This window comes from Saccopteryx bilineata, chromosome 8 (genome assembly GCF_036850765.1).
Source record: "Saccopteryx bilineata isolate mSacBil1 chromosome 8, mSacBil1_pri_phased_curated, whole genome shotgun sequence".
In the NCBI taxonomy this organism is placed as follows: domain Eukaryota; kingdom Metazoa; phylum Chordata; class Mammalia; order Chiroptera; family Emballonuridae; genus Saccopteryx; species Saccopteryx bilineata.
The window spans coordinates 7,709,572-8,286,287 of record NC_089497.1 but is presented as its reverse complement, the minus strand read 5'-3'; the positions used below and the strand labels follow the sequence as shown (position 1 = coordinate 8,286,287).

General features: G+C 48.1%; 8 protein-coding genes and 1 non-coding gene across 11 annotated transcripts; 6 read left to right on the top strand and 3 right to left on the bottom strand.

Moving 5' to 3' along the window:
- The first annotated feature begins 138,068 nt into the window (after positions 1-138,068).
- IGSF10 (immunoglobulin superfamily member 10) lies at positions 138,069-163,531 on the top strand. Its single transcript, XM_066241341.1, has 7 exons — positions 138,069-138,266; positions 139,763-139,957; positions 140,488-140,617; positions 142,421-142,811; positions 152,594-156,889; positions 157,422-158,322; positions 161,539-163,531. Exons 1-7 carry the CDS (start codon positions 138,190-138,192, stop codon positions 163,445-163,447), a joined length of 7,899 nt encoding a protein of 2,632 aa, XP_066097438.1. The 5' UTR covers positions 138,069-138,189; the 3' UTR covers positions 163,448-163,531.
- On the bottom strand, positions 149,914-149,989 carry TRNAA-GGC (transfer RNA alanine (anticodon GGC)). Its single transcript has one exon. It is a non-coding gene; the product is annotated as a tRNA-Ala (tRNA).
- Positions 163,532-166,467: 2,936 nt separating the features above from the next.
- Positions 166,468-523,295, bottom strand: MED12L (mediator complex subunit 12L). The gene is made up of 45 exons (XM_066241720.1): positions 523,041-523,295; positions 521,966-522,193; positions 487,542-487,646; positions 479,688-479,879; positions 478,347-478,379; positions 474,497-474,656; positions 453,997-454,166; positions 452,076-452,186; positions 450,383-450,652; positions 444,998-445,147; positions 444,152-444,251; positions 443,707-443,843; positions 421,607-421,738; positions 418,387-418,513; positions 415,320-415,534; positions 411,585-411,761; positions 252,135-252,282; positions 247,412-247,530; positions 245,409-245,552; positions 244,341-244,504; positions 240,719-240,850; positions 236,725-236,952; positions 235,445-235,586; positions 233,750-233,870; positions 232,914-233,015; positions 232,042-232,155; positions 227,304-227,503; positions 224,232-224,420; positions 223,073-223,147; positions 222,754-222,944; positions 221,118-221,279; positions 218,581-218,692; positions 214,960-215,049; positions 213,774-213,883; positions 213,441-213,576; positions 212,509-212,670; positions 208,936-209,298; positions 206,958-207,054; positions 204,091-204,320; positions 189,109-189,198; positions 187,210-187,439; positions 184,789-184,945; positions 181,362-181,448; positions 169,745-169,826; positions 166,468-167,390 (listed from the first exon to the last, which is right to left on the bottom strand). Exons 2-45 carry the CDS (start codon positions 522,062-522,064, stop codon positions 167,338-167,340), a joined length of 6,408 nt encoding a protein of 2,135 aa, XP_066097817.1. The 5' UTR covers positions 522,065-522,193; positions 523,041-523,295; the 3' UTR covers positions 166,468-167,337.
- Positions 212,917-266,167, top strand: P2RY12 (purinergic receptor P2Y12). 3 transcript variants are annotated; one of them, XM_066241724.1, is made up of 4 exons: positions 212,948-212,997; positions 250,801-250,876; positions 262,405-262,572; positions 264,134-266,167. In XM_066241724.1, the coding sequence occupies exon 4, from the start codon at positions 264,156-264,158 to the stop codon at positions 265,176-265,178; it is 1,023 nt and encodes a 340-aa protein (XP_066097821.1). In that variant the 5' UTR covers positions 212,948-212,997; positions 250,801-250,876; positions 262,405-262,572; positions 264,134-264,155; the 3' UTR covers positions 265,179-266,167. The 3 variants fall into 3 exon arrangements, with proteins under 3 accessions (XP_066097820.1, XP_066097821.1, XP_066097819.1); XM_066241723.1 differs by lacking the exon at positions 250,801-250,876 and having other exon boundaries at positions 212,917-212,997; XM_066241722.1 differs by lacking the exons at positions 212,948-212,997; positions 250,801-250,876 and adding an exon at positions 252,412-252,550.
- P2RY13 (purinergic receptor P2Y13) lies at positions 274,201-277,906 on the top strand. The gene is made up of 2 exons (XM_066241726.1): positions 274,201-274,523; positions 275,366-277,906. The coding sequence occupies exon 2, from the start codon at positions 275,381-275,383 to the stop codon at positions 276,380-276,382; it is 1,002 nt and encodes a 333-aa protein (XP_066097823.1). The 5' UTR covers positions 274,201-274,523; positions 275,366-275,380; the 3' UTR covers positions 276,383-277,906.
- On the top strand, positions 288,336-316,811 carry GPR87 (G protein-coupled receptor 87). The gene is made up of 3 exons (XM_066241721.1): positions 288,336-288,594; positions 309,400-309,531; positions 315,694-316,811. Exons 2-3 carry the CDS (start codon positions 309,498-309,500, stop codon positions 316,734-316,736), a joined length of 1,077 nt encoding a protein of 358 aa, XP_066097818.1. The 5' UTR covers positions 288,336-288,594; positions 309,400-309,497; the 3' UTR covers positions 316,737-316,811.
- P2RY14 (purinergic receptor P2Y14) lies at positions 371,474-389,820 on the top strand. Its single transcript, XM_066241725.1, has 2 exons — positions 371,474-371,609; positions 388,485-389,820. The coding sequence occupies exon 2, from the start codon at positions 388,511-388,513 to the stop codon at positions 389,522-389,524; it is 1,014 nt and encodes a 337-aa protein (XP_066097822.1). The 5' UTR covers positions 371,474-371,609; positions 388,485-388,510; the 3' UTR covers positions 389,525-389,820.
- GPR171 (G protein-coupled receptor 171) lies at positions 401,055-408,249 on the top strand. The gene is made up of 2 exons (XM_066241727.1): positions 401,055-401,171; positions 406,676-408,249. The coding sequence occupies exon 2, from the start codon at positions 406,753-406,755 to the stop codon at positions 407,710-407,712; it is 960 nt and encodes a 319-aa protein (XP_066097824.1). The 5' UTR covers positions 401,055-401,171; positions 406,676-406,752; the 3' UTR covers positions 407,713-408,249.
- Positions 523,296-528,264: 4,969 nt separating the features above from the next.
- LOC136311631 (decreased expression in renal and prostate cancer protein-like) lies at positions 528,265-530,943 on the bottom strand. Its single transcript, XM_066240790.1, has one exon. It carries the CDS (start codon positions 530,941-530,943, stop codon positions 528,265-528,267), a length of 2,679 nt encoding a protein of 892 aa, XP_066096887.1.
- Positions 530,944-576,716: the final 45,773 nt, after the last annotated feature.

Genomic DNA, 576,716 nt, shown 5'->3' with positions numbered 1-576,716 from the left:
AAGGGTGCGGGGGTTCCGAGTGAGGCGGTGAAGTCGGTTGGAGGTCTTCTGTCAATACAGTGGTCCGGAGAATGGCATCAAGCACTTGGCAGAGTAAGAAGTGAGTGAATTTTTTAAATGTTTAAGATAAGAGAATTCACTGATATCTAGAATTCTAGGGGCAAAAGTCCAGAAGAACACACTTCTTGGCTCGGGCTTGAATAACAAGATGGGAAGCTGGTGCTTTCTTGATAGAGGGAAAGAGCAAAGACACAATGGACAGAGGGACAAGTGGGAGATGAGCCGCTCTGGTACGCCCTGGCAGAGGCGTGGGGGACAAGCAGGAGGCCGGGCCGCTCTGGTACGCCCTGGCAGAGGCGTGGGGGACAAGCGGGAGTCCGAGCCGCCCTGGCACGCCCTGGCAGAGGCCTGGGGGACAAGCGGGAGGCCGAGCCGCCCTGGCACGCCCTGGCAGAGGCCTGGGGGACAAGCGGGAGGCCGAGCCGCCCTGGCACGCCCTGGCAGAGGCCTGGGGGACAAGCGGGAGACGAGCCGCTCTACGCCCTGGCGGAGGCGTGGGGGACAAGCGGGAGACGAGCCGCTCTACGCCCTGGCGGAGGCGTGGGGGACAAGCGGGAGGCCGAGCCGCTCTACGCCCTGGCAGAGGCGTGGGGGACAAGCGGGAGGCCGAGCCGCCCTGGCACGCCCTGGCAGAGGCCTGGGGGACAAGCGGGAGACGAGCCGCTCTACGCCCTGGCAGAGGTGTGGGGGACAAGCGGGAGGCCGAGCCGCCCTGGCACGCCCTGGCAGAGGCCTGGGGGACAAGCGGGAGGCCGAGCCGCCCTGGCACGCCCTGGCAGAGGCGTGGGGGACAAGCGGGAGGCCGAGCCACTCTGGCACGCCCTGGCAGAGGTGTGGGGGACAAGCGGGAGGCCGAGTCACTCTGGCACGCCCTGGCGGAGGCGTGGGATAGGCGTTTGAGGATAACAGCTCAGTAGTCACTGACGACTCACTATGCTCCAGATCTAAGAGCATAGGCTGCTGTGGATAGAACCTTTATGCTGATGGTACTAGGAGGCAAGACCTTGGCCATAATGGTAGAGCTCTCATGAATGGGCCTAATCGGACATAAGAGCTTGCCCACCCTCTCAGGTCCCCTCCATGGGGGGCTACAGCAGGAAAGGGGCCCTCACCAGGCAAGATCTACTGGAAACTTGATCTTGGACTTCCCAACCTCCAGAAGACATACCTTTCGCCAATACTATGAGAAAGAAGTGTTTGTGGCTTAAGCTACTCAGTCTATGGCATTCTGTTATAGCAGCTTAAACCGAGTAAGATATATGTATTAACTATGCCAGGCCTCATAGCAACCCTTTCTATCTGATATCATGATCAAACTCATTTTTCTGCATTAAACTCATTTCATCCTCACAACACACTTATAAGTTTTGTATTATTAAACCCATTTTTCACACGAAAATTGAAGCATATAAAGGTTAAGAAATTTGGCCAAGTCCCTATAGCCAATGAGGGGGGGGGGGGAAGAGGCAGAATTCAATTTGGGCAATTGCTGACTTGAACTCAGAGAAGAGAAATCCCTTATAGAATCAGGTGATGGGTGGTAGTGATGGCCGTGGAAATGGATGACCCAGTCTAAGGAGAGCATGTTGTTAAGGGAGAATGCAGGTCCTATGGGTTGCTAACGAGGTCAGTGAGAGGAGCAGGCTCCAGAGAGAACAAAGGAGGAAAGAAAACCCAGAGGTTTGGTGTCTTGCCATCCTCTCCAAGGTCATTGTGCATGTATTCATAATAGTCAGCTTTGATGAAAGTTTCTAACAGGAGGGAAACATCAGCGACAAAAAGAAAGGCAAAGGAAAGAAATGTATGAAAGTATAATTAAATACGCTTACTATAATATGGGTAGGAAGGAGTGAAATCTCAAGGCTCAAAAGTAGTGAGTTGGATCTTTTTTTATTCCTCAGAAGAATGGCTGCGTGTCTAGCACAGCTCTAGCACCTACAGTTTCCCAAGGATGTTTAAAGTCATGGAGAAGCCAAACTGAAGAGCATTAAAAAAATCCCCAAAGCACAGAGTGGCCATCGTCAAGGTGGCCAGTGATGAGTGTGAGCCCTGTTAGAGAAGTTTCTCTTTGCTTCCCAGGACCTGTAACACGGCAGACACACAAAAGAGGGGCAGCACATTGAACAGAAGAAGAAAGATTTATATAGGAGGTAAGAACTTGGGAGAAAAAAATATTTGACTTCCATGCTTAATGTCACTAGACTTGCCAAGTCTGCAGTCTCAGAGTTAAACTAGTTTCACTAAATTTTCCTCACTTGCAATGCGTAATGCCCTACCAGTCAGATAAAATAAACCTTCGGTTCTGCGAACACAGCTTGAACCATTGGGTTCAGGTCTCATTTACAAAGCAGAGTTCAACCTCTGAAAGCGTTTTATTACCACATCCCGTAGTGAGAAGTGTGTGCCGTGCTTGACATTTAGAAAGCTAATACGCAGACCTGTAAAAGTCAGATTTATTTTGAAAACTGTAGATTTTAAAATTATAATATAACAGCCTAGTTAAACTCAAGATTTGGATTCAACAACTCAGAGAGAAGTTCTTTCTTATAAAGAGTTTATTAGGAAACCATAGACAAGCATAAATTATCACAACGTCCTTTAAATGGGAACTTTGAGCCTCTCAGGGAGAGAATGCCATCTCTTATGTTTCTTAAGTACAGAAAGAATTCACCGATTTTCCAGCAAAGGTTTTCATGCGAGTCAAGAGACACTGGGGTTTTTAAGCTGGCCTTTTCTAAAGCGATGAAAAAAAGGGAAAGTGTTTAACGCAAGACTACAGGAAGAAATTTGCAAAAGACTTTCCCCACCAATGTGTAAAGAGTTCTCAAGTGAAGTTTATATTTTGTTGGAATTAGATCCCCTTTGGGGGAAATGGTTGGGGGGGGGGTAAAGGAAACGGCTGGCAGGGGGTGGGGCGGAGAAACCCGATGGGAACAAACAGACCCAGTCTGTGCCCCGCCCCGACTCCGGGTTGTCAGGCTGAGACCAGAGCTCCGCGGACCTGCCCAGCCCTGGAGTCTCCGTCAGTCCTTCTTACGCCACCTGCCCCCGAGAGAAGAGAAGGAAAAGGATAATATTTATGAAGAAATAGAAAAATGTATATAATTGGTCATTTCTCCCCCATCCCCAAAGTAACGATTCTAGTAAAGACGGCAAATAAAGGTGATTTTTCTTCTCCGCCACTCCTGTGAGGCCCATCAAAGCAACGAAAAGTAGCTGAGGAAACATCACCTCCAGTAAACCAAGGACACGGCCACGTGTTCAGCGTGTGACTTGGGATACACACCAGCCGAATAGTGAAGGGTAATAAATAAGTAAATAAATAATAAAAATGAGGGCTCCATCAGACTTGGAGCAGGACGCAGTTCTCTGTCCCTATAAGGCAGATCCAAAAATTCTGTCACACAACAGTGTGCGATAAAGCACCGTCCCCGCGGGGACAAAAAGAGTCACAAGTTGTCCCCATAGACAGTGGAGCGGAGCTGGAGGACACACCATTTTTGTACGTTCAGGGCGGGCCTCCCAGCCGAGGAAGGCGGGAGGAGAAAGAGGGGGCGTGGAGTGGGAGGACGAGAAGGTGGGGGGACCCTGCAGCTTGGGTAAGTGTTGCTGTGAGGATGCCAACCTCTTCAGTCGGGGGCGGTGCCCTCAGCAGAAAGGGAGGGAAATATTTGATGAGAGGGTGTTTGCAACGGCACATCTAACTAGGAAGGACGTATATATACATATTTTCTTTTAGGAATGCATTAAAAGACATCGTCTTAGAATTTGCTGCCCCCTGGGAGAACAGGCTGACGGGGGCGGGGGGAGGGGTAGCCTCTGGAGAGTGCTGGTCCTGAGGCTGTGAGAGTACTTTTCAGACATAAGCCAGTATGAGGTACCAGGGGAGACTAAGGCAGAAAAGGGGGACAGCTCATCCTGGCTTCCCCGGGTCTGCCCAGGTCTCAGCACTGACAGCCCTGCCCCTGAGGACCCCTCAACCCTGCGCAGAGGAGGCTGGTTGGTCAGCCGGGAAGGACTCACCACTCCTCCGGGGTCCTCGGGGAAGGGGCCCTGCACCAGTGTTCTGATCTCAGTTTGCAAAGTGCATTAGGGAAGAGAAATTAATCGAGAGGATACGGCTGACAAAAAAGACACTCAAGGGCTTGACCCAAATGGTCAAGGTTACAGAAATCCGCCGCCACACTGAGCCCTTTAATGGACACTCGAGAAGCCTCTGAGTGTTGTAAAATGGTTAGTTGATTTCTACGCCGTTTTTTAAAACACAATCCTCTTGCTGGAAAGATTAATGTAAGGGGCCAGAGGAGGCTGCTGTTGTCAGATCGGATTCCAAAAAGGCGGCTGGCACCTCCCTGGGTGACGGCAGAGATCGTGTTGGCCGTGAAAACAGTGAGTTTTAGCAAAATATCCAAAAATATTGTGCCTTACATGATTAATTATACTATTCCATTAGCGGCCTCTCTAGAACCCCCTCTAGAGACCTATCAGTCACGGTGAAGTAAAGCCCGTGCTCCCCCCTCGCCCGGGCTCACGTGGTGGGCTGCTCGAGGGACCAGCTCTGCTGGCCTGCGGGCGCCCTCACGGGTTCAGCCAAAACTGAAAGCCACAAATCTGTGATAACACCGGTTAAGCCACATCAGCACTTGGCAACCCGAGAGGAAAGTCTTGTTCCATGGCCCCCGGGCTGAGTGGCGAGAAAGGGCTTGAGGAATTACTGGGAGGGAGGATAAAATGACTGTCGCAAGGCCCGGGGCCAGGCTGCAGAGGGGAGAATTGGAGGGAGCTAAGAAAACGGGAGTGGAGGTGACCTTCAAGGCCACAGTGCATTGGAAGAGCAAGTTCCGTGAGTCAGAAGTTGTGATCCAAGGGCAGAGTGTCAAAGCTCAAGGTTTCAGAGATTAAAAAAACAAAACACGATTAAAGGTTCCGAAGAATGGCAGCAAAGTGAATAGCTAAAATTGAATGAAGAAAACTGTCTTTGAAGTAGACAATGGAAGGAATTCCTAAGGGGTTAATGGAGACACTGAATTCTGCCCAGAACTGTGTCAGAGGCGTCGTGAAATGTGGAGAACTCCGTGGAATTTGGAGAACCACCAAGGCAGTCACATATTTTCACCGTTGTTCACAATTTTTCATAGAGAAACCCTTAGCTTTGTGTTAGGGGAAAAAAGCCAGACACACACTCAGCCCCTAAATCTGGGGGCTATCGTGACCTACATATTACAATACACGGTACTCAGAAAACTGCATTAAATACCATAAACATTGATGTAATCGTAGCAACTCGATCTGAAGGATTTCCTGGCTTTGCTGCGTTTGAACAAACGCCTCGGGGTTAGAACAGCCAAAGAATCACTTAACTGCTTAAATATCAACAAAGCTGACCTTGAAGGAAAGCCCTTCACTTCAGTCACAAGATCAAAGTATGTTTCTGGAGGAACATGACCAAGTGATCACCACATGAGCAGCTGGGAAGCCAAATTCAGAGGCATCTCATTTGTATGCGCATGCCTGGTGGGGTCCTACAGTTGTTAGCCTAAGTTCAGGGTGGGATCCAGGAGCAGACTCACTTTATTTAGGACTTGGCTCTTGCAGCTTCCAGCCTGGTCACGACTGGATGTCCCTGTCGCGGATTCTTCTCACGTTCTTACCACTGCCCTCACTCCTATCTTCCATTGTGCCCTCAGTGCGAACAACGGAAACATGAAAAGGAAACTTTTTCCAGAAACTGAAAACCACTATGCCTGTTTTCAAGGAGGTTGTCTTAACAACAAGAGCAAACGTATTTGCTTTCTGACAACTTCTGGTCTGAGTCCTTCGTGTTGGTTACTTTATCTACTCCTCACAGTGAGCTTCTGAGGTCGACGTTACCACTGCCCTCCTTACATCAACCTGGGAACCAGGCTCGGAGAGGTTAAATAACTTGCTCAAGGTGAAGCCCTGATCTGCACCTGGGCAGTTGGGCTCCAGGGTCCTTGTTCTTGACCAGTATCCCGTAATCATCAAAGGTTGGCCCCCAGACCAGCAAGCAACAGCACCTGGAAACTTGCTAGAAATTCTAATTCCTGGAAACCATGCCAGATTTCCTAAATCAGAAGCTTTGGAAGTGAGGCCCCGGAACCCCTGTCTGCACACGCTCTCCAGGGCGGCCTGAGGCAGGCTCTGCCTCCGCAGGGCACTGAAGCCAGCAGATGCTAGCAAGCACGCACGGCTGGCTCGCGTAAGCCACGCGGAAAGCTTCCCCGTCCACATCTGGGCTCAGGGTAACTGTGGCTGCAGAATTTCTAGATGGTATTTTTACCCTTAGGACCTAACTTCCACTTCAAAGAATTCACTTATAAACCCATGGCGGTAACATCCGTGCCACGAGCCATCAGGATTTGGGCCGGAGTAGAAAAATAACACCCCCTCTCTTTGTCTTGCGTGGTTTCCATATCTGCCCTTTTCCCATTTCGGTTGGAAGGGCTACGGCCAACAAGTGGTGTGAGCTTGGTCCAGGTGAAAAGCCACCTAACTTCCCGGCACAGCCGTCCTCACCACAGCCAAGTCCTCCTGGCATCACCCCTGCAGTGTAACCCCGGGCAACGCTCGCCAGCTCGTTTCAAATTTCCTGTTGCTATCACTGGGAAAGTGATCCTCCAGCATTTTCTGACTTTGAACAATGTCTTTCCGCATCAAATCAAGAGCTAAAATGGCATTGCCTCTGGCTGAGGTCCTATTGATTGATTGATTGATTGGTTGATTGTTCAAACAATACATCTGCGTAAAGAGACTGAGAGGAAGTAAACCAGCATCCTATTAACAGTGTCTGTCTCTGGCAAGTGGGATTATGGGACTATTCTTTCTTTTTATATATTTATACTTTTCTATCTTATGTCTTGACCTCTTTCCTGAACTCTAGACTGAGATATCTACCTACTTACTCGAATGTCTGATAACTCAAATGTATCAATAACATGTAAAACAACCACCATTTAAATCTGAGCACCCCTCAACAAGGTCTTCTTCCTTGCTTTCCCGTCTCCCTTAAAAAGAATACAAGAGAAAACAAAAAGCCATCTTGCAAGTGTCAAATCCTTGGGCCCAACCTGGTCTTCAGTTTTATTCCCTTTCTCTCACAAACTTAGATCCAGTCGGTCAGAAATCCTGTTTGGCCAAATATAAATGTATCTGCAATAAAAAGACCCTGATCCAACCTACCGCCTCCTCTCACCTGGATTGCTGAGGCTGGTTCCTGGGTGGTCCCTCTGTGTTCATGGCTGTCCCCTACCTAAGTAGACAGCCCAGGGTGGGTGAGCCTTTTAAAATGAGCCGGGTCACATGGTTCTCCTGCTCAAAACTTCACAGTGGTTCTCAAGAACTGTGAAGGGGCTGAGCCCTGTCTGTACCTGACTTACAAGTTAATGAGTTAACTTCTAGTTCACAGATGCCCGCAGAAAACACAGCACTCCTGGGTCTGAAACCAAGACTTCATGACTCCTACCTGGCCTGGCAAGCCGCACACACATCCATGTTTGCATCGGTTGCTCCTCTGGGGAAATGGTTATGTGGCTCCACAGTGGGTCGCCTCACAGGAGAGGAGCCCCGTGCTCAGGGAACCCACCACGTGACAGCAGGCACGAAGCCAGCCTGCTCTGGGCGCTGGAGGAAGATCTCGCTTCCTCCCTCAACGCTGCTCACTGTAAGCTCGACTCTGACAAATCGCCTGGGTTAAGACGGGCCAGGGCCTGCATTCTTGGCAAACTCAGCAAGACATCCAGGGAGGACTATTCCTCCCAACAATACTTCCCAAGTAGATCAGAATAAAAGCCAAGGTCTAACGATCTCCAAGGCCCTGCACTGTCTGCGTTCCTCCACTCCCACGTCTTTCTGTCCTTATCCCCAACACTCTGCTGACCACTGACTCCATGTTAGCCACACCGGCCTCTGCCATTCCTTGCACGGGCCAGGCATGGTCCTGCTTAGCGCTCCCGGACTTCCTGTTCTTCTGCCTAAAACGCTCTTCCTCCAGACGTTCCCAGGACCTTGCTCAAAGGTCACCTTCTCAGGGAGGCCGTGCTGACTGCCATATTTAAAACTTCTAGTTCCAGATCACCAGGCACTCCAAAAAAGGGGACTTCATTTGCTCCCTGCTGAATCGCCAGGGTCTAAAGCCAATCGTGCAGCTCATAGTAAGTGCTTAATAAATATTTGTTGCATAAACAAATACCTTCTTAGCCTTTTCAAATTTCCTAAAATAACACTTTTATAATCTCTATTAAAATATCCAAAATAGGCCCTGGCCGGTTGGCTCAGTGGTAGAGCATCGGCCCGGTGTATGGAAATCCCGGGTTCAATTCCCGCCCAGGGCACACAGGAGAAGCGCCCATCTGCTTCTCCACCCCTCCCCTCTCCTTCCTCTCTTTCTCTTCCCCTCCCGCAGCCGAGGCTCCATTGGAGCAAAGTTGGCCCTGGCGCTGAGTATGGCTCCATGGCCTCTGCCTCAGGCGCTAGAATGGCTCTGGTTGCAACGGAGAAATGCCCCAGATGGGCAGAGCATCACCCCCTGGTGGGCATGCCGGGTGGATCCCGGTCGGGCGCATGCGGGAGTCTGTCTGACTGCCTTCCCATTTCCAACCTCAGAAAAATACACACAAAAAAAATCCAAAATATTACTTTCTGTATGTAAGAGCTTCCTGAATGCAGCAAGCTGTTTATAACCAGAGAGACTCCGCCAGAGCCCCACCACGTCTGTGCTTGAAGTATGACTGCTAGTAACAGCCAAGCTCATCACGCATTTACCGTATGTTGGGCACTCTGTAAGTTAGCTCATATAATTTTCATGATATTTTTGTAAGGCGTTATCTGCATATCACCGATGAGAAGATGGGTCTCAGTGGAGTGCCTGGTCCGAAGTCACAGAGCGTGTAACCTGTGGGTTGGGATTACACACCCAGGCAGAGCTGGGTAAAGACAGCACGTGCCTGAGGCCTCACCCTCTGGCCTTCCTTCCTCAAAGTCTTCCAAGTTCCCCTCACGTGCCTGGGACCAGTCGGGTCCCACAGAGCTATCTGGGCGAGACGCCCTGAGCCCAGACTGAGCATGAGAAAGTTCTAAACCCCGTTTTGTCTCTTCCAAATGCTCTCCAGCTCTGTCCCCTGCACTGCGGCCAACCAGATCCCGCGAGCACCAGAACTCACAGCAGTGATTTCTAGGAAAATGGCCCAGCTGTGGGTCTCAGGACAGTGGCCTAGCAAGTGGGTCACTCCTGCTGGCTAGTACAGTATTTGTTTCATGGGATCTTGTGAGACTGGGCCACCAGAGTGGCTGGCTTGGGTGAGTCTTATTCCGCTCAATGACAAGTCCCGGGTAATGGCTACTGAGCGTTCACTGCCAGCACTTGACCTTGAGTCACACCCGTTAGCCCTTCCGTCCTCTCTTGCCCGGGTTTCACTCCTGGTGCCACTTACTGTTTACAATCACTGGGAGTGGTGGGGGCGGTGGGCTTGTGCCCTGTGTGTCCCCCTTGCTGGCACTCAGAGCTGTCACGCTGCCCCTTCCTCCGGGGCTGGCATTCTGCACCCAGCCTTCCCTTGGGGCTCTGGAGACTGTAGCTCCAGATGCCCATGGGCCTATTCGCCATTGTTCTCCCTGGACTCTGACTGGAGGGTGTCAGCGTTCCTCCTGGCCAGGTGTAGCCCATGACAGATAACGAAAGGATGTTTCTTGTACAAATGGGGTCTTTCTTTTTGCCCTGGCCTGAGGACTCTCTTCTCTGCTCCCCGGGGGTGGCTGCGTGTAGAAGGCACCGTGGGGTCCGCTGAAAAGGATCATGTTCTCAGAGCGCAGTCACCGCAGCCCAACAAGTTCAAGAGAAAACGTGCCTGAATGATGCGTCGCTTAGCTTAGGCCAGGGGTCCCCAAACTTTTTACACAGGGGGCCAGTTCACTGTCCCTCAGACCGTTGGAGGGCCGGACTATAAAAAAAACTATGAACAAATCCCTATGCACACTGCACATATCTTATTTTAAAATAAAAAAACAAACAAAATAAAAACAACAAAAAATAAAAAATAAAAAAACAAAACGGGAACAAATACAATATTTAAAATAAAGAACAAGTAAATTTAAATCAACAAACTGACCAGTATTTCAATGGGAACTATGCTCCTCACACTGACCACCAGTGAAAGAGGTGCCCCTTCCAGAAGTGCGGCGGGGGCCGGATAAATGGCCTCGGGGGCCGCATGCGGCCTGCGGGCCGTAGTTTGGGGACCCCTAGCTTAGGCTATACAATTCCATTCAGTACATGTAACATTGGCAGGAAATGACTTACTGTTCTCATGTTGTCCTGTACACTCGGGGTAAGACTTGTAATTGTGCTTGTCACTGACACACACGTGGGCCTAAACAGAGCAGAGAAATAACGTTTAAGAGTCCCTGGAAGGCAGCATTTATGGGAGTCACGGTGGATGTAGCAGCATCATGACTACTGAGGTGAGCAGCAATTAAACAAACAATTTTCAGAAACTAAAAGAGCAAAGGTGATCTCCGTTGTTTCAATACAAAGGGGTCCCAGTTGAGCCATGGCATTGTAACAATAGTGTTGTTACCTCTTCCTCCGGTGAGAGAATCAACATGAAGAGCTGGTTCCCAGAGCTCAGAGAGCCAAGGTGTTGCTTGGATACGATAAAACAGCTTCTGAGGCCCAACCCTTTCTTTAATATTCAAGTAAAATATCAGCACAACCTCACCTCCCTCCTCTTTGTCATTGGTCGTTCCTCTTTAACACAGTTGTTTAAAAAGCGCGTTTTATCTCAGCCTCACTGCTGCCCGTTTCTCTGTTGAGATTTCCACCATATTGAATAGTACGATCGCTACTGTACTGCATACGTACCGGCCTCTGTAAACCCCCGTCCCGGCCACAACCAACCAGCAGCTCATCGCCTGATACCCAGGTCCCTGCTGGCCAGACACTTCCCACCTGTCCCCAGTGACCTCCTCAAAGGAGGTCTGCACTGCTTAGCAACCTTTCCTCTTCCCCATTTTCTCATTCTGCAAACAAAGAGCTAAATCAGAAACAGGATTATTCTGTTTCCTTTCTAAATTTTCTAAGCTGGTATTTCTCAAAGAGTCATCTTCAGACTACCTTAATCAAGATCACTAGAAAGCTTTAATAAATGCTGGTTTCTAGACGCCACTGAGATCTAACGAGTCAGCCCCTCCGGGAATATGGGCCAAGTTAACCACTTTTAACTAGCTCACGTTATTTCTTTTGAATGCTAAAGCTTGAGACTACCAACTGAATCCGTACGAGGAAAATAGCAAAGCACCTGCCAGTGCTGCGGAACCTTATGACATGGAGGGTCAAGTCCGAAAGCCACCACACCTATCCAGTGCCGCTCCAGCTGAAAACAAGAAGTCAGCTGATAGACGCACTTGTGCGACACACCGTTGTGTGCGTGCACTACGGTGTGACGCATAAAGGCCTGTGCCCCGTGTTCATCTAGGATGTCTCTGGCTCTCTGGCTGTCTAATTTCTATATCCTTCTTAAACAGAATCTGCAAGAAAGCCTACCATGGCTGTTCCTGCTTTTTTCATCAGAGGCCTGATCACTTTTGGGGTCACACTTTGTACCTCTTTTTACAGTAATGACCACACTGCATTTCTTTTTTTCTTCTTTTTCTTCTTTTCCAAGTGAGAGGTGGGGAGATAGAGAGATAGATTCCCGCATGTGTCCTGACTGGTACACCCCCACCACACCCAGCAACCCCCATCTGGGGCCGATGCTCTGGCCATCAGGAGCCATGCTTGCAACCAGCTATTTTTAACACCTGAGGCAGAGGTTGCACAGAGCCATTCTCAGCACCCAGCCAATAGGCTCAAACCAATCAAGCCATGGCTGCAAAAGGGGAAAAGAGAAAGAGAGAGAGAGAGAGAGAGAGAGAGGAGAAGGGGGAGGGGAGGAGTGGAGAAGGAGATGGTCGCTTCTCCTGTGTGCCCTGACCAAGAATCAAACCTGGGGCACCCATATGCCAGGCCAATGCTCTACCACTGAGCCAACCAGCCAGGACCCTCACACTGCATTTTTAATTATCGATTCTTAAGACTATCATTTCTTCCAGACTAAGATGTTCTTCAAATATATTATTATACAGCATGGAGAAAATGTAGCTTTATAGTTGTTCTGGAAAATGCAATAATTAATAAATAGTACTACAAGATGTAGATAGATAATAAATGAATGAATAAATAACAACACAAGAATAAACCCTACAGTCCATGTACTCACAACTGTCAGCCCTCTCTTGCTCTCCTTGTGTTTCCAACAATTTACTACCATACTTGGACCATAGTAAGTTAAGTGTTCAGTAAGTATTTGTTCAATTCATGAATGAACAAGAAAACCAAGAGACACAGTCTAAAGTGATTTTGCAAAGTTTTAAGTGAAGCACTTTAAATCATCTACAGGGTGCTTCCGAATGAAAAATGTTATTTGACTCTCCACCCATGTTATGGATTCCCTTATAGAAAACACGTGCTGTGTTCAAAGTCGAAGGAGGTTTAACGCAGGTCAGATCTTCCTTCACGATCCTTTGGAAGGAACGCTGACACTGAGGAAGGAGACGGTGGAATGTTGTTATATTCTAAATAAGGCTAAAAATAGGCATCTGATGTCACCTAGTGTTTGGACTTCCAAGAACTAAAACGAGCCACACGTGGCATTTTAACCTTCTTTCTGTGCGGAGAACCGGGGTGGCTCCCCGCGGCCCCTCCCCCATCAGCTCACCCCTCCGCGCCAGTCCCGCCTTTTCCCAAGGCCGCCCCGCTGCCGCCATCTTTAAGGGAGCATCATTTTGGCTTTAGGTATCTTAAAACTTCAGATGCCATTTTAAATGAAACATTCTATAAGTAACTGTCAAGAGAAAGAAAAAGAAAGAGAAATCAAAGTAACATCAACAACTTAACAACAGTTGAGTTTTTTTTTTCTCCATATGAGTTAATGCTCTCTGCCTTTTCTTCTAAGTCAGATACTTTCTTCAGGAAAGTTCAGATCATCCTCTTTCAGGGTCAAGGCTGGCTTTGGTGGGAAAGCCTGACGCTGTCCAAAGAAGTCCTCCCTCCACCAGCTCCTCATGCCTCATATTCCACAGTTAGATATTCATTTGTTGGTTGAAAATTTTTGTAAATATGATAGTTTCTTTATTTAAAAAACCCTAAGTCTGATCAGGTTGTGTTGCGGTGGGTAGAGCTTCGGCCTGGGATGTTGAGGAACCAGGTTCGAAACCCTGAGGTCTCTGGCTCAAGCGTGGGCTCACCAGCTTGAGCACAGGGTTGCCAACTTGAGCATGGGATCATAGACATGACCCAATGGTCGCTGGCTTGAGCAAGGGGTCACTGGCTCGTCTGGAGCCCCCCAGTCAAGACACATATGAGAAAGCAATCAATGAACTAAAGGGCCACACAGAAGAAAACCCTAATAGTGTTTGTATATCATGACCTAACAAGGATTCCTCAGAGTAAGGACATTTGTTAGTTCTGATTCTAAAACCAAAAGACAACGGGTGGTGGTGGTGGTGGGGGGGGGGGTAATTAGAGGATTTCTTTTCGGGAAGGCGGGCAGAGGGTGTGATCAGGGGCTGCCTAGGCTGCTGAGAGGGAGTTCAAAGTCCTCAGGCTCATTTCATTACCTAACAGTTTCCCACAGTCCAGGCCCACTCAGAGTCTGTGCACGAAAGCACAGCTTCTCACCACATGTTCTTTGATTTCCTCGGCTAGCCGTAAGCCTCCAAATACCAAAGTGCTTTTGGTATTCTCTAAGAGATTAATGCTCTTTAAACGTCTTTTTTACTAACTGCTGCCCATGAGTCCAGGTTGGGCTCAGAGGCCCGAAGTCACGCTGGGCGTGCTGAGGGAATTCAGATACTGCTGGCAAAGGCAGTGACAATGGGAGAGAAAGACCATGATGCACCACCCCACACACAGGTGGTAATCGAGCCTTTTATGTTACAAACTGTGCCCAGGTGCAAGTTCCCTCACAGAAATAAATTCTACTGGTCACCGAGTTTCATGGGCAGAGCAGGATTTTTGTCAAACTGTTTGTTACGCACACTTCCCTAGTCCTTTATCGGAAATGCATGCAGCAAATGGGGTAGGGCTAATGTTAAGTTCCTCTGAAATAGCTGAAAAGTACTGCACATAGAACTTCATTAGACAAAGAAATACCTGCAATATAAATTAAAGATACAGGATCTTACGGCACGGGGAGGAATTCAGCATCCAGAAGGAAATGGTGGCCCGGTGACTGAGGAAGGCAAGGCCACCTGGTCTGCCTGTTGAAAAGGAACAAAGCGTCCCAGGAGCCCCGCGGAGGAAGAGGCTGACCCTCCTTGTCTAAAGGAAAAGGGGTGTTCCCTGCGCGGGGTGACTCTGGTCTACTAAAATCACCACTGGTTTTGAACATCACTGCTTTGAATAAATATAAAACTATTTACAGACTAGAGTCCTCTCTATATAGACGTTTTAACAAAATATTTAAATGTCAGAGAGAGAGAGATTCCTTAAACTACTAAACAAAGACTATTTTTCTATGTCCCGACATCTGTCAATAACGGGTGGCACTTCTCTGAAAAGCAATGTTCAACTTAAATGCCACAGAGGGCCGAGTTAAAGGCAGTGTACAAGGGAACCTTGTATAGTTAGCAGCAGCATTTTTGGAGAGGCTGTCCCAGTGTCAAAGTCAAGGGCCAAGGCAGCCAGGGGTTCTTGGAAAGGGCGTTTTGCCTACAGAGAGACCTGAGTTCAAATCCCAACTCTGCCACTTGTTAACCTGATGACCTTTATTTCTTCTTCTGTAAGTTTTTAGCTCTTTTCTCCTAATTAAAAAAGTTTTCTAGATCTCCAGTATACACACTTAAAAGCAGTTTCTGAGAATGAAAATCACTATTTAGTCACAAAGAATTTTGTGAATACATCTTGTCATAAAAGCGCTTTCCTGCTCTCTCTCACTGTATTATGTCACCTGCAGTTACCAGCATAAGCAGATTGGCTTGTCATCCTACTGAGGAAAGATTTTACCTGAAACATTTCTCACTATTCATGGATAATAAGGACAAGAGCACTGCCCTTGGAAACGAAGACGCAGAAGGAAGGAGTCGGGGTTGGGAGAGAGAAGCAGGTACGCAGAGCCTCGAGGCAAAGCAGCAAGGAAAACTTTCCATAGGTCCCTAAAGCAGTGGTCCCCAACCCCCGGGCCGCGGACCGGTACCAGTCCATGGGCCATTTGGTACCGGTCCCGCAGAGAAAGAATAAATAACTTACATTATTTCCGTTTTATTTATATTTAAGTCTGAATGATGTTTTATTTTTTAAAAATGACCAGATACCCTCTGTTACATCCGTCGAAGACTCACTCTTGACACTTGTCTTGGTCACGTGATACATTTATCCATCCCACCCTAAAGGCCGGTCCGTGAAAATATTTTCTTACATTAAACCGGTCCGTGGCCCAAAAAAGGTTGGGGACCACTGCCCTAAGGTGTTTTTTCAAAGCGCGTATTTTCCTAGAGATGTCCTATACTTACCTGCCAAGTACAAACTTCAAGCTGCCCTATGCGCTAGTGTTCTTGATTGGCACATCTAATGTTTTCCTCTCCGAGGAAATACGAGGGCTTTCGTATTCATGTTTACACTTACTCTCGTGACGTCACAGGAACCTGGACAGTCGTAATTGCCACCCACGTGGCATGCTACCAGCCAACTGAATTCAGCCAATGCCGAGTTTCCCCTGGCACCCAGCTAATGGGCGGCAGAGCCCAGCTTTAACTCAGATTTCCCTAGACACTCTAACTTCAAGAGAGCGAGGTGCCCTTCCTCATCTCTCTTAACGTGGCCACATCACCCTATGTATCCGGGGCACAGCGCCGAGCGCACTGACTTGGATGCCTGGAACCTCCCTGCAAGCCAGGAAGGAGCATGCCTACATCCCAAATGAGAGGGTGACGAGGCTCAGGGAGATAAGGAAATGACCTAAATCACACAGTGACCACCACAGCCCAGAGGCAAACCCAGGGATGTTATCTGAAGCTCATCTCAAACACCTGCAGGCTTGCTAATGTGCTCCTCCCACCACCACCACCATTCCACGGTGAGTGAGAGATACATGAATTTACCAAAACTTCCAACTGCCCTTTTGCTGTTCCGCTTGTCTATCTGACCCCACCCTTACTTACTGGACTATCGCCCCGAAACAGAAGAGTTCTAGGAAGCTGGTCAGCTGCCCCGAGGAGAAGCGTTCCAGGAAGCCGAAATCGTAGGACTGCAGAAGGGAGCACACCAGAACTGCTGTCTCAGCGCACACTTGCTCAAAGCTCTCCCCACCTTAATAATGTTTGCCTCAGAGTCTGTTTCGGTGCACTTCTCCCGGAGGAGTGCCCAGCAGGTCTTTCTCCTCTAATAAAGCCTGCACACCTGGTGTTCCAGTGCCAAATAATTCTTACAGTGAGGTCCTTGAGACCCGGGGTTGTTCACCCCGTTTCTCCCACGGTACCTAACACTGTAAGCGCTCAGACGGATGTTAAGTGATGAACACCACCTGCCACAAAGCCAGCCCCAACACAGCACAGCCAGGCCTGGGACCGCAGCACTCCACGCCTGCTGGAAACCAGTAACTAGTGGGATACATCCAGATTAGCTAGATGTCTAGACTTCCGTAGGAAGCAAGCAGGTGGCTCCTTTTCATTGCCCAGCAAGGTGGGAAATAAGTGATGATATACATTTCCTTTGACACCCGCTCTTATCGGGTCTTTGAGGTCTTCTGCAGAAAGCAAGAGTGAGTCTGAAGTGGCCTCAGCCGACACTTCTAGATGCTGATATTTTATTTTTTATTTCTTTGTATTTTTTTGAAGTGAGAAGCGGGGAGGCAGAATGAGAGGCTCCTGCATACGCCTGACCGGGATCCACCTGGCATGCCCACCAGGGGGTGATGCTCTGCCCATCTGAGGCATTGCTCCATTGCAACTGGAGCCATTCTAGCACCTGAGGCAGAGGCCATGGAGCCATCCTCAGTGCCCAGGCCAACTTTGCTCCCATGGAGCCTTGGCTGCTGGAGGAGAAGAAGAGAGAGACAGAGAGGAAGGAGAGGGAGAAGAGTGGAGAAGCAAATGGGCGCTTCTCCTGTGTGCCCTGGCCGGGAATCAAACTCAGGACATCCACACACCAGGCCAACGCTCTACCACTGAGCCAACCAGCCAGGGCCTAGATGCTAATATTTTCTAACCCTAACATTTGATAAAGAAGACTAAGGTAACTTCTGATTTTAAAAGCTTGTGAATGGCCTGAGGCCTCTCAACCTTGATCCTAGCAGTTCAGTCTCCTCTGTAGCTCTAGGGGGTGCGGGTAGGGCTGGTCTCTCTCTGGGTTTAATCTTCCTAGGCTTTCCTTCCATTACCGTTCATGGTATCATCTGTTTTCCTGCTATCATCTGTTTTTTGTGGAAGCTCAGAGCAGAACACAAAGGCTCAGAGTGCTGTCAACATTTTGTCATTTGAACATCCTTTTGCAAGGGGAGGAAAGAGACTCGAAGGAACATACAGTATCCTCGACCATTAAGTTTGGAAAACGTTTAAAAAAAGAGTGAAAAGTTTTCATTGTTTCTTAAGGAAATAAGGACCCAGAACAGACAGCTTAATCCTTTATTATACAAATGTATCTATATAAGTGAGTCTCGGAAGTTTAATAATCCTTAGGCATCAGAAACAGGCTAATCTCTTTCGATGGGCTGCGGTTCACTGTCTCAGATGAGCAGACCGTCAAGGTGAATTTGTAACCTACATTAAATGAAGATGATAGGGTCTAAAAGGCTGGGGAAACATTTAGCACTGCAGTTTCTTAAATGTCAGGATAGGCCCCATCCTCTCTCTGGAAATATTACAGGTGAAAACCCCAGCTGTTCACCTCGGCGTCGGTGCCAGGAATACATAAGCTCTCACTCACGTGGACGATTCCCTTGGGGAGGAGGAGACTAACCTGAAATGGTTTGGTGGTAACCTTGAAGAAACACCTGTCAATCAATCAATCTCAAGTTTCAGAGAGACATCTCTGTTGTTGCTGCTTTGTTCCAATGAGCAGAAACCTCTTCCCCTGGAAATCTACCTCTTCCCCTGGAAATCCACATGGCAGGTTCCCTCACATCCTTCAAGCCTTTCCTTAAAAACCACCTTCTCAGTGAGCCTTCTCCCACCGGCCTGTTCAAAGCTGACCCTTCCCCCAACCACCATCTGCAGGGGTCCTCGGGTTACAACAGTCTCTACATTCGTTTCAAAAAACTTTAAAAAGTTGAGACATGAGTGTTTCCACCTTGCACTGCTGTAGGCAGATTTTGGAAGAGAAGTCATCAACCTTCCAGACTAGCCTGAACAGTTCTCTAAGGAGGTAGAGAGGCCTGCAGCAGAGTCTGTGCCGTCCACACCAGCTGCTTCTGGAGAGGAAACACCTGTCGTACAGGTAGAATCATCTCCAGCGTCTCCTGCATGTCCCTTAGGCAACCCTGAGTCACCTGACCCCGTATCTCCAGCACCTTCTGCAGGTTCTCCTGCCTCTCCAGCTTCCTCCTCCCAGTAGGTCACTCTCTCCCACCTTCCAATGCCCCTTCCAGTGTGCAAGCCAACCACAGGAATGAAGGGGAGGAATTTATTTACACTCAGTTTTTGTCAGTTTTTTCTGTTGCTACAGTACAGTGTACAATACAGTATATTTATATCCTTTCCCTTTTTCTGTGGCTTAGTTGTGTTTTTACGTTCTAGATTATGATTTCACAACTGTGTTAGGATAGGTAAGTGACTTAGGCTAGGGTGTGTTTCGACTTACAACAAAATTCGGGTTACATCACTGTCATGGAGATGGAACAGTGACCTAACCCGAGGACCCCCTGTCTGCTTTCCCAGGGCACGTATTACCAGGGGGCGACTGCACATCTACTTTGTTATACCTCTCTGACCCCCGGTACCGCAAGCTCCATGGGGGCCCAATTTTTTTGTTTTGTTCTGTTTTGTTGCTATATCCCCAGGTCCTAGATGAATGGTTTTGGCAGACACAGGTACTCAATTTATTTATTGAGTGAATGAGTCACAAATAACCGAGGCTGGGAACCTTATTAAAAGTAAAGACGTAATCTTTGAGGTGTCAGGCAGTGAGAGCTTGTGCTGTCATGCGGACGGTCCGGCCTTGATCTTCAGTGCAATCACACGTTCTTTTCTAACGCATGTCTGTGCCCTCCGGCCGCACACTTGGGGAGCAGGAAACAAAACGGACGTGTGGGGGTGAAAATGAGGCTGCGGAAACTTTCTTTTGTTTTCATTTTTCAAGCAGTTGCTGGAGGTAATGGCTGGAGTGCTGGAAGGCACACACACGTGGTGCTCCCTGTGCTGACAGGAGATGGACCGGGAGAACTGTGCTTCTGTGGAAATGTAGGAAAAATGGCTGTCGGTTGGAGACTAAGTCACACTCTACGGTTCTGTGCCCCAGTTTCCCCAGGTTGTAAAGCCCTTTCTCTGGAGGAAAGGAGATACTGTGAATGCAAAATTAAAGGATAAAAGAGCCTGGCCAGGCAGTGGTGCAGTGGATAGAGCGTTGGACTGGGATGTGAAGGACCCAGGTTTGAGACCCCGAGGTCGCCAGCTTGAGCGCATGCTCATCTGGTTTAAGCAAAGCTCACTAGCTTGGACCCAAGGTCGCTGGTTCGAGCAAGGGGTTACTTGGTTTGCTGAAGGCCCACGGTCAAGGCACACATGAGAAATTAATCAATGAACTAAGGAGCCGCAACAAAGAATTGATATTTCTCATCTCTCTCCCTTCCTGTCTGTCCCTATCTGTCCTTCTCTCTGACTCTGTCTTTGCTACAAAAAATAAATAAATAAATAAATAAAGGATAAAAAGAAAATCAGTTGTAAAGTATAAATATTAGGCATTAAGTTTTTTACTTATTATCAATAATAAAGTTATATACTTTGTCAACACATTATATTTAACACAATTTAGGAAAATGTTAAACTGTATTGAATACAAAATGTTTAAAAACATTTGGATAGGTATGCTTTCTTTGACTTTGTCTTGAAAAGAAAATGCAATTTTGAAAAGGCAAGGCAATTTTGACTTTCTTATGGTTGGATTTTATGAAAACAAATCACGTGATCTACAAATATAAAAAAAAGAATTTGACGGTCTTCAGCACCATCAGAATGAATCGTAAGTAAGCTTAGCTATGAAGATTTAGACCACTATTTTAACTGGGTCATAATCAAATTATATAGTATCTATCTATTTCTCTATCCATCCTTTTATGTCTGAATAAAAAGAACCCCAGAATTCTCCACTGTGATATGTTTACGTCAAGAAATACGAGAACCGACAATTGTAACAACTATGTCCACTGTTGCCATGCCGTGTGGAAATTTCAGCCCACTTGCGGGCAGATAAGTATGTCTGGTTTCCTGTCTTCGGTGGAGCGGCTCCGAGAGACCTCAGGGTGTGCGGGTAAGTGAAGAGCTTGCCCTCGGTTTGGTTCCGCTACTAACAAACCAGGGCGCGTGGTTCCGGCCAGCGTGTCTTCTCTCTGGGACCCAGTTTTCTTCCATGTACAAGGAAGGAGATGGGTTAGATTATCACAGAAGTATCAGAGAATGTTAAGATAATGGAGCTTTGGGAATCATTTAGTCTAACATATCTGTGTTATAGAAGAAACGAGTTCTGAAGTACTTATATATCTATTGGATATAATAACTCTGTTACTAATCTTTCCTGTTAAGTATTTTTATACTAACTTTTCACTCCCTCCTCCAAAAATAAAATTAACTTTAAAAAGTATTATACATGCTAAAAGGCATTATCCAAAATAAGTAAGATGTGTTAGGAGTAAATTTGTGAGCTATGATTGGCAATGTTATTCTTAATCATTGCCCAATTTGAAATGTCTTTCATTTGCCTAGGAACGTGAACAGGGCCTGACCAGGCAGTGGTGCAGTGGATAGAGTGTCGGCTGGGGATGCAGAGGACCCAGGATAGAAATCCCAAAGTCGCTGGCTTGAGCACGGGCTCATCAGCTTGAGGATGGAGTCGCTGGCTTGAGTGTGGGACCATAGACATGACTCCATGGTCTCTGGCTTGAGCCCAAAGGTCACTGGCTCGGCCACAGCGAGCACATCAGAGGGCTGCTTAGTGACGTGACCATCACCACTGAACACTTCTTCTTCCAGGAAAAGGTGTTCTGCGTGCCTTTGTTTGTGACAGACATAAACTCACTTGTGAAATTTGGGGTTTCCTGCAGCCTGTATCTTCACAACACGCTTCCACTCAAGTAGCGTCTATGTCAGAGGTGAAGTAACACGTGACGACTATTAAAACGATCGGTATTTATTTATTTTAGATTTTATCTATTCACTTCTGAGAGAGGAGAGCGAGAGAAAGAAAGAAGAAGAGGAGCAGGAGAAATCAACTCCCATATGTGCCTTGACCAGGCAAGCCCAGGGTTTTGAACCCACAACTTCAGCATTCCAGGTGGACGCTTTGTCCACTGCGCCACCACAGGTCAGGCCGATCAGTATTTTTTAAGCACAGAAATTCAAGGTCAGAAAATAGAGAATTTCACCATAAACTGCCTGTGTTTATTTTCTGGTCAAGAGCTTTTCAGAGACTAAGCATCCTAAAAATGAGGTTATTGATCTAACATCTCCGTTAACTCTTAGGTTTAGTCTACAGAAACACAAGGGGTTGCTGAAAGCTTGTAAAAGAACAAAAGAATTTATAGGCAGACCTGATAACAATGTAAAGAAATTATTTTAATACACTTAATTTAGTTTTGTGTTTTTGAATATACTCATTTCTGAACTGCTTCATTAATACCTATAAATAATTGCCACCAATATTCTGTTAAAAATGAAATGGGCCTGACTGGGCGGTGGCGCAGTGGATAGAGCGTCAGACGGGGATGCAGAACACCCAGGTTCAAGACCCCGAGGTCGCCAGCTTAAGTGCGGGCTCATCTGGTTAGAGCAAAAGCTCACCAGCTTGAACCCAAGGTCGCTGGCTCCAGCAAGGGGTTACTCGGTCTGCTGAAGGCCTGCGGTCAAGGCACATATGAGAAAGCAATCAATAAACAACTAAGATGTCGCAATGTGCAACGAAAAACTAATGATTGATGCTTCTTATCTCTCTCCATTCCTGTCTGTCTGTCCCTGTCTATCCCTCTCTCTGACTCTCTCTCTCTCTCTGTAAAAAAAAAAAAAAAAAAGAAATGGTAGTTTACTGTGGTTGTGAGGTTCTCTCTGAAGCTACAGGATACACATTCTCTACAAAACTCTTAAAACTACGCACGATCCCTAAATTGTAAGTGAAATGTTTTCAAGATAATCTTAAATACTGTCATCTAAACCATGAATCAAAACAGGCTTGCTATTTTACATTCAAAAGTTCTCTTCCAGTGAACAGGACCCCAAGACCTTAGCTGGTCCCTCGCTCGGGCCGGAGAGCGAGTCTGCCTGGGTTCCATGTTTGTCAGGAGCTGTGAGCAGGCTGCCCACTTGCATTCCTGGACAAAAGCAGGGGCAGCAGTGGGCGCTCTTCCTCCATTCTGGCCTCCCTCCCTTCCTCCCTCCCTCCCTCCTTCCATCCTTCTTTCTACTTCCTCCCTCTCTCCCTCCCTCCTTTCCTTCCTTTCTCCCTTCCTTCCTTCCTCCCTCCCTTCCTTCCATCCTTCCTTCTTCCTCCCTCTCTCCCTCCCTCCTCCCTTTCTCCCTCTCTCCCTTCCTTCCTTTTTTCCTCTCTCCCTCCCTCCTCCCTTTCTCCCTCCTCCCTTCCTCCCTCCCTTTCTTTCCTCCCTCCCTCCTTTAGTCCTTCTTTTCTTCCTCCCTTCCTCCCTTCTTCCCTCCCTCCCTTCCTCCCTCCTTCCTTATTTCCTCACTCTCTTTCTCTTCCCTCCTTCCCTCCCATTTTTCCTTTCTTCCTCTCTCTCCTACCTTCCTCTCTCTCTCCCTCCCTCCTTTCTCCTTTCCTTTCTCCCTCTCTCCCTCCCTTCCTCCTTTCTTTTTTTTTATAGAGAGAACACAGAGAGAGAGAAAAAGACGCCAATCCACGAGGGGATTCACAAAAGGCTATAGACAATGGAATATTAGCTTTCAAAAAGAATGAAATGTTACCATTTGTAACAGTATGGATGGAGCTAGACAGAGGGTATTAGTCTAAGTCGGTGGTCGGCAAAGCGGAGCTGGTGTGCCACATGCTCACTCAACTCCTGCATGAATGGCGCGCGCCTCCCCCACGCTGCTATCCTGCCCCGCCTCTCCCATCACCTGACCTACTAACACCTCCCCACCACATGTACCTGCGCGGCTGCACGTGGTGTTTTGCGGGAGAGCTGCACCCAAGGGGCCAGAGAGCCGCGTGTGGCTCCGGAGCTGCTGTTTGCTGACCACTGTCCCAGGGAAAGAAGCAGAAGGTATTTTGTGGTTCCCAACCTCTCTGAGCCTTGTTTTCCCCACTTGAAAAATGAAGAATGTGAAAGCTGAGGCTGAAAGCTGATTACCTTGGAAAGCAGAGAGGAAAGGGGAGGGGGGAGGGGATAAGGGGAGGAAGGGGCAGGGGAAAGGGGAGGAAAGGGGAGGGGGGAAGGGAAAGGGGAGAAAGGGGAGGAAAGGGGGAAGGGGGAAGGAGGAAAGGGGAGGGGAAAGGGTAGGAAAGGGGAGGGGGAAGGGGGGAGGAGGAACGGGGGGGGGGAGGAAGAGGAGGGGAAAGGGGAGCCACGAGCACACTCAACTCATGCCTACATCTCGCGTGCCTCCTACCCCCCCCACCTGGTAGTTTGTGGAAGAGCCACACTCAAGGGGCCAAAGAACCGCATGTGGCTCTCAAGCCACGGATGGCTGACCACTGGTCTAAGTGAAATAATATAGAGAAAGACAAATATAATAGTATTTCACTTATATGTTGACTCTAAAGTACAAAATAAACGAGCACACAAAACTGAAACAGACTCCTAGCGACAGAGAATAGACAGACAGTTGCCTGAAGGGAGGGCTGGGGGGGGGGGCGGGTTAAAAAGGGGAAGGGATTAAGTACAAACTGCAGTTATAGAACAGTCAGGGGGATGTCAGGTACAGCCGGGACTATAGTCAATGACACTGTAGTGACTATGTGCGGTACCAGGGGACCACTGTGTAAAGTATGTGACTGACCACTGTGCTGCACACCTGAAACTAATACGTACAAAGTAATATTGAATGTGAACCATATGTGAAGAATAAAAAATGTCAGGCCCTGGCCGGTTGGCTCAGTGGTAGAGCATCAGCCTGGTGTGCAGGAGTCCCAGGTTTGATTCCCAGCCAGGGCACACAGGAGAAGCACCCATCTGCTTCTCTACCCCTCCCCCTCTCCTTCCTCTCTGTCTCTCTCTTCCCCTCCCACAGCCAAGGCTCCATTGGAGCAAAGATGGCCCGGGCGCTGAGGATGGCTCTGTGACCTCTGCCTCAGGCACTAGAATGGTTCTGGTTGTAACAGAACGATGCCCCAGATGGGCAGAGAATCACCCCCTGGTGGGCATGCCGGGTGGATCCCGGACGGGTGCATGCGGGACTCTGTCTGACTGCCTCCCCGCTTCCAACTTCAGAAAAATACAAAAAAACAAACAAACAAACAAACAAAAAAAAACAAACAGAAAATAGCCTATCAAATAAAGTTGTTCTAAACAAAACAAAACACCTCACACATACTTGCAATTACTGGCTTTGTACTGTTTTTGTCATGACAGTCTATTTCTAAATATTTTAAGAAAGGATTTATTCTAGAAAAAAATCACATAGTAAAAACTGGAAGGTTGACAAAATGCTTGAAGTGACTTCCTTGTTTGTGGGCTAGAGTAGTGCTAGTCAAGGTAATACATAAATAGGGTATCTGACTGAAAATAATCCCATTTTGTAAAATCTTTCAAGTGAGTCTTTTTATTTTAGTTATATATACTGCTCACAAAAATTAGGGGATATGTCAAAATGCATATGAAGCTATAAAATATGCCCTCATTTTTATGAGCTGTATATATCTTAAACCAAACAGACATCTCACACTAAATCGGGTTCACAAACCTCATGCAGACCAGAACTTCCTAAAGAGCTTGTTAAACTGCATCTTGCTGTCTCTCTCACCCAGCATTTCTGATTCCGTAAGTCTAGGGGGAGTCAGAGAAACTGCTTTTTCTAACAAATTCCCAGGAGAGAACTCAGGCTACTATCTCCCGACCAAACTCAGAACCATTCTCTAAACTGTTTGGGTGGGTGAACCTGAAATCTTATTAAGGCAAACAATCAGTTGCAGTGGTAACCACCTCATGAAATAGTTTTAAAAATAGCTTCCTTATTTTTAATACAGTGTATTATCCACAATACAGTTCAATTTGACATCAGAATAAATCAATGCACAAGTCAATAGTCATTGACTTTGGAAGCGTGTCAAGAGAATTAAGACATGATTGTCAAGGTGATGTGCTTTCTAATCCCACCTTTACGACTAACTGTGGTCTTGGTGCCAGGTTTCAATCTCCCTTGACCTGAGTTTCCACATCTGCAAACCGAGGGGAGCAAGCAGGATGATCCCCAAGGTGTCGTCCACCTCTGAAAGTACCTGATGATTCTTTGATGCTACTGCGTGCGAGCCAGTGTGCTGAGTGGAGTAGGAGAATGTGAGACGGAGGTTGCTCCTTAGCTGGTGAGATAGCTGCATCCCTCAGCTCACCAGCCCGAGCCCAAGGGAAATCCGAAATAAGGGTGCCTCAGGATTCCGTCCCGGCAGAGTGATGTTGGGTGGGCAAACCTTCTCTTCCCTGAGTCTCGGGCTAAGGGAGTGTGAACCCATTCTCTAATATTAATAATATCTTGAGCAGAAGAAACCTCTCCGTCCTTTTCTTTCCTCTTTCCTTCCTGTAAAGCCAGCGGCCAGGGCTACCATCAGAGCAGCCTGGCCCATGCAGGTTCGCATAGGATTCGGACAGTCGGTAAAGAAACAACGGAGCCAAAAGCTGATGGGCCATAGTCTTTAATCCTAGCTTGCACTCGGCGGGCAAGTAAAAACACACACTCTAAAACCCACTCACATTCAGTGCTCACAAAGCTACTGACTTATCCGAGTTTCCTAGAATCAAAGGTTTCTAGCTCACCAGACTTACTCACCTCTGTTCCCCATCTCCTTCCTTATCCCTGCACAAACTCTACACAAACTGGCATCTCACTCAGCACTCCACCATCTCAGCTGCTTCTCCTGGCCCACTCCACGTGGCCTTTCTCTGCTCTCTGCTCTGCTCTCTCCTCTAATGATAATCTCAGGAACCAAGAGAGCAAGCTCCCGTTCTGCCCCTATTTTATAGTGTAGAAATCCAAACCTTTAATCCAATATACAAAACAGGAAAGTCTCTAATACAAAGTCATCTTCTGAGGCATGATGGGATTGTACCACCCCACATCAAAAAGGGTGGGAAAGGCTTAATCCCAAAACCAAGCCCCAGGCTACAAGGATTCTGCCTGCCTTTAGCCCACCCCAACACACATTAATATCACCTGGGCGACGGCCTCATCGTGGGCAGCGTCATCTTTAACAAAGTGAGCATAATAGATTTTATCTGCCCAACACTTCCATTTCTTTTTGTTTCCCTTTTTGATAAATATTTACTGAACCCCTGGTAAGACAGATGGAAATGCCCTGAGTGCACTCAGGTCAAAGAGCCTAGGACCAAAGCGTATCAGCTGAACAAGTTACTTGACCTCACCAGGCCTGTTTCTTCACCTGCAATATTGTCACGATGAGCCCCGTATGAAATAATACACATAAAGCTTTTAGTGAAGGCCATGCCACACAGAAAATAAATATTAGATCCCCGTATCTCCCCGGAGCAGACAGCGTTACGTGGTGCTGAAAACCCGAGTAATTGAAGAACAAATCATGGCCAGAAATGCAGGCCTTGGAGATGAGAGCAGAGAATGAGGGAGGGACGGAGAATGGATCCAAACACGCCTGGAGAGAGCATAGACCACACAGGGAGAAAGGGGGAATGTTCTTGTTTTCGGATTAGGAAGTAGAATAGCATAGTGACTAAGAGTTTGTGTCCTTGGAGACACACTCCCTGGATTAGAACCTTGGTTCTGAAATTTACTAGCTGTGTTCTGCGATGCTGGGCAATTATTTAACCATCCCATGTCCCAGTTTCCTCCTTATAAAATGGAAACAGTGATAGCCTCTAGCCTCTTATTTGGAAGAATAAACCAGCTCAAACCTGTTAAGGGTAAGACATGCCTGGTACGTTATGAGCTTCGTAAGTAAAAGCCACTGTGATCATTTTTCAACCTAATTCCCTGGATCCTCCAGTGAGGCCCTTGTTCCTGGGAAAAGTAAGTAGCATGTTTTTGTCTTGAGTGGGAGCTGCATCAAGCATGCTCCTAAATTCTTTTTTTTTTATTTTTTTTTTAGATTTTATTTATTCATTTTAGTGAGAGGAGAGAGGGAGAGGGAGAGAGAGAAGTGGGAGGAGCAGGAAGCATCAACTCCCATATGTGCCTCGACCGGGCAAGCCCAGGGTTTTGGACCCAGGCCCTCAGCGGTCCAGGTTGATGCTCTGTCCACTGCGCCCTCACAGGCCAGGCCTCAAGCACGCTCCTAGAAATGCTCCCCTGGGGACTTCGCGTTTCCCCTGTGAAGCTGACACGAAGTTCAGATCAGGTTCCTTTGTTAAAACTGAGAGGTGGGCTTCAGCCTGCAGTTCCCAAGTTTTGCTGCAAGTTAGAATCATGGGGGGGGGGGGGCTTTTAAAAGGACTGATGCCCCTATGGCACCCTTACCAGTGAAATAAGAATGTCTGGACACAGTGGCCAGGCATTAGCGTCTTTTAAGGGTCCTGACAAATCTGGGGACCCACTGGCTCAACAGACTCTTCCCTTCTGTGTTGAGGGTGCTGAGTAAATTGAAGCTTTATATCTGGGACAGTTTCTTTCTTTTTTTAAGTAATGTGTATAAAACTGTGAAAGTAACAAGGCAGTCCTAAAGTAAAATGCTTTTCGGACTGTCAGTAGTGACCTCTGGTGGTGCAAGAACCTATAATAACCTGATTTTCCTGCAGGAAACGCTGTTGACACAGGGAAAAGGGTCAGTGAGCCCCTCCTCTGCCCCGCGCCCTCCACGGCACACATACACCATCCAGAAAGGGAAACTGAGGCCTAGGAGAGGAAGTGGACCAAGATCACAAAAAGGATCCTTGACAGCTGACAGCCGGGAACCCGGAACTAGCCTGGTTCTCCAACTTCCTCTTCCTTTCTGGGGGCCTTCCCCCACAGTGGTCTCCCCTTCTCAGCCCCCCGTAGTGAGCACCCCCAGTGTGCACCAGTAGCTTCTGGTTCTCCTCCTAGCTCCTAACCACGACCTGGATTCCTGCAGGTCCTAACACGGGCCGTCACTGACCCGAGCGGGAAGTGTCCCGGAGGACTGAGGTCTCCCCTCCCCCCTGCCTTCCAGCTGGTTGTCCCCTATGCCCTAGAAGGTCAAGGTTGGTTTGCCGGCTAGGGAAGTCTGGCCCACTGGGCCTCCTGGTTAAGGAGCACCGCCTCCATCTTACAAGCGAAGGGAGGAAGGCCCCATGAAAGGGACTGCTTGGCCCATCCTTCTTGTCACACTCCTTCCCTCTGTCCTGAATCCGAGAGGTTTCCTGGCAAGCAGGGAAACTGAGGCCCAGGTACAGAGCTGTCCCCGTCCAGGCAGGCTCCTGAGAGCCCAGCGCTGGCCTGTCTCACCGGCACTGCCCCGGCACTGGGGGTGGGGGTGACATGCTCAATAGGAGGTAAGGATGAACGTGCCAGAGGACAAGGGAGAAGTGTGGGACGGTAGGGTCTGAAGGAAGACACTGGGATGCCGGTGTGGGAGGGGCGAGGCGAGGACTTCGGGACTAGCGGGTGGGGTGGGGTGGAGCGGATTCTATCATGAGGACTCCTGGAGGGGAGCCCCTGAAGCAGAAGTGGGGGGCACTGAGGACTGCAGCTCAGGAGCAAGGGAGACTGTAGCCCCGCTTGGGTGGCTTCCTCGGAAACACACTGAGAGCGGCCAGCCACTCCACCGCCCCGCCTCGCCTAACGGGGCAGACGCCCCAGGGCCACCGCAGGCATGACTTCCACCATCCTGGACCTCTGGGCACCAGAAGGCCTGCCCAGCCAGTGTGAGCTGAAGACCTGGGCCAGAGAGACCTGCCCCCTCCCGATTCCTCCACGTCTTATAACTTCTAATGACATCGTGATCTGATGAATGTGGCAAATATAAACGTAATGTGCCCAATCGTCCTCCTTTAGGGAGGACAGTCCTTCTTTCTGATATTGGAAGATTCATCTGTAAATGTCCGTATATGATCGATGCAGAGTCGATCTACTGTGTGGGATGTGACGTATTTGTATCTAAATGAGTACTTTTTTCTTACAATTATTATTAAAAATGAATAGGCATGTAAGCATAATGACAATATAAAATATTACAAATGTTTTTATTATGCATTTATCATATTCTAGTGTATTATTGTTGCCATGAATAAAATGTTTTTTATTTACGATATTGTTTTCTTCAATTTATTTTTGTCCTCCTTTTCATGGTAAAAAGGTTGGTCACCTTAATAAACGAGGCTTCCCAAACACCTTGGTTAATCTCTCTCTCTGCACATCTCTTTGGAGAAAAGTATCCTAATGTGGTAAGGTGCCAAAGAGCTGTAAAACTTAGTATTGGCGACGCCATTTTGAAGAGGAAAAATCAGGCTTTCTGTCCTGTCCTTCCTGTCCTCTCTCGAAAATGGAGGAAGAAGGATATGAAAGTCTCCTGACTTATAAGGACTATTGGATCATTTAGTATTAAATTCTCTGAAAGGATTAAGGTTATCTGAAGAACTTCCTTTCCCTTTCAGTAAGAAACAGAATTTACATACCACCCTACACTGATTTTAGCTCTCCCTCCCTTCCTGGCATCCTGAGATTAATGTGTACCTCTAAACCAGGGGTCCCCAAACTTCGGCCCGCGGGCCACATGTGGCCCCCTGAGGCCATTTATCCGGCCCCCACCGCACTTCCGGAAGGGGCACCTCTTTCATTGGTGGTCAGCGAGAGGAGCATAGTTCCCATTGAAATACTGGTCAGTTTGTTGATTTAAATTTATTTGTTCTTTATTTTAAATATTGTATTTGTTCCCGTTTTGTTTTTTTACTTTAAAATAAGATATGTGCAGTGTGCATAGGGATTTGTTCACAGTTTTTTTAATAGACCGGCCCTCCAACGGTCTGAGGGACAGTGAACTGACCCCCTGTGTAAAAAGTTTGGGGACCCCTGTTTTAGAGACTTCCCTATTTTTCATATTGGATTAAAGGTTTTGATTTTTACACTATAAAATGGGGGCAGAACAGGAGCTTGCTTTCTTGGTTCCTGAGATTAGCATTAGAGAACAGAGAGCAGAGAGAGGCCACGTGGAGGAGGCCAGGAGAAGCAGCCAAGATGGTGGAGTGCTGAGTGAGAAGTCAGTTTGTGCAGAGTTTGTGCAGGGAGAAGGAAGAAGATGGGGAACAGAGGTGAATAAGTCTGGTGAGCTAGAAACCTTTGATTCCAGGAAACTCGGATAAGTCAGTAGCTTTGTGAGCACTGAATGTGAGTGGGTTTTGGAGCCCAGTGTGTGTTTTTACTTGCCCGCTGGGTGCAAGCTAGGATTAAAGATGATGGCCCATCAGTTTTAGGCTCCATTGTTTCTTTACCAACTGTCCGAATCCATTGTGAACCTGCATGGGCCGGGCTGCTGTGATGGTAGCCGTGGATACTGGCTTTACAGGGGCACAGGGCCAGAGAACACAGACAGGCTCTAAGCTCTGAAAACCGGGAACACACCCTCTGCTGGGGCCCCAGAAAGGGGCTCAGTCCTGCTGGCACCTCCATCTCAACCAGAGAGATCCATTTCAGACTTCTGACCTCTAGAACTGGGAGATGATAAATTTGTGTTGTTTCAAGTGACTTAATTTGTGGGAACTTGTTACGGCAGCAACAGAAACTCAATACTGGTCCATGTTGCAAACAAATGTGAGCTCGTGTTGATTTATAAGCTGTCAACGTAAGAACATCAAAACCCATACAAAATTTTTATAAACATTTATTTGAGCCGAACAGCGGATACACCTGGAAGCAAGATCTTAGCAGACCGAGAGAAATGCTTTGGAGAAGAACAGTTTGCAGTTTCTTTGCATCTGAGACAAAGGAGGGAAGGTAGGGAAGATTGCATGTAGGTTGGAGGAATCAACTTGGATTAAAGGATAGTTAAGGCTTGACAAGATGGTGGAACAGTGGACAGAGTGTCGGACTGGGATGTGGAAGACCCAGGTTCGAGACCTCAAGGTCACCAGCTTGAGCGCGGGCTCATCTCTTTTGAGCAAAAAAGCTCACCAGCCCAAGGTCGCTGGCTCGAGCAAGGGGTTACTCGGTCTGCTGAAGGCCCACGGTTAAGGCACATTTGAGAAAGCAATCAATGAACAACTAAGGTGTCGCAACGCGCAAGGAAAAACTAATGACTGATGCTTCTCATCTCTCCGTTTCTGTCTGTCTGTCCCTGTCTATCCCTCTCTCTGACTCTCTCTCTCTCTCTCTCTCTCTGTCTCTGTAAAAGAAAAAAAAAAAAGTTAAAATGACGTGCTCTCAGGCATGCTCTAGAGCAGTGGTTCCCAACCTTTTTTGGGCCACGGACCGGTTTAATGTCAGAAAATATTTTCAGGGACCGGCCTTTAGGGTGGGACGGATAAATGTATCACGTGACTGAGACAAGCGTCAAGAGTGAGTCTTAGACGAATATAACAGAGGGAATCTGGTCATTTTTTAAAAATAAAACATCGTTCAGACTTAAATATAAATAAAACAGAAATAATGTAAGTTATTTATTCTTTCTCTGAGGATCGGTACCAAATGGCCCATGGACCAGTACCAGTCTGCGGTCCGGGGGTTGGGGACCACTGCTTTAGAGGGAAGAGTCTGGAAGGGGGGCATTTCAAAGGTGTGTTAACCTAGAAGTGTGGTAGGCAGTTAGAAGCAGAGCAAGGACAGTAGGCCAGGTCCAGATGGGCCCCGGGCAGAAAGCCCTGGGTGCCTAGCAATGGGCAGACAGAGCAAACAAGGACCTCCCTCCCAGGGTGACCTTCCTTCCCCCAGCATGTCGCTGGTCATGTGGTTTGGACCCGCGACCTCTCATCTTGCTGGTCATGCAGCTCAGACCCTCCCCTGACCCAGAAAACGGATCCTCCTCTGCACCCTCCCTTCAAATCCCCACCGTAAAAGCCCCTAGGACGGAAGACCCACTGCCGCTCTTCTGTGGAGCGTGCCAGCGCCTCTCCCCACTCCCATCCCTGGGTGCATTTTTCTTGCCTCTCTCTATCTCCTAAACTCCAGAGGCCCTTCTCTTACCTCTGTAACTTGACCTCTGAGCCCATGCAGCCCAGCTGGCTCACTTCTTCCATGGCTCCACCTCTGTGACTTGATAAACAGACTTTTGTAGGTTTTTGAGTCTTGGCTCTGAATTCTCTCTCAGCCTGAACTCAAGTACTGAGGCTGCTGAGCTGAGGTCCAATCACCAGGAACATTCTGGTGCCATTTCACTGCCAACAGATGCACAGAGACAGAGAGCAGGGCTTTCTCGAGGGAAAAACAAGCCTTTCAATAAAGGAATTACATGCCTGGAGTGTGACTGCCCATGGTGACCTGCCCAGTTAGGAATTTATGATCCGATCACCCTGTGAACCCCTTTGTCATCCACAGCGCTTACTAACAGCACATATAATATGTTAGAGTGCTTGTTTGTGTGTGGTTTTAGGGGAAAAAATATATAACTATGTTTTTCCAATATGAAGAACCACTCAGTATAATTTATTGCATCATTTTCTTACTACTATGTAATGGCAATTCCATTTTTACTTTATTCCTTTGGCCTCTTTATCTACCTAGCTTCAATACCACGTTATATTGATTACCTTTGTTTTATAATGTCTCTCATTTGTAACTTACTATCGTTTTATGATTGTACCTCATTCCTGTTCAGAGTCGTTCTAGCAACTCTCAGCATTTTATTGTTCCATCTAAAAGATTCTCGGAGTGTCTGTCCTCAAATATTTCATCTCTGACTATCTCATATTTTCTTTTCTCCTGTATCTCTTTTGGGAGCCTCTCAATGTATTTTCCATCTCTTGCACCTACCCTAGTTTTTCTTTTATTTGTTTTCTCTGTGCTTGGTTGTGGGAGAGTTCCTTAGCACCCTCAGCAACCTCTCCCTATTAATTAATTAATTAATTAAGAAGTATCCTTTCTAGAGTGTCTCTCATCACATGGGAGAAGAGAATGCTCCAGAACCCCCAATTGGCACTCAAGCCCGCTTTCCCAGAAAGTAGCATTGTATGTAACAGTGCTTTTAAAAATGTTATTAGTATTCATGGACATTTCAGGAATGCTGTTTAAAGAAAACTTTGAGAGCTGGTGTGGAAACTCAACCACCATATAGAAAATTTAGTTCTAAGGGAAAGTGTGTTCTAGGTCCCAATCAACAGGCTTCAAAATGAATGTTAAGAAACAGTTCTTAAGGTAGGAGCTGCCTTTATAAACACACACTCACACCAGATGGATCTTGTATGTGTCCCGTAATTCTAACTCCCTGTTCTTGCAGCAGACTGAAGAGAGGCCTCCCAAATCATCTGTTATCTTAATGACATCAACAAAAATGTTTAGTTTTCTATGAGCCAAGTCTGAACTCTAAGAAATATTTTCTTTGGCATTAAAGAAGAAGTATAATACTAAAAAGTGTAAATAGTCAGAAGCCATATTGGAGAGAATTACCTAAACAATTTTATAAGTGTTTCTTTGCTATTCCTGTAATAATTAGGCCAATGAACACGAGACCAAATGCATCCCCCTTCCCACTCCCACGATAGCTTTCTCATGCGTCAACATTTTAAACACGGTTATCACTGGCTCTCAGAGCATGTTTTAAGGGGTATGTTGAGGAGATAGTCAAAAGTACTACAGTAAGCATCTTCCCCCGTGGAGGCTCAAAGAAAAATGATCAATTAAACAAAAATCATCTATGGAGTCTATTCACCTTGGTGTTTTTGATACTTCTTTTATTTCCATCTACTTAGTCATTTTTCTCCAACTCAAATGTTACCCACTTTTTATAGTCCAACAGAACTCCTCCACTAGTGCTCTAAGTGAGTGCCTCCACACTTCTATAAAATTCACATTTTCACAGTCATCTCACTGCAAAGTAGCTATGAAAGTAATTTATAAAGAATATTACCTAGCATTAAGAAAAACATAATGAGCCACTTTTCTTAGGAAACTATGCATTATAAAAAATGTTTTGAAGAGAATCTCAACACAATGGAATATATTTCTAACAATGGATTATCTACCAGTATTATAGATGGTAGACGTTATATGACAGACATTTTTCCATCTCATTAAGGATTATGTATACAAAATTTTAACTTGCTGTCCATGGGCACATGGAACATTTAAATGCAAATGAAATATTCTCTGCTTCTGTGAGTTTGACTAATTTATGTACTTGAGCCGTACTGTTCTTCTGTGACATTTAGTTCACTTAGCCGATGTCCTCCACGTACATCCACATCGCAGCAAATGGCAAGATTTCCTTCTATTTTTTAGGCTAAATAAAATTCCTTTGCATGTGGTGTCCACATTCCTTTATCTGCTCAGCTGTGGATGGACACTTGGGTTGGGTTATTGTGGATAAAACTGCAATGATCATGGGAGTACAGATATTTCTTCAAGATCCTGATATCAATTATTTTTTAAGAGAGAGGAGGGGGAAAAGACAGACTCCTGCATGCACCCTAACCAGGATCCACCCGGCAACCCCTATCTGGGACTGATGCTCGATTCAATCCAGTTATCCTCAGCACCCAGGGCCGATGCTCGAACCAATCGAGCCACTGGCTGTGGGAGGGGCAGAGAGAGAGAAGGGGAAGAGTCTCCTGTGTGCCCTGACCGGGGATCAAACCCAGGATGTCCACACACCAGGCTGATGCTCTATCCACTGAGGCAACAGCCAGGGCCTCTGGTTTCTTCTTCTAGATATATGCTCGTAAGCGGAACTGCTGGATCATATGGCAGTTCTATTTTTAATTTTTAAAGAACCCTCCGTCCTGTTCCCCACAGCTGCCGCATCATTTCACATTCCCACCAACAGTACACAAGAGTCCCAGTCCCTCCACACCCTCACCACACTTGCTATCTTTGGTGGTAGGAAGGGGGTGATAATAACCATCCTAAACAGTGTGAGGTGATATTTTATTGTATTTTTGATACAATAAAATATATCCCTGATAATAATGTTGAGCATCTTTCCACAGAAAGGCGAGGGACAGGGGAACAAGGAAACTTCCAGAGGTGTTGAAAACGCCTCCGACCTTTATTGAGGTGATGGTATCCTGGATGTTTGCGTATATCCAAGCTCATCAAATTATACACGTTAAATATGTACAGGACTTTGTATGATATATCAATCATGCCTCAATAAAGCTGTTAAAAATGCAAATTAAATAAAGTTTTATAAAACAAGCAATATGCCAAATTGAATAAATGCATGCAAATATCATTTGAAATTACTTTTTTTAAAAAAAGAGTAAATTGGCCCTGGCCGGTTGGCTCAGTGGTGGAGCGTCGGCCTGGCGTGCAGGAGTCCCGGGTTCGATTCCCAGCCAGGGCCCCACTGGAGCATAGTTTGCCCAGGCGCTGAGGATGGCTCTGTGCCTCTGCCTCAGGCGCTAGAATGGCTCTGGTTGCAACAGAGCAACGCCCCAGATGGGCAGAGCATCGCCCCCTGGTGGGCGTGCCAGGTGGATCCCGGCTAGGCGCATGCAGGAGTCTGTCTGACTGCCTCCCTGTTTCTAGCTTCGGAAAAATACAAAAAATACCAAAAAAAAAAGAGTAAATTAAGTATGAAACATATTTTTTTGATGCCAGGCAAACTGGAACAATTGTGGCTCTTACGCCATGATCCTCTTCAACCAGTCATGTCATATGTGATTTCCCCAAACAGGAGTAACTGCTATACCCTTCCTGTAGGAGGAGGTACTGTCTGCTGAGACCAAAATATTCTAGCAGGTTTAGTTAGGAATTATTTGCTGTAAAATTATATTCAGCAATATCTAAGTGGATTGTAAAATTTAGGATTTATGGACAATATAGAGGCATAAATGGTGATGAACAAAAACTTGACTTGGGGGTTGAACGCATAATACAGTGTACAGAGATGTGTGGTAAATGGGGAACCTGGAACCTGTATAATTAGGCTAACTAGTGTCATCCTAATAAATTCAGTTTTTTAAAATATATTTTAGAGAGACAGAAAGAGAAGGGGGAGGAGCAGGAAGCATCAACTCCTCTATGTGCCTTGACCAAGCAAGCCCAGGGTTGACCTCAGTGTTCTAGGTTGATGCTTTATCCACTGCCCCGCCACAGGTCAGGCTAAATTCAATTTTTAAGTACAAAAAAAAGAGGGAGGGGGGAGTTATCTAAGAATATCTGAACTCAAACTCAGGAATAGACTATGTCCATGTAACCCATGGTTCTCCAAGACTCAGAGATTACAATTCTAACAACTCAAATTATACTGGCCCTTGCCTGCATTTTCCACAATAATATCCATCTTTTGTGAGTAACTCGCAAGCATTCTGTGGAGAACCCAGAGTACTGTTTACATGTGCTTAACACATTCCTTTGAGAATCGCTGTAACTGCGTCCCATTATTCTTATTCTTCCCCAATAATTCCATCAGATGCACTGGCACAGCCACCTCTCACCGATCCCTGCAGTCACGCTGAAACCATGGGGTAAAATGAAAGGTGTGAGTCAGTCACAGTCTCCGACAGCTGGGAAAGTGAACACACTGCCCCCTCGAACCTCCAGAAAGAATGCAGCCCTGTATTCCTACCAATACCTCGATTCTAGCCACATAAGACCGATTTTAGATTTCTGACCTCCAGAAATGTATGATAATAAATTTGTATTGTACCAAGCCATTGAATTTGTGATAATGTGTTACAGCAGCAACAGGAAACGAATACAGCAGGGAAATTAACTGACCTTCCCTTTCATTGGTTGGTATGGCTTCCCAGCCCTCCATCACGTTCTGCACTGGTTCTGACCCATAAGCATCTATTCCAGAATTTCTGTTCCTCCTCATCAGATCTTTAACGCTCGTCACAGATAATGTTCTGTGTTTCTCTTGAGAGTCATATGGTCTGTATGCCCCTATCTCTAATTGTTGTTTGATGTGTGTCTGTAAAATGAAATTGCTTTCCTTTAATTGCATTTTCAGTAGAGTGTTTGGTGCAGATGGATACCTGTCATTTGCGAGTGATTTATTTCTGGGGTGAAGGGTCCTTATTTTCTACTTCTTATACTCTTGTTGCTCTTTCCCTCTGGCTAATTTTGGGGGGAAAACACTCAAAGGTTAATCACCACCTGAACAAGCATTTCCTGTGATGCTTAAGTCACTGGCTGGATGGTGTGTGTGTCACACTATCAGACACACACTCTGGTTAGAACAGCCCAGGATTGTGCTGTGAACTTACCACACACACTGTGTGTGGGCCACACCCAAGGGACCTGGATGAGAAAGGAAATGTTTATCAAGTGATTCCCAGTGCTGCTTTGAGATTTCAGCAAGTTTGCAGAAGAAGAAAAGAAGATACAATCAGACCTTGAAAAGAGGCCCTGGCCAGTTGGCTCAGCAGTAGAGCATCGGCCTGGCCTGTGGAAGTCCCAGGTTTGATTCCTGGTCAGGGCACACAGGAGAAGTGACCATCTGCTTTTCCACCCCACCTCCTTCTCTCTTTCTCTCTCTCCCCCTCCTCCTCCTCTTCCTCCTGCAGCCATTGCTCGATTCAAGCAAGTTGGCCCCCCAGGTGCCGAGGATGGCACCGTGGCCTCGCCTCAGGTGCTGAAGTATAGAGCTCAGTTGCCAAGCAACAGAGCATTGCCCTCTGGTGGGCATGCTTGGTGAATCCTGGTTGGGGCACATGCACGAGTCTGTCTCTCTGCCTCCCCACTTCTCACTTAAAAAAAAAGAAAAGAAAAGAAAGAAAGAAATAAAGAACTACATACCAGGTGCAGGATCAAAAGACACATAAATGGCAGGTGGAAAAAAAGAGTTGCAAGACATTCTTTTAAGAATAGAGGAAGAAAAAGTCCAAAGGAAGGCAGGACAGGGACAGAAATAGTCCTATAATCAATGTTGTTGATCTATCCCTACTCTATCAACATTTATTCAAATCATCTGAGGGTCTATAACTTTTCTATTCTGACCAATGTTCCTATTCACAAGCAGAGTGTCTTAAAACTGAAGGTTAGTGGCTCAACCTAGAGAAGAATTCCTGCATAGTTCTTTGTCAACTGGTTAATATTCTCCTTCAGTCTAATGTGTAGTATAGTCATTTAAGTAACAAATCTTAATAATAACTCTTGAAGAAGGAAGGGAAGCATAATTCAGGTTAAAATTCAAGTGGCAAAAGGAACATATGGTTTAAGCTGCTTTTCTACATGCTGCTAAAATTTCAGAGGTAGGGTTTGTTTTTCCTGGGTTAGCACATGTCCTGTCAGGAGGTCTCAGTTTTGGCAAGCGAGGAAGCTGATGGAAAGTTTCTCTGGCTAACACATATCTTTTTTAAGGACTCGTGGAAAGTATCTGTTACAGAGAACTGAGGAACCCACAAGGAAAAAAAACAACATTAAATGGGACTATTTTGTACTGGCTCTCCTGTTTTCTCCTCTCTTTACAGAAATAAAATCAAGGATTTCTTATTTCATAGGTCAATGAATCAAGATACTGAGTCTGTACAGACTCACAGATGTATGTCTTGCCCATGTGGTTTTGGGCAAAAGTAACTGAACTTCACATTTATGATGTATGAATAACAAATGCTCAAAGGCTTAGTACTTAAGTGTTGGAGAATTAAGGTAAACATTTGGGGAGTTTTTATTGAAAACATTAAAGTATTTTTTCCAGGTGTTACTTTTTCACAAGAAATTTGAAGACTTTAAAACACTTCTACAAGAACACTCCATTTTTAAGATTTATTTGACCATGCCAATTTTTGCATATGATAAGCAACATTAGAAAACGTATATTCTTAGTTGGTTTTGCCAAATGTGACCTATCACAATTTAACTATAGTCATTCAACATTTTCTTCTTTAAAATCAACCTAGAAGCCTGACCCATGGTCAGGTAGATAAAGCATCAACCTGGAATGCTGAGGTCATCGGTTCAAATCCCTGGGCTTGCTCAGTCAAGGCACACACAGGAAGCAACTACTATGAGTAGATGCTTCCTACTTCTCCCCCCCTCTTTCTCACTCCCCTTCTCTTTCTCTCTGCTCCCCCCAAAAATCATTAAATAAAATCTAAAAAATAAAAGTCAACCTAGCTATTTAAAACCAACCTAGAATAACCTATATTCCATCTTGAGATGAATAACTTTCATTAATTAGAGTTCCCAGCCATTCCCATATTGAAAGCTCTATTGCAGAAACAATTGATTTTTTTGGTTATTCTCAGTAGAGTTTAAACAATTCAATAAATAGCTCAAAGCTGACCTGTATCAAAAAATACAATCCCAGAGGAAATGCTGAGACAGGTAGAAGAACTTAGTAAAAATGCCACCAAGCAGCAAGCATGACCTGTTCTTCTTTCACCAACCTCCCTGGGAGGCTGACCAGGGGAACTGGTTCAAGCAGCACAGGGGAAGAGGTCCCCTGGCCACCAGGGACAGCATCACCTGGGAACTTAGAGACCCAAACTCTCAGGCTCCAGCTTAACCGACAGAATCAGAACCTCTGGGGGTGGGCTCAGAAATCTGTGTTTTCAATAGCCCCTTCATCGAGTCTGACCACCCTGATACACGCCACGCTCTGGAAATCACTAGAATAGAAAGTGACTGAAGGCACGGCCACTAATTTGACCTGGTATAACCTGATCATCTTTCCACACACAGAAAAGCTGAAAAGATACACATAGAATGTATGATGGAAAACCTAACTGTGTCTTTTGGTTGTCTTTACTCAAAGAACGGCCATGAGCAAGTCACCTCTATCTAACTCTTTGCTTTTCCATCTTTAAAATAGAAAATAAGGTTTTTAAAAATCAAATTTTGCAGCAATTTATATTATTTGATTGAAACATTTTATATACTTGTGCCATACTTTTTATAGCCAACGACAACACCCATCTGCGATACTTAAGCAAATAATCCAGAAATGTAGAATGAGTAACTCAGTATCATGGAAAAATAAAAGTTTAACAAAACCTAACATAACTTCTTTATATATCATATATAAAGTGCGTTAAGACTTTTTGTTACAGAAGTATAGACCAAAAAGAAAGGGTCGTGTAGGGTAGTCATGCCCCCGGTATATAACTTCTTCAATGAAAGGTTTTAAGTCATCCCTGTCTATTGTTATTGGGTGTCTAGGCTACAACATACCTTTGAAATACCAGAAGTATTACCCCTCCAAGGAAGTATAAACCCTCCGGAGAGCACGTAATCTTGTGACCTACCTTGCTTTTTCCAATTTCCCTACCATCTCTCTTTAATTTCAAATGCGTAAAAGAAGCTGCCAAACTGTTCTTCTCTGGAACATTTGAGATCTTGCTCCCCAGCCTAGGTCATCAGTTTGGCTGAAACAAGCACTTAGGAAAATTCTCTACACATTTAAGTGATGTTTATATCAACAGAAGTCACATAGAGCTGACTGCATGGTTAAATCTTTGCAGTATTCATAAAAAAAATTTCTAAAAATTTTTAAGAAACATCCACAGATGATATTAGTACAAATGATGCTTACACAGCTTTTGTATTTACAAATTTGCCTACTAGCTAAAATTTGTTCGCAACTTCAGAATCAATTCTTGCAGGAGCTTCTCAGTTATTGACAAACATATGCAGAAAAATAAAAAATTTGAGTTCAGTGACACACACATTCACTCCCAACTGAGGCCAAACAAGGCAACACTCTGCCCTTTTCTTTCATCTCTCTGTTGGTAATTTTGCTGTTACAAATGGCCCCCAGCTAGTGTTCCTATGTGCAAGAAGGTTGTAATGTGCCTTATAAAGAAAATACGTGTGTTAGCCACATTGGGTTCAGATATGAATTATAGTGCTGTTAGCTGTGATTTCAGTGTTAATGACTCTCTCTCTATATATATATAATATAATATAATATAATATAATATAATATAATGTAATGTAATGTAATGTAATGTAATATAATATAATATAATATAATATAATATAATATAATATAATATAATATAATATAATATAATATAATATAATGCAGGGGTCCCCAAACTATGGCCCGCGGGCTGCATGCGGCCCCCTGAGGCCATTTATCCGGCCCCCACCGCACTTCCGGAAGGGGCACCTCTTTCATTGGTGGTCAGTGAGAGGAGCATAGTTCCCATTGAAATACTGGCCAGTTTGTTGATTTAAACTTACTTGTTCTTTATTTTAAATATTGTATTTGTTCCTGTTTTGTTTTTTTACTTTAAAATAAGGTATGTGCAGTGTTCATAGGGATTTGGTCATAGTTGTTTTTTTTTATAGTCCGGCCCTTCAACGGTCTGAGGGACAGTGAACTGGCCCCCTGTGTAAAAAGTTTGGGGACCCCTGATATAATGTATATAGTTATTATATATATTTTATATGTTAAGTTGCTTTTAAAAAGTAACTCACATAAAACAAGACTATGTATTCATTGGTTGACAAAAATGTTAGAAGCTACAGTTCAATATTTGCTAACCCAGTCCTTGTGGTGACTTTATAGACTGTAACAACAGCAAATGATGGGAATTGACTGCACTTAAAAGTCTAAAGCAAAAAGAAAACTAAAAACAAAGCTCACGAAACAAGACTGACAGCAAACGAGGCTATGAGGACAGTTTAAGACACATATATTTCAGGATCTTTTACAGAAAGGACTCTTGTTGAAGGTGAGAGGCCATTTCATGTCTAAGACTTCTGATGTTTATTTTATAACTGTGTTTTACCTCTTAGCTAATTTGTCTGTGTGAATACATTGAATGAACCAAGTAGAGTATGTGCCAAGGTAAACTAAAAACGTACTTGTTAAAATCCGTTTTGTCAAAAAATATGAATACCCCACTGATTTTTAAAGTGCGTAATGCTTTCTAACAACAAACATCAGCACAGATGCTTACTAGCAAGGCAGAGATCTGTGGTTAAGATGAAATAGTTCCAATAACTATAAGTAGGATAATCTTGGATTTTAGATAGGCTACTTACTACACTTCAAAGCATCTTGTCTAGTGTTTTATATATTTTTAAATATCTTATCAGAAGTGGAAAAGTGTTATAATCATCTGTTAAATAACGAACCATAAGTTGGAACTAATTGAAAGCCCCTCGTGTGCCAGGCACTGTGCTAGCCCCCCCCCCCCCCACACACACACACACTGGGAAGCACAAAAATACATCTCTGGGCTCAGAGGCCTCACAGGCCAGAAAGACAGGCAGTATTAAGGTTAGCTTGAACCCAAGGTCACTGGCTTGAGCAAGGGGTCACTCGGTCTGCTGTAGCCCCCTGGTCAAGGCACCTATGAGAAAGCAATCAATGAACAACTAAAAAGCTGCAACAAAGAATTGATGCTTCTCTTCTCTCTTTCTTCCTGTCTGTCTGTCCCTGTCTGTCTGTCTCTCTCTCTGTCTCTGTCACACACAAAAAAGAAAATATCAAAAGTAAAACTTCCAAACAATATCAACAGCTTGAACATAATCTCTTCTTAAAAGGATAGTCGTGGTGCCCCTCCCTTCAGCCCTCTCAGGATGTAATCCCAAGAATGTTCAGAGAGGTTTTTGGTCACTCAAATGACAGAATGGGGAACGGAGTGTGAAGTGTGTGGAGAGGACAAGAGACATGCAGGAGTGGGCAGGGGGTGACCTTGGCTCAGGAGGTCAGAGGACGATAAAGGATGAAGTAGGTGGTCAGAAATGGGAAGAGAAAATGAAGGTCATAAAACAAAACTCTTACCCTGGCCGGTTGGCTCAGTGGTAGAGCATTGGCCTGGCATGCAGGAGTCCTGGGTTCGATTCCTGGCCAGGGCACACAGGAGAAGCGCCCACCTGCTTCTCCACCCCTCCCCCTCTCCTTCCTCTCTGTCTCTCTCTTCCTCTCCCACAGCCAAGGCTCCATTGGAGCAAAGTTGGCCCGGGCACTAAGGATGGTTCTATGGCCTCTGCCTCAGGCGCTAGAATGGCTCTGGTTGCAACAGAGCGACACCCCAGATAGGCAGAGCATTGCCCCCTGGTGGGCATGCCGGGTGGATCCTGGTCAGGCGCATGTGGGAGTCTGTCTGACTGCCTCCCCGTTTCCAACTTCAGAAAAATACAAAAAAAAAAACACAAAAAACCCCACAAAACTCTTGTGTAGGTATGAAAAGTCAACAGGATGAATGTGATAAGCTCATTAAAAATGACCTCTTATTTGGAAATTTAAACATCAGGATTTCAGTGTTGCCGACAGCTGATTCAGATCTTGTTGTAGAGAACCCACTATGTAGCATTGGGCCACTTGGAATAGCAGTTTGCCAATGGAAAGTTCAGCTTCTTAGACTCAGCATACATTAATTAAGCACAGGAAATCAAATCGTGAGTTGAAGCCAAATTTTATATGAGCATCATGCATAAACTATTTAATAAGTCGGAAAAGATCTATACATACTTTTTTACTTTGAAATGCATAAAGGGATGATCCAATTCAATAGTTCTCCATGTGTAGTTAATAACATCAAATGTTCTATTATGAGGAAAACATCAGAATAATCAGTCCTTTTCTTAAATGAAAACATCAAAAAGAATTCATTACAAAGTTTTTATTTAGCAGAAAAAGTCACAATAAATGTGCCTCTAAGCTGTTTCCAGTTTTGTTTTGGTTTCTAAGCGTTGCCAGTTAAATTCAACCGATAAAAGTAGGAAATTCTTGCCAAGGCTTTAACTTGATTTATAGCAAGGCTCCCTGAGCGATGACGTGTTGACATCCAGGATCCCTCCAGAAAGATAACAGGGAGGAGGTTTGGTGGCCTTGAACAAGCGTTCCTGAAGACTATGGCTAATTGGCTGAGGGGACACATGTCAGAGCTTGGATTGAGCTCCCCCTTAAAAATTCTCCTCCTATAAGCACAGAATCTAGAGCTCATTTAGATCAGTGCCCTGGCGTTCCTGGGTTTCTGTTACTGGCCTGTACCCACTGAAGTGCATGCATAAATCGCTGTCTTTTTTTTTTTTTTTTAACAATTTATTGACAGAAAGAAGCACAAAGGTGCTGAGCTCAGACTCCCACCTCTGAGAAACTTTACTTTGGATTTTTGCCTACGTGTTAAGCTGCAGGAAACTTTATACACAGGCAAAGAATACAGGTCTCAAGTAAAGTAGTCTGACTGTCAAGTCTCTGTCTCATTTAAAAGATGTTGTCTGAGCCAAAGCAATGGCTCCTCATTTGGTGACCATGTTAGCCAAGATAGTATGAAACCTGACTTTAAAATGTACTCAATGTGTGGGTGTATTTTAATTTTTAATTCCATTCTTCTTTCAAATGTAGTTTTGGCATAATTTTCGGCTGCTCTATGTGAATTAAAATTGGCTAGCTTTTTTTTTCATCTCTTTTATTACTATCCCAGAACTAGTTTTGTTACATAAAAAGGAGTTCACTTTACATTTTCTTTGACCCTGAATCTATACCTCTGAAGTGGTCCATTTAGACTTTGGGCCAATAACTGATTAATCAGTAGGGAGGCTAGTTAAAAAAACATATTGATTATAGATCACATCGATTGTGTGGCTCTTACACAGAATGTGGAGTAGAAGGAAGCCAAGTGGGAGAAAAATCTTGCTTTCTGGTAAAGTAATTGAAACCTCTAACCAACAAGAAGTTTTTGTTCCCATCTATGAAATTTGGCTTAAGTAAGATTTCTTTCTTTGCTCTAGTGCCTTCAAGAATCGTTTTATTTTTAAAACAGAACATGATCCCAATGGAAAAAGCAAGAACATGAACAGACAATTCAAAGGGGAGGAAAGAGCCTTTAAACATATGAAAAGATGTTTAATTTCAGAATAAGATAAAAATGTACCATATAATATTACAAAAGAATGCCCTGTTTTCTTATCTTTCTGTTTGGCAATGATTTAAAAGTTGACGATTGTACTATGTAACAGATAAGGTAATATATACTATAATATACAGTTGATCATATAAATTACTAGTTGAGGCCCTGGCCAGTTGGCTCAGTGGTAGAGCGTCGGCCTGGCGTGCAGGGGTCCCGGGTTCGATTCCCGGCCAGGGCACACAGGAGAGGCGCCCATCTGCCTCTCCACCCCTCCCCCTCTCCTTCCTCTCTGTCTCACTCTTCCCCTCCCGCAGCAAGGCTCCATTGAAGCAAAGATGGCCCGGGCACTGGGGATGGCTCCTTGGCCTCTGCCCCAGGCGCTAGAGTGGCTCTGGTCGCGGCAGAGCGACGCCCCGGAGGGGCAGAGCATCGCCCCCTGTGGGCGTGCCGGGTGGATCTCGGTTGGGCACATGCGGGAGTCTGACTGTCTCTCCCCATTTCCAGCTTCAGAAAAATAAAAATAAATAAATAAATAAATTACTAGTTGAACTTTTTGAAAGTCAACTGGACAATATTTGTCAATTTAAAAATACAGCTACCTTCTGCACTAAAAATTTCTGTGTAGAAAGCCAGTAACACATGCATCAAGATACATGTATATAATAACTTATTGTCACATCTATCCATAGGGGAATAATATGCAACTGTTAATATGGGAGAGAGAGAGGTAAAGTGGCATAAAACTGATGCCCACTTTTATTGACTTTATAGACGATCAGTACAGGATGGAGAGCGTGAGCGACAGAAATTGGAGCTATATACACATACACACTCGATCTGCGTGGAGACCACATGTAAGAAACTGGCAAATAAATCCTCTCTGGAGAGGACTGTTAAACTGAGACACGAGGAGCCTGAAGTGAGAAAGAAACGCCCTTTTCGCTTTTTGTACTGTCGGGATTTATTTCTCAAGTCCTCTGCACTACTGCTCGCACTTTAGCAAATAGTATTTAAAAACAAAACAAAGAAATTGTTTTCTTGTTTGTTTGTTTTTGCCATGGGTTCTGCAGCCGGAACACAGGTGTCATGCAAACCACCATGAGATCAAAGCCAAAACGGGAAAGGAAAGACCCATGTCCACGGCGGCGTCACGGGACACGTGGAGTCTGGCAGGTCTCCCGCTCCTGGCCGTCTGATCTTACAGATGCGGTGGGACCACCCGCAAAAGCACCATCTAAAACTTGAGAGGGGGCTGCGGGGGTGGGGACGGCTCCCTGAAGTCCGCCTGGGTCTCGGGTAAACTGAAAGCTCAACGTGAGTGGGGTGTCCCGCTGACGTCTCCCTGTGGACATTCGAGACCGGCAGGTATTATGTGAGCATCAGTGCTGCCCCAGGACACGCAGACTTTGTCGAAAACACGGTGACAGGCACCTCTCCAGTGGCTGTGCTCTCCTGAGTGGTGCTGCTGGTGTCAGTCTGTTTGAAGCAGGGACCTCCAAGAACGGGCAGACCCACAATCGTGCCCCTCTGGCTTACACACTGGGTGTGCGAGAACTGACTGTCAGTGTTAGCAACATGGGCTCCACGCTACAGCCAGAGAGATGTGAGCAAACTGCTACAGAAGTCAGCATCTAAACACAGTAGCATTTGTGCCAGCTTCTGGTTAAAATGGCGCCAGCGTGCTACGGCCCAGTGCTAACCTGTCTCAGTTCAAGGCGTGGAAAGTGACCCATAAGGAGGGCGGGCAGCTTGAGTGGAACCAGCTGCTTGATGCTCCGCATTGCGTTCTGCCGCCAAGTCATCCAACTGAAAAACCCCGCGTCTGCCATCCGGGATGTCTACAGAATTGGTGGTGTTGGTACCGTCCCCGTGGGCTGTTCTCAAACCTGGCAGGGTGGTCACCTTTGCTCCAGTCAACGTTACAACCAAAGCCAAATCTGCTGAGATGCACCGTGAAGCTCTTCCTGGGGACAGTATGGGCTACCATGTCAAGAATGTGTCTGTCTCCTGACCAGGCGGTGGCGCAGTGGATAGAGCGTTGGACTGGGACGCGGAGGACCCAGGTTCGAAATCCCAAGGTTGCTGGCTTGAGCGTGGGCTCACCAGCTTAAGCCTGAGGTTGCTGGCTTGAGCCCAAAGGTCACTGGTTTGAAGCCCAGGTCACTGGCTGGGCAAGGGGTCACTCGGTCTTCTGTAGCCCCCCAGTCAAGGCACATAGAGAAAGCAATCACTGAACAACTCAGGTGTGATAATGAAGAGTTGAGACCCCTCATCTCTCTCCCTTCCTGTCTGTCTGTCCCTATTTGTCCCTCTTTCTGCCTGACTCTGTCTCTGTCACACACACAAAAATTATTATTTAGTTTATTGGGGGTTTTTTGTTTTGTTTTTGTTTTTTTTAGAGAGATAGACAGGAACAGACAGACAGCAATGAGGGATGAGAAGCACTGACTTGTAGTTGTGTCACTTTAGTTGTTCATTGATTGCTTTCTCTTATGTGCCTTGACTTGGGGACTCCAGCTGAGCCAGTGACCCCTTGCTCAGGCCAGTGACCTTTGGGCTCAAGCCAGTGACCTTTGGGCTCAAGCTGGCGACCTTGGGGTTGCATCTCAGGTTGACGCTCTACCCACTATGCACCACCTGGTCAGGCTAAAAAATATTTTAAAATAAAAACAAAAAAAGTAAGATATTAGGTCCTCAGCTACACAAAGCTACATAACAAATGCCACTATATATGGAAGGGTTTTATTTGCCTGCTTCAAACTTGATGAAAATGGAATAAAGCCCTTTTTAAAACAAATAATATTATTGATCTTAAGTTGCCACTTCATGATACAACAATTGATTGAAAATGATTTAGACAACTTATTGTTTTATCTACATGGCAAAACATGTCTGTTACACTCCTGTGTTTTTCAAATCAACCCATACATGTTCAGAAATTAGTATCCACTTATGGCCACTCATTCTCGGATGGTCTTAACTATCTGGTCCATTTCCCTTTTTCTTTTCATGCTATTCTCATTATCTCTCATTTGGACACAGGAGTTTGCCAGCTTGTTCTACAGGAGCCAGAAGGGACAGCTAGAGCCTGTGGGCTGAATCTGACCCATGTCCTCCTCTCTTGGGCCCAACAGGAAAACAGGAGACAGACTTGGCCGGAGGGCTATAGCTTTCCCTTCTTCTTCTGCCTGACCGCCAGCCTCCCAGGGAACTCCACCCCCACTCTCCCTTCTCAGAAGCCTGGTAGCTTCTCCCCCCTACCCCATCTGGGTCAGAATAATCACTTTACCACTTCGGTGGTTTGTCCAGACTTCTATTCTTGAATGGAAAACATTTTATAATACTTATTAGTACTAGATGTCTGTTATTTTTCTTATATTTATCTATAGCTAGTACTTAGAACATCAGAGGAAGTCAATGATTTTTGTTAAAATAAACTTTCATCAATTAAATAGCAATTTTGATCGTCTATATCCACCCACTTAACACCTGTGGTGTCCATGATGTCTTAAACTTGTATTTTGGGGTGAAATAATTCGGCAAACCCTTCGGCACGAGCATTTTCAGCCCTTTGGTCAAGAGTTCTCCTGTTTGACTAAAATGCCTAGACTTTTTTTTTTTTTTTTTTTTTTGGTGGGCCATTAGCTTTAATCCTCGCTTGCACCCGGCAGGCAAGAAATACACACAGTGGGCGAATACTTCCTTTTCCATTCAGGGCTCCCAAAGCCACTGACTTATCCGAGTTTCCTAGAATCAAAGGTTTCTATTTCACCAGCATTATTCACCTCTGTCCCCCATCTCCTTCTCTCTGCTCAAACTCTGCACAAACTGGCTTCTCCCTCAGCACTCCACCATCTTGGCTGCTTCTGCTCTCCTCCACGTGGCCTTTCTCTGCTCTCCTCGAGATGCCTAGACTTTTGCAAGCACTATTGTAGCTAAAGGCTGAAACCTGCTTGCAAACACAGCCTCAAAGGCCTGCGCTCCGTGCTGAGAAGTTGCTCACATATATATGCACAGTACTTACAGGAAGAACTTAAGCTTACATACCCCAGTACTGCTATATAATCTAACTCCACGCCCAGGGCAGGCAAAGTGGATGCACGTGAGGAAAAGAGGTCAAGAATGAATCTTTCTGAAGACTTCATCCACTCTAAGACGTTGCTACTCATCTGCACATGTAAAAATTTCTGTTCTTGCTATTGCTCTCTTCGTGGGTTCCAGGAGAAACTCGTACCAAGCAGCATAGTTTGTGCCTCCACACAGATACCGCCTCTCTTCTGTATCATTTGGGACTGTGGCATGCCCAAGGGCTTCCCTTCAGTTGTGGGTCATGGGTGTGCCAGCCTACAATACACCAGCACACAACGAAAGCTCCCAGTGAGGATGTTTTCCGGGAGCGGCTGCTGAAAGGAATCCCACGCTTTCGCCGAGCTGGACCTTGTACCCCGGATGCTCTTCTTCCTGACCTTTAGTTACCTGTCCTTCAGCTCCCTCAGCACGCACATTACTTCCTCTGGGAAATGTCCTCTGCCCTCGCCTCACCACAGCCACGCCCCTTGTTAGACGCTGCCCTAGCTCTGTCCACATGTCCTTCATTACTGAAGCTTATACGATATATCTAAGGAATTGTTTGATCAATGTGCCTCGTTTATAAGGTCCCTAAAGGCAGAAAACATGTTCATTATCCTCAATGTGTCCGTGACACCCACCTAGCGCCTAAAGATGTATATATACTCATTAACTACTTGTCGGATGAATGAATGGAGAAGGAGCCATGGTCCACTTTGCTACTCATTCCTAAGGAAGACCACTATTTCTGGAATCATTTCTATCAGATAGTTGTATCATTAGAGGTCAGAGTTAAGAATATTAAAAAAAAATAGGGATATTTATTTATTTTACTGGAAAAAAAAAACCCAGAAACTCAGAGGAGTTACATGACTTGCTTGGAATGCCACAAGAGCTACTGACAGAGTTTGGAAGTTCCGTCTCCGCCACCAGACATTAAACCCGCGAGAGCTCATCCCACCCTCGCCTCTCTGCCGGGCTTCCAGCGGCACCCGCGCTCCCAGCCGCACCGCCGCCCACTCGGCTTGCACGCCCTGGCCCGGACCCTCCGTGGCATCTGCACCCGTCCTCGCTCCAAAACGGCCATCTCATTTGTGTGCTTAACACGATCCCACTGCGAGCTTCTCGGGGACTCAGTTCCAGCTCTTGAAAGGGAAAGAAAATCTTGTCAGCAGAAACTGGGTCTGTTGCCGAATTCTGCTCAGACAGCTGTGGTCTGAGGGAGGCGTGCACCACAGGGGCCCCTCGGGCTGTGGATGGAGAAGCACTTCTAAGATGCTGGTGTGGGAGAGACATCATAGACACGTGAGAAATGCACACAGTTTTAGTAAGGCCAGAGGGTGTAAGGGCATGTGTGCGCGCACACACCGCCTTTTGCATTGTTTATCTTTAGTCTATCAAAAGTGCAAATAAAAACTTAAAAAATACATAGCCTCATCACATCTGACAAAGCTAATGATAAATAAACAAAACTTTTAAGAAGTATTTCACAGAGACTCTACCAGGCACCTCATCAATGTGCATTTGATGAAGATGCCCACTCCCATAAAAACATTGTTTCACCGTGGATTCGTGGCACTTTTTAAAAAATTGATAGCAGCTCATGGCCACTCATGGCTCGGCTGACTAAAGCAGACTGGCACCAGCTAGAAGCGGACGAAATCCACAGGGCCGGTAAAGGACACGGTCTCTGCCACATTGCTTTCCCAGACTGTCCCCTGCGGTGTCACCGGCAAGACTTAAATTCAGTCTCGGGGTTCCAGGTTCCAGGACGAGACCTCCTACAGTGTTCCTAACGGCGGGCCAGCTCAGAGTGGCCCGTGGGGCGCAGCCACCGAGAAAGTCAACCCCAGGAGGGAGCTGAGCCTAGGACGCAGACCAGAGGCAAAGCGCAGCTGACACGGCGGTTGAAGACAGGCCCGTGGGGACACAGCCTCCCCGGCCGGTTCTGACCTGCCGTAGTGATCCCTCGTCTGAAATAAAATCTAACCAGGGTTCATGTTTGTTGCCAATACCATTTCTTTTTCATTTTTATTTTTTTAGTGAGAGAGAGGAACAGACAGACAGGAAGGGAGAGAGATGAGAAGCATCAACTCATAGTTGCAGCACCTTGTTCATTAATTGCTTTCTCATATGTGCCTTGATGGGGCGGGGGAAGGGGGGCTACAGCAGAGCCAGTGACTCTTTGTTCAAGCCAGCGACCGGGAGTCCTGTCTATGATCCCACGCTCAAGCCGCGGATGAGCCTGAGCTCAAGCTGGCAACCTCGGGTTTCGAACCTGGGTCCTCTGCGTCCCAGTCTGACGCTCTGTCCACTGACCCGCTGCCTGGCCAGGCACTAATATCATTTTGTTTTGTTTTGTTTTTGTTGTTGTTGTTGTTTTGTATTTTTCTGAAGCTGGAAACGGGGAGAGAGAGTCAGATAGACTCCCGCATGCGCCCGACCAGGATCCACCCGGCACACCCACCAGGGGCGGACACTCTGCCCACCAGGGGGCAACGCTCTGCCCCTCCGGGGCGTTGCTCTGCCGTGACCAGAGCCACTCTAACACCTGGGGCAGAGGCCAAAGAGCCATCCCCAGCACCCGGGCCATCTTTGCTCCAATGGAGCCTTGGCTGTGGGAGGGGAAGAGAGAGACAGAGAGGAAGGATGGGGGGTGGGGGGTGGAGAAGCAAATGGGCGCTTCTCCTATGTGCCCTGGCCGGGAATCGAACCCGGGTCTCCCGCATGCCAGGCCGACGCTCTACCGCTGAGCCAACCGGCCAGGGCTAATATCATTTTTTTGTGTGTGTATTTTTCTGAAGCTGGAAACGGGGAGAGACAGACAGACTCCCGCATGCGCCCGACCGGGACCCACCCGGCACGCCCACCAGGGGCAACGCTCTGCCCCTCTGGGGCGTCGCTCTGTCTAGACCAGAGCCACTCTAAAGCCTGGGGCAGAGGCCAAGGAGCCATCCCCAGCGCCCGGGCCATCTTTGCTCCAATGGAGCCTCGGCTTCAGGAGGGGAAGAGAGAGATAGAGAGGAAGGAGAGGGGGAGGGGTGGAGAAGCAGATGGGTGCTTCTCCTGTGTGCCCTGGCCGGGAATCGAACCCGGGACTCTTGCACGCCAGGCCGACACTCTACCACTGAGCCAACTGGCCAGGGCCTAATATCATTTTTAAAACAAATATTTCCTCTTAAAATCTTCTCCTTAAAAGAAAAATTAAGTCCCCTGCCCCAGTTTAAAAAAAAATTTTTTAAATAATCTTTTCTAGTTACAGTTTTCAACTTTGAGTTGTCTTTTCTGTTAATAATCTCTATAACCTCATATCTTTTGGGGATTCAAAGTCTGAGACACTCAATATTTAGAAATGATTCCCTTAGTGATATTACATAGATTTGCTATATGTTTCTCCTAAAGTTGTTCCTGATTTTCTTTTCCTTTTAAAATATTTGTTGGAAATGTGTCTGTTCTACTCTAGTCAAAATCTTCTTGGGGGAGGGAGGAGAGGGAGGGGTGGGGGGAGGGGAGAGGCACAAAGAAAACCAGATAGAAGGTGACAGAAGACAACTGGACTTTGGGTGAAGGGTATACAACATAATCAAATGTCAAAATAACCGGGAGATGTTTTCTCTGAATCTATGTACCCTAATCAGTCACCTCATTAAAATTAATAAAGGGGAAAAATAAAGACATGAAAGTCATGTAGGCCTGCAAACAAAGAAGTCATGGGAATCAGGCATTTGTCACGTGAAAGCTGAAGCTGTAAAGGTGTAGAACATGTAAGAAATCTAACTTCCGGGAGCACGTGCTTTGGCTGCCTCTGTTGGGGACACGCTGCTCTACTGGCTGATTAAATCCTACTTCCTTCAAAAAAAAATCTTTTTTTTTCCTTATGACTTTTTATTTCTATGTATGTGCAAACAATCGTGAAATAGTCCAATAACCTCAAGTCCTAAGCAACATAATTAAAAGGAAAACTCCAGAAAAAATTAGCTGGTGTAAATAGTGGTAGCAGCCTCTAGCTCCTCACAGAAAGTCACACCATTAATCTGGATCACTTTTACATTCCAGATGTTATATTTTGAGTGAATCAATAACATGTTGACAGAGTATTTAAACCTCTGTCAAATCAACTGACAGACCCAAAGCAGTTAGGTGCCACTGATCAAACATAAAATTCCTAGTTTCTCCAAGTATACCTCGAGCAATATCTGTTAATATAAAACAAATTTCTCTGTAAAAATTCTTTTTATTTAAATATATCTTAAGTATTACAACACTCAAACTTTAAATTAATGTTTGATTATTTCAGTTATGCTTTCAAAGTGCCATGTTTTAGAATGCACCAACTATTCTGTAGTAAAGATAACGGAATATATTCATCGAGAGTCCTTAATAGGTGCACAGCATTGCTTATAATTAAGTGCTTTCCTCTGTTGTGAAACACACTTCTTCATGGGTCTCTCAGGTTACTATATGTCTTCCTTTGCCAATAACACAATCCCTTATCAGCCCTTTACTCAAGTCATTCCTCAGGGTTGTATGTTATAAGAAGTAGTGCTGAGAAATAAGGTAAGGTCTCCTCCCATTGGGACCAAAAGTAGACTCACTTACTGCCTGCTATAAAAGAGCGGCTTTCCCAAACTTTGGCTTCCTGGGCTGCAGCACAAACCCACTGTGTGCAGAGCATCCCTCTGGACCCTCCGCATTACCACCCTGGGTCTGTGGGGCCAGGGGAACGGGTGCGAATGTGACGCTCATGCTGCTCACTGCTCCATCAGCAGAGAAGGCTTTTGTCTCTTATCCTAGAGCTGTGGGTTCTGCCAACATCCAGGAAATAATTATTATGTAACTTATTAGTTTATAAGTTGGGTAAAATAAAATCCCAACCCTCGTGTATGTGTGTGTAATTTCATTTCAAAACAATTTACAAGGTAAATACTACTCTAGCCCCCATTTATAGGTAGAGAAACTCAGACACACAAAAGAAGTTCAATCATTTACCCAAAGTCACACAGCTGGTAAGGGTCAGAGCTAGGATTTGAACCTGGGTAGTCCGTCCAGAGTTCAGGCTTTTAACCACTATGCTTTGTTACCACTTCAGTAGTCACATTATTTTACTTTATTTTTATTGTATTTTCAGAGAACTTAAATTTTTATTCTTTTGGCCATACAAACTATAAAGCAATATTTCCAATGTATGAAAACAGAATGACATATTTTGTATAAGCAAAAAAAAAAGAAAGAAAGAAAGAAAGAAAGAAAGAAAGAAAGAAAGAAAGAAAAAAGAAACAAAGTAGTTTTTTTGCCAAAATATTTCCAGAATAGCTAAATAGGATTACTCCCAACTACTTAGCATTTTATCTCTAGCTGGACGTAGCGCCTTGCATTCTCCCTGTCCAGGTGTGGGTCACTTCCAGACACTCAGCTCTCTGCAGGCAGTTTCTGCTTATGATTACCCTTTTCTTCTTCACAACTTAGAGCAGTGGTTCTCAACCTTTCTAATGCCGTGACCCCACAATACAGTCCCTCATGTTGCGGTGACCCCAAACAAAAAATAATTTTGGTGGCTACTTCAAAACTGTAATTTTGCTACAGTTATGATTCGGAATGTAAATACCTGATATGCATTATGTATCCTCATTGCCTCTCCGCCTCCTAGGCTTCTGTCCTCTGGCGCTTGCTGCACCCGCCCACTGATGACGTCAGCAAGCACCAGACACACGTCATGAGCTGCTATGGACAAGCAGCTGTGCTGCTATGGACTGTGGAGCACCCCCCTCCTCCCTTCCCCTGCCCCTTAGGCCCGGGAGGGATGATGCAATCACGTCTGCACATGACTGCAGGCATTCAGTTTGGAACGCACGTCCATAACGGCATGGGTTCAAGCTGAATAGTGCTGCTATAGACAGTAGTGCGGCTTCTCAGCAGCTAAAGCCATCGGAAATATGTATTTTCCGATGGCTTTAGGCGACCCCTGTGTTTTGGTCATTTGACCCCTGTTGGGGTCGCAACCCACAGGTTGAGAACCGCTGAGCTAAGGAGTCATTTTCAGTAGCTGATAAAAATATTTTAATAGTAAAAGACACATGAAAGTTGTAAGGTTTTTTTTTGCTAAGACTATTTGGGTCATACTGAGACATTCAGATTTTTTAAAAATCTCAGTTGTGATTGCCTAACAACAGAATTAATGTTTTCCAACTGTGTAAATAAATGGTAAGAAAATTTAATGAGCTGTTGTATATTTTCTGTTGCATCATGCCAATGTTTTCTCTGCACTAGTTGAATGTTCTGACATTCTGGAAGTGAAAAATCACGTTGTTCCACTCGGGAGCCCAGGATTGGCATCACAGGGCAGATCCTTATCTCACCACATCTGTTCTGCTGAAAGTCCCCATCTGGCCGCCTCCTCTCTGCAGCCTCCTCCTCTCTCCAGTCCATTCCGCTACCAGATGAGTCTTCCTAATGTCCTACTTTTCCTACACCATTACTCTGCTCAAAAACTCTCTTTTCTTTTTTTAGTGAGAAAAAGAGGGAGAGACAGAGACAGGAAGAGAGAGATGAGAAGCATCAACTCATAGTTGCATTTTAGTTGCTCACTGATTGCTTCTCATATGTGCCTTGACCTGGGGCTTCAGCCAAGCCAGTGACCCCTTGCTCAAGCCAGCGACCTTGGGCTCAAGCCAGTGACCATGGGGTCATGTCTATGATCCCATGCTCATGCTGGCAACCCCATGCTCAAGCCGAATGAGCCCGTGCTCCACCTGGCAACCTTGGTGTTAACCTGAGACCTCAGCATTCCAGGTCAACACTCTAGCTACTGCCCCACCACCAGGCAGGCAGTGCTAAAAAATCTCAGTGACTCCCATTGACCGTAATATAAATCAGAACTCCTTGGGACCCTGACACTCAAATTCAAATTTAATCCCAGTATACCTAATGACACCTACTGTCTATGTTTTCTACATGAAAACATTACTTCAGTCAAACTGATCTTCTCCCTATCTCACACATACGCCTTGCATTTCTTATGGGATGGAATACACTTCCCTTTCTATGCATCTAAATCTCACCCATTCTTCAAGAGGAAAGTCTAAGCTATCTCTGCCATGTGACTTCTTTTTAAAACTCTGGTCAGGAATATTGCCTTCATCTTAACTGTTTTTCCCTGTGGTGCCAGGATAAACTTACCTTTCCTGTCCTCTTTCTTTATTTGAGGTATGATTGTCATGTAGATCAAAACACTTGCCATCCACTGAGCGTCAGCTTCAAAGGTTGCCCTCGGGGACTATTCCAATGATGCTCACATGGTTTGAAACATACTGTTTACAAAAAGCAGGGGATATTTCAAAATGAATAGAAAGCCATAAAATATCCCCTACTTTTTGTGAGCAGACTACTCTAAGAGCTCTGCTCTGATAACCACAGCCCCAGCCGTGCTAGAACATCAGCTCCTTCTTTTTACAAACTCTTTTGCCTTTTAGAAAGGAAAAGATAAGTTACCGACCTAATCATCTGTCTTCTACCCCAAATCAGCTTCAAAAGGAAAACACTGGCCATTTTTGATGACTTTCTAAAATGCGCGCCATAAGTTCTGAATGTACATACTTCCTGCCGTGACTTAAAACACACACACACACACACACACACACACACCCCTCTCTTCTTTTAGATTAGTTGATAAAACCATAGCTGGAAGCAGGTCCATACCGTGCTCTTCGGGAACCAGAAGCTCAGCCCACTCCACAGAGTCCCTTAGGGTTCATTTGCCCCCTTCCGGAAGCGGCTCGGGCACTGTTTTCCCCATCAAACCCCCCTTTTCTAACTGGCATGACATGAAAAGGTGAAGCGTGTTGTAGTAGTTCAGAACTTGTGCAACAGTAAGAGAGCACACTCCGCTGCCTAAAGCTGCAGACAGACGTGGGGGTGGCAGCTCCTTCTTCCGCGGCCAGAAGGGCAGTGGGGATTATCCCATGGAAGGATTTACAATTCCTTTTTCAGAGTTTCTGCCACTTCCAAAGGCAACATAAGAGCTCTGTGGTCGGCTTGGCTAAATATATTATCTGTTCTACATCTGTGTGTTTACATACACGTAAGGCCACTCTCAAGGACTTCTTCAGACAGAAAACCAGTGCTGGTACATCTGCATCAAATAAAAGCCAACTTCATTGTCCTTCTCAGAGGGTTTGGGGGAAGACGATATGCTTTTGCTGAAATTTCCATTTGGTTCCCTTTTGTGGAAACTGGGTCCCTTCCAACTTCTAAATGATCTCCAACTCCACAGGGGCCAAAACTACAATAAGGTACCAAGACTTTGAGCAGGAACTTATTGCCTTTTCCATAAAATTGTACTGAACAAAACCAAGCAAAAATTACTATGTTGTGTACCAGGAACTAATATAATACTATAGGCTAACTGTTACTAAAAAAATGTTTTTTTTTTAATAAGAAAAATTCCTTTTGATGACTTCTGATTTTTCTAAATGAAATGTTAATTTGAGACACCATTTCATTTTAATTAATTAATTAATTTAGGTAACTATATAAGGAGCTGTAATGAAAGGTATTTCTTTTTATGGTTTCCACTTTTCATGTTTTCGGTATTATTGATGTGAAGAAATTATGATAACATTTAGAAATAATTGAAAAGCCATTAGGGAAACTCCTACTTTCACATTTGTTCTATTGTGACATGTTTTTATTGCGCACGCTGTGTCCCTCTCTATCCCCTTAGCCTGCTTTATTTCTTCATTGCTCTGACTTGAAATTTTATCACCTACTCCTTTATCTTCTCTGCTGACAGTGGGTCTGTCGGTCTCTCTCTCACTAGGCTGTGAGCCCTGTGAGGTCAGAGCATGTATCTTGCTCGCCATGATACTCCTAGGACTGAGAGCAATGCATGGGGCTGCCCAGAAGAGACATACTAAATGCATGGATGACTCGCTTAATTTATAGCAAGTCCTAACTGATATAAAATTGTACACCATCTGAGAAACTGGGTTATAATCTTGTAACAAAGATTCATAACCAAGTGTCCCTGAACTTATACAGAAACATTTGTGTGTGTGCATTTCATGATTTTCGTAAGGGTCTGTGAATGGCATGTAGCCCCTGGAGAGTAGAGGATTAAAGCTGTGGTGGAGGGGGGCGTGGAGGGGGAAGAAGAGCAGGTACCAGCTCTGCTAGGAAACATCTGGAATGGAAACAGGAGGGAGACCTGCCCGGGGGCTGCAGGACACAGGATAGAGCACCGTGTGTGCTGTTCTGAATGTTCCCCGGGGACCTTTTCCTGCTAACCCAGGACCAGAACAGGAAACGCCATCAAGTTAGAGACACCAGAACATAATTTCATTTGCTCAGACAAGTTCTTTTCATGTGTGTGTCTTTGATGCATGCATCTAACCAACACTGAAAACAGCTGATACATTATGAAACCCCAAATCCTCAACTTTTAGAATCTTTAAAATTAGTTTATATGAACTATTTCTTTACTTCATACCACACTATAATTCATTTAGTATTTTCTGGGACTTCTGACTTTATGTCTTTAAAGGTTGAAATTTGTTTTGGCCAATATGCTACCAGAGGAGTCTTGGCAAATGTTAACAAGAAAAACTATTCATAAAATGTCAGTTTGAAAACAAATTTGTAATCCTATATAAGCAATGAAAACTGGGGGAGTAGGGGGGAAGTCTGATTTGACGTTAAGAAAACAAATTATCCATTCAAGCACTTTTTTATATCAGCATATTAAAGCATCACCTTACCTCGGTCCAGACCAAACTTTACATATTTTCAACAAGAATCCAAGCTAACGTATTAGTTCATAAAATAAGATGATATTAATCCAATGAAATCACCACACAGGGGGGCTTTCGCAGGTGAATTCCCTCTTTGTGGCTTAGGAGGTCGTTCTGAGCTGAACCTGGGAATGTGAGCCTGCCTGTGGCTCTGGAGGTCCTTAAATACAGGAACCAGACTTCATTCATCATTGCACAGGCTCAGTGAGGACACAGAGGGGCTCCACGGACGCTGAGTTAATGTGTAAATGCCTAGACGTTATGAGCTTTAAAATCTAACACATCATTAAAGCTAATTCCCTCAACTACTTTTGTTACTAAAACAAATACTGTACAAACAGTGGCCCCGGCTGGGTGGCTCGGTGGTAGAGCGTTGGCCTGGTATGTGGAAGTGCCAGGTTTGATTCCCGGTCAGGGCTCACAGAAGTGACCATCTGCTTTCCACCCCTTTCTCTCCTCCTCCCTTTCTCTCTCTCTTTTTCTCTTTCTCTCTCTTCCCCTCCCACAGTCATGGCTTAAATGGTTCAAGCAAGTTGGCCCCGGGTGCTGAGGATGGCTCCATGGCCTCACCTCAGGCGCTAAAATAGCTTGGTTGCCTGAGCAATGGAGCAGTGGCCCCAGATGGACAGAGCATCGCCCTGTAGGGGGCTTGCCGGGTGGAACCTGGTTGGGGTGCATGCGGGAGTTTGTCTGTTTGCCTCCCTGCCTCTCAATAAAAAAAAAAAAAAAGAAATAAAGATACTGTACAACAGGATGCAGAGTAGGATTTGTATGTATGCTGACACTCTTTTCCTTCTCAATGGATCAATAATCATTTTATTATAATTCAGTTAACCATCTCGACATTTCAGTTACCTTAGTGCACCCTGAGCCCAAGCTCAGGGAAGAGGGGCTGATTTATTCAAATGTCATCTCACTCCCTTCATCAACACTTTCACTGACTGGGCTGCTTTTTGCTCGTTTGCTCTCCCCCTCCCCCATGCCTTTCAGTGTCATCTCACTGGGTAACTGGCTTAGAAGCAGAAGCCCCTCTGATTGGCTTTACAGAGCAAAGACACCTTTTATTTGCCTAAAAGGCAGGGAAGCCTTCGTGCTTGGTTGATTAAACACTTCAACAGTGTTACCAAAAACCCACATATGGAGCATCTGTCCACAAGGAAATAAATCATCAGTGTCAACTTAGCAACACGTCCAAGGTAGTTAGACATGCTATATGCAAGCACGACAATTTCAAGGAGAGATAAATGACCTAATTTGTACTCTTCTCTTTCTCTGCCTCTCTGATATTTTAATAGAATATTCCTTTATGAACAAAAATGTATAATACCTGTTAGGTATATACTTGGGTCTTAGAAGCCAATGAAAATACCTGTTTTTATTGGAAGGCAGATTGAATTTTATGAGACAATCTATTGAATTGTTATTTGTTCCATTTGTATTTTAGAAATATATTTTAAGAACAGTATTTTTTTATTAATCAAAATAATAGTGGCTATATTATACAAATGTAGTCACCATTTAATAATATCTGAAATATAAAGAATTGAGAAAAGCTATAACTTTGGTCATAAATGACTGCAGATAACTGTCTTTTTTTTTTTATGCGAGAGGAAAGGGAGATAGACAGACTCCTGCATACACCCTGACCGGGATCCACCCAGCAACCTCCATCTGGGGCCGATGCTCAAATCAACTGAGCTATCCTCAGCGCTCGGGGCCGACACTCAAACCAATAGTGCCACTGGCTGTGGGAGTAGAAGAGAGAGAGAAGGGGGAGGGGGAGAGGGAGAGAAGAAGATGGTCACTTCTCCTGTGTGCCCTGACCAGGCTCTATCCACTGAGCCGACCGGCCAGGGCTGCAGATAACTCCTTATGTCTTCATGATTATCCCTCACACTAGGAGCCTGGTCTTCAAGGTGTGCTGGAAAGAATTTTTTTTCTAATAGTGAGACGATAAGGCATAAAGTTTAGATCCAATATCTGGTGAAAGCAACAGAAATTTTTGGGATGTGAATAGGGGGTCTAAGTCATTCTGCCGCTGAGAACTCCAGCACTCATTTGGCCGTTTCCTCTTGTCTTAGATACCAAGAAACACAGTGAAGCCACAGTCCTCAGGAAACTGCTGAGCAATGACGATAAGCACAAAAAGAAATAATATAGTCTTAAAAAAATCTTTTTGTCTCAGATACCAAGAAACACAGTGAAGCCACAGTCCTCAAGAAACTGCTGAGCAATGACGATAAGCACAAAAAGAAATAATATAGTCTTAAAAAAAAATCTTTTCTCTCTCTGTTACTCCATTTTAACAGAGACCACTGTCGGTTGTGAGAAGTACATAGAGATGCGTGGGGTGAACAGAAAGTGTGAGAACAGCCGATTTCTGTGGAAGTGGTTGGGCTCTAAGCTGAATGGGGCTTCTGATCTACCACCGCATTACATCACCTCTGGTTGTATCAAATTTATTTTCACTAAGCGTCACAAAATTTTTGCGGCAGACTTCTTTTGCCCACATTCCAACACAGAAACATATGAAAAGTGAGTTAAATGTTTGGCTTAACCTGAAAGCATAACAGTCTATTTAAATGCACAGAAAGATGCATGGGCATGCACACAAATATATCAACTGGTTTTTTTGTTTTAGTTTTTCACAATCTGTGTCTACCCAAAACAAGAAAAAAATACACAATAAGTGTTTTTTTTTCCTGATATAAATAGAAGGCTTTTCTTTTCCCCTCTGTTTCTCTCTGTTTCTCTCTGTTTCTCTCTGAAAAAAAGCTCTGATTTTCCAAAAGGCAGACTAGAATTTAGATGGCAAGAGAAGAAAGGAGACAAATAAGATCATAAATTTGAAGGGTGCTGTTGGAAAAAGAATGGCTGGTAAAAACAAATAAAGAATGCGGCTGTGGCTCCAATTGGGCAATTTGGCTCTTTTCTTTCATTCAAAAGCACAAAAGATGTCCAAAAGCAGTTAAGTCATTCTTAGAAATTGAATGACAGAGAAAATCACCATAAGTATTCACAGAATAAGTTCCCTTTCAGACAAATATTTTAGGGAGAATTTACACAGAATTTTAGACAGAATTTTTTGGAATGTTAAAAGTTCTAGAGGTTTTTTTTTAGTTGGATGATTAGTGAGTGGTTCTATATGTAATATGGTAGAAAAAACTATCTGAGTCATAGTAAAACTTGACAGGCTTTTCAATAATCAAATATTAAAATAGTTTTAATAAACCTTTATATACTGCATATACATAGTCCATTATTTCTAATTTTCTTTAGTCAATTATCTTTGAACATAATTAAAATAAGACAAATAAAACATTTAACTCCATTTTTACCATTTCAAACTTTATTTTTTTAACATAGAGGCCAGTTTCTGTCGATATCATATTCCTTCTATCTACAGACCCTCTTGTAACATTTCTTGTGAAAATTTGCTGCTGATGAAATCTCTTATTTTTCCTTATCCAGATAGTCTTTATGTCTTATTTTCCAGTGATATATTTCTGGAAATAATACAATTTTTTCTGAGATAATTTCTGAGATAATACAATTTTCCCCCTCTTTGAGCACTGATTTCTGAGATAATACAATTTTCCCCCCTCTTTCAGCATTTTAAATGATGGCTTTCTCTCTCTCTCTCTCTCTCTCTCTCTCTCTTCTCTCAATCCCTCCACCCCTGCTCACCTCCCCCTGTCCACCTGCTCTCTGTGTATGAGACTGTCTCTATGTTGCTTGTTTGTTCATTTGTTTATTAGAGTCCACATAGGAGTGAGATCTTATGGTACTTGTATTTCTCTGGCTGGCTTATTTCACTTGCCATCCAGGCTGTCGCAAAAGGTAAGGTTTTCTTCTTTTTACTGCCACGTAGCACTCTACTGCACAAATGGACCACAGCCTTTCCACCCACTCATCTTCTGACGGACACTTGGGCTGCTTTGCAATCTCAGCTGTTGTAGGTAACACTGCAATGAGCAGAGGGTGCATACATGCTTTCCAGCTAGTGTTTTCGTTTTCTTTGGATAAATTCCTAGAAGTGGAATCTCTGGGTCACAAGGCAGTTCCATTTTTTGTGTGTGGGGGGGGGGTTTTTTTTTGAGGTAACACACAATTTGGTATACAGAGATGTGTTGAAGAATTGGGCACCTGAAACTTTTACAATTATGTTAACCAGTGTTACCCCAATAGAATAAATGAAACATAAATAAATAAAAGATGCCCCTCCATTGTGTTCAGATGTAGCTTGTTTCTAATAAGAATTCTGCTTTAACTTTTACTTTTGCTCCTCTGTGTCTAATGTCTTTTTCTTTTCTTTTTTATTGATTGCCTTCTACATTTTATATTGGTCTTTGGCTTTCAATCATTTACATGTGGTGTGTCCAGGTGTCTGTCCTTTGTCCTACACCCATCTCTTCCACCCTCTCTACCTACCTTCTCTCCTTCCTTTCTTTTTAATATTTACACTGATTAGTGTCCTATACACTTTTGGATCTATAGTTTAAAATCTTTCATTATTTGAGGGGATATTCAGCCATTATATTTTCAAATATTTCTTCTCCCAATCCTTCCTCTTTTTTTCATTCTGGGATTCTAATTGCATATTAGACTATTTGACACTGTGGAAAAGTTATTGAATGCACTGTTTTTCCCCCCCTATGGTTTAGTTTAAATAACTTTTATAGACTGATCTTTATCTTTATTACTATGGCGTTATTTCTGTAATTACCAATTTACACTTTCTTCTAGTTTTCATTTCTCTGCTAAAATTTCTCATATGTTGTTATTACTAGCCATCTTTTATTTTATACAAAACACTTTAACATAGGAATTGTAGGGGTTTTTCCCCTTTTTACTACCTTACTTAATAGCTTCAACATCTGCATTCTGCAAATTGTACTGTGTCTTTTTTTTTTTTTTTATTTACAGAGGCAGAGATATACAGGGACAGATAGACAGGAACAGAGAGAGATGAGAAGCATCAATCATCAGTTTCTCATTGAGCGTTGCGACTTCTTAGTTGTTCATTGATTGCTTTCTCACATGTGCCTTGACCGTGGGCCTTCAGCAGACTGAGTAACCCCCTGCTGGAGCCAGCGACCTTGGGTCCAAGCTGGTGAGCTCTTTGTTCAAGTCAGATGGGCCCACGCTCACGCTGGTGACCTCTGGGCCTCGAAGCTGGGTCCTTCCGCATCCCAGTCTGACGCTCTAGCAGCTGCGGCACCACCTGGTCAGGCTGTCCTGTGTCTTGACATTGTTTTCTTCCTCCATTTTTGTCTGTCCCTTCTCTGTGGGAGGAAGCAGCATTATCAGGGGTGGGAGAGTGAAGACGGAGGGAGAGAGGATTCAGGGGTGGGAGAGTGAAGACGGAGGTAGAGGGGATTCAGGGGTGGGAGAGTGAAGACGGAGGTAGAGAGGATTCAGGGGTGGGAGAGTGAGGACGGAGGCAGAGAGGATTCATGGGTGGGAGAGTGAGGACAGAGGGAGAAAGGATTCAGGGGTGGGAGAGTGAAGACGGAGGTAGAAAGGATTCAGGGGTGGGAGAATGAGGACGGGGGTAGAGGGGATTCAGGGGTGGGACAGTGAAGACGGAGGTGGAGAGGATTCAGGGGTGGGAGAGTGAAGACGGAGGTGGAGGGGATTCAGGGGTGGGAGAGTGAAGACGGAGGTAGAGAGGATTCAGGGGTGGGAGAGTGAGGACGGAGGCAGAGAGGGTTCATGGGTGGGAGAGTGAGGACGGAGGGAGAGAGGATTCAGGGGAGGCAGAGTGAAGATGGAGGCAGAGAGGATTCAGGGGTGGGAGAGTGAAGACGGGGGTAGAGAGGATTCAGTGGTGGGAGAGTGAGGACGGAGGGAGAGAGGAGAGGATTCAGGGGTGGGAGAGTGAAGACGGAGGTGGAGGGGATTCAGGGGTGGGAGAATGAAGACGGAGGTGGAGGGGATTCAGGAGTGGGAGAGTGAAGACGGAGGTAGAAGGGATTCAGGGGTGGGAGAGTGAAGATGGAGGCAGAGAGGATTAAGGGGTGGGAGAGTGAGGATGGAGGTAGAGAGGATTCAGGGGTGGGAGAGTGAAGACGGGGGTAGAGAGGATTCAGTGGTGGGAGAGAAAGGACGGAGGGAGAGAGGAGAGGATTCAGGGGTGGGAGAGTGAAGACAGAGTAAGAGAGGATTCAGTGGTGGGAGAGTGAGGACGGAGGGAGAGGGGATTCAGGGGTGGGAGAGTGAGGACGGAGGGAGAGAGGATTCAGGGGTGGGAGAGTGAAAACGGAGGTAGAGAGGATTCAGGGGTGGGAGAGTGAGGACGGAGGGAGAGAGGATTCAAGGGTGGGAGAGTGAGGACAGAGGTAGAGAGGATTCAGGGTTGGGAGAGTGAGGACGGAGGGAGAGAGGATTCAGGGGTGGGAGAGTGAGGACGGAGGTAGAGAGAATTCAGGTGTGGGAGAGTGAGGACGGAGGGAGAGAGGATTCAGGGGTGGGAGAGTGAGGACAGAGGCAGAGAGGATTCAGGGGTGGGAGAGTAAGGACGGAGGCAGAGAGGATTCAGGGGTGGGAGAGTGAGGACAGAAGGAGAAAGGATTCAGGGGTGGGAGAGTGAAGACGGAGGTAGAAAGGATTCAGGGGTGGGAGAGTGAGGACGGAGGTAGAGGGGATTCAGGGGTGGGAGAGTGAAAACGGAGGTAGAGAGGATTCAGGGGTGGGAGAGTGCAGACGGAGGCAGAGAGGATTCAGGTTTCGGAGAGTGAGGACGGAGGGAGAGAGGATTCAGGGGTGGGAGAGTGAAGACGGAGGTAGAGAGGATTCAGTGGTGGGAGAGTGAGGACGAAGGGAGAGAGGAGAGGATTCAGGGGTGGGACAGTGAAGACGGAGGTAGAGAGGATTTAGGGGTAGGAGAGTGAAGAAGGAGGTAGATGGAATTCAGGGGTGGGAGAGTGAAGACGGAGGTAGAGGGGATTCAGGGGTGGGAGAGTGAGGACAGAGGTAGAGAGGATTCAGGGGTGGAAGAGTGAGGACGGAGGTAGAAGGGATTCAGGGGTGGGAGAGTGAAGACGGAGGTACAGGGGATTCAGGGGTGGGAGAGTGAAGACGGCGGTAGAGGGGATTCAGTGGTGGGAGAGTGAAGACGGAGGGAGAGGGGATTCAGGGGTGAAAGAGTGAAGACTAAGGTAGAGAGGATTCAGGGGTGGGAGAGTGAAGACGGAGGCAGAGAGGATTCAGGGGTGGGAGAGAGAAGATGGAGGGAGAGGGGATTCAGGGGTGGGAGAGTGAAGGCGGAGGGAGAGAGTATTCAGGGGTGGGAGAGTGAAGACGGAGGGAGAGGGGATTCAGGGGTGGGAGAGTGAAGACGGAGGGAGAGGGGATTCAGGGGTGGGAGAGTGAAGACGGAGGGAGAGGGGATTCAGGGGTGGGAGAGTGAAGACGGGGGTAGAGGGGATTCAGGGGTGGGAGAATGAAGACGGAGGGAGAGGGGATTCAGGGGTGGGAGAGTGAAGAAGGAGGGAGAGGGGATTCAGGGGTGGGAGAGTGAAGACGGAGGTAGAGGGGATTCAGGGGTGGGAGAGTGAAGACGGAGGTAGAGGGGATTCAGGGGTGGGAGAGTGAAGACAAAGGTAGAGAGGATTCAGGGGTGGGAAAGTGAGGACGGAGGCAGAGAGGATTCATGGGTGGGAGAGTGAGGACGGAGGGAGAGAGGATTCAGGGGTGGGAGAGTGAAGACGGAGGTAGAAAGGATTCAGGGGTGGGAGAATGAGGACGGGGGTAGAGGGGATTCAGGGGTGGGACAGTGAAGACGGAGGTGGAGAGGATTCAGGGGTGGGAGAGTGAAGACGGAGGTGGACGGGATTCAGGGGTGGGAGAGTGAAAACGGAGGTAGAGAGGATTCAGGGGTGGGAGAGTGAGGACGGAGGCAGAGAGGATTCATGGGTGGGAGAGTGAGGATGGAGGGAGAGAGGATTAAGGGGTGGGAGAGTGAAGACGGAGGTAGAAAGGATTCAGGGGTGGGAGAATGAGGACGGGGGTAGAGGGGATTCAGGAGTGGGAGAGTGAAGACGGAGGTAGAGGGGATTCAGGGGTGGGAGAGTGAGGACGGAGGGAGAGAGGATTCAGGGGTGGGAGAGTGAAGACGGAGGTAGAGAGGATTCAGTGGTGGGAGAGTGAGGACGGAGGGAGAGAGGATTCAGGGGTGGGAGAGTGAAGACGGAGGTAGAGAGGGATTCAGGGGTGGGAGAGTGAGGACGGAGGGAGAGAGAGGATTCAGGGGTGGGAGAGTGAAGACGGGGGTAGAGAGGATTCAGGGGTGGGAGAGTGAAGACGGAGGGAGAGAGGATTCAGGGGTGGGAGAGTGAAGACGGAGGGAGAGAGGATTCAGGGGTGGGAGAGTGAAGACGGAGGGAGAGAGGATTCAGGGGTGGGAGAGTGAGGACGGAGGGAGAGGGGATTCAGGGGTGGGAGAGTGAAGACGGAGGGAGAGAGGATTCAGGGTGGGAGAGTGAGGACGGAGGGAGAGAGGATTCAGGGGTGGGAGAGTGAAGACGGAGGTAGAGAGGATTCAGGGGTGGGAGAGTGAAGACGGAGGGAGAGAGGGATTCAGGGGTGGGAGAGTGAAGACGGAGGGAGAGAGGATTCAGGGGTGGGAGAGTGAAGACGGAGGGAGAGAGGATTCAGGGGTGGGAGAGTGAAGACGGAGGTAGAGAGGATTCAGGGGTGGGAGAGTGAGGACGGAGGTAGAGAGGATTCAGGGGTGGGAGAGTGAGGACGGAGGTAGAGGGGATTCAGGGGTGGGAGAGTGAAGACGGAGGTAGAGAGGATTCAGGGGTGGGAGAGTGAAGACGGAGGTAGAGGGGATTCAGGGGTGGGAGAGTGAAGACGGAGGGAGAGGGGATTCAGGGGTGGGAGAGTGAAGACGGAGGTAGAGAGGATTCAGGGGTGGGAGAGTGAAGACGGAGGTAGAGAGGATTCAGGGGTGGGAGAGTGAAGACGGAGGGAGAGGGGATTCAGGGGTGGGAGAGTGAAGACGGAGGGAGAGAGGATTCAGGGGTGGGAGAGTGAAGACGGAGGGAGAGGGGATTCAGGGGTGGGAGAGTGAAGACGGAGGGAGAGAGGGATTCAGGGGTGGGAGAGTGAAGACGGAGGGAGAGGGGATTCAGGGGTGGGAGAGTGAAGACGGAGGTAGAGAGGATTCAGGGGTGGGAGAGTGAAGACGGAGGGAGAGAGGATTCAGGGGTGGGAGAGTGAAGACGGAGGGAGAGGGGATTCAGGGGTGGGAGAGTGAAGACGGAGGTAGAGAGGATTCAGGGGTGGGAGAGTGAAGACGGAGGTAGAGGGGATTCAGGGGTGGGAGAGTGAAGACGGAGGGAGAGAGGATTCAGGGGTGGGAGAGTGAGGACGGAGGGAGAGAGGATTCAGGGGTGGGAGAGTGAGGACGGAGGGAGAGAGGATTCAGGGGTGGGAGAGTGAAGACGGAGGTAGAGGGATTCAGGGGTGGGAGAGTGAAGACGGAGGGAGAGAGGAGAGGATTCAGGGGTGGGAGAGTGAAGACGGAGGTAGAGAGGATTCAGGGGTGGGAGAGTGAAGACGGGGGGTAGAAGGTATTCAGGGGTGGGAGAGTGAAGACGGAGGGAGAGAGGATTCAGGGGTGGGAGAGTGAAGACGGAGGGAGAGAGGATTCAGGGGTGGGAGAGTGAAGAACGGAGGTAGAGGGGATTCAGGGGTGGGAGAGTGAAGACGGAGGTAGAGAGGATTCAGGGGTGGGAGAGTGAAGACGGGGGGTAGAGAGGATTCAGGGGTGGGAGAGTGAAGACGGAGGGAGAGAGGATTCAGGGGTGGGAGAGTGAGGACGGAGGGAGAGAGGGATTCAGGGGTGGGAGAGTGAGGACGGAGGGAGAGAGGAGAGGATTCAGGGGTGGGAGAGTGAAGACGGAGGTAGAGAGGGATTCAGGGGTGGGAGAGTGAAGACGGGGGTAGAGGGGATTCAGGGGTGGGAGAGTGAAGACGGAGGTAGAGAGGATTCAGGGGTGGGAGAGTGAAGACGGAGGTAGAGAGGATTCAGGGGTGGGAGAGTGAGGACGGAGGGAGAGAGGATTCAGGGGTGGGAGAGTGAAGACGGAGGGAGAGAGGATTCAGGGGTGGGAGAGTGAGGACGGAGGTAGAGGGGATTCAGGGGTGGGAGAGTGAAGACGGAGGTAGAGAGGATTCAGGGGTGGGAGAGTGAAGACGGAGGAGAGAGGATTCAGGGGTGGGAGAGTGAAGACGGAGGGAGAGAGGATTCAGGGGTGGGAGAGTGAGGACGGAGGGAGAGAGGATTCAGGGGTGGGAGAGTGAGGACGGAGGGAGAGAGGATTCAGGGGTGGGAGAGTGAGGACGGAGGTAGAGGGGATTCAGGGGTGGGAGAGTGAAGACGGAGGGAGAGAGGAGAGGATTCAGGGGTGGGAGAGTGAAGACGGAGGGAGAGAGGATTCAGGGGTGGGAGAGTGAGGACGGAGGTAGAGAGGATTCAGGGGTGGGAGAGTGAGGACGGAGGGAGAGAGGATTCAGGGGTGGGAGAGTGAAGGACGGAGGGAGAGGGGATTCAGGGGTGGGAGAGTGAAGACGGAGGTAGAGAGGATTCAGGGGTGGGAGAGTGAAGACGGAGGTAGAGAGGATTCAGGGGTGGGAGAGTGAAGACGGAGGTAGAGAGGGATTCAGGGGTGGGAGAGTGAAGACGGAGGTAGAGGGGATTCAGGGGTGGGAGAGTGAAGACGGAGGTAGAGAGGATTCAGGGGTGGGAGAGTGAAGACGGAGGGAGAGAGGATTCAGGGGTGGGAGAGTGAAGACGGAGGGAGAGAGGATTCAGGGGTGGGAGAGTGAAGACGGAGGTAGAGAGGATTCAGGGGTGGGAGAGTGAGGACGGAGGGAGAGAGGATTCAGGGGTGGGAGAGTGAAGACGGAGGGAGAGGGGATTCAGGGGTGGGAGAGTGAGGACGGAGGGAGAGAGGATTCAGGGGTGGGAGAGTGAGGACGGAGGGAGAGAGGATTCAGGGGTGGGAGAGTGAGGACGGAGGGAGAGGGGATTCAGGGGTGGGAGAGTGAAGACGGAGGTAGAGGGGATTCAGGGGTGGGAGAGTGAAGACGAGGGTAGAGGGGATTCAGGGGTGGGAGAGTGAAGACGGAGGTAGAGAGGATTCAGGGGTGGGAGAGTGAAGACGGAGGGTAGAGGGGATTCAGGGGTGGGAGAGTGAAGACGGAGGTAGAGGGGATTCAGGGGTGGGAGAGTGAAGACGGAGGTAGAGAGGATTCAGGGGTGGGAGAGTGAGGACGGGGGTAGAGGGGATTCAGGTGTGGGAGAGTGAAGACGGAGGCAGAGAGGATTCAGGGGTGGGAGAGTGAAGACAGGAGGTAGAGAGGATTCAGGGGTGGGAGAGTGAAGACGGAGGGAGAGAGGATTCAGGGGTGGGAGAGTGAAGACGGAGGGAGAGAGGATTCAGGGGTGGGAGAGTGAAGACGGAGGTAGAGGGGATTCAGGGGTGGGAGAGTGAAGACGGAGGCAGAGAGGATTCAGGGGTGGGAGAGTGAGGACGAAGGGAGAGAGGATTCAGGGGTGGGAGAGTGAGGACGGAGGGAGAGAGGATTCAGGGGTGGGTGAGTGAGGACGGAGGTAGAGAGGATTCAGGGGTGGGAGAGTGAAGATGGAGGTAGAGGGGATTCAGGGCTGGGAGAGTGAAGACGGAGGGAGAGAGGATTCAGGGGTGGGAGAGTGAGGACGGAGGGAGAGAGGATTCAGGGGTGGGAAAGTGAGGACGGGGGTAGAGGGGATTCAGGGGTGAGAGAGTGAAGACGGAGGGAGAGAGGATTCAGGGGTGGGAGAGTGAGGACGGAGGGAGAGAGGATTCAGGGGTGGGAGAGTGAGGACGGAGGGAGAGAGGATTCAGGGGTGGGAGAGTGAAGACGGAGGGAGAGAGGATTCAGGGGTGGGAGAGTGATGACGGAGGTGGAGGTGATTCAGGGGTGGGAGAGTGAAGACGGAGGGAGAGAGGATTCAGGGGTGGGAGAGTGATGACGGAGGTGGAGGTGATTCAGGGGTGGGAGAGTGAAGACGGAGGGAGAGAGGATTCAGGGGTGGGAGAGTGAAGACGGAGGTGAAGGGGATTCAGGGGTGGGAGAGTGAAGACGGAGGTAGAGGGGATTCAGGGGTGGGAGAGTGAAGACGGGGGTAGAGGGGATTCAGGGGTGGTAGAGTGAAGACGGGGGTAGAGGGGATTCAGGGGTGGGTGAGTGAAGACGGAGGTAGAGAGGATTCAGGGGTGGGAGAGTTAAGACGGAGGGAGAGAGGATTCAGGGGTGGGAGAGTGAAGACGGAGGTGGAGGGGATTCAGGAGTGGTTGAGTGAAGACGGAGGTAGAGAGGATTCAGGGGTGGGAGAGTGAAGACGGGTGTAGAGAGGATTCAGGGGTGGGAGAGTGAAGACGGAGGGAGAGAGGATTCAGGGGTGGGAGAGTGAAGACGGAGGGAGAGAGGATTCAGGGGTGGGAGAGTGAGGACTGAGGGAGAGAGGATTCAGGGGTGGGAGAGTGAGGATGGAGGGAGAGAGGATTCAGGGGTGGGAGAGTGAGGACGGAGGGAGAGGGGATTCAGGGGTGGGAGAGTGAAGACGGGGGTAGAGGGGATTCAGGGGTGGGAGAGTGAAGACGGAGGTAGAGGGGATTCAGGGGTGGGAGAGTGAAGACGGAGGTAGAGAAGATTCAGGGGTGGGAGAGTGAGGACGGGGGTAGAGGGGATTCAGGTGTGGGAGAATGAAGACGGAGGCAGAGAGGATTCAGGGGTGGGAGAGTGAAGACAGAGGTAGAGAGGATTCAGGGGTGGGAGAGTGAAGACGGAGGGAGAGAGGATTCAGGGGTGGAGAGTGAAGACAGAGGGAGAGAGGATTCAGGTGTGGGAGAGTGAAGACGGAGGTAAAGGGGATTCAGGGGTGGGAGAATGAAGACGGAGGCAGAGAGGATTCAGGGGTGGGAGAGTGAAGACGGGGGTAGAGAGGATTCAGGGGTGGGAGAGTGAAGACGGAGGCAGAGAGGATTCAGGGGTGGGAGAGTGAAGACGGAGGGAGAGGGGATTCAGAGGTGGGAGAGTGAAAACGGGGGTAGAGAGGATTCAGGGGTGGGAGAGTGAAGACGGAGGTAGAGGGGATTCAGGGGTGGGAGAGTGAGGACGGAGGGAGAGAGGATTCAGGAGTGGGAGAGTGAAGACAGAGGTAGAGAGGATTCAGGGGTGGGAGAGTGAGGACGGAGGGAGAGAGGATTCAGGGGTGGGAGAGTAAGGATGGAGGGAGAGAGGATTCAGGGGTGGGAGAGTGAGGACGGAGGGAGCGAGGATTCAGGGGTGGGAGAGTGAAGATGGAGGTAGAGGGGATTCAGGGCTGGGAGAGTGAAGACGGAGGGAAAGAGGATTCAGGGGTGGGAGAGTGAGGACGGAGGGAGAGAGGATTCAGGGGTGGGAAAGTGAGGACGGGGGTAGAGGGGATTCAGGGGTGAGAGAGTGAAGACGGAGGGAGAGAGGATTCAGGGGTGGGAGAGTGAAGACGGAGGGAGAGAGGATTCAGGGGTGGGAGAGTGAAGACGGAGGGAGAGAGGATTCAGGGGTGGGAGAGTGAGGACTGAGGGAGAGAGAATTCAGGGGTGGGAGAGTGAGGATGGAGGGAGAGAGGATTCAGGGGTGGGAGAGTGAGGACGGAGGGAGAGGGGATTCAGGGGTGGGAGAGTGAAGACGGAGGTAGAGGGGATTCAGGGGTGGGAGAGTGAAGACGAGGGTAGAGGGGATTCAGGGGTGGGAGAGTGAAGACGGGGGTAGAGAGGATTCAGGGGTGGGAGAGTGAAGACGGGGGTAGAGGGGATTCAGGGGTGGGAGAGTGAAGACGGAGGTAGAGAGGATTCAGGGGTGGGAGAGTGAAGACGGAGGGAGAGAGGATTCAGGGGTGGGAGAGTGAAGACGGAGGGAGAGAGGATTCAGGGGTGGGAGAGTGAGGACTGAGGGAGAGAGGATTCAGGGGTGGGAGAGTGAGGATGTAGGTAGAGAGGATTCAGGGGTGGGAGAGTGAAGACGGGGGTAGAGAGGATTCAGTGGTGGGAGAATGAGGACGGAGGGAGAGAGGAGAGGATTCAGGGGTGGGAGAGTGAAGACGGGTGTAGAGAGGATTCAGGGGTGGGAGAGTGAAGACGGAGGGAGAGGGGATTCAGGGGTGGGAGAGTGAGGACGGAGGGAGAGAGGATTCAGGGGTGGGAGAGTGAGGACCGAGGGATAGAGGATTCAGGGGTGGGAGAGTGAAGACGGAGGGAGAGAGGATTCAGGGGTGGGAGAGTGAGGACGGAGGGAGAGAGGATTCAGGGGTGGGAGAGTGAGGACGGAGGTAGAGAGGATTCAGGGGTGGGAGAGTGAGGACGGAGGGAGAGAGGATTCAGGGGTGGGAGAGTGAGGACGGAGGCAGAGAGGATTCAGGGGTGGGAGAGTGAGGACGGAGGCAGAGAGGATTCAGGGGTGGGAGAGTGAGGACGGAAGGAGAGAGGATTCAGGGGTGGGAGAGTGAAGACGGAGGTAGAAAGGATTCAGGGGTGGGAGAGTGAGGACGGGGGTAGAGGGTATTCAGGGGTGGGAGAGTGAAAACGGAGGTAGTGAGGATTCAGGGGTGGGAGAGTGAAAACGGAGGTAGAGAGGATTCAGGGGTGAGAGAGTGAAGACGGAGGGAGAGAGGATTCAGGGGCTGGAGAGTGAAGACGGAGGGAGAGAGGATTCAGGGGTGGGAGAGTGAAGACGGAGGGAGAGAGGATTCAGGGGTGGGAGAGTGAGGACTGAGGGAGAGAGAATTCAGGGGTGGGAGAGTGAGGATGGAGGGAGAGAGGATTCAGGGGTGGGAGAGTGAGGACGGAGGGAGAGGGGATTCAGGGGTGGGAGAGTGAAGACGGAGGTAGAGGGGATTCAGGGGTGGGAGAGTGAAGACGAGGGTAGAGGGGATTCAGGGGTGGGAGAGTGAAGACGGGGGTAGAGAGGATTCAGGGGTGGGAGAGTGAAGACGGGGGTAGAGGGGATTCAGGGGTGGGAGAGTGAAGACGGAGGTAGAGGGGATTCAGGGGTGGGAGAGTGAAGACGGGGGTAGAGGGGATTCAGGGGTGGGAGAGTGAAGACGGAGGTAGAGAGGATTCAGGGGTTGGAGAGTGAAGACGGAGGGAGAGAGGATTCAGGGGTGGGAGAGTGAAGACGGAGGGAGAGAGGATTCAGGGGTGGGAGAGTGAGGATGGAGGGAGAGAGGATTCAGGGGTGGGAGAGTGAGGACGGAGGGAGAGGGGATTCAGGGGTGGGAGAGTGAAGACGGAGGTAGAGGGGATTCAGGGGTGGGAGAGTGAAGACGAGGGTAGAGGGGATTCAGGGGTGGGAAAGTGAAGACGGGGGTAGAGAGGATTCAGGGGTGGGAGAGTGAAGACAGGGGTAGAGGGGATTCAGGGGTGGGAGAGTGAAGACGGAGGTAGAGGGGATTCAGGGGTGGGAGAGTGAAGACGGAGGTAGAGAAGATTCAGGGGTGGGAGAGTGAGGACGGGGGTAGAAGGGATTCAGGCATGGGAGAGTGAAGATGGAGGGAGAGGGGATTCAGAGGTGGGAGAGTGAAGACGGGGGTAGAGAGGATTCAGGGGTGGGAGAGTGAAGACGGACGGAGAGGGGATTCAGGGGTGGGAGAGTGAAGACGGGGGTAGAGGGATTTCAGGGGTGGGAGAATGAAGACGGGGGTAGAGAGGATTCACTGGTGGGAGAGTGAGGACAGAGGGAGAGAGGAGAGGATTCAGGGGTGGGAGAGTGAAGACGGAGGTGGAGGGGATTCAGGGGTGGGAGAGTGAAGACGGAGGTGGAGGGGATTCAGGAGTGGGAGAGTGAAGACGGAGGTAGAGGGGATTCTGGGGTGGGAGAGTGAAGACGGAGGCAGAGAGGATTAAGGGGTGGGAGAGTGAGGACGGAGGTAGAGAGGATTCAGGGGTGGGAGAGTGAAGACGGGGGTAGAGAGGATTCAGTGGTGGGAAAGTGAGGACGGAGGGAGAGAGGAGAGAATTCAGGGGTGGGAGAGTGAAGACGGGGGTAGAGAGGATTCAGGGGTGGGAGAGTGAAGACGGAGGGAGAGGGGATTCAGGGGTGGGAGAGTGAGGACGGAGGGAGAGAGGATTCAGGGGTGGGAGAGTTAGGACGGAGGGAGAGAGGATTCAGGGGTGGGAGAGTGAGGACGGAGGTAGAGAGGATTCAGGGGTGGGAGAGTGAGGACGGAGGCAGAGAGGATTCAGGGGTGGGAGAGTGAGGACGGAGGCAGAGAGAATTCAGGGGTGGGAGAGTGAGGACGGAAGGAGAGAGGATTCAGGGGTGGGAGAGTGAAGACGGAGGTAGAAAGGATTCAGGGGTGGGAGAGTGAGGACGGGGGTAGAGGGTATTCAGGGGTGGGAGAGTGAAGACGGAGGTAGAGGGGATTCAGGGGTGGGAGAGTGAAAACGGAGGTAGAGAGGATTCAGGGGTGGGAGAGTGAAGACGGAGGCAGAGAGGATTCAGGGGTTGGAGAGTGAGGACGGAGGGAGAGAGGATTCAGGGGTGGGAGAGTGAAGACAGAGGTAGAGAGGATTCAGTGGTGGGAGAGTGAGGACGGAGGGAGAGAGGAGAGGATTCAGGGGTGGGAGAGTGAAGACGGAGGGAGAGGGGATTCAGGGGTGGGAGAGTGAGGACGGAGGGAGAGAGGATTCAGGGGTGGGAGAGTTAGGACGGAGGGAGAGAGGATTCAGGGGTGGGAGAGTGAGGACGGAGGTAGAGAGGATTCAGGGGTGGGAGAGTGAGGACGGAGGCAGAGAGGATTCAGGGGTGGGAGAGTGAGGACGGAGGCAGAGAGGATTCAGGGGTGGGAGAGTGAGGACGGAAGGAGAGAGGATTCAGGGGTGGGAGAGTGAAGACGGAGGTAGAAAGGATTCAGGGGTGGGAGAGTGAGGACGGGGTAGAGGGGATTCAGGGGTGGGAGAGTGAAGACGGAGGTAGAGGGGATTCAGGGGTGGGAGAGTGAAAACGGAGGTAGAGAGGATTCAGGGATGGGAGAGTGAAGACGGAGGCAGAGAGGATTCAGGGGTGGGAGAGTGAGGACGGAGGGAGAGAGGATTCAGGGGTGGGAGAGTGAAGACAGAGGTAGAGAGGATTCAGTGGTGGGAGAGTGAGGACGGAGGGAGAGAGGAGAGGATTCAGGGGTGGGAGAGTGAAGACGGAGGTAGAGAGGATTCAGGGGTGGGAGAGTGAAGATGGAGGTAGAGGGGATTCAGGGGTGGGAGAGTGAAGACGGAGGTAGAGGGGATTCAGGGGTGGGAGAGTGAGGACGGAGGGAGAGGGGATTCAGGGGTGGGAGAGTGAGGACGGAGGGAGAGGGGATTCAGGGGTGGGAGAGTGAGGACGGAGGGAGAGGGGATTCAGGGGTGGGAGAGTGAAGACGGAGGTAGAGGGGATTCAGGGGTGGGAGAGTGAAGACGGGGGTAGAGGGGATTCAGGCGTGGGAGAGTGAAGACGGGGGTAGAGAGGATTCAGGGGTGGGAGAGTGAAGACGGGGGTAGTGGGGATTCAGGGGTGGGAGAGTGAAGACGGAGGTAGAGGTGATTCAGGGGTGGGAGAGTGAAGACGGAGGTAGAGAGGATTTGTGCCTCGCTCTGGCGCCCCTCTTCTCCTACTAGGCATAGAATGAGGGGCACTGAGTCTCGTGGAGAGTTGAGTAGGGTTTGGGTTTTGTTCAGTCTATGTTTAACCGCAGCACACTATCGGCTCCCGATTTCTCCAGCATCACCTGGTGCTGTAAGTGGGGCTTGAGTTTTCAGAGGATATTTTTAGTGCTCTGTTTCCATTTTCAAGTTTAGTCTTCTTCTGTGAACCTGAACCTCAAAGAAGGGCCTTCTCTCTCTTCTTGCCTCTCTCCCAGGGATGGACTGCTGTTGTTTGTTGTTCATGCTACCTGGCCTGTGGGCGGTGGGTGGGAATGGTCTCTATTTCTTCCTTTATCTTCAGTCTTAGGCAAGACCTGTCCTTCTGGGTCTCGCAGATAGGTTTTTCTCAGTGATTCTGCCCCTAAGCCAGCAGTAGGGAACCTCTGGTGGCCTGTGTCCAGGGCAAATCCCTGTCCTTTCCTCGGGAATAAAGTTTATTTCTGTGTGTGTTTGTTTAGTCTTCTCCCGTAGCTCCAAAGGTCTTCAACTATACGTGGAAGAAATAACATTTGCTGTCTTTCTTCCACGGATTTCAAGCTTTTGCTCCAGATAAAGGATACAAAGAGGGATCCAGGCAGGGGGTTTATATCACCCACTGCTGTTCTCACACCCCAGTCCTGCGAGAGGGGTTCTCTCTGCTTTGCTGTCAAGGTGCTAAACTTTTGTGTATGATTGAGCTTTTTCTTATTGATACATTGCGAGTGATGCTTTTTCCAGTTTTCATCGTTCTAGTAGAAGCCCCTCAGTAAACTTTTAGAATGATATGTTGTTTTATTCTGCTCAATAAAGGTTGATAATCAATGTGTACTACAGATGTTACTGATTAGATATGGGGAATATCTTTAAAATTTAAAAACTGTTTTAAAAATTACACAACCTGAAGCTTATGGAAAAATGGAAAAAATTGCCTGACCAGGCAGTGGCACAGTGGATAGAGCATCGGACTGGGATGCAGAGGACCCAGGTTCGAGAACCCGAGTTTGCTGGCTTGAGTGCAGGCCTATCTGCTTGTGCATGGGCTCACCAGCTTGAGTATGGGTCGCTGGCTTGAGGGTGGGTGTCATCAAAATGATCCCATGGTCGCTGGCTTGAGCCCAAAGTTGCTGGCTTGAGTAAGGGGTCACTAGCTCTGCTGTAGCCCCCCTGGTCAAAGTACATATGAGAAGCAATCAGTGAACAACTAGTCACTCAAATTAATGCTTCTCATCTCTCTCCCTTCCTATTTTTCTAGCCCTCAGTAAAAGAAAAAAATAAAAAGGATGATATATGGTGGATGAATGAATAACAAAACAAGACCCTTAAATATGCTGTTTATAAGACTCACTTCAGATCAAGGTTGAAAGACACACAGACTGAAAGTAAAACAATGGAAAAAACACTGAAAATGGAAACAAACAAATTAAAACCTGAGGTAGCAATACTTACACCAAACAAAATAAACTTTAAAACAAAAGCTTTAACAAGAGACAAAGAAATACTTCTGGTTTATATTCAAAGAAACCCAGAACACTAAAACAAAAAAAAAATATGCATCCATAAATTCATTGCAGCATTATCTACAATAGCCAAGATATGGAAGAAATCTAAGTGTCCATCAATAGATGAATGGGTTCAGAAGTGATGCATATATACAAAGAATTATGACTTAGTCATAAAAAAGAATAAATTCTTGCCATCTGCAACAACATAGAAGGACCTCCTAGAGGGTTTTATGCTGAGTGAAATAAGTCAGGCAGAGGAAGACAAGTACCATATGTTTTCACTTATATGTAGAATCCAAAAAACAGAAAATAAGTGAACAAACAAAAGAGATACACACTCAGAGGTACAAAGAACATTGTGACAGTTGCCAGATTAGAGGTGGGCTGGGGGGGGGTGAGTGTAACAGAGGAAGGGATAAAGAAGTACTAATTGGTAGTCACAAAATAGTCACGGGGATGTGAAGTAGAGCACAGGAATATAGTCAGTAACATTGTAATAACCATGTGTGGTGTCAGATGTACACTAGATTTATCAGGGTAATCACTTCATAAGTTATACATGTTTAATCCCTATGTTGTACACCTGAAACTAATATATCAGTATAATATTGTAAGTCAACTATAATTGAAAAATAAAAAGTTATTTAAAAAATAAGTTTATATGAAGAGACAAAAATACCCAGAATAGCCAGCAGCACAGTGCTTAAGAAGAACAAAGACTACTCAACCTCAAGGCTTACTATAAAGCTGCTTGGTCAAGACAGCCTGGCATTGGTACAAGAACAAACAGATCAATGGAACAGAATTATAAACCTAGAAATAGACCCACATGACTACAGTCAACTAATCTTTGACAAAGGAGGACAAGCAGTACAATGGAACTACAACGGGACATCCACATGTAAAAGAGTAAATGTAAATACAGACCTTACACCCTTCGCAAAATTAACTTAAAATGAATCACAGACCAAAATGTGAATTGCAAACCTATGAAACTTCTAGAAGGTAACAGAAGAAGTAAGTAGATAACCTTGGGCACAGCAACAACTTTCTAGATATAACACCAAGCATGATCCATGAAAGAAATGATGAATAAGTTTGACTTTAAAAACCACAGATTCTTGAAAGAAAATCTCCAGAGAATGAGAAAACAAGTCACAGAATGGGAAGAAATGTTTGCAAAAGACATAGCTAATAAAGTACTGTTATTCAAAATAAACAAAGAATTCTTAAAATGCAATAATAAGAAAATAACCTGATTATATAATGGCTCAAAGACCTTAAAATACACAGATAGCAAATATGCATCTAAGAAGATGTTCCATATCATTTGTAACAGGGGAAATGCAAATTAAAACAACAATGGAATAGCCCCTATTAGAACAGCCCGAATCCAGGATACCACCAACACCAAATGCTGACCAGCTGTGGGGCAACAGGAACATTCATTCATTGTCGCTGGGAATGTAAACTGCTACAACCAGTTTAAAAGACAGGTTGGTAGTTTTTTATAAAACAAAGCATATTCTTGCCATACAATCTATCAGATGTACTCCTTGGTGTTTTCCTAAAGGAGTCAAAAACTTTTGGTCACACAAAAATCTGCACACAGATGTTTAGTTTTATTCATAATGGCCAAAACTTGGAAGAAACCAAGATGTCTTTCCTTAGATGAATGGATAAATAAACTGTGTGGTACATCTAGACAATAGAATAGTATTCAGTGCAAAAAAAAAAAAGCTATCAAACTATGAAAAGACATGGAGGAAACTTAAATGCATATTACTAAGTAAAAGAAGCCAATCTGAAAGGGTTACGTATTGTATGATTTCAACCATATGACATTCTGGAAAAGGCAGAACGGTGGAGACAGTAGAGAGATCAGTGGTTCTGGAAGGAGGAAGAGGAATGAAAAGGAAGGACAAGGGAGGAAGGGGGGGTCACATATGATTTGAAAGCAGTGGAAACACTCTGCATGGTGATGTTTCTATGCTATGCTATGCTGTGCTATGCTATGCTATACTATACTATCCTGTACTGTACTATCCTGTTACTATATTATACTATACTATCCTGTACTATCCTGTACTGTACTATACTATACTGTACTGTACTATACTATACTGTACTGTACTATATTATACTATCCTGTACTATACTATACTATCCTGTTTCTATACTATACTATCCTGTACTATACTGTACTATACTATACTGTACTGTACTATACTATACTGTACTATACTATACTGTATTATACTATACTATCCTGTTTCTATACTATACTATACTATCCTGTACTATACCACACTATACTACACTGTACTATACTGTACTATACTATACTATACTATACTATACTATACTATCGATATTATTTCTATAGATGATAATGTTTCTATACCAGGGGTCCCCAAATGTTTTACACAGGGGGCCAGTTCACTGTCCCTCGGACTGTTGGAGGGCCGGACTATAAAAAAAAACTATGAACAAATCCTTATGCACACTGCACATATCTTATTTTAAAGTAAAAAAACAAAACGGGGACAAATACAATATTTAAAATAAAGAACACGTAAATTTAAATCAACAAACTGACCAGTATTTCAATGGGAACTATGCTCCTCTCACTGACCGCCAATGAAAGAGGTGCCCCTTCTGGAAGTGCAGTGGGAGCCGGATAAATGGCCTCAGGGGGCCACATGCGGCCCACGGGCCATAGTTTGGGGACCCTTGTACTATACTATATTATACTATACTATACTATACTATACTATACTATACTATACTATACTATACTATACTATACTATATTGTACTATAATGATGGGTAGATGTCATTACACAGTTGTCCAAGCCTGTAAAATGCACAATGTCAAGAGTGAACCCCAATGTAAACTATGGACTTTGGGGAATTTTGATGTGTCAATGCAGGTTCATCAACGACAGCACTCTGGTGGGGACATTGACAGTGTGGCAGGTATGTGTTGCTCATTCTTCCTGAACCATTAAGGATATAGCAGCGTCTGGGGACCCAAGCCTCCTGGGATACACTTTTTCTATTCTTACACTAATATTAAGGAGACAATATTGTACTAACCTCTCCCCTGTCTTGGGGTTCTGGAATTAAAGGGAGGAGGGCATTTTCAAACAAGCACTATATGTGCTTTGAATGCCAGATTACACACAGGAGGGAAGCCAGGGGCTTGTGGAGAGAAGAGCCTTTGCCATGAGCCTTCCCTACAGAGATAGATCAGCATCATGACTCAGGCATTTCAGTTCCCAAGCCTAGCCAAACACTTTCTAGGAGTGTCCCAGACCCCACGTAAAGCCCCAACGAGAGGATTTTAATATCTGTAATCTATGCATTTCAGTCCCCTAGCCTAGCAAACACTTTCTAGGAGTGTCCCAGACCCCACGTAAAGCCCCAACAAGAGGATTTTAATATCTGTAATCTAATTCTGAGAGAACTGAGGTCATGGGTGTGTTGTCATAATAGAAGGATGGTGGTGTGCACAGTTTCTGGAAAAAGGGGGAGGAATGTATCCATGTGTATCCTTGTGCTCTCCAGCTCTGGCCACGGGAGAGTGTGTTTGTGACAATAGTACAGGCTTTTTTACTTAAAACTATGTGTAAAGTGGAGGACAGTTCATGGTAATCATGACTACAGGTAAGAGGAAGAAAGTATACTTCCTGTAGTCTACTTTTATCTGTTGTACTTAGATAGCCGATGATTTGGATATCCTAGAGGACCACTTACCAGAAGAGCAGGTCCTTGCTTTTCAAACAAGTACATCAATAGGTAACCTTAAGATTGAGCCCAGACCCTGGCCGGGTTGGCTCAGCGGTAGAGCGTCGGCCTAGCGTGCGGAGGACCCGGGGTTCGATTCCTGGCCAGGGCACACAGGAGAAGCGCCCATTTGCTTCTCCACCCCTCCGCCGCGCTTTCCTCTCTGTCTCTCTCTTCCCCTCCCGCAGCCAAGGCTCCATTGGAGCAAAGATGGTCCGGGCGCTGGGGATGGCTCTGTGGCCTCTGCCCCAGGCGCTACAGTGGCTCTGGTCGCAACATGGCGAGGCCCAGGATGGGCAGAGCATCGCCCCCTGGTGGGCAGAGCGTCGCCCCTGGTGGGCGTGCCGGGTGGATCTTGGTCGGGCGCATGCGGGAGTCTGTCTGACTGTCTCTCCCTGTTTCCAGCTTCAGAAAAATGAAAAGAAAAAAAAAAAAAAAAGATTGAGCCCAGAAAAAACAACAAGAGTTTTGTTTTAAAGTGTATCTGAGATTTGTTTGAATCAGGTGGGGTAAAACAGGCAAACGTGGAAATGACTGTCATGATGAAAGAACTCTCACACTCTGGGTCCCTAGAAACAGGAGCATGGCACACAGGGGTGGGGGTGGGGTGGGGGGCGGTGCTACTGCTGACCAGGGGGCAGGAGGAGCAGGAGACAGCAGGGCGCGAGTTTTGTTGTGCTTTTTGTGGGAAGGAATAGATAAGGCAGGGTAAGGAAGATTAAGAAGGTGTAAGAGTGTCTAGTTGGAACAATTTCAGCAGGCTCTGGCTGTAGGGGCCGTCCTAGGTTTTCTGGTGCCTGGCCCTGGGGTGATTGGGCAGCCTGGAGTGCGAGAGCCTGTTAGAGGAGAGGAGAGGCTGCAGGAGCTTTTGATTGGTTAGTTTGCCTAAAAAAAAGATGAACTCCCAGGTCAGGTATTCTCCCCCAGGTCTGGGAGGGGCCAGAGCATCAAGAATACAGAACATAAGAAAAGAAGTTTGTGACCAGGTTCTTTTCTGTTAGTCCCCAACCCTATGGCCAACAGGAGCACCAGAACTTCTACCATAGACCTGGTGGAGACCAGGAATGATAAACTAGGTAGACTGAGTGACTAGCATTCTCAACTTGTTTGTATAGACAATAAAGCAGCTCAAATGCAATAAGGATTTATCGAAAGGCTATAAAGCTATCTCACAAAAACGGAGTACAGTGGGCGTCTTGGGAATAAGAACTAGGACCTAGGAGCTACTGAAGATGAAAAAAATCTCTCTCCTCTCTCTCTCTTTCTCTTGCTCTCTCTGAATATGGCTGAAAAGGCCTGATGTAGGCCTAACCTATAGAACCATTTAATTTGTAAGCCACACATTGATCTGTCTCAGAAAAGATGTTTGGTTTCAGACTAGCCAACAGATGGACACCCAGTGGAATAGGCATCAATCCCTAGTGCAGTCCACAACAGGGACAGACAATAGCATGACGCAAACATGACCCATCTCTTCAGGAAGGGGTGAGTGTGGCACCCTAAAACTATCAAGTACTATTGCATATCTCGTTGCTTTAAGAGTTTTTTTTTTTTTTTTTATTACATGGGAGACAGAGAGGCAGAGACACAGATTCTCACTAGCACCCCGACTGGGATCCACCTGGTAAGCCCTTTATGGGGCAATGCTCTGCCTTTCTGGGGCTTGCTCTGTTGCTTAGCAACCAAGCTATTTGAGTGCCTGAGGCAAGGCCATGGAGCCATCTTCAGTGCCTGGGGCCAACTTGCTTGAGACATTAGAGCCATGGATGTGGGAGAAGAAGAGAGAGAGAAAAAGAGAGAAAGGAGGAGGGGGCAGGGTGGAAAAGCAGATGGTTGCTTCTCCTGTGTGCCCTGACCTGGAATCGAACCTGGGATTTCCACATGCCAGGCCAACACTCTACTGCTGAGCCAATTGGTCAGGGCCCTCAGGATTTTCAATTACCTCTGTTATCAGTTTCATTTTTCTTGGCATTTAAGACATTGCTAAAACTCTGACAGGGCCTTTGGCTATTTATTCCTGGAGAAAGATGGTAGTAGTGAGTACAGATCACTGAATAGTTCCACTGTCTGCCTTCCAGTGACATGTTCTAGCAGCACTTTCCGGCTCCCAGTGGTTGGCTGAGGTCATGTGACCATTCTGGCCAATGAGCTGGCAGCACAAACAACACATCCTACATCTGGCCGAGTGCTCATTACCTGGTGTGATATCCAGTGAGCTCTCTTGTGTCCCTGCCACAACGGCATTCTGATAGTGGCTGTTCTATCAGTAAGGACAACACATAAGGATGTGGGTTGTAGCAAGAACCAAATTCCCTCCAATGCTTTAAAACACAAGTAAATGGCCAGGGGAGTTTGCTGTTATTGATAATGACTCTCCAGTCCTCGGAAGGATTCTATCAGAAGAGCAGGAGGTGGTTGAGGACATCTTTATGTTTGTCCCAGGTCAGACTTGACGGCTGCCAGTCTCTTTGGGGTATAAAAATGTTCTTGATCTCACTTAACTCTGAACCTCATAGAAAACTGAGCTCTCTCCTCAGAGTTCTTAGCTTCTACGTAGGTATAGGATTTTTTGAACCCTACCCACACACAGACCTCAAATGAAGAAGGCCTGAGTTAGGACACTGTAGGGTTTGTTTCTAGTTAGTTATGCCTAAAAGGGCAGGCAGGATGCCCTAGGACAGGAGGTGCAGAGGCATCGGCCACCGTGAGCAGCACCAGGAAGTAAGAGTGCAGGGGACGCAGGGGACGCTCGTTCCTCAGCCCCGAGTCTCTCTGTTCCAGGCTCCCGAGTCTCTCTGTTCCAGGCTCCCGAGTCTCTCTGTTCCAGGCTCCCGAGTCTCTCTGTTACAGGGCCTGGGGTTGAGAGGAGCACTTTCCTAGAATTAAGAAGCCTGGGGCTCTAGTCCAGACTTCACTATTAACAAATAGTATCCTTAGGCAAGTGTCTTCTAGTCTGGGCTCTGTACTGCAACAGTAAGATGGTTGACCAGATGGTCCTCAAGTCCCCTTGAACTGTCTGGATCCCCTCTATTAGGATGGGAGAGGTCTTAAAGCCATGTGTTTGGAGCAGAGGTCGGTCAAAGCTACACACGTGGGTTACATCTTCAATGATTTTTTTTTTTTTTTTTTTAGAGAGAGAGAGAGAGTCAGAGAGAGGGATAGATAAGGACAGACAGACAGGAATGGAGAGAGATGAGAAGCATCAATCATTAGTTTTTCATTGCGGCACCTTAGTTCATTGATTGCTTTCTCATATGTGCCTTGACCGTGGGGCTACAGCAGACTGAGTAACCCTTGCTCAAGCCAGAGACCTTGGGTCCAAGCTGGTGAGCTTTGCTCAAACCAGATGAACCCGCGCTCAAGCTGGTGACCTCGGGGTCTCGAACCTGGGTCCTCTGCATCCCAGTCCGATGCTCTATTCACTGTGCCACCGCCTGGTCAGGCTCAATTATTTATTTAAGTAAATACTGTCTCATGCTTATATGTTTAAACAGTACAAAGGAGTATATAATAATAATAATAAAATTATTCCTCTTTCTCTGTCTTCCACAGCCTAGAGTGTGCATCTCTCTGGTAGCCTCCCCCTTTTGAATCATAAATGACAGCAAAGATATGATACGGGCATTACTTTGATCCTCATTCAAACAGGATGTTGTGAAGTCCGTTCCAAATCAGTGCACGTGCATTTTCTCCACTCTTTCTAAGGGCCATGTAGTATTCTGTTCCATACATAAATATTATATAAATAACTAATACCACTATTCCAGCTAGGATCCGTGCCTTGTACAGGGGAACCTCATGGAAAGAGGGGGATTTGTTTTCTAGGGGTTCCTGGACTCTTCATAGAACAGGTAAAGAGAAGCAGCACTGTGCTTTTTCATAAGAAGTAGACTACATTATAATTCAGAGAACTATGTAATCTATTACCTCAGACAATGAGTTTTCTTTTCTTGCTTTACTTTATCCATTTGCCTCAGATAAGTGTTTTTCAACCCCTGGTCCACACACCACTGTCGGTCTGCCAGAAATTCCATGCCGGTCTGCAAAAGAATTAACAATCCTGGTGTTGTGTGATGAAGATTATTGATTGAAAAACACTGCATTCGATGATTCCATTTTTTTTTTCTTCAGCAAAATATCTTTTTTTTTTTAAGACAAAATTGATCACAAGTTTTTAAGGGTCATAGCATGAGTTCTACGACTCTCTCTGAGAAGCTGCTATTGTTCTAATTCCAGTCTGTCACTGATGGGCTGTTCTCAGAAAAATTGTACTAACATGTTTGACAGGAAACAAATAAACAGATTCTCCCAGAAATGTCAACCAGACTTTATAAAAGTGTGTACATCCTTGTGATACCTCATCTAAAATATGCTGGCTCCATTTATAAAGAACACAAGGAATTTTAAACATTTTCCCCCTTGGAACAAACCTAACAAATAGTTTTCTTCATCCAAAGCAACACTTTCCAACGAATGAACTAAAATTCATAGGCTGTCTAATTTTAAATTGAGCTGGACCCTGCAGCCAATGTGGTTGAAGGAAAGCACCCCGGGTGGGTCAGTTTCTCCTCTGATGGACTGGCTTCACACATCTTGCAGCCTGAGCAGACAACATACAACGGAGACTAAAATTCCAGGACGGTGTTGATATGAAGAAGTGGACAGCACGGCTTATTCCCTTTGAGAGGCTGTGGGAGGAATGTGGAGGGCATGGCTATGCATAATTTGTCATAGATCTATAACTTGAACAGTCACAGAACTTGCCAGCTTGTGTTTATAAATTGCATCAAACATATATAATTACTTACATTTCATTGGCTCTAGACCAACTTGCATAGGACATGTATTTCATGTAATGTGCCCACTCCCAAAGGGACAGCCACCCACAACTCAGGAAGATTTTCTTGAGTTAGCAGGGGATGCCTCCTATATAGTTAGAGATGTCTTTCTCTATATAATTGTTATCATTCTTGTCGCCTGAGAAGAACTGGTTAGGCTGGAGCAGAAGATGAGCCTGGGCCAGTTCCTGGCTCTGCACACCCCGTGTCATGAAAGAAGCCAACCCATCGTGAGTCCAGGAAGTCCTCCTGGCGTCCTCAGGTACCCTGACAGCGCCTCGTTCACACAGCAGTTCCTTCAAAACTCACACTAAGCTCTGGCTTGGACGTGGTCATCGGAGCACACCATCTACTTATCTACACTGATCTGAGCAGCTTTACCTGCAGTTCTCTTTTCCACAACTCAGGATGGCCCAAGAACCAACCGGGGCACCCGATATTTCAGACAGATACCAGGCTGTCTCCGCCCCGTTGGAAGTGCCCCATCCGAGGCCACATGCAAAAACCTTTTTCTCCTACTAGATGCCCTCTTGCTGACAACTATTTATCAAAACTACTCAAAGTCGTCAGGATATGCTGGGAACGCCTTCTACACACACATGCCCACGTGCATACTTCTTCAATCTGCATGTCCAAGTCTTCTCGGCCGCCGTGTTATATTTCAGAATATGCCTCTATTTCATTCTGACAGTTACCTCAATCCTGTAAACTATTTTAACACATTTCTGCAACCAACTAAGGAATTTTCCTTAAAGGTCTCTATACAACCAAAATAATTGTCTTCTAGGATTCCCAGGTTTAAAAAAATCCACGTGTCAGTTTTCTCTCAATTGTTGTTTCCTACCACACTAATTCTTCTGTAGTCTCGCTGCACTGTTTTACAATAGTCACATGCTCCAGATTCTTCTAGCATGTTTATTCTAAAATATTCAGCAATTAAATCCTTCATTTGGTGAATTCTCACTGTGCATGAAATGCCACAGTATGGACGAGCATGACCATGACTGTGAAATTGTCCATCACCATTAGCTAGAAAATGTTCTGCCTTCAGATATGTGCTTGTGCTTTTAAAAATGTTGGCCAAATTCTTTGAGTGGTAGTTTTGTTTGATTTTCCTTCTTTGAATTACTCTTCTGTTTTTTTGTTTGTTTGTTTGTTTGTTACAAGGACAGAGAGAGAGAGTCAGAGAGAAGGACAGACAGACAGGAACGAAGAGAGATGAGAAGCATCAATCATCAGTTCTTCGTTTTGACACCTTAGTTGTTCATTGATTGCTTTCTCACACGTGCCTTGACCGCGAGCCTTCAGCAGACCGAGTAACCAGCGACCTTGGGTCCAAGCTGGTGAGCCTTTTTGCTCAAACCAGATGAACCTGCGCTCAAGCTGGAGACCTGGGGGTCTCGAACCTGGGTCCTTCCGCATCCCAGTCCGACGCTCTATCTACTGCGCCACCGCCTGGGCAGGCTATTCTTCTATTCTTGATAGACGGTTACTTCTATCTTCCACTTGTTTAATTTATTCTCCTCAGTGCAATGGAAACTATTTTGTGTTTGTTGTTGTTGGGTTACTACAACTGAAACCTTCAGGCCTTTCTTACGTCTCATATCTTTTATTTATATTTTATTTTTCTAAACTTATTTATTGATTTTTTTTGTTATTGTTGTTGTTAGAGAGAGAGAGGAAAGGAGAGAGAGAAAGAGACAGGAACATCAGTCTGTTTCTGTATGTGCCCTGGCTGGGGATCAAACCAGCAACCCTCGCATATCAAGACGATGCCCTAGAAAACTGAGCTCTCCAGTCAGGGCTCGTGTCTCACATCTTTCCAATGAAGTTCCACAAACATTGAATTCAGCATTACATTCATAAAATTCAGGAGGCGGGAAACATGCGGCTGTATATTAAAACTGTACAAGGAAAACAGAATCTCCCCACTGGCATTCTCCAAACCTTCTCTGAACAGACTCGTTCTGCCTCATTTGTCATCAGGACACTCGACTAGAGATGACAGATGTCCTGGGTTCTGCCACATGATGCAAAACATTCCCACTAGCAGGTTGTAGGATTGCCTGACTTCCCTAAGGCCAACTTCTGCATCAACTGGTAGAAAAACATTTATTCATACGGCATATCTCCAAGATCACGTGACAGCAATTAGAAAACTCAGGCGTACAGAAGAAGTCTGTGGTGGGCAGCCTCTTGGCTGGGCATGGCTTAAATTCATGGTCTCTCACTCCGTTTATTTTTGTCAAGCCTGGGCAATTCCGGGTAAAGCCATTCTGAAGCAAGATCAGAAAAATGTTAAAATCCTCTGTCTGTATGTGTGTGAGTGTGTGTATGTCTTTGGTACCTGCTTTTAATCAATTAAAATTAAGTTAAACAAAGTATAAAGTATAGCTCATGGAAATATGTATTTTAAAAAGGAAGAAAGAAAAAGAGGAAGAGAAAGAGGAAGAAAGCACAGCTATACTCAAACTAGTAAATAGGTTTCTAAAATTCAGACAATATACTAAAGAGAAGTTAACATATTTTTCGCTCCATAAGATGCACCTGACCATAAGACACACCTAGGGTTTTAAGGAGGAAAATAAGAAAAAAAAATTCTGAACCAAATGGTGTGTTAAAATATTTAATAAAATACCATATTTTTCGCTCCGAAAGATGCATGGGCATTTCCCCCTCCACTTTGGGGGGTAAAAAAGTGCGTCTTATGGAGCGAAAAATACGGTAATATATATTATTCTTAGGGGGAAATGTTTAAACATTTTAATAGACATACTTTTTGTTTTTTAATGATAATTAACATCTAGGCCTTACCTATGGTGGCTCAGTGGATAAAGCATCGACCTGGAATGCTGAGGTCACTAATTTGAAATCCTCAATTTAGTGGATTTCAAATTAAATGAAGGCACATATGGGAGTTGATGCTTCCTACTCCTCTCCCTGTTCTGTGTCTTTCCTCTCTCTCTCTCCTCTCTCTCTAACAAAAATGAATAAATAAAAAAATCTAATAAAATAAAATAAATAAAAGGACTGAAAGCCCACATGAAAAAAAGACATTTAATATTATTTTATATTAACTTCAAGTGTAAAACATAGTGTCCAGACAATTAATTTACAAAATATCCCCCCAAAGTCTAGTATCCATAGTTATTACAATATCATTGACTGTATTTCCTTTGGAGTACTTTACATTCCTGTGATTATATCTCAGCCCTTCAGTGAGCCTGTGCTCTGCACTGTAAACTTCACATTTTGGTCTCAGTTTCTCCTGACCCTTTAGGCGAGACAAGATGGCCAGAATGGGTGACAGCTGGGTATTTCTTTTCCGCCAAGTCAGTTAGGTTCTGGTAAAACCCCAGCAGATTAGGCTCTGGTTAGCTAGTTTCTCCTTGGTCTCTAGACCTTGCTAAGAAGAACAGAACACTTATGTGTGTTTATAAATTATTCCTTGTCCCCTCCTCCTGCAAGAAGCACAAGGGCATTTTTCTTTAATAGTCCATGTGAGAACCTGCTTGAGCTCCTGGAGGTAAAACTCACACAAGTGTGAGGGGCTCCCAATGACTGGGTCTCCTGGAAATTTTCTCTCTCAAATATGTCCACCCTGAGCCTCCGGCAACTTGTCAATTACAGTTCAAGTTTTCCTACCTGAAAGCAGTTTTCACAGCTTTCAGCTCACGAGCTTCTGCTCCAGGATGTTGTGATTCTCTGTCTTTGCCTGCCAGTCTCTGCAATATTGGGGGTGGGGGCAATGGTTTGCTTTGTGACTTCACTTCGCTTATAGATTTGTTAATGATTTTCAGTTTGATTAGGTTTTATCTTATCACTAGAATGCAGTGGCAACCTCCAAGTTTCCTATATGCAGGATATATATATATATATATATATATATATATATCATTTTTTAATCTAAGTCTGGCTTTAAGAATTTTATTCTAAGTATTGCTTTAAGAATTTTTATTGACAATTTAGGAGCTACTGCCTCAGCAACAGAGTTTATCTAAATTAAAACTCAAGAAAGTTTGTCCTCTTTGGCATTAGTTTTATTAGGATGCAATTCTGTGACAATTTTAATTATAACCACATTACGTGATCTTGCTGAAACAACGGCAAGACAAGTAAATTTTATGAAGTAAATTGTATTTATTTTTATATTTTTATTTTATCTCTACCCAAAATTGATGACCTTTCAACAGAACACGCAGACATGTAACCATAATAATCACAATTATCTTTAATGTGTTGCTAATACTCAGTTATATGAACAGCATATACACATAATCTCTATTTGGTATTATAAAGGTATATTTCTATTATGACGGCACAGTCACTGCATTTTTCAGTTGCAAGAAAAGCATAGCTCTGTACGTGTTTTTCAAGTTTGTTGCTGTGGAAGTATATTTATTTATTAAAACTCAGTCCAGGGGCAGGAACTGGAGATAAAGATTACGAAGTCATTAGTCTGATTCTAGATATGGATGAACCATAAAGCTAAGCTAACAAAGTCCTTAGAAAGTATATAGTACAACCATAACCTTTTAGACTTTACGCCAGATGAGATTACCAACTTGTCCAAAATATCACAACTTATTTAAATCACACATAGGACTAAAATTTCCATTTTCCACATAATTATGTGTTTAAATATTGGTTCTAGATCTTATAAGTTAAAATGCCTTACATTACCAGAAGGAAGTTCAATAAATATTTAAATAGCAAGAATAAAATTTCTTAAATTATAAAAACACCTTTCCATGAGAAAAATATGGACATCTCATCAACAAATATGCCTTCATGTTTTACCTTAAGTGGCAAATTATAGTGAAACCAGCATAATGCAAAGGAAGAGCAGGAAAACCCCGTATTTTGTTTCTATTGTCCAGCTTTCTTTAAACAGTGTGTGTGTGTGTGTGTGTGTGTGTGTGGGTGGGTGGGTGTGTGTGTGTTATGTGTATAGGTGGCTTTTTTTTTTTTTTTTTTTTTTGTATTTTTCCGAAGTTGGAAACGGGGAGGCAGTCAGACAGACTCCCGCATGCGCCAGACCGGGATCCACCCGGCACGCCCACCAGGGGGCAATGCTCTGCCCCTCCGGGGTGTCGCTCTGTCGCGACCAGAGCCACTCTAGCACCTGAGGCAGAGGCCAAGGAGCCATCCCCAGCTCCCAGGCCATCTTTTGCTCCAATGGAGCCTTGGCTGCGGGAGGGGAAGAGAAAGACAGAGAGGAAGGAGAGGGGGGTGGAGAAGCAAATGGGCACTTCTGTGTGTCCTGGCTGGTAATCGAACCTGGGATTTCTGCACGCCAGGCCAGCGCTCTACCACTGAGCCAACCGGCCAGGGCCAGGTGGCTCTTTCTAAGACATTTTTCTAAATTAATTTTAAGGGGAAACTCTAATGTTTCCTCAAATTAAAATGATCTACTCCCAAAGAAAACAAATATGTTAAGATACCACTGAGTTCATCACGGGCTCATAATTACACAGAAAATGTAATTAATGTTTAAGAGACATCATCCATAGGACAACAAATTACTCTGCAAAACAAAGAAGCCAGCTGTTCCTTATCTCTGTCTGCCAGTGTGTTCTGAGTCAGATGGCAGGGTCGAGGCAAACATGGCAACACACAGGCAAAGGGACAACCCTGAGTCACAGTTTCAGTGGCCAGACTGAATCGTGCAGAGCTGTTCGCCAAGGGAGCCCAGCTGGTCCGTTCCAAGGGGCATAGCCAAGCGTCAGCACAGAGGGACTCCGGGAGTGCGTACTGAGACACAGGCAGCAAACCAGGCAAGAAGTCAGCAACCAGGACCAGGAGTGGACCAGGAGACAGAGTCCTTCATAAGCCCCAGGCTCCACGGCCACGACCTTCTCTGGTGCTGGCCACGGGAAGTCAGATGTGTCAGACCAGAGCAGAGTCAGAGAGTAGAAATGTAAAAACCACACCAAACAAACAAAAAATCCTGCTTTAAAAAAATTAGGTCTCTTAATAAATCTAGAAAAAGAATTAGTCGGCAGCCATCTGCCCAACCCCAAGAAAAGGAACATTTTAAATCTTCATTGTGAAATTAAATCCCGTCAGAATGTTGCCGGTTTGGACGCTTTCCGTCAGTCTGCCCAGAGGATATGTGTGGGAACCTCGGATGCCCTTTCTCTTGTACAACAAAGCTCTTGGAATTTCTCTTTTTATTGCCACATGTACAGTGACACTTAAAAATAAATTCTTGGTTAGAGATTGTAACAGACATGCTAGAAGTTTTCAAAACATGTCATCATTTTTAGCTGCTTGCTAACAAAAATAAGATGCAAATGTTTGGCCAGATGGAATTCGGAATGAAACTGCCAAAGTCACCGCTCTTGAGTTATGAAGGAAGAAATCAAAATGGAACAAGATTTTGTTTGATCTGGGGTAAAACTTCAAAGTTTTGTACAACTGCGTGATTATTTATTTTCCTCTTACGTCTAGCAGGGTCAAAACAAAGGACAAACTATTACTGAAGTACTAATAGTCATTTTCCCTCTTCTCTTTATTGCTGAACATTCTGTTTATCTTATATTTACTTACTATATTTTCTTAATTCAAAGATTCTTAGTATAGTATACTTTGGTTTTTCTTAAAGTCTTACGATCAACACACACACACATATATATATATATATATTCATGGCAAATATTTTTTTTCCTTTGGAAGCTATTATTAATTTGAATATTTCACTTAGAACTGAATTAAGAATCTATAGCATAAATAATCGCAACAATATTATAAGAAAGTAAATTCAATAAGACATATCTAGATTAGCTAACAAATTAAATTTTACTGTAGAGATCCTATTAATACACACATTTTAATTTAACAGTAAAGACAGTAGATTGAGTACATATGTTGACTTTTTCTGCCTCTCTGCACTCCATTACAATCACATCAAAGAGCTGTTTTAAAAAGCACATCATCCAAGGACAAAGGGAAAAGGAAAGAAAACAACAGTCTCAAAATTTTGGAAGCTGTAAGAGAGGTGGGCAAGCGATGGCTGACTTGGCAGAAGCAAAACTAAGTACCAAAAGCTAAATCTTAAGTCAGGTAAGGAAAGCAAAGAAATAACAAAACTCATAATGCAAACCCTTAAAAGCACAGGAACTCAGGACATCAGGTGCCTCTAGAGGGGAAAGATAGGGCAAAACAGTAGGATCGACTGGAAGTCTGTTTAGGTTAGACACAGGTCACCTCTACCCTTCCATGTAGCCAAACAATTGTCCTCTCCCCTGGGAGCTGGAGGATTATTCTCAGAAGAGACCTCATGTATAGATGAAGGTAAGCGTGTCTAGTAGAAACATCACTCAGCCTTCCTCCTTACTTAACTGACAGCTAGGCCTTTCCACTAAGAAAGTTGATAAACACTCTTAAAATCTGACCAACCCCGGCCCTGGCCGGTTGGCTCAGTGGTAGATCATCGGCCTGGCGTGTGGAAGTCCTGGGTTCGATTCCCGGTCAGGGCACACAGGAGAAGCGCCCATCTGCTTCTCCACTCCTCCCCCTCCCCTTCCTCTCTGTCTCTCCCTCTCCCGCAGCCGAGGCTCCATTGGAGCAAAGATGGCCCGGGCGCTGGGGATGGCTCCATGGCCTCTGCCTCAGGTGCTAGAGTGGCTCCAATTGTGGCAGAGCGACGCCCCAGATGGGCTGAGCATCACCCCCTGTTGGGCTTGCTGGGTGGATCCCGGTCTGGCGCATGCGGGAGTCTGTCTGACTGCCTCCCTGTTTCCAGCTTCAGAAAAATACAAAAAAAAAATCTGACCAACCCCTTCTCACATCTCCACAAAAGATAAAAATAACCACCCCGAGATATTCCTCATTGAAATGTCCCACTCAGGACATCAAGCGCTAAGCCCACGACCAGCCACTCCTCCCGTTTTTTAGTGCTGCATTCTCCACTGGGAGAAAGCAACCACGGAGCAAAGCCCACATCAAAGCGGAAGACTAGAACAAACAGATAAAAGACGACATGTTATTCGAGTAGAAGAAAAAGAAAACATCAAGCAAAGAAAAATGGTTACTAACGTTCTAATATAGATAAAAAAGAGAAATTACATACATTAAAAAAAAAAAGTTGCCTGAAAGAAATGTCTTGGTAATTAAAATTGGTAAGTATTGAGAAAACAAAGTCTAGTAAATATCCCAGAAATTAGAATAGAACTATTCAAAGCTGGAAAGTTAAAAAAAAGAAGTAAGAAATGAGAAAGAGGATTAGCTTAGAAGGTCTGAGATCTAAATAGTATAAGCTCCAGGAAAGTAGAAGATAAAGGGAAAAGTATTGTTGATGCAATTCAAGAGAATTTCCAAGAACTGAAATATATTAGATTCTTCTGATTGATAGTGTACCCAGTGTAGTGAGTACAATGACCGTCATAAACTTTCAGGATGCTGCAAGCAAATATAGAACCTTTCCTAGGGTTTTCTGTATCTCCTGTCGTCCATCTTCAGGTAGAGCTAGTTCTAACGCTTTTTAAGAAAGAGTGCATGGGAGGTAAACATTTTGACTATTTGCAACTATGTATTTAACTCCCACGTCTGAGTGACAGTTGGTGGGGTAGAAATTCTAAAGTGAAAACTATTTTCACTCAGAATTTTAAATGCATTGCTCTATATTTCTCATGCCCCCTACAGTTTTGTTTTGCTGCCGGAAAGCCTAATGCTATTTGATTTTTCATTCCTCTGTTCAAGGAGCATTTTTCTCTTTCTAAAACTTTTAAGGATCTTTCCTTTTTAAAAATATCCTAGGGGGCCCTGGCCGGTTGGCTCAGTGGTAGAGCATTGGCCTGGCGTGCAGGAGTCCTGGGTTCGATTCCTGGCCAGGGTACACAGGAGAAGCGCCCATCTGCTCCTCCACCTCTCCCCCTCTCCTTCCTCTCTCTCTCTCTCTCTCTTCCCCTCCCGCAGCTGAGGCTCCATTGGAGTAAAGTTGGCCCGGGCGCTGAGGATGGCTCTATGGCCTCTGCCTCAGACACTAGAATGGCTCTGGTTGCAACAGAGCGATGCCCCAGATGGGCAGAGCATCGCCCCCTGGTGGGCGTGTCAGGCACATGCAGGAGTCTGACTGCCTCCCTGTTTCCAACTTCAGAAAAAAAAAATCCTAGGGGTCTTACATTTCCTCATGATGATGTGGTATAGTGGTTTACCCTTCATACTATGTAGGAAATAAGCCCTTTTTTTTCCTTTCTTTCTTTTTTTAAGTGTGAGGAGGGGAGATAGTGAGACAGACTCCTGCATGCACCCTGGCTGGGGGCAGGGGCCGACACGCGAACCAGTGAAGCCACTGACTGCGAGAGGGGGAGAGAGAGAGAAGGGGGAGAGGGAGGGGAGAGAAGCAGACGGTCTCTTCTCATGTGTGCCCTGACCAGAGATCAAACCGGATGTCCACATGCCCGGCTGACACTCTATCCTGTTCTGATGTGGGGTTTTTTTCTCATTTGCCTAGTGTGTTGAAGTTGCTTGTCTACGTGTGGGGTTTCTTTCAGAAGAAACTGCTTTGCATGCACCTGTAAGTTTGGTGTGTCTGCACGAGGAGGTGATCTTGGGGTCCTCTATGTTGCTATCGTGAACCAGAACTCCAGCAATGGGCTTTTTAAGCTTTAGATCATAATTATTAAATAAATATGCTGGCAGAGTAAGAATGAGTAAGCAGTAATGATCTGCCAAGGTGTTTGGGCTCCTGGTGGTCCCAGAAGCGAAGCATCACAATCGTAAGAAACCTCTGAGAACATAAAGTGTATTTATCAGTAATGCCTCGGAATGAGACTTGGTCGCTGCATCTGACAATTAGATACAGGCTTTTCCAAAGACTTGGAACTCTGTGCGAACTTCGGCAACTATTAAAGAGCCCATGAGCTTCCATCTCTGCCAAGTAACAGACCCATAAAAGTCAGAGGAGTAGATATCAGTCAGAGGGACTTGAAACCCAGGAAGTGAGAGAGACTGTGAGAGGAATCCTAGCAGCTCTGACGATTTCCAAGCCCGGAGCCTGGCTGCCCTGCCTCTCGGGGAGGAGGGAGAACGTATGGCTGTAATTACTGAACCACTGCTGTAATTACTGAACCACTGCGGGTCAGCAGCAGGAAACCATGGAAATTCGGAGAGGAGCCAGGAGACTGCAGAGTGGAAACTGTTGCTCCAGTTTTCAGAAAGGAAACAAGGTGGCTGTTGGGCAGATAAAATGTATTATGCTCACTTTGTTAAAGATAACAGGAGGAGGCCGTCACTCAGGTGATATTAATGTGTGTTGGGGTGGGCTAAAGGCAGGCAGAATCCTTTAGCCTGGGGCTTGGTTTTGGGATTAAGCCTTTCCTACCCTTTTTGATGTAGGGCGGTACAATCCTATCATGCCTCAGAGGGTGACTTTGTATTAGAGACTTCCCTGTTTTGTATATTGGATTAAGGGTTTGGATTTCTACACTATAAAATGGGGACGGAATGAGAGTTTGGCTCTTGGTTCCTGAGGTTAGCATGAGAGAGCAGAGAGAATAGAGCCAGCAGCGGGAGGAGGCCACGTGGAGAAGGCCAGGAAAAGCAGCCAAGATGGCGGAGTGCTGAGTGAGATGCCAGTTTGTACAGAGTTTGTATCTGGGATAAGGAAGGAGATGGGGAACTGAGGAGAATAAGTCTGGTGAGCTAGAAACCTTTGATTCTAGGAAACTCGGATAAATCAGTAGCTTTGTGAGCACTGAATGTGACTGGGGTTTTGGAGCCCAGTGTGTATTTTTACTTGCCCGCCGGGTGCAAGGTAGGATTAAAGGCTATGGCCCACCAGTTTTTGGCTCCGCTGTTTCTTTGCCGACTGTCCGAATCCAATGCGAACCTGCATGGACCAGAAGGCTGCTGTGATAGTGGCTCTGGCCCTGGCTCCTGGCTTTACAGTGGCTTTACTGAATTACAGATCAGAGGGCTCGAGGAACGTCCTCAGAGAGATCCTTCTTTAAAAGGCTACACGAACACTTAGAAAAAGGAAGCAGGGAAGATGAGAAATTAGAATGGCTTCGTCAAGAACAAGTCACTGCAAACGGACGTCATTTCTTGGTTTCTAACAGCGTTACTGACTTGGTAAATGAAGGAAGGAACATGTAAGGTCAGGGGCCGCCATCGTGGCCATTCACATGCAGGTTCTCATTGAATTCGGGCAAACGGTAAAGCATTGGTGGAGTCGGAGGATGCTGGGCCATTCTGTTTATTGGTGTCTCACCAAGACAGGCAGCCACAAGAGAAGTTAAGGAAAAAGCAGAAAACCTGTTTTTCCCAGAGAGGCCAGGGATCAGGGAGGCCCCTGCAATGCTGATAGCAGGAACTGAGAGAGAAAACCCTATCTGTCTCACTTTATAGTGTAGAAAATTACAGCCTTTAAAACAGTATACAAATAAGGAAGTCTCTGATACAAAGCCACTTATCTGAGGTATAATGGGATTCCTCATAAGAGTACACCACCCTCTATCATGCAACAGTCAAGGGTGTGGGGAAAAGCTTAGTTTTGAGAAGATCTTAGTATCAGAAAGGAGGGAAAGGCTTAGTCTTCAAACTAAGCCTTAGGCTATAATGACTTTGCCAGCTTACAGCGTGTCTGTCTCCCACACCCAAAGCGAGCAAACATATACATTATATTTACAAACTCATTTGACCAACAGAATATTATAAACTAGATTTCCACAAGTGATTAGGAAATGGTCTCAGGACAGCCTCGTGCGTATGCTGGGGCTGGGGGCAGGCTGGAGACTCGAACACTTGGCTGGAAGTAATTGAACGATGATATTCCCACCTTCAGGGTGCAGACTTGCCTGGGGATGGGCTACAGGTCTTTCTTCTTAGCCTTCCCTTCAATCATTTTCTCTAATTTCGACAAAAATCAATTGCCTGTTGTTCTCATCAGATTGCAGGTGAAACTTACAAATCCTTAAACATCTATCTACCTCTACCTTGGAGGGAGAGGGAGAGAGAGAGAGAGAGAGAGAGAGAGAGAGAGAGAGAGAGAGAGAAACCCAAGCTGACAGTTTACTACCTAACTTGGTATAGATCATGCAATATTGAGTCAATCCAAACCTTCTGCCATCATAACTGATGGGCCAAGATGGCAGTGCATGAGCCAAGGCAAAAAAAAAAAAAAAAACAAAAAAAAACTAATGAACCCTAGGAGGCAGAAAGACTGCTTTGAGATGGTTTAGCTCCCAGCCTCTACCCTGAGGGCCTCCTCCTGTCAGCTGCATACTAATAGAGCCAGTCAAGTATTGTCATTGGAAAGGTGTGGGAGTCTGCAAGCTGGCAAAGCCCTGGCAGTTTAAGTCTCAGCCCAAGGTTAAGCTTTCCCCACACCTCCGTACTGGCATTGAAGCTGAGTATTTGTACTGGTCCCACACCCCCACCTCACTTGCTTGCTTTAGGTGCTAGAAGCAATGTACATGCCCTTCCTCTCACCCTTTGTTTGTTCTGATGTTGGTTGATTTCACTTACGCATGGAGGGGGGATTCCTGTCTATGCCTCAGATGCGTGACTTTGTATCAGAGACCTCCTTATTTGTCTATGGCTCTGCGCTATATAACAAAGCAGATGGGGGGGGCGGCCTGGCTCCACTCTTGCAAGCTATCTCGGTGTTGCAGAGGCCTTCCGATCCCATCTTTTTTCTCTCTCGAGTTTATTTCTTCATTCTGCACTGTTCTCACTGAGGACCTGGACAATTAACCGCACAGGTTCGCGGCAGAAAGGACAAAAGCTAAAATAAAGAATAAATTTGTTTTTAATGTTTTGTTTTTATAAAAAACACGATTCTGTGGCCCTGGTCAGTTAGCTCAGTCAGTTAAGCGTCAGGACAAGGTTGCAGGTTTGATCCCTGGCCAGGGCACACACAGGAAGCAACCAATGAATGCACGACTGAGTGGAGCCACAAATGGATGCGTCCCTTCCCCCTCCCCCTCTCTCCCCTCCTCTCTGTCTCTCCAAAAACCAATCAATCAATAAAACCCTGGCTGGATAGCTCAGTTGGTTGGAGCCTCGTAAATAATTTTCACTTTTGTAAGCAATAACATGTTACACGCTAATATACGTAAGCTCCTTTCTTAAATACAGCGTAAGAAAGAGTTTCTCTCTCCAGGTTTCTACCGGGGCCTGAGGGGCAGTGAGCCGAGAGCCACAGCCGGCGCTGAGAGTCGTTTTTACCGTATTCCACAGAAACGGGATATCTGCTTTAATGTTGGTTGTTACTGTCTATTTTTTCCAGGTTTATTGAGGTAAAATTGACCAATGAAATTATATTTAAAGTGTACAACATGATGAGTTTTGATGGGATACACATATTCACATTGTGAAAGGTTTCCCCAATCAAAGAACATATTTAAATTCTGTAGTTTGGGAATCTAGACCTTCTTCAGCCTGCTGTTTTAAATGCGGTAGAATCCGGCAGGACAGTCTTGCCATCCCTAGCAATGTTAAAGAGACTAGCTGATCACACGCTGATCAAATGTAAGGGCCGTCCACAGCTAGCAGTGTGGTTAATGTGATGCCGTACGGAATGATGACTTGCAACACAGCGACACCCTGGAATAATGAGCCAAACCGAGCAAAAATGAATTTAAAAGGGGAACGTACAGAGAAACATTTTTGGAGCTTCTACATCAAATGAGGGCCTTCCGATTCACAGTTTCCTTTAACAGGAACAAAGGTCAAGCCTTACGCTAGAATCAGAGGGCGGGTTTAAAGTGATGCTACCGCGCTTTAGTTCTAGGGCACCTTACTCGCCTGGACCCCTTCCAAAGCCGTCACTCAGGGCATCACTGGAGGGTTGCCAGATAACATACAGGATGCCCGATTCAACTTGAATTTCAGATAAAGAATAAATATGTTTTTAGTTTAAATATGTTCCAAAGATCACGCATTCTATATTTTTATGTGCTAAATAAACCCTACACACAGAGGACCAGCAGCCTCAGCCTGGGGCTCATCCTCTCCGCCTGTGTGGTGGTCCCAGGTCCACAGAGGTTGACAGGCTGCCAGCCCACCCTCCACACCCACCGGGCCAAGCAGAGCCCTGTCTTGGGGACCTCGTAAAGTCTCCCTCGGACTCTCAGAAGGATACCAACGAGGTTCTACCCTGCTCCCCTCTGGAAGGTCAATACCAGATTTCATACCACCTCGCCCCTCTGCCCTCCCCCAAAGCCAGTGCTGCGGGTGGGACAGAAAACAGCAAGACTCAGATAGAAATCAAAGGGCTACAATTATCTAAGGGTTTGCCCCCGAAAATAGTGTGGTCTGAACAGACAGACAGAGGCTGGAGTTGCACATGTGGCGTCACCAGCAGGGGGCGGGCAAGCTGAACTCAGCTTCCTAAACCATCAATCATGGAAAGTAAACCTGGACCCATCATTCTAAGGAAAGACTAGATTGTTTTTCTCTTCTCTCCATCAAAAACATGAAACGGCTGTGATAGGCTGAGTAAACCAGAGAAAATACAAACAGAAACCGTGGGGTGGGGATGAGGGCTAGGAATAAGTAACAGAGCTGTGTGAGAAGTTTATTTACTAAGACAAAAGTATTATTCTCTAGATTTGTGATGTTTATAGCAAGAGTAGCCATGGTTTATATACTTGTGGATTATTGTACCTTTTCTCTCCAATTATAAATACTAACTTTTGTATACAATTTTTATTCATAATGTTGGCATTCTCTTAAAAGGTCCTCAGAACTCTATGAACATTTGGTCCCATAAAACCTGGGTCAGTCCCTGAATAGAATAAACTAATAGAATAAAACCAACAGCTGCAGCCAATGAGAAGAATGAACAGAGTAAAAGCCAGGAAACAAATGTTTCGGAGAGCCTATTATGGGTTAGGTTCAGCGCTAATGATAACATCAGGGCTAATATATTTATTGGCAAATATATTAATCTATTAATGCTAGGATTAATAGGTTAATTAATAAGAGCTTTCTATATTCCACATGCTGTGTAAAGAGCTCAACCAATGACATTATTGCATTGACCCACCATGACACTAGGAGAAAAGCACCCCATGAGTGTTTTCCCTCCACGCTGAAAAAAACTGAGGCTCAAAAAGACCAAATAGCCCTGGCCTGTTGGCTCAGTGGTAGAGCGTCGGCCTGGCGTGCAGGAGTCCCGGGTTCGATTCCTGGTCAGGGCACACAGGAGAAGCACCCAACTGCTTCTCCACCCCTCCCTCTCTACTTCCTCTCTGTCTCTCTCTTTCCCTCCTGCAGCCAAGGCTCCATTGGAGCAAAGTTGGCCCGGGCGCTGAGGATGGCTCTATGGCCTCTGTCTTAGGTGCTAGAATGGCTCTGGTTGCAACAGAGCAACAACCCAGATGGGCAGAGCATCACCCCCTGGTGGGCATGCCGGGTGGATCCTGGTCGGGCGCATGCGGGAGTCTGTCTGACTGCCTCCCTGTTTCCAACTTCAGAAAAATACAAAAAAATACAAAAAAAAAAAAAAAAAGACCAAATAATTGCTCAGGTCATACATTTGTTAATTACTGGCGATAAAATCCCAACCCAGCTCACTAAAACAATCTTCATCCTCCCCTTCCTCCTCATTCACTTGCCTTTTCTTTCACTTAGAAATCATGTTTTTCTGGGTCAATTAATATTGAGATTTAACTGAGTGATAACGGACCAGATGAATATTTGACATTTTTATTGGGCACATCCCATGTAAGGTGACTCAGTAGGTATCTTAAGCCCTAAGGCATTTACGAGGACATTCAAGTATCTTCCATTTTGCTGTTACGTAGAGAAGCTGTTATCCAGAGTCTGAGGTTTAACTTATCACTGGGCACGGACACCCTCGCCGCCACGTTGCGATGAGAGATTGCCTATCTGAGCGTGGAAGCAGCATGGAGCAACGTGAGCCCGAGAAGTGAGCCCAGCCCCCGGGGGAATCACGCGGGCCCATCCAGCTAAGAGCGATGACAATCTTATTTGGCTATGCCAGGTTGGACGGAGCTTCCTGACATTTCCATCCAAGAGAAGCTTGACAGAGACAAGCTTCCAAAGGGGAAAGTGACTCTTCTGGAGTCTTTGCAGTCAACTGGATAGAGTGATGCTATTTAAAAAAAAAAAATCTTTTCTATAAATTCTACCGAAGCTTAGAAAGGCCAAGTCTGTACAGGATTTGGTTCAGGTCAGCAAGAGCAAGCAAGTCCCGCCACTTGACTCTGCTCCCTCTTCACCCGCGTGCTCGCCCCTTCACACACATTTACACTGGGGTCACGATGGCGGCCACAGCGACGCGCACGTCTCCACGGAAGCGTCTGACGCAGGAGGCGGGAGGCGGGGCTTCCAGCAGGTCTGGGCGACCGTGAAAATGAGGACAACCACGTTTGGGGTAAGCAGGGTGATGAGAATGAAGGAAAGGAAGAAGACTAAAGTAAACCTGGAAGGAAAAGTTTCCAAAAAGGGGAGAAAAATGAGATCAATGAGAAAGAACATTAAGGACAAAAATGACAAGAATCTTTTTTTTTTTTTTTTTTAATATTAGAGGAACTAGAAGTCTACAGAACTTATGTAGAAAAAAATTAACAGATAAACCTCAGTAACAATGTCTATGGGGGTAGATGCTATGAACTTATCTTGAAGAGACTTCAAAGTTTTAAAAGGTACTAAAAGATAACACAATATAAAATTTTTCTAAGGCCCTGGCCAGTTGGCTTCGTGGATAGAGCATTGGCCCAGTTTATGGATGTCCTGAGTTCAATCCCCAGTCAGGGCACACAAGAGAAGCAACCGTCTCTGCGTCTCTGCTTCTCTCCCACACCCTCTCCCCCTTCTCTCCCCCTTCCCCTCCTGCAGCCAGTGGCTCGGTTGGTCTGAGCATCGGCCTCAGGTGCTGAGGATAGCTTGGTTGATACAAGGCATCAGCCTTAGGCACTAAAAATAGTTCAATACTCGAGCATTGGCCCAAGGTGGGCTGCCAGGTGGGGATCCTGGTTTGGATTCATGTGGGAGTCTGTCTTTCTCCCCTCCTGTAACTTAAAAAAGAATCTATATTATATTAATATTAAAGCATTAATTTGAACTGAGTATATTTCAGTATCAATTGGTAATTTCAAAGTAATGACCAATATATTGACAAAGTTATAAAAAAAATTTTTTAATGAGAACAAGAAAGGCAAAGTAAGGCAAACAAGAAGCTATGTGGGACCTTGGAGGGGGAATGAGAGAGAGAGAGAGAGAGAGAGAAGGGTGGAGAAACAGATGGATGCTTCTCCTGTGTGCCCTGACTGGGAATCGAACCCGGGACATCTACACACTGGGCCAACTCTCTGCCACTGAGCCAACAGCCAGGTCCCTCTTTAACATTTTTTAAAATTACTTATTTATTTATTTATTTTACAGGGACAGAGAGAGAGAGTCAGAGAGAGGGCTATAGGAACAGACAGACAGGAACAGAGAGAAATGAGAAGCATCAATCATCAGTTTTTCGTTGGCCACCTTAGTTGTTCATTGATTGCTTTCTCATATGTGCCTTGACCGCAGGCCTTCAGCAAACTGAGTAACCCCTTGCTTGAGCCAGCGACCTTGTATGTAACAAGTTGTTATTTTTTTCTTGCTACTTTTAATGTTCTCCCCCTGTCTTTACCTGTTGACATTTTAATTATAATGTGTCTTGGTTGGGGTCTCTTTACACTCATCTTATTTGGAACTCTCTGGACATCCTAGATCTGGGTTGCTTTTCTGGAAACACCAGTGACCTGGCGTGGGCAGAGGAGAGCACCAGGATGCTACCCAACTCTCTCGTTTCTGGAGGGGATTTCATTAAGCCCCCGAACGTGTATTTAATTAGAAGTCTACCCCTCATGTCCAAACTTTAAGATAAGGCAAGAGGTCCCTTTCACAGAAAACTGGGGGTGCATTTTCATCTACTCTCTCTGTACCATGTCCTGGAAGGCTCTTTTTCTCCACTTGTTACAATCCTGTGGAACCTGTGAAGATAAACCCCAGTGGCTACCAGTGACATGTGATCAAGGGATGTCATGAAATCAGGACACCAGATGTGTAAGCCAGCTCCTTTCTGGGGGATTCTGGCTGCCTGGAGCAAGGCAGGGGGGAGTGCAGAGCGGCACCGGTCAGCCTCAGCTGTCTGTGGAAAGTGTTTCAGGAGGTCCCCAGATGTGTGTGACATTGTGTGACTGCCCCTCCGGCTGAAGCTTTAAGATAAGCAAACAGGCCTCTTTTATAGAAAGACTGGGTTAGTGTCAGCTGCCTTCGTTCTGGGCCCTGGAGGGTAGCCAGGTGACTTTGCAGGGGCTTTTTTTTTTAATTTAATTTTTGTATTTTTCCAAAGTTAAAAGCCAGGAGATAGTCTGATGGATTCCCCACATGTGCCCGACTGAGATCCACCCGTCATGCCCACCAGGGGGCAATGCTCTGCCCATCTGAGGCATTGTTCCCTTGCAACCAGAGCCATTCTAGAGCCTGAGGCAGAGGCCACAGAGCCATCCTCAGTGCCTGGGCCAACCTTGCTCCAATGGAGCCTTGGCTGCGGGAGGGGAAGAGAGAGACAGAGAGAAAGGAGAGGGGGAAGGGTGGAGAAGCAGATGGGTGCTTCTCCTGTGTGCCCTGACCGGGAAATCGCACGCAGAACTCAGAACTTCCACACGCCAGGCCAACGCTCTACCACTGAGCCAACCAGCCAAGGCCTTTGCAGGGGCTTTTTAAGAACTGTTTCTCACTTTGCTACAGCCTGTGGGTCTTGGGGACACAAGCTCCATTGCCTTTTAAAAATATTTTGGGAACCTGCCTCTCAGTTTCAGGTCTTAAAAGTAGGATGCTAGATATAGGGTTCAAATTCTTCGGTCCTCAGAAAACGTGAATTCCCTCCTCACGGATTGCCGTGTTCAGGGGGGATTTATGGCAATATTGTCTCAGACCCTCCTGCCCATGTCGCGGTGGGTTTGTCTTACTTGCCCGATGTGTAGGAGTCTCTTAGCTTGTTTGGGGGTTCTGTGTGTAGCTGTAGATTTGGCATGTGCCTGTGAGGAGATGCATTTAGACTCTCCCTACGTCGCCACCTTGAACCGTATGTAACCTCTGTGACTGGTGTTTGTGAGGTTGGAAGCCCGTTAGGTAGGCATCTGTGGATTCTGCTTGTTCCCACTCTTGAGGTCTGATTTCCCAGTGAGCTGAGGTCTCTTTCATCATGTTCATCATACTTGCAAACTTATTTAAGGGATATTTTGGGACTTGAGATAAAGGTTTCTTCCCCTGGAGAAGACCTGTCCCTGCTTCTGTACTGTCAGCCTGGGGCCCCTGGTTTCCTGTTTCGAGCTTCAAACTCTTTCCCCGGTGATATGATCTCGGGCTGCAAGGTCACGGGAGGGCTAGTCTACTTCCGATTTTCTCTCGGAGCGATGCTGCAGTCCCTGCTCATGTTGCAGAGAGTCTGCCCTACTTCAACCTCAGTCAGACGCGAGCGTTTAATTTCTATCCCTGTCGCTAAAGAGGCTTTCAAGCTGAAAATTTCAATGTGTTAAAGTCACAGAAACCCTCAGGACAAAAGCAGCACGCAGATTTTCTTACTCCTCCAGCTGGGTTCCTGTTTTCCCTTCAGTTTTTGGCTGGTAGGTCTTTGCTGTGCTGTCAGGGCTTTCTAGCTCTTAAAAAGCATTATTTTAATAATTTATTTGAGCTTTTTTTCTTTTTTTTTTTTTTAAATAAGAGGGCTGGTCCAAACCACCAAGCTTGCCAATACTGCAGACTAGAAGTCTTCTTATTTCAAGCTTCAAAATATTTGAAGCAATAGGAAAAATAATGTTAATCTAGAGTAGCTTCATAATGTCACCATTAAAATGGAGAATTGGGACACTGCACAGAATAGTTTGAAATGAATGTTTCATGCTCTAGATTTTTCTTCATTGAGGTTCAGATGAAAACAGGAGGCAAGTATGACAAAATATATGGAGATAGTTTTTGTTTACTTGTGTGTGTGTGTGTGTGTGTGTATTTTTTAGTGGAGTTGAGACACTGAGAATGCTTTGCCAAAATATTAGACCAAGAGTGACGAAATACAAGTGTTAACCATGTAGATTTTTCTCCCTACCCACCTTCCCTTACACTTGAGCCCACAACTTTCTCTAAACTCCCAGAGAATTGATATTTTTAGATAAAGATGGATTTACGTACAAAATGTTAATTATTCTTCTGAATTTGTACTTGTTGCTATATAGAAGACTTCTGGCATGAATTCTAAATATGCAGTGAAATGAAAACTGATAAATCTTGTTTGACACTTTGCAGATAAAAAAAATAATTACTGAGTGTCATGGAGACATAACTATGGAGAGTCACAGGGTTCATGCAAACGCTTAGACAAGGCCAGTGTTGTCCACATAGTCATGTGGCTGGATATATGGCACAGAAGAAGGCCTCAGAAGTAATTTCCCACTCTCTCGGCAGTTTTTAGGTCTGTAAGGAGTGATGAATCCAATCTGGGCTCTTTGGTTTAAACTAGAGAAGGACCGAAGAGAAGCAAGTTGAAAAACAAATACTGAACTTTTTAATTTTATTGTGTAACTCTACTGGCAAGAGACAAAGAGAGCTGTTTGGCTATTTCTCCCCCAAAAAACAATGTTAGAGTTGTATAAACATAAACAATGTATGTAAAAAGGACAATGGAATATGTTTACAAACATGTACTTTTCAAATTTTTTTTATCTACACAGACACTCAGTGTTCCTATGAGGACTTGGTTAACGATTTCTGAGGTACAGATTATCATTTTGTTTATTTGTTTTTTCTTTTAACCTACAGGTATATAGTAATTTCTGTTAGTCTATAAAAACCTTGCATTGTGCAGCATATCTAAAATTTTATCTATCATCTATCTATCCATCCACCCACCCATCCATCCATCCATCCATCCATCCATCCATCCATCCATCCATCTTCAACACACTTTGAACAAACCACTAACTTGGTATTTCTCAAAACAAGAGGTCCACAGACGCACTGTGATGACATTCTGAGATTTCACATTTGAGGAATACTCTCTCCTATCATATGTAGGAGCAATCCATTTCCTGGTGATTACCTTATTGTCAGTAGTTCCTTGAAGGATAATAATATTGCATACTATTTTTTTCAATACCTTCTGCATACCAGGCATTAGACTAAGTGTATTATTTTCAATATCTCTAATCATGGAATGTAGGAATCACGATGATCGTTATTTTACAGATTATTAAAAAGAAAAGCACGGCTCAGAGAAGCTATTTGACAAGCGCAGTAGAGGTTAATAACTTGTGCAGCATGTGAATAAGCAGGAATTCAAGTCTTACTCTGTAACAGAAGTGAAGACCAAGGTGCATGAGACAAAGCTAAGAAGAAAACAAAAGCAAATTTACAAAAAAGGCCTCAAATTGCCTCTTGGGTCATCTACACAGAAGTAAGCAGCCCTGGCATTTCTGGTCAGAGATCTTTTCTTTGCTCTTAGCCAGAGGCTTGTAGTCAGATCAGTTTTTGTCACAGATAGATCATATTCTTTTTTTTTTTTTTTTTTGTATTTTTCCGAAGCCAGAAACGGGGAGGCAGTCAGACTCCTGCATGTGCCCGACCGGGATGCACCCGGCATGCCCACCAGGGGGTGATGCTCTGCCCATCCAGGGCATTGCTCTGTTGCAACCAGAGCCACTCTAGCGCCTGAGGCAGAGGCCACAGAGCATCCTCAGTGCCTGGGCAAACTTTGCTCCAATGGAGCCTTGGCTGCGGGAGGGGAAGAGAGAGACAGAGAGGAAGGAGAGGGGGAGGGGTGGAGAAGCAGATGGGCGCCTCTCCTGTGTGCCCTGGCCAAGAATCGAACCCAGGACTCCTGCACACCAGGCCAATGCTCCACCACTGAGCCAACCGGCCAGGGCCTCATATTCTTATTTAAAAGGTCCATTCCTGCCTGACCAGGCAGTGGTGCAGTGGATAGAGCATCGGACTGGGATGCGGAGGACCCAGGTTTGAGACCGTGAGGTCACCAGCTTGAGCACGGGCTCATCTGGTTTGAGCAAAGCTCACCAGCTTGGACCCAAGGTCGCTGGCTCGAGCAAGGGGTTCCTTGGTCTGCTGAAGGCCCTCGGTCAAGGCACATATGAGAAAGCAATCAATGGACAACTAAGGTGTCGCAATGAAAAACTGATGATTGATGCTTCTCATCTCTCTCCGTTCCTGTCTGTCTATCCCTGTCTATCCCTCTCTCTGACTCTCTCTCTGTCTCTGTAAAAAAAAAAAAAAAAAAAGGCTCATTCCCCCTTCTCTCTGGTCGTCTCCTTGGGAGGACTATACACCCACACTTCCTTGAAACCAGGCATGATCCTGCTGTAACTTCTCTTGACTAGTGATATATGAGCCGAAACGACAGGGACAGAACCTGTAAGAAGCAATTCAAGATCTGCTGTAATCTCTTAATCACGGCCATGAGTCTGACAACAGCCATGATAGAAACTGCTTCCTAAGGCTGAGGACTAGAGGAAAGATGACCTGGAGGACACCTGCAAATGTGTGACGGACAAGTCACATCAGGGGGAAAGAATTCTTCGTTATAACCACTAAGCTTTGGAGTCATCGGTTATCACTGCTCTTTTGAGCCTTGATGTTTTCATCATTGAAATGGGATGATGGCACCTGTTTGGGAGAATGAGCTAAGAAAATAGATGTAAAGAGCTGGACATCATGCCAAAGAAACCAAAAATTACTTACTAAAATAAAAGTGATAATTAGGAATCCACTCTGCAACCAACCACCTGGTTTATAGAGAGCTTGCTGAGAGTTCCATGGATATGGAAGACACACTCTCTGGCCTCAAAGAACTTAGAAAACTGTGAAAACTCAATTATAATCCTTCATTGTTATCAATGAGAACTGGGGGCAGGGGGAGGAAGGAGAATCAGTTTTCTGGGTCCTTAAAAAGACTGTGCAGTGCCATGTGGTTTGTTTGTTTGTTTTGTTTTTTAAATTCAGTGAGAGGACAGGAGGCAGAGACAGACCCCTCCTGTATGTACCCCGACTGGAATCCACCTGGCAAGCCTACTAGGGGGCAATGCTCTGCCCATCTGGGGCATTGCTCCATTGCTCAGCAACCAAGCTCTTCTTAGCACCTGAGGTGGAGGCCATGGGGCCATCCTCAGTGTCCAGGGCCAATTCTCCCCATTCGAGCCATGGCAGCAAGAGGGGAAGAGAAAGAGAGAGAAGTGACAGGGGGAGGGGTGGAGAAGCAGATGGTTGCTTCTCCTGTGTGCCCTGACTGGGAATCAAACCCAGGACATCCACACCCCAGGCCAATGCTCTACCCCTGAGCCAACCAGCCAGAGCCTAGCCACATGTTTTGCATTGCAGAGACTAATTCACCGAGGCTCTCACCTGTCCAAACTGACATCACTAAAGTAAGTATTTTAAATGTGTGCTTTTGCAAGATTCCCTGTCATCATGACCTTTTAGCAAAAAACCCACTGCAGCCTCGGGCAAGCTTTTTAAAATAAAATAAAATGAAGACATTGTTTGGGGTATGATGCTTTTGCTGCCAGATTCTCTCTACAAGATGAATCATCAAAGTGAAATACATAGCCTAAATACCATGTGCTTTTTCTCACTCAAGCAAATGTCTAATTATCGGCAAGTATGCAGGAAAACCTGTACAAAAGGAAACTCACTCCCTTGCTGTTGCTTTAGCCATCCTAGGGTTCTTTGCATATGCAGGAATTCGAAAAATAAACAGTTACTTGAAAAATATGATATCTCCAAATAAAATCTGACTAACAACAAATGCCGCGTGCACCAAAATGTCTACTTTAGCCGCCCATTCTTGAACCAATTCTTGAACTATTCTGAGAACTGGTCTCTATTGAGTGAAACAGAGCTGTCGGATTTGAAATAATCAGTATACTCGAGTCTGAGTATACTGACTATATGCAAAGATGAGAGTCATAAAGAATGTGTCTCCACCCATCGGAGGGGACTGTTGGGACCTGCATCAGGATGGTGACAGTGGCGATCTGGAAGGAGGTTTCCGGGAAGGGTTGCATTCGGGAAGATTTAAATTTGTTTCTTTATATGCTTCTATTTTATGAGTTTTTAATAACGAGTATGTATTGATTTTAAAATCAGAAAAAAACAGATATGCTTTTAAATTATATAAAAAAGGAATAAGGTATTTGTGGGGAAAAAAGTTTCACCCCATTTTACCCAGCCATAACTTCATTTCGCCTCTGAGACACCTACCTGCTTTGAGTTCATTTCCCTCCAAACATTAAAATATGGTCTGAATTTTTCATTTAGCTGTTTAGTCCTATAGCTTCTTCTGTCAAATATATCCTAAATATCATATTGAGCTGCGAAGGACTATGTGACTTTCAAATAATCCCTACCTTCCTGGAAACATGCATAGCAGCCAATGAGGAATTTGTCCTGCCACTCAATGGGAAAGACTGCTTCTAGAAAGGCCATATAGTCCAAGTATTTCACCGGGTCTTTCTTATTATGGTCTCAGGAGTCACATAATTATGGTCACATAATTATGGCTTTGACATGTGCATCACACTAAAACTTAACCATAGGCTGATACTGGCCTGTGGCTTTATAGAGGTATGCAATATGTAATAATCCACCAACTCTCAAGACAGAACAACTTTAAGATCAGCAGAAGACAAAACTTTGGTGATCCTACTCAGCCTAGTGTAGCTGCAGTAGGAAGTGGGAGAAAAGATATATATATATATATATATATATATATAAATATATACACACACACATACACACATATATGTATATATACATTCATACACATATATACACACATGTGATATTTTGTCAAAATACTGCTTACCGTTTCCAGGAAAAATACATTATTTGGTGGTTAAGTATCCAGTTTGTGAGTAATCCACAATCTTTGGCTGCGCTGCTCTTGTTTTTCTCTGGCTGGAAGCCTTTTGGCCATTTTGCTCCATGGGACTGTCTCCAGCTATGGGTAGACAAGGGGGATGAAAAGGGGTGAATATGAAATTAGTCATCTGGCCCGCTTGTGATTGGCCTGAGGGTAGGTCTGCTGGGAAACACAGCGAGAATTAGCTTCGTGGGTTATTTGTCAGCCTCAATAACTCCTGCACTTTCCTTCAACATGGCCGTGGATAATGCGGACCCGTTGGTACTGCTTATGTGCCATGAGTCTACACTTGACTCGTTTCTATTGAACAGGTCATGAATATTCATTGATACTCAGAGTGGAGCATATGCACAGTCATAACAAGCTTGCTTCCAAAGGTCCCTGTTTGGTTTTCTTACAGTCGTTTTTTGTGCTGGTTTCATTTTGCAGCTGACCTGCGTTACTCAAGTGTACACTTAGGATTTGCTACTTGGAGCACAGCAAGTTTTCCCTTCCGATCAGAACTTCTAAATTGCACAGGCAGCAACTTTGGAGTGACATGTCCTAAGTCTGTTACGCTCCGAGAATAAGATTCACTTGAAAAACAAAAAGCGAGAACACTTAGGGAGGTTGTAAACTGTGATGGAAACAATGAATGTCATTTCTATTTTCCAAGCAAACTTCAACACGAGCACTGATAGTTTTCTTGCACGTGACGGTCAAGTGCTGTCAGACCCGGAGGATGTGCTACCTCCTCCGTGCACACACTGGGTGTGCTCTCAACCCATTCTCTCTCAAAAAGCCACTGTTGAATTACGAAGAGTGTGAAGCCCTCCCCAGAAGACTGCTGAGGGACATGGGGCATATTTGACCTTACAGTGTGGTTGCGACTTAGTGGCGCTGCCTAAAGGAAAATACAATTGTTAGGCCAACCCTGCTTGTTACTGCATTTTGCACGTGTTAACATGTCAAGTCCTGGCACGTGTGTTTGACAGAGGCACAAAGGACTTCATCACCATTAAGGTGTCGGTAAAGTCAGCTGGACTTTGGGTAGAATCTGTGAAAAAAAGGTTAAGTTTTCAGTATTTTTTTATATTAAAGGATAATCTCTTCAGTATAGTCAAACACAGGTAAAGTCAAGACCCGATTAGTAAGATGCTGAATAAAATGAAGAGAAGTAACCCTGAATCATATTTACATTATCCGCTCATAAGATTAGCCCCAATTTTCCATAAATAAATTGCAAAGCCATCACTGAAGAATGCAGAGTAAAAAAAACAAAAAAGTTCCAAGGTTTTGGTTACTTGAATTAGTAAGCTTGCCTTCGTGATGATGTTGTAGGCAGTTAATATTTCAATGGAACCTGAAACCAGTCTCATTCCAGATAGGCCTGGGCTTTTTGGACATGCTCTCTCCACCCCTCACCCACCCCATCTTTCTCCCTACTTAATAGAAAAAGTTAACTAAGTTTAGAAAATTCTGGCTAAGTTATCTTTTCTCTTTTTTGCTTATGTTCACAAAATACGGCATTTTAGAATTGAAGTCAAACTAGTATTTTTACATCAACCAAAAGAATACTTTTGAGAAGCTGGGATTTTTGGACCTTTTTCCAAGAAATAAAACTTTGTAACTTATTTTGGAGAAGCTAAGTTGAGGATGTGGTACCCGAAGGCTACGAGGTTAGAAAATTCTCAGTGTTTCTTGCTGAGTGTCTTTTATGAAGCATGTTACTAGACCTCAGTGATAACTTAGGGGCAGAACACTATAAACTCTAAGTTCTGTTTCTTTTCTTTATCACGCTCTCTTAGTTTTAGCCCTCTTTTGCCATGTAATAAATTACCTCCCAGTACATAGGGGCGTAAAACAGCCAACATTTATCATCGCGCGGTTTCTGCGAGTCAGCAGTTTGAAGCCACGAGCAAAGGGTTGTGGTGCAGGGTCTCAATGGTTTCATTCTATAACGAAAGTGAGCAAACTATAGCTAATCAGAGCCACATGAGCAAAACTCATATTTTAATACTGGGGGTTGGGGGGTAGGGAAGCCATACAAAAGATTACAGTTGAAGTTATTACTCATTCAAAGTTTAAAACAGTTTAACCACGAATAAGTTATTAATGGTTTCAAGTTTTAAAGTTAATAAATCTTCAAGTTTCTATTCAAGTTAACCATGAATAAAGTACGGTTACAGCAGTCCAGATAATGATTACATTTAGGGATAATAGGGGAGGTTGTGGTGAGGAGAAGAATGACGAGCTCACAGGGTGTTGGCGACTTTTCCGATTAGATGGTAGTTATTATTATTAGCGTTCTGTAATCCATTAAGCTTTACCTATTGGTTTGTGCATGTATTGGTTGCCTAAAGCTGCTACAGAAATGGGTTCTCTTAATGGTTGTACGGGTTAGAAATCTGAAATTAAGGCGTGGGCAGGCCTGCACTTCCTTCAGAGCCTCTAGGGCAAAAGGTATTCCCTGCATCTTCTGCTTCTGGGGGCCACCGGCATGCCTTGGCTTGAGGCCGCATCACTCCCATCTCTGCCTCCATCTTCCCGTCACCCGCTGCTCTGTAGGTAGCTAATCTCCCTTTGCCTCTGCCTATGGAGCCAGTTGCAGTGACATTTAGGGCCCCCCTGGATCATCCAGGATAATCTCATCTCAAAATCCTTAACTTCATCATGTTTGCAAGGACACATTTTTCCAAATGAGACAACATTCACCAGCTCTGGGTACCTGGATGCAAACATTATCTTTAGGAGACATGAGCACACTACCTCAGAGCACTTTTCTATGTTCTCTTTTAATTTCAAAAGTTTAAAAAAATAAAATAACGAAAGATACCTAGCAAACTGAAAATAGAGAAGTTCTTAACCTAAAGAATGTAGCTTCTGCCCTGGCCGGTTGGCTCAGTGGTAGAGCATTGGCCTGGCGTGCAGGAGTCCCGGGTTTGATTCCCGGCCAGGGCACACAGGAGAGGCACCCATCTGCTTCTCCACCCCTCCCCCTCTCCTTCCTCTCTGTCTCTCTCTTCCCCTCCCGCAGCCGAGGCTCCATTGGAGCGGGGTTGGCCCGGGCGCTGGGGATGGCTCCTTGGCCTCTGCTTCAGGCACTAGAGCGGCTCTGGTTGCAACAAAGCGATGCCCCAGATGGGCAGAGCATCGCCCCCTGGTGGGCATGCCAGGTGGATCCTGATCGGGCGCATGCGGGAGTCGGACTGTCTCCCCGTTTCCAACTTAAGAAAAATACAAAAAAAAAAAAAAAAAAAAAAAGAATGTAGCTTCCAAATACCTATAGCAATTATATTAAATAGTGAAGCTTTAGACAACCTTCCATTATTATTGTACTGAAGCTCCTCCTAGCCTCTTCAGTAAGACAAGGAAAATCAGAAGGCGATGGTTAGTATAATGGTTAGAACAGGGGGTCTCAAATTCGGGCCCACGGGCCGCATGCGGCCCGCCCACTAATTTTGTGCGGCCCGCAGACTGGCCTGCAGACTAATCCACGAAGTTTGATTAGTCTGCGGGCTGCACAAAATTGGTGGGCGGGCCGCGAGTTTAAGACCCCTGGTAGAAATAAGGAAGCAAAATGATTTTTTTTTTCGAACAATATAATTACCTCCACAGAAAATACAACAGACTCCAAAAAGCATTAGAATTAATGAGAGAGCTTTAATGTAGCAGAATGTGGGATCTAAATGCAAAAGTCAATAATGTGAGGTGTACCAGGTCAGTATCACAATATCTCTTCAACCTCTAAATCAGGGTTAGTCAACCTTTTTATACCTACCGCCCACTTTTGTATCTCTGTTAGGAGTAAAATTCTCTAACTGCCCATCGAGTTCCACAGTAATAATGATTTATAAAGTAGGGAAGTAACTTTACTTTATAAAATTTATAAAGCAGAGTTACAGCAAGTTAAAGCATATAATAATAATTACTTACCAAGTACTTACGTCGGATTTTTGCTAAGTTTGGCAGAATAAATCTTTATAAACAACTTACTATAGTTAAATCTATCTTTTTATTTATATTTTGGTTGTTCTGCTACCGCCCACCATGGAAGCTGGAGCGCCCCCTAGTGGGCGGTAGGGACCGGGTTGACTACCACTAGGGGGCGGTAGGGACCAGGTTGACCATCACTGCTCTAAATCGTTGGGAGCTCCACAAGGCGTTGTCATAGTGCTCTTCCCTGGTTTACCTGCTCCGCCGCTGCTAAAGGGCCTCCGTTACTGCCGACAATAAGTTTAAATCTCCATCGCATGTCCCCCCATCCAGAGATCAGGCTTACACACTCAACTGCTCATCTGATCCTGCTCTTGGAATGTCTGAAGACTTTCTTTCCATATCCAAAGTGACGTTTTCATCCCATCACTCTTATCTCCCAAGTCCCGCCCCTCCCACTCACAGTGTACACAGCTGCTTAAGCAGAAGCAGCCGGGGAGTCAGCCTTGACGTCACACTCCCTTTATGCCTGCACCCCACTCATTCATCAGGAAGACCTAGGCTGCCTACAAAATGTATCTTGAATTCTTCCACTTTTTACTGACTCGACTCTCACCACCAGGCCGCCTTACCTAAACTAGTAGAAAGCCTCCTAAACTGTCTCTGTGTCCCTACCTCCCTTCAATCACAGCCATTAAACAGCTGCAGTGATCTTGAAAGCATCTACCCACTAAGTCTTTCCACTTAAAATCCCTTAGCGATTTCCCATCCCTCCACGCCCGCCCGTCACCCAGCTCCTTACCTTGGCCTTCAAGATGCAGCTAAACCTGACTCCGTGCGCCCGCCCAGCGTAGCCCGACCCATGGACCCCTCACCACTGGAACCACTACCACCTGCTTCGTGCCAGTTCTTGGGCCTCTCCAAGCTCTTCCCTGTGACCTTCCTGAACTTTCTTCTGGAATCACTCTTCTCTTGGATTTTTGTGTGTCTAAATCTTTCTCATCTTTTTGGCTCTAAGTTTAAGTGCCACCTCCTTGGAGGGCTTTCCCAAACCATTTATGTAAAACAGGTTTCCTAGCCGTATGGCCAGTAGCCGCAGCCACCATCACAGCCGCCCAGCCAACACAGGTTCTGGTTTGAATCAGACAGACGGTAATGAAACAACGGAGCCAAGAACTGGTGGGCCATCATCTTTAATCCTAGCTTGTATCCAGCAGGCAAGTAAAAACACACAATGGGCTCCAAAACCCACTCATTCAGTGCTCACAAAGCTACTGACTTATCCGAGTTTCCTAGAATCAAAGGTTTCTAGCTCACCAGACTTATTCACCTCTGTTCCCCATCTCCTTCTCTCTGCACAAACTGGCTTCTCCTTCAGCACTCCGCCATCTTGGCTGCTTCTCCTCGGCAGTGTCAATTTCAGGAACCCCGAGAGAGAGAGCCCCAGGTCTCCCTTATTTTATAGTGTAGAAATTGAAGCCTTTAAGCCAGTATACAAATAAGGAAGTCTCTGATACAAAGCCACTTATCTGAGGCATAAATGGGATTCCTCATAAGAGTGCACCACCCTACATCATGCAACAGTCAAGGCTGTGGGGAAAAGCTTAGTGTTGAGAAGATCTTAGTATTAAAAGGGTGGGAAAGGCTTAATCTTAACAACTAAGCCTTAGGCTATAAGGACCCTGCCTGCTTACAGCCTGTCCCCCACACCCAATGCAAACTATAAGCAAGCAAACATATACATCATATTTACAAACTTATTTGACCCACACTAGCTATCCCTATAATAGTAATATCCAATTTACTTTTAATCACATCTATTACACTCCCCAATTTCTCTTCTTTTATAATGCCCACCTTCTCTCCCCCTGCGGTCGGCAGTCAGACAGACAGGAGCACAGCACGACGATGGTGTGAGGCTGTGCACACCGGTCTACGCTGAGTCCTGCCCGCCCTGCCTGGTGTGGGGCTGGTGGTGGTGGCCGGGCAAGTTCCCATTGGATTCCGGCAGATGGCAGAGGAACTGTGGAGCTGGAAGGCACCGGGCCGTTCCTGTGCGTTTGATTCTCACACGGGTAGGCGAGCAAACAGGCAGGGAGAAGCTCTTCTTGCAGCGACAGGTGAGCAAGCAGGAAAACCGCCCCTCGGGCTGGCGGGCAGGTGACCCGCGTGTGGAAGGAAAGGACCCGTAGCCTCTGGAGGCTGCACACACAGACAGCCACGTGCTCCTGCACTAATCATGCCAAGTGCTTGCAGCCTGGGAAACCAGTGAGCAAGCCGAACCCAGCTGTGTTCCCTGCAGCCTCAGCTGTGTGTGAGCTCCAGGCCCAACAAAAAGCATCAGAATCAGACAAGGGATGCCGTGGCTCACATTAGAACCAGCTGCGGTGACTGACGGGCCTCGGGAAGGAGACGCCTGGAGAGCTGATTTACCTCCTGTTGGGGGACCTGTCCCAAAATCCCTGCCCGTGAAAGCCCTTAGGACAGAGGACCCAGCACCCCTGCCACCTGGGACCACACCCAAACACAGCCGTGCACACCCATCACCACCCCCACTCCCTTCCTCTGCCCCCCAGGTACATTCTCCTTCTCTCCCTCTCTCTCTCTCTCTTTCCCTCCCTCCCCCTCTATCTCTCCCTCCCTCTCTCTCTCCCTCCATCTTTCCCCTCCCTCCCTCTCTCTCCTTAGCTCTCTCTCTCCCTCGCCCTCTCTCTCTCCCTCCCTCTCACCCCCACCCCCACCCCCACCCCCACCCCCTCACCCCCGCAAGCAGCAAGGGCCCATCCTTTACCTCTGTAACTTGTTTCCTAAAAGCTTGTTGGGCAGATAAAATGTATTATGCTCACTTTGTTAAAGATGGCGCTGCCCGCGTGGAGGCCGTTGCCCAGGTGATATTAATGTGTGTCTCTGTGGGCTGTGGGCAGGCAGAATCCTTGTAGCCTGGGGCTTGGTTTGGGGATTAAGCCTTTCCCACCCTTTTTGATGTGGGGTGGTACAATCCCATCATGCCCCAGATAAGTGACTTTGTATTAGAGACTTCCCTATTTTGTATATTGGATTAAAGGTTTTGATTTTTACACTATAAAATAGGGGCAGAACGGGAGCTTGCTCTCTTGGTTCCTGAGATTAGCATTAGAGAGGAGAGCAGAAAGAGGCCACGTGGAAGAGGGCAGGAGAAACAGCCAAGATGGTAGAGTGTTGAGTGAGAAGCCAGTTTGTGGGGAGTTTATGCAGGGAGAAGGAAGGAGATGGGGAACAGAGGTGAGTAAGTCTGGTGAGCTAGAAACCTTTGATTCCAGGAAACTCGGATAAGTCAGTAGCTTTGTGAGCACTGAATGTGAGTGGGTTTTGGAGCCCAGTGTGTGTTTTTACTTGCCCGCCGGGTGCAAGCTAGGATTAAAAATTATGGCCCATCAGTTTTTGGCTCCATTGTTTCTTTACCGACTATCCAAATCCAATGCGAACCTGCAAGGGCTGGGCTGCTGGGATGGTGGCCCTGGCCGTGGCCACTGGCTTTACAAAGCTCATTTCTTCCCGTCTGAATCCTGGCTCTGAATTCTTTCCTGGCCAGAACTCAAGTACTGAGGTTGCTTCATCAAGGTCGGGTCTGACCCCACCCATCCAACACCAACTGCCGTTTAGCTGCTGCCAACCACTTGATATATACTGTGACGACATCACATCAGTTTTACTCACCCCCGTGTGCCAGGGCCTTGCACGGGGCCTCACTTATTGCAGGAACACAAAAACAAGCTGCTAATAAAGGTACCAATCTGAAACACGATGTCAGTCAAATAAGTTTGTAAATATGATATATATATTTGCTTGCTTATAGTTTGCATTGGGTGTGGGGGACAGGCTGTAAGCAGGCAGGGTCATTATAGCCTGAGGCTTAGTTTTAAGACTAAGCTTTTCCCCACACCCTTGACTGTTGCATGATGTGGGGTGGTGCACTCTCATAAGGAATCTCATTTATGCCTCAGATAAGTAACTTTGTATCAGAGACTACCTTGTTTGTATATTGGATTAAAAGGTTTTGATTTCTACACTATAAAATGGGTCAGACCAGGGGCTCTCACTCACTTCCTGAAATCAGTATTGCAGAGGAGAAGCAGCCAAGATGGCGAAGTGCTGAAGGAGAAGCCAGTTAGTACAGAGTTTGTGCAGAGAGAAGGAGATGGGGAACATAGGTGAATAAGGCTGGTGGAGCCTTTGATTCTAGGAATACTCAGTTGAGTCAGTGGCTTTGAGAGCCCTGAATGGAAAGGGAAGTGTTTTCCTACTGTGTGTATTTCTTGCCCACCGGGTACAAGCTAGGATTAAAGCTAATGGCCCACCAGTTCTTGGCTCCATTGTTTCATTACCGTCTGTCTGAATCAAGTGCAAACCTGCATGTGCCAGGCGGCTGTGATGGTGGCCGTAGCTACTGGCCTTACACATGACCCATGATGAATGTAAAATGTATGCCAATAGTCATAATCCATGGTCAGTTTATAAAGGCATAACATACAATATGATGTCACTATTCTAAAAACAAATACATTTTAAAAAGAGAAAGGACATTTACCAAAATATCAAGTCTATTTAATTTGCTGAGAATGCCAAACATAATTCTTATTTTATTTTTATATTATTATATGATCTGCACATCAACAATAAAGAGGTGTGGTTTTTTCAATACTTAGGCACCATAAAAGGATATGTTCTTTCATGCATGGTCAATTAGGTGTGCATGTCTATGTAGGTGTGGTAATTTCAGGGCGCTTCTTCACAAGATGACTTCTTGCATAGGTATGCTACCTGCTGTAGACTGGAGATGCCAATTAGTATTGCAGAGGAGAAGCAACCAAGATGGTGAAGTGCTGAAGGAGAAGCCAGTTAGTACAGAGTTTGTGCAGAGAGATGTTTGCATGGAAGTGTAAGATGCAAGTTACAGTCATTATGGAACTGTATTCCCCCATGTATAAGATGCACCCTTTTCTGAAAAATTTGGGGTCTAAAAACTGGGTGCGTCTTATACAGTGGTTGTGGCAATTCCAATGCCATAGATGGAACTGAGAATGAGGCATTCTATGAAGACAGTGATTCGTCATCAGACAGATGAGGACAAGCTAATGGATGGGAGTTTTGACAGTGATGAGGAGTTGTACGAGTTTTATGATGAATAAAACTTGAGTTCAATAACTTTACGTAATACATTTTTTTTTTCAAATTTCGGGCCCCAAAATTAAGGTGTGTCTTATACATGGGAGCGTCTTATACCCGGGAGCGTCTTATACATGGGAGCGTCTTATGCATGGGAGCGTCTTATACCCAGGAGCGTCTTATACATGGGAGCGTCTTATACATGGGAGCGTCTTATACCCGGGAGCGTCTTATACCCGGGAGCGTCTTATACATGGGAACGTCTTATACCCGGGAGCGTCTTATACATGGGAGCGTCTTATACATGGGAGCGTCTTATACCCGGGAGCGTCTTATACATGGGAGCGTCTTATACATGGGAGCGTCTTATGCATGGGAGCGTCTTATACCCGGGAGCGTCTTATACATGGGAACGTCTTATACCCGGGAGCGTCTTATACATGGGAGCGTCTTATACCTGGGAGCGTCTTATGCATGGGAACGTCTTATACATGGGAGCGTCTTATACCCGGGAGCGTCTTATACATGGGAGCGTCTTATACATGGGAGCGTCTTATACATGGGAGCGTCTTATACCCGGGAGCGTCTTATACATGGGGAAATATGGTAATTGATAGGGTTCCAGACACTGAAGTCACTCTGTAGACATATTTTTGGTATGCCCAATGTTGTTAGAAAGTGACTTATTTGTGAGCTATATTTTCAGAGTTCTCAGTTCCTAGTTAAAAAAGAAAAACGATTGGTGCTAACAAGAAGAGCTCTGTTCTATGTTTTTACCTTGGGGGAGAATGTTTAAGCTAGTGCTAGCTGGTCAGTTGATCTGTGTACATGACCATGAGATTAGTCAGGAGGTTCTTATATACTGTATCTGTTGTGTGTGTGCATACACATGTATACATATATATAGACTTATATGTATACATACACACACATATACAGTGTCATATGTTGTGTTTGTTAAGTGGAGAATTTAGCTTTAAACAGTGAGCCGTTCTATTTTCACTCAGTGATATTCCTTGGTGGATAATAAATAGGGTTAAAACTATAAAAAGGCAGAACGTAAACCTTTTTTAAACATCATATAAAATTTCCTGTTTTCACATGAACCAGAAGGAAGAAACTGGTTTTAATTTTTTTATTTTATTTATTAATTTTAGAAAGGAGGAGAGAGAGAGAGAGAGAGAGAGAGAGGAGAAAGACAGGGAGAGAGAAGGGGGTGAGGAGCAGGGAGCATCAACTCCATACGTGCCTTGACCAGGCAAGCCCAGGGTTTTGAACCGGCAACCTCAGCATTTCCAGGTTGACGCTTTATCCACTGCGCCACCACAGGTCAGGCAAAACTGGTTTTAAATATACGTAGCAGTGCTCCCAGCTTCCAGCCATGCTTCTCATTCAGACACGGGAGTTTTATCCCAGCTGACGAACCACCGACATCCTCCTTTCCTTCTGGTTTGGTACTTAACTCCTGTACAGGAAAGAAAAGTTGATCTATGATTTTTCAATGTCAGCCCTTTCCACACTTTTCAGTCTCTGCAACTAGGGTTGCTTTGGCTGGGTCTACTTGAATTGGAGAAGTCTTGCTGCTTTGTATTTGCAGGTATAACTTTCCTCACTTAAATCAGGGTTAACAGAAAAATAAGCCACATGGTATTTTCAAGATTAATTTTCTGATGGCTTGCTCAGGTGTTGGGAGATTATAAGGAATTAAAATACTTCCTCTTGGTAATTTGACTAGTGGTACTCTGGATATTTTTGGTTAAGGGGGAATGTTCCCCGAGTTCATATCAATTTAATTTCACATGAAAGGGCTTTATTTTATCTCAGCAAAGCTGTCTCCAGGACTTTATCCTGCTGCTGAAATCTCCCCTGTCGCACCCTTTCCAAGTCCCTGAGGGTGTGCCTGCACTGTGCTCTCATCTTTCACGGTTTGGCATTCCTCCCAAATGCAAAACGACTGATTCTTATAAAGCACTGGAACTTGATTAAGTTTTCTCATGACGGTCAGAGGTAAATCCTCCCATTCCTAAATAAAAGATTCCGACAAGAAGGAACAGGGCATGGATTGCGAACTATAGAATTTTAAATTATCTGCCCAGTTAGTCATCCCTAACGCACCATGCCAGAGTCTTTTTTTTTTAATTTTTTAAAAATTTTTATTTATTTATTTATTTTTTACAGAGACAGAGAGAGAGTCAGAGAGAGGGATAGATAGGGACAGACAGACAGGAACAGAGAGAGATGAGAAACATCAATCATTAGTTTTTCATTGCGTGTTGCAACACCTTAGTTGTTCATTGATTGCTTTCTCATATGTGCCTTGACAAGGGGCTACAGCAGACCGAGCAACCCTTGCTGGGGCCAGCAGCCTTAGGTTCAAGCTGGTGAGTTTTTGCTCAAACCAGATGAGCCCGAGCTCAAGCTAGTGACCTCGGGGTCTCGAACCCGGGTCCTCTGCATTCCAGTCTGACGCTCTATCCACTGCGCCACTGCCTGGTCAGGCACCATGCCAGAGTCTTGGCGATGCTGGAATACAGCTCTGTGGTATTCCTGCAAGATTGTCATGGAATACCGCGCAAAGAAACCCAAAGACGGGAGCGCCGTGGTCCAGCTAGAGTCGCTTTTGACTACTGGAGAGAACTCTCTTACAGCATGTTTGGACATTTCATTCTGGATTTTGAAATGAAAAATAACCCTCAAACTTTTCCCTTTTTCATTGGACATGCCATATCACAATTTAATGTGACACTGAATGGCAGTGTCCAGATCATGTCCCCAGGACAGAGGTCATAGTGGGGATGCCTAGCTCTGAAGCAGGGGTAGGCAAATCATAGACAAATCCAGCGCCCTAGCTGCTTTTGTGTGCTCTGTGAGCCAGGAGTGTATTTTTATATATATTTTTAATTTTGGGGGGTATTTTTTTCTGAAGTTGGAAACGGGGAGGCAGTCAGACAGACTCCTGCATGCACCCAACCGGGATCCACCCAGCATGCCCACCAGGGGGCGATGCTCTGCCCATCTGGGGCATTGCTCTATTGCAACCAGAGCCACTCTAGCGCCTGAGGCAGAGGCCACAGAGCCATCCTCAGCGCCCGGGCCAACTTTGCTCCAATGGAGCCTCAGCTGCGGGAGGGGAAGAGAGAGACAGAGAGGAAGGAGAGGGGGAGGGGTAGAGAAGCAGATGGGCGCTTCTCCTGTGTGCCCTGGCCAGGAATCGAACCTGGGACTCCTGCACACCAGGCCAATGCTCTACCACTGAGCCAGCTGGCCAGGGCCTATTTAATATTTTTAAATGGTAAGAAAAGAAAAGAAAATCAGAAGGATAATATTTTGTGTCACAATAAAATTATATGAAATTCCAGTGATTATAAGTAAGGTTTTATTGGAACACTGCCATGCTCACTCATTTACATATCGTCTATACTTGCTTTCTCCATAGTGACGCCTTCTCTACAGGAAGCACTTGTGACATGAGACCCTATAGTGCTGAAGCCTAATACACTCACTACATCGCCCTTTGCAGAAAGAGCTCGCTGAGGCCGGTCTAACACCGCAGACTGTCCATGGCACTGTCCCAGGCAGTTCTCCCAAGGCACCGAGTAATGCCCCTACAGGGGTGGGGACGACAGTCACTCCTCTGTGACGATCGATCCGCGGTCTCTGAAAAACACAAATCTTTGTTCTTTTGTTATTTCCTAACACATCTATAGCTTATTCCCAGAGACAAATGTCTAATATCTATTTACAACCATATTCAGTGACTTAACATAAGAAATAAAAGGAAAACTTCCATATCTTTTGTGAATTACGAAGTATGTAAAACAAGTCCTAAAAAATCCAAGACACCCCACCCCTAAGAAATCCCTGCAGTTTATCTGAAGGTGGTTCTGCAATGTACCTGAAAATGCATTATATATGTAAATGCAAAGGGACTGGGGGTGTGCCCAGACCTCTCTGGTGTTTCTACTGCCCGTGCTTAACACATCATGATGATTTCTGCAAATATTCACCAATCGCAGCCTGGGACGCAGCCAGTACTTGTTACAAAAGCAACATGCAGCACTCACAGTGACCATAGTATCAAACTGAGGTCAGCAGGGCTACCCCCTGACATCGATGTCTAAACTGTGGCTACTTAGTCATCGTCACGTGGCTTCCATCCTGGCCTTCTCTCAGGCCACACCTGTATGAGTTCTCATTTTTATCTGCTTCAGACCTGGTTTTCCCCGGATTCCCGGAAGCCACCAACCAGAAGTGTAAGATATGTCCACCATTCCTCGTTTATTCCCCATCTACACTGTGGAAAGTTCCGGTGCCCAATGCCTTTGTCTCTCTAACCTCTTTCTTTACCCTCAGTGCTGTCACTTGTCACCTTGAGGCTAGGCTCTGCAATTGGCTCTTAAGTAGGTTTTCTAGTTCCCATAATCTGGAGTCCGTGGATTCGTAAAAAGATCACGCATTGGCTTCAAGCTGTCTCCAAGCCTTCCAGACGGTGCCCATACGTGGCGTTCTGAATGACTGAAGGGTGAGAGGTCAGCATGCGAAGGGTTCAGGAGGTGTCAGTGCCTCAGGGGCTGCAGTGTGACCGGCTGAGAGGGGTTCTAGTGGGGCAGGGCTGATGGTGACTGACTGGTGTCTCCGTCCCTCCTCTCTCTGCACTGTTCTCTTCAGGCACTTAGCACTCAGTGCCCTCGTAGGCTGTAACTTAGAAGGGGTGGCACGGATTTTAGGTCGGCTTCACTGCGGTTGGAATCACTACAAGCGGATGATTTGTTGCTTCATTAACTGATCAAGAGGTATGATAATTATGGGCACTGGAAGCTAGTAACAATTGTCCCTTATTTTAAAATCTATGTAACAACAACCCTGGCTCAGATAGCTGGGCGTAGGCTTATGCATTAACATGCATCCGAGTGAGTCTTAAAATTCATGTTTTGTCAGGCTTGTCAGGTGAGACATGATTTGTAAATTCTTCAGTTTGGTCTGTTGGTGTTAAGTGTTCTGATATGGGGGGCAGGTGGGAAGTGGCCTGGTTGTCGTGTCAAAGATGAGGAGCAGGAAGCATGTGAACACCGGGCAGGATGATGTCAATGTCAATGGCAGGGACGAAGGCAGGGTTAAGTTCCCGTAGGCGATGAAGAAGGCACGGGGCTCTCTATTCATGGTCATGTTCACTAGAAACACAGCCAACTGTGAACTCACTGATACTTTGTGCAGGAAAAGTCAGTGAAAAGGAGAGCAGAGTGATTTAAAGGAAAATATTAGAGAACTCCAGTGAGAGGTGATTGAAATGACAAACTGTGCTGAAAGCCGAGGTGAACGAGGAATCCTGTTCAGGAGCTCGGATTGATTCCCAAGTTCTCTTGCCCGACTGTGAGGTCTTGGCAGATGACATGGCTCATCAACCTTAGTCTCTTTTCCTATAAAATGATTGTTGTTTTTGACATGTTTTGTTGGGGACCGAAATATAAACAGGGTATTTTTACAATCTGGATATCTCGAGGACAGCGGTGTTGGGCCCAACCCCCCACCTCACCTGCCTAGTTAACAAAGAGCTACACCTGATTCTCGCTCGTCCTGGCCATGTTCTCCGGAAGAGGCTGGAAGCTAGTTTCTTATTGGTGTAAAGTTAGATTTGAATGGTATGGTGGGGGTTGTCTTTGAGTTGTCTTGGAAACAACTGAATTGCTAGTGGACCACGTTTTTCCCTGAATAAAGACGGATGGATCTTGGGGAGCAGCCATGTTATGGCTGAGGAACAGTAGAGACTGCCGTGGCATCCTCCTGAACCCGTGTGTGTGTGTGTGTGTGTATCTTTAAGTCTCTATCATTTATTCAATTCCATACCTTTTCCCGCTCGAGACCCCCTAATAGACTTATCGCAGCTGGACCGCGACAATTGGCGCCCATATCTGTGGCTATCGAATAAGGGAGAGAGGAGAGGTAATGGAACCCCCAGAAGTGAGCACACGAAGTAAGTATAAAGCTTTTAGAGAGTGAAGTTTTAAGTAGAGTGTAGGGGGAGAGTATAGTAATAAAGTAATTTGGGAGTAAATAACCATGGGACAGATAGGTTCAAAAGTGAGGGACCTTTTTCTTTTTGTACTAATGTTTTTATTTGAGAAAAAGTTATTTGATCAGTATGAGGTAGAAACAAAGGAATATAAATATGAGAAGAACTTGGAGTCTGAGAATAACTCGGGAGATGAGAACATCGCGGCTCTGGCCATTTTAAACACTGCGCCTCCGCCGCCCTCTGCTCCCAAGGTCTTTGTCTCAGACCCTTGGAGATCCCTGATCCAACAAGCTTGGGGTCAAACTCGAGATGCAGGGGAAGAAATGGAGGAATTCAGCAATATTAGGCAAGGTCCCTTTGAGCAATATCAAGAATTTGTTTCATGGCTAATTCAAACAGTCGAAAGAATAGTAGAGGATAAAAAGGTAGGAAAGACTTTAATAAAGCAGTTAGCTCAGGGGTCGGGAAACTTTTTGGCTGAGAGAGCCATGAACTCCACATATTTTAAAATGTAATTTCATGAGAGCCATACAACGACCCGTGTATGTTACGCATTATCCAATAAAAATTTGATGTTGTCCCGGAGGACAGCTGTGATTGGCTCCAGCCACCCGCAACCATGAACATGAGTGGTAGGAAATGAATGGATTGTAATACATGAGAATGTTTTATATTTTTAACGTTATTATTTTTTTTTATTAAAGATTTGTCTGCGAGCCAGATGCAGCCGTGAAAAGAGCCATATCAGGCTCGCGAGCCATAGGTTCCTGACTCCTGGGTTAGCATAAGAGAATGCCAATTTGGCTTGTCAGCCTGCACTTCGGCCTCACCGCAAAAAGGGAGATATAGAGGATTGTATCAGAATATGTGCCGATGTTGGATCTTCATACGTGCAAGGTCTTGCTTTTACCACAGACGTTAAGGTAAGAATTCCAGGGTATTTTGATAAAAGGCAGGACAAACAAAAAAAGGAAGGTCAGGAAAGTACTGCTGCTCATGGGCCTTGTTTCCAGTGCGGGGGTGTGGGACATTTTGCTAACAGTTGCCCTACTGCCCCTGGAGGTCAGTCTCAGCCTCCCTTCGAGGGCAGCCAGCTCCTAAAACTCCGGACCTCTGCCCACGCTGTAAAAAAGGGAAACATGGGGTGAATGAGTACAAGTCTAAATATACTACTGAAGGGCATGTAAATCAGGGAAACGTACAATGGGGCCCTCCCCGGACCCATTAAAAAATAGGGGCAATGTCGGTGTTTCCTCAGCAAATACTGATTCCAGCAGGCCAAACACTGCCCAACTGTCCCAGGCAACAACAGGCAGTACAGGACTGGACCTCAGTCCCACCTCCCAATTCATATTAACTCCAGAGATGGGACCTCGAGCTATACCCACTGGAATTTTTGGGCCACTTCCTAGTAACACAGTAGGACACTTGTTAGGCAGAAGTAGTTTAACTATGAGAGAATTTTTTGTACTCCCTGGAGTAATAGATTCGAATTATACAGGGGAAATTAAAATAATGGCTCACACTCTGAGGAATATAGTCACTAACTCCCCTGCCATGAAAATTGCTCAATTAATCCTTTTACCTCTTTTAAGACAAGGCCAATCCCTGCAAAAGAGACCCCGAGAGAATCGAGGATTTGGCTCCACTGATGCTGCCTATTGGATTCAAAAAATAGGTCAGGAACGCCCTGAATTGGAACTAACAATACAAGGGCGTAAATTTAAAGGACTTTTAGATACTGGAGCTGATGTATCTGTTGTTGCTAAGCTACACTGGCCTCCTTCCTGGCCCACTTATGCAGCAGCCACAGAATTACAAGGTACAAGGCAGAGTAAATCCCCTCAACAAAGCTCTAGTTTTTTATAATGGGAAGATAAAGAAGGTCATTCTGGACTTTTTCAGCCTTATGTGCTCCCTGGATTGCCAGTTAATTTGTGGGGTAGAGATGTTTTGAAAAGTATGGGTGCGTTGCTTGTCAGTCCTATAGTTTAGTCAGTGCTCAAATGCTTGATCAGGGATTTTTGCCCACTAAGGGACTAGGGAAATAACAGTGGGGAATTCTCACCTGCATAGAAGTGGCACCCAATACCAGAAGGCATGGATTAGGGTATCAAAATTTAGCATAAGGGCCTTGGTAGCTCCTGCTACCCCAATAATGCATTATGCAGACCCAATTACTTGGAAATCAGATAATCCTGTATGGGTAGACCAATGGCCCCTTTCTCAGGAGAAACTTGGGGCAGCTGCTCAATTGGTACAGAGCACTTACAGCTTGGGCACATTGAACCATCTAATAGCCCATGGAATACGGCTATATTTGTTATTAAAAAGAAATCAGGAAACTGGAGGCTATTACAAGATTTGAGAGCAATAAATAAGACTATGGAAATTATGAGCCCTCTCCAGCTAGGACTCCCTTCTCCTACTGCTATTCCATGGAATTTTCACCTTGTAATTATTGACTTAAAGGATTGCTTTTTTACTATTCCTTTAAGCCCTCATGACTGCAAGCGTTTGCATTCGCTTAATTTCCAGGCTCCCATGGAGCGATGCCAGTGGAGAGTTTGCCTTAGGTATGACTATCAGTCCTACCTTGTGCCAGAAATATGTTGCTCAAGCTGTCTCTCCAGAACAAAGGCAACACCCTGAAGTGCACATAATTCATTATGTGGATGATATTCTTATCGCTCATCCAGATAAAGACACTGTGCTGACTATTGTGCAACAACTAGAACATTCTTTGAAAGAATCAGAGGACTTTATATAGCTCCTGAAAAGGTACAACAATATTTGCCTTTCTCTTATTTAGGACAAATTATTGAGGGACAACAAATTCGTCCACAAAAATTAGAAATCAGAACAGATCATTTGAAAACTTTAAACGATTTCCAGAAATTATGAGGAGACATTAATTGGCTTAGACCTTCCTTGAAATTAACTACTGGGGAACTAAAACCACTTTTTGATATTCTTAGAGGCTCGGCTGAACCAGCTTCTCCTCGGCTCCTTACAGCTGCGGGCTATTAGAATTTAAGAATGTTTAGAAGACTCAGATGTTTTTTAAAGTTGTATTACTATCTGATTTTCTTTAGTAAATAAAAAGACTTAGGGGAAATTACAGCTTTTTCCTGTTATTCTCTAACATTCTCTAAACAATCATTTTATTTCTTTTCTGTTCCATGCCTGGAAAGAGGGCGAAGGGAACGCCTGTTTGGATGTGGCTAAACAGAGATCTCATACGGCCATCTTGAGATTTTTCGAGAGAGAGTTCTGTTTAGTTTCTTATCCTTATTACATTCCTATTAAAATAGCCCTGCATAAAGATCAAGCAGGCCATGTTCTAATCTCTAAAATCCCGGGTGTCACTCTTGATTTGTGTAATTCTTGTTTCTGTTTAGTCTTTGTTTAATGTTGTCTAAATGTAATTTTTTAAGGCCTAAGTTAAGTTCTTGCATGCAAAAATTGGAAATGCTGGCTCTAATATTGAAAAAATAAAATGATATCATCCCTACCAATTTTTAATTTTAATTAGAATAAGTAAAGCACACTCATTTAAATTTAAATAATATGGAATGTGGATCCCAAAGACTTGCTAATCTGGCCAAACTGCTCCAAGCTTCAAAGCTGCAAGCTGAAGGCTACAAAGCTTGAAGCAGGGTGGAATTGCTTAATATAGGAAGATAACAAAAGTCACACTGGAATTTTCCAGCTTTAATATACTCTTTAAATTGCCTGTTAATTAATAGGGTAAAAATGTTTTGATAAGTATAGGAATATTGCTTAAAAATGCACTTACTATATTTTGTTAGAAGTTAATATAAAGACAAGTATTTCTTACAATCTCTGAAGTCAAGGTATTATAAAGTATGCTCAACAAATGCTTAAAAGTTAATTGTAAATAATAAAAAAAAGGGGGGGGGAGTCATATCCTGAAACTCCTGCAAATCTTTTTTATCATGCTTTTTACTTTAAAAAATTTCTTTTGAATGCTGATGTATAGAGTTATTCAGCAGCTGAAAGACTCTGGAATCTTACAGGAGACACCAAACCTCTTTCTCCTGCAAATTTCTACCCTCCTTTATTTGATCCAGCTAATAATGCTGTTTTGTTTTTTTCCAATTACCTCCAGATATATGGACAAAGTTTATATAGGCAGATGAGGACCCTCAAACCCCTCAGCGAGATCTTCTGAGCATGGCTTTTAAGATCTATAATGACCAAGAGGAACAGAAAAGGCAGACAGAGCCCAAAAGAGATCAGGCAAAATACCAGCTCTTGGCATACGCCTTTAAAGGCTCCAAAACCCTGAAGGGGCCTCATAGAACTCCATCAGGGCCCTGTTTCAAGAGTGGAAAGGAAGGTCATTGAGCTAAAGCCTGCCAGGCTTCTTGGCCCCCACCAGAGCCTTACCTTTGCTGTGGTATAAAGGGGAAGGTAAGCTGCCCCCTCGCTCCTCTAAGGGAGGGTTCAGTCTCTTCCAGCCCTGCTCCAGCCACCTGTAACCTGACCTTGCCCAGCTTGCTGGGACTTGCCACTGAAGGCTAAAGGTGCCCAGGGCCATAGACCCCATCTCATGTCTCTGTGGACAAGCCTAGAGTATTTCTTCCAAGTAGCAGGTAAACTGATCTCATTTCTTATGGACACAAGGGCCACTTACTATGCTTTGTCTGAATATTCAGGTTTTTATTCATCCCTTGAAGATCTCTCTTATGGGTGTTAATAGTCTTATTTTCTGCTGCTTTGTTTAATATATAGTGTCTTCTTTATTCCTCTTGCCTCAATGCCCCAAGCCTATTTTAGGCTGAGACCTGCTTCTAATTTAGACAAATTTACCTCTGCCACCCAGCATAGTGTATCCCAAGATTCTCTTCACCACGTCACTGTTGCAGAACTCCAGGGAAAGGCACCCTGGGTTCACCTTTCCAGTTTAAAGAAAACAGAAGCTCCATCTCATATGTGCTGCAGATGGCTTTTCCAGTCTACCTGAATCACTGCCAGCTAGAAGCAGTGGTCATTGGGACTTAGACTCTAGCTGCAAAGTGTGGAAATGTGATCACAACTCCAGTGCCTTGTGGAATTTTCCTGAATGTGTGTGACTCCTGCTCCTTGGGACAGTTCTCAGGCTAAAGTGGGGTTGGGTTACATTTACAAATAATGTGAAGTGGTGATGGTGTCAACATGGACTTAGTGAAATTATATTAACATGTTAAGGACATTTAAGACTGTTAGAATTTTATTTTAGATCCTGTTGTATTAGTTAAGACTTTGCTTGATAATCTAATAGGCTTTAATCACAACATTGTATTAGGACACTTGTTATAGTATCGGTTAGCATTGGCTATTTTAATTTTGTTGTTTATTTTATATTTTTCCAGTCTGCCTCCAAATCAGAACATGGGAATTCAGATAAGTATGAATCACAACACACGAATTGAAGCTTTAAAAGATACAGAAGGGGGATCTGTTAAGGACCAAAATATAAACAGGGTATCTTTACAATCTGGATATCTTGGGGTTCAGAGGTGCTGGGCCTAACCCCCCACCTCATCTGCCTAGTTAACCTAGAGCCATGCTTGATTTTTGCTTGTCCCACCCATGTTCTCCAGAAAAGGCTGGAAGCTAGTTTCTTACTGGTGTAAAGTTAGATTTGAATGGTATGGTGGGGGTTGTCTTTGAGTTGTCTTGGAAACAACTGAATTGCTAACGGACCACGTTTTTTCCCTGAATAAAGATAGAGGTATCTTGGGGAGCAGCCATGCTATGGCTGAGGAACAGTAGAGACTGTTTGCCGTGCCATCCTCCTGAACCCTTCTATATGTATAATATATATCTTTAAGTCTCTGTCTATCATTTATTCAATTTCATACCTTTTCCCGTTCGAGACCCCAGAATAGATTTGTTGTGGCCGGACCGCAACAAAGTTTCTTATAAAAATTAAATAAGGCTGCATTCAAATAGGAAAGTGATTTGTTGAAAACCAGTTGCATTATTGAGTATGGTTAGAAAAGGGAACGACCATACTTGAATCTTTCACTTGCTGGGGACCCTTCACACTTGACAACCGTGTAAATGTAAACAGGGTCTGAGAAATATAGGGTTTAAGAGCAGGGGCCTTGCTGTTTAAACTCAATTCAACTTTGCATTCTGGCTCTGAGTCACTTAACACCCTTTATCCTCAGCAGCGTCACCTGGGCCAGTTTTGGCACCTGCCTCAGAAAAAATTTATGATAATGAAGCAACATATCTGAAACCTTTGGTACCTCATGCGCCAACTATGAATGAAATTGTAGACATTAATAAATAGGACACATTGAACTAGAATTAACTAGAATTAGTGACAACTGGCCTTTCAAGTTTCTGGTAATTTGGAAAGCAGAGTCAACAGTAAGACAGTAAGTAGGAGCCCTGGCCGGTTGGCTCAGCGGTAGAGCGTCGGCCTAGCGTGCGGAGGACCCGGGTTCGATTCCCGGCCAGGGCACACAGGAGAAGCGTCCATTTGCTTCTCCACCCCTCCGCCGCGCTTTCCTCTCTGTCTCTCTCTTCCCCTCCCGCAGCCAAGGCTCCATTGGAGCAAAGATGGCCCGGGCGCTGGGGATGGCTCTGTGGCCTCTGCCTCAGGCGCTAGAGTGGCTCTGGTCGCAAGATGGCGACGCCCAGGATGGGCAGAGCAACGCCCCCCTGGTGGGCAGAGCATCGCCCCTGGTGGGCGTGCCGGGTGGATCCCGGTCGGGCGCATGCGGGAGTCTGTCTGACTGTCTCTCCCTGTTTCCAGCTTCAGAAAAATGGAAAAGGAAAAAAAAAAAAAAAAAAAGACAGTAAGTAGGAAACAAGGAGAAGTGCTTTGGCACAAAGCAGTTGTAGAATGATCCTCATAAAAAGTCTTAAAACAAGCAAAAAATTCTAAGAGGATTTTTTTTTTCAACTGACAGGGGACAAAAAGACCCTGGGTAACACTCCTGAGAAAACAAGAAGTATAACAGGTCACAGATGTCTTTCTGGGTCTCATTCTCGCAGGACTCTGAGGTCGCAGGAGTCTTGGTTAGAAATTGACTAAAGAACATGAACCAGGAGGTCAGTTGCCAAAGAGCTGTGAACGAAAAACTGGATTCTGAAGACTCCACAAATATGTCATATTTCCAGAGCAAGCGTCCAAGTTTGGGTATCACATGTAAATTTTTGACTTAAAACCAAGTCAGCTCTGCAGAGCTAAAGAGAGTGTTCTTATCCCACGTGCTTCTAGGTGACCTGGAAGCTGAGTCACTGATTGTGCGATTCTACTTGCATCACCAACCTGCGTATTATTAACTATAAATCACTTGGATGCTGAGGATGGGACTCCGATGTGAGGCAGCCACACAGCTCTGTGGGCAACTGTCCAGATTGGAGAGCTGAGCTGCCCAGGTTTGAATCACACTGGCTTCCTGACCTACAAGCTTCGGTGACCTGGGGTCACTAACATACCTTTATGTGTTTCACCTGTAAAATGAAGACGGCATGACTATCCTTCTTTTAGGTTTTTTGGAGGTAGAATAGGGTTTAAATGAGTTGGTATGTATAAAATGCTTATAATACTCTTGTCACAGAGGAAAGCCTGCTTTCAGTGGTGGAATTCAAATAATTTAAAAACCGGTTCTCTGCCCTAATGACCATTTAAGTATGAAAAAAAAGATATTCCAAAAGGTGGTTTATTATTTTATGTATTTAATACTTAAATAAGAACAATAAAAGAGGTATACAAAACTAGATTATAAAACGTTTAAAAATATTAATGAAAAAATATTAAATAATACCTGACAAAAAACAATAAAACTGTTATTTAAGATATTTCCATATTGCTTCTTGATTGGCGTCCTCACTTGCAATGTTTTTCCCCCATGGACGGAATGACCATGACGATAGGCGCTTAGAATACGAGGTTGTGCAGATGAACGTAAAAAAAAAAAAGCAAGGGATGTAAATTTGTGATTTCCACACTGGGCAGCTGCCCAGGCGCCCACCTTAGAGAGAACCCTGATGACAAGTGCCATTGTAAGTACCAGTTTTCTGAACTCAACAAAAAATTAGGTATTGGTTCTGCCGAATTGGTGCAAACTGGCTGAATCCCACCACGGGCTATTTCATTATAAGAAGTTTTCCCCCTAAACCAGCAATTCTCAAAATGTAGCTGCTGGGAACCATCCGGAAGGCTTACGAGCACACAGACCCCTAAACCACCCCTGCAATTTCTGATTCGGTGGGTCTGGGATGGAGCCAGAGCATTTGCATTTCTAACAAAGTCCAGAGCCAGGCTGATGCTGCTGGTCCCAGGACCACCCCCTGAGAACCGCCGCCCTAAAACATTCCTTCCAGATTCTCAGCAAAAGCTTAAATAGGATGTAACTAGAGGGAGTGAAGGGTCATTTTAATGCTATTAATTCAGTGTTACGAGGCACTGTGTATTAATTCAGTGTATGGGGAGCCCTGTCTGCAAGGGCACAAGGACTGAGGTGCTAGGGGAGCTCCTGGAGGCCATCTTCATGGACGGGGCTGGGGGGGGTGAGGGGGGGTATGGGAGAGAAATGCAACCCAAACGGAAACATATTCTACCCAGTTCTCTGATAACCTCTTTCCCAAGAGAGGCTTCTCCGGTTGGGCCAGACAGAAAAAAACCAGCAGGTATCACAGGTTTTCTTCGCTAGTTCTCTGCCTTCAGAAAGAAATTCAGGGAACTTATAAAGAATTTACAAAGCTCAACACCAAACAAACAAAAACCCAAACCACTCAATTAAAAAATGGGCAAAGGATCTGAATAGACACTTTTCCAAAAAGGAATACAGATGACCAGTAGACCTATGAAAAGATGCTCAACGTCACTTAGTCACAGATATGCGAATGAAAACCACACTATTACCTCACAACTATCACAATGGCTATCATTAACAAATCCACAAACAACAATTGCTGATGAGGGTGTGGAGAAAAGGGAACCTGTGTGAATTGTTGGTGGGAATCCAGACTGATGCAGTTACTGTAGGAAACAGTTTCCATAAAAAGGTAATAGGCCCTGGCCAGCTGGCTTAGTGGTAGAGCATCGGCCTGGTGTGTGGAAGTCCCGGGTTCAATTTCCAGCCAGGGCACACAGAAGTGCCCATCTGCTTCTCCACCCCTCCCCTCTCCTTTCTCTTTGTCTCTCTTTTCCCTTCCTGCAGCCAAGGTTCCACTGGAGCAAAGTTGGCCCGGGCGCAGAGGACGGCTCCATGGCCTCCGCCTCAGGTGCTAGAATGGGTTCGGTTGCAAGGGAGCAACAGCCCAGATGGGCAGAGCATCACCCCCTGGTGGGCATGCCGGGTGGATCCTGGTCCAGTGCATGAGGGAGTCTGTCTCTGCCTCCCCATTTCTAACTTCAGAAAAACACACACACACACACACACAAAGTTAAAAATATAACTGCCTCATGATCCAGTGATTTCATTTCTAGGAATTTACCTGAAGAAATCCAAAACACTAATTGAAAAGCATACATGCACCCCTATGTTCATTGCAGCATTATTTATAATAACCAAACTACAGGAGCAACCCAAATACCCTTCAATAGACGAGTGGATAAAAAAAGTGGTACATATGTATACATGCAATGGAATATTACTTGGCCATAGAAAGAATAAAATCCTTATCTCCCTTCCTTTCATTAAAATAAAAAAAAGAAAAAAAGAATGAAATCTTAGCATCTGTGACAGCATGGATGGATCTAGAGAGTGTGAGGCTAAGTGAAATAAGTTAGAGAAAAACAAATTCTATGTGATTTCACTGACACGTGGCACCTTAAGAATGATAGACAAATGATAGACAAAACAGAAACTGGGAGACACGCAGAACAGACTCACGGCTGTCAGAGAGGAGGGGGTTGGGGGCTCCCTGAAAAGAATGAAGGGGTTAAGCAAAAATAAAACAAAGCAAAACAAACCTCATGGACATCGGCAAGTGTGGTGATTACCTGAGGGGAGGGTGGGAGGAGGCAGAAGAGGGGGAAGGCGAGTAAATGGTGATGGAAGGAAGCTTGACTTGCGGTGGTGAGCACACAGTACCACATACAGACGATGTCTTACAGACTTGTATATCTGAAACCTATAGAGCTTATTGACCAATGTCATCCCAATAAATGCAATAAAACACTTCAGGGAGCCACAGAACTAGGAGCCATTTCAGGGAGGACAGCGCGTGGTGATTAAAGCACACCTTGCACCCAAAGACCCGTCTGTCAACAGGTGGAGGAGGACGCCCTGGGCATGGACGCGCCACCACTGTCACTGCCGTGACCCCGCCGCCCCGTCCGGAGAAATCCCGGGAACTGGAAATCATGGAAACGCGGCGGCAGCAATCCTCGGACAGCACGCTGTCAGCGACCGAGAGCGGGAGGGTCGCGCGTTACCCATCCTAGTGCCGCGGGCCCCGGTGACGCCCCCAGACACACAAGTCGACGTCACCCCACTCCAGCCCCGCCTCCGTACCCTCGGCTCCGCCAGGTCCCGCGACCCAGGCTGCTGAGCGGCGGACGCTGCGCGCGCCCGAGCCCACGGGTCACCTGCGCGGAGGTGAGCGGCTCCGCCACTGCTTTCCCGCGACGGGGACAGACGCGCGGCCGGCCAGGGGCTCGCAGGGAGCGGCGTTAGGGGTGCGCGCGGCAGTCCCGGAGAGGGAGGAGCAGAAAGAAAATTGGGCAAAGTCACTTTTTCAATGACTGCCGCCGGGGGCAAAAGACACACTCTGAGCAGAGATTTATCAGCGGCTGGGGACTCTTCTGGCTGTCTCCAGGGCAGGTTAGTCCCCAAAGACAAACTGAGGAGAAACTCCTGGGACCAGGGGGTCGAATGGAGCGGTATAAAAATAGGTCTTTCTAAATGAGCTCTTAAGGAGAATTAAAGTTGAGGGAGGAGAACAGACATTTAAAAATCTCCACTTTGCTTTTTGTTTCTGAACAACAACTATAATAAAGGAACCGGCTAACAGAGTAGTTTTCAACCTTTTTACACTCAGGGACGGGTGAGAATAGGAGAATTATTTCAGGGACCGCTAAGGCAGAACTCACCCTGAGCCTAAGTGAATTCGACTATGATCACTGGGTCTGTCCTCTTCATACAGCATCTAGGGGGTGAATTCACTCTTTCACAGAGGCTGGAAATTTCTAGCGGACCTGGTGCCCAGACTGGGGATTGAGAAACAGGAGCCTCCGGAAGTGTCTCCAGGGCGTTCCTCCCCAGCTGCAAGCCAGAAAGACTGAGCCACTGGCTCTCTCTGGGAGCACACCTGGTTCAGGTTGGGATACAATGTTGCAATTCCTGGAAAGATGTTCTGTCTCTGCGGGTGTCAGGAGAGGACGCAGGACCAGGACAGAAGAGCTCAGGTATTGTCAATTTCTGTTTCACTGTATTCCTCTTCGGTGTGCAGTCCATGCCTCCACTATCCCTGTTTTTTTACATTGTTGATTCTCGTTTACATAGCCCTCCCGTGGGCATGCCCACTCCTGTTTCCTAGCTGAACAGGAGACTCCCCTGCGCCCTGCTGCTACTTTCCATGCTCACTTAATGAAAAGAAGATGGAAATGTCTCCGGTCAGACACAGCTGTTTATCATATTTGTAATCAAACAAAGGCGGTCCTATGATTAGTCTTGCATTCAATTTTAATTTGTGCCACATTCTAATAATGATCCCATCATCTTTACATCGACAGGCAGATACAAGTAATTCAGCATCCATGTTGTTGCTTAGATAGTTCGTGGCCAGCTGACGGTTGCTGGCAGACTCCAAAAGATGCGTTACAGAGAGGCCCTGGCCGGTTGGCTCAGCGTGTGCCTTTTTGGACAAGGTTTAAGGATACATTAGAAAGAGATTTATTCACCCTTCCAATGGATTATTCTAGCTCGTAAAAATGGCTTTGAAGGAGGTTTAATAAAATGAAAACACAAGTATAGGATGGAACAAAAGTAGGTCTACAGTTGTTTGTATTAACAATAGTTAATACAAAACAATACAAGAATAAACTCTGTGTTTTGTGTATTCACAACTGTAAACCTACTCTTGCCCTACCTTATATTATAAATTTAATGATAAATATTACAAAATTTAGTTTGGTATGCACACATATACACAGAAATATATATACACAATAATATATACTGCTCACAGAAATTAGGGGATATTTCAAAATGAATATGAAGCAATAAAAAAAAGAAGCATTTGATTTTTTTTTATTAAACAAGAACACCAGAAAAGCAAACGACCCAAGAAAGTTGTTTGATTATGCAAATGAGATGCAAAACCAACTTTGATTTCATTGGTGCAAATGCACCCTACAAAAGGCTGAGACCACTGGCGTATCCGCACGTTCCCTAGTCCCCTCATTTTTGTGAGCGGTGTATGTATAAAAGACTGGAAAGTATATAGCAAAATGTTAATGATTATATTTAGGTGGTGGGAATGTAAGTAATTTTATTGTTTTCCTATTTCTTTACAGCTTCTAAATTTTCTATCATGCACAGGTATTAGGTTATGTATTTCCGTTGGCACACTATCTTTATTATGGTCTTAGTTTTCTCGTTTTAATGAATCCCTAAGCAATAGGGTATGCTGCTTTTTATGAACAAGTGAAAAGCTGTGAAGGAATTTTCACAACAGAAAACACCCCACTTGATCACAAAGCTCCGTGTGAGGCCAGCACACACTATGGCTTTGTCCGGAGTAAGTTTTACTTAAAAAGTTGTAAAAAAAAAAAAAAAGGAAAAATACTGGCCACTGATGACTCCTCAGGAAGCTCTCCGAGATTACCAGGGCTGCTGTATGAGGTTGTAGTGGGATTTTGTTCAGACCATAGTTTTCACTCCTGGTTGTGATGGTTTCCAGAACGCGAGGGAAAGGGAGCGGAATGAGCCGCGCGCTGGTCTCCTTGGCGGCCATCTGCCTGGCGGCCACCCCGGGGGCCGGAGCCTGCCCTCGCCGCTGCGCCTGCTACGTGCCCACGGAGGTGCACTGCACGTTCCGGTACCTGACCGCCATCCCCGCCGGCATCCCGCCCGACGTGGAGCGGATCAACTTAGGGTGCGTGGGGGCCCGCGTCCTGTTCCCTTCTTGAGGGATTGCCCCACAAACGAACAAACAAACGAAAAACAATTCGTGGCTCTGAATCCAAATCGCTTGCCCATGATTATGAACTCAGGCACCTGGTTCTCAACCAGGTATGATAATGAACTCCACTAGGACACGTAGTAAAAGAACAGGCTGAAATGCAGCGTGTCCCCGCAGACGGGGTGGGGTCGTGGCATTCCGCAGGAAGGAACGGGAGCGCACAGCCGCAGCCCAGGAAAGAGGTGGAATGGGACGCGTTCCGGGAGGGTAAGCGACCCTGATTGCACCCGACACTGCAATGGCGGGGGGAGGACAGATCGCTGGGCGGCCTCTGCTGCATTTCAATAATATTTCAAGCATTAGATTATCTCCCTAGAGCGCACGTAGAACAAGAGTGGCACTGGGGTGTGGGGAGGGGTGTGTGCGTGCGTGGGTTCCTGCTTTGACACTTGAATGTAAGTTGACAGTTTTTGTTTAAGCCAAGGATGCCGTTTTTATCGCAGGTACAACAGCTTGGTCCGGTTGACAGAAACAGACTTTTCCGGCCTGAGTAAGCTGGAGTTGCTCATGCTCCACAGCAACGGCATTCACACGGTGCCCGCCAGGACCTTCTCAGGTTTGCAGGCCTTGCAGGTGAGACTTGGCGGGGCCGGGGCAGGTGGGCGAGCTCAGAGGTTCCTCCAGAAACTGCCTGTTCCATCAGCATCCAGAAGCCAACAGCTCTAACTGAGAAGTAGACATCAAGGGACAAGGTCACAGAACCGGTTTCTTTTTAAATGCAACAGTGGGTGGAAATTAGAATAATAAAAAAGAAATCTGAGGCAAGTTTTCTCATATCTCAGGCTGGTAAAAAAAAAAAAAGTTAATACTCAGTGATTACTAATCCTTTAAAATTTAATCCTTAAGGATTACTTCAAGGCATGGTCAGCTGGGACCCATATGTAGTTCCTAAAAACAATTGCTGTCTTGGAAGTTAGCTTTCTATACAGCAATATACTGTTTTAGCTTCACTTTATTTACTTATTTCATTATTCCCCTGCCTGGTTCAAAAAACATTTTAAAGTTGTGGAGACTTCCAAGAATGTGTCATATACTCTTAAGAGTTATTGCCCCAGTGGCTAGGAAGTAACAGGTGATATGTATGGAAGGGTAAGAACAGAGGGAGCGCGGTGAAAGGCAGACACATAGATCAGTATGTCTGCTGTTACTGAGGAGGGGGTGAGGCTTCCGAGAAGCTCACAAGTCACGGTGTCTATTAATTCTTTATAAATAAAAATTAATAAAACTACTGTTCAGGAAGAGCACAACCACATCTGATGTTAAATCAATCTGTCTCCTAAAGCTCTGGATAAAATACAGGGCAATAAAATAAATTAATCTATTGATATTCTTATAAAAGATAAAATGCCAAGGTGTGTAGAGCCTCGGACATCACACCAAGATGGAGTAAAGCTGTAGAACCAGGATGCTGCCCATTGGCTCTACCCAGGCTTTATTTGGAATATCTGTGTTCAGAGGACTAGATGGCATACATATCCTCCATGAAATTCTCTGCACATCTATACTCTTGACTGAGTTTGTTTGTTTGTTTGTTTTGTATATTTCTGAAGTGAGAAGCGGGGAGGCAGACAGACTCCCGCATGCACCTGACCGGGATCCACCCGGCACGCCCACCAGGGGGCGATGCTCTGCCCATCTGGGGTGTTGCTCCACTGCAACTGGAGCCATTCTAGCACCTGAGGCGGAGGCCATGGAGCCGTCCTCAGTGCCCGGGGCCAACTTTGCTCCAGTGGAACCTTGGCTATGGGAGGGGAAGAGAGAGATAGAGAGAAAGGAGAGGGGAAAGGGTGGAGAAGCAGAGGGGCGCTTCCCCTATATGCCTTGACTGGGAATTGAACCCAGGACTTCCACACGCTGGGCTGACATTCTACCACTGAGCCAACTAACTGGCCAGGGCCTCTACCAAGTTTTGAATAGATATTGAGGACCACTGAGTTTGAGATGGTACTCCCAGGTAAGATTGGGGCCAAAGCTCTTCTATGTTGCCAGCTAAATTTTTCTTTGCTTATTAGGGAATTTGGCATTCCACAAAAGCACTCTCCACAGAGATAACAGATTAGGAAAAATTGTGAGAAACCATTGTTTTTACTAGCATTTCTTTGTCTTTTCTTTTTGGGAGAGAAAGTATGTTGAACTAGTAACTGGAGAAGAACTTGAAGAACAGCCCAACACCATTGAACTATTCACAAATTATTTTAATTTTAATTCAAAATCAGTTACAATCATATTACTCACATTTGCAACTACTCTGCTTGAATCAGAACTGAAACAAAGTACACCCATTGTGTGGCAGGCATCTCAGCATATATTTTATTGATATGCTTTTCCCTTTTGTGACCATCCCTTTGACAAAATAAATCTTCTTTTTATCGTTAGGTCTTAAAAATGAGCTATAACAAAGTGCGAAGACTTCAGAAGGATACTTTCTACGGCCTTAAGAGCTTAACACGGTTGCATATGGACCACAACAACATCGAGTTCATAAACCCAGAGGTGTTTTACGGCCTCCCCTTTCTCCGACTGGTGCACTTGGAAGGAAATCGGCTCACGAAGCTCCACCCAGATACGTTTGTCTCTCTGCGCTACCTCAGGATATTTAAAACATCCTTCATTAAGTACCTGCACTTGTCTGATAACTTTCTGAGCTCCCTCCCTCAAGAGCTGGTCTCCTACATGCCTGATCTGGAAAGCCTCTACCTTCACGGGAACCCCTGGACCTGTGACTGTCATTTAAAATGGTTGTCTGACTGGATCCGGGAGAAGCCAGGTATCTTATCTATGTTGTTTATTTCTTTGTCCTGGTGCAGTGGGAGCCACCTGCCCGGAGGTGCTTTACCCGTAAGTGAGGAGGCCAAAGTGATTTAGGTGGGGGGGGGAGTCTAAATAATAGTTCAGTGATAACAAATTCTCTTTATTCACTCATGAATTAATTGCTCATTGTTTCAAAGGTCAGCTATCCAATCAGCACACCTCGTTTTCGGTAAAATTGGGAATAAGAAATGTATGTATGTTTTTCGTCCCCAAACCCTGAGCCATAAACGCCCTGCCCTCTTCTTATCTTCCCTCCAGCCATTCGGTCAATATATAATTTTTGAAGCTCTATTTAAGGTTCCATGCCAGGTGGTGGAGATACACACTTCTAGTGGGTTACAGATGAGCAAACGGAGTATGAAATGTTCTTTGATGAGGAAAGCAGAATTGATCATGAAGAATGCCAGGTTCTTTCGGTGAACAAGTAGTTGTAAACCTGTATATAGGAGCCCATGGAGAGCGTAGGGACCCAAGAACAAATAACACAGATTACGGTCCCTGCCTACGTGGAGCTTATGTTCTTATGGGGAAAATGGGCAAACAACTAATTGCACTGTTAATTATTAAAACCTGGCCCTGGCCGGTTGGCTCAGTGGTGGAGCGTCAGCACGGTGTGTGGAAGTCCTGGGTTCCATTCCTAGTCAGGGCACACAGGAGAAGTGACCATCTGCTTCTCTACCCCTCCCCCACCCCTCCTCTCTCTCTCTCTCTCTCTCTCTCTCTTTCCTTCTCCTCCTGCAGCCATGGCTTGAAAGGTTCGAGCAAGTTGGCCCCGGACACTGAGGATGGCTCCATGGTTTTGCCTCAGGCACTAAAATAGCTCAGTTGCCAAGCAGTGGAGCAGTAGCCCCAAATAGCCAAAGCATTGCCCTGTAGGGGGCTTGCCCAGTGGACCTGGGTCAGGGCACATGCGGGAGCCTCTTTGTTTTCCTCTCTGCTCTCAATAATAAAAAAAAATTATTAAATCCTGATTAAGTTACTTAAATTAAGTCCTTATGATAATGACAGCAAGGAACCCCTTGATTTTGCCATCAAAGGGGGATGGTTGGCTCCTTTGGAAAGAATGCCAGGAGCCAGACTGCCCTGTGGGGAGGGACGTGGGGTGGGGAGCAGGGGCGCAGTTCGCTCTCTGGAGAGGTTTGGCTTGAAGTGCGGGAGGAAGGTGGCAGCCGGACAGATGTGCACAAACAGGACAGAGACCCGAGCGTGCTCAAGGTGAGGAGGTGGTTGAGAAGGTGGCGACTTTGCAGGAGGGGGCGGATCATCAACAGAGAGAGTCCCCTGAGAAGCTGGGGGGACAGGAGATCCAGCTGTCGCTGGAGGGATTTTCCTTAGGGGGTAGGAGGAGAGAGGCGGACGGGGTGGGCCCAGAGGCAGGCGCACCCCTAGGTCTGGGGAGTAGACCGCTGACGGTGTGTCCTCCTTCATGAAGTTGTGGGAGGGGTGACTGAGGGAGGTGGCCGGAAGGGGTCAAGGTTGGAAGCTTGAGAAAAGTGGAGATGGTTTCAAGTTACTACTGTGAAATATATAAATATTTATATATAGTGTGCATATATGTGTGTGTGTGTGTGTAGACCTTATATATAAGGTCTACTGGAAAGTTCTGTCCGTTTCTATCACAACAAGTTTCGACACGTAAGCACGTTTATTTGGCGCGTGTGAAGCGGTAGTGTACCCATGGCTACTGATAAAGTTCATTTACGCCACTGTATTGTATACAAATTTCAACAAGGAAGAAATGCTACAGAAGCATGTAGAAATTTATTGAAAGTGTTTGGTGAAGGTACAGTTTCTGATAGGACATGCAGAAGATGATTCGAAAAATTCAAAACAGGTGATTTCGACCTTTCTGATAAGCCACGTTCTGGGCGACCATCTTTGATCGATGACGATGTTGTTAAGACCATGTTGGAACAAGATCCTTTTCTGACAACATCGGAGATTGCAGAAAGGCTTAATTCAGCTCAGCAAACCATTTCGGACCATATTCGGAAGATAGGATTGGTGTGGAAATATATTATTTAATAAAGTTTATTGACAGTAAGAAAAATTTGTATTTTGTTTTATTCCAAAAATGGACAGAACTTTCCGGTAGACCATATATATATATGATATAATCATATACATATATGTGTGTATGTATGTAGTCAGTTAATGTAACTAGTGAAAAGTTAATAAAAAAAATTAACTGAACATTGTGAAGTATATTAGACCAGTCATCATCTTTGCTTTCCAGGAGTTTAGATTCTTGTCGGTCAATGTGCTAAACCCATAAAATTAAGACAACCAGGCTGTGAATGAAAAACATCCAATACTCATCCTGAAGATTTAGTTCTCCAGGAGCTCAAAGTCGGCAGAAGTCCCTCTCCGACAGAAGAGGAGAGACACCGGGCTGGGGTGTAACAGGTGACACTGACAGGAAGAGAAGGGGCAAGGCAGAAAGAGTCAGGGAGGTGAGGCTCTCGGTCTGTGCTCGACGTTGTGCCGGATGCTAGCCAGTTCCTGCTCGCGATGACCCTCAGGTGACAGGCGGAGAAACTGAGGCCGAGAGAGGTTAAGTGTCTTGGCTGAGCCACGGAGACCCTTTAGGCCTCCGCTTTCTCACCTGTCACCCAGGAATAACGATAACTGGAAAGAATAATTAATATAACACGTGCAAAGTGCCTGGCACAATGTATGGGACAACGTAAGCCACTCCGTAAACAAATGTTACCGGTATTTTCTTTACCATCCGGGTCACACAAGCTACAAAAATAAAAAAGCAGCGGCCCCCAAGTCCAGGTCCTTTTCTAACAGGCATTTGGGGTGGGGAATCTGCTTTGAACAGAAAGGCAGGTATAATAAGTTTCGCGACCAGGGCCATGAACGGCCCAGCTGACCTGGCATTCGGCCGGTAGAGACCAGGGAAGGTGTTTTGAAACCAATCGGCGGCAGGGCTGAATGCGAGGCTAAAATGTTCGCATTATCATCCCTTAAAAAGAGGAAGATTTTACAGGGAAGGATTTTGAACGCAGTTTCCCACCGAGATGCTTCTTAGGGATCATGTGGGATCCCGGCCAGAAAGTGCCTGGGCTAGTGTTTAATTTGAGCCAGCTTGAATTCAGGTGACCACACCTGAATGCAACTCCATGAGCAGATGGCAGTGGGTGGCGGGAGGTACCCACACTGTCCCGTGGCATGATAAATAAGGGAAGGGTGAGCCTGGTGTCTCCTGTGGCTGGGAGCTGAGTCACGGGGGAGGATGGTGTGCAGAGGGAGAAAAGACGTGTCTGGGGAAGTGGACAGGGAGGAAGGAAAGAAAGAAGATGAACCACCAGGAAGAGTAATGTCTACCCAGAGAGGCAGTGGTTGTGTTCCGTGTCTACGAGGTGTAGAAACTTGCCATTTTACTAATTACATGAGCCGGCAAACCAAATTCAGCTGGTATAGATTCTGTTAGCAGGTACAAGTTCGTCAGGTAGACGGTCACGGGCAGACGTCAGCTGTGTGTGTCCTGGAGTCCGGGGACGGGCCAGTGGCAGCCCGCCCGCTGCCCCCAGTGCTTACCCAGTTCTCACAGAGAGTTTTGCTGGGGCGCAGGCAGCCATGCCTCGTTGTCACATAGCCTCTGGGGCTGCTATGGTGCTACAGTGGCATGGTCGAGTCGCTGCATCTGAGACCAGTGCTCCACAAAACCAACAACCTTGACCGCCTGGCCCTTTACCCCGGCCCAGCGGACAGCGCCCGAGCTTCCGGCCAGCACATTAGCCTCTTCCTTCCTTTGAGACTCTCAGCGACCCAGCAATCCCAGATGCATGTGGCTCAGCTGCCCTGCCCTGACCCTGCTGCCCCGCCCTGACCCTGCTGCCCCGCCCTGACCCTGCTGCCCTGCCCTGACCCTGCTGCCCCGCCCTGACCCTGCTGCCCTGCCTTGAGCCTGCTGCCCCGCCCTGACCCTGCTGCCCTGCCCTGACCCTGCTGCCCTGACTGCTGCCCTGCCCTGACCCTGCTGCCCTGCCCTGACCCTGCTGCCCTGCCCTGAGCCTGCTGCCCTGCCCTGACCCTGCTGCCCTGCCCTGAGCCTGCTGCCCTGCCCTGACCCTGCTGCCCTGCCCTGAGCCTGCTGCCCCGCCCTGACCCTGCTGCCCCGCCCTGACCCTGCTGCCCTGCCCTGACCCTGCTGCCCTGCCCTGACCCTGCTGCCCCGCCCTGACCCTGCTGCCCTGCCCTGAGCCTGCTGCCCTGCCCTGACCCTGCTGCCCTGCCCTGACCCTGCTGCCCTGCCCTGAGCCTGCTGCCCTGACTGCTGCCCCGCCCTGACCCTGCTGCCCTGACTGCTGCCCCGCCCTGACCCTGCTGCCCCGCCCTGACCCTGCTGCCCTGACTGCTGCCCTGACCCTGCTGCCCCGCCCTGAGCCTTCCCAGGGCTGCACTTGCAGAGCTGCGCCCGCCTGCCTTGTGAAACTGGCCTACCCAAGGGCACCAGGCCCCCAGCCAGCCAGCGCCAGCCGCCCTGCCTCTCCCAACACATACACAGTTGAGAACATCCGGCTGTGAAGAGTCCTTTTCCTTCCCTGTGGAAATCGGGTCACCACCTCCTCTCTGCTCTGGAATGAATGTGTTATTAGGAGTATTAGAGTCTGTTGCCTTTTCCTAAGCCTAATTTATCTATCCTTCGCCCCCAGAATGTGCCTAAGACATAGTAGGTCCTCAATCATTTTTGTTAAACGCAGCTTGGATCAGTCAGGTGGCCATTCTGATGGTGAATACAAAGGTCTCCCACCCACCAGTGGTCTCAATATGTCCCCAAACGTGTGTGTGTGTGTATGTATCCTACATACTGATCATATATATATATAATATATATATAATGTATGTATGTATATAGTGTATGTGTATATAGTGTATATATATAGTGTATGTATCCTACATACTGATTATATATATATATATAATGTATGTATGTATATAGTGTATGTGTATATAGTGTATATATATAGTGTATGTATCCTACATACTGATTATATATATATATAAAATAGCCAAACCCATTAGGGTTCATCTCTTTAAGTCGTATCCAAATAAGCAAGCGTTCTCCCTTTGACTGTGATGCTTCCATGATGATCCTACAACACTCAGGAATCAGTCACATCAACTTGTGCTTTGAAATTTTTTTTCATGCATTTCCTGAGGTGTGACAGTTTCTTGTGCTTCCCCATGCCTCACCTGGAGTGTGCGGGGCAGTCTTGGTGTTTTTTCTGCATGCGTCTCGGTGGTCCAACGTAACAGTGCTTCATCTACTGTGTTCTTCCATTCTGAGGTTCCCAAGAGCTCCTGGAGTGGCTTGTCTAGAAAATACGGATTCGTGGCCATTTCTCTGATACCTGTTTGTCTTACAAATATTCAATATCTGTCCCGCCGCTGCTGCTGTTTCCACTCTTTTGCATACATAATAACTTCTTGTCCTGTTGGCTCGGTGGTAGAGCGTCGGCCTGGTGTGCAGAAGTCCCGGGTTCGATTCCCGGCCAGGGCACACAGGAGAAGCACCCATCTGCTTCTCCACCCTTCCCCCTCTCCTTCCTCTCTGTCTCTCTCTTCCGCTCCCGCAGCCGAGGCTCCATTGGAGCAAAGATGGCCCAGGCACTGGGGATGGCTCCTTGGCCTCTGCCCCAGGCGCTAGAGTGGCTCTGGTCGCGGCAGAGCAACGCCCCCGGAGGGGCAGAGCGTTGCCCCCTGGTGGGCGTGCCGGGTGGATCCCGGTTGGGCGCATGCGGGAGTCTGTCTGTCTCTCCCCGTTTCTAGCTTCGGAAAAAAAAATAATAACTTCTTGTCAAAACATAGTGTGATCTTCGTGAAAATGTTTTTAAGTGGCAGATTTCACATGGGTAGTGCCTACAGGGCGTGGAACTCAACTGAAGAGAAAACATCAATGAATATGACAGCATCTGCAAGTGTGGAGGTAAGTGTAACAAGACTGACAGGTTTGGCTGCTCCCAGAAAACACTTCCCACTGTAAGACCTCGCTCAGTTTATGAACAAACAGGGTCGTAGAAGTAGGCCTGCCCCCCTCCCTCCTGACGTCCGTACGTGGCATCCATCGGCTGAGCACGGAGCTTACAGCCTTGCGGGAAGACACACTATAGACACGCCCTCCTCGCCGTGGGGGGTGGGGGGTAGGAGAGGATACACGGGGGGGGGGGGGGCATCAGGATGTAAACCTGGCACCCCGGCTGGAAGAGTGCTGTCCTGGCTGGGCCCTGAGGCTGTGGGGCTTGGGCAGTGACAAAGGGGCGTGCCAGACAGCAGGTGCAGGGGGAGTGGACGCAACAGCACATGCCAGAGCCCGACAGGGCACGACAGAGGAGGGCATGGGGAGCAGGTCGTTGGCACTGGCACCTAGAGAGATATAGAGAACGGAAGTGACATAATCCGATTTGCATCCGAGACAAAACACCTGCCTGCTGACTCCGGTCCGGGTGCCAGCAATAGTAAGCACACCACGTGGTGCACCTATTCTGTGACCAGCTGCAGTCAAGCCAAGGGCTGCCCTGTTCTCTGCTACGGCAAGGTCTGAGCCCCGGTACTGTTAGCAGGTGAGGGGCACAGCGGCTGGCAGGCAGGGACTGAGGGGAGCCCCGGGGGTGTGCTCAGAGGCTGTCTGGCCAGCCCGCTCCCCGCTTGGCATGGGCTTAGACTCCAACATTTCCCGAAGAAAGCCGAGTACCCAGATGGATGTGGCATCTCAAGGACCTACCGAAGGGTTTTTTTTTGTTGTTTGTTTTGTTTTTTTTTTTGTATTTTTCTGAAGCTGGAAACCGGGAGAGACAGTCACACAGACTCCCGCATGCGCCCAACCGGGATCCACCCGGCACACCCACCAGGGGGCGACGCTCTGCCCTTCCGGGGCATCGCTCTGTTGCGACCAGAGCCACTCTAGTGCCTGGGGCAGAGGCCAAGGGGCCATCCCCAGCCCCTGGGCCATCCTTGCTCCAATGGAGCCTCGCTGCCGGAGGGGAAGAGAGAGACAGAGAGGAAGGAGAAGGGGAGGGGTGGAGAAGTAGATGGGCGCTTCTCCTGTGTGCCCTGGCCGGGAATCGAACCCGGGACTTCTGCACGCCAGGCAGACGCTCTACCACTGAGCCAACCGGCCAGGGCCGGTACCGAGGGGTTTTGAGTCCTTACTCAGAGGGACTTCCGTAAGCCTTTGAGAGTACCTGTGCATGGATGTGGGAAGAAAACGGGTCCCCATCCAGCCACTGGCAAACGTGATCTAAGTAGAACCCTCTTCTAACTGCGTGCCGGGGCACGAGACAGGAGCTACTCCATGGGACAGTGCAGAGTCCCGGCTGTGCTTGGTGTGAAGTAAAACCCGGTACCTCTTACCAAGTATTTCAGTGACCAGGCCTTTTCCAAAGGCTGACCACAGTGGTCTTTATCAACGACCAGGTAGGTGATGTGGGGACACAGGAAAGAGGGGGTGTCTGTGACTTGGAAAGGCTTAGGCTATTCCTAGTGCTGTTCCTCCAGGCGTCAGATTTCACCAGTGTCTGCCCTTTACGGGCTGTCCCACTGCCTGGGGACAGTTCTCGCTCCTCAAGCCTGACCCTCCTCCAGTGAGCCCATGCATACCCCAGTCAGACCAGGTCCCAGAGTCAGACTGGGTCTTCCTTCACTCTCTGCTCAGTCGCCCTCCCTGTCCAAGCACACCCTCACCACCTCCTCCTTGGTTCTCTCTGCCTCACTATCTCCCTCACTCCTCTTTCCACACCTACAATAAGCTAAATCAGGTCAGGATATCTGGCCATTTAATAACTGTTCTTTTGGCTCATGGGTTTTTGTGGGGTTTTTTTGTACTTTTCTGAAGTTGGAAACGGGGAGGCAGTCAGACAGACTCCCGCATGCGCCTGACCGGGATCCACCCGGCACGCCCACCAGGGGGCGATGCTCTGCCCATCCAGGGCATTGCTCTGTTGCAACCAGAGCCACTCTAGCGCCTGAGGCAGAGGCCATAGAGCCATTCTCAGTGCCCGGGCCAACTTTGTTCCAATGGAGCCTCGCTGTGGGAGGGAAAGAGAGAGACAGAGAGGAAGGAGAGGGGGAGGGGTGGAGAAGCAGATGGACTCTTCTCCTGTGTGCCCTGGCTGGGAATCGAACCCGGGACTTATACTCTGGTTTCTCTTCAGATCGCATAAATCTTTCACCTTTTAAACCCGGGACTCCCGCACGCCAGGCTGACGCTCTACCACTGAGCCAACCAGCCAGGGCCTTGGCTCATGGGTTTTTAAGTGCCATCCAAGGACTTATAAATGACAGCTTGTCAACTAGGTTATCTTTTTTTTGATGTGTGTGATAGGGAGACAGAGAAGAACAGACAGGAAGGGAGAAAGATGAGAAGCATCAATTCTTCGTTGTGGCACCTTAGTTGTTCATTGATTGCTTTTTCTTATGTGCCTTGACAGGGGGGTGGGTACAGCAGACAAAGTGACCCCTTGCTCAAGTCAATGACCTTTGACTCAAGCTGGTGAGCTTTGCTCAAACCAGATGAGTCTGCGCTCAAGCTGGTGACCTTGGGGTTTTGAACCTGGGTCCTCCACATCCCAGTCTGATGCTCTATCTACTGTGCCACTGCCTGGTCAGGCTCAACTAGGTTATCTTTTAAAGGACAATGAAGTTCTATGACTCAGAAAATTAAAATGAACAAATAGAACTAAATCACTGTTAATAAAAAGTGACAAATATATGCCTGTTATTCTGTTTCCCCAGATAAGGAAACTCTTCACTCAACTAATATTTATCAAGTATCACATATGTATCAGGCATTTCCCACAAGACAGACAAAAATTCTTGTGCCTAAGAATATAATATTATGAGAGGATACATAGATAATAGGTTTGATTGTTTGTTTGTTTTTGTATTTTTCTAAAGTGAGAAGTGGGGAGGCAGACAGACAGACACCCACATATGCCCGACTGGGATCCACCCGGCATGCCCACCAGGGGGCGATGCTCTGTCCATCTGGGGTGATGCTCTGCTGCAACCAGAGCCATTCTAGTGCCTGAGGCAGAGGCCATGGAACCATCCTCAATGCCCAGGGCCAACTTTGCTCCAATGGACCCTTGGCTGTGGGAGGGGAAGAGAGAGACAGAGAGGAAGGAAGAGGGGGAGGGGTGGAGAAGCAGATGGGCACTGAGCCAACCGGCCAGGGCTGTTTTTGTTTTTTTTCACTTTTTATTTTTATTAAATGAGAGGAGGGGAGGCAGAGAGACTCCCGTATGTGCCCTGACTGGGCTCCACCCAGCAAGCCCACTAGGGGGCAATGTTCTGCTGGTCTGTGCTGTTGCTCCATTGCTCGGCAACTGAGTTATTTTTTTTAGTGCTTCAGGTGCAGGCCGTGAAGCTATCCTCAGCACCTGGGGCCAATTTGCTTGAAACATCAAGCCATGGCTGCAAGAGAGGGGAAGAGAGAGAGAGAGCGAGAGCGAGAGAAGGGGACGGGGAGAAGCAAATGGTGCAGAATCAAACCCGGGACATCCACATGCCGGACCGACACTCTACCACTGAGCCAACCAGCCAGGGTGGTTAGACAGGATGTTTTTTAGAAGCCAACTTAAAGACCAAAAAAAAGTAGGAAACTTTCTATGAAATGCTAAAATTTTCAAATTGTTTCAAATTCTAGCAGAAGCTATTTCTTCAAACAGTTCAAATTTTAATGCATAAAGAGCTCACAACGGGCAATAACCCAGTTGTCATTTTTCCTAGATGTAGTCAAATGCAAAAAGGACAGAAGCCCCTCCGGTCTCCAGCAGTGTCCACTGTGCATGAACCCCAGGGCCGCCGAAGGCAAGCCCTTAGCCACGGTCCCGGGGACAGCTTTCCTGTGCACCAAGCCGGCCATCGACCCGTCTCTGAAACGGAAGAGCCTGCCCGTTCTGCGCGACAGCCGTTCCGGGTCCGTCTCTCCCCAACATTTCATGGCGCCCTTTGGCTCCCTCGCTGTGAACATGACAGACCAGTCGGGGAACGCGGCTCACGTGGTCTGCAGGATCCAAAAGCCCTCGGGGACGCCGTCCGCAGCCTCCACGGAGGACAGTGACCACATCCGGCTCAACGCCTCGTTTGCTACATCTCTGACGTGTGACGTAGACGACAGCCGCATTCAGCGGGCGTGGGGGATCCTGGCTGTGTACAGCGACTCTCCCCTGAGGCTGGAGCGGGGCCCCCTGCTGGCCGACACACCGCAGCTCGGCTACCAGTACCGACAGGTGGCCGCTCGGCCCGAGGACACCTTCACCGGCGTCGAGGCCGCCCTGCGAGCGGAGCCTCCTTGGCTGCTGCAGGACCGCGTCTCCTTGCAGCTGGACAGAACCGCCACCACGCTCGGCGCCCTGCAGATCCGCTACTCCAGTGCCGCTCAGGTCACTCTGCCCAGGGCCGGGACGAGGCCCGCGGGACAGCCGTGGACCATGATTCCCCGGGACGACAAGACGAGGCTGCAACGCACCGTTCTGGTCGGGGGGACGCTTGACCTGGCCTGCCCCGGCCAGGGAGACCCCGCCCCGCGTTTCGAGTGGCTCCTAGCTGACGGGAGTCAAGTGAGAGCCCCTTACGTCAGCGAGGACGGACGGGTCCTGATAGACGAAGGTGGGTCGCTGGAACTCCAGAGGGCCGACAGTTCCGACACGGGCGTGTACAGCTGTATCTGCACCAACGGCGCGGATGCGGATGTTCTCACCTACCGGGTCACCGTGGTGGAGCCCGACATAGAACCCGGTCACGAAAATGGGGCTCATCATACGGTCTTCGCCGGTGACACGCTTGACCTTCCATGCCATTCCACCGGCATCCCGGACGCCTCTGTCAGCTGGGTCCTCCCGGGAAACACGGTGCTCGATCAGTCTTCGGGAGAGAAGCAGATTTTTAACGGCACCCTGAGAATATTACAGGTCACCCCGGAAGACCAGGGCCATTATCACTGTATTGCGGCCAACCCGTCCGGGGTCGATGTTCTGGTTAACCGAGTTTCAGTCAAAGTAAAACGGCCGAGCCCGGTCGATCCTAATGTAGAAACAGATGGATCTGGGTTTGACGAGCCCAAGGCCAGGGTGCGCCTGCAGGACCCGCCAGCCCCCCGGCCCCTGCCGTCTGCTCCGCTGGGAGGTGCGGCCGGAAGCCGGGCCTCGAGCACCGGCAAGAAGCACACCTATCGGGCGCTAAGGCCCCGGCAGCGTGGAGACTCGACAAACCGACGTTTTAGGGAACACAGGATGCTGTTCCCTCCCTCTGCCCGGAGGATCGACCCACGACACTGGGCAGCGCTTCTGGAGAAAGCTAAAAAGAAAACTGTGCCACAGAAGGAAGACAATACCACAGCGAGGCCCCCACCAGTCTCCCCACTCCCGAGAGTACCCAGCGAGGAAGCGGATGCTTCAGGCATGCTCCCTCCGGACGAGGGATTTATGGTCCTGGCCACCAAGCTCCCCAGTGGTCGGGCAAGGACAGGGCCTGCCGATTCCGGGAAAGCATCCTCTAGCCCCACGGCCACTGTCACTACTGGAACCAGCGTCTCTCCAGATGTCAGTCCGCACGTACTGCCACCTGAAAAACCAACAGATGTCGAACTATCGACTACTGTTAAAACGACAGCCACGTCAAAGATCGTAGGCCCAACCCCATCAAGCAAAATGCAAGACGCACACGGCCAACACACACCCACTGTCATTCGACTCCCTGCGGCCACTCGATTTCAGGAGGCCGGCGGCATCGGGGAGAGAAGAGAGGGTCTGCAAAGTGTGCCCCCAATCACAGCGGGGGTGGTGGTCAGAGCTGTCAATACCCAAGTGCTCAGTGGAGCTAACAGCAAAGCTGATCTATTCTTAGCATCAGAAAGTGCCTCGGCTGGTCACCAGACCCCTGTAGCAGGAGGCAGTGCCCCCAGAAGCAATCACTTCCGTGCTCACCTCACCCAAAGGCTCAGCGCCTCACGGCTCCCTACGGGCCCACACAGTGCTGCTCAGTCCCAGCTACAGATTCCCAGAAACAGCACAGCCCACACCCCGCCGTCCAGACGCCTAGGCAGGCGCAGGAAAACTTGGGGAAGGGGGCGAGTCATCGGCCCGTACAGAGCTCCGGTCTTCCCGCGGCACAGAGACGGCTCTGTGAGGCTGACACCCCGGGGAGGCGCCGCCGCGCTCTCGGCCACAGAGCTCGGGGTGGCGTGCCCGTCCTGCTCCCCGAGGGAGAGGCCCAGCATGGCCCGAGCAGCCCTGTCCTCTCCAAGTCCCTTCCCCGTCACCCTCCCCAGAGCTGACACTGTCCGGGTCACAGCAGAAGCGTCCACCACGCTAGTCTATACTCCATTGTTACCATCTGATAACAAACCAGAGGGAGACACTGAGGAAACAACACCCACGGTAAAACACTTCAGCGCCGAAAGCACCCACGCGATTCCAACCGGGTGGGTCATGACGCGTGCTCCGACTCCGACATCTGTGACGGCGGGAGAAACACATAGAGCAACTCTCGCTCACCCACGCGTGTCTGACGCGGGTGACACGGAGAGAGAGTCAATGGCTCCGTCGCCCCTTCCAGGCCCCGCCGAACCGTCCAGGGCTACCACGGCAGCCATCACAAGGTCGTCAAGAAGGAACACTCCCTGGCATCAGATCTTTGCCAGTAACCGTATCCAAGCAGAGAGGTTGAAGGAGCAGCAGAAATCTGGTTCACAAGAGCACACAGCCCAGGAGTCTCCTGCTTCACCCACGGAGAGAGTCCCCCCCGTTCACTTCATAGCACACTCAGCACGTGTGGGGCCAAGTCCCTCTCTAACGCGGGCTCCAGCTCACCGCGATGCCGCGGAACCCCACAGTCCTGGACGTCCCCCCGCAGCGAGGGAGCTGCCCTTCCCTCCCGCCTCCCCCACGCTTCCTAGTAGCTCGAGCGAGGAGGCAAGAACGACCTCCACGTGGATGCGCACAGCCACGCGGGCACCCCCGCCTCCGGCCCCCGCACCTGTCCTCCCCGGTAACACAGCCGCACCCGGGACACGCAGAGCGCAGAGCGAACAGGAGCCGCGGAGCAGGAGTGCCCCGATCAGCTCCCCCGGCCACAGTCTCGGCGTCACCTCCCGCCCTGCTGTGACGCTTCCCACTCCGGACGCCGCAGAACCCTCCGCCGAGCCCAGCGTCTCTGCTTTCCTCCGCGGCCCCCTAGAAAACACCGCCAGGATGTCCGGCACCACCGATCGGCATCCAGGAACACCTACGAGGTCAGAGGCAATTGCGGAACCCCCCCAAGAGACTGCTCAGGCCTCGGGGAGCCTGGTGGCTTCTGAAACCGCGTCGTCCAGCACACGACACCGGGGGACCACCGCGAGGATCACGACCATCGGACACTCAGCCACGCCACCATTCCCGAGCGGCAGTGCCACTCCAGTGCCCGTCCCCACCTCCCCGCCCCCGCGTAACCCAAGCGCCGTCCCCCACAACGTGGCAGCTCCCGTTTCCTGGATGGTACCAAGAACCACGTCCGAGCCTCCAGCACCGTCAAGGGACAGCGCTAACCCACGGCAGTTCGCAGCGGAGGCGGCCACATCTCCCAACGCCAAGTCTGCCACCAGAACGGCGGACGCTGTGGACTCCAGGCTGTCACGTGTGCCGGCGCGAACCACGGTGAGGCCGCAGCATCCTCAGTGGACTCCTCCCCGCGCGGCAGAAAGCCACTCCTGGCAAACGTCCCGCCCAGAGGTGGCTCCGAAAGGCAGGAGGCCAGGAGGGAGCCTGCCGCCCGGCCCAGGCTCACCGGGGGGCACCGCACGGGCGTCAGACTGGGATCCACGGGAGACCGTGACGAAGAGCGGCTCCGATGAGACGCCGGTTCGGAAAACACCCTCTGAGCCACGTCCCTCGGAGCCTTCGTCCGGGAATCTGTTCGAAAGGCCCAGAATACTTGGAGGGAAGGCGGCAAGTTTTACGGTCCCGGCTAACTCGGACGCCTTTCTTCCCTGCGAGGCCGTGGGACGTCCCCTGCCCACCATCCACTGGGCCAGAGTCTCATCAGGTATCTGAACGCTTGTCTGCTTTGGTTAGAAAGCAAGGGAGAGGACTGAGCTACCAGGCTTCACTTCCAGAGTCAGAGCCATTTCCAGTTTCCCTCAGATTTGGAAACTGTTCGTGTCCTCACTCGACATTTGCTGCATGACTTTCTTGCTCGTTAGAGGCTTTTAAAATATATGTTAAGAATATATATATATGATATATATATTAAGAGTGTATATATATATATATATATATATATATATTTGAAATGCTTTGAAAGCAAATCCAAGGACATGTGGTTGAAAAAAAAGTAACTACCATTTTGTTGAACCACTGGGCTTTTAAATTAAAGTTATGGGGATTAAAAAAAACAAACCAAAAACCATTCCAGAAATAGTTTTAGCAGTGTGAAGACTAGCTGTCCTCATTGAAACCTGTCTGTTCTGGTAGGTAGCCGCACAGAAAGAGAGCTTTCCTGTTGAGACCTTCACGAGAATGGTGTTTTCCATGTGAGCTCTGATGACCGATGGCCGTCCGTATCTTTCTCCTCTCAGGGCTGGATCTGTCCGCAAGGAAGCAGGACGGCCGGTTCCAGGTGCTCGCCAACGGCACCCTGTCCATCCGGAGGGTGGGCCTTCAGGACCGCGGACAGTACCTGTGCTCCGCCTCCAACCCCTTGGGCCGAGAGCACCTTCTCGTCACCCTGTCGGTGGTCTCCTACCCCGCCCGGATCCTGGGGGGACACGCCAAGGAGGTCACCGTCCACTCGGGAAGCACCGCCGAGCTGCGGTGCACAGCTGACGGCAGGCCGAGGCCCGCGGTCTCCTGGGTTCTCGCCAACCAAACGGTGGTCTCGGAGTCCCTGCCAGGGAGCGGGCAGGCCCTGGTGACGGCGGACGGGACGCTGGTCATCCGCAACCTCACCGTTTACGACCGGGGCTTTTACAGATGCGTGGCCAGCAACTCGGCCGGCCGGGACTCACTGCTGGTGAAGCTGCAGGTCATCGCCGCCCCGCCTGTCATTCTAGAGCAGAAGAGGCAGGTCGTGGCGGGGACCCGGGGGGGAAGCCTGAGCCTGCCCTGCACCGCCCAGGGGACCCCGCAGCCCAGCGTGCGCTGGGCTCTCCCCGACGGCAGCCAAGTGAAACCGTTCCAGGTAACCGACTCCAACGTGTTCGTCTTTTCAAACGGGACGCTGCACATAAGGGACGTAGCCCCCTCCGACCGGGGCACTTACGAATGCATTGCTACCAGCTCCACGGGCTCGGACCGAAGGGTGGTTGTCCTCACCGTGGAAGAGCGGGAGACCATCCCCAGCATAGAACTGGCCTCTCAGACATGGAATGAGGTGAATTTTGGGGACAAGTTACTACTGAACTGCTCAGCCATTGGCGAACCCAAACCCCAAATAATGTGGAGGCTGCCGTCCAAGGCTGTTGTCGACCGATGGCACAGGTAAGCCACAGCTCTGTGTGGAGACTGTCCTCTTTACCTGCTCAGCTGGGCACCTTCTGAAACGGAGTGGCCCAGTGACACCGCCGAGAGCACGGCTGTCCTCAGCCCAGACCCTGCACGGACACGTGACCCTCCCTGAGGAGTCCTCATGGATAGAAAACAGTACGCTATCTACAACCATGGTTCTCACATGCTAACGCTAAAGGCTGGCTTCTTACTGAGTTTAAATAGTTAAAATCAGGCCTGACCTGTGGTGGCGCAGTGGTTCAAGCATTGACCTGGAATGCTGAGCTTACCGGTTTGAAACCCTGGGCTTGTCCGGTCAGGGCACATATGAGAGTAGATGTTTCCTGCTCCTCCCCCTTCTCTCTCTCTCTCTCCTTTCTCTAAAATGAATCGTCTTAAAAATATTTTTTGTAAATGTTTAAAAAAATAGTTAAAATCAGAACAAAAATCTCATCTGTGCTCATAGTTGTGACAGTTTTAAAATGGTAACTGTGTGCATGCATTCCTAATCTCTTGATCAAGAGAATTTTTTCACTTCAGTCAGGTTCTGGAGAGAGGCACTCTGTTGTCTCACTCTTCAAAGTCTCCTAGTAAACACTCTAAACTTTAGTAAAAGCTGTCCTTAACAGCTTCCCTCTTAACACTCCAAAGCACTTGGTGAGTGACAGCATTAAGACGCCCCCAAAGGGGACTCAGGCGGGACCTCCAGCACTCTGATGTTAGACTCACAAGCTTCTCTACCATGTTGTTACAGGCTTGTTAACACTGACCTTCATCTGGTTTCCTGTATAGTTCAAGTCATCTTTGAAAAGTAATAATTATAGTGTATGAGTTACTAATTTTTCCATTTGCATGACTATGCAATGATTTTCTATTAATATGACAAAAAAGATGGGAATAAGTACACTTTATATATTTGCTTTTTATTAATAGAAAACGCCATGTAGGACACACTTAACACAATCAATAGATATAAATCTCTATTCCTGCTAAGTTGACTAGATTTTCTTTTTAGCGTCACACTACAAGTTGGTATTAAATGTCAATGAATATAACTTGTGATCTTTAATTAAAAAAAACGAGTGCTTACTTGCAGGTTTTTCAAATAAGCCATCAAAATTACTTGACCTAATGTTGCCCTGGCCAGTTAGCTCAGCGGTAGAGCGTCGGCCTGGCGTGCGGGGGACCCGGGTTTGATTCCCGGCCAGGGCACATAGGAGAAGCGCCCATTTGCTTCTCCACCCCCCCTCCTTCCTCTCTGTCTCTCTCTTCCCCTCCCACAGCCAAGGCTCCATTGGAGCAAAGATGGCCCGGATGCTGGGGATGGCTCCTTGGCCTCTGCCCCAGGCACTAGAGTGGCTCTGGTCACGGCAGAGCGGCGCCCCAGAGGGGCAGAGCATCGCCCCCTGGTGGGCAGAGTGTCGCCCCTGGTGGGCGTGCCAGGTGGATCCCGGTAGGGCGCATGCGGGAGTCTGTCTGACTGTCTCTTCCCGTTTCCAGCTTCAGAAAAAAAAAAAAAAAATTACTTGACGTAATGTTAACTGAAATTAGATTTAAAATGAAAAAACACCGAGGTATGAAACGTAAACTTTAGAAATAACGTTTACTATCTGAATAGCCATCAAATATGTTCAGTGCTTCGTCATATTTTGCAATTAATATCATCTTAGCATTTTTTTTGCACCTTCAGGTAATTCTCTTTTGTGCAATTAAAGCAGTTAAATAAACCCCAAGGCACCCGACGATGCCTCTTAAACTCAGTCCCACATAATTCTAACTCAGGCGGTGAGGGCGTGCACGGAACACCGACTGCAGAGCCGTGGCCCTCGGACCTGGCTGCACAGGACAGTCAGCTTAGAAAACGAAGAGTCCAAAGGCCAAGGCCACATTCCACACCATTTGAGCCAGAAACTCCAGAAGTGGGACCCAGGCACATGTAATTTCATAGTACACAACTGATTTTAACGGGCAGCCAAGGGTGAGGACCCTTTGCCAAGGCTCCGGCCCGCAGAGCAGCAGGTGGCACGCAGCTGGGGGGGGGGGGGGGAGGCCGGGTCCCAGAACCAGCCCTGGGAGGGGAGCTAGGTTACAAAGTCTCTCTACCCATTCTTAAAGCCGGAGAGCGGGGACTACTTGAAGATTTCAGAGTAAATGCCCAGCTCCTGGCTGTCTCTACTCCCTTGATTATGGGTTTATCTTGGTTTACATACTAGAAGAGTTTCTTCCGTACCTGAAATATTAAAACAAAACAAACACCGGCTTGTTTTGTAACATTTTACTATAATACTCTCCATACATTTTTATGATGTTTGCTGGAGAAGAAAAAAAAAACAACGGCTCGAGGCTGTTTGACTTGGTTAGCAGGCTGTGAGAGGCTGTCCACACTTTTCTCTCCAGTTCCACCTGCCTTCTTAGCTCATGTTGCCAAAAAAAGAAAAAAAAATCATAAGGAAAACACAGATTTTTCTCCTAGGGGTGTTCTTGACCATGTTTTTAGCATCAACTCAAATTTCCATTGATCTTTCTGAAAAACTCGGCTAGGTTTAGTTTTAACGGGAATGGTCTGCCATCTGGTGGTTGACTGTGGTAATGGCAGCTGTGTAGCTGCTTGGGGCGGGGGGAGGGTGTTCCATGCAGTTCAACAGAATGCAGGGACCAGTCACTTCATAGCCCCTCACTCGGGGCGCATGCTACAGCAAGCTCCCAGCGAGCCTTCCACTGGTGTTTTCTTTCTTCACAACAAATAAGGACTTATTTTCTAACCACGTAACGCTAGATGTTTTGTTGCTAATATCTCCCTTAAAAAGAATAAGCTGGCATCTTAGTTCTAATAAGTATGCAAATTCTTTACTGACATATTACAGAATGATCCTTTGATATCTGAAATGGTCAAGGAAATCATGCATCTAAGACTCCAATATTTCCAGCATTCTCCTCACCATTATAATTTTTAAGAAAATTCACATAGAAAGGAGATTCATTAGCTGTCCGACTGAGAAATATTACTTATTTGCACTAAATTATACCTACTTAGTTCATTTCATCTTTCGGTAAGAGGCCTCGAAGACAGTAACTAAGCTGTACCGGTGTTAATTTGACTGCAAGGATTTAAGGAAATGTCCGTGAAGCTGACCCCGTGTGAGACAGCGTCTCCGCCCCCCGACCCCGTGCTGACCTCTGCCCACTCTAACCAGTCTCTTCCCTTCCCAGGATGGGCCGCCGGGTCCACGTCTACCCCAACGGGTCCCTGTCCATCGGCTCCGTAACGGAGAAGGACGGCGGCGACTACCTGTGTGTGGCGAGAAACAGACTCGGGGAGGATCTGGCCCTGCTGCACGTCAGCCTGAAGCTGAAACCGGCCACCATTGATCACAAGCCACATTTTCAAAAGCAGGTGTTTCACGGGAAGGACTTCCGAGTCGAATGCAAGGCCCCCGGCTCGCCGGCGCCCCAGATCTCCTGGGGCCTGCCCGACGGGACGATGGTCAGCAAGGCCATGCCAGCCGACGACGGCGGCCCGGGCACCGGGAGGTACACCCTCTTCGACAACGGGACCCTGTACTTCGGCCAGGTGGGGACGGCCGAGGAAGGCGATTACACTTGCTACGCCCAGAACACCCTCGGGAAGGACGAAATGAAGGTCCGCCTGACCGTGCTCACAGCGGCCGCGCGGATCAAGCAGAGGTCCCGGGCCAACAGGAGGGCCAGGGCTGGGGACACGGCCGTCCTTGACTGCGAGGTTGTCGGGGAGCCCGCACCGAAGATATTTTGGTTGCTGCCTTCCAATGACATGATCTCTTTCTCAAAGGACAGGCACACCTTTCACGCCAACGGGTCTCTGTCCATCAGCAAGGTCCAGCTGCTCGACTCTGGGGAGTACGTATGTGTGGCCCGAAACCCCAGTGGGGACGACACCAAAGTGTACAAGCTGGAAGTGGTCGCCCAGCCTCCGCTCATCAACGGTCTGTATACGAACAGAACTGTCATTAGAGCCACCGCCGTGAGGCATTCCAAGAAACACCTGGACTGCAGGGCCGAGGGGTGGCCAGCTCCTCAGATCACGTGGGTCATGCCCGACAACATTCTCCTCCCGGCCCCCTACTACGGGGGCCGGATCTCGGTCCACAAGAACGGGACCTTGGAAATCAGGAATGTGAGGTCCTCGGACTCGGCCGAGTTCGTCTGTGTGGCTCGCAACGAGGGCGGGGAGAGCCTGCTGGTGGTCCGGCTGGAAGTTCTGGAGATGCTGAGAAGACCAACCTTCCGGAATCCATTCAATGAAAAAATAGTTACCCAGCTTGGAAAGCCCACGGCACTGAACTGCTCCGTGGACGGAAACCCGCCCCCTGAGGTCATCTGGATTTTACCAGACGGCACGCGGTTGCCCAATGGACCGCCACACGCTCCCTATCGGAGGGCAAGCAACGGTTCTCTCTTGATTCACAGAACGACCCGGAATGAGGCGGGAAAATATCGGTGTGGGGCAAGAAATAAAGTCGGCTACATCGAGAAATTAATTGTGTTAGAAATCGGCCGGAAGCCGGTTATCCTTACAAATGCACTGGGAACCGTGTACGGCGTCAGCGGGGAAGCCCTGTCATTGCACTGCGTGTCCGATGGGAGCCCGAAGCCAAGTGTCCAGTGGACCGTGCCCAGCGGTTACGTCATGGACAGGCCTCGGGTCAGTGGGAAGTTCCTCCTGCACGGAAATGGCACCTTGGTCCTCAGGGAAGCGACAGCCTACGACAGAGGGAACTATGTCTGTACGGCTCACAACAGTGTTGGCCACGCGCGGATTACTGTGCCGGTGATGGTTGTCGCCTACCCGCCCCGAATCACCAACCGCCCCCCGAGGAGCATCCTCGCGAGGACCGGGGCAGCCGTCCAGCTGCCCTGTGTGGCCCTGGGGGCCCCCAAGCCGGAGATCACATGGCAGACGCCTGACCACTCCCTGCTCTCGGGGGCTAACCAAGGGGGGATCCGCGGAACCGAGCCTGTCCGGCCACAGGGCACCCTCGTCATTCTGAACCCCCAGACCTCGGACTCTGGGACCTACAGGTGCACAGCCAAGAACACACTGGGTAGTGATTTTGCAACAACTTATGTGCAAGTCATCTGACACGGGAAACCACATTCTTTCAAACAGAGTCAACATCTGGACAGCTTTGTTATTTTGTTTTGTTTGTTTTGTTTTTTGGAAGAACTTTAATCAAAGGCAGCCACAGGCGTGTAAATGAATCTGAATACATTTACAATATTAAATTTATCACGGACATGCAAAAATAAATAAATAAATAAATAAAGACTTGTAAATAAATGCATTGTGAACTGATAACTGATTCTTTTAATGGATCTCAAAACAAAGTTTTAAGGCACTTTTTATTTTTGGCAACAAATAACAATGAACATTAAGAGGAAACTGTCCGCTATAAAACAACCAATGGCTCATGTCCCAACCCCTTCACGGAACGGACCTTCTCTTTCGGTCCCGGTGTCCCGCGTCCCCCTCTGCCTGCGTCACCAGCACGGCACCGACACTGACGATGGCAGACGATGGAGAGGATGCAATGTGCAGTCTGGACGTAAATTAGCCATTCTGACGTCTAAATATCTTGTGGTTGGTTTATACGTATTTTACCAAAAGCACAGAGAAAATGAGCACTGAACTGGTTTATGACTCGCCGTCCTGCGCACACCGGGAATTCCCAGTGTCGGGGAACACAAGGATGGTTTCTGTGAGTGCACGTAAATCTCAAGGCGGCTAACTTTTCCACATGTCAAAAAGCAACTTAACACCCGTACTTGTAAAGTTTAAGGAAAGGTTTCCGAGGAAGAACCATGGCCTTGGGCAGTTTGTCTCTAAGCGGTGATCCTGGGGTGGGCGGGGATGGGACTCTAGACCTAATCAAACAAGGAAGTTTCACCCTCCTTAAAATTCCTTCTGCCCTACACAGAACGTTGCCTTCTGTAATTTTCTGAGTTCGCTTATATTACGTGCTTGATTCAACCTGAATTACTTTGGGGAACATTATGACACATCTTCTCTCATCTCAGAGGCTGGGATTCTCCAGTGTAATTCCTCCAGCCTCTGTCTGAAAAGTCATCTCTCAATTGAGAAGAACTAGAGGGGCTTAGTAAGGGTAGGAGAGGAGAAAGCCCTTGGTCTGGCTGAGCTGTCTCAGGACACAGAACTGAGCGCTACGTCGGCCCCTGCCAATCACCTGAGACGTAAGTACAGGGTGCTCACTTCACTGACTCCCCCTCCCACCAGCGTCCAGTGGGCCCCTCTCTCTGACGGTGGGACCCTGGGGCCGGCCAGCCGCAGGAAATTGGAGGATGCTCATCCTAACTGTGATCTTCCTCTACTTCCGGGCCAAGAGGAGAAAGTAAAAGGACAAATGCCACTCGGTTAGAAACAGGCTCAGGGTGTAAACAAACAGGTACGTCAGAGGGCTTCTTGTGTCCAACTCTGTTCTGCTTCTAAGTCTTACAGTTAAGGGATGGGAACTTTTGATTTATCCTAAGATAATGCCCTCTCTTTCATGAAGCAAATCACTAGTTTTTGTTAAAAACAGGGCTTTCCCTTGTGATTAATGCATTTGCTTAAAAAAAAAAAAAAAAAAGAAACCTTTTAGGATAGAGGATTAAGTGTAATACGATAAGGACTAGATTAAAATTTTCCGCTGTGGTCTTTATACGCAGGGGAAAACCAACGGTACGTTTCCCCTCAACTGTCCCTGGAATCTCTGTGGCCCCCCACGACTGAGCTTCCTCACCCCAAAAGAGAGGGAAACACAACAAAAGAATGCACTCCTCACAGCTTTGTGTGCAAGGTAATCAACTGGGCCCACTCACTTCTGAAAACTAGGAAGTGCACACGAAAGCGCTGCTACTCTACACTCATCTTTGCAACAGTGTTACTGCTGTTCTGCAACACTGAGCTACAAAAAATAGATGGTTCAAACTGCAAACTGACTTAAAAAAATACCAATCATTTTTGGAAAGAAAGAAAACCACAATCGGGATGAAACATGACTCACTCACTAGGCGCAATGTTCCCAATTCGGTTGTTTGGCCAAGGCCGTCATTCTATGGATGTAGCAACCTGAAGAAAACTTCCTGAACTCTACAGGAGCCTCTTGCGAGGGAAAAACAAAAACAAACCCAAATTCCTGATATGCAAAACCAGCTGAAGTGTAAAGGTGCTTCTTCTGAAAGCAGATAGGATATGTGAATTTAGTGAAAAGAATGGTCTTTAATGTTTTGGCAAAGTCTTTTCCAGCCCAGAGTAAACAGGAAATGAGCAGGCTGGAGCGACAGGTTCACAGTGTACAAAGCGGTTCACATGGATGCTGCCCCAGCAAAGTAAGCGGACACGTGTCTGAGGTCGTATGCATGAGTCAAACTGTGCAATGAGTAACTCACCTAGGAAGATACAAATTGTTTATATAATGCTTTGCAAAAGAGATGGTCTACTGAAGTTGCACTAGTTACACTGAGGGAAAGAAAAAGTAGTTCTACATGATTTGCTCATTACAGACGTATCTATTCACAGTATGTGTGACTATGTGATGTGTAGGATCATATGGCAGAAGAATATGAGTTAACAACAGAACATGGGACAAGATGCCCACATGTGTTTCAGAATGCCCTGCGGTTTTCACATTCAAAATTTTATGCATCTAAATCTAAAAAAATATTATATGGAATACTCTTAAGTTACACAAACTGATAATAATTTACTGTATTTTCTTTTACTCTATAGGAGCAAATTACCACATACTTGAACAAAGTTAAAATAGTTACTATTTCTTTATAATAAATTTGATGTATAATTTACTTTACTTGTGCTTTTTGCACCAATTTATAAATACAGTATATGCAATACACAACCAAGACTGACACCAACGTTAATAATTAAATTCAAAATAGCAAATACTTACCATACAAAATAAACAGCAAGTACATCTTTTATGAAAACCAGAGCCTTCTGGACATGGGGGCCAGATTCCCTGGAAACCACGTCAAGCTTGAGCAGTGTGGAATCTCAGGCCAGCTGCGAGATTTTATATATATATATATATATATATATATATATATATATATATATATATATATTTTTTTTTTTTCCCCCCCCTCCAGTTGGCATAAGAGTCAGGAGAACCCAAACTGGACACAGTCATTTTTTTTGCCAAATCTGGCAATAAATAATTGGAACAATTCCACTGTGGTTCGCTCGGGAACTTTGGAATTTACACACTGGCCCTTCACAGGGACTGTGGCCAATGACCTTCCCACCGAAAACAAATCTGCGTCCAGCTACTTCTAACAGGTTCCTGCACGTCTGTCTCAGGGTGGCGCTCACAGAAGCCCTGGTTCAAGTGCCAACTCGGCCTAAGACCTGCAAGTACTGAGCGACAATCTGTGTCAGCACCTGCTGACCACAGCCAAGCGAAGAAAAATCCTACATAAATAAGAACAAAGTTTTTAAAGTGCTCATGGGATTACAAACATTTCAAACTAGAGCGATGCAAAGAAACATCCATTTCACCGTCAAAGGTGAGAGCGGGATAAACAGGTTGCTTTTCCATCAAGAACTGACACGCCTTTCAGATCAGCAGTTTGGTCCGGCACAGTTTGAAATAGAAAAGGAAATAAACCCTTCCTTCATGAATATGTAAATATTTTATATCCACCGTCATTCCTTCTTTCTGTAACTACGGATTCCAAAAAAAAAAAAAAAGCACCATTTCAAAAAGTCCGCTACCAAACTCTTTCTGGATCCACACTTTTCAACCTATTTTAATGCCGAAAACGACAAAAACCAAACCACGCCTCCTCCTTTTGCTTTTTTTTTTTAACGCCTTTGTACGCAGTGTAGCATAAACCATAAGAAACCTTCAGAGAAACAGCACGGGGCATGTCTAGAGACGGCTGGCTGACGCAGGAAACCTGAGCCCCTGCTTCTCAGTGCACAGGTAAAACGGCCCATCTGGTCCTCCTGCCAGGTCAGAAGTGCGGAGGATGCCCGTAGGGAGTCACTCCTTGCTGGGGCTGGTTACCTAAGGAGAAAAATAAATCCGAATGAAACTGTGGGGGTGAAATCATGCCACAGAGAGATGGGACCCTCCTGTCACTGTGCCCAGTGCTGGCCTGAGAGAGCAGGGCGCTGGCCCGGAGACCCCATGGTGGGGTGGAGGCGGGCAGCTGCGTTCTTCCTGCAGCAGGCCGCCTCCACCAGAGGGCCACCCTGGGGGGCGGGGGTCATTGGTCTCCGACTCTGAACGGAGGCACAGCCCAATGCTGACATTCAAAAAAACTGTAAGTATCACAAAAACATTGCAAGTTCTCAAAATTCCTATGAAGGCACGCCAACGGATCTGCTTTAACACGGACATTATAAGAGGCAAGAAAAGTGGCTTGAAACAGGGTCATTTTCTGCAAGGGGTCAAAAGAGAATCGTGCAAGAGTGTATGCAAGTGCAAAAGCCGCTTGTATGTGCTATCTCAGTGTGTGCCTGTGCACAGTGGACGTGCGTGTGTGCGCGCACACACGCACACCCCCCCCCCAAGAGCCAGTAGGTACAAAAGAAAAAAAGAAACAGGATTAGACACAGCTCCTGCTTGAATAACTCTGATGGGACCATTCACATGGGTATCACAGGAAAGGTGCCCCCTGGAGGTGTGCAGCGGGCACTCGGCTTACTTGTCATTTTTCAGCCAAGTTGGCTGGTGTCGCTGCCAGCAGCAGCAGCAGTGTGTGTCCGCGGGGACACTGCAGGCTCGGTCCCAGACCACCGCCCCACAGCGGGCCCTGTGGTGCAGGGTCTGGCCTGAAATCTGTAAGCCTGTGAAGCGCAGTGAGGTAAAGTGCACTGAGGCGCAGTCTGCCTGATGCTGGGTTCCCGGTTCAAGTCCCAGCTCTGCCGCTTGCTCCTAGCTGACTAACCTTGGGCCAATGAGTCAACGTCCGTGTGCTAAACTGTTTCCTCATCTGTAAGACTGGGACAGTGATAACATCTAATCTCATGGGGCAGTTTAGGGACTAAGCGAATTAACACGTGTAAAGTCACAGTGTGCCTGGGTCCAAGAAAAGAACTCCAGAAACTATGGTTTAAAAAAGAAAAGCTGCATTTTATGAGCTCTGGAAACAGGAAACAAGAGCAGATGTGTCTCTACGTAGGGAGTGCTATACAAAGACCACAGGTACATACTATATTTCTAAACACTAGGAAAAAACCTCTAAAACATAAACATGCTGTCTCGCCCGTAACATTTTGTTTCTTTGGCCGTGTAAAACTATGAACTCAAGAATTACTGAAACAAGGACATCTTAACCACATACGTAGTCGCTTTGTAGTTGGTACAGCTATTAAACCGTAGTTGGGAAATATTGATGTACATGATTTAACTGAAATTAAATGAGGCTATAAGAGGACAATATTGTAAAGAAAAAAGAAAAAGATCTTGGTTATGCCCTGGTGGAAACACGAGGGAGGGGAGGGGGACAGGAAACGAAGACTGAAACCACGCTGCCAGAACCGGGTCAGAACCGGGCGCCCCTCCTCGGGACACCCTGGGAGCTGCGTGACCGCCTTCAGGACCGCTGCCCTGAACACCGCACCCAGAGCAGCGCAGGCAGAGCCCAGGACCCGGAGGAACTGCGACTCTCGGGCGTCGCCTCACCAACCACGAGGGACGCGGCCCAGAAGACGCTGGCAGAGTGGGCACCAGAAGAGCGGTCTCCCGGCTTCCGGGCCAACGTTCCTGGCACCAGCGGGCTCCCAGTCCTAAGAGCCCTCCCTGCCCTGTGACTCACAGAGCCACACCGCTGGCGACCAGATGGGGCGCACCCTAGAGGCGGCACAGCGCGCAGCAGGCCAGGCCGCCGGGCACGAGCGCCACCTGTGATGGTGCAGTCTGAGTGCCCGAGTTCTCGGGAGGGTAGGACGGTGCAGTGGTAAGAACAGCCCCAGCCCCGGAGACCAGGAGACGGTCTAACGCTGGCCGGGAGCTCTCTGACCTCTGGGAGGCCGCTTCACTCCCCCAGCAGTAAACCTGCAGGCGTCGGCCGCGCTGCCCTCTGACCCTTCCCGTTTCACAGAAGGGGCACCTGCCGCTCCACAGGGGGCCCCCAAATGGAAAGAAACATTTCCTGGTTCAGGTGGAGTGAACATCTTGCCCAAACTCAAAAGGAAAAAAAAAGACTGGGGCTTTTTTAGGAAAAGCAACATTGAAACCAAAACCGAACCAAATCAGAACAAAATGAAAACACCCAGAAGAAAACCCAAGATTGTCCAAGGTGGCGAGGAAGACAGGGCAGGGTGTGAGTGGCCGCCCCGGCCTGGCTTGCCTGCCCGCTGGCTTTGACCCTCCCGGAAGCTGTCCGTTGGGCGGTGTGGGTGGGGGGTACTTACTAGAAAGCTGCTTCTGGAGCTGCCGGACCAGGGCGGCCGTCTGCTGCTGCTGCTGAGTCTGCTGCAGGCCTTGCCGGGGAAACTGCAACGGGCAGGAGAGGGCGGTCAGCCGGCGGCCCCACACAGGAGCCACAGTGACCCGGGGTCAGCGTGGGAGAGAGGGCGGTCAGCCGGCGGCCCCGCGGGCGGGAGCCACAGTGACCCGGGGTCAGCGTGGGAGAGAGGGCGGTCAGCCGGCGGCCCCGCACAGGAGCCACAGTGACCCGGGGTCAGCGTGGGAGAGAGGGCGGTCAGCCGGCGGCCCCACACAGGAGCCACAGTGACCCAGGGGACAGGAACCACAGTGACTCAGGGGACAGGAGCTGCAGTGACCCCAGGGACAGGAGTGGCAGTGACCCCGGGGTCAGCAAGCTGCCCCGTGAGCAGGAGCGACAGTGACACCAGGGACAGGAGCGACAGTGACCCCGGGGACAGGAGCGACATTGATCCCGGGGACAGGAGCGACAGTGACACCAGGGACAGGAGCGACAGTGACCCCGGGGACAGGAGCGACAGTGACCCCGGGGACAGGAGCGACAGTGACCCCGGGGACAGGAGCGAGTGTCCCCGGGGACAGGAGCGACATTGATCCCGGGGACAGGAGCGACAGTGACACCAGGGACAGGAGCGACAGTGACCCCGGGGACAGGAGCGACAGTGACACCAGGGACAGGAGCGACAGTGACCCCGGGGACAGGTGCGACAGTGACCCCGGGGACAGGAGCGACAGTGACCCCGGGGACAGGAGCGACAGTGACCCCGGGGACAGGTGTGGCAGTGACCCCAGGGACAGTAACAGGAGAGAGGGTGGTCAGCCCAGGCTCAGACAGCCTGCATGGGCCGTCAGGTGCATGAGGACAGAGGTGCCCTGCCCGGGGCACGTTCACTAGTTTCCACCCACATCCTGGTGCCCATCCGGTGAGCACCGGAAGTGCCCAGGCCATTTCAGACCCCTCTCCAGGTGGCTGCAGGCATTTATTTGAAGAGTCCCCAGGAAAGGGTCCACATGCCACCAGTGGCCGGTGGTTCAAACAGCCTTGCTACCCAGGGGTCCTCGGGTTACGACACAGTTCTGTTCCTACGACAGTGACAGAACCTAATTCTGGCGCAAGTCAAAACACACCCGGCCTAGCCTAACACAAATAGGTCACTTGCGCTTTGAAGAGTCCCAAACGGCGTGGGTAACACTGGGGGACACCAACTCCCTCAGGCAGGCCGCGTGACTGCGTGCTCTTCCACCTCACAACCAAACCAGCTCGCCCACGTGGTCCATACACACAGTGCTAACACCACAAGCCGCATGCTCACGTCTCAGCTTTTCTAAGTTTTTATGGGAGTGAGCGGTAAACTCGAACCATCGTCGAGACTGTCCTTGCACCAACCGGCTCGTAACACAGTATCACCATAAACCACTTTCATTGGCAAAATGCAAGCTTGCGGGCCAGGATTTTAGCACCCCAGGCCCTCGCAGGAGTGGAGACAGGGCTGTGCGCGGGGCCCCACTGTCTAGACTCCTTGTCGACCCTGTCCCGTCCCTTGATGGAGGAAGGTCCAGCACGGCCAGCAGCTGGCCGGGGCCAGGTGAGCAGACCCTGAGCAGGCAGGAGCTCACCTCTGGGGCCGTGCCAATGCCACATGGCATGACCCCTCCGGTTGCTACGAGGAATGTGCTGGTTTTCCTACAGAGGGAAAACACTGTCTGGGAGAAGCAAAATGACTTCTGATGAAAACCATCTGCTGCGCTTTCTCCTTCACTTTCAAATTTCGGACTCACACATTCCTTCCCTTCCTTGCTCCATTCTCTCCATCTCCTCCTCATTCCACCTGGCTCCTGACTCAACACAGGAAGTGTCCTGACACCTCCCACTGTTTCTCACCCTCCCCCACAGACCCTGTGCCCCCTCCCCCCAGAGTCCTGCTCACCAGGATGTCCCCCTTGCCTCTGACCTCTAGGTGGCGAGGGGCACTCCCTGGGGACCGCAGGGCAGGGGCTGAGTGGGGAGGAAGCGCAGTCACGTTCTGTGGGTTTTGCCAGTTTCCTTCACAATGGGTCTCTGCTGAAGGAACACCCGCCTCTCTGGGCAGGGGGCTGCTCCTGTCCATTTCTTTCCCTCTTGTTGCCCCAAAGAGCCTGGGGTAGTAACCACTCCGGCCTCCGGCCTTTCATCATCCCTGGCTTCCCTTAACCCTGTCTGTAACCCTGCCCGTAACCTCTGCTAAACACAGGTCTTGCTTTAAAAACTCAATTACCCAACATTAGTGAAACATGTGTTTCCTCCTTAGAGCTTGCCAACAGGGCTGCACATAGCCCAGGATTATCGTTAAGGTTGCCCGACTCAGCAAAGGAAAATAGAGACCACCCAATTAAATGTCAGGTTCAGATAAACAACACTTTTTTTCCTTCATTTTTTTGGTTCTAAGTATGTCCCAAATATTGCCTAGGACAAACATCGCATGTAGTGTAAGTACATCCCGTGCAATCATTTCACACGTAATTTTAGAATTATTGTTTACCTAAAGCTCAATTTACCTGGCAAACCCCGCTTACAGGGCATTACTGGGTTGGTTCTGTTCGAGATGAATATTTGGCACAGCACCTGGTTCAACTGTTTCCCTCCCAGTAGCCTGGGAGTGGTGAGGGGTGGAGGCTGGGGCTTACCTGTTCACCCAGCCCTTGTACCCAGCAGTACCAGGCATGCAGCCGCTGCTCAGCAGAGAGTGAGCAGGAATGACTGACTGATGGGCACCGGTTCCCACACCTGCCCGGCAACAAGCCAGTCCCGCCCCTCCCAAGTTACCATTTCCCTGGTACACGGAAGGAAGTGGGTAGCCTCTCATTTCTCCCCTGACTGCCAGAATGAAGGTGGGGGGGGGGGCGACAGAAATTCATCTTTCACTGATATGAAAATGTTCATAAAATACGAGGTGGTTTTTTTTCAGTGGTTTCTCTGCTTCCTTGGAAATAAAATCCCACTTATTTAACAGGAGCTAATATGGCTCTATGGGCAGGCAGTGTTCTAGACACCCCAGGTGTACAGTAGCGCCTCCAACCCCGACATGGGAATTCCCACCCTCAAGCTCTTAGACAAAATCCGGGCCCAAGCTTGTGTTTTGCAATTCAGTACCTGCGTGATTCACTATGAAGCATTCGTAACATGCAGACCAAGCGAGGTCTAGGACAGTAGCCACAATCACACATTTACATCTTTGGCGCAAAACACAGGCAGAGTCGTATCTGGTAAAATAAATAAAAAGAGCTTCGAGTCCGTTGAGTCAGCTTCAGTGTCCCATTCCTCGGGTCAGGTTTAGCTATCCAACGAGTTGTACACAAAGCTTCCATTTTCACAGGCGCCTGAATTTTGGAAATGAAGATAAGGAACCACTAACCCCCTCACTCTCAGCTTACAGAGGTGGGCGGGGACTGAAGCCCGGAGGGCTGTCACCTGTCCATCATCCCTGTAGCTTCAGACCAAGCTTTCCGGGTCCAGAGCCCACGACCCTGCCCACAATCCAGTGCTCTCCTTATTTGGAATGCTAGCTTCCGAACATTGATTGATTTGGACATGATCACTGATTCCAAATGGTCGCCTGCCAAGATGGCTATTCTCAGCCGATTATGGGACACAATGCCGTAACATTTAACATTGTTCACTCGACAAACAGCTGCCTTCTCTGTGTTCATTTGAACTCTGCTTCAAATCGAGCAATTCTTAGAACGCAACACTGTCCCGATCTCCTCTCAGGGGCTTTCCTCTGAGGAGCTGAGGCAGTGGCCAGCGCCAGGCAGCGCCGTGCACACCGGGGCGCAGGAACGTGGGCACCCGGTGCGTGTGGATGCCGGGCCGTGCTGGGCGGTCTGCCCGCGGCCTTCACAGATAATATCCCTGGAGGGACCCGAGGTTCTCTCGGTTGAGCCACAGGTCAAAACCACTTTTACAAAACTAAGAAATTATTTGCTTTTCTTCACTCATTCTTGGATGAGTATAAAAGGCAGTTTCCCAAAGGACACATAATGTGTGACATTGCAACAAACTGCCTCAAAAAGGTAAAACAATCTCATTCTAATTTTTTATTTTGAAATATACACCTACTTTGCATAAAATCGTCGTTCCTGTTCATAGGTAATGAGTTTATTTTAGAATTACCAAAGATGTTTAACATTTGTTTTAATTTCTAATGCAATAAATATGGATAGACACACAGAAGCCCTCTGGGTCCACAGCTTCTGAATGTGAAGGGCTTTTGAGGTCAAGAACTTGGGTCTCCCCTGAGGAGATCCGTGGGCTGGAGCGACTCTACGGTGCTCTCGGCGGTGGCCTTTCCACGCGCTCCTCCCAACGCCCAGCCGCTCAGTTTGGCTTCGGTTTGCACAGTGCATGAGGTGCAGGCGGGAGGCTGCGCATGCGCGCCCGGGCCGGTCAGCGCAGGCGGTTGAGCGCGTCGTTCCGAAAGGACGAGGTTGTGGGTTCTGCTGCCGGGCAGGGCGCACGGGGAGCAGCCAAAGAGTGCACGACTGCGCGGAGCAACAAATGAATGCTTCCTTCACCCTCCCGCTCCCCCTAAAAATCAATAAAAATTAAGCCCTGGCTGGAATCCGGCTGGCTGGAGTATTGTCCCAAAGCACGGAGGTGGTTGGTTCGATTCCTCCATCAGAGCCTGTACAGGGGCAGCTCGACGTTCCTGTCCCTCTCTCCGCACCCAGAAAAGAGAGATGACTACACATGCAATTTCCTCGGGCCCTGGAACACCTACTCCGAGGGAAGAAAGGGGTGCTACCAGCTCCCCACTGAAACCTCACTGCTGAGCATTTCAAATGAAGGCCCAGAACATCTCCTGCAAAAAGCTGGACCCTGTCCATGGCTGAGGAAGCGCAGATCATCAGGGAGATGTAAAGAGTGGCCAGCGTCCTCCTAGGCTCCTCCCCAGACTTCCTGAATTAGAATTTCTGGGGCGAATGTGCTGAAAAAAAAAATCTGTATTTTTAAAAGGGTTCCCGCAGGTGATCTGATGCTTGGCTAGATTTTGGAATCACCCGTCACGAAAGCTGCAACTTTTTTTTTGTATTTTTGTATTTTTCTGAAGTTGGAAACGGGGAGGAAGGCAGACTGACTCTCGCATGCGCCTGGCTGGGATCCAGCCGGCGTGCCCACCAGGGGGCGATGCTCTGCCCATCTGGGGCATCGCTCCGTTGCATCCAGAGCCAGTCTAGTGCCTGAGGCAGAGGCCACAGAGCCATCCTCAGCACTCGGGCCAACTTTGTTCCAATGGAGCCTCGGCTGCGGGAAGGGAAGAGAGAGACAGAGGAAGGAGAGGGGGAGGGGTAGAGAAGCAGATGGGTGCTTCTCCTGTGTGCCCTGGCTGGAATTCGAACCCGGGACTCCTGCACGCCAGGCCGACACTCCACCACTAAGCCAACCTGCCAGGGCCTGGGCGCTGCCACTTTTAATTTACCAAAATAGGTCAATAAACAGGTCAGCTGAGGTTTGCGAGGGTTTCTAACATCGCCATCTGTGTATGCTGAATTGTCCCTGCTGACGTGTGACGCAGGCTTTAGTGGACTCGATCCACGCAGGAGTGGGTCGTGGTCTCTCCACCTCTGGGCCTCTGCAGATGTCAATCCTCCCAGGACACCTTTCCTCCTGTCTTATCCTGCCCTGCGCCTCCCTAAGAACACAGCCAGCCCTCAGCCGTCGGCTCCGGGTGTCTGCTACTCCCTCGGGCACGTGAGGAGCGAAGCACGGCTCCTGTGCCCGCAGCCCCTTGCCGGTGCCTTTATTATCAACCAGGTGCAGCAGTTCAGGTGCACGTGGGTCCCAAGCTTCCTAAGGGCAGGGGCTGTGCAGGGCTTGGCTGCCACTGCACGACAAAGCACAGCGCTTGCCAACCTCAGACGGGCGCCAGCGGGCATGCACTTCAGCGTATTTAGTCCGTCTTTACTTGCAAGTTAAAGAGTAACTTGCACGCACTCTATTTTTATCTGTACACTGTCAGTTTTTTAGTTTAAATGTACAGATATAGGTATAATGCAGGGGTCAGGAACCTATGGCTCACGAACCAGATGTGGCTCTTTTGATGGCTGCATCTGGCTTGCAGACAAATCTTTAATAAAAAAATGTTAAAAATATAAAACATTCTCATGTACTACAATCGATTCATTTCCTACCACTCATGTTCATGGTTGCGGGTGGCTGGAGCCAATCACAGCTGTCCTCCGGGACAACACCAAATTTTTATTGGATAATACGTAACGTACATGAGTTGTTGTATGGCTCTCCCGGAATTACATTTTTAAATATGTGGCGTTCATGGCTCTCTCAGCCAAAAAGGTTCCAGACTCCTGGTATAATGTATCTGCCCTTTAACAAAAATCTGAGAATATCTTCCACAACTTCTTTCTATAAATATTACATCTCCTTTCAAAAAGAAAAAAAAAAATCCAAATTCAAGCCCAGAAAGGCAACGTGGCTCAATAAACTTCTCTAAACCCCCCCTTTTTTTCAGTTGAAAAGGAGAATAATATTCTCAGTTCCAGAGGCGTTCTGAAGAACTTCTTAGTGTCTGAATGGAACGTGCTTTCGAGGAAGACACACGGCGTTTCACACGCCATCTCTGACTAAATGCGAAGGCGGCTGTCCGAGTGCAACACACATTCCGTCCACAGCGATGCTGACCCAAGGAAGAGTCCGTTTTAAACAGCCAGCTTCCTAAAGCTTTCTGTTAGCGTGTTGTTCAGGCCACACACCCAGGACACCCAAGTTCACCACGAGGGGAAACGGCACAGCAGGATGGGGTCAACACCGTTTTCTTAGAAGTAGAAAGCAGCTTTAAAGAAAAACACGACCCATGAACACAGTTCGCCAAGCGTTAATTTAATCATAACAACCTATAAGCTTTAAAAATAACTTTCACGGCCCTGGCTGGTTGGCTCAGCGGTAGAGCGTCGGCCTGGCGTGTGGGGGACCTGGGTTCGATTCCCGGCCAGGGCACACAGGAGAAGCGCCCATTTGCTTTTCCACCCCCCCCTCCTTCCTCTCTGTCTCTCTCTTCCCCTCCCGCAGCCAAGGCTCCATTGGAGCAAAGATGGCCTGGGCGCTGGGGATGGCTCCTTGGCCTCTGTCCCAGGCGCTAGAGTGGCTCTGGTCGCGGCAGAGCGACGCCCCGGAGGGGCAGAGCATCGCCCCCTGGTGGGCAGAGCGTTGCCCCTGGTGGGCGTGCTGGGTGGATCCCGGTCGGGCGCATGCGGGAGTCTGTCTGACCATCTCTCCCCATTTCCAGCTTCAGAAAATACAAAAAAATAATAATAATAACTTTCACGTCAAGGACCATAACTTGGGCCCAAATGAGACGGGCCGAACACAGTATTCCCACAAAGGCACCGTCGCTCTTGCCAGACTTGTCTTTCACAGGAAAGTGACTTAAGTCAGCAAACGACAACACCGCCTGATCGGAAGCGAACCCTGGACTTCATGTGTGAGCAGGAGCTTCCCTGACGCCTTCCTGCTCTGGTCACTGGCGACCCTTCCTGAGACGGTGCCCACTCTGCTCTCGGCTTTGCCTCCCAGGTACACTCTTACAGCAGTGACCAGCCTGCCTACATGAGTGCTCACGACCACTGTCCCACCTGTCCCACCTGTCCCAGCAGCTCTTGTCAACAAGAGCAGTGGACAAGGGAGCCGTCAACAAGCAACAAGCAGCGAATGAGCCCTGATGCCTCCGGAGGTTCACGGCATCGAACACCCTCGCACTTCTTGACCTGGTGTGGGCTGAATTATTTATATCTCCCTCCAAAAGTCAGGGCAGCGTCCTTAACCCTCAGCACCTCAGAATGACCTCGTTTGGAGACAAGATCTTTACAGAAGTAATCCAGTTAAAAAGAGGCTGTTAAGGCAAGATTCGATCCAATGGGACCGGTGTCCTTGTAACAGAGGGGGATTCCAGCACAAACACCTTTGTAGTGAGCGCACCACGAGAAGAAGGCGGAGATCGGGGTGATGCTTCTGGAAGCCAACGGATGTCCCAGACTGTCAGTAAGCCACCAGATGCTAGAGGAGAGGCACAGGACCCGTTTCTCTGTCCCAGCCCTCAAACAGAACCAACTCTGCTGACCCTCTGGTCTTGGACTTCCAGCCTCCAGACCGAGAGCACATTTCTGCCGCTGAGGCCACCCAGTGTGTGGCACTCGTTTATAGCAGCCTTAGCCAACGAATCCAACCTCCCTCGCTCTTCCGCTACTTTTCACTCATGGTGCTGCTCTAAGCCACCTGGGCACAGGCGGCGTGCCTGGCACCTCACTGGTGTGCTCCGTGACTTCCGGTGAGAGTTGGCGGCCACGGGTCATACTGAATAAGCACTGGTTGAATTAAATTGAGGATGTCACCAGATAGTGGCAGGGCAAGTCACGGGGAGGGTGGTGGCCGTGTTCCTTTCCTGCCACCACTTCTCCCTGAGACTGCGTGAGTCAGAACCCGAGATGAGTCAGACCTGGCTTCCTTCCACAGCCAGCCCCCCGCTCCGCCTCTGCGAGGGAACGGGCCTGCGCAGAGGCGCCGAACGGCCAGTGACGAGCACTGGGGATGCTGGAGGTGTGTATAGTAAAAAAGTAATGCGGGCATTTACAAGGCACGGGACTCGCAAAGAACAATACCATATGATAAAAGGAAATAGAAAAGACTTCCCTCATACTGCTGAGGCTTTGTGCTATTGTTCTAAAGATAGACACTGAGAGATAACTTTTTCTCCTTACACTTATATACTTCTATTTTCTTTTATTGTGAGAAGGCAAAATAAAAAAAAAAGAGGAACAGAACATATATTAATAACCCTAGAAATGCCATTTATGTACTCTTGATGATCAATGTCACCCCATTAAATGTAATTTTCTAAATAAAATTTTTAAAAAATTGGCAATAATCTAAATGCTCAAGAGCCAGTGCGCTGGTCGAGCAGGGAACAGCAGAGTGCTAGCAATACAGAGCCCCAACCTCACAGGGCCCGGACCTCACAATCCTGCAGACGGCACTGGTCACCTAAGTATGTGCAGAATGAAAGGGTACTTAAAAAACGAATTATACTGATATTAAAAACAAGATCACTGACATCCTCCTAACTTCTTATCCTAAAGGACCCGAAATCTACAGCCCTGAGTGATAGGTCAGATTCCCTAGCCACCCTCAGACTTAAACCATGTCCAGTATTTCTGCCTTCCTTAAAATGATTGCTGCCTAGAGCAATATAGTGTGCTGTCAAAATGGGAATTGTGCTCCTTAAGGTAGCGTTTAAAGGAAACTGCAGCTTAAACAACAAAGCCGAAAGAAGTCCACTGTGGATTTTACTCTCAGTAAGAATGCTGAAATGGAATGTTTGTTTCTCCAGAATTTCTCTCCTACTAGCACAACAGGGAAATTCGTTTACTGCGCTCTAGCAACGGGCTGAATCCCTGGGATAGAAACATTGTAGCTAGTAAGTGAAATACCACTTATCGCACTGAAAACACTGAAAGCACCAACACTCTCTTAGAAGTCAAAATTGAACAAGTTTGACATCTATTTTTCTTACACAATAAATTTATTATTTATGAAACTATTAGATGAGTAAAAAGATATAAAATTTTCTGAAATATGCTTTAATTCTAGTGTGGACAGTCTCCTCTAAATTCTGCATAACCTGATCCTCTCTCTACTTCAAATTATCATTCAGTTTAAAGAGAAATCCTCCCTAGCCCTATAAATTTAACTTTGTGATCGATCAAATATATTTTTAATATACAAAATAACTATGTATTTCAGGTACCTGATATTAATATTCATGTTTATGTACCATGATTAAGAATAAAAATAATTTTATATCCTTAAGATTTTATACATATCCCACATATTACATTATTATTTTTAAAAGTTATTAATTTTAGAGAGAGAGGAAGTAGGAGGGAGAGACAGAAACATCGATCTGTTTCTATATGTGTCCTCACCAGGGATCGAACCTGAACCTTTGCATGTCAGGACCATGCTCTGACCAACCGAGCTATCTAGTCAGGGCTATATTATAAACTAACTAAAATAATGTTTAATAATCAAGGATAAAGGGTAAAAGAGAAAGACTAATCCGGTCGGCCATGTCCCCTTAGCAGTCCTCCTTGTGTGTGATCAGACCTTGACCACCTAACTCGACTCTGATCCCTCCTGATGTACTTACTATAGCCCTGGCCATACTGTCCCTTCTGTATTACAAGTCGTGAAACCATCCACATTCAAATACTATTCTGAAAAGAGACCAGTTTCTCAAAGTGTAAGGCGTGTCGGGCAGCCAGCTCCTCCTAGGTAGTCCTCACGCACGCAACTCACGTTGCTCAACTGCCTTCAGAGTGTTGGTTTTCACAGGCATTTCCACTATGGAGCAAATGACGTGACCACTGACAGTAATGATAAAATGTTTCCTTTTAGAATACATTTACATAAATAGAAAAAGAGGGCCCTGGCTGGTTGGCTCAGTGGTAGAGCGTCGGCCGGTGTGTGGATATCCTGGGTTTGATTCCTGTTCAGAGCACACAGGAGAAGCTACCGTTAGCTTCTGCACCCCTCCCTCACCCCCTCCCCTCTCTCTCAATCCCTCTCATCCCTTCCTGCAGCCATGACTTGATTGGTTCCAGGGCATCGGACCAGGGCACTGAGGAGGGCTCCTTGGAGCCTCTGCCTCAGGTGCTAAAAATAGCTTGTTTGTAAGCATGGCCCCAGATGGGCAGAGCATTGGCCCCAGACAGGGGTTGTCAGGTGGATCCTGGTTGGGGTGCATCAGGGAGTCTGTCTGTCTATCTACCCTCCTCTTACTTGGAAAAGAAAAGAAAATAACTTAATTAATAAATAAATAAATAAATAAATAGAAAAAGGAGCGATTTAAAGAAAAATAGTAGGTCAATAAAAAAGCAGGTATATGGCATCTGTAAAAGTATAGCAAATTACTGAGGTTTGGAAAATGTTCACTGATGCTGCTATGCACACCTCATTTCAAAATCTGGTTTACAAAGCTAGAGAAGTAAACTACACAGCTATGAATTACCTGAAAGTTCTGGTAGCACATGCTGGAACCAGTATTTCTTTTTCTTTTTTTGACAGAGACAGAGAGAGTCAGAGAGAGGAACAGACAGTGAAACCAGTAGTTCTTTTACATCCAGAAAAATAATATTTCAGAAAGTGCTCTCATGTTTTTCTTTTTGTGATTATACTAAAAATTCCAAGTGAGATCATCTTCTTTACATAGCTATAGTAAATTATTTTAACATTATTTAGAAATAAAAAAACCTCTTTGTGTCTGAATATAAATATTTTAGTCCGTAGGGATGTCTGGAAAAACTTGAAGACGAAAAATGGTACAACCTACTGAACCCTAGATATTTCCTTATAGCTTTCTATAAAAACTAACTTATTGAACACGACGTCAATGCAGTCCCACTCCGATCAGTGCTGGGGAGACCGCTAGGGTGTCCTCGGGCTATTTTAATTTGTAACGATACTCTGAGGCATGGGAAATAAGACAGACGGGAAGGACAGGGGCCCCGTGTCCGGCTCCAGAGCGGCGGCCTTACCAGAGGCTGCTGCGGCTGCACTGTCTGCAGACTGAGGGTCTGACTCGGGGGCTGCGCGGACGGCTGCGGCTGGGGGGCCTGCTGCATCTGGAAAGAAAGAGAGAGGATTACATACTCAAGCAGAGGGGCTTCACATCCCAGCCTCCTCTGCCCAGCCGCCTTGTGCTGAATTACGTTGTTGTGACAGAAAGAATAGACAATGGCTCCTCTGTTGCTGCCTTGCCAAACATTGTTGCTGTTTCAAGGGCAAGGCCTAACCCTGCCGGCCGTGCGCCTTCCTGGACCGCTCTGACCCCAGGGACCTCGTCCTCTCCTTGGGCGTCCCAGCACTCCTGGCCCACGTGGCCCGCGCCGCCCCGCCCCGCCCCGGGACAGCCTCGGTATCCGCTGCGTTACTCCCTTCTCGCCATGGCCCCTGCCGGAGCGGCCTCGGTATCCGCTGCGTTATTCCCTTCACACCGTGTTCCCTGCCGGGACAGCCCCGGTATCCGCTGCGTTACTCCCTTCACACCGTGTCCCCTGCCGGGACAGCCCCGGTATCTGCTGCGTTACTCCCTTCACGCCACGTCCCCTGCCGGGACAGCCTCGGTATCTGCTGCGTTACTCGCTTCACGCCGTGTCCCCTGCCGGGACAGCCCCGGTATCTGCTGCGTTACTCCCTTCACGCCGTGTCCCCTGCCGGGACAGCCCCGGTATCTGCTGCGTTACTCGCTTCACGCCGTGTCCCCTGCCGGGACAGCCCCGGTATCTGCTGCGTTACTCCCTTCACGCCGTGTCCCCTGCCGGGACAGCCCCGGTATCTGCTGCGTTACTCCCTTCACGCCGTGTCCCCTGCCGGGACAGCCTCGGTATCCGCTGCGTTACTCCCTTCTCGCCGTGTCCCCTGCCGGGACAGCCTCGGTATCTGCTGCGTTACTCCCTTCACACCGTGTCCCCTGCCGGGACAGCCTCGGTATCTGCTGCGTTACTCCCTTCTCGCCGTGTCCCCTGCCGGGACAGCCTTGGTATCTGCTGCGTTACTCCCTTCTCGCCGTGTCCCCTGTCGGGACAGCCTCGGTATCTGCTGCGTTATTCCCTTCTCGCCGTGTCCCCTGTCGGGACAGCCTCGGTATCTGCTGCGTTACTCCCTTCACACCGTGTCCCCTGCCGGGACAGCCTCGGTATCCGCTGCGTTATTCCCTTCTCGCCGTGTCCCCTGTCGGGACAGCCTCGGTATCTGCTGCGTTACTCCCTTCACGCCATGTCCCCTGCCGGGACAGCCTCGGTATCTGCTGCGTTACTTGCTTCACGCCATGTCCCCTGTCGGGACAGCCTCGGTATCTGCTGCGTTACTCCCTTCACACCGTGTCCCCTGCCGGGACAGCCCCGGTATCTGCTGCGTTACTCGCTTCACGCCATGTCCCCTGTCGGGACAGCCTCGGTATCTGCTGCGTTACTCCCTTCTCGCCGTGTCCCCTGCCGGGACAGCCTCGGTATCCGCTGCGTTACTCCCTTCTCGCCGTGTCCCCTGCCGGGACAGCCCCGGTATCTGCTGCGTTACTCCCTTCACGCCATGTCCCCTGCCGGGACAGCCTCGGTATCTGCTGCGTTACTCGCTTCACGCCATGGCCCCTGCACACAGTTCACCCCGTCTTCTACCACCCGGTTAGACACACATGGCTCAGGAGCTAGCTCCCCAAGCCCTGTGACAGCTGGGTCAACTCCTGGAGATGAGGACTGTTTTTAAGGAAGATAAACATGGAAATGAAGACAGAGGAGGAGGAAAGAGTGGAAGAAGGGGAGGTCTTGAAGAACTCTTGGAGATTCAATTTTTTTTTCTTTAAAAAAAACAGGTAAGCTGTGGACATGGGAAGTTCTGGCATAATTTATGAGAATATCATAAAATGTGTCTGTGATAAAGTCAGCTCAGATACCTAATTCCCGGAAAACACTTCCAAGTCACCGAAGAAACAGAGAGAACACAGGAAAACACGAATAGGTGGTCTGTCTCAACGACCTTGCCAGCTCCTCGCCCCAACACTTCCATCTTGGTGACAACCCACCAGACTTCTCATCCTCTGCCTTTCCCAGCGTGGTCTGCATGCAACCCTCCAACCTATCTGTCCCCTCTCGGGCAAGGCGGTAACCGGCTGTTGCCAGACGGCACCTCCCCCTCAGCGACAAGGCCCGTGGCTGCGGAGCCCACGCAGAGACCTGGGCGGGGTCTCTCCCCACGTGCACACTGCCAGCCGGGCTAGCAGCACAGTGCTTACAATACGGGGCCAGTTTTCCATGCGGTGCTCTGCGAACTCTTCCAAGAAAAAGGAATCAACCCAGCTTCATAGTTATTCATCTGTTCCTCTGTGGACGAGGTCACTGAGAACGGAGTTAAGCCTCAACCTGATGTGAAAGCCAATCACTTCTTATCTCTAGGGAATGTGTTGTTAATGAAAAAAAATTATTAGATGGACGTGTTATGCTAATTGGGGTCAAAAGTGCCTATCAGCTTAATAAGAAAGGTTCTCAAAATTTGCAGTCTTAAAAAATAAAGAAAAAACCCCAATGTAAGATAGAAAGTAGTAAATAATAATGTAATAACTTTTCTCAGTTATTTGAAAAGATAAACTTCTAAGCCGAGGGAAACGTGAATGCTCAGTCCCCGACTGAGCCGGGCAGGGTCTCCGCCCCTTTCCGCTGGGCAGGCTTTCTTCCTCGCTGACCTCACGCCGAGAGGACACCCCGCGGGACTCTGGCTCCGCGAGAGTCCCATTCTCTGGTGCTTGTTTCTCTCTCGGTAAAATACACAATGACAATCACCTCAGGCTGCTGGACTGCTGGTCAGACTCGAGGACACTGGACAGACTCATCAGGCGGTCTCCCACCCAGCGACACAGGACGAGAATGTCCCGAGGGGAGGGACCCTGTTGCTAGAAGACTCGCGTTCTTTTCCTATAATTAAAGGCTAGCTCTCCTGATTCTGTCCGAGTCCAGATGAACTATCCCTTCGCGATAGTCTACTTAGATGCTGCCAGCAACTTCGCACAGCCCAGAGGCGCTCCAGAAACTTCTTTGGATGACAGACCCCTCTAGAAATCTGATGAAAGCTCCAGACAGCTTTTTTTGTTTGTTTTTGTTTTTGAAACACACGTTAAGAAATTCAAATTGCATGACCTCTAGTTCCATAGTGACGGAGCGAGCTGAGGCTTACAGTACCGAAACGAGGCATCGGGCTACTGTGAACCTGGGTGATGGGGAGGGACCCTCCGCCTGCCGGGTGCCCAGAGGGAGGGAAACCCCGGCCAGGCGGACACGGAATCACACCACCTTCAGTCCTGCTGTCAGATACGCAAGGGTTCCTGGGACTCGGCAATGCAAGCCGGACGTGCCTGTGATTTCTCAGGACAGCCGAGGGCCTGCCGCGTGGCGACCTCACCTCCCGGCCCGGTACCTGCGGGGGCCTCTGCGGCTGTCGCACCTGTGGCTGTCGGGGCCTCATCGGGTCCTGGGGCAGCGGCACGGAAGGCAGGTTCGGGTGCACGGGAGTCAGGACGGTGTCGACCCCTCCGCCTATCAGAGGGCTCTGCTGAAGGGACTGATGGTTCAGCCTGGGAGAGAAGAACACACCTCGTCTCAGACCCAAGCAGGCCGCCAGGTTGTCATTGGTGCCACGAGCAAGCACATGGCACGGACCAAAGGAGAAATGACTGTTCAACAATTACTTGTACAATTCAGATGCAACAAAGGCCAGTGATCAAGATAATTTGGATTCCCAGGAACAGATGGGATCATTTGGGAATAAAACAAACAAGCATGCTTACCACTTAAGAAAAAACTGCAATCATGTATAATTTACTTTTTAAAAAACTTAACAGTTTTTGGTACTAAGTGGCATGAACTGAGCCTAGTTCCGGAGTAGGCAGTGTGGCAGAAGTCTGAAAGGTGTGATGTCACCATGGCAGCCCTCTGAGATCAGGGCTCTCGTCCTGCCCCCTCTAGAACCGACTCAGCGGAGAGCTAGAGAAATGATGTACCAAAGGCGCTCAGACGGCAAGTGGCACAGGCAGGATTCAAATCCAGGATTCTTGGGCTTTAAAGTTCCAATTACTGGGCAATAGGCAATGCGGCCAGTTATTAGAAAAATACTGAATAGAAGGCATGTTTTCCAATTTTATTTTCCCAAATGTGCTGCTAATATCTTTGCCAACTTTCCAAACCGTGATTACTTGGAGTTGTCATGCAACCATAATGCGAAGCTGCTCTCCAATATCCCACATAGTTCTCCACAAAACTTAGTTCTTCCAGATCAGCGCCACCCCACAGAACTTTCCAGGAGGACTGAACTGGTCTAGACCTGCACTGTCCACCAGCCACCAGCCACCAGGATGAGCTGTATGGTTTTTAGGTCTCAGTGCAAAGTAAAACTGCAAGTCTTCCTGATCAAAAATTAGAATTTTGCCCCTCACCAGTTAGCTCAGTCAGAGCATCGTCCCGAAACACCAAGGATCCGGGTTCGATCCCTGGTCAGGGCACAAATGGGAAGCAACCAATGAACGCGCAGCTAAGTAGAATGACAAATGAGTCCTTCTCTCTCCCTCTCTCTAAAAATCAATCAATCAAAAAGATTAGAAGTTCAAGAGGGTGACAACAGAGTATTAAATCAAATGTGGGCCCTTCTAACATGGCAAGCTGTGTGGTTATACTGGTCACACATCTCCGAGGCTGGCCCCCCTGGCTACGGGCCACTGGACTGAGGAACTAAGTTTTTAATTTAACTTGGTCTAAAATTACATAGCCACATGCGGCTGATGGCTACCATAATGGACAGCGAAGTTCTCCAATACGCCTAAGGGGTCTGTCTGTCTGATCGAAGCAAGAACTGAAAATACGTCTTTCACAACCCAGCTTTGCCAACCATCCCTGACGGGAGAAAGGTAAAAATGAAGGTTTCACAAAAGTCTGACAGGCACCGTGCACAACTGTGATCATCAACTTTCTGGCTTTGATCAACATATTCTAGTAAGGCACTGCTTCAACATTTTTACTTTTCAATTTTTCTTTATCGATTTTAGCGAGAGAGGGATGGAGAGCGACAGGAACTCGAGCTGCTGCCGTGACCGGGGGCTGAGCCTGCAAGCTCTGGGCTTTGGGATGATACTCTAACCAACTGAGCCATTTGACCACAGCAACATTTTTTTTTTATTTAAACATTTTTAGTCAAAAAACCTTTTTGAAAAGAGGGGAAAAGAAAGCACACTAGAACTAATGTAGTGACATCATCTAAATATATTACACCCATACTGTGGAAGATGTGAATCAAATTAGAGGGCCCCTGAATGAAAAAAACAAGATGGCCAATTGCTCATTTTGAATCTCTATCAGGGGTTCTGGCCAGTTGGCTTAGCGGTAGAGCTTTGGCCCAATGTGTGGAAGTTCCGTGTTTGACTCCTGGCCACGGCACAGAGGAGAAGGGCTCATCTGCTTCTCCACCTTCTCCCTTCCCTTTCTCTCTCTCTACCTCCCCCCTCCTGCAGCCATGGCTCATTCGAGCTAGTTGGCCCTGGGTGCCTAGGATGGTACCATGGTCTCACCTCAGGCACTAAAATAGCTCCGTTGCAGAGCAACGGCCCAAGATGGGCAGAGCATCACCTCATAGGGGGCTTGCTGGGTGGATCTGGTTAGGGCGCATGCGAGAGTCTGTCTCTCTGCCTCCCTGCCTCTCACTTAATAATAAAAAAAAAATCTCTATCTCGGTGCTCCTAAAAATAAGATGACCTGATGCAAATCACCCGTGGATATGCAAGTCCAGGAAAACAACACAAAGTGGCACGCCCGGAAGGAGCGTCACCAAGAACAGTGTCTAGCGGGTCACCTCTGAGAGCCGGTCAAGGGCTGCAGGTACGCCGACGCCTGCTGCTGCACGTAGCCGCTCGGTGGCTGCTGCATCTGCCGGAGCCGCTCCACGAGCGCGGGGCTGGAGTGCGCGGCCGCGTGGGCCCTGGAGCTGTAGCTGGGGGACAGGACCACGCCGCCGGCCGGCTGCTGCGGGCTCTGCTGCAGCGGCATCTGTGCGCCGTACATCGTGTAGCCCTGGGGCATGGTCTGCGGGCGGGCACAAGGAACAGAGGAAATGTTTTCATCCACCACGCTCTCTACTGCTAAGGCACACGGGGGATGAACAAACCAGCAGGAGCCCCCTGAAGCCCACCACTCTCAGATATGCTCACAACGTAAGTTATGAAGAGGTCAGCCATGGAGGCAGAGAGCTACAGGGACTGGTTATAGAATGATGTACCAGAAAACGCAACTGAAAAAAAAAACACATTAAAAAAAGAAGCCTCATTCGGTTAAGAGATGAGTTTTAAGGGTCAGGTGCTCATTCTGAAACACAGCGTGATTTCTAGAGTCAAGGGTCTGTACCTTTTATGAACAGACACCATCAGCGTCCAGAGGTCCCAACTGTCATTACGTCATTCTCAGAATTACTCAGAAAAGCTACCCCCTGCTCATGTAAGTGAAAACAATGGCGTACACTTTCCTCACATGTGACTACACCCCCTTGAATCTGATGAATGTGCCTGCAGCAACTACGAGTTATAAAAAAAAACCCAAATAAAATAATTCCAACCTTCCCAGAGTAAGGATGTAACTGATGACTACTCAAAGCCCGTCAGTCCTGGTTGGACTGTAACCCATTTCAGCGCGGGACCAATCGTCTGACTCTTAGTCCCCTACGCATTATTCACGCCCACGTGACTGTGTCTCTAAATCTTGGTATCTAGTGTAAACGAACACCCTGAGGTCCTGCTGGGTCACCGTCTGTACTTCCGAGACGAGAATGGTGATTACAGTCCAACAGGACTGCCGTGCAAACCCTCAGAGCACACATTTTAAGGTCGGGCAGTGGGCTCTGACCTGGAAGACGGAGCAATAATGGATAAGGGGCTTCCAGCAGGCAGCTCGGATGGAGCCATGCTGTGGGGCTCAGTGCCCGGGAAGGCCCCCCTGGCTCTCCTGGCAGCTGTGGACACACTATCAACTCCTCGCCCCACCGGGCTGTCTTGCCGACATCCCGGCTCCTGATTATGGGTAGAGGGTGGGGTACAGAGTGAAAGTATACAGATACAGGAAAAACAAAAGTATTAGAAGAAAACAGCCCCAGGCCCACATTACATTGAGGCAAGTCCAGTCCGTGGGGCAGCTGCCGTGCGCCCGGGGCAGCAGAGCACACACAGTGCCACGGGCTGTCTTAAACGCTCACAGTGTCCCCTCGACGTCACAGAGAAGGGAGCCGGGATCAGAGCGACTTGCACAGCGTGACACAGCCAGGAGGCTGCCAAGGGTCCTGCCAAGGTCTGATTCCAAGGCCAGTATCTTCCTGCTGTACCAGACTCCTCTTTGAAGCTATCTTTGAATGTGATACATTCAATCATGTCTTACATCATTGTATATTATAACATAAGTACGTTGGCATTTCAATACCTACAGTCATCATTGACAGAAGTTTGGATTTATCTGTGTTTCCAATTCAAGAATTTCCAAAATGTTGTGTGTTCTCTAAATTCATTAGTCCTGAGACTTGTTCAGTAATCACTGGTAATGCTTCTTTTGAAATGTCATACTTACAATCTATCAGCAGAAGGAGTAATTAAGTTCTAGACCCCATCATGGAGTTGACACCCTATTAACTTGGTTGCCCACTTCAAATAAAGAGACCAAGCCCCCCGCCCCGCCCCACCCCTCACAGCATCTGTGAAGCCAATGTGGGTACCTGTGCTTGCTGCAGCCCTGGGTACTGGGGGGGCTGAGGGGCGGGCCGTACTTGTGCAGCAAAGAGAGCAGCCTGGTCCCCTGGCTGGCCCTGGAAAACAAAGCCAAGGCCGAGTCTTGATCACAACAGCGAGGGCTGGACGCAAGCTCCCAGCTAACCACCCCCATGACCCATGACCCCAAACGTCATTATGTGAATACACAACTTGCAGGTTTCCAAACTGCATTAAATGTGATTTCTCACCAATTTCCTATGTGACTAGAGACTGTTGAGCTTACTATGTCTTCCCAAAAAAGAAGACAGATGCCCCCAACGATAGAGCACATAGACATGGATACAAGCTACCAACCCCGATGGTCTGCTCATGAGAGAGGTCCGAGACTGTTCCTGTGTCCCGCAGGGCACCGATGTCACTCTAGAGTATGGTCCTGAGGCCCTGACTGTGACATCTGAAACCACAGAGCCACACCACCCTGTGCCTATCAGAAGAGAGCCTGTGTGGGACATCCAAAGGCCACATATCAACTTCATAACATTTTAACAAAGTTTCTTTCTAGTGACCTAAAATATGCCTATTTAGCTATGTATTCAATGGATGAATTTGGTATCTCCTATGACTCTAATAATCAACTAATAGATAATCAATACAAATTTATAAGTTAACAGCAAATACAACTCTAACCAAGTACAACATAAAATAGAACCAATTAATATCTGTTCAACTGTCTTCATCTAATACATTTTTGCTTTAGGAAAGTAAGTATCTTCATAAAATCAGTATGCAGGTTATGTTTGGCGTCGAGAGCTTGCAGCATTAGCCACGGGAAGAGGTCCGACTTTGGACATACCATCCCTAGGGTCTTTCAGGACTTAGTAATAGAGGACTTTCAGGACTAATGATAAAGAACGGGGTGTGTTCTAGGATATTTTACTATTGTTTTATATAATGGATGTCTTCTTTTTTTTAAAGTGCTAAGTTATAGTAATATAAAACATTTTCATCTTCTTAGAAAGCAGTATAGATATTTGTAACAGGGAGAGAGGGACAACCATATAACTTAAGATTTATTAAATATCTATTATATGCCGGGACTGGGCTTCTTGCTCTTCTCCCTGTTGCCTGACGGGACCTCAGAAGGGGGCATCATTCCCGTGTCCTCGGTGAGAAACCCGGCTTCAAAGCATGTAAGCAGCTCAGTGAGTTTGCTCAGCCAGACCTGGCCAAGCCGTTATCTGAACTAAACTCAGGGAGTCTGACTCCTCAGTCCAGGACTCTGTCCACCAAGATGAGATGTTTCTATATGTGACACCAAGAATGAAAATATATATATATTTTTTTAATTTTTATTTATTTTTATTTTTTTATTTATTCATTTTAGAGAGGAGAGGAAGAGAGAGAGAGAGAGAGAGAGAGAGGAGAGACAGAGAGAGAGAAGGGGGGGAGGAGCTGGAAGCATCAACTCCCATATGTGCCTTGACCAGGCAAGCCCAGAGTTTCGAACTGGCGACCTCAGCATTTCCAGGTCGACGCTTTATCCACTGCGCCACCACAGGTCAGGCAAGAATGAAAATATTTAAAACCTCATTTGGTGCACATTATTTAGACATCCATAGCCTCTTAAACTCACTCCAATAAATAACCAAAAGGAACATCTCTACTGAGACTTATTTAAAAATATTGAAATAAATCATATACTTCAGAGAGTAAAGCCTTTCTCCGATCCCCATATAAAATCGCAAGGGGCACTGAAGAACGCCAGCCTTCTCTAGGGTGCCTACCCATCCATCCATGGGCCAAACACCAACTTCTGAGAGTATCTATTGTTGTATCTGTACATAACACCCTCAGCAAGCATCTCACTTTCCAAAACAGGGTACCGTAAGATACCTTTAGCCTGCAGCTGATTAACTGAAGTGCAATTAGATCTCTATCTGCTTCTGTCTAAGAAAAATTGCCCCAATTCCCTCTATGAGAACCCATGTCATGGCAGTGTGGCCCTCGGGAGCCTACAACTATTGCCCCAAAGTATCCAAATGGCATTTGGTTTTTTTAAACACTGTGCTAAGGAGTCACTAACTCAACCAGATCTAAATGCCACTCCTCAGTGCTCCCTGACAGCATCAGATGAAGTCCCTGGGACATGATGTTGTGCTTCTCTGTGGGGACAAGTACATGTACATTATCATTTTTACAGAGATGAAGAAAAATAGATTATTTCTATGTGGGTTGGCATCTTGACGTCCATCCGCAGACTGTGACACCGTGCAGGGTTTGGCTCGAAGGGAAATGGGATTCCTGTGTGACTGCAGCACGCTGACTCATACAGCAGATATAACTCTACCGTTTCTTTGCTTATTGACAACCTTATGAAACAAACTATGACCTACACGTGGGGAAAAACTAGACTAATAAGGTAAGTATCTGAATTACTAGGCTACAATCTTTGCCTGACCTGTGGTGGCACAGTGGATAAAGTGTCAACCTGGAAACGCTGAGGTTGCTGGTTCAAAACCCTGGGCTTGCCTGGTCAAGGTACATATGGGAGTTGATGCTTTCAGCTCCTCCCCCCTTCTCTCTCTCTCCCCTCTCTATAATGAATAAATAAAATCTTTATAAAAAAATAAAATAAACTTTCCTTTAAAAAAATTGGGACTGTGGAGATTAAAAAATATGAATTAAAAACGACGCCTGGCCAGGCAGTGGTGCGGTGGATAGAGTGTCGACCTGGGGTGCTGAGAAGCCAGGTTCAAAGCCCCAAGGTCACCGGCTTGAGCGTGGGATCACAGACAGGACCCCATGGTGATAGACACGTGAATTCATCAGGACTTCCAGCTGCCCCTTTGCTGTTCCGCTTGTCTATCTGATCCCACCCTTACTTACTGGACTAGCGCCCCTGAAACAGAAAAGTTCTAGGAAGCTGGTCGGCCGCCCTGAGGAGAAGCGTTCCAAGAAGCCGATATCATAAAACTGCAGAAGGAAGCATACCAGGACTTTGACTCAACACTCCTTTTAATCCTATAGATTCATCTCCCTGGCTTGTACTGAGGCTCTTCTCCCCGGAAGAAGTGCCCAGCAGGGTTCCTTTCTTCCTTTCAATAAAGCCCGTTGCTCTGGTTTTTCAGACTCCCGTGGATTCCAACACATGGTCACTGGCTTGAAGCTCAAGGTGGCTGGCTTGAGCGAGGGGTCACTGGCTCAGCTGCACCCCCCCCCCCCCCGTCAAGGGCACACATGAGAAGCAATCAATGAACAACTAGAAAGTGCCACAACTATGAGTTGATGCTTCTCATCTTTCTCTCTCTTCCTGTCTGTCTCTGACTCACTCTCTCTCTCTCTCAAAAAAAAAAAAAAAAAAAGAATTAAAACCCATTAAATTAACATTCAAGGAAAAAGCACCATAACTTCCAAAGAAGTAAGGAGAAAAGGATCAAAAATTTCAAATTAGTTTTTACATTCCAAAAATCATGCGTTCTCAGCCACTGTCTAAGGTTAACTCTTCATTTGTGAACACAGTGTGTTCCCACCTGCACCTACTTTAAGCACAGTAGGTAATAATCCGCTTTGCAAAGTCTTCCCTGAGGGAATCACAAACACCCCAGCTGGCTAACATTCTCTAAGTGCCCTGTGAATAGCTCTTTCTCAGATGTTGCCCTGCATTGTTCTGGAAATTACCCCAGTCCCTTCCACTCAACTGAAATGGCCCTTACTGGTCTCTGGTTTTCCCCATAATAAAGCCAGGAATGCGTTATTTCAGTTTGCAGAAACATTTCAGCTTGCTGGGGAAAAGAATGAGGAAGTCCCTTAGTAACTTGAAAGATTTCACAAATGCTCAACAAGGATCATAACGTGCAAGGGATAAGCAAGGGAACTAAGGATTCATGTTTAATAAAAGGTTTTTGGTGTTGGTGGGGATGGTTTTACTGCATTTGATCGAGAAGGGACTGATCATCCACACCGGGACAGGCCAGGACAGCAGGGGCCAGCGGGATCATGGCAGGCAAACTGGGAGACATAGTCACTTTAGTTATAAATAATTCATTCATCTGTTACTTTTGGAAAATCTCCTTTTATGTTATTTTTAATCAAGCATAAGTTAGTCTACCAAGTGCCTTCTGATTGCTCCGTATTTTTTTAGTACCATCTTTTGATTTAAAAACTCATTTTTTAAATTTAATTTTTGGCATCTAGTATTCTAATGCCTACTTCTTTCTAGCTGCATAAATATCTAGAGACTGGTTCACTCCCGCCCCCCCAGCCCCCTTAATTTATTCTGTTTAACTGAAACAATCAGGGCAACATTCATTTCCTATTTTGATGGTGCAAACAATCCAGGAGGCTGTGCTTTGACAAAATGTGTGTGCCCGGCCAGGTGCCATATGACTCCAAGCCCACCACTGAGAGAGGAAATACACATCTGTGCCCTGGCTCCGCCTCCCACGCTCAGGCGCCCAGCTTCCCCGTGCTAAGGGAATACTCCATGGTTAGTGGGGAAATTCCGAGAATCACACAGGCCGCCCTCGACACTGTCACCTGAGGTGAGTGTCTACACGTGATCTCTCTAGTGTGCCTTTCTATACTTCGCTTTGGGTTTGCCTTATGTAGGAAATATAAATCCACTATATTTTCAAAAAGTTCCACTTCCTGAAAACTTCTAAAAAAAAGCAGTGCTGTTCAAAACTGACTCATTTTCCTGGCCTTTCAAAAGAACAATTTTCTCTACTGCTTACGTATAATTAGGGAAGAGAAGTAGCTGAGCCCGGACAGATGCTGACCCAGAGGCCCTTTGAAACACTCGAAGTTAACGCATCTATCTAGTAAAAGTTACACATTTGACAAATCATCCTCAAACATAATGTTCGTTCTTCTGAGTTCTGCTCTGTTCATCAGCATTCCCTCAGCCAATGGGGCAAATGTGAAATCTCCTTCTGAAGGAGAACTGCTCGTGCACCAACCAGCAGACAGAAGCATTACAGAATCAGAAAGTTTCTAGCCTCTCTATTCACTAGTAATGCATTTATTTCCAAATCTGTATTTAGTAACTTTTCAATAGTGTCTAAGGGTTGCAAGTAGGGGGACAAGCTGTAGCTAAAACAACAATGGAGTTTGTGACCCCGGTTCTGAAGCTGCTGGTTTAGGAATAATAATAAAAGTTACTCAGTGAGAACCAGTGGGTAGTGTTTTATGAGTCATCCAGCAAAAAGAGCTTTATTTGTAACATGAGCTTGGCAGGTATGGAGTCGTGGTGCTCAAAGCTTAAACCACACGACGTGACTCAGAAACGATAGGCTTCGTGCCATGCTGGGTGATCTGATTTGAGACAACAGAGAAAATTCTATAATCACAAGAGATCTTGATGACCAGTTAGGCTCGATTCTCTTATAAAGCTTTCACATCAAGTATAAATGGTTGAAAATCAATTAATAGTAAGAGTAACAGCTGAACTAAATGGATTCATTCTAAAAAAACCCCACATCTCATATAAAATGAGCTTTCACAATACTGTATATTCTATTCCATGTCCATAAATAATGCCTATAATGACTGGTTGAGTATATGCATTAAATTTCTAATATTGGAGAATACTGAAGGGCAGTAAGAATGGTGAAAAGTAATGCAAAGATATATGTACATATTTCTATTAATTTGAACAAATACAAAAATTATAGACCTTTCTGACTTTAAACACTCAACAAAATATTTTGTCTACTTTTTTAAAAGTAAAACCAATGATTGGTACAAATTGTTTCCTATCTGAATTACATTATCATCTGAACAATAAATATAAACTACCTCCAGAATAGTTTTAAATTTGATAATGTATATAATTCAAGTTTTGAAACAAATAAAAACCTCACCTGCTCTCTCTACAATAATACCGTGTCAAAAATTGATAGAAAAAGTGATTTTCAGAATAGTCTCCAAACTTTCCTTGCAGAAATAACTTAAAGAAATTGCCTATATAACAAGAATTTCAATCACTTCAATATTTTCAAAGCTTAGATATGAAGTTAAGGATATTTTCACCAAGGTACAGGAAATCTTCCCCATTAAACTGGCAGTGAAACAAGTTGACTTACATTCACATCTGAGATGTGTGCTCTTTTTTATTCTAATGCTTCTTGGGTTTATGTTGTAAGTTGGCTACCTGATACAGAAACCTATAAGTAATTTAACGCAAAACATGCAGTCTTAGCTAGCCCAGGCAAAGCAGGAGAGGGGGGTCTCGGGACACGCATGCACAAGGCCTATGCTTGAAAGGACACACTCTCTGCACTGGGAAGAAAACGGAAATGATGCTCTGTGTCGAGAGGTTTGGAACAGCCGACAGTGGGATGTGATGGGAAGGGCATGTGTCACAACCACAGTTTCCGTTTTCTTGCACCGGCTTGTGAGTCAGCATGCCATGCGGTCCTCTACTGCTGATGGGAGCCGCCACAGAGAGAGGCGCGGGGGCGGGACGGACGCGCTCGGAGCCGGCACCGAGGCAGGGGCACAGACGGGGCTGCGCTCCCCCAGCGCGGGCCGCGAGCGTCCGCCGGCGTCCACACCAGACACACAGACGATGGAGCTCAATGAGGCAGTCCAAGCGGAGAGCTTACACAGAGCGGTGCCGCTCGATCGCACACGGTCAAGGCATTCATGAGTTTGTGTCACGGTCTCAAACGTACACCAAGTGAGGAACGGTGAAATGAGGACTAGAATCATTACCAGCTAGAGAAGAACCCGCTTCTCATATGGATGTTCAAAGAGTAATGCGTTAAAAGTTTACAAAAAAAAAAAAAAGGAAGAAAGAAAGAAAAAGGAATGACGGCAGGGGTGTTACCATTATGTTGTCAAAGTCTTCCAGAAGGGAGACGGCAGAGTGACAGAAGTCCTACAGAAGGGGACAGTGAGAGAACAGCAGACAGGACAGGTAAGATTTCTCAGCCTGGTGACTGGGTAGCCAGAACACACACGACACAGTTCACTTCAGGTCAGTGTCGACCCGGGCCCTGCAGAGGTCTGATTATTTCATATGCCCAACGACACCACCATGGTCTGGGATGCTGAAAAGCAATATGGTAATATTCACATTATGGACTGTCACAGCGGGAGGTTAAACGGTGACACAAAAGAAGTACAGGAGAGGGCACACACGGATGCTCCCTGCAGCAAGGGGCCATCGGTTCCCCAGCAGACACCCGGGAGCCTGCGTCCTCCCTGGCCTAGAGCCAGCGGGACAGCTCGGGACGCTCGGGTCACACTGAACGGACAAGACATAAGGGGAGCAGTCAGCAGGCCACAAACTACTGGAGGGTGACAGGCAGTCCCTGGGCCACGGACGAGACAGGCTCTGTAGGTCTGAACATGTTTAAGTCTGTATAACAAGGAAAGGTAAAAATAAATACCACGCTAAGACAAACATCTAAGTTGCATTTAATAGGTAAACACACTTGTTGCAACTTACATACAAACTCAGCTTACAAACAAACCTACAGAGCCTGTCTCGTCCATAACTCGGGGACTGCCTGTCACTAGAGAGCTCTGGTCCCAGTGAATGAAACTGTAAACAGAGCATCGGGCTCACCACACATTCCATCAACCAAAACAGACAGCAGATATTTACAGCACCGCCAGCGCTCACACATTGACAGGGAGTCTGATTTAGAAAACAGAACGAAATGCTCAGGGAAATTCCCAGTTTCATCATTCTTATCCACAGCGTCTAAGTGACATTGTGTCTGAGCCGCTAAACATTTTATGTTCACTGAGTTTCAGAGACAGAAACGAGGCAAAGGATTCTCAACCCAAAGAGAGACAGTATTTTAGTATGCTAAGGACTGGAAATTATAGGAGGAATTCCCCAAGCAAATGATACCTGTTCTCACCATTCTGGGGGAAGGCACACGATTCTCGGTATCTGCGGATTTGTCTTTAAGTCTGACACCCGCCTACGTGTTAGTGGTCAGCTCTCACCCCCCCCCCCATCCAGCTGTGCACTCCGTCTTATAGATCATTATAGTTGCCTAATCACAATTTCAGCAAATAAAATGAGCACCTTCCTTATTATTCAGACAAACAGAGAAATACCAGATAATAAGGAGTGAGCAAACACCCCACTTCCCGGATGGGGTTTCCATCCAAGGAACAGAATCAAAGGGTTTAGGACAGATTTACTAGTTTGGTGGTTTTCTCCTCCTACGTGCATTTCTTGTCACTGAGATGTTTATAAATTACATTCTATGAGTAACATGCATTAAAGACAATGTCAAAACTCAAGATCTGTTTCAACAAGACTAGTTTGCCTACTGTTATCAAATAAAAGTCAAATTATTTTGAAATATGATCAAATTATAATATATAATTAGAAAAATTATAGAAGGGAGAAACTGAATAGCTAGTAAAGTTATAAAAAAAAAGCCTAAACTCACAGATAGCTAAGAAATACAAATTAAAATGTCATAATGCGATACCATTTCACATGCTCTGAATGAGACAAGTAAGGTTGGACCATTTCAAGGGTCGGTGAGGGTGCTGAGAAAGGAAAACGCTCGTGACTTATGGGAATCACTTTCACTTTGGAAATCAAATTGGCATTTCCACTTCCCAGAACAAACCCTAGAATTCTCCAAACACGGAAGAAATATATAAAAATGTTTACTGTAGCACTGTGAAGAGTTAGAAATCACTGGAAATAACTTAAATGACACCCAATAGGAGAATGGATAAATGTTCATATTCATAATGGAATGGCATCCAACCAGAACGAACAGATGAATAAAAGTGTAACAAAGTTGATGTAAATCAACATTAGTCAGGAAACAATACAATAATACATGGGAGATGGTAGTGTCAAATGTGAAAGTAATCCATACGATGTTTATGTCAGTGAACGGAAAAAGATGAAAGTATAAGAACATTCATAAGGAAAAGCACTAAATTCATGACGGTTACCTCTTTACTGGATACAACAGAAATGAGGAGACAGGGTGCCTCACCATATAATTTATTTTTTTTAATTATCTAGACCAAATACAGCAGAACATTTTTAATAAAATGAGGCGGTAGGGAGATCAGAGTTTCCTGTGTTAGGTTCTACTCTTACCTGCACATCTGGAATACACTGTTCAAGACCGAGCAGGAGGGAGGGGGCAGAGGAAGGAAACAAGCTGTTCCAAGGTGATACCATAGCCGTAAGGTAGGAGATCCATTGCCAGACAAAAGCTTGGTTAATCGCCTTAAATGGCTTCATCAATCCAAGAGGCATGTGTTTAGGAAGTTACGGCATCACTGTTGCCCAGGAGCTGGCAGCTCTGGGAGGTTGACTCAGCCACTGTGTTTGTTCAGTGAGTTACCTAATGCCTTTATTTGGACGCACAGTAATGATTGGCACCTGCCCCATGGGTGATAAATTACAAGTAACCACTAGCTGTAACTGGGCACATTGTTTCTGTGTGCTGTCAGAAACTTTCCTCTTTGCTGTCCTGGAAATGCTTCTGATTTATTATCTGAAGACTGTAACCAATTGCTTCCTTTCAAATTTGTCTCCATCAATTTAAGCTAAACATACAGTTGTCTTTCTTTGGAGTCTTCAACTGTCTGGCATTGATTGTCACACAAAATGATTTTGTGCATCAAAGGGGAGAAATCGGGAAAAAGTGATACTGTAAGCCAGGGGTCCCCAAACTTTTTACACAGGGGGCCAGTTCACTGTCCCTCAGACCATTGGAGGGCCGGACTATAAAAAAAACTATGAACAAATCCCTATGCACTACTGCACATATCTTATTTTAAAGTAAAAAAAAACAAACAACAAAACGGGAACAAATAAAATATTTAAAATACCCAGAACAAGTAAATTTAAATCAACAAACTGACCAGTATTTCAATGGGAACTATGCTTCTCTCACTGACCACCAATGAAAGAGGTGCCCCTTCTGGAAGTGCGGCGGGGGCTGGATAAATGGCCTCAGGGGGCCGTAGTTTGGGGACCCCTGCTGTAAGCCAAGGCATAAAATTGTCCCTTTCCTGTGCGAAAAAGCCTGTTCCCCAGGAGACTGATATGGTGGGGGTCCTTTTGGCTGGAGGAAAAGTACTGGATACAGAAAAGGTGACTAGTACACAATTTAAGCAGCATTCTGCATTGTTATAACTGATACCCTATATTTTGTGATAGTTCTCATAGGCTATATAGAAAATAAAATAGTGATCTTCTCAATACTGAAGTTGGAATGAGCCCCCCTAAAGTGTGTATCGCAGAACTTAGACAGTAAAAACATACTGGTCTAAGAAACCAAAATGGCTACGAGGAAAAACTCTATATAAGATTTCTTTTTATTGGTAACTAAGCACCAATCTTTTTCAGGATGAGTAATGTAATTATACAAGGGAAGCCTTTAGTGTGCTTTTATTCTCTTTTATCCTTAACATGTTTGAGAAAATAAAGGTTATTTTTATGTGATAGGTATTTTCTCCAAAATACTACAACCATAAAATAATACCAATAAAACAGTGAGAGTAACTATGGCAGTTAATATTTTCTGAGCACTTACTATGAGCCAGCCACTGTTCTAAGAGCTGTTAAATGAATTAAGTAATTAATTTCACAAGAACCCTATACGGTAAATATTGCATTAGCTCCACTTTATAGACGAGACTCTGAGGCACAGAAAGGTAACGTAATCACTGCACTGAGACCCACTGTAACAGGGACACAGAGTAAGGCAGGAGGAGTAATCAGATGAAAACTGGAACTAAGAATGAAAACAAGTTTTCTTGCCCAAATGTGTGCATGTTGATATACACTACACTAAAGCTATAAGAAAATACACTTGGTTATATAACAAGCATTATGTCAGCTAATCTGATTAAAGATACCTAATATCCATGCTATTAGCACCTGTTTCCCAGCCACTATACTAATGTCTTAATACATTCCTGAGCAAATACAAGATGGTTTATAACAGAAAATTCCATGGCCAACTGAAGCTGATACCCAGCTTCTGCAGCAGAATTGGTGGTTTTAGAACGGCATCTGGAATGTCATTGCGCACCAGCTAAGACTAGATGATGGCTCCATGCATCACCTCTCCTTAGACGGAAGAGGCTCAGGGAAACTCCGCAAGTTCTGAGATACAACCAGAAAGCAGGAGTTTATGTCCTCCCTGCCCCACCAAGGTTTTCCAAACCACCACAGCAGGTCCAGGCCGGAGCCGTTTCCGGAAGCACTCAGAGGGACAGCTGTCAGATGAGCTGGTGGATAATACCCAGACCACGAGGGACACAGGGACCAAGTGGGCCACAGGCCACTGGCCTGGAGAGCAGTCCTATCCTGAGGCTTGGAGAAACCAGTTAATTTTTAAAAGCATCTGTTAAAATTGCAAGATCAGTCTTAAGATAAGTGGAAATTCTCTAACACACTTGTTACATTTAAGAAAATGGATTTCTGTAATTAGAATATTACGAGGATAAGAAGAAAAAATAATACTGGCGTCATTTTCCCTATAAGCCAAAAATGGAAAGAAACATAAAATTTCTTATGTTGTTAGAGAGAATCACATTTTATGTTGGCCTCTAACCTGTGAAAATGTTCCTGCCAAAAATTAGTTATATTCCATGTAATTCTGGTTTTATTCTAGATTTTCCGTTGTTAGCACAAGGATCGCTCTCTCCCACAGGACCGTCTCCAGCTGGTTGCAGGCACAGCAGTACCTTGTACACGACCTACTAGGAGAGATCCTCCCAGGTGCAGACAGACGCCACACACCACCTCCACTCCTCCACGCAGGACCGACCGCTCTAGTGGACGGCTGCACCACGGCTGCGGTCCTCTTCCTTATGAGGACACCGTTAGCTCAATTCTCCAGCATTTTAAGAATGGTGATTGAGAAAACAAACAAAAAAATAGATTTGCTTATGAGAGCACTTCAGAAACTCTAAAACAAGTTTCAACTGTTAAAAAAAACAGATGGGGAGGAGGAGAAGGAGGTATTGCAAACTGCTCACAAAAATTAGGGGATATTTCAAAATAAATATGAAGCAATAAAATAACTCCTAATTTTTGTAAGCAGTGTATAATCAGTAAGTACTACAAAGTTGATCTTTTACTACTTGAAGAAGGGACCTCTGATTTCTCAAAAGGCAAAAGAAGAAAAGAAAGAAGAAATAAAAGAGAAGAATCCAGTATTGGGACAGAGGTGGTACAGAGAATCAGAAAAAGACTGAGCTACCAGTTAATTCCTATTCGTACAAGCAGTGCACAGAAGGACAGCAACAGTGAGCTGGGCATTTCGGGGGGGGGCGTGTGCATCTCTGGTGCTACAGGAGGACAGCAACAGTGAGCTGGGCATTTCTGGGGGGGGCGTGTGCATCTCTGGTGCTACAGGAGGACAGCAACAGTGAGCTGGGCATTTCTGGGGGGGGCGTGTGCATCTCTGGTGCTACAGGAGGACAGCAACAGTGAGCTGGGCATTTCTGGGGGGGCGTGTGCATCTCTGGTGCTACAGGAGGACAGCAACAGTGAGCTGGGCATTTCTGGGGGGGGGAGCGTGTGCATCTCTGGTGCTACAGGAGGATAGCAACAGTGAGCTGGGCATTTCTGGGGGGGGGAGCGTGTGCATCTCTGGTGCTACAGGAGGACAGCAACAGTGAGCTGGGTATTTCTGGGGGGGGAGCGTGTACATCTCTGGTGCTACAGGAGGACAGCAACAGTGAGCTGGGCATTTCTGGGGGGGAGCGTGTGCATCTCTGGTGCTACAGGAGGACAGCAACAGTGAGCTGGGCATTTCTGGGGGGGGGGGCGTGTGCATCTCTGGTGCTACAGGAGGACAGCAACAGTGAGCTGGGCATTTCGGGGGGGGGCGTGTGCATCTCTGGTGCTACAGGAGGACAGCAACAGTAAGCTGGGCATTTCGGGGGGGGGCGTGTGCATCTCTGGTGCTACAGGAGGACAGCAACAGTAAGCTGGGCATTTCGGGGGGGGCGTGTGCATCTCTGGTGCTACAGGAGGACAGCAACAGTGAGCTGGGCATTTCTGGGGGGGGGAGCGTGTGCATCTCTGGTGCCACAGAAGGACGGCAACAGTGAGCTGGGCATTTCTGGGGGGGAACGTGTGCATCTCTGGTGCTACAGAAGGACAGCAACAGTGAGCTGGGCATTTCTAGGGGGGGGAGCGTGTGCATCTCTGGTGCTACAGGAGAACAGCAACAGTGAGCTGGGCATTTCGGGGGAGGGGGCGTGTGAGGGAAGGGGGCCTCAGGTCCGTCTTAGGTCAGGAGCCTGCCTTCTCCAAACATGCAAGGATCCCTCTGACTACACGCACACTATTTTATCAAATTTCTCTTTTGAAAAAAATTGCTGTAGGGGGAATTTCATGCCATGGTTTCCAAGAGGAAGTCATCTTTTCAGGACAGGTGTGTTTACCTATAAATTGCCCAGCGAGCTTTCCCCCAGTACTAGGAACCACTCAGATCAATTCAAAACTGAATCTAGGCAGCAATGGTTTGAAAGTGGGGAAAGTGGGCTATTACTAAGGTAAATTATACCTTGTGATAGACAGGTAGACGTGAAAAAATAAACTTATTGGGAGGCAAGTTTTACTTAGGCTGAAATGGCTTTAAAAGGGGGTTAAGTTCATTTTAGTGGGATGGTTACCCAAGCTAAAATCCCGCTGAGATTTAAATGGCTCAAAAGCATGCTTACTTAAGCAAACCAAAGCTTTTTAAATATTTTAACCAAATCTTCATCATTTCTGTGTTAAGAAGCAACTTAGGCCCATTTTACCTGACGCTTAGGGAGTCTGACCGCTCAACACCCCACAATCACTAAGGGGACAAACGCAGGAGGACCCTAAGTCATACAACGGAGACATGTATGTATGTCTCCATAGGAAGTTACGCAAAATACGGAGTGTTTTTTAAAGCATCAGCATTTCTTGCAAATTTGAAAAGTTTGTGTTTCTTTTTTTCCTTACAGCAGGATACACCTGGAGACTGGCGACTTCCTCCAGGATCATTACAGACGCCTAACTCCCAGGCTTGCTGCACGATCTAAGATAAGCCTCCACATCCCCGAGGGCCTGGCGGTGCTGGCAGATAGCAAGTGCTCCCCAGGGACAGCTGCGTACAAACACTGTCATTATCACTGTCACCGTCATCGCAGTGCCCTTTAAGAAAAAGTATGTAGAAACTAGAAAAAGCAGTCACAATCTCCCCCTCCTCCTTTTTACTTCCACGTTTTTTTACGGCTTTGTAGGCTTCATGAGTCTGCACTAAGTTTTGTGGGACTCCTGCCGTTGCTTCGTTAAACAGGAACTGCTGTCTAAAAAGCTGAAGATCCAAAGACAATGTGACTTTGGGTGAGGGGTATGCAATATAATCAGATGTCAAAATAATCTGGAGATGTTTTCTCAGAACATATGTACCCTGATTTATCAATGTCACTGCATTAAAATTAATAAAAATAATATAAAAAAATAAATAAAAAGCTGAAGATTATGGGTTATAGGGTGTAAAAACAGAAATAATACAAACAAGAATTTAAAGATATGAATGTACTGACAGTTATCTGTAATGTATTCTTTGACCGTTATACACTTCATCAAATAGTCAATAAAAATAAGAGCCTGCCCAGGGCACCGCAGGCGGAAACGTAAGTAACGTCAGTGCCTTAGAGACACAACCTCCTAGCAGTGAACTGACAGCAGTACAGGAAAGCAGGGCCAACACAGTACAGAACATGGGGCTGGTTAAAAGGCCGAGTGAGCTCAGAAAAGGTCAGTTCAAGAACGCAAGTCCTGCTGCTCCTGATGGACTCCAGCGCCCCTTTCTGCTTTACGGCGTACTCTGAATGAACCCCAACCATCCCGGGTTCTTATCTGATTGATGACAACACCAAAAGGCAAGGGAGGAAAGCATTTTACACACCTGTGCGAGAGAGATGTGCCCGCCCCCACCCCCGCGCCCCCAGCCCACGCCCACCGGGAGCCCTTGGCGCAGACGCACCTGCGGGAAGGGCCGGGCCTGGGTCTGCCGGAGCAGCCGCTGCTGCTGCTGCTGTTGCTGCTGCTGCTGCTGCTGCAGGAGCTTCATCTGAATCAGCTGCTGCTGCGACGTGATGGCGTGCAGGGTCGGCGGCTGCATGGCGGCGCCCGAGCGCCGCTGCAGCAGGTTCGACAGCGCCTGCTTGGTGTTGCTGGGGACAAAGGAGCCCGAGGGGTCCAGTCTGGAGCCACCTGCCAACGCGACCAAAAGGGGAGGGCTTTCTACACACGCTGCCACCGCAGGTCTTCCTGACTTGATCAAGGAGCCGAAGCCTCGCCCCTGAGCCTCACTTCAGGCCACTGAGTGGAGAACACCCTAGACGTAACCTGCACAGTTCCCAGAGGGAACGGTAGGAGGGAACCCCAGTATCTGAACGACTGCCTGGGGGCCCACTTGGACTGACACAGAGCTGTGGGCATCCTTGGGGAATCAGGGGGCTTTAAGTTACCACCCAAGGCCCTCAGGAAGGTGTTACCAAGTGTCCTAAGCCAGGCATAGAAACCCTTCTGTAATTGTAAACAAATTTGAAGCTCAAGGTATTTAAGCTTCTTTACTCTGGTAAAACAAAAATATCTGTCTCACAGGAGAGAGGCAGGAAAATGCTTTAGAAGTTTGAAATGCTTGGAAATGTCAAATACCTCGATTCTAAAGATAAAACACACCTTTTTTTTGAAGGCTAGAAATAAACAAGAAATGTTGAGTATAGCAATGCTTAAGAAACCAAAGAAAATCCTTAACACTTTGCATATGTTATTTGTCAAATGCCTTTAAGAATTCAGGGGGTAGAAAATTCAACTTTGCTGAATCCTTCAATTCACCACATGGTCTACATTCTGTAATGTACATAAGTAAGAAAATTTCTATTGATATATAAATACATCACAGAAAATGTTTTATTTTTATAAAAGTAGATTATATGATGGAAACAAACATTTCAAAGCTGTTCATTCATAAAACATTCTTTTACATACTCAAAACCACAATCAGCAGTATGATTTATGAAGTAAGAAGCATTTGAGGATCATTTCAAAAGAAATGGAAAGGCTATCTGAGTAACATGGCAAGGTTACTTTTGTTGAAGCAAGATTGGAACTAATTCATAAAAACTTAATTGGCTCATTTTATATTAGATAAGGGACTTTTTTTTTCTCCAGAGACAGAGAGAGTCAGAGAGAGGGATAGATAGGGCCAGACAGACAGGAACAGCGAGAGATGAGAAGCATCAATCATCAGTTTTTCGTTGCAACACCTTAGTTGTTCATTGATTGCTTTCTCATATGTGCCTTGACTGTGGGCCTTCAGCAGACCGAGTAACCCCTTGCTTGAGCCAGCGACCTTGGGTCCAAGCTGGTGAGCTTTGCTCAAACCAGATGAGCCTGCACTCAAGCTGGTGACTTCGGGGTCTCAAATCTGGGTCCTCCGCATCCCAGTCCGACGCCCTATCCACTGCGCCACCACCTGGTCAGGCAAGGGACACTTTTTAAAAAGATTAGACTAGGGTCTACTTCCCTTTAATTTTCCTAACCTTCCTATAATCTTTTACCTCTGATCAACTAAAAAAATAAAATATAATAAATATGGCTGAGATCTCTTATTACTTACTTCCCCTTCCCCAACCAAACACTATTCTGAATTTGATATTTATTATCCCTATACATTTTCCTTATAAATTTATCATACTGATGTGTATACATGAGAAAGAGAGAGACTGATAAAGGGTGTGTGTGTGTGTGTGTGTGTGGACACTGTTTTGCATTTTAACTATAAAGAAGTGGAAGCATGTTGTACATACTTTTCCTCAGTTTTATAGGAGTCATATTTTTATGAAAATCTATTATTTCCCACACATAAAACACTCATCAATAGTTTTCTTCAAATTATTACATATGAACATACCTAAGACAACAAAGCCCAAGGTTGCTGGCTTGAGCAAGGGGACGCCGGCTGGCTCGGCTCTAAGCCTGAAGTCTGAGCCCCAGTCAAGGCTCGTATGAGAAGCAGTCAATGCACAACTGTAGTGAACGTAACTATGAGCTCCTCACTCCCTCTCCTCCCTCTCCCTCCCTTCATGACTCTCTCAAAAAATAATTAATTAATTTAAAAGTCATTATTCCACAGAACAAAATAAGTAGAAATATATGTTAGAATGGCACATCCTAACAAAATGCAGACTGAGATCTCAAAATAATCTATCTTGCTAAAATAAAATAGGCAGACTTTCTTTCAGAAAGAAAATTAAATCCTTTCCTTATTAAGAGCTTTTTTTATTTAGAAAATCTCCATTCCAGATAGAAAACCCGAGCTCGAATGAAGGCAGTACTAAAACCAGGCACGCCCACTCCGGATGGGGTAGCCGTCCTTACTGATGATATCTTAGTCTACCCGTGACCCAAATTTCTAAACCCTTCACGGTATAAACAATTTAAGATGCAAAACGTAAGAAAATTAAAAAAAAAGTCACGGTACAATGCCGTCTGATCTTTTAAAGTGCTGGTAAGAACTGTACCTGATAGAAATGTACACAAATTTCACAACATAAGACTTGGATCAACTTTGTATGTTAGGGCTGAAGATTTTCATCAGCAGCTAATTTCCTTCCAGCACTGGATAGAAATTCCAAAATCAAGCACATGGACTCATAACTGAAACCTTATTTTAGAAGAAGAAGATACAGGTCGCATAGAGAGAATTACAGAAACGTCAGCTGAGCACTGTGCTCTGGAATCTTCCCAGTTTGGGGGCGGCTCAGGTTAAAAGCAGGGAAAGCCCCGGGCGAGAACGTGGCTGCATCTCATCTCTTGGGACCGGACCGGGCCCTCTTCACGTACCTGGAGGAAGAGACTGGCTGGGCAGGAAAAAGCCGGGCTGCTGGGGCTGCCCCATGAGGTTGTAGCCCCACAAGGCAGACTGTGGCTGGTGCATCATCTGGGAGGAAATGGGTGAGTAATTAGGAGGCACTCGGTACAGGTTGCTCTGTGGATACTCCTTCAACATAAAGTCAAAACAGAAAGTTACTTATCTCCACACACCACACAGAGAACGAACACAAGTTCGTCCTATTTCATTGTTCAAGACAACTGCCAGCCCGGCAGCTAAGGCCCCCGCTGGGGGGGGGGGTGCGAGACACCCGTTTAAAGTTCTCACGTTTCCTTAATTCAAAGTCCTTGGTTACAGCGGAAGAAATAGGGGAAAATAAATCTTTTCTAAACTTTGTTTTTAAAATAGCGAGGGCACATTTAAAATGTCATATTGACTACCAATCACAGCTGAAAGAACATCTTTAGTCATGAAGCCCCCCTTCCTGAGACCGGGGTCTGAACCAGACTCATGCTGGAAGGCCCACCATACTTCAGAACCAGTCCCTGGCCTGGGCAGCATCTCATTCCCACTTTTCAAGACTCCGCCCCATCCCGTAACACCCCCCCCCCCGCCTCCTGCTCCAGGCTTCCCCTTCCTTACAGCAGCCCTGTGAGCTAAGGGTCCCACCTGAATGTCTCTACTCCCCCACCACCCCTCCTTCTCCAGTCTAGCCCTCAGGATGCAGGAAGAATACAAGTTCAGAGAAATAAAACCTGCACCCCACCCCACTGGGAAGGGGCAGCTTCGGGAGGAGCACCACGGGAGGAGACAGGACCAAGCCCACTCACTTGGGGAATGAGATGAGATGCATTCTAGATCTTTTGCATCTGAAAAGAACAAAAACCCACCCAGGCGGCTGGACAGGCTAGGAGACCGAGATTTCAGGGAGTGGCAGTCTGAACCTCCTTAAGCAACCCTTTCAAGACAGAGGAATGATGGGAGGAAGACTAGATGAAAAGATGTCACTGACATTCAAGTGACATCCAGACATGATGGTGCTCGTTTCTAGAATAATCATCATCACCAAGCTATCAGAGAGAAAAAGACTTAGCTCGGCTTTGACATAGGTGAACACTAAATAATCATGTCTATACACTAAATTGTGAGTAGTGTTTCCACTGCCTAGCAAGAGCACCCTTGAATTTCAGAGGAAAATGTCTCCAGTTGCCTCTCAAGGATTTTCCAGGTGAGGTTAAATGGAAAGATATTTTATAAACTACTTCTGCAAGCTCTAGAAAGCTCTGTCTAAATGACCATCTCATAGATTTCTGTTGCTCTAAAGAAAATGTTGCTCTAAGTAGGGAAGGCTAGTAGGCAAGCAAGAAGTGAAACTGGGTTAAGCTATGTTTATCTTTTATAATATCTGAAAATAGAGTAAAGAAACAAGGTAGAATGGCAAATAGGAAATCTCAGAAACATCCTCCAGTGCATCAGATGGAGGTTTATCTGGGGAAAAGTAGTTTTTTTTTAAATTATTATTTTACTATACTACAGATATCAACTGCCCAAACTGTAATAGCTGTCTCAGACACAGTTTACAATAAAAATATGTAAGAGGATGAAATTTTATAGGTTTGAAAAATTCAAGTTTCAAATTTGAGAAATTATGAGGCACTGAAATATTAAGTATTATTCATCACGGAAGCCTAAAATTAAACAGTTACAAAAAGGACAGGAAGAAAAACCCAAAGCTGGAACTCCGACTCTGTGAATCAGGGTAATTCTACGCACTAGGGCTGGAACTCCGACTCTGTGAATCGGGGTAATTCTACGCACTAGGGCTGGAACTCCGACTCTGTGAATTGGGGTAATTCTACGCACTAGGGCTGGAACTCCGACTCTGTGAATCGGGATAATTCTACGCACTAGGCCTCCACTGCTTCAGCAGCCTTTGCAGGGCGCCACCCGGACACCAGCGAGGCCTGTGCTCAGTGCTCGTGTGCTTACGTCCACTCGTGAGCTCGACTTGGTCTTGCGCTTCCTTCCCTTTGTTTTCTTCTCCTCGTCGGCTGTGGTTCTTCCCTGCTCTGACAGCTCCGCTGATTTCCTCTCTGGTTCCTGAGAAACGGGCGAGGCGGGCTCCTCCTCCTCCTCCTCGGGGGGCAGGGGCAGCGGCTCGAGGTAGTAGGTGCGGGGCTTGGGCGTGGGGTGCGTGTGGTACAGCAGCAGGTGGTGCTGCTCCTCGTACTTGATCACCTTCCGGTCCATGCGGACGGTCCCGAACCAGGCCCAGGACAGAGGGGCTGGGTTCTTCTGACCCTCAAACAGGTCCCACGGGGACACCTTCTGTTTTGTGGACACCTGGAGACCCTGTGGCGAAATGACACTCCGTGACCACGCGCTCAGATCTTTTCCTGATCGGAGGCCAGGCTGGCTTGGGACATGCATTCTGAGGACGCTGTGTGTGGCCGGGGGTGGGGGTGATCCCAGAGAGGGGCTTAGCACACAGCAGACAAGCCTACCCTGTCCCGGGGTGCAGACAGATCACTGGGCAGCAGCGACCAGCACCCACACGCTCAAATTCCGTTCTGTGGTTCCAGTGTACTTTACCATAGAGAGCCATTTTTTTTTCATTTAGTGCTTCTTTAGCAAAAAAAAAAAAAAAAAAAAATTGCTAAGAAACACTGCAAAGTTGATATGACTGCATGAAATTACAATCAGTTACAAACCTTTGGAATCTAATTTTTGTTTTTAGGATAAAACCAAACTTAGCTGTCAAGGTACATTCAGCCTCTAATTAGGCTCCAATGAACTTTAATCCAAACACGTATGGACTTGATCCAAAAGGGAACGACCATGATACTTAATACGCTGGTCGCTGAATAGCTAAGTCATATTATTACGGCATTAACCCGGACCAACAGGTAGAAATAACATCCTTCAATTCAAGCGTATCACTCCTGAGTGCAGAAGAGAAAATCTTATTTTGTTTCTGAAAATAAAAAGTCTATGTTTTAACATTAATGGGTGATGTCCCTCTGGTACTTTCCCTGGTGTGGCAGTTTGAAAACACTTTTCTTTGCCGCGACCCCGAAAGTAACGACTTGGGGCTCCATGAGCACGAGCTCTCCCGCTCTTCTCCGCACGGCTGTCCCACCAGCGGCCGCACCCACAGCCAGGCGCAGTGCCTCTAAACTCTGTGTTCTAACGTCTCGAGGTGAGACGTCTCTGCTAGGGCCGAGACCACATCGCCAAATGGCTTCTCAAGGTCTCAGCACTGGAGCCCACCGGCACTGCGGACCCAGCCTGCCGTGCCCAGGCCCGTGCCCGGGGTTCTAGCCTCTCTCTGCGCCAGTGCGCCGGCCCCTGCGGGCAGGGCAGGTCCTGGGAATGACTGCCACAGGCGTTCCTCCTCTGAGCACACTCCTCCTGTCTCTGCGTCAGCCCTGCCCCTTGCCACGCCTCCCAGATAACTGAACCCTTCAAAAATGATGGCAGTGTCACCTCTCCCGGGGACACTGCTCTAACTACCTTCTTCTCTTGTGACAGTGACGGCTCCTTCTCAGGGACCCAAACACTCTCACTGTGACACACAGGTCTCACCACACCGTGACTCTCTACCTACCTCTCGAGGGGAGGAGTTGTGTCTCTCAACTGCGATTCTGGACAGCTCAGATAGCTCACACCCAATGACAGGATCATGGACCACTCTTGTATTACAGAACACCTTCCTTAATATCTTATACAAAATCAAGTGTTTGTTAAATATTGTTTAATTGATAAGGAAATAAAGTACCATCACTTTAAACATTTTTGACTCAAAATAGTTTACTATGTAAAGACTTCTCCATAAAAATTGCCTTCTCTAAGGTCATTGAGCTAAAGCCTGCCAGGCTTACATGCCTCTGCTGTGAGGAAACAGGGACACTGGAAGGTAGGCTTCCCTCTCGCTCCTCTAAGGGAGGGTTCAGTCTCTTCCAGCCCTGCTCCAGCCACCTATGACCTAACCTTGCCCAGAAAGCTGGGGTTTGCCACTGAAGGCTGAAGGTGCCCAGGGCCGTCGGCCCCATCTACGACACTGTGGACGAGCCTAGGGTATTTCTTCCAAGAAGCAGGTAAACTGATTTCATTTGCACAAGGGCCACTTAACTATGTTTTGCCTGAATAGTCAGGTTTTTTATTCTTCCCTCAAAGATCTCTGTTGTGGGTGTTGATAGTCCTATTTTCTGCTGCTTTGCTTAATATATAGTGTTTCCTTTATCCCTCCTACCTCAATGCCCTACTCATATTTCAGGCTGGGACCTACTCCTAATTTAGAGCTCTCTTTTCCCCTTTTGCCAACTTCTATTATGAATCTACCTTTGCCACCCACCTCAGTGTATCAAGGTTCTCTTTACCATGCCACAGTCGCAGAGCTCCAGGGAAAAGCAACCCGGTCTCATCTCTCCAGGCAGAGGAGAACAGAAGCTCCATATCCATGCATACTGCAAATGGCTTTTCCAGTCTACCTGAATCATTACCAGCTAGAAGCAGCAGTCATTGGGACTTGGACATGAGCTGCAAAGTATAGAATGGTGACAACAATTCCAGTGCCATGAGGACTTTTCCTGGATGTGGACTTTTCCTGGACTCCTGCTCCCTGTGACAGCTCCTAACAGACTGAACTGTGGTTGGATTGCATTTTTCAGGGATTTGACATGGTGTTGGGGCCAACTTGGACTTGGTGAACATCTTAAGGACACTACTCTTTTATGGATTCTTGCTGTATTGGCCAAAAGAGTTTGCTTAAAGGCTTTTAATCACTGTAAAAAAAAAATAGAAGACTGGATAAAGAAGATGGGGCACATATACACCATGGTATACTATTCAGCTAGAAGAAATGATGACATCGGATCACTTACAGCAGAATGGTGGAATCTTGATAACATTATGCGGAGTGAAATAAGTGAATCAGAAAAAAACAACAACTGCAGGATTCCATACATTGGTGGGACATAAAAACGAGACTAAGAGACATGAACAGGAGTGGGGTGGTTACGGGGGGTGGGGGGAGGGGAGGAGGGAGAGGGGGAGGGGTACAAAGAAAACTGGATAGAGGGTGACGGAGGATGATCTCTCTTTGGATGATGGGTATGCAACAGAACTAAATGACAAGATAACCTAGAAATGTTTTCTTTGAATATATGTACCCTGATTTATTGATGTCACCCCATTAAAATAAAAATTTATTTATAAAAAAAAATTGCCTTCTCTAAACATATTCTGTTGCCAATTCAGAAGTAAAATCAGACCTGACCTTTGCATTATTTTTTTTACACTAAGGTTTTCAATTAGTTTTCTTTTGGTATATTTAAGAAAGTTACTTACAAGTACAGTGTTAAATGAAGATCTTGAAAGGTTTGACTTGTTCTGTGACAATGCCAATAACCATCACACTTAAATGATTAAAATACGCTTTTAAAAGTGAGGAAATTGTGAAATTAAGATATCTTCCGTGTTTTACAGAAAAACCAGAAGATGCATTTTATTTCTGTCCAGTTTATGTATTTATATATACGAGAAACAAACATTTACTCTTGCCTGTTTTTTATCTATGGAGTCGAATCCAGCAATTTTGTTTCCCTTTGTGTCAATCAAGGAGCCCATAGGTTCACAAGTGATGACATCACAGGTCTGTATTGGCAAAGGTAGCAGCTGTCGGACTTTGTCAATACTTTCTGACCGCTTGTCTCCTAGCTCTTTCTAAAAAGGAGAGAGAGAGAGGGAGAGAAAGTGGAACAGAAATTACAATGAAGGCAAAAGTTACCCAGAAGGAAGTTCCCTTATGAAACATTTCCTTTCGCTGAGCCAGAATGTTCTTCAACTCCGAACATGGTCTACGGCAGCTCTCAATTAGAGTGGTATGTTTCATTTCTTCATTTTAGGCAGAAAATAGAACACACATTAAAGCACCCTTGTTACACAACAAACAGCATAGTGCTGAAATGACAAAAACCCAGGGCAGCAACTGTAAGCAGAAGGCAGGAGCAGCAGCGCGGACACCTTCTCCAGCCAGGGTCAGAGCACAAGGTAATCAGCGGTCGTTTTATCATAAGGTGCTTGATACATTGATTGCTTTCCTATGCTGTTTATTTACAGTTTATCTCAAAGACTGTGTTAGTGGTTAGCAAAACGCGTTGGGTTTAGAAATATCAATACAAGTGATTCTTTTTCAAATGCATGTGCCAGTCCAAGCGCAAGTTTATCCCAAATCTTACGTTGGCATTTTGGTCAGAGATTTGGTAATGCATTTCTAAAGTCCCTCAAGTAAAATAAAACATGTTTTATGTGTATAAATTCTTTTTAAAGAGAAATCATCAAGCTTATGGTTATGACTTTGGGGTACTAGTGAGCTCAGGTAAAGCAAATAGCAAATTAATCACAATTAAATTAATGTGAATGCAACAAATAACATTTAATGAGTAGTCAGTGAGATAAAATGCACTCATAATAAAAGTGGGTCACAAACTTACCTTCAGTTTCTTTACTAAATTCATGTATGCACGTTTATTCTCTTCAGACCCCCCTGGGGATGCACTGGACAGGTCAGAGGCTAATGTTCCGTTGATTAATACACCCAGCATGTCAAGAACTGTTGTGAATAATTCACTAAGAGGGGACAGAAAATAATTACCTTCACCTTTAAAGCAAAACCAAGATCCTCATGAACTAATTTTTATTTAGGGCACAGGATTTTTCACGGTAGCTGAGAAAAGAGGATGTGGCAGGCTTTGCCGCCAGTGCGGGGAGCAGAGGCGCTGCCCGGGTGCACGCGGCAAGGTCAAGGCCCAAGGACAAACACATACTTGTTAGTGTGCATGTCCACGGTCCCAGAAGTAATGATCTGCAGGAGGAGGAGGGCCCAGTCTGTTGTCCACTGGGTGCTCCTCTGGACCGTGTCAAACATTCCTCCTACCTAGTGCACAAAAAACACGATTAAAAAAAATCTGCATTGTGTTAAAGAGGAAAAGACCAACCCATCACTTTATGTAGCTAAATTTCAGTTAATTAAGACAAAAAAAATCCCCAAGAAAAAGTAGAGATTACTGAGGGTGAGCACATCAACAGTATGAGTGAGAGTTGACAGCTGACCCCCGAGAATGCACAGGGTTAGGGGCGATGAGCCTCCTCTTAGAAAGTCCACATGAAACTACTACTATAAACCAGTATAATTAGCTTTCTGTTATCCTGAACTGTCAGTACACCCAGTTGGTTTTTTTAATTAATTTTAATGCAGTATACCCAGTTTTATATGGAATTTTTAGTCTAATTAAATCTGAATAGGTCAAACCACATAACCCAATTATCTACAACTTAGTGTTATCATTCCTATTCAGTCTAAGCCTGTGTCGCTGTAACACTTGGAGATAACCCAGTAACGCAGAAGTAGTGATGAACAGGAGGCTCCCCCCCCCCGCCCCCCAGATCCATTCATCCCTGGGTGGGAATTAAGTTCAAGTCAACCGCCACGTGTCAGACAAGCCACCTCCCAACCAGCCTGCAGTGCAGTGTGTCTAGTGGGAAGGGAAAAATTCAAAGGAGTGTCCAATGTGTGAGGAATTTTAAATTTTGGTACACCTTCCATGTGGGATTTCTTTTTACATGAATTTGATGGGAAGTCTGATGCAATTTTGACTGAAATGTCATCTTGTCATTTTGACATGGTTTTAAAATAAGTACAGTAAAAGCTAACTAACGTGCATCTCAAGATAAGAGCCCGCTAAGACCTCCGAGCACACACCAGAAGGGGGAGGTTCCCCGGGGTGTGGGCTGCAGAAGGCAGACCGCTGCCCAGAAGAGCTGCGGAGGTCCTGGAGTCAGGCCAGACGGGAAGGACAGCGGCCGGGGAAGCCGCAGGTGGGAGGGATGGGAGGCAGCCACCGAGCGCACACGGCCGAGGGCCGTGCCTCCTAACGAAGCCTGGTGACCGCCGCCTGCCTGGCAAGCTGTGCAGATAAGCTTAGCGCGAGGACGGCGCTGGGGACGCCTTACCAAGTTCAGGCGGAGTTGCAATGCTTCGTGCATCATCTGCCGTGCTTTGGTGTCATCTTGGTACCGCTCTTCTCTCCAGTTACTTAGGATCTAAGTCAGACAATTGAAAAAAATGTTTTTCCTGTTAAAATTATTTTTCATATTTAAAGTTAAATTAAGCTTCTTTTTTTTTTTGTATTTTTCTTAAGTTGGAAATGGGGAGGCAGTCAGACAGACTCTCGCATGCGCCCGACTGGGATCCACCCGGCATGCCCACCAGGGGGCGATGCTCTGCCCATCTGGGGCCTCGCTCTGTTGCAACCAGAGCCATTCTAGCGCCTGAGGCAGAGGCCATGGAGCCATCCTCAGCGACCGGGCCAACTTTGCTCCAGTGGAGCCTCGGCTGTGGGAGGGGAAGAGAGAGACAGAGAGGAAGGAGAGGGGGAGGGGTGGAGAAGCAGATGGGCGCCTCTCCTGTGTGCCCTGGCCAGGAATCGAACCCAGGACTCCTGCATGCCAGGCCAACGCTCTACCACTGAGCCAGCTAGCCAGGGCCAGCAAAACAGTTTTTTGTTCAGTAGATTCCACATATGAGTGAAATCACATTGGTACTTCTCGGGTAAAACAGAGGCAGAATCATCGGGAGCAGCTGAGGGGGTGGGGGTGAAGGATTGAACAAAACAGGATCAAAAAAGAGGAAAAAAACTCATGGACTCATAGACACGGACAACAGCGTGGTGACTGCCAGGCTGGTAGAGGAGGGCATGGGGGACAGACAGAGGGACAGAGACTGGACGTGGGGGCGGGGGGGGGCAGGGACACACAATATGGTGTAGACTCCGCGTTGTAGAACTGGACACCTGAACGCTGCGTAACTTTACTCACCAAGGTCACCTCCGTAACTTCAATTAAACAAACAAAATATACCACTTCCCTCCCCTTCCAGCGCGCAGACAGAAACCTGCCTCGCTCTCCGTCACTACCTTCCTCGCTGGGTGTGGAAGATCCCCTCTAATTACTCACGCAGTGACAAGTCTTAGAACACATTTTTTTTTCCTGAAGCTGGAAACGGGGAGAGACAGTCAGACAGACTCCCGCATGTGCCCGACCGGGATCCACCTGGCACGCCCACCAGGGGCAACGCTCTGCCCACCAGGGGGCGATGCTCTGCCCCTCCGGGGCGTTGCTCTGTCGCGACCAGAGCCACTCTAGCGCCTGGGGCAGAGGCCAAGGAGCCATCCCCAGCGCCCGGGCCATCTTTGCTCCAATGGAGCCTTGGCTGCGGGAGGGGAAGAGAGAAACAGAGAGGAAGGAGGGGGAGGGGTGGAGAAGCAAATGGGCGCTTCTCCTGTGTGCCCTGGCCGGGAATCGAACCCAGGTCCCCTGCATGCCAGGCCAACGCTCTACCGCTGAGCCAACCAGCCAGGGCCACATTTTAGAGGACCATCAAGTTAGACAAAAATACAGATTGTTTTTTAAATACAGCTGACCCTTGAACAACATGGGCTTGCACTGTGCAGGCCTCTTGTATGCAGGTGTCTTTTCAGTAAAAGCCCAGGTTTCACAGCTGAGCAGCAGCGTTTTTGAACCGAGGTCAGAAATTGGCGGGTGGCGAAGGCCGGCTGTAACGCCACTCTGTCTGTCTGATAACGACCCGCTCTATTGGGGCTTCTGGTTTCTGGCGGGGGGTGGGGGGGGGCGGGAGGTCCTAGAACAAATCTCCTGCAGGTACCAAGGGATGACCAAAGTTTTGAGAAATTTGAGAAAGCAAAAGTTACATGAATTTTTTTATTGTGTGTGGGGGGTTGGTGCCCCATACCCCCATGTTATTCAATGGTCAACTGCACATCATCTTATTGGTCTTATAAAGGTAAGTATTGGACAGAAAAAATTATATCTTATGTCAGGTCTGTGTTACATTTCTAGAGATGCGCTGTAAACTTCAGCAAATGTATTATTTCAATGTCCTCTTGAAGTGGAATCTTGCTATTTTATAGCCTTGATCTCTTTGATAAAGATAATTCATACTGTTTTGAACAATATGACAATATGGACATCAGTCGAGCGGCATATCAACGTATAAAGTGAGAGCTTCCTTCATGGATTCACATTGATGTTGGGAAAGGGAAGGTATTCTTAGGAAAGGCAACACCCCAGAATCAAACGACATGAGCAAAAACAATCTATCCCCCAAACCCCACACTGCCATGCTCTGAAACAGGGCAGCAACTACTGAGAATCGTCTTCAGAGAGCTGGAACGACCCCAAGGTGACCTGTGGGCACAGTGCGCGGTGGGGGGAGACGGCTGCCCGCAGCCCGTCAGAGGGCGGGGTCGCTCCCAGGCTGACGGGCGTCACAGGGTGAGACAGCCAACCAGGCACAGCGTCACGGAGCTCACGTGCAAAGGGCGGGGCAAGCGCTAACAGACCAGGCAGAACGCGCCGTGCAAGACAGGCACGAGGATGGAGAAGGGCCGCAGTCCTATTTTTAGAGAGTAATCAGGGAGGGCCCCTGAGGAGGTGACGTCTGAGCAGAGACCTGAGGAAGTGAGGGAGTGGCCACATCTGAGAGGAAAGCCTTCCAGGTAGCAGGAGGTAGAGACACAGAGGTGCTACAAGAATCTGCTGGGCGAGCTCAGGGAACAGCCACGTGGCCATGGTGAAAAGGGCGGTGTGTGTGTGTGTGTGTGTGTGTGTGTGGTCAGGAAAGCCAGATAGAAGTGAGAGCCAGCCCCAAATCATGGACGGCCTTCCAAGCCCAGACTGCGAATTTCTATTCTGGGGGTAGTAAGAATCACTGCAGCATTCTGGGCACCAAAGAAATATGTGACTTTCTGATTTATACGGGCTGCTGTATAGAGAATAGATTTCTCATCTCTAAAAAGTTAGTGAGAAAATGGGAGCACCACGTGGGTGTCCCGTTCATCGCATCGAGTGGCATTCAAGGGAAAGTGACGGTGTCCTAGAACCACAGGAGCCCAGGAGGGCTCCGCTAGGCTCTGTGGCAGGAGGGAGCATCACACAGCCACCCGCTCTGCTCAGTTCCACGCTTCCCCATTTCTAACGAGATCACCAGTTTCCCTGTGGTACAGGGGACGCAAGTGTCAAGAGCCTGCTGGGTGGGAAGGTGAACCCCGTGTTCTTTATAAAAGAACCAAAATGCCTTCGGGTTCACGAAGGCGCGTCCTGCGCACTTGACCGGCATGGGTCTAGCTCTGGCAATGAAATTAACTTGTGTTCCTGAACCTACAGGGCTCAGGCTGAGACCCTGTCCGGGGGGTGCGGGGCCTGGACCCTTCCTGCTCCGTCTCGTTGCCATGACGACTGCAACATGCACTGCTCCGGGGCCTCTCCCCGAGTCAGGCTCAGGAGAGGAGCAGATACGGCACCGTTATGTGTGGTCTGCAAAATGTGACTTGCATAGTAGACATTTATCTGATGCATAATTAATATAAAATTGTTCATCCTGCGGTGACTGACTAGACTGCTCAGGTAGGAGAGCAGGGCGTGGGCTATGCCTCCCTGCCCCTAATCAAATCATGGGGTGGCGCCCTGATTAGTTTAATCTCCATATCTGAAAGGAAAACAAATTAAAGCCATTAGAAAAATACTTGCCTGGCTTAATGCTTGACTGTACTTTACCTGATTAACTTGATTCTGGAGAGATGTTAGGAGACCTTCTCGCTGTTCGTCCTGTCCCTTAAGGCAGGTCAGGACCAGAGAGAGGAAAGGCTGTTGACTCAGAAGAGACATGCTACAAAGGAAGAACAGCAGCTCCAGTTAGAGAGAATGGAACGGACTATTTCCTGAGCAACACTGATTTCTTGCCCTCGGCTTATTGACTCTATTTCACTATTAGAAAATGGAGAGTTAAATCGTATCCCTAGCTGATGACTTTAAAAGTGACTGTAATGCTTCTAAATAACTTAGCATTGAAGGCATTCCCCAAACCGGCACGCGTTCATACTGCAAATGAGTGTGCGAGGGGCGGCAGGGACATGAGGATTGTTTTACACCAGTAAGCTGCATATTAAATACACATCAGCAGCAATATCACTTTGTATGCAGAGTAAGTTAAAAAAATTAAAAATTCTTCTCTGGCCCTGGCTGGGTGGCTCAGTGGATAGAGTGACATCCGGAGTGCTGAGGTTGCGGGTTTGATCCCCGGTCTGGGCACATATGAGAAGCAACCAATGAGTATGCAACTAAAGAAAAAGAAAAGTGGAACTACTAAGTAGAACTAGTTGATGTTTCTCTCCTCCGACTCTCTCCCTTCCTCTCTTTCAAATCAATGGAAAAATTTAAACAATAATTCCTCGCTTATAGAACTCTTTTTATTTTATTTTATTTATTTATTTATTTGTATTTTTCTGAAGCTGGAAACGGGGATAGACAGTCAGACAGACTCCCACATGCGCCTGACCGGGATGCACCCGGCACGCCCACCAGGGGGCGATGCTCTGCCCCTCTGGGGCGTCGCTCTGCCGCAACCAGAGCCACTCTAGCGCCTGGGGCAGAGGCCAAGGAGCCTTCCCCAGCACCCGGGCCATCTTTGCTCCAATGGAGCCTTGGCTGTGGGAGGGGAAGAGAGAGACAGAGAGGAAGGAGGGGGGGGGGTGGAGAAGCAAATGGGCACTTCTCCTATGTGCCCTGGCTGGGAATCGAACCCAGGTCCCCTGCACGCCAGGCCGATGCTCTACCGCTGAGCCAACCGGCCAGGGCCTATAGAACTCTTTTTATAGGGTCCAGGCTGATCGGATTGTGTGCTAGTTTCATTTTTCAGCACCCTTCTCCAGACCAAACGGTGGGGTCTCTCATGGTAGAGCTAGGAGGTCAGAGGACCCCGAGAGCGGAGAGCTTGCTCATGACCTGCTGCCCACAGCCCCCACCCCACAGCCCTGCCTTGTCAAGAGGTCCCAAGACATTTGGCAAAAATCCCACTAAGGTTTCGTCAATAATTAGAGAATGACTGACAAGTCACCCTGATAAACTAATTGTTACACCGGAAAGAAAAATTTCAATTGCAACTGATGCCAAACTATATATTTCCATTGGCGATGCTTCCCACCAGCGGGACAGAGACCCTGACCAGGGCGAGGCCGCTGGGAAGCCCCGTCCGCCCTCGGCCCTCTCTGCGGCCAGCGGGGCAGCGTACGGGCAGTCTCCCAATCGCCGATAAACTTTGAGAATGAGGTTGAGTCACCCCGTTTGTTAATTCATGCTGCAAACACGACGACACGATCAGGGGGCAGGACACTACACGGGAGGCGAGGTCTCCACCCACAGGACTTCTGTTAGGAGTGCAGGCTCAGAAGCCAGACCACCCACCCGGGTCTACACCCCAGCTTTCTAACTCCTTAGCTGTGTGACCTCAGGGCAGTTACTTAACCTTTCAGGGCCTCAGTTTTCCCATCTGTAAAAAGGGCAAATGAGAGCTCCAGTCGCCACGTGATTGCTGCGAGATTTTAGAAGTTCAAGGATGTTTGAGATAAACGTTATACAGGGGCTTGCATTTTCTAAGACCTCAATAAATGGCAGCTACCAAAACATTATTAGTTAGGGGGAAAGAAACCTCTATGTTCAATTTTTTTTTAAAAATAGAAGAAATTATCATTATTTCCCTTTATCCCATGGTATTAAATTCATCATATTTTCACATTCCAGTGCGGTTTTGGACTTTCTCAGAAACATCATCAGTTTTCAAATACTATTATTTGAAATCTTTTCTAGGGCATACCATAAATTAAGAAAACTTTCAACTTCCGTGGCTGAGAAGTTTTAATGTCCAATCTAGAACAAGAACCGTAAAGCTAAAAATATTACTAACTAAGTCAGGGTCCAATAAGACAGAACTAGAAATAATTGTGTGTTTTAAACATAAATGCCTAAGTAATAAAAAAGAAAAGTAATTGAAAGGGTACCACCGGGGCCGAGTGGCACCACGATCCAGTCAGTGGGACGCAGAGCCACCGAGTCAGCGTTTCAGTAGTGGCACCGTGATCTGGGCACGCGGGCAGAACTAAGAACTCACGTAACAAACATTATACATATTCCGGAAGTCTTTAGGAATATTTTCAACCTCAAACGGAATTCCAGCGGGCTCGGGGCACAGCGGCCGCGCACGTGTGGAGAGCTGGACGTTCCGTAGAGGCCGAGGCAGACCCAGCCCCCAGCCTCACCTTTTCTGCTTCTGCCGGTCTCTCTCCTTCTTCGAGGACGAACCCAGGTGCTGCCCCTTCTCCAGCTCCTCCCCGGCGGCCTTCAGCACCCGTCCCTGCACGGACGTCGGCAGCCTGGCGATCAGGGGGGCCACCAGCCACACGCCCCTGCGTTCAGAGGAACTAAAATCAGAAACACGTGTTACAGCCAACCAGGCGGCCTTTCCCTCTTTTCCCTCTGCCCTCACGGTCGTAACAGAAATGCCAGTGGCGGACTTCGATGCACACGACATACTGATAATTCTAAAAGACACTGCCCTTTCATCTCTACACGGTCACTCCTCCAGCTAAGCACCAGACATCTGCACACATTTCCCACTCATGCTTACAGAAGGCAATATAAGATGGGGTCCTTGGGGGACACTATAACTAAACTTTATTTTTTTAATCCATGAAAGAGTGTATCCATGATCCTGGCTCTCTGATTAGTAACAGTCCTCTTGTGTAACGAGCAATACTGTGTTCTATCAGCGTGAAGGTAGCAGATATTCTGATTATGTGTAAGCATACTGATAACCGGTTGGTCAAGTTTTAGAATTCACTGGATAAACTTTACACCCAAATGGTGAAATCCAGGTTGATCTGTCTTCCAGGGCTATCATTTATGCAAAACTGCCTGGCAGGACAGAAGGCAGAAAAAGTGTTTCCTATAGAATGAACACCACAGAACACAGTAGCCTCAGGAGACACTAAGGAAAAGAATCCATCCTGAATGTCAGCTGTGGTTCCCAGGGGTCCGGCCTGACTGACTTCATATACTGCTCACAAAAATTAGGGGATATTTCAAAGTAAATATGAGGCAATAAAAAAATAGAAGCATTTAATTTTTATTTTATTAAACAAGAACATCAGAAAAGCAAATGAAGGCCCTGGCCGACTGGCTCAGTGGTAGAGCATCGGCCCAGCGTGTGGAAGTCCCGGGTTCGATTCCCGGCCAGGGCACACAGGAGAAGCGCCCATCTGCTTCTCCACCCCTCCCCCTCTCTTTCCTCTCTCTCTCTCTCTTTTCCCCTCCCGCAGCCAAGGTTCCATTGGAGCAAAGCTGGCCCCAGGTGCTGAGGATGGCTCCATGGCCTCCGCCTCAGACTCTAGAATGGCTCTGGCCTCAATGAAGCAACACCCCAGATGGGCAGAGCATCGCTCCCTAGTGGGCATGCTGGGTGGATCCCGGTTGGGAGCATGCGAGAATCTGTCTGACTGCCTCCCCGCTTCTAACTTTGGAAAAATTAAAAAAAAATAAATAAATAAAAAACCAAATGACAGGTCAAACAAAGTTGTTCAATTATGCAAATGAGATGCAAAACCAACTTTATTTCACAGGTGAAAATGCGCTGTCCAAAAGGCTGAGAGTACTGGAGTGTCTGCAGGTTCCCTGGTCCCCTAGTTTCGTGAGCAGTGTATTTAGAACACTGAGAGACCATCCACCTCATAGCATTACCCTTTCACATATCATTAAATAATGATAGTCAACATGAGTAATTATGTTCTTCACATTCTGGCAGGTTTAGGGGAAAAACAAATACTGCATTATGCAAATAAAACACACCATTACAGGTGAAAGTGTAACGACAGGCTAAGAAAACCACAGGAAAAATACCTCAGGAACGTCTTTATTCCGTTCGGCCTCGAGTTCCCTGTGTCAGCGCCCCCGGCCCCGCTTGGGTTGAAGAGCCCCACGGCAGAGCTGGAAGAGTTGTTGTTCAGGTCGGCTGACTGCTGGAACACCTCTATGGTTGCCTTGGCAATATTGTCCAGTAAGTTGTTCATTTCAGCCACCGAACCAGAGCCCTAGTGTCAGACGAGAGAAAACTCGCACACATACATTTTCCTTTTCTCCTCAGACGTCAACAGTTTTTTTTTGGGGGGGGGCTTTTCATAACACCTCATATATATACATGCTTTTCAGATATACTCACTGGGTCTTTCAGGCACTGTTTGATCATTAGCTGAAGCTCTAGCCAGGACTGCCTCAGTGTCCACTGCTCGAGATTCTGGGGAAGTGGAAGTAAGACAATAGGAGCATTGAGCATGTCGTAAAATACAGTACTTCCTTGCTGCATTCCCTATCTTAAGAAAGAATAGAGAAATCATATGCAATCAAGGGATCAATAGGTATATCCCCGCTTTTCAAAATATGTGTTCAGCCACTTCCCTCTTTATGAAAGACCTGCATGCGCAGTGCCCGTCTTGCTAACGAAGAACCGGAGAGGGCGCACGCAGAGGTCAGCGTCTGCTGTGCAGGGAGGGGCTGTGACCAGCAGCGCCCCCCCCCCCCCCGTGGCCAGAGAGGCCCACTCAGCTCCTTCCTCGGGACCGCGCTTAGCCTCAGCATCCAGCTGTCGTGGCTTTGCACCGTGCCTGTGAGCACCTGTGGTTTTTCTCAGTTTACTTTGCACATCTGTTAGCAAGGCATGTCCTCAGGTATCAGAAAAGCCTAAGAGAGCTTGTAAGAGTGCTCCACTTAGCGTAAAACCAACATAATTAAGCATCTCTATCGCGGTAAATGAAACAAAGACGTGCGTGCATTACATTTCGGTTCCGGGAATAGGCAAACATTTTCCCAGAAGAATGAATGGCCGCTGCTGCTTCACTTGACACCCTTTGGCTTACGAAAGGTTTCACAGGAACACTCTACTCTCAGGTAGTGGGTATGTGGATCAAAAGGTTTCCAAGCCTATTACCCGTATTCATTGTGAACACAAAGAAATAAATAGCAACATTAAAATAACGTGCCTCACTCAGATGTGCACTAGAAATAAGATAACCATGTATTCTGTAAAAATCTATTCATCTAACCAAGATGACTTGGATACTTTTAGAATAAGACACTTAACACTGTCCCTCCACAAAGCTTATTTTTCCCGGACCTACACACGCAGCGGCTGCATGAACTCATAGCCAACAATAGAGTGTGGCGGTAACACGGAAGAGAAAATTGGGAGAGAAAAATCTGAATTGACTGAATCAGTTGAGAAGACTCCCTTAGCAAGGACAGAAAGAGGCAATACTTTTGGTCGTAATGAAAAAGAACGTGTCCAACGACAGAAACGTGATCTTGACATTATTGTCACTCACCTGAAGAATGCGCTTAATGTGCTGTCTCTGCAGGTTGTCCCCCTCGGGACACTCTTTAATGTCATGCGGGTAACAGATGAGCTGCAAGAGTTTCTGTGCTTGCATATTGGACAGCACAGGGTCCAATATAAGTTCTTTGTCTGTGCACAATCTTTCAGGTTCCTTTAAGCAATGTTCTCCTACCCATTCCTAAAAATAACACAGCAGTTAGGCTGGGGGGCAGAGACTTCCCATCTGCTCATGTAACACGTACTAAGATCACGACACACAATGGAATATAAAGCAGACAGGAATCTTCCAATTAATAAAAGATCACACACACAAGCGTGGTAGCAAAAGTTGAAAAAACAAAATGTCTCATATTTGAACTTCTTAAAAATGCAAAGTGAAGCCCGGGCTGAAGAAAATGTTAAACAGCAGGTATGCAAAGAAAAGGCAAGGAAAGCAAAGAAAGCTAAGGAGAGTGGGGGAAATCCTGGTATGTGTTTTCAACTGGAAAATGAGTTCTTGCGCTAGGGGCTGTTCCGTGACCAGGTTTCTAGCTTGCTGTATAAGGGCACCGAGTCTGTATGTCCGCCATTTTTATGGAATGCATTAGACTACAGTCTACTGAATAGAGCACAGTATATCATTTAGAAAACTGTCTTCCATTTTGCTATTATTGTAAACAAATATTTGTGCACATCTATTCTCTGTACAATTATTTCCTTAGGATAATTTCAGAGAAGTGCAACTGCTGGGTCAAGGAGTATAGCAAAAATTTAAGGCTACTGAGCGTTACGGCTAATTGACCTTCAGAGAGTTTCTACCAATTTAAACTCCTATTACTTTTTCTTCATCATTTTTCCAGAGAAAACTCATATTAAATGAGGTAAGAAGTCATCAACTCTCCCCAAACCCCATCTGAACCCAGATCTGTTTCAAAGGAAAGCTGTTTTGTACCCATTACACCAGTGGGTCAATGCTGGTTGTCCGTTCAGATCATCCAAGGAGCTTGTTAACATCCCAAACCCCAGGCCCTACATCAGATCATGTAGGTCGATTTTAGGTGGTGGGACCAAATATCAGTCACTGTTTGAAGGCATCAAAGAAACCTTTTTAACTTCCCAGGTAATTCTAATGTGCCCTCACAATTGGGAACCAATGTAAACTCAATACCCTCTTAATATCTATATAACTACTTAGTTAACTTTTACCATGGTTAAAATATACCCTAACAAAAACATGACCCTGTCAATATCAGGAAAGTGAAAAAGAGTATATATAGTATGCCATGATTCTGTTAATAAGAAAGGAGAAATAATAATTAAAAAAACCACAAGAAATGTTACACCAGAAAAATAATGAAACTGATCACTGAAGGCAGGGAGAGGCAAAAGACAGGACACATCTCTGAGTATACCTTCCTGCATACTTGACTTGTGGAAGCATCCTACTCTAAAGATAGGGCTGGTGGGGAGCGGGGAGAGGGAAGAAGTCTGAACTGAATGTAAACAGAAACAAAACCAATCCCATTTCAAGTGAGTAGCACGTCCGCACTACTTGAAGGAGAAAGTTCAAATGACTTTTTAAACACAATACTGTAAACCCTTAAGGAAGAACTAACTATAAACAAACCTTCCAGTCCTTTCAGTAGGCTTGCTTTTCCTCGTGGGATAGGTGTAGCGACTCTGAAACTATTACAGGTGCACTGCTGAAGTAAGCAAATGAGTACAGGGGTTCCTGTTATTGGAGCAGGGATTCCCCCTGTGGAAGAGGCACGACTGCTGTGGACTGGGGAGCACACAGAACGTCGTGAGGCTGGACTGAGATGAAAGGTGTCAGTATCGACCCATGACTCACACACACACTCATGTGTGTAGTTGTCTTCCCCTTGGCTTTGTCTGCTGAACAGGCCTAGAAGGAATGAACACCCACAGCGCCCTGATCTTGGCTTCTAAATACCAGCCTCTGCTAAATAGAACCAGCGTTCTTTGGAGGAATGTTCTTTGGAGGAACGAGTAATTCTAGGTCTGGGGCAGAGAAAGTACAAAAGGAGCCAGGAAGGGTAAACAAACAAAAACAAACAAACAAATGAATGAATAAAGGAATGTCAAAATAACACAAGAGCCAGCATGAAAAGATTTCCACTGGACAAATCTGGGACAAGTTGAACATCAAAATAACTAAGGACAGTAAATGATAATCTAAATGGAAGATAAACAAATGTAAACAAGGGAAAATAAGTAATGCTAGGCTCTTCCTTAGGGAAGTGTGGAGAGAGTGGAGGAGTGTGGAGAAAACCATCATTCTGCGACAGTCATGGTGAAACTGGTTAGAAAAGAATCAGAATGGATGTTACACGGGAGGTGAGAAAGTCTGATGAGGATATCTGCACTGTCTTAAAGTGTCTCCCCAGAGATAGCTCATTAACTGCAAGGAAGAAAATAGAGAACTCTTGAAATCATACAGTGGAGACACTCTGCTCAGAATTAACATCCCCCGCGAGGTGCGGGTGGGCACCACGTGTCTTCAGGTGTGATTACCCGAGAAGAACACAACATGACTTCCGTAGTGCCCTGGCCAGGAATGCATAACCTGAGGCTAATCGACAGGAAACTTCAGACAAATCCAATATTATTGGGACAACTGACAACATTGGAATGTGGCCTCTAGATGAGAAGGAATTGCTGTACCAATGCTAAATTCCCTGACTTTTAATTTTGCTTATGTTAATAAACACTGAAGTCTTAAAAAGTAAAAAATAAAAATGTATGCCAACTACTCTCAAATGGTTCTGAAAAAAAATTTTTTTTTAGTATATGCATCTACATTTTACACACCAAATAGAATTATAAAACAAATGTGGCAAAATGTTAAAAGTTAGTGAATCTATATAAAGGCTATGCTAGAGATTTTTTTCTTTATTATTATTGCAACAAGTCTTTTCAGCAAATTTGAAATTATTTCAAAACAAAGTTAGCAGGAAGAAAAAAAGGATGAGCTATGTACAAGTTCTACAGAACAGTAAGAATCTCTCTCCAAGAACAGCTTCACATTCACAGCTCAAGGCCGAGGAGACCTGGAGAATACCTGCTGACAGATGGTCCTCAGGACGTATCGGGCGTATTCTCTCAAGTTGGCGGTTTCTATGGAAATGCTTTTTGCGCAGGATTTGGAATTTTGTGAGGTGGTCCAGATGTCATCAGCACCCCCTTCGCGCCGTAAGCCCCGCACGGTGAAGTCATCATTCTTTAGAGAGCTGACGCTGTTACTGCCCATTTTGGCGTCTCCTAAATATAACAGAATCACAAAGCCAACATCACACAAGTTCAAAACGCTGACGAGCACTTGAGAAGCAGGCGAGGCAAGCTCTCCGGGACGTAAATTATACATTGTATTTTTCATTCTACAAAACGCACCTGACCACAAGACACACCTAGGGCTTTAAGGAGGAAAATAAGAAAAATAATATTCTGAACCGAATGGTATGGTAAAATAATTAATAAAATATCATATTTTTCACTCCATAAGATGCACGGGCATTTTCCCCTCCACTTTTAGGGGGGAAAAGTGCGTCTTCTGGAGCGAAAACTGCGGTGCAGGGGTGGCACCAGGACCGCACGGCTGTCCCGCAGCGAAGAGAGCGAGCCGGAGGCTGAACGCGGGAACCAGAGGAGTCTCGTCAGACACGGGGAAAGCAGGCTCACGCTCCATCCTTACTTTGCTTACAGAATTAAGTATGTTTTCACCAAACTTGGAAAGGCCGTCATGAATTACACTTAATAATCACAGAACACGGATTTCACCAACATGTCAAGCACGAATTCTGTTCAAATCCATTTGACTTATATAGACAAGAAAAAAAAAATGGGTCACTCGCCCCTCTTAGATGTCCCTCTTCCACTTCTTCTCTCACAGTGACTTATTTTCTAGCCACAGGTCAAGAGGAAAGTTTTGCATTAGCCCACCTTCCTCTTAGCTCCCTGACTAGAAGACTCATTTCCCTGGGATGGAGAAGGGCAGTGCGTGCGAAGGAGACCCTGCAGAGCGGGGCCTTCGCCGAATAAGCCATGTCCTTCATGGTCCTCTCCCTAAACGCTGTCAGAGAACGTCATCTACCTCTCAGTCTCTAATACACTCAACTAAAAGGAAGCTAAGGGAAGTGCCTCCCTTATTTAAAAAAAAGAAAAGAGGTCCTGGCCAGTTGGCTCAGTGGTAAGCGTCGGCCTGGCGTGCAGGAGTCCTGGGTTCGATTCCCGGCCAGGGCACACAGGAGAAGCACCCATCTGCTTCACCACTCCTCCCCCTCTCCTTCCTCTCTCTCTCTCTCTCTTCCCCTCCCACAACCGAGGCTTCATTGGAGTGAAGTTGGCCCGGGCGCTGAGGATGGCTCCATGGCCTCTGCCTCAGAATGGCTCTGGTTGCAACAGAGCAATGCCCCAGATGGGCAGAGCATCGCCCCCTGGTGGGCATGCCGGGTGGATCCCGGTCAGGCGCATGCGGGAGTCTGACTGCCTCCCTGTTTCCAACTTCAGAAAATACAAAAAAAAAAAGAAAAAAAAGAAAAGAGAAGAAAGTTCTAGTGAGAAACCTGTGCAGAATGGCTAAATATTCAGAAATGAGAGAAATCCTCTCTCACTGGGAAAGTCACGAACTGCCATATTTTGAAGGTGAAAGAATAAAATAATCTGGTAATAAGGACTGCCACAAGAGCACAGAGCCTCCAAACTTCCGCCCGTTTCCCCGCAGGATCTGGGGCCTCGAGAGAGAAAACCCCCAGGAGCCGACCAGCGAGTCGACAGCGGCCCTCGCTGCCACACCGCGCAGAACCAAGCCCATCATGCAGAAAGTCTCGGAAAACCCACAGGTCAGCCAAGAAAAAGCTTTGGCTCTGCTGGAAAAAAAATCTGAAAAATCAGAACCACTTACTAAATATTTCCTTACCAAATCATTAAAAGGAGGAGAGGAATAAAAATACATTTCAACTCATCAGTACCTTACAATATGTTATCATACATTGCTCATTCAAATATGCACACAAAAACTACCAACTTCCCTTCGCCCACAGGAGTTGATTCAATTCGACAGAGCTCCTTAGAGGCAGAGGGAACGCCAATTGTGCACGGATCACAATTTAGCATGCTTTCTCCAACCTTTGGTGATACGAACTATTTTCACACCTTACGTTCAACTACTACTGAATTTAGAAACAAAACTCTATACAACAGTTCTCTCTGCTGAACTCAAACCAGGTGCGGGTGGACGAGACCTGAGAGAACACTGGCGACAGCAAGTGAGATACAGAAAGGGAAACGTATGCCAAAACAGAACCAAAGAAACACCTCTGCTGGCCCCGGACCAGGAGAGATCCTCGAATCAGCGGGGACGTTCGGATGGCGTGGAGGCTGTGCCAGAGCCTTCTGCAGAACAGAGAGAGGCCTCGGAGACAGCCTGGCCCGAGCTCTGCCGACATCCCGCCGGCCGAATCCCGACTTCTCGGACTTAGAACCTTCCAATGCTCAGAAAGCTGCAGCATCGACCAGGAGCGCAGGCCAATTAAACAGGTCAAGGCGAAGCCGTCAAAGAAAAATGGGCCATCGTCAGTTGGGTTTACTGAAGAGACTGGCCAGTTTTAATCGGGATCAAACCTGTCCTTCAAATCAAAGGGACACAGAGGGCACTCATCTTGGCTCCTGCCATTAAAACGTCTGTCACTGATGCAGTCACACGTCCAACATGAGTTTATGGACAATCTTCCATTTAGCTTCTCTGGTGAACTTTAGACACCACAAGCACAAATGTGAGTTCCTGACTTCATGGTCTCTACCTTTATTGACTAAGCAGAATGGACCTTACCTTTCAAGCATCATTGCAGAACGGGACTCTTACTTACTCAGATGGCCATTCAGTGTCGGCTGTGTGATACGAGATGTTCCCAGCGTGGGCGAAGGGGCAGCCCTCCATGTGACTCTGCCTTTCTCTTTATGCCACACAACTCATGGGCATTTAATAGAACCATCATATACGTGTGTACACAGTATATATACATATGTATCAACTCATGGACACTTAATAGAACCATTATATACATGTGTACACAGTATATATACATATGTATCGACTCATGGGCAGTTAACAGAACCATTATATATGTGTGTACACAATATATATACATATGTATCAACTCATGGACACTTAATAGAACCATCATATACGTGTGTACACAGTATATATACATATGTATCAACTCATGGGCATTTAACAGAACCATCATATACGTGTGTACACAGTATATATACATATGTATCAACTCATGGACACTTAATAGAACCATCATATACGTGTGTACACAGTATATATACATATGTATCAACTCATGGACACTTAATAGAACTATCATATACGTGTGTACACAGTATATATACATATGTATCAACTCATGGGCATTTAACAGAACCATCATATATGTGTGTACACAGTATATATACATATGTATCAACTCATGGACACTTAATAGAACCATCATATACGTGTGTACACAGTATATATACATATGTATCAACTCATGGGCATTTAATAGAACCATCATATACGTGTGTACACAGTATATATACATATGTATCAACTCATGGGCACTTAATAGAACCATTATATACGTGTGTACACAGTATATATACATATGTATCAACTCATGGACACTTAATAGAACTATCATATACATGTGTACACAGTATATATACATATGTATCAACTCATGGGCATTTAACAGAACCATCATATACGTGTGTACACAGTATATATACATATATATCAACTCATGAGCTCTTAATAGAACCATCATATACGTGTGTACACAGTCTATATACATATGTAGATGTAGATAGTTTTAGATGAGACTTGAATCATTTGTTTTATGAAAACCCCATTTTCCTTCCTTGTCCTCCCCAAACAATGCTTCCCGAGCAGGAGTGAAAGGAATAGGGTACGTCCTCAAACAAGTTCCTTAGGACCCATCCAAGACTATGCCTATCCAAGCAGTGCTTTCTGCTCCGGACGGGGCTCCCTCAGAACACAAGAGATGACTTTTGTGTCGTGAAGGACAAGAGAAGGCATCCAAAGCTGGAATTACGGTGTGAATTCAAGGTGTCCCACCATTCTCCCAATTTACAGAATGAAAGCGTCCTAAGGAGCTGCTGTGCAAATGAACAGAAAAGGCAGCACAGCTAATTCCCCCAGGAGGAAATATACCAGTAAGAATATAAAAGAGATCTTGTACATTATGAATTACATGAAAAAAAAAGGTGATATCTAATACTGATTGCTCAGTAAGATCAACCTCAATGCAATTATCACCCGATTGATGAAAGAAACTAAGGTACAGGGATATAAACTAGTTTAGGGTCACAATGAAAGCAGAAACACTTAAGATTTAAACCCAATTATTTTCTGGTGTTTTACTCCTGGCATAGAACATGAAATTTAAACCTTTAGTTAGGTCACCCAGTCTGCTGTGTCCACCACAAAGTGAGACTTATGCCACCAAACGAAGGCAGAACGACTCAGGAGGTCTGAGGATCCACACGAGCTCAGAATGAGACAGTGTGCAGTACAAACACCACTGCCTCCACCCCTCACCCCCGGAAGTATTCTATTCCAACTCCACCAGTCTTGTAGGTCAGGACAGACCTCGTGGAGTCCAGTGGCATTTGGACTTGGGGAAAGCCAACTCATTTTTCCAGAACAACAGCAACAACACACGTTTCTAAATAATATTGGATAAGAGTTAAACGCCTGGTGATTAAGCAGCGGAGTATCAGGGTAGTCTTACCAAGCATCATAATTGCTTTTAAAACAGCAAACACGGCTCCCACTTCGATGCTGTTGTGCGCAGCAGCTAGGAGGTGTCTGTCGCAGGACGATCTGATTCCGGGGAAAGGTTTGCCTGTGAGAACAACAGACCCTTAACCCTCTCACCACCACCACTGACAGTCTTTTCTAACCATTTACAGTCCGTGGGGCTTTTCCGGGTTAGGCTGGGCACATAATTGCCATTAGCAGGCTCCAAGTGACGCTCCACGGAGTCCCTGAGGAGCGCGGCCAGCCCTCCTTACTTAACCTTTCCTTTTCATGATTAAAATAATGCCTTTGCTGCTCAGAGAGACGTGTCAGAAACCCTGCTAGGACGTCCACCCACCTCCACTGACCGTCTCTCTCTCTCTCTCTCTCTCTCTCTCTCACACACACACACACACACACACACACACACACACACATCCCACTACGGATATGTTCTTCAGGAACAGACTTTGCTAACGTCCCTCGATTCCCTACCTGCGCCCCTCGCACCTCAGGGAAAGAATTAAGTGAGTCACCCCCGCCCAATGTCGCCATGGCGTGGTTCATACCAACACGCACAGTTTGTTAGAGGGCCGCGCTGCCCACCAGCACAGCTTGGCCCAAGAGCAGAAGCATTTTTATTGTTTCCTGACTCTGGATTTGAATTTCTCAATACATCCTGCCCTTACATAAATGAAAGGTGCTGGCAGCCCCTCCAGGTGACATCACCGCTCCCTGGCATCGCCCCGGAGCGGGCCCACCGAACTCAGGAAGGAAATTGCGGAGAAGGCAGCCTGCTTGGCTATATTAGGACTGAGCGCTGCAAACGCAAACGCCACAGGGGCCACCAGGCTGCCAGCTCACCGGTCGCCTGGGGTAGCAAGCAGGCCTGGGGGGCCCGGAAGAGGTGGAGCAGGATCCGGCACGTCATTCTGGCCCCAGGCTCGGCATCCGCGTCTCCGCAGGCTAGGAGAGAAGAGGGTTAAGAGCAGGTTTTCAACACGTTCAAGAGTGTGTCTTTAGGTTTTCCATTAAGGTCAACTCTCTGTGACAATTTAAATAAATGCTCCCGATGGTAAAAAGTAAGGCACGGGCTACATTTTTCTGAGAAACTCGAGTGTATGGGCTTTCTCAAACATAGGTACTAAAATTCATGGAGACTCCCATTACTTTATTTTTTAAATGAGAGGAAGGGATACAGAGAGACAGACTCCCACATGTGCCCCTACCGCGATCCACCTGGCAAACCCCCCACTGGTGATGCTCTGCCCATCGGGGGCCATTGCTTGGCAACCAAGCTATTTTTGGTGCCTGAGGCAGAGGCTCCACTGAGTCATTCTCAGTACTCAGGGCCAACTCGCTTGAACCAATTGAGCTATGGCTGTAAGAGCAGGAGAGAGAAAGAAAGTGAAGGGGGGAAAGGGGGCAAAACAGATGGTTGCTTCTCCTGTGTGGCCTGACGGGGAATCCAAGCTGAGACATCCACATGCTACTGATGCTCTACCACTAAGCTAACCGGCCAGGGCTCCCATTACTTTATACAGAACAAAATTTACAGTCCTACCACCTTTCCCTGGACACCACACCACTGCCCAAAGCACGGACCCTTAAATACCACTCTCACTGTGTTTTATCAGTTAGAAGCCATCCCACCAAATACCACAGCCGAGTATCAAGTGCCGCCCAGGACGCTACCTCACCTGCTGCGAGGAGAGAGGGCAGTGCCACGTGCTGCACGACGTCCTCCAGGGAGAAACACTGTCGTGCTATCAGAATAGCAATGAAAGTAGCTAATGAATCATGGAATGAAAGGTCACTCACCTTTAAGAAAAACATTGACATGTTTTAATACCTGACACCCTCTTAAGTAACAGCTAAGATTCATCTCTAAGAGAATGTGGGCGACACCACTAAGGTCTCAAGCCCCCAAGCGCGTCAAAGGACAGCGTATGGGGGTGACTATCCTCTAGGCCCGTTTCTACTTTGCGGGATGGAGACCGAGGCTAACCCACACCCCAATACTGTGAGAAGACACCGAGCTGTACCTGGGGTACGTGTGGTTGAAAAGGAAAACAGCAAAAGATACATACATACATCTCTAAAAGATGGTGGCAGAAATGAAACTTTTCTGCAAAATTCAGTATGGCCTGTCATTCTAGAGTCACCATTAGTAAGCCCCCCCCCAGAGGTCACACTAATTGCAGAACAAGCCTCTGTAATGTTTCTGCAGTTCTTTTCGGGGGTGACAAATAATGAGTCTTTAATATAATTAAGTTACTTTTAAAAAGGACTCTGACCATCTACAACTGACTCCTAAATTTTAAAAAGAAAGTGAGCAAAGAGGAAGAAAAGGCAATTCATTCATAGTAAAACCTCTATCTTTATAGATCTCACAAGACTTTGGCAGAAAAAACATTAATAACTAATAATAACAATAATGCTGATAAGAACACTCATACTAGCAGCCTTTGTATTAAGTTGTAGTACATGTCAGAGGCTCTGGTTAGCGATCCACAAGGATTCACACTATTATTAATTCCAGTTTTACAGATGAGCGAACAAAGCAGAGGTAAAGTGTAACAGAGACAAGTGAGAGGTTGAGGAACACTGTTAAAGATAAAAACACCCGCCCTGTCTGTCTAGACAAGCAGGACACAGGAGGAGTTCTATAAGTATAACATCTTAGGGAGTCATTGAATGGAGTAGGGAGGTCCAACTCAGCCTTGAGATATCAGGACCGGGAAGTTCATCTTCAACTGGGAGGTAGTTTTTGGTGTGTATAAAATTGTTCCAGATGTAAGATATGTTAACATACAACCTAGATTACACCAAGAAAGGACAGGCAAAAAATCTTCGAGATGGGCTTTTAAGAAGTTCCCATATCATGCATGCAACACGCTATTCGAGGCAATCTGTGATCTGTGATGGGCATTTCCTCATCACTTCCATCCACAGTCACTGAGCAAGACCGGACGCCCACTGAGTCTGAGCCTGGACTTGCTCACACAGCACTAGAGAGCCAATCACACTCTGGCGTACGCTTTTGGAGAGAGAAGGAAATGAGACTTTACATTTCTAATAAAAGGTTGAGTCAATTAAAAAAATTTTAAATATTTATTTATTTCTAATATGTTGATTTTAGAGAGAGAGAGAGAGGGAGAGAGAGAGAGGAACGGGTAAGAAAGGAGAGAGGGAGAGAGAGAGAGATATGGATTTGTTGTTCTACTTATTCATGCATTCATTGGTTGATTCTTGTATGTGCCCTGACCCGGGATCAATCCCACAACCATTGCCCATTGGGATGATGCTCTAACCAACTGAGCTAACCGGCCAGGGCCCTCGCTAACTAAACATTTAATTGTAGTTGAGTTTTTAAGTGAAAAAAGGACACTTACATCTACAGTGCAAAGTACATCATTAAACCCCCACACGTGATTGGAAGAACAACAGAGAGCCTTCAGAACTCCCAGCCACTCTGAGCTAAGAGCAGGGCAGCAGGCCGTCAGCTCGGAGGAGAAATTGGCTATGTCATTAATCCTAGAAAGAAGAAAAGGAATACACGTAGTAGAAAGTCAAAAAAAGAAATACTCACATGCGACATACCGTATCTCTCCATGTATAAGACGCACCATTTTCCAAAAAATTTGGGGTCTAAAACTGAGTGTGTCTTATACAGTGGTTGTGGCATTTCCAATGCCAGAGATGGAGCTGAGGACGAGGCAGTCTATGAAAGAGTGATTCATCATCAGACACAGATGAGGACAAGCTCATGGATGGGAGTTTTGACAGTGATGAGGAGTTGTATGAATTTTATGATGAATAAAACTTGAGTTCAATAACTTTATGTAATACATTTTGTTTCAAATTTCGAGCTCCAAAATTAAGGTGCATCTTAGACAAAGGGAAATATGGTACTTAATGAACACACGTTATCACACTCTCTATCATCAAACAAGTCATTCATTTCTTATACTCAAGGATATAATAAACACTCCCTTGACAAGTAACCTCGCAGAATCTGGAGCAGGGGGTAAAGGGAAACGACCTTCACTGTTTTCTACTGTGCAATGCTGGTGAGCAGCACACAGTCATCTTGACAGATGCCAGTTAGCCTACTTCCCCTTCTGTGAACAAATCTGACCTATCCAATCACCTTTTAAGACAGTGATTCTCAACCTTTCTAATGCCGTGACCCCGCAATCCAGTTCCTCATGTTGCAGTGACCCCAAACCAAAAAATAATTTTGGTGGCTACTTCATAACTGTAATTTTGCTACAGTTATGATTTGGAATGTAAATACCTGATATACATTATGTATTTTCCAATGGCTTTAGGCGACCCCGCCGTGGTCGCGACCCACAGGTTGAGAACCGCTGTTTTAAGAGCATAAAAAAAAAAATTAAAGAAACTGTATTTTATGTAGGCCTAGCTACAGTGTTTTCAAAATATAGGTAATTTGTTATTTGTAGTCTTACTGTACATGTTTTTGTCTCTTAGGTTAAGGAAATAACAGTGCAGAGCAGAGGTAGATTCAGGAATGGAAGAATACATACACACGTATAGACACATACACATACACACACCCCCTGTCAGTCAGGCAGTGACTAAGGACGTTCACTTCCAAGCAGCACCGAGCAGCTCCCGGGCCGGGGCCGAGCCCGGCAGCACCGCCCACCTGCCGGCGTCCTGGTGGCCCATGCACACATTCATGAGGGTGTTGCACACGAAGCTGTAGCGGTTGGCCGCGTTGTCGCCGAGGATCTTGCCCAGCACGGAGTAGTTGACGCTGCGGGCGGCCGGGTTCTCGATGAAATCCGTCATGAAGTCCGGGTCCCACCGCAGGTTCGAGTTGGCAGGCATCACGCTGTTGTATATGGTCTGCTTCACTTTTGAACAGGCACTACTGAGGTGACAAGACCAAGAGTTTAGAACAAAATGAGCATAACTAGAACGCCAGCTCACTTGAGGAGAGATGAAAGGGCAGCAACTGGGATGCGTTCCTAGAAAAGACTCACGATGTGAGTCCTTGGTCCCGATTTCTTAATGATGAGTGTTCAGCGCTGAGCACTGCGCCTCGAATGGAGCAGTTGGTCCATAAATAGTCGCTGAATGGGTTGAAGAACAGATCAACAATAAGACACTTGGTGACTAATCTTAATTACTTTCTACATCTTTTCTGTAGTTTATATGCTTCAAAAATAAAAAGAACTTACTAAGGCTTCTAATAACTGTCTCTGAAAAGTAGCTGCAAGTGTTATGACTTAAGAACAAAAAAGGAGCCCTGGCCGGAAAGCTCGGTTGGTTCGAGTGTCGCCCCGAAGCACAGAGGTTGCTAGTTCAGTCTCCGGTCTGGGCACCTACAGGAACAGATCAATGTTCCTGTCTGTCTCTCTCTTCTTTCCTCTCTCTCTAAAATTTAAAAAAAAGAAAGAAAGAAAGAAAGAAAGAAAGAAAGAAAGAAAGAAAGAAAGAAAGAAAGAAAGAAAAGGTTTAGACCAGTGTTTTTCAACTGCCGGTCCACGGAAGAATTAATCACCCCGGTGTGTATGATCCTACACAACCGGTCTGCAGATTGGCTGTTGACAAAGGCTGTTCTACATGATCATTCTTTCCAGGTGATTTATGTAAAGACTTCTTAGTGGTCACTGAGAAGGATACAAATTTGCAGTCTGGGCATGATCTGTTCGAAACGATGGACATTATATAGTCCTCAGTGCTTTTAAAACCTCCCTTTTTTCTGTCTTAACTACTCTGGCTAACTTCCTGCACAACTTTTCCTTCTTTATCACTTAGTAATAGTTCCTAATTTGTCTCAATTCTCCACTAATAATGAAACAAAAACAAATTGCTCTTCCCGGCTCCTCCGTAACACCACATCCCTGGTGTCCTCCACCTCTGAACAAACTTGAGTGCTCCATGAAACAAATGTCTGCAAACAGTGAAGCGTTATCCTATTTTATTCAACGTCCTACTTAGTCCTGCTTAACAAGCCGTTTATTCCCGTTCTTAGAAACCAAGAGAATGCTGCATTCCTTTCTTAATTTTCCTAAGATTCAGTCCCTATTTTTCTCTCAGTTTAGTGACTTCTGTTGAGGTGCTTCTCTGGCCTGCAGCCTGGACTGTGGAGTTTTTCTCTGTGGCTCACGGGAAGTCTCCTTACCCTTCATTCCTAGACTTCCTGTTTCATTTATTAACTCTTTCCAAGGGAGCTTCTGTGTTTCAATAAAAAGTGAGCTGCTACTTAGGTCAGTCTCAAATTCTCAACCATTCTCTGCCGCAGGCACATGTGGAATTAAGAAAATAACTCCAGAATTTTCCTTCTGAAATTGCATGTATCAGAAAAAAACCTGAGGGATTAGTGAAAGCAACACACTCAAGCCAGCCGAGAAGACGAATGTGCAGCTCTGAGTCTCATCATCCATTTACTCATGATGAGGAATGATCATCTGTTACTTCCTGGGGTGGCGGGAGGAGTAGTGATCTTGGTGGACACGGCCCGGCACAGCGATGGGCACACGTGGGGGCTCAGCAGTGGCAGGCGTGAACAGTGTGCTGTGACCCCACACATGCCTCTGGAACAGCCTTCCAGAAGGTGACTCAGATCTGATGATTACAACTGGCTCATCAGTGTGCTAACAGAAATCTCTCTGCATACCTAGCTGTTGTTTGACCACGTTTCCTCATCCCAGACTGCAAAGGAAGCCTGACTCCCAGGTTTCCAGGGACAGCGGCATCTCTCTCCCACTTCTGTGGTCGAGGGCCCCATGTGGCCCTGCAGTGCATTGTGGGGCTCCTGGATCCCCACACATCCTGGGTACATGGCTTGAACTAAGTCAGGTAACATACTTGCACTACCCTGCAGGACCAGTAGGGGTCACACAGGCTCCTGGGGCTTTCTTGGCAAATCTGCTATTAAGCCCAGGGCTGTTGCATAAACTGAATGTGTATGAGAAAGCTCTCTGAAAACCATAAACTGAAACTGAAAGCTCTCTGTAAAGAGACAGCAGAATGAATACAGGGCATTCTTACTATTATTACATCATTTCTGGGGAAAGATGTTTCCTAAGACTCACTCAAATGCTCTATAAAGGGTCATTTTGAAAGCTCACTCATTTCATAAAGACATACTTTCACCATTTCCCCTTATCAATACCATTATATCTATCATGATATTTTTTGTATGTTACTGTTATGCAATAGATGTTTTTTGCAGTGCCTACAATGGGCCAGACACTCTTCCAGGCACCGGGTTACAGCAGTAAAGAAAACAGAAAAAGCTTCTACTTTTGTGAAGCTTACGTTCTGGGAAGAAGAGACATTATAAATACATCTATAATGGACTGCGGTTAGCAAGTGTGAAGGCTCAAAGAATGACAGAGAGTAGGGGAAGGGGATGCTATTTAAAATAGGGTGGCCAGGGAGAGAAAGCTGTGAATGAACTTGGAAGTGAGCGTGCAAATAATGAAAAACACACGAGAGAGGTGACAGCAAGAGCAAAACCCCCGAGACGGGTGCCCGGAGTGTCAGGACCAGGCAGGAGGTCCGCACTGTTGGGATGGAGCAGAGGGAAAGGCAGAGAAGAGGAAATCAGATCCAGTAGATCTTGAAGGCTAGGGAAGTTCTTTGGGGAATTTTTCTTTTATTGATTTGAAAGAGAGAATGACAGGAAGGGAGAGAGAGAGGAGGAGACAGATGAGAAGTATCAACTTGTAGTTGTATCACTGCAGTTGTTCAGATTGCTTCTCATACGTGCTTTGATGGGGGGTGAGGGAGAGGGGCTCCAGGAGAGCCAGTGACCCCTTGCTCAAGCCAGCGACCTTTGGGCTTAAACCAGTGACCTGCGGTCAAGCCGATGACCTGGGGGAACCGAGGACTTCAGCGTTCCAGGTCAACGCTCTATCCACTGTGCCACCAGTGGTCAGGCAGGGCTCTAGGGATCTTTATTCTAAGTTTATGAGAAGCCACTGGAAAACTGCATTATTCTTGTTTTAAATGGATGACTTTAGTAGATATGTTGATAATCTGCTCCACAGAGTCAAGGAGACAAACACAGACACCAGGGAGGAGATCCCCACTGTAGTCTAACAAGAGATGTCCACAGCGGAGCAGGGGAGAGTGGGCGGAGCCTAGATATACCTGGAGGGAGAGCTAACGGGATTGACAACCCACCTGGATGCTAGATACAGGGGAGCAAGGAAAAGTGCCACTGGCCACGCTCTCCTTACCTCCTCCTACTTCTACGTTCATTTTGCCAGCTAGTACTGCCTCCTACAATTAAACATCTAAGTTTCCTCAAAACAGCATGAAATAGAGTATGTATTGTCCAGCAACTGTCGACCTGTGGGGGCGGCAAGTGCTAAGATGCGGAGGACGGCAGGGAGTCAGCGTCCCGCCGGAAACAGGTGGGCAGGGCGACGGGGACGCAGAGCAGGTGAGCAGGCGCAGAACAGAGCGTGCTCGCTCCAGGGTATCTCACAGCCGCAGCCACAGCTGCTGCACATGCGCAGTAATGGGCATGGAGCAGTGTAGCTACAAGGAAAGGTAACTCAGGGAACCCTGGCCGAGAGAATAATGATTCACTCTCTTTATGAAAACGGGACGACAGTGTTGGGTCAGTCACAAACACACACAGGCATAATCCTCCTGCTCTTTTGATTTCTTCTACCCACCTGAAGAGGTCTCCGAATTTACTTCTGAGGTGGCTACAGGACACGTAGAGGTCATAGAGGTAGGCTAGGATGCATCTCTCAGGAGAAGAGCATTCCGAGGGGTTCACGACATGCTTTACCACCCCACATAGCCTGCGGAGGAAGAGAGAGACAGCGAGAGGCTCACTGGCTGATACAAGGGTCGCTGACCGACTCTTCTACCGCAAGAATACATCCACTTATTACTCACGTAAGAAAAAAGATATCAGATTGTTGGACAATGATCATTATAGCAATAGTAAATAATTGAGTAAAATATTAATCTGTGATGCTATTAAAATACTAGATTAAAAAAAAATCTTCAAAAATGCCATTAACAAGAAACAATAAAAATTCCTCCATACAGAAGATAGAGATGGTGAATATATCAATTAAGGTGTGACTAGGTACAGAGTCTCTCTTCAGTAAAAAGATTCACAGCTTCAGGGAATTGTCAAAGATTCCCCAAATCTGCTTCTGTGTGAAGTAGCAATTCTTAATCAGTAAATCTTGGAAATCCACTTTTTAAAACATGAGCTGGTTCTCACGTAAACCTGGTGAATTCACAGTCTGAGGTCACATCCCCCTCATTTATCCAAACTAGAAACAAATTTATTTTAGTTTAGCTTACAGAAGACTGTACCCTCCCCCCCTTGTAATGACATTCCCTAGAAGTCTTTCGATTAAAAAGAACCATTCATACCACAAACTGTGCCATTTTCCTCAAACTGTAACGATGTTCTCTTTGGCCACACTTCATACAATACAAAAATTCATACAGCCAGAAGAAAAAGAATGCTCCAGCCACCTACTCTACCTACTTGTACGTCTGGTTCCACTGTCATCTTGTATTGCTACAGGTTCAGCCTACAATGGTGTTATAGACGGCTCAGGTTATCAAAGCCAAAAACGGGCTTTTAAAAATCATCTGATTCATCTTCTCCATTTTACAAAGAGGGGTCAAAGGCTCAGAAAGGTCAAGTAACCTGCTCACAGGCACAGAGCTAGCTCATAGCAGCTCTAAGAGGAGACTTAGGTCTCCGTACTCCCAGGCCAGAGCTCACTCCACTATTCAGGGGACACGGCAAAGCCAGAGGGAGCCTAGGATGTCAAGGCCAGGAAGGAGACACAAAACCAGAAGTGGAACTCGGGAGAGTGTGTGAGGGAGTGGCTATGCGGCATCCCAAATCCTGTGAAATTGCATCAGCAGATGAGGCCACCAGGAAGCAGGTAAAGCTGTCAATTATTGAATTACAGCAAAAGTGTCACTCAATTACCCAAAAAGGATTCAACTGGTTAACTACTATATATAAACAGAAAAAAAATTCCAGACATAGCCTAAACCACAAAGAATTATTTTATAAATAAACATTTACTAAGAATGTGTTAGGCATCCACTGTATAATAGTTGATGTCTCAATTTTTTTCACTTGCTACAGGTAAGAAAAACATTTTACATTGAGATCTAGTATATTCACTCATACAAGTACAGAAAAAATAATAGTTTGGGTAAAATAGTTACCCCTACTATGTACAATAAAGTAAAAATATAATAAATTTAATATGAAATATGATTTTATCAACATTTAATAAAAAACAAATTTAAAATGTCAAAATAAATAATACTGAAATTTCAAAATAAAAACAAAATACTTGTTGGACATTGGCCAGATGGCTCAGTGGTAGAGCATCAGCCTGGAGTGTGGAAGTCCTGGGCTTGATTCCCAGTCAGGGCACACAGGAGAAGTGTCCATCTACTCCCCCCCCACTCCCCCTCTTGCTTCTCTCTCTCTCTCTCTCTCTCTCTCTTTCTCTCTCTCGGTCTCTCTCCCCCCTCCTGCAGCCATAGCTCAATTGGAGTGAGTTGGCCCCAGGTACTGGGGATGCCTCCATGGCTTCAACATCAGCCGCGAAGGAGAGCTTAGTTGCTGAGCAACAGAGCAATGCCCCAGATAGGCAGAGCATCGCCCCCTAGTGAGCTTGCCAGGCGGAACCCGTTCAGGGTGCCTGGGGGAGTCTGTCTCCCCTCCTCTCACTGACTTAAAAAAAATACTTGTCAAAACCTACTCTATTCATTTCATGATCAACTAATCGCATTCCATGCGATTTAAAAAGTATGGCATAAAGACTATACTTTCAGGGATCATTTCTATAGTTTGTTAAAAAGTATGGCATAAATTAAATTATATGAATGAGCTCCTAGTTTAAAAGCCCTTTAGCAATCTGGGAAATTTATTTATCTGTGTGATGTTGGGTATAACAGTTCACCAAACACTTCCTGAGTTTCAGTTTCCTGACTTGTAAAATGGTGTTAATTATTCAACCTTACAGGATAGTTAAGGGTGACTAAACAGTCTTCTACTTCCTGAATTCTAACCTGTTCATTTTCTCACATTTAAAACTGTCTGGAATATTTCAGATTTCACTTAATAATCTATGAGTACAATTAATGTGATAGAATTTCCTTTCCAAAAAGCTGCTGGTAAATGGTGTCACTGTAGCACAGAGTACAAACTGACTGCAGGGACTAGGTCACAAACAGGAGTACTGTGGAGCCAAAGAGGCCCAGGCTGCTTCTGAGGGTAGGAGGAAAGTGGAAAAAAAAGAAAACAAGTTGTTGTTTTTTAGTTACTATAAAGCCTAGAAGAGGAGTAAAAGGAGCTTAGTATAGTGTTTGTTGAGCTCATTCTACTTCTCTGGTCCCTGTAGCCTCAGCCTCTGTGGGGATGGTAGTAGATACCTGTTTAGCCCACTGGTAGTCGCAGAGAAAACCTAAGCCCACAATCCACACAAACCAAAAAAGACTAAGAATCAAGAAAGTCACTTGTTCTAGATTGTCTTATCAAAGACAGTGTGATTAACTTTAAAAAAGGAAGGTACAGAAGTAAATCTCTAAGATGACAGTGCACGCCAAGCTTCCTTGGCGTTGGAGTCTGTGAGAATGCACTGAAATGACATGGACAGAAGGAGCTGTCCCCTGTGCACCACTGCCCTGATGCTGGGCAGCACAGGTGGCCAGGGGGCTAAGAACAAAAAGCTTCTATCTGTAGAAACTAGGGGGAGGGGAGGAAGGCAGGAAGAAAGGGAGAAAGGAATCTCACTTTAATAAAAGAGTTTACTTGTTTCATGCATAGAACTCCTTCTGTGGTATATGTTTTCTTGCAAAAGTACTCGTCAATTACTATATTTCCCCATGTATAAGACGCTCCCATGTATAAGATGCATCTTAATTTTGGGGCCTGAAATTTGGAAAAAAATGTATTGCATAAAGTTATGGAACTCAAGTTTTATTCATCATAAAATTCAAACAGTCAAAACTCCCATCCATTAGCTTGTCCTCCTCTGTCTGATGACGAATCACTGTCTTCACAGACTGCCTGGTCCTGTGAAGTTCCATCGATGGCATTGGAAATGCCACAGCCACTGTTTGAGATTCACCCAGTTTTAGACCCCAAATTTTCTGAAAATGGGTGCGTTATGTACAAGGGGAAATACGGTATGTCATACTGGTCTACTGAAATAAGTATCAGTACCATTTTTTCTCTTCATCGTGAATTGTATATAATAGGATGTGAAACACAATAAGGTCGTTGCAGATACCCACCCTTCAAACACCTGGGCTGTCTGGTCGGGACTGAGGATCAGACAGCTGTGGTAGCGTCTGAGCACGGCCACGATGCAGACGCAGAGCCCTGTGGTGTAGCTGCCCGCCAGGCTGGACGACTTCAGCAGCAGCTCGGCCTCCACAACACTCAGCTCGTTGAGCAGCTGCGAGAGAAAAGACAGAGTGAAAATGCAGCTGCCAAAGCAAACAGGAAACATTTAAAAAAAAACAAAACCCATGCATATATGGAGTCATTCTACTAATACTTGATCTTGCCCCTTATCCTGCCCTGGGACCTACACATATACAACAAGTCTCAGAAAACACATCCCAGTGAATTAAAATGGTTTTGGGGTTTTTTTGGTCTTTAAACCTTTACCATGTTACAGAGTTCTCTCCGTAGAGACATCCTGGTAGATGCAAGCAGAAAGTACCCAATATTGAAATAGTCACCAAAACTTTATGAAGGCCCGAAGTTCTAGACTGATCAATTCCAGAAAACATCCACCTCTCACACTTTTATTCTCCTTTTCCTCTTCTTTTTAATAAAACAGATTACTAATCATTATTTTCTTATTATTAACAAAGCTAACACCTCCAACAGAATAAGAAATAGAAACCAACTTCCATTTCTATTTACTAATAACATCAGTTTACAAAGAAACTCAAGCATATACATACAAAATATAGAACAAATCAAATTATGAGATTTCATTTTTTTGCTACTAATCTAATATATAGTTTTTTATATATGTATGTATATGTGTATGTATAATATATATATTATAAACAGCAAATGAACTTTCACTTTTCCCTAAGCAAAGTAACAAAAGACAAAAGAATACCCTCAAAACACTCATATTTTTAAATGACTATTATATACTCTAGGACAGTACTATAATTATTTAAGTGAAGACTGTGAACATAGCTGCAATTAAAATGCTAGCCGAATACTGTTGACTCAGAATGTTGCAATCGTTCAGAAATGCACTGAGCGGCCGTTTTACACCGTAGGGTGCCTGGCAGGCTCCCTTTCCTAACAGGGAGAGAAGCAGGTCCCCTTGGCACCTGTATTGCGAAGTCGATCAGCCCACTGATGTTCAGGGCCGGCTCCATGAGGTCAAAGGTGAGCTGAACGTGGTGCGCCAGCGGCAGGTGATAGGACGTCCCGGACGCAAAGCTTGTGATCTGCTCCAGCACGTTGTTGGAGATCTGTGCGAGCCAAGGACAGGGACTGTGAGACCAGTGTTCAAACTAATTTTTACTCACTAAATTGTTTCAACTATTTTTTAAGATATTTGAATTTATATGTGATTCACTTTGAAAGTTTTTTTGTTTTTTCCAGTTATTCTTTTTAAAAATTTATTTAAAAAATTAAGTTTAACAAGGTGACACTGATTAATAATAGTACACAAGTTTCAGGTAAATGTTTCTATAGCATTTGAACTGTTGATTGTGTTGTGTGCCTGTCATCCAAAGTCAAATCATTTTCCATCACCATGTCCCTCTCTACCCCCGCCCACGGCCCTTCCAACTGGTAACCACTTCACTTTATCTATGTCCAGAGGTCTTCATTTTCATATCCCACCCATGTGTTAAATCATACAGTTCTTAGCTTTTTCTGATTTACTTATTTCACTCAGTACAGTGTTCTCAAGGTCTACCCATGTCATCACAGATGGCACAATGCCATCATTTCTTACAGCTGAGTAGTATTCCACTGTATATATGTGCCACTTCTTCTTTATCTAGTATTCTCTCAAGGGACACTTTGGTGTTTCCATGTCTTGGCCACTGTGAATAATGATGTGATGAACATGAAGTGCATGTGCCTTTAAGTACCAACGTTTTTTAGTTTGGGGGGTAGGGAATGCTGGGTCATATGGTAGTTCTATTCTTAATTTTTTGAGGAACCACCATACTTTCTTCCATAGTGGTTGTACTACTTTGCATTCCCACCAGCAGTGAATGAGGGTTCTTTTTTCTCCACAGCCTCTCCAACACTTGCTATTACCTGTCTTGTTGATAATAGCCCATCTAACAGTGTGAGGTGGTATCTCATTGTAGTTTTGATTTGCATTTCTTGAATAGCTAGCAAAGATGAGCATCTTTTCATATATCTGTTGGCCATTTGTATGTCTTCTTGGGAGAAGTGTCTGGTCAGCCCCTCTCCCCACTTTTTTAAAAAGATTTTATTTTTATTGGTTTTACAGAGAGGGGGCACAGGGAACAAGAAGTAGCTGCTTCACTCTAGCTATTCACTGGTTGATTTTTATATGTGCCTTGGCTGGGAAAGCCCAGGGCTCTGAACCAGCAACCTCAGCGTTCCAGGTCGACACCTTGTCCACTGCCCAGGGTTCTGAACCCGCGACCTCAGCGTCCCAGGCCGACACCTTGTCCACTGCCCAGGGCTCTGAACCCGCGACCTCAGCGTTCCAGGTCGACACCTTGTCCACTGCCCAGGGTTCTGAACCCGCGACCTCAGCGTCCCAGGCCGACACCTTATCCACTTGCGCCACCACAGGTCAGGCTCTTTGCCTCATTTTTTATTGGGTCGTTTCAAGCATATTTATACAGAAACCAAAACCATGGGAAAACTGACTTTCTTACTACAACTATGATTTGAAGAAATAAGCCAAGTTGTCATTAAGATCTAGACCTAACTATCCTAAAGGTAGAACAATTATAAGTATTAATTTCCAGATAATATCTATTTGAATATCAATGCATTTGTAAAATAGAACAGATATTTGTATAGTATTTTATTTGTCATCAAAAGATTCATCCCTTTTAATACCAATGTTGGACCATAATGTAATCACATAAGTATTGCATTAGGGATACTTAAATAATGTTGATTATTACCATAAGGTAAAAATATTTTCATAATAAAAGTTCATTCTTCTGAGGAAGACAACTGGATGCTTGAACAGAACTAGTCAATAGTTTGAGATGCTTCCAAATATGTCTAAAAAACATATTTCTAAAACCAAGGCCGGAAACATACATTGCATAAAAGGTTTTTAAGGAAATATATCCTAAATGTATAACAAACAGCTTTAAATGGCTACCTGAGACGTTACTTGATGCTGATCAAAATAGGACAGGAGCTGCAGCTTGTTGAACACCGTCTCCAGCGTTGGGAACGCTTCCTGTTTGCTCTTCCTGGCTTTCTGTCCTTCGTCTCCAGCTAGGAAACACACAGCAAACACATTATTTTCCATTCAACAGAAGCTCTTGACTTTCCAGTGTTACCGTGTTTATTGAAATATAACAAACATATGAAAAAGTGCACAAACTCTACGAATTCCTACAAAATCAGTACACTTAAGTGATGAAACTCAAATCACTAACTCACACGTCAGCCCCCGGGACTGCGTGAGGCCCCCTCCGGTCACTCCTCCCTCCCCGGGGAACAAGTTAGAAGCCTATCGCCAGCTAGGAACCTGGTACAAATAGATCCACACAATATCTGCATCTAATCTCTGGGCTTTCCCTCAACAATGTGTTTCTGAGATTAATCCATATCACTGCAATTTTCATTTGTCCTAAAAATGAGTAATTCTCACTTTTGTACAGTATTCCAATGTTCGACCAAATCGTCATTTATCTCTTTATTACAGTGAGTGGTTTTTAGGTTTGGGCTGCTATGAGAAGCACCTCCGTGAACATTTCTAACGAACTCACTTTTGAAATAGAATTATCTCAACAATGAAAAGGGGGGAAAATCACCCAGGCTCATTGTGATGGAATAGGAAGCTTCACCGGCATCCTCAGGAGACTAACTATCCTATTTTCCCCAATTTAATGTGTAAAAAAAAAAAAGAAAAGAAAAGAAGAAAAAAAGAAATCCACAGGATTCCTAACTTTTTCCGGGGTGAAAAGAATGAAACTGCCCCACATTAACGGGGAAGTGCTACACATCAATTAAGAATGGAGAAGTTTGAAAATAAATAAATAAAATATTTGTTTTAGAAATACTGCTACCTCAGAGGGACTCCTGTTTTTCCAAAGAGTTTAAAGAAGGACATTCAAAAGTTATTAGATCCTGTTTTCAAATATTTCTTAATGCATGTATTTACAAAGACAAATCAAAAACACAAAGGAAAGGCTGGATTAAACGATCTCTAAGGCCATTTCCAGCACCACGATTCTAAGAGGTCAAAGGTGATGCGACGAGAGCAGTACCACTCACGCCCCCCCCCTTCCACCTGCCCCCCCTTCCCTCTGGTCATCACCACACTGTCTCGTCTCTGAGGTTATTTTTGTTTGTTTGAATGTTCTCGCCTAATCCCTCACATCTTATTTGGAAAAGTTTAATTTCAGAGAACAAAGAGGTTATTACACATCTCTATTAAAGATACAAGAAAGAGTTCCCTGAACTCAAAAAGATTTTGTTAATGCCAAATGTAATGGTGTTAAAAAGTAACATTAGAAGAAAGGATACTTCTCTTTCAACAATAAGCAATTATAGTTGAAGCCCTCACCACCACCCCCTCCCCCCTAAAAAACCCAGGCTGTGCTGTCTTCATTTCCTAAAAAAACAAACTACAGTGACCTAGAGACCAGAGTCAATCAGAATCAAAGATGTTGAGCAACATAAGATACAAGACTGTACCACTTTTATCCAATAACACCAAGGATAACACAAAGAACGGGAACTAAGTTCATCAAACCTACTTATTTTTCAATATATATTCTAAAAGTTAAAAATTAAGCGTGGACTTTTGCCTTCAATATAGCTGCTCACATGTCATGAGCATATTTAAAATATCTAGGTTTTCAAATTTCCATTTACTAATAATAACATCGCTGATCCGAGGCTAAGAGCTTATATCAACAGCCCTGAGTACAATGTGCTTCAAAACAGAAGCTAACATAATTATTTAGTCCTTCCTAGGACCAAAGTAAAAACACAAACAAAAATAACAGATATGAGGAAGTAGATTCCTCATGAGAACTCACAAATGCATCTTTTTTGGTGTGTTTGTTTATGCTAATAGGCTCTATTTACTTACATATAACTAACTTCTTAAAATCTCTTATAAAAAAGATGCAATTGATTCCTGGCAATTTATATTTACTTTCAAAGAAAAATATAAAAATAAGAGGTGGTTCTTAATGGAATACTTTAATGATAGGTGAATAACAATAATCATAATTTTCCTCATCTGTTTATGTTAATTTGCTTTCATAATACATATTATTCTTTAGTTGCTTAATTTTGCTTGTGCTTTTTAAAATTTTTTTGAAATCTTTAAATCCGAGATGTTTTGGCCTTCTACTTTCATAAACTTCAGGAATATTTCCAAAAGACATGCCATTGAAAACCAAAGATGTAAATGTAGAATAGGAAATGTCGTATAAGCTTTAGGTTATAAATACTCCTCGGTAAGATTGGTTGCTATGAGAACACCTTTAACGAGTTCCTCAAAATCATATTTTTGCCCTGGCTGGTTGGCTCAGTGGCAGAGTGTTGGCCCAGTGTGTGCCAGTCCCAGGTTCGACTTACAGCCAGGGCACACAGGAGAAGCACCCACCTGCTTCTCCACCCTTCCCCCTCTCCTTTCTCTCTGTCTCTCTCTTCCTCTCCCGCAGCCAAGGCTCCATTGGAGCAAAGTTGGCCCCGGGCACTGAGGATGGCTCCATGGGCTCCACCTCATGTGCTAGAATGGCTTCCGCTGCAATGGAGCAACACCCCAGATGGGCAGAACATTGCCCACTAGTGGGCATGCTGAGTGGATCCAGGTCAGATGCATGCGGGAGTCTGTCTCTCTGCCTCCCTGTTTCTCACTTCAGAAAAATACAGACACATACACACAAAAAAATATTTTTATATGGAGCCAGAAATCACACACATGCTTCCACAAGCTCTGTTTTCCTGCCTTACCAGTCCTCATTTTTGGCAACAAGAGGGGGCAAGTTTCCATTAATCTGAAGGATAGTTAGCCAGCTAAGGTGAGCACACTAGGTTTTAAGTAGAGACTACATGTAGACTATCAGAAGGCAAGCCAACTCCATCCCCAGATTAAAATATTTCTGGTTGAGGAATTTTATCTAAAATGAGGGAAAGACAAAAGCCCCCTCTGAAGATGCCTCTTGACAGAGGTGTTTCTATTACTGATACCTCAAAATGCAGCATGGAACCACAGTTTTGTGAGTTCATGAGCAAGACGTGCCTATTTAGAGACTGACAAAGATAGCACAGACTCTGGTCTGGCCCTGGAAACACCTTGTGCAGGAAGGAAGTCGGCTCAACAGAAAAGTCGTCGTATTGCTTCCTTCCTCTTTGCAACTCTCAGTCTCTGAAAACCATCAATTCCACGAGACCTGAAAGACTCTCTAAAATTAATTTAGAGTTAAAAAACTGTTATTACTGAACCTTTTAGAGGAGAGTGTGTCCACCCTCTTTTCAAGAATACAAGAAGTGAGTCCAACCGTTTCTGCTCTCTCCTTGCAGGGCGTCTACATGAGACCCACTGCAGAGGACGGGGCGACCGCTTTCCCCAGAGCAGCTCCGTCCTCCCCAGGCTCAGGTAACAACAGGCCAACAGCAGCAGGGTTTCATCTCCCTCTCAGGACTCCGGAGGCCTCCCGCAGGGCGCTGGTGGCCTGTGAGGTCCTTAACTTGCAGCAGGAGGGAGTTAGGGTATGTGATGCAAACCACAGGGAGGTGACTTTTCTACTGTGTGTGCTCTCAGGATTAACCTGCCCTGCACACACCCACACATCACATCAGAGCGAAGCCTGTTGCCCTTGCGCCTTGCCACCTGCGCCCCTCTACGGACAGAGGAGGGGGGCTGTCCGCACAGGTTCTATCTCTGCTTTCCTGCGGGGAAGATCTAGCAATTCACCCAGTAATCCATCCGGTGAAGGCCTACCGGGCCCCTGCGGGGAGGTTCCTACCGGAGTGTTTAGTGTGCACTGAACAACAAAGTGGGCTTCCTAGAGGGGCCGACCCCGTGCACAGGAAGTGTGGTGTGTGCAGAGGGAAGGTGCAAACTTCTCCTCCTTGATATAATGCAAGTACTAGAGAAATAAAACATCGCTGGTGGTGGTGGTGTATATATAATGATATCATAGTTTGAATCATATGACTGCTTAATAAAGTAAACAAATCTTGAAAAGAGTAATTAGGCAAATGTGAAGTGGATAATTACGAAATTTCAATTATGCAATGTGGTGACCTAATAAGAAGGCCTGGCTTCACTGTACCAACTATGTCGAGAACCAGGGAAAGAGCACTCACTCCACGTAGAGAAGGCATTGTACAGCAAAGACCCGCTCTTCTTCTCTGCCTGAAATCATGTGGCCTGGGTGGCCACCGTGACCTACGACATGGTCCCCCCGGGTAATGTGAACAAGCATCGCCAACGACAGACGCTGGCACGATGTTCAATCCTCATGCCAACATGAGGTCCTCCAGCAAAGTGCAAACGTGAAAAAGGGAGGTAAAGAAGAAGGGAACCTCTTCCAGAATAAGGGGTTTCCAACTCATGATCTTCAATACTTCATGTTAGACTGCTGGGGAAAATTTGGGAAGTATAAAAAAATAAAAGAATAGAAAATAAAAGCTACCCAGACCTATCTCTAGAACTGTGTGCTATTTTAATGCAAGGATGACTATAAATGGAACCGTGGCCTGAAGCTCTCAAAGTGCTTATTCATATTTCAATGTGACAGTCATCCAGAAGGGGAAACGGCCGGGGACAGCGCCCTGTCCCCATGTGATAAAGGCTGCGCTGGGAGGGAAGACACGGCAGCACCATGGGAGGACGCGCTCTGGCTCTTTACCCCCCGTCTCCGCGGTGCTCTTCTTGTTGAGGATTTTCAGAATATCTTTGGTAATCTTCTTGAGCTGATGCCTGGCTTCGTCGCGCTCCTTGCCCACGCCGTAGAGAAGGATTGTGCGCTGGTTACATTCATGACTTGAAGATTCGTCCTGGAAAACAGAAAATGCACGTTGAAACCCTTGGTGGCAGGGAGAGGGCCGTGTCTGCTGTCCGTCAAGGGCGCTGACCACAGCACCGCCCGGCCGCCTGGAGGGGGTGGCACACCCCGCCCGCCTTCCCATTCACCTCCACCTCCACCTCCGCTGGCGACACCTGGTTTTTCCAGTTTGGAACCTGCTAAAGTGAAAACAACGTGTCAGCCGTGTCATCAGACCTGAAGTCTCACTAGAAGCAGCTGACGTGGGCGAACCCTACAGAGTAAGTGCCGACTGTCGGAAAACTTCTCATTGTGAAAGATGTTAGCACGGGGGCTAACTGCACATGATGTTATGCACTATCTAGCTGTGCTCTCCCCTTAAGGAAAATGTCACTTCTTAGTCAGTTTGGTTTTCTGTACATGGCATCATTAAATATTTCATATTTAGATAAAAAAAATAATCTTCCTAGGATCCTCAAGTACTTTTATAAAAATGCTCCATTTACATCCAACGTGTTTCTAAACAAAATAATGTAGCGCGCGGGTCTCCCTCGAGGTGAGGTGAGGGGCTGGAAACGCACCGCCGTTCTGTCTGACACGACCTTCCTCTTCTGGGCCAGCCCCCACCCCTGCCCACAGACGGTGCGCTCAGCAGGATTCCCCCCACATGGGAAGGGAAAGTATTTAGACACAGCAAAGCAGCAACCAGTACGCACTGCTGAACGCATTCCTGAGCCACCGTGTGTTATTCCACAGTCCAGGGCGTGTTCCCTCTTCCGTCTGCTCCTGATTTGTCCATCTCAGGTTCTCTCTCGGATCTCCCACTCTTCCGTTTCTCTGGGACTAACTCCCAGCTCCATATTTCGGTCCATTTTCTTTTCTTATTGTGTCTCCACATTTGCCCGTGCGAGGTGCTGCCCTTCCTGAACAGCCGCGGACCCTAAAGAGCCCGCACGAGAGAGGAACATCTCTCAGAAAACACAAATGATGTTGTGGTCCCAGGGAGTAGTGGCTGCGAAAAAGGCCGGGATCCTGGCCTCTGGGAGAAGCGCAGTGTTTAATTTGGAGGGTCCCCCATGTGCACGCTGCACAAAGTAGCCTTTGGCCGCTGGGGTCTTGGAGTAATAACCTGTTCTCTGCCTGTCACATTCCTCTCGTCTCTTTCTGTCATTCTGTCTCTCTCACAGACATGCATTCAAGGCCCCTCTTCTCTGTGTGCTGGTTCCTTTTCTATTATATCCCTAGAAGCTATTGCTACTTAGTATATTCTGACTATCCACTGTTCCAAAGACTTTTGTCCAAACCACAGCGTAAAGTCAACACAGGTAGGGACCCCTACCCCTGGCTGCACATATGAATGACCGAGCTTCCTGTCAGTTTCCGGTTTTTGCTGTCACACAGCATTGTTGACACACCTTTTTGTCTGGTGTGGTGTGCACAGGTGAACCTTGTAAACGCAACAGGAGGGCACCGAGCAACCTGTTCGTAACCAGGTGGTGCCAGTCCTGTGCCCTGGCATGGTGAAGGGACCTGTCATCCATTGTCAAAGGGTTCCAATGTAAACTTCTGAGGGAGGCGCAATGGGGAGGTGTCAGCAGAGTTACCGAACATTGGCTTCCTAGAGCATCTACCTGCTTACGGCAAGACAAGGCGCGCGAGCCCGAGGACAATGTCGGGTGGTAGGCGGCTCCTTGACCTCGAGGGGTGCAGACCCGGGTCAAAGGCTAAGCCTCTGCAGTGCTGGAAGCCTCCGCAGACGGTGAGAGCGGGTGCCCTGCAAAGATCCCTGCGCCCCTTACACGCACGGGGGCTGGGGCTCCAGCCGCAGCCCAAGCCCGGGGTCAGAGAGCTGGGACTGTTCTCAGCCCGGCTCCAGGGCCCTGGACCAGGAGCCTTTCTGAGCCTCAGAGTCACCCTTGGAAAAATGACCTAAGAGCTCCCACCCTGTCTGTTTCCGCGAGAGGAACTGAGGTGGAGAACGTGGAACACTCTGTGGCACAGTGGACAGCGCCTGCGGCCACCCGTTCCTGTCCCTACACCCCCACTTCTCTCTCCCACACACCCACACTCGCACTGCGCCCCGTTGCTCCACATCCCCCAAACACGCGGGGGCTCTTCCTTCCTCCTGCCACCTGCAGCCCTCTCTTGCAGCCGTGGTGTCCCTGGTGGACGGGCTGTAAGTGGCCGCGCCCTCAGACCCCTCACTCTGCACCCCGCTCTAGTGAGGGCTTCACCACGGGGAAGGCGGGGGTCGGGGCGGCAGGAAGTGTGGAACATTTATCACAGGATCAGTCCCTTATTTTCTAGGTGTTTGTTTAAAGTCTGCCTTCCCCGCTAGGCTGTCTAGTTTGTGAGGGAGAACCCCAGTCTCCTGTATTCACATTTATATCCTTTCTAAATTATTTTGTTGATTGATTTCAGAGAGAGCGAGGAAGGGAGGGAGGGACAGGGAGAGAGAGACGGAGAGGAAGAGGAGGGGGAGAGAGGCAAGAGAGACACTGATGTGCTGTTCCACTTATTCATGAATTTATTGGTCGCTTCCTGTATGTGCCCTGACCAGGGATCAAACCTGCAGGCTTGGCGTATTGGGGCGACGCTGTAACCCAGGGGTCCCCAACCTTTTTTGGGCCATGGGCCAGTTTAATGTCAGAAAATGTTTTCACGGACCGGCCTTTAGGGTGGGACAGATAAATGTATCACATGACCGAGACAAGCGTCAAGAGTGAGTCTTGGATGTAACAGAGAGAATCTGGTCATTTTTTTTTAATCTGGTCATTTTTAAAAAATAAAACATTGTTCAGACTTAAATATAAATAAAACGGAAATAATGTTAAGTTATTTATTCTTTCTCTGAGGACCGGTACCAAATGGCTCACGGACCGGTACCGGTCTGCGGCCCAGGGGTTGGGGACCACTGCTCTAACCAACTGAGCTACCCAGCCAGGGCCTCACACTTATATTCTTAATGGGCACTGAATATTAATTAAAATACAAAATAATGAGTAAGTAAGTGCACTAATGGAAGAACACCATGACTATAAGATCAGGATAGAATGAAGACAAAAAAAAAACAAACAAAAAACTAGTTTTGTAGGAAACTTAGGCTGGTAAAGGGCTGACAAAAACTAAAGAGGAGAGCCCTGGCCAGTTGGCTCAGCGGTAGAGCGTCGGCCTGGCGTGCGGGGGACCCGGGTTCGATTCCCGGCCAGGGCACATAGGAGAAGCGCCCGTTTGCTTCTCCATCCCCCCCCCCTCCTTCCTCTCTGTCTCTCTCTTCCCCTCCCGCAGCCAAGGCTCCACTGGAGCAAAGATGGCCCGGGGGCTGGGGATGGCTCCTTGGCCTCTGCCCCAGGCGCTAGAGTGGCTCTGGTCACGGCAGAGCGACGCCCCGGAGGGGCAGAGCATCGCCCCCTGGTGGGCAGAGCATCGCCCCTGGTGGGTGTGCCGGGTGGATCCCGGTCGGGCGCATGTGGGAGTCTGACTGTCTCTCCCCGTTTCCAGCTTCAGAAAAATACAAAAAACAAACAAACAAAAAAAACTAAAGAGGAGAAATGAGGGGCAGAGACAGAGCGAGAGAGCTGCAGGGTGTAAACCGGATCTTAGTGGTGGGAATAAAAACTAAGGTGCAAAATCAAGAGGTGCCTGAGAAAGATCAGAAAGAATCACACATCTGAGTGGATGCTCATCTGACTGGACTTCAGGAGGAGCAGCAGCACAGCATGCTGGGAGAAGAGCCGGTCCAGGGCAGGGAGCTCCGGGACTCGCCTCTATGAGAGGGGTCTGCGGGGCAGGCAGAGTGGGCGGTTGGCATGGAGACTAATGACCACTTTAAACAAGTGACCACCCTAGAGATAAGAGCAACGTGTGACTGGGAGGGTGTGAACCCCCACACTCTCTTGGAGGGGGGAAAGAGGGATGAGACAGTGCAGAGGACAAGTCAGCCATCACCAGATGCACGTGCACTTTCCCTAATTAATAAGATAAGTCAGGGAGGCCACACAACAATGGCAGTAATCAACAGTATCAAATGCAGTTAGAGACGGAACAATGGGTGTGGCCTCTCTGATTTGTTTATTTCAAAAACAAAACAGAACTGTGTGAACCTCAAAAGAGAAGTTTCTCTCCAGCAGTGGGGCAGAGAGCAGGAAATGGGGAGCTGAAGTCAGAGCAGATGGTGAAACGAGTCAGCCGGTTTCTAGTAACTGGGCAGGAGGAACGCCAGCTTGCGAGGAAAGACAAATTTGTCTTGGGATCATGGGCGGCGACCTCTTGTTTCCAAGCTATGTCCCATGTAGAGTCTCCATAGAGGAAATCCGGATTGCAGGGCGGATGACTGATTAACTGATAAAACAACACAACAGTCTCTTGTCTGGATTAACTTGGAAAGAAAGACTGGCACCTCTTTCTACTTAACCCCAGGGAAAACAAGGGAAATTGATAAAAAAAAATACAGGGAAATCTGAAGGTGCAGACGTGAGGGCCGGGGAGAAGCCTGCATCGTATCAGTTCACGGGCCCCGTATCAGTTATGAAGCCTGCATCGTATCAGTTCACGGGCCCCGTATCAGTTATGAAGCCTGCATCGTATCAGTTCACGGGCCCCGTATCAGTTATGAAGCCTGCATCGTATCAGTTCAGGGAGCCGAGCCAGAAGCCAAGGCCTGCGTTGGGACGGGGTTGGAACTGAAGAAGCAAGAGCAGCGTGTACCCAGCTGGACATGGGTGAGTCTGCACGGAGCGAAGACCGCCCTGGCTGCTGGTCGCTCACAGGGCTGGGAGCAAGAGCAGCGTGTACCCAGCTGGACATGGGTGAGTCTGCACGGAGCGAAGACCGCCCTGGCTGCTGGTCGCTCACAGGGCTGGGAGCAAGAGCAGCGTGTACCCAGCTGGACATGGGTGAGTCTGCACGGAGCGAAGGCCGCCCTGGCTGCTGGTCGCTCACAGGGCTGGGAGCAAGAGCAGCGTGTACCTAGCTGGACATGGGTGAGTCTGCACGGAGCGAAGGCCGCCCTGGCTGCAGGTCGTTCACAGGGCTGGGAAAACCACAACTGCTCTTTCCTACCGGTCTCCGAAATGGAGAGACAAAGACTTCTACAAGCGACTCCTCATCAGTAGCCTATGGCAGCAATTTTCAAGCGGGGTGCCAGAAGACTTTAAAACAGGGGTCTCAAACTCAACTCAGCATGTGGGCCGCAGAGCAAGATCACAGCCGTTCGGCGGGCTGCACTAGGTCTACAAAAGGCAAACTGTTACGCAACACTTTTCTCACTGCAGTTGAAAACAAAAAAAATCAGTACAAGCACAATCGTACATGCAGTTTACTCAGTGTCACAAAACGACCAGAAACTGTAGTTCGCATCACAACTGCTGTTAACTAAGCTAATATCTAGCTAGGATGCTAGAGAAATGAAAAATACAAGTAGGCCCCTAGGCTTACTTAATTTTATCCAAAATATTTTGAACTTCGTGGATTAGTCTGCGGGCCGCACAAAATTGTTCGGCGGGCCACGAGTTTGAGACCCCTGCTTTAAAACATGCAATACCTGACTGTTTAGTCAGGGGCATGGATCTCTTTTCCCTTAGATTGTCAAAAAAAAAAAAAAATCACAACAGCCAAAACAACAATAGCCATCCAGGGTGAATGAATCAAAACTGTACCTATTATTTTATTTTGGTCAGATCAGCAAAAAATACATTTTCCAGTGTGCTGCAGAATGTTAGTAGTTTATATGTGCCGTGAAATGGAAAAGGCTGAAAATCGCTGGCCTACGAGGGTGGTTTATGCCAGTTTTCTGTAGAAAATGTACAAGTTTTCAGGTCGCCATTTGTATTACGTGAGAATTAAAGCAACCTAATAAAATAGACCACATATTCCCAAAGGTATCCACTCTTTTGACCGGGAATTAAAACACCCTCAAATGCATAGTTGTAAGTAATATTAATGATTGGAGATCAGTACCAAAGAATTATTCTATTATTTATTCCTTGAAGGACCCATTTGTTTAGCTGAGAAAGACTCCACTGGACAGCCACAGATGTGTAGTCACCCGTGCACGGTCAGCCCACTGCTGTCCTGTGTAGAACAGTCCATCTCCCCTGTACACCGAGTTCCGGAAATCTCCAGATCAATTCCTTTCTATCTCCAGATAACGAACATCACAAAGACTTCATTGGTAAGGAACTAGGAGGGTGTGTGCCCAAACCCTGGAAGGCCTGTACACCACAGAAATTAAGATAGGTCTCTGGATCCAAAAACCCTTAGAAGGAACTGAAGTTAATGAACTTCAAGTCAGCTCTGAACCACCCTTACTTCTTTAATATGAGTGATTAGCTCACGGCCCGGCCTTCTGGCTAAGCTCTAGTGCAAAATAAGTGATTAGAAAGGTTGCTAAAATGTGTGTGTTCACAAGGATGTAATCATGGTGACTAGGTCCTCAGGGCTAAGTGCCCTCCTTCTTCATGTTTCCTGACATTTCCACAGTGACCTAACAGTCGTAGAATTTTAAAATGAATAATTTAATGTTCTTCTCAAAGAGAGTTAGGAACGCCCTCTGAATGCACTTTCTTTCTTCCCAAATGCTAACAATCGATGTCGACGCAGTGATCTTTCTGATGCAATAAAATAAAGCATTCCAACCTCCCCTACACTCTTTAATTTGTTTAAGTATTTAAATGCAAACCCAGTCTACATCATCTTCAAAAAAGTAGTAAAAGCCACTTTTTAAAAAAAAAAAATAAATTTCCATAAGGTTTTTATTTTAGTTCATCCATAAAGAACTATTAAAAGTATCTTTCAAACAATATTTTTGTAGCTGAATTCTTCAACATACTATACTATTCTGTTTAGAATAAAATAATTTCAAATAAAAATAGCATGTCACAAGCCTGGGGCTGGGTGGAGGAACAGGTGTACGCTTATACAGGGAGGCTGAGTTGCAGGAACAGAAAAGAGTAGCTTCTTCTCATTAGTAATGTCACCTGAACTGGAGTGAATGTTTCTTTAAGTCAAGAAATTAAGAGGCCCTGGATGGTTTTCTAAATGGATAGATCATCAGCCCAGCGTATGGACATCCTAGAATCGATTCCTAGTCAGGGCACACAGAGAACTAGTTTGAGTGCAGGACCCTGGCACCGAGGATGGCCCAGTTAGCCCAAGCATCAGTTTCAGGCACTAAAAATAGCTTGGTTGATTAAAGCAGTGGCCACAGGCAAGGGTTGCTGGGTGGATCCCAGTCAGGGCACATGCATGAGTCTGTCTCACTTACAAAAAAAATAGGAAGCCCCTTTGATTTGTATAGGAAATCTTCATTCTAAAATAACTTACAGTCCACGGTATGGTTAAAATGAGGCCTTTATCCAACAAACTCAGTGCATCCTAGGAGCATAGCTGATGTGAAGATGTTTAACTGGGTAATACTAGGTCCTCTGTTTTCAAGCAAAAACACTCAAGACCAGAGTAGACATATAATTGGATCGGCAGAATTAGCACCCTCTTCTACTAAACCCCAATGTCTGAGACTCCTGACTTCAGGAATTCATCTTTTATCTAACCTAAATTCCTATCCTCTAACAGGAAAAGCCAAGCCAGGTGACATTAGTAAACTTAAAATAGAGGTATTCAATCAAATCATTCAGGAAGGTCAAAATGACCACATTTACAAACCGTGTTAAAACTGAAATAGCCTGAGAGGCAATCAGATGGTTTAGTGACCTCTCCATCCCCCCTCCTGCCACAACCTGGTTCTGAAGGGTCCACAGAGTTCTACCATGTCAGGACACGGGCCTCTGGCTTCAGAGTAATCTCATTCAAGCAAATGTTTTCAGATATGCAGACAACCTTTGGCAAACTTGGCAAAACAAAAAATCAATTAAATCACTTGCATGTAAAAATTCTGGGGTATAAGTTTATTATTCTAAGTCATCCCAGTCATTGAAAATAACCAAATCAATAGAACCTCCTCCTGGTCCCAAAAGTAATACATACAATTACAAACTTCATGTATTGTTGTTTATTAATGAGAGTAATAAGTAAGTGCACAACTTACTCTAGTTCTATTCATAGGACAATATAATTCTATAACCTGAGACAATTCTGACTTAACAGATTTTAGTCACTTTCATGGTCACAGTGATCTCAATGGGTAATTAATTGGCAGTCAGTCATCTTCCAACAAGAAAATGTTTGTTATCAGAGAAGTTTCACCGACAGGTGCAGTTGAGTTGAAACCAGAGGAAAGAAAAAGTTCATTTAGATCAAGACCTGGAGTCTTTACTGTACCCTTCAAATCCCTATTCATAGCCCTCTAGGAATTTGGAAATATAAATTCTCAATCAAGTATATGATTTAAGTATCCTGAATTAGTGCTCCTGTAATTACAACACAATTTGTTGAAAACAGTGATGGTTTTTTCCTCACTAGTCTTGTCTCATCTCTAGACCTTAGAAATAATTCATAGACATCCTTTAGGGTTTACAGTTTGCTATAGAGGCCGGTACGACTCCTGTGTTCCAGAGAGAAGCGTGGCCGTGCCGCTCCCGGCACTCGCTCTCACTCCCTGGCCTCAGTCTGGGCAGTAGGGTGGGTGGCGTGGAGACTGTGAGGTGGGGAACACTTCGCAATAGCGCACAGTAATTACAAATGCAGGCTCTGGACCAGACAGCGTGGGTCGGAACTGGGTCTCTAACTCTCAGCCTCGCTCATCCAGAGAACAGACACAATAGAGCATCTACTTCCGAGAGTAGCTGAGATTGTAAAATGAGCTGATTCATGACAACTAAGAAATCAAACACTGGCTGGTCTTATTCTGAAGTGTACACAGCAGAAGAGTTCTGTCGAAGTATAATTTTGTGTCTCCAAATCAACAAATAAGTTAAGATTTGTTTATTGCAAGAGTCAAATTTTAAAATAAAAATAACCTAAAACCTACTTTTCCAAGAGTTTAATATCAAACTGATGCCTCTGGATGACTAACAAACAAATCAGGATCATTAACTGACATTTCTGAATAATGTAACTCAAATTCACAGCTTGGTTTCAAATTCTTAATGCCAACAAAACTCCTCCGTCAGTTTAAATCGGCGCTCCTCAAACGTCAGCGTGCACGAGGAGCACATGGACGTCTCATTAAACTACAGTACAGAGGAGGGTGCACCCAGGGTTTCTGCCTCCTCAGGGCTGGTTGGGTGCTCAAGAACGTGCATTTCCCACGACGTCCCAGGTGAGGCGTCCCCGCTGCTCTGCGCTTGGAGAGCCATCGCTGAAGATCAACAAACGCAGAGAGACGCACACGTCTCTCAGAGGAAAGAAATAGCTGCAACGTGTCTATGACAAAGGCACAGATCCAACCCAAATGGTTCTCTGGCAACAGAGAGCAGATAGAAATATCTGTGTCCATGCACATGCACACACACAATATTTGTATTAAGATAAGAGTGATTTCAGAATCCCTGAATTTAATGATATATTTCCCCAAAACCAAAAGCTATGTTGAAAGAAAAAAAAATCTTGTTCTCTGTAAATTCTGTTCAAAGAGAGTATAAAGGACACTTGAGATAATACTCTGGCAAAGAATACAACTGGTTTTCTTTCTAATGTAATTTTGGAATCTTAGGATTTATGACGGGAGGAAGCTGTTTCGCCTAGAAAAAGCTGATCAAATACAGATTTAAAATAATGACATTATTAACCAGAAAAAACCCCACAAAGAACAAAAGACTTACCCTCCCTAACAAGCACACATTTGGAGTTAATATAATTACGTGTTAAAGCGTAATGTATGACCCGGGGTTCAGGACATTAGGTTTACAGGTAAACAACCACTTAAGAAAGCTTGCGACTTTCTCCAGAAAGCCGACTTCAGAGGGCTGATTTATCTTTTGCGTGGGAAATACCCCAAAGAACTCATCCAGCATCAACTATATGGCAGGTTTCAGTAAAAAGCCACAAGATTTTAAATTGCTTTTTAAAAGATGACTTTTTACCCAACCTGCCCCGCATTTACCAAAAAAATAAAAGCAGAAGTCATAAAAGTGGCCGAGCGGAAACCCAGAGTCTGCAGAGCTTCGAGTCTGCAGCGTGTAAAGGTAATTTCTGATGGCCAAGTCCTCTCTTCCTCTTTTGCTCTGTTTCTCTCTAGAACCCTCAAGATTTGCCTGACGGACACTCAGCAACTTCTCCACCGTAAAGAGTCTTAACGGCTGAGCTAAGACATTAAAAAGGAAAACACCAGAGGCCCGTCTGCAGGCAGAATTAACTACCACTCACAGGAAACACTCACATCCTCCAGCATCAACAGAATAACCAGGTAACCTTAGATCAGATGTCCTTGACGAATATACATATGAACACTATGATGTCTACGGAAATTTTTTCAAGTTTTCTTAAAATTAGAAATCCTTAATAACCATATCAATGCAAGTGCTTATTTGGGATAGAAATGAAAATAAAAGCCGCAATAATGGTGTTAGAGATAACCATTAACTTCATTTAAAAATTTTATGCAGAGCACTGAAATATAATAGAAATGGACTTAGGTATTTTACCTTGAGTGTAAAATGAGATTTAAATAGAGGGAGAGCTGAAATTCTCAATAATATCAAGAATACTTGTTAAATAAGCTACAGTCTATGCAAAATGAGTATTCCCAAAAGGAGAATTTTAAAAACCATTAAAGAATATACAACCAAGAGCAAGTAACAGTAGCAAGGACAGTTACCACCGGTGATCCTGCATCAATTAAACCCTGTTTCCGGTTTGTCTGTTTTAGGTTAAACAGGTCAGAAGTAAAGAGAAGTTGAAAACTGAAGCTACCATTGTGCCAACATGAATCTTAATTGTTTTACTTTCTGTAATTAAAGGATGGAGAAAAAAATAATAATTCGGTTGACTTGGGAGGATTTAGTTCTCCCTTTATTTGTGTTATGGAAGTCTTTTACATGGAAGCTTTTAGAAAACTTTTTAGATATTTGTACTTTAACATCACTGTGTATTATATTTAGGAATGCTATTTTATGAAGTCAATTCCACTGTCTTTAATGAAATGCAAGTATTACAAATTGCACTTTAAATTTCAGAACTTAGATGCCGTAGAATATATACAAGTTAACTATCAGTTGTGTGTGTGTGTGCGCGTGCGTGTGTGTGTGTGTGCGTGTGTGTGCGTGCGTGTCTGCTTGCTTGTTTCCTAACTGCCTGTTGGGTACAATAACCTGTGGAATCAGACTGGGACGTGGTTCTGGTCCTTCATCATTATATTTGGACTAAAGAACGTGTGCCTGTGGGGCTGACTTTCGAATGAAATACAGAGGCAGACATAGCCTTCAATTATAACAGGAAATTTTCTTTCTGATTCTGTACTTTACTTATTTAATTCAAATGGGCAATTATCAGTCATTTCTCCTTAGAACCCTTTGATGGCGCCACTAGAGTAAAGGAAGTCCAGGAATAGGGATGGCGTAGAAAAAAGTGGATAGAAGCAAAAAAAGGTAGAAGGCATGAAGATGAGGCTGGCGCGGAGCCAAGCAGTCCCCCCCCCCCACCGCCCACGTCCTTCTTTCTTTTGTACAGAAATACACGTACGTGTGTTCGTGTCTAGGATCAGAAATGCTCTATGAGAGGCAAATAGCCAACAAGTCAGAAATACAAAGCACTCCCTTCATGTAATGCTGACCATTTTATACTTAGCTGCAGACAGAGTATCTGCCCGATGAAATAATTATAAGGTACAGTTTTCTGTATTCTTACTGGTTGCCACTCAGATGATCAGAAACCCTGGTTTTTAAAGAAGGCTCTCTAACAAGTTAGACACGGAGGTAAGAGCGAATCTGGGACCAAATATAACCCTCCTCCCCGACTCGCCCCCACAGGCATCAGAGGAGAAAGGCAGCCATGGACAACCTCACCTCCTCGGGCAACAGCAGCAGCAGCCCGTGCACCCGGGATTACAAGATCACCCAGGTCCTCTTCCCGCTTCTCTACACGGTCCTGTTTTTCATTGGACTCATCACAAACAGCCTGGCGATGAGGATTTTCTTCCAAATCCGCAGCAAATCCAACTTCATTATCTTTCTGAAGAACACGGTCATTTCCGACCTTCTCATGATCCTGACTTTCCCATTCAAAATCCTCAGCGACGCCAAGCTGGGCACGGGCCCCCTGCGGGCTTTCGTGTGCCAGGTGACCTCCGTCGTCTTTTACTTCACCATGTACATCAGCATCTCCTTCCTGGGACTGATCACGGTCGACCGCTACCAGAAGACCACCAGGCCGTTTAAAACCTCCAGCCCCGGCAACCTCCTGGGGGCTAAGATCCTCTCTGCGGTCCTCTGGGCGTTCATGTTCTTGCTCTCTTTGCCTAACATGATTCTCACCAACAAGAGGCCCAAGGACAAGAATGTGAAGAAGTGCTCTTTCCTCAAATCAGAGTTTGGTTTGGTCTGGCATGAGATTGTCAACTATATCTGTCAAGTCATTTTCTGGATTAATTTTTTAATTGTCATTGTATGTTACACGCTCATTACGAAAGAACTCTACAGGTCGTATGTAAGAACCAGGGGTGCAGGCAAAGTCCCCAGGAAGAAGGTGAACGTCAAAGTCTTCATCATCATCGCTGTGTTTTTTATTTGCTTTGTCCCCTTCCACTTCGCCCGGATTCCCTACACCCTCAGCCAGACCCGGGACGTCTTCGACTGTTCGGCCGAGAACACCCTGTTCTACGTGAAGGAGAGCACGCTCTGGCTGACGTCCTTAAACGCCTGCCTCGATCCGTTCATCTACTTCTTCCTTTGCACGTCCTTCAAAAATTCCTTGATGAGTATGCTGAGGTGCCCCAACTCTGCCACATCTGCGCCCCACGAGAACAGGAAGAAAGGGCAGGATGGAGGCGACCCAAGTGAAGAGACTCCGATGTAAACAACTGAAGTCGTATTCTATCTATTAGTATTTGGAACTCCTAAGAGGAAAAACACTATGTGAAAATACTAGTACTGACTAAAAAGCTGAGTTAGTAACAGTGACTCTTGAACCAACAGAAGACTACAGAAGTGATTTTCACTTACTCTTCCAGTACCAAAAGCTATCGTAAAATGTAGAAAAAGGAACTAACATGTAGCTGTGGAGAAAAACCAAACTGTATCCAATCACCATGTGGCGTGCAAAAAACTAAACAGAATTCAAGAATTCGTTAATTAGAATTTTGGCAAAATGGGTAACAATATAGTAATACCTACTGTAATTTTTAAAAATACATTATTGATCACAATGTTATAATCAATCTATGATATATAATCAACAGAAGGATGATAAGTCTTATTAAGTCTCCTGACCAAAAATGATACTTACTAAAATGCATAGAATCCTAGACCCCTAACCAAATGCTGACTTATTATGATAATCATTATAAAAATTTAAGTACAGGGTACACACAAAGAATAGTAACTACTAACTTTTACTTATTAGCAAAGACCTAAAGGATTTATACTAACTGAAATGGTAACAGAGTGGACTGAGTTCTTTTTTTTACTGTTCATTAATATACAGGTTTAAAAACTACCTTTTCCATACAAAGTGTAGAAGAGCAAATGAAGCTATTGAAATAGAAGGGTTATTTTTCTGACAATCTAGTACAAACAAACACACTGCCTTAACACTAGAGAAATCAGTTTTACTAATATTTTGACAACTCTAGTAAACACAACACCATCACTGACTTCCTTTTATCAGCTAGCTTCTAGAAACTACATGCAACTTGGGTGAATACCATTTCCCATGGTGAGAAAAACATTAAATATAATTACGCATTTGCACAGCATAGCTACCGATAGGAAAGTGATTAAAATGTTTGGACTTACCTGTTTGTTATTTGTGTATATAACAAACTCTACATTAAATGCTAAATCATACTTTGTTGGAAATCTTTTATTCAAAGACATTGGAGACCATGACTCACCCCTGTCTACCCCACATCAAATACCAGACCCATTTAAGAAAGAAAAGCTGCCAACACACTGCTTGTTTTATGACACAATATTGGGAAAAGTCTCTCTCTCTCTCTCTCTCTCTCTCTCTCTCTCTTTTTTTAGGATTTTATTTATTGATTTCTTTAGAGAGAGAGGAGAGACAGGAACAGGGAAGGGAGGAGCAGGGAGCATCATTTCATAGTAGTTGCTCCTTATGTGTGCCTTGACCGGGCAAGCCCAGGGATTCGAACTGGCGACCTCAGCGTTCCAGGTCAACGCTTTATCCACTGCGCCACCACAGGCCAAGCCAAGGGGAAAGTCTCTTCTGAAGGTGACATCTCACATCAATTAGATCATATGTAAATAAAAACAAAACAAAACAGGTCAGACTTAAAATGTCTGATTCCAAACAAGTGACTGATTCTACTATTTTCTGTATAAGCAGTATACACGACACACTGTGAGTCTGACCTCATGTATCTGGTCTCTGCCCCTCAGAGGTGATGCTCAAGCGGAAGGCAGGGATCCCGGGGGCTGTCTGTACTCGGAGAGAGTAAGAGAGGGCGAGCAGCCGCAGAAAGAAGTCCACTGAACTTGGATAATAATGGATCGCATCCAAGCCCTCCGTGACTTCTGCGGAGCTGAATTTCAGTACAAAACCAAATTCATTTAACTCTCTCCATGGGTCTGGTCTCCAGCAGCTTCACTTCCTCCTCCGGCACTGCTGCCGGTGAGCACGGGGTGTCAGCAGAGACGCACCCAGACAGGGTCACAACACACGAGTGCCCGCGTCCCGCTGGGGCAGCAGCTGTCTGGGCCACGCAGACCAAGGCGGTTTGCTCTGATGGCACGTACACACGTGTGTATGTTCTGTAAGAACACGAGGGCCTCTGACCCGGAAGAGAAATGAGAGCTCACGTATCTGCCCGATCCACCCCTCCATCCACCCAAGTCGGGGTCAAGAGTGGGTTAAAGCCGAACCCACCCCAGTGCCAGGACCGCATGCAGTGCCTGCGGAGAGACCGCAGGGTGGGCAAAGACTGACCCGAATCATCTTTCCTTCTGACCTAAACTTATTCACTGAGATGACAACTTTCACAAGGGAAGGGAAACCAGGAACGCTAATGGTATGATGGTACTTTTGCAAAAAAACCAAAAACCAAAAACAAACAAACAAAAAAAACTAAAGTGTTTGAAACTACTTATGTTTTTATATATAATATAAAAAGTTTAATTGAACTCTAAATCACACTTTATCGGAAATTCTTTTTCAAAGACGTTAGACAGGATGTACTCCTGTATCAAATATCAAACTGAACCCGCTCCAGACAGACTGAGAGATCAGTAACTATGGAGTGTGCACTATACACAGAGCACGTCACTATCTCCAGCTCAGAAATTTTAATATACACAATACATCCCACATTTCACAATAACTTAAAAAAACAAAAAGTAAGCGAAGTTTTGTAGACTGCACCCAGAAGTCATCAAGTTCAGAAATGAGACAGACACAATGGACCGTTGCCACAGCCCTCGTGGCCCACAGTCCTGCGGTGCTGGTGACGGGCGGTGTCTCCCAGGGGCCCTCTCGGAAGCAGTCTAAGGCAGGGGCGGCACCCGCCCTCGTGGCCCGCAGTCCTGCGATGCTGGTGACAAGCGGGCGGTGTCTCCCAGGGGCTCTCTCGGAAGCAGACTAAGGCAGGGGTGGCACCCGCCCTCGTGGCCTGCAGTCCTGCGATGCTGGTGACCAGCGGGCGGTGTCTCCCAGGGGCTCTCTCGGAAGCAGTCTAAGGCAGGGGCGGCACCCGCCCTCGTGGCCCGCAGTCCTGCGATGCTGGTGACCAGCGGTGTCTCCCAGGGGCTCTCTCGGAAGCAGTCTAAGGCAGGGGTGGCACCCGCCCTCGTGGCCCGCAGTCCTGCGATGCTGGTGACCAGCGGTGTCTCCCAGGGGCTCTCTCGGAAGCAGTCTAAGGCAGGGGCGGCACCCGCCCTCGTGGCCTGCAGTCCTGCGATGCTAGTGACCAGCGGTGTCTCCCAGGGGCTCTCTCGGAAGCAGTCTAAGGCAGGGGCGGCACCCGTAGCCTGCCCGCCGGGTCGAGCCCGCTGTCTGTGGCCTAAGAACGGCTTTCACACTTCCAAATGTTTGCGGGGATAAAAATCAAGAGTCAAAAAGCTCGTGTTGCATTCAAGTGATATGAAATTCAAGTTTCCATGTCCATAACGAGGCTTATGAGGACACAGCCGCGCCCAGCCGGGTTTTATGTCTGGCCAGTTCCCTGCAGCAGCGACTGGGTTATTGAGTGCGGAGTTGAGCTGGAGAGGATAGGGTCGCAAAACCTAAATGCTCACGAACCGGTGCTTTAGAAGAGAAGACTGACAAGCCCTGGGCGAGAACTTTACAAATGGGAGGAAACCCCTCACACAGTGCAATGCCCAGTCTTCACGCATGAGGCTGGGTCAGCAGCTCTGCACTGCAAACAAGGGCGGGCTCTAGGGGCTGACCCAGGTGGCCGTGGCTGCCGGTCCTGCCCTCACTGGGGGCACAATGACGACAATGGGAACCGAACAGTGGAAATACACTTACGAGTCAGTAAGGAAAGAGAGAGATGCTTGACCTGTGGTGACACAGCGGATAAAGCATCGACTTGGAATGCTGAGGTCACCTGTTCGTAACCCCGTGCTTGCCCGGTCAACGCACATACGAGAAGCAACTAACAGTTGATGCTTCCACTTCCTATCCCCCTCCCCCCTTTCTCCCCCCTTCTAAAAACCAATAAATAAAATCTTTTTTAAAAAGTGTATATATATAAGAAACAGCCCAACTTCTTAAGACATGAAAAAGGGGCTTGAAAAATAAATTTTCGGGAGAAATACAAATAGACAATAAAAATATAAAAAGCTATATACCACTAATAAGCAAATCAATATATTCTTAAATGACATGGCTTTTTGGCACCTATACGTTTAGAATTGATTTAAAAGATGTTTAATAGCGGTGTTGTGGAATTCCATTCAGTGAGGCCGTAAACTGGCACAATCTTTCTGGAAAGCTATCTGAAATTAGCATTCTACACTTGATGCGTAGTTTTTGATCCAGCATTCCACTGCTAGGAAACTTACTATAAATATGTCGGAACAAACACACAAAAACATATGGACGTGTGCGTGCTCTCTAGTACTGTTTTTAATGAGAAAAGAATGGGGGAAAGATGCCCACCAGTAACAGCTAAACTGTGATAACTACACAGTTTAACATCTTTTAAAAATGAGAGAAGTCATCCTTCACCAACATGAAGTGAAATAAAGACCCAATATCAATAAGTGTAAATACATATACTTCCTCGCCGCTGTTATTTACACGTGAGGAGGATTAACTTCAATTCCTACTACATGCATGCCTGTATTTGAATTCTTTAAACTTTTGCAATAAAAATATGTAACTGGATATTCACGCAAATATGTTTCAGATATTGTGAATTGATTCCCTGCTCCTAGTTAGATGTATAGACTTTATAATGTTGAATTTAATAATAGGCACAGATCGCTACATTTGATATTAAATTGCATAACTTAAGTTTATTATTACCACTCGTGGTCAATCCAGTGTGGAATTTTTAAAACTATTTCATCTAACCTGAGAAAGTACCATGGTATACTCTGACGGGAAGTAACAGGCTCTTCTGTGAGTGCAGGAGTTCCCCTTCGGACTTGCATTCCGAATGAAAGCAAACACTTCCTCATCGTCTCACAATTATTTATATGGGACTGGTTACCACATCGACAGGAACCTTTAGACTGCGATCTCTGATCCAAAGGAAAATCCCGAAGGAGACTACCAATGATAAAAGTAGCTTATTCCCATTCTGCAGACTCCTAACTTCTGTTATATCTTCAACTCTTTCCTGATCATACTGCTTTGAACCAGTTTCTGTTTTCACCCTGGCACCTCACTTTAAGGCACCTCACTCATCAGTTGGTTATACCCAGCTCAAAAGCTCCAGAATTTGGCAAATGATTTCACATTCAACTTATCTGTGCGCCTTCCAACAGTCAGGAGAGGGAGGCAGGTTCTGAGTACGGGCTGGGGAACCCAGACTGGGTGGGAATATTTGCAGGGGGTCCAGGCTGCTTGATTTGGAGCCAACTGCTTAACTTCTGCACTTCTATTTTCTTGTCTGTAGAACGAGACCCACCTCTGAGTACTGTTGTAGGAATTAAGAAAGATCATATGTCACATAGAACAGCACAGCTGGTGTAATGGTACAATTTTTTACTATTATTTCCTTGGAGCCCAACAGGATTTTAAATGTTTCGTTTCATCCCATTTGGCAGGCACCTCGGTTCTGGGCCCTTCGCTCAGCATCTTTGCTTCTTCCCTTGTCTTTCATGAGATATTCCAGCAGTTCTACACAATGTCCCACTTTCCTTTCCATTTCACTGAACAGAAAGCGTGCTGACAGCCTGGCCTGTGGTGGCGCAGTGGACAGAGCATGGTCCTGGAATGCTGAGGCCACTAGTTTGAAACCCTGGGCTTGCCCGGTCAAGGCACATGCAACAAGCAAGCAATGAACTAAAGTAAAGCAACTGTAATTCTTGTAATCCCAACCTCTCTCTCTTTTCTCTGTAAAATCAATAAATAAAATCTTAAAAAAAAAACAAAAAAAGAAAAAAAAACAAAACAAGCCCTGGCCAGTTGGGTCAGTGGTAGAGTGTTGGCCCTGTGTACACATGTCCCGGGTTCGATTCCCAGTCAGAGTACACAGAAGAAGCGCTCATCTGCTTCTCCACCCCTCCCCCTCTCATATTTCTCTCTCTTTCTTTTTCTCTCTCTCTTTCTGTCTCTTCCTCTCCTGAAGCTATGGCTTGATTGGAGTGAGTTGGTCCCAAGCACTGAGGATGGCTCCATGGCCTCTGCCTCAGGCGCTAAGAAGAGCTCCATTGCTGAGCAATGGAGTAAGGAGCCAGATGGGCAGAACATTGCCCCCTCAAGGGCTTGCCGAGTGGATCCTGGTCGGGGCGCATGTGGAAGTCTGTCTCTGCCTCCCCTCCTCTCACTAAATATAAAAAAAACCATACTAACAAATGTCACAGGCATCCTCCTCCACACTTGGTGAATGTTCACCCACTTTATTCCCTTTATAACACAATAAAGCTGATACTATCATTTATTTTCATATAAAGAGGAGTCAGTGGTTTCATGGAGAGTGTAAATAACTCGCCCAGGGTCACAGGAAAAGTAAGAGTTAGAATAAAGAACTGCACCCAGGAGCTCTAACTCCTAAGCAAATGCTCACATCTGCTGTGAGGGGCAGCGGCTCAGAGACACCAGACTATCAAGGGCAAGAGACCTCCCCCAGGAGAAGAGGAGAACAAAGGAGGAGGACAACTGATACATGGTAAGCACATGAACACACAATTATGAGTGACCTGTTGAATGTTACTATGATGAAACATTTTGAAACCTACCACATTTGAAAGAGAGTAAGCTTCCTTAACTTTAGAAATGGACACTATTTGAGTTCCTCTTTTGAAAGTTTCTCACACTTGGGCATTTTGAAATGTTTGAGTTTTCAGTGTTCACATTATGAAATTACCTCGTACAGCGTTTCCCTTGTTTGAACTGAAACTATTCCAAACCTTCAGGGGCCCCCAAACTTTTTACACAGGGGGCCAGTTCACTGTCCCTCAGACCGTTGGAGGACTGCCACATACAGTGCTCCTCTCACTGACCACCAATGAAAGAGATGCCCCTTCCGGAAGTGTGGCTGGGGGCCAAATAAATGGCCTCAGGGGGCTGCATGCGGCCCGCGGGCCGTAGTTTGGGGACGCCTGAGATAATGGATTTGAAACCTGTTGGGAAATTTACATTTAATTATGTAGGTCAAATCCCTCTACTTAAAAAATAAAAATAAATGTTTGCTTGTTGTTATTCTCTACTGAAGCAAACAAAAGCATATACTGTGGCCCTGGCCAGTTGGCTTAGCGGTAGGAAGTCCTGGGTTCAATTTCTGGCTAGGAGGAGAAGCGCCCATCTGCTTCTCCACCCTCCCCCTCTCCTTTCTATCTCTCTCTTCCTCTCCCGCAGCCAAGGCTCCACTGGAGCAAAGTTGGCCCGGGCGCTGAGGATGGCTCCATGGCCTCCACCTAAGGAGCTAGAATGGCTCCGGCCTCAACGGAGCAACGCCCCAGATGGGCAGAGCATCGCTCCCTGGTGGGTATGCCAGGTGGATCCCAGTCGGGCGCATGCGGGAGTCTGACTGCCTATGACTGCTTCTAACTTCAGAATAATACAAAAAAAAAAAAAAAAAGCATATACTATATTTCCCCATGTATAAGATGCACCTTAATTTGGGGGCCAGAAATTTGAAAAAAAATATATTACATAAACTTATTGAACTCAAGTTTTATTTATCATAAAACTCATACAACTCCTCATCACTGTCACAACTCCCATCCATGAGCTTGTCCTCATCTGTGTCTGATGACGAATCACTGTCTTCCTCTATTGCCTCGTCCTCAGCTCCATCTATGGCATTTGAAATGCTACACCTGGCCGGTTGGCTCAGCGGTAGAGCGTCGGCCTGGCATGCGGGGCACCCTGGTTCGATTCCTGGCCAGGGCACATAGGAGAAGCGCCCAATGGCTCCTTGGCCTCTGCCCCAGGCGCTAGAGTGGCTCTGGTCGCGGCAGAGCGACGCCCAGAGGGGCAGAGTATCGCCCCCTGGTGGGCAGAGTGTCACCCCTGGTGGGCGTGCCGGGTGGATCCCAGTCATGCGGGAGTCTGTCTGTCTCTCCCGTTTCCAGCTTCAGAAAAAGAAAAAAAAAAGATTTAAAAAAAAAATGAAATGCTACAACCCCTGTATAAGATGCACCCAATTTTTAGACCTTGAATTTTTCAAAAAAACGGTGTGTCTTATACATGGGGAAATATGGTATGTTTAAATTGTGCTCCATTACATTAATGAAATCCAGTATCTATATTTCCAAAAATCAATTTGAGTCAAACGCATATTTTTCAAACTGTGTCACCGTTGGGTAGATTCAACTAAACTCATCAGGCATCCCATTGCTTCGTGCTTAAAAATGTCCAGTGGGTTATGGAATTTTATTTCAGAAACCCAAGCCAAGTAATTGAAAGATTCTTGATCAACACCCAACCCCACAGTCTACTCCAACTCTGTGGTAAAACTTTTATAAAAAAAATATGAAGTGAAACTCACCACAGAGAACTCCAAATTCTCTCATAAGATCTCTAAATTTCCCCTTTCCTCTCACCTATCTGGCAAGAAAACAACTCTGTCACAGCTTCTGTCTGTACAAAGGCAGCAATTACACTCTTTCAAACTTGAAGAGAATTTAAAGAAGAGAATGGATAGACCTTGGCCCAAGACTAATTGGTGACATTCCTGAAGTCTTCAGCACTTCGTATTATATTTATATAACATCAAATACAGGTAAGATTTTCAAAAATGGTTTTCTAACTAGTGAGATTTTATACCTCCATTTAAATCTATAACTTAAACACCACAGTAGTGAATGATTAACATTTTTAGTACATTTTATACAGCCAACACTATTGTAGGCTCTCATTTCATCCTCTGAGCAAGGCTATGAGATGTATATGCTATTATTAAACCCACTACACAGGTGAATATACTGTGGTCCAGGGCCACTAAATTATCAGTCTCTAATCTAGAACCCAATAATTGGTGGATGTGGGATTCTGACTCAAAAAAACTGGGTCTATTGGCCCTTAACTTGTAGCAAGTATGTCATTTTCTCTCAGAGATCGAAAGAGCATAGGACTGAGATAAATGTTTATACACAGACCATCACACTGAACACAAACTTCTGGGGGCAAATACTCTACAGGGGTGTGGATGATGATTCTATTTCTGTGATTTCAGAGTCAACTCCGATCCCTGGCTGTAATTTGGGGCTATTTTCTTTACCTTTCTGCCTCACTAGCTACAAGACACCCTGAAAACTGCACTAAGCAAGTGAGTGAAGGGGATGAAGCTTCAGGAAAATTACTGCTGAGAAAATGTAACAGCAGCTAGTTTATGCGAGTCACAGCACATGAGCTGTCAAAGAGGTCTCTTCTCAGAAAATGCTCCAATGGCCTGCATGTGAAGAGAGCCCAAGGGATCACGTCACACCCGTGAAATGAGGAAGGAAACCGGGTACAAGAAAGAAGGACACTTGCTTCTCATGCTCCTTGCAGGTTGGCCTGTGACTGCCCCGCTCGGAAGACGGAGCCAAGTGTCTGCCCCAACGCAGGTGAACTGCAACTTCTACTGTAAGTGTGCTTGCTTACAAAGGCAGGCTCTACAGGGGGAAAGGCTGGAAGGTTAACATTCTAAACCACAGATTATGGCATGAGGAATTATATAACATACAGCAATCTGACATGAATTATTACTTCTTAAATGGGGTTTCCTGTTTTACTGCCACGGTAGAAGTGGCACTTGTGAATGATGTGGGGCCTGTTAATCAGATTTCATAACGGTGTGAAACAAATGGCACAGTGATGAGGACTAAAAAACGTGTCATGTACTCTAAGAATGCTAGTCAGAAATGTGTGCCTTCTCAACTGAGCCACCGGATGAGCTGATGTCAATACATCAGGTGTTAATAGGTTACAAACCTAAAGTAAGTTTTGGTCTTCTGTTTTTTTTTGTTTTGTTTTTTTTTTTTGCATTTTTCTGAAGCTGGAAACAGGGAGAGACAGTCAGACAGACTCCCACATGCGCCCGACCGGGATCCACCCGGCACACCCACCAGGGGCAACACTCTGCCCACCAGGGGGTGATGCTCTGCCCACCCTGGGCGTCGCCATGTTGCGACCAGAGCCACTCTAGCGCCTGAGGCAGAGGCCACAGAGCCATCCCCAGTGCCTGGGCCATCTTTGCTCCAGTGGAGCCTTGGCTGTGGGAGGGGAAGAGAGAGACAGAGAGGAAGTCGCGGCGGAGGGGTGGAGAAGCAAATGGGCGCTTCTCCTATGTGCCCTGGCCGGGAATCGAACCCGGGTCCTCCGCACGCTAGGCCGACGCTCTACCGCTGAGCCAACCGGCCAGGGCTTGGTCTTCCGTTTTTAAGTAGCATTTTGTTTTACTTTGTGTATGTGTTTCCTGGGGATAGCCGACGCTGGAAATCATGAACGCCACGGAGGCGAAGGGCTTCAACGGGTCTGAGCGGTGCCCGCGGGACACACGGGTGGCCCAGCTGCTGTTCCCGGCCGCCTACACGGCCGTGTTCTTTGCCGGCATCTTGCTGAACACGCTGGCCCTGTGGGTGTTCGTCCACATCCCCAGCTCCTCCACCTTCATCGTCTACCTCAAAAACATGCTGGTAGCCGACCTGGTCATGACGCTGACGCTGCCACTGAAGATCCTCTCCGACGCGCGCCTGGGCCCCTGGCAGCTCAGGGCCTTCGTGTGCCGTTACTCCGCGGTCGTCTTCTACGTGACCATGTACGTGGGCATCGTCCTGCTGGGCCTCGTCGCCCTGGACAGGTTCCTCAAGATCGTCAGGCCTTTCGGGAAGTTCTCCGTGCAGAAGCCGGCCTTTGCGAAGACGGTGTCGGCCCTCGTCTGGACCCTGCTGTCCCTCATCTCCCTGCCGAACGTCGTCCTGAGCGACAAGGCAGCGACGCCGTCCTCTGTGAGGAAGTGCGCCTCCCTAAAGGGGCCCCTGGGGCTGAAGTGGCACCAAGGGGTCAATTACATGTGCCAGGTCATCTTCTGGACCACGCTGGCCCTCATGCTCCTGTTTTACGGGGTGATCGCCAAAAAAGTGTACGACTCGTACCGGAAGTCGAAGAGCAAGGACAGCAGGGGCAGCCGGAAGCTGGAGGGCAAGGTCTTCCTCGTCGTGGCCGTCTTCTTCCTCTGCTTCGCGCCCTTCCACTTCGCCCGAGTCCCCTACACGCACAGCCAGACCGGCAGCACGGCCAGCTGCAGGCTGCAGAATCAACTGTTTCTAGCTAAAGAAACAACTCTCCTTTTGGCAACAACCAACATTTGCATGGATCCCTTAATATATATCTTTTTATGCAAAAAATTCACAAGACGGCTATTATGTATGAGAGGGAGAAAGTCCACGGCACCCATTCAGGGCAATTACACCAGTCAGACAGAAAATATAACCCTAGCCTGATAACTTTTATTTATGGACTAGATCTCCAAAGACACGCTCTTTGGAAGTCACATGTAAGCAATAAAGAAGGATGAAAACAAATGCTTTCTGACACTCTGTTATCCTGATGTACAGAAAGGATTATATAAAATTTAACTCCATGTATCTGTTCATAAACGGAAGGAAGTATCATTAAGAGAATGCAACAGAAAGCAGATGGCCACTAGAGGTCACCTTTTCGAGAACATTCACAACATTTTGGGAAAGATTTACTGCGGATAAAAGAACGTGGGTGTGTGAAAACTTCCCCTCCAAAACGTCTTCTCACATTCTTTTATGACACATAATTCACACAACACTACCGATTTTGTATTCCAAAATGTTGATACTTGTTGATTTACTTAAAAAACCCACCACACACCTTGAAAGTTCTTCAGGGAAAGCTGAAATCTAGGGGTTGAAAGGGATGCTATATCCAACCCATCCAGGGCGCTGAAGGTGGTCAAAAGGCCGCTGAAAACCCCGCTGAAGGAGCCTCTCCTTAACATTCACAAGAACCTCTTGCACCACAGGAGGCACAAGCACCGCTGGTAAGTCACATAGAATACTATCAATATATTGCTACACTTGCTTACAGACCAAGTGTGTACAGTTCAAGGGCAAGAATGAATACCATATTATTCTTTCTTAGAACTCCCCCTCTGCCCAGAAATACTCTAGTGGTGGTTGACTATGCCGGCTGCTGAGTGAAGCCTGCCTGGGTGCGCCACCTCGCTGGTTAAAGGAATCACTTCTCCCAGTGTCTGTGGCGGGGCCCTGCGGTCAAGATGCCCTTTACGAGGTCGCTGTATTCTTGACTGCAGCCCCCAAAGATGGGTAGGCTTTCTCAAAGGAAAACATGCTTTGAAGACACAAAACATGTCATTCCCCCCCCCTTGGTAAATCCCACAATCCTCCCCCTAAAGACCTTGGGTTACAAATGTTTTAAATAGGATATGTCAGTATGATGCTATTCTTGGTGCAGATACAGATGGAACTGCTGACCCACAACCAATAACATCCATACTGGGATATTTTCCAAAGAAGGGAGCCCTACTTGTACTTATTTACCTCCACAGTTTATCCTGGATACCTTCATGGTTTAAAACAAACAAACAAACAAACAAACAAACAAAAACCCCAACTACAAGGGGTTATCTGGTGTCCTGGAGACTGACTTAGCGCTCCTGGGGAAAATGCAGAGGAAAGTCCTGCGTCTGCAGTGGGATCCAGCTCCCACCCCATCCCCGAGGGGCGAGCCTCGGGCCTCTTTGCAGTGGGCTTCCAGCTCCCACCCCATCCCCGAGGGGCGCGCCTCGGGCCTCTTTCTAGGCACCCAGGGCCCTGAAAGCCCAGAGCCTGCCAACCTTTCCAGCATTGCCCCCACCTGCACTCCTGTCCCCGGGACTTGACCCCCTCGTGCAAATGTGTCACTGCAGCAGTGTGCCACGCTCCTTTCTGTCCCTGTGCCATGGCATGTGCATCTTTACCTCTGACCCACCCATGAAACCCTACATTGCCAACCCGCAGTCCATGAAATCTCGGATGGCCAGCCCCCCCACCTCACACCCCACTACCCCCCACCCCGGTCATGCCTCCGTTACTGGGCTTCTTGCCCTGCTCGGTGATGACGTGTTCTCACACGCACCTACTCTTTTACTTACTTAACGCCTACACACACTTCTGGGGGCCGAGGCTGTGTCTCATTGTGCAACCAATAAATATTTAACAAATAAGCCAGACTGGTTTTATTTGTACAGACTAGAAAAGCAAAGGGCAAGTCAATTCTCACTGACAATTTTATTATCGGAAAATGATATAAATCTGTTGAGAGCTCAAGCTCTTTTCAGTCGCCTTGTGGTGGCGTGAACACGGGGCCCTGGCACGGGGCGGGGGGCACTCCCGGGCTCTCTAGTGAATGCCCGTGAGGAAGACGCAGGACAACTCCACAGCGCGTGGCGTGAACACGGGGCCCTGGCACGGGGCGGGGGGCACTCCCGGGCTCTCTAGTGAATGCCCGTGAGGAAGACGCAGGACAACTCCACAGCGCGTGGCGTGAACACGGGGCCCCGGCACGGGGCGGGGGGCACTCCCAGGCTCTCTAGTGAGTGCTCGTGAGGAGGTACACAGCGCGTGGCGTGAACACGGGGCCCTGGCACGGGGCTGGGGGCACTCCCGGGCTCTCTAGTGAGTGCTCGTGAGGAGGTACACAGCGCGTGGCGTGAACACGGGGCCCCGGCACGGGGCGGGGGGCACTCCCGGGCTCTCTAGTGAATGCTCGTGAGGAGGTACACAGCGCGTGGCGTGAACACGAGGCCCCGGCACGGGGCGGGGGGCACTCCCGGGCTCTCTAGTGAATGCTTGTGAGGAGGTACACAGCGCGTGGCGTGAACACGGGGCCCCGGCACGGGGCCGGGGGCACTCCCGGGCTCTCTAGTGAATGCTCGTGAGGAGGACGCAGGATGACTCCACAGCGCGTGGCTCCGTGGGGGCTCATGTCACACTCTGTTTTAGAGCTACTGACAAATGCTCAGCGATGCCCTCGCTGGTTCCGGTGAAGTAAGACGTGCGGCTGCAGCATATTACAGTCCCTGAATCTCTCCTTTCAGCAAGTCCTTGAACATGATTCTCATTCTCTCAGAGAAAAGCAGTAAACCACGAAAATGGCGAGCGGTCTCGCTCAGTCCACTTCACGTTTACGGGGCGGGGAGGGGGGCGGGCGGGGAGGGGTACACGCTAACGCTGTTACAAATAACTGCGTCTAGATAAAGTATACAGTTTTCACAAAGCTCTCTCAAGATAACAACATTTCCATAGCAAATCTGTCCTCCATAAATACAAATATTTAATTCTATCAATAACATTATGATCAAAATCAGAGTGTAGAAAAAAATAATCTAATAAGAACTTAAGAAGAGGCATATGAAAGCCATCTTAAAAATCACACAGAACACAAAACAACCATTTGAGAAGAGCTTCCCAAACTGGCAATCACAGATAGCAAATTCTAGAATAGTGGTAGAACAGAATGCTATACCACAGCCATGAATGACACTGAGAAAAGAGTCCAAAAAAAAAGAAAAGAAAAAAGAAAAAAATCTAGCTTTGATATAGTGTGTGAGCTTAGAGCACAACTAAGAGCTTTGGCTAAAAGCTAAATGTAACTACTTTTCCTGGGTGAGGCCTTCTGAAGGGCCCCGGGGCAGGTGAAGGGTCAAAGGGTATTGGCCCATAATGAAGAATTCTTGAGAAACCAAGAGTAAGTACTGTCAGTGGGGGGGACGAAGCACACTAGCACAGTGAGCTCCCAAATCACAGAAGTTAGAAAGCTGAGGTCAAGTCATCACCAATTAGAATCTATAAAAGAGCCTTCTGATCTTATTAAACCCAGGCCTGCATATATTTCATGTCCATTTAAAAAAGCAGATCCTTCCATAACTTTCTAAGAAGTTAAAACTGTATTCTCCAGCAAATTACAAGATCAACTTTCACAGGGGCTCTTCACAGAACAAAGCCTCCCTAGGGGAGAACCTGCTAACCCCCAGCACCAAGGGAAGCGCGTGGGTAGGAGCCAGCAGCTCCACCAAGGGAAGTGTGGAATTCACAAACCGTTTCAAGTGCCCACACACAAAACGCAACTTTCTCAGTTTCACACGGAAACCCACAGGGGCAGGCAGGATGAATACAGAACACTGGTGTTCAAAGCAGCAGTTCTCAAACTTGAGCTGGTCCAGGACCGGCCGGAGGGCGTTTTAAGAGGCCTGGCGCGGCCCACCTCCAGGGTTTCAGACTCAGCAGGTCCAGGGTAAAGCCCCGGGACAAGTTTCCGGGGGGATGCTGATGCTATCAATCTGGGCCACATGTTAAGATAAAATGTTCCTTGAGGTTTGTTCTTGCATGAAGACTGACTCACAGCCCAGAAATCTTGGACGTGGATGTCCAAGAGTGGGTGGGGTCCGCTGTCAATAGGGAACAAACAAAATTGTTATTAAAAGAGTGGGGCAGACACCAGGTGACAGGCCATGGCAAGGACCGTGACGACTTTAAAAGTTCACACCCCACTCTGGGGACATCTATTATTCAGGGTCAGCTGTTGGCACAGGAAGGATTTGGAGTTTAGGGGGCTGACCAGAAGCAACACCACCTACTACTCACTGTGCCAAGGGCTTTAACCACATTGTCCCGCTTAGTATTACCAGGAAGCCTATGACGTGCCACTGCTGTCCCCATTTCAGAAGAGGCTGAGAAACAGCGAGGGGAGGGAGCCTGCGTACAGGGCGAGGACTCTAATCCAAACTCTTGCTTCTGAGCCCAGCTTCTTCAACACGGTTTTCACAAGCACCTCACGTTCTCGGGAGAAGTCGTAAGTCCAGTCTCCTATACTTCCTGTGATTTTCAAACGTCCGTGGCCACCTCCATATTCCCTGGCCCCACAGAAACAATGCAGTATTCCTGTGTGAGCCCCAACTGGCTCGGTACAAGCAGCTCATCGCTCATTGGCCTGACCCAGACGCAGACGTTCCTCCCAGGCCCTGGCCCCGCCCCGGCGGCGTGCACTTGCGCACTGAACGCTGGCCCTGTGGCAGGCACTGTGCTGCGTGCTGCACAAGGGTTACTCCCTTTCCATTTTTTACTGCAATACTAGGAGACGGAGGCCTCAACACAAGTGAGCTTCAAGAACCTCAGGGGTACGGACAGTTCGATCGTGGACCCCATGAGTACCTTGGGGGACCCTCCAGCACTGACAGTTCCCGAGAGGAGCAAAAGCCCAAACGCTTGAGCACAGACCGCTTGGCCTCTCTGGAAGCCATACCTGCTCATGCACGCAGACCATGATGAACTCAAATGTGGTGAGCGGTATGAGGGAGAGACATAACTAACTCACCATGGCCGCTCAGACGAAAAGGTAGCTAACTGCAAATGGGGAAACTGAGGAAGGGCTCGCAGGAAATGGAAGTGTGCCTGAACCCGTAAGGAGAGAACCAAGCACTCAAAGGGAACACTGCTGCAAGGAGAGGTTCCAGGAAGGTGGGGGGGGGGATGAGGGGACTGAGGCGGGGTGGGACTGTGAACTAAAACGAGCAGCAGCAGATCCGACGCACTGGAAACCCAGGAGCAGGACCGGTTCCAGGAGAAAGCAATCTGCACCGGAACCACACCCTCTGGAAAGGTCACGTGTGCTGAATGCACAGCTCTGAGGTCAGGGGTAACTTGAAGAAGCAGGCGGGAAGTGAGAGGACACCAGCCACTCTCATCTTGCTGTAAAGGACAAGTCAGCTTACACAAGTCCCAAGGACATAAACAGCAGCTGCAGCACTGGCTTTTCCTGAGGGTGTCTAAGAGCAGGTGCAACCGTTCCTTCCCCTGCTTCCCATGCAGCGCAGCCTTAACGCGCTGTGTGAGGGAGCCAACAGGGCAGGGGTGCAGACTCACCGGGGGGAGGAGCCACACAACCAGGAGAAACTGGCTTGGGTCAGAAAGTGGGTGTGCCGACATTGCGGACGCCACATCACCTGGGTTTCCGATTCCCAGCCCCCTACCCATTCTGGTATAAGTATTTATAGCAAAAGGGGGTGGGGAGGATATGGGACACAACGTGGCTGGGACGTGAGCTGAAAACACGGGCGGTGGGGATGACAAAGAGGAAAGACACAAGCAAGAATGTAACGCAGAAAGGAAGCTGCATTCAAGACTTACAGTAAGTAGGTCAAGCAGTGCTTTGAAAAAAATTCCATACCTCACTCAGCATGTGAACTTTTGCCACTTTGGTAATAACACAAATGTATATACCCTGGGGCATAGTAATAAAATGCTTACCTTTATTTTTTTTTTAATTAAGCTTAAATATTAAATGCATGTAACTTATGGATTTGTAGTCATCTTCAGAAATTCCATCTGATGTATACCTGAATACCTTTTAGCTTTTAAAAAATATTAGCTTTTTGCATCAAATTTATTCCCCAATAATGCATCATATTACTCTGTGATTTTATCATTTTTATTCTATTTAACTCTGCAACTAAAAAACGCCTAATGCCTGAGCTCCAAGTGAATGACACATCAACCTGAAAGCAGAGGCCTGGCTGAGACCCCCGCCCCCCCGCTGCACAGCCCGGCCTCAGAGTTTATTCTTCCCCACGACTCCAGATAGTCTGGAGTAAGCTAGTCCTGGTTTCCTTCTTTTCAGAAGAGAAATTTATAATGAAAGAACATAAAAGTATTTCAAGCAATCACCGGGTCACCATTAAAAGACATCCAAAAACTTACTAAGGGCTACCACAATATTATAGACATACCTTGACTTTTTAGTTAGGAAATATTTTCAATTTTTAATCATTCTCACTTTACATTCAGACAGACACCCCCTTACTCACTCTCCTTCTGCCTTCTGACCAAACCAAACCAAACCAAAGCCACAGTTCACTGAGTAGCTTACTAACTACTCTGCACATCATCTCATCTAAGTTTTACAATCATACAAGGTAGCCATTTTCATGCCTATTTTTCAGGAGAAGAAATTGAGGCTCAGACATATTAATGACGTGCCCAAAGTAAAAAAAAAAAAAGAAAAAGAAAAAGCTACCAAGTGGAGAGGCTGAGATCCACACGGGCGTCCACCTGGCCCATTACTGGGCTCCTATCGCAGCCAGACGCTGCCTGTCACCAGCGAGATCTCCAGAGTGAGGAGGGGTAGCCCTGCACAGCACAGAGGACCGAGACGGGAACAGGAGGCAGAGGTGGCTTATCTCCAGACTCAATCTCAAACCACCCTCCCCTTTAATCAGCCACTACCCATGAAGTTCTCAGACCAGAAAAAGCTAAGTGCTTTATATAAAGAAGACCTGATAGATACAAATCATTCCAAATGACAGATTAAACACAGTAATTCCAGCACAGGGACTAAAGATACCAATCTCGGCGAGGGAACATTAAAGGGTTTGTAATAATTACACTCGGCACAAATTCTCAGCTGTTGCATGTGAGCCCCAATTAGAGTGACTTTCTTGTGCAGAGAGGTGGACCGGTGAGACCTGGAGAGGATTATACTACCATGCTTGTCGTATGGTCTGGCTATGTGCGAAAAACATGGCGTTCAAGGAAGCCTCGTGAGCTATGTTTCAATGGGATCCCCGCTTGGCTTTGCTGTGTAACAACGAATCAGTGAACTACAGAGGCCTGGGGGCCCCTCTACATGTGCATTTTCCTTTAATAAGAAATGAATCCATCTGAGAACACTGACAGAGAAAGATGAAGGTGATGATACAAATGCTATACCTACCAACACCGGAGGGGGGGCTATCGTGCACAGACCCCTATCAATGCAGAGAAGCCAAACAAAATCAGGGGAAGGAGGAAGAGGCCGTATGCAAGGGAGAAATGACTGCAGGACCAGGGAAAACCTTGGCAATACATTTGCCAATGACTCCCACTAAAATGGTGGGAAGTAGAAACAGGGTTCATTCCAGGAGTTAGACTTTCCAATAATACTACCTCCTGTTCATTCCATGTAAGACCTTGCAAACACATCCTTTCTGTGCGTGCTTCAGTCTCTTTAAGAATACACTTTGAAAAATCAATAAGGTTATGAGATTCCCATCTAAATTTCTGTGATTAAACCAGAATCCTTGTTTTACAGAACACTGAAGCAAAGACAGTTGAATGAGTCATCCAATATACCAGGGGGGAAAAAGGTGAGTTTGGATCTACAGACTTTGTCATTAGTGATCCATGAGGCAAGCTTCTGTCCAAAGAAAGATTGTAGAGATTCACACTTAACTCTGAAATGACTTTAGGCTAATACACACAAACTGCCTCAGAACCACTGGAAAGCATCCCCTAACTGCAGGTCCCACAGGACCGACCTAGCAGATACAGAGCCACGCAATTTTTAAAAGCCAAGGAGAATAAAGAAAATATTTTTCCCTCCCTCCCTCCCTCCCTCCCTCTCCCTCTCTTTCTTTCTTTTTTTTTTAAAGCAGTGAGATTGTTCTAAAGAATAAATAAGTCTAAAAAGACAGCAAAACCAAATGCAGTATGTGACCACTGGCTGGATTCCACACCAACAAAGTAACCCTAAAGGGTATTATTGGGAAGTTGTTAAGATTTTAATGAAGATAGAATGTTTAAAAATATTACTGTTTCACCGTGAATCCTGTGACTGAGAGCAGGGCTGTGTGTCGGTAGACCCGTGCCGAAGCAGCTAGGAAGGAAGCACTCACCCCAACTGCTGCAACTTCAACCAGGTCCCCTAACGTGGGCGCGTGTGCGTGTGCGTGTGCGTGTGGGAACGTGGGAGAAACTATCTGTGAGTCTAGGTCCAATTTACTTGAAGGATTACTTTTAACTTGTGTGAAGGTTCAACATCTTTAACAATAGCAGGAAAAAAAATCATCTGTAATTAAAAAAAAACTGTTTAGGCCCTGGCCGGTTGGCTCAGTGGTAGAGCGTCGGCCTGGCGTGCAGAAGTCCCGGGTTCGATTCCCAGCCAGGGCACACAGGAGAGGCGCCCATCTGCTTCTCCACCCCTCCCCCTCCTTCCTCTCTGTCTCTCTCTTCCCCTCCCGCAGCCAAGGCTCCATTGGAGTAAAGATGGCCCGGGCGCTGGGGATGGCTCTTTGGCCTCTGCTCCAGGCACTAGAGTGGCTGTGGCCTCGGCAGAGCGATGCCTTGGAGGGGCAGAGCATTGCCCACTGGTGAGCAGAGTGTCGCCCCCTGGTGGGCGTGCCGGGTGGATCCCGGTCGGGCGCATGCGGGAGTCTGTCTGACTGTCTCTCCCCGTTTCTAGCTTCAGAAAAATACAAAAAAAATTTAAAAAAAAACTGTTTAAACATTATAGTGGTAGAGAAGCACACACATATATCCAGAATGCTGTCCTGTATTCAAAATAAACTTGGGGTTTGTAATGGCTAAACAATGTTATTAAAGGAGCTTTCCTGCATTTAACAGGATCTTCCAACGAAAGACAAGATAATTACTGTTGTAAAGTCTCCTGTGGCTTTTCTGAAATGTGAGACTTGCTATAAAAAATCAGCAGGACAAAAATTCTTTGCAGGTTAACCTTTCAGTAATTTGAACAATAAAGCCATGAGCTGGTTTTAGCTGTGCCTTTCATCAAAGCGTTACACTTTCTTCGTGACTAAACGTGTACTATGTTTCCCTTTAGAATGTTTCCCTTTAGAATGTTAAGTAAGACCGACTTCAACAAGCCCCAGCTTGAGACTCTGGATGCATACACCTCCTGTTAACTTTTTCACTACTAGACTTAATTTGCATCACGGATCACAGAAACTTTTAAGGATGACAAGCCCACTGTTCTATTAAGGAGGGAAAAGCCTATTCTACCTGTAGCCCACCGGCTTACGGCACTGATGACGCAACACCAGCTCCTTCCTCCAGGAGAAGACCTTTGTAGGAAAAAACAACACATAGAAAGGCAAGGTGCTTCTTCAAACTCCAGGTCCTTTAAACTTGGCAAGGTCGACCGTAATCTATTCACACACCGGCCTTTTCTCAGGGTCTGTTTTAAAAGGCTCTCAAAATCAGGTAATACAATCCTAAATTATCAACACAGTTTTCCTTCAAATTCAAAATAGGGAAGAATATCAAAAACATTTTCAGCAGTTCCATAACAAGGGATTTTCTGTGATGTGAGAGATCAGTATATAAGAAGTTGACCCCAAGAGGATAAGTCAACCCAAGCATTAAAACTTAAGGCAGATAGCAGACTGCTTTTGTTCGTTTAACAGAAGCTTGTGAAATATGTGTCCAAGCCAGCTCCCTGAGACGATTCTATACACGGCACTGAGAACTGGGGGCCACGAGCCTCAGAACTCCCCGAGGTCTCTGCTCAACATCCTTTACAAGAGCTACCAGGGAGGTTCCCTCCCTCCGAATTGATGCTTTTAAAGACTCGGCAGTTAGGATTCACATTAAGAGCAGACGTCACTCATTTGTGGATCACAGTGACACGCGGCAAAAAGTTCAACCCAAGATAAAGACAAGTCTTTCAAAGGGTTGGCATGCCACCACCTTCGAATGGGCCACCTTCAAATGCTAAGAGCAAAATCCATGGGAAAGCAGTCAACGGCACAGAGCGCGGTCAGACTGAAATGAAGGACTGTTTGCACATTGGCCAGTTCTTCTAAGACTGAGCTCATTTCTCTTCAGAGACCTTCCTAGGGCTAGTAGCTCCTCACACACAACGTGCCAAATCCACACGAAAAAGAACAGAACGAAAAATCATTAAAACTGTGGTTTTCTGTTTGTGTCTGTTTAGGAAAAGGCAAGAGAAGAAACACGGTTTTGATATTCAACTATTGGTATTTAAACACATTTGTTTCTCTACACAAAGAGTTAAAATAAAACAAACTACACACACATTATTTCCTTAAGGCATAAACAAACACTAAGTAAAACTATTATTGATAGCTTTCTACATTCTAAAAAGTTTCCCTCTTTGATTATTATTTTCATTTATTGCCCTCCATGATGGTGACAGGTTTTGATTCCATGTTAGGAAATTGTATTTTTACTTTTTACTCATTTGTTTGAATGTTGCATTCAAGAAACTCTTGGAATCTTTTGGAGACTTTCATCTGAAAGTTCTAAAATTAATTATAAATAAGAAAAAGGGATCTGATTATATAAATTTAACATCACAGGAAGATTTTGTTAAAAGAAGAATGAACAAGCTGTCTTGTGTTTTAGAATGAAGTTTGAGCGCATCAGGCCCCTGTCGGCTGTGGCCCCCGGCGCGTCTGTGAGCCACGTCCCCGTGTCCCTCACTCTCCCCCATGTCACCGAAGCTCTGGTTTAACCAGACCGACCCCGCGGAGGAGAGGCCGCCCTGGCAGAAGGAACGGCAGCCCCAGGCCTGGCTCCGGAGCGTCACAGAGAAAGAACAGCCCGGCCCCTCCTGGCAGGCTGGCCTTCGAGCGTGCGGACCGCGAGGAAGAGGGGCTGACGATGTGACGAGGACGGTAGAGAGGACCGAAGGAGGAGGATGTGAGGGACAGGGACGAGACTGATGATGAGAGTAAGTCGCCTGACGGTGGAGAGGTCACCGCGGAAGGCCACAAGCAGGCTCAGGACCAGCAGATGACCCAGGAGGACAAGCAGGTGGCCTCAGGGAGAGTCCAGGCCAACCCAGCTACCCTGTCACCCTTGCAGAACCAGCTGTGACCCCCCCCAGTACCTGAGCGCTCACCCTGAGGCATCTCCGCAGCTGCTGCCAGGACCTGGGCCCCTCGGCCCCTCCCAGGCTGCCTGGGAGCCCCCGGGGCCTGGAGCCCACCCACCTTTCTGGCCAGTACCTGCCCCCTGGGCTGCCAGGCACAGACTCTCTCTAACTCTCTTTCATAAAGACAGGACTGATGTCCCCCTCCACACACACACACACACACACACACACACACCAAAGAGTGCAATGCAAAAGATCCAGTGAACTCACCCCATAAATAACTTTATTTAAAACATTCTGAACATTTATACTTGTGTATTTGTGAAAATAGGTCTATAGATTTCATCCGATTCTTGCATAAGACTACAGGTTCCCAAAGTTATCAATTACTAATATAAACATGTACTTTTAGTCTTTAAATAATATGGACAACAAAATCAAGATTTGTCTTTCATAAAACATATTTTGATTCCTTTTAGCTAAAATTTATCAAAAAGGCTGTAAACACATATTTTTTAATTAGTAATAGGAAGAGCCCCCCGCCCCAGTAGAAAGGAAGAAGAGGAGGAACTCTAGGCGGGGTCTGACTGAGTGGGGTCCAGCCTGAGACCGCACCCCTCCTCCTGGGAGAGTCCTCGGGCATTCCGGGGCCAGCCCGCTGGGCTCCTGCAGGTGACTCACCGCCTGCCTTCTGCAGGTTCAGGAAGTGCCTTCCTCGTCTCCAGAGCTCTCCTGCTCCTCCATGTGAGTCACTGACCCTGGAGGGAGCAAGTCGCTCCAGTTGTCCCTGAGCAGGAGACTGCGAGGGTGGCCCACGGGACACTCGTGAGGCAGGAGAGAGCCACAGGCCTTCTCTGGCAGGGGAGGAAAATGCTTATTTTTCTTGGTTCACCAGAAAAGCCACATCCCTGCCGACCTTAGTTTCAAGGCTTGTTCTCACTTGGAGCGGAGACGCCTGTTTCAACTTGGAGACGCCGGCCACAGGTGAATGGACAGCCAGCCACCGCAATGAGAGGTAACCAAAAAGCCTTTTTCTTTAATTGCCTTAAAAGCTGTGGTTGGTGGGACGCGGCACTGACTGAGACTAAGTGCACTTCGTCTGAAACCCAGGTCTGAAGAAAAGTAGGGAATGGAAGGCTCACTGAACGGGCTACGTAGGTCCCCGGGAGGCAGCCCTCTCCGAGACGGGGTGGGGGGTGGGGGGCATTATGCCCCCGTAGGGCGTCGCCTCTGCCGAGTCAGGCAGGCAGAGGGTGTCAGGTGGGGCCTGCGCCCGCGGACTGGAGATGATGTTTGGGAAGTCATTTGTGAAGTGAATTTGTTTTATCCTGCGCACTTGATTAGATGAGTCAAACCAAAGCTCCTTATCGTCGTGCTTCCCAAGACCCCAAACTGGTATTTGTTTCATAGTCCTCCCCTTACATCTTATTTTGAGAGAGGAGACCCGAGGAGGAAAACAGATTTTTCTATCTCGATTGCCTCGTTTTGATAAAAGAATCTCAGTCTTTTCACTGCACCCTGAAGAACAGGGTAGTCCTCACTCTCAATCCTCCAGCGATCGTGTTAAAACATGTCAGCTGGGCCCGGGTAGAATGCCGGCCGCCGACAAACGGCTCAGGAGCGGCCCAGCTCCGTCTGCCAGTCAGTCGGTAGGGAAGGCTTCGCTTCCCTGGGGAAACGAGCAGCAAGCAGGGCACTGCGGCCTCTGCATCACAGAGAGGACCTGGAAAGACGGGCGAGCCGCAGGCGGAACGGGGTTTTGAGTGATTAGTTAAGATCTGCCCACTCCAGAACTTTGTATCATGATCAAGCCAAACCTACTTTCACGTCAGGGACATGACCATTTTGAGCAACAACTTCCTTTCTAATGAAAGGCTCCAATGTACTAGCAAAACGAAGAGCCAAGGGTCTGTTTCTATACTATCACACAGAGCAGGGGTCGGGCGGGAGCCAGCCCGGCACGGCTGGTGTCTGTTTCATGACTCTTTCTGCCACTCTGCGGTTCCGTTTCCCCCCTTGAAGTTAGGGATTCAGCAGATGTGTCCTTAGTCCTTCAGCAGAACCCTGCGTGAGTTTACTGTTTCCAAAACCTCCCTGAAAAGCAACCCAGGTACCCAGGTATGAGTGGGCTCGGGCTAAGCGGCTGCCGGAGCAGTTAGATTGCTGAACACACGTGTAAGAGCGCAGCCTAGAGGGAAAACGTAGTTAGTCAGAAAACTGCGCCTGGTTCACGAGGAGAATGAGGAGAAAGGTTTCCCAGTGCAGACGGCGTTCTGAGAGGGACAGGGACCGGGGCGGGGAAGGCAGGCTCTGAGTGGTGTCTGCATGTAGGCGCGTGGTGTCTGTGCGCTTCAGCGCTGGCCTGCTTTTCTTCCTCCCTCGGTATCTAAGGGTTTCACTTCCTTTAAGGACAACAAGAAATGTCATACTGTATTATAAGAAAATGCTGCAGAAATTTTAAATTGGGGAGGCGAGAATGGCCATTTGATTTTTCACGTATGCCTCTAAACTAAGAGACACTAGGAAGATGCATGAGCCGCCCTGCAAGCCCCAAATGGGGATGGTGACGAAGGCAGGACAGGAGTGCGGCGACCTCTCTGTGGAATCACCTGGGAGCGCCCGCCGTCTCTGGGCAGTAGCTGGTTGAAGGCAGAAAGCCCAGGACTCACAGCAAGACGAGCAGGGCGCGTGTGCCGACTGTGCCAGAAGTCATCAGTGGGTCCTGGGCAAGCCTCTAACTCCCCCGGAGCGAGCTCACGGCCTTCCCTCAGAGCGAAGGAAGGGGCCTCACTGCACGGGCATGAGAGGGCCTCAGGCAAGGTCCTGAGGCACTAGGGTCAGTTATCAAGAACTCAAGACTGGGACCAAACACCGAAATGCTGGAGGGGACACGGGATAAAGCCAAAGATGGTGGCGAGAACTAGTCCTCCCCGCTTCTGTCACCAGCCAGCTACCCCTCGACCTGTCCAGGTTGCAGATTCTTCCACTGCACGGTGGAGATGAACAGGGTTTGCTCCACTTCCTCTGGTGGAAAGATTTCCATTAATACCCACGCAGAGGCCAATTGCAGCTCCACACGGTGAACATCTGCAGCAGGGGGAGAGCAGAGGCACCATGGCCGGGAGATCAAACTGTGAGCGAGATGAGTCACGTGGGAAGACGTGGAGGCGAGCGAGAAGCGAGCCTCAGCCCTGCTGGAGGACAGCAGTGAAAGCCGGGCTCCTCTCTGACCTGGCCGGGATTTCTAAACTCTCTACCTCCTTAAATGGCGAACACAGGCAGACCAGCCCGTCTGGTCTCCACCTCATACCTAATTAGCATATTCCATCTTTCATCAACCCTCTTACTAACCAGACATGAGAAAATTTACACTAAAATGCATTTAGAGAAGAGCACTAAAGTCATTCATATCAATGAGTCCAAAATTTTGCTTGTAAGGCAATTTCTAACACTAATAATACCTGTTATTTTCAAAGGAAAAAGTAACTACTTAAATTATTTTTTTCTGATATATTAGAATTCACAAGGCACAAACTGTCCTTCTAGCCTTAATGCTAAAGCAACAATTATTAACACACATTGATAGTTTAATACATGTCCAAGATTACTGAATATGTTAACATATATTATTTAAAGTGAAACAAAGCTCTCACACAACCTTAAGGTGCATACTTGCTTTCCCCGCGCTTTACAGCTGAGCGAGCGGAGACTTGGGAGTACACAGCGTGACACGGCGCTCTGACCTTGAACCATGACTGCCTGCAGTCGACCATGCTCTCAGTTACCCTTTCCAAGGCTCTGGGTTGAGTCAACTGTTAGTAGTGACCTCTTTTGTGGGGCCAGTTTAATGGGTAAAATTATATAGATCTGTGATTTATTCACTGCACTAGCTGATGGCCTTAGACACAGCTGCCTCGGGAGCACTGTGCCCTGCAGTCAGGTTGGGACTGCTTCCCAGCCGTCCCAAAGGAGACGGCAGGCAGTGGTCGGCATGACGACACCGTGTGTGGACAGGCAGAAGGGAGCAGCCCTCGGCCGGCCGGCCGGGGACCTGTGTGCCGCCCAGGCCCCGCCCCTGCTGGGTGCACTAACCTGGGCGAATGCTAGTTCTCGGGCAGCAGGAGCACATGTCTGTTGAAGGAGCCTCTGCAAGCCTCAGTGTCTTCACTTGAAAAGGGGGGTGACTCATTCTTACTACCACTCAGGTATCAACTACAAATACTGAGTTTTTACTACATGTCAAGCTCCAGAAAAAGACCTGTGAGGACTGAGTGAGGTAATACTGCAGGTAGACCCATTCAGTCCTCAAATAGATCCAACGATGAGTGTCTTAGAGAAGAGGAACCGAGGCCTAGGGGGTGAGGTCACCCGCCCACGTAACTGACAGATCGGCAGTTTGAGGCCTACGTCCTATTATTCAATTAAAATATATCTGAATAATTTAGAATCGTCCTAGGAAAATGGTAATGCTAGGCAGCATTTGCTGAACCCTCACTCTGACTAATGTTGTTGCTGTTGTACCTAACAAGATAGAAACACGGCCTGTCCAGCTGCCACAGAAAGGCTTGCCTGTAGCCTCTACATGCGCTTAGGGTACAGACATCAGTGGCTTTCAGCCATGGAAGCCTCTCTCCAGGGACACGGCGTAGAAGGGAACCCCGAGCCGGGAGGGCACCCTCGGCGAAAGAGACCCAGGTCACAGCTGCTCCCAACGCAGAGCCAGTACTCACAGCAGACAGCAGAGCACAGTCTAAGGTCCCTGCGCTGCAAAGGACCTTGTCACCTAGCTGAAGAGAGAGAAACTGTAACACGAGACCGCGTGGATGTCACTGCGCTAGAGCGCTCAGGTGCGGGACCCTCAGGTGCGGAGGGGAGAGAAGAGACCCGGGAACATCACGCCAGGGCGCCAGCTGGCACCGCGGGGCCGGCCACAGGCCAGACGCAGATGGTCCCAATGATAAACCACCAGTGGGCTTTTGAAAACAATCTAGACAAACTGGGAAAAGACAAACTGGAACGGCTGCAAAGTTAATTATTCACCAGATGGGTTTATAAAGAGGACAGTCCTTCATCTTGTGCCTGAGTACAGGTGGCTACTCATGGCTCACAATTAATAACACATGATCCTTAACAACCACAGGTACAATTGTTTTTTCATTGTTTCAACCAGCATTTTAAAGACCTGAACAGTGAAAACTTTAAATAAGATAAAGTTCTAAGGCCCTGGCTAGTTTGCTCAGTGGTAGAGCTACTCTCGCCTTCTCTGTTTCTCACTCTTTCCCTCCCGCAGCCAAGGCTCCACTGGAGCGAACTTGGCCCTGGGCGCTGAGGATGGCTCCATGGCCTTGCCTCAGGTGCTAAAATAGCTTGGTTGCTGAGCAACAGAGCAGTAGCCCAGACAGAACATCGCCTGGTAGGGACTTGCTGGGTGGATCCATATTAGGGCGCATGTGGGAGTCTGTCTCTGCCTCTCACTTAATAAAGAATAAATAAATAAGGTAAAGTTTTGTTTTAACACTATGTAGTACCCACATTTTACGTAGCAACATGAATGAGTGCTAGAGTAGTGGATGTCACCACAAAAGCAAACTGCCAATCAATGTATTAGCACAGTATGGCCACTGTTGGGTAAACAAAACAGGAATTTATGTTAAACATCAATATTCCCTTTACTCTAAAACATTCGTTTTAATTTTGTGTTGCAAACAACAGTATAATACTACAAGTATCTCTATTTTTCATTCTAAGGTCCAGAAATAAGGACTCTCAGATATGCAGCCAACCCTTACGAAGGCACACTGGTCGATAGGTCACAGCTTATATGAAACTGCAAGTCAGACAGAGACTCCACTGGCCAGTGCAGAAACCAGTGTGAGTGCTCCACACTGAAGGTGCCGGTGGGTAAGGGCCACGGGACACCCCACTTGCTGACGGCCTCCCCATTCCTTCTAGCTCCTGGGAGGTATTCTCGGCAACATGGTAATCTGGCAACCAGGGTGGCAGAGCGAGGCCCTCTGTCCCTCACTTTCTCCCCATCAGGAGACCGGGGCGGGGCGCATTCCCCACACTGCCTCCCTCTCCTCTCCCATGAATTACAAGCCAGATGCATTCACACCAGACAAGCACCCTCTCCAATGTATCCACAGGGCTATTTGCTTAGACCCTGCCTAGCTCCCCATCCCAAAAAAGATGTAAGGTAGTTTACAGAGATGCTTAATACGAAGTAAGTTCAAATGAATTTAAAAACAAGAAAAAAACAAAGCCTGGGGGAAAAACCAGTGGCGGAAAATGAAAAGCTATGTCAGAGGTGAGTTCAGCAAAGGCGTAACTCCTACCCATTCGATGTCCAACGAATGCCCCAGTTCCTATCTGTGGATGGATCTACCTCATGTCAACATTCCTCCAGGAAGACGAGCAGGCACAGTGATTCAGCTTTGGTATCAGGGGCAGGCTGCGAGGAATGTTAGCCTCAATGTGTACATTTCAAAGACCTTTCTCTCATGAGTTGTCATGCGGAAAACTGCGGTTGTGCTGAATACCCCAAGAGCAGGCCTCCTGAGAAGGACTGAACGCCCGGAGGGACCAGCTCAACTCCTCACTCGGTCCAGGCAGAGCGACCGATGGGGCAGGTGCGAAAACGCAGGGGTCCACGTCGGGGCACCCTTTAAATGTTTTCAGCCCACGCTGTTCCTCGACAATGACTCGAAGGTCTCCGCAGCCTTTCTCCCAGTAGACCCGATTCTGATCCTGAAAACCGCCCGAGGGCTGCACCCGCTAGGATGAGCCGCGTGGAGACACCGTGTCCACCCATGAAAGCACCTCCCTGTGGGTCGGCCTAGCATATCAGCGCCCGGGAAGGGAGCGTCCAGAGCGTTTGAAGGAGTCTTCGTCCCAAATTACAGGCAATGCCACTGAGTTCTAAAATCCTATAAATTATTCCAAAGCTTGTCTTCCAAGCTTATCGATACGGGGAGAAAGGAATACACCAAAGTGAGGAGAAATGAGTCAAAATGAGGCGGAGGTCTGGAGCAGGCCCAGGGCACACGAGGTAGAGGCTGAAGGCTGGAGGCGAGACTGGGCGCGCCCTACAGTGAAACGAGGGGTAGAAAATGGAACCCTCCAGAGAGCTTTGTTTGCTCCGCCTAGTATTTTAACAAAACTAAACCAGAATTTAAAATCCATGGGACTTCACCTAAAAATAGATTGCTCTTGTGAGTCAAATGCTCTGGTGGCAATATGCCCACCGACCTGTATGGCAAGCACTCAGAGCCTGGGGTGGGGGACCCTCCCCACATCTCCGCGGCCCCAGCCCTCCTGACGTCCCCCAGACGCTGAGCTGTCAGCTGTATTCCATTGGCAGGCTGGTCCTGTTGACCTTCCCCCTACACCGGGCTCGCTGTCCTCGCTGACGTTACCTACGGAGTCGTGCGTGGATCACAGCTCACAGTGGGCTCTTCCGAAATGTCCCACGGCCCGTGTCTGGTCTCTGGCCATGTCTACACATGACCAAGAACAGCTCCTTCTTTCTCAGACCTTCCAGAACTGTGTTTTCCACTTCAGAAGGCAGAGAGGATACTCGGGGGTGAGGGTGGGGGGTGAATAGATGCCCACCAAGTTCAGCCATCCATGGGAGCCCAAGAGTAAGCCCCCTGCTCTCTGAGCTCCCTCTGCGTGGAGCTCCTGTGCTGGACTCGAGACGGGAGAGGCAGGGGCTCCTGTGCTAGACTCGAGACGGGAGAGGCAGGGGCTCCTGTGCTGGACTCGAGACGGGAGAGGCAGGGGCTCCTGTGCTGGACTCGAGACGGGAGAGGCAGGGGCTCAGTGGACTCGAGACGGAGAGGCAGGGGCTCCTGTGCTGGACTCGAGACGGGAGAGGCAGGGGCTCCTGTGCTGGACTCGAGACGGGAGAGGCAGGGGCTCAGCGGACTCGAGACGGGAGAGGCAGGGGCTCAGCGGACTCGAGACGGGAGAGGCAGGGGCTCAGCGGACTCGAGACGGGAGAGGCAGGGGCTCAGCGGACTCGAGACGGGAGAGGCAGGGGCTCGGCAGCCAGCAGACCAGGGCAGTGCCGTGCAGCAGCTGGGGGTGCGGGCAGCCAGGCAGTCCACCGGGCACCGGGAAACCCGGCTCTGCCAAGAACAGGCAGAGAGTTGGGAGGTGGAGTTCCAGGACAGCAGGGCTCAGTGGACAGAGAGGCCAGGGCAGGAGGCAGGAGCTGGGCAGTGGGCAGGGAGACTGGAGGTCGGGCCACGAGGATGCCAGAGGGGAGGATGCCCGAGGAGAGGCCGGAGCTGTGGCCTGTGCAGGACGGGGAGCCGGCGAGGGCCGTCCTGGGGAAATGTTCCATAAGGAAATGTGACAGGGGGGAGCCGGCGAGGGCCACCCAGGGGAAGGTTCCATAAGGAAATGTGACAGGCAGGAGGGAGACACGGGGGGAACAAGAATACAAACACACTGGCTACTGTTCCTCCTCACTGAGCAAGTTACCATCTCCATACATCAATCCAGAAGCATTTTGATTCACATAATCCCATTAAGTTTGAGAAGCACTGTTTTAACAATAAGATGATTAATGCCAATGAAGTTGATAGCAGGAATTAACTTCAAAGAAAATGTTATATATTGTGCATACACATAAATCTCTTTCATGAAATGAATTCTAAGTGATTCCAGACCCTTTTCTTTTTTTTGAGGGAGAGAAATAGGAGACTGACAGGGAGTCCGGAAGGGAGAGAGATGAGAAACATCGACTCGTAGCGGCAGCATTTTAGTTGTTTATTGATTGCTTTTCGTGTGTGCCTTCACCGGGGGCTCCAGCTGAGCCAGTGGCCCCTTGCTCAAATCAGCGACTTTGGGCTTAAGCTAGCGACCTTGGCCTTCAAGTCAGCGACCATGGGGTCATGTCTATGATCCCATGCTCAAGCTGGTGAGCCTGTGCTCAAGCCAGAGACCTCAGGGTTTCGAACCTAGGTGGGTCCTCAGCAATCCCAGGTTGACACTCTAGCCCAGGGGTTGGGAACCTTTTTGGCTGAGAGAGCCATGAACAACACATATTTTAAAATGTAATTCCATGAGAGCCATACAACGACCCGTGTACATTATACATTATCCAATAAAAATTTGGTGTTGTCCCGGAGGACAGCTGTGATTGGCTCCAGCCACCCACAACCATGAACATGAGCGGTAGGAAATGAATGGATTGTAATACATGAGAATGTTTTATATTTTTAACGTTATTATTTTAAAGATTTGCCTCGTGAGCCATAGGTTCCCGACCCCTGCTCTAGCCACGGCACCACCGCCTGGTCAGGCCAGGTCTTCTTACTGCACATGAGTGGGGCAGAGCACCTATTTCTTATTTTTATGAAAAGAGGAAATGAGACACAGTGAAGGTTTGGTGTTGATTAAAATGATGAAACATTCAGTAGTACTGAAGGCCTCATGAGAGGATTTTTAAATTACCAATGCAGAGATGAAACTAAAGGAAGGTTTATCTCTTTGGTCCCAGATTTGCTTCATTAATTTTAGTAGCATTACAGTTTGTTTGAACTGTGATTTGAAGAAATAAGAGGAGCAAAGCGGACAGTTCTATTGGGATAGATGTGTAACCAGCCCCTCACCACAGCTCAGCCAGCCACAGAAGGACCTTACCTGAATGGTGAAGTGACCACCACCATCGCTGTGAAGAGAAATTCCTTCTCCCAAATATAACGCTTAAGGCATGCGCGGCCATTCCAAAGCAAGGAGGCGCATCTCTGCAAGCCTGTGAAAGCATTCTTCCTGTCTGATAATGGTCACCACACAACTAAACACTTTCCCTGGGGTCTCGAATTCTGAGAAATTTGTTCAAAGAACCAGCAGTCACTCAACATACAGGGGTGGGCAAAAGTAGGTTGACAGTTGTTTGGGAAAAAGAAACAGATGTTATGGTTATTGCAATAGCTTTTTTAACTCAAAAGGATGTCACAGCTCAGCTGCAAACTACCTCTGCCCACCCCTGTGTATCTGATTTAGAACACAGACACCCAAAGCCACTATTCTAGCTGCGGGGACTGTAAGCCCCACCCCTCTGACCAGCCTCTTCAGAATTTAGCTCTGTATAAATTAGGCTTTGCCTAAAGAGAACATAAAAACACACATTTACTGTACAATGACTATGAGTAATAAGACTTATTATTAAGTGGAGAAAAATATATATGCCAGGAATTACACCTTCATATTATTGTAGCACTTGCAAGATACAACTGACTTCATCTATACCATCTTACCAGATTCTCACAGCACCTCTGGGAGCGAGGCCATAATTTTCCTCACTCCGCCGACCAGCCTGCTTAAAGCTCCGAGGGTAGAACGCTCTGCCCAGGGTCACAGACTCAAGGACTTGAGTCAAAAACTGAGCACCCACTGAACTGAGGCCTTGGAGCCCGGCCAGCTGCCGGTGAGGGTCCCCTGAACGAGGCAAGCAGCTCGGCAGAGGGGCAGCTGCTTCATGGTCACAAAGACCGGGCGGACGGACTGGCGTTGCCGCTCCTGTCTGTGCATGGCGGGCGAGCCGTCCCATCTCTCCGGGGCTCCTTCCCTGTATGAAGGGAATAACCGGGTTTGGGCTTCAAGTCAGAAAGAAGCGTCAGACACAACCTTGCAGGGACTTATAACCCGGTGTGTATCACCCCATATATATGTATACACATAAACAAGGAATCAGAGGTCACGGAAAAAAAGTTAAATTTAAAAAAAGATGAACCAAAACATGCACATTGTAGGCTACAGGAGGCAGACCTTTGAAAAGAGGGCTCTAGGGCAGTACCTGAAAAACCTGAATGAAGGCCTGCGCTTCGCATCCAACACCCTGCGGTGTGACTGCAAGCACACACTCAGGGAGCCCAAGAATGCAGTGACCTAATTCCATCACAGAAGTTGTACCAGTGAGGCAACTCCTTTCTTTCCCAAGACCTTCAGCAGAGCTGTATCTTAATAGGGCTGGAACACACACACACACACACACACACACACACACACTCCCTCCTTCCTTCCCTCCCTCCCTCCCTCCCTCCCTCCCTCCCTCCCTCCCTCCCTCCTTCTCTCTCTCAGGCTCGTACTGAGAAAGATTCTTAGGTGACAGGTGATTCCAAAACGCGAGGCAGGCTGTACCTTTCACCAGAAACCATGGCTCGGATGGCTCTGTGATACCTGGGAAGTTTAAGGACCACAGCAATGTGACCTGTCACTAACCACAGGCTCTAGCTGCTAGCAGTTTGGTGTAACTTTTCTGTAAGAAAGTGACGACAAAAAACCCACAGACCTGACTCTCATCACTGTGGCTGTGAGCTCCTAGAGAACAGACTGGGACACGGAGGACAGCAGGAGAGGGAAGAGACCACAAGTCTGTCATTTGAGAACCACCGCCCCCGCCCCCCCAATAATCTGTTGGAAGCTGGTGCCCCACTGCATGGGGGGAGGGAGACCTGTACCTCTGGTAACGGAGCTTTCGGACCTTGCAGGGCTCCCGGGGAAGCCAGGGAGATGGAGGCATTGCTACAGGCCTGGTGGGCACACCTGCTGGCTTTGTGCTGACCGGGGCGTTTCCCCTCTGGTAACGGAGCTTTCGGACCTTGCAGGGCTCCCAGGGAAGCCGGGGGGATGGAGGCACTGCTACAGGCCTGGCGGGCACACCTGCTGGCTTCGTGCTGACCAGGGCGTTTCCCCTGGGGCACAAGTGGCCCCCACCAGTGCTGGGTTCGGCCCAGGGAATGGTAAAATCATGGCTGCGTGCCACAGGGAGCAGTTTAGGGGCCCTGGATGTCAAGGCTTCCCCTGGTCTTCCCCCTGCCCCTCCTGGGGACCAGCAGAGCTGGGGCACTCAGCACCCTGGGTTCCAGCCCTTATTCCACAGGCCGATCAACTTGTCCTGGCTGGCGGCCCGGGATCTCAGTTCTCCCTCCGTAACAGCAGTGCACCCACAGGGCCGGGAGGGTGCGCACGTGAATGCCGCAGGGCACAGGGCGCAGAAGAGAAAGTGCCATGGTGACAACTGATTACAACTCTCAGGCGTGAACTAGACACGATCTCCTGCCACTATCTGGGCAGGGGGTTGGGGAGGGTCACCATGAGGTACCAGGAAAATCATTTGTAAAGAATGTTAAGTGACAGTCACTGAAGACAGGTCAGAAGTTGGTCAGGAGGGGACAGAGGAGGAGGAAGAAAAGATACATTTATAAATAAGGAGAACATTTGGTAGTTTACATGTAGCCATACAAGACGCAGTGATAAACAGCAAGTTGGCAAAATCAAGTATCTGCAGGGCCAGGCAGGTAGCACTCAGGGCGAGGAGGCCTGTGAGTGGCAGGCGGGAGCACACGGCCCCCGGGAGAGGCAGTGAACGCCGCTGGCCTGTCTGTGCGCAGTGTGGGCGCAGCTGAAGGTTCCGGGCAGGACTCGAATCTCAATTCTCGTGTGAAATTTCCTTACATTGTCAGGCCAAACAGATCTCGGTCTCTAGTTTAGGAGACCAGCAGCTCCTGCAGGAGCTTCACAGGAAGACAAACCCGCTGCCCCTCTGCCCCCCCCCCACTTCCTGCCTTCCAGGGTGAACCCCCAGCAGGAGGGCTACATTCTTTGACCCCAGGGCAGTACAGCAGAAAGTGCAGATTCCCTTTAGACCAGATCTGTTAGGAGCCCTGACTCTACCCATTCCTTGCTGTGTGACTCAGGGCAAGTTAATTAAAGCGTCTGAACCTTGCGTCTTCCCACCTGGGGGTGGGGTGGGGGGCAGAACACCTAGGGCACAGGGCCGCTCTGAGAACTACTGGAGACATCAGGCACCAAGCTTAAGGTCTCAGAGATCAAGTAAACACCGAGAACATGTTAATCCTTTCCACCATCTTCATTTATAGAAACATCTTACAACCAACAACATAGCAACCCAGTCAATAAAATAGTCAAAGGATGATATCAATGAGTAGCTGGGGAAAAAAAGAAAAGAAAAAGGAGAACAGCAACCAATCAGGTCTCTGAGCAGCGATACCATCTGACCTCAGGAATGGCTGTGAGGCCTGGGCCTACCGCAGACATCACATTCTTGGGAGGCTTCGTCAGCTCTCTGCCGGGAGCAGGAGGGGGACAGGACAGGATTCCCGCCCGGGCACGGGGCCTGGGACCCAGCCCAGCACGCTGCTGAGGCAATCCCCGTTGCGACACCGACACCCAGCAGGCGCGGGGACACGTGGGGGACGCGCAGCTGCCCTGCAGTACATGGCCCGGGAGCCTGGAGCCCAGAGCCCGGAGCCCTGGCGGAGAGGGGCAGCGGGCAGAGGCTCAGGGACAGCTGGGCGGGAGGGCAGGCTTCCGGGCGGAAACATCGGCCAAGAGGCTCTGGGGCGCAGCTGAGGCCGCAGACAGGGAGGCAGGGACCCTCTCAGCCTGTGCTGCCCGTCGGTCACCAGACAAAACTCCATTGTGCACCTGAAAACGCACAAGAACACGCGGCCCGGCCCGGCTGGGAAACCGTGCCAGCTGCCTCGCGGACATTCTCGTTTTAGCATCGGCCTTCTGTTCCGTCCATGTACGATAACGGACGCGTCGCCGTATCATTTGATACATGGGGACACGGGAGGTCGGAGAGCCAGAGGGTGACGGGGACAGGGCTGGGGCTGGAGCCCAGCGTGCCGCCCAACGCCGCTGTGCTCGGCTAGGAGTACGGGCAAGTGTTTGTTTTCTTAAGCCAAGCCAGTAATACATCGTTTTAAATACAAAGCGTTAAATGAGAAGCCTAACAAAGCCTTCCATTGTTCCTATGTTTTTTTCAGCCTCTTCCCATCACAAGCATGTTTTATTTCTTAATTTTTTAAAATTTTTTTATTCATTTTAGAGAGAGGAGAGAGAGAGAAGCGAGAGGCGAAGGGGTGGAGAAGCAGATGGGCACTTCTCTTGTGTGCCCTGGCTGTGAAATGATCCTGGGACTTCCACACACCGGGCCAACGCTCTACCACTGAGCCAACTGGCCAGGGCCAGCATGTTTTTTTTTGAGTTATCTGAAATCTCTCCCTTACTTCCTTACCTCACCAGCATTCCTCAGCCCTGTGTCATCAGCCCTCTGCTGCGGCCCTGCCTCGCTCCCCCCACCCAGCACACAAGCACACATGGCACACGCAGCACATGCAGCACGCACAGCACACAGCACATGACACATGGCACACGACACACACGGCACACATGACACACATAGCACACACAGCACACACATGCAGCCCGGGCACAGATGAACGATGCCCTTTTTGCTGCTGACTCCCATTCAGTGGCTTGTTCCCGTCCCGTGTCACCTGACTTCCCTGCAGGATAGAGCCAGTCACCACTTCTCGTCCTTCTCGTCGCTTAGGCTCTCTGCAGGTTCCCATGACATTAGCCTCCCAGCTCTCAGACCTCTCCTCTTCTGTCACTGCTCTCCTGTGGACTCTGAAGTTACCCCCCCCGCCAGGGGCGCTGCCACAGGCTCCAGACCACTACCCTCAGTGACCTGGTGGACGTCCCCCCCGGACAGACAGGCATTCTGAAATCAACAATCCTTCCTCTGATGGGCCTGTCCCCTTGTGCCACCCCCCATTGCCACACGCAGGGCAGCCCCATGCCCCTCCCCCTCCCCCCTCCCCCTCCCTCAGCACTAACTCCTCTAGAGCCGCCAGTGTGTCACCTCTCGCCATGAGATGTGCCACCATCATCTCACGAGCAGATCCCCGCATCTCATCTTTGGCCACACTCGGCATTTCCACGTGTCCCTTCCCCACACTTGGCATCTCCACGTGTCCCTCCCCCACACTCGGCATTTCCATGTGTCCCTTCCCCACAGGACCTTCTGCACACGTGTCACAACCCAGCTGTCCCGCTGCCACACGAAGCGGAGCCTCCGGGACCCCTGCTTCCCCTCCCGGGGGGCTCCCAAACACCTCCCTCTGCACTCAGCCACCGGTTTCCTTCTGCACCCTCAACCTGAGCCCAACCTCCTTGAGGGCAGACACGCACCCTGGAGCCTGGCCCGTGAGCTGACGCTCAGGACACCTTATGGAACAGCTCAGATCGTGGCTGGCCGAGCCCACAGGCTTCAGGATAGGGAAAGGAGGGAGAAAGGACGTCCCTCGGGAGCAGAAGCAGAAGAAAGAGGAGCAGGGTCTGAACGCCAGGCACGCCCCTGAGAGGCGGCCACAGTCGGGTACATGCTGCGAGTTCCAACCAGGCGGCAATGATCTAGAATGTCATTTAGGCAGAGGTTAATGAAAGCAAGAAGAGCTCCAACTAACGCTCACAGAGTACTATCAATGTATGTTCTCACTGAACCTCACAATGCTGCTACAGTGTAGGTGTTATTGTCCCCATGATCCAAAAGATTAGTTATGGGATAGGCAGATTTCCCCAAAGTCTATTGCCAACTTTTAATCAGAATTCAGCATCTTTTGGCTTCCACACCCCATGACCTTCAACACTATAAAAATAACTCCTTATATTTGATTAGTAATTGAAACTCAAGAACTTCCCTGCCAGCACAGATGTGACTTGGCGGGGAGCAGGTGAACACGCACCACGGTGTCCAGAGACGTGCTGCAGAACGGGGCACCGGACGCCTGTGTAACCATGTTGACCAGTGTCAGCCCAATAAGTTCAATTAGAAAAAGAAAAGCGTTTCCCTACCATGGAGTAACCCAGGGTAGGGAGCAAAAGAAGGCAGGACTACACGGGTTATTCAGAAAGAGGACTCCAGCAACAAGAAGCAGGTGAGATTTGGAAGGAAGGAATGGAGCAAGAGGCGGAAAGACCAGAGAGGAGGCCGCCCTGCGGCCGGCACATGAGACCAGGCGCGCCTCAGCCCGGGAGACGGCGGAGGGACAAGCAGGACGGGCAGGACGGGGACTCAGCCAGGGGAAGGAGCAGCAGGAGGAGAACGAGAAAGACAAGGAGAGTGACTGCCAGACGACCAAGAAAGGGACAAGGACTGGCCTGACCTGTGGTGGCACAGTGGATACAGCGTCGACCTGGAAACGCTGAGGTCGCCGGTTCGAAACCCTGGGCTTGCCTGGTCAAGGCACATATGGGAGTTGATGCTTCCTGCTCCTCCCCTCCTTCTCTCTCTCTCTCTCTCTCCCTCTCCTCTCTAAAATGAATTAAAAAAAAAAAAAGAGAGAGAGACAAGGACCCAGCAGAGCACATACAGAGGTTTGAACTCTTTCAACCAAGAGGTGAGGAAAGAGCACATCCACAGGGAGGGAAGGAAAGCGGGTTCTGTTGCAGAGGGGGAAGTGCTGTCGGTTAGAGCTGGTGAGTGTGAGGGATGCCGACACAGAGCGCGCAGATGTACACACTGGGCTGAAGTCTGGGGACAGGCAGAGCGGGATGCTGGAGAGGTAATGACCCAGCGTCCACGTGGGCGTGAACAATGCTAAAATAAAGGGAACAGAAAAATCAGGAGCTGTGGCCGAAGTTTAGGGAAGCATTTCACTTAAAGAAGTAAGCAGCCTGACTGGGCAGTGGCGCAGTGGTTAGAGCGTCGGACCTGGATGCAGAGGACCCAGGTTCAAAACCCCGAGGTTGCCAGCTTGAGCAGGGGCTCATCTTGTTTGAGCAAAGCTCACCAGCTTGTACCCAACGTCGCTGGCTCGAGCAAGGGGTCCCCTGGTCAAGGCACATATGAGAAAGCAATCAATGAACAATCAAGGTTCTGCAACAAAAAACTGATGATTGATGCTTCTCATCTCTCTCCGTTCCTGTCTGTCTGTCCCTATCTATCCCTCTTCTGACTCTTTCTCTGTTCCTGTCAAAAAAAAGGGGGGTGGTAAAAAAATGAGATGATGAAGGCAAGAGGAAATTTTCAGAAGCCAGCAGAGGAGAATATAAACGTCTCATTTCTCAAATTCAGCTACCAAATCTGATCCCAGAAAATCCGTGTATCATGTTTGAACTAGTTAAATCCCAACCCTTCCACAAAATTTCCACGAGAATTAAGAAAACGGGGGCCCTGGCCAGTTGGCTCAGTGGTAGAGGGTCAGCCTGGTGTGTGGATGTCCTGGGTTCCAGTCCTGGTCAGGACACACAGCAGAGGTGACCATCTGCTTCTTTCCCGCCCTTCCCCCACCCCCGCAGCCATGGCTCGATTGGAGCAAGTTGGCCTCAGGTGGCCCTGGGTGCTGAGGATGGCTCCATGCCCTCACCTCATGCACAGTGGCCCCAGATGGGCAGAGCATTGCCTGGTAGACGGCTTCCTGGGTAGATCCCAGCCAGGGGTCGGGGTGAATGCGAGAGCCTGTCTCTGCCTCCCCTCCTCTCAATATAAAAAAAAAAGAAAAGGCCCTGGCCGGTTGGCTCAGCGGTAGAGCATCGGCCTGGCGTGTGGGGGACCCGGGTTCGATTCCCGGCCAGGGCACACAGGAGAAGCGCCCATTTGCTTCTCCACCCCCACCCACTCCTTCCTCTCTGTCTCTCTCTTCCCCTCCCGCAGCCAAGGCTCCATTGGAGCAAAGATGGCCTGGGCAAGGCGCTAGAGTGGCTCTGGTCACGGCAGAGCGACGCCCCAGAGGGGTAGAACGTCGCCCCCTGGTGGGCAGAGCGTCGCCCCTGGTGGGCGTGCCGGGTGGATCCCGGTCGGGCACATGCGGGAGTCTATCTGTCTGTCTCTCCCCATTTCCAGCTTCAGAAAAAATACAAAAAAAAAAAAAAAAAAAAGAAAGAAAGAAAGAAAAAAAAGGAAACGTGGATCCCCAACAGTACAAATCATCCTTCAATTCTAAAAGAAAATCATTGTTAATGAGTCATACACAACAGTACAAATCATCACCCAATTCTAAAAGAAAAGCATTGTTGACGAGTCATACGTATCCCTACGCAGTGCCACTCTCCTGCTTCACGAGGGGCGCGCTTGCTAACTGTCCCTGGCCTCTGTTCCCTTCTCTAGCAGGGGTCAGGGGGTCTTCTTGCAATGACCTTTATTCTTAGTCTCGAGAACTCATCCATTGTAGCATAGTGAATTGCTAGCCTCTTTCTACTCTTGTTTCTGTTCTGTGTCCTTTTTTTCCTTTTTAACTTTATTGAATTATAATTTACATACCATGATGGTCATCCGCGTTCAGTGTACAGTTCAGCGATTGCAGTAATGTATAGGACTCTGCAGCCATCACCACGATCCAGTCTCTCCCACCCGGGCGGGGCGTCTTCCACACCCCCACAGTACGACCACCCTGCGTCCTGCCCAGGCCAACACTGACCTGCTCTCTGCCTCTGCAGACTTGACCTTTCTGGACATTTCATATGAATGGTTTGTGATCCTCTGTACTGAGTCTTTATATTGCAAAATATTTTTTAGAGGTTCATGCATATTATAGCTGCATTTCATTCCTTTTTATTGCTGAGTAGGATTCTATTGTATGACTACAATGCATTCTGTTTATCCATCATCAGTTGACATTTGAGTTAATTCTACTTTGAGCATTACAAATAATGCTACTATAAACATTTGTATCTGAGTCTTTTCATAGGCATGTTTTCGTTTCTCTTGGGTAGGGTAGTAGGAGTGGAACTGCTTGGTCATAAGACAAATTTGAGTTTAACTTCTTTTTTTCTTTTTTTTTTTTTTGTGTGTGTGTGTGTGTATTTTTCTGAAGTTGGAAACAGGGAGGCAGTCAGACAGACTCCCGCATGCGCCCGCCGGGATCCACCCGGCATGCCCACCAGGGGGCGATGCTCTGCCCACCAGGGGCGACGCTCTGCCCATCTGGGGCGTCGCTCCGTTTCAGCCAGAGCCACTCTAGCGCCTGAGGCAGAGGCCACAGAGCCATCCTCAGTGCCCGGGCCAACCCCGCTCCCATGGAGCCCTGGCTGAGGGAGGGGAAGAGAGAGACAGAGAGGAAGGAGAGGGGGAGGGGTGGAGAAGCAGATGGGCGCTTCTCCTGTGTGCCCTGGCCAGGAATCAAACCCGGGACTCCCGCACGCCAGGCCGACGCTCTACCACTGAGCCAACCGGCCAGGGCCGAGTTTAACTTCTTAAGAAACTCCCAAACTGTTTTTAGAGTGGCCAGTAAGGGCCCAGTGGCACTTGGTTGGAGCGTGCGGGTTCGGTCCCTGGTCGGGGCACTATCAATGATGCATGGACAGATGGAACAACAGGTTGATGTCTCTCTTTCTCTCTCCATTCCTCGCTAAAAGTCAATAAATAAAATAATAAATAAGTGGCCATATCATTATAAAATTCCACTAGCAATGTATAAGGTTCCCATTTTTCCATGTCCTTGGCAACACTTGTTATTGTTTAATTTACAGCCATTCTGGTAGGTGTAAAATGGTATCTCACTGTGGTTTTCACTTGAATTTCCCTAATAACTAATGACGTTGAACATTTTGTCATGTTTGTTGATGAAATGTTATACAAATCTGTAGACTATTTTTTTGAACTTGGGTTGTTTTCTTAGGGAGTTCTTTGTATGCTTATCTGAATACAAATTCTTTATCAGAAGTGTGATATGCAGCTTTGGCCAGTTGGCTCAGTGGTAGAGCATCAGTCCGGCGTGCGGAAGTCCCGGGTTCCAGTCCCGGTCAGGGCACACAGGAGAAGCGACCATCTGTTTCTCCATCCCTCCTCTCCCCCTTCTCTCTCTCTCTCTCTCTCATTTCTCCTCCCACAGTCATGGTTTGATTGGTTCAAGCAAGCTGGTCCCATGCACTGAGGATGGCTCCATGGTGCCTCTGCCTCAGGTGCTAAAAGTAGCTTGGTTGTGAACATGGCCCCAGATGGGCAGTATATCAGCCACAGATGGGGGCTGCCGAGTGGATCTCGGTCAGGGTGCATACGGGAGGTTGTCTATCTCCTCATTTGGAAAAGAGATGCGATGTGCAAATATTTTCTCCCAGGCTATTTTCCATGTCATCCTCAATGGCCGCCAGTCTTCGCCCTCTCTCACGGCTGCCTATGGCTCACCCCTTCTGGGCACTGCTTCCCTCCCGGCGGCACAAGCTCACTGGAGTCCTTGCATCAAGGAAGGTGTGAGTGAAGCCGAGAGGAGGAAAACCACATAACTTGGGAACAGAGAGGCACCCAGCTAAAGCTGTGTTTGTTAGTAAACACTTTAAAGCCTTTCCATGAGAGGCTGCATTCAAATAAAATCTACAGAAATCCAAGGATGTGTTTATAGCCATACCTCCCTGACCACGCCCAGTCTCACCTGAAATTTAAGGATCATTAAGAAGAAATTTAGAAAATTAATTGCCTCAATCATTCTCCCAGTTGGCTTTACTTAATAAAAGAAAGATCGGGTTTTGCCTCCTGGTCTTATTTTTAGGAAGTGCTGGGACACTGGCCCCCAAACAGAGGGGCTGTACATGCCTTAACCATTGCCACTAACGACAGAATACCTTCTGAATACCCGCTACGCACCACACACTGCAGCCACCGAAAGTGAGGCACAGACAGAATATCTAAACTCTCAAAAAATACTACATAACTTGGGGGCGGGGGGAGTCACGGAAAATTCAGAAACAAGGTTTTCCATCTGTTACCAAACCCCAGATCTAGCACCTAAATTTCACGTGATCCCAGGGAACGGAAGAGACAGACGAGGTGACAGGAAAACCAGGAAGTGCCTCCCGCCCTGGCTGCCCGGTTCTGAAATACACTTTTGCCTCCGAAGTGCTCCTTCTCTGCCGACTCAGTAACTGCAACTGCTTACGCCAGCCTGAAAGTGCTTTGACCTTGGAGGGGATGAGGTTACTCGAGGTCCCCTGGCAGCTGGGTGGGACGTGAGCAACACCAGTGGGAGTCTCATGTGGTTTCATTTCACGAGGAACCATGTGACTTCCCCACAGCAAAACCTTCCAGAAGCACGTCTGCCTTTGCAGCACACTCTCCTAAACAGTTCCCAGGGTTCCTTCTCTCTCTGATCAATATCTAGGGAAGCCAGAAACCAGGCAATAGACATGACTGTTGAGGAGGTATGTGTGTAGGGGGGGGTCGTGTTTTACATTATTCAGCATCATATGATCTGTTAATCTTTTTGTTTGTATTTTTCTGAAGTGAGACGTGGGTGGGTGGCAGACAGACTCCTGCATGCGCCTGACTAGGATCCACCTGGCACGCCCACCAGGGGACGATGCTTTGACCATCTGGGACATTGCTCCATTGCAACCAGAGCCATTCTAGCACCTGAGGCAGAGGCCATGGAGCCATCCTCAGCGCCCAGGCCAACTTTGCTCCAATGGAGCCTTGGCTGCAGGAGGGGAAGAGAAAGAGAAGAAGGAGAAGGGGAAGGGTAGAGAAGCAGATGGGTGTTTCTCCTGTGTGCCCTGGCCAGGAATCGAACCCGGGACTTCCACAGGCCAGGCTGATGCTCTAACGCTAAGCCAACTGGCCAGAGCCTATTAATCTTTTTTTTTCCTTTTTCTTTTTCCAAATGAGAGGAGGGGAGGTAGAGAGACAGATTCCCACATGTGACCCAAATGGGATCCACCCTGTAACCCCAGTCTGGGGCCAATGCTCTGCCCATCTGGGGCCATGCTTGCATCCAAGCTACTTTTAGCGCCTGAGGCGGAGGCTCCACAGAGCCATCCTCAGCACCCAGAGTTGATGTGCATTCAGATTGGCACGCTCACGCAGAAATGGCTTGTGCTTCGTGGCAGGCTGAATGAGGACACCAAAATGAACAACTCTTGTGTGGCAAAGCTGTTCCCATTCAAAGAGAATACATTTGCTGAATCACAGTGGCATGCATATGTGTATTTAACTGGAATGATCAAAATATTGTCTATTCAAACTCCTTCCCAACTGTTGCGTTTTCTTTTTTCTTTTTTAACCCAGAAATTAAACCAGGAATAACCTATGCTGAGCCCTTGCCTCAACCGTCCCCGAGTGTTTCCTGACACGGATTTTTGCTGACAGACCATCACAACCAAAGAATGGGGCTCAACCTGACCCTTGCGAAATTACCAGGTATGCCACAGGGGACAATGCACGGAGCACTGTTCTTGATCCACATCTATTACGTGTACTATGTGGCAATTTGGAAGTTTTATCGGCCATCGAACCAACTAACAAAATAAACCAGCATTTAGCCTTGCCTCTCAGTAAGAAACACACACACACACACACACACCAGCAAACAGGCAGGATGGCATCACTGAGGTGAACATAACTTACTATCACTTCATTTTAAGCTTTGCTTCATCTAGAGACTGTCTCTAAGAGAACAAGACTAAATTAATAACATGAGGAAGATTTTTATACCTAACTAAAGTACCCATTCACTGAGGCTCCCCAGGGGGCCAAGGGCAACACCTGCCTACTCGATCGGGTAACTAGTTACGAGATGATCACACAAGGACAGCTGTGCCGTGACAGGGGGCGCCCTGTAATTTGTACGACTTCAGTATTTCATTCCCATCTGGCAGGAAGAGCAGTGGCATACTGTTAAATACCTTCCACACTTTGTGCCAGAGTGACACGCCCCGATGAGCAATAATGCAGCTTCGCCAAAAGCAAAAGGACCCAGGCTGTTCCTCACTCTTTCCACCACCCACTGCGTGACTCCACTCACGAGACAAACTGCAGTTCGCACCTGAGTTAGAGAGCGAGCCCCTGTTAGTCCCAGTGACTGTGCGCGAGATGTCTGCAGAACACTTAACCTGCAGAAGGTCCAGCGACGTTACTCCATGGCACAAAGTCACAAAGTGACGGCACCAGTGTCCAACAGGACCTTCCGCAGGGATGAAAGTACCCATCACACACCGTCCGACACAGGGGCCAGGGGTGGTTAGTGCTCTGTCTGGCTGCAAAGTCCACGCCTTCTCCACACAGACGTACAGCTTCCGTTACACACAGACCCCCAACACACACGCCACACACTACCCGCACACACATCCAGGCACAAAATGATGATTTACTATGGAACAGGGGTGCCTATGTCACTGCCTTTGTGAATTTCAAAGGAGCTGGGAGAGGGAGAGCAGGGGGGAGGATAACACAGAAATCGAGCCCCGATCATCACTCTGCGAAGTCTGCACTCAGTGATACAGGAAATAACACCCTAATAAACAAGTTCCGTGGAGAAAACAGCCTTGACGCCGGAAAAACGGCTTCCGGTTTTTCTTAACTGAATCACACCAAGTTACCAGACATGAAAAATGTCCCGTAACCTGGCCACATTCTTCATTGGCAGCAAAGAACAGCACGATAAAATGGCCTGGGAGAAGGAAGCCATTCACTTTTTTTAATCAAGGTTTTATTTATTGATTTTCAGAGAGAGGAGAGAGACAGAGAAAGGGGGGTGAGGAGGAGCAGGAAGTATCAACTCATAGTAGTTCTTCCGGTATGTGCCTTGACTGAGCAAGCCCAGGGATTCGAGCCAATGACCCCAGGATTCCAGGTCGAATGTTTTACCCATGGCACCACCACAGGCCATGCAAGTCACTCCCTTTCAATGGTCATCGCACCTGAGCAGAAACGGTACAGAAAACACTGTGAGCACGCGCAGAGCCTGGGGAAACCGAGGGCGATGGGGCAGAGGAGGAGAAAGGCGAGGGTACGGTGTGCAGACCAGAATCACACAGACTTAGCTCTAAAGACATTCAGACGAAACTCTCTAAGTTGTTTGGAGTTTCCCACAGCAACCCCTACATGGCTCTTCCTGCTTTGTAGATACCACACTTTTCTATTTGCTCATTCCCTAAGAATGACCCAAACAGACTTCAATAACGTAAGCTGTTGCTGTACACGTGGAATTTGTGAATGAAGTACGACCAGGCCCATGCCTACCCCACGGAAGTCGGAAGTCCTATATCTGAAATGTTAATCCCATACCCCCCACAAGGAAGCCCACACTGTGAGGTCACACAGCCAAGAAGCTGACTACCAGACTGTCTGAGCCCCACAGCATTTCAGTTCCCACTGGGGAGCGAGGACACCTGTGCTGGGCACTCACCCTTCATGGGACGGAGTACACGGAAGGATTACTTTTAGCATCCTGATAGAAGACTCTGTTTTTAATAATACCCGTAATTGAGCCTGGCCTGTGGTGGCACAGGGGACTGAGTGCCCACCGGGAACACTGAGGTCGCTGGATCGAAACCCTGGGCTTGCCCGGTCAAGGCACATACAAGAAGCAAGCAATGAATGACTAAAGTGAAGCAACTATGAGCTGACACTTCTCACTCCTCCCCCTCCTCTCTCTGTAAAATCAATAAATAAGATCTTTAAAAAATAATACCATCCATAATTAATCAGTACATTGGCACTTAATAAGAACACTTGTTTATACAATTAAAACTTTGAAACGCTATAATGACATACAGAACTTGCACACACTGCCTAAGCAACCAGGGAGTGCGGGTCTCCCATTCCGCGCCCGATACGCAGACTGGACCCAGTAAGTGAGCAGCAAGGGCTGAGAGCCCAGGCCTCGCACGCCCCAGTTAGCATCCCTTCCTATCTGCATCTACAACGCTGTGAGAGCCACACGTCGACCCGTTTCAAGCACAGCTATCGTTTCAGATGAGGCAGCTGCCCCTTTCCAGCCTGGGTCCCTCAGCTGGACCCTCACCCTGATTAAGACTTACCGTCTCCTCCCTCCATTTTCCTGAGGGCTGTATTCTGGGCTAGACACAGTGACTGCTGGTGGTTTAACTGGGAAGTTAACTTGAGTAGCTAGCTTCACCCGGTACAACTGCACATCTTTGGCAGCTTCTCATGGCCCTGGGTGCTGGCGTGGACCCTGTGTGGAAGCCGCCAACACTGTCAAACCCCCTTATATCAAAACAGGCTGGACTGACCTGTTCCCGGCCACAGGAACACAGGGGACGGCTGAATCAGGCACCTGGACTCGTAAAGCTTAACGATACTACGGGCATCGTCCTCGCAGGCTAGCTCAGGTATACATTACGAGCCTGTGTAAAGATATTTAAGCCAGGAAAACCAGTTTTTAAAAGCACTTGTAGCAGGGAATGAAAGGGACCGAATTATGTAGAAAGAGGCAAGAATGAACGGGAGGAGCTCACGCCTTCATCTCAGGCAGCAATTTAAGAACCTGTTTTTGGATTATAATCACCAGAACCTCCCCGTTTCGTTTCTTGAAGGAAGGGAACTAACAACAGCATACACCCTGCAGTCCTGTCCCGTGGAGAAACAGGGACACGTTCCCGCTGTGGCCTCTGGACTAGAATCATTCCAAAGCACAGCTGTAAGCATGGCAGACACTATGCATTACAGAAATGGCCTCCCTTGCACCTTTAAAATCGTGTCCCTTCCCTGGTCTTCAACTAGGGCAGATGGCACACAACGCAACTGCATGGCCGAGATTTGCCCGTGAGACCTGCCGGCAGGTCCGCCCTGGGGGGCAGCAGGGGGCACGGGGTGAAGCCGGGGAGTCCGGCTGCAGCGAGGAAGGGCAGGTTCCGACCCGGCAGGCAGGGCTGGCAGGCTGTGTGCGCAGGTCCGCCCTGGGGGGCAGCAGGGGGCACGGGGTGAAGCCGGGGAGTCCGGCTGCAGCGAGGAAGGGCAGGTTCCGACCCGGCAGGCAGGGCTGGCGGGCTGTGTGCGCAGGTCCGCCCTGGGGGTCAGGCAGGGGGCACGGGGTGAAGCCGGGGAGTCCGGCTGCAGCGAGGAAGGGCAGGTTCCGACCCGTCAGGAGCCCCCACAGCCAGAGTCATTCATTCTTCAGAGACGGCCCTCCCGCCCCACCCGGGGAACGAGCTTGTCTCAGCACCCTCGCCACGCTGGTACCGGCGGGCGGCGGTCCGCAGCAGGCACAAGCAGGTGGTGGCGGGTTCAGAGCCCTGAGCTGGCGCTGCCCGCCGGTCAGACCCTGCACCGGGACAGCCCAGCGGCCCCTTCCGTGGCGCCCACAGAGTCCACGCTCGTGACCATTCCCGTCACGGCGTGGGTGGTACAGTACACGTCTGCAACAACATGTTGAACTAAAATCCAAAAACATCCCCCAAAAGTAAAAGGTTACAGAGTACATATTCTACGTGCAAGAGGTAAAGCCTCGTAAATGAAACAGGTGCCGGCAGCCCACGGCCATTTTACTGACGTTCCTCAGTTACAGCTGACGCCCAATGTCAGTTCAGTTTTGGGTGTGCAGCTTAGTGGTTAGACACTGGTGTAACTTACACAGTTATCCCCGCAATTAGTATAGTGCCCGCTGGTACCACACACAGCTAAGACACTACCGGGCGGCACTGCCTTCGTGCACCTACATCCCTGGGACAATTACGTCACCACTGGAACCACACACAGCTAACACACTACTGGGCGGCACTGCCTTCGTGCACCTACATCCCTGGGACAATTACGTCACCACTGGAACCACACACAGCTAACACACTACCGGGCGGCACTGCCTTCGTGCACCTACATCCCTGGGACAATTACGTCACCACTGGAACCACACACAGCTAACACACTACCGGGCGGCACTGCCTTCGTGCACCTACATCCCTGGGACAATTACGTCACCACTGGAACTACACACAGCTAACACACTACTGGGCGGCACTGCCTTCGTGCACCTACATCCCTGGGATAATTACGTCACCACTGGAACCACACACAGCTAACACACTACTGGGCGGCACTGCCTTCGTGCACCTACATCCCTGGGACAATTACGTCACCACTGGAACCACACACAGCTAACACACTACTGGGCGGCATTGCCTTCGTGAACCTACATCCCTGGGACAATTACGTCACCACCAGTTTGTACGTCCTAGCCCCTCCCCCAGCATCCCAACCCTCCTCCCATCCAGCGAAAACCAGTCTGGCCTACAACTCTTTTAACAAGTCGTCCTCTTTGATCATAATAAACTAAAACACTGAAAACAACTGTTTTCATTCCTCAAACCAGTTCCTAAAGCTTTTTAAATACTATAAGAAAGTCACGGGCAAAAGAAAAAAATCCAAATGAGCCACTAGTTTTACTAGTCAATTCTTGATGACTAAACAACTTAAAACTGAGAGAGAGAGAGAGAGAGAAATAAAAAAAGATATTTCATAGAGCATGCCAAAGACTACATACAAAGACTACATATAGCACATAGCATTATGTGCTGGCCATTTTATTTTCCCATTATATGAAATCTTCATTTTCTGCCTCCAGATTTTATTGATTCTATTGGTAATGCTATCAAACACTGAATTAAAATTCAAGATAACTTTCACTAACATAGTCATCTGCATTTTTCAAAAGGTTAGCACAGAGAACCAGAACTCTCACACTGTACTCAAGGGACTACAGGGGCGGGGCGGGGGGGGGGGGGCAGACAGGGCTGAGACCACCGGTCCTTCAGGGCCAGGGTGGGGGGACAGACAGGGCTGAGACCACCGGTCCTTCAGGGCCGGGGGGGGGGGCAGACAGGGCTGAGACCACCGGTCCTTCAGGGCCGGGGCGGGGGGGCAGACAGGGCTGAGACCACCAGTCCTTCAGGGCCGGTGGGGGGGGGGCAGACAGGGCTGAGACCACCGGTCTTTCAGGGCCAGGGTGGGGGGGGGAAGACAGGGCTGAGACCACCGGTCTTTCAGGGCCAGGGTGGGGGGGGGCAGACAGGGCTGAGACCACCGGTCTTTCAGGGCCAGGGTGGGGGGGGGAAGACAGGGCTGAGACCACCGGTCTTTCAGGGCCAGGGTGGGGGGGGGGCAGACAGGGCTGAGACCACCGGTCCTTCAGGGCCAGGGTGGGGGGGGCAGACAGGGCTGAGACCACCGGTCTTTCAGGGCCAGGGTGGGGGGGGCAGACAGGGCTGAGACCACCGGTCTTTCAGGGCCGGGGCGGGGGGGGCAGACAGGGCTGAGACCACTGGTCTTTCAGGACCGGGGCGGGGGGGGAAGACAGGGCTGAGACCACCGGTCCTTCAGGGCCAGGGTGGGGGGGGCAGACAGGGCTGAGACCACTGGTCCTTCAGGGCCGGTGGGGGGGGCAGACAGGGCTGAGACCACCGGTCCTTCAGCCGCAGAACGTAACACTGCACCAAGACTGACTCTTCACGTCACAAAAGACACTTTCAAAACTCGCTCAGAACAGCAATGGCTCAGCCCGTCAGGGAGCCGGGGGCCGTGGGCCTGCTTGCAAGACAGGGCCTGACGTGTCCACTTCTCCTGCAGATGGCGAGCTGCAAGGCCAGGGCGGCCACGCTCCGAGCAACGCCAGCCAGGCCGCCGGGAGGAACGCCACCACGCACAGCGAGTTCGACACCATCGTCCTGCCGGTGCTCTACCTCATCGTGTTCGTGGCCAGCCTCCTGCTCAACGGCCTGGCTGTGTGGATCTTCTTCCACATCAGGAACAAGACCAGCTTCATCTTCTATCTGAAGAACATCGTGGTGGCCGACCTCATCATGACGCTGACCTTCCCCTTCCGGATCGTCCACGACGCGGGCTTCGGGCCGTGGTACTTCAAGGCCGTGCTCTGCAGGTACACATCCGTGCTGTTCTACGCCAACATGTACACATCCATCGTGTTCCTCGGGCTCATCAGCATCGACCGCTACCTGAAGGTGGTCAAGCCATTTGGGGACTCGCGCATGTACAGCCTCACCTTCACCAAGGTGCTGTCCGTGTGCGTCTGGGGGGTCACGGCGGTCCTGTCCCTGCCCAACATCATCCTGACCGACGTCCCGCCGACAGCCGACAACATTCACGACTGCCAGGCGCTGAAGAGCCCCCTGGGGGTCGAGTGGCACCACGCGGTCGTCTACGTCAACAGCTGCCTGTTCGTGGCCGTGCTGGCGATCCTGATCGGGTGCTACATCGCCATCTCCCGGTACATCCACAGGTCCAGCAGGCAGTTCATCAGCCAGTCGAGCCGCAAGAGGAAGCACAACCAGAGCATCCGAGTGGTGGTGGCCGTGTTCTTCACCTGCTTCCTGCCCTATCACCTGTGCAGAATGCCCTTCACCTTCAGCCACCTAGACAAGTACTTAGACGAGTCTGCACACAAAATCCTATACTACTGCAAAGAAATGACCCTTTTCTTGTCCGCGTGCAACGTCTGCCTGGATCCAATCATTTACTTCTTCATGTGCCGGTCATTCTCAAGGCGGTTGTTCAAGAAGTCAAACATCCGCACCAGGAGCGAAAGCATCAGGTCGCTGCAGAGCGTCAGGCGGTCGGAGGTCCGCATCTACTACGACTACACCGACGTGTAGGGTGCAGGGCCCCAGCCTTCCCTTGCTGGTGAAATCAACGTGTATAAACTGTAAATAAATGTTTCTTTTGACTACCCTTGCTTCAGCCCGTCAAAACATGCATAAATGGAGAACTCAAATGGTGCAGCATCTGCATATCATTTGAAAGTCTGAGAAACATTAAGGCAGACCAAAAAGTGAGACGGAGAGGTAGGGTGTGGTTGAGTGGCAGGGCTTGTGACTCTGGGCTGAAGGGGTGGGGACAACAACAGGGGCAGGGACGGGGGCAGAGACAGTGGGAGGAACAAGGGCAGGAGCTGGGGCAGGGGCAGGGACTGGGACAGGGGCAGGGATAGGGACAGAGACAGGAGCTGGGGCAGGGACTGGAACAGGAGCTGGGACAGGGGCAGGGGCAGGGACAGGGACAGAGACAGGAGCTGGGGCAGGGACAGGGGCAGGGATAGGGACAGAGACAGGAGCTGGGGCAGGGACAGGGACAGAGACAGGAGCTGGGACAGGGACAGGGGCAGGGGCAGGGACAGGAGATGGGGCAGGGACAGGGACAGGGACAGAGACAGGAGCTGGGGCAGGGACTGGGACAGGGGCAGGGACAGGGGCAGGAGCTGGGGCAGGGACAGAGACAGGAGCTGGGGCAGGGACTGGGACAGGGACAGGGGGAGGGACAGGGACAGAGACAGGAGTTGGGGCAGGGACTGGGACAGGGGGAGGGACAGGGACAGAGATGGGAGCTGGGGCAGGGACTGGGACAGGGGGAGGGACAGGGACAGGGACAGAGATAGGAGTTGGGGCAGGGACTGGGACAGGGGGAGGGACAGGGACAGGGACAGAGACAGGAGCTGGGGCAGGGACTGGGACAGGGGCAGGGACAGGGGCAGGAGCTAGGGCAGGGACAGAGACAGGAGCTGGGGCAGGGACTGGGACAGGGACAGGGGGAGGGACAGGGACAGAGACAGGAGTTGGGGCAGGGACTGGGACAGGGGGAGGGACAGGGACAGAGATGGGAGCTGGGGCAGGGACTGGGACAGGGGGAGGGACAGGGACAGGGACAGAGATAGGAGTTGGGGCAGGGACTGGGACAGGGGGAGGGACAGGGACAGAGACGGGAGCTGGGGCAGGGACTGGGACAGGGGCAGGGACAGGGGCAGGGACAGGAGAAGCCCCAGTGAGGTCAGGGCACCGTGGCCGTCTCCCAGGAAGGCTCCTGCTTGGGAGTCACTCCGGGGAGAACAAAAAGTACAGAGAACAGAACTCTTATCCAGTCTGGAAGTTCATGATGAGGGAAAGAAAATGCTGTTTCCAATACTGCTCGTTTAGATAACTGAGTGAATGCTGATTACGAGGCTTCTGTCAGTCCATCTGGCCATTGTTTCTTGCTGCGTTCATAGATGTCGTATGCATATTAAACAAACTTGTGTAATGTGAGGTTGAGTGAGAGGAGGTTCAACCATATTTGTCTTTTTTCTTTGTATTTTTCTGAAGTGAGAAGCGGGGTGAGGGGGCGGGGTGGGATGGGGGGAGGCAGCAGACAGACAGACTCCCGCATGCACCTGACCAGGATCCTCCGAGCATGCCCACCAGGAGGCGATGCTCTGCCAATCTGGGGCGTTGCTCTGCTGCAACCAGGGCCATTCTAGCACCTGAGGTGGAGGCCATGGAGCCGTCCTCAGGGCCCGGGCCAACTTTGCTCCAGTGGAGCCTTGGCTGCGGGAGGGGAAGAGAAGAAAAAAAAGGAGAGGGAGAAGGGTGGAGAAGCAGATGGGAATTTCTCCTGTGTACCCTGGCCGGGAATTGAACCCAGGACTTCCACACGCCGGGCCAATGCTCTACCACTGAGCCAACCAGACAGGGCCTCAACCATATTTCCAAGCAATGTGTTTGAAACACTGAATTCAATGAGCTGATTTTAAATTTAGGCCCTTGTAGAGGAAGAAAAGTGTGGCCGAGTATTGGGACAGAAGACTCCGAGCTTACGCTGGCCATTATTACACACCTATTCTGCATTTAAGTCCTCAAGTGGGGAGACCCTGGAAGCTTGGCTAACAATCGAGTGTGTGTAGCTTATCAAAAAGCCATTTAATAGCCTTTATTTTAGAACAATTATTGGTAAAATAGTCTTCCCTTTAAGCTTTATCCCACCTTTCATAATGATATCATGCATTTAAAAGATAACCTTTAGTTGAAGGATAGGTTATAATCAAGTGTCAAAAATATAAATGACCTTTTCAATCCTTTTGTCCTTCTTTAAGATAAACCTGTGGGCCCTTGTTCCTTCCTGAAGCCTTCAGCAGCTGGGGCGTTGCCCAAGCACCTGGTGCAATGCTGACACCGGGTGAGGAGTGGGGCGCGGAGCAGGGACACCGCGCAGTGGGGGAGGCATGCTTGCCGGCAGAACGGCATCATGGGTAACAGAGACAAAGAACACCCCTGTATATGGAAGCATAATACTTTATGCAGACTCTTTGAAACTCTGCAAAATTCTAAAACGGTGAAGTGAGCAGAAATGAGGGCACAGGAGTAACGCAGAGACACAGGAGAACCCTGGGGGAGCGCGAGAACAGGACTCGGGGGCTGCTGAGTGTCCAGTGGGTGAGTCGGCTCTGCCAGGGGGCTGGCAGTGGAGGGGTGAAAAGAACAATCTGAGGAGCTCTATTGAAACACCCCTCTCTCCCCATCGGGGTCCCAACTCCACAGATCCCAGGAGCGCCAGTGCGTGAACAAAGACACTTCACCGTGTCACCGGAATGGCCGCCGCTCCCTCCCCCAGGGGTGTGCCGGCAGCCAGGTGGAGACGGCCATCTTGCATGTATTCCCTCCCCCAGGGGTGTGCCGGCAGCCAGGTGGAGACGGCCATCTTGCATGTATTCCCTCCCCCAGGGGTGTGCCGGCAGCCAGGTGGAGACAGCCATCTTGCATGTATTCCCTCCCCCAGGGGTGTGCCGGCAGCCAGGTGGAGACAGCCATCTTGCATGTACTCCAGCCACTGTGAACAGACTTCGAGAGGCCGAGTCCCTGCTCCGTCCCCCCCCCTCCGACCAGGCTCAGTGGGTACCAGCTACCCCATGTGACTTGGAGGGACAGCACTGTGCCGGGGACGTACCCACGGTATGACGTGTCCTCACGCTGTCCCCTTCTCTCCACGGCGTCACAGCTCCATCAGCTACCTCAGAAGTGCACTGCCCGCTTCACTGTGAGACTGCACGTGTACAAATATGCACATGTGGGTGTACAAGCACTGAGAACCCCCAAACTGAGACTCTGCCACCTCCAATAGCATCAGATGGCTCCACTGATCTCTCAGGAATGTACCGAACACGCCTCTACCTCAACTCCCACCCAGACCTCGACTCTGAGAGACCCTTAGATGTCCAACCCCACGTTAATGAAGAAATCAAATCCCTGTACAGTGGGCCCGTTTACTGCTATATAGTGCTTTATTCTCGGAAATTACAGTATTGCACTAATGGGACATCTTAAAACATTGACTTAGGAAAAACAGAAAGGGCACTGACTGCCATTAGTTAAAAAATGTTGTGTTACAAGAACCATCAAAATCATACAATCCATGTGTCGTGTCAACACCCACACTGAGTTCTCAAAAGTGATTTATCCTGGTCAACCAAGAATAAATTAATTACACGAGTAAAATGTCACCAATAGGAATAATATTAAATATTGTGTTAGTGTTGGAAGTTAATACAAAATACTACATTGGTATTGAAGAAATTTTTTTAATTAACTGATACTTTGGAAATAACCTGAAATCTAAAATTTCTTACATGGAGCTTTTGGATTATAGTCAGCATTTCAGGATCGTCTCAGGCCGTAATAAATAACATAGTTATTTTTCCTTTATGCACATGAGGAACATAAAAAACATATTCAGACAACTTCAAAAAAATTTTTTTTCTATTCTTTCTAAAACTGACATTCAAAGAAAAGTGACGTGTAGAAAATCTTTCGGTGTATGCCTTACTAATCTCTTTTTACATTATACTATCCATACAATTTTATTCTATTTCCAAATACTATAGTATACCAGTATTGTTTTTCTCAACTAAAGCTTTATGGGAATGGTAACTAGAAAAATCCATAAATTTAGACTAAATAGATAAGGCAAAATTGTGTGTGAGCCCAAGAGAGTACAGCCTAAACATAAAGAAATTTTATTACATCAACAGAGAAACGTCATATACTAAGAAAAAAAAAAAGAAATGTAACATATTAAGAAAAAAAGAGAGGATAAAACTTTGGGCTCCCTTAAATCTTATAAACAGATATTTTCCGCAGACTAAACACCACAAGAAGACAGTTAACAAATCAATACTTTCTAGGCACTTCACCATGTAAAAAATAAAGCATTGCGCTCAATGTGACATTTAAAGTCATCTTTAAATATCCTTAAGTCAATTCTAAAAGTAAGTATTTCTTAAGATCAAACTTTTTCAAATTTCAGCGAACTGTAAGCATCTCGTAGATGCACAATAGTTAGCACACCCCCTCGCCCTCCACCGCCATCTTGTGGTCAAGTTCATGAAACACGTGAAGAAAAGGAGTCGCGTCCTACAAGGCCAAGCCCTTCCCCAATCTTCCTGCTGCTTAATGTGTGGTACACATGTATACACGCATGTGCACGCACACACACACACACACACACACACACAGCAGTCACGGAGCTACCTGGAGAAACATAAGATGCAAATGTTTGGAAAGAATAATTAAGACCTAGCCTGACCAGGCGGTGGCACAGGGGGTAGAGCGTCGGACTGGGATGAGGAGGACCCAGGTTCGAGACCCCCAGGTCACCAGCTTGAGCGTGGGCTCATCTGGTTTGAGCAAAGCTCAACCCAGCTTGGACCCAAGATCGCTGGCTAGAGTAAGTAAGAGGTTACTTGGTCTGCTGAAGGCCCACAGTCAAGGCACATATGAGAAAGCAATCAATGAACAACTAAGGTGTCGCAACAGCACGAAAAACTGATGATTGATGCTTCTCATCTCTCTCCGTTCCTGTCTGTCCCTATCTATCCCTCTCTCTGACTCTGTCTCTGTAAAAAAAATAAATAAATAAAAAATAAAAAAAAGAAAGAAAGAATAATTAAGACCTACATAAAGTTATCTTATGGATGTAAAAAGAACAAAAACTTTTAGTCTCCAATTTCATGGGGAAATGCTATGAATTACTGACTCCTCTTTCCTAATTCACATACATGAAAATATAAATTATATCTACAGATTCAAAAGTATGCAAGAAACATGTATTAGTGTTGAAGAGCAGGAAATAAGATTGTGTTAAAAGTTTTAGTTATCAGCCTGACCAGGCGGTAGCGCAGTGGATAGAGCGTCGGACTGGGATGCCGAGGACCCAGGGTCGAGACCCCGAGGTTGCCAGTTTGAGCGCGGGCTTATCTGGTTTGAGCAAAAGCTCACCAGCTTGGACCCAAGGTCACTGGCTCGAGCAAGGGGTTACTCAGTCTGCTGAAGGCTCATGGTCAAGGCACATGTGAGAAAGCAATCAATGAACATACTAAGGTGTCGCAATGAAAAACTGATGATTGATGCTTCTCATCTCTTTCCGTTCCTGTCTGTCTGTCCCTATCTATCCCTCTCTCTCTCTCTCTGTCTCTATTAAAAAAAAAAAAGTTTTAGTTATCAAAAAACTCATGGGATTCAAATGCCAACTTTTGTTTTGAATATTCTTTTTTTTTTTCTTAAGTGAGAAGTGGGGAGGGAGAGAGACAGACCCCTGCATGCACCCCAACTGGGATCCACTCGTCTAGCTCCCTATGTGGTGATGCTCTGCCCTTGCTCCATTGCTCAGCAACTGAGCTATTTTAGCACCTGAGGCGAGGGCATGGAACCATCCTCAGTGCCCAGATCAACTTCCTCCAACCTAGCCATGGCTGCAGGAGGGAGAGAGAGATAGAGTGAAAGGAGAGGGGGAGGGGTGGAGAAGCAGATGGTCACTTCTTCTGTGTGTCCTGACCAGGAATAGAATCCGGGACTTCCACATGCTGAGCCAACGCTCTACCACTGCACCAACCGGCCAGGACTTGTTTTGAATATTCTTAAAGTTTTTTTTATTTTTATAAACTGCAATAATGAGATAAGACTTAATCTAAAATTATAAAAATGGTGTATTACGAATTTTAGACCACACATCCTTTTCCCTCCTCGTTTGGAAACCCAAAATATGGAAATAAACTGGAAGTATCTTTATCTCTAAAGAGCTTCACAGTCAACATTCTTAATACAAGTCAAGTGGCCCGTTTCTCTTTGAATAACCGATACCCATTGGCTGCATTCTGGTCGGTCTGCACAGGAGCTCTTAGAAAAGAGCCGTGTGTCTAACTGAGTCACCTTGGCTGAGCAAGAGGGTTCAGCATTGGCTGCATTCTGGTCGGTCTGCACAGGAGCTCTTAGAAAAGAGCCACGTGTCTAACTGAGTCACCTTGGCCGAGCAAGAGGGTTCAGCATTGGCTGCATTCTGGTCGGTCTGCACAGGGACTCTTAGAAAAGAGCCGCGTGTCTAACTGAGTCACCTTGGCCGAGCAAGAAGGTTCAGCATTGGCTGCATTCTGGTCGGTCTGCACAGGAACTCTTAGAAAAGAGCCGCGTGTCTAACTGAGTCACCTTGGCCGAGCAAGAGGGTTCAGCATTGGCTGCACTCTGCTCGGTCTGCACAGGGACTCTTAGAAAAGAGCCGCGTGTCTAACTGAGTCACCTTGGCCGAGCAAGAGGGTTCAGCATTGGCTGCATTCTGGTCGGTCTGCACAGGGACTCTTAGAAAAGAGCCGCGTGTCTAACTGAGTCACCTTGGCCGAGCAAGAAGGTTCAGAACAGTCCCCAGATTTCTGGGGCCTCCAAGTCTAAGTGTAGATTTAATGTTATAAAACGAAACTTTCCAGCTCTGACACACTGACAAAGACACACATGCAGACCCACATGGACCATAGAAAACGAGGGCTGACAGATTGAGGACAAACGTCACTCAGCCCCTTAATCTAGTAACTATTTTAAATAGTCTTAAACATTATTTTCTGTGCTTCATCTTGTTACTACTAACCTAAACCGAAATATTTTCAATACTTCAGTATTGAAGCTATCGACTTCCAATACCTATATGTGTTTTTCAAACCATATCATGTGTCTTTAAATTTTGATGTTATTTTGTGCAGCTAGAGAAGTGTCACCACAATGAAAAGAATGAATAAGTACATAGGAAATGAATATCAGGCATATCCTATCTAAACTTGGAATCACCTAGCTTGGTGCTGTACAACCCAACCAAACCCAGTCAATTCTCAGTCCGTCACCAGTTATTCCTCATCCCCTCCTCCGCCGGGATATGTCCATGTCCATGAGTTTTTCCTCATTTTGCCCAATCCCTCCACCACCCCTACTCTCATCCGCCTGCCCCAACAGCTGTCTGCCTATGAATCTGTTTCCGTGTTGCTTGTTATAATAGTTCATTAGATTCCACATGAGTGAAACCATACGGCACTTGTCTATCTCTGACTGACTTATTCACGTAGCATAATGTCTCCAGGTCCATCCATGCTGTAACAAAGGATAAGAGTTCCTTCTTTTTTTACACCCAAATAGTACTCCGCTGTGTAAGTACACCACAGCATTTTTATCCACTCATGGACGGGCGGGCACTTGGCTGCTTCTGGGTCTTGGATGTTGTGACTACACTGCAGTGAACAAAGCAGAGCATATGTTCTTTTGAATTCGTGTTTTGGGGTTTCTCTGGATATATTCCCAGAAGTGAAACTGCGGGTCATAAGGCAGTTCCACTTTTAATTATCTGAGGTAAATCCACACTGCTTTCTGCAGTGGCTGTACCAGTCTGCATTCCCACCAACAGAGCAGAAGGGTTCCCTTTTCTCCACATCCTCATCAGCACTTGTTGTTTGCTGGTTTATTGATGAGAGCCACTCTGACAGGTGTGACGTGATTATCTCATCATACTTTTAACTTGCATTTCTTTGATGATTAGTGATGTTGAACATCTTTTCATCTGTCTACTGGCCACCTGTATGTCCTCTTCAGAGAAACGTCTATTTGGGTCGTTTGCCCATTTTTTAATTGGATTCTTTGTATCTCTGCTGTTGAGTTGTGTAAGTTCTTTAAAAATTTTGAATATTAACCCTTATCAGGTGTATTGGCAAATATGTTCTCCCATTCAGTGGGCAGCATTTTCATTTTGTTGAAAGTTTGCTTTGCTGTGCAAAGCTTTTTAGTTTGATGTAGTCCCATTTATTTGTTTGTTTCCCCTGCCCAAGGAGATATGTCAGAAAAAAATATTGCTGAGAAATGTCTGAGATTTTACTGCCTATGTTTTTTTCTATGATTTTCATGGTCCCGATTCTAACATTTAAGTCTTTAAGCCACTTAATTTCATTCGTGTTTATGGTGTAAGAAGGTGGTCTAGTCCCCCTCCCCTTTTTCCTTTTTTTTTGCACGTATCTATCCAATTTTCCCAACACCATTTGTTAGATAGACTCAGTATTTACTCCACTGTATGTCATTACCTCCTCTGTCAAATATTAATTCATTATAAAGGTATGAGTTTATTTCTGGGCTCTCTATCCTGTTCCATTGATCTATATGTCTGTGTTTATGCCAGTACCATGCTGTTGTGATTACTATGGCCTTCTAGTATCATTTAATATCAGGTAGTGTAATTCATCTAACTTTGTTCTTCTTTCTCAAGATCACTGTTGCTATTCCGGGTCTTTTGTGGTTCCATATAAATTTTTGGACTATTTGTTGTAGTTTTGTGAAATATGCCATTGGTATCTTCATAGGAATTGTGCTGAATCTATAGATTGCTCTTCATAGTTCAGATATTTTTAAGATGCTAATTCTTCCTATCCATAAACATGATATATGCTTCCACTTATTTGTACTTTCTTCAATATCTTCTTCAGTGTCTTATAATTTCCCAACTATAGGTTTTTTAAATCCTTGGTTAAATTTATTCTTGAGTATTTTATTATTTTTGAAGCAACTGAAATGCAATTGATTTCTTAGTTTCCCTTTCTGATAGTTTATTATTGGTGTATTAAAATGGAACTGATTCTGGATATTTATTTGGTATACTGATACTTTGCCAAATTCATCTATCAGCTCTAGCAGTTTTTTAGTGGAACTTTTAAGGTCTTCTATATACAATATCACGCCATCTGTAAATAATAAGTTTTACTTCTTCCTTTCCAACTGGAATGCCTTTTATTTCTTCTTGTTGTCTGACTGCTGTGACTAGGACTTCCAGTACTATGCTGAGTAAGAGTGGTGAAAACGGACATCCCTGTCTTGTTCCTGATCTTAAGGGAAACATTTGTGGTTTTTGGCCACAGAGCAAGATGTTGCTTCTCCACTCCTCCCCCTCTTGCCTCTCTCTCTCTCTCTTTCTCTCTCTCTCTCTCTCTCTCTCTCTCTTCTCCTTCTGCAGTCATGGCTCAATCGATTCAAGTACATTGGCCCCGGGTGCTGAGGATGGCTCCATCAAGCCTCCGCCTCAGGCACTAAAAATAGCTTGGTTGCAAGCAGCCCAAGATGGGTAGAGCATTGGCCCCAGATGGGGGTTGCCAGGTGGATCCTGGTTGGGGCCCAATGGAGTCTTGTCTCTGTATCTCCCCTACTGTTGCTTAAATAAGTAAATAAATAGAGTTTCTTTGTCTTTAGCCTTCACTGTTTTAATTATGATGCATCGTGGTGGGGCTTCCTTGGGTGCATCACTTGGAACTCTGCACTTCTTGGACTTGTGTGTCTTTTTCCTTCAGCAGATGAGAGAAATTTTCTGTCATTATTTCTTCAAAAAGGTCCTCAATCCCTTACTCTTTCTCTTCTCCTTCCTGTACCCCTAATGTTGCAGATGTTGTTATACTTCATATTGTTCCAAAGGGCCCTTAAAATCTCCTTCTTCTTTTAAATTTCTTTTTCTTAGTTCTTCTTTTTTTTTTTTTTTTTTTACAGGGACGGAGAGAGAGTCAGAGAGAGGGAGAGATAGGGACAGACAGACAGGAACAGAGAGAGATGAGAAGCAACAATCATCAGTTTTTTGTTGCGACACCTTAGTTGTTCATTGATTGCTTTCTCATATGTGCCTTGACTGCGGGCCTTCAGCAGACCAAGTGACCCCTTGCTCAAACCAGCGACCTTGGGTCCAAGCTGGTGAGCTTTTTGCTCAAGCCAGATGAGCCTGCGCTCAAGCTAGTAATCTCAGGGTCTCAAACCTGGGTCCTTGGCATCCCGGTCCGACGCTCTATCCACTGTGCCACTGCCTGGTCAGGCTTAGCTCTTCTGATTTGGTGTTTATTTTAAACCTCGTCTTCCAAATCACTGATCCAGTCCTCTGTTTCATCCAACCTACTGTGTACTGCTGCTGAGAGAGACTGTGTTCTTTGTTTCTGACTGATTATTTCTTATGGTTTCCATGACCTTTTTCACGCTGTTGTGGTTCTCACTAAGTTCATGAAGCATCCTTATACCCATTACTTTGAACTCTGTATCTGATGAACCCCTTGCCTCCATTCCATTTAGCTCTTTTACTTGAGACTTCTCCTGTTCTGTCATTTGAGGTCTGTTTCTGTGTCTCCCCACCTTGGCTGCCTCTCTGTGTTCGTTCCTGTGTGTTAGATAGACCCGCTACGACTCCCTGTCCTCACAGGGTGGCCTTATGTAGTTGGTGTCCGGTGGGCTCCAGTACTACAGTCTTCATAATCACCGATGCTGGGCGCTCCAGCAATGCCCCCGGTGCGTACTGTGTAGGTGCTCCTACTGTAATTGAGGCCTGACTGATTACTGCGGCCTGCTCATGCATGGGGTCGTCCCCCAGGCTGGCTGGCTGTGAGGCTGTCCACCAACTGCAGCACGTGAGCTGCTGCTGTGCAGGTGCCGACCGCACCGAGTGGAATCCGCCTCTGCAGGGTTTCGTGCCTGCTGAGCTCTCTCTGGACAGGCCGCTTGTGATGCTTCACGGATCCTGCTCTGATGTTGTCTGAAGCCGGCCACTGGGCGTGTTGGCTCTGGGCCTCTGAGGAAGGACGCTGATGCACGCCCATGTAAGGCACCGCCCGTGACTGGTCCTGGGCAACGTGGTGCGAGCCAGAAGCATTCCACAGTTTGAGGCTACCTCTGCTGGGCCTGGGTATGTGCAAGAAGGGCCACGCTGTGCACCAAGGCCAGATTTAACCAGACCGGGCCCAAGGGCAGTCAGCAAAAGTCCCCAGGCACCCGAGATCTGCCTCAGCCTGCCTCTGCCTGCCGGCTGCCTGTTCGGCTCAGTCACTGAAAACGCCTCTAACCGCCCTCCTCAGCAGGGCATTAGCTCCACAGGGTGGGGCCGTGGCCTTCTCCCAGGCCTATGCCTCACAGAGGGGAGTGCCTCAGCCGAGAAAGATGGCCCCTGCGGGGAAGGGAGCTGACTCAGCTCGGGGGTCGCAGCTGTCCCTCCAGCTGTCTCCCCAGGGCCTCCAACCTGACCCCCCCAATGCGGCTCTAATCCACTCTGCCTTTCACCTCCAGGGCCCCAGGGTGAGTGGCCGCAAATGAAATTTTGTAAGGTTGGCCCTTTAAGAGGGTGCCTGTGTCTCTGTGACTCCCTGTCTCCCTAGGGGACAGAAACGCCACTGCTTTTCACAGCCAGATGTTACGTGGGCACCTCTTCCTGGCTCTGGTGCTCTGGGTTGGGGAGCCCAGCGTGCGGTTTGGACTCCACACTGATCGGGGGAACCCCAATTCTCCCCCCACAACAGCTGAGCTATCCTCTGGAATGTGGGCAGCAGGGCCGGCCCTTTCCTGCCCATCTCGATGCAGCTTCTTAGTAAATCCTTGGTTATGAGGCTTCTCGTCAGCCAGTCCTCAGCTGGTTCTTCAGGATGATTACTCTGTACTTCAGTTGTAATTCTAGTCCGGTCCTGGGAGCAGGTGGGTGTAGCTCCCTCCTACTCCACTGCCATCATGGATACTTGGGCTTAGATATTTATAAACAAGTTTTTATCTCATGGTAAAGTTCAATGAGCTGCTTCTATGAGAAGCATGGGACAGGTCTCGCTTCTACAAGACTGCCTCATAATTTCCAAGATATCCTGCATCCACCAAATATTGGGCAAAAAAAAAAAATCCAGATATAACAAACTCTCCGCTGGGGACTACACTGAGAACGTTGATCTAGGTTTCTGAACCATCTGCAGACAGAAGAATATGGCCAAGGCTTCAAGCAATACAGAACCCAAGCCTCTAATTCAGTAAGGCCTAGATAAATTTGGTGTGGGGATGCCATTAACCAGAAATGAATAAACCATAAGGCAAAAAACTTTTATTCCCACCTCTCTATAATCATAAAAACTGTAAAAAGAGTAAGAGATTTCTATAAAGTTGATATACAAGCTTCATTAGATACCTGCTCTAAAGTTTAACATGCTTCCCACAAATGTCATTTGAAAGACAGCTACAGCCTGACTGTGGTGGCACAGTGGGTAAAGCGTGGACCTGGAACGTTGAGGTCACCAGTTTGAAACCCCGGGCTTGCCTAGTCAAGGCACAAATGGGAGTTGACGCTTTCTGTCCCCCCATCTCTTTCTCTCTGTCTCCTCTCTCTCTAAAATAAATGAAAGACAGCTATATACCTCACTGATACCCCTGAAATTATGGGGAAAAACAGACAAAGATAATTAAATGATAATCAAATCTTATGTAGTGCTTACCAGTCACTATCCCAAGCATTTAACATAAGTAAACTTGTTAGTCCACAACAATCCTATGAAGGAGGCATCCCATTACTATTCCCATTTCACAGGTGGGAAAACTGAGACACACTAGCCAGGGGAACATGGCCGGGAAGCGACGTGATGGCGGCAGGTTATGAAGCCAGGGAGTCCGTGCTGTTACCTGGACTACATCGCTTCCTCTCCCAACCCCAATCCAAGCAGGCTCCTTACCCTGAACTTAAGTCGACGGCACCATCATCCACTCAGGCACTGACGGGAAATCCACGTCACTCTACGCACCCCTCTACCCCGCCACCCCATTAGCCACCCTGCACCTCACCTGCCCATGTGCCCTGAGAAATGGTGAACCAGCCAGGCCTCTGCCCTGCCCGGGGCCAGGCTGGGAGGTCTCCCGGGTGGGCGTGGACTTGGGCGTAGCACAGAGCGGGACCCCACCTCTCACTGTGCGTCATGCTGAGAGGAGGGAACCCAGGGGCTGCCACGACCCTAAACCCCGGGACCACTGCTGGAGGTCCACGTCTGCTCCCTCCCAGCCCTCGCACATTCTCTTCCAGAGCTTTTTAACGCTGACTGCCTGTTTTCTAATGAAATGAAAACAGCTGAGGTTTGAGCTCTGTGCTCAGGTCCGGGGTGTGTCCACCCACTCCACCCCCAGACAAAGCCCTGAGGAAGCAGGAGCACTGCCTCAGGGTGGAAAGGAGGAGCCAGTCCTCTGCCGAGGTCACGAACCACCGCTGGGGTCCGCTCTCAGGCCAGGCGGCTCCAGGAGCTAAGGTTCTGACTGAGGCTCAAGGAAAGGCAAGGCGTCCCTGGGGGTCTAACCGATACTGCCAAAAGCCTGGCTAACAGTTTATGTTACCAGGTGCTGTTAATGCAAATAATGACATCACACCCTGTGGAAAAGGCTGGGCTAAACGTGAAAGATGGTACCATTGAGAGGCCATTAATTTAAGTCAATCAGGCATATTTGATCATTTTATTCCCTTACACTTAGGACGAACGTGTAATTCATTATCAACCTGGACACTTTTGAGAGTGAAGGTGTCACTGAGTGGGCACCACCAGTGTACAGTGGGACAGACATGGAAAACCAGAGTTGACCTGTGCCCCCCCATTCTCATAGCACATACATAATCACAGCTGTCCACGTTGCAGTAGTGCTACCTCCTTAAATAAGCACCTTGGGACAAGGACAAAGAACGCAAGGAATCCAGCCCCTTCATCGGGGGGAAGCCCCCCATGAAGGCTCCTCCCCCCAGCTTCCTGCCGTGAGCCCCTGGACGCTGGGCTGGCAGCTCCGCAACACCAGCCTCCAACGGCAGCTCCCTGGGGGCGCAGAGAATGGTTTGCAGGTCAGTGCCATTTGCTAGTGGTTCTGTTTAAAGCCACAGGAAAGAACCGAGCCCACCCAGACTGAATATTTTTGTCTGGTTTTGCTTCCTGGAGAAAGTAAGGCTCAATCTCAATTCCAACTTAAATGCTTTCTTTTCTCCACACAAAACCACCATGGTTATTCTTCACGTCATTAACTGCTAAGTATCTGATTTCTCATGGCATGATTTTGACCGATTTTAGAGACAGAGGCTGCATCTGCCCTTTCCTCCTCCGAGGCATAGGCCTCCATGGAGAATGGAGACAGCTAAGCAAATAAGCTGGTCAGGAGGCGGAGCCACATGTGGGCGCTGGTGGGTCGCCCGCCACATGGTGGGGTGGGCACCAGGGGGTCACCCAGGCAGCCCAGGACAGGAGTCTGGGGTGGGATGCACCTGAAAGGCTGGTGAGACCCTGCCCTGCTCGAAAATCTGGGTCCAAATTCAGCCTCTCTGCCACGATGATGTCACAGGGGCGTCACTACAGACCTCCATCAACCCACCTCCATGACACTCAGACCCTTCCTGGAACAGCCTGTGCGAGGACTGAAAGTGACACTGGACCTGGCTGAGTCGTCGTCTGACTAGGCCAGCTGGTCCACACCAAAGGGCCGCACAACCCCTGCTGGTCTCATGCTGTGCACAGAAGAGACATGAGTTCCTCACAGCACTAACTGCCTAAAACCACAGAGGATCTGTCAATCAGGCCGCCAAGGCAACTCAGTTGCCAGGGACAACCAGACAACCCCCACAAAATGCGGAAGTCCAAACCACGTGTGCTTAGCTAACATCTGTTTGCGGGACCAGGGCAGATTCGACAGCTCTCAGGTCTGTGTGGCTAACTCTGGGGGTTTAAGACAAAGGAGAAACTGCATGAGATCGCCCCAGCACTTCCTCTGCCTTCAGTTAACCTCCCTGAAGGTCCCCGAAGTCCCCAACCCCACAAAGCCCTCCGCAGGCCCTGGCGTGGGCTCCTCCCACACGCCCTGCAGCAGGAGCAGCGTCTGTTTATCTCTGTTTATCAGAGCGACTCTGGGAAAGTTGATCTAATGAAAATGAAGTCATTCTCTACATTCTTAAGTCTCATTCCAGCTCAAGCGTCTCTCAGTGATTTCTCAAGACCAGTTTTTCTTTTTTTTTTTTAAATAATTTTATTTTTTTAATGGGGCGACATCAATAAATCAGGATACATATATTCAAAGATAACAAGTCCAGGTTATCTTGTCATTCAATTATGTTGCATACCCATCACCCAAAGTCAGATTGTCCTCTGTCATCTTCTATCTAGTTTTCTTTGTGCCCCTCCCCCTCCCCCTTTCCCTCTCCCTTTCCTCCCTCTCCCCTGTAACCACCACACTCTTATCAATAAGACCAGTTTTTCTAACGTGCTCTAACGAGGGACCGAACAGCTGAGCAGGCTGGAGCGCTCAGCAAGTCAACGGTCTGACAAAGCAGTGCGGTTTCCCCTAAGCGACCTGCCCTAAACGGAATCAGGGCGCGGGTCAGGAGCTCAGAGCTCAGCCGTGTGCAGACACAATCGATCAGACAACTCAATGCCCCTGGGATAACATTACTGGATTAGAACTATTCAGTCCTTGTTCTCACATGAATTCCACCATCTCACACATCTTGAACCACAGGACCAGAGCACACGGCAGGGAAGAGTCTTTCGCTCTCCCTTATACTGCTAACATAGTCACTCAACAAACCTTTCTGAGTAGCTGCCACAGGCAGTAGGCACAGGGAATACCAAAAAAAGCCAAGAAGGACAGCCACCCCATGCTAGGGGGCAGGGGGCAGAAACAGTCCATGTGGGGAGAAGACTGGGTCCAGCACAGCATCAGGACACTTCTGGAGAGAGTGACTGCTGCTGGAACCAAGTCTCAAGAGCACACGGAAGATGAGACATGATCTCCTGCATACACGGTCTCCTGCATACATGATCTCTTGCATACATGGTCTGCATACATGATCTCCTGCACACACGGTCTCCTGCACACACGGTCTCCTGCACACACGGTCTCCTGCATACATGATCTCTTGCATACATGGTCTGCATACATGATCTCCTGCACACACGGTCTCCTGCACACACGGTCTCCTGCACACACAATCTCCTGCACACACGGTCTCCTGCACACACGGTCTCCTGCACACACGGTCTCCTGCATACATGGTCTCCTGCATACATGATCTCCTGCATACATGGTCTCCTGCATACACGGTCTCCTGCACACATGGTCTGCATACATGATCTCCTGCATACACGGTCTCCTGCATACATGATCTCCTGCATACACGGTCTCCTGCATACACGGTCTGCATACACGGTCTCCTGCACACACGGTCTCCTGCATACACAGTCTCCTGCATACACGGTCTCCTGCATACATGATCTCCTGCATACACGGTCTCCTGCATACACGGTCTGCATACACGGTCTCCTGCATACACAGTCTCCTGCATACACGGTCTGCATACATGATCTCCTGCATACACGGTCTCCTGCATACACGGTCTGCATACATGATCTCCTGCACACACGGTCTCCTGCATACACGGTCTGCATACATGATCTCCTGCATACACGGTCTCCTGCATAGGCTCAGAGGCCTCTTCTGCTTCCTCGGCATCTTTCCCAAAAAAACACACAAAAAAGAGGAAATATGTGCACTTAAGTTTCTGGGTTTGTAACAAAGCTCTCAATTCTGATTCGCGGCCAGTAACATCAACTGAAATGGATTTCTTTTGATTCTAACGGTTAAATCCAATCCAAGCAACACAAACAATCTGTTTGAATACTTCCAACTAGATGGGTTAGGTACTGAACTCCTAACTCAATGTTAGTGCCTATGCCAAAGTGAGGTTCTGTAAGCTGGGTTCACACTGTACAGATACTGCGTGTATCAACTCATTCCTTTTTTTTTTTTTTTGAGAGGAAGGGACATGTCACTTTAAAAAAAAATAGCTCTGGCCAGTAGGCTCAGTGGATACAGCATCATCAGCCTAGCCTACAAACATCCGGTGTTCAATCCCCAATCAGGGCACACAGGAGAAGCGACCACCTGCTTCTCTCCCCCTGCCCTCAATTCATTCTATGAACCGTTACTCTGTCAGTCTACCAGAAGGTGGAGACTTTGTACCAGACATTTGTTTCCCCATTATAATTCTCAGGTAAAGATAAGCGCATAACTGCCAGTGAATTCCTGTGCTTGTCACTCGTTCCAAGAAGTTAAAAAAAAAAAAAGAGCACCATTTTACAATAGTGAGTCTGTTTTAATGACATAATCCGTGCTACTCTCCTCCACTCTTCATTCAATGCACTGGCCTCGCACTGAACCAACGCACCCCGCGGAGAAACACAAGGCCTGCCCGCACTCCGCACTATAGCCCCGGCATCCGCTTCTGAAGTCATCTCCGGTGACTTCACGACTCGCTGCGTGGGGGCGCCCCCACCAGGAACTCCTCCGCACAGAGACGGGGAACCTCCGCAGGACGCACACCCTGCCCCGCCTCTGCGGGCTCCTCCCAGCTTACTTTTGCTCACACCATTCTCTTAATCCCAGGGGGACTTTAAACCGCCCCAGAAATAATGGCGCCATTATGTAAGAACCACGTCAGACACCAGCCCCTCCACAGATCCTTCAGAGGGCCATGGCCACGCCCACACCCTTTCAGTAGCCCTGTGCCTTTCTACAACGTTTACATTAGGCCTGTACTAAAATCCTGTTTTCTCATCCACATATATGTCCCAATGTCCAGTGGAATCTTGTCTGCAGCCATGCCCCCCAAAACATACATACACATACACACACACACACACACACACACACACACACCACTTGCCAGCAAACCTTTTTATTTCCATAGTATAGCCCAGTAAATAGACCCCATGCTTAACATAAACTCATGGAAATACCATATATAGATGAAATAGAAGTATACACCACAGAATTGAAACCATATCATTTTAATAGCCAGAGCCACCCCAACAAATCCAATTTGGTTTTTTTGTGTGTGTTTTTTTACAGAGACAGAGAGAGAGTAAGAGAGAGGGATAGGCAGGGACAGACAGACAGGAACGGAGAGATGAGAACCATCAATCATTAGTTTTTTGTTGTGCATTGCAACACCTTAGTTGTTCATTGATTGCCTTCCATTATGTGCCTTGACCGCGGGCCTTCAGCAGAATGAGTAACCCCTTGCTCTAGCCAGAGACCTTGGGTCCAAGCTGGTGAGCTCTGCTCAAACCAGATGAGCTTGTGCTCAAGCTGGTGACCTCGAACCTGGGTCCTCTGCATCCCGGTCCGACGCTCTATCCACTGTGCCACCACCTGGTCAGGCAATATATCCACGTTAATAAAAAGAAACTGTTCCTGGCCCTGGCCGGTTGGCTCAGTGGTAGAGTGTCAGCCTGGCGTGCAGGGGTCCCGGGTTCGATTCCCGGCCAGGGCACACAGGAGAAGTGCCCATCTGCTTCTCCACCCCTCTCCCTCTCCTTCCTCTCTGTCTCTCTCTTCCCCTCCCATAGCTGAGGCTCCATTGGAGCAAAGATGGCCCGGGCGCTGGGGATGGCTCCTTGGCCTCTGCCCCAGGTGCTAGAGTGGCTCTGGTTGCGGCAGAGGGACACCCCAGAGGGGCAGAGCATCGCCCCCTGGTGGGCGTGCTGGGTGGATCCAGGTCGGGCGCATGTGGGAGTCTGTCTGAATGTCTCTCCCCATTTCTAGCTTCAGAAAAATACAAAAAAAAAAAAAAAGTAAAAAAAAAAAAAGAAACTGTTCCTATCTATCAACATGTCCAGCGGTCGGGGCTGATTAGATACAGTATAGAATACTACAGACTCATGAAAAATGAACACGGTGCACCTTTACAGGCTAGCGTGAATCAGCAGGAGGCAGCAGAGGGAAAACAGGGCACTAGTGTGGCTCACTGTCCCGGGAAGCACGCAGGAGGAGTCCGGTATACATCAATGACAAGAAGTTGTTTTTGTCCTTACTTTAAACATGATTTGCGGTAAGGAACAAGTGAGAACATTTCCAGAACACCAAGAAGAACGCCAGCTTTGAAGGGCAGTTGATGACAGGCTGGTTGGAAAGTGACTGGAAACAGGAACAGACATACCTGGGGATTATGTGTGTTAAACTCACTCTGCGGGTGGTATGAACACGCAGGGATGTTTATATAGAACCGGCTGTGTTATGGACAAGGCTGAGTCCGGCCCGGAATGAAACGTGTGTGTCTGTCTGCACGTGGGCGGGGCGGCAGTCACATCCGGGGGAGCAGAAGGTTCTCTCGGGAACAGATTAATCAGGACCAAACCCAAGCACTTTCATCTAAGCGGTAACAAAATTAAAAAGGAAGGGGTTGAGGAAACACAGCACTATTTAGCAAAAATTGAAACATCACAGGAAAAAAGAACACAGAACACTGATTATTTTAGCTTTTTCCTCTTTTCTGAGAGGAAGAATCGTGAATGTGGGAAACAGGTCTACTATGTTTAAAATTTTTTAATTACTTGGTTTGTTATTTTACCATCATCACCTTCATTTTATTACTTATTATTCACTAAAGCTGGGTTATGTTGCTAAAGAAAACATCTCATTTAAAAAATACAAGGAGATGTGATCGACAAATAGCTTGTCAGGATAAAACACTTCTGCAAACATCATCGCTGCTTATTTCCGATTCTAATAGAGAAACACGTGTACAAGCTCATCTTTGCATTTAAGCGCCGCTGCCAAATGCCCAGCATAAACCTCAAGAAAATACAAAATGTTAGAAGGGCCGATTTGAAAACCCACATTGAAATGTGTCTGGGTCCCTCACAAGTATGTCCACCCATGTTTCCCTGTGTCCACAGAGTGGGAAACGGGGGTCAGTTTTCCAAAGCTGGGTAACAGCGTGAGGTGCATACAGAGACTCCACCCCCACGACTTTGCTGCTAAGAGGAGGGAGTGACGCAGACAGGGTGGAAGCAGCTATCCCGGGTCATTCACCGGCAGACAGGGTGGAAGCAGCTATCCCGGGTCGTTCACCGGCAGACAGGGTGGAAGCAGCTATCCCGGGTCGTTCACCGGCAGACAGGGTGGAAGCAGCTATCCCGGGTCGTTCACCGGCAGACAGGGTGGAAGCAGCTATCCTGTGTCGTTCATCGGCAGACAGGGTGGAAGCAGCTATCCTGTGTCGTTCACCGGCAGACAGGGTGGAAGCAGCTATCCTGTGTCGTTCATCGGCAGACAGGGTGGAAGCAGCTATCCTGTGTCGTTCATCGGCAGGCAGACAGGGTGGAAGCAGCTATCCTGTGTCGTTCATCGGCAGGCAGACAGGGTGGAAACAGCTATCCCGGGTCGTTCACCGGCAGACAGGGTGGAAGCAGCTATCCCGGGTCGTTCACCGGCAGACAGGGTGGAAGCAGCTATCCTGTGTCGTTCATCGGCAGACAGGGTGGAAACAGCTATCCTGTGTTGTTCATCGGCAGACAGGGTGGAAACAGCTATCCTGTGTCGTTCACCGGCATCCAGTGGCGGGAAAAGCCAACGAGAGCAGACAGCCTGAGAGGCAGAGCTAGATGCCTCGGGAGAAGTCAGACTTCACTGTTTGGTGCACGAGCCCCTTTTGACATCCTTCCTTCCTCTTTGGGTTTTATCTAATCTGCGGCCGCTCTGGCCTTTCCCTCTAGGTCTCTCTACTGACCTCTCTTCTCATCAAACCACTTTCTAATACTCGATCATCAACCTCCCCGCCCCCAGGGCCCAGGTCTGCTCCGCTGTGTGAAGCTGTGGCGGCAGCTGACACGGTGCCCAGGCAGTGGGGTAAGCTGAGCAAAGTGGGTTGCAAGGCAGGGCGTCCACCCAGCGGGCGAAAGCTCCTCCGAGCGTTGTAAGGTCAGAGGTTCCAAAACAGAGACGCAGGGACGCTCACACCCGACCGGCTGCATTTCTGAACTACCCAGATGCTTTTGAAAAGAGCGATTTCTGCGCCAAAACAAAAAACACAAAAACAAGGATTCTGACTCAGTTCACGTGACACAGGGTCTTGGACTGTGCATTTTCAAAGCTTCTCGGTGATGCTGATGGCCAGCCAGGTATAAACAAGGACCTTAAAAGAGAGTCCCCAGGGAAGCAGGGGGTGTGGAAGACTAGCCAGAGGCCCAGAGGAGGAGGAAGAGGCAGCAGTTCCAGGTACTTAACAGTCTCCCCATCACAGAGGGTTGCCCCTGGTGCCCTGCCAGAACGGCCCTACGGCCCAAAACTCCAGGGCCGACACCCTGTGTTGAGACCTGTAGCCTTGAGAACACAAGATGAACAGATGATTCACCAAGTTCTCGGATACGTGCCTGTTCACCTTCCCCAAGTCCAAAGCCAGTGCAGCCGCAGCCACTGACCACCGCTTGCCCTGACATTTCTCATCCTTGTCACCTGCCCCACTTCCTCTGCCTGCCATCAACACCCTTTCCCCACTCTGCACCTCAGACTAGAGCTCTCTGTGTCTGAACCACACAGAACAGAATCAGCAGCTCTCTATGAGAAAATATACTTTCCTCGTGTTCCCAACAAGAACTAGCCTCGTGGAACCAACTCTCAGATGCTCGATGCACCAATGAGCTAGGGCTCCCTGTTCGTCTGGTTGGAAGAGTGAGTGAGTCACTAGACCGGGGAAGGACTACTCAACTCTGAAGCTAAAGACCAGCTCCCAAGTTCAATCTGGGCGACTGTGTTAAACTTTATGAAGCTTTAGCCTCTCATCTGTAAAAACTGAAACAGCTGCCCCTCAAACGGTTCCTGTGTAGACTGGATGCAAAAGGAGACAATGCACAGAAAGCACTCCTTGCTCACACGCGTGAGAGCTCACACGCGTGAGAGCACACACAGCTGTGTTCTGAACCATTCCTTGCAGATGACCTCCCAGTCCCCTGGCTGTCCCCTCCGTCATTCCCGCCCCACTACTTCCAACATGACCACAAGAAAGAGGCCACAGACTGACTTCCCGCAAGCCAGATGCTCTGCTCGGTCAGGTTCTATCCTGGCGCTCAGACGTCAGGCGTTCACCAGCGAGGACAGCGTCCGATTCAGATGCCACCCACACACGCAGAGCATAGCTCGGGCTGCTCCGGAGTGCCACGGCTCCGGGGGCTGTGCTGCCAGACCTCAGAGCTCCGTGCCTCAGTTTCCTCAACTGTTAATAAGAGTGTAGGGGAGGTGATGGTTGTGAAACCCGCCCAGCTCCTGCGGCTGTTGTGAGAGCTTGGTGCCTTAAAACACATGAAGTGTTTAGAACAACTGAACACACACTCTGCCCTCGGGCTCTGATCACACTGGCTTGCCAAACAAGCTCTCGCTGAGTGGCAGGGGTCCCTGCGTGGGCCTTGAGCTTCCCTAACGCCTCACGCCCTGAAGGGCTCACAGAGGCTCTCCTCACTTACCTGGGCCATGTGCCATCAGCTGACCACCTGTAACAGTGTTTTTCAACCATCGGTCCGTAGACCTGTCCACCAGAATTTCGTGCCAGTCCCTGAAAGAGTGAACTCCCCTGATGCCGCGTGAAGATGACAGACCAGTGATCTTAGTCAAATCCGCTTAGGCTCAGGGTGAGTTCTGTCTTAGCGGTTCCTGAACAGTTTTCCTATTTTCACCTATCTCCATGTGTAAAAAGGCTGAAAACCATGGACTCCACAGGCTATCCCTTTGGCTTTGGACTTCGCAACTCCTGGTACCAAGAGGAAAACAAGCAGCTCCAGGGAAGCAACTCGTTTCCTCCCCAGTCACACCGTCAGCAGCCCGCGGAGCACCCCCTGGGGAAGGCAGGAGCACAGGCGGACCCTGGGGAAGATTAATGGGTGTCTCTGAGACCGTCAGAATAAACAGCGCCTCCTGCTATAGGCCACGCAAGCCGAGAGAGCTGCAACTTAGAGACCAGTGGTCCTGCCACATGACTCATTTAATCCGCATGTTGACGTGTAGAGGACTCTGGAATGTGCCCTGGGAATAACGAGGCTCTGGTGGCTCATCTTGGCATCTGTCCTTGTGTCTCTTCACCTGCCCGTCTCACTGTAGCTGAAACCAGCAAGCCACTGTGTGCACACTAGTGTTCTCTGCCCCACCTGTCCGAGCAGCCGCACGGACCACGTGGGCCCTGAAGGAACCCCTGGGAGCCTCTCTGAGCCAGCTGTGGGTCCATCGGGACCTCTGCTGAGTCTAGGGAATTGACCAGCAGTGACCACTAGGTTTGTGAGACATAAAGTAAGAAAACGCACTTCTCGAGGGACGGGACAGGGCCTGGTTTAGTCACTACTACACCTTCAGGGTCTGGACACTGCCCACTACACGGTAGGCACACATAAGGATCTAGGACACTAGCAGGCAGTCTCATAAGCATATGAATAAACTCTACCAATTACTATAACTTCAATATGTTTTTAAGCCGCACTGAACTTCCCGAGTTCAGCCGTTAGCCCAGAATTTGGCAACAGCACAACCTGAGGGAGCAGACCTGAGGGCAGGGGACTCAGGAGAGCTTCTCCGAGCGGTTCTCCTTCTTGTCTGGTCCTTGTCTGGTCCTGGGTCACACGTCACACACTGCGAGTCCCTCAAAGCTAAGTGCACACTCCTACTCAACGGCAGAGACCCAGACGCACTCTGCAGGACATCCACAAAGTACTGGACAGAATCTGAAAGTAACTAAAAAGAGGAAGGGGTCCTGACTCTCGCTTTCAAAACAATTAACATAAGCAGCACGAACAGAGCCAGAGAGTCACACGTGATGAGTTTATCTGAAGTCCTCCTCATGATTTTTTTGTCCGGAATGTTCAAATAAGGAAAAATTCATGCAGAAATAAATCCAATGAGAGCAGCATCTCTAATCTAGCACCTGTGGCCAGCGGTGGCACAAGGCCTCCTTACTCAAACTGCAATTCCACACTTCCAGGTAACCCCATCAGCCCCCATCACCCCCCCCCATCTGCAGACATGCTAGGCCACATGACTGCTCACAGCTTCCTCTCAGGAGGGTGTTCTGTGAGAACCACGCCTCACCCACCTCAGTTACCCACTATCAGCTCTCCACCTCTAACCACATGTCCAAGTTGGCAATGGCAACGTTTTAAAAGAAAACACATTTAGGATGTTGCCTGGTTGTTTATTTGCTAGCTGACGCAAAGATGGGAAAAAGTAGTAGAAAGTTTCAAGGAAGTGTATCATTGAAGAAAAGAAACTCGCCTGACCCCTCCCCGCGATCTAACCATCTCTCTTCCTTCTTCCTTCCACGTCCCAGCCTTGAGTACGTTCTAGTTGGCCAACTCGGCCGTGATAACTCGACCCACTATCTCGTGGCTTCTGCCAAGTTCCTGATTTCATTTGTTCCAGAAGACGAGCAAGAACTCTGTGTACAACCACAACCACAGCGGGACATTCCGACATGAGTGCCGCCCGACCGACCTGCAGGTGAAGGGCTAGAGGCAGGTAAGGGGACCGCTTGTCCTGGGCATGGCTGAGCGTGTGCGTGGCTGAGCGTGTGTGCGCGGGGCGTGCGCGTGGACAAGGGGACGTCCGAGCTGAGCGGCGGCAGTGCTGAGGAACCCTGGATTGTCCCCGTTCTCTCATTTTTTGTTTCAGAACTGAAATCAGTGGATTCTGGGATCCAAACCTGAAATTTTATTGGTGATGATTATTTATGATTTCCAACTGTGGGTGTCAAAATAGATCTGTGATGAAGAGATAGCAAAGAAAATGCTTATAAGGTATTCATCCAGGACAAACATATCAAAAGCTTGTAAATGTGCATCTAAATTGCCTCTAAATACTATATTATTACAACAATATTTGAACATGTCCTTATGAACATGCTTTTGTTTACAATTGCATGTGTGCAAAAATATCTAGTTAATATCTACTTGTACATATTCTATATAGGTAAAAAGCTTCTTTATCTTTGTTGTTATTGGGATACGTTAACCCTTCAATGACCAAATAAGTTATTTATTTACCTTTAAAGAGAATTATAAGCTGCAAAAACATCTATACATACCAAACATCTGAGTTCATATGTTACTTATTATGATTGATGGCTTCTGAGCTATACTTTAAACATTATACATTTAAATTATGCATGGGAATTAGGACAGCTCCACCCTGTCAGCATAGTCAACCACTCTTAGGCAATCCATTTTGTCCAGAAATATTTTTTTTTTTTTTTTTTTCATTTTTCTGAAGCTGGAAACAGGGAGGCAGTCAGACAGACTCCTGCATGCGCCCGACCGGGATCCACCCGGCACACCCACCAGGGGCGACGCTCTGCCCACCAGGGGGCGATGCTCTGCCCATCCTGGGCGTCGCCATGTTGCGACCAGAGCCACTCTAGCGCCTGGGGCAGAGGCCACAGAGCCATCCCCAGCGCCCGGGCCATCTCTGCTCCAATGGAGCCTTGGCTGCGGGAGGGGAAGAGAGAGACAGAGAGGAAAGCGCGGCGGAGGGGTGGAGAAGCAAATGGGCGCTTCTCCTGTGTGCCCTGGCCGGGAATCGAACCCGGGTCCTCCGCACGCTAGGCCGACGCTCTACCGCTGAGCCAACCGGCCAGGGCCAGAAATATTTTTTAAGGACAACTTATCCTACAGAGAAAGTGAATTAAAGGTCACACTGGCACAGAAAATGCAGCATGGTCTGCATGATTGTGTACAATGGGAAATGGGTACTAGACTTAGAGGCCTGATCACTTTGTAAATTATATGTTATTTAATTACTATGTATTACACACAAAAAAATATGTAACGTATGTCAACTGTAATTGAAAAAAATTTTTATTTTAAGAAACATACAGACTTGAAAACCATTTCAGCACCAAAAACCTAGATATTAATTTGTTAAAAAATAAGCAAACATAATGTCCTCACCATAAAATATCAAAATAACAGATTTTATGACTTGTGATCATACAAATAGATTTTATACATCACAAAATCTAAAAATACACACATAAAAGTATGCACACACACATGCAGCCGCACACTGGTCACACACATACACGCAACAACAAACAGCAGGGGCTGTTACAGCTTTGTAAGGAAAACACTCAAAGCATAAAGACTCAGAAGGGGAAGTGGGCAGGATGTGGGGAAGTTACAGGGCCCGTTTCCCGGCAGGTAGAAGGCACACCACCAGGACCAGGCCACCAGCTGGTCTCATGGCGGAGGGGGGGGGTGCCCCCTGAGCTCAGGAAGGCACTGCGCCCACGCCAGGGGGCCGGCTCCCTGGCCCAGCCTGGGCAGCCCAGCCTCCCTCCCTGCCGCCCCTCCCCGCAATCAGCATGTCCTTCCAGCCTCTTCTATTACTTTCATCCCCAATCATATGTTTATAGGGTAGTATTTCTAAGTTCCGCTATAAAAATGTTCGGTCCAGTGTCACGTACATAATATTGGGGGGTGGGAGTTAAAGTAAAAACATAAAATTATAATTATCCCCTGATATCTTTCAACCAGAATACAAGGGAGGAAGAGTAGTAGGAAAAGGAAGTCTCTAAAACCAGGAGACTTGAGGGCACAGAGACACATGGAAACAGCGAGTGGGTCCACCAGGCAGCAAAGCACTAAAGCTCCAGCCTCTGAGAGGCCTGTCAAGTTCCTTCTGATGGGAGGGGGGGGAGATCCAGCCTCTGAGAGGCCCGTCAAGTTCCTTCTGATGGGAGGGGGGGGAGATCCAGCCTCTGAGAGGCCTGTCAAGTTCCTTCTGATGGGAGGGGGGGGGGAGATCCAGCCTCTGAGAGGCCCGTCAAGTTCCTTCTGGTGGGGGGGGAGATCCAGCCTCTGAGAGGCCCGTCAAGTTCCTTCTGATGGGAGGGGGGGAGATCCAGCCTCTGAGAGGCCTGTCAAGTTCCTTCTGATGGGGGGGGGAGATCCAGCCTCTGAGAGGCCCGTCAAGTTCCTTCTGATGGGGGGGGGAGATCCAGCCTCTGAGAGGCCTGTCAAGTTCCTTCTGATGGGGGGGGAGATCCAGCCTCTGAGAGGCCTGTCAAGTTCCTTCTGATGGGAGGGGGGGGAGATCCAGCCTCTGAGAGGCCTGTCAAGTTCCTTCTGATGGGGGGGGGGAGATCCAGCCTCTGAGAGGCCCGTCAAGTTCCTTCTGATGGGAGGGGGGAGAGATCCAGCCTCTGAGAGGCCCGTGAAGTTCCTTCTGATGGGGGGGGAGATCCAGCCTCTGAGAGGCCTGTCAAGTTCCTTCTGATGGGAGGGGGGGGAGATCCAGCCTCTGAGAGGCCCATCAAGTTCCTTCTGGGGGGGGGAGATCCAACCTCTGAGAGGCCCGTCAAGTTCCTTCTGGGGGGGGGGGAGGTCCAGCCTCTGAGAGGCCCGTCAAGTTCCTTCTGATGGGAGGGGGGGGAGATCCAGCCTCTGAGAGGCCTGTCAAGTTCCTTCTGATGGGAGGGGGGGGAGATCCAGCCTCTGAGAGGCCCGTCAAGTTCCTTCTGATGGGAGGGGGGGGAGATCCAGCCTCTGAGAGGCCCGTCAAGTTCCTTCTGATGGGGGGGGGAGGTTTTCAATTAGATCAACGATGCTTCTGAGTCAATGGCTGAACAGAGGAATACTGCTGCCCAGACAGCGTTAATCTATAAAATACCTCTGAAGTGAATTCAGGTATTGAGGCTTCCCTAAGCCTAAGTCTCTATGGCAAGAAACCGGAGGTCACATTCACTCCCTTCTGGTTTCAGCATCTCCCTGAAAGTCAGGGTGGAACCAGGTGAGCTGTCTCAGCCTCCCTGTAAGCAGCCTCTGGAAAACCAAGAACAGAGCCGTCCAGAGAGACACAGGCTGCAGCCAACAAGAGCTCCCTCTCCCATCCTCCTCAAGGCTAGCCTCACTTGCTGTCTAGCGGGGGAGAGCCGGACAATACGGAGTTCCTTCCAACTGAAAATGACATCATCAGTAAAAGAGTGCCAAGCCGGCTCAGGTGGAGCACTGGTTCTTTCTCAGCGAGTCGCCCACACAAGGGCACCAACACCACCACTGAACCTGTTAGACATGCGCCTCTGACCCCAGACCTACTGATCCTGAAACTTTGGGGGTGGAGCCCAGCAATCTGTGCTTTATCAAGCCCTCTATCAGAATTGTTGCACCTTCAGTTCTGAACTGGGTCAGGTGCGTCTACATCCTGCGTCTGGTCCAGTTTTCGCCTGCTGTAGGACATACAATAGAGTCCTCCCTTCTAGCTCAAAGTGTCCTGGGTTGGATAATAAATTATGCGGTCATCCTTACAGTTCAGACTGAATGCTACAAAGGGGGTTCACTGGTTGGATTCCAGTTACTGCTTAGAGTTGCAAATTAGCTTCAACTCTTGCTGTTATATCTAGTCACGAACCCATAGCGTCCCTGAATGCTAAAAGATGTATTGCCTCATAAAAATCTAGGGAGCGTGCCCGGACACACTAATTTCAATAGAGGTAGCCTATCCTATATCTTTACAAACAAGGACCTGCTGACAAACTATATACAATCTAGTTTTAATTCCCAGCTTACTGAGTAGCACATGGGATGAATTCTCCTCCGTCGAGTCTTTAAAATCCTCTTTCTAAAATCTTCTGGTTCCTCTAAGGGAGTTTTCTTTTCCTGACTAGCACACTGGAAAAGCAGAAACCCAGTAGGAAACTTACTAGTCTTATTGTTATATTCATAACTTGGCTCTGTTAATTCACAGAAAAACCAAATTTGCCACAAAGCTTCTCAATCCACCTGTTCATTTAAAGGCAAAGTGAAATAGTGGTCATATGCTTTTGGGTCTCATCTATTTTCAATTCCTTTGAAATCTTTGTCTTCATGCCCCCTAAATTAAATTACTGCCTTTTCACTCTTCATTGAAGTCTTCCATCTGCTGTTTCTGGAAAACATCAAAGGCCTTCGATATGTTCTGACCACGCATCTTTCAGATCAGAGAGGAAAGGTGGCTTCTGCTCAATTATAGACCATCTGCTGTTGGAAGTTAGGATCTCAAAGAAGAGAGAAAAAGATCAGCTATCTAGCTGCTCAGGCTTGGCCCAAAGGAAATTACAGTCGATTCTTGAACAACACCGGTTTAAAGTGTATAGGTCTACTCATACGCAAATTTTTTCAATAAATACAGTAAGTGTGCTTTGTCCTCCCTATAATTTTCTTAATAACATTTTCTTATTTTAGCTTACCTCGTTTTAAGAATACTGCATATCATACACACAAAAGATGAGTTACCTGACTGTTCATGTTACTGGTATTGCTTCTAGTCAACAGCAGGTATCTAGTAGCTAAGCTTTTGGGGAGTCAGAAGTTACATGCAGATTTCCAACTACAGGAGGGGGACGGTCAGTGTCCCTAACCCCTGTGTTGTTCAAGGGTCAACTGTGTCCACTGTGGTGCGGTCCCTGTGTAGAGGAATCTGAGTCTCGGTCTTCCAGGCCCACACACGTTCATCTTCACCACGTCACTGACAACGGGAGTGACTCGCACCAGGCAGACGTGCAATGTGTTAGCTTTAGTATTATTATTATTATTATTATTAGTATTATTATTATTATTATTGGAGAGCTACCTGGCTGGAAAGGTAGGACTAACCTGCTGCTTATAGGGCCTTCACAGTGAGTCCAGCCCTTAGGTCAAAGATTGGCAGGTGAGCTCACAGGAGGCTTCACCTAAGGAGCATGTCCATCCTACTACAAAGGATGAAAGAAATCTCAGCTTCATTCTAGAGGCGTTTTATTCATTTGTTCGGTCATTCGTCCGTTTGTTCAGCAAACACGGATTGTTTAGCCATGTGGCAGCCATGATGCTAGACGTTGGGGACACTATGCATGCAGCAGCACCCTGATGTCAGGAAACCTGCATCCTAACGAATGCAAAGACAACCTTTGTGTTTCACCTTCCTTCTCTAAGAAACAATACTTAGTTATAAGAACCATCTTTGGGCATATTATAACTTAATAGATTACATTTTTATTTTCTTTGTAGAAATGAGGAAGGGATCCTATTCTCATCAGAAGTCAACCAACACTTACTGATTTGGCACGAATTCTTAACCGAGCCCTAGTTAGGAGCCGATAGCCCTGCGTGTACTGAGGGCCAAGGGGAATATGGGAAACAACACTAAGTTTAGTGAAGGGTCTTAGGAGTTGCACCGTCGTCTCCCCTGCCTGGCACCTGGAAGTGCCTGACTGTAGTATGCACAGGATCTCCCGGCCTCTTTCCCCACTATAAATATCTCTGCGAGAACCATCTTTATGGAAGTGAAAACAGGAAGGGAAAGGGTGTGTTCTGAGATGAAAAGACATCCCAGGACTCAGATGAACCGTCCCTGTTGTCACTGAGTCTAAGAGTTTGAACACTGAAGCGGTCCTCATCACCGGGGCCACTGAGGCAAGTCACTGGCCAGTTCCACCGCCCCTCCTCCAAAAAAAAAAGAGAGAGAGACTCCGAAGTATTTTTAGAAAAGGATAAATATCTCCTCCAAGTAACTTATTTAAGTGAAAATATTTTAACGTGAAGTACATAATGTACGCTTACTGCCTAGTCGTTGGGTTAGGCTGGAGCCAGACCTTTCTGAGTAGAGGTTCTGCGGGTTCAAGTTCTGCACAGTTTTTCTTCATAGACCATAAATTCACCACACTGCTGGCCACGTCCAGTTTGTTAGTCTAGCTCAAGTCGTAGGAGCCATTTGAAATACTTTTTTAAATACTTGAGAAGCCACGCGAGTAAAAATAACCCAGACCTAGACCTAGACTCTCGGGTCCTCCCAGGGACCGAGTCCGTCCCGGCCTAGTAAGGAAACGGCACAGTGGAGTTTCTCCACGAGCGTCTGCTGGACGGGTGGCAAAAAAGAGGATCTCGGCAAAAGAAACCCGCCGTGGAAACAATACCCCGCCCCACTGGTTTCCGTCTGAATGCACTCCTGTCCCACCTAACCGGAGGGGGTGCCAGGCTCTCACTGAGGGGGCACAACCAGACCTTCCTTGCCCAAGCCAAGTGATACAGCGTGAGAGCAACAAGCCAAGGGCCTGCGTTCTGGAATCAGACCGTCTGGTTTCCAAACCTGCCTCCACACCACTCCCTCTGTGACGACCTTGGTGAGTTCATCCCTGCCTGGGACTCATTTCCATCGCTTATCCTGGAAATGAAATTAACTAATACGGATGAAGTGCCCCCTCCTCCCCAAATGACTGGCCTAAGAGCAAAACCAGTGCTACCGAAGTCATCACCATGCTCATCTCATTTCTCAGTCACACAAGACAGTGGTTGATGACAAGAACAGGGAGAGCCAAAAAGATGTATTCAAACTCCAGCTTGTCACTTCACCTGCCGCTCAGCTTACTCCTCTGGGGAAACAGCAGAAAAGCCTGGCTTAGTAGAACTGCCGTAGTAGGTACCCTAACATCTGGAACATAGTGGGGGGGGGGGATGCGACCCAGCGCAGATCCGCATTCCCACAGGCCCCACCCCTCTCCTGCACAGCCAGCTGCCTATCAAACCTCCAGCCGGAACTGGAACCGGAACTGGGTAACCAGCCTGGGTCTGGTGACTCCGCACTTTAGTTGCGGCAGTGGAGGCGGAGCTACCTTCCCCCAGGAAACACTTTCTCAGAAGATACACACTTCACATATAGGATATAATCTGAGCAATAGTAATAAATAATAATAATAATGGCTACACTCTGGCGTTCAAGTCGGAGCTCAGAACAAGGAGAGAAGGCGGTGCCGGTGCCTCTAGTGCAGGGTTTTCAGCCCCGGTCCACGGACCGGATCCGCTAACCACCCTGATGGAGCACGAAGACAGCAGAGTCTGTAAAACCCACGGCGCCAGTGGGCTCGAGGCAACGGGGCAGGGTCTTCAAAGCGGAAAATGACACAGCCACGGACGAATGGGGAGTGATGCGCTGGGTACCGAAACGACTTCAACGAACGTATTTATTAACCCCCAGAGCACGTCTTCTTTTATCCTGACCCTTCAACTTGACCTTATTTGAAACATTTCCCTTCCAGTGACCAACCTCTGACAACATTCATCAACTTCCATATTCAAAACACAACACAAAAAACCTCTTGCCCAGAAAGCCTGTCCCGTGTGACCCGCCTTTTCCTGCGTGTCCACGTGGTGCACACGCCCTGCCAACCCTGCCATCTCTCTCCAATGTCTCCACCCCTTAACAGGGAGTTTATGATCTGCTGCCCGTCTGCTCACATTCTTCCTGCTCCAAGGCTAGGGGTGTGCTCTTACCTTTCCCCCACTTCAGGCTCGGGTATAAACTCTATACAACAAAGAGGGGGGAGATTTTAAATGTAAATTCAATGAGTTCTGACATCATGTAACTACCACTCCAATTAATACATCTCCTTCACAAAAGTTCCCTTGTGTTCCTTTGTAGCCATCGGCATCCACAGGCCTGATTTCTGTCCCTAGAGCTTAGTCTCACCCAGAGTAGAACTGCATATAAATAGGACCACACAGCACATACCCCTTTTGTGTCTGACTTTTGTGTGTGTGTGTGTCTGACTTCTTTTTGCTCGACATACTGTTTTTGAGATTTACCCATATTGTTGGCATGTCCCATGTCTCTTGATCACTGTGGAAATCTGTAAGTATATCACCATTAATGATCACTGTGGAAATCTATAAGTATACCACCATTAAGTATATACAATTTGTTTACTCATTTAAATCTGCTGATGAATATTTGAGTCATTCCCAGTTTTTGGCTGTGATGACTAAACTGGCTATGAACATTCTAATAAAAGTCTTTTAGTGGACACAGGCTTTCATTTCTTCTAGATAAACACTTAAGATCTAAATAAGGTTGAGGTTGCAAGCTACATGTTCAGCCTAGTTAAGAAGTTAGCACCCACAGTCCAAAGTGGACTGATCACTTAACACACCAACCAAAAATGTACGCAAGTGTTAACTGTTCCCTTTCCCTGCAAAGGTCAGTATTGTCAGTGTTTGTTTTCGTCTTTGTTTTACACTCTCATGGGTATGAAGTAATAGCTCACCATTTTAATTTGCATTTCCCTGTTACATAATGATTCTAAGCATTTTCCATGTGGTTCTTTGGTCAAACATCTTTTGTAAACTGTTCATATTTTTCAGCCATTTTTAAAAATTGAGGTTTTTGTCTTTTTTTATAGTTCTGACAATTCTTTAGTCTATGTCCTTTAAAAGAGAGATGTATTGTGAATATTTCCTCCCAACTTGTGGCTTACCTTTCACTTTCTTAATAACTAATAAAAACTGGAATTTTAAATTCTGATAAGGTACAAGTTATTAATTTTTAATTTTATGGTGAGTGCATTTTGTACTCTAAGACAGTGATTTTCAACCTTTTTTGAGCCATGGCACATTTTTTACATTTACAAAATCTTGGGGCACACCACCTACCAAAATGACACAAAATGACACTCTAACTGTAAGAATTTATTTAAAGTTTAAATAAATTACATTTATTTAAAGTTTAAATAAATTACATTTATTAAAAAAAGGTAAATAAAAAAGGATAACCCCCTCACATATATACAGTCCCATGTAACATCCCTCATATATACAGTCCCACTAACATCCCCTCATATACAGTCTCATGTATCCCCTCATATATACAGTCCCATGTAACCTCATATATACAGTCCCACGTAACATTCCCTTATAAATACAGTCCCACGTAACATCCCCTCATATACAGTCCCATGTAACCTCATATATACAGTCCCATGTAACCCCTCATATATACAGTCCCATGTAACATCCCCTTATAAATACAGTCCCACGTAACATCCCCTCATATACAGTCCCATGTAACCTCATATATACAGTCCCATGTAACCCCTCATATATACAGTCCCATGTAACCCCTTATATATACAGTCCCGCTAATAGATACTGGAGCTTTCATCAAGGTTGTGGGTTCAAATCAATTTGGCAAATACTCTCTCTATATAGAGACTGGACAAAATCAATTTTAGAAAATGTTGGGTACTTGTGTAACATCATAAGTCCTCAGAGCATCTCTACTGTCAGATTGAGAAGTTTGCTTTCTAGGTAAGAATTCTGATAAATACTAGAGTTCTCCCTGAAGTTGTGGGTTCAAATCCCATGGTCAGCTGGGTGCAGGGGCCTTGGTTCTGTTTTGATGGTGTATATAGAGATTTGAGCTCTTTAAGAAGATGATCCTTCAGGAGGCCGTATACAATATAGATAACATTGTGATGCATTGTATATCACCCTCTGCGGGGGCCTCTTTTAAAAAAGAAAAAGGTCAAATATCTATATACACCATCAGGATAGACATAACCAGCTGAGGCTGAGGCTTCATCTAGTGGTGGCAACATTTACCTCCAGTCCTGACCAGGATTAGAAATTGGGACCATGGGGAGGAGTAGCAGCTTCAACTACTCGCTGGGGCCACACAATGACAAGTGCGCGGCAGCCCCAGCGGGGACCTTCCTGGGTGTGGATGAGAGGCGGCCTACTATTGGTTCATCACTAGTGGTCGGGCTGAATCCTAGAAGGTGATTGGTTAGTGAGTGTTCCCTCTGAATTCACTCTTCCTGTCGCTGAGAGCTGGAGGGATTGTGAGGGGAATGTTTATGTTCGGATGGAGGCGGCTGGTGGCGGGCCGGATAAATAGCCTCCACGGGCCGTATCCGGCACGCGGGCCATAGTTTGGGGACCCATGTTTAATTTCCCCACAGCACACCTGACCATGTCTCATGGCACACTAGTGTGCCGAGGCACACTGGTTGAAAAACACTGCTCTAAGAAACTACTGGCTCTAAGGTTGGGAAGATGGTCTATGTTTTCCTCTGAAACCTGTAGTGTTTTCAGTTTCCTACTTAGGAAGAGACTCATCTGGACTCAGGTACCTCCTCCGACCCCCCATCTCATCTGGCAGTGGACCTCTGCAGCAGGCCAAGGGCTCTGAACACTGCTGACTCACTCACAGACGCCTCAGAGGTCAAAAGGAAGGTGTTCTGAAAGTCTAAGAAGGGCCCGTGTGCAGTCGTGGTAGCATCCTGTTTAGCAAACCGAACAGAAGTGAAGTCATAAATGTGACCCCATGGAGCAACACAAAGGCATTCACCTAGCACTCACGCGACAGCCCTGCTCTATGATAAGCTTCAGGCTAGGGCGGGGCTAACCCAAAGTTTTGATTTCTGTACAAACAGCAGCTTACCCCAGCAGAGAAAATGGACCAGTTCACTCACAATCATTTCCTTATCTGCCTATATATCAGAACAATTACCACATCAGAACAATTACCATGTTATTAGTATAAACCAAATTTTCCTTAATGAATTAGACTCTATAAAAACAGTCCGTCACAGCAACTCTGTTAATAACCACCTTTAAAATAGTAAATGCTAAAAAAAATACTACACTCAAGGGACATATTTCCTAAATGTCTAAACAATTTGCATTATTTTACAAGATCTAGATGACTCTAAAAATATTTACTAATATTTCTGGAAAGCAGGTCCACTCAAAACATAAAGAGAATTATTCTCGCTGTTTAGATAAAGGCTAACGCATCTTAAGATGGAGCATTTCCAGCTATTTTCTTGAGATTTTCCTAAAAAGCACAAGACTGAGAAGAGTAAAAATAATCTCTTCCATTTTATTGGGGTTTGGGGAATTTAATATATTCACTATGACCACAGAGAATTTTGTAAGTGCTGAGGATTACAGCTGATACAACAACCAAAGTACTAAGAAATGAGGAGACTTACCTGAAGGGCTGTATTGTGGCTCTGCTTCCCTGACAGTGCTGAGCCAAAGATGCTCATTTGTCCAGCAAGGTTCCTTCCTTATTACTCTGCCTGAGTGCTAAACTGTCAGCACAGCGGAGGATCCGCCACAGGGAACCAATGTATTTACACCTGAACAAGAAGGTATGTACTGGCTTATAGCTTGCACATGGCTCTATTTTTAATAATTACTCAGATTCACAGCTAGCATTTTTTGGAAATAATGACCAATAGTTGCTTAAAAATTTATGTAAGGCAATATAGAAGATGAGAAAGTACCGTATCAATGTCATATTGTTTCTCTTTAAAGAGAAAAGAAGGCTTTGCATCTAGCTACTTGAATCTGATTAAGTTATGCATTTAAATTCCTTTTCTCAGTATTTCATTGGTCCCCATTTCCTTAATAGCTAGGCATTATTTTTTTTTTGTCTTCCTAAATGCACAATTCTTCTACACTCGAAAGTCAAAAAATAGAAAAATACAAAAAACAAAACCTTCCCAGTAAGCCCTATCTTAAGCCCTATGTTTCATAAAGTGTTTAGTTAATAGTTCCAATAACAGTCCAAATTAACATTTCATTTCAAGAATGTACGAAACACTATAATGCAAGGAGTTCATTCTAGAATAGGCTACCCAGACAATATTTAATTAGAAAAGTTGTCTTATACTTTATAGCATCGAAATAACTCACCAATATTAGCTGAGAAGTATAAATCCCAATTTCCCCTAAAATCCACTTGAAACCCCACTGAAAGCTCCCCATAAGAGATTTAGACTGATTTCGTGTAAGGAGTGAGTTTATAGAGGTTACAGAATTCTCTGGCATGGTGGTGGGGGCCTGAGCACACCGCTCCCTGCCTGGGAGAAGAGAGCTTTTCCTTCAGAAAATGTCTGCAGCATTTTTGGTCCTGACTCTTGACTTTCCTCTCACCAGACAGCCACATGCAGCTTGCTGTATTTTTCCCTGTGCCAAGCCACTCAGTCCCAAAGATTCTCTCCTAGGGCTGGAATTCCTTCCCACTGATTTGTTCATGAAACAGATCCTTCACTCCTTCATTTACTTAAAACCTTCAAAATATTAGAATACAGAAGAATATTCAAGGAAAATAACATGCAGTAACCCCCTTCCGAACCCTTCCCCCGGGGCACAGAGCTAAGACTAATGTGAAAATCAAAAAGCAAAAAGGAATTATGCTATTATACAATAAGTGCTCTTGAACAAATATGATTTTAATAAGGTCTAGAGTCTGGGCAACCTTTGTTTAATGTTTAATGTTATGTTCAGTCTGTCAGCAACAAACTGCTTCCCACTCGCTGGTACTGTGAGCATGAGCCCAAGTGTCTTATGTTCGGGATTTCCAGATACATTCTAGGAGAAGAAGTTCAAATACTTCACAAATTTGCCTACATTTTCACACTGACAAGTTCATGTTCTCGTTTTAATCGAGGATTCTGAATGCCTTGGAAATTGAGGCTAACAAAGGAAACCCAATTACATTAAGTCCTCACTTAACATCTTCATTATGTTCTGTGACTTTAAGTGAAAGATGGGTTTGCTAAGTTGGAGGAGGAACAGCAGCAAGAGGCCAACACAGCTGCAGCAGACAGGGGCGCAGCGGGACAGAGCCCACCGGACGTGGGGTGGGGCCAAGAAGCCCGGAAAAGGGGCAGGGGCGTGGCCTGAGAGCAGGCTGGAGCGCTAAGTGCAGAGGGACTTCTTTCCCTCTCCCCACCTCCCCCCAGGGGGTTGGAACAAAGGAGTACCAAGCCCCTCTTACAGATGGCTGAGAAGAGACTGGGGTGGGGGGTTGGGGAGAGACGGGTCTGGAGGCAGGAAGACCAGATAGATAGGAGACTCCTCCTTTTAAATACACAAACTGCAATTGCGGAGAAACAATTTCAGGGAGAAAGGCAGCCCATCAAACCATCAAATATAAATGAGAAACTCTCCATAATGGGTTATGTGCACTTTACACAACTATGCATCGACTAATGAGTTTAGGGTTATTAGTTGATAAACCTAAAAAGGCCGCAAGAAGTTTCCAATAGAAGCTCGTAGGCAGTTTCCTCTTTCTTATCCGACAGCACAGGCTCCTACTGCCCTCAGGAAAGACTTGATTTCCTCAGTGTATAGGATATCCAATAATCATTTAGTTTTCTTCTAAGTGAGCACAACCTCTTCGTGGTGCCCCATTGAAAGCACGTTAGAAACAATTACAGCAGTGATACCGAAGACCAACCTCAAAACACCGCCTTCCAAGTTTCGAGGGGAAAGTAGGAGAAAGTGAGAAAGCAAGAGAACACAGTGTTTATAACGATAAGGAAAACAGGAAAGAATCTGAATATCCACTAGCAGGGAAATCATTCCATCACGATCTTTCCCTCAATAAGATGGCATGCAATCCTCTGAAGAAAGAGGGAGGGCTTTCACACCTGCCGTGGGAAAGTGGCCTGGATGTGCCCGCTGCTAGCTGAGTGGGCTTTGGGAGCAGAGACGCTTCCCCACTCCCCTGCCTGTCCAGCACCTAACATTTCCTGGGGGCGTTCCACACGTCACACATTGCCTTAGTGCTTTGTAACATCTCACTGAGAATTTGCGAAAGTCCTACGGTACACTTATTCCCAACTAATAGGTGAATGACATCTTTTAGCCAGACTCAAACAGCTGGTAAGTGGGGGAGGCAGGATTTGAATGAAGGAATTCCAACCGTGTAGCCCACCTCCTTAACCTCTATGTTCACCCATCCCTTAGGTAAGTCCTTACTCACGGAGTGTATTAGTGTATTATGTAAACTGGCTCTTGGATTCTTCCTCCCAAATAACATTAAAGAAAAAACTTTCCACTTAGTGTTCTGGGAAATAATTTTAAGGAAAATTAAACTAATGATGAAACATGCAAGGCTCGTGACATTTTGGAAAGTTATGACACAAGATGACATTAAACCCAAGACCAAAGTACAAGGCAACTTTTCAAACAAATGTCATTTGGGATCAGCGAGAGACCAGACCGCAGTGCTGTCGGCCCTCCCCACAGCGGCACGCTGTGAGTGCCACGTGTGCACACTTCCCTCTGGCTCCAGCTGTGTCTGAACATTCGGCACAGGAAGTGTCCTGTTATCCAGTTTACAATGAAACAGTGCTCATCATCTTAAGACAAAGCAGGAAGGCTCCAGTCAGCAGACTTTCTTCAGCGGTTCCGCATGTCGATGACAAAGGAGTGGGAGGTACTGCAGAGTGAAGCTGATGATGATGAGCCAAACCACCAAAGGGCTCTGCTCTATCCTGAAAGCACAGAGCTGTGCACAGCCCTGACTTGCTCGTCTGTCTCTACACCCACATGACCAGTGCAGAAATGTCCCCCTCCTGTTCCCCCGACCCCAACGCCTTCATGCACAGGTCTGTCTCCTCCCCCCTGCTGCCACCTCCACCAGCAGTAATTCACAGCAGTGTCATCATCTCAGAGGGCCAGCAGAGGGTCCAAGTTTAAGACAGAGCCGTAACCTCTCCCCGCCTCAACTTAAATCCTTACTAGCTGTGTGACCTTGGGCAAGATGCCTAACCATTCTGTGCCTCACGATCCTCATTGAACTGGTGTAAATGAACAGTACTTATACACTAGCAATTTGGGTTTTTTTTGTTTGTTTGTTCAGCAAAAGAGAGAGAGGAAAGAGGGACAGAAAGTAAGGGAGAGAGATGAGGAGCATCAACTCATAGTTGTACTGCCTTAGTTGTTCATTGATTGCTTTCTCATATGTACCTTGACTGGGGGGCTCCAGCCGAGCCAGTGTCCCCTTGCTTAAGCCAGCGACCTTGGGCTTCAAGCCAGTGACCATGAATCATGTCTATGACCCCACACTCAAGCCAGAAAGCCCGTGCTCAAGCTGGATGAGCCCACGCTCAAGCCAGTGACCTCGGGGTTTCAAACCTGGGTCCTCAGCATCTCAGGCCAAAGCTCCATCCACTGTGCCATCTCCTGGTCAGGCTAGCAATCAGGTTTTAATGAGCTAATATAAATAAGGAATTTAGAAAAATATCCGGTGTCTTATAAAAACACAGCAAATGTTAGGCATAATTATCGCTATTGCTATCGTAGTGCATGACGAGGAGGCATAAATTCCCCTCTGGTGTCAGAGTCAGCAAGAGGCTCTTTCCTCTACCTCGTATTTTTCCATTTACAACAGAATAACTGTTTTCCCAAGGATACATTTTCCAGACCTTTAGTTTCTTCTTTTCACTTTTCTATGTTTTCTAATTTTCTCATGCATTCCTCAGTAATTTTTTTTCTTTAAATTAAGTTGTTTAAAGTAAAGCAATGTCCACTGAGTTCCTGTCCCGCCCTCCCGGCTGGGTTGGAGACCGCCAGTGTCCACCATGTCAACTCGATGGCTGAGAGAGTGGGGGTCAGGACCACCCCGCAAGGGCCATGTGACATTCCACAGGGCCCAGGATCAATGTCTGGAGACATCTCAGGGCGTGAGCTCTCCACGAAAAGTTGGGGGCAAACCACAGGCAGAGGCTACACATGCTACTAAAAATGAATAATAATCGGGGGGAGGGACAAAGGGGGTATAAAAAGGGACACAGGGGTGGGGGTGAGGAAGTTATATTCAGTAGGACACTTGAATCCATGTAAATATAATAAATTAAAAATTAACAACAAAAATGAATAATCAAATTCTCAAAACAAACACTGGCATGTGTCTTAGAATCTAATGACTCTAATAGGATAAAATCTGGAAAGTTAAAATGCGTAGTTTATAGCCGAGTACTTAGGGGTTCCCAAACCCCCCACTACCGTATAAAATGTGTTTGTACATTTTTCTAGCCTTCTGGCTTTCCTCAAATTCTGAAAGATCTTGACATTTTTAAACTGCTACAAACTGTTGATTTAACAGTGATTCTCAAACTTTCACCTGTTTGTTAAAACCTGTGTCCTGGGCCACCCTCAGACTTTCTATGTTTTGGGGGTAGATGGGGGTGGTCTAGGGTAATCCTTGAGGCTTTGCATTTCTAGCATGTTCTCACTGGTCTAGGTGCAGGATCCGCTTTGAGAACCAGTGGCTTAAGGAATTATGTAAAAAGCATTATAGCTTTTTCCTTAAGGCAAGCAACCAACCCCCCTAATGGAAGTGACGCAGGAAAACTAATGGCCGTTTGTCCATTGCACGCTAGTGAGTTACTGCTTCAGCGTCTGCCGTATCCCTACACCACACCAGCCGCGCCGTTCTTTTTGGGGGTCTCTCTCCAACGTTCATACATGCAAGACACCTCCCTAATCTCTCAGGCATTTTCAAATGAGGCTGAGAGAGAACATAATGTAGTTTTGAAAACTCCACCTCTCTGTTGTTTCAGAATTCAATGTACAAAGAAAACATATCTCTGCTCCCATCGGAAGAATCAAGCCGATGTATCTCACTAACACATAGGGGCCACCAGACAATGCTCGACTGTAACAGGCCCAGAAACATCCAGGACCTCAAGAACTCTGGGGAGTCTGGGGAGAAAGGAAGGCCAGGGTAAGGGGTGTGGTGCCCTCGGGGTACAAACGCTGAGTTTGTTGTAGCTGTCTTAGCACAACTGCGGCTGGAATGCTCTTCTGCATAGGGGAAATAATTAGTCATTTAGACAAGAAGTTTATTACACTTTTAAGACTAGGTCTTAATGCCTCTATATGCAGGAAAGTGATCACTAGGGATAAAGTTCATCAGTACTGAGTTGTCCTTATTAAGTAAACTGTCATTAAAAACTAGCTTTATACGTATGTTAGTAGAGCTACGTTAAGAAGTAAGAGGTGAACATACGTTCATTGTGCGTTCTGGTAATATCAACTCTTACACAAGCAGTTTAAGCTAGATAAGATGAGGTTTGGAGCCTTTTACCATTTCCAAACACCACGTCCACTAATTTGGATAGGCCCCATTGTTCTTAGGCTTAAAGCACACTGAGCGTCGTTAAACCCCACCCCCACTCCCATGTGATCTCCCAGCCACACACACTAACACAGTGGGGACCCCGCAGCCAGCTGGATGCTGGAATAACCAAAAAATGAAAAATGCCTGAGCTCCCCCTAAAGTGCTTACAAATGTGGAACATTTATCATGTAACAAAACAGGGATTTGGGTCTCAATGGCTTAGAATTAACATCTAGGGATCGCAGAAGGGAGAGAACAGGATGAATTCGTCAGTCAGGGGCATCATGAAGGAACCAGAATTAGAACAGAGAAGAACAGACCAGGAAAAGAAAGAAAACATCGGGGCTGAGCTGTAAGCCAGGAAGTCTGCCGGGAAAAGCACTGAGCTCTTTTAAGTGGCGGCAGGGAGACGCATCCTAAAGACTAGAACGGAGGGTCTGTGCACAGTAGGTGCTCAATAAACTGGCTCACAGCAGACAGCAACCCCACACCACAGCGGCATCCACTACAGAGAGAGACTCGGGGAGCCCGGCAGATTCAGGCACACCCTGAGATTTCGGGAGACGGCGCATGCTCGCAAGATCAAGCGATTCAGGGCGCACCTCTTTTAGTGGGAACTGTGTCCCCGTTGCCCGGGACAGACCTAGTTCACTCCGGTGGTCCCAGTTTATGCAGTTTTCACTAATGCCCCTTCTCACTCTCAACAGGGTCTCTGCTCAAATAATAAATTACAAGGTCACCCTATCCACCTGTACGGGCTAGGCCTTTGGTCAAGAATATCTTTTCCAAAGTACTTCCTGGGGCAGTGCCGTTCAGATCAGAAAGTTCCCCCTCACGTCTTAAAGGCAAGGAGAAAATGGCACAGATTCAAAGCCGAGCCGATGTCTGAAGGCGAGCCAGACGTCCACTCCACACAGACGGCTCCATTCTCAGGGCTGTGGGCTCCAGGCCCAAGGACTCTAACTAATCAGACACAAACAAAAGGAGTTAAACAGGTGAAACTCCTCATGTGCTCATGTGAACCTTCCAGCCATGTCCCTCCGTGCCTAGGCACTGCCAAGTATGGGGGGCATAAACTTATTTGATGTATTATTGATAATATGTGTATATAATTATGCTTAGGTATACATAAGTATATATGTCAATAAGAGAAATAAGTATCATCATCCAAAAAATAGAAGTCATTTGCATAAAGCATACATACGCACCTGCCAAGAGCCTATAAAACAGGACAGCACCATCCTCCACAGAAAAGCCACACGCTTCAGGGGCTGCGTCCACCGGGAGCTCCGCTGCCTCTCCAGCCCTGGGCCTGCAGGTGGATAACTGGACGGGCCCGGTGGCTCTCTCTCTGTCCTAGGCCCACCTCAGAAACATCTAACTAAGCCACCAAAGGGGAACACCAACGGAGAACATATTCAAACACAGCACTGAATATAAAGTTACCAGACAGTCTGGAGTCGTGGAGCCTGTCTCATCCTTAAATACTCTAGCCTATCAAGATATCTGACCCAGAAAGTATCTCACATTGTCCCTGGATGGGTCTCAGGTGCTTGGGATAAAAGGGAAATTTTTTTTCCCTTTTATTTTCTTTTGCTTTTTTTTTTTTGTTTTTATTTCAAGATTCTATTCATTGATTTTTAGAGAGAGGAGAGAGAGAAAGTCAGGGAGGGGGGCGCAGGAAGCATCAATTCATAGTTGCCTCTCGTATGTGCCTTGGCCTGGCAAGCCCGGGGCTCGAACCGGCAATCGAACATTCCAGGTCAGCACCTTATCTGCTGTGCCACCACAGGCCAGGCTGCAATCCGGCCTCTTGTTCCAGGCACAACCACACACAGGCCTGCCAGCGCCACACCAACAGACCGCGAATGGTCCAGGAGGTTTCTATGCAGAAAGGAAGCCCAGGTGTGAATTAACCGCTTGTCACCCTGCTGCTGTATGTCCTTATATTGTAATTTCCGAAAGGAAAGGACCATATCCAAGCAGCAACATCCTCCTAGTAACCCAGGGTCTCCATCAACTTCTGTCAATTCATCAGGGTTTTCCTTTCTTGTTTGCTGTTCTAGATATAACTTTATTTTTTACTAAAAATACAGTTAATATACAATACTATATTAGTTTCAAGTGTACAACATAGTTATTCAATATTTATATACATAACAAAGTGGTCACCATAATAAGTCTAGTGACCATCTGACACCATACAAGGTTGTTACAATAACGACTATATCCTCTATGCTGTACGTTACGTCCCATAATTTACTGATTTTATAACTAACTGGAAATCTGTATCTATTATTCCCTTCTACCTTTTTTGCTCTTCCCCCTACACCCCTCCTCTCTGAAACCATCCATTTGGTCTCTATGACTTTCAGTCTGTTTCTGTTTAATTTTTTGTTCCTTTTTTTTCTAGAGTCCACATATAAGTAAGATCACATGATATTTATCCTTCTCTGTCTGATTTACTCCACTTAGCATAATACCCCCTAAGGCCAAACATGTTGTCACAAATGGCAAAATTTCATTTACTTTTTATGGCTGAGTAATATTTTAATATATACATGATATATATATATCTTATTATATGTTATATACCTATTTCAGTATATATATTTCCTTATGTATAGCACATCTTTACATATATTAATATTTCATTACATATTATATGAATATATTTTACTATATTTATATATGTGTGTACGTGTGTATATAAATCACATCTTGATCCGTTTATAATGGACACTTAGGTTACTTGTGCTGGGTAAACTGGACAGCGACATGCAAACAAATTCAAAACAGATTAAATACTTAAATGCAAGCCCAGAAACCATAAAACTCCTAAAACATAGGCAGTAAACTCGGACATCGGTCTTCGCAGTGTTTTTCAGATAGGTCTTCCCAGGCGAAGACCACAGCAGCGAAAATAAACAAGTGGAGTTCCCCTGACTTGAATGACTAAAATATCCATGAAGCCCGTAGTCGCAAGAGGCAGGACAAGCTTATTCTAGACCCAAGTTCTAAATCGATGTGATTTTCAGACTGTCTTCCTTAGCCACAGGGAACCACAGACTTTGGGGGGCAACAGGCAGGGACGGGGTAGGGGCAGCCACTGTCGGTGTCTGAGTTCAGAGGGACCCCCCTTCATCTGTTTCACCCATCAGGGTTCTGTTTAAGGTTTCAATAGAAAAAATGGGTTCCATTGCTAAACAAAACATACACACACGTTTAGGACCTGTTGCTAGAGCCAGAGCTGGACAAACATTTCAGAGAGACACGAAGAACTACGAGAGAAGCCTGAAATGTTTGAGGAGGACAGGATCTTAGATCAACTTCTGAGTCAACTCTCATTCAAACTGAGGAAGGATGAGCCACTGAGCACTTCAGCAGAAAGCATCCCCTCACACTACCGTCTCCATCCTCGCTGTCCTCCCACTCCTGCCCGCTCTCTCCTGGGCTCCCACACCGTACCACCGACATCGGGCGTCCAGACCCTATCTGTACAACCTCCAATGATAGTGCAGCCTCAGGACACAGGTACCGGCCCGCTGGAGGCTCCAGGAACCGGGACGCTGAAGTCTTGTTCTAAGATACGCCTAGCAAGGGGCAGGGTGGGCGCAGAATACAGTTCTCTCTCAAAGTGAAGAAATGGACAGAGATGCCGTAGTACTAGAATTCTAGTATTCCCAGCCAGCGTTTGTGCCGCACGCTGTGTGCAGTCCGTGTGCGCCGTCTCAGCTGCTCCATGCGGCAGCCCCGTCATGGAGAGGCCGTTTCCAGCACCAGGTCCCAGCGAGAGGGGGGAAGCGGGGAGACCAGCGGCCCAGACCCACCTGCGCCCTGCTCGCCTCTCCCCTACCTCACGGTTGGCAGAAGCACATGCCTGCCCTAAAAGACGCTAAGGGACCCAAGCACGTCAGCATTCAATGCCAGATCTAAAATGAACAAAGAGAGAAATAAAAGATTCCCAACGTCCCCAGCATGCATGAGCACTCGGGAGAGCTAGCAGTCACTGTAGAAGCAGCTGAGAAAGTGAAAATTCTCCTTCCTGTGCTCCAAGAGGGGGTGGCTGAGGAATTTAACCACCGCCCGCCCCGGACTTATTCTTCTCCTTCAAAACCGCAGCAGCAAACTCCTCTGCTTTGTCTGCATGTATGCAGCACCCGTGCCGGGGCATACTGACAACGTTCACTTCACAACAGGCCCACAGACAGAGCTAATGGGTGGTGAGGGTCGGAGCACTTGATGTTGCCCCTGAGCTACTGACCACGTAGCACCCAGATCTTTCCAGCCCATCATGGTGTGGCCTCACCTGTCCTCTGAATGAACATGAGCCCCAACAGCTGGCCTGTACACGCCTCAGAGTGCCACAAGACCCAGATTGAAGCAGGATGAATACCGAAGCATGAATACCGAAGCTGCACCCTCACTAACTTTTTTTTTCTAGAAAATAAATAGAGTTTCATGCCAGAAACTTTGACCTTGAAGCCAAACTTTTTTTTTTTTTTTTTGGTGACAGAGACAGAGAGAGGGACAGATAGGGACAGACAGAAAGGGAGAGATGAGAAGCATCAATTCTTTGTGGTGGCTCTTTGTTGCAGCTTCTTAGTTGTTCAGTGATGGTTTTCTTATATGTGCCTTGACCAGGGGGCTACAGCAGACTAAGTGACCCTTGCTCAAGCCAGCGACCTTGGGCTCAAGCCAGCAACCATGAGGTCATGTCTATGACTCCACACCCAACCCAGCAACCCCGCTCTCAAGCTGGTGAGCCTGTGCTCAAGCCGGCGACTTCTGGGTTTTGAACCTGGGTCCTCTGCATCCCAGTCCTATGCTCTATCCACTGTGCCACCGCCTGGTCAGGCACAAACTGACTCTTATGTTATCTCCACACAAAGTGCCTAGAGCAAGCGACAGAGGAACGATGAGAAGGGCATGGCCACTATCAATTACCGTTCAACTTCTGTAGCACGGGGAAAGAGATTTGAAATTCAAATATTTGTGTGAATCTCATCTATACCAATGCCCCTTAGAAAAACAGTCTGAACACAGGCCAGAGAAAATGATGGTAAAAGGCAGATCCGTAAGGACCAGGAAGCTCCATTTCAAAACTGTGTGTTCTCTGGGCAATCATTATCTTCCAGAGGCAATGAGAAACCCCTACAGTGCAGGTTTCCTTCACTTGTTATTTCCATCAATAAAATAATACTTATGGCAGGCAACATTAATTCTCATCTAAGGGCCAGGAACTCAGAGAAATATTTAAGTAGCTATCATCCTTGTTTTTGTATCATCCTTAGGAAGAGAATGCTGGAGGCACAGAAAGGTTAAGTAACAAGCCCTAAAACACACAGCCAACATGCTAAGTAAAGCAATTGACTCCGGAGACATTACTTTCAGCCAATCAGACAAACTGTCTCTCACACTCCCCACTAGGACCACAAGGTCAACAAATGTTTCAACTGCCTCGAAGACTCGATCCTATAAACATTTAGACTAACTACAACGTGCCAACTGGCATCCAGTGAGAAGGAGGATTAGCCTGAAGCCGCAGAGTAAGGTCTGCAGGGGAGGATCTGACACAGACGCCTTTTGGGCCGGGTCATGGGAAAACCATCCCAAACGGTTCTGAGAAAACGTGGGTCCAGAATGTCTGCAACGTCCCCAAACCATTTCCTCCTCAAACCACACCATGGCTGAGAGTTCAGGAGCAGCTGTCATCGTGTGCTGCTTTTCATTTTGTTTTGTGAAACTCAGTGTCCCCGACGGCAGGGTAAGCGCCCTGCCTCTCGGAAAATAGCACACACTTCGTATGCAAAGTGGATAAGGGTTACTGGGATGGCAAATGACAAGAGATCACTTAGCTAAGTCAAACATCATTTTTCCCCCGTCGGCCCATTACAAAAAAACAACAAGAACAAGAAAACCCTCTGTCATTTCCCACAACAACAAAGTAAGGAATAATGACCGGTCAGCTGCTCTATTTACGGAATGTTCCACTCGTGTGAACTTCTGTTCTCCTTACCTAAAGAGACACGCTTCTTGCCTTCACTATGATGTGGTGCGTCCCGGCCTCACTAAGAGAACTCTTCATCCAGACGGTGCTAGAAGGGCCGACAGCATGGTAAGCTCTGGCCTCTGCCACAGGACAGCAGTCAGATGTGAGTTCTGCACGTGGAGAGGGATTTCAGGACCACACATTTTTGTCTACCAATAAAAAATAAAGAGCAAGACCCTAAACACTTCTCAAACTGACAACAGTGAACAGAGAGGAAGTGTGCTCACCCACTCTCCCGGCGGAGACCGAGCAGAACCAGGGACCAGGGGCGCGACAGGAGAAGCCAGCATCCTCACCTAGGGGTCCGCGGAAGCTTGGCGGAAGAGCAACCCCCAGATGTGCGCCCATCTTCCCAGGTCTGAATGCACCCGGCTACCGCACACTGCACACTTCCTCCTGAAAGGCATGCCAATACTTTGTAACTACTGCTCCGGGGTTACGTACAGCGGGCTGTGTGACCTGCCAGAGCTTCCCCACAGCCATCGTGACTGAGCCTGAAACCTCCTCAAATTGGAATGCTTTTATAAAAATCAGCATTAACTAAAACTGCAAGGCACGGCACTCTGTATCTACCATAGATTCAGTAATAATCCCACCTCAAGATTACACAGCAACAGTGAGTCTGTGGCTATACCAATACGAGCCCCTGTCACTTTCTAACCCCTACATGGGCGGAGCACTGCAGACAGACAACGCGCTCGGCTTCCCTGACACTTTCCAGACTTCAGTGGAGTAAGTAACACCAGAGGCAGCCCTCCCTTCGCAGATACGAGACAGAAACCTAGAGAGACTGCAGAACCAGCCAAGGTCCCCAGGCTGCTAACAGGCAGAGCACACTTTTGTTCCACAGGTAACTCTAAAAACATGATGCAGAGTTCATTGCAAAAAAAAAAAAAAAAAAAAAAAAAAAAAAAAAAAAAAAGAAAAGAAAAATCACAGATCCTCTAACCCCGATTCCAGCTCCACACTGGAGTAGACAGTTTGCTGTAATTGTTTTCTTCATTTTGTCTTGCATGAATCTCCAGCCAAAAGCGGCCAAAGGTCTCATGTTGCGGGCAGGCTCAGGCTCTGGTGGACTGCCCGAGACCCCCAGGGGAAGACCGAAAGGCTGTGGATTAGTTACAGGCCGACGGCCGGAAAAGACACCTGGCAGCACGGACGCTCAGCTACGGCAGGTGTGCGTTTGTTCACACTCCCGCCCCTCCGCTGCGCGATACTCAACTGCCGCGACTGGCTCTCGGCTGCATGCCCCCTCGCATCTACAATGAAAGTTCAGGTGGATAAATAAGTCACTCTCTCACACATGAGGGTTACCAATCAGATGACCCCCCAAAAGAGTACTTTGACGAACAAATGAGAGGCACGGTCTTCCGCCTGCACCCCGTGACTGGGCGGTTAGCTCTTTTCTCAAATTGCTTATACTGATGTGAAACTGCCCCCAACAGTCTCCACCAGCTAATCCCCTGCCTGCCTACTCATGACGCATGTTTTTATCTTCTAGTGATTGTCTGCATTTCTAAATGAATAAAATCAGGGGCCCTGCTTATCAAGGATAGCGTAAGGCTCCCGGGAAAACCGAGAGCATGTGGCCAAGCGCAGAATCAGGATTGACTGAGGCTTCCTTCCGGTAGCATGTAAGTTTCCACGAGAAAGACAAGAATAAAAGACACCGCTCTGGAAGTGTAGATGTAACTTTATGGAGATAGTCACTGCAAGCTGCTAAAAGCAACATTCCCAACCTGATAAACAGAAGGGCCCTCCAGTGAAACCTAACAGAAAACTATTAATAAGACTCTGTCAACACACACTCCGTCTGCCCGTCGAGGTGCAGGGCTGAGAACTCTGCTCGGCACAAGTTCTGTGAACACACACCTGGACTTCACAAGTGTCTGTAGGCGCAGTGCTGGCAAAGTACTTCCAGGCTTATTCTACACACACAGCTAAGAAGTGGACAAAATGAGGTCTGGCTCAAATTATAACATTAAAGTGGTAATAAGAGCTAATATTTACAGAACGTGTTTACATATCTTAACTGTGAACGGAACACTGAGCAGCTGCGACCAGAGAGAAGCCTGTCCCCATCAGACCAGAGGGCCCAGTTCCTCCTGGTCACCCGAGGAGGCTGAGGCATCACAGTCCAGTACCAGTAAGGAGCCTCGGCTGTAAATAACAACTGCAGAGCACTAACTATACAAGCAAGAGATCCTCACTCAATGATCAGAGTAATCATCTAGGCCAGTGGTCGGCAAACTGCGGCTCGCGAGCGACCCCTTGAGTGCGGCCCCTTGGTCATCTTAGGAGCGCCCTAATTAAGTTAAAAACAATGTACCTACCTATATAGTTTAAGTTTAAAATATCTGGCTCTCAAAAGAAATTTCAATCGTTGTCCTGTTGATATTTGGCTCTGCTGACTAATGAGATTGCCGACCACGGATCTAGGCAAAGAGAGATGTGGAGGGTTAAGGGATCTACATCTTCATTTTTCCACAAAAAGAAGTCAACAGACACTTCTAAAAGCCAAGAACATCGGTTATGTATGAATATAGGGGTTGACACCCCAAAAATAATCGCTAAAACGTGCAAGAGATGGCCCCTGGACACAGGGAAAAGGCGGGATGGCTAAGTTCATCCTAAGTTTCACATCCTTGTTTGGTTTCTTCAAAGACACAGGTGTGTGACTTCGATAAAAATTTTAAATTAGTTTAATTCGAATGACTAATACAAAGAAATCAAAATTGGAAGGATGTCTAAATTTCTTGGGCTAGAAAAAGCAGCAGAGAAAATAGTGAAGGTCCTCACTCATTGATCCAGGCGCCAATGGACTGCTAAGGGAAGGGGTAACATGCCAGCCCAGGAAGACAGTCGGCAGCCTGGCACTCTCGGGGGATGGAGGAGCAGAAAAGCCACCTGCCCTCCTGCCCAACACACCAAGTGGCAACGTGAACAATAGAACTGGGAGTACCTCGCACAAGACCCATCATCCCCCCGAAGCAGGATCAGAGTTCACGGTCAGCACGGGAGGGGTTCAGGGGGACAAGCCACGCACTGCTCAGGGGAAGACAAGGAGCAGCACGGGAGGGGTTCAGGGGGACAAGCCACGCACTGCTCAGGGGAAGACAAGGGGCAGCACGGGAGGGGTTCAGGGGACAAGCCACGCACTGCTCAGGGGAAGACAAGGGGCAGCGCCAGGAGCAGAGTGTCCTCGCCGGGTTCCAGGGCGCACCAGAGGCAACGACCCGCCAGAGGCTGGGGGCGCAAGGACAGAGGCAGGTGCGTCCACACACGGGACCCGGTGGAGAACACTGCACTCAGCGCGCTTGTGCCGCGGCCCCGCGTCAGCGGGAGAGAGTGGGCAGGGCTGGGAGGGAGCTCTGCGGTTTCAGGCACAATGCAAAACGACAGAGATACCCGTCAGTACAGCAAGAAAAGGGGCGCCTCTGAAACGATCTCATTTATAGGAACTCTCCTTTCCTGGCTGACCTGGCCTGTGTTGCATCACACACTCTTCAATCCCAGAGACGGACACTGTCTCAGTGCGCGGGGTCCCGCCCGGCCGCCGCCGTCTGCACCCTCTAGCTTCATGCCGGCGGGCTCTGTCCACACACTTTCTCATTATTCCCGTAGCTCTCCTCCAGCTCACAAGATGGAACACCACTGTGAACGTACATGTTCCCTTAAAAACTATTTTTCCCCTTTGGCATTCCTGCATATTTGCTACTTTCCATATTACCATCATTACTTCACTCAGTGAGACTGACCCAAGTTTGATCTGCACAACCCCAGGTACTGACTTCGATGAACACATTCACATCCGACTCCAGGTTTCTTTGTATCTGAGCTAGTTCTAGCAGTCACAGCGTTACAAACAAACAGATTCCTGCATATCAAACTGCATGTTTATTTTTAAAAGTTTATTTTTATATCATGGATCATAAGCTTTCCAAAATAAAAAGTGAGTTTATTAACTTTTACTCTGCTCTTTATCAATATTTAAGAGTCTCATTTATGAAAGCAACCAAGTGTCATAAGTAAAACTTAGAACATTAAGAAATCAACACATCTTTACTTTTGTGTTATTTTAACTCTGTGAGTGAAAGTGGCTCTGGTTGGCTCTGAAGATGAAAAATTGACAAAAACAGGCCCTGGCTGGTTGGCGCAGTGGCACAGCATTGGCCCGGCGTGTGGATGTCCGGGGTTCGATTCCCAGTCAGGGCACACAGGAGAAGTGACCATCTGCTTCTCCACCCCTCCCCCTCCCCTTCTCTCTCTCTCTCTCTCTCTCTCTCTCTCTCTCTCTTCCACAGCCATGGTTCAATTAGTTCGAGCAAGTTGGCTCCTGGTGCTAAGGATGGCCCCATGCCTTTCACTTCAGGTGCTAAAAGTAGCTCAGTTGCTAGGCAATAGAGCAACGGGCCCCAGATGAGCAGAGAACCACCTCTTAGGGGGCTTGCCAGATGGATCCTGGTCAGGGCACATGCAGGAGTCTGTCTCTGTATCTCTCCTTTCAGTTAAATAAATTTGACAAGACAGTGCTCCTGTTTTCAACAGTTCCAGTCTAGCAGAGAGAGACAAAGAACAGATCATTCAAAAACACTGATTACATACTTTGGGCTACCCCTCGGGCCCCAGGCCCCAGAGCACCTTCCTACAAAAGGTGACAAATACGTGTTACTTGGTTGATTAACTGCTGAGACACATAAAATACTTTCAAACCTTTTTTTGCTTAGGCTGAAGCTAAACATTTCATTTTTAAGATGACTCCATGTAAACAAAAGTCAGATATAAACAGAACTGATATATGTGGATATAATAAATAAAAAAGTGAGAAGCGAGTACATGAATGGCTGACATTCTAGAAATACAGTTTAAACTCAGGACAAACCAGATGAAAGAAGAGAATTAGCCGAGGGAGGGAGTCCAGGCAGAGGACAAGGCACAACCCAAGCACAGAGGCAGGAACTATTGATACTTGCAAGAAATTCAAACAAGTCAGTGCTACTGTTAACATAAAATTCAAGGCATGTTATGGCAGAAGATGAACAGTGTCAAATCACACCAGTCTGCCTGGTTTAACAGCATCAACTAATCTTGTAGGTGACAAAGACCCACAAAAAGGACATGGCGACGCTTGTACTTTAGAGGGACCCCTCCTGAGCGTGGCCGGAGCACAGGCCCTGAGTGGGAACAGACTGGAGGCAGGGAACGAGGGCAGAAAATGACCTGGGTTTGGAGGAAATCATAGACAAGAAAAACATTGGCGTTAAAAAGTCACCCGGTTTTGGTGACTGACTGGATAGGAGTGGGGGAGACTGGGGAGGAGAATGCAGTGGTTTATAGCTCGGATTACCAGTAGACGATGGTATCAAACAAGAGGAGCTCACGGTCAAGGGGAAGTTTTGAGGGGTTTTATTCTGTGTGCTAATGGTAACAAGCATGACTGAGAGTGAGTGAGCTACCCCAATATGCAGGGCAAGCAGCTGGTAGAACAGGTCCAGGTGATGAAACAGGTCCAACACTGGGTGACCTCGAAGTAAACAGCACAGGCACAGGCACCGTGCCCTTCCTCTTGAGGGACGAATTCCAAGTGCGTGAACCCAGAGTGCCAGGTGATAAGAGTACAGAGTGCTGGCAACAATTTGTTAAATAAAAAGGAATCCAGGAACTCGGAGTCACACAGAGCGCTTGACCCAAAGGAAGATTAGGAGTCCCCGAAGCACCAATTCAAGAGGAACATGTCCGAACCACAGCTGGAACGGACCAAGTCCACCCTGAACAGCCTTGAGGGCCTTGCAGTCCTCCTCCTCCTCCTCCTCCTTCTCCTCTGACCGGCACCTTGCCCTACGCTGACCACGGCTCTCAGGTGACCCCCAACACACACGCACTTCTTTCCCTGGTGCTGAAACACCAGGGACAGGCTCTGGTCTCTTTTACTCTCAAATATTTTTGGGGTTTCCAACAAGTTTCAAGGAGTTTGTTGAAGCCGTGTGAATTACGGCTCGAAATAACTTCCCAATAAATACAGAAGCTATTCTTACAGCAGCTTCACAGGAAGAGGTCACAGCCAGGCATGGGAACCGACTGGTCCAGCCTCCCACAGCGGGAGCCCTCCTTCGGGGCCACTCCCTCCTCTCGGCACCTAAGGGGCCACTCCCTCCTCTCGGCACCCACTGTCACCCCAGAGGCAGCTCGGTCAGACCCCCGTCATCTGTGACCCTACACACGCAGCAGATCCGTCCAGCGTGTACAAGCACCGCTCGAGCTGGGCTCCAAAGAGGCCGTCTGTAGTACTTGACATTCCAACCACTGGCACGATGTCAACATTTCGCGGAGTGCTTTCAATGTTTTGGTTTGAGAGCTAATGCAGCATTTCCACCCGTCAACACAAGCAGCCCAGGCAGAAAGCAAAGCACATCTCCCTCAACATCACGTTACACTCAGTCGCTGACCCACTCCTGCCTGCAGAGATCACAGAGACTTGAAACTTGGTAAGTAAGAAAAGACCACCTAATGCAGAGCATGCTGAACGAACGTTTGTGATTTGAATGCAAATGGCTTTTTGTGCTTTTAACATCCCAATTTTTTTTAGTGGATGGAATGACAAGTAGACTGATTTACAGGTGAGATTAGACTCCTCCCTAACTTCAAAGAGGACATTAACTTTTCCCTGTAAATACTGTTTTTAATTGCAAGAAGCAGGCTTCCCCCCCACCGTGGGCTTGTGCATTACATTTTAGAAAACTCCTACTTAAAAAAAGAAAAATTAACAAACATATTGCCTGTAAAATATAAGAGAGGGCTGTATCTATGTGAACAGTCAGTTAAAATCAGTTTTGCAAATGATAAGAAGCCTGATAGGGCTGGGCTATGACGTAACCCTCAGAGCTGAGGCAGTCCAATAAAAAACTAAAATGCTACAGGGGAAAAAAAGGAAGAAAACCAGAAGGCTTGGTTTAAGAGCACAAAAGGCCACAACCTCACTAAAAACTGAAACCAGACAGGAAACACTTCACGCAAGGAAGCGTTCAAAGCCTTGCCTGAGTCGCTGGAGCCTGGGCTGCGGTGGGCGTCTGATGGTGAGTCACAGGGCTGGAAAAGGGAAGACGCTGGGAATAAGCCTCCCAGCGGCTGCTTGTCAGCTTCTGCTAATGTCTTAGGTTTTGATTTCCATGTTCTTGATACTTAACTTCTGATTTCTTCCTCTGAGATTTGACAAACATTTAAATATCAAGCACTGAAAGCATTTTAGTTCTAATTTGTGGATAGCAAGGACCAAGAACATAATTTGTGAGCTTGTCTTATTGTTTGTTTTTCTAGAAACTGAAGTCAGTTCCATAAAAATCGAGACTAATAGGTAATTGAACAACTTAATTTATTCTCAGAATCCACTCGAATTTATTTTCCAGTCACAACAAAAAATATTTTTTAAAGAACCCCATTTTTAGAGAAAGACAGAGTTTGAGAAGGTTATTTATCAACCACAAGAACCTCACCTTCTGTTACGAAAAAAAATTAAAAACCACTAAATTTAGCATTTTTTACAAGCTGTGACTCTTCTTAACAAATGACTCTAACAGTGAAGAAACCACAACCTCAAGTTCAGTTCATTTCTATACCTACTAACTTTCTCACCCATCCTCCCTAATGAAGGCATTCTCTTAAGTGAAATGAGCCGGCCAAAGACAAGTACAATATGATTTCACTTATATGTGGAATCTGATAAAATAAGCAAGCAAAAATAGAAATAGATTCACAGACGCGGAGAACAGACTGACAGCTGTCAGAGGGGATGGGGTGGGGTGTGGGTAAAAATGGTGACGGAATTAAGCAAAGAAAAAAGACATATGGACAACAGTGTGGGGACTGCAGGAGGGGCGGGGGGCGGGGGAGGCTGATGGAAGGAGACGTGACCGGGGCAGTGGGCACACGATACAATCTACAGAGGATGTGCTGCAGAACTGTACTCCTGAAACCTGTATAATTTTATTAAGCCACGTCACCTCAATAAATTCAAAAATTGTTAAATATAAAGAAAACATTCACAGAAGAAAATAACTCTCCAAAAAAGACACACTGACATACAGACATTTAATACAGACAGATCTCACAGTTAACGTAATGAAAACGAACAGACTGGCATTTTCGGTGTCTCTTTCTGTTCTAGCCAACTCTCCACATCACCCATCCCCCCCCCAATTCTAGGAAAAGATGCTTCATCGCCTTGAGTGGTTTTTCGGCACAGAACACTTCACTGGCTCTGGGCATTGCCATGTGTCCTCGAGATAGCCCGGAGAGAAAATCCACAAAGTTTGTTCTGGAAAAAGAGCCAAGATCTAGGCTTACTTTCTTACCACAAGCCCTTTGGTACAATCCTACAGATTTTTTTTTCTAACCATTCATGTTTAATTCTACTAATAACTATGAAATGTGTAGTATTAGCATTAACCCTATAAAAGAGCCATTTTTTTGTAGATAAAGTCAAACATCAGCAATTTCATTCAACTCAACCTAACAAAAAAAGAGTCATAGTCTCAAATGTCAGCCCCCAAATCAAGGGGTAAAGAGAACACTAATCATGATGATTTAAATAGTTTTTTTATGATGGCAAGATCCAGGATTTCTAATTAACCCCATTGGGACAGTCCTCTGCTTTCAAAGCCTTTGCACAAATACTGCTATCAAAATGGGGGAAGGGGGGTTCCAGCAGCCAACTTATATTGAGAAAGACCCGTGATTGCCTCTATTTTACAGATGAGGAGACCACGGTCCAGAGAGGTTCAGTGACTCCGGCAAAGTAACTCAGCTAAGAAAGGCCAAGGATGGTCTTTGGGGAAGAGTGGTCCGGTCTCACAGCTAGTGCCCCGTCTTGTTTCTGACCTCCGGAGGGATGTGCCCAATAAAAACTGTGACTTTTATTCCAACACCAGTTGGAGATGCAAGGGTACACAAGACTGCTCTGCCCCTTAACGAGCTGTTTACACAACAGTGGCAATAATCACACTGGATGTAAGAGTCAGTATTGCCGGGGCTCAGATTTTTATAGAGGCGATCTTGTGTGGAGGAAAAGGCGGGACTTTGCAGATAAACAGCTGAGTTTGAATCCTATTGTGACACCCAGCTTCATTCTGTTTTGTTTTGTTTTTTAGTTTTCTTTGCCTCTTTGACCTTCCTCTTCTTCTAGAAAACATCGTAAGAAAGCTATTATCCCAAAGAGCTACTAAGATATAATATGCATGCTATGCATGCTAGTCCCTGGCACACAGCAGCTACACAGTGAAGATGGAATTCCCTTCCCCATCCTTGCTAGAGGCTTAGTTAGAAGCAGTACTGGCAATGGTAAAATCCCACACCCAGAAAAACTTCTGAGTTAGAATCTGACACTGATGGGGCCAAAAAAGAAATTGTAAAGTGAGGGGAAATAGATACTTCTCCCAGTTTAGCTCCTATCACACCAACAGAGAGCTGGGCGTCGTGCCAGCATGCAAGTATCTATCTACACCCCCCTGAGTGCCTGCTACCCTAAGTGACCCACACTGTGCACAAGCAGGTCCGTCCTTCCTGGCCAGACGGGGGCCTGACAGCGAGTGAGGCCGGAGCCCTGGGCCCATGGTGGTTCTATGCAGAAGGAGGTGGAGAAAGAAATGCAGGTTATTTACTTAATTCGCATGTTTGGTGGATAGATGGACAACCAGGCAACCTTATAAAAAAAAACCTCAAGAAAAAATGAAAGCTATCTGATCTGTAAGAGTTGGAAGTTTTACATTTTTTCAAGTTGACTCGCTCTTCACAGACGTCGTCAGTCCCTATCTGGTATTTTCAGTCCACAGACGGCCCAGTGCATGTGCAGAGGAGGGGCTAATATATTAAAATAAGCAAACTAACCCCCAAAATCTTAATGGAAAATACACTGAATAGGCTGTAGCCAGGAATTCTCAAACTGGTCTCAAGCTCCCTTTCACATCACTGAGGGGCCAGGGGTTCCTGCCTCTGTTAGGTTATAGCTAGCAACACTTATTAGAAATTACAATTATAAAATTTACAAAGTACGTATTTTAATGGGTTTAAATAATAGCATCAAAGTTTAACAAGAATAACATTTTTATGAAAAATTATTATATTTTAAGAAAACCATTTTAGTTACAAATATGATACCATTCTATGTTTTTATGTATCTCTTTAACAACTGGCCGTAGAAAGATTCTCATATCCACTTCTATCTACATTCAATCCTTTCTTTTTTTTTTAATTTTAGAGAGAGAAAGAGGAAGGGCGGGGAGGGAGAGGAAGAACGAGAGAGAGAGAGAGAGAGAGAGAGAGAGAGAGAGAGAAGCATCCACTCGTTATTCCACTTAGTTGTGCACTCACTGTTTCTCGCGTGTGCCTTGACCCGGGACCGGATCCACAGCCTCGGTAGGCCGAGACGGTGCTTTTATCCACTGAGCGCCTGGTCAGGGCTACATTCCAGCTGTTGTGGGCGTCGTTTTGCTCAAAGTACACTGAAGATAATCTACTCTCCTTCACACGCACTCCAGGAACAGGAAGCGGCATTCCAACCGCCTTCCGGGTCTTCCTCTTTGGTGCCACACCAAAGCTCAGCAAGTGACAGTTTCTTCAAGATGAGCCGCAATATAGAATCTAAACCCTTATCAATGATTTTGTTTCTTTTATATTAAAATCCCTACATCTGCCCTGTCCTGATAGCTTGATTACAGCATCATCCTGATATGCAAAGGTTGCAGGTTCAATCCCCAGTCAGGGCACAGACAAGGACAAATCAATGTTTCTCTCTCTCTCTCTGTCCCTTTTCATGATGTGATACAGAAACACTGCAGAAATCCTGGTGCTGATCTCAGTCTCAGTGCTGGAAAATACTCTGTTTTCCTCGAAGTGAAGGCCTCTGAAAGGGCATCAAGAACCCCCATGGTTCCTGACTGTGTTGTGAGAACCATAATTTTAGACTGTGACATAGGGAAATTTTCTTTTGATACAAAAAGCACTCATTTGACTACATTAAAATCAGTAACTCCTGGTTATCAAAACATACTTTTAAAAATGAAATGACAAATGACAATCTGGGAGATGTTATTCGCCACACATATAGCCAACAAAGCAGATATCAACGTTATTTGAAGAATTTCCACAAATCAATAATACTACAAACAACCCATTAGAAAAATGAGCAAAATATGAGACATTTCATGGAAGTAAACAATTTTACTATGAAAAGATGTCTATATCATCAGTTACCATAACAATGCAAATCAAAACAATGTAATAACATTTCCAAGCAAAAATTTTAATGCAAAATATGGAGATTTGTCCATAGGCTTATTACTCATTACTGACAGGAGTATAAATTGGTGAAACTATTTTGGAAAATAATTTGGGCTTTGTTTCCTATAGGTTAACATTCATATACCCTTTGATTCAGCAACCTAGCTTTATACCCATCAGAAACTCACATGTTCAACGAGAGACAATAAGGTATACATGTCTGAGCATGGTTTACAAGGGCATGCTTGTGACCAGGAAACATCCCAAACACAGGAAACTAAGCGAGGGGACTGTGGTATGGTCAAACAATGGAATGTCACACTCACCAAAACAAATGGGTTACAGCAACACCTGACAAAATGGAAGACATGTGGTACGATGGACCTAACCCCCGAAAGTCACAGTTCATGCACACACGTACATACAAACGTGCACACACGTACATACAAACATGCACACGCATACACACAAACATGTACACATACATACAAACATGCACACACGTACATATAAACATGTACACGTACACACAAACATGCACATGTACACTTTCAGCAATACGTTTGGATATCACAAAACAACAGAAAACAGGACAGCAAGAGAATAAAGAAATGTGATTCCGGGCAGAGAGATGGCGTGGGGGAGGGAAGACGGAGCATTCAGTGACATGTAGCTTATTACTGTCAAAGCTTTGGCTTTTGTTTCGGTTACAGAGTTTGAAGGGAAGTATTAATGTGATTAAAAATAATAAAAATAGCCTGACCGATGGTAGCGCAGTGGATAGAGCGTCAACCTGGGACGCTGAGGTCCCAAGTTTGAAACCCTGAGGTCGCCGGCTTGAGTGTGGGGTCATCGACATGAACCTATAGGTCACTGGCTTGAGTCCAAAGTTGCTGGCTTGAGCAAGGGGTCACGGGTTGGCCTGAGACCCCTGGTCAAGGCATGTATGAGAAGCAATCCATGAACAACTAAAGTGATGCAACTATGAACTGATACTTATCTCTCTCCCTTCTTGTCTTTCTCAAAAAAAAATAATAATAGTAATAAAGTAAAAAATTTTAACATCAACCTTGCATGAACTTGACATCCTAAGAATAAGTCAAAAGAGTATGGCTAATCCAATTTTATGTACCAAAGATTTAAAAAGATATCAATATATTTTAACCTATTACACACACAGACTTTGTAAAGTTCTAGAAATCCTAAATAGACTGGTCATTTGACAGTTAAGTAAATCGAGTCCTTATCTTGACCAAAGCTGCAAAGAATTTCATTCATCAATTCAATCAGTATCTATTGAAATTCTACCACATGCCCGGCAAGAAAGAGGGGATGGGTGGTGATGGGAGAAGTAAGTTTGAAAACAAATACAATTTTAAATAATGAACACAGGTATGAAGAAAATAAAAAGACGGTGAGAGGCTGAAAAGGGCTGGGTAGAGGTTTGGCTGCCCGATGTCGTGAACGGGGAAGGTGACATTTTAACAGGGACCAATACAAGGCAACCACACTAAGATGCTGGAGACAGACAACCACAGACAGAGGCCAGGACTCCAAGCCCCCCCCCCCGAAGTGTGTTTTACATCTTCACAGACACTTGGGCTTCAACATCACCATGGCGACAGCTGAAAGCAAAGTCCCCTGGGTAGGCCTGCTGTTCCTAGCAGTGCTCGACAAAGCCCGCTGGTCCCCTGTGCAGACCCTCGTCAACAGCCCTCTGTGACCCATCGGGACAGAGACAGTACCCGCTCCGCTCTGCCAACAGGGGATGGCAGACAGGGAAGAGCTCAGGGGAGAGCTGGCAGGGAAGCATTTGGTCTTATTTTTATTTTTTATTCCATGGGACCAAACTAGCTAAGCACAATCATCTACAATTACTACAAATAATGGTTCACTTGCAAGCACAGAAATATCTGCTCCGTTGCCTTCTCTCCCCCCACACACACACAGACACACCTGACTTTTCCCACCACTGAGTCATGTCGGAGATGAGACAGCTTGCACTGTGCCAGGCTGGACGGCTTCATGTGATGGGCGCCGGCACCTGGGTAGGACCCTGGGAGCAGGATCAGACAGTGAAGTCACGCTGACAACCCACCGGCCAGGCCTCTGCAGCCACCGACTGGCGGGGGCACAGGACACCACAGGAAGAGCACAGCAGGTAGACGCCCCTGTCGCTGAGGGCCTGGAAGAGTGAGGTTCCATGCCCAGGTGCTCCGACTGCAACCTCAGACGCTGGCTCAAGCCACGAAGCCCCCGGCCCCGCTTCCTTGCTGAGTAAACGAAGGAGGTGCTAGGCCACTCGCAGACACTCACACAACTCCTCCCGTGGACCACAGGCTGGGTGGGAACAGAGCTCCTCTCTCTGTGCAGAAGAGACCAGCTAATAAACACAAGTCTTTTCAACAAGAAACGTTCTCTAGCAGTTAAGGCTTTCGAAGGACATGACCTGCCTTCAGATCTGAGTTCTGTAACATACTAGTTGCGACACCATGGACAATTCACTCAAGCTCTTCAGCCTTCAGCTTCCTCAACTATAAAGGGGACTGCTTCTGTCCCATCAGGACTACAGGCGGCCTTAAAAGTGCACAGCTGTGGTCCATTCATTTTTACCGCCAAAAAAAATGTCATGAATTCTTTTTTAATCCATTCTCCTGTTGATAATCATTTGAGCTATATCCACATTTTTGCTATTACAGTGTCTCTGTGAGAACCTGTGTACGTGGTCTTGATATGCTTTTGTGAGTTTTCTAGGGCATATTCCTAGGAGCCAAAACGCTCAGCGGCTGGGAGAGTGAACATTCGTTTCTCTTCCGCAAATAGTTCTGACTCCTTCTACAGAGTGGTACACTTTAGAAACATATGCTGAGCAGGGAATTTCTAAAGAGCCCTGGAAGCCCACATTCAGCATGAGCAATTTTTACAATCTGTGTGTGTGCACAGGGATCAACAGCACTTGTTTTCAAAGGGCGGAAATGCAACACACAAAATTCAAACAGGGTTACCACCTTTGCAGGGGTGGGAGGGGGCTCCGGGCCTCTGTTCTTTTTATTGTGCTTTAGCTTATGTTAAATTCTTTTCAAAGTATCAAATATCAAAAAAAGAGAAAAGATTTGCCTAACCAGGTGGTGGAACAGTGGATAGAGTGTTTGCCTAGGACACAGAGGACCCAGATTCAAAACCCTGAGGTCGCCGGCTTGAGCTCAGGATTGCTGGCTTGAGCATGGAATCATAGACATGAACCCATGGTCGCTGGCTTATTCCCAAAGTTGCTGATTTGGGTGTAAGGTCACTGGCTTGAGCTGAAAGTTCGCTGGCTTGAGCAAGGGGTCATTTACTCTGCTGTAGCCCCCTGGTCAAGGCACATATGAGAAAGCAATCAATGAATAATTAAGGTGCCGCAACAAAGAATTAATGCTTGTCATCCCTCTTCCTTCCTGTCTGTCTGTCCCTATCTGTCCCTCTCTCTGTCTCTGACTCTCTCTCATGTAAAAGAGAGAGAGAGAGAGAGAGAGAGAGAGAGAGAGAAAGAAAGAAAGAAAGAAAGAAAGAAAGAAAGAAAGAAAGAGAGAGAAGCTTTTGAAAAACTAGCAATGCCCATGCATGGTACAGGGCAAAGTCCCCAGTGAGGAGCAGGTATCCTATACAAGGGGACGAGGGTAGCAAAGAGGACAGACACGGAGGTGGCTTACCAGGCACAACTAGCTGGCTGGCGGTGAGCCGTCCCTGGGAGGTGAAGCAACCTGGCTGGGGGGGGGGGGGGCAGTGAGCGAGCGGGGGGAGGGGCACGGGGCAGGCAAGGAGGTGAGGCTGCCTGGGAGCCCGAACCCCCAGCCTCCAAGCTCCGAGAGGGCAGGCTCCCCCGACGTCAAGCACACTGCCTGATGGCAGGGGCCGGAGAATGCCCGACAGGGGGAAGGAAGCACCTGTTAACAGACAATGGTTTCCAACAATGTCCTAAACAAAGACTGCTTTGGGTAGGAGAAAAGGGAAAACGAGTAAAGATGGTGGCCAAGAACAGAACAGGAAACGCCAGTTTAAGGACAGGCAGAAAAGCGCCCTGAGGTGACTCAGAAAAGGTGTGGAGGGGAGCAGAGAGGTCTGAGGGGCAGGTAGCATTTGCTGTGTGTCAGGCACTGAGCTCGAGGCCCTTCCCTCAACACACACACACACACACACACACACACACACACACACACACACACAGGTACGCGTAATACTGTAATAGATCAGCACAAAAGTGCATGTCTACACAAGTATATATTACATACTTATATTTTCTTTCACCAAACTGTCTGAAAACAAGTTGTAGACCAGGGGTCAGGAACCTATGGCTCGTGAGCCAGATGTGGCTCTTTTGATGGCTGCATCTGGCTTGCAGACAAATCTTTAATAAAAAAAATAATGTTAAAAATATAAAACATTCTCATGTATTACATACAATCCATTCATTTCCTACCACTCATGTTCATGGTTGCGGGTGGCTGGAGCCAATCACAGCTGTCCTCCAGGAGAACACCAAATTTTTACTGGATAATGTGTAACGTACACGGGTCGTTGTATGGCTCTCACGGAATTACATTTTATACTATGTGGCGTTCATGGCTCTCTCAGCCAAAACGGTTCCTGACCCTTGTTGTAGACCATCATGACCCTTCCCTCCCCAATACTTCAATATGCATCTCTGAGGAATGAATGGTCTCCTGTTCAACCACACCAATATCGTGCCTAGAAAGATCAACTCATCAATGCTATTGAATATAGTCTGAATTCAAATCCAAACAACTGTCCCAAAACCGTTTCCATAGCCTCTACCGGGCTCCCGCCACCACCCACAGCTCATGGGATTTCTCGCGGGCCTCCTCTGACCTGCACCTGCTCCCTCCCACCCCTGCACAACTGCTCGCTTTTCACAAACTTGATTTTCTTAGAGTCTAGGCTGGTGGTTTCATAGGCTGTTTCACATTCTGAATCTGTCCGATTGTTGATCCATGATTAGCTTTCTGATGGTACGTTGTGTACATCGGAGTAAATCACGTCAGGGGGCGCGGAAATGCCACGTGATCTTCTTGTTGATAAGTATGGCCATTCGATACCCCTGCTGACATGGGAGAGTGTTTTGTTTACTATTACAGACGACCTGGGAGGGGTCCTCCTGTGCTGGTGCTGGACTACCCTGTTCTCTCACAGCCTTCCACCATAAGGCTTTCTCACAGGGCAACGTTGCCTGGATCACTTGTTACACCCACGTTGCCAGTGGCGACTGTGGAAGGCTCTGCCCCTTCCGCACTTCCTAGCTGTCCTTCTCCCATAGGAGAGCACTGCCCACTTCACCCTCCCGTCTGTAAATCATGTTTTTGCTATCACTATCCACTTCCTGAATTTGGTTTGTTCTTCAAAGTCATTTCGTCTGTTGCTGTCATTCTTGTGGACGTCCGAATCGGCGACTGTAGACATGGGTCCGAGTCCTGTCTTGACGCTTCCCGCTGGTCTCAGCGCTCCTTCTTCTTGCTCACAAGGGGCGGCCCCTCACCAGGGACTTCCTCTGGGCAGTCGGCTGCTTCTCCAGGGAGCCCCGGCTCGGCTCCACTTAGTGGGAGTGACACTCAGAAACAGGAGGAGGACGCTGACAATGGGAATCGTCACTTTTTCGTGGACTTTTTTAACTTTTGTTATTTAAGTTCGGAAAGGGCTTGAGCAAGTTCATAGATACTGGGTGCTTTCCGCTTTATTAAGGGCTATACAAGGTTATCCCTGTAAGGGAAATGGCCCCTGCACAGAGATACGGCAAGTACAAAAAAGGAAAGCAATACTGTAAGACAAAACATTAGAAGAAAGTCGGTAGAAGGCACATTAAAAAATAAATTGAAAAGAATCATGGAGTGAAACAAAATTGTCCCTGGTCCTGGTCCAAGCAAGTGGTGACCCTGACAGTGCCACATGTGGCAGAGGCGGAAAAGGTGTACGGTCATCCTGACTTGTGAGACAGACATGACGCAGGAAGCAATTAAGAAATGGCATCCAATAGCTCCCATGGGCACAGCAGGAACTAAGATGACTGACCCGTCCTGAAATCTGTTGGAAAATGAAATACAGCTGACCCTTGAACAATGTGGGGGTTGCTGACAACGTATACATGACTTGTGGTGCACCAGTACCTACAGCTGACCCTTGAACAATGTGGGGGTTGCTGACAATGTACACATGACTTGTGGTTCACCAGTACCTACAGTTGACCCTTGAACAATGTGGGGGTTGCTGACAATGTACACATGACTTGTGGTTCACCAGTACCTACAGTTGACCCTTGAACAATGTGGGGGTTGTTGACAATGTATACATGACTTGTGGTTCACCAGTACCTACAGCTGACCCTTGAACAATGTGGGGGTTGCTGACAATGTACACATGACTTGTGGTTCACCAGTACCTACAGCTGACCCTTGAACAATGTGGGGGTTGCTGACAATGTACACATGACTTGTGGTTCACCAGTACCTACAGCTGGCCCTTGAACAATGTGGGGGTTGTTGACAATGTATACATGACTTGTGGTTCACCAGTACCTACAGCTGGCCCTTCATGTCTGTGGATTCAACCAACTGCAGATCAAAACCCATATTTTCAGTCCACGGTTGAAAACCAGGGCTAGGAATGTGGAAATGCTGCTTTCCACCGGCGGCTGATTGAAATCCATGGATGTGGGAACCCACTGATGTGAAACCCCTGCATACAAAGGGCTGGCTGCATCTATTGGAAAAAACTCGCATACGACCCATGTGAAATGGAACGGTTTGAGAAGGACGTGCACCCTGGACAAGCTGTGGGCTCGGGAGTCACACAAAGCAAAGGTCTTTGCTTTCACATGTGCTCTGAGCACCATCTTTAAGCTGCAAAAAATGTGCCTTTTGCATTTAAGTCCTACTCGTTGTGAAATGAATACATTTGCTTTGTTGTCACCTGCTGCGTCTACCAAAATACAAATCCACTTAGAGAACTGCCCTGTGTAAGTTATTGCCACAATTATTTTATCAAAATGAAAAGTTACTGAGTCCTCCAACAGGTAGGAAATTAAAAAAAAAAAAATAGGTTTTAAAGTGTATGAAAATCACCCGTCTGCAGAATCCCCACCCCACCCCCAAGTCCTGAATATTTCTCTTCTTGTCCTTGGCCATGCAAGCCTGCAGCCGGACACACACAGGTGGCTCACACTCAGCTTAGTAGTGAAAGCTGCGGGGTTCTCAGAAATGAGCACTGTCCCTGTCCCCATGGCACAGGGACACCGCTAAAGCTCTAAGCCCCAAGATCTGGAGACTCGAGTGCTGCCTGCCATCCCAGGAGGCAGAAGGAGGTCAGAGGTCAGAGATGCATTTTTCTGCCTGGCCCCAGGGACAGGAGCATGTACTCCAAAGCAATGCTGCTAAAGAACAGCCTGGAAAAACAGTCAGAAATCCAAGTGGCTCAACTGATTCCAGACAGAGACAGGAAGCAGTTCCCAAAGCTCTGAAGATGCGAGTTCTGCAGCTTTAACCTCTCCAACCAAAGGTTCGGGATTGCATGGCATTGCTGGACAAGACTTCACACGGACTCCCCTGGCTGAGGGCCACTTCTGTGACTGGAACGCAGGGACCACAGGAAGCAGCCTTCCCCTCCTCCCCCACGGGAGCTCTGCTGTCCGGACTCCCCGAGGTCTGAAGGACAGGGCAAGAGCTGTGCCCCCTGCAGCCCTGAGTGACGGTGCAGAAGAACACCAGCCTAAAAGAAGTGTGGGCATCTGCTGACCTGTGAGGGGCTGCCCAGGGAAGTCCTGGCAGATCGACCCTCCCGGGGACATCTGGTTACCCGAGTGCATGAGTCCCTCACTGAGAAGTCCTGGCAGACCAACCCTCCTGGGGACATCTGGTTACCCGAGTGCATGAGTCCCTCACTGAGAAGTCCTGGCAGACCAACCCTCCCGGGGACATCTGGTTACCCGAGTGCATGAGTCCCTCACTGAGAAGTCCTGGCAGACCGACCCTCCCGGGGACATCTGGTTACCCGAGTGCATGAGTCCCTCACTGAGAAGTCCTGGCAGACCGACCCTCCCGGGGACATCTGGTTACCCGAGTGCATGAGTCCCTCACTGAGAAGTCCTGGCAGACCGACACTCCCGGGGACATCTGGTTACCCGAGTGCATGAGTCCCTCACTGAGTCCCCAGGGCTCCTCTGAGTCACACCCTGCCAGGCACGGGGTCTGTGATTCGCACTGGAACAGGAACCCTATGATGCGGCAACTACTACACCCCTCAGGTTAGAGACGTAGGAACTGAAACACAGAGATCCTCAGGAACATCCCAGTAGCGCGGGTAGTAAGACACTGAGCCACCGTCTAACTGAGGTTCTCTGCATCCAACACGCACGCCTTCCAGGCTGCCGCACTCTCTGCCCGTCACTCCAACGGGGCGGCACGCAGAGCCTGCGTCCCCTCCAAAAGCCTCAGCATCGGAATTACCTACTGCCCACGAGTTACTCAAAGTACAGTTGAGGTTCAGCACTGTTACAAGGGCTGACTCTTTATCAAAATGGTATCAAATACACCGGCCACTCAGGGTCTATTCCAGTTCTCAACTTGGGAGCCTTTAGAACCGTCTGCAGATGTCTTTGGCTGTCACAGATCCCGGGGCGCTGCTGCCACCTACTGGCCAGAGCCAGGGATGCAGCCAAACGATGCACAAGCGGGTTCCCCCACAGAAAACCAGGAACCAAAAATGTGTCAGCACTGCCAAGCTGGGTAAGCCCCGGGTTATACCAAAAATTGTAGACAAAAAAAAAAAAAATCACCGTGAAACCGTCCTGACAATCCAGGTGCAGTTCTTGGTACAGCGGCTAGTGACAGGCCATGCGCCAAAAGTCTGCCTGTGTCACTCGCCTCCTCACCCTCCGCCAGCAGCTCCCATGATGCACCTGTACAGCCACTAGAACTGAAGACAGATCCAAGCTTGGCGGTGCCAGGCTTGTGTTTGCTAAGGTGTTTTAAGGAAAGTGGCTGTAAATTCAAGTTAAGGCTCAGTCTGGGCATACTAACGCACTGCCCAGAGTCAGAAAAGGAGAGCCCAGGAAGGATCCTGGCAGTCAAGACGGAGCTGGGCTTATGCTTTGGTCAAAGAGGAAGCTCTCTGGTGTCCGCAGCTCAGCTTAAGAAAAGCATGAAGATTGTGCGATGTGGTCTTCCACAGGACATGTGGCAATGTCTGGAGATATTCTGTCACAACTTCTATCTACTAACAGAAGCCAGGGGCTCTACTAAGCATCCTACAGTGCCTAAAGCAAGGACAGTCCTCCACAACAAAGAACTCTCTGGACCAAGATGTCAATAGTGTGAAGGTTTAAAAATAAATAACAAAAAATCCTGAGCTAAAATAATCAATTGTTAACTTCAGTAATTCAATGTACTGATGTCAGCATCTGCTTCCACAGGGGGGGAAAATAAACCAATAATTAAACTTCATGTCCAACACTCTCAAGTAAAGAATATATAAGTTTTCCACAAGAATTCATACCACCTAGCCAGGTGGTGGACCAGTGGATAGAGTTTTGGCCTGGGATGCTGAGGACCCAGGTTTGAAACCCGAGCTCTAAGCTTGAGCAAGGGGTCACTGGCTGGGCTGTACCCCCCTCATCAAGGCAAGTATGAGAAAGCAATCAATGAACTAAGGTGCCACAAGAAGAATTGCTGCTTCTCATCTCTCTCCCTTCCTGTCTGTCTGTCCTTCTCTTTCTAGTTCACTTGCTTAAAAAAAAAATTCATGCCAATACCAAATCAATAATCATTAATATTGATGACCAAGACCAGCACAGTAAAACAACAGCACACATGCTGACATGTTTCAATTTTACAAGCTGAATCTCAGAAGTAATTACACTGCCACCATACACACTTCTCTCATGAAGACATGATGGTGTTCACATAATTCTTCCATTTCCTCCTACAGCATAAGATCTTTAATAAAGAAACACTTTGGCCACTTCAAGATGACAAGCATTCACTGGGCTAACTTCACTGAGAAGAAACTTCATACCGAATAATTTTAAAGGTGACTGAAAAAGCCCTCTAGTGTCATCACGAGCTTTAATCATTTCATCATAATGTCATAAAGGCAGTTTCCCTCCTTCGGAGAAAGCAGAATTACAGCACACCATTAGAATGGTGGAAGGTGGCCCGCACGGGAGAGGAAGACAGGTCCCTGCCATACTCGGAGGACGAGGAATGAGCTCAGCTTGGTTTTATGAAGCTGGATGCATTTCTGGGGTGAGCATTGTTTTGAATGGCCCTGAATTGACTAAGTTCTGCTCACAGAGGGAGCCCTACGGTTCCATGGAGTTCTCTACAACTGAAACACCTCAGGCAGCACATCTGGAGACCTTACACTGCACAAGTGAACTCACCACCCACCTCGGAGCGAGTCTAGCTGGGCAGAAAAACCTGAGAGAAAGTAATCCATACGTTCTTATTAACAGCTGTCCTTTGAGCTCATGAATCCCATTCTACCATGCTCTTTAATTATGTCACCAAAGACCCCAAGTCAAGGTGTACAGAGCCGAAGACACTTCACGCCTCCGGGCCTTCCCTTCCCTCTCTCCCCTGCGTTGGGGGACAAGGCAGAGTCCCGCTGAAGAGGAGCTGAGGATATACACTGTTAGCATGTCCTTTAAAAGGTTTTGTCACATACAGAGATCTTTGGGGAGCAGTGCTTGCCTCCCTGAAGGCTCACAGTTAGTAGAAAGACCACTTCCGCTATAGAAATTCAGACAGACGCTCAGAATTAAATACGCTGGGCAGGGCTGGCTACATGCCCCACCCCCAGACTGGCCCGCCCACTTTTTTGGTTGATCATCATCCAGAGGTCCTTTTCCTTTTTCTTTTCTACTTACTTATTTATTTCTGTTTTGTTTTGCTTTCCTTCCCTCTGCCTATCTTTTATCTTTAATGGGCTGGGGCAAGCAGCTCAGAAATAGTCGGTCAAATGACAGCTTGGGACCAGGCAGGAGAGAGGTTACTGGACCACGCTGAGACATTCTTTGTTCTCTTTCTGATTCACTCGGTGCTTATTTGTTTTTATGCTATGGTATAAAATCAGCATTTCCTCCAATTTTGAAACGATTTGTTGAAGTTCTGGCAGGTCCCAGAATCGGGGCATTAAGCCATCTTTATCCCAAAGGTAAGGAGAGGGCACTGGGTGAACGTTTCAAGGTCAAAGGGATACACGCCTCACCATCTTGCCCCGTTTTTCATCCAACACATGTTCCTGCCTTTTGGTCTCAGTATACCAACTTGGCCTCACCTGCTGTATCTGCGGTAAGATAGCTCTTTTTTTTCACACTTCTTTCAGCATGAAGGTCCAAAGTAAGAGAAATCACGGCGCCTACAAGGAGTGAGAAGAGTTCAGGACGGCAGGAACACGGCTGGGGGCGGAGGACGCAGGGATGAGACCGTGAAGGGGGCTCAGAGTTGGCGTCAGAGCTTCGTTCTGAGAGCGAGGACCTACCGCTGAAGGGCTTTAAGCAGGATGTTATGACATACACGATGGGCAAGAAGTATTTGCTTTGACGTATCCAAAAACCTTTCAGAACAGTTCTAATCTTCCCTGTGCCCCTAACTCAGTATGTCTAACATCAGCAAAGAACATGCAGGATTCCTTAACAAAAGAAGGTTCTAGATAATACCGAAAATACTGTTGTCCAATAAAATATTATATGATACAAGCCGCACACATAATTTCAACTTTTCTAGTAACCATCTTCTTAAAAAATAAAATTAAGATGACAAATATATTTTGTTTAATGCATTATATTTCTAAAATATTATTTCAAATATAATCAACATGAAAAACATTAAGATATCGTACTTTCCCTTTTTTGTACCGAGTCTATAAAATCCAGTGCGTTTCATGCTCACGCCACATTGCCACCTGGACGGGCCACCATTCAAGTGCCCTGCGGCCCCGCAAGGCTGGCGGCTGCCACAGAACAGTGCAGACCCAGACGGCACTTCTAGACGCACTTCTTGGCATGTTTAAGGCACTTTTACCACTTGTGTTTCTTTTCTAATTCATAAAAAGATTGCCAATCAATTTTTCAACGGAGGGGAGGGGGTACAGAAAAGCTCTATTTTGAGAGGGAGTACCCAGAATGCCCGTCGAGAACGCCGGTTGCATGAGGACGTGTGCGTGTAAGACGTTGCACCACGCCCGGAATGCATGTAGGACAGGCTCTCTCATGTGGGAGGTCTGCACCAACAGCTCTTAAGCTACTGTCTTAAAGTTCTGAATAAAAATGAGACAGACTAACTCTGTTTTCACAGTTTTCTTGCCCTGTGAGACTCTATTAAGTGAGTAGACGAGTCTAGATCTAGAATTCTGGAATTTTACAGGGAAGCGTCGTCATTTTAGGGGACATGCTGCTCTCCTTGTCACCTACAGGTCTAATTCTTCTTTCTTGTCATCTGAGTACTGTTTCCCTTTAAAAAATAATAATAAAGGTAAGGAGGGAGGGGTGCCTAGCGTACAACAAAGACTAAGGCACGACCCAGCGGTTTGAGCATACTCTCTGCTTTCGCTGTGTCGCTTGGCAGTTGGTGGTCACTTGACGGTTAGCTGGAGGCCACGAGTGCCCTGACTGACTCTGACTTGTTCCCCAGGCCCCCCCTTCGGACGCCGCGGAACGATGAACTCCAGCACCGCGCAGCCTCCCACGGAGCCTTGCCCCCACAACACCGTCATAACGCGGCAGATCGTCCCCGCGCTGTACCTGGTGGTCTTCGCCACGGGAGTCCTGCTCAACGGCGTGTCCGGCTGGGTCTTTGTCCACGTGCCCAGCTCGAAGAGCTTCATCGTCTACCTCAAGAACATCGTCGTCGCCGACTTCCTGATGAGCCTGACTTTCCCCTTCAAGATCCTCAGCGACTCGGGCCTGGGCCCCTGGCAGCTGAGCGTGTTCGTGTGCCGCGCCTCCGCCGTGCTCTTCTACATCAACATGTACGTCAGCATCGCCTTCTTCGGGCTCATCGGCTCCGACAGGTACTGCAAGATCGTGAGGCCCCTCCTGACCTCCGCCGTCCAGTCCGTGCCGGGCAGCAAGCTCCTGTCGGTGGCGGTGTGGGCGCTCATGCTGCTCCTGGCCGTGCCCAACATCATCCTGACCGACCGGAGCGTCAGGGACGTCACACGGGTCCGATGCATGGAGCTGAAAAACGAACTGGGGCTCAAGTGGCACAAAGCGTCCAACTACATCTTCGTGGGCATCTTCTGGCTCGTGTTCCTCCTGCTGGTGGTCTTCTACACGGCCATCACCAGGAAGATCTTCAAGTCCCACCTGAAGTCCCGGAGGAACTCCATCTTGGTCAAGAGGAAATCGAGCCGCAACATCTTCAGCATCATGTTGGTGTTCTTCGTCTGCTTCGTGCCCTACCACATAGCCAGGGTCTCCTACACGCAGAGCCAGACGGGGGCGCACTACAGCTGCCGCTCCAGGGAGACCCTGCTCTACGTGAAGGAGTTCACTCTGCTGCTGTCGGCCGCAAACGTGTGCCTGGACCCCATCATCTACTTCTTCCTGTGCCAGCCGTTCCGGGAAGTCCTGTGTAAGAAACTGCGCGTCCCACGGAAGGCACAGCATGACTCAGACACTTCCAGAACCAGGAGGGAAAACGCAATGCAGGAAAGCACAGACACGCTGTGACTCCCGCCGCCTTCCGCACAAGGGCCCAGCAGGCACGTGGGACATCTCCAGTTACGCGAGGAGAGTGGCGAGTGAGGAACACGGCCGTGACAACACGTGTCCTCTCTGAGCACTTACTAGCCGACTTAGTACAAGAATAAATTAAAATAGACATTTTCATACTCTTCTGCAATATCAAAGGAAAAAGTAATACGTACATTTTTCAATTATGTCAAAATAGAAGGTTTAAATGTCTCATCACTAATGTGGTCAGGGAGTGTAGAACTTTTAAATACAAATAAGAAAACAGAAGGCAATCAAGAGAATTCACAGGTGTGTCTTCCCTCTCTAAATGCAAGAATTAGGTTAGGAAGTTAAGGAAATTTTTTCACCCGGATCACTAAAGACCAACTTAAAGGCGGGCATGGTTTAGTAAAGGATGGGAAGCTGTTTGTAGTGAGAGCGCCAAGTTCTCTCCAGTTTGAAGGAGGAGAAAGCAGATGTCCGGAAAATCACATAAAAATCCCCTTCTGATTTATCTCACAGAATTTCAAAGACAAGAAGATACAAATTACATACTTGGCAATAAAGAATGTACTTTTTTTTTCTGGTAGCATTTTGTGAATGATATAAAATACATTTTAAATACAGTCACCACAAGGGTTTGTTTAGCCACTTAATGAGCCTGGCGCTCTAGTGTTAGGATATTTTTACAGGTGGACTCTACTGAGGGATGCTGGATATCGCCAGGTGTGCCAGCAACTCCCCTGGTCAATGATGTGGACAGAAAAGTGGATGATAGGGACACACACACACACACACAGGCTCACTCTCTCCTTCTTTCTCTCTCTATCTCTCAGGCTGGAAATATACATTTCTCTCCAGGGGTAGAGGAAAAGGTTTCCACAGAAAGCTACTAGACTTGATAAAAAAAAAATCTGAAATTATAGTGAGAAGTTATATATAAAGTGCAAATGTACACATCCCAGTCTCTGAGAAACAAGTGAATTGACATGTGCAGACACAGGCGAAGTTGCTGGCTATGAGCCACCAAATGATTCTTTCTCTGCTATTCATGGGCTGTAAGACAGCCAGCCCATCTCTCAGAAGTTCTTGTCAAATACTTTTGTATGCAATGTTTATATATATTTCATTCTTTACTGTATATGTACCAATAAAGAAATTATTTTTAATAGTCTCCATTTCTTTTTAAATGATGAAGACATGAAAGGGCATTGCCAGATTTTCTGGCAGTAAGACACGAGGGGGCTTCTTTGATACACTCTGTCATGCATGTGAATAAGGACCTGTAAATTCCATTTACTGCTGAGTGTTCAAAATACACATCACAATACGCGAGGACCTCATCAGATTTAGAACAAAACTCAGAAAACACACTTTAAGTTAGAGAAGAGGTGGGAAAGGTTTTATACCCCGTGTCCACTTTTTACCCATATAAAAAGCTCCCTGCTCCCAACTCTGGGTCAAAAAACCCCCACAAAATCACCAGTGTACTGTAAACGTGCTAGGCAAAAAATATAAGCTTGCTCTATCTGTTGGACTAAATATGTTTGCAAAAGAAACCGTGTTTATTCTTCACCATTTCCACTGGCCAGGACACATCACTAAATGCTAGTGTTTTAAAGGCCCCTTCTGGGCCACGGGAGAAAAGGAAAGTAGAAAAGAGAAGAGGTTGCCTGAGCAATGTCTCTCTGCACCACTGAGCTGCAACCTATTGGCAAAATGAAAGGGGAGGCTTCTCAGGGAACAGCCTGCAGTGCAGATAAGGATGCTCTGAAGCAAGAGGTGATAACAAGGGTTACCACGGTTACTAGCGCTACCACAAGGAAGGGAGGGGCAGGGCACTAGCAACCATGGCTGCACTCAGTCTCCTTGGAGGTCCCAGGCACCACCAGTGCAGGTAGGAAACGGGGAATACCTCCCAGGTCCTTCTGTAGATAAAGCTGCAGGTCTTCTCAGGCTGTCCCCTGGGGCTTATACAGACACAGGTGCTTGTGTGGCGAGGAAGGCAATGGACACCTGGTGGTAAGAAACTGGAAAAGAGGGTCTGTTAAAGAGGAGAGGGACTGGCCCTGGCCGGTTGGCTCAGTGGTAGAGCGTCAGCCCAGCGTGTGGGTGACCCAGGTTTAATTCCCAGTCAAGGCACACAGGAGAAGTGACCATCTGCTTCTCCACCCCCCCATCCTCCTTCTCTGTCTGTCTGTCTTCCCCTCCTGCAGGCATGTTTTGACTGATTTAAGTATATCACCTCAGCTCTGAGGATGGCTCTGTGAAGCCTCTGCCTCAGGTGCTAAAAATAGCTCAGTTGCAAGCACAACCCCAGATGGGCAGAGCATCGGCCTCAGATGAGTTGCCAGGTGGATCCTTGTTGGGGCACATGCGGGAGTCTATCTCTCCTCCTCTCACTTGAAAAAAATTTAAAGAGAGAGAAGAGTGAGCCAGGAGTGAGAAATACCAGGAGAGAAAAAAAACCTTTACTACTAGAAATCCTTATGTTCTCTTTAACTAAACTGAGGATCCATGAGGATGCCTACTTGATTCAATAAGCTCTACAAAAATAGTCCAAAGTATCTTTACAAAAGAAACATTTGAGACAAGAATCAAGATACAAAGAAATTGCCCTGGCCAGCTGGCTCAGTGGGTAGAGCTTTGGCCCAGCATATGGACGTTTCAGGTTCGATTCCTGCTCAGGGCACACAGGAGAAGCAACCATCTGCTTCTCTTTCCCTTTTTCTCCCTCTTTTCTCCCTCTCCTCCTCTCACATCCAGTGGCTTGATTGGTTGAGCATCAGCCCAGGCACTGAGGATAGCTGGGATGGTCAGAGGCATCAGCCCCAGGTGCTAAATATAGCTTGGTACTTGAGCACTGGTCCTAGATGGGGTTGCTGGGTGGATCCCAGTCCGGGCACATATGGGAGTCTGTCTCATGATCTCCCCTCCTCTACTTTTAGAAATAAAGAAATCACAATCATGTAAAAAGATTACACATGAAGGCCACCTGCATAGATGCCTGAACGCTGCAATTGTCTCTTACGAAATGTTACCATCCATAATGCTCATTTGTCGGTTACTCCTCAGCTGCCATACTCTCTTTTCTCAGCAATCACAGTAAAAATACTCCTTAGGGAAATTCACCTTTCCCTGTTCTTGACAATATTCTCTCCTAGAGCCCATCCTGCCCCCAACATCAGGGTCAGGCCATAACTGATAATCAGCATGTCCAATCCCACAGGCCACAAGTTGAGATGAAATATGACCCAGTATGACCCGAGAGTAAGCCCCAAATTTCTGAAGAAATTCTCTAGAGGGCCTACTGTCAACATGTCAAGTCTAGAAGTGCCGCTTCCATTTTTGCTACCACAAAGGGAAAGCCTACAGCTCTCTGGGAGAGTTGAAACTAACACCATGCAAGTGGTATAAACCCCGCCCTCCTCTAGAGTAAAGTCCCACCCCCAAGTAAAGCCACACCCACAACTCTGGGCTCCGGGGTTTGTCAGCCAATACTTCTCTTCCATTGCATAAGCACTATTTTAAGTATATTTCTTTGCTACCTACAAATGAGAATGTTGTGATACGTTGGCTTCAGCTAAAAAAGGAATCCAGGAACTCGAGGAAACACATTTTCACTAAGCTGTGCTTCTCTCGCATGTAGTCACGAGTGTGCCAGCAGTTCCAGTCCTTAACTTACCTACATCCTTAACCGACTCTGGAGAAAACATCTGTAACACCAAGAGATAATATCATCATAGTTACAAACACCCCCACCCCGTAAGTGACACAGGCTGTCCTTTGGGTTAACAGCGCTGTGAAGGTTTGCGTGCTTGTGGTGGGAGAGAACCGATACCAATTGGTCTTTGACAGTCAAAGCCACTGCTTCCTTTTGGTCACTTGCTCCCTGTAGGTGATCAATGGCACGCACACTTCCATCACATGACAAGACAGACCTCAAGAAAACCACTTTAACAAAATGTAGCTTTCCTTTCTCATATGCACCTTTTTAAAATGCTTTAACCATTTCATAGTACTGTTTGTACAAAATGATTAAGTGTTCTATTATTTGACCAGTAGTAAATATATTTTTAAACCTTATTTATGAACTGGCTACAGAAAAGAAACAAATTATTCCATGAAACAAGGTTTCAAGGTTGAGAGGAAATAGCAGAAGTTACCCCATTCCCACCTCCCACCTCCAGTACAGGCTGACCGACAGCATGGAAGAGGTGTCATAAAAACAGGCTCGTCTCAACAACAAAATACAGGAAAAGCACTTGCCCTAATAGAGTTTATGGGACGACTTGTTACATTTTGAAGGACCTTGCTGCATAATTCTATGACTCATGATCAACGTTAAGGCCTTTTCCCAAGCCACCTCACCCCACCTCCAAAACCTTATCTACAGCCTGACCGGTGGTGTGACACAGTGGACAGAGCACCTACCTACCCAGGACGCTGAGGTCCCTGGTTCAAAACACCAACTTCGCTTGCTTGAACGCAAAGTCGCCAGCTTGAGCACGGGGTCACAGACATCTTATGGTTGCTGGTTTGAGCTCTAAGGTTGCTAGGCTTGAAGCCCAGGGTCACTGGCTTGAGCCCAAGGTCAATGGCTTGATCAAGGGGTCACTCAGTCTGCTGTAGCCCCCCAGTCAAGGCATGTATGAGAAACAAACAATGAACTGAGGTGCCACAACTATGAGTTGATGCTTCTCATCTCTCCTTTTTTGTCTTTCTCTCTCGTTTAAAAAAAAAAAAAAAAGACCCTCAGTGTTTTGGGGACCTGCAATGAGGACTCAGGGTCAGGGCCCTCTTGTTCCATTCATGGAGCTGTAGTCCGAGAAGCCCAGAGCCACGCTCTCTGCCCGCCCCTCCCAGACCGCAGTGGGCGGGGCTCTGCTCAGCCTCCCCCGAAGCACAGGGCCCAGTCCCCGGGCTTGCCTGCCTGTCATTCCAGGCCCTGACAAAGGCGGACCGAATGATGGCCCTACCGTCTCCGCACAATACCTCACATTACTTAAAAGAGGCTCTTGGCAATCCTTTTTCTAAGTTAGATGTTCTACGTGTAATTTGCAGCTTGTTCCAAGGTGTTCATCACTTTTGTTCTACTTTAAACCCTCCGCTTTCTGAAATACCAGGTATCTGACATCTGACTGAAATGACAAAATTACATTTTGTCTGTAAACTAAAAGCCAATTTCAACTTCATATCATTAAAAAAAAGTATTTTCTCATTTGTTTAACATGATGAAAGCATCTAGGTGAATAAAAAGCTATTTTTCAGTAGGAAACCCAGTGTTTTCATCAATGCTATTAAAACAAGAGCTCCTTTAGTGTTTACAAAGGGACGTGCAGGACGCCCCGGGTGTGACTGGGAAAGCACTGAGGAGTGTGTAATACTGACTGGGAAGGGGTCAACAGCAGTCTCTGCTATAGCAAGTAACGAGATGGCACTGAAGACAGCCAGCCAATAACCCCCTTCTCTCTCCGCGACCTCCCCTCGCAGGATGGAAACACCACCGTTCCCTCCTGTCGCAGGACACGATCTCCCCTCTGCCCTGGGTGCCAACAGCCCACCTCTGCCCACCTCCTTTCAAACCCTCACTGCCTCTCACCTCGGTGACAGCACCATCCTCTCCGGGTGTCCTGTCTTTCACCTTCCCCCACACCACCCGCTCCAACGCCACAGGGGTACCCAGCTGCAGGACCCGCAGCTCCTCCCTCGTAGCCTTCCCGAGCTCTCCCCGCTTACTCAGCAACGCCTCCAGGGTTGACCAGATGGATCCAGGACTTTGTCTCCTCCTTGTCCTCACACAGGTCCTGCTTGGATGCTCTAAATCAGGCTTCCCCAAACCACGGCCTGCTGGCCGCAATTTGGCACCCTAAGGTCATTTATCCAGCTCCCGCCGCACTTCCAGAAGGGGCAACTCTCTCATTGGTGGTCAGTGAGAGGAGCACTGTATGTGGGAGCCCTCCAATGGTCTGAGGGACAGTGAACTGGCCCCCTGTGTAAAAAGTTTGGAGACCCCTGCTCTAAATACTCAGAGTGCCCGAGAGCCCCCAAACACACTCCCCGCATCCCAGCCATCTGTCGTGCCCGAGCAGGACACCGTTCCCCCCCCCCTCTCAGAAGCACCACTGCACCCGGCCTCAGGCACTGTCCGGATGCCACAGGTCCTAATAGCCAGGAGAAAATGTGTGTCACTGCAGGGTCTGCATAGTCTCTGTCACCCGTCCAATACGGTGGCCTTCTGAAAGTCACAAAAACATTCACTAGGATGGGAGCGAAGGAGGCAGCCTGCAGTCATTAAATATTTGTTGTTAGAATTTTTCTTCATCAAAAATCAAAGGCAACAGAAAGAGTCTTTCTCCTAAGGACTTTCTCCTGGAAAGGAACAACGGAGTTAACAAAATGTGTTCTGAGCTCTGAAAATGGGTTACTCAGAACTTTATTAAAAGTGGACCACAACGACTCAGGTGGAAAAGAAAAAAAAATGAACTCAGTGACTAAAAACTAAGAAGATAAACTTTAAAGGTGCGTTTTTTTTAAGGATTTCCCTTTATTAATTATTTTATAACCATAGCAGTCACACCTCACAATGGAAAAGTAAAATGGACTCTATGTTGACTCAAAAAACACTGTACAATCAATAAAAATGCAGAAAACCAAAAGGCAGGGCGAGGAGAATGGGGAAGCCTGCTCAGCCGTCCCACAGCCAGTGTCCTGTCCTGAGAGCTCGCAGACACGCTGCCCGCAGCACGCTCCAGTGCTCGGCCGTCTCACGGCCGGCGTCCCGTCCCGAGAGCGTGCAGACACGCTGCCCGCAGCACGCTCCAGTGCTCGGTCCTCTCACGGCCGGCGTCCCGTCCGAGAGCGCGCAGACACGCTGCGCGCAGCACGCTCCAGTGCTCGGCCCTCTCACGGCCGGCGTCCCGTCCGAGAGCGCGCGGACACGCTGCCCGCAGCACGCTCCAGTGCTCGGCCGTCTCAGGGCCGGCGTCCCGTCCGAGAGCGCGCAGACACGCTGCCCGCAGCACGCTCCAGTGCTCGGCCGTCTCAGGGCCGGCGTCCCGTCCCCAGAGCGTGCAGACACGCTGCCCGCAGCACGCTCCAGTGCTCGGCCGTCTCGTGGCCGGCGTCCCGTCCCCAGAGCGCGCAGACACGCTGCCCGCAGCACGCTCCAGTGCTCGGCCGTCTCGTGGCCGGCGTCCCGTCCGAGAGCGTGCAGACACGCTGCCCGCAGCACGCTCCAGTGCTCGGCCGTCTCAGGGCCAGCGCCCCGTCCCCAGAGCGCGCAGACACGCTGCCCGCAGCACGCTCCAGTGCTCGGCCGTCTCGTGGCCGGCGTCCCGTCCCCAGAGCGTGCAGACACGCTGCCCGCAGCACGCTCCAGTGCTCGGCCGTCTCAGGGCCGGCGCCCCATCCCCAGAGCGCGCAGACACGCTGCCCGCAGCACGCTCCAGTGCTCGGCCGTCTCAGGGCCGGCGTCCCGTCCCCAGAGCGCGCAGACACGCTGCCCGCAGCACGCTCCAGTGCTCGGCCGTCTCAGGGCCAGCGCCCCGTCCCCAGAGCGTGCAGACACGCTGCCCGCAGCACGCTCCAGTGCTCGGCCGTCTCAGGGCCGGCGCCCCATCCCCAGAGCGCGCAGACACGCTGCCCGCAGCACGCTCCAGTGCTCGGCCGTCTCAGGGCCGGCGTCCCGTCCCGAGAGCGCGCAGACACGCTGCCCGCAGCACGCTCCAGTGCTCGGCCGTCTCAGGGCCAGCGCCCCGTCCCCAGAGCGTGCAGACACGCTGCCCGCAGCACGCTCCAGTGCTCGGCCGTCTCAGGGCCAGCGCCCCGTCCCCAGAGCGTGCAGACACGCTGCGCGCAGCACGCTCCAGTGCTCGGCCGTCTCAGGGCCGGCGCCCCGTCCCCAGAGCGTGCAGACACGCTGTGCGCAGCACGCTCCAGTTCCCGCCCCCTGGCATTACAGACGTGACAGCTGCCGCAGAGCTCAGACGTGCAGAGACCAGCATCTCAGAAGCTCTGCGTGCACACTCCACTTTAAAACGACTGTCCGAGCACGTCCATCACTCACAAATTTGAAGCTACTAATCTCAGAGTCAGGAAAAAACACCTTTGGACTAATCCAGGTGGGAAAGGGGATTAGGTGCTCAAAAAACCCCCACAATTTTCAAAATGCAAACCACAGCCCAGAGGCCCCAGAGAGGAGGCTGGGCCGGAGCCATACAAGCTGCTAGAGAGCAGTTTTGACCACCAGCATTCAAATTGACGGAGGAATAGCCCTCTGAGCTCAGATCGTCACAAGTTTCAGAATGCAAACTGCTGTGAGTTCAGAGCATCCCGGACTGCAAATTCCAGCAGGGGCAACATGGAAGACTGCCTCACATTTGAGTCGATGCGAACATTGAAGTGACAGCAGGGGAGGGGCCGGGGCTGCCCTGCTGGCCTCCTTTGTAACCATGGTTTCTGCCCAACATTGTCGTGCTACGAGGGAGGCACCGGCCAGTGCAGGGTCCATCAGACACTGGAGTCAACTGTCAGCTGCCAGAGAAGAGTCTCCTACAGGCTGCGGGGTTCTCCAAAGAAAGGAAGCTCTCAGGCCGTGTCTGGCAGTGGCAATGGCCTCCCACCCTACACTCACTGGCCCCTCATCAGGAGTTCCACAGGACTACCATCCCATGTTTAAAAGGCAAGTTTTTGGCCCTGGCCGGTTGGCTCAGTGGTAGAGCGTCGGCCTGGTGTGCAGAAGTCCCGGGTTTGATTCCCGGCCAGGGCACACAGGAGAGGCGCCCATCTGCTTCTCCACCCCCCCCCCCTTCCTCTCTGTCTCTCTCTTCCCCTCCCACAGCCGAGGCTCCATTGGAGCAAAGATGGCCCGGGCGCTGGGGATGGCTCCTTGGCCTCTGCCCCAGGCGCTGGAGTGGCTCTGGTCGCGACTCCCTGAATGGGCAGAGCATCACCCCCTGGTGGGCATGCGGGAGTCTGTCTGACTGCCTCCCCGTTTCCAGCTTCAGAAAAATACAAAAAGAATAAAAAATAAAAAATAAATAAAATAAAAGGCAAGTTTTAATAATGTTGAACATTAAAAATGATACTTCTGCTGAAATACTGTTGTTTGGCATTTGTATCCAATAAAACCAAAAGCATGATTTGAGTGGACAGCAGAGGTTAACTATAAGAAAAAGGTTTTCTTTCTCAATTCATGAGACCATTTGGCTTCAGTTTTTACTTCAAACACACAAAATACCCATTTAAGTAACTAATGCATCATTTCTACTAAGTATCACCATGACCAAGATAAGGAAAAAATAACTTCAGCCCACTTCTTCCCCCTGGGGTTTCTGAAATACCGGGTTAGTGATGATGTGTAATTTCCTAGAACACTAACCAGATACAATCTGAAAAACATTTGTCCTAATGCAACAGAAAAATAATGACTTGTGGAAATTCAGGTGGAACTCCTGTTAAAAACACAAAAACAGGGACCGTAGCCCCAAAATGCATGTTCCCACTGTGCATGAACTTCCACAACCCGCCAGGTTGCCTGAAACGCATTCTCAGAAGGACGAGCACGGCTCAGTTTCACTATGAAGAGTGGTTTCTCACCACTCCAGAGGAAACGGACACTGAGAATAGGACGTCTCTGCTCCTCAGTCTGCGATCCAGACACGACGACTGGCCACGGGAGGACTGTAACACAGCTGAATGTCCTTCTTCACTCGGTCTACACACCCTCAAGGTAAAGGTGGAAGCAGACATAATAAACATGCCAACCTAAAAGAAAGGGAAGGGAAGCTTTCCCGAAAACCTTCTCAGGTCAGTGTTCCGGGGCACCGCACCACGTTCAAGCCGCCCACCACTCAGTGGGTGGCGCCAACTCCGCCCGGCCGGCCCCTCCGCCCGGCCGGCCCCGCCCCGCCCGCCCCTCAGGTCAGCTCCGGGTGTGCAGTCCCTGGCTCGTCCGTCCCCACCTGCGTGTCAGTGAGCCCTGCCCCACGACGATGCACACCAATCTTAAGAGACAGGCTGCTCCCTAACACTATCACGATGCAAGTTAACACGGCTCTCACCAAAACTCAAAGTCTGAGGAAGATTTGGGGTTTCTCCTTTTAATTTATAAGTGGGTATGTGTATTTTTTAAAAAAATAAAAAAAAACAAAAAAACCTTCTTTTGCAAAATAAAAATAATCATGACATGAGTTTGGGGGAACAGCAGATCTGAAACAGACGGCTACTTCGCCGCGGTCAGCATCCTCCGCTGCGCTGGTTCAGGAGTTCCCTTAGACTCTCCCTAAACTCCTTCCCTCTGGCTTGTCATTTCCCACTCAGTCTTTCCAGAGATTTTTCTTTTTAAAAGGGAGTACCCAAAGGGATTCAATTTTACATTCTGGAGAGGATCCTTCTGACTTTTTTCTAATTATCTGGAAAACCGACTAAGAATTGTCAGGAGAAAAAGACATGAAACCAAAGCGCCTGCTGAACAAACCAAAGACGCAATCCCAGAGACGGGACCCCAGCGACCAGGCACCCGTCTCACCACTCAGGTCACCTTTGTGCCGGCAGACGTAGGACTCCCAAAATACGCTTCAAACATAAGCTCTTCTTCTTTATAAAAGCTACCCTCACACAAGAAGCATAACCTCGCTGGTGACGTAGATGAGAGCGCGGCATTTTGTCAGGTCCCTGGCCATGCGGGGCTCCCTTCAGACACTCCGTGAATGTGTGCTCGCCCATGGGCAGGACGAACGACGACCCAAACAAATACATGCATCGTGACAGACAATCTAATAATGACTCAATACCTGTCTCAATTCATTAAGCGGTCTGGGCCCAAACTGACAAGAGTCCTTGCAGGTCTACTCTGAGAAAAACAGATCCAGTACATTCCTGAATGAGAAAAGTACAAACCATGAAACAGTACGTGCAATACAGTAACATTTTTTAAGTGGGTGTGTATCACACAGAAAAAATTTTAGATGCACTTGCTAAAAATGTTAACAATAGTTCTCTTTCTGCATAATGATTTACCTATTCTATTTCCAGATTTTTCTACAATGAACAAAAAAGAATAAAGAGAAATAAAATATACAGTGCTTTATCAGGCTATGTTAAATCACATCTTTTTTTGCTTGTTTGTTTATTAACAGATGTCTCCAGCAGGATCCAAACTGCAACAGATTTTTTAAGATTTAACTCTGAAAGCCTGATGAGTATCAGTTTGTAGAAATAAAGAAATGTTACTGGAATACCTAGTATCTTTAACTCATAACCCCTTTCGAGGCAAAAACAAAACAAAACATTGATATTCTTTAAAATCATTACAATGGAAACACAGCTTGAGTATTTAAAAAAAATAGCTAAGTACTACAGTGGACAAATAGCTTCCCTCTAGAATTAGACGAGATGAGTCTGAATTGCTTCAAGTACAGACAGATTTGGAAAGAACTTCTTTAGAAGACTTGCATACAGTTAAACTATTTGCAAACCACAGTTTCATCTACGTCAATATGCAACATTTTAAAAACCACACAAAAGGAAAGGAAATTTTTAGTAGAGCAGCAGCCCCGCAGGCGGGTGCCCTGCTGCACCGCACAGCTGCCGGAGCTGCTCCGAGGCCAGGAGGGAGCCGAGGCTCGAGAACAGACCCCAGGTAGGTCCTTTTAATACTATATCCCGGTGTCTTTCCCTGGAGGGGAATCCACCGTGTCCAGTGTTTAACCCATGTCACTGGAAACGACAACACGTGGGAAAGTTGCTGGAGAAAAGGGCGCCGGTTATTAAGCTGAGTGGATTCTCCCTGTAAACTAGACTGTAACAGTCTTCTATCTGGATTCTCCCTGTAAACTATACTGTAACAGTCTTCTATCTGGATTCTCCCTGTAAACTAGACTGTAACAGTCTTCTATCTGGATTCTCCCTGTAAACTAGACTGTAACAGTCTTCTATCTGGATTCTCCCTGTATACTAGACTGTAACAGTCTTCTATCTGGATTCTCCCTGTAAACTATACTGTAACAGTCTTCTATCTGGATTCTCCCTGTAAACTATACTGTAACAGTCTTCTATCTGGATTCTCCCTGTATACTAGACTGTAACAGTCTTCTATCTGGATTCTCCCTGTAAACTACCCTGTAAACTAGACTGTAACAGTCTTCTATCTGGATTCACCCTGTAAACTAGACTGTAAGTCTTCTATCTGAAGACCCCGTCTGTTCTAACGACTGCGTACTCCGTACAAGACTGAACACTTACTTACAGGCTAAGATAATTATTCAGTAACTCAATTTTGTAGCTGGATAAATAAAGGCAATGTTGGTCTTTACAACAGGGCAAAATGACTCTTAAAATGACTTTCTTCTACACCATTATGATAGATAATTTCAAAAAAATTCCATGGTGACTTCCATAAAAAAATTATATATATATATTTATATATATAATTTATATATAATTATATATATATATATATATATAGAGAGAGAGAGAGAGAGAGAGAGTGTTTGTTTATTTTCTAAACAATGGGCACTCACTCCAAGCAAAGGAGACACTTGGAATCTTGATTTTGCTGGAGTGGCTCTTGATACCTCAAATTTCCACAGGCCAGTAAATGGTCGACAAAACATTTATCAAGTATTTAGTTTTCCAATGCATGACAGAGAGCACAGATGTTATTATAGTATCATTTAACCTGGAAATGACATAACCAAAAATGAAGGTTTGGTTTTTGTTGCAATTTGACTGAGGTTCGTGAAAACCTATTGCAAGATACTATATACACACTTCTAAAGCATTATCGAATAAATACACTTACTGTCTTTACTTTTAAATAACTACCCGGGGTGATCCACAAGGTCAGTTACAGAGAATATTAATTGATCAATACAAATCATTCTCGAATCCTTCTGTTTACCACACATTCTTTCATAAAAGGAGGATTTATTATATAATTCTATGAGCAGCTGAGCATTGGGCACTAAAAATTGCAGAATATCATGTTGTTGTTATTATTATGTGACATTTGAAATAAATACAAGAGCAGAATCCCAAATCCTAGCACCTTGTGTCAAGGGACAGTGGGCAGAGGAGGGCGGAGAGGCTCAGCTGGCACCAGCACAGCGTGTGACCCAGGGAGGAAAGGAGCTCTGGACACCGCGGTGCAGAAAAATGGTACCTTTGAAAAATCAGCGCCGTGAGGACGTCGGGGAAGCCTGGTTAGACTTCCAAGGGCAAGCGCCTTCTGCAGGCACTGAGGACAGGCGGGACTCGGACCCAGGGAGGGGACGGGCAGACAGCCCAGGCAGTGGTCCACAAGGTCGGGTCCCAGCTTGCGCTGACGAGCTGTGAGACCCGGAGGGGCCCAGGACCAGACCAGTTTCCTCTGCTGACCTGAGGACTGACCTAGATGACGTCAGTCAAGGTTCCCTCCAACCTCACAGGCCTGCGATCCCCGAATTCTACCCCAACCAGAAGTGCAAAGGCCGAAAGAAACAGCTCGCAGGACGGCAGAGGGCCCACCGATCTCAAGGAGGGAGGTGGGACCAAGACAGCGGAGGTGGTGTGGGGACGTGGGGACTGGGCCACGGGAGCTGGAGAGTAGAGGAGGCCAGACTGACAGGACACCAGCTGGGTTTGGTTTTTAAATATATACATATACATACACATACACATACACATATACACATACACATACATATACACATACACATACATATACACATACATATACACATACACATACACATACATATACACATACATATACACAAACATACATATACACATACACATACATATACACATACACATACATATACATATACACATACATATACACAAACACATATACATATACATATATACATGCACATACATATATACATACACATACATATACACACACATACACATACATATACACATACATATACACATACACATACACATACATATTGCAAAATAAACATCAAAATGCGTGAAGCCCAGAATTTTTATTAGTATGTAGAAAAAAAATATTAAGAATGGAAATTGCTTCAAAAGTAGTTCCTGCCACATAGTAAGCACTTAGTAAAGGTTGGCTGCTATAATAAGAATCATCATCACCATCACCGTCATCATTATTATTACTGCGATGATCGTGATGGAGGCAGACTTTTGGGGTGGTTTTGAACACAGCTTCTGAGGTCAGATGGTCTGGGGAGTCCTAGCTCTATATCCAGATATACATACACACAGCCTCCGGTGTTACTTAATTTAACCTGGTTGTGCCTCCAAGTTGTCGTCTGTAAAACAGGAATAACAACACCTACAGAATAGGAACGATGGAAGTTAAATAAGTAGATGTTAAGTCCACTAGCACAGCGCCAGACACACAGTGCTGAGTTGTTGTTGCTGAGCTCAGTACAGAACACCATTCACGGAGCCAGAAGCCCTCTCTCGGGCAGGCAGAGGGGAAGGATGTCTGTGCCCTCCCAACGACACCCACCTGGACAGACGTATGTACACCTGCTCATCAACACGCTTGCAGACCGTTTCATCCCAGATGCACACACGGACCCCTTAATAGTTAGAAGAATTAAGATTCAGAAAGGCTTCAGAAGATGTTGGCTTTGATTAAAAATTTTTTTAAAGGGATGTTTAAGTGAATGGACTTATTTGGCCTTCTTGGCCACTATACTTACTTACTACAATTAGAAAACTATATACCCGTATTTCCCCATGTATAAAACACACCTTTTTTTGAAAAATTTGGGGTCTAAAAACTGGGTGTGTCTCATACAGTGCTTGTAGATATTTTACTTGCATTTCCCGCCTTTTCACACTTGTTTTTGCGCTCATTGTTGAAGACAGTGATTCGTCATCGGACACAGATGAGGACAAGCTAATGGATGGGAGTTTTAACAGTGATGAGGAGTTGTGTAAATTTTATGGTGAATGAAACTGGAGTTCAATCACTTTATGTAATACTTTTTTTTTTCCAAATGTCAGGCCCCAAAATTAAGGTGTGTCTTATACATGGGAAAATATGACATGTTTTTTTCCTGGGAAAAAAAATTATCTGTTTAAACAAAAGAAAGGTATTGACTATGCCTGAGGAGAGAGCCATCAAGCACCGCCGGAAGTAGCCGCTGCGGCTGTGACAGTGTAAGTCCGAGGGCACCAGGTCAAAGGGTAGAAATGAATGAAGCCCCTCTGTTTACCCTGCGCGTCCACACCTCCCCCAGCCCACACCAGGTCAAAGGATGGAAATGAATGAAGCCCCTCTGTTTACCCTGCGCGTCCACACCTCCCCCAGCCCACACCAGGTCAAAGGGTAGAAATGAATGAAGCCCCTCTGTTTACCCTGCGCGTCCACACCTCCCCCAGCCCACACCAGGTCAAAGGATGGAAATGAATGAAGCCCCTCTGTTTACCCTGCGCGTCCACACCTCCCCCAGCCCACACCAGGAGGGGACAGGACAGGGTGGGGCCACCGCAGTTCTAAGGCTGTGTCTTCTACTTCTGGGACTGACTACCTCAAAACCACAGTGAAAGAGGAAAAAGAAAAAAGAAAAAAGAAAAAAGAAACAAACACGTGTTAACGTTAGATGTTTCAATACTAATACAATATATAACAAACTGAGCTTCTCTTCGAGAGTTTTGTTACTGACGTCATACCTCCTTGTTCTAGAAGCTTTATAAAATATATTCTTGGTGAAATGTCTCAAAAACACTGAGAACACAGAAACACCTATACAAGCATTGCTCAACAGAGATGTAATGCAAACCACACAGGCACTTAAAATTATCTAGCAGGTGCATTTAAAACAGCAAAAAGAAAGATGACAGATTAATTTTTTTTTGTATTTTTCCGAAGTGAGAAGCAGATGAACAGACTCCCACATGCGCCCAACCGGGATCCACTGGGCATGCTCACCAAGGGGCGATGCTATGCCCATCTGGGGTGTTGCTCCCTGGCAACCAAAGCCACTCTAGCGCCTGGGGCAGAGGCCATGGAGCCATCCTCAGTGCCCGGGTCATCTTTGCTCCAATGGAGCCTTGTCTGCGGGAGGGGAAGAGAGAGACAGAGAGAAAGGAGAGGGGGAGAGGTGGAGAAGCAGATGGGCGCTTCTCCTGTGTGTCCTGGCTGGGAATCGAACCTGGGACTTCCACACACTAGGCCAACGCTCTACCACTGAGTCAATCAGCCAGGACCAACAAATTAATTTTTTAATAACATATTTAACCTATTACATCAAAAATATTTTGACACATGCTCAGTATAAAAATATTGAGATGTTTTACTAAGTATTGTATTACTTGTATAAACTAATACAATTTTACTACTGTACTATTTTTTTTACTTGTACTACCTAAAATAATACATTTTGTACTAAATATTTGAAACCCAGTGTGCGTTTCACATTGACAACACACAAGTCTAGACTGGCCATGTCTTGGGTGCGCACAGGGCACGCATGGCTGCAGCCTACCCCAGCGGGCGGCGCCAGTTGGCACCTTTGTGAACCCGGCCGGGAAAGGGAAGTCATAAGCATCAATTCTAGACCAGGTTCTAATCCTTCAAGTCATTCTGCTAAAAAGAAAAATAACCTTTTTTGATTGTGAAAATGTTCTAGTCGGTTAGACAGTCAAGGGCCTACTTTTAATTAAAATGCTTTCTTTGAAATGTCCGCCCAGTCTGGTCACTGCTGGCCAGCCCGCAGGCGGGCTGCCTCCCTCTGAGCAGTCTGCCCACCTCTGAAAGGAGAGAGCCAGGAGCCTCGCTGAATGAGAGTGCTTCAGGCTCAGCCACAAGCAGCCACTTCACCCAGTTTCCTCCTGCTGTTTCTCAGAATGTCAGTTTGCTTATCTCCTCTGCAAACCAACCTCCCAACCAATTGGTAACAAGCGCAAGCAGCATGCAAACATGTGATGCCAAACTATCCCTTCCAGAAGCAAACCCACGTGGGATTTCTGAAAACACAAAATCAGACCAGGGAAAGCCCAGGTTTCCTTGTAATCTAAGATGTTCCCACCCGTCCACATGATCTAGTAAGTCCATCAGCAAACACCTAAGAACTAGAAAGAGTGTGACTGTGATACTGTGAGTGCGAATGATTTTAAAGAAACTGTTTTCTAATTTTCAATACTAACCTCCCTTCCCTTCTTTTTTAACAGATTCTTTAAAAAAAAAAAGAATTATTATTATTTTTTTTTTTTTTGGAGGAGAGTCCTCACCCTTCCTCTCCCACAAGATGACAAACAGTTCCATCGCCTGCCCTGTGTACAGGGACCTGGAGCCGTTCAGCTATTTCTTTTACCTCGTTTTCCTCATCGGAATCATCGGAAGTGGTTTCGCCATCTGGGCGTTCGTTCAGAGGAGCACGGTTCATCGGTGTGTAAGCATATACTTAGTCAACCTGCTGACAGCCGACCTCCTGCTCACTCTGGCACTACCCGTGAAAATCGTCGTGGACTTGGGCGTGGCGCCCTGGAAGCTGAGGATATTCCACTGCCAGGTGACCGCCTGCCTCCTCTACATCAACATGTACCTGTCAATCATCTTCCTGGCCTTTGTCAGCATGGACCGCTGCCTGCAGCTGACACACAGCTACAAGATCTATCGAATACAAGAACCTGGATTTGCCAAAATGATCTCGGCCGTTGTGTGGGTCATGGTCCTCCTCATAATGGTGCCGAACATGGTGATTCCCATCCAAGACGTCGAGGAAAAGCCGCAGGTGGGATGCGTGGAATTCAAAACAGAGCTCGGAAGGAACTGGCACTTGCTAACAAACTTCATCTGCATCGCTATATTTTTAAATTTCTCAGCCATCATTTTAATATCCAACTGCCTTGTCATTCGACAACTCCACAGGAACAGAGACAATGAAAACTATTCCAACGTGAAAACTGCTCTCCTCCACATCCTTTTAGTGACGGCAGCCTACATCGTCTGCTTCGTTCCCTACCACGTCGTGCGGATCCCGTACACCCTCAGCCAGACTGAGGTCATCTCGGACTGCCCCACGAGGATCTCGCTCTTCAGAGCCAAGGAGGCCACGCTGCTCCTGGCCGTGTCGAACCTGTGCTTCGACCCCCTCCTGTGCTACCACCTCTCCAGAGCATTCCGCTTAAAGGTCGCGGAGACTTTCGCTTCACGCAAGGAGAGCAGGGCTCAAAACAAAACATCATGTTGCGAAAACGGTGCATAGAATCCGGGATTATGCTATAACTTTATAACTTCCTCCTGCCCTGGACAATAAATACAAAACAACTGGGAAAAGGGAAAAAGAAGAAATAAGAGGGCTTCAGAATGTAAAAATATGGATGGCCAGCAACCGTGGTCCACTTTACTGGGAAAACGGTTTTAAATGCAAACCAAGCAGTGCTCCTTGGTGGTTTCATGCTCCATAAGCTAAATATTTGTACCAAAAAAACTAAAAGTTCTTGTTGGACCAACGTAAAACCTTGCACTATCCTTGAAATCCAAATGACTTCTATGACACAAACACAGGTATTTGTGACGTGTTCATTTAAATACTGGTACTAGCTTCTTGATATAAATATGCAAAATAAGGTGACCCTCAGACATTTGAACTGCATGGGTCCCCCTTACACGCAAATTTTTTACAATAAATATGTCTAGTACTGTAAATGCATTTTTACTTCCTTGTGATTTTCTCAATAACCTTTTCTTTTCTCTAACTTTGTTCATTATAAGAATACAGTGTATAATGCATATAACATATGAGATATGTATGAATCAATTATTTATGTTATCAATAAGACTTCTAGTCAATAGTAGGCTATTAAAGGCTAAATTCTGGGGGACTCCAAAGTAATATGCAGATTTCTGGCCGGGGGGCATCAGAGCCCTTAGCGCCTCACTGTCTCAGGGATATGCATGCACTCTGTCAGCAGTCAGGAAGCTCTTCAGCAACACAATGTAAAGCCCTGAGCTCACTTAAAAATAAAAGCCAGCCTATTCTTTCCTGAGACCTCCCGGGCCTGATTTACTTTTCACTTACCACCTCAAAGACAGTAAAGATTTTCTATTTGCAATGACCAATCCAGGGGTTTCTTATTTTTCTTTTGTAGCAATATAAAATAGACTCTGTATCATTTTCAAGGGGAGCTGTCAGATTATACTAACGGCCAGCGATACTGTTTTGGAACTAGAAGCTCACATTAAAGGTATGGAAAAACAGCACCAGTCAGATGGTCTAAAAACAGAGGCGCTGACTACACACACACACACACACACACACACACACACACACACACAGGGCGAGGCCCTGGCAGGATGCCAGCGGAGCTAGACCGACTGGTGCCACTCAGATCCCGAAGAGGAGTCCGACTGGGCCGCAGGTTCAAGTGTGGCTGAGTCAGACCTCAGGGCCACACCCTTTGATCTTACCTACTGCCAGTCATGCAGAAAGAATTCAACAGATGGTGAAAGAAAAAGACTAATTTAGAGGAAAGACGACTGGAAAGTTCAGATAAGCACACAGGAGATTCTGAAGGGGTTTTTCCATCTAAGTAGTAAAAGCTCCTATGGAAACAACTGGTAATCCGTCCACATTAGCGGCAGTAATTAAGAGACTGTGTTCCTGGAAGCTCACAAAACAAGCTTGATTCCAGACCTCTTTTCAGATATGCACTGAGAATTATTTGACCCAAAGCAGCAACTGTACACAATTTCACAAATACATTCTCTGAATTTAAAGAGAATGATCAAGGAGAAAATGCACACAAAAAAGTGCCCGTTACACTCATAATGTGGTGAAGTGCTGCACAGATCCTCGCCAGCTGGTGGTAATGACAGGAGCCCCCCTGGCATCACCTACCTGACACTGACAGGGTCCTGTGCCCTAGAACCCGTGCTTGTTGGCAGTCTAGAGCACGTTCTTACTGATGGGCAGATCGAGACACTGTTCCTGTGAGAGCACACATGAAACCAGTTCATTTTCAGAAGCTCTGGGTCAAGGCCCCCTTAGTCTTCCTTGCTGTTCACTCACAAGAGCCGCATCTTAGAAGGGTAAAAACAGGCTTTTTTTTAAAAAAAAAAAAATCATATTCTTATATTCTCCTCACAGGCCTGATAAGTTAGTCAGACTTTCCTTATTTTTAGTAAGGAAGAGAACCAGACGCCTTAGCATTCCTAATGTCAATGTTATATTATTATATGTTTTTCTTTCCCTTTATTGAGGGCTTATTCTAAATTACTCTCCCGGTAATGGGGGGGGGGCGGGGGGCAGCAACTGATGATGAAGGTTACTAAGTCTACCCTTCCCTCACCGAGTTTCCAGTTCTTTTGACGATTATGACAGTGTTGAATTATGACATAATCCATCCTGAGACTTAGCCATTAAAAATCATTCACGTCCTCTCCTCCAAGGAAGCGGGCAGTCTTTAGAATACTCAGTGCCCAGCGAAAGACCACGTGAGGAGGGAAGAGAGACGTCCACGCTTGGGAAGCGCCGGCCCTGACCCGGGACGGACACACGGGAGAGGGCGGCCTGCAAGGCCCTGCTCACCCCGGACCCTCAACCAGCTTCCACCATGGCCAGCATTCTGCCATGTTCGCTTCATTTCCCCTCCCCGCTTTTCTTTCTTTTTAAAAATAAACGTGTTTTATTTTGAAGCAATACACAATTTATAAGGAAGATACACATAGAGTACAGAGAAGCCAAGTTTACCCCCAAGTTTGCCCCCACATGAACGTCTTACAGAACCACGGCCCCTTCGTCAGAACTGGGAAACTGACAGCCAGCGCAGCGCTGCCGGCTAAGTCCAGATGTCGACGACCCACCTCCTCCTTTGGACTCTATTTTAAAACAAATCCCTGATATCACAACAGTTCATTCACGCATTCTTCAGGCTACAGCTCGACAATACCAGGCTACTCCTTCTGCTGCCCTAAGTCAATGTGAGACGGTTGCATTTTATTAAAAATGAGTGATACTTATAGATAACAGCTTTAAAATGTTGATATATTCAGCCAGTGGTAAACAAGAAAAACTTATGGCAACATCTGACATACCCTGGGCATAGAAGAATTAACACACAAAAAGCATTCTTAATTGAAATAAGGAAAAAAAATGCATGTGTATAGTAGTGATTTCACAGGAAATTCCTAAATAACCAAGAAATAAGCAAACAGACAAATGTCAGAAAATATTTAGTTTGCACATCAAAACTATTCAAAGACATCCAAGAAATGCTATATACTTCACAATTACATTTTTATTAAAATTAGTCTTCAATGAAAATTACTCTTAAAAATCAAACTTAAAATTCTAAAGAAAATGATAGTGAAAATAAGAATTAAAACATTGACAAATCTTGGCTTAATCTTCATTACTATTACCAAAAAACTTGTTTCTCTTAAGAATTGAACACTTCACTCTTTGAGAGTGACATACGAATACTTCCTGGTATTTCCCACGTGCTCTCCAGTTCCGGCTTCAGCCCGTCACAACCTGTCCCAATCCGAGTCCCCTCACACAACCTCTTCCATGAAGCCCTCACCCATTTCTCAATCCCATGTGCTCTCTCCTTTCCAACACCTCCTTCTGGAGAGTCAGAGACCCAGGAAAGTCCACCGTGTCACTGTGCAGTGGGCAGCTGGGTTTTTACCTGGTTCCTGCACTTAGCTACAATGCTCATCATTTCACAGACATCTGTCTCCTCCTTTCTTATTCATCTTTCCTGTGCCCCAACATTGTTACTCCTCTGCATATTACCAAAAATACCCGCCACCACACAGCGCACCCAAGTGCTCCTCGATACACAAGTTTCAAATTGAAGTAAAAAACCGATTTTGACATTACTGGCAATGACTCAAATGCTCCTTATAGAAGGACACTATTATAGGAAATTCTGTTAAGTCTTGTCAGCCAGCAGTATCACACTGCAGATTTGAACGACATCAGTACATACGCCTTGTGGTCAGAATTATTACACAAGCAGCGATGAACGCCAGCACTCACCTGCTATCCGTGTATCACTCGGGCAAGTCGTGGAACGATCGCCGGCTAGTCCTCCTAGAATGAAATGGCCGGTGGCCGGGAGCAGTACTCACCAGAGGGACGGGGAAGTGTGTTGCATACTGCAGGTGCCGCAGGAGCTCGTAATTAGACGGGAAAATTAACTCCCTCGGCTTTTCTCTCTTCAGCACCTTCTCGCCGTTCACCAACAGTCTTCTGCCCAAGGAAGGGTTGGCATTCTCACAGGGCTCTCCAGGCATGGGAGAAAAAATCTAAGTCGTGTAAAACAAACGTGGGAGATTGTAAACGACAGAACCCCAAACCACCACTGCATGCCAGCCTCAAATACACTCGGGACACTCACACAGTAACAATCTCCTTTTCCTTATTTAACCACTGAGCAAACATAGATGGAAATTCTGTTAATTTCTATCCACTTGAGATCCCTAGGAAGCTGTCACCGTCATCCTGTTTTGAAGATGAGACAGTGACAGCCACACTTCCTGCAGGACAGAGAGAAAACCAGACTTCTAGGGAAGTGTGTTCCTCACAGAGCTCCGTTTCCTACACTAACACATACAGGAAATAATTAGCTAATAAAGCCAATGAACAGACACAGAGGTTTTAGTCTGTATCTCGCACGGTATTCTTTATAAAGAGTTACTCTCAAGACTGATGTAGGAGAACACAATTATACCTAAAATCAAACAACGTATAGCAAGTCCAGAGCCAGGAAAGCTATTATTCAGAAGCTACACATACACAGCAAACAACATGAACTGTCTTGATGAAACTACTACACTTCTTTATTCCTAAGAGGTGATGATCTCAAAACGAACAGAAGAGTCACAGACAGCGAGGCAGACAGGAGTGGCATCATTTCCAAAGCAGGCAGCGCGGCCCACACTGAGGAAGACGGAAGGCGGCGCGGCCCACGCCGAGCGTGACCCGGAAGGCCGCGGGTGACCTGGAAGGCGACGCGGCCCACGCCGAGGGTGACCCAGAAGGCGGCGCGCCGAGCGTGACCCGGAAGGCAGTGCGGCCCACACCGCGGGTGACCCGGAAGGCAACTGCTCTCTCAACCGCAGAGAGGAGTAACTGTCCTATAGGGCAGAACAGGGTAGGAGCACTGGTACATCACATCGCAGGTACACAAGTCACCCCAGTGCCTGAGAAAGAAACCGTAGGATGGGGGCAAATGGGGGAGGGGTGGGAGGAAGAGTTAACAGTAAATAAAAATTCGAAGGTTGAGACTACTGGAAATTCTAAACCAAAGTCAGTTTTAAAGTCACCCTTGTCTACTTCATCAAAAATAGTAGTAGTTCCTGAGTCACTGCCCATGTGCGGTAACTGCCAAGGAAAGTCACATTGTAAATTTTGTAGTTCATTTAAGGAACCAAAGCTGAAATATGACAGTAACACCATTAACCGTCCCACGTCCTATTTCCTCCTCCTAGTGTTTTTCCCCCCCAAATAAAGAAGTTTTAGGACATACATTGCTCTGAAAAGTCACACTCCGCTTCATCCTCATAATGAGACCGATTTAACTCCTGTGATATTTTCAGGGAAGAGCATACAAAGTTCCTGATACAAACGAACTGACCATAATTCCTTCTCTGGGCTATTGCCAGTCACATGCTCACCAACTGCTCTTGGTAAGAAAAACCAGGGTGTATCTCCAAGATGCCAGACACCTTGATCTCCAAGAATTAAAAGAAAAAAAATAGGAAACATAGAAAAAGCCTGAAGAGATAAAGTAATTTTAGTTTTTCTATCCTACAGAACTTCTGTGGACAAATTCATTAACAAAAGTAATTACTCATTAAATAATTTTTTAAAAATTCCTGTACCATTTAGTCACCAAATCTTAACAGTATAAACAATGAACCAATGTATGCAATTCTAATGTCAGATTTTTAAATTACAAATAAAGCCACTGTTTTCTAAAAATATGTTTAAACTCTTACAGAACCAATATGAGGCTTTATTTTTAAGGAATCATCATAATCTTCCACCATTTTCTACTATTTCCCATCACCAATTTCATGGGGATTTTTTTGCCTTGAAAATTTCCATAAGTATCCAGAGCAATGTCAAAAATATCAGAAACTGGCAGAAAATTACAAAGTCATAATCACAGCATAATTTGTTGAAAAAAACAATTTTAAAACATTTCAAAAATAAATATTAAATTTTTAATCAATTGAAATGAGCCTATGATGAATAAAGGGAACAGAATTTCCCAGGACGTCTAAGAGAATTAATGAATAATGAACAACATGGCCCTGGCCAGTTGGCTCAGTGGTAGAGCATCAGCCGGATGTGTGGATGTCCCAGGTTCAACTCCTCCCAATCAGGGCACACAGGAGAAACGACCATCTGCTTCTCCACCCTTCCCCCTCTCGCTTTTCTCTCTCTCTCTCCTCCTCTCTTCCCCTCCCGCAGCCAAGGCTCCATGGGAGCAAAGTTGGCCCGGGCGCTGAAGATGGCTCCATGGCCTCCGCCTCAGGGGTTAAAAAATGGCACTGGTTGCAACCGGTGGCCCAGATGGGCAGAGCATCGCCCTCTAGTGGGCATGCTGGGTGGATCACATTTGGGGTGCATGCTGGCGTCTCTTCCTCCCCTCCTCTCACTAATAATAATAATAATAATAATAATGAACAAACAACAGGCACCAGGGAAGGGGTTCCTTATAATGAAAACTGAGCCGGTACTTCAGGGCCCAAACAAGTCCAATTCTGAGGCACAATGTCAAAGTAAAACTGGGATTGGAAATACATAAACCTGGAATTTCATTCCAATCCAAAAAAAAATTGCACGGCTTGTCAAATCTTTTCAAGCATCGTTTTACATTATCCAAAAGAAAAGTCTGGAAGACGTAAATGAGGCCAATGGTGTTTTGAGTGGGGCGTCAAGGTTATTGAGCTTTACAACAAAGGGAACACAATTAAAAAGCGGTCACCCTTCTACCACGGAATTGTCCTCCCAAAAGCAGGTCCCCAGTGGAGTGGGGGAGGGGAGGGGCGGGGTGGGGGGAGGGGGGAGGAGGAGGGGAGGAGGGGGCGAGCAGAGGAGGGGGCCAGCAGGGGATAGGGCAGGGGGAGGGGAGGAGTGGGGTGGAGACGGGGGAAGGGGTGGCGGGCAGGCATGGAGAGGAGAGGTGGGGAGGGGGGAGGATAGAGCAGGTGGGCATGGAAGGAATGGAGGGACAGAGGGAGGGGGAAGGGGGGAGGAGGAGGTGGACAGGGGATGGGGCGGGCAGAGGGAGGGGCGGGTGGGGAGGGCAGGGGGCGGTGGGCATGGAAGGAATGGAGGGACAGGGGGACGGGGGGGGGAGGAGGAGGTGGACAGGGGATGGGGTGGGCAGGGGGAGGGGCGGGCAGGGAGGGGATGGGGTGGGCAGGGGGAGGGGCAAGCATGGAGGGGATGGGGCGGGCGGGGAGGGCAGGGGGCGGTGGGCATGGAAGGAATGGAGGGACAGAGGGAGGGGGGAGGGGGAGGAGGGGGTGGACAGGGGATGGGGCGGGCAGGGGGAGGGGTGGGCGGGGAGGGCAGGGGGCGGTGGGCATGGAAGGAATGGAGGGACAGAGGGAGGGGGAAGGGGGGAGGAGGAGGTGGACAGGGGATGGGGCGGGCAGGGGGAGGGGCGGGCAGGGAGGGGATGGGGTGGGCAGGGGGAGGGGCAAGCATGGAGGGGATGGGGCGGGCGGGGAGGGCAGGGGGCGGTGGGCATGGAAGGAATGGAGGGACAGGGGGAGGGGGACGGGGGGGGAAGAGGGGGTGGACAGGGGAGGGCAGGAGGCAGCAGGCGCAGGCACCCAGGGCCCTACCTCCATGGCCACCTCATGGTCCTTCGGATAGTGTTCATCTGCGTTCCCTCCGGCGGGCGACCGCGGCCGCGTGGAGGCGGTGACAGATAGGTCCCCGCGCGATATGAGGGTGCACATGTACGCGTCGTGCGAGAACACTTCGTGCCGGATGAACTCGCAGAAGAGCAGCACCAGGTTCACGAACTCCACCTTTTCACATTCACTATTCGGGTCGGCTACAGAGAAACAATTCAGTCAGGGGTTCAGTCCCCTGACCCCGTGAACAAAAATAAATTAATTTTTAAAAATATCCATTAGGCTTAACAACATTTTCACCATTTTGTATAGTTTTTTTAATAAAATAAAAGATTACTGGAAAATTTACTGTGTGGCACTGCTGTTTAGTACAGAAATGACACAGGTTTGACTGTCCCGCTGTCACTGAAAAACACTGGTCCTGGCCGGCTGGCTCCGTGGATAGAGCCGCCTCCCTGCCTATGGCCATTCTGGGTTTGATCCTCCGTCAGGGCACACACAGGAAGCAACCAAAAAATGCACAACTGAGTGAAACAACAAATGATTCCCTCCCCCTCTCCCCTGTCCCCTCCCCCGGCTCCTCCCCCGTCTTCTCCCCCCCCCATCTCTCCCCTGTCTCCTCCCCTGTCCCCTCCCCCGGCTCCTCCCCCGTCTCGCCCGTCCTCTGTGTCTCTGAAAATCAATGAAAGTGAAGCCCCGGTGGACAGCTCCGGAGTGTCATCCTGGGCTGTCATCCTGGGGTGTGGAGGTGCCAGTGGATTCCCCGGTCAGGGCACACACAGGGGCAACTCGATGCTCCTGTCTCTCTCTCTCCCTCCCTCCCTGCTTCTCTTAAAAAAAAAAAAAAAAGATACTATCGAGTATGATAAGTACAATCTCAAGTTTTAGGATATTGGTCCCTGGCAAATGGATATAATAATATAAACACATAAAATTTCAGGTTTAAAAATGATGGCCTAATCTGTCCTCTGGCTTTACTATTAAAATTGCTCATGACTGTTTCTTTTCTTTTTATTTTTTAGTTGATTTTGGAGACAGAATGCAGAACATTGATTTGTGTTCAATTTATTCCTATACTCACTGGCTGACTCCTGTGTGTGCCCTGACCAGGGATGGAGCCTGCCAGCGTGGTGCATTGGGACAACACTAACCAGGTCACCCCGTAAGGGCCTTATAACTGTTTTTTATAGTTTGAGTGTGTCTGTGTATCTGTGGAGCACGCTGTGCACTTTTTCAAAGGAGATTTCACACAGAACCACCAAATGGTATTAAAAAAAAAAAAGTGAATGGGACCCACTGAACAGAAAAAGGAAAATGCAATTAAAAGGGCACAAACAGGAGTTCTTCTGGCGTTTTTAAATTCTTAACTTTTAATATTGTAACTTTGTATCTATACTTTGAGAGGTTACAAAATCTTAAGACTAACCCTGCAAAGCTCAGTGCCTGGCCCCGTCACACTCAAACACAAGAGGAGGACCCAGGAACATTAACTCAGCTCCCTACACCTTAAGCCTAGACATAGGCTTTCACCACCACCAAATCCAATGACGGCAACCTCTACACAGAAACAACACAGCTTCCTCTGACAGCAGACGGGACACAGAGCAAAGGTGCAGAAACAGAACAGGGGTGGGAAAGGATGAGGAAAGCCAGGGTCAAGTCAGAGCTGCTCCTTTCCACTGCCGACCACCTATTTCTATCTATCTCTTCTGTCTTTTCATTTTCCCACTTCGCCTCCCATGCTTCGTTAGTGCTCCCACACTCCAACCCCAAGCCTGACTCCAGCTCTGTCCCCTCCTCTAGCCTAGACCAGCCATCAAGTAACTAAGACCGCCACCCCCAGGCCTCACTCAGTCCAAACGGGGCCCTTCCCAGAGGAACCGGAAGCAGTTCTATTTCTTGCTGCTTTAACCTCTTTCTTCTCTATAAAACAGCTCCCCTCTCCCCACCTCCATTCTTTTTTTTTCCCCGAAGTTAGAGCTGGGAGGCAGGCAGACTCCCGCATGCGCCCGACCGGATCCACCCGGCATGCCCACCAGAGGGCGATGCTCTGCCCATCTGGGCCACTGCTTCGTTGTGGCCCGAGCCATTCTAGTGCCTGAGGCGGAAGCCATGGAGCCATCCTCAGCGCCCGGGCCAACTTGGCTTCAATGAAGCCTTGGCTGCGGGAGGAGAAGAGAGAGATAGAAGGAGAGGGGGAAGGATGGAGAAGCAGATGGGTGCTTCTCCTGTGTGCCCTGGCCAGGAACAGAACCCAGGACTTCCACACACTGGGCTGACACTCTACCACTGAGCCAGCTGGCCAGGGCCCCACCTCCATTTTCCCCCCCTTTTGCCATTTTTCTGTTCCTCCATCATAATCTCTCCTGAGGGCTGCCCTGCTGCACTTTGGCATATAAAGGCCTCTGAGGAAGATCTAGCCCACTTAGCTCACACAAATGACTTTAAAGTGGGCACCCACACGCAGTATAAACCTACTGCGTGGCTGTTTATGCCCCAAACCCTCAACTTCCCACCAACTACGGAACGAGAGAGGGCAGGAACAGCCAAGAGAGCTGGCAAGCAGCCAACCATCTTGACAAATCATCTCCTTGTTTCTAGGACCTGGTTAGGAAGTACTATTGCTTCATCCGTGCACCCCACCCCACAGTGTCAGATCTGAAGTTAGAAAATAAGAAATTCAGAAAAAGGTTTGAAAAAGAGAAAGTCCAAAAACATAATACACAGGGAAACATCACAGGACCTTACTTCTTTACTTTGGTAAGAAAGATCTAGAAAGAGGAAGCTAGCCCACTAAATATAAAGGAAGGGATGCTTTGTTTTTTAAACTCTACAAAATGTTAAGCCTTTGAAGCTCACCCGATTTTAAAATTGCATGGAAGTTTCCATTGAAAACATGCCACAATTTTTAACTCAGTAAAATATACTTTATAATTATCGACAGGAACTTTTGAGAAGATACAAATAAGGAAAAAAAAAAAGATGAAGACTCAGTTCTTTAAAAAAGGACCATTCTCTTATTTAAGATCTAGAAGCAAAGAGCTTTACTTACACAATGAGGGGGCCTGTGTATCTAAAAACCTTAGCAGAACATTCTGGAAAACAGGCAAACTAGATCCAGCAAGAGACACTGAAGAGATGGACTCCTTCTCATCTAAGACCTCTGATTCCCCACATCTCTAAGATTAAAAATAAACACACACAGTTAATTAAAAAGGACAAGTAGAGTCACAATGGGTCACGAATGTGTTTTCTTAATTAACGTTTATTTAAGTTCCTAGATAAAATGTAAAATAAATTGAGATTTCTGTATATCTTTGTGGGCCATGTAAAGTAAATATAATCTCTACAAGTTAAGGAAACTACCCCAGAGCAATTCAGTAATTTCAAACAGCCCTAAGAGAACCGTTATTTATGTGACTTATGAACACTGAGTATATGACACAACACAATACCAAATAAAGTACTCATTATCCTTGTGCAAGCTGCTAAAAGTAAATTGAGCTTGTCTTCAATTTTAAGTAGCTCATGTTTAACTGTATTTCTCCCAAGAAAGGCCTGGACGGGTATCCCCGAGTTTGATTTCCGTGTGTTTTCGTCAGGCGGGGGCTCTGACACGTGTGAGTGGGAAGAGCAGGGTCGAATGGGAAAGCTAACGTCATTTCTCCAGTAGCTTCTCTTCCTTAGTCATCACGTCCGCCAGGAGTCTCCACAGTTCATGAAACACATCTACAGAAGCTGTGCAGCTGTGCATCCTAAAGACCGAACTTACTAGAAGACCAGAAAAGAAACACTTTAGAAGCAATCAGATCCTTGCTTCTATTATTTTTGATATCCCTTTCATCGTTAAGATATTACTATATTAAGATTATTTCTCTAAGATAGCCTCCTTTTACAAATGTCAAATTTCAAAAATGGACGATGTTTATTAGAAATCAATTATCTTATACATCTCTGAAATAATACACTTACACCTATTAAAATTACATGGTAACCTACGTGAGAATCTCTTCTGAAAGTGGTGTGTGTGTGTGTGTGTGTGTTCCGGGACACACAGTGGGGAAGGATGGAATCACAACAATCCAGAAGCAACAATGAAACCAGAAATTCAACTTTAGTTACGAAAGCTTGGTCATTGCAACTCCCTGGAGTAGAATAGCCTATAGCTATTCATAAATGTGTAGGAAAAAAGCAATGAAACACTTCCTAATTTGCACATAGCAAAACAGGCTCACGTTTTACCCCTTAACATGGCTATCTTCAAGCCTCAATTTCAACGACACGACATTTTCTATCTGGTGAACAGTGCTTTCCCAACAGAGACGTCAATGAAAATAATCTCCGTTCCATGTTCTAATAGCTTCACAGGAAGCAGGTGCGTGATCAGTGAGAGAGACCCAGCTAAGTGCTCATCCCTTCGTGCAACGTTTGCTGAGCATCTACTATGCACGGAGCGCTGTTCTGAGTGCAGGGCCCCAGCACAGGGTGGGCAAGGTCCCCAGGGTCAGGGTGACATTCCAGAGGAGGCAGGCACAGAGAGGCACAGAGGCAGGCAGTGGCCAGTGCGGAGAGGAAAACAGTGACGTGAGCAGGGGGACTGCAGGTGCTGGCGGCAGTCACTGCAGATACGGTGGCGCAGGAAGAACCTCCTGATGGGGTGACACGTGTTGAGCTCGGAATGTTACAAAGAAAGTGACACTTTCTGAAACAGGAACGGTGGAAAGGACAGGCCATGTAAAAACTGGGGAGCAGAGCGTGCCACCAGCAGGAAGGGGAAGAGCAAAAACCTGGAGAGCACAGTGAGTCTGGTGTGATGGGGGGACAGGGAGACCGAGGTGGCCGCAGCTGTGTGTCCGGGGCAGGCACGGCGGGAACGGCGGCCGGGGCCGCTCCTGGGAGGCTCTGCGCACACCCCGCCACAGAGCCGTCGTGCAGCTCAGCAAGGGGGTGATGCATCTGCTTCCACTGTGCGAAGACGCAATTCTGCAGAGAGACAGGCTGGGAGTCCCCGCTAGTGTCCATGTGAGCGATGGCAGGGTGGTCAGGCCACTCACAACTTCTCCGGCTGTCCCTGCTGAATCTCCCAGGCACAAAAGAAGGCCCACTGAAAAATCTCCCTTCGATGAAAGCTAATGTTTATGAAGTTAGCTTTGCTTTTCCCTTTATAATCTATCCCTGAGACTCTAACTGCTTTCTCGTGGGCCGGAACACAACCACAAATAATAGTACACATTGGTCTCTATAATCTCATAGGCACAAAGTATTTCTGGTTCCACTAAAATATAATGTAACTTTAAAACTCATAACATATAAATATATACACATATAATATATGTATATGTGTGAATGTAGGTGTCTTAACCTCACAAAGGGAGAGTTGTCTTTAGTTAAATATTAAAGTTTTGCCCTGGCCGGTTGGCTCAGCGGTAGAGCGTCGGCCTAGCGTGCGGAGGACCCAGGTTCGATTCCCAGCCAGGGCACATAGGAGAAGCGCCCATTTGCTTCTCCACCCCTCCGCCGCGCTTTCCTCTCTGTCTCTCTCTTCCCCTCCCGCAGCCAAGGCTCCACTGGAGCAAAGATGGCCCGGGCGCTGGGCATGGCTCTGTGGCCTCTGCCTCAGGCGCTAGAGTGGCTCTGGTCGCAATATGGCGACGCCCAGGATGGGCAGAGCATCGCCCCCTGGGGGGCAGAGCACCGCCCCTGGTGGGCGTGCCGGATCCCGGTCGGGCACATGCGGGAGTCTGTCTGACTGTCTCTCCCTGTTTCCAGCTTCAGAAAAATGAAAAAAAAAAAAAAAAAGAAAAAAAAAAAATATTAAAGTTTTATTTTAAAAGATAATGACCCCTCATCCCCCACAGCCACTGCTCAGTTGGAGCAAGTTGGCTGGGCGCTGGGGATGGCTCCATGGCCTCTGCCTCAGGCGCTAGAGTGGCTCTGGTTGCAACAGAGCGACGCCCCAGATGGGCAGAGCATCACCCCCTGGTGGGCATGCTGGGTGGATCCCAGTAGGGTGCATGCAGGATCTGTCTGTCTCCCTGCTTCTCACTTAAGAAAAATAAAAAGATGATGACAACTTAGTCCAATATATACATATAAACTCTTGGCTTCATTCACTTAGAAGGAGCCTACTATGAAGTGCTTAGGTGGATTTGTACATTCTTACTTTTTCCTTCAGAAGAAAAACAAATAGCATCATCAGGATAAGAAGAAAGAATTCTTCCCAAAACGTTACTTTGGAATGAGGCGTTCAGCAAGTAGGAAGAACACCTTACCTCGGCCTCGATCTCCGCCTGCCTCTTCTCCAGGAGCTTGGCCACGGCCATGGCCCTGTGCTTGCCCGACCGCTTACAGCTCACGGCCCATTCGCACAGCAGCGTCACCACCGCCTCGTCGTTGGGCGCCACCTAGCGACCGGGAGAAACGAGTACCAGCCAGATCAAACGGAGTGGGCACCGGTGGGCATCCGGGAGAGAGGGCACCGGTGGGCATCCGGGAGAGAGGGCAGTGCAGTATCTAAGGCTTGAAAGCTTTGCTATATAACATTCTAGTCATCTTAGAAAATCTTTTGTGATTAAAATATACATTATAAAGAGTAAAACTTGAGTCATCAGGAAGGAAACTACTTACTTAGAACGGGAAGCTGGGTCAATTCCAGGAGAATCAGAATGTCCTGAGCCTGCACTTACACAGGATCAGAACCTGGCCCCATCCTCCCTCCAGAACTCAATTTCTAACGCAAACGGAAAGCAAGACGGACCACTGCATACCAAGACGAGCGTGACCAAGCCCAAGCCCTCTGAGCCCTCCACGCCACTGCGGACCCCGCGGGCCCAGTCACCGGACAGCCCCGTCCGGGAGGAACGGGGAGAGACCGAGGGTGGGGGTGGGGGGAGGCCCCCTGTGCTAGAAACAACAAACGTAAAACACGACAGCCACACCTCTCCAGACGAATCAGGGATATGGTGTTCTTGGGAGATGTTCCTAAAAGTGGGATGGCTGGGACAAAAGGCATGGATGGACCTGGAAACTATTATGTTGAGTGAAATAAGCCAGGCAGAGAAAGAAAAATATCAAATATCATATGACCTCACTCATTAGAGGAATCCAAGGAACAATGTGAACTGAGGAACGGAATTAAACCTGAAGGGAAGGGGGGAGGGCATTATGGGGAGGGGGAGGGAGATGTTGAGGGGAATAAGGGGGAGGGGGATGCAATCAGGGAGACACTAGAATCTAAGTAAACACAATAAATTAAAAAAACTCTCAAGATGAAACAAAAATTAAAAGCAGACACAGTTAACCAAGGACAGTAGCCCAGGTCCATGCAGGACTCAGCACGGCACCAGAACTATGAGTGGACGCTGCCAGGGCCCAGCCACGGGCACCAGGGACTGGCCAGGAGAGGCCTAAGGACGAGTCCCAGGGGCCCAAGTGACAGGAGAGGGCACGGCAGCAGAGGGCCATCCTCCTATGCAGTCCGGCCTTTCTTCTTAGAAGATCCATGCCAACCAATGGGACATCAACTGCAAGTTTTTAATATCTGCCCAGCTGTGTAAGCTCTACCAGGGGTCTCCAAACTTTTTACACAGGGGGCCAGTTCACTGTCCCTCAGACCATTGGAGGGCTGCCAAATACAGTGGTCCTCTCACTGACCACCAATGAAAGAGGTGCCCCTTCCAGAAGTGCAGTGGGGGCTGGATATGGCCTCAGGGGGCCGCATTGCGGCCCGCGGGCCATAGTTTGGGGATGCCTGAGAGTCTAGGCCAAGAGAACGAGACAGTGTTTGTACTTACATGCTATATGACAGGGGTCCCCAAACTTTTTACACAGGGGGCCAATTCACTGTCCCTCAGACCGTTGGAGGGCCAGACTATAAAAAAAAACTATGAACAAATCCCTATGCACACTGCACATACCTTATTTTAAAGTAAAAAAACAAAATGGGAACAAATACAATATTTAAAATAAAGAACAAGTAAATTTAAATCAACAAACTGACCAGTATTTCAATGGGAACTATGCTCCTCTCACTGACCACCAATGAAAGAGGTGCCCCTTCCGGAAGTGCAGTGGGGGCCGGATAAATGGCCTCAGGGGGCCGCATGTGGCCCGCTGGCCGTAGTTTGGGGACCCCTGCTATATGAGATATTCCTGACGTTCTAGAATCCACCAGCTCAGTTTCGATGATGAGAGCTACAAGCACATCCCCTGGAAGACTACACGGGGAGGGTGGGGAGGGGACAAAGTAGGTTTACAGTTGTTCATATGGAAAATGCATCACACAAGAATTAATAATACAAGAGTAAACTGTGCTTTGAAAAACTTTGAAACTATAAACTATAAACCTACTCGCAACTATAAACCTACTTTTGCCAAACTTGGTGTATGTCTGTGTGTGTTCAGACACACACACATTTTTAGCACATTTCAGGTCTGTGAACTCTGAGAAGACATCCAAGAATCCGAGGATAAGAATCCTTATCAGCTTTCAGACACTAGTCAACAATTCAGGTCATAATAATCAGTTAATCCCAAGACTTGTCCACACCTTATGCTAAATTTCATTAAAAATACATTGACTCAAAACAAACATAAAAATGTCGTTATCTGGGGCAGACATTTCAAAAGGAGATCTGGGTCTCAATTTTAAAACAAGAGAAATAATTCAATTAAAATATACAAAGATTGAACATAACATTTAAAAAAGAAAGCAAACTGAGAGAAACCCATGCCTGGATTCGATCTAATCCAGACAAGTAAAAATATAAAAGTCAGTCCAGTGAAGCACCACTTGTTTACATTCAGAATATTAAAGAAAACAAAACAAGGTACCCTAAAAATACTGCCACCAGTTTTTGATAAATGAATCTAGTAACTAACATGCATCATACCCTCATTTACACAAGTTTTTACTTTCCTCTGCATCATATAAATCGGTTGAAAAATGTGCAACAAAAGGATAAACAGTTGACTTACCCAATTTAAGTCACTGGCTCTGTTTGGCACAGAGATGTATAGAAAATAACAAATAAAGGAAAAAACTTCTTTCAAACACATCCAGCTACAAACACTGGAGTAATGTAATTGAAAACAAGTCGTAGGAAGGAGTCAATTCACTTCCAAGAACACTTACAAAGTACCCATGAGAAGGTACGGGCTGGGAAACAGAAGTTGAAAAGATCTGGCCCTTTTCCTCAAAAAGTTCAGCTTGGAGTAGGAAAGACAACTAGTCGTAAAGCGAGGGGACGTCTGACAGGGGGGGCACGCTGAGCCCCCGGGTTGGTCAGCAAGGGGACGTCTGATGGGGGGGGAGGGGGGGGAGGCACGCTGAGCCCCCGGGTCAGTCAGCAAGGAGACGTCTGATGGGGGGGGCACGCTGAGCCCCCAGGTCGGTCAGCAAGGGGATGTCTGGGGGGGGGAGGGGGGGAGGCACGCTGAGCCCCCGGGTCAGTCAGCAAGGGGATGTCTGACGGGGGGGGGCACGCTGAGCCCCCGGGTCGGTCAGCAAGGAGACGTCTGATGGGGGGGGCACGCTGAGCCCCCGGGTCGGTCAGCAAGGGGATGTCTGACGGGGGGGGCACGCTGAGCCCCCGGGTCGGTCAGCAAGGGGACGTCTGATGGGGGGGGCACGCTGAGCCCCCGGGTCAGTCAGCAAGGGGACGTCTGATGGGGGGGAGGCACACTGAGCCCCCCCGGTCGGTCAGCAAGGGGACGTCTGACAGGGGGGGCCCGCTGAGCCCCCCGTCAGCCCATCCCTGTCACACAGGAGGTGGGCATCGTGGGCCTGGCTCACAGGAGCTAAACCTGAGACCACCTGCAGTCCACCTGCAGTCGGAGTCTCAATTTGTAATTACTAGAAATTCAGTGGTTTAATAAAAATCAGAGGAAAATTCTGCTAAAAGACTGAGTTTTCAAAATTTTATCACAGCCTGACTGACCAGTGGTAGCGCAGCAGATAGAGCATCAACCTGGGACACTGAGGTCCCAGGTTTAAAACTCTGAGGTCGCCAGCTTGAGTGCGGGCTCAACAGCTTGAGCATAGGGTCATTGACATGACCCCATGGTCGCAGGCTTGAGCAAGGGGTCACTGGCTCAGCTGGAGCCCCCCCACTGAGGTCAAGGCACACATGAGAAAGCAATCAATGAACAACTATGGTGCCACAACTATAAGTTGATGCTTCTCATCTCTCTCCCTTCCTGTCTCTCTCTCTCAAAAAAATAAATAATCACTGAATTTTTCCTGTATTCCTATTAATGTGCCCATAACAAGTTAATACATTTTAAAATCTATCTTCAAACACAGTGACCACTAATTCATTCTACAGTACGCACTGAGGCCCTGCTAGTGCCACACCCTCTCCTAGGCACCAGATGTAGAGTCTCACAGATTACTCCGTAGGAACAAAAATCAGCACGTCCCTTTTGGCTATAATTTCTGTTACAGAACCAAAGTCTTAAAAGTGCATACTATTTGCTCCAATAAATCAGTCTCCCAGAATACAGCCCAAGGAAGCTTCTCTTGCAGGAAAGAGCTGTGAGGGCCCCGGGCATCGAGAAGCACGCCACCAGAACACTCCCGTCCAGCCCCAGGAAATGACAGAACTCCTTCTGAAAAGGGACAGAGGGCACAGTGGGTCAAATCAAACAGGAGCAGAGGGACCTTACAGGGAGCAAAATGTCCGCACCAGCGAAAGTGCGTGCCTGCAGCCGTGAAGTATGAGAAGTTGTGTGGGGGTCCCGTGAAGTACGAGAAGTTGTGTGGGGGTCGTGGTGTTCTTGTGTCTATTCTTCTTCATATAAATGGTGATATTTCATTACCTAGTGAAGGCACATAAATAAGAAAGGGAGACAGCAGAGGCTTACAAGTGAACGCAGAAAAGAGAAGGTCAGAAGGGAAAAGAAAGAAACAATCACAAGGAGGAATAACTTCTATAATGAGAACAAGCGAGCATAAATAAGCACAAAACTGAAAAATCAATAAGGTCCCTTAAATAAAAGCATTGTTCATCTGGCCTCATGAACCTGGGCCACACCTATAGTGGTAAAATACTGAAATCATTAATTCCATTGAAAAAAATCATCATTAAGGATGCTATCTACATGTAGGGCAGGGGTCCCCAAACTTTTTACACAGGGGGCCAGTTCACTGTCCCTCAGACCGTTGGAGGGCAGGACTACAAAAAAAAACTATGAACAAATCCCTATGCACACTGCACATATCGTATTTTAAAGTAAAAAAACAAAATGAGAACAAATACAATATTTAAAATAAAGAACAAGTAAATTTAAATCAACAAACTGACCAGTATTTCAATGGGAACTATGGGCCTGCTTTTGGCTAACTAGAAAGCCCGGCGGTCATACAAAATGACCGTTGTTCTAGATATTATAAATTGTAATTAAAATGATTTGTGCAAAGGTGTCTGCTAATTCAAACTGAATTACCCAGGGCAGGCGGCAAGGACGCCCCTTTGCTTAGTGCCCCACGGGGTTTCCCGCCCAAAAATTAAAGTTTCTCCATTTGAAACTGTTTTAATCCTTTTTGTGTTTCGGTCAGCATTACTCTGTCGTTTTTTTTGCATTTCTCTCCTGCCTTTGTTCAAGGGACTCATTTTGTCGAGACAGGCTTTTTTGTCTTGCATCTGAGGCAAGCCTTGTTTCTCTATGCTCATCAGTCTCATTTTGCCGAGAAAGACGCATTTGCTCTGCAACTGAAGCAAGCCTTGTCTTTCTCTGCTCAGTGGTTTCTTTTTGTCGAGAAAGCCGTTTTTGTGCAGCTTTAGCTCCTTTTCTCTCCTCTTCAGTGCTGTATTTTCTAGGAGGCATTCTTAAAAGAAATTACGTTAAGACGTAGTTTTTATGTAAAATAGATAATTGCCAATGCAAACAAATGTTCACCTTCCCCCTGACCCACTCAATTTGCGTTCAGCCGTGGCAACTTCACCACATTGGCTAGTACAGTTACGCAAGCAACCAATAAGCTATCGGCGACAAACAGACACTTAAGCTGCATATAATAAAGATGAGATGGTCAATGTCAGGTTCCATATTTGTCACTGCTAGCCATAACAAGTGATATGACGCACTTCCGGAGCCGTGACACATGCATCCCGCGTCACCGGAAGTAGTACTATATGTGAGCGACGCCACACTTTGCGGCGCTGCCACATACAGTTCTCCGCATCCTGTACTCCTCTCACTGACCACCAATGAAAGAGGTGCCCCTTCCGGAAGTGCAGCGGGGGCCGGATAAATGGCCTCAGGGGGCCGCATGCAGCCTGCGGGCCGTAGTTTGGGGACCCCTGATGTAGGGTAAAGATATTCCAAATGTGATGCAATTCTTCATCACCAGAGGAATGTGTCACATTTTTGTTTCCTGGTGGAGGGTGGCACAAACCCAGTAGATTAAGCCTAATTTAATTCTTACATCAATAACTGAATGGTATCTACATAGAAATGTTATAACCACACGTCTTGTATTCTTTAACAATCAGAAAAATAAGTGGCAACTATATCTGAGGCAGACTTTCTTTGGAATTAGAAGATACTTGGTGAGATTGTTTACCATTTTAAGAAAAGGAATTTCCTGGCTGGTGGCTTCGTGGATAGAGCATTGACCCAGCGTAAGGAAATCCGGGGTTCAATTCCCGGTCAGGGCACACATGAGAAGCAACCATCTGCTTCTCACCCCCTTCCCACTCCCCCTCCTGCAGCTAGTGACTTGATTGATTAAAGCATGGCCCCAGGCACTGAAGATAGCTCCATAGGAGCACATCAGCCTCAAATGCTAAAAATAGCTCAGTACTGGAGCATCGGCCCCAGATGGGGCTGTTGGGTGGATTCCAGTCAGGGTGCATTTAGGAGTCTGCCTCACTGTCTCCCCTCTCTCACATAAATAAATAAATAAATAAATAAATAAATAAATATAAAAATAAAAAATAAAATAAGGAATTTTTACATATACTACCTACTTTACAAAACAATACCCTAAAAGGGAAAAGAAAATACCAATGACTCATTACTGTCAGCAGCAAACTTGACTGGAGATCAGATACTGAATAAGGCTCTTCAATAGCTATTTAATCTGAGACTAAAAGGAAATGTTTATAAATATAATTAATCACTCTTTGTCAGCTTTAAACAAAATGGTCATATGAGGACAAAAACATTATTCATACAGCAGCACCAGTAAATAATGTGGAATCGTACGTAAGTCGTGAGATCAGCAGCCATAAGGTCTGCAGCGTGAGGCACATCCCGGAGATCCGGGTGACTCTTCACGAGTGTGCACTAGTTAAACGCTGGTCTGAAGCGCCACAGGGCAGAAGCCTGTTGAACGCAGTCACAAGCAGTAATTCTAACAGAATCACCATATAAAGGAATTAGCTCAAAATTGCTAACCACAAGCTCACAGACTTATTATCTAACTATAAATAGTATTCATTTTGAAAAGCCTTTATTTACATATATATATTACTGTTTTCATATGTACATTTCCAAAAGATATTTGGCAGTGGCTGGTTTTTGATGGGGAAGGAGCCAGTTCCCCCTAGTCTCACACCCTCAGAATCAATGTGGATGGCCTTTAGGTCTTCAAACAAAACACAAGCCATGAAAGCAAAAAAAGACTTCCTTTTATTTTTTTCCAAAGCAGCAGTTAAAAATAGTACCATTCTGAGAAGAAAAGAAATAGAAAACAAAATTAAAACCATTCCTCTGAGCATTTGTATCAACTAATTGCCATCCATTTGCACTCACTGGACCAAAGAACAAGTTTGCTCTCCCTCTGCTAAATCAGCATTTAATACAAAGGGGAAAACAGTTTTGAGAAACATACAACTGACTGCATGCTAACCAGAGTCAGACATGAGATAAATTATAATCACCAAGCCAATCCCTCTGAAAGTCCTAGAAAAGTACCACGTCTACAATTCTGAGAAGAAAACATTGGACATAATTTCCTACAGCCATTGCTGTATGCTGCAATTAACTGTACTGCTTGCCTTTTACAAATAACAAAGTAAACACACAGCTGAGAACAAGGGAAATATGAATCTCTAAAAGATGGTGCTGGGCTCTATGGACTTGACAACCCGTTACCCAGCCAAGAAGAAAACAGTGTGCGCTTACTGTTGATCCGTGCTACCACACAAAGTGGACTGTCTTTGGAAGTCGCTGGAGAGACAGAAGGATGCTGAGGGAGGCAAGCAGCTGGTCTGAGGCTGCTCAGCTACTCGGCAAAAAAGCCAGGATTCGAACCCGGGCCTGAGCTGGCCTCAGGTCTGTGCTGTACCACAAAGGCCAGACCACAGGAACTCAAGGGTTTGGACTTCTAACTTAAATATTATTTAGGGCCCTGGCCAGTTTGCTCAGCAGTAGAGCGTCAGCCCAGTGTGTGGATATCCCAGGTTGATTCCCGGTCAGGGCACACAGAAGAAGTGACCATCTGCTTCTCCACCCTTCCCCCTTCTCTACCTTCCCCTCCTGCAGCCATGGCTTGAATGGTTCCAGTGCATTGATCCAGGTGCTAAAAATAGCTCGGTTGTGAGCAGCAGCCCCAGATGGGCATAGCCCAGTAAGGGGCTTGCTAAGTGGATCCTGGTCAAAGTGCATGTGGAGTCTGTGTTTCTATCTCCCTTCCTCTCACTTGGAAAAGAAGGGAAAAAAATGAAAATAAAATTGAAGAAAAAAACCCTCAGCACTGAAATGAGCATGACTCTTTTACAACATGGCATTGTGGCCACCTCACCTTGGCTGGGCCAACCCCGACCTCTGGCTCCCCTACCGAGGGTGAAAGCCTGTGTGAAAATCCAAGAATGTAAAGAGCCTGACAGCTCCTGGCTGCACTTCATGGATTTCCAGATTGTCTGATGGCTGCTGTTGTGTACTGGGGGAGCGAGCGTGTACAGCAGCCCTGAGGGACCACATTCCCTCCGTCCCTCCATGTCTGATGGCTGCTGTTGTGTACTGGGGGAGCGAGCGTGTACAGCAGCCCTGAGGGACATTCCCTCCATCCCTCCATGTCTGATGGCTGCTGTGTGTACTGGGGGAGCGAGCGTGTACAGTAGCCCTGAGGGACCACATTCCCTCCGTCTCTCCATGTCTGATGGCTGCTGTGTGTACTGGGGGAGCGAGCGTGTACAGCAGCCCTGAGGGACCACATTCCCTCCGTCCCTCCATGTCTGATGGCTGCTGTGTGTACTGGGGGAGCGAGCGTGTACAGCAGCCCTGAGGGACCACATTCCCTCCGTCCCTCCATGTCTGATGGCTGCTGTTGTGTACTGGGGGAGCGAGCGTGTACAGCAGCCCTGAGGGACATTCCCTCCATCCCTCCATGTCTGATGGCTGCTGTGTGTACTGGGGGAGCGAGCGTGTACAGTAGCCCTGAGGGACCACATTCCCTCCGTCTCTCCATGTCTGATGGCTGCTGTGTGTACTGGGGGAGCGAGCGTGTACAGCAGCCCTGAGGGACCACATTCCCTCCGTCCCTCCATGTCTGATGGCTGCTGTGTGTACTGGGGGAGCGAGCGTGTACAGCAGCCCTGAGGGACCACATTCCCTCCGTCTCTCCATGTCTGATGGCTGCTGTGTGTACTGGGGGAGCGAGCGTGTACAGTAGCCCTGAGGGACCCCATTCCCTCCGTCCCTCCATGTCTGATGGCTGCTGTGTGTACTGGGGGAGCGAGCGTGTACAGCAGCCCTGAGGGACCACATTCCCTCCATCCCTCCATGTCTGATGGCTGCTGTGTGTACTGGGGGAGCGAGCGTGTACAGCAGCCCTGAGGGACCACATTCCCTCCATCCCTCCATGTCTGATGGCTGCTGTGTGTATTGGAAGAGCGAGCGTGTACAGTAGCCCTGAGGGACCACATTCCCTCTGTCTCTCCATGTCTGATGGCTGCTGTGTGTACTGGGGGAGCGAGCGTGTACAGCAGCCCTGAGGGACCACATTCCCTCCATCCCTCCATGTCTGATGGCTGCTGTGTGTACTGGGGGAGCGAGCGTGTACAGTAGCCCTGAGGGACCACATTCCCTCCGTCTCTCCATGTCTGATGGCTGCTGTGTGTACTGGGGGAGCGAGCGTGTACAGCAGCCCTGAGGGACATTCCCTCCATCCCTCCATGTCTGATGGCTGCTGTGTGTACTGGGGGAGCGAGCGTGTACAGTAGCCCTGAGGGACCACATTCCCTCTGTCTCTCCATGTCTGATGGCTGCTGTGTGTACTGGGGGAGCGAGCGTGTACAGCAGCCCTGAGGGACATTCCCTCCATCCCTCCATGTCTGATGGCTGCTGTGTGTACTGGGGGAGCGAGCGTGTACAGTAGCCCTGAGGGACCACATTCCCTCCGTCTCTCCATGTCTGATGGCTGCTGTGTGTACTGGGGGAGCGAGCGTGTACAGCAGCCCTGAGGGACCACATTCCCTCCGTCTCTCCAGACTACATCATCCGTCATCACAGCAGCTAGGGTTTACATCCAGGTCCTATAATCTCATGTCATTGTCACTTCAAGAGAGAGAATGTGTCCTTTCACAAATGAAGAAACCAGGCCTGTGGTGGCACAGCGGATACAGTGAAGAAAGAAGTGAACTGTCCACACTGAACCTGCGGGTTTCAGAGTGAGCGCCCTCACCTGCCCCTGCCGCTGTCTCCTGCACACCCACCCGCGTGGCAGCCGCGGTGAAGCCGACATTCCATACAGGTTCACCCCGTACTCCCTCCCCGCCTTCCAGGCCGAATCTAAGAGGGGTCTCCCGTCTAGTTCACTGCCCAAACAGCACTTTTATGAGCCCCAAAACACAAATTTCCGAAGCATCTCCTCAGGACCTGTATGTGAGCCCCGGCGCGGTGCTGCTGGCTGGGGCTGTCCATGCGTGAGAGCAGAAGCAGCAGCCCGCCATGCGGACGGCAGGCTTGCAGGAGACAGACGGACAAGCACAGCAGGCAGGGAACCCGGGAGCTCGCCCTAGGGTCGCGGGCTCAGACGGGGTCCCAGCCACTCTGGAGGCTGCACCAGAGGAGAGTCGGGCACGGGCTCGGGACTTCGGACTCCCATTCCGATCATCCCGGTGGCTCACAGTCTGCTTTGTGAATATTCTAATCACAGAACAAACACAAACAAACACGTAGGTTTTCAGGGTCTGGGCGTGTGGTTGTGTCACTTAATCGCAGGGAGAGAAGAAACCCGCAGGTCGCAGCTGTTCTGCCCAGGGCAGCTGGTTCAGCTCTCTCAGGGACTCGGAAGAATGCCCCCCCCCCGGGGGACACCAGAGAGAGAAGTGAAAAGGCAGCTCTTCCTGCCACCTTCTGCCCACATCCCCCGGCACCCAAGGAGCCAGCTGCTTGTCCCCTCCCGCCTGCAGCCAAGGAGGGATGCCAAGAGGAAGGAAGTCCCAGGGCTCCGGAGGGTGGAGGGGACACTCCCCGCCAACATCTTGCTGCACACAGCTAAGGTCCCAAGTGAGACTCACTCAGGTTTGGAATCCGGGGGCCCTCGCACCCCACTCATGGATGCTGACCTCTCTGCCTCCATCCCCGAGAGGAGAAATGGTCCTCAAATACTAAACCGGCAAGTTAAGCGAGTAAATGTGGTATAAAACTCATACCAGGGTTGGACTGCGACAGGCATCTCAGCAAACACGGCCGCCAGACAGGTGGCCCGGCCGGCAGAGCGTTGTACGGTTGACAAAGTTTATAGACAAATCTTGATGTCCAAGTTCTCTCAGAACTCTGGATGATCAGACAGCAGTGGCTCTGCAATCCCAAGCAGAATCCGAGAGAGGGCACACGTTCCTAAAAGGCATGCCCATCTCTGGGCCCTCAGTCCCCCGGCCCCCGCGGCCCCGCACACAGCAGCCCGCCGCCAGCTCCCAGCCCATCTGCCGGCGTGTGACACAGCCCCATCCTAATAAGCATTGCCGTTTCCACTTCTCACACTCCACTAAAAGAAAACCAAGCAGCACAGATCTAGAATAAACATTAAAGGTTTTGAGATTTGCATTTTCACTCCATTCCACTAGTACCTAAGCCCTGACACAGGAGCAGTGGCCGAGGATTTGGGGGGCAGCAGGGAAGAGAGGGGGAAGGAGAAGGACAGGGGAGGGGAGGGGGGGAGGAGAAAGGCACAGGCATCCTATGTGCAGTGAGTGACAGCATGCCACAGGCCTGCCCGCCCGGTCCTGGGCGCAGTGTCAGCTGCTCCTGTCACTCCCGTGACCGCAGTCTGACCGCAGGGCAGGACCCAGGCCTCGAGTCCCTTCTCCACGCATCACTGTTTTCAGGGGCTTGTTCACTGGATACTGAGACTTTATGCAACACAGCCTGAACCTCTGACCCCCCGTCCACCTGCACAGCTGCCTCCCCCCCACGAGACAGTGGGGAGACCAGCGCTTTCCCTCTGCAGTTCCACAGAAAAGGGAATCGCGGAAAGTGAAGGTCAAGTTCCCCAAACAGACGCAAGCGAAAGAGGCTAGGCCCTACGGGCCCCGGTGGCCCTGAACACAGCTTCAGCAGAGGCTGCTCACGTGGCCATGCTGACTTGTCACGTTGCCGTCGAAGCAGAAGAGGGGAAGTCCACCTTAAAGAAGTGAGATGCGTTTCTAAATGTGCCCCACAGCGCTCTGTGCAACGCTTCCTGATCACAGATTACAACTTCTAACAGATCACTATATTGGTTCTTCTAAAATAATCCTAATACTAGTTATTATTATTAACAATAACAATCTTACCTGCACTTACATAGTGCTTCACAATTCTGCAAGTGCTTATGCCTCCTCAGCAGTGGACAAAGTGCTCTGTGCAGCTCAGCACGGAAACTAAGGCACAGAACCCACCAGTGACCAGTTCAAGGTCACACAGCTGAGCAGAGTCAGTGCAGCTCCATGAATTCCAGAAATATGCAGTGACTCAAGTCAAGAAAACAGCAAGCCTACCCTGATGGTTCGGCTCAGTAGTAGAGCATCAGCCCAGCATGTGGATGTCCTGGGTTCGATTCCCGGTCAGGGCACACTGGAGAAGCGCCCATCGGCTTCTCCAACCTCCCCCTTCCCATTCTCTATCTCCCTCTTTCTCCTCCCCTCCTACAGCTATGGCTAGAATGGAGGGAGTTGGCCCCAGGCACTTAGGATGGTTCCATGGCCTCCACTCAGGTGCTAAGAGCTTGGCTGCTGAGCAACAGAGCAATGCCCTGGATGGGTGGGGCTGTGGGATCACCCAGTGGATTCTGGTCTGGGTGCATGCAGAAGTCTGTCTCTCTGCCTCTCCTCCTCTCACTGAATAAGAAGGAAAGAAAGAATGGGAGGGAGGGGAGGAGGGAAGGAGGGAAGGAAAGGGAAGGAAAAAAAAGGAAAAGGAAAAGGAAAGAGCAAACTCTGCAAAGAGTAAACCCAGGGAGGAGACAGTGCCAACCACATGCATATACTCACATACACTGATACACAGGCACACAACCACACGCATACACTCACATACACTGACACACAGGCACACACTCACATAACCGCACGCATACACTCACATACACTACTGATACACAGGCACACACTCACATAACCGCACGCATACACTCACATACACTGACACACAGGCACACACTCACATAACTGCACGCATACACTCACATACACTGACACACAGGCACACACTCACATAACCGCACGCATATACTCACATACACTGATACACAGGCACACACTCACATAACCGCACGCATACACTCACATACACTACTGATACACAGGCACACACTCACATAACTGCACGCATACACTCACATACACTGATACACAGGCACACACTCACATAGCCGCACGCATACACTCACATACACTGACACACAGGCACACACTCACATAACTGCACGCATATACTCACATACACTACTGATACACAGGCACACACTCACATAACTGCACGCATATACTCACATACACTACTGATACACAGGCACACACTCACATAACTGCACGCATATACTCACATACACTGATACACAGGCACACACTCACATAACTGCACGCATACACTCACATACACTGATACACAGGCACACACTCACATAACCGCACGCATACACTCACATACACTGATACACAGGCACACACTCACATAACTGCACGCATATACTCACATACACTGATACACAGCACACACTCACATAGCCGCACGCATACACTCACATACACTGACACACAGGCACACACTCACATAACTGCACGCATATACTCACATACACTACTGATACACAGGCACACACTCACATAACCGCACACATATACTCACATACACTGATACACAGGCACACACTCACATAACTGCACGCATACACTCACATACACTGATACACAGGCACACACTCACATAACTGCACGCATATACTCACATACACTGATACACAGGCACACACTCACATAACTGCACGCATATACTCACATACACTACTGATACACAGGCACACACTCACATAACTGCACGCATACACTCACATACACTGACACACAGGCACACACTCACATAACTGCACGCATACACTCACATACACTGACACACAGGCACACACTCACATAACTGCACGCATACACTCACATACACTGATACACAGGCACACACTCACATAACTGCACGCATATACTCACATACACTGATACACAGGCACACACTCACATAACTGCACGCATACACTCACATACACTACTGATACACAGGCACACACTCACATAACCGCACACATACACTCACATACACTGATACACAGGCACACACTCACATAACTGCACGCATACACTCACATACACTGATACACAGGCACACACTCACATAACTGCACGCATACACTCACATACACTGACACACAGGCACACACTCACATAACTGCACGCATACACTCACATACACTGACACACAGGCACACACTCACATAACTGCACGCATATACTCACATACACTACTGATACACAGGCACACACTCACATAACCGCACGCATACACTCACATACACTGACACACAGGCACACACTCACATAACTGCACGCATACACTCACATACACTGATACACAGGCACACACTCACATAACTGCACGCATATACTCACATACACTACTGATACACAGGCACACACTCACATAACTGCACGCATACACTCACATACACTGACACACAGGCACACACTCACATAACTGCACGCATACACTCACATACACTGACACACAGGCACACACTCACATAACCGCACACATATACTCACATACACTGATACACAGGCACACACTCACATAACTGCACGCATACACTCACATACACTGACACACAGGCACACACTCACATAACCGCACGCATACACTCACATACACTACTGATACACAGGCACACACTCACATAACTGCACGCATACACTCACATACACTGATACACAGGCACACACTCACATAACTGCACGCATATACTCACATACACTACTGATACACAGGCACACACTCACATAACCGCACACATATACTCACATACACTGATACACAGGCACACACTCACATAACTGCACGCATACACTCACATACACTGATACACAGGCACACACTCACATAACCGCACACATATACTCACATACACTGATACACAGGCACACACTCACATAACCGCACACATATACTCACATACACTGATACACAGGCACACACTCACATAGCCGCACGCATACACTCACATACACTGACACACAGGCACACACTCACATAACTGCACGCATATACTCACATACACTACTGATACACAGGCACACACTCACATAACCGCACGCATACACTCACATACACTGATACACAGGCACACACTCACATAACTGCACGCATACACTCACATACACTGACACACAGGCACACACTCACATAGCCGCACGCATACACTCACATACACTGATACACAGGCACACACTCACATGATCGCATGCATACACTCACATACACTGATACACAGGCACACACTCACATAACCACACGCATACACTCACATACACTGACACACAGGCACACACTCACATAACTGCACGCATACACTCACATACACTACTGATACACAGGCACACACTCACATAACTGCACGCATACACTCACATACACTACTGATACACAGGCACACACTCACATAACTGCACGCATATACTCACATACACTACTGATACACAGGCACACACTCACATAACTGCACGCATATACTCACATACACTACTGATACACAGGCACACACTCACATAACTGCACGCATACACTCACATACACTGATACACAGGCACACACTCACATAGCCGCACGCATACACTCACATACACTGACACACAGGCACACACTCACATAACTGCACGCATATACTCACATACACTACTGATACACAGGCACACACTCACATAACCGCACGCATACACTCACATACACTACTGATACACAGGCACACACTCACATAACCGCACACATACACTCACATACACTACTGATACACAGGCACACACTCACATAGCCGCACGCATACACTCACATACACTGACACACAGGCACACACTCACATAGCCGCACGCATACACTCACACTGACACACAGGCACACACTCACATAACCGCACGCATACACTCACATACACTACTGATACACAGGCACACACTCACATAACTGCACGCATACACTCACATACACTACTGATACACAGGCACACACTCACATAACCGCACACATATACTCACATACACTGATACACAGGCACACACTCACATAACCGCATGCATACACTCACATACACTGATACACAGGCACACACTCACATAACCGCACGCATATACTCACATACACTACTGATACACAGGCACACACTCACATAACCGCACACATATACTCACATACACTGATACACAGGCACACACTCACATAACCGCATGCATACACTCACATACACTACTGATACACAGGCACACACTCACATAGCCGCACGCATACACTCACATACACTGACACACAGGCACACACTCACATAACTGCACGCATACACTCACATACACTGATACACAGGCACACACTCACATAGCCGCACGCATACACTCACATACACTGACACACAGGCACACACTCACATAACTGCACGCATATACTCACATACACTACTGATACACAGGCACACACTCACATAACCGCACGCATACACTCACATACACTACTGATACACAGGCACACACTCACATAACCGCACACATACACTCACATACACTACTGATACACAGGCACACACTCACATAGCCGCACGCATACACTCACATACACTGACACACAGGCACACACTCACATAGCCGCACGCATACACTCACACTGACACACAGGCACACACTCACATAACCGCACGCATACACTCACATACACTACTGATACACAGGCACACACTCACATAACTGCACGCATACACTCACATACACTACTGATACACAGGCACACACTCACATAACCGCACACATATACTCACATACACTGATACACAGGCACACACTCACATAACCGCATGCATACACTCACATACACTGATACACAGGCACACACTCACATAACCGCACGCATATACTCACATACACTACTGATACACAGGCACACACTCACATAACCGCACACATATACTCACATACACTGATACACAGGCACACACTCACATAACCGCATGCATACACTCACATACACTACTGATACACAGGCACACACTCACATAACCGCACACATATACTCACATACACTGATACACAGGCACACACTCACATAACCGCATGCATACACTCACATACACTGATACACAGGCACACACTCACATAACTGCACGCATATACTCACATACACTGATACACAGGCACACACTCACATAACTGCACGCATACACTCACATACACTGATACACAGGCACACACTCACATAACTGCACGCATACACTCACATACACTGATACACAGGCACACACTCACATAACTGCACGCATACACTCACATACACTGATACACAGGCACACACTCACATAACTGCACGCATACACTCACATACACTGATACACAGGCACACACTCACATAACTGCACGCATACACTCACATACACTGATACACAGGCACACACTCACATAACTGCACGCATACACTCACATACACTACTGATACACAGGCACACACTCACATAACCGCACACATATACTCACATACACTGATACACAGGCACACACTCACATAACCGCATGCATACACTCACATACACTGATACACAGGCACACACTCACATAACTGCACGCATACACTCACATACACTGATACACAGGCACACACTCACATAACTGCACGCATACACTCACATACACTGATACACAGGCACACACTCACATAACTGCACGCATACACTCACATACACTGATACACAGGCACACACTCACATAACTGCACGCATACACTCACATACACTGATACACAGGCACACACTCACATAACTGCACGCATACACTCACATACACTGATACACAGGCACACACTCACATAACTGCACGCATACACTCACATACACTGATACACAGGCACACACTCACATAACTGCACGCATACACTCACATACACTGATACACAGGCACACACATAACTGCACGCATACACTCACATACACTGATACACAGGCACACACTCACATAACTGCACGCATACACTCACATACACTACTGATACACAGGCACACACTCACATAACCGCACACATATACTCACATACACTGATACACAGGCACACACTCACATAACCGCTTGCATACACTCACATACACTGACACACAGGCACACACTCACATAACTGCACGCATACACTCACATACACTGATACACAGGCACACACTCACATAACCGCACGCATATACTCACATACACTACTGATACACAGGCACACACTCACATAACTGCACGCATACACTCACATACACTGATACACAGGCACACACTCACATAGCCGCACGCATACACTCACATACACTGATACACAGGCACACACTCACATAACCGCATGCATATACTCACATACACTGATACACAGGCACACACTCACATAGCCGCACGCATACACTCACATACACTACTGACACACAGGCACACACTCACATAACTGCACGCATACACTCACATACACTGATACACAGGCACACACTCACATAACTGCACGCATACACTCACATACACTGATACACAGGCACACACTCACATAACCGCATGCATATACTCACATACACTGATACACAGGCACACACTCACATAACCGCACGCATACACTCACATACACTGATACACAGGCACACACTCACATAGCCGCACGCATACACTCACATACACTACTGACACACAGGCACACACTCACATACACTGACACACAGGCACACACTCACATAACTGCACGCATACACTCACATACACTGATACACAGGCACACAAGTAGACACCAGGGCCATGGCATAAAAAGTCATTTCATGTTAAATGTTTCAGAAGGTTCTATCTAGTTATTCTTTCTGACCAATTATTAAGAAAAAGGGACTAGTCTAACTTACGGTTAAAATGTAGTTTTTGTCTTACTCCTTAAACAAAATAGTAACCACAAAGTAACCATTCACTCACATCAAATCTTTCCGAATTTGAGTCAACATGCAACATACTTACTCCAAAATGGGCAACCCTGGCATTTTCCTTCCCGTGGAGTGTGCGGGTTCTAGAGCTCCCGGGACTCTAGCCCTGAGCGCGTGCTGCCCTCCAGTGGTGGGCGCACCTACTGCATTCTGGGCGAAGTCCCTCACTAGAGGAAGCTTCTTCCAGCAGGGATCTGCAAACATTACCCACACTCCACAGCAGCTCAGCATTTCCTTATTAAATAAACACTCTCACTGTAGACATACTTATTCCTATATGGATACTACCATAACAATTATGTTCCTTATCAAACTTAAGACAAAACAGAACTGCTTAAGGGGGCAGGCTGTTTTAAAACGCAACCTAAATAGAAGTTCTACTCCTTCCTCCTTGCAGCCCGATGGCTATGCCAAGCAGCCGCCTTGGAGACAACTGTGCTTGAGAGAGCGCCTGCTGATATAATTTTACTCAGAAACACCAAACCTGATTTCTGCCCTTGCTGAGACTCTCACCATCTTCTCTCTAGGGTGCCCGTGAGTAACGTCAAGTCTCTGCGGGTGAATGAGGCATACACAGCATCCTGAAGTCGGCCATTTCATTCACTAGAAAGTTACATGATCAGGCCGACCACAAAACTGCAGTGGCTTGTGCAGGCGAGGTCAAACTCGAGTCTTTTACTCAACATTTAGAGCCAGCAGGTTAGGGACCCAAAAGCACGCCGTGAATGTAAAAGACAGACTCCACGGTGTCCGCCCCAAAACAGAACACAGGTTCACTCTCTCCTGGGTCGATAAGCAGAGAACGATGTAGCCTCTGTGACCAGATCGCTCTCCCGAAGCCCTGAAGCATGTCTATTCGGGTTCACACGAGTTAGCAACCACACTTGCTCTCAACATTCTCATATCCTATCCGCATCAACGGTCTCGAACCTCATCTTTGAGAAGTGGAGTGCTGCCTCACAGATATTTCACAAAGAGAAACAATCTGAAAAAAGCTCACATGGAGGTAGGATAACAAGAGGCTGTGGCGGTGGCTTTTGTGTTTTAGCTCTTCTTTCCACATACGCATTTCCAAGGGCTGGTGTGAACACCAGAGAGTCTATAGTCAGCTAGCTAAGACGGTGCTTGGCGGTGGGTACCGCCCCTGAAGACGCACCGCTGAATTCCTGGTGCCTTACTCAACCGGACACAGCGTGGGCGCTTTCTACTGTAAAGGGGACACACAAACTTTTCATTTCTCCCAAAATTAGAGTTGAAAATAAATAAATAATTGAAAATACTATTTTTATCAGTCAGTTCAGTAATGAAACAGTCTCTTGCTAGGGAAGCACATGATAAAAATTACTTGCCATGGTCAATGTCACATGTCAGCTTGGCTAGGCTGTGCCACTCAGTATTTTGGTCAAACTCCAATTTAGATGGTGCTGGGAATAACATTTAAATCAGCAGACAAGAAATTATCCTCCATAACATGAGTGGGCCTCACTCCATCGGTTAAAGGCCTTAAGAGAAGCTCTGAGTCGCCCTCAGGAGAGAGGAATTCTGCCTCCAGGGTGACTTCAGACCCAGGCTGCACCATCAGCTCTCCTCTCCCTGGATGCCCAACCTGCTGCCTGCCCTGCACACTTCAGATCTGCCGACCCCATGACCACGTGAGCCGATTCCGTAAAACACAGCGTCACCCGCTGAATGGCGAGGATGTGTTCTGAGAAATGCACCAGCAGGCAAGTCTGTCATCACGCGAACACCACAGAGCACACACCTGCCGACCTGGCGGCCAGCCTACTGCCCACCCAGGCGACCGTGCCCGGCTGCAGCCTGTGCACAGGGGACCGTACAAACCTGAGATGAAACCAGGCACAGGAGAACATGAGGCAAGCCAGACACGGTAACCCCGGGCCGCGCAAGGCTGCCGGCTGCACATGTCACACTGCCTCACAGCAAGCTTCTCCTGGCAGTCGAAAGACCACACTCCAGAATGACAATAAAAAGGATAGTAAATACAGAAACCGGTAACACAGTCATATCATCGTCCCTATCCCGTATCAACGTGTGTACTTCTGTGCTGTACTCGTACGTGACGTGTTTCCACCGGCATCACCACAAAGGTGGGCGTGATGCACTGTGTGATGACTTTACGATGGCCACAGTATCACGAGGCTCTTAACACTTGTTCAGCTCCATCATGATCTCATGGGACCACCGTCATATACACAATCCGGCACTGAAAAAGCGTGACTCAGCAAAGGACTGCCAATACTCTCCCTCATATAGATATATAAATAAATATAAATACATATATCACTTTTCTCCTACTGGTTCTGTGTCGCTGGAGAATCCTGTAGAATATACTGTCTACAGATTTTTCAAAGATTGTAACCACAAGTACTCACTGCTTTCTGCTGCGCTAAATGCAGTCCCCCTAACGTAAATCCGAACCACCATATAAAGTCCAATCACTAGAAGGAGGACTTCCTGCTAAAACTTACATGACGGGAAATGATGAGAAAAGGACAAAGAAGATGCTTCAGTCACGATCCCTAGGTAAACCAGCACAACGGACACTTCATTTTCACAGATGGGGGAGCATGTTAGTGCTACGGCAGAGAGCTTTCAGGGTGAAGACCCTGCACGAGAGTCCGCGTCACAGGAAGGGCTCTGGCAAAGCCCCTGCCTGGAGAAAGAAGAAGACATGCTACCACGAGGGAAAGAGGAAGGAAGCGCTACCTCTTGGCTGTCCTTGTTCTGGTGCGCCCAGAAGATCTTGTGGTAGAGCGTCTCCATGGAGTTGCTGGAGTCCGTCCGGTCGAAGCAGTGTCGGTCCAGCACCTCCAGCGTGTGCAGCACCCGGCTGATGGTCACCCCTGGAGGCGGAAAGGAGGCGTGCGGTGAGGGCCACACGGAACCAGAGCAGCACAGTGCAGAAGGCACTGTCACGGGCATAAGAGGAACTGTGAGAAACCATTCTCAGCACAGACACGTCCCAAAACAGACAGACAGATAAAAGAACAGAGCTGACGCCCCAGCCAGCCAGGGTCCACGGGCATCAACTAGAGGACGTCCTCAGAGTTCACGAGGTGGCTCCGCCCCAAACACCCCTACCAGCATGCGGACGGTTTACGGAGTCGGAGCACGGCACAGAAAGCCCCCTCCAGCAGCGCTGCGTCCGTACCTGCCGTCGACTCCTGGCACTTGTCAAAAGACCACCGGACTTCCACCGCACGGCCTCTCTGCTTTATCTGCTGCTCCACCTCGTAAATCCTCGCCCGAACCTGAAAAACAACCCCTTCCTATGACCCCGTGCGCGGAAAGCCCGGTGCTCGTCCGCATCGTGCAGATCCTTCCCCGTGAACAGCGCATACTACGGTGAACCATGGTCTTCACCGCGGCACAGGGAATTCAGTCAGCCTGCTGCCCACGGGGCAGTTAAAGTTTACAAGGGCTGAATCGATGCCAGTTTTCAACACGGTAAAAAATGCTCACAAAAATAACTGCTTGCGAACAAAACCTTTTAGGACCTCATCTACGAGGTGACAGTTCTAAATGTCACCTGTGAGCCGTTCTTCTCCCTACGAAAGCCACCAGCCATGTGTATTAACTTAAGGCTGCCTGGCAAAACCCAGGGACCGTATTCTAAACATCGGTCACCATTCTTTGTCTCGGGTTTCTTAAGTCTTTGAACCAAGTGAGCCAGCATTAACAACAACATGTCGTGACTGAACATCTCAGACCACGCCTGAGAGGTGCGGCCGCGCAGAACCTGCACCATCACTGCTGTCCGGGCGAGAGAGAGCCCTCTGCAGGAACTGCCCGCAGGAGGGTGCGAGGCGAGGGGGCACTGTGACCGTGACCTGTGCGTGTGCGGTGCCGGCTCCAAGAGGCTGACCCCCCCCAAGGCCACCTGGAGAGAAGGCAGAGAGCGGGCAGTGGCCCCCAAACCTGGGAGGGTGTACAGCCCGCTATGCCGATGATGCCCCAGAACGAGCACCCCCGCCGACCGGCACGAGGGAGCGCCCACCTGCTGGTTGAAGGGCGAGCTCCCGCCGGGCATGGGGAGCCGGGAGGGCGCCACGGGCAGCAGGTCCAGCGGCGAGCCTGGCGTCGCGCTCCGGTGGTCGTTGGTGGAGTAATTCCACACCAAGGCACTTGGGCAACAGAGAGTGACGGTCTGGAAACAAAGCAGGGGCATCGGAGGGTTGAGAGGGGAAGGACGACCGGCTCAGCAGCAGAGCTGACGCCATGTCGGCGTGAGGAGCTTCTCACCAGCGAGGCTCGGTCTGAATGTCCGACCCCATCTCAGCTTCTCGAGCGCAAGACAACACTAAGACAGCGTTATTAACTGGAAAGGGGCGAAGTGCAGCTACTGAGAAATTCTCTAGCACAGAAAACCTAGGAATCTTAATAAAAATGAAGTCATCATCGCTTAAAACAATTCTTTCCATGAAATTTAAAAAAAAAAAGAGGTCAAATATGCGATTTCTAAGGTCATGAACTCCAAAAAGAAAAAAATTTTTAATATTGGAAATAATGGTGCAGTGAGTCACTTCATCACGCGGGGCAGGCCGCAGCTGGGCTGAGCAGTCGGCAAATATTTTCTATAAAAAGCCAGACAATAAAGGGTTGAGCTTTTCGGGCCGTCTCTAGTTCCTGTCACACAGTCTCCTCTTTTGTGTGCACTAAGAGCAGTGGTCGCAGCTCCGCTGCGTCTGGCCGCAGGTGGTGGCGTGGCAGTCCGGGCCCAGCCGCCTCCAGACCCGCTCTGCTCAACCTCGGCGTGCACGGGGCCCAGCCGCTTCCAGACCCGTTCTGCTCAACCTCGGCGTGCACGGGGCCCAGCCGCCTCCAGACCCGTTCTGCTCAACCTCAGCGTGGCAGTCCGGGCCCAGCCGCTTCCAGACCCGTTCTGCTCAACCTCAGCGTACACGGGGCCCAGCCGCTTCCAGACCCGTTCTGCTCAACCTCGGCGTGCACGGGGCCCAGCCGCCTCCAGACCCACTCTGCTCAACCTCGGCGTGGCAGTCCGGGCCCAGCCGCTTCCAGACCCGCTCTGCTCAACCTCGGCGTGGCAGTCCGGGCCCAGCCGCTTCCAGACCCGCTCTGCTCAACCTCAGCGTGCACGGGGCCCAGCCACTTCCAGACCCGCTCTGCTCAACCTCGGCGTGCACGGGGCCCAGCTGCCTCCAGACCCGCTCTGCTCAACCTCGGCGTGCACAGGGCCCAGCCGCCTCCAGACCCGTTCTGCTCAACCTCAGCGTGGCAGTCCGGGCCCAGCCGCTTCCAGACCCGCTCTGCTCAACCTCGGCGTGCACGGGGCCCAGCCGCTTCCAGACCCGTTCTGCTCAACCTCGGCGTGCACGGGGCCCAGCCGCCTCCAGACCCACTCTGCTCAACCTCGGCGTGGCAGTCCGGGCCCAGCCGCTTCCAGACCCGCTCTGCTCAACCTCGGCGTGGCAGTCCAGGCCCAGCCGCTTCCAGACCCGCTCTGCTCAACCTCAGCGTGCACGGGGCCCAGCCACTTCCAGACCCGCTCTGCTCAACCTCGGCGTGCACGGGGCCCAGCCGCCTCCAGACCCGCTCTGCTCAACCTCGGCATGCACGGGGCCCAGCCGCTTCCAGACCCGCTCTGCTCAACCTTGGCGTGCACGGGGCCCAGCCGCTTCCAGGCCCGCTCTGCTCAACCTCGGCGTGCACGGGGCCCAGCCGCTTCCAGACCCGTTCTGCTCAACCTCGGCGTGCACGGGGCCCAGCCGCTTCCAGACCCACTCTGCTCAACCTCGGCGTGCACGGGGCCCAGCCGCTTCCAGACCCGTTCTGCTCAACCTCGGCGTGCACGGGGCCCAGCCGCTTCCAGGCCCGTTCTGCTCAACCTCAGCGAGCATGGGGCCACCACTACGACCATCCCACTAAGTGTCACAGCAGCCCCAAGGGAGGCACTGTCATTCCCAGCTGCACAACGGGGACCACGGGACAGAGAGGCCCACGCAGACATCCACACACATGCTGGGAACTACCACGCTCCCCCTGCTGCCACCCACATGCAAACTGCCCACGACAGCTCACACGTAGACGCTTACTCTGCACTGAGCACTGATCTGGCGCTTTCTGTCCTCAAAGCCTTAGCCCTGTCACGTGATAACTAAGAGCTGTCATCGTCCCCCATTCACACGGGGGGACAAAGCCTCACGGTCCAAGTCACTGACCGGGCAGAACAGAGGCGGAAATCGAGTCTGAACGGATTTTCAAGGACACGTCTTCACAGTGATGCTCTCATGCCTCTCAAAAGCAAATGAAGCCCTGGCCGGTTGGCTCAGCGGTAGAGCGTCGGCCTAGCGTGCGGAGGACCCGGGTTCGATTCCCGGCCAGGGCACACAGGAGAGGCGCCCATTTGCTTCTCCACCCCTCCACCGCGCTTTCCTCTCTGTCTCTCTCTTCCCCTCCCGCAGCCAAGGCTCCATTGGAGCAAAGATGGCCCGGGCGCTGGGGATGGCTCTGTGGCCTCTGCCCCAGGCGCTAGAGTGGCTCTGGTCGCAACATGGCGACGCCCCGGAGGGGCAGAGCATCGCCCCCTGGTGGGCAGAGCATCGCCCCTGGTGGGCGTGCCGGGTGGATCCCGGTCGGGCGCATGCGGGAGTCTGTCTGACTGTCTCTCCCTGTTTCCAGCTTCAGAAAAATGAAAAAAAAAAAAAAAAAAAAAAAAGCAAATGAAGAGAGCTCAGAGAATGAAGGCAACATTTCTTTCCTTTTATTTCCCTAAAAAGTGAACTTAAAAATGAAAACACTCGAGTCTGAGGTCCAGGAGACGTGCTTGTGGCGGCCAAGTGGCAGGCAGGAAGACCGTCGAGTCTCTGACCCTCCGAGGCAGCTGTCCCCACTGGCGCCCAGCCCTACCCACGTCCCATCAGCGGAGCCAGGCTCCCGTCCCTGCCCACGCCGGAGCTCTTCCCTGCGTCCCCAATCCCGAAGCCTCCCACGTCCGGGGCTCCAACCTGAAACACCTCCCACCCCCCACCCCACTGCTCCTCTCAGCCCCTCCCTCCACTAGGCTGCCGAGCTTACAATTATGTTCAAATCTACCTGTCAAAAAACAAGTTAAAAAAAAACCTCTATTCACCCAGCTGCAATTTCTCTCTTCCCTTCACAGACACATTTCCCGAAATCCCAGGAGCACTGTCTCATCTCAGAATCACCAGTCAACCCACCTCAACCTGGTTTCGCACCAACCTCCCCACCTTCACTGACACCGCCATGTTGCCAAGGACAAGTTCAGCCACCTTCCTACCAGACTTTCCTATTCCACTGGGCACTGCCCACTACTAACTCCTCTTTGAAACTTCCCACAGTGCCTAGAAAAGCAGCCTAGCGCCACTCTTAGGAGGGTGGACGCTAGGTCCAGACCACCTGGGTTTGAATTCCAGCCTTGCCACTTCCCTGAGGTGTGACCCAGGCCACCACTGCCTATTAGGGCTGCAAACATAATAGAGGTTCCTATCTCATAGGAGGATGGTTCTGAGAAAGAATGACTTAATACACAGGATGGCTTAGAACAGAGCCTGGAGCATAAGACATGCTATCACTATATATAACAGAGACGACAGCATTATTCTTATTCTCGTGATCTCTGTTTCTAAATAATATTCTCTGCCTGTGCTCCCTCCAGCCTGGCCAAACTGTCCTGGTCCCCTCTGTGAAACTCCCTCTGCCGGCTCTTACCCCTCGTGCCTCAGGTCCAGGGTTTCCCCTCACTGGTCATTCTTTAGGCCGCCTCACCCCCTCCCAGACACCAGCCAAATGGCCCTGAGCAACTCAAATCCACACCCTGGCTGGGTGTCCCTCCGCTCCTGAGAGTCAGCCATGTAATATCTTGAAAATATCTGCTCGGAGACCCGAAGGGATCCAGTTGTCCAAAGCTGAACTCCCCTCGACGCTTCCAAGCTCATTTCTTCGCCCTGTCTCTGTCTGTCCCCCCACAAGTCATCCCCCTGCTGTCACTACGACAATGTAGCCAACCCACACAACTGACTGTGACTTCCCTGCACAAAACCCCTCGGGGACATCCCAATCATAAGGCACAAGGGGACTTCCGTGCCCTGACTCCCAATAGATTAATACTCCCAGTCCCATTAGTACTTCTTGTCCCATTAGTACTTCTTGTCCCATTAATACTCCCAGTCCCATTAATACTTCTTGTCCCATTAATACTTCTTGTCCCATTAATACTCCCAGTCCCATTAGTACTTCTTGTCCCATTAATACTCCCAGTCCCATTAGTACTTCTTGCCCCATTAATACTCCCAGTCCCATTAGTACTTCTTGTCCCATTAATACTCCCAGTCCCATTAGTACTTCTTGCCCCATTAATACTCCCAGTCCCATTAGTACTTCTTGTCCCATTAATACTCCCAGTCCCATTAGTACTTCTTGCCCCATTAATACTCCCAGTCCCATTAGTACTTCTTGTCCCATTAATACTCCCAGTCCCATTAGTACTTCTTGCCCCATTAATACTCCCAGTCCCATTAGTACTTCTTGCCCCATTAATACTCCCAGTCCCATTAATTCCAACCTGCACACAAAGGACCCATCAGTCCTCTGGTCTCGGCCTGTGCTGTCAGCTCTGCCAGGAACACTCTGAGCCCCTCTCTCTTTTTTTTAAACTCGTATTGTCAGCACCAGTCAGAATCACTTCCTTCAGGAAGCTTCCCTCCTTTCTAGGTGGGACCAGAAATTCTACTTCTCGACTGCGTTAGCTCCCTGTGCATCCCTCCACCAGCCCTTGTCAGAGGGCACAGAAACTGCCCGTTTCTACTCTGCCAACTCTGCCAGAGTGGGGACCATGTCTCCAAGGCCAGGCCGGGCCCCAAGGCCTTAGCCAACAGCAGGACACAGAAGAGCCCTGGAAATGTGACCTGAACGCCAACCCAAGAGTTCCGTGGGGCAGGCTGTCTGTCACTCCTGACGGGACTGGCCCGGCCACCGGCCCCTGCTGCAGCGGCAGTGACCCTGGGCGCACAAGCAGGGCGTGGTGAACTGTCTGGGTTTAAGGACAGGAAGGAGAGGCAACCAACCCCAGACGGAGACAGAGGACGCCGACGATGCCGCCGCGGAAGCTGCCCTTCCAGGGGCAGGGACACAGTGACTCCGTCTACGAGGCCGTCGGGATTTCTCATCTCTGACCTACTAAGCGGCTCCGATGAAGAACTACTGCAATAACTTTCTTCTAGGATAAAGCAACTGACCTCCTGGCATGACTTAACATAAGGAAATAAAATCATGACATTTCAACCTGTAAACACCTTGTCTCGGGCGTGCCCCGGCGCGGGGACATGAGCGCCGAGGACGCCGTTCCCACCTCATGGGTCCCGATGCCAAAGCAGAAGGCCAGGCAGCACGGCGCGGGACTCACCTGCAGCATGCAGCTAAGTCCGTAAACCAGGGGGCCGTGCTGGGCACAGGAGAGGAAGTCCGAGAAGGCCAGCTGCACGGGGCTCATGCCGGGGCCGGGCGCGCCGGGGCCGGGGGCCCCCAGGCCCGCGCCGTTCGCTCCGACCAGCACGTGGGGCGAGTGGACGGCCAGGAGGCCGGGGCCGTCGCTCAGCAGCAAGGCGAGGCGCCGGGCGCAGAAGTAGGCGAGGCGGCGGGACAGGTAGGCCGACTGCACAAACTCGTCGGAGTACTGAGGAGGGTGAGGGCACCAGGCTCAGTCACGTGCCGGGAAAGAACTGTTTCAACAGACTTTTTTTTTTTTAATTTAAAAAAAAAACCTTCAAAGGTACTATATAAACCAGGGCTGTCTAACGAAAACATACTGCAAGCCACAAATGGAATTTTAGGTTTTCTAGTAGCCATTGGTAAAATTTAGGTAACAATACATTTTATTCATTCTCATCAAGTCAAAATGCTATCGTTTCAACATGTAATCAGAACAATAAGATTTTAGCCCTGCCAACTGGCTCAGCTGTAGAGCATTGGCCCAGTGTGTGTATGTCCTGGGTTCGATTCTTGGTCAGGACAAACAGGAGAAGCGACCATCTGCTTCTCCACCCCTCCCCCTTTCCTTCTCTCTCTCTCTCTCTCTCTTCTCCTTCCGCAGCCAGGGATCCACTGGAGCAGACTTGGCCCCAGGCGCTGAAGATAGCTCCATGGCCTCAGCCTCAAGCACTACAATAGCTCGCTTGCTAAGCAATGGCCCCAGATGGGCAGAGCATTGCCCTGTAGGGGGCTTGTTGGGTGGATCCCAGTCGGGGCACATGTGGGAGTCTATCTTTCTCCCCACTTCTCACTAAAGAAAAATATAAAAAAAAAACCAAAACATTAAGATTTTGATTGAGATATATATACACACACACACACACACACACACACACAAACACACACACACTCTCTTTTTTCTACATTACACATCTAAAACCTGTGTGTAATCACTAAGAATAATTTGCGCTTGTCACAGTTCAGGAGTTCGGGGGCAGCTCTGGCTGGTGGCTACTGTAGGGGACACCACGGAGAGCCGTCTCAGGGAGGACCCACAGGACCCAGCGTGGGGCGGTCTCTGGGAGGGTGGATGGGGTGAGAAACAAAGTGACTTTTCCTTAGACTCTTGTATTGTTTGAGTAATCAGATGCCTGTATTACCTTTCCAAGAAAAATTTTTTTTAATAAATGTCATCCAGATTACCTAAAAATTAGCAGATTTTAACCAATCATTACAATAAGAAGTTCCTACCATCAGTGGCTCAAAAGCATGTCAAATGAATGTAGAAGATCCTCTGTATCCTTAAAAAGAGATGGTTTGTTTTGTTTTCATAGAAATCCATGTGAGCAAAGGGACCCTGAGTTTCTGAGCTCAGTGACGGGAGGAGTCAATGTGGGTGAGAATACTTAAAAAGGACATGTGAACAAAGCTATGAACTTGGCCAGAACAATTTCTAAAACCTATGAAGCCTCTTGTCACGTCACCTGTTGTAGCACGAAGACATTTTTTCCCCTTCCATTTCAAAATTAATAGTTTTTTTCTCTCCCAACCTCTACTTACCTAACCGCTCCTATCGGATTCATTTCTTGCCCGTCACGCCAACCGGCGCCTGGCTGTGGGTACCGTACCTGCAGCACTAGCGGCAACAAGAGCTTCAGGAGAGCGTCATCCATCGGCCTGGTCTTCTCCAAAACGTCCAGGATCCACGTCAAATATTCGTGCTTCTCTAGCATCCCTTCCTAAAACGAACAAAGAAAACCTGCTCCAATAACGTAACGCCAGAGCAAAACCAACCGGACAGAGGAAACCTGCTCCAGCAACGCAACACCAGAGCAAAGCCAACCAAGATCCACGCCAGGTACTCATGCTTCTCTAGCATCCCTTCCTAAACGGACAGAGGAAACTGCTCCAGTAAAACCTGCTCCAATAACGCGACGCCAGAGCAAAGCCAACCAAAGTGCAGACGCACTGGCGGTCTCGTGCTTACGCATGATTTTACTACAGCCATGTTTGTTGTACTAAAACTCATACGTTACGGTCCAGACTCAAAACAAAAAGAACTCATAGTACTTTGTATGGTTGGTTTAGGGGTTTTGTTGTTGTTGATTTTTGGTAATCAGCTTCATTCTAAATTGAAAAACAAAATTTAAGTCCTACAAGAAAGAAAATTCAAAAGACTTCCCAAGGCATAAGTGCCCGGCTAGATCTTGGGGGTGTATGAACTCACATTCACTGGAGGGAAACTGGCCAATGGGATATTATAAAGACCAGAAATACCCACCATACCATTATTTTGACAGAAGCTGACAATCCCATCAGATCAAGTGCCCCTGGAATAGTCTCCTCTATCCTACAGTGAAATTGTAGGGTACTATAACCTGCCTGTAAGATATATGGTGACTGCAACGCTCTAAAAAAAAAAAAAGACTCTTCCTTCACACAATGGCCAATGACTGCACAGCAGTCTGGGCCCCGGAGGCAGCTGTGTGTCTGTGCGCGTTTCTGCACGTGTGAACACTATCATCAGCTCACGTTTCAGAATATTGCAAATCAAAACTATAATGAACTTTCAAATTTTAGCATCAATGGTCCAATTAGATTCCAATCAATTTACGACCTAAACGCCTCCTATGAAAAACACACTGATTTCCATGCTTCTGATGCATAATGAAATCCTTCCAATGACAGGAGGTATGCTGAGAGACACCCTTTAAAAGGCGCAGACTACATCCTCAGCTCCAAAGCTCAGGGCAGGCACTGCAGGAGTCCTGGAACGAGTGGAGCTAGAATCTGTAAAGAGCTGTTCTGACTGACTTACACAATGCTGCTTTTCAAAAGGGCCCTTCCTTTTCCTACTGTGTGCTCTCGGGGGGGAAAGTATCACTTACACGCTGGAAATTACAATTAAACTTTGAAAGGGGAAAAACAGAAGCCACACATCCTTTCTAATCCCCCTCCTCTACGGTCAAGAGAACAAGTCTAGGTTAGCAGTCCAGTCTCAGCGGAAGGCACCGCTGCTGGCCAGGAGCACAGACCCAGGAGGCAGCTGATGGCACAGGCGCTCTCTTCTGGCCAATGTGCCTTCTGTCCGTGTGTCTGGGTGACAGCTCAGTCAGGCCTCAGTGCCCGCCCCGCCCGCTCCACTGCGTTCTCAACCTGCCGCCCAGCCCAGTTAAGGTGCCCTATCTTGGAAGAGCTCAACTCGAAAGATCTACGCTGAGACATCCGCACAAAGATTTTTGTTGTTAATGACTACATCCAACTTTTGCAAAATAAATGGTTTGAAAGGATTCCATGCAATAGTGCAATTACAAAGTTACAGCCTTAAAAAGATCTGCCGTCTCGTCGTGTGTATGACAGCCTGTCATCTGGGGGGTGGGGGCTGAAGGTGTTACCTCGTATCCAGCAGTTCAGTGTGAGAACTGTCAGACGCTTTCTTTGAATGTAGTGGTTCATAGAAAGAGCCACTTGATCCCCCCAGAAAAGAAACAGAAGGAATCTGCTCGCCCCCAAAAGGCCGCTGCCAGCCCGCTGCCTGGGGACGGTCACCTGGAACATGTGGAAGGCCAGCCTCTCGTTGTACTCCCACTGCCGCATGGCCTGCTCCACATCCGGGGGCACAGGCACCGGGCCGTCGCCCGTGCTGGACGCCAGGTGGTAGAAGTCGGAAATCTTGGCCAGCTGCTCTCGAAGGTACCTGGTAGATATCTGTGTCCACTCTGCATTTAAAAAAGAAAATGGTATAAGAATTAACATTTCCTCCCTTGCTTTCTGATCATCTTAAGGATGTGCTTACAAAACAAACACCCGTGACATGAAAATGGCTTTTGCACGTGAGCTGTTCAGAAAGGCACACCCCGCCCGAAGCCCTGAGGTGACACACACCAGCGTACCCGCCTGCCCCCCACGCCGGCACGGGTCCGGCCAGCTGTCCAGTGGAAAAGGCCCCGTATCTGGGAGAAGACAGCTACGCTCAGATTCGATTCCATGCATCGGGGATCCTCCGTGTTAAAACATAGTCAGTGTCGCAAAAATATCAAAGGCTCGGGCAGGAAATAATGCGGTGAGCATCCAGGCGGCGTCAAGTCTACACCCAGAGAATCCAAAAGCCCCGAGTGCAGCCCTCACACGGTACGTCTCTCAGGGTCCAAGCCAAGTCTCAGACATTCCTAATTAAGATCTGTTCTGTCTTGGTGGGTCTGTGAGAGGGCTGGCCCGACAGCACCGGGACCTGCACGACCCCCAGCACCAGCCAGGGACACGAGCCACGCGTGGCTGTCCTCTCAGACAACCACCAGGACCTTCAGTCATCCCACCGTCCTCAGCCCACACAGGATGCCCCGAAATGCCGTATAGAAAAAGTAGCATAAAAATAAAAAAATCAATGAAATTATTCAAAAATGTCCGCCACAGGGGCACAGATTAAATCAGCACATTGCCTCTGGCAACCACAAGGGATGAGACGCCGACTGCAGCCCATTCCGTGGATAGAAACGTAACTGCACGCTCACTAGGCAAACTTCCTCAAGGATTCGCCAAAGAGCGCTTCCCAAGAAAGTATCCGGCTGAAACAGTTCCACACCAAGGCCGTCTCCCACAGCCCCGCCAGTGTGTTCTCCTGCCTATTGTTACGGGAGCCGTGCTGACAAATAAAGCACGGACCCTCAGCACGTCAGAGACGGGCACCTGGGCATTCCTGTGGTGAATACCATGGAATTCCCTGACAGTGGCACCTGGAGCCGTGCTGACAAAGAGAGTACGGACCCTCAGCACGTCCGAGACGGGCGCCTGGGCATTCCTTTGGTGAATACCACTGAAATTCCCTGACAGTGGCACCTGGAGCCGTGCTGACAAATAAAGCACGGACCCTCAGCACGTCAGAGACGGGCGCCTAGGCATTCCTTTGGTGAATACCATGAAATTCCCTGACAGTGGCACCTGGAGACAACTACTGTTAGGCTGTGGTCTAACCCACTTCTTATGATTGTGTCTTACTTAAAATTAAAATTCAAAGGAACGTGTCAAACTCCAATGATAAGCCAAAAAAAAGGATGAACCGATCCTGGGTCAACCAGCGCTACCAGCAACAGACACTATCATCAAAATGGACCCACTGGTTTCAAAGACACAGAGTAGGCCCTCGATGCCAGCAACCCTCTGGGGCCCCGGGTCTCATGACACTCACTTGTTCAACAAAGCAAAATGCCAGCTATCAGACGAGATGGGTTTAGCTTAGCTATAATAAGCAAAAATAAATAAATAAAATAACAATGATCCAAATCCTAGCTTCCATGGGCCAAGCCTTGTTAGTAGCTCACTCTCAGTATGGTACTCGTCTCAGTATTCCCACTGAATACTAAAAATAGCCTGACCTGTGGTGGCGCAGCGGATACAGCATCAACGTGAAACGCTGACTGAGGTCACCGGTTCGAAACCCCGGGTTTGCCTGGTCAAGGCACATATGGGAGTTGATGCTTCCTGCTCCTCCCCCCTTCTCCCTCTATCTCTCTCCTATATTTATAAAATAAATAAATAAAATCTTTTTTTTTAAGGCTAAAAATAACACACCCCTAACTTTGTCAACAGTATATTTTCTTTTTCAGGTTTTACTTTTTAATATAGAAAATGTATATGGTCGCTGTAGAAAGTGTACGATGCAAGTGTAAAAACAGAGTAAGAGCTAGAATCCCATCTCAGAATGATTCAATATTTCAATATACAGCTTCCTTTCTGTGCTTGAATGTTATATATATTAACATATGCATGCCTTTAAAACAAAATAAACTTGCTGAGTATAACAGTCCACAATTTCAACTCCTTTTGGAACTGACATGGGATTCTTTTTTATTTTTAATATTTTTTTAAGAATTTTATTTATTTTAGAAGAGAGAGAGAGAGAAAGAGAGAGAGAAGGGGGAAGGAGTAGGAAGCATCAACTCCCATATGTGCCTTGACCGGACAAGAGCAGGGTTTTGAACCGGCAACCTCAGCATTCCAGGTTCACGCTTTATCCACTGCACCACCACAGGCCAGGCTTGGCACAGAATTCAAACGCAGCCCTTAGTAGTGTATTTTAATTTTAAGTGTATTCAGGCAACATTAAGTGATCAGATTGAGCAGACAGATTCAGAGGTCTGAGACATAAGACAGTCCAGAGTGCACTAGTATAAACAAATTAGGATGCACACAAAAGTCTCACTAGAAACCTAAAACAAAGATAACAGATGTCCATAGCGCCGTGCTCCTGACAAGTAGGAGGACTCTATGGCCCCGCCTGCTTACTGAGCATGGCAGCCAAGAGGGAGCACGAGGGAGGGGCAGGGGGAGGGGCCGGGGGAGGGGTCGCGGCAGGACCCGCAGCCGTCTCAGCCCTGAATGTAAAATCCAGCTCCCTCGGAGCTTCCGCCAATGCCAGCGCTCCAGCCCGCCAGCGGACGCGGGCTTAACTGGTCTCCAGTGGGGGACCCAGTTCCCGGAGGCAAAAGAAAACGGGAATGCGTCAGGCGCACAGGGAAGACGGGTGCCGGGTGGGATTCAAAGGGAGAAAAATGCAGCAAGAGGCCAAGGAGGCGACCCTGGAAACGGGGTGGTTCCGAACCCCAGCGCCTGGAAGGAAGGGGCCACGCGTCGTCCCTGGGCGTGCAGGAGGGTTTCGGGTCGGCGATGCCGGGTTACCAGGCAGTGCCTGGGTGCGGATGTCACTGCGAGAGGGGTCAGGGCTGCTGGGCATGCCCGGTCCTTTGGAGAAGGCTCTCCCCGGCACCCAGGTACCCCGCAGCCGAGACCCCTTCTCTGTGACTGCCGAGACCCCCAAGCAGAAGGGGTTTCAGAGGTCGTGCAGCTCGACCAACCATCATCCACATCCAGGCACCGTAGGCTTCCCCGTGGTTATGCGGCTAGCCCAGGTGTGGGACGCCCCACTCTGGTACGTGAAGACAAAGCACAGACGCATAACGGGTGGGGGAGGGGCACAGAGGAGTGCCAGTTGCATTCTGGGCCTGCCTGCGATACTGATCCCTGTGATATCAGTAAGGGGACTGGAAGCTCAGCAGGGGGGGACACCCACCCTGGGGGCACAGAGTCCCCAAACGCAGCAAGGCTCACGCTCACGGAGAAGGTGCCCCCAGCGCCCCATCAACGGAGGGGCAAGAGAGGCCGCGTTCAGCGGAGCTGGGAGAGTGAACCGGCAACAGGATGGCCCTGAACCCACATCTCTGTCACTGAGCCATGCGACCTGAAGGACGCGCCCAACTCGGCTGAGTCTCACCTCCCTCAGCCCTACCGCAGGGATCAATACGCACACCATCCAAGCGACTGTAAGCATGAAGCATGAGTCACCTGGCACCCAGGACGTAATGCAGAAACTGATCAATAAGCTGGCCGCTGGCTGTCGTCATCATCAGGATGAAAAGGGTTTAGAAAGAAAACTAAAGGCCAGGCCCTCGCTGGCAGAGGACAGCGCTCGCCATCGATGACGTCAGTCCCGGCCTCTGCCAGACCTGAGCTGCCAACACAAACATAATGGCCTGAGGGAGGGCTGCCACAACAATGTCCCCTTTCTGGTTCCAAACCCTTCCACAGGTCAGCAACCCTTGATGCAGTAAGGCCAACCTCCTTAGCTAGGAATCCGAGTCCTGTAAAACTCTGCCTGCCACCGAGCACTACACACTCCACTAGCTCACGGTCCTTTCTGACTCCCATGCCCACGATGCAGCCTTCACCCATGATAGCTTCCCTACGCACCTGCGTTCACATGTAAGAATTCAATGTCACATCCGATCCTGGGTCAACCAGCACCACCAGCAACAGACACTATCATCAAAATGGAGCCTTCTCTAGTCCCTGGACACCACCCTACCACCTAGCGGGCATCTCTCTCTCTTCTCTGATAGATTAGGATTTCCTGCCCTGGCCAGATAGCTCGGTTGGTTGGAGCATCATCCCAAAGTATAGCAGGGGTCCCCAAACTTTTTACACAGGGGGCCAGTTCACTGTCCCTCAGACCGTTGGAGGGCCGCCACATACAGTGCTCCTCTCACTGACCACCAATGAAAGAGGTGCCCCTTCGGGAAGTGTGGCGGAGGCTGGATAAATGGCCTCAGGGGGCCGCATGCAGCCCATAGGCCGTAGTTTGGGGACGCCTGAAGAGGTTGCCCGTTCGATCCCCGGTCAGGGAACATACAGGAATAGACTGATGTTCCTGATTTTCCTATCTCTCTCTCCCTAAAATCAATAAAGAAAAGTAAAGAAAAAAAATTAGAATTTCCTCTATGTCTCTCTTTCATCCCCACAAAACTATGCCTCACATAGTCAACCATCAATTACTGACTTGAATCAATGCACCCCAAGGTTCTCCCAAAAAACTAAATCAAGTTCCTCCCAATCATTCTGCCTCTCAAGTCTACAAACAAACATCTCTGCTTTCCAGTTTAAATTCATCATTGCATTTATACCTTTTTTTTTATGTTTTTTTGGTGTTTTTTTTTTTCCAGAAACAGAGAGAGAGTCATAGAGAGGGATAGACAGGAAAGGAGAGATGAGAAGCATCAATCATTAGTTTTTCATTGCGCATTGCAACACCTTAGTTGTTCATTGATTGCTTTCCCATATGTGCCTTGACAGCGGGCCTTCAGCAGACCGAGTAACCCCTTGCTCCAGCCAGCGACCTTGGGTCCAAGCTGGTGAGCTTTGCTCAAACCAGATGAGCCCACGCTCAAGGTGGTGACCTCGGGGTTTGATGCTCTATCCACTGCGCCACCGCCTGGTCAGGCTGCATATATACCTTGAAGGTTTCAAACATCCGACAGGGAAAATGCCAAACTCTCTCTCTCATACACTGTGTTTATTACAACCAACTCAACCAGAAGCACCTATTAATCAGTGTGCTACAAAGGCCCATGCAAATACTGAACTTCCAATTATTTTTTTAATAAACTTGCAGTAAATATGTACACACACACACACACAGTATGAAGGTTCATTTCCCTAGCTACATTTTTTTCCTGATATCAAAGCCAGTGGGGAACCCGCTCTGTAAAATAAATACAACAGTGATCATTTTTTAACAGCTCCCACCACGTCCAGAGACTGACACGCACACCTTTCCGGAGACTCATTTGCTCCAGCACGTTAAGTCAAAGACGACGCCCTCCTCGAGAAAAACCTGTCTCAAAGCCACCAGGGGAGATTCCTTCTGAGGCTGCACCACCACAACAAAAGGTCCCGCCTCTGCACGGTGAGAACAGCCTGCTGCACAAAGCTGCAGGACTCAGAGGGTTCAACCAGCCTGGCTCTGCACGGTGAGAACAGCCTGCTGCACAAAGCTGCAGGACTCAGAGGGTTCAACCAGCCTGGCTCTGCACGGTGAGAACAGCCTGCTGCACAAAGCTGCAGGATTCAGAGGGTTCAACCAGCCTGGCTCTGCACGGTGAGAACAGCCTGCTGCACAAAGCTGCAGGACTCAGAGGGTTCAACCAGCCTGGCTCTGCACGGTGAGAACAGCCTGCTGCACAAAGCTGCAGGATTCAGAGGATTCAACCAGCCTGGCTCTGCACGGTGAGAACAGCCTGCTGCACAAAGCTGCAGGACTCAGAGGGTTCAACCAGCCTGGCTCTGCCCAGTGAGAACAGCCTGCTGCACAAAGCTGCAGGATTCAGAGGGTTCAACCAGCCTGGCTCTGCACGGTGAGAACAGCCTGCTGCACAAAGCTGCAGGACTCAGAGGGTTCAACCAGCCTGGCTCTGCACGGTGAGAACAGCCTGCTGCACAAAGCTGCAGGACTCAGAGGGTTCAACCAGCCTGACTCTGGGGCACACTGAACGGGAGAAAAAATCTCACTCCACGTAACATGCCATTTCTGAACACTCAGTAAGAATACCAGAAAGGTTTTCTACTACTTTCCTCACGTTCTTGTTGTTAAAATGTTTTCTTTATCAAAGGACACCATCAACAAAGGAAAAAAGCCAATCTGTTAATTGAAAGAAAATATTTGCAAGTCATATATTTAATAAGGGACTCAGATCTATGATAAATAATGAACACCAAAATAACCCATTTTTTTAAATGGGCAAAGGGTCTGAATGGACATTTCTCCAAAGAAGATATACAAATGGCCAATAAGCACATGAAAAGATGCTCAATCTCGTTAGTCATTAGGAAAATGCAAAGCAAAACCACACCGGGATGCCAGTAGGACAGCTATAAACAGAAAGACAGATAATAACAAGTGTTGGTGAACGCATACAAGTGGGAATTCTCCGTCACTGCTGGGAGAAGTTAGACTACGCAGCCACTGTGGAAAAGGCTGGCAGTTCCTCAAAAGACTAAACAGCGTTACCATAGAACCCACCAATCCCACAACCAGTTACATACCAAGGAAAATGAAAACACACAGTCACACACAAACCTGTAAACAAGTATTTGTAGCAGCATATGTCATAACAGCCAAAAGGTGAAAGCAATCCACTGACGAATGGATAGATAAAATGCGTCACGTGCACACCATGGAAACCACGCGGACTGACATTCTACAACACGGTTGAACATTGGAGACATTGTGCCAACGAAAGAAGCCAGTTTCAAAGAACCAAATGTTTTATGACTCCATTTATATGAAATGTCCAAGGCAAATCTATAATGCTATTTACACTGCCTAGAAGTGAAGAGAAACTGCTAATGGCTACAAGATTAATTTTTCCACTGATTGGGGGGGGCGAGGAAGGAGAAGCAGGAGGAAGCGATGGAGGGAGGGGGGGAGGTGAGAGAGGGGGCAAGGAGAGAGGGGGAGGGGAGAGATGGGGGAGAGGAGGAAGAGGGGGAGGGGGAAGGAGAGAGAGAAGCATCAATTCCCAGTTCCACTTAGTTGTCTCATTTAGTTGTGTACTCATTGATTGCTTCTCACATGTGCTCTGACTGGGAATTATACCCACGACCTCGACGGGCCAGGACGATGCTTTATCCACTTAGCCACCTGACCAGAGCCTACAAGATTTCTTATAAAGGTGATGAAAATTGTTTAAAATATGGTGATGGTTTCACAACTCTAAGCACACTAAAAACCACTTAATTGTACATTTTAAATGAATTTTAAAGCAGGCAGATTATATCTTTGTAAAGCTGTTACAACATTTGAAAAAAATGTTTCCTTAAAATACTTTACCACTGGTAAGAAAGCATTTGCACTTCATGAAGTAACAGGCCATTCCACACTGACCAACAGTAATTCACTGTACACCACAGGCCTCTGAGGGGCCGGGGAGCAGGGAGGAGTGTGAAGGGTAGAAACACGCGTGGCTAGGAGCTCACGGTTAAACCAGGCGAAGGGTCAGCGGACCTGATTACAATCTTCCATATGTGTCTGTGTTTGAGATTTCCATAATAAAAGACTTCTGGAAGTTCATCAGTTGTATTCTATGAAATGACTCAGAGAAAACCGGAAATCCCCCATCTAGCCACTGTGCCCTGGGGGAAGGGCAGGGGTGGTCAGGAGGCTGACCAGCAGCCTGGACACAAAACAGCCCAAACAGCAACTGCCGCCTCCATGCACGGAGACCACGGTCAGCCCACTGGCCAGCGCGTATTCTGCTGAGTGGTTACTTAGTAAGACCAGCCTGTCCAGGGAAGGTGTTGACAGCTGCTGGCACCGGTGAGAATGTGGTGGCATAAATAAATGGCCGAAGCATTTTTTTAATGCGTAAAAGAAAAAAGGCTCTCTAACACAGGACCGCCTGGAGAACGCTGGAGTTTACTGGCGAATACTGAGTATCTGTTTCTGTGCGGACCAGTAGCTGCGTTACTCTGAACTGGCCGTCTCTCTGGTTTTACTTATTGAGCGATGACTCTAGAGACTGTTACTTGGAGATCTATCACTTGGTGACCACTCAAGACAGCCTAACCATGGGTATTCAGCACCAAGCATTAAATGCCTACTGTGGGGCCAGTGCTCTCCTGGGGCTTGGGGCTCACAGCTGAGGAGAGAGCAGTCCCCAGCTGGGGCCGTGCGTCCCTGAGTGGAGGAGGCACACAGGGACACAGGTATTGCCAGCAATGTGATTAGTGCTTTGACTTGTCATGGGACCCCGAGAGGAAGCAAGGGGGGCATTTTAGCCCCATCTTGCGGGCTGGTACCAAGGAGGTCCACAGACAATGCAGCCAGCAGGGAGGAAGACAGAGCAGAACGGGAGAAAGGGTCCCCAGTGAGGCTAGGGAGGCGGCCAGGGCCGGAGGTCCTCAGACGCTAGTGTGCAAAGTGGTCACCAGAGGGCGCTACGACTCAGAGGTTTCAACCCCGTAGCTGGCAAGGGGTCTAGAAACCTGCCTTTATAACCAGATGCCCGAAGACAAACACAGGCAATGACAAGCTATGGCGTTTGGTCTTTTTAATCACAAATGGTTACAAGCCACAAAAGGATTTTAGGCAAAGAAATCAGGTATGTAAATTCAGACTCTCGGGAAAGCTGTCTGGGAGACAAATGACAAGGAGGCTGCCCCGTGCAGCGGCGAGCCCACGGAGGCGGGAACAGAAGAGGAGCAGGCGGAACAGAACCATCCTGGTTCTGAAGAGGAGGGAACAGAGGGCTGGGCGCTCCAGGTCCATGGGCCGTGGACTGCGAGGTGGGACAGAGGCAGCGCGCAGGGGAGGAAGGAGGCCGAACCGCTGCCTCCACTACGTCGGGTTTCATTAACTTTCTGTTCTCACCAAGCTTCTTATTTGGAGGTAATTACAGAGTCCCATGCCATTGTAGAGAACAGCACAGAGAGATCCCACATACCTCTGACTAACTTTTGACTGACTTTTCCCAAAGGCTACCATCTTGTAAAACCGCAGCACATAACGTCACAACCAGGGTCGACACGGATGCGACCCAGCACGTGGACGCAGCTTCCTGGCCCTGACTTCGGAGGTGACCCCCTGAACGTGGGGTACTTGCGCAGTCACGGTCAACAGGTGGGCACACGGGTCCAACGGCCGGAAGGAGGGTCAGGGTGGGGCCGTGGGTGTGGGGACCGTTTCCTAGCAGGTTCAGTGGAAGTGTCCAGCAGACACGGTCCCAGGGGCAGGCAGCTTTACTCTGCAGGGAAGAACATCACTGTGCACTCACGGGGCGCCCCGCCCCGCCCACTGAGCCCGGGCGCACGCTGCTGGCGTGGTGGTGAAGAGCTCAGGACCCCCCGCCAGCGGCCTGAGTCCTGTCCCACGCCAGGTGCCAGCCAGCTGTGGGGTCCCGGGCAGCTCATTCTGCCCCCGGGTGCCTCAGCTGCTTGTCTGTAAACAGGCTGGTAAGTGTACTCGGCCTACAGGGCTGTTTTGAGAATGAAGTGATATGTAATGTGCTCAGAGCTGTGATGCGTGCCAGGAGGAAGCAAAGCTGCGTCACTCAGAGGGCTGGCGGGCAGCGGCCCACGGAGGGGAAGGCAGGCAAGGCAGGGTCTCACCGGCCACACCCAGGAAGGCCAGTAAGGAGCACAGGTGAGTCTGTCCAGGTGGAGCGCGCAGGTGGCTAAGGGAGACGTCTGGCCGAGTCTGTCTCTCTCTCTCTCCCTCTCCAGCTCGAGGGAAGGGTGAAAGCCAGGGCAGGAGCCTGAGAGAGGTCAGGAGCTGACGACAGGGCCTTCAGTTCACGGAGTGAATGATACAGCCGAGGGAGGAGAGGAAACACATGCCCCCGAAAGGACAAGTGCCACTCTTCGGGATGTACAGATAACCGCACAACTGTGACAGACAGTTCACGCGTCAGGATTTCAAGGTACACAGAGACCAGAGTGGCCAGGGTGGCAAGATCTCAGGCAGAGAGCGGGCAAGAAGAGCTGACACCGGGGGGGGGGGGGGCTGGCAGGGGCAGAGGGGCTGTGCCCCCCCACAGAGCGGCCACTCCTCACTGCCCCGCCCTGCCTGCAGGCCCCGGCGGCATCTGAGGCCCGAGGAGAAGAGCATTTGACTCTGCTTGGTCTCCCCTCCTGCTGCCGGGTCCCCGGTTCCTGTCCCGTTCCAGCGTAGACAACGCTAACCGCTCATCGGGGGATTTGTTTCTAGGTGTCTCTCTCCCTATCAACCCCATCCATGCCTCTGACGGCCAGGCTCTGGGCAACCACAGAATCCAATTTTAGCCCCTCGAACAAGAATTTCTTTTTCCACACGTCAGTCATACGACCAGCTTCCTGGCACAAGGACAGCCTGGGGGCTTCCTCCTCGTGGAGGGGCCCACACCAAGCCCGGCCGCAGGGGCCCCAGACCTTGTCAGCGGTTTGAGATCACCACCATGCTGTCCTCCAGGAAGGTTCTCAGTCTTTCCGGCTTCTGCAGAAACCCAAGTGAGGCTTGCCCATGGTGAGATATTCCCAGCATGAATAACGGGGACATTATTTTGACAAATATGACACTGGTACCTTTCATGAACCCTTTAGGACAAGTCCCCACCACCGTCCCCATCGGAGACCATGCCGTGGGTGGTCTGCGACCGCAGCCCTACCGAGGACACGCCCCGGTGCTCTCCTGAGCCCTGGCACAAAGGCCGGGACCACCCTCACCCGGGACCTGCTGGAGGTGCAGGCACGAGGGCCAGCTCGGAGGAGACCCTGCCTGCCAGCCGCTGCCTGAATCGTGACAGCGGGCACCTCACAGCCCACACCCCTCTCCCTGCTCCTGCTACACAGGACGCCGCAGAAAGCTCCGGTCACTGGCACAGCAAAATAAATTAACATTTTCTTTTTACACTTTGCATGGGCATTTAATTCCATGATGAATGAGGTCTGAATGATGTTTCTTTTTATTTAGTGAGAGGTGGGGAGGTAGAAACAGACTCCCGCATGCACTCTGACCGGGACCCACCCCGCATGCCCACCAGGGGGCGATGCTCTGCCCATCCGGGGTGTTGCTCTGCTGCACCCGGAGCCATTCTAGCACCTGAGGTAGAGGCCATGGAGCCGTCCTCAGTGCCCAGGCCAGCTGGCTCTAATCGAGCCATTTCAGAATGGCTATCAACAAATCAACAAACAAGTGTTGGCATGGATGTGGAGAAAAGGGAACCCTTGTGTACTAATGGTGGGAATGCAGACTGGTGCAGCCACTGTGAAAAACAGTATGGAGTTTCCTCAATAAATTTTAAAAAAAGTTTTTTAATTTTCACTTCTGAGAATATATTTGAAAAAACTCAAAACACTAATTCAAAAGAATATAATCACTCCGTGTTCACTGAAGCGGTATTTACAGTAGCCAAGATCTGGAAATAGATCAAGTGCCCATCAGTGGATGAGTGGGTAAAAAAAACAAAAAACCCCACAAAACTGTGGTACATTTACACAATGGAATAGTACTTGGCCATAGAAGAAAGGGAGGGAAAAAGAAAATCTTATCCTTGCAACAGCACGGATAAACCTGGAGAGTATCATGCTAAGTGAAACAGGCCAGTCAGAGAAAGACAAGTACCATGATGGGTGTTCTCACTTATATCTGGAATCTAATGAACAAAATAAAAATGAATAAAAGACAAAACAGAAATAGACTCATAGACACAGAGAACAGACTGACAGCTGTCGGATGGGAGGGGGTGGAGGGCTGGGTGAAAAGGTGAAGGGATTAAGCGCGCGCGCGCACACACACACACACAACATACACATACACACAACAGTGTGGTGAGAGCCGGCGGGAAAGGGGTGAGGGGAGGTGGAGGTGGGCAAAGGCAGTGGAAATGGAGGTAGAGACTTCGCTTGGGACAATGGGCACACAATGTAGTATGCCGGTGATGTTTGACTGAGTTGTACACTTGAAATTTGTGTGGGTTTGCCAACCAATGTCACCCCAATAATTCAAAAGAAATGAATAATAACAGGATTATAAACTGCCACATGCACAGGCACACATGCAGTGTGAGTCTCCACCCACCCACTGACAGGACAAGGTGCCGTGCACCCTGAGAGCAATGGTGCTTTCGGCATCCAGATCTTGCTGTCAAGACACCAGAAGAAGCAGGGTCCCTAGAGAGATGGCCAAATGAGGACCTGAGGCAGAAATCGTACAAGGGGCGCCTGGCCACCCTCCTGTGTCAAGCAGCAAACAGACGCCAGGTAAACGGTGTCACAGCGAAAGGACACAGGAGAGCCTGTAGTATCTCCCACTGGCCACCTCTGTTTGGGACAATGTGCACCAAAACGAACAACACGTGTCACTGGACGTAGAATACCGAATCAATAAAAACTCACAAACCCGTAACAATGACCAAAGAGAAGTTTTTTTAAAAATAGAGAAACTCATTTTTTCCACAGTAAAGGTGCAATTACAGCAATTCTCACTGTGAAGATTGATAATTAAAAAATGCGTTTAGCATTGACTCAGCCTTTTTCTAGAACGCGTTATGATTTATCACGGCTGATAAAAGAAAGCCTGTTTTTACAGAAGAACGTCGGTAGTTAGCCGTAGCCCATGCTACCGCGGTTTCGGGCGTGGCTCCGTGAATGCCAACACTTCCGAGGGAGGGCGGCTGGGGTCGGGACAGCTGCGGGCCCACTCACCCACGGTCCCTGTTCCCTTCTTGTTGGAGAATGCTCTTTAACAGACAGCCAGTTACCCCCTCAATTAAAACCTAATTTTCCTGCCTAGGTAAAGCATGAATTTAAATTACACTTAGACAAGCACTCCGTCCAACCTTCCGAGTTATTTCTATGGCATGCAAGGCGGACATGTTTTATAACAAATGAGATACAAGTGGTGGCAATCTTCACTTGTGTTGGAATCAAAAAAAGCTAGGCCCCAAACTGAAAGTAGCTGGTTGGCTCAGATAAGAGCCCAGACTGTCAATGGTGTGTTCAGCAGGGTTTATTTTTGCAGTCCAAATGGCTCAGTGAATATGTCGCAAATTAACTACCCGTGGTGCAGGAAGGGTAGCTGTTTCTTTGTATTGGGGGGGCGGGGCAGGGAGGGGATAGATAAGGACAGTGCTTCCAAGAGTACAATCAACCAAGAAGGCTCTCATCCAACTCTAGCCGCCAACCCAGCAAAACCCCGGGGTACACGGGTGAGCAGACCGGGTCCCGGGCAGTGGAACCAGGAAGCACTTTAACTTCTTCTGATCTATCTGGGTCGCCCAAAGGAGACCTCACACCCATGATACATCTTGTCACTCCTCACCAGATTGAGGACCCAACAATTCCCAACCAGAATTCGGGCTGCTCCCCTTATAAACAATTTCATCCTTCCCGTTTGCTCAGGTCTCCGGCCCCCGGGCCTGCGTGGCATTCTGCCTTCCCCGGCCCTCCTGAGAACCAGAGTTCTGACCTCCAGGCCCACCTACAGCCCCCACATCCCGCGGCTGCAGCTAGCAATGCTTCTGCCTCCAGGGGCCCAGACCCACCACATGCACACAGCCCAGCAAACAGGTTACCGCAGCAGGAAAGAGCAAACAGCCCCGAGGGAGTCCACCTCCCTCTGTGCCGGCCAGCCACCTCAAGTCCAAGCCCAAGTCCAAGGCTCGAGCCTCTCACACAGGAAACAAAATAAAACGTCCGCTGCGAGGCTCTGCTGATGGCTACAGAGAACGTCTACAAGGCTCCCAGCGCAGTGCCCAGAACGGGAAGAGCTGGCTGGTCGGGACAGTGACCCCGGTGGGGACGCGAGCGTGCTGTTAACAGTCTCCAATCATGGGCCGTTTACGGTGGGCCAGGCACAGCTGTGAACACTTCACAAGTACTGACTCATTTCATACTTAACAGGGCCCGTCACCCACCCTCATTTCAGACAAGAAACTGAGGGCCTACTGAAACACCAGTGGTCCTAAGAGGCCCCCCGTGGCCCCCGTTGTCAGCGCCCAGAACTCGCACATCCCACCGGAGCCACAGCCTCCTGTGGCCGCCCACGGGTCACTGACGCCTGAGCTGGGGGGGGGGGGGTCCTGGCAGCTCCACTCCTGGTCAGACTACCTGGTGACCCCAATTCTCTTCTGACAGAAATGCCTCTCCTAGCACAACACCCCCAACGCTCTTCTCCTGGGAAAAGATGCCTCTTCTTCCAAACTACTCGGACGTCACTGCCCCTTGGGTCTCCCTGGACTTCCCAAGTTCCCTGGGACACCCATTGCAGTTTATTTATCTCACTCTTAGCCCTAGGGCCTATATCCCAGCCTTCCAAACGTCGAGGAAGGAAGGAAGGGCTAACAGCTGCATTCTGCCTCTCCCCACCCCCCAGACCAGCTCAATATCTGAACAGGCCTCAGAGACCAGATGGCGAGGTTCCACACACCATCCACACACCAACCTCCTCATCTGTGAACAAAGTATCTCTCTCACCAAGTTCCTGAGTGGTTTGTTTTTTTTTTTAGGTCCCATAAGGTCTAAAAACTACAGCTTCTTCCTGCACACTTCCCTAATTCACTTCTATTTTAAAATCTCTGCCCTGGTGTTAGAATTCACCCAAGTCAAATATTTCTTTACCCTCCTTGACATTACACAAAACCTCATCCCTCAGCCTAGACGCCGCCCTGCACTGCTGGGACACGCTGCAGTGTGTCCGCTGACTGCCAGCTCCCCGGGCGGCAACCCCTCTGAGCTACACAGTGACAGTGAGCATTCTGTGTCGCTACGTTTCAAGAACTTACACACCTCTTGTTGCAGTTAGCCCATTTAACTTCAGGAAAAACTCTCTTCAGTAAAATCAAACAGCCGTGCTATAGTATGGGAACTGAAAATGAAACATGTTCCTATTACAAACAATAATATATATACATACATACATATCTATATATACATAATAAAATAAAAACTTCACAAATCCTAAGAACAATCACCAAAACAACCCAGTCATAAAACCAACACCAGAAAAGGGCGACACCGACAGTCAACCTTGCCCCAAATGTGCGGAGTGATCCTTCCCATGATTAAAGCCAGACACGGAACCTACTACTGCAAGTTAATCTTCTGAAATGTATGCACTTGAATCCAACTCAACCCACAGATCCGTGTGCAGTTGCCTGGCTGTATTGTTTGGGGGGAGAGTGAAACTCACTACATTGTAGCTATGTCTGCGCAGCCCAATGCTTCCACACGCACCACCCCGCTCACCTTGCTTACAGAAGCTGAAGAAGGCGCTGAGGACAGGCGGAAAGGGGGAGGCTATTTAGGGGCAGCAGGCCCACAGTAAACCAAGATATTCCAAAGCATGTGATTTCATATAGGATGGATAGTATGCTACTCCTGCATTTCAAAAACACATGTCAGGAGATGAACCGGATACTTATGTAGCTCAGTTACTTATTAGTTAGAAAGATACAATAGCCACTTTGCTGTGGAGAGATCTGGGAGGCACCACCTCACTCAAATGATCACAATGTCACCACCAGTACTGAGACCACGGGACACGATCTACTGAGACTCCTCCAGCACTGCTTCCCGGCATTCCTAGCAAAAAGGGCGTCGTCACTTGAATCTAATGACGAGGAGCTGGACAAACGCAAACCAAGGGACAGTCTACAAAACAACTGCTCTGTTCTCTTTAAGCAGAAGAACTGTTACAGATGTAAAACAGACTAAAAAAAAAAGACATGAAAAGAAAGGCAATATGGGTCCCCGGCCAGTGAGTGGTAGAGCGTCAGCTGGCGGGTGGAGGTCATGGGTTCGATTCTCGGTCAGGGCACACAGAGAAACTGACCATTTGCTTCTCCCCTGTCCCTCTCCCCTTTCTCTCCCTCTTCCTTTCCACAGCCAGTGGCTCTGGTTGGTTTGAAAGTGGCCCCAGGCGTGGAAGATACCTCGGTTGGTCTGAGGGAGTCAGCCTCAGGCACTAAAAATATCTCTGTACTCAAGCACTGGCCCAAGATGGGGTTGCCAGATGCATGTGGGAGTCTACCTCACTATCTCCCCTTCCTCTCACCTAAAAAATAAAAATAAAAATAAAAAAGGCAGTATAGATTGTGGGTCAAGGTTGAAAAGACCACTGTCCACAGCGACTGGAGACCCACAGACCCCGAGGGGCAGCCCTGGGAACAGGAGGCCCAAAGCTCGAGGAGATGCTAGACTGAGAGGCCAGGGCTGGACTCCAGACACGCACGCACCTTAAAAATACTTCCAGTTTTAGCCTTAAACATTGTTTAGGTCAAAGCTTTTCTACTGTACCACGAGACGTTGTATAGTAGTAGGCACTTGATTTTCATGGATTGAAAATTCACACTTTTTTTTTTTAATTTTTTTTTTTACTTATTATTCATTTTAGAGAAGAGAGAGAGAGAGAAGGGGCAGGAAGCATCAACTCCCATATGTGCCTTGACCAGGCAAGCCTAGGGTTTCGAACCCACGACCTCAGTGTTCTAGGCCGACACTTTATCTACTGCGCCACCACAGGCCAGGCAAAAATTCACACTCCTTAATACACATGAATAACCATAGAGACCTATGAACTATAACACTCTGTAAATAAACCAAGTCAAAACACAGAATCATGTTATGTGGTTTATAGGGAGAAAAAAAAAGCAACCTAGTGGGTGAATCTAACCCACCATCCACTGTGGATGTGCAAACAGTAGAAATTTCAGGTTTGTGGGGGCAGAAAGTAACCCCATCAAAATACCAACCGGTTACACTGGGAAGAAAATGAAGGGCAGATGTAATGAGTCTCACAGAAAGTCCATGATGCTCGCTAGAAACTGGAGTGAGGCTTCCCTCCGTCTATTTGGTGGAGGAAAGCATGTGGTCCTGGGATACACTCGTATCTGGGATTCCGGACAACTCCGTCCACACGCGTTCTGCACAAATGATAAGGGCCTGTCAAACGTTTATTTGTCCCAGAATTGTTTTATGTTCCATTTGGCAGATTCATTCCTGCACAATCACCCTTTTTTGCTTTTCTGTGACAGTTAAAATCAGATTAAACTAAGCATCGAGGAAAACAGTGACAGGAACAAGTTACAAAAGCATATGAAGAGAATCTGAAGGCTGGAGGAGTCGACTCTCCAACACAGCGGGGGCTGAAGTTCCCAGGATTATGAGCTAGGGCAAACGGCGCATGCGCACACACGCACACGCACGCGCACGCACGCACACACGCACACACACATACACACACACGCGCGCGCACGCACACACGCACGCAAACGCACACACACGCACACGCACACACACACACACACACACGCCCCTCAGACCTAAGTAGTCATTTATTTCTCTCAGAGATTGCTGAGCGCCTTCTGTATGCCAGGTGCTGTCCTACAGGATCCAGCGCTCAACAAATCTGATGTTTCTCACGAGAAACATTATAGCTGGGAGAGGGTGGAGATAAGTGATCACAAATTAATTCAAGTGGAACATGAGATGGTATTAAGAGCTCTTACGAGCCTGACCAGTATAGAGCATCGATGTGGGACGCTGAGGTCCCAGGTTCAGAACCCTGAGGTCGCCAGCTTGAGTGTGGGCTCATGCGGCTTGAGTGTGGGGTCACCGGCTTGAACCTAAATGTTGCTGGCTTAAGCAATGGGTCACTGGTGCAACTGGGGCCCTCCAGTCAAGGCACATGTGAGAAAGCAATCAATGAAAACTAAAGGGATGCAACTACAAGCTGATGCTTCTCCTCTCTCTTCCTTCCTGTCTCTCTCCTCAAAAAAACAAAAACAAAACAAAACAAAAAAACCCATAAAGGAGCTGTTACAAAAACTAAAGCAGGACAAGAAGACAAGGTGACAGGAGACAGGTCTGGGAAGGCATCCCAGAGAAGGTGCCATCAGAGCTGCTGGCAGAGCAGGGAGGGCGCAGGCGGCCATCCATGGGTGTGGGTGTGGGGGGAGAGAGCATAGCACAGGCCAAGGCCCTGAGGCCACAGTGTGCCACAGCTCACTGCTGTCGCTGGTGTCGGCTGATGTAGAAATCTGAGTGAGACAAGGAGGACTCTGAGCACAGGAGTATGGCCTCGCTGACATGTTAGTGACAAAGTAGAAAGCCGTCATTAGAGAAGCGAGAACGGGGCCCAGATCAGCCAGCGGCCCCCGTGACAGCACGAGAAAGGGCGGTGGAGGGCTGGGACTGGGGGCCAGTGTGGCCGCGGAGGGCGGAGGGACACACCGTCAGCTGCCGGCTGCACTCTGAAAGTGAAGCTCGCAGGACGGCCGCGGGACCGAACGCTGCGCTCTGGAAGAAGAAGAGCCCAGGGCGACAACACACGCGGCTTCTCCCTCCGCCCACCCGGGGACGACACCAAGGTCTGCTGAGAGGGGAGCCTGCGGGAGGTGCAAAGGCCGGGCCGGAGGTGCCAGGATGAGCACCTGCTGTGCCCTAGGCTTCCGGTGCCTACCCGGCATGCAAGTACAGGAGGCTGGCGAGCAGCGGACAGGAGGGCCGCGGGGGAGAGCCACAGAGGCCCTCAGTGTCGAGAGGCAGACACGGAACAAGAACTGCATATATATGTGCGGGTGCGGGTGCACATGCGTGTGAGCGTGTGTGTGTGCACACGTGTGAATAAAGGCGAGCTCAGGAAGGAGAACCGACACGGAGAAGAGGAACTTGAACCTTGCATCTTCTGCAGCCCCATTTGAAAATACAGAAACGAGAGCATTTCTTTAGTAATAAAAAGGGGGCACTTCTTGTGTCCCCCAATAAAATAAGTAGATGAGGAAATAAGAAGCTGATGAAAAAAATTAAACTCAGAGTGCAGCATAACTGAGGACCGTGAGAACCACACTCAAAGACAGCCACTGTTAGCGGGCGTGACCACCCCGGCTTCACCTAGACATTCACACACTCACACACACACACTCACACACGCACATACAACACACTCACTCACACGGGGTGTTTTCTTCACTGGAGTTCATTTTTGCTTGCTTGTTTTAATATAGGAGATATGCTAACCCTCAAAGTGACAGCCATAAAATTCATGTTTTGTTTTGTTTTGAATTGTTTTTATGCTCTCAGAGCCATATCACAGCCCCGCCTGCCGCTTCTTGAAGACCCTGCCTGATCGCAGGACACCCACTGTCTGTCCCTCCTCCTCAGAGCTTCAGAGTTGGGTCCTCCTGTACAAAATCATAAGCGCACTTTCATTTCATAGGAACCTGCTTGTAACCCTATTGTTAAACGGGCATCTCTCTGTATATAACGCTCTGCACATTGCTAATGTGGCAACAGGCCTTTCATAAAGCATGTTTTAGCGTCGCCTCAAGGAGTCGCTGTCTAATCACCAAGAGGGTGAAGGCTGTGGCTAAAAATACCTTCCCTCAGTTCATTCAACAAATACCTACCATGAACCAGCGTGCATGCGCGCGCGCGCCTGTGTGTGTGTGTGTGTGTGTGTGTGTGTGTGTGTGTGCGCGCGCGCGCGCGCACATGCTCACAGGTGTACGCCGGGGGAATGACAGACACAAAGATAATTTCAGAGAGTGAAATGCGCTGTGAAGTAAACAGCAACCCGTGAGGCCATCACTGGGTGGGTGGGTGGGGACAGGAAGTGCTCTTCAGCGAGGGGTCCACAGAAAGGCTGCCGAGGAAGGGACACCTGAGCCAGGGCCTCAGGGCAGAGCAGGCACAGAAAAGCCCTCCAGAGCAGCCGGGCACAGGGACGAGCCGACGCAGACTCCCAGGAAAGGAGGGGGCGAGAGAAGGCAGGCGGCCCGGCCGGAACCTCCCCGGGAGCAGGGGCGGATTGGGGGCGGAGCGGGGGCGGCCTCCATGGCCACAGGGAGATCCTGGCTGTGCCTCCTCGCTGCAGTAAGACACGGTGGTGAAGCCATAGATAGGGGTGTGAACGGCTCTGACACAGGCTCAGGGGTCAGTGTGGCAATGGCGGAAGGAACAAGTGTGGAAGCGGGGACACCAGCTAGGAAGCTGTCACGGCATCCGGCCAAGAGAGGCTGGCGGCTTAAACCAGCACTTCAACAACCGTGGTCGTGAAAAGTCCTCGGGTGCAGGGCACGGCCGAGGTGACGTCAACGGGGCCTGCTGATGGGGTCAGGGTTCCGGGGCTGGGTGCCGGGGACCAGCCTCTCCATCCTCACTATGACCCCCCAGCACTCACCTCGCTGGGCCGTGTGCAGAGGGTGTAGGCGGCAGCGACACACACACCACGGCACACTGTCTCGCTTACCCAGGTTGGGGTCCGTCGACTGGCGTTTCTTCATTTTCGCTTCAGAGAAAGCAGAGTAATAGGCACAAGTCATCTTGATCAGCCACGTTGCTCGGACCATTGGCACTGAATATTTAGCTAAATATGCAAAAACGTCTTCTTTTTTACTAAGGATGGGAACCTGAAAAGGAAATAACATATTTATAACAATCGCGTACTATGTGCACTGCTAGGCCAAAGAGACTGTTACTTCTGCTAGTTCTAAGAAAGGATACCCTTTTTTAAAAAAGTATCTCCTTAATAGATTTTATAAAAATTTTCACTAAGAGAAAAAATGACAGAAACCATGTTAGCACATCGGCAACAGTTTTATCAGCTGTGTTTTCTTACTTATAAAAACAAATTATCTGCAAATTTCCACATGCTGAAAGCTACCCATCAGAGCAACAAAACAGAAAAAATAATTGCATGACAGTGCTCCGAGTTCATCTCAACCCTGGGAGGGACAGGTCACGTTGAAAAGCTGCCCGACTCTACAATTCACCCAAGAACACCTTTCTGTATAAAGCTTTTCGACTGCACCATTTCGTAAGAATGAACAACTTCCACAAAGCTGCTAAAAAGTGCCTTTAGCCCGAAATTTAAAATAAAAGCTAAAATGATGAATCAGGGAATCTGCCTAATAAACCCTGAGCTAGAAATAGCCGGGTAATTAATTCACTGATGGAAAGTAGGCACTTGGGGCAGCTAACTGCTTCCTCTGGACCACAGAGGTACTATTTAGCAAATTAGTCATCCCATGCAGCACCACACAGCTTGAAAGAGTTAACGCACTCTTTTAGAATTCCTCATAAACATCCTGGACCAAGCTCCCTCATCTATGGATAATCTACCCCATTTCTGAATACAAGCGGGCCTGACAAAGAGTCTGCTGGCTGTGACAAAGCAGGACAGAGGCAGGGACAGGGGGAGCAGGTGCACCCCCAGGGGCGGGACGAGTGCCTCTCCGCCCCGTCCCCCACACCAGCCCCTCAGTCCAACCCGTCCCGCCAGGCTCTTCATTTATCCATGTGACAACAAACGCCAACCTGGTCCGGTTCAAAGGGCAAAGCAAAAGAACGACATGTGTCAAAAGTACAGCAATTTGTCTTACATTGCCGATTCCAAAGATCTCTCCATGCCAGCCAAAGTGTTTCCAAGCCATGGACTTGACCCTCCCCTAAGGGCCCACAGCCACGGTCATCTACAGCCTCCCCTAAGGGACCTCAGCCACGGCCATCTACAGCCTCCCCTAAGGGCCCACAGCCTCCCCTAAGGGCCCACAGCCACGGCCATCTACAGCCTCCCCTAAGGGCCCACAGCCACGGCCATCTACAGCCTCCCCTAAGGGCCCTCAGCCACGGCCATCTACAGCCTCCCCTAAGGGCCCTCAGCCTCCTCTAAGGGCCCACAGCCACGGCCATCTACAGCCTCCCCTAAGGGCCCTCAGCCACGGCCATCTACAGCCTCCCCTAAGGGCCCTCAGCCACGGCCATCTACAGCCTCCCCTAAGGGCCCACAGCCTCCTCTAAGGGCCCACAGCCACGGCCATCTACAGCCTCCCCTAAGGGACCTCAGCCACGGCCATCTACAGCCTCCCCTAAGGGCCCACAGCCTCCCCTAAGGGCCCACAGCCACGGTCATCTACAGCCTCCCCTAAGGGCCCACAGCCACGGCCATCTACAGCCTCCCCTAAGGGCCCTCAGCCATGGTCATCTACAGCCTCCCCTAAGGGCCCAAAGCCACGGCCATCTACAGCCTCCCCTAAGGGCCCACAGCCACGGTCATCTACAGCCTCCCCTAAGGGCCCTCAGCCACCCCTAAGGGCCCACAGCCTCCCCTAAGGGCCCACAGCCGCAGCCATCTACAGCCTCAGGCTCCACGCCCCACACTCTTATTCGATCCTGAGTTGGAAAGCAAGGTTTCAAGTCAGGTAACTGATTCATATAACACAGCATTTCTCTCTTAGTTAACCAAATCCACGCTTAGTTGTACATGTGTTATAAAATTTGACTATCCACACATTTGGTACAAAAGCGTGATCCCAGATTTAAAAGATCAGTGGGTTGGTTTTTTTTAATAAGCCAAAGCACTGCCACCTGGTTTCACTGGAAATCACCGGGTTCTCACCAAGGAAAGGCCAGGCTGCTCCAGGAGCGGAGGAAGGAGCCGATTGGTGGCCCCGAGAAGCAGTGTATCCATGTGCCACATCCCACGGGCAATGGAACAGACCTCTGACCACACAGTCCCCACCTGGGTGCTGACTCTACAGCGCAGCCCCCGTGAAAGAGGCAGTGACACCGTCCACCCCTGACAGAAAGGGTCACGAAGGCCACGTGGGCCAAAGCCATAACCGCAGCGATAAAATTTTAACAGGAAAACTGAAAAATTTAGCTTCCGACCCACATCTTTTGGTGGAGTACGGGGCTCTGGAGTTCCTGTCGTTGAAGCCAGGGGTAAGAAAAGCACAGATTTAAATACCCAACAAAGACCCGAGGTGCTGCGCTCCACCTCCAGTGTGGTATCGGGGAGAACAGAGCTCGGAGTCAGGGAGTTCGGTTTCCCCAGTCAAGGTCAGGATGCCTCTTAATCAGATACATCAAAAGATTGTGTGATACCAAGGCCAGGAAAGATAGGCAGATGCAAAAAGTAAAATTAGCATCTCCAAAGAAACATTCCTAACAATATCTTTAGTAGATGCCTAGAGGATTTTTTTTTAACAGTGACTGACAGGGGGAGACAAACCTTCTGACTATGTGAAATGTTCGGACGGAATAGCAAACAAAACCCAGCCACAGTTCCCGGACGGGCAGCAGAAGGAGAACCTCTCGCTTAGCTCACTGCACCTGGGCCAGAGCCCTAGCCAAGGGCTGGCCCAAGTCAAGGGCTCTAGAATTCAGAAGAACATATGTGAAGAAAGTTACTCAACTCAGGAAAAGACACACAGTGATGGTTTTGTCAAATTGACGGTTTGGGCCAACTCCGGAGGGAAACGTCTGTCCTGACTGAAGTATGACTTCCCTACAGTGACGGATTCTATCTTCAGGGAAGAAATCGCCTGACGTCCACGGGTAGCTGAACCCAAGCAATCCCTGGTGGCTGTCTGGTGTCCAAATCAAGCCCGAGCCGTGTGTAATGCCAAGAGGAAACGGAGACACCTAGCCTGCGAGGCTTTTCCACCCCTGACTCACCTTTCCCCTCGGATGCACATCCCATCAGCATCCTCTGTTCCGAAGCAGGGATGCAGACGAAAGGAAATCCCATGGTCCACATTAATCCAAGTCACCTGATGTGAACACGTGATACCTAGTGACCTGTTCAATAGCTAGGGTATCGCTAGGGGCCAGAAGCCCCCTTTTCCAAATCCAGCTATGCCCGCGGTTGAGTTAAGGGCCCTCTGCAGGGCACTGCTCGACCTCTCTGCAGCTACACACGTGGGCGCCTGGGGCTCTATAGTAACAGGAAGCCAGGACCAGAAACCCCATCCGTCCCATGCAGGGAACTATTCTGAACTCTCGATCAAAGCTGGAAGATGACTCAGGATCTCAGCAGGAAAATGAAGGTCTTCTGCATTAAGCCATCACAAAGGTCAATACCGAAATTAAAGAAACACTTAAGCTTTCTAATATGAAGAACCCACAGAAAGTGTAATCTTTTACACGACTCAGCAAGAGATTTCTCCACATCAAGAAGATGGTATGCTGAAGAGGGGAGGGGAAGGGAGGGGACAATCTTCAGAAATGCCCAAGAAAAGAATACTTCAAGGCACAGTCAATGGTTTTATAGAGAACACATCTTTAACTTTGCAAAAATAAATAACATCAGGGCTTACCTGAGGAACACCTGACTTGGCCAGAGGCAGCTCCTAATAAAGAGAGAAGAACAGTGGCTAATACACCAGACCGCAATGCACCGCCCTCCTAGAGATGAGACCACTACACCCCTCGGGCAAGGGCATCGGCTCCTCGCAGGCACTCCCTTTCAGGAAGTGTCCACAAAATGCATTCCAAAGGCTTATTTTAAAAAGGAAAGCCTGACAAGGAAGCTATCAGGCTGCCCACATGGGAGCTGAAGGTACTAACCAGCGTGGAGGATACGGACTGCTGTTAGAAAGCCCACAAACAGCGATGGGCGCCCTCTGACTTGCATGGCCTCCGGATACCTTTCACAGGCCACGGTGGGCCGCGTGGGACAGGTTCATCACTGGGCAAGAAATGCCACGTGGCCCCACCTGGGCTGAGACAGGAGGCCTCGGGCCGCCTACTGCGCTTCCCACGGACTTGGTTGCCTTTAACCCCACAAATCTATGAAAGGCAACGCCACACAATGAAACTACAGCGAAGTAAAGGCAATGGCAGCTACTGGCCCTCTTTTCAAAGAAACGAGCAAATACACAAAGGAGCTCTCCCCTGAGCGGGGCCTGCACGAAGCCGGGCGATGGAAACTCAGAATCAGGAGAAGATGCCACGCCACCCCCGCCCGGAACTAAAGGGTTTCAGGGGATAAGAAAGTGCTGTCGTATTATTTGAAAGGTGAGCAAGAAATAAGAGATCAAGGCTCACAGGGACGTTTCTAGCCCTCGTCTGGAGTTCAAAAGGCATTTTATATTAAGATTGTTCAATCTATGTGTTATTTCCCATTTGAGGAAAATGACCAAAGGCAAAGAGTTTTAAGAGAATCCTCCCTCTCATCTCTTCCCCCCCCCCACCCCACCCCTCAAAAAAGCCAGGAGCTCTAAGCAAACTTGCCCATGTTGCTCTAAAACTTTTCCAAAGAAGTTTCTCAAGTGCACACGGAATCACCTGTCACTCTCTCCTGCTTGTTAGAAAAGAGACCTGGCTTCAGGCATGGAAGTAACATACAGCAAGGATTTCCACATACACCTCGGACATCCTGGGCTAAGATCACTGGAAACGCAAGGGAAATGAAGTCGCGTTGCCTGTTTCTGATTTTAAAAGCTTGTGCACAAAAACCACTTGCAGTGTGGCACGTTTAGGTCTACGGCTGTCCAGGGCACAACGAGGGGCACACACCTGGTACAGTGTACCCGCCCCTGGCGCTGAGTTCCGGAGACAGTCGGGGAGAAAAGAAATACACGCTTGAACGTCACTTCAAACATCTTCATGTCTATAAAAGGCCATCGTTAACACAAGGTAAGAAAAAATTTTAATACCTTTTTTGCCAAAACTGCAAGTGGTTTATTTCCCGCCAGGTCGGAGAACCAGCTGTGGATGGCGCTCTGCGACCGGGGCGTGACCAGCCAGTAATTATCTTTCGCATTCACTTGTGGCTTCTTCTTCCCCGTGTCCTGGAAGGTGTTCAGCCTCAGCTTCTCGGCTAAGATGCTGCTAAAATAAGCTCCAATCTGAGGAGACAGCGGAAAAGAGAGAGAGGAGGTTTAAAGACAGGAAGTATGTCAGGAATGTATGTCGGTATTTCATTCTTTATATATTAGCTGAAAATCTTCAGACGGCCCGTCAGAAAATAAAACGGCACCTTAAGTCCTTGAAATCAAGAGCGGTGATTTTTTTAATCTGACAACGCAGAAATCCCACAGCACCTCTGTTCTGCGATTAACAGCACTTCGCCCAAAAAAAGAAGAAGAAGAAGAGCCTCTGAAAATCTCTGGTAAAATCAAATGAATTACGTCCTGAATAAATGTCAAGAGAAAGGGCTCCACTCTCCCGTTCGGCTCCTCGGAGGGAATCTTCTTCCTGAGAGGTGTTGCAGAGAAAGCCCAGTAAGTGAGCCATCTACCCTAATAATCATTTTCTCTTGTTTCATCTTAATACCATGTATTTTTGGGAAGGAAAACTCTGTATTTACACTCAGTGCTTTTTAAAAAGAATCTGGAGAAATTTAATTGATTTAAATGGAAAATTACAAGAGTCAATTAAATTAAGTATTCAGCATTTTTGATTGGGCTGCCAATCACGGGAGAACAAGAGTTTCAAGAGAAAGCTGCTGTGTGCTCTGCACGGAGCCCAGCAGCACAGCGGCCCAGTGGCAACGGCCGCCTTTTCACCTCAACCAAAATAAGAGAGGACAGAAGACGGAAAGACAGTAAGGAAGGAGACAACGCAATCTTTAAAAATTAAATGAATCCATTAAAATAAAACCGCCTGACCAGCTGGTGGCACAGTGGATAGTGTCAAACTAGGATGCAGAGGACCCAGGTTTGAAACTCCGAGGTCGCCAGCTTGAGTGTGGGCTCACCAGCTTCAGCACAGCTCACCAGCTTGATTGAGGGGTCGCTGGCTTGAATGTGGGATCATAGACGTGACCCCAAGATTGCTGGCTTGAAGCCCAAGGTCACTGGCTTGAGCCCAAGGTCACTGGCTTGAGCAAGGGGTAACTAGCTCTCCTGTAATCCCCCCCCCCCGTCAAGGCACATATGAGGAAGCAATCACTGAACTAAGATGCCATAACAAAGAACTGATGCTTCTCATCTCTCTCCCTTCCTGTCTATCTGTCCCTATCTCTCCCTCTCTCTCTGTCAAAAAAACAAAAAAACAAAAACAAACAAAAATCTCATTGGAATTTCCAAGAGTCCTATCAAAATATCACATGTCATTCCCTGGAAATTCTATAATAACGTGATGCAATTTTTAAAATCTTTTTTAAATTTAATTCAGAAAATTAAATTTAACAGGGTGACATTGATCAATAAAAGTAAATAGGTTTCTTGCCTGACCTGTGGTGGCACAGTGGATAAAAGCATCTACCTGGAATGTTGAGGTTGCTAGTTCAAAATCCTGGGCTTGCCCAGTCAAGGCACATATGGGAGTTGATGCCTCCTGCTCCTCCCCACCCCCCCACCCCCGTCCCCTTTTCCTCCCACAGCCATGGCTCGATTGGTTCAAGCATATCAGCTCTAGGCCCCAAGGATGGCTCCAGGGAGCCTCAGCATCAGGTGCTAAAAATAGCTCAGTTGCAAGCATGGCCCCAGATGGGCAGAGCATCAGCCCCAGATGTGGTTGCCGAGTGGATCATGGTCAGGGCGCATGCAGGAGTCTGTCTCTCTATCTCCTCTCCTCTCACTGGGAAAAGAAGAAGAAAAAAAAACGAGTAAACTAGTCAGAGAAACCTGTTTTACAATTATACTCTCTTCTATGTCCTTGACAGCAACAGAATACAGTGACTGTCTTACATGGGCTTTACCTCCTAACAAACCTGGTGAACTGCACACTCCAAACAAAGCCAACATTTCCAAAACAGAGAGAATAAAATGTACATTAGGACCCCCCCAAAAAATCAAAACATAATCACACCTTTAATTTTAGTGTAACAACAGTATACACTCACGGTATTCCAAGATAAAAAAATCAATCAATCAAGAGCCTCGTTCCCAAGTCATAATGCCTACCTTCAGGTAAAAAACAGGATTAGTTTAAGACTTTCCAGTGTTTCTTTATGTGAATATGCACAAACAAACGGGAGCGAACCATTTTTCTCCTTTTCATATGTATACTTCCTCCTGCACAATGAGCACAGGTCTGAGAGCCTTCCACATCTGCATATGAAGAGCTCCCCCTCCGTGTCTATGGACACAACACTGCTGCATGGAGGGTCCATGCTTTACTGAATCAAGCGCCTGCTGACGGACAGCTGGAGTGCTCATTCCAAACTTCTGCTCTTACCAATCCCCTTAAAATGAACAGCCTTCCCTATTTATTATTTCATACAGGGACAGTGATTAGCTTTCACATAAAGCTCCAGAATTCCGATTTCCGAATTCTTACATTTTAATCAATATTGCGAGACAGCCCCCCTCCCCACAAGGTTTATACCAATTTGTATGCTCTCGGACAAGGTATGAGAGAGAAGGTTTAATTTCCAACTTGTTTCCATCCCTCCAAATCTATTTTAAAAGTAATTTATTCGATAAAAAATTGTGAAAAGTTTAAGGGCTACACACTATAGTTCATATAGTTTAATATTTATAAGATCAAATTCCCCTCTGAGAAGGTTTGATACCTTGAGTCAATTTCACAGGGAAGGTGACAGCAGCAGAAGTTGTCATGGGTGATATTTCTATTCCTTGTTATTTAAATTGACATAAAACTTGATACAATTGAGAACTATCTGGCAGTTCAAATGAAGAAGCCTACAACATGCATCTTCTCTGTTACAAACTAAACCGTGTATTCCCAAAATTCAGATGTGGAGTCCTGCCAGTCTTTGCAGACAGGGCCTTTAAAGAGGTAGCTGTGTTAAATAAGTCGATAGGGCCAGTGTCCCTATAGAGAGGGAGGCCACCCCAGAGATGCACGGACACGGTGGAAGGACTGTCAGAAGACAGAGCAAGAGGGCAGGCAGCATGTGCACACCAAGGAGAGAGGCCTCGGGAGGAACTGGACCTCTGGCACTTCGATTTTGGACTCCCAGCCTCGGGAACTGTGAGAAAATAAAATGTTCTCAGAAAAAAAAAAATCACATTTCTGTCATTTTAGCCACCACGTCTTTGGTCTTTCCTTACGGCAGCTCTAGAAGACTAATGCACCCTCTGGGGAAGCAATATTCTCCTATGGATTTATCCTAAAGAACAAAAGCTATATATTCAACTACGACTACCACCTCTTTATTAGTAACCGTAAAAAACTGGCAACAGCTCGTTGTATGTGCTCGCAGCTTCGGTCCATTATAGAATATAAATGATGAAGCGTTACCTATCCATCAATTCTTATAAGTACAAATACCTCGGCCTCAACGGTAAGTACATACAAAACATGTTTCATATTTCAAAAGTATATGTTAGGGAAGATGAAAAAGTCTTGAAGACGGATGCTGGTGATAGTTGCACAGCAATGTGAATGCACTTAATGCCACAGAACTGTACGCTTCAAATGCTGCTGCAATGGTAGATTTTACGTGATGTATATTTTACCACAATAAAAAAAAAAAGAACAAAACTACAAGGTATGTAATTGTGGCTGTAGTGATAAAAAGTTTCACGATTGGAAGAAAGACAAAACTGAAAGCATTGCGTTTGGCCGAAAGGATCACTGTAGAAGATGCTTCTACTTTCTTTCACATCATTTAAATAATATTTCAATTGATAATTTAGCAAACTGTCAAGTACATATGTGATTGTGTGTATATATGTGCACAGTAAAGAGGTCTGGAATGATACACAAACCTTTAACAATGGGATATCTCTGGGGAGGAAGGGGAAAGTATGGAATTTGTCTATCTGACTACTTTTATTTGTATGTATGATGGTTTCAATTTAATAAAAGTATATTAATATTTGTAAAATAGAAATAAGTCAAAAACAGAAATAACTGAAAAATCAAACCTTCAAAGAATATAAACAGAAACAAAGCATTCAATCTAAGTATCTAATTATTAACACAACTGCACAGAAAAAGAATTATTTATTTTAAGTGAGAGAAGAGGAGATGGTGAGACAGACTCCCACATGTGCCCCAACCAGCATCCACACAGCAACCCCCATCTGGGGCCGATGCTCAGACCAACCGAACTATCTTAAGCACCCAGGGCTGATACTCAAACCAACTGAGCCACTAGCTGCAGGAGAGGAAGAGGGAGATAAGTGGGTGGGAGAGAAGCAGATGGTCATTTCTCCTGTGTACCCTGACCAGGGATCGAACCTGGGACATTTGGATGTCCACACACCAGGCTGACATTGGATCCACTAAGCCAGCTGGCCAGACCCCAGAAAAAAAAATTTAATTCAAGGAAATTTATTTTTAAGTCAAGAAAAATTTTAACACAACATTCTGACAGTATACTTTTTTATTCCTGACATTTTTTTAGCTCTTCAAATTTGTGGTTTATCAGGAGTGACTGAAATAAAACTGTAACCGAGTCCCACTGTCATCATGGGAACGGCTTTAAGAAGGAACCGGTCAGATGAGTATTACTGCTTCCACTGTCAACCAGTAAAGAGTTGCTGTGGATAAAGAGCCAACAGTCTGCCAAGAATGCTCAAGTGTGTCATATAATACAACATGCCTGCTCCCGGGGCGGGGTGGGGGCCAGGAAATCATTGACGTGAACTTCTTGACCTCCTCATACAAGACAAGCACAAAAGCAGCGCCGTGCCTCAGAGAACACGGGCCCTGCGCCCTTGAGAAAAGGCTCTGCCTCCTGCACACGAGCATCTGCCCCGGCAGCCAAGCGTGCCCGTGTACACGACACCAGCTCCTCTGCACCCACCCCGCATCGTTGTGCAGCGACAAACAGCGTCACACGGAAAGGAAGCCAACCCAGCCGCCACCGCCGCCATGACAGACTGTGCCACCGTGCAGCTGAGGAAGACGCTGGTCCTCTGGGACCGGGACACACGCCCTCCGCCGTGTCACAGGTGCTGCAGCGGGCCGCTCGGCGGGTCAGGACGCCCTGCACAGACACGGGGAAGCCTCGGCCCAGGCCAGGCCTCCGACCCCACCCGGTTTTCTGATCTCAGCCAGGCTGCCACCGAGGCCTTCGACTCCTCTCAGCTCCAGCGCCGCCCACATCCGCTGCAAGACCAACACGGGCAAAACCAAGAGCCTACGCAGAACACAAGGAGGCGGCCCAACAGCACCGCCTGGTGCCTGAGTCCCTGCAAAGTGGTCCAGAACCGGGTCCTCCCGTCCACGCCACCCAGGGAGAGCGTCTCCATGTATTAATATGTCTGAAGGCAAAGCCGGGTGGGGAGAGATCTGATGACCCTGGCCTGTCACCACGCCAGGGGGACAGGACTCCCTGCTCCTTGGGGACACGGGAACCAGGCAGTCCCTAATGCCCCTGCACTGCTTGCCTGCGGTCATCTCCCTCCTGACCTGCGGCCCCCGCGGCAGTAGCTGGACCCGCTCGATGGGTGCGCCCGCCATCACGGCCGGCCGCAGCCGCTCCACTGGCCAGGACGGAGCGGAGAGGAGCGGAGAGGAGCGGCCGTCACGTGGACAGAGCGGAGAGGAGCGGCAGCTGTCACGTAGACGGAGCGGAGAGGAGCGGCCGTCACATGGACGGAGCGGAGAGGAGCGGCCGTCACGTGGACGGAGCGGAGAGGAGCGGCAGCCGTCACGTGGACGGAGTTGAGAGGAGCGGCCGTCACGTGGACGGAGCGGAGAGGAGCGGCCGTCACGTGGACGGAGCGGAGAGGAGCGGCCGTCACGTGGACGGAGCGGAGAGGAGCGGCCGTCACGTGGACGGAGAGGAGAGGAGCGGCAGCCGTCACGTGGACGGAGCGGAGAGGAGCGGCCGTCACGTGGACGGAGCGGAGAGGAGCGGCAGCCGTCACGTGGACGGAGCTGAGAGGAGCGGCCGTCACGTGGACGGAGCGGAGAGGAGCGGCAGTCACGTGGACGGAGAGGAGAGGAGCGGCAGCCCTCACGTGGACGGAGCTGAGAGGAGCGGCCCTCACGTGGATGGAGAAGAGAGGAGCGGCAGCCGTCACGTGGACGGAGCGGAGAGGAGCGGCCCTCACGTGGATGGAGAAGAGAGGAGCGGCCCTCACGTGGATGGAGAAGAGAGGAGCGGCAGCCGTCACGTGGACGGAGCTGAGAGGAGCGGCCCTCACGTGGATGGAGAAGAGAGGAGCGGCCCTCACGTGGATGGAGAAGAGAGGAGCGGCAGCCGTCACGTGGACGGAGCGGAGAGGAGCGGCAGCCGTCACGTGGACAGAGCGGAGAGGAGCGGCCGTCACGTGGACAGAGCGGAGAGGAGCGGCTGTCACGTGGCAGGGACGAAGACGTGGGTGACTGCGGGGCCGAACTAATAACCCGCAGGGACTGCGGGCTCCAGCTAACTGGATACCCTCAATCAAAGTCAGCTTCTGGACAAAAAGGACCACAGAAAGATGGAAAATTTTACATAGTAATTTTGTTGTTGAGACACTGATACGGTTTATTCTGAAACGTTTTTATGTGTCTTGCAGGAGAGTAAATGAATACATACATTGACATTGCTGAGATGCAGGATTCTCATTCTGGGAGAAAGAAGATACAAAGATGAGACAGAAAAAAGAAAAAACCTGGAGGGATTGAGTTACAACTGATGGAGGAGGGAGGGAGGGAGGGAAGAAAAACATCTAAACATGTTTCCCATCTGTATCCGCGGCGAGAGGCTGGCAGTGCCGATACCTAAGGAGCAAAGGCTGTGCCACGCGTCCAGACCTGGGCTGCGGTGGGGGCGGAGCACGAGCCTGGAGCACGTCACTGTGTCCAAAGTGTGGGGGGGTGTGAGGAAGAGGACAGGTTAAAGGCACCCCCGCTGGCAAATGCAAGGCAATCTGAGCATCAGAAAGAGAAATGGAAATAATACATCCGAATTTTAAAAAGAGTCCAGGGGTTAAAAGTGATGCTAAAAACATGGGGTGTCCTTTTCAAAAGCATGCCAAGTAGTAAAGGTCTGAGGAATAATCACTCGAAAACCAGCATTCTGCATACATCCGGCAAAAACAAACCCTTCGGCAGGGATCACCAATTCATGCTAAAATCACATGATAAAATTTTATAGAGAACAGAATATATTCACATGGTCTCCAGGTATCACCGCAGCGAGGCTGCTACAAGGAAAAGATGGCTACTTTACAATGTAAAGAAACAGCAGGTGCCACCTTCAGTGATCACACTGGGTATCACCGATAACAGGGCAGACTGGCATTGTGTGTCTTCTGATGACACGTAACATCATCTTCTTGCCAAAAGCATTCAACCTCAATCCTGTCATGAGATAACGAGACAAATCTAGACTAAAGAACTAGAATATAAGACAAATAACTGGACTGGACTCTTCTAAAATGGCAGTCCTACAAGCACTCCCCAAAAAAATGAAGACAAAAGGAGGGACGCTGGAGGGCAGTCCTGTGTGGCAGGAAAGGAGACTCCAGAGCCAGGACCATCGAGGCAATGCTTGACGCCTGACGCGACCCTGGGACCGGACGGCATATGGGACACCTGGGCGAATCTGAATGTGGACTGAGGCTGAAATAACAGTGATTCGTCATCATGAACTACCAACGGTGTCACCTGCACACACTTTTCCAGAAGTTCTGGGACACAGACAAGGAGCGTACCTTCGACGGGTTGATGACAATGTTTCTGGCTGAGCCATGTTCATCCCCGGTAAAGGCGGGCTGGTTGTTGAAGCCTTGCTTCACATTGACAGCGGTCAGTTCATCCTGTGCGAGAGAAGAAACTGATTAAGCACAAGGGCGTAAAAGCTCCAACTTAACCCTATACAACAACTAACTCTGCTACACTCTGTAGGAGACAACAGTTGAACACACACCAAAGAAAGCAGAAATTGAAGTTTAAAAACCAATGGATACATGTGGCCCTGGCAGGTGGCTCAGTGGAGCATGGGCCTGGCATACGGACATCCTAGGTTCAATTCCCAGTCAGGGCACATAGGAGAAGCGGCCATCTGCTTCTCCTCTCCCCTCCCCCTTTTCTCGCTCTTCCCCTCCCATAGCCGGTGGCTCCATTTTGAGTGTGGTCCTGGCACTGAGGATCGCTCGGCTGATCTGAGTGCATCAGCCTCAGGCACTAAAAATAGTTCAGACTTGAGCATCGGCCCAAGACAGGGTTGCCAGATGGATCTCGATCAGGGCGCATGTGGGAGTCTGCCCCACTATCTCCCCTCCTCTCATCTAAAACAAAAAAGACCAATGAATAAATGTGTAGAGAGAAAGAATGCAAATGTGGCAAAATGTTTGACAACTGTTGACTCTAGCTGTAGGATATATGGCTGTTCATTTTACGATTCTTTTCATTCTTCTGTGAGTCAGAAAATTTTTAGCTAGTAAGTTGAGGGGATAATAAAAAATTTCCCTACATGTAAATACATAAACTCGTAGAATTTTAAAACCAGAATGGCTCCTAGGGGGCTCCCAGTTCGACTCTTCCTTCCTCGCCAGCTCCATGCGCACCCCTATTTTATATTCAAGGAAACTGGTTCACTGAACTTACCCAAGACCCCATAGCAAGTTCAAGACAGAAACGAAAGGTTCCTGGGCACAAGCTTTGTGATTGGCAACACAACACAATGGCCTGCAACCACAGGGACATGCAGAGCTTGCGAAGTTCTTCCATACATCCTGGCTCACTTGACCTTTCCCAATTCTGTAGTAGGTGGTTGGTGGGTCACTTTGTGCCCATTTACAGATGAGAAGGGTGAGGCTCATGAGGCCAGTGCAGCATATGGCCAGAGCCAACACTGAAATACCATCTTCCCAAGCCTCGACTAAGAAGAGAAATTTCCCTGACACCGTGCCACCTAAGTACACATGCCACATGAAAACGTAGTCTAAAAATACATGGCTATAACTCATACGCTCCTTAAAAAGATCTCTTACTAGATAAATGCAGGAACTTTTCTTCCCAAGGTCACAACTCATCAAAAATAGCCTGGGCTTTAAGAAAAATAAAAATAAAAAAGCTTGCCCTGCTCAGATTACTGAGTTATAGAACTAGATCCAGAAGTTCCTAAAATACAGACTCGAAAATATAGAAGGGAAAGGTTTGAGTAAATGAAGCTACTTTCTGCTCCAAGCCAAGAAACAGTCTAGTCTCAAGAACCATTCAGGGAATGGTGTCCACAGCACAAGAATGACCGCATACACTTATTCCTTGGAAGTAAGTGCTCCAAGTATAAAACAAAGAAAAGTAATAATAATAAACTGACCAAAATCACTGCTCTGACTAGGCAGGAAGCATTAGAACGAAAGAGTTCACGACACAGAAGCACGTGAGTGGTCACCCTGGCTGAGGACTGAGGTCAGCTGGAGACGTGCCTGTAACGCCACTTCCCTGTGCGGACTCTGCCTGACCCCCTGGGGAGCCCCCCTCTGGCGAGCTCGCACCTGACCCCAGGACAGGAAGCATGCTCTGCCATCATCTCATCGAGAGTCCTCCGAGCACGGAAGACGACTAAGTCACGATCTGCACAGAAAATGAACTGCACGCATATTAGAAGACGTCTCACATTGGCTACCGCATCTTCAAGTTAATTATTTGAAAATCTAGGGCAAAACTGCACGACAGAATTCCCGCGGTCTCGGAGTCTGAGCAGGGAGAGAAGCAAATGGGATCCTGAGGAGTGGAATGAGAAAACGAAACCCTGAGCTTCCCTTTACCGTCAGAGGGTTACAAGAAGCATTAATTGAGGAACAGCATGTGTTTTTACTCAAAACGTATTCCTGCTTAATCAAGAGGAAATGGGTGTGGCTTCTAGGACCAGTTGGAAGGTAGTGCTTACTTTTCTATTCTGCACGAACACCAGCTCAGCTAGCTGCTTACTGTATGTGACTGCTAACCACTGGCCTGGAGGGACATGCCCTGCACGCATGCACGCACACACGCACACCCGCACGCGCACACTCACGCACACCCGCACGCACACACGCATGCACACGCGCACACTCACGCACACCCGCACGCACACTCACGCACACCTGCACGCGCACACTCATGCACACCCGTATGCACACACTCACACACACCCACACACACCCACACACATCCCCAGAAGGAAAACATGGAACCATGTACATATCTGTCAGATTTTCCTCAAACAACATTCACACAGCGCTCTTGGGAGCCTTGAATTCTGACAACTTTTAAACCTTGCATTCTAAATCCCACGAAAATGCATCCAGCATCTGACCACTACTCACTAGCTCCCCAGGTCAGGACCACCATCCTCTCATGTTGGGGTGCTGCCATGGCTCCCGACTGGGCTCCTATCCGGTTCCCCCCTTGCTTCCACCCTTGACCCCTGAAGACCATTTTCAACACAGCAGCCACAGGGCATTTAAACTATGAGAGAGCATGTCACTCCTGTTCAAAACCTACCTTAACTCCCCAACTCAGAGTAGAAGTGAAGGTCCTATGATGTCCTAGGAGTCCCCATGTGACCGGGCGCCTAATACCTTTCTGACCACATTCCTAACCACACTCCGCTTTGCCCACTCTACCCTAAACCAACCACGTGGTTCTCCGTCCTCACTGCCAGTCCTCTGGCATGCAGCCAGATGCTCTCGAGCCTCAGGGTCACTGCGGAGTCTGTCCCCTCACCTGACTGCTCTCCACATGGCATCCACTGGGCAGCTCCACAACCACCTAGGGCTTTGCTCAACTTTCACATTCTCAGTGAGAAATTCTGATGCCCTGCTTTAACACGCACGGCTCACCCTTCATCGCCAATAGCCCGTAGCACTGATCAGCAAACACAGCCTGTAACTGACTTACGGCGTACACTGTCTGCTTCCCTCCCCCAGAAGGAAGTCCGTGAGCCCAAGGATGTTGACGTCGTTCACGGACGCAGGTCAAGCTCAGAGAGCTGTGCCCGGGACCCGACACACAGCACACACAGGCATGCAATAAACAACTGTGGAAAGAATCAGTAAGTGAATGACAACCTGTTTGAATACTTAACATAATCAGCATATGCTGAACCACTGCCCCACGACTCTGGAGTCTGTAGTTCCATTGGGTGGTTAAATTAATTCAACAAGGAAGCCTTAGACCAAGGCGGCTCTAATGTCGTGGCACCTACATAAGCAAAGCAAGCTAAGCCATGTTTTGCCGCAAAGTTACGAAAGCCAGTCCGAAGGACGGACGGCCAATCACAAGCTGAAGCCACAGCCAATACTCTCCTTACTGTGCTCGTGCCTTCTCCCTGTGGTCTTCCCCAGCTCCGGACAACGGGCAGCTCCGAAGCCCTCCGTGTGCTCGTGCCTTCTCCCTGTGGTCTTCCCCAGCTCCCGACAACGGGCAGCTCCGAAGCCCTCCGTGTGCTCGTGCCTTCTCCCTGTGGTCTTCCCCAGCTCCCGACAACGGGCAGCTCCGAAGCCCTCCGTGTGCTCGTGCCTTCTCCCTGTGGTCTTCCCCAGCTCCCGACAACGGGCAGCTCCGAAGCCCTCCGTGTGCTCGTGCCTTCTCCCTGTGGTCTTCCCCAGCTCCCGACAACGGGCAGCTCCGAAGCCCTCCGTGTGCTGTGCCTGACCTAACGCTGCTCCTGCTCAAGCGAGTTCTGGAGGTGCTAATATGTCTACTGTGTCTCAGTTTATCTTTCAACACGTCGGACAGAACTGAGACCCAAAGGAGACCCTCAAGGGCCCCCAGGAGCAAGGAGCCGCAGCCGGGTGAGGCTGCCCACTGGGCCGCTGAGCCACGCCCCTCTCACTGCTGCTGAGCACAGCAGGGGCTGAGATCCAACATGTCGCACTCAAAGGAGCGCCCCGAATTTATGTGAGCACTTCTGCCATCAGACTGGGTCGGAGGTCAGCCGACTTAAAATAAACTGGACTGGGTCCAAGTTAGAACCCGCTCTGGTTCTGAGGTCGGACTGGGTTCATTACAGGTTTAAGTTAGACTGGGTCCAGCGCAAGGCCTCCAGTAACAAGTAGGAAATAAAGAGACAAACCAATTCCTCTGACGCCAGGCAACCTGGGACCCCTCCACCTGGGACCCCGTCCACCTGGGACCCCGTCCACCTGGGACCCCGTCACCTGGGACCCCTCCACCTGGGACCCTTCTACCTGGGACCCCTCCACCTGGGACCCCGTCCACCTGGGACCCCTCCACCTGGGACCCCATCCACCTGGGACCCCGTCACCTGGGACCCCTCCACCTGGGACCCCGTCCACCTGGGACCCCGTCACCTGGGACCCCTCCACCTGGGACCCTTCTACCTGGGACCCCTCCACCTGGGACCCCTCCACCTGGGACCCCGTCCACCTGGGACCCCTCCACCTGGGACCCCGTCCACCTGGGACCCCTCCACCTGGGACCCCGTCACCTGGGACCCCTCCACCTGGGACCCCGTCCACCTGGGACCCCTCCACCTGGGACCCCGTCCACCTGGTACCCCTCCACCTGGGACCCCTCCACCTGGGACCCCAGCTAAGAATACATAGAACAGTTACGGCCCCAGAACCCGTGTTTTTCTGAACTCAGCAGTTAACCTTACCAAAGACAGTCCGGAGCTATGGCGGCCAAGCAGGGAACCTGTCACCTAGGTAGGCTTGTCAATCTATGAGGTGCTCTGGAGGGAGAAAAACGGGTCATACTTCCCCCAAAACAGTGGGGTGCATTTTTTAATATTTCTTGGTATGCGGAAGCTCCTAAGAAATTAAATTTAAAAAAAGTGCCTCTTTAAAAGAATCTTTACAAGGCAGATGAAAGTTCAAACAACAAGCTGATCATGAATCTAAAAGTGTCCGTTGCCCCAACCGTTCCTTCACCTACCTCTCCCAAAATACTGGAGCCTGTGAAGACCTTCCCTCAACCGTCTCCTCACTGAAGATGAGCTAGAGGTTTAAAAAATGCCTTTTAAAGGGAGGTCGTCTGCTGGAATACCAGGCTCAACCATGTTTTCTCCATGGTCAAAGGCCAAACCTGGAGCTGTCAAAGATTTTCCAAATTCAAAAATTTTATGAAGATTGGAGTTTCTAACCCAGGACTCCCAGATCTCTACCAATTCATTCATATGACAGTGGGACCTGGCGATGTCCAAATGTGCACGGCTGAAGCCCAATGCCCAAGAGTGGCTGTTGAGACCCACATACTCATCACTCTGCCAGGGATGGCCTAGAACACACGAGAAAATTAGCCCAGGACTCACTCGAAAGTATTGATGAGGTTATTTCCTCAAAATACTGGCTGGCCCATTTCAATCTTGCAAACAAACAAAAGAGGAAGACAAGACTGGAAACCCTGCCCTGGCCGGTTGGCTCAGCGGTAGAGCGTCGGCCCGGCGGGGAATGTCCTGGGTTCGATTCCCAGTCACCCCTCCCCCTCTCCTTCCTCTCTGTCTCTCTCTTCCCATCCCGCAGCCAAGGCTCCATTGGAGCAAAGATGGCCCGGGCGCTGGGGATGGCTCCTTGGCCTCTGCCTCAGGCACTAGAATGGTTCCAGTTGCAACAGAGCAACGCCCCAGATGGGCAGAGCATCGCCCCCAGTGGGCATGCCGGGTGGATCCCATCAGGCGCATGCGGGAGTCTGTCTCTGCCTCCCTGCTTCTCACTTAAGAAAATACAAAAAATTAAAACAGAAGAATTGGAAGCCCTTTTTGTGAAACATTCTGGACTTCTTTTATTAAATAAATGTAGGCACAAACAAGTGCCCTGACTTCCTTAACTCGTTACTGGGTTGCAGTGCAAACTTTAAGCAGCGATCCAAGTCCAACCGGGAGGCAACCCCTCCTGCAGAAGTTACAGCCTCGGCTGAGCATTCCGAAAATAACCTTGGAACAAGATTAAATTCACAAAACCGATAGAGTCATGGCCCTGCGGTGACAACAGCTCCAGGGTCTGAGAGGACCTCCTCATACACATTTCAAGTCAGAACCTCAACGTCCACCGCTCAGGAAACACTGTGCCCCGAAACATCTGCCTCCACTGAACAGCTGGGGCACTGGAGGAAAGAATGCCCCCCAACCCCCCCCTAGTAATCCCGACTTTTCCACAGGGAGGGGTCTCTAACCCTGATTACCAGAATGAGTAGGAAGCACTGAGGGGGTGGAGGAGTGCGGCAGTAAGCTGCCCCCACTGGCCTTCCGACCCATCTTCAGCCCTGTAACCTGCCCACCAGCCACCTTGCCTGACAATGGGAAAGATCACCTTAAACAGCAGACATGGTGTCCCGGTCACTGACCCTCACGCTGACTTATGGGGCACTGTTAGAAAATCCAGACTGGATGCTCTCTGTTCACGCTGAGAACGGAGGCGGGAAGGCTCACGCAGGACGCGCTGTGACCGCTCGGCTGAGCTCCGGGAAAGGCGACACTCCCCCGGAGTAGGTCTGCCCCACCGCCTGCGAGGGGTCCTCCCTCGGCTCCTCCACTCCCCACAGGAAAACCAGCCAGCACCTGTGTCCGCAGCAGGTGTGTCTCTGGGTGGTCTGCGACTTGGCCATGCTGTAGAAACTTCTGTTTTGATTGGCGTTCCTCACTTCTAGCAGAACCCATCAGAAATGGACCCCAAGTTGCCCTGACCAGATGCTCAGTCGGTTACAGCATTGTCCCAAAGCACAAAGATTCGCAGTTCAATCCCCGGTCAGGGCACTTACGGGAACAAGTCCCTGTCCCTGTCTCTGTCTGTCTCTCTCTCCCTTCCTCTCTTGCTAAAATCAACAAATAAGAAAAAAAAAAATTTTTTTTAAAGGGCCCAAGTTAATGAGCTGCTTTTTGGCATTCTGTTGCCTACCCAAATCACAAGCATTAAAATTAAAGCTCCTACAAGGAAAACAGACCCCGAGTGTCAGGGAACCGCTCCCGCTGACTTCCACCTCCATCAGCCAGCACTGAAACTGCCAACAGGCAGCTTAAACTCCATGCGGCTGGCTCCAACCAAACCATTTCTGACCACTTCTATAAAAGGCATAATCAGGCCCCTGAGCTGCAGCAACAACGTTGGCACCGACGACGGTCGCACATGTAACAGGGTACAGCAAACGTGGGCTCCAGTCGTGAGGACGCGAAGCAGTTTGTTCTTGTATTACTACTTATCAATTATTGTATTGCTTTCCATACAAACAACTGTAAAACCTACTTTTTCCCCACCCTGCACTAAACAAGGACTCACTAGGGACCCAGGGAGTTCTTCCCGAGTCTTTAAAAAATGCCATTAATTATCTCTACATTCTGCAGCTCATCACGGATGGACGAAATGGTCCAAATTACGAAAAAGTGTCTGGTGCAGTGACTGCTCCAAAAACGGTTTGCAACCCATGTCTGACTTGTCTGCAAAAGACCACCAAAGTATTAATTAGACAGAGCATTCCCACCACCTACTGGGCCGTCGGAACACTTACAAACTGATTTCACTCAACTGCCTTCCTCGTGGGTCATCAATGCCCGTGGAATAGTTTGTACGTTCTCAGGATGGACTGAAGCGCTCCCAGACAGGAAGGCTGATACCACAAATAGGGCTAAGAAATTTCTGGAAAATACATTTCCTTATTGGGATAGCCCCAGAAAATCTACAGTGATAGGAAAACTCATTTTACTGGACATATTAAATAAGGTGCAGCTGACACAATGGTGTTACCATGGTCCTTACCACCCTCAGTCATCTGGGAGAGTTGAACGGACATATGGTAACAGAAGTAAAGCTGGCTAAATTAACTGAATCAACCACCCTGGCCCAAAGTTCTGCCACTGGTTTTGGTGGCGATTAAATCAACACCTCTGGTAGAGCATGAATAATAGCTTACAAAATGGGAACAGGCCTGACCAGGCAGTGGCGCAGTGGATAGAGCGTCGGACTGGGATGCAGAGGACCCAGGTTCGAGACCCTGAGGTCGCCAGCTTGAGCGCGGGCTCATCTGACTTGATCAAAAGCCCACCAGCTTGAACCCAAGGTCTCCAGCAAGGGGTTGCTCGGTCTGCTGAAGGCCCGCGGTCAAGGCGCATATGAGAAAGCAATCAATGAACAACTAAGGTGTTGCAACACGCAATGAAAAACTAATGATTGATGCTTCTCATCTCTCTCCACTCCTGTCTGTCTGTCCCTGTCTATCCTTCTCTCTGACTCACTCTCTGTCTCTGTAATAAATAAATAAATAAATAAATAAATAAATAAATAAAAAGACAAAACAGGAACAGGAAGACCTATGCCTCTGAGGACACAACCATGTGTTTTCTCTGTACTCATAAATGCTGACACGGCTCAGTGCTGTATGCTGTATCAATGCATTATGTCAAAGTCCACTTCCACCAGGTAAAGGAAGCTTTCTGGGACCTCCCCTCCTACAGAGAGTGGAACCTTCCACAGCGTAAACCCTGGAGAGGAGCTCTTCTGAAAACGCCTAGACAGACCACCCTGGAGCCTGGCCGGAAGAGAGCACACCAGGTCCTCCTCACTACCCGGCAGCAGCCAAACTGCGAGACTTGAACCTCGGGTCCACCTCTCCGGCCTCTTAACACGCAGAGCCAGAGACGTCAAGTTCAAACTGACCGGGAGATTCCTCCCCAGAAGACAATGTCTCGAGGCAAACAGCTCTCCCGAGAGCATGAATCACAACCTTCACCTCCAAAATGAAACTTTGATCTCTTTTGCCTACTTGCTACCCACTTTCTCTCTGTGAAAGCGTGGGAAGACGACACTTTAGTTGGGATTTCACAAACAGCGACTGGAGGAAACCTAACTGCGGGACCTGTCGCTCTAAACCAGGATCAGGACCCTGAAGGGAGAGGCCGCTCAGTCCACGGGGCGCGGACTTCCCCCAGAATCCCAAACGCCCACTGCACACCTGAGCTGCTCCGCAGGTCTCCTTTCTGAAGTTAAAACACTGAATCCACACGCCCCCAGGCCTCGTCTCGATCTAACCCAACCCCGGGATGGGAACACCAGACCCGCTGAGCACCTACAGAAGACACCGGCAGTGCAAGTCAGACCAGCAGCAGCTGGCTGTCAGGTCTGTGAACTTAGGGGGTCTTCCAATATTTGATGACACCACATCTTCCCCAAAACAACAGGGTGTATTTTTTACTGGTATGCTGATACTCAGAGGGAGTGACCTCCTGGCTACTCCTGTTCGTGTGGGGGTTTGGTCATGGTCCCTGTGCTGGACAGCAGATGGAGGACAGGGCAAGGCGCTCTCGCTGTATCTGCCGCTCCCCCGCCCCTTCCAACACCTCCGCCACTCAGCCCTGGTCCACTCCCTCGTGCGGACGCTGTCGGCCAGAAAGGAGGTTACCAGCAGACAGCAACCCGAGCCTCTGGATGGGGGTCACGGAGACAGTCCCTTCTTCCTGGCACTGGAGTTGGGACAAACAAACAGACCACGAGAGGCCCAGCCTGGACTCTGGCCGCCACGGCTGAGCCGGCTGCAAAGGCCACGGCAGCACAGCGGAAGTCCGCAGGCCCTCTTGCCACGGCGGTTTGAAATACAATTGCTTTGGAACACTGGTTCCCTGCCCGAGGAGGCGTCCGTGCTGTAGCAATGCCTCCTGTGGCCCTGCATGGACACCTCTGGGATTGCAGAAACACAAACAGAACATTTTATCAGACAAGCCGAGTGGCTAATTCCGCTGATACCTCACCGGGTACATTCTTGGTTTGGTTCACGAGGGCCCTGGCTACGAAGCAGGCTTCCGCCTGTCGGTATATCACCCCCCCAGCAGTCATCGGCACAGTCTCCCTGGAGCGCCGTGTTCTCTGAAAGATTTTAAACGCATGTTTGCAGCCATCAGCAACACATCAGATGGTCTCCATGCACTCAGGAGAAACAGAAACGGGATGAAAACCAGGATAAACAGCAAAAACAGTTCTTTCATCAACCGGCATCATAACCTGTGAGTTCCACAGCGAGAAAAGAGCGACTTAGCTCTGGTGGTGACAGAGTGGCACTGATACCACTGCTGGCCGATGTCTCATGTATAAGAGGGTCACCAAAATGGGGAATTGCTAAATTAACTCAACAAGCAGGCCATCTGACTGAAGTGGGCCTGGTGCTACAAAACGCCAGACACACGGACAGCAAATCACAGACCGTCAACCAGGGTCTAAGCTCCAACCACTCACTTCCTGCTCTGCTTCCATCCACCTCTGCGCTGTACACGTCGCTCCTGGGCCGGGCAGGGAGCGCTCTGACCACACGGGGCTTTGCGTTGCCCGACTGGCATTGATTTTTGCTCAAATCCCTAAGATGCTAATATGCCCCAGTCTACCTTTTCACAAACCTCTGCGAAGATTTTCTAAATAAAAGAGGCTGACCACCAAAATGCCTACAGTGCTCCTCACAGAGATTATTTCAACCCGTTCCACTACCCCTGCCTGGTCCAATGGTCCTTAGAGACAGAACCAGCAGCTGCCACTCTGCCTATCTGCAAAGGTGAGGAAACTAAAACCCCGAGAACTTGGGGCACACCCAGCTCTTAATCAAGAGTCTCATTCCTAGACCCATGTTCCGGGCACTAGACCAGCAGTGCCAAACCTTTTCCAGCCAAAGGACCCCTTATTACAGGTTTAAAATGTTCCTACTGTATAACATGTGGAGGAAAAGGAGTATCTTTAATAGCTGTTGGGGAGGGGAAGGAACCATGATGAACTCAAGAAGTGTTACATGTATCTGTGCACCATTAACACATGCACCCAGGGAACGTCGTATACCATGTGGAAGACCTGGTATTGTTAGCAGAGAGGCGATGCCAGCTGAGGAGATACATTCCCAGTCCCGGCCCGTGGCTAGAGTGGCCAGAGGAAACAGAATCGATCCTAAGGTAACCTCAACACGGAGTCAACGAGGACTCTCGTGCCTCTTGTCATTGGTTTTAACTAAAATAACAAGCCTTAAAGCATTTTTTAGGGAGCCGGGTGCCCAGAGTCAAAAGCAAACCAGAGCCTAGAAACTGGCCCATGTCCACATGGAAGGGCCCTGTTCACTGTGCATTCTCATCTTCAATACTGGATGCACCAGTCAGACCCCCGGCACTCTGGGTGAACTCCAAAGGCATCCATAAATCTCATGCATTTAGCTTGAACTTGAGAGAATGAGCTCATGTTTTGGAACTCTTTCAAAGCAATCTTTTAATTTCAATAAAGTGTTTCCTCAGGAAAAGTGAAAACATTTTGATGCTAGTTTGGAAACTGGTTAAGCTCTTTCTCACTTAAGGGGGAAAAAAAAAGGTCAGTTCGGCACAATGTTCAGTGACCATCAGAAAAGCAGGCCAGGAGTGCACATGCACACACACACACACACACACAGGTGCGCACACGCACACACAGGGGCACACACGCCCACCTAACCTCCCCCACACTCACCTCCCACACAGAGCAGGGGCACAGACACTGAACGGACTCGGTCACTGACTCGGTCTAACAAACCAACTCAGTACCTGCCAGTGACCAGAGGGGAATGTCCACCAGGGAAGACAAGACCGCAGAAGTAGAAAATGTCTGTCTGTGTGTTATGTCAGGCAGGCTGTGCTGGCTAGGGTCTTCCCCCAAAGAACGGAAGTTCAGAAAACAGCTTTATAACTATTTTTCCTCTCCCTGCATAGAAATCCTTTCAGATCCCTGTGGGTCTGCAGATCCCAATTTGAGAAAAGAGGCTACAATGACCCCCCCTCGTGGATACAGTTAATGATCTGCAGGCAGCACTTAGGAGTGAGCAGATATAAATGACCCGGAGGATAAGGAAATAGCCTGTCTCTCCTCACACCTCATCATTAACCAATTCCGCCCATACTCCTCTCAAAACAGGCCTCATATGTATCCTTCCCTTAAAATACAACAGCCATCTCCCGGCCTGTGGCCGCCGCTCCTCACACACTGCCCTTCCTCTCTCAGACTTGCGCCTGGACCCAGCCTGCCCAGTGCCCCCAAACGAATCTTCCTGAAATGCGTTTTCTTCCCTGCACGCCCCTTTTCAAAAGCCTGAGAGGGATTCACACTGTTTTTTTGTATTTCCAGAAGGGGATAAGGGACAGAAGTCTCGACATACCGGTTTCAGACCCTCAGTAACATCTGTGAGCCTCCTCCCCACTGGCCCGGATCAAACCCCATTACCTGGGACAGGCATACAAGGCCTCGGACGGTTAAGCTTTGCTTCCCAGCCTCGCTCCTGTTCTAGTCTTAGGACCGCAGGGACCCCAGTGCGAGCACACAGCCCTCACCTGGGACGGGACACGCGGTGATGACCTCTCTAAAGCTCAGGCGCTGCCTTTGGAATGAGACAAGAATAACTCACAGGGCTGAGATTACATGAGATAAAACATACAAAGAGTTTATTTAGCTCAGTGCCTGGCTCACAAGATGCTCTTCTACAGGGTGGCTACTGTTATACAAACATAGAGCTACTCTTTAGTTTTATATTTTAACTTGCATTTAATCTACTTGACTCTGACACTCCTTCCTACATCCACTGTCTTTCAGACCTCGCAGCCTTACATAATACTATTCCACCCATAATACTAAGACCATCATAAAATCCTGCGCCTTCCTCCGACCACAGGCCAGGGCTCCCCTTCATTCAAGCAGCAGGTAACCAAGCAGACAGCCCTGTGCTCAGAACCGGGGACTCCGCAGTGCGCAGACCGCAAGGGTGAGCGATGCCCCAAGAGGGAGCACTCCCCACCCCACCCCCGGTCAGAGTGCACCGACCGGGGGCCTCACCTGGTCTGAGACGTCAAGCAAGGATTTCCTGAAGTGACCTCTGAGCTGAGCTCGGAGTCAGTAGTCAACCAAGTCCGGGGGAAGACCCTTAGAGGACAAAGCCGACATTTCACATCAAGTAACACAGTATGAACTCGCAGAAGACTGGAAAATTAGGGACGTGCACTGTAACTCCAAAAGTTATCACAGAAAAACCACCACATAAAGAGGTGTAACAAAAACATCGAGGGACATTAAAATAGTTTAAACAAATAGTAAAATGATACAACAAATAGTAAAATGATATATCTAAACCCAACTGTCTGTATTTAATGTATGTCAATAACTAAATGTTAATGAACGAAGATGCCAATTAAGAGACAGGGATTCTCAGAATGGATAAAAACTGCAAATCCAACTCCCTGAGTGCTTTAAATATGAAGACAGGTAAGCTGCCAGGAGATGGGAAATGCACCGCGCCAGCAACGAGCACGCGAGGGCCGGAGAGGCCGTGCGAACGTGCGAACAGGGTCAGGGGGACCTCGGGACGTCAGAGCTCTCAGTGACGAGGGGCTGAGTTCACGAGGAAGGCTCAGCTGCCAGGAGATGGGAATGCACCGCGCCAGCAGCGAGCACGCGAGGGCCGGAGAGGCCGTGCGAACGTGCGAACACGGTCAGGGGGACCTCGGGACGTCAGAGCTCTCAGTGATGAGGGGCTGAGTTCAAGAGGAAGGCTCCGCCGTCACGGCACGCGTGTCCCTCCACGTGAGGACAGATGGGCAGAGCGCGTGTCCAGGCGACGGGGCTGGGAAAACCAAGGAAAGGTTGCTCTCACAGCAGGAGCGGAAGGCGGGCAGGAGTGAGATGAGGCGGGGCAGAGGGTGGGGACAGACCGCGCAAGGTCCATGGACCAAGGGGAGGACTTCTGTCCTTGTCATAAGAACAGTAGAGTGTTTTCACACAGAGGGATGACATCGCCCACCTTGAATCTGTCTGCAGTGTGAACAGAGGGCGGGAGGAGGGTCAGACTAGAGGGGAGACTTGGGCAAGGGGACAGGGACCAGTGAGCAGACTCTGCAGGTCAGGAGGTGGGGGTGGCGGGTAGGATCCAGGCGGCGGTGACAGGGGGAGGAGAGGGGGGTACGGAGGGACGGCGGTGACAGGGGGGGGAAGAGGGGGAGGAGAGGGGGGTACGGAGGGATCTTTATGAGGCCACCCAACAGGGCTTGAACTGACATGTTAGATGGAACGACGGAGAGTGAAGTTGTCAAGGACGTCCCCCACGTGTCTGGGACGGTGACAGCTGAAGACAGGGTGCTGGGGAGGGGTGGGGAGAGGAGGGAAGATCGCAAGTTCAGTGCTAAATGGAAGCTTGAGGCAGCAGGCAAACAGAACAAGATGTTTCTTACAGGCACTCGGACACACACGCCCAGAGTGCAGAGAAGTCCGCTGGGCTGAAGCCACACAGCTGTGCATCACTGGCATGGCCGGAACTGGGGTCTGGGGACAGGTTGAAGGGAGAGAGGACAGGGTCCAGGACAGATCCAGAAAAAAATGTAATAGTGAGGTCACAACCAGGTAGAGGGAAAAAAGCCTTCAGAGGAGACGGCAGCCAGAGAGGAGAGAGGGAAGCCAGGGGTGCGGGGCCCCAGAGGCTGAGCGAGGGCCCTCTGCACCCCTAGAGGGCGACAGGAGCCAGTGCTGCTGGGACTGCGCTGTCACTCAGGACCAGAGAGGGCCCCAGTGTGGCTGTGAGGGCAGCTGCCAGGCGGGAAGGAGCAGAGGAAGAGCGGACGTGAGGGGACAGTGAGCACACAGGACACAGTGGGGGGAGCGTGGGGGAGGGGAGAAGGGGAGGGGGGGTCCTGGGGTAGCCTGAGATTTGAGCAGTGAGGATCCACTGCCCGCAGCAGGTGACGGTGACAAGAGGAGGCGGCAACGGCTGGGAGTGTGGCGTTTCCAAGAACACAGGAGAGGACCCAGAGGCGAGGGGCCACGCTAGACAAACCCAGGGCACAGGAAGGAAAGCTGAGGGGCACAGTGTCGCAGGCCGAACAGTGCAGCCCAGTCCTGACCCGTGCACCTCTGCAGGCATCCTTATCTGGAAATAGGGTCTCTACAGACATCACCAAGCGGAAGTCACACTGAACGTGAGCGGGTGCCAATCCAATACGGCTGATGCCCTTACTGGGGGAGAAGCCACAGGAGGGGAGACAGCAGCAGAAACAGGAAGGATGCGCCCAAGATCAGGGCCTGCAGAGCTGGAGCCGCCAGGTGTGGCCCCGCCCTGGGGCTGGGCTGTTCCCTCCAGAACTGTGAGGCTGCGCATTTCCACGATTTTTCGCCATCCGGTTTGTGGTGTTTGGTCACGGCAGCCCTGGGAAATGAAAACACACGTGCAGGGGAGGTGGAAAGGGAAGCTCTGCTCTGCCCTCAGAGCAAGGCCAGCTGCTGGAATTGGGGCCGAGCCACAGGGCAGCGGAGGCAAGAGGCCCGTCTCTGCAGAGCGCCCAGCGGGCAGCAGCAGCCCGGCTCTGTGCCAGCCGACACCCAGCCCCGCACGGCAGCGACAGGGAGACGCTTCCGCCTGCGTCCCTTCTAAGGCAGGTGTCACTCATGGATAAAGGAAGAGGGAGGCCCTCCTGAGGACGGCCAGGGGCATGGGCCAGACTGACCTAGGGGAAGACAGGACTCCCTCTCCCCCTCCCTCTCCCCCTCCCCCTCCCCCAGGGCCACATTTGCATCAAAGCCACATGTGAAACTCAGCTCATCTACACGGCTATTAATATCAGCCCTGTCCAAACCACACCTGCAGGCCATCGATCTCTAATGATGGGGACGGAGCCGGAACCAAAAGGATATGAACTCAACACAAAACACAAAACAAGTCCTGTCCTCACACCTGTCCTGAGAAGCAGGCAAAAAGAGAAAAAGAGAAACTCATAGTAACGATAATCCCACACGCTGGCCTTAAGCAGCACATGCATGCCCGTCCTCATAAGAGCCAAGTGGCCCCCATTGTGCAGGGTGAGAAACTGAGGCTGAGAGGTGGGCAGACTGAAATGCTTAAGGGGGCATGGGAGAACCACACCCCAGTAGGTCCAATGTGCTCTCCATGCAGCAAGATCTTTGAGGAGTTCAGTGTGGCCCCAACAAAACTACACTGTGGTTCGGCGTGGCCCCAACAAAACTACACTGTGGTTCGGCGTGGCCCCGACGACCTTTGCCCCGTGGTTCGGCGAGGCCCCAACAAAACTACACTGTGGTTCGGCGTGGCCCCGACGACCTTTGCCCCATGGTTCGGCGTGGCCCCAACAAAACTACACTGTGGTTCGGCGTGGCCCCAACAAAACTACACTGTGGTTCGGCGTGGCCCCAACCAGCCTTGCCCCGTGGTTCGGCGTGGCCCCGACCAGCCTCGCCCCCTGGTTCGGCGTGGCCCCGACGGCCCTCGACCCCTGGTTCGGCATGGCCCCGACGGCCCTCGCCCTGTGGTTCGGCATGGCCCCGAAGGCCCTCGCCCCGTGGTTCAGCGTGGCCCCAACAAACCTACACTGGAATCCTGGCTGCCTCCTTTTCTGCAAGATGGAGACGCCCCCACTCACATCACGCGCGTACTGTAAAGAGTATGTGGAAATCACAGGTGAGGCCTCCAAGCACAACACTGGCACACACTACGTACTTCAAAACTGGGACTGTCCCCATCCTGTAACTGCACACACAGGCCCAGACTGTGCACACGTAACTGGCCAATGAACTGAGGATGCCACGCTGAAAGCCCACAGCTGTCAGGCCAACCCCCGCACCCCATAACCTCCCTCACCCCACCGGTCAGTGGTGGGTGGGTGAGACAGCCAGCCCGTCCTCCCCACTGTAAACTGGGAGAGACTTGCCTTCAAATGACATCCAAATATACTGTTACAGCATCTGTGCCACTCTTATCTAAATTATCGCATCCCATTAATTCATATTCAAACCGCCTTCAAAGGCCCATCAGCTTCTGCTATTCAGCCTCTGGGCGTGGCTCTCAGAGTAACTGCAGGAAAACTGGCAGAGAAAAACACTTGAACTTCCCGAGCCCCCTCGTCACAAAGCAGGAGAGAGGACCCAGGGTGTCCGCTGGCTTACCCCTTACCCCACCCGGAATGTGACTGCAGGCTGCCTCAGCAGGTGGCTTTCTCCTGAGAGCCCCACCGCCCAGGTAAGCCCCTGTCCCACACAATGCTGGCACTACGGTCGCATGCCATGTAAACTCTTCCTGTTAGTCATGTTTTTCACTGAGCACTAACTCCCTGCCACTGTGCTGGGTGATCCAAGGGCACAGGAAACACTTACACAAGCCACGCTTCCGTCCTCTGAAGTTCACTGCCCGGGAAGTGACACCCTCACCCCTGCCCTGGTCCCTTCTCTTTATCCTTTTACCTCCGCCCATCCCCGTCGAATTCCATCCCTGACCTGCCCCGCTGGGCCCCCATGTTTGGCACAGGCCTGCAGAAAAGCATGCTGTGCGACTTCCACAAAAAACAAAAAACCCTGCACATTCATAAAAAAATAAAACATGCTGGGTGATAAGGATAAAGCGGGCGCAGGAAAAACAGGTAAAAACGCAGAACCCTGCCTCCTTGGGAGAGGGAGAGGGAGAATGGAAATTGGGAATGTCTCCTTTTTTGTTGGTGGTGGTAGCAGCAAGTTTGTACATTTGTTTTAGTTCATTCGTCTGAAAACAGGCTGACCCTACAACTCTGAGCCAAAAAGACAGATGTCCCCTAGGCTGCCTCCAAAAACGCAGAGTGTGCGCCCACCTCTGCGAACAGGTCTCACCCTCTCTATTTTCAGGAGCCCGCCGCAGGCTCAGCCAGCCACTCTGGCCACAAGCCGCCACCAAAGCGGCCCACGGAGGGCATGGACAGGCGGTATAACCCAAAGGCACATGACCCTTTCTGCCACAAGCTCTCCACACCAGTCCGCGCGGAAGTCACGGGGTGAAGAGGGAGGGAGCCACACACTTCTCCCAACTCAGCAATCCAGCCGCCCTGGATGCGTGGTCAGACCTCTAAATCCGGGGCCCAGAAATGTGTGCGCCTGGGGTCCTCTGGGCAGCGCCAACCCTCTTGGCTGAACGGCGCCCAGGAAGTCAGAGCATTTCCCACAGTCCTCTCTTCGCGCCACGGGCCAGGGGGACACGGCTGCCCACTCTTCCCAGCCCCATTTAAAGCCTGATGGGTCGGCTCCTTTTCCTTCGTGCTTTGGTTACTGCGGCCCCGCCCTCGCCGCCCCCTGGACTCCCTCTCAGCGCACTGGGTTTATTAGACATGAGCTAGTGAGATCAATCTGATGGCAGAGCCTCATGGGCTCACCACTGCCCGCACAGCCCTGCTGCTGGGGCTCCGAGCCTGACCTGTGCACCCCTGCCCTCTCCCCAGGCCTCACTCGGCCTGCCTTCCTCACAGCGTTTTACTAAGAAAGGGACAACAGGTCCCCACTCACTCAGACCCTGCCCCCCACAGCCTCCAGCCTCTAGTGAAACTCCAAGTATTCTAACCTTCTCTTTTCTGACCTCACCCAGCACCGTGAGCCTCAGCACATCCACAGGGGAATGGCTCCAGCAGGGGCTCAGCACTCCAGGTCCAACTCCAGCCCCATCAGTCAGCACCTGAATGACCTGGGGCAAGTCAAGTAACCCCCTCCTCGTGCCTCAGTTTCTTCATCTGTAAAAAGGAGACTATCGCACCCACCTCAACAGTGTTTGTGAGGCTGGCATAAAACCAAACATGGAGCCTGACCAGGTGGTGGCATAGTGGATAGAGCATTGACCTGGGGCGCTGAGGACCCAGGTTCAAAACCCCGAGGTCGCTGACTTGAACAAGGGGTCACTCGCTCAGCTGGAGCCCTCTGGTCAAGGCACATATGAGAAAGCAAACTAAGGTGCCGCAACCACGAATTGATGCTTCTCATCTCTCTCCCTTCCTGTTTGTCTGTCCCTGTCTCTCTGTCTCTGTCTCTCTCTCTCTCTCTGAAAACATCAAAACAACAACAAATCCCACCCCCCTGCAAAAAAAATAGAAAACATTCAGACCAAGCTACCCAGTCAACATCAGCTGTCATGGTAAAAAGAGGCATTTATACACCGTGCTGAATGCATATTATTCCTCCATTATAAAACTAATACACTAGTCATTTTCTAAATTGTTTTATGTGTGTCAGAGACCAGATGTGCATTTCTAGAGCAGCGCTACAGACTGTGACCGGGAACCCTTACCCACCCACCAGAAGAACTGCCCAGGCCGACGTGAGCCCTTACAGACTCTGGCCCCTATGTTCAATCGGCATTTCACGTTTCTAATAATTCACGTTCTCATATATTTATACCAGTGCAACCGATTGGAAATTAATATTAAAAAGAAAACTGCTCCTTCACCACAGATAGTTTCAGAAACACTGCTCTAGAGGGGACAGATAGGATCCTATTTCTTTTCTAGACCCCCACACCACCGTGGGGGAGGCACGCAGATATCAAGTACTGAGAAATGAAAATATAACTTCAAAAACATTTCAATTATTGAGTGATGACTTAAAAGTAGATCTCATGTGAGTAGGAGAAATGTAAACCGTGTCTCTAATTCATGATTTTTTTCTTTCAAGAAGGAGTTGACCTTTAGTCTAAAACTGACCAAAGAGTAAAAACAGCTCTGATCTGGAAAACATTTTCCATACTGTCTACTAATATAGCACTGTGGGGAGCTTAAACACACACACACACACACACACACACACACAAAACAAACAAGAAAAACCAGGAACAAAAAACTGAGCAACGTCAATATTAACTTTCTCGCAGAACTCAGGAGAAAGGTAAATTATTTAGCTCTGTCTTGGACATAGTTCTGATGGAACCTTGTATCTTTACGTAAACCAGAATCTTAGCAAAAAATTCCAACACCACTTCAGAAAAACACATTTTTCTTCATTCTGCATGGCGGCCAGAGTCTTCAATGGTCCCAATCTCCACAACCTCATTAGTGGCAGCAAATTCTACTGTGTTTTAATCGACAAGACAGCCTTTGCATCGCGGAGCTGTGGCCCCTGCACGGAGGCTGAAGGCAGTTGACTCCCGCTGAGGAAAATCCCTGCACATTCAAAGGGACTCTGGGAATTCCTGCACAAAGTTCAAGGTAAACAGAGCCCCACCTCAGTCCCGTCTCCCCTCTTCCCCGGAGGCAGCGACCCAGGACACACCCTCAAAACGGCATCACTCCCCTTGGGTCCTGGTCCCCTGACCCCAGGACCAAGCAGACATCCCTCTCCCTCAACTGTCCCCAAAACCTGTACGCATGTCCAGGTTCACGGACTCAGCACACACGTCCAGGTTCACGGACTCAGCATACTCTTGGTTTTATTGAACTTGGCGTCATGCCTCTGACGATGCCGTCCTGTTTCCCATCCCTGCGTCCTTCCCACCTGGACAACACCCACCATTCTGAAGATCGTCCTCATCCCTCGGGAGAACTGACCCCTCCCTCACTAGTTCCCATCACCCCACAGACAATTTTAAAGACCTGACTGTGTTCTATGAACAGGACCGCCATCCAAATAACCTCTCTCAAGTCTTCTCTTCTCCTCCCCGAGTTTCCCAACGCCCACAGGCCAAAACATGGACCCCAGAAGGAGGTCCACAGCAAACCCTGGAACCTGTGAAAAAAGGGTTTTTCCAGATTTGAGAGGAAAGCATCCCAGCTTATCCAGGTGGGCGCTCAGTCTAGTAACAAGTGTCCCTATGACACACTTGGGAAGAACAGACACAGGGAAGGCAGCCACGTGAAGATGGAAGCAGACGACAGACCGCTGTGGCCACAGAGAAGCCAGGCAACACCTGTGTCCCCCAGAGGCTGGAAGAGGAAAGGAAGAATTCTCCCCCTAGAGCCTCCAGGGGAATGTGACCCTAGACCCTACAGATACTTTGACTGCTGGTCTCCAGCACTGCGCAAGAATAAATTTCCATCATTTTAAGCTTCCTGGGCTGTGGTTACTTGTCATGGAAGCCACCAGAAACTAACACACCGACCACCAAGCCTGGAACGCCAGTGCCCACCTAGCTAGTCAGTCTTTGCCATAGCATAACCCTCAGATCCATGGTCGCCTCAAACAGTGACCTCAGTCATCTAAAATCTCATTCCCTTGGCCCCGGCTGGTTGGCTCAGTGGTACAGTGTCGACCCAGTGTGTAGAAGTCCCGGGGTCAATTCCTTGCCAGGGCACACAGGAGAAGTGCCCATCTGCTTCTCCACCCCTCCTCCTCTCCTTCCTCTCCTTCCTCTCTGTCTCTCTCTTCCCCTCCCGCAGCAAAGGCTCCATTGGAGCAAAGTTGGCCCGGGGGGGCTGAGGACAGCAGCTCCATGGCCTCCACCTCAGGTGCTAGAATGGCTCCTGTTGCAACAGAGCAACGCCCCAGATGGGCGGAGCATTGCCCCCTGGTGGGCATGCCGGGTGGATCCCGGTTGGGCGCATGTGGGAGTCTGTCTCTCTTCCTCTCCGCTTCTCACTTCAGAAAAATATACACACACACAAAATCTCATTCCCTTAACCTAACACCCTCTCTAAAATCAATAAATAAAATCTTTTTTAAAAAAGTTAAAAATAATTTTGTAATGAACAATAATCGTTTTTCCAAACAAAATAGTGAAAATTGTTTTTCATTTTCACAAATCTCTTTAATGCCTGATTCTCACATCGAGGTCTGTAGTCTGTTACAACATGTTGTTCTGGCTGAGGGAGGAGGAGAGCTGGCTGCACACAGATATGCAGAGGGAAGTTCGTGGGGACCACACAGGGCCTCTACCACAGCATCCATACGTCTCACAGAGCACACAGGGTCCCACAACCTGCTCCCCCTTCTCTGCCACCCCAGCCCAGTTCGGGGGCACGTGCACACCCCACCTGTGCCTCAGGCCCACAGCCCAGAGTGCCTTCCACGTCCCTCGGGGCCTGGGACCCTCTGCCCGTGCTGGTTCCTTTCCCAGAATGAGCCTTCTCCCACATTCTCGGCCCCACCCACTCCTACATACCCTCCGAGTCCCAGACTCAGAAGTCCCCTCCTCCGCTAGGTCCCATCAAAAACCGAGCCACACCTGCTGTGGCCTCAGCTCCTGTACACTCCTCTTCCAGAACCCCTGAAACGCCCCAGTCCCTGTTCACGAGGTGCTCGCTCCCTCCACGCCGGGTGTCTCAGCCTCGCAACAACTGACATCTGAGGCCAGATAAACCTTTGTGTGGCCGGCTGCCGAGAGCCCTGGACAGGCGAGAGGGCCTGGCTTCTACCAACCACACACCAGTGACAGCGTGCTTGCCCACACACAGACACACACGCACGCCCGCACGCATGTGCGCGCCCACAGACACACGCACGCCCACATGTGCACGCCCACAGACACACACGCACGCACGCACGCATGTGCGCGCCCACAGACACACACGCACGCCCACATGTGCACGCCCACAGACACGCACGCACGCACGCATGTGCGCGCCCAGACACACACGCACGCCCACATGTGCGCGCCCACAGACACACACGCACGCATGCACGCATGTGCGCGCCCAGACACACACGCACGCCCACATGTGCGCGCCCACAGACACACACGCACGCATGCACGCATGTGCGCGCCCAGACACACACGCACGCCCACATGTGCGCGCCCACAGACACACACGCACGCATGCACGCATGTGCGCGCCCAGACACACACGCACGCCCGCACGCATGTGCGCGCCCAGACACACACGCATGCCCACATGTGCACGCCCACAGACACACACGCACGCATGCATGTGCGTGCCCACAGACACACGCACGCCCGCACACACGTGCGTGCCCACAGACACACACGCACGCACGCACGCATGCGCATGCCCACACACACACATACACACACGCATGCCCGCACGCATGTGCATGCCCAGACACGCACGCACGCATGTGCGCGCCCAGACACACACACACGCCCGCACGCATGTGCTTGCCCACACACAGACACACACGCACGCACGCACGCATGTGCACGCCCAGACACACGCACGCCCGCACGCATGTGCGCACCCAGACACACACGCACGCCCGCACGCATGTGCGCGCCCACAGACACACACGCACGCCCACATGTGCACGCCCACAGACACACACGCATGCCCGCACGCATGTGCGCGCCCAGACACACACGCACGCCCACAGACACACACGCACGCCCACAGACACACACGCACGCACGCACGCATGTGCATGCCCAGACACACACGCACGCACGCATGTGCGTGCCCACAGACACACACGCACGCACGCACGCATGTGCACACCCACACACACACACACACACACAGTTAGTTCTAATGTATGTGTGTGGGGCTGCATCTACCCAGAAGAAAGCCACCACTCTATAAGGAAGTCTCTGGGAGCCGAGGACCACATCCGATGCTCCTAGCATTCCGTTACTCTTACATTCACTCACAGAAGAAATTCTGAGTCCTGAGTATGGGTCAGGCACTGTGCTCAAATCCATGCAAACAGCAGAAAGTAAAAGTCTTGGGCCCTGTGATCATGAAGCCACAGCCGGCAGAGGGCTGCTCAGTAATATTGGTTGAGTGACTGACTTTGTTTCGCAAACAGACAGACAGAGGTACATGTAGACATAGATATCTAGACATATAGAGTAATGTTTCGCTCAAAACATGGAAAACAAAACCCAGAGGCTGATTTTTTCCTCCTCTTCTTGAGATCACAGCACTGCACGAGGAAGGGGAGCCATTTACACAGAATGCCCCGTGAGGGCTGCGCCCGGGAAGTGGGCAACCGGCACAGCTGACCCGTTCGCACCCCAAGAAAGCTACCTGTAAGTAACAGAGAATCTCAACCAATGAAACGAAAACTTGATAGGAACGCCACCCCCCAACACACACAGCCCACAAAGGCCCATGCCAGAGCGAGCCCACCGAAACCCACAAAGACCAGAATGCCTGAGCTTCCCGAGTACCCGGCCCTCTGTCCAGGACACGCCACACAGCTCAGAGAAGATCAGGCGGTGAGCTGAACAGTGCCCAGCGCTCACAGAGGCGACACGGGCGGCACAGGGTGCTGACGGCAGCGAAAGCTGTGGACACAGGGGAGGCCACGCCAGGCTGCAGAACAGGTCAGGGCACACAGGTGCTTGGCCCACATCTGCTGTGACAAGTCACCCTCACCTCTCGGGGATGCCATTTCCTTCTGTATTGAATGACAAAGTTGGAATACCCCTAAATTTCATTCTAGCTCGAAACAGACCTGGCTTCCCCCTAAAACGGCACGGACCCACAGGACTGCCCTCTCCAGACAGAACAGAGCCGGGCTCTCCGGCCTCCCCACTGCAGCTCTCTCTGCCAACAGCGGAAACCAACAAAGGAGCCAGGTCCGCTTCCCCTGGGCACCTGAGAGGCGCTGGGCGGGGTCTGCAGGGCGGCCTGGGAGGCGGCCCAGGCACTGTGTCTCCTGCTGTGCACTCCGGAGCAAAGGAGTTCTGGAAACGTGCAGTCTCTGAAAAAAGGGGCTTGCTCGCGTTGTGACGACAGGAGGGCGCCCACATTTGAGCGGGAAGCACCAGACAACAGGAGAACGCTTTCAGCTACAAGAAGCTGACAGCTGATCGCACGGCAGCGCAAACCACCTGGACATCGCTGGGTCACTGGACAAGCAGCCCAGGAGAGGTGGTCCCGGGTCAGCTCAGCAGCTCGAGCCATTTCACAAAGCCACTCAGCTGCCTCCTCCGGGGTTGACCTGTTGCTTCATGGCCACACAGAGGGGGCCCTAGCTCCCACTAGTTCACCCACTGGCTTCTTTTTCCAAAGACAGGAAACTAAGGAGCTATAATTCTTGGCCAGAAGTCCTGTAGTAAATTTCCACTAAAGGTCTTTAGTCAGAAGTAAGTCATCTGCTCGCTCCAAGATGCAAGAAAGGCTAGGGAAGAAAGAGGAGCTGGCTTTAAAACAAACAAACAAAAAAACTCTGGTGGGAAGTGGCTAAGAGAAACGTGGAATAAGAATGATGGTGAAGCAGCCAGCCACGTGTCTGCTACAAGCAACTAGAGGCAGGGTGTGCTGGCCAGTGTCTTATAACCAGCTAGCATTTGCCAATGTCCTTGGTGTAAATACTCCCATTATATCTCAGATTTCAAGCCACCAACATAACATTAATCAGCTCACCAAATTCCTGAAATTTTAATACGCAGCTGGTATGAGCCCACGCCAGCACATCACTGACTGCACACTTCGCATTTGGTAATAACATAAGTTTACAGTGCTCCTTTGCATTTAAGACAGATGATTCGGTAATGATCTCTCAGCTCACAGGTAAGGAAAAGGACCCCGCACGCCAACGCATCCTGCACAGTGCAGAGCTGAAACGCTCACAGAAGAGCCCCACCCCCACCTTCCCACACCCTCGCAGCATCGGGTGCCTACGTGTCTATCTGCATCCTGCATGGCCCCCGCCAGCGCGTCCACCAGAGGGGCTCTGGCTTGGTTTGGAACGAACAACAAAGACCCATTCCTCAGGCAAAGTTGCCTAACTAATCTAAGTTCTTTCTTCCAATGACAACAGTAGTACAGGTTATTGTTACAGCTTGGAAAACAGAGTAGCACAAAAAAATAAAAATAAAAATCACGCCTAATCCCATCCTCAAGAGATAACTGTTTGCATGTGAGTGATAATCCTTCCAGATTATACAGACATACAGATGGGGCAAAAGTAGGTTTACAATGCATATGGAAAATAATACAACAGTTAATAAATAACAATACAAGAATAAACTGTTTCGTGTGTCTCCTGTACTCACAACTGTAAACTTTGGCTCCACCCTGTATATTTTTTAAGTAGAAATCATGCTGCTTTGGCCCTGGCTCAACAGTAGAGTGCTGATCCGGCCTGTGGGAGTCCCAGGTTCGATTCTCGGTCAGGGCACACAGAAGGTGTGCTCCTCCACCCCTCCCTCTGCCCTTTTCTCTTTTGCTCACTCTCTCTCTTTTCCCCTCTTACAGCCATGGCTTGACTGATTCAAGTGCATCGGCCCCAGGCACTGAGAATGGCTCCCTTGAGCCTCTGCCTCAGGTACTAAAAATAGCTCCATTGCAAGTGGCCTCCGATGGGCATAGCACGGTCCCAGATGGGAGTTGCCAGCTAGATCCCAGTGGGGACACATGCAGGAGTCTGTCTCTTTATCTCCTCTACATTCTCTTGGAAAAAAAAAAAAAAGAAATCTTGCTGTTTTATAACACAATGACATTTTCCTTTATTATGTAAATTTCCCCAAACACGGAGAAACAGGTTGGATGTTGGTATGATGAGCTCTGCTGTTGCCATTACTCAGCTTCAGGAACTATCTGAAGACAATGAAAAACTTCCACTTCCGTTCTCCGGGAGGACCATGTGGGAGGCGGGCCTGTCCCTGGGGCGGTCCCCACTCAGGCCCCGGGGCGGCTTTGCTGTGGGCTGAGTCAGCCCTCTACTCCCTGCCTCCCTGCACGGCTCCGTGGACATCACAACCGGAGAGAACTGTTAACGTGCTCACTCTCCTCATGGACGCCTGCAACTTCCCCAGCCCCTGCCAAGTCCGTCAGGAAGCCTAACACGTGGGGTTCAGAAGCCCATTAAATATCTCACAAGCCTTGAGGAGGCTTCTACTTCCACTGACTGCATTCTCCCACCTCTGGTTCGTTTCCACGGATACGCACACACGCACACACCCACAAGAGGACAGCTAACTGGATTAACTAAACATCCTCTAACTCTGCATCTTCCCCTCCCTCAGTCCTCAGCCAACGCAGTCTGCCTGCCAGACCTTGCTTCCTGGTCCCTCTGCTTCCCAAAGGGCCGTGTTCATCTCCACGGATGCCGGCCCAAGCCAAATATCCAAAAGACTGAAGGAAGCATGGTCGCTGTACCCCAAATGAACAGCGCTGATTGAGGCCCCAAAGTGCCCAGTTGAGACTCAGACCCAAAGTCAAACATAAAACTCTGCTGCCCAAAACAAGTTCAAAGAGTATCCCCATGGGACACAGCAAGAGTGCTCCCCTGTGTCCCAGTATAGCCAAGTGCATGCAGGAGGGAGCCATGGATATTTAAAGACCAAGGCAGAGAATTCGATTCCGCCACAAACCGTGCACAGCTGACAGAAAACAAGACCGTGCTGGGAACCCGTTAGAGCAAAACTTCCGGGGGCAAAGCCGCTGAACTCATTTGCACTATTTTGTACCACAAGACACCAGTACTGTGAACAGTGTATTTCTCTAAAGAATCTGAAACGTCCAATAGCGAGGAGGACAAAACACGGGGACTGCTCTCCAAGGTTTCCGACAGATAAAGCCACAAATTAGAGCAATGGTTCTCACACTGTGATTAGAACCACCCAGAAAGCTTGTTTTAAATGCAGATCCCTCAGCCTCCTCCCCAGAAATTCTGACAAAGCAGGTGAAGGAGTGGAGGTCAGGCATAGTATCTGCATTTTTTTTCCTCTATTTCATTTGTCATTTCATTTTGTTCATTAGATTCCACATGTAAGTAGGAGCATACGATACCTGTCTTTCTCTGACTGGCTTACTGCACAAGCAATACTAGTTGGCCCGTGCCTGGGAAATGACAACCACCTGAGTTCCCCCAACTTGGCCACAAAGTTTGGGCAGTGACGCTTCCGTGCGCAGCGGGCCTCAGACCTGCTGCTCTGCCTCCTCTTGGATTCCGGCCTCCGAGACTCATTAAACGGGGATTAAATATGCAGATGCCCCTCCAGGAACGAACACTGATACCCAGGCCGGTCTCTGATGGGACCAATTCCTCTCAGGGACGCTTTCTCCCCAGCCACCTGTCTTGGTGCCCCAGGCAACTGGCCAACCTGGCCCCCCTTTCCAGGCGACTTGATCAACATCCTCCCCCTCAAAGACGGTAAAGAAACAAATTTTCATCTGCGCTCCCCCACCTCCTCAGCTGTCTCTAAAATAAGGTTTAATGTTTAAGAGTTTTAGATGCTAAGAACAGTCTCTGCCAACGTAAAATACGCACTGGGCTGGACAGCTAAATGCTCCAAATACAGCGGCTCGGTCAGGGTTCTTTCTGCATTTCCTTCACTTCTCCCACAACCGTGTCCTGAGCACCCACACTAACCCAGGCACTTAGCAGTTCACAGCCGGACACCGTGGACAGGCCCCACTCCCGCGGGCCCCACCCGCAGAGCAGACTTTCAAACACAGTGACAAGCACTACGAAACACACTAACATAGGCGAATGAACGAGCGAGGAGGGCAAGGAAGATGGGGGGGGGATCCACGAGCCAAACGACAGAAAACACGACTGCAGGAACAGCAAGTGACAGGAACCTGGGCGGACACAAGAGAGCTGGATGTGCTGGAAGAAAAGAGAGGTGACCAACGGCCCCACCACTTGGCCAGGACGGAGATGAGCAAGTCAGGAAAGGGTGACTCAAGGTCCAGAGGCCAGATGACCAAGGGCAGGGTCTTGCGGGTGTTGTTAGGAATACAACAGAAAGCCCTGGGACCACTGAGCAGGGGAGTGTGTGTGCAGTGGCTATGGGGGCAGGGGTATACTAATAGTGGTTGTCCCGTACTCGTCACTGTCTGTGTGCCAGGCACGGTCCAGATCTCAGCTCGTCTTCCCAACAACCCCATGCCACAGGGGAGCTCTCAGTCAGACCGGCGGGAAGGGATGGAGCCAGAACTCGAAGCCAGGTGGTCCGGCTGCCGGCAGTGGTTGTGGAAGTGAGCAGGGGCCAGGCTGGTAGGCCAGGTAAGAGTCTGTACTTATTCCAACTGTGACAAAAAGCCATTGGAGGGGACTGAGACTTCCTGACTCATGCGCTTAGATCTGAGTTAACAGGGGGGCACATCTTCTGGGGAGAGCCCACCCAATCATGGCTGAGCGGCGTGCCAAACCAGAGCACTACCACGCCCGTCCGCCAGACTCAGGTGTTTAACCCTGCCTGCCCTCACTGGCGGGACTCCCCAGAACCGGCACAGCTGGGTGTCTTCTCTCTGGGTCAGGGGCCTCCAGGTGGGGCCCAGACCCACTGCATCAGGTCACCTGCCATCTCGTTAGAAATGCAGGTTATGCTCAGAAACATTGATACGTGAAGACACATGTAGCCCCATGTTCATTGCAGCACTGTTCACAGTGGCCAAGACATGGAAACAACCAAAAAGCCCTTCAATAGAAGACTGGATAAAGAAGATGTGGCACATATACACTATGGAATACTACTCAGCCATAAGAAATGATGACATCAGATCATTTACAGCAAAATGGTGGGATCTTGATAACATTATAAGGAGTGAAATAGGCAAATCAGAAAAAAACAAGAACTACATGATTCCATACATTGGTGGAACATAAAGATGAGACTAAGAGACATGGACAAGAGTGTGGTGGTTACCAAGGGTGGGGGGGGAGGGAGGACATGGGAGGGAGGGAGGGAGAGTTAGGGGGAAGGGGAGGGGCACAGAGAACTAGATAGAGGGTGACGGAGGACAATCTGACTTTGGGCGAGGGGTTTGCAACATAATTTGATGACAAAATAACCTAGACATGTTTTCTTTGAATATATGTACCCTGATTTATTAATGTCATCCCATTACCATTAATAAAAAATTATTAAAAAAAAAAAATTAAAAAAATAAAAAGAAATGCAGGTTATGGAGCCCACCTCGGACCTACTGAATCTGAAAAACCCAGCCGTCTGCTCCTCAGAGCCCTACATCTGTGCTGGGTTATCCACACCCTACTTCCCCCACGACTGCCGCCACCTCATTCCCCCTGCACCCCTCCCCAAGTCACGCCATGTGTGTCCTCGGGCAGCTTGCACTGCACACTAGACCATCCTGCCCCGGACGCCGCTGCTGGGGTGCCATGGCTCCCGGCCTGGACTCTCACTACTGCCCCCACCTATCCTTCTAACTAACTCGATTTCCTGAAAATATTTACTGTTCAGCTGCTTAGGCCTCTTCTCCTCCAGGGAAAACTCCTCCTTCTTACTTCTAGAGTTTAATTTCACTTTCAGCCTTGTAGCCTTTGAGGTGGAGATCAAGGATACTTTCTGCCTTACCCTAGACCAGGCGTCCCCAAACTACTGCGGCCCCCTGAGGCCATTTATCCGGCCCCCACTGCACTTCTGGAAGGGGCACCTCTTTCATTGGTGGTCAGTGAGAGGACCACTGTATTTGGCAGCCCTCCAATGGTCTGAGGGACAGTGAACTGGCCCCCTGTGTAAAAAGTTTGGAGACCCCTGCCCTAGACTTTCCCTGATGCCTGTCAGTCACCGGGTTTTTTTCTTTCTATTCATTCACTCCCACCTCCATACGTTCAAGTATTCATGCCCTCGTATCCCAGGAGCTGACCACACTAGGTGCCAGGTACTTTGGTGATTCCTGAAACAGCTCTCATCCTTGAAATTGACCCTTTAGTGGCCAGTGGCAACAGGCAAATAAACACATTCACAAAGTATATACTTACACTAGAAAGGCCTCTCAGGCGGTCACTGGGCTGACACCTGAATGATGAGGAGGAGGCCGGCCTGACAGTGGTTTACAACAGCAAATATTTGGGGACTGACTCCACACCAGACTACAGACTACGTGCTTTACAAGTACTACCCAGATAATCTCTCAACAGCCCTGTGGAGCAGGCAGAATTCCCAGCACTGTTCTACAGGAAGGGATACTGAGACACGGGGGGGGGGGGGGGGGGGACGACAGGAGAATGTGAACAGCAGAGCCAGGATCTGAACCCAGGCAGACTGGTTCAGAGCCTCACCCTCCTGACCACAGGCTACAGTGAGAAGATTAGGGTGGAATGGTGCAGGTCGACAGGCAGACAGGTGTCCAGGCAGACAGAGCAGGACGTATAAGAGTCCTGGGGCAGAGAAAAGTCAGCCTGCAGCAGAAAGGGAGTCAAGCATATTGGTGAATCTAGGGAGCAGTGAACAGACTGGGAATATGTTTGGGAACTAGACTAGACCACATATCCTCACAGCTATATGATGGGGTGTAAGGGAGAAGAAGGAATCCGGGATGACTCCTAGTTTTCTGATTCCCTGATTTCAAAGCTTAAGGACAGTCTGTTTCCAGAGGGCAAAATATTATAACATGTGATGAAGTCTGCACAGTGCTCGTCCACACCACACTCTCCGTGATTACAATTAATTCATCAGCAGGTTAAAGCATCCAGCTCTCCCCTCCCCTGACACTTCTCTGCAACGGGTCTATATTCAAGGGTCCCGTCCTATCCACTGGAAGCTGCTTTCCAGAACACTATTGGCACTGGCTAACAACAATGAAAAGTTACAGCTACCAGCCCTGACCAGGCGGCTCCGTGAGTAAAGCATCGTCCCAGCATGCCAAGGTCGCCGTTAGATCCCAGGTCAGGACATATATGAGAAGCAATCAAAGAATGCACAACTAAGTGGAACAAGTCGATGCCTCCCCTTCTCTCTCAAATCAATAGAAAAAAACATTTTTAAGTAAAAAAAAAAAGTTACAGACACAGTAACAAAAATACCTTTTAACGGGATGGTTTTTCTCACACAAAATAATGCTAATTCAGTAACCAATTCTCAAATATTTCTGGAAAGCACAATTCTAACTTACAAATGAGGAGTTCTGTACGTATGCTGCCTAAGGCGAGCAACCACAAATAGACTGAATCAGATTCCACACCCAGATGTGCCCAGCCGGCGAGCCCACACTTTCCCATTAAATCAACATCTCCTGCCTGTGTGACACAGATCGCTGATGGAATGAATGATGGTTTTAGGTGTGCGGCTGAATGTTTTTAAGTCTTAATATCATGGTCCAATTTTAGTACATATAATCATGTGTGCATGTGTAATATCAAGTAAATAAAATTTTTTAATTATATACATCATAAAAATTTTATATTTTATACAGATGATACATATATCACATCACATCCATGACTTCATGTGTATACATGAGACATAAAGAGGTCCTCAAAAGTTAATTTAAAGAAAACAGTAGACTAAAAGAACAGGCGCTACCGAGGTAGGGTAGAAGTTCTGAGGCAATACGTAAATCACTGAGGCTGGGAGGAACACTGCTTAGCAGCCACCGCCCAGGAACAGCCCAGCACCTACTCCATATTGTACTCAAATTTGGCAACAGTCACACGGAACTCTGACCTGCTCCAGAGAGATAAAAATGTGGCTGCCCTGGGGGAAAGGGAACAACTTCAGAACAGCACAATTTAGTATAAGTCACCCTTAACACAGGACTGGTCTTGACAGAAATACTGGTTTGGTGGTCTAACTCCTCTGCTTAGTTACCACCCACCTCGATTAAGTCAGGTCCCCTTTTCCTGGGCCTCAGTTTCACTTTATCAAGAGAAAGTTATAAAAAGTAGACTCCAAAGTCATTTCCAGCTTTAGGACTCCATAAAATGTTGTAAGAGCCTAAATTCCCACGTTATTTTTTTCAGAATCATAGAGGCCCCAATTCTGAATGAATGTCACCCTGAGAAATGAATGGCCACATGGCATCCCAGGCTACCGTCCCTTAACTGGGATGACGCTATCAGTGACACTGCCACCTAGAAAGACGTAGCAAGACATTAATTACAAAATGATACAGAGCTGCCAATCAGTGTAGCTGTGTCAAACAAAACCTGCAGAATTTCCTGCGGCGCTCTGGCTGGGCAGCTCAGTGGCGGTAGCGCCCTCCCCACGAGCCAGGGTCACGGTTTCTGTTTCCAGGTCATGTCACACACAGGAGAAGCCCACCAGTGAAGGTAGAAGTGGCTGGAACAACCAAATCAATGTTTCTCTTGCTCTCACTCCCTTCCTCTCTCTCTAAAATCAATGAACAATCAAAAAAAATTTTTTTAGAGAAGAAAAATTTCCTGCCACTAATTTTTAAGTTATTAACTTTCTTTACACTTGGTCCTTCACATGTTACTTGCAGTCCTTAACAATTAACTTTATTCTGCGTCAAGAACAATGGGTAGGAGAGAACTCTGCAAAATCTCTCCAAACTCCTACTTTCGTGTTAAGCCTCCACTGAGAACCACCAGTGAGCCCTTGTCAGTTAGTTCGATCTGAATTACCCTCTGGACGCTCAGACGTTTAAGTTCTCTACAAGAAGTTGTCACTCCTTATTTTTCAGAAACATTATTAACCACACAGTTGGACCAGAACGTTCTGTATCTATGACTGAATTAGATACATTTATCAAAGGGGAAGTCTGAAGGGCTCCTCTTTGCCTTCTTTACAAAGCCCTTTGTGTGATGTCAGTGGACCTGTAAACTTTTTTAATAGAGGGTTTTTAGATTCCTAGAAAGAGAAATTCTGAAATATGCTCACTTCGCATTTAGCTGAAAAAAAAAACAGGGTGGGCGGGCTGCAACTGGCCGATTCAGAGAGCACAGCCGGGTAGCAGGTGATCTTTAAAAAAAAAAGAGAGACAAATCCCTGGGCAAATTGTGTAGCCAAGGGTGATCATTCGTTATAACTGGAGAGTTGTTATATAATTACTTGTTAACTAGTGACAAACACACACATGGCTACGAAATGCCATGGTTACTCGAGCCATTGAAGATAGTGTATCCAGTGCACCAGTCAAGGTTTCTCCAATTAATTTCATTCAAAGAAAAAAGTGATCCGGAGATCTGTTCCCTTCCAAGGTAACCCCACTGCTTTTACATATACAAACAGTCTCCAGCAATTAAGCCAATCGCCTCTAGGGAGGAAATCAGTGTTTCCCCTTAATATTGATCTTTAAAGGGGACGGGAGGATACAGAAAGAAGTACGTTCAAAGTGCTCAGTATTTATCACCTCAATAAAAACGACTTCACTCCAACTGGAAATTCTGAACAGAAAAGCCCCAACCCCGACACACGCGCGCGCACACAAACACACACACACACACACACACACACAGTCCCTGCTCAGCTAGCGCAAAACACGAGACCCATGTCGGATGTATCGCATTCCAACATTTTCCAAAAAGTTTATGAGGATTTACAGAAGCGGCGCAAAGAAAAATAAAGCAGGCAGAAGCCGGGGAGAGCGACCTGGAGGGACACGAAAGAAGAACACGATGAAGCGCCCAGCAATGCCGTGCAAGGCCCACTCACCGACAAGCGACCCTGCACCCGAAGAGCAAGCGCCCGGGTGGAGCGCGGGAACTGACAGCCGCTCGCTCTCCGCCGCCGGGGGTCCCCCAGCCCCAGCCCAGCCCCCACCGCCGGTTCCCTCCCCGACCTTTCCCCCGAAGCGCCGCCGATGCCCGCTGGGCCAACTTGGCCCCGGGTCAGCGCTGCGGAGCGCGGCCCCGGCTGCCGAGGAGGCCGCCGGCGCTCTTACCTCCTTCTGCTTGGGGTCCTGCGGGTAGACGTCGGGCGGCCCGAGCCGGGGGCGTTTCAGCGGTCTCTGCTCATAGCTGAGAAGCCCGAAGGCGGCCATGATCTCTCATGTTAACCGGCGAAATGAATGAGAGTTGGAGCTGGAGCCGCCGCCTCTGAGCACCAGGGAGCAGCACTTTGCAGACAGACTCCCGCTCTCCCCCTCCTTGCGCGCTCGCTCGCCGTGGCGCTGCAGAAAGGAATAAAGCAGGTTGGATGCTGCCGCTGCCAGCCACGCAGACACGCACTGATGAGGACAGCCTTCGGCGGGCACCAGGCTGCGCTGGAGCCCCAGGACGCACCGCTCCGGCGGCGGCGAAGGGACTAGACGTTCGCCTGGGTCCCCCGCGGCGCCTGCTTCCAGCCACCCCCCCCCCACCCTCCCCTGCCCTAAGGGGAAGGAGCTGCTGATGGGGACGTGTGACTTTTTAAACCAATGGACCCTAACCCACCCTAGCCGGACGCAGGGCAGAGGATGGGGGAGGGGCGGGGGGGGGACGACAAAAAACTTTTCTCGGCGCCCAGCAGGGTGACCCAAGTGCTTGCCCCAGGCAAGGGTGGCCCTGCGGCCCGAAGCAGAGGCCGCGAAGCGGCCCGCCCCCGCCCCTCTTCTTCGGCAGGGATCCTTCGCCGCCGCCACGCGCCTCGCAGACCCCGCCACCTGGGCGCCGAGCCGGCCGGCGCAGAGAGAGAGCGGCCCGGCGGGGATGGGGGAGGCAGGGATGCGGACGGAGAGGGAGCGGCGGACACCTCCTAGACGCCCGCTGGGCTCGGGTGGCGCATCGGCGGCTCCGGGCAGGCGCCGAGTCGCGCAGCTGGCGATAGCGGCGGCTGGAGGGGGCCGTGCTCACGGTGGCGCGGGGCCGACTTAACCCTTTGCTGCCCCTCCAGGGGCTGGGGAAGAGGGGTGAGGAGGGCTGGCGGTGAGCGCCCCGGGGGCAGCCAGCTAGCAGGCGTCTCGGGCCCCCCCGGGCCGCAGCCCTCCCCGGGCCGCCGCTCCTCCTCCCACCTCCCTCTCCGCCTCCCCAACGGTTTACCTGTTGGTCCCCGGCTAGTGGGCAGGGGCCGGCGGCGGCACTCCAGCGGCCGCAGCCTCCATGATTCGGGTTGGGATGGGGGGATCGGATTTGATTTTATTTGTAAGGTATCGGTATGGTCCGAGCGAGCCCCGGGGACGCCGCGAAGTTTGCCACTGTCTGGGGGCGGCGGACGACGCCGGCTCGCCGCCGCCGGCGTTCTCGCCCCCACCGCCCGGGAGCGCGAGCTTCCGAGTTGGCGGACGGCGGCGCGCCGGCCGCACTGAGCATGCCCAGCTCGGCGGCCGGACCGCGGAGGAGTTGGTGCGAGCGCGCTCCGATCCGCCGCTCCGGGTTTTCGCATCCGCAGCGCGCGCCGCCCGCGGGCCTGGGCGCCGGGACCGGCCTCGGGGTGAATGTGGGCGAGGGGAGGGACGCCACTCAGGACCCCGCTCCCGGCCGCGGCCAGCGCCTTCCGCCTCGCACTCCCCTAAGGTCGCTGTCCCCGTGGCCTGGGCCGAAAATCTCACCTGCGCCGGCTGTGCGGAGGGAGGGAGGAGACCCTCCAGGGGAGACCTCAGTCCTCCAGCACGCCCGCGCTCCCCGCGGGCTCCCGGGCGTGGGCACAGAGATGCTGGGCCACCTGCCGCGAGCGCTGCGAGCCCGGAGCTGCGGGGGCGGGACCGGCCTGTCCCAAGGGACCCTGCGGGAGGCGCGCCCGGCTGGATGAGCCCGCACTCGGCCAAGAATGATGGCTGCCACTTATGGAGCCCTCGCATGGTTCCAGGATCTTGACAGTAAAGGTCTGTGACCCTTAAAAGAAACCTTGCAAGGTTTTACTGTACCTTTCGTATAGGTGGAGAAACTGAGTCAGCTCAGGGAGGCCCAGTGACTTGCTCAAGGCCACGTTGCCAGATCCAAAGTTTCTGACCTATTTTCCAGGACTTGGATTGGAAGGACGGGGTTCCCCCCGAACTGCCCTTGCCTGACTGGCTCTTTCCCCACACCTAGAGGAATTTCTGGGCTCCCAGTTCTCTGCTCTCCAAGCTGGTGCTAGGTCTAATCCAAGGACTTTGTACAGTACTTGGCACATAGTAGGTGTGCAGGAGATGTTGGCTAAATCTGAATGTTTTACCTCTGTTGATAAGGCCATGGCAATGTGATAGAGGCTAGTTCCTCACTCCTTACCTTGACCTATTACACCTACCAACACCTCCTGAGGCCAAGTCACACCTGTGGTTTTTGGCATATTGACTCAGTGTGGGCAAGGACTTGTAGAGGGCAGGTATCCTCCGCCGGAGGCGTTTCCGGTCCCTTGCTGCACACTGCACTGAGGACTTGTCTTCCGCGAATAAATACCTGGGTGTACCCTTCAAGCTGAACTTGTCCCTGTGGCAGCCATCGGTCAGATCTAGCTTCCTTCCGTGAGGGGAAAAAAAAAGTTATCTAACTTTATTAGGAAAATTATCAAACATAACAAAAAGCAGAAGAAATGCTCTAATGACACCCCTCCCCAAGTAGTCATCTCCCAGCTGTGACAGTTATCAAAGTTTTACCATTCCTGTTTTATCTTTCCCTCCCCCAATATATTGACATACACTGGAGAGAACAGTATTCATCATTGTTCAGCCTGGGCAAATCATGGAACCTGGCACACGATAGGCACTCAAAAAAAAAAAAATGTTTGTTCGCTGCTATCGGATGGAAGATGGCTGGGTGGATACGTGTGTGGATCACTAATGATACTTTGGGGATATTTCGTGCTGCTACCCTCGTCTGATGGAAGATATAACCTCAAGTCTTCTCTTGTATACCTAGGAACAACTTCCCCCTGGCCTCCACGAAGGAAAAACTGTTGAATCACTCAAATTCTTAGCTAACTATAAAGGGTTTATTTTAAAATCAAAATGTGTTCGTGTGTCTCTAGGGCTTGGGAAAAAAGGGATGGGGATAGCTTTCCCTGTGTTGGTCTCCTTCGTGACTTTCTTAAGTCTCCCCCCCTTGTTTTGAGACAGTCTGGCGTGGACTCTTTAGCCTTCTTAACATTAAGGGAGAGAAAGAGCTGTAATACACTCAAAGATCATTTAATTCCTCAAAACTCTTTTTCACCACACGCCTTCCCATGGGCATGTTGCTCCCTCACCCTGACATTGTGCTCTTTACAATCCAGCCCACCCACCCCCTTCCGGGCCACCAGTGCAACTGTTTTCCTTAATCCCTCGTCCCAGTTAGCTCCCGGTCCTATTTCCAAATAGGGAGTTCCCAGGCCTTCATTTTCGGGCAGCCACCTGGTGACAGTGGGACAGTGCCGTCCGGGTCTGGGCTCCATGAAGCCTCCCCCAGATGCCTGCGGGACGGGATGAATGTTCATTTTCTCAGTCTTCCTAGCACATATTTTTTATTCTCTTCTTTTAACACCTCATTATTTTGTTGGCGTGCATTCAGATGCGCCACACAGAACAGTCTTGTCTCCCCACCCCTGTCATACCCTCTTGCCCTCCCCCTTTCGCCCCTGCCCCTGAGTTGATCTTTAAGCTGCCTACCGCCAGTGGGCTTTCTGGGCTGCGCTTCGATTTCCCACAGCGGGGCTGGGTGACATGGTTGCTAAGCACAGATTCTTGTTGAGAAGTGAGTCTCATTTCCTCCGGTCCCTATAAGGAGCATCTGATCTTCACCAGGCTAATGACAGCTCCTGTCGCTGGGCCTGCAAACAGTTTGCACAGAACAGGATTTCTTGGAGAAAACCCCAGGCTCCCCCCACGGCTTCCAGCCTAGAGTGAGGAGCTCAGCCCAGCAAGAGGGGATGAGTCCAGACACCTGAGGAAGTTTAGTGCAGCTCACGAGGGGGGGGGGGGTGAAGTGAGGTGGGAGGAGGAGGAATTATAAATCATTTTAAGCATATGGGATTTTGTCCCCCAAATGTGAAATTAATTCTCCAGGGCTGCTTCTGTGAGTTGACAAGTGTTGAAAAGCTGACCCTTTTCCTCGGTCAGATCCAAGGGCTCCTCAAAGACCACTCAGTGACCTCCCTACCTGATGACGCTCCCCCTGCAAGCCCTGGCCTTCAGGAGCTCCCTCTCAGATGAGGCCCCTGTTGTGCTCTTGAGCGAAGCCCCTTTAAGATGGCTCGTGCTGGCCTCTCCCTGTGTTTGGACTGCAGCAAACACACAGATGTCTTGTCTGCAAATACTCTTGTGCGGGCATTTTCTCCCCAGCCTAATCTCCTTGCCTGCCAAGCCGCACTCCGTTCCCTAGAACGTTCTCCAGTCTGGGCCAGTGGGCAAACGCTCTTTTTTAAAAAACGATTTTATTTACTTATTTTAGAGAGGGAGAGAGAGAAGGGGGGAGGAGCAGGAAGCATCAATTCTCATATGTGCCCTGACCAGGCAAGCCCAGGGATTTGAACTGGAGACCTCAGCGTTCCAAGTCGACATTTTATCCACTGCGCCACCGCAGGTCAGACGTAAAAGCTCTTTTCACGAGACTTGGGGTGAAGAATACAGTTTCTTTAGCAAAAGGCAAAGGCACAATCATATTTGCAGAGCCGATTTCAAGAACTAAGAGTAGAGAATGGCTAGGAGCAGAGGCAGGGTGTTTCCCCATTGGGAAAGGAGGAATGACCCTATTGTCCCTAATTTAGAGATTAGCAGGTGAAGTTCTAGAGGTAAAGTAACCGGCACAAGAGTTAGCAAGTTGCAAAGCCAGGACCAAACCTAGATTCCTCTGATTCCCCAACCTACCCTCATTATTGTAAATTATCATTGACATCAGTGGTTTTTAACCTTTTTACTCTTAGGCACCGGAGAAAATAGGAGAATTATTTCAGGGACCAATAAGGCAGAAATCACCCTGAATGTAAGTGAATTCAACTAAGATCACTGGGTCTGTCATCTTCATACAGCATCAGAGTGGTGGACTCTTTCGTGGGCTGACGTGGTATTTCTGGAAGACCAGTCTGTGGACCAGCGGCTGAAAAACACTTGATTCATGTAAGATGTGAAAGTGAACCTTGGAAGACGGGTGTGGCATGAGAGAAACAAAACTCCCAACAACTGCCTCTAGTATGCAGCGTACTTCCCCTCCGGTGGGAAGAAACAGGTCTCAGTGTGGGGCCTGTACGTAGAGGGAATCAAGCTGCTGGGTTTTCCCACGGGACTGACGCTTGTCCAGGTGCATATACGGTACTTCTGTGTTTTGTTAACTGATTGTCTGTTGGTGTCTTGCTCGTCCGGGGATGCTTTGCCCTGCTCCTCCTTAGAGCCCCTTCCTGAGCGCGTGGCGCACGGTGGGGCAACTGCCTAAGCTGTTCTCACCAGGAAGCCGTTTCCAACCCCCTGCCCCTGTGACTTAAATAAGAGTGTAGGAGCCCCAGAGGGGGCCTCGGGAAGCTGTGGCTGTCGCCAGGGTAAAACAGTAGCTGGAGAGGGGACCGAGTGAGAAGCGTCCCCATACCGGTACCACTGTGAGGCCGCCATAGTTCCTGCAGAGCCTGCGTTTCCCGTTGTGACAGGGAGCTGAGGCCAAGGTTGAGGGGCAGTGTCACATCCTCCATTACCAGCAGGCAAAGAAGGAGGCCGTCCTATGTGCCACAGTGGACCCATAATGGCTCTCTCCTAATGACAGAAAAAGGAAATAGATGCCCCCTCTCCCAACAAGCCTCAATAGCCCATTCAGAGGGAGCCATGCCTCGCCAGGTGCAGTGAGCAAGAATGTACGGTAGGAAAGCCTGTGATGCTCTGACTGGAATTGGATGCAACGATCCGTTAAGCAGGGTTGGCTGCGGAGATCCGTGGTCTGGGGCAGGTCATCAGCAGTGAGACCTGCCTGGAGCTGGACCTGGAGTCCAGGCAGTCCAGGGTTCCGGGCTAGCGGGTGGGATCTCAGCCCAGGGTTCCGAGCTAGCGGGTGGGGTCTCAGTCCAGGGTTCCGAGCTAGCGGGTGGGGTCTCAGCCCGGGGTTCTGGGCTAGCGGGTGGGATCTCAGCCCAGGGTTCCGAGCTAGCGGGTGGGGTCTCAGTCCCGGGGTCCTGAGCTAGCGGGTGGGGTCTCAGTCCAGGGTTCCGAGCTAGCGGGTGGGGTCTCAGTCCCGGGGTTCCGAGCTAGCGGGTGGGGTCTCAGCCCAGGGTTCCGAGCTAGCGGGTGGGATCTCAGCCCAGGGTTCCGAGCTAGCGGGTGGGATCTCAGCCCAGGGTTCCGGGCTAGCGGGTGGGATCTCAGTCCAGGGTTCCGAGCTAGCGGGTGGGGTCTCAGTCCCGGGGTTCCGAGCTAGCGGGTGGGGTCTCAGCCCAGGGTTCCGAGCTAGCGGGTGGGGTCTCAGTCCAGGGTTCCGAGCTAGCGGGTGGGGTCTCAGTCCCGGGGTTCCGAGCTAGCGGGTGGGGTCTCAGCCCGGGGTTCCGAGCTAGCGGGTGGGATCTCAGCCCGGGGTTCCGAGCTAGCGGGTGGGATCTCAGCCCGGGGTTCCGGGCTAGCGGGTGGGATCTCAGCCCGGGGTTCCGAGCTAGCGGGTGGGGTCTCAGCCCAGGGTTCTGGGCTAGCGGGTGGGATCTCAGCCCAGGGTTCCGGGCTAGCGGGTGGGATCTCAGCCCAGGGTTCTGGGCTAGCGGGTGGGATCTCAGCCCAGGGTTCCGGGCTAGCGGGTGGGATCTCAGCCCGGGGTTCCGAGCTAGCGGGTGGGGTCTCAGCCCAGGGTTCTGGGCTAGCGGGTGGGATCTCAGCCCAGGGTTCCGAGCTAGCGGGTGGGATCTCAGCCCGGGGTTCCGAGCTAGCGGGTGGGATCTCAGCCCGGGGTTCCGAGCTAGCGGGTGGGGTCTCAGCCCAGGGTTCTGGGCTAGCGGGTGGGATCTCAGCCCAGGGTTCCGGGCTAGCGGGTGGGATCTCAGCCCAGGGTTCTGGGCTAGCGGGTGGGATCTCAGCCCGGGGTTCCGGGCTAGCGGGTGGGATCTCAGCCCGGGGTTCCGAGCTAGCGGGTGGGGTCTCAGCCCGGGGTTCCGGGCTAGCGGGTGGGATCTCAGCCCGGGGTCCTGAGCTAGCGGGTGGGATCTCAGCCCGGGGTTCCGAGCTAGCGGGTGGGGTCTCAGCCCAGGGTTCCGGGCTAGCGGGTGGGATCTCAGCCCAGGGTTCCGAGCTAGCGGGTGGGGTCTCAGCCCAGGGTTCCGAGCTAGCGGGTGGGGTCTCAGCCCAGGGTTCTGGGCTAGCGGGTGGGGTCTCAGCCCGGGGTTCCGAGCTAGCGGGTGGGGTCTCAGCCCGGGGTTCTGGGCTAGCGGGTGGGGTCTCAGCCCGGGGTTCCGAGCTAGCGGGTGGGGTCTCAGCCCAGGGTTCTGGGCTAGCGGGTGGGGTCTCAGCCCGGGGTTCCGAGCTAGCGGGTGGGGTCTCAGCCCGGGGTTCTGGGCTAGCGGGTGGGGTCTCAGCCCGGGGTTCTGGGCTAGCGGGTGGGGTCTCAGCCCGGGGTTCTGGGCTAGCGGGTGGGGTCTCAGCCCGGGGTTCTGGGCTAGCGGGTGGGGTCTCAGCCCAGGGTTCTGGGCTAGCGGGTGGGGTCTCAGCCCAGGGTTCCGGGCTAGCGGGTGGGGTCTCAGCCCAGGGTTCTGGGCTAGCGGGTGGGGTCTCAGCCCGGGGTTCTGGGCTAGCGGGTGGGATCTCAGCCCGGGGTTCTGGGCTAGCGGGTGGGATCTCAGCCCGGGGTTCCGGGCTAGCGGGTGGTATCTCAGCCCGGGGTTCTGGGCTAGCGGGTGGGATCTCAGCCCAGGGTTCTGGGCTAGCGGGTGGGATCTCAGCCCAGGGTTCTGGGCTAGCGGGTGGGATCTCAGCCCAGGGTTCTGGGCTAGCGGGTGGGATCTCAGCCCGGGGTTCCGGGCTAGCGGGTGGGATCTCAGCCCGGGGTTCCGGGCTAGCGGGTGGGGTCTCAGCCCGGGGTTCCGGGCTAGCGGGTGGGGTCTCAGCCCGGGGTTCCGGGCTAGCGGGGGGGGTCTCAGCCCGGGGTTCCGGGCTAGCGGGTGGGGTCTCAGCCCGGGGTTCCGGGCTAGCGGGTGGGGTCTCAGCCCGGGGTTCTGGGCTAGCGGGTGGGATCTCAGCCCGGGGTTCCGGGCTAGCGGGTGGGGTCTCAGCCCGGGGTTCCGGGCTAGCGGGTGGGGTCTGAGCCCGGGGTTCTGGGCTAGCGGGTGGGATCTCAGCCCAGGGTTCTGGGCTAGCGGGTGGGATCTCAGCCCAGGGTTCCGGGCTAGCGGGTGGGGTCTCAGCCCGGGGTTCTGGGCTAGCGGGTGGGATCTCAGCCCAGGGTTCTGGGCTAGCGGGTGGGATCTCAGCCCGGGGTTCCGGGCTAGCGGGTGGGGTCTCAGCCCGGGGTTCCGGGCTAGCGGGTGGGGTCTCAGCCCGGGGTTCCGGGCTAGCGGGTGGGGTCTCAGCCCGGGGTTCCGGGCTAGCGGGTGGGGTCTGAGCCCGGGGTTCTGGGCTAGCGGGTGGGATCTCAGCCCAGGGTTCTGGGCTAGCGGGTGGGATCTCAGCCCGGGGTTCCGGGCTAGCGGGTGGGGTCTGAGCCCGGGGTTCTGGGCTAGCGGGTGGGATCTCAGCCCAGGGTTCCGGGCTAGCGGGTGGGGTCTCAGCCCGGGGTTCTGGGCTAGCGGGTGGGATCTCAGCCCAGGGTTCTGGGCTAGCGGGTGGGATCTCAGCCCGGGGTTCCGGGCTAGCGGGTGGGATCTCAGCCCGGGGTTCCGGGCTAGCGGGTGGGGTCTCAGCCCGGGGTTCCGGGCTAGCGGGTGGGGTCTCAGCCCGGGGTTCCGGGCTAGCGGGTGGGGTCTCAGCCCGGGGTTCCGGGCTAGCGGGTGGGATCTCAGCCCGGGGTCCTGAGCTAGCGGGTGGGATCTCAGCCCGGGGTCCTGAGCTAGCGGGTGGGGTCTCAGCCCGGGGTCCTGAGCTAGCGGGTGGGGTCTCATCACACACTGGTACAGCGGTTCCCACCAGGCCCAGCAAGTGGACCTGCACCCATCTGGGGAGAGTTGTGGTCAAGAAATTCCATGTGCTCAAAGCATGTTTATTGAGCATCTGCTAGGGACCAGGTGGTTTAAATGCTGGGGTTCCAGCAGTGCTGTGACTCTCAGTTGATGGTACTTAAAGAACACAGGCAAGACAATCACACAAACTGGTAGAAAACTGCAGGTGTGACAAGAGCTTTGAGAAGAAGGATATGAGTCCCTGAGGTCCTAGAAAGGGATTCTTGTGGAATCAATGCTTGAGCTAATTGTCTAAAACATAAAAATTAGGCCAAAAGGGGGCAAAAACGGTCTAAGCAGGAACAAGCTGTGCCGAGACCCTGTGGCTGGTGGGACTGAAAGGAAGGCAGCGGACCTGGAGGGAAGAGTGAGGCGGAGCAGGTGTGAGGGCAGGCTGGGGGCGGAGGGGCCGGGCTGGGCGGAAGCGTGGAGGTTATCGAGGAGTTTTGTCCGTATCTAGTAGGGAGTGGGAAACCGTGCAATGGTTTTTACACAGAAGAGGGTCGCAGTTAGATGTATGTGGTGAAGAGACCACTGTGTCTGCAACACTGAGTGCATATTGGACGGGAAGTGGTCAGAGGAGGTGAGGGAGGACCCGTTGGCAGGTGACTGCGAGTCCGAGCAGGAAGTGATGCTGGCTCCTGATGGACGGGTGGTGGTTGTAGTGGTGGAGAGACATGAGCAGATTTGGGTCATATTTGAGAAATAAAGTGACAGAATTTAGTTATGAGCAGGTATGGGGGGTGGGTGGGAATGAGATTGACAAGAGAGTCCAGAACGACTGCAAGTTTCTGGGCTGCAGAACAGGAGCTGTGGCGGCGTCAGTCCCTGAGAGAGAGAGCCGCAGTGGAGCCTCGGTTCTGGGGTGGGGTGGGGTAGGGCACGAGTCTGATTTTGGGCACACTGGTGAATGTGAGGTCGTGGAGTAGGCAGCCTCCACAATGGCTCCCGTGATTCCGACTCCTGGTGTCCACATGCACCTGTGGTCCCTCCCCTCGGGTGAGTGTGCGTCTTGCATCGAATGAATAGAGCAGAGCAGAAGTAACGGGATGTTCCTTCTGAAATGACCTTATAAAGAAGCTTTGACTCCCACCTTCCCCTCCCCCACCCAGCCCCCTCTGACCCCTCCCTCGCTCTAGAGAAGCAAGCCTCCATGCTGCAGGTGGCCCTGGTAAGAGGCCCGGTGGTAAAGAACTGATGTCTCCGAGCAGCAGCCTGTGCAGACATGACACCCATCCACAGCCACCTGAGTGGTCTCGGAAGCGGGTCCCCTGCACGGAAGCCCTGACATGACCACAGCCCCAGCCAGCGCCTTGTCTGCAGCCCCCGAGGGACCCTGCGCCAGAGGGTCTCCCTTCGCCCCACCTGGACTCCTGACCCACAGAAACTAGGAGATCAGAAATGTATGTGGTTTTGCCTGGCCAGGCGGTGGCGCAGTAGATAGAGTGTTGGACTGAGATGTGGAAGGACCCTTGTTCGAGACCCCAAGGTCACCAGCTTGAGCGCAGGCTCATCTGGTTTGAGCAAAAGCTCACAGCTTGGACCCAAGGTCGCTGTCTGGAGCAAGGGGTCACTCGGTCTGCTGAAGGCCCATGGTCAAGGCACATATGAGAAAGCAATCAATGAACAACTAAGGTGTCGCAATGCGCAACGAAAAACTGATGATTGATGCTTCTCATCTCTGTTCCTGTCTGTCTGTCCCTGTCTATCCCTCTCTCTGACTCTCTGTCTCTGTAAAAAAAATTAAAAAAAAAAAAGATATGTATGTGGTTTTAAGTGCTAGGCTTTGCTTTGTTACAGAGCAATAGATAATTAATATATTTCACATTTACAAAGTTTAGTAATATACCAGAAAATATGTTTAAGTTGAAAGAAAATTGGGTGTTGTGGGTCTGGAGCCCAGAGAAGTCTAGTCTGAAGCAGGGAGAAACTTGAGGTGCCTGGGCAAGTAGGAAGAAAGTCCGAGGCGAAGGAGGAAAGGTTATTGAAACAAGTCAGGTCTCTCCGCAATGTACTGGCCAAATTGAGATGAATGAGTTTGCAAAAGAGATAGAGGAACAGCTGGAGAGGTAGAAAGGAAGCCAGGAGAAAGCCGAATCATGTAGGCAGTGGGAGACGGTGTTTAAACTAAAGTAGGCAATGTGTAAGAAAGAAAGACTGAAGTACTGGTTTTAGGATGCGAGGAACCCACAGGTCCAGCTGAAGCTGTGGTGAGACTGGGGGGCGGACTGGGGGGGACGGAGGTTAGGATGCACAGAAATCAGGCCAGACGGCTCTCTCCCGATTTTGACCTGTGTCGGTAGGAAGAGAGGTCAAGTAATTATGAATGTTACAAATGAGAGAAATGTGAAATGTATAAATAAAAATGGAAAGGTTCAGGTGAGAAAAAAAAAAAAAAGAAGAAGAAAAGATTGAGCCTGACCAGGCGGTGGCGCGGTGGATAGATCGTTGGACTGGGATGTGGAGGACCCAGGTTCGAAACCCCAAGGTCGCCAGTTTGAGTGTGGGCTCATCTGGTTTGAGCAAAGCTCACCAGCTTGGACCCAAGGTCACTGGCTCGAGCAAGGGGTCACTCGGTCTGCTGTAGCCCCACGGTCAAGGCACATATGAGAAAGCAATCAATGAACAACTAAGGTGCTGCAATGAAAAATTGATGCTTCTCATCTCTCTCCCTTCCAGTCTGTCTGTCCCTCTCTGTCTCTATTTGTCTCTGTCACACACACATGCACGCGCGCACGCACACACACACAGATAAATAAATGATTGACTATACAGTTAGGAAACAAGCCACAGTCGACAGTGTGCGGTTCGTGGGCAGCAGGAGGGGACTGTCCTTAGATGGGATGTAGGACAGCTCTGCTGCTGGGACAGAGAGCAGCACCCACAGGGCAGGTGCAGAAACACTCAGGAGGCGGAAAGTGCTTCTATCTGAGAGCTCCAATCGTGCCTCTAACAACTTCTCTGAGCAGAGAAACCAGAGGCTTGAGGAAAGGAGCGCGGTCCCCACGGTCTCTGGAAAAGGGGAAAATGGGGAAGAGAAGTGTAGGGATGTGTATGGTTAGCACCTGAGAAGCAGTGCCCTCAGGGAAGGCGGAGGGCACTCCACCAGGCAGGAGGGGAGGGCGTGCTGCAGCAGGAACTGGGGGAGGGCCATCTGCTACAATAGTTACAGGCCCGAGTGGAAAAGAACGAGGAGTGGGGGGGGGGGGGGGTGGAAGGCAGAGGCGGAAGGATACACGAAGCTTCGTGAGGCTGACTGTGGAAGCGGATCTAGTGACCGAATGGGCGTGGGGGTAGAGCTTACACTTCAGACCTCGACCACGCAAACGGCACCGCGAGGCGTGATGGATCTGATCCCCAAGTCTCTCTGAGGACAGAAACCAGCGTTACCTTCCCTGAGGGATGGCCAGGTTGCCCGAGAGGGGACACCATCCTCCCACATCCTCAACTGGGCAAGAAGAGAGACGTGTCATCCTTTTGCCTTTTGGCTCCTCTGGAGAGGAAGATGCAGGTTCCAAGCTGCATAATGAAACCTGGCAATGTCTCCGGATTCCTTCCAGAGCTCCGGGGGGGGGGGGGGGGGGGGAGCAGGGGGGAGGATAGAGGCGGCGGCGGAGGAGGGACCGTGGGCCACAGGCCCGCTGGGGCAGGTGAGGGAGGCCTTCTGTCCTCCCCTCTGGTAATTGGCCCACAAGGGTTGTCATCTCCCTCAGGAGGCTGTTGCTCCCCTCCCGGAGCCCTCAGAGTCCCAAAGCTGAGTGACAGCCTGTGCCTGATACATCATCCATGTTGCCATAGCAACAGACTTGCCCCTGGAGACATGGGTTCATGACAAAATCATCAGGCCTCTCTTAAAGGTTGCTGATGTGGGTTTGACCAGGAGGCAGGGGCAGTTGGGCGGACATGAAGGACCGGAGCCAAGACTATTCGGGGTAGGAATTTTATCCCAAATAATCAAAGGCCTAAAGAGTCTGAAAATAAGGACAAGCTAAATCCCACAAGGAGCCAAGGGTTAAGAACCGAAGCAGCAGAATGCAGTCACCTCGTCTAAGACCATTCCTGCAATGGATTTGGGGGGTGTGGGGGCTCGTAGGGGGACTCAGGGAAGAAGCTACCAGAAGGGCTGAGTGTCTGACTCCTTCTCATTGGCTGCTGGCTCGGGGGGGTGGCTGGAGCAGCGCTGACATGCAGGGACTCTGGGGGGACTCTGACGACCACCTCCACCCCGTTCAGCCTCTCTGCAGATACATCCCCATTCTTTCTCTGAGTGGACATAAATCAGTTCTGATGGCGTCAGGACTATGCCATCCTCACCCTCTGCCTCGACCCTTTACCCACACAGAGTTCCCAGCATCTCTCAATGGGCCCCCCCAAACTGCAGGTGCCACCCAGAATACGTGACCAGTCTCTACCACCTGAACTTGCTCTACTTCTACGGCTCTCTGGGCTGAGACCTAGTGGAATAGAAGCCCCGGAAGGGAAAGGTCCTTGACAGTTTATCCCCGTATTCCTAACATGCAGCACAGAGCCTGTCACACAGTAGGGCCTTAACAAATAGGCACTAAATGAATGGGTCTGACGACCTTCCCAGCTCTTGCCCACACTCCAGATTACTGGACTCTTCTGTGGGCAGCCGCCATCCAGATGGTCCTCCTTCTCCCGGGAGAGACCTCGTTAGATCCACGACGCTCCACCGTTTGTCACCGCGATTCCCGGTGTATCTGCCTGAGTGGAACTCTGGACTCCAGTGCCTGCCTGAACTAGGACAAGGTTTCAAATGTCCCTTCAGTCACTGCAATAGTGACTTCGTATCTTCACCTTGATGACAACATCATGAATCCCCTGGCCCCTCCTCAGTCTCAGCCTACACCCTTCTCCGCATCAACCAAGGACCTGTAGTCACTCCTTACGATCAAGGCCCGTGGAGTCTACAAAAGTTGTGGCAGCAAATGGCCTTGAAGATCTCCCAGCTTCAATAGCCTAGTAGTAAAGTCAGGGTCATACTAATGTAATTCTGCTCTGACTCAGGCGAAGACATGCAAAGCATCTCACCTTATACATTAAAATCGTAAATAGGAAAAAAGCGTGCGTGTACGTTTTTATCGTCTGGAAGCACCTTCCTCTCTTTGCAATTATTTACGTATAGGTTACATTGTCGTTTGCCAGTCTCTCCCGTTGGCACCTAAGTTCCACGATGCCAGGGCCTTGGTCCATTTTGTTTGCTACCTAACTGGTAGGTGTCCAGGAGCTCCTGGACAGAGGAATGAATTACCTCCGGACACCGTCAGAGTGGCCCCTTGTGGCCCCAGAAGCCCGGCTCCCTGGCTGCCTGGGCACGCCCACTTTCCTCTCCGCCTGCGCCACTGCTCTGCGGGCCTGCGGGCCCCCTCCCCCCCGGGCGAAGGCACAGCTGCCCCCTTTGCCATCATAATGCCCAGTGTCATTTCCCGCCCATATCTGCCCAAAGCACACTGCACCAAAGTCGCTCAGCTGGGCCCAAGCCTGAGCTACCACTGACCCTGACACCAGGGCCGTGCAGCGATCGGGCTGGGCTCCCTCTGAAGGGCGGCCCTCTCTCTCCCCACCCTTTCCAACCCCCACGTCCCAGAACAAGGCTTCTTGAGCCGCAGGATCTTGTTGAACTCTTTTGGATCCTTGCAGTCAGCGCCCTGGCTGGGGGTCCAGCCCCCCCAGGCCCTTCGCAGCGGCAGGCACAGGGCCGCACGCAGGCACTGGTGCTGGACCGAGACCACAGGCATTTTTTCCCCAAAGGGACCCCTTACTTTTTCCCTGTGGCCCCTGGGAAGCTCTGTACCACCTGTCCGCCTAGCGAACCTGACCCGCCCGAACCCTCTGTGGGCTCAGTGAGAGCAGCATCGGGAAGGACCACAGCAAAGGGCGTTTATATGATAGTTTATTCTGCGGGTGCTGAGGAGAAAATGAAGGCTTGGGGCCAGGAGTTCGTCCTCAGGAACCAGTGCTGTAGGGACAGCTGTGCTTTGTCTGAGTGTAGGATGAGGCATCGGGGGAGACTCTGGGATAGTTTGGGTCCTTGTCATTTATTCTCTGAGGTCCTGAGGGGACAGCACTCCGTGTCCCCACCCCGTCTCTGGGAGTTAGGGGTTCTCTCTGGATATTCTGCCCTCTGTGTACCTGATAGGGAATCACTTTGTGCCTCTCTACAGTGGGGTGTTGTCATATGACTGGTTGTGGCCAACGAATTGTGGTGAGAAGTAACAAGTGTCACTCAAGTTTAATTGCAGAAGTGAGACACTTCAGGGCTCGCTTTCCTTCCTCTGTGATGAGTGGGTTACACAGCAAGGGGACCCGGTGCTGGTGGCGGGAGGGGGTGGGATCATCCCAGCCGGACCATCGCCTTAACCATCCGCCACACCCAGCGGGGTGGCCCAAGACGGTGGCCGTGCCATCAGGCTGGCCCTGAGATGCTCGGAGGAGCAGAGCCCTGACCTCTGCCCTATGAAGGGCCACGGGAGTGAGTAAGTTAGAGATCTCGTGTTAGTCCCCTGGAGTTTGGGGTGGTTGCCACAGCTCAGCCCAGCCTCTCCTGACCAATCTGCGTCCTTCCTGCCTTCCTTCTCTATTCTCTTAACAATGGTTGGTGACTCCCAGGAACCCGGAGCCTTCCTCCCAGGCCTTGGCTCCTCCAGCTGCCCCACCCCTGGCCGCTTCTCTGACTCCTGAGCCCGGGCTGTGTGGCTCTGTGGCAGGCACCAACTTTCCCTGCAGGGTCCCTATCATCACAGTGGGAGATCTGGAGGCCTCTGGAACCGACCTGGTGCCCCCTGTCCCTCCCTCCCGGCCCGAGGGCCTGCCCTGCCCTGCCCATGGGCCTGCACCAGAAGCAGAGCCAACAGGCACACATAGGTGGCTCCTGCAGCTCTGCAGCTTAGCCCCCTGCGGTCAGCCACTGACAAGGGAGCGCTCTGCACGATTCCGATGGGCCCTAACTATGCACACAGGTACTAGAAACGCTTGTTCATGCTCCCCTCCCCTCGTCCTCAGGAATCACCGTGCGGGGATGGGGGTGATCAGCAAGCAGGCCAGGCCCTCCCGGGTCCTCCTCCAATTTCACTCAGGTGCCCCTTGCACGACGACAGTAAAAACAGAAGTATGGAAGTTCTTCAAGCAGCTGAAACGTGTCATGTTAAGTCAGCACGCACAGGACACAGGAGGTCCGAGCCGCAGCCCTGACGCCTAACAGAACAAAGACAGTGGGGAGCGGAGAGGCTAATCGCAGGGGTGAGGAGACCGTCTGCGCTGAACATGTGACCCACCCCTCAGATGTCAACGCCTAACGCGTGTTAGGAAGTCTGCCATTACCTGAGGTGATAACATTAGCTGACGTGTGAGGGTTTATTTTATATTGTACAGGTTTCTCAGGGAAAAGCCCTTAGAACCAGGCTTGGTTTAAGCACTCAATACATATTACCTGTTCTAAGTGCCTTTTGGGGGGTAATATTATCAGTGGAGGGATTCACATCATTTAACAACCGGTTTTCTGCCCTCATGACCGTTTTAAGTATTAAAAAAAGATATACCAGAAGGTAGTTTATTATTTAATACTTAAATAAGACAAGAGATACAGAAAACTAGATTATGTTATAAAAAAAAGTTTTCGAAGAGTAATGAAATAATATTAATGCCGAACAACAAGCAATAAAGCTGTTAAGACAGCTCCATGCTGCTTCTGGATCGGCGCCCTCACTTGCATTTTTCTCACCCATGGAGAATGAACAGGCCTCTGGGCGCTTCGAATGCACGGTGTGCAGGCGAATGTTAAACAAGAGTGAGGAAGGTGACGGAAGACAGTTGGACTTTGGGTGAGGGGTATGCAACATAATCAAATGTCAAAATAGGCCCTGGCCGGTTGGCTCAGCGGTAGAGCGTCGGCCTGGCGTGCGGGGGACCCGGGTTCGATTCCCGGCCAGGGCACACAGGAGAAGCGCCCATTTGCTTCTCCACCCTCCCCCCTTTCTCTCTGTCTCTCTCTTCCCCTCCCGCAGCCAAGGCTCCATTGGAGCCAAGATGGCCCGGGCGCTGGGGATGGCTCCTTGGCCTCTGCCCCAGGCGCTAGAGTGACTCTGGTCGTGGCAGAGCGACGCCCCGGAGGGGCAGAGCATCCCCCCTGGTGGGCAGAGCATCGCCCCCTGGTGGGCAGAGCATCCCCCCTGGTGGGCAGAGCGTCGCCCCTGGTGGGCGTGCTGGGTGGATCCCAGTCGGGCGCATGCGGGAGTCTGTCTGACTGTCTCTCCCCGTTTCCAGCTTCAGAAAAATACAAAAAAAAAAATGTCAAAATAATCTGGAGATGTTTTCTCTGAACCTATGTACCCCAGTTTATCAATGTCACTGCATTAAAATTAATAATAATAATAAAAAATACTAGGTAAAAAAAATCCAACTTAAAAAAAAATAAATTAATTTAAAAAAGAAAAAAGAGTGAGGAATGTCAATGTGTGATGTCTACACTGGGCAGCTGCCCAGGCGTCCACCTGAGAGAGAATCCCGATGAAAAGTGCCATTGTAACCACTGGTTCGCTGAACTCAACAGAAAATTAGGTCTCGGTTCTGCCAAACGAACCGGTGCCACCCGGCAGAATCCCACCACTGAATATTACCCCCGGCAATGGCCCTGGGAGGTGACGGTCCCCTCATCTCTTTAGCAGGCAGGTGCGCCCACACCCAGCTGCTGTGAGCGTTGGTTACTAACGGTTTACAGCACTCCGTTTCCTCCAGAGAAAAGCCTGCAGCTCAACAAGAGCTGCTCTCAGGGATTACACTGTAGGACAGCCCTGGGTGACTCCGGCCAGCCAATGACCAAGGGACACAGGGTGTAAAAAGCTAGTCCCTTGCCTTAAGGTGGAACTAACTTTGTGCTTTGTGGTCCAACTGATGAGCTCCCTGTGGATCAGACGGAAGCTAGACCCTGTTGAGACAACCTCCTGACTTAGCCCTGCCCTGTCCCAGGTCTCTCCCTGCCGGGACGCCCCCAATCAGTCACGTGACCCCCAACCCTTTCTCTGGTTCTTGGCAAGGGAGCCTGGCTGGGCCTGTGCTATCAATCTCTCTCCCCATTACAATGAGCAAACAGGCCACGGAGCCGAGGAACTTTCCCAAGAACTGTCCAAGACCTCACAGTAAGTTCTACAGGTATGATTTGTCCCCCGGGAGTCTGAGCCTCTGCTCTTTGCCACTGCTCCTCATATATAAAGAACATGTTATGAGCCAATAAAAGTTATGTCTCGGTAAACACTAACTCGAGTTCCTTTGTGTAGATGCTGAGAGTTGAAAGTCAACCCGACATGTTATTTGTACTTTCAGGAGCGTATAATAAACTCAGGCGACAGACACACCCAGTCACCAGTAGGAGGGAACAGTTGCAACAGTGCACACACACACATACACACACAAATACATCCACACACACATATGCACATACACATAAGGACCCATAACACCCTTACAATGGAATTCCCTATAGCTGCTAAACAGGAATGTGATTGGCTGCACATTCCAATAACACAAATATTTTTTAAATGGAAGAAAGTAGCCCAACCAGGTGGTGGCGCAGTGGATAGAGTGTTGACCTGGGACTCTGAAACCCCGATGTTACAGTAATATAATGTTATAGTAGTTAAACATATAAAGATATAGAAAAATCTGGAAGATATATAGAAATAAGTTAGGATGTAATATTAAAATCCATTAAGGCAAGTGAATAAGGCTATGACATCTGGACAGGAATTAATCTAATGTGTACAGATATGACAGGTAGAGTCTACCTATCATATCTGTACATTATATTACCATAACACCCAAGGTTGCTGGCTTGAGCGCAGGCTCACCAGCTTGAGTGCAGGGTTTCTGACTTGAGCATGGGACCATAGACATGACCCCGTGGTCACTGGCTTGAGTTCAAAGGTTGCTGGATGAATGCCCAAGGTCGCTGCCTTGAGTAAGGGGTAACTTGGTCTGCTGTAGCCTCCCCCCATCAAGGCACATATGAGAAAGCAATCCATGAACAACTAAGGTGCTACAACTATGAATTGATGCTTCTCATCTTTCTCCCTCTCTCTCTCTTGCTAAAAAGAAAAAAGAAAAAGAAAATAAGCAACATTTTGGATATCTTAACCATATTCATATATTTCTTTTTAAAATAACATTGGAAATATTTTGTTTTCTTCTCTATGTTTCTATATAGTTGGAAGTTTAATAACATATAATTACATAAAAACTTATGCATATTAAAATTTTTTAAAGGATATTTATGTATCAGAAAATAATAATAGAGGGCATGGGTGAGGCTAGCCTGTAGTCTGACGAACAGAAAACAACATAAAACTGAAGGCCATTTAAGGAAGTACTGTAATGTTAACTCTTTAGATATGCATATGTTGCCACTTTAAGTTGTCTTCTAATTGCTGAATCCCGCTGCAGGCTGTGTTCCTAGGCTCTGCCCCCTCCCCTCTCAGAGCTTACTGCTGTGTGTCCTGATTCCAAAGCATCTGCTGAGGGTCACAGTGCCGGCCCCAGGGGCCCGGAGGCCCACAGTAAGGTGCCATAAACGCTGGACCTGAAATCCTGGGTTTGAATAACTGCTTTGTAATTTACCACCAACAACCGGGGCAAGTCACTTAACCTCTTTGAGCTCCCATTGTCTCACGTGTATATATAAATGGAAGCATAATATCTACTTCACGGGATTCTCGTAAAGATTAAATAGAGTAACACTGGGATGGCACTTAGCCAAAGATCTGAAAAAATAAAGGAATGGATAAATCCATAGCTAACATCATCGTTCGTTGGATATTCACATACACAATGAGCATGATCGACCAGTTTGACCAGTAGAAATCCCCTCAAGCCAGCTTCCCTATCTTTTTTGGAATGATCCCATAATTTCTTGAGCATGTCCTTGTTTTCTGGCACAATAAGATGACCCAGGCTCATCTTGTACCTCACCTGTTCCAGCCCTAGGATCGGCCATTTATCCCAGGATCCCTAGTTTCTGTTAGTATAGTGACTAACGACCAAGATCTGGGCCCTGGCTGGTTGGTTCAGTGGATAGAGTGTTGGCTCAGCATGCAGACGTCCTGGGTTCACTCCCTGGGCAGGGCACACATGAGAAGCGACCATTTGTTTCTCTACTCCTTCCTTTCCCCCTTCTCTCCCTCTTTCTCTCCCGCAGACAGTGGCTCGATTGTGGCCCCAGGTGCTGAGTATAGCTCACTTGGTCCAAACACTTCAACCCTCTGATGCACAGACACAGAGTTGGTCAGGCACTAAAAATAGCTCTGCTGATTTAAGCATGTGCCCCAGAGGGAGGTTGCTGGGTGGATCCCCGCCAGGGCACATGTAGGAGTCTCTCTCTCTATCTTCCCTCCTCTCACTTAAAGAATAATAATAATAACAAGCAGCTTTCTTATACATATGGCATACTATATATACTTTTGTGCTTTTTAAAAATGTAATAATTATATCCTGAAAGTCACCCCAGTAACCTTGTGTATAGGTATTTTTGTGTTGCTATAGGTACTCTCAGTCTGGAGACAGAAACCACACAATTTAAATATGTTTAGTTTTAAAAATTATTAAACTATGACAGGAGAATAGCATAAAGATGTCAAGAGAACTCCAAAAGTAAACTCGGCAAACCTTTTTATAAAGGGACAGATGGTAAATATTTTAGGCTTTGTAGTCCGGGCTGTCTCTGTCACAGTCATTCCACACACTCATAAATGGACATGGCTGTGTGCCAATAAAGTTTTATTTACAAAACAGTTGGTGAGCTGGATGTGACCAGCAGGCCACAGTTTGTCAACCACTGCTCTGAAGAATGTCCTAGGGCTAATGGACATAACTCAAGAAAGGACAGAACTGGGAGGGAGGAACCCTTCCAATGAGGTTAAAACCTAGTGGGAGAAGGCGTGGTATTAGCAACCAGATGGCGGAGAGTTTGCTGGGTTTCCCAGGTCACAGTTTTCCACAGTTGACGGGCAAGCAGTAAACAACCCTCTGATGCACAGGCACAGAGTTGGTCAGGGCCCCCCTGGAATGCTTGGGGTCCCCACCAGGAGGTCCGCAGCAAGCTGGTCTCGAGGCTGAGGCTGGGGCTGGGAGATCACTAAGGGACCAGGACTCTGACACTACTTGATTCTGCCACCTTCTCCCCTTTACCCTCCCTTCCCCGGCACACCATTAACGGACCCTAGAGCAGGGAGCTAGGAAAAGCAAAACGCAGCACCCTAGAACCCCCCAGGGGCCCCGTCCTCCCGGACTGTTCCTCCTGCGCCCTCTACTGACAGAGGTAAGCATCACACTCTCCGTTACGGAGAAACACTCTCGAACCCACTCCATCATCACAGAGCAGGTGCTAAGGAATCAAACGGAAGTGGAGAGGCTCCTACAGGAAATTCTTAAAAGCTGGACCGATGAGTCAGAAAACAAATAAATAACTTGCTAGTTTAAAAAACTTTGTTTCCATGGGGGTTTATCATTCTCTGCCTTCCCAACACTCTCTGAGAGGACCCTGTTAGCCTGCCCCCTCCTCAGCGACCTTGCCGTCCCTTTTGTTTTTGTTGATGTAATTATAAAATCTTACCTCTACAACTGTAGTTTTAATTTTCATTTCTTTCACTTTTAGGAAAAATCACCATCTTCTCATATGCTGGGTCATTTTCTCTTTCTTTTGTTGCTGTAAATTGTCTGCCTCTGTGTTTTGTCCATTTTCTTTCTGGGGCAACAAACTTAACTTCATAACCAGTTCAGACCAGGAAGAAAATCAGCAACACCTGAACATTACTCGTGAAGAAACCGTTTTGTGAAGCTTTTTGTCGTTGTTTTCACTTAAGTTAGAGACCAAAGTTCAAACCTAAGTTCAGTTTATTTCACTCTCTACCACGTCCTCCTTGTGGGTCTGGGCACCAGAGTGTGAGTAAGACACGGTTCTTGCTCTTTTTATTTAGTTATTTATTTTAGGGAGAGAGATAGACAGAGGGAGACTGAGGCAGAGACAGAGGAGAAGCATAAACTCATAGTTGCATCACTTTAGTTGTTCATTGATTGCTTCTCATATGTACTTTGGCCAGGCAGGGCTCAAGCCAAGCCAGTGACCCCTTGCTCAAGCCAGCGACTATGGGATCATGTCGATGATCCCACATTCAAGCCAGCAACCCTACGCTCAAGCTGCTGAACCTGCGCTTAAGCCCGATGAGCCCACACTTAAGCCAGGGACCTTGGGGTTTCTAACCTGGGACCTCAGCATCCCAGGTCGATGCTCTACTGCTGGGCCACCACTGGTCAGGCAGGCCTTGCTCTCAGTGAACTTACATCTTAGTGTGAAAATAAATGTGTGAAATTGGGAGACAGTAGAACATAGTGATTACAATATGGATCAGGAAATATATGGACTTGGGTTCAAATTCTTTCATTGAATTTCAACAAGTAGCTGCGTTATATTGGGTGGGTCACTTCAATCTTTGTGCCTTAATTTCTTAAGATAGAAATAATAACATGCAACTAGTAGAGTTATTATATTGATAATAACTACATGAAAACAACTAACATACTGACTGGTACATAATAAACATACACTGAATGGATGCTAATAATAATAATAAATAAAAATGATCATAATAGTAGTGACGAAGTAATAGAGGAATTTACAGTTCGATGATTGCATATATATATATATATATATATATATATATATATATATTGTAAAGCCAGCAGCCCGGCCTATGCAGGTTCGCATTGGATTCGGACAGTCGGTAAAGAAACAACGGAGCCACAAACTGGTGGGCCATAGTCTTTAATTCTAGCTTGCACCCGGCGGGCAAGTAAAAACATACACTGGGCTCCAAAACCCAATCACATTCAGTGCTCACAAAGCCACTGACTTATCCGAGTTTCCTAGAATCAAAGGTTTCTAGCTCACCAGCCTTATTCTCCTCAGTTCCCCATCTCCTTCCTTCTCCCAGATACAAACTCTACACAAACTAGCATCTCACTCAGCACTCCGCCATCTTAGCTGCTTCTCCTGGCCTCCTCCACGTGGCCTTTCTCTACTCTCCTCTGCTCTCTCTTCTAATGATAATCTCAGGAACCAAGAGCCCAAGCTCTCGTTCCGTCCCCATTTTATAGTGTAGCTTCACAACCTCTAATCCAATATACAAAATAGGGAAGTCTCTAATACAAAGTCACCTATCTGAGGCATGATGGGATTGTACCACCCCACATCAAAAAGGGTGGGAAAGGCTTAATCCCAAAACCAAGCCCCAGGCTACAAGGATTCTCAACACACATTAATATCACCTGGGCGACGGCCTCCATCTTTAACAAAGTGAGCATAATACATTTTATCTGCCCAACATATATATACACACATACACAGTAGTTGAATTCAAAAGTTATAATGGACTGGATCCAAGATGGTGACAGGGTAGGTGGATGTTACACTCACCTCCTCCCAGGAACTGAAATTACAGCTAAAATATAAAGCAATCAACCTGAATAACCAACCTAAGACTAACTGAACAGAAGTCTTATAACCAAGTTGTTGGTCGAATAAGTTTGTAAATATGATATAAGTTTGCTCGCTTATAGTTTGCATTGGGTGTGGAGGACAGGCTGTAAGCAGGCAGGGTCGTTATACCCCAAGGCTTAGTTTTAAAACTAAGGCTTTCCCACCCTAAGTGACTTTGTATCAGAGACTTCCTTGTTTGTATATTGGATTAAAGGTTTTGATTTCTACACTATAAAATGGGGCAGACCTGGAGCTTGCTCTCTCTCTGTTTCTGAGATTAGCATTAGAGGAGAGAGCAGAGAAAGGAGAGCAGAGAAAAGCCATGTGGAGGAGAGGAGAGGCAGCCAAGATGGTGGAGTGCTGAAGGAGAAGCCAGTTTGTGCAGAGTTTGTGCAGAGAGAAGGAGATGGGAACAGAGGTGAATAAGGCTGGTGAGGTACAAACCTTTGATTCTAGAAAACTCGGACAAGTCAGTGGCTTTGGGAGCCCTGAATGGAAAGGGAAGTGTTTTTCCACTGTGTGTATTTCTTGTCTGCTGGGTGCAAGCTAGGATTAAAGCTAATAGTTCTCGGCTCCATTGTTTCATTACCATCTGTTCTAATCAAATGCAAACCTGCATGGGCCAGGCGGCTGTGGTGGTGGCTACTGGCTTCACACAAGTCCTTATAGAAGCCTCGCTGAGACTGGAAGGAAGGGCAGAGATGCGAACAGTGCTGCCACACTCCCACAGGAGGCAGCTGAGAACCCAGAGGGATATCTCAGCTGCAGCGTTTCCTCCTGAGGAACGTAGGGTCTCAACCCCAGACTGGGCCCACAGCCAGAGCACCAGAGCTGGTAAGACATGCCCACGTAATAACTGGCTATGAAAATCAGTGGGGATTCTCTTGGTCAGGGAGAGACAGGAGTCTGCTGGAAGCCCAGGCACCCTCCGAAAGGGCCAATGGCAAAAGCATGTTTGCGGTCACTCACCCTGGACTCTGGAAGAGGGGAGAGGGGAGATGACTACAATTGTGTGAGAGTGAGGTCTGTGGCTCTGAGGCACGAGCTCAAGGGACAGCCACCAGAATTCCTGCACTGAGCTCCTCTCCCACACTGAAGATACTTCCTAGATTAGAGCACTCCCCGCCTTACTATATCAGCCTGAAAGAATGCACTAGCCCCACCCTCCCAACTCCCTATTGCCCCACCCTGGGAGGATCAGGTCCTGGAGAGGAGTCAGCTGTCTGGGCCCAGGGTGTGGAGTTCTGGGCAGACTCGGGGGTGGCAGTGACTGAGTTGTGTTGCTCTGAGTTGAGGGCCATTACTCCCACCTTCCTGTGAGCCTGACCAGCACCTCCTCCTCACTAGAGACACACTAGCCCAACCTCAGGATTCCTGGATGCCCCACCCTGCCAAGCTGAGGCTCTCAAGGAGGTCTGGGCAGAACCTGGGAAAGACTTGAGTTGTGTAACTATAGAACTGGGGCCATTTTTCTTCACGTGCCTGACTAGCGTAGAGCCATCCTTTCACGTGACCAAATATTGGTCTGTCTGAGCCCGATAAACTCTGCTGGCATCACTGTATGACTCCTTGAGACCCTGTTATACAATAAAGGTCTGCTGTCACCCAGTGAATGGCTGCTAGACTTGGTATATGTTGGGACTTCTGCTGAGTGGCCTCAGAACCGGTACTGACAACAAATACGAACCTGTATCAATCTGGTGGCCAGCACTCACTCTATCAGGTGACCCACAGATTACCTAACTCATGCAACTCCAGTATCACCAGAGGCTCTTTCAGTGACTGAACCTAACAGGCAGCTGGCAAGCGGAGGCAAGTGGAGACAGATCGCAGGGGGCCTGGGCCTCTTGCTGACCTTGCCTCAGGTTCCGTGCCTTTTGCTGACCTTGCCTCAGGCTCCGTGCCTTTTGCTGACCTTGCCTCGGGCCCAGTGCTGGCGGAAGCCGGCTCTGGTGCACAGCTCTTCCCTCCCGCGCAGAGGCAACCATAGGCTGTGGGTTGCTGTGTTGCTCCTAAAAGGCTGCCCAGCCAGTCCCAAGCAGCATCTGATACTGCCCTGCACCAGAGGCCTTCCCGAGAGGCTCCAGAACCAACTCCCCCAGTGGCCGAGCCTCAGATAAAACCAGAGTGGAGCCTGACCAGGCGGTGGCACAGTGGTTAGAGCATCGGACTTGGATGCAGAAGACCCAGGTTTGAGACCCCGAGGTCGCCAGCTTGAGCGCGGGCTCATCTGGTTTGAGCAAAGCTCACCAGCTTGGACCCAAGGTCGCTGGCTCGAGCAAGGGGTTACTCAGTCTGCTGAAGACCCGTGGTCAAGGCACATATGAGAAAGCAATCAATGAACAACTAAGGTGTCACAATGAAAAACTAATGATTGATGCTTCTCATCTCTCTCCATTCCTGTCTGTCCCTATCTATCCCTCTCTCTGACTCTCTCTCTGTCTCTGTAAAAAAATAAAATAAAATAAAATCAGAGTGGAATCCAGTTAGCTTCACAAGCAGAATATACAGAGGAAGATCTCAGCAGGCACCAGACCCCGCTGAGGTGAATTAGGAGGTCAGTAGCCACACAACAGCTGGTACACTGTGGTCAGGGTAGAGCATGACCCTCAGAGTGAGCCAGTCTGAGAGGGTTGACTGTAAAGCCAGAAGCCACGGCCACTATCACAGCCACCCGGCCCATGCAGGTTTGCATTGGATTCGGACAGTCAGTAAAGAAACAATGGAGCCAAAAACTGATGGGCCATCATCTTTAATCCTAGCTTGCACCCGGCAGGCAAGTAAAAACACACACTGGGCTCCAAAACCCACTCACATTCAGTGCTCACAAAGCCACTGACTTATCCGAGTTTCCTAGAATCAAAGGTTTCTAGCTCACCAGCCTTATTCACCTCTGTTCCCCATCTCCTTCCTTCTCCCAGATACAAACTCTGCACAAACTGGCATCTCACTCAGCACTCCGCCATCTTGGCTGCTTCTCCTGGCCTCCTCCACGTGGCCTTTCTCTGCTCTCCTCTGCTCTCTCCTCTAATATTAATCTCAGGAACCGAGAGAGAGCAAGCTCCTGTTCTGCCCTCGTTTTATAGTGTAGAAATCAAAACCTTTAATCCAATATACAAAATAAGGAAGTCGCTGATACAAAGTCACTTATCTGAGGCATAATTGGATTGTACCACCCCACATCAAAAAGGGTGGGAAAGGCTTAGTCCTAAAACCAAGCCCCAGGCTACAAGGATCCTGCCTGCCCACAGCCCTCAGAGACACACATTAATATCACCTGGGTGACGGGCTTCCACGTGGGCAACGCCATCTTTAACAAAGTGAGCATAATACATTTTATCTGCCCCACATTGACCCCAGGCATGAATGGGCCAATAGCGACCAAGACTCAAGCACAACAGGAGGGCTCACATAATACACACAAGGCACATTCCCAGAACACCCAGCTCAGGTCAAGGAGACTGTGCTAGCGGGTCCCAGGACACCTTCTACATCAGGTCAACTTACCAAGACCAGAAAACATGGCAGATCCACTTAATTCATAAAAACAAACACAAAGAGGCAGTGTTTCCCTTAAGATCAGGCATAAGACAGGGCAGTCTTACCACTCTTATTCAACAAAGTAACAGGAGTCCTAGCCACAGCAATCAGACAAGAAGAAATAAAAGCATCTAAATTGGAAAGGAAAAAGTAATATTGTCATTATTTGCATATAACGTGATACTCTGTATGGAGAGCCCTAAATATTCCACAAAAAAACAACTAGAACTGATTAAACAAATTCAGTGAATTAGCAGGATATAAAATATATATATATCTCCAGCCTGACCAGGCAGTGGCGCAGTGGATAGAGCATCGGACTGGGATGCAGAGGAACTAGGTTCGAGACCCCGAGGTCGCCAGCTTGAGTGGGGGCTCATCTGGCTTGAGCAAAAAGCCCACCAGCTTGAACCCAAGGACGCTGGCTCGAGCAAGGGGTTACTCGGCCTGCTGAAGGCCCGCGGTCAAGGCACATATGAGAAAGCAATCAATGAACAACTAAGGTGTCGCAATGTGCAATGAAAAAAACTAATGATTGATGCTTCTCATCTCTCTCTGTTCCTGTCTGTCCCTGGCTATCCCTCTCTCTGACTCACTCTCTGTCTCTGTAAAAAAAAATAAAATAAAAAATAAAAATTAAAAAAAAATTTAAAAAAATATATATCCAGAAATCAGTTGCAATTTTTTACACCAATAATAAACTATTAGAAATTAAAACTATGAACCTCATTTCATTTACAAATACATAAAACAAATACCTAGGAATAAATTTAACCAGGGATGTAAAAGACCTGTGCTCAGAAAATTATAAGACATTGAAGAAAAAAATTTAAAAAGAGCCTGACCAGGTGGTGGCACAGTGGATAGAGCATTGGACTGGGATGTGGAGGACCCAGGTTCAAAACCCCAAAGTCACTGGCTTGAGCACAGGGTCATCGGTTTGAGCGTAGAATCATAGATATAACCCCATGGTCGCTGGCTTGAGACCAAAGGTCACTGGCATGAGGTCCAGGGTCGCTGGCTTGAGCCCAAGGTCACTGGATTGAGCAAGGGGTCACTCACTCTGCTGTAACCCCTCAGTCAAGGCACATATGAGAAAGCAATCCATGAACAATGAAGGTGACACAACAAGAATTGATGCTTCTCATATCTCTCCCTTCTTGTCTGTCTGTCTCTATCTGTCCCTCTCTCTGTCTCTCTTTCTGTCTCTGTCACACACACAAAAAAAATTAAAAATATACAAATAAATGTAAGCATATATGTGCTCATGGATAGGTAATACCATTAAATTGTCCATACTACTAAAAGCAATCTATAGACTCAACACAATTCCTACCAAGATAATACCAATTGTATACTGCTCTGAACTGGAAGAAATATTTAAAAATGTATTTGGAATAACAAAAGACCCTAAATAGCCACAGCAATATTGAGAAAGAACAAAGTTGGGGGAGTTATGCTACCCGATTTCAAATTACAATGCCATAGTAACCAAAACAGTAGGATATTGGCATAAAAACAGACGTACAGATCAATGGAACATAATAGAGAACTGAGAAATAAACCCACACCTTTCTGGCCAATGAATTTGACAAAGGAGGCTAGAACATTTCATGGGGTAAAGCAGCCAATTCAATAAATGGTGTTGGGTAAATTGGACAGACTCATACAAAAGAATGAAACTAGAGTACCTCCCTACACCATATATGAGAATAAACTGAATAAATAAATTAAGAATAAAGGCTTAAATATTAAGATTCAAAATTATAAAAATTCTAGAAGGAGAGATTTTTCTCTCAGTAATGTTTTTTTATTGAAGTGTCTCCTTGGGCAAGAGAAACAAAAGAAAAAATAAACAAATGGGACTACCTCAAACTAAAATGTTTTTGCACAGCAAAGTAAACCATCAACAAAATTAAAGACAACCCACTGAATGGGAGGACATATTCTCTAGTCATACATATGATAAGGGGTTAATATCCAAAATTTATAAAGAACTTATGCAACTCAACACCAAAAAAACAAGCAATCCAATTAAAATATGGGCAAAGAACCTGGATAGACACTTCTCCAAAGAGGACATACAGTTGGGCAATAGACGTATGAAAAGGTGCTCCACACCATTAATCATCAGAGAAATGCAAATTAAAACCATAATGAGGCTCTGGCCGGTTGGCTCAGTGGTAGAGCGTCAGCCTGGAGTGCGAGAGTCCCGGGTTTGATTCCCAGCCAGGGCACACAGGAGAAGCGCCCATCTGCTTCTCCACCCCTCCCCCTCTCCTTCCTCTCTGTCTCTCTCTTCCCCTCCCGCAGCCAAGGCTCCATTGGAGCAAAGTTGGCCTGGGCGCTGAGGATGGCTCCATGGCCTCTGCCTCAGGCGCTAGAATGGCTCCGGTTGCAACAGAGCAACGCCCCAGATGGGCAGAGCATCACCCCCTGGTGGGCATGCTGGGTAGACCCCGGTTGGGCTCATGCAGGAGTCTGTCTGACTGCCTCCCCGTTTCCAACTTCAGAAAACTACAAAAGAACCACAAACGCATAATGAGATACCACCTCCTACCTGTCAGAATGGCTATCATCAATAAATCAACACACAGCAAGTGTTGACATGGGTGTGGAGAAAATAGAAACCTAGCGCTCTGTTGTTGGGAATGCAGACTGGAACAGCCACTGCGGAAAATAGTGCGGAGCTGCCTCAAAAAATTAAAACTATAACTGCCTTAAGACCCAGTGATTTCATTTCCGGGGATATATGTGAAGAAACCCAAAATACTAATTCAAAATAGTATATGCAGTTCTATGTTCATTGCAGCATTATTTACAATAACCAAGTTATGGAAGCAACCCAAGAGCCCTTCAATGGATGAGCGGGTTAAAAAGTGGTACATACATGTGACGGACTATCACTCGGTCATAAAAAATGAAATCTTACCATTTGTGACAGCATGGATTGAGCTAGAGAGCATTATGCTAACTGAAATAAGTCAGAGAAAGACAAATGCCATATGATTTCACATACATGTGGAATCTAAGGAACTATATAAACAAACAAACAAAACAGAAACAGACTCATAAATACAGAGCACAGATTGGTGGACGCTGAGGTTGCAGGTTTCAAACCCGAGGTCACTAGCTTGAGCAAGAGCTCATCTGAGGCCCTGGCCGGTTGGCTCAGCGGTAGAGCGTTGGCCTAGCGTGCAGAGGATCCGGGTTCGATTCCTGGCCAGGGCACATAGGAGAAGCGCCCATTTGCTTCTCCACCCCTCCGCTGCGCCTTCCTCTCTTCCCCTCCCGCAGCCAAGGCTCCATTGGAGCAAAGATGGCCCGGGCGCTGGGGATGGCTCTGTGGCCTCTGCCCCAGACGCTAGAGTGGCTCTGGTCGCAACATGGCGACGCCCAGGATGGGCAGAGCATCGCCCCCTGGTGGACAGAGTACCCCCCCATGGTGGGCGTGCCGGGTGGATCCCGGTCGGGCGCATGCGGGAGTCTATCTGACTGTCTCTCCCTGTTTCCAGCTTCAGAAAAATGCAAAAAAAAAAAAAAAAAAAAAAGAGCTCATCTGGTTTGAGTACAGGCTTGCCAGATTGAGTGTGGGATCATCAATATGACCCCAAGGTCACTGGCTTGAGCCTAAGGTCACTGGCTTGAGCCCAAGGTCGCTGGCTTGAGCAAGGGGTCACTGGCTCGGCTGGAGCCTCCCAGTCAAGGCATGTATGGGAAGCCATCAAAGACCAACTAAAGTGATGCAGCTACAAATTGATGCTTCTCATCTCCCTTCCTGTCTCTCTCTCCGTCTCCCCTCTTTCTCTCTCTCTCTCGCAAACAAAAAGAATGTTTAAGCCCTGTGCAATATATTTGGTTTACATTTTTTACATAATTTTCTTAATATTGATAAAATAAAAGTAAATGCTTAAGTAAACAGGAAAATCACAAATAGAAAGAACAAATTTGGTATTCTAAGTCATTAATTATATAAAGAAATTATTAGTCTAAAATGTAGAATTCATATATTGTTGTCATCCATTGCTGGTTATAAAGACTTAGTTTAAGCAGAAAACTATAGTTCAGTTGACTGATTCATTTACTAATTTTCTTTTAGTCTCTGTTCCTTACCTAATTTATACTGTGAAATAAAAGTTGAATTCAAACCTCATGTCTAATTTAAATATAAAAACTAAATGTTTAAGTATATTTAATAAAGATGCTCAATTCAGTATGATAAAAAAAATCTACCTCATCTAGTTCAAAAATGTTCCAGGAATCATACTGTAATGCCCAAACACAACACTATGTGCACGGCTTATAAGAAAATACATTTGTTTTATTTACCTTATCACAAATATCTGAGCTATGCTATGCAGGAAATTCATTAACTATAAAAGAAGCAAAAAGAGGCCCTGGCTGGTTGGTCAGTGGTAGAGCATCGGCCTGGCGTGCAGGAGTCCCGGGTTTGATTCCCGGCCAGGGCACACAGGAGAAGCACCCATCTGCTTCTCCACCCCTCCCCTTCTCCTTCCTCTCTGTCTCTCTCTTCCCCTCCCGCAGCCAAGGCTCCATTGGAGCAAAGTTGGCCAGGGCGCTGAGGATGGCTCCGTGGCCTCTGCCTCAGGCGCTAGAATGGCTCTGGTTGCAACAGAGCGACGCCCCAGATGGGCAGAGCATCACCCCCTGGTGGGCATGCCGGGTGGGTCCCGGTCAGGCACATGCAGGAGTCTGTCTGATTGCCTCCCCGTTTCCAACTTCAGAAAAAAAAAAAAAAGGAGAAGCAAAAAGAAAGAAAATCATATCTAATCCTATCCTTTAGACATACATTTGGGTTTACTATATTTAAAAGATTTGACAAATATTTCTTGACCTCCTACTCTGTGCCAGGTCCAGGGTTAAAGCCCCAGGACTGCTCGTGCCTGGGGAGGTGGGCAAAACCTTTGTGTAGTTAATCTCCTCCCTCCTGAGAGAATTCTGGCCCCTGCTCTGGGTTGTGAGACGTGGCCTGTAAAATCTGCTCCCGAGTGCTGAGCCATATTACCCATAAAATAGCCACACGTGTGATATTCTGAGGACCCTCGGGACCATTCACAGCACTATTTAGAACACAGGCTATAAAATCTAACCACACAATGCAAATGTAACTTTTTTCCCCCAATGGCTTTCAGTTTTGCTTGAACAAGAGAGGCTAAAGACCATGGAAATTTTAACAGAATGGAAAGCTGTTGTAATTTGTGTAATATACCTAATTTCCTTGCACAGGGATGCCAGTGGTGTAGATTGTGGGTAGTAAAGTGAGCATAGGGGTGGATTGTTGGGCAGATAAAATATATTATGCTCACTTTGTTAAAGATGGCGCTGCCCACGTGGAGGCCGTTGCCCAGGTGATATTAATGTGTGTTGGGGGCAGGCTGTGGGCAGGCAGAATCCTTGTAGCCTGGGGCTTGGTTTTGGGATTAAGCCTTTCCCACCCTCTTTGATGTGGGGTGGTACAATCCCATCATGCCTCAGATAGGTGACTTTGTATTAGAGCAGGGGTCCCCAAACTTTTTACACAGGGGGCCAGTTCACTGTCCCTCAGACCATTGGAGGGCCGCACTATAAAAAAAATATGAACAAATCCCTATGCACACTGCACATATCTTATTTTAAAGTAAAAAAACAAAACGGGAACAAATACAATATTTAAAATAAAAAACAAGTAAATTTAAATCAAGAAACTGACCAGTATTTCAATGGGAACTATGGGCCTGCTTTTGGCTAATGAGATGGTCAATGTGCTCCTTTCATTGATCACCAATGAAAGAGGTGCCCCTTCCGGAAGTGCAGCGGGGGCCAGATAAATGGCCTCAGGAGGCCACATGTGGCCCGTGGGCCGTAGTTTGGGGACCCCTGTATTAGAGACTTCCCTATTTTGTATATTGGATTAAAGGTTTGGGTTTCTACACTCTAAAATAGGGGCAGAACGGAGCTTGCTCTTGGTTCTTGAGATTATCATTAGAGGAGACAGCAGAGAGGAGAGCAGAAAGAGGCCATGTGGCCAGGAGAAGCAGCCAAGATGGTGGAGTGTTGAGTGAGAAGCCAGTTTATGCAGAGTTTGTGCAGAGAGAAGGAAGGAGATGGGGAACAGAGGTGAATAAGTCTGGTGAGCTAGAAACCTTTGATTCTAGGAAACTCGGATAAGTCAGTAGCTTTGTGAGCACTGAATGTGAGTGGGTTTTGGAGCCCAGTGTGTGTTTTTTACTTGCCCGCCAGGTGCAAGCTAGAATTAAAATGATGGCCCACCAGTTTTTGGCTCTGCTGTTTCTTTGCCGACTGTCCAAATCCAGTCCGAACCTGCATGGGCTGGGCTGCTGTGATGGTGGCCGTGCCTATTGGCTTTACACTTGACTTGCATTAAAGAAACCTGAAGTACAAATCAAACTCTTAAAATATGAACAATTGGGTGATTATTCTTATTTAAAAAGTGATCTTTACAAGAGAATTTGCTGCTGTTGCTTCTTACCTTTACTACACTAACTGAGTGGAGGTTACTGTGAGTTCTTTTCACTTAGTCTCACAGTGCCTTTGCCCTGCCCTGCCCTTCCTTCCCTCCCTTCCCTTCTCATCCCTTCCCTTCCCTTCCCATTCTTTTTCCTCCTCCCCTCCCTCCCTCCCTTCCTTCCTTCCTTCCTTCCTTCCTTCCTTCCTTCCTCCCTCCTTTCCTTCCTTTCTTCCTCCCTCCCTTCCTTCCTTTCTTCCCTTTTTTTGAGAGAGAGGAAGGGAGGTGGGAAGGGAAAGGAAAGAGAGAAGCATCAACTTCTTGTTCCACCTAGCTGTACAAACCCATTGATTTCTTCTCATGTGTGACCCAACTGGGGCTCTAACTGGTGACCTTGGGATCAGGCCGGTGACCCCAGGATCGAACCAGTGACCCGTGTGCTCCAGGACAATGCTCCATCCACTGCTCTACCAGCCAGGGCTACATTTTCAATTTAATTTACCAGAAATTCATTTGAAGTGTAAACTTTTGAGAACATACTGACTTATGCGCCAATAAATATCGCAGATTTTGGCTCCAGCTCGTGTCTGTGCAGGAATCTGGCTCCGCGACTTAGCCATGTTGTTTCTGCTCACATTAGCTCCATTAGAGGGCAACTCAAGAGATGGAGCGTCCAAACTTCGCCAGAATCGCATTGGTTTGCAGAATAGCTACAGCTGTGTTAAGATTCGTATCTTCCATATTAGCTTTTAATATTAAACTTTAAAGACCCTAAATTGATTTAGATTTCTTGAGAGGTTCTCAGATAGGTCTTTTCCTTGTCATCCTTTCTCCTGTGGCCCCATGTCCTTATTGGTATCAAAAACACTTTTGGGACTTCTTCAAAAATTGAAATATAAGAACATACAGGTCTAAGATGTGTGTGTCACCTTGCAGGCTCATTCCCCAAGGACACTTTCTCCTGGTCTACATTTAATTAAATAGAAGACCCACTACTGCTTAGCAATTGCCACTTTGACATATTCTATTCAAGGACTGATTACATTTTCTAACATTTGTGAGTGATATTAATATTCAAAAAAGAATCGCAAGGGACCATCTGGAGTTGGACGGAAAGCAAGTATTCAATGAGTGATTCTCATAATGACTGCCCAACGGTTTTGTATGTCGCTGGTAAGAGTGTAAATTGGCAGAACTTTTCTGGAAAGCAATTTTGCATTCCAAGATTTGATTTATTAATTCCATCTGGGGATTTATCACAAGGAAATAATCGGAGATATAAAGATGTTTGTGTAAAGATGCTTACCAAGGCGATTGGTCAATGGCAAAAATTAAGAAAAAAACGAAATACTCCTCCCCAGGAGATTGGTTGAATAAAATATGGCACCCATAGAATGCTGTGGCACAGATCGCTGGCTGCCCAATAGCCACTCTCCTCTTCCTTGTCATTAACAAGACCCTGTATTATTGCGGCCAGGAAATGTCCTTAGCTCAAAAATACTACATTTCACAACCTTCCTTGAAGATAAGGGTGGCCAATAAGCTTTAAGCAGATGTCCTTGGGTGGGACTTCCCACTGTCTGGATCGCTGCCTGGACCCAGCTGTTCCGATAACTAACATGATGGCTTGAGTTCCAGAAGCCACTCGGGAACAATGAGAAAAAAGCCAGGAGAATTACAGTGACTGCAGTTCAGACATTCTTGAACCACTGTAACAAAGCCATCCACTGCTCCTGTTCAGATGTCTCATTACCTGAGAAAAAATAAGCCATCGTATATTTATGCTAGTCAAACTCTGTTCATAGCAGCTGAACACGATTCCTAACTGACACAGGTGAAACATTTTGCAACCATTTGAAATCATTTTTCTGAAAAATAGACTGTGACTTTAAACAAGAAAGCTAGAATACAAAACTCTATATATGGTACATTCAATTTTGTTCTAAATTATACATATACATTATACAGGGTGTCTGTAAGGTCATGGTGCACTTTTGACTGGTCACAGGAAAGCAACCAAAGATGATAGAAATGTGAAATCTGCACCAAATAAAAGGAAAACTCTCCCAGTTTCATACCTATTCAGTGCAGTTTGATGTGGGCTCACGCACAGATTTTTTAGGGCTCCTTAGGTAGCTATCCCATATAGCCTCCACAGACTCGTCACTGACTGACGGCCTACCAGAATGGGGTTTCTCCACCAAACTGCCGGTTTCCTTCAACTGCTTATCCCACCAAGTAATGTTATTCCTATGTGGTGGCGCTTTGTTATAAACGCACCGATATTCACATTGCACTTTGGTCACGGATTCAATGTAGCGAGCCACAGAACACACTGAACTTTCCTCTGTACCGTCCACATCTTGACTGGCATGGCCGTGGGCTCTTCCCACTGTATACACGGCGTTACGTCATTATCTGCACATGCGCACATGCTGCCACATCATCCTACAGAAACTGGGAGGGTTTTCTTTTTATTTGGTGCAGATTTCACATTTCTATCATCTTTTGTTGCTTTCCTATGACCGGTTAAAAGTGCACCATGACTTTACGGACACACTGTATATGAATGAAAAAAACTAAAATATATTAAAATGTTAGTAGTGGCTGTCTCAGGCTTGTGGGTTATTTATTTACTAGGATGATTTACACTTCCATGCTTTCTAAATCTTCAACATTGAGAAATTTTTTAAAATGTTTTTAAGATTGCCCAGCACACACACATGACTGGTGAGAGTATAAATGTGTTAAATCCACACTTTTTGGAAAGCAACGGGTAAACATGGATGAAAAGCTTTTACAGTTTTCAGACTCTTGAACTCTCTCTTCCCACCTTGACTTATCTCTCTAGGTAAAACAATAGGAAACTCAGACAAAGCATCATGCACAATGATGTTTGTAACAATATTATTTTTGATGCTGAGAGAATGGAAACACTAAAGATCCAATTTTAGGAAAGTTTGTCAATAAATTAGAGCATACCCACCCTATATTATGAATACTTGGAAAGCAAGATTAAAGTGAGAGACCGAAGATTTTGGAACTAGTTTTCGGGCTATTCCCATGTACCTCGATATCCCCACCCCCACCCCCACCACCGGCAGCAATGAGGGGCATCCATGCAATGGGGAGGTGCCCTCTGATCCGGAAGACATTTCTAGCCACAACTGAAATTCGATTTTTATCTGAGTCTACGGCCAGAAAATAGTTTGGCTGAGAAGGGCAGAAGACTTTTCTAAATTACGTTTATGTGTGAAGAGCCCAGGCCGGAGGAGTTAGTCGTGCGGGTTGTGCCCGTCTGCCGCGGTAGCAGGGCCCTGAGTCGGGCTGCCTAGGTCAGGAGGAGGACACGGTGCCCCCGGGAACACGCCTGCTGCCTGCCCGCGCCTGCTCGGAGGGAGAGCAGCTGCTCCGCGCGCTCTGCCCACACGCTCTCGCCCCACTGGGGTCTCAGCGGGGGGCGTCTATGCACAGCGACCGCCCCGTCCCGGTGCCCACGCTCCCTCTCTCCATGTTTGTGCAGCCACGTGGGGAAGTGGGGTAGACACACGCAGCTAAGGGAGGGCGGGCGTCAGGGGATGCATGTTGCAGACTCCCGTCCTCTGTGGGAGCCGTTGGGAGGGAGCTCAACCAGTTCTCCAGAGGCTCCCCGGAGGAGGGAGCCCCAGTCACCCACAGCCGCAACCAGCGCAGTAGCACTCCTTGCTTCAGCCTTTCCTTCTCATTTCTGCCCTGTTTCCGGATTCCACTGCCCAAATAAATAACCTGCATCTCAGGCTCCACTTCCGCGGCAAGCCAGCAGAGACAGACGGAGTGTGGGAGCAGAGAAGAGAAAGAGAGGTACCAACTCCCAGTCACCCAACTTTGGGAATCCAAGAACATTAAGAGTAGTAACCCATTTCAGCCTGGTATGTTTGACCAACATTAAAAAAAATGGATTAAAGATATAGCAGAGTGCATAGCATGTAGTAAGGGTGTTTCATGTAACTTCTGCTTCAGGCATTCATACGTCTTCGTATAGGGACGATGCCTAATGCATTTCCCCTGTGGAGTGCACTTTACAAAGCTGGACGCCCCCGGATCAAGAGGGTACCACATGAGCCCAAAGTTTTCCTGTTCGGCTGCAGCAAAACCACCTAAATATTTATGAAAAACGTCTAATGACACAGAAAACTACTTACAAACCATGATCAAGATTGGGTCTAGGAGTGGTGGAGAAAATAAGTATAAAATATTGAATACAGCATGACTTCAACCAGGGAAGAGGAAAACGATGAAGAAAAAGACCAAAGCCATTCATTCAGTTCCAACTGTATCCAACAAGGTGAATGCTTACAACAGGGTCAGGAGAGTAAAGGCACTGAATGTAAAGTGAGCGTTCTCACATGAAATACGGGGCAAGCGGGGGCCACAGGGCAGGGACTCTGCCGGTGTGGTGCCACCGTGCCTGGCGTTGTGTTTGCTGAGCCAGAGGGAGGAACTGTGTGGTGGCCGAAGGCGTGAAAGCTAAGGGGTCCATGTTCACAGAGCCCAGTCTTACAAGCCGCAGCCCTGCCTGGCCCCAGGGAGGCGGGGAAGCTGAGTGACGGCCTCATTTCATGGGGCTGTAAGAGCCGTACACCTCCCAGCACTACGGTGACCTACCCGACCCTTCAAGGTCGCATTGCCATGGATCCTGCTGTCATCATCCACCCAGAGGACAATTCTGTGTGTATACTTTGGGGGAAAAAAAAAGTGTGACTTTTTTTTTCACTGCTTATTGAAAAAGCAGTGTAAGTTAATTGTAAAAGTCGTGGATGAGAAAATATTCATTCTGATTGCTTCTGGATAATGGGGTTACAGGAGGCACCGAGATTAGTGGGGACCTGAGGGCCTCTAGATCTGAGGGCTGAACTCTCCACCTACTAGACCTGCGTTTTATTCTCGCCACGGGCAGTGAAGCAAGCACTGCCATCCTTACATGATAGTGAGGAAATGCTTATTATTCACAATAGCCAATAGTTACCGAGCGATAACAAGGTTCTAAAAACAATGCTGAAAGCTTTACATGTATAATCTCATTTAATTCGCACAGCAACCCTGTGAAGGAAGGACAGGTATTGTCCCATTTTACAGGTGATAAAGTGAGGCTGCTTGTGAGGAAAGATGAACACAGCTGTATGGCTGCTAACAGCTTGCTTTCTCCAAGGGAACCATGACTGACTGTTGGCCATCCCAGGAATGTGGCCCTTGGAGAGTCCTTTGTGTTAACAATTAATGATTTTGTTATATACACCGGGGGCAATGAACCGTACCCTGCTGGCTTGTCTGGTTGGTTTACACTAATACTGTCTGATGGTGTACATCTGCTTTTATTGTTGGGTCCAGAGGTTTAGTTGCCATGGCAGATTTTGTAGCATGAAATGCCTAAGCTACTCAGGCCCCCACGAGAAGGTCTTGGGCCCTGAGACTCAAAGAGTCTTCCGTGGGCAGAGACACTCCATACGGGTCCCAGTGCTTTGAAGATGCACATATTTTTTTCTGATGCTTTTGCTCTGTATTCTTTACCAAAAATCTTACTGGTATTGGGTTTTGTAAGTTTTCACCGAGTGAAACACTATCCAAGACCATGCGATGAGAAGGTGGTGGAAACAGAAGTCTAGCCCAGGCAGCCTGACTTCCCGGATGGAACTCCTAACCATCATGTTCCGCCACCATAGAGCTAGAATATGGTAGGTAGGTACGGCGCTGCAAACTGTTGCTATTATTATTATAATTACTGCACTTCTTTTGTTTTCCAAATATTCTTTGATTATCAAAGGGAGAGATGGCTTGGAAATGTCCGTGGTTAAGAGATAGGAAGAAGAGGTGTGATAAAGAAAATCTACTACAAGGAAGTTAGTGTGGTTTAATATCGCAAAGCGGAGCTGCAGTCAGATAAAGTACGAGGCATTTTTACAGGAGAAAAATCTTCTCCATCTTGGAGTAGGCAAAGACTTGTTAGAGAGCACACACGAAATACAAATTACACAAGGAAAAACTGGCAAATCAGGCTTCATCAACATTAAAAGTATCTGCTCTTTCAGGACATTACGTAACTGAAAAGGTAACACACACTAGACAGAAATATTTGTGATATTATATCTGACAGAGGACTGAAATCAAGAATACATAAAGAATTCTCACAACTTAATCGCAAGAAAATATTAGAAGTAGGTAAAATATTTGAATTTGTGAATACTTCACCAAAGAAGACTGGGTATTCAAAAAGGCAGTGGAGTAGGTGGCTAAACTCACCTCATCTCAGGTCTAAACGGAAACTACGGCTGAATTCTAGAACAATCAACCTGAACAACCAGCTGAAAGCTAGCTGAACCAAGTCTTATAACCAAGGATTTACAGAAGAAGCCGCATCGAGACCGTCGGGAGGGTGGACATGTAAAAAGGGCTGGCCACTCTCCCACGGAACGTGGCTGAGATTTCGGAGGATATCTCCGCTGCAAAGGTTTCCCCAGAGAAGTGTGGGGTCTTAACCCCAAGCCAGGATCCTCAGCTCAGAGCACCAGAGCCAGGAACAGGCGCCCACATAACAGCTGGCTGGGAAAATCAGCCAGGATTCTGTCCACCAGAAAGGGACAGTAGTCAGCTACAGACGCAGGCCCCTTCTTAAAGCTCCGATGCACAAAGTCTCATCTACAGCCACTCACCCTGGGCTCCAGCAGAGAGGGGAAGACTGGATTAGATTCACGCGAGGAAACACTGAGGCTTGTGCTCTGGGGAGAGAGCTGAAGGAACAGCCGCCTGGACCCCTGTGCTGACTCACAGTCCCACACCGCAGACCAGATGCAGTTTTCGAGGGCGGAGCACACCTGTCCTTATGGCTTCCGCCTGGGGGAATGCAGTGGCTCCTCCCTCTGGACACCCAGTCAGTCTTACCCTCCCGATTCCTGGTGGCTCCTCCCGGCCAAGGTCTGAGCAGGATCTGGGACAGACTGAATTGTGTGGCTCTGCTCAAAGGGTCATTCCCTCCATCATCCCCCAAGGCTGACAGTCATCTCCCCTCACCAGAGAGCCACTGGACTCATAATCTTGACTGCCTATGGCCTGCCCTACTTAGATTGGGCTACAAGAAGGATCTTCAACAGACTGAGCTGTGCGGCTCTAGAATAGGGGTGGTTTTTTCTTCGCAAGACAGGCCAGTGCGGAGCTCTTGGCCTCTTTGAGCCTGGTAAACTGCTGGCCTCGCCATGACAACTGCCTGAAACCCTGCCCCTACAAAAGTGTAGGAGCACGCCGTGGGCAGCTGCTAGTCTTGGTGTACCCTGGGACATTTGCTGAGTGGCCTCAGACCCAACACGGACAGCGAGTTTGAACTTGTATCAATCTGGTGAACATCGCTTTCCAGTGCCTGCTGACTTACTGAGAACCTACCTCATGTATTTCAAGCACTGCCAGAGGCTATTTCAGTGACTGAGCGTAACAGGCAGCTAGCAGGCAGGGGCAGGTGGAAACAGGTGGAAGCAGGCAGAAATAGATTTGATGGTGCCTTTGGACTTTTGCTGACTTATCCTGGGGCCTGATGTTGGTAAAATAAAAGCCAGCCTTGGTGTCCAGCCTGCTTCTTCCCATGCACACCCAGACTGAGCAGAGGCAGCCACCAACTGTGGGTCACTTTGTAGTTCCAAACAGGTTGTCCAGGGCCAGTCACAGGCAGTGTCTGATCTCAACCTGCACCAGAGTTCCTTCCAAGAAGACCCAGAACCAACACACCCAGTTGCCTACTTTAGACAATATCAGAGCAGGGTCAAAAATCAGCTTCCACAGCAACATATCCAAAGATCTTGGCAGGCATCAGACCTTACTGAGGCAAATACCATTTCCTGTGGTCAGCACCTGCACTGCAGCTCCTACACTCTAGGTGGCGTCGATCCGCACACTCAGCCAGCCTGAGGGGGTGGGCCCCATAAATGAACTGGCCAATAGCAATCGACACTCATTTACAAAAGAAGGACTCGCATAACCCACACAAGGGACATTTCTGGAGCACCCAGCTCACATGATCAAGGAGGATGGGAACAACCCACAGCACACCTATTATATAGGACACCCTACCAAGACGAGGAGAAATAGCAGATCTACCTAATACATAGAAACAAACACAAAGAAGCAGCCAAAATGGGGAAACAATTAAACATGCCCTAAATGAAAGAACAGAAGAAATCTCCAGAAAAAGAGCTAAACAAAGTACAAGCAAGTGATTTACCAGATAAATCACTTGTAAAAATTCAAAAAATTGTTTGTAAGGATGCTCAAGGAACTTAGTGAGAAATCCAACAGTATATAAAAAGGACATAGGGGCCCTGGCTGGTTGTCTCAGTGGTAGCGTGTCAGCCTGGCGTGTGGATGTCCGGGGTTTGATTCCTGGCCAGGGCACACAGGAGGAGCATCCATCTGCTTCTCCACCTCTCCTCTTGCTTCTCTCTCTCTTTCTCTTCTCCTCCCCTCCTGCAGCCAAGGCTCGATTAGGGCAAGTTGGCCCCAGGCACTGAGGATGGCTCCATGGCCCCCACCTCAGGTGCTAAAAAGTGGCTCTGGTTGCAATCGAGCAAGGGCCCCAGATGGGCAGAGCATCGCCCCCTAGTGGGCTTGCTGGGTGGATCCTGGTCAGGGTGCATGCAGGAGTCTGTCTCTGCCTTCCCTCCTCTCACTAAATGTAAAAAAAAAAAAAAAAAAGGATATAGAAACTATAAAAAAGAACCAGTCAAAAATGAAGAATACAATGTCTGAAATATAGAATACAATAAGAGGAATAAAGAGTAGATTAGATAAAGCAGAATATCAGATCAGGAATTTGGAAGACAAAATAGCAGAAAGTACCCATCACAGCCGCAAAAAGAAAAAAAATGTGTCAACCCTGGCTGGGTAGCTCAGTTGTTTAGAGCAGTATTTTTCAACCGCCAGTCCATGGACTGGTGCTGGTCTCCCAGAAATTCTGTGCTGATCCTCACCAGTCTCCAAAAGAGTTAACCACCCTGATGTTGTATGAAGTTTATAGACCCAATGACTATAAACTCAATAATCTTCACACAACATCAGGATGGTTAACTTTTTTGCAGATTGACAAGAAATTTCTGGTGGATCAGCACTGGTCTGCAGACCACTGGTTGAAAAACACTGGATTAGAACATTGTCCTGGTACATCCAGGTTGTAAATTTGATCCATTGTGAGGCACATACAAGAATTAACCAATGAATGCATAAATAAGTGGGACAACAGCTATCTCTCTCTCTCTCTCTCTCTCTCTCTTCCTTCTTCTCTCTCTATAAAATAAATAAATAATTTTACAAAGAAATGTTTTTTAAAAAGGAATTTTAAAATATGAGTATATCTTAAGTGATCTTTGGGGCTACATGAAGCAAAACAACATCCACCATCATAGGAGAACCAGAAGGAAAAGGGAGAGAACAAGGGAGCGAGGACCTGTTTGAGGAAATAATGACTAAAAATATTTCTAACCTAGTGAAGGAAAAAGACACACAAATCCAGGAAGCACAGAGAGTTCCAAACAAGATAAATCCAAAGAGGCCCCCACCAAGACACATCATCATTTAAATGGCAAAGTTTAAAGACAAAGAGAAAATCTTACAAGCAGTAGAGAAAGATGTTAGTTACCTACAAGAAAGTTCCCATAAGACTGTCAGCTGATTTCTCAACGGAAACTTTTCAGACTGGAAGGGATTAGCATGAAGTAGTCAAAGGGATGCAAAGCAAGGACCTACAACCAAGACTACTTTACCCAGCAAGGCTATCACTTAAAAGAGAAGGAGAAATAAAAAGCTTTTCAGCCAAGAAAAAGCTAAAGCAGTTTTTACCACCAAACCAGCATTATAAGAAATGTTAAAGGATTTTTAAAATAAGAATAAGAAGAAACAGGAACATAGTTATAAAGAATAAAGTGACAATAAGTATGTATCTATCAATAATCACTTTGAATGTAAATAGCTTAAATATTCCAATCAAAGATAAGCAACCAGGCCCTGGCTGGTTGGCTCAGCGGTAGAGCGTCGGCCTGGCGTGCGGGGGACCTGGGTTCGATTCCCGGCCAGGGCACATAGGAGAAGCGCCCATTTGCTTCTCCACCCCCCCTTCCTCTCTGTCTCTCTCTTCCCCTCCCGCAGCGAGGCTCCATTGGAGCAAGGATGGTCCGGGCATTGGGGATGGCTCCTTGGCCTCTGCCCCAGGCGCTAGAGTGGCTCTGTTGCGGCAGACCGACGCCCCGGAGGGGCAGAGCATCACCCCCTGGTGAGCAGAGCGTTGCCCCTGGTGGGCGTGCCGGGTGGATCCCGGTCGGGTACATGCGGGAGTCTGTCTGACTGTCTCTCCCCGTTTCCAGCTTCAGAAAAATACAAAAAAAAAAAAAGAAAGAAAGATAAGCAACCAGTGAACAGCTAGAGTAAAGCAAGTACTTCATTTCCCAACCCCTCCTCTTTCTGTAAAATCAACAAATCAAACCTTTTTTAAAAAAAAGGAAAGCCCATTGTGTGATTGTACTTATAGAAGATTCCTGTGGTCCCCTTGGGATCTTTTGAAATGATGAAAATATTCTATATCTTAATTGTTTTAGTGGCAATATGAATATAGATATTTGTCAAAACTCAACAAACTACTCACTTAAAGGGGGTGTATTTTATTAAATATAAGTTATGCCTCAATATTATTGTTTTAAAAATATATTAGGAAGTTTTATGGAAAGGGGAAAGGTCAATATTTTTCTTTTTTTAGTTTTTAAATTTTACTTAGAAAATGAACTTTAACAGGGTGACATTGATCAATAAGAGTACATAGGTTTCAGGTAAACATCTCTATAGCATTTGAATTGTTGATTATGTTGTGTACCCATCATCCAAAGTTAAATCATTTTCCATCACGATATATTTGTCCCTCTTTATAACCTTCCCTCATCCCCTCCCCCACAGCCCCTTCCCTCTGGTAACCACTTAACTTTTATCTATGTCCATGAGCCTCAGTTTTATGTCCCACCTATGTATGGAATCATATAGTTCTTAGCTTTTTCTGATTTACTTATTTCACTCTGTATAATGTTCTCACCCATGTTATCGTAAATGGCAATATGGCATCATTTCTTATGGCTGAGTATATTCCATTGTACATATGTACCATATCTTCTTTATCCAATACTCTGTTGAGGGACATTTTGGTTGTTCCCACATCTTGGCCACTGTGAACAATGCTGTGACAAACATGGGGCTGCATGTGTCTTTACGTACCAGTGTTTTTGAGTTTTGGGGGGTAGATATTCAACAGAGGGATTGCTGGGTCATACAGTAGTTCTATTCTTAATTTATTGAGGAACCACCATACTTTCTTCCATAATGGTTGTTCTAATTTGCATTCCCACCAGCAGTGAATGAGGGTTTCTTTTTCTCCACAGCCTCTCCAACATTTGTTATTACCTGTCTTGTTGATAATAGCCAATCTAGCAGGTGTGAGGTGGTGTCTCTGTTTTCAAATTGGCATAAAGGCAGGGAGAAAATCCCTGGAAAATGGTTACGGGCTCCGTCAGTCGGGGATGACGGAGAGTTTGAAAACTCCAGTTCAGTAGATTGGAGGGTCAGACATGAAACTGTTGGAATGTGAGGAGGGAATACCTGACATGTAGAATGAACTGAGCTGCTTTGGATCCGGGGAGCACTGGATTCTGGCTCACACACAGAGTGGACCAGCCGTCATGCAATAACTCCCAACCTGTTAAATCCCAAACCCGGAAATCTAATCAACTCACCCATTATACCAAGGGTCCCCAAACTTTTTACACAGGGGGCCAGTTCACTGTCCCTCAGACCGTTGGAGGGCTGGACTATAAAAAAAACTATGAACAAATCCCTATGCACACTGCACATATCTTATTTTAAAGTAAAAAAACAAAACGGGAACAAATACAATATTTAAAATGAAGAACAAGTAAATTTAAATCAACAAACTGACCAGTATTTCAATGGGAACTATGGGCCTGCTTTTGGCTAATGAGATGGTCAATGTGCTCCTCTCACTGACCACCAATGAAAGAGGTGCCCCTTCCAGAAGTGCGGCGGGGGCCGGATAAATGGCCTCAGGGGGTCGCATGTGGCCCGCGGGCCGTAGTTTGGGGACCCCTGCATTATACTGTTTATGAAAGATAGGCAGTAATCGCAAGTAGAGGAACGAAAAGATTCACTTCATCACTATAAGAGTTTTATAAAAAACCAAAAAACATGATCTTGTCACCCTTCTCTAGGTTCTCTTATCAGTTCTCAGCTGTGGGTTCCCCTCCTGTTCACATGTTCACAGGGCATAAGACTCCTCATCTATTCACAGTCCCTTCCCTCCGTTCCAGGAGGACGGGTCCTCCTCCCGTGAGAGGCTCCCTGTGCTGTGAATTCCGCCTCCACCAGCATCCGCAGGGTTATTCTGCAGTGTGCATCTCCGATCACTCCCTCATCCCTGCCTTGCTTTTTGCCTTCACCAGCTGCTCTTAACTCCCAAAGCAGTTTCTCTAACCTCTTTTCAACGCCAAAGCTGTCAGACGTCTCAAGCAGGTCAGACCTTTCAGCCACTATTTCCTGATTAAACTTTTCTGCAATCTGGCTTCCTTTTCTGCTCCAAGGACCTGTGTCATGCCAAATCCAGTAGGATTCTGCAGACATACCCTCCCTACACTTTCGGCAGTATTTGACATCAGGGTCTAAGCGTGTCCTTATTGAATGTCCCTTCTGGGCTTCTGAGAAACTTTTCCTCCCGGTGTGCATGCTAGTGTTCCATCCTTCCTTTCCTCCCTCCCCTAAATCTTCCTCCCAGTGAGTCTGGATGTTCCCTCGAATGCCCGGGAACATTCCTTCCACTCCCTCTCTCTGGGCAGTACTTCTCAAAATCTAATGTTCAAATGACTTACCTGGCAATCCAGTTAAAAAGCAAAATCTGGCCCTGGCCAGTTGGCTCAGTGGTAGAGCGTCAGCCTGGCGTGCAGGAGTCCTGGGTTCAATTCCCGGCCAGGGCACACAGGAGAGGTGCCCATCTGCTTCTCCAACCCTCCCCCTCTCCTTCCTCTCTGTCTCTCTCTTCCCCTCCTGCAGCCAAGGCTCCATCGGAGCAAAGTTGGCCCGAGTGCTAAGGATGGCTCCATGGCCTCTACCTCAGGCACTAGAATGGCTCTGGTCGCAACGGAGCGACGCCCCAGATGGGCAGAGCATCTCCCCCTGGTGGGCGTGCCGAGTGGATCCCGGTGGGGCGCATGCGGGAGTCTGTCTGACTGCCTCCCAGTTTCCAACTTCAGAAAAATACAAAAAAAAAAAAAGCAAAATCTGATGGAGTAGGTTGGAGTTTCTACATTTGTAACAAGCCCCAGGGCAGGCTGATGCAGGGATGCACTAAGGACCAAGGTCTCAGCGAACAGAGCCTGCATTCAGAGTCCAAGACGTTCAAAGGCAACGCCAAACGCAGCTGGTCCAACATGAAGCGCTTGTGGGTCACAACTGACAAGCCACAGAGATGAACGTTCAGTGAGAAATATCCCTAACTTTATTATTTAACTTTTTTTTTTTGTATTTTTCTGAAGCTGGAAACGGGGAGAGACAGTCAGACTTCCGCATGTGCCCGACTGGGATCCACCCGGCACGCCCACCAGGGGTGACACTCTGCCCACCAGGGGGCGATGCTCTGCCCCTCCGGGGCATCGCTCTGCCCTGACCAGAGCCACTCTAGCGCCTGGGGCAGAGGCCAAGGAGCCATCCCCAGCGCCCGGGCCATCTTTGCTCCAATGGAGCCTTGGCTGCAGGAGGGGAAGAGAGAGACAGAGAGGAAGGAGGGGGGGGTGGAGAAGCAAATGGGCACTTCTCCTATGTGCCCTGGCCAGGAATTGAACCCGGGTCCCCCGCACGCCAGGCCGATGCACTACCACTGAACCAACCGGCCAGGGCCTTATTTAACTTTTTTAAGGAACCACAGTTCCCTCAGAATATTAGAAACTGACAGAAAGCACCATCCTCCACCATTGCAGATGATTAGGGTCGGTTTTCCATTCGAAACAGACGGAACAAGAAGGTGGAATTAGAGAGGAGGAGAGAGTTCTGCTGAATCGTCAGGCCGGAAGGCGCCCCAAACACAACAGTTTTCCCTAGAATATGTCTGGATCACTAGGTGATCAAAAGATTCAATCACTCTCCATTTAAAATAAACCAAACCTATACGCCCTCACATATGATTGTCCAGTTGTATCAGTGCCTTTTCCCATAGGTTGGGCTCTTCAACCAGCATTTGGATTTTAGACTCATCCTCCCAGACCCAGTCAGCTAAGCAGTAATTCAACCTTGATGGAAAGTCAACGGTCACCGAGGAAGACAACAGTCAGGGTCCTTCTGTGGCATGAAGCTCTGAAAGGCTGGTTTTCTCCGCCTCAATTCTTCCTATGTAGTAGAAAGATCTCTCCCACATTCAGGGAACTCATTCAGTTATTTGGGTCGGTGATTATGAAATAGCACAGCTGTACTGTGACACTTACTCGCCCACCAAGAGAAAAAGGTCATTTATTGCTCTTGGTACGTCAGCAGTAGACAGACATTGGATTGCGAATCTTCCACAAGTCTACTAAAATCTGCTCTGAAGGAAATAAGGTGGCATTAGAACAGAATATCTGGGGGTAATTTCTTGATGAAAGAAAGGCCTTACCTACTGGAGATGTTATTTTAGGCAACCAGAAAATAAAGATTGAATTATAAAGTAATTTTTTTTGTGTCAAGATGCAATTAATAGCTACTGGAATAGTTAACAAATATTGTCTTATCGCTGCTACTAAAATGAGTCAAAATTAATTTACAGTGGACCGTTTTCCTGAAGATGGAAAGAGTTAGTGGCTTTTCTATCATGAACACGCAACAGTTGATATTAACATTTGTCAAATACTAAATGCAAATATTCAGATAATTATATAAGGTCATAAGAGGTGAGGGAACAGAAATTTTCCTTTTGAGTTCATTAAGCAAAACCTGACACTTCTTTGAGTTATCTGATGGAGAATAATTAATAGGAAACAGAGATGAAGCTACACTTGATCTAGTAATAACAGACAGATCACTTCTGTGTCCCTGTATTCCGAACAATTCATCCGAGAGAGGTTCCAGGCTTGGGAGAGATGCTGTTGAAAGCGCATGACAAGGAGACATGTATCTCTCTTCATCACTCAATCTCTGCTCGAGTCACACAATGACAAACCTGCATTTTTATATTTCAGAGACTCAAGTGTAAGAGCTGTAAACAGTCCAAGTGTTGACCAGTCGGTGCACCCTGCCACCGACAGTGAAACTCCGAGGGGGGCACTGAGCCACGGTGGGAGACATGGGAATGGAAATGAAACACAACGGTCAGCCTTGGCTAGGCCACTTGCTAATCGTGTGATTCAAAATAGTTTTCCTAGCCTCAGAGATTCGTAACTCATACGAATGGAGTTAATATCACCAAATGCTTAGAATGATGAGGGTTAGACAAGTTACCATATTTCCCCATGTTTAAAACTCACACTTTTTAAAAAAATTTGGGGTCTATAAACTAGGTGCATCTCATACAGTGGTTGTAGAATTTTTTACGTGCATTTCTTACTTTTTCGCACTTGTTTTTGTGCTCATTGTTGAAGACAGTGATTCGTCATCAGACACAGATGAGGACAAGCTCATGGATGGGAGTTTTGACAGTGATGAGGAGTTGTATGAATTTTATGATGAATAAAACTTGCGCTCAGTAACGTTACATAATACATTCCCCCCCCAAACTTCAGGCCCCCAAATTAAGGTGCGTCTTATACCTGGGAGCGTCCTATGCATGGGGAAATACGGTAACACACAAAGCATGTCATCCTGTCAATGAGGGCTGCTGCTGCTGTTAGCAGGCTCACTTCAACACAATACTGAAAATCAACCATGGTTTTCCATTATCTGCAGAACAAAGTCCAGTGTCAACTGACAGGCAACAGCCTCCAGATTAGTTCACCTTCCACCCCATACTCGTTACCTCACTCACCCTGGAGTGTCCTTTGGGCTTTTCTATTTGTTGATTTACTCATTCAATCTTTTATTAGTTTAGCCAAGTGTTTATTGAGTGCCCATCGTGACACTGGTGTTGGGGTAAATGCTGGGGTTCCAAAAAATAATTAAGACATCATGCCTGCCTTCAGCGTGGGTCTGCCGGAAGAGACAGCTATCTATCCAAGTATGAACAATGCAATGGTGATGCTGCAACAAAAGGTGAAGTGCTAAGAGAGCATTTCATTTGGACCCTTGCCTCCTTCTCCTCCATTTCTGTGATAGAAATCCTATTCGGCTTTCCAAACCAAAACATTCCAAACACTGACCTTTTCGGCAGTCACCTGCCGAATGCCTACTTAACGTTCAGCCCCATGCCTAGTGTTGAGCGGCCATTAGAAATGGTGTTTTCCCAGCCCTGAATCGCTGCTCATTTATTATAGATCACATATTCTCTTGTACCTATTCTGTATTATGCCATCAGGAGTCTCTGTTCTCTCATTCTGTTTTGTGTTCCTTGAAATCAAGGCTTGGGTCTTCTTGGATGAATGCCCACAGCTGCTAACAAAGCAGAAGCAGATAGTAGATGATCAATAAATGTTTATTTATTGCTTCAAAGTCTAAATGCCAAGTTAAGTTAGAGGTTCAAAGTAAATTCTACGGAATGTTTAAAAGAACTAAATTGATTTAAAATGATGTATAACATAGGCTATTGGCAGTGGATAGCTGAACAGAAAAGAGGGAATGGATTCTGAGTAGACACTAACACGCTCATTTCTTTGCCCCGGTATGTTTCCTATAGGATGGTGGGCTTTCACCATTGGACACTAAGAGCGTTTTGTCTCAGGATGCATGAATAAGATATTGTCTTCACAATGGCATTCAAATTAATTAATTTTCATCTTGAACGAGTTGATATAAGTTTTCCAGGGCATATGTCATTATGATGATTTAAGTCCTTGATCAATTTCCTGTGCATTGTACTGAAGCTATTTCTATTTTTGTTTTATACCTCCACTTTCATCTTATTAAAATTATTTTCATTGGGATTAGTTTTTCTTTATGTAGAATTTTCTCCCTGGCCAGTTAGCTCAGTGGTAGAGCATCGGCACGGCATGTGGATATCCAGAATTTGTCTCCCGGTCAGGGCACACAGGAGAAGCACCCATCTGTTTCTCCACCCCTGCCCCTCCTGCTTCTCTCTCTATCTCTCTTTCTTCCCCTCCTACAGCCATGGCTCAATGGTAGCGTGTTGGCCCCAGGCACTGAGGATAGCTCCATGGCCTCCACCTCAGGTGCTAAGAAGAGCTCAGTTGCTGAGCAACAGAGCAATGCCCCAAATGGGCAGTGTATTGCCTCCTAGCAGGCTTGCTGGGTGGATCTCAGTAGGGGTGCATGTGGGAGTCTATCTCTCTGCCTCCACTCCTCTCACTGAATAAAAGAAAAATGAATTTTCAACGGAAATTAGATTCACCAGTCAAGCTGTGCATATCAACTTTTACTGATTATATATTTTGCAACCTTGGGCTTTCTTTTGTTGCCCTCATTTTAACTAATTCCAATTTCATTGGGGTCAAATTGGACATGTCCAAATGTTTTTAAGAAGGATTAATGTCTGGAGTTTTATTTTGTGTTGATGATTTCAATGAGTCTGATTTTCCATACCAACTTTTAGTTTTCATTATTACCAGGATGATATATTCTCAGCAAGTTTTTGCTTTTGTAATAAATTTTATTTGTGAGGAACATTAGCTGTTGTCAGTTGATTATTTCTCACAAGTCTAATGTCTGCTAGTGATTTGGTCAAATTGTCCTTGGGGTAAAAACAGCAGAGTCCAAATGATGCTGTCAATGGAAAAGGATCCCAATTTCCTTCTTCAGGAGTTATATGCGAGAGGTGCAACAGTTTTCCTTTCCACTCTTATAATACAAACAGCCTCTGGAAGAATAAGGCACTAAAATAGTACTTGGTGAGAGGCAAGTAACTGGGAGTCAATGATCTGCAGGACTGCCAGAGTTCACACCCTACCCCTACCATTAACTAGCTGTGTGACTTTTGACAGGTTACTTACTAATTTGTGCCTTAGTTTTATCCTCATTTTAAAAATTGGATTTTTGTGAGAATTAAATAAGTTAAACTCAAAATACTACTTGGGACAAAATGACAGCTCATGTGAAGTGAGATCCCACTATTATTATTTGTCAGTAGCATTGTTTCAGTGTTCCTCAAACATGCTGTTTCTATCTTTGTTCAACTCTGCCTTATTTCCTCTTCTGAAAAATGGGGCTGTTAACAGTGTTTGTCTCCTATAGGGTTGTTGTGCAATCGGAATGCTACGCAAGTGCGTAGCACCCTGCTAGCCCAGGGTTAGGAACTAAGTAAGCGCTTTGCTAGCTGCTATTATTTTTTTCACCTCAGAGTGAGTGAGTTTACAGCATCCTAATAACCTAGCCTAAAGAGCTAGTTCCCATAGAGAACATGGCAGAGGCAACACGAGAGCCCTTCAGTGCTGAGGCTGAAGGGCATCACCAACAAGCATGAAAAGATATCAAAAGCAAAAGGAAGTATGCAGATATTTACAACAATACTCTGCAACAATGTAAGCTTCTAGAAGGTGGAGATCTTTGTCCTTTTTGTTCTCTGCTAGGTACCCAGCACCTGGAACAGTGCATGGCACATTTTAGGCAGTCAATGAATATTTGTTGAATAAGTGATGAAACAAACGAATGACTATGAAGACTGTGGGGCAACACCGAATGTGTTTCTTATAATGCGAGATATCAAAACTGGACTACAATCACAGCTTTGCAGAAATCTGTATGTATATGGTGAAGACTAGACAGAAATGTGGAGAGCTGAAAATAGCTGTAGTTTTACACTGTCTGTAATATTGTTATATTGGTTTTTTATAAGCTGAAACAGCAAAGGTTAAGGCAAAAGGGGCCTTTTTTACAACCATGTCATAACTTTGTATAATATGGGGCACCACACCATGATCCTGTTAGAGTGGTCTTGAAAAATCTAATTGTGAGCAAACAAAAACACCCAAATTGACTTAAATCAATTAATCCGGACACTTGGTTATTGTTTACTTTTGATTTCAAGAGAAAAGCACAAAGGTACACAGACAAATGGAATACATGTGATGTGTAACACATACACACTTCCTTTCAGATTGTATCTTGAGCTGATTATCCATTCAACACAACCTTCTAGACTGTCTGCAGCTACCACGCAGTACAATGAGTATTTATGTTCATGATCTTCCTGGGGGCTCTGCGAGGACTTCGATCTTCAAAGATTCAATTACATTAACTATCCTATATTTCCTAAGGTGTTAAAGGGTCTAATGCAGTTTAGAAAGATTGTTTTCTAGGAAAAGATTTGAACAAAGGGTGTTGGGTTAATTTTTAGTTAACCAGAAAATTTAATTAACCAGAATTACTCATCCCCTAAACAGTTCCATTAAACGGGCTTTGATTGCACTTTGCTTTCTTGAAACTGCCGGAAAAGGTGCAGTCCTCGAGCCAGACTACTTAGGGAGGATTCGAGTGTTCTTAGTCTTTAGAACAAAAAGACAATGGGTGAAAAAAAAATCACATCCTCTTCTTGAATGATTCTCCGACTTTGCTTGACGTTGACCCTCAGATATGCTGCACAAAAGAACCAGTTCAGGAAGAGAGAAAACAAGACTTGGGGGTCTTATAGTTTCTATATAAAGCTGCCGTATTTCCCCATGTAGAAGACGCTCCCATGTAGAAGACGCACCTTAATTTTGGGGACCCAAAATTTGAGGGAAAAAAGTATTACATAAAGTTATTGAACTCGTTTTATTCATCATAAAATTCATACAACTCCTCATCCCTCTCAAAACTCCCATCTATTAGCTTGTCCTCGTCTGTGTCTGATGACGAATCACTGTCTTCAATAATGAGCACAAAAACAAGTGTGAAAAAGCGGGAAATGAAAGTAAAAAAATCTACAACCACTGTCTAAGACGCACCCAGTTTTTAGACCCCAAGGTTTTTGAAAAAGTGTGCATCTTATTCATGGGGAAATACAGTATATTAATAATCTCGTTTTGGGAAAACATACATTAGCCACTAAAATTAATTTCTTTTTATTTGCTTTCCAGATTAATGGTTCTTCTCAAACAGAAAACTGAGGGAGGATTTAGTTATTTCATTTGCAAAAGCTAATTGAAGCACATATTTATGAAATTAGACATGGAGATACAAGCCACCACTACCCACTCAGCCATAATAACAATGATTTTTTTTACTTATGAGACAGGATAAAAAGAAGAGAAATGAACATGTGCATGGTGATTTCCACCTTCCTTCTCGATCCTGTTGGTGCCATTTAGAAGTCTGTGTCTCTTGATGACAGTGGACGTAATACGAAGAGCTGAGAATCCCAGAGGGTTGGGAGACTGAGGAGAGAAAGGCCCCGTGTACTTGGCTTTGTGGGTTTTTTTACATGCTTATTTTCAGACTTATCAATGTTTACCTGAATGTGAATAGATGTAAAAAAACAATTATTTCTAAAGAGTTTGCAATAAACCTGTCGCCCCTCAGACCTCCGCTTCTCCCACCTAACCGGCTGCAGGCGTCCAGAGACACACTCCAGTGCACCTGCTTATTAAATCTGTCTGTGTCAGGTTTGCTGCCTGACCTGTGGCGGCGCAGTGTGTAAAGCGTTGACCTGGAACGCTGAGGTCGCCGGTTCAAAACCCCAGGCTTTCCTGGTCAGGTCAAGGCACATATGGGAGTTGATTCTTCCTGCTCCTTACCCCACTTCTCTCTAAAATGAATTAAAATAATAATAATAACTTTGCTGCTACAGCTATCCCACAGTATCCAATGGGGGGGGGGGTCCCAGGCCCCTCAAGTCCGTTATATAAAATAGCGGAGTATTTGTATATAGGCTACAGCAGGGTGTGCCACACATCACTTCACTGGGGGCGGCGGTCAGTAAAGTGCTTGGCGTGTGTCATATTCAAGTTTTGAAACTTTCTGGGATTAAAAACAAAACAAAACAGGGCAAATTTGACCTGCATGGCACAGCATTCCAGGTAAAGCCCTCTTTGAGGAAGTGTGTCTGTGACGGGAAGGAGGGGA

Excerpts from the sequence above, each read along its gene's own strand:
- IGSF10 (XM_066241341.1), top strand. The coding sequence starts at position 138,190 with ATGTTGCAATTCCTGGAAAGATGTTCTGTCTCTGCGGGTGTCAGGAGA. Across the intron at positions 140,618-142,420 it reads CAGGTTTGCAGGCCTTGCAG|GTCTTAAAAATGAGCTATAA; the intron begins GTGAGACTTGGC and ends TTTTATCGTTAG. Across the intron at positions 158,323-161,538 it reads GTTGTCGACCGATGGCACAG|GATGGGCCGCCGGGTCCACG; the intron begins GTAAGCCACAGC and ends TTCCCTTCCCAG.
- P2RY12 (XM_066241723.1), top strand. The coding sequence starts at position 264,156 with ATGGACAACCTCACCTCCTCGGGCAACAGCAGCAGCAGCCCGTGCACC.
- P2RY13 (XM_066241726.1), top strand. The coding sequence starts at position 275,381 with ATGAACGCCACGGAGGCGAAGGGCTTCAACGGGTCTGAGCGGTGCCCG.
- GPR87 (XM_066241721.1), top strand. The coding sequence starts at position 309,498 with ATGGGGCTCAACCTGACCCTTGCGAAATTACCAG. Across the intron at positions 309,532-315,693 it reads GACCCTTGCGAAATTACCAG|ATGGCGAGCTGCAAGGCCAG; the intron begins GTATGCCACAGG and ends CTTCTCCTGCAG.
- P2RY14 (XM_066241725.1), top strand. The coding sequence starts at position 388,511 with ATGAACTCCAGCACCGCGCAGCCTCCCACGGAGCCTTGCCCCCACAAC.
- GPR171 (XM_066241727.1), top strand. The coding sequence starts at position 406,753 with ATGACAAACAGTTCCATCGCCTGCCCTGTGTACAGGGACCTGGAGCCG.
- MED12L (XM_066241720.1), bottom strand. The coding sequence starts at position 522,064 with ATGGCCGCCTTCGGGCTTCTCAGCTATGAGCAGAGACCGCTGAAACGC. Across the intron at positions 452,187-453,996 it reads TGGCCTTCCACATGTTCCAG|GAAGGGATGCTAGAGAAGCA; the intron begins GTGACCGTCCCC and ends TGTTCGTTTTAG. Across the intron at positions 252,283-411,584 it reads CACACTTCCCCGTCCCTCTG|GACGAATCTTCAAGTCATGA; the intron begins GTGAGTACTGCT and ends TCTGTTTTCCAG.
- LOC136311631 (XM_066240790.1), bottom strand. The coding sequence starts at position 530,943 with ATGAGACCCCACCCGCTAGCTCAGGACCCCGGGCTGAGACCCCACCCG.